The sequence below is a fragment of the Pungitius pungitius genome, chromosome 6 (assembly GCF_949316345.1).
Source record: "Pungitius pungitius chromosome 6, fPunPun2.1, whole genome shotgun sequence".
In the NCBI taxonomy this organism is placed as follows: Eukaryota; Metazoa; Chordata; class Actinopteri; order Perciformes; family Gasterosteidae; genus Pungitius; species Pungitius pungitius.
In genome coordinates, this window is record NC_084905.1 from 8,305,750 (window position 1) to 8,862,408 (window position 556,659).

At 44.9% G+C, this 556,659-nt stretch overlaps 35 protein-coding genes and 1 long non-coding RNA gene across 72 annotated transcripts; 9 read left to right on the forward strand and 27 right to left on the reverse strand.

Annotated features, from left to right (window-relative positions):
- Positions 1–5,511: 5,511 nt before the first annotated feature.
- cotl1 (coactosin-like F-actin binding protein 1) lies at positions 5,512–12,154 on the reverse strand. Its single transcript, XM_037451436.2, has 4 exons — positions 11,840–12,154; positions 10,872–10,954; positions 6,094–6,251; positions 5,512–5,647 (listed from the first exon to the last, which is right to left on the reverse strand). Exons 1-4 carry the CDS (start codon positions 11,914–11,916, stop codon positions 5,537–5,539), a joined length of 429 nt encoding a protein of 142 aa, XP_037307333.1. The 5' UTR covers positions 11,917–12,154; the 3' UTR covers positions 5,512–5,536.
- A 1,937-nt stretch (positions 12,155–14,091) lies between these two features.
- On the forward strand, positions 14,092–18,614 carry klhl36 (kelch-like family member 36). Its single transcript, XM_037451259.2, has 9 exons — positions 14,092–14,848; positions 14,930–15,013; positions 15,337–15,531; positions 15,606–15,728; positions 15,934–16,155; positions 16,242–16,547; positions 16,884–17,111; positions 17,202–17,359; positions 17,454–18,614. The coding sequence occupies exons 2-9, from the start codon at positions 14,954–14,956 to the stop codon at positions 18,025–18,027; spliced, it is 1,866 nt and encodes a 621-aa protein (XP_037307156.2). The 5' UTR covers positions 14,092–14,848; positions 14,930–14,953; the 3' UTR covers positions 18,028–18,614.
- Positions 18,615–18,818: 204 nt separating this feature from the next.
- On the reverse strand, positions 18,819–23,960 carry zgc:56622 (uncharacterized protein LOC326033 homolog). Its single transcript, XM_037451262.2, has 10 exons — positions 23,727–23,960; positions 22,822–22,998; positions 22,019–22,135; positions 21,685–21,762; positions 20,632–20,748; positions 20,213–20,325; positions 19,772–19,859; positions 19,614–19,697; positions 19,091–19,173; positions 18,819–19,012 (listed from the first exon to the last, which is right to left on the reverse strand). Exons 1-10 carry the CDS (start codon positions 23,805–23,807, stop codon positions 18,979–18,981), a joined length of 972 nt encoding a protein of 323 aa, XP_037307159.2. The 5' UTR covers positions 23,808–23,960; the 3' UTR covers positions 18,819–18,978.
- A 916-nt stretch (positions 23,961–24,876) lies between these two features.
- tat (tyrosine aminotransferase) lies at positions 24,877–33,104 on the reverse strand. Its single transcript, XM_037451261.2, has 12 exons — positions 32,956–33,104; positions 31,880–32,163; positions 31,459–31,563; positions 30,947–31,014; positions 30,661–30,819; positions 29,980–30,118; positions 29,831–29,883; positions 26,678–26,830; positions 26,444–26,572; positions 26,134–26,217; positions 25,715–25,813; positions 24,877–25,602 (listed from the first exon to the last, which is right to left on the reverse strand). The coding sequence occupies exons 1-12, from the start codon at positions 32,958–32,960 to the stop codon at positions 25,462–25,464; spliced, it is 1,419 nt and encodes a 472-aa protein (XP_037307158.2). The 5' UTR covers positions 32,961–33,104; the 3' UTR covers positions 24,877–25,461.
- Positions 33,105–36,224: 3,120 nt separating this feature from the next.
- On the reverse strand, positions 36,225–41,582 carry LOC119196132 (uncharacterized). Of its 2 annotated transcripts, XM_037451592.2 has the most exons (8): positions 41,474–41,582; positions 40,708–40,975; positions 40,345–40,568; positions 40,103–40,204; positions 39,587–39,688; positions 39,254–39,367; positions 38,836–38,944; positions 36,225–38,001 (listed from the first exon to the last, which is right to left on the reverse strand). In XM_037451592.2, the coding sequence occupies exons 2-8, from the start codon at positions 40,898–40,900 to the stop codon at positions 36,839–36,841; spliced, it is 2,007 nt and encodes a 668-aa protein (XP_037307489.2). In that variant the 5' UTR covers positions 40,901–40,975; positions 41,474–41,582; the 3' UTR covers positions 36,225–36,838. The 2 variants fall into 2 exon arrangements, with proteins under 2 accessions (XP_037307489.2, XP_037307490.2); XM_037451593.2 differs by lacking the exon at positions 41,474–41,582 and having other exon boundaries at positions 40,746–41,011.
- Positions 41,078–43,018, forward strand: pdf (peptide deformylase, mitochondrial). 2 transcript variants are annotated; one of them, XM_037451599.2, is made up of 3 exons: positions 41,078–41,175; positions 41,627–42,255; positions 42,493–43,018. In XM_037451599.2, exons 2-3 carry the CDS (start codon positions 41,682–41,684, stop codon positions 42,648–42,650), a joined length of 732 nt encoding a protein of 243 aa, XP_037307496.1. In that variant the 5' UTR covers positions 41,078–41,175; positions 41,627–41,681; the 3' UTR covers positions 42,651–43,018. The 2 variants fall into 2 exon arrangements, with proteins under 2 accessions (XP_037307496.1, XP_037307497.1); XM_037451600.2 differs by having other exon boundaries at positions 41,108–41,175; positions 41,630–42,255.
- A 417-nt stretch (positions 43,019–43,435) lies between these two features.
- Positions 43,436–46,949, reverse strand: spata2l (spermatogenesis associated 2-like). 4 transcript variants are annotated; one of them, XM_037451594.2, is made up of 4 exons: positions 46,811–46,949; positions 45,418–45,776; positions 45,021–45,314; positions 43,436–44,906 (listed from the first exon to the last, which is right to left on the reverse strand). In XM_037451594.2, the coding sequence occupies exons 2-4, from the start codon at positions 45,763–45,765 to the stop codon at positions 43,920–43,922; spliced, it is 1,629 nt and encodes a 542-aa protein (XP_037307491.2). In that variant the 5' UTR covers positions 45,766–45,776; positions 46,811–46,949; the 3' UTR covers positions 43,436–43,919. The 4 variants fall into 4 exon arrangements, with proteins under 4 accessions (XP_037307491.2, XP_037307495.2, XP_037307494.2 ...); XM_037451598.2 differs by having other exon boundaries at positions 46,760–46,838; XM_037451597.2 differs by having other exon boundaries at positions 46,735–46,833.
- Positions 46,950–47,020: 71 nt separating this feature from the next.
- Positions 47,021–55,169, forward strand: si:dkey-238o13.4 (uncharacterized protein LOC560780 homolog). Its single transcript, XM_037451601.2, has 6 exons — positions 47,021–47,566; positions 48,286–48,393; positions 49,401–49,540; positions 49,799–49,895; positions 50,157–50,281; positions 52,233–55,169. The coding sequence occupies exons 1-6, from the start codon at positions 47,482–47,484 to the stop codon at positions 52,407–52,409; spliced, it is 732 nt and encodes a 243-aa protein (XP_037307498.2). The 5' UTR covers positions 47,021–47,481; the 3' UTR covers positions 52,410–55,169.
- A 915-nt stretch (positions 55,170–56,084) lies between these two features.
- Positions 56,085–82,326, reverse strand: vps9d1 (VPS9 domain containing 1). 3 transcript variants are annotated; one of them, XM_062562953.1, is made up of 17 exons: positions 82,205–82,326; positions 81,712–81,784; positions 79,493–79,681; positions 79,209–79,347; positions 78,420–78,531; positions 76,306–76,368; positions 75,576–75,628; positions 74,470–74,557; positions 74,047–74,132; positions 72,979–73,127; positions 71,303–71,650; positions 69,891–70,020; positions 67,384–67,589; positions 66,874–66,958; positions 63,901–64,005; positions 61,164–61,280; positions 56,085–57,394 (listed from the first exon to the last, which is right to left on the reverse strand). In XM_062562953.1, the coding sequence occupies exons 1-16, from the start codon at positions 82,295–82,297 to the stop codon at positions 61,169–61,171; spliced, it is 2,031 nt and encodes a 676-aa protein (XP_062418937.1). In that variant the 5' UTR covers positions 82,298–82,326; the 3' UTR covers positions 56,085–57,394; positions 61,164–61,168. The 3 variants fall into 3 exon arrangements, with proteins under 3 accessions (XP_062418937.1, XP_037307797.2, XP_037307798.2); XM_037451900.2 differs by having other exon boundaries at positions 79,493–79,687; XM_037451901.2 differs by lacking the exons at positions 81,712–81,784; positions 82,205–82,326 and adding an exon at positions 79,861–79,938 and having other exon boundaries at positions 79,493–79,687.
- Positions 82,327–83,513: 1,187 nt separating this feature from the next.
- LOC119196302 (C-C motif chemokine 4-like) lies at positions 83,514–85,255 on the reverse strand. Its single transcript, XM_062563087.1, has 3 exons — positions 85,117–85,255; positions 83,853–83,973; positions 83,514–83,754 (listed from the first exon to the last, which is right to left on the reverse strand). Exons 1-3 carry the CDS (start codon positions 85,232–85,234, stop codon positions 83,661–83,663), a joined length of 333 nt encoding a protein of 110 aa, XP_062419071.1. The 5' UTR covers positions 85,235–85,255; the 3' UTR covers positions 83,514–83,660.
- A 4,887-nt stretch (positions 85,256–90,142) lies between these two features.
- On the forward strand, positions 90,143–95,372 carry znf276 (zinc finger protein 276). 3 transcript variants are annotated; one of them, XM_037452043.2, is made up of 12 exons: positions 90,143–90,299; positions 90,882–91,188; positions 91,539–91,848; positions 91,922–91,947; positions 92,030–92,413; positions 92,780–92,858; positions 92,966–93,049; positions 93,154–93,273; positions 93,370–93,445; positions 93,746–93,863; positions 94,504–94,603; positions 94,720–95,372. In XM_037452043.2, exons 2-12 carry the CDS (start codon positions 90,963–90,965, stop codon positions 95,000–95,002), a joined length of 1,806 nt encoding a protein of 601 aa, XP_037307940.2. In that variant the 5' UTR covers positions 90,143–90,299; positions 90,882–90,962; the 3' UTR covers positions 95,003–95,372. The 3 variants fall into 3 exon arrangements, with proteins under 3 accessions (XP_037307940.2, XP_037307942.2, XP_037307941.2); XM_037452045.2 differs by having other exon boundaries at positions 91,542–91,848; XM_037452044.2 differs by having other exon boundaries at positions 90,899–91,188.
- LOC119196394 (Fanconi anemia group A protein homolog) lies at positions 95,279–116,792 on the reverse strand. Its single transcript, XM_037452042.2, has 42 exons — positions 116,574–116,792; positions 115,965–116,077; positions 115,716–115,800; positions 115,351–115,493; positions 112,872–112,967; positions 112,629–112,702; positions 111,953–112,050; positions 111,273–111,383; positions 111,057–111,120; positions 110,640–110,752; positions 110,403–110,479; positions 109,875–110,016; positions 109,107–109,240; positions 108,743–108,853; positions 108,052–108,147; positions 107,867–107,929; positions 103,269–103,351; positions 103,097–103,157; positions 102,961–103,010; positions 102,679–102,749; positions 102,168–102,266; positions 101,809–101,942; positions 101,646–101,716; positions 101,177–101,276; positions 100,865–101,052; positions 100,703–100,799; positions 100,114–100,302; positions 99,944–100,017; positions 99,731–99,859; positions 99,121–99,199; positions 98,852–99,015; positions 98,670–98,775; positions 98,531–98,590; positions 98,334–98,438; positions 97,616–97,731; positions 97,317–97,458; positions 96,776–96,838; positions 96,485–96,578; positions 96,316–96,391; positions 96,093–96,225; positions 95,925–96,023; positions 95,279–95,591 (listed from the first exon to the last, which is right to left on the reverse strand). The coding sequence occupies exons 1-42, from the start codon at positions 116,632–116,634 to the stop codon at positions 95,493–95,495; spliced, it is 4,263 nt and encodes a 1,420-aa protein (XP_037307939.2). The 5' UTR covers positions 116,635–116,792; the 3' UTR covers positions 95,279–95,492.
- A 3,595-nt stretch (positions 116,793–120,387) lies between these two features.
- On the reverse strand, positions 120,388–122,865 carry slc10a3 (solute carrier family 10 member 3). The gene has a single exon (XM_037452289.2). It carries the CDS (start codon positions 122,379–122,381, stop codon positions 120,978–120,980), a length of 1,404 nt encoding a protein of 467 aa, XP_037308186.1. The 5' UTR covers positions 122,382–122,865; the 3' UTR covers positions 120,388–120,977.
- A 9,797-nt stretch (positions 122,866–132,662) lies between these two features.
- On the reverse strand, positions 132,663–137,709 carry chmp1a (charged multivesicular body protein 1A). Its single transcript, XM_037452263.2, has 7 exons — positions 137,574–137,709; positions 136,886–136,905; positions 136,723–136,800; positions 136,016–136,162; positions 135,760–135,888; positions 135,454–135,647; positions 132,663–133,809 (listed from the first exon to the last, which is right to left on the reverse strand). Exons 1-7 carry the CDS (start codon positions 137,578–137,580, stop codon positions 133,788–133,790), a joined length of 597 nt encoding a protein of 198 aa, XP_037308160.2. The 5' UTR covers positions 137,581–137,709; the 3' UTR covers positions 132,663–133,787.
- Positions 137,710–141,601: 3,892 nt separating this feature from the next.
- cdk10 (cyclin dependent kinase 10) lies at positions 141,602–148,810 on the forward strand. The gene is made up of 13 exons (XM_037451558.2): positions 141,602–141,890; positions 142,448–142,520; positions 142,611–142,682; positions 142,799–142,901; positions 143,018–143,099; positions 143,622–143,689; positions 145,147–145,199; positions 146,126–146,195; positions 146,424–146,483; positions 146,790–146,913; positions 146,992–147,131; positions 147,220–147,272; positions 147,353–148,810. Exons 1-13 carry the CDS (start codon positions 141,801–141,803, stop codon positions 147,445–147,447), a joined length of 1,083 nt encoding a protein of 360 aa, XP_037307455.2. The 5' UTR covers positions 141,602–141,800; the 3' UTR covers positions 147,448–148,810.
- A 521-nt stretch (positions 148,811–149,331) lies between these two features.
- vps4a (vacuolar protein sorting 4 homolog A) lies at positions 149,332–155,369 on the reverse strand. The gene is made up of 11 exons (XM_037451557.2): positions 155,139–155,369; positions 154,603–154,714; positions 154,362–154,506; positions 154,203–154,264; positions 153,968–154,087; positions 152,407–152,563; positions 152,025–152,173; positions 151,791–151,872; positions 150,757–150,976; positions 150,496–150,636; positions 149,332–149,498 (listed from the first exon to the last, which is right to left on the reverse strand). The coding sequence occupies exons 1-11, from the start codon at positions 155,157–155,159 to the stop codon at positions 149,397–149,399; spliced, it is 1,311 nt and encodes a 436-aa protein (XP_037307454.1). The 5' UTR covers positions 155,160–155,369; the 3' UTR covers positions 149,332–149,396.
- A 1,139-nt stretch (positions 155,370–156,508) lies between these two features.
- On the reverse strand, positions 156,509–176,829 carry sntb2 (syntrophin, beta 2). The gene is made up of 7 exons (XM_037450790.2): positions 175,957–176,829; positions 163,510–163,726; positions 162,743–162,953; positions 161,175–161,317; positions 160,738–160,925; positions 159,317–159,507; positions 156,509–158,880 (listed from the first exon to the last, which is right to left on the reverse strand). Exons 1-7 carry the CDS (start codon positions 176,684–176,686, stop codon positions 158,788–158,790), a joined length of 1,773 nt encoding a protein of 590 aa, XP_037306687.2. The 5' UTR covers positions 176,687–176,829; the 3' UTR covers positions 156,509–158,787.
- On the forward strand, positions 176,487–178,521 carry LOC119195666 (uncharacterized). The gene is made up of 2 exons (XR_005114233.2): positions 176,487–176,600; positions 176,765–178,521. It is a non-coding gene; the product is annotated as an uncharacterized LOC119195666 (long non-coding RNA).
- A 119-nt stretch (positions 178,522–178,640) lies between these two features.
- spire2 (spire-type actin nucleation factor 2) lies at positions 178,641–200,572 on the reverse strand. Of its 3 annotated transcripts, none has more exons than XM_037450786.2 (15): positions 199,378–200,569; positions 194,885–194,928; positions 193,701–194,084; positions 192,591–192,671; positions 192,311–192,475; positions 191,989–192,075; positions 191,533–191,650; positions 190,618–190,778; positions 189,119–189,341; positions 184,757–184,884; positions 184,324–184,461; positions 184,162–184,229; positions 183,529–183,556; positions 182,968–183,065; positions 178,641–179,982 (listed from the first exon to the last, which is right to left on the reverse strand). In XM_037450786.2, the coding sequence occupies exons 1-15, from the start codon at positions 199,673–199,675 to the stop codon at positions 179,640–179,642; spliced, it is 2,364 nt and encodes a 787-aa protein (XP_037306683.2). In that variant the 5' UTR covers positions 199,676–200,569; the 3' UTR covers positions 178,641–179,639. The 3 variants fall into 3 exon arrangements, with proteins under 3 accessions (XP_037306683.2, XP_037306684.2, XP_037306686.2); XM_037450787.2 differs by having other exon boundaries at positions 178,641–179,962; positions 199,378–199,897; XM_037450789.2 differs by lacking the exon at positions 178,641–179,982 and having other exon boundaries at positions 182,966–183,065; positions 184,329–184,461; positions 199,378–200,572.
- Positions 200,573–207,395: 6,823 nt separating this feature from the next.
- Positions 207,396–211,191, forward strand: LOC119196015 (cytosolic sulfotransferase 3-like). 3 transcript variants are annotated; one of them, XM_062562962.1, is made up of 8 exons: positions 207,396–207,435; positions 207,629–207,767; positions 207,894–208,022; positions 208,313–208,413; positions 208,491–208,617; positions 208,709–208,806; positions 209,439–209,613; positions 209,726–211,188. In XM_062562962.1, exons 2-8 carry the CDS (start codon positions 207,629–207,631, stop codon positions 209,836–209,838), a joined length of 882 nt encoding a protein of 293 aa, XP_062418946.1. In that variant the 5' UTR covers positions 207,396–207,435; the 3' UTR covers positions 209,839–211,188. The 3 variants fall into 3 exon arrangements, with proteins under 3 accessions (XP_062418946.1, XP_062418945.1, XP_062418947.1); XM_062562961.1 differs by having other exon boundaries at positions 207,430–207,488; positions 209,726–211,187; XM_062562963.1 differs by lacking the exon at positions 207,894–208,022 and having other exon boundaries at positions 207,430–207,488; positions 209,726–211,191.
- Positions 211,192–212,945: 1,754 nt separating this feature from the next.
- On the reverse strand, positions 212,946–219,538 carry chst6 (carbohydrate sulfotransferase 6). 3 transcript variants are annotated; one of them, XM_037452621.2, is made up of 3 exons: positions 219,422–219,538; positions 218,827–218,922; positions 212,946–215,913 (listed from the first exon to the last, which is right to left on the reverse strand). In XM_037452621.2, the coding sequence occupies exon 3, from the start codon at positions 215,822–215,824 to the stop codon at positions 214,628–214,630; it is 1,197 nt and encodes a 398-aa protein (XP_037308518.1). In that variant the 5' UTR covers positions 215,825–215,913; positions 218,827–218,922; positions 219,422–219,538; the 3' UTR covers positions 212,946–214,627. The 3 variants fall into 3 exon arrangements, with proteins under 3 accessions (XP_037308518.1, XP_037308519.1, XP_037308521.1); XM_037452622.2 differs by having other exon boundaries at positions 218,781–218,922; XM_037452624.2 differs by lacking the exon at positions 218,827–218,922.
- Positions 219,539–224,871: 5,333 nt separating this feature from the next.
- tmem231 (transmembrane protein 231) lies at positions 224,872–229,385 on the reverse strand. 2 transcript variants are annotated; one of them, XM_037452412.2, is made up of 7 exons: positions 228,856–229,384; positions 228,560–228,726; positions 228,288–228,416; positions 228,055–228,198; positions 227,235–227,316; positions 227,039–227,144; positions 224,872–225,384 (listed from the first exon to the last, which is right to left on the reverse strand). In XM_037452412.2, the coding sequence occupies exons 1-7, from the start codon at positions 228,992–228,994 to the stop codon at positions 225,222–225,224; spliced, it is 930 nt and encodes a 309-aa protein (XP_037308309.1). In that variant the 5' UTR covers positions 228,995–229,384; the 3' UTR covers positions 224,872–225,221. The 2 variants fall into 2 exon arrangements, with proteins under 2 accessions (XP_037308309.1, XP_037308310.1); XM_037452413.2 differs by having other exon boundaries at positions 225,247–225,488; positions 227,022–227,144; positions 228,856–229,385.
- A 472-nt stretch (positions 229,386–229,857) lies between these two features.
- Positions 229,858–239,161, forward strand: gabarapl2 (GABA(A) receptor-associated protein like 2). Its single transcript, XM_062562796.1, has 4 exons — positions 229,858–230,090; positions 230,839–230,894; positions 232,053–232,225; positions 237,312–239,161. The coding sequence occupies exons 1-4, from the start codon at positions 230,057–230,059 to the stop codon at positions 237,424–237,426; spliced, it is 378 nt and encodes a 125-aa protein (XP_062418780.1). The 5' UTR covers positions 229,858–230,056; the 3' UTR covers positions 237,427–239,161.
- Positions 239,029–247,141, reverse strand: adat1 (adenosine deaminase tRNA specific 1). Its single transcript, XM_037452411.2, has 9 exons — positions 246,893–247,141; positions 246,589–246,657; positions 246,070–246,124; positions 245,838–245,968; positions 245,085–245,649; positions 244,587–244,732; positions 244,247–244,346; positions 244,080–244,166; positions 239,029–240,577 (listed from the first exon to the last, which is right to left on the reverse strand). The coding sequence occupies exons 1-9, from the start codon at positions 247,068–247,070 to the stop codon at positions 240,445–240,447; spliced, it is 1,464 nt and encodes a 487-aa protein (XP_037308308.2). The 5' UTR covers positions 247,071–247,141; the 3' UTR covers positions 239,029–240,444.
- Positions 247,142–247,888: 747 nt separating this feature from the next.
- Positions 247,889–289,861, reverse strand: wwp2 (WW domain containing E3 ubiquitin protein ligase 2). 4 transcript variants are annotated; one of them, XM_037452408.2, is made up of 24 exons: positions 289,769–289,861; positions 288,222–288,303; positions 282,989–283,145; positions 279,413–279,534; positions 277,872–278,009; positions 273,412–273,490; positions 272,215–272,366; positions 271,778–272,069; positions 271,040–271,129; positions 265,928–266,102; positions 260,885–260,939; positions 259,394–259,475; positions 257,149–257,277; positions 255,699–255,777; positions 255,513–255,584; positions 254,794–254,882; positions 253,386–253,545; positions 250,633–250,766; positions 250,111–250,251; positions 249,893–250,013; positions 249,519–249,623; positions 249,331–249,427; positions 248,777–248,849; positions 247,889–248,516 (listed from the first exon to the last, which is right to left on the reverse strand). In XM_037452408.2, exons 2-24 carry the CDS (start codon positions 288,289–288,291, stop codon positions 248,417–248,419), a joined length of 2,712 nt encoding a protein of 903 aa, XP_037308305.2. In that variant the 5' UTR covers positions 288,292–288,303; positions 289,769–289,861; the 3' UTR covers positions 247,889–248,416. The 4 variants fall into 4 exon arrangements, with proteins under 4 accessions (XP_037308305.2, XP_037308304.2, XP_037308306.2 ...); XM_037452407.2 differs by lacking the exon at positions 289,769–289,861 and adding an exon at positions 288,752–289,115; XM_037452409.2 differs by lacking the exons at positions 257,149–257,277; positions 289,769–289,861 and adding an exon at positions 288,752–289,115.
- A 145-nt stretch (positions 289,862–290,006) lies between these two features.
- On the reverse strand, positions 290,007–297,730 carry LOC119195682 (diacylglycerol O-acyltransferase 1-like). Its single transcript, XM_062563164.1, has 18 exons — positions 297,177–297,730; positions 296,631–296,758; positions 295,935–296,022; positions 295,787–295,827; positions 294,812–294,897; positions 294,434–294,486; positions 294,221–294,326; positions 293,807–293,911; positions 293,682–293,741; positions 293,488–293,591; positions 292,710–292,748; positions 292,380–292,421; positions 292,258–292,302; positions 291,909–292,018; positions 291,765–291,830; positions 291,584–291,671; positions 291,154–291,216; positions 290,007–290,871 (listed from the first exon to the last, which is right to left on the reverse strand). The coding sequence occupies exons 2-18, from the start codon at positions 296,735–296,737 to the stop codon at positions 290,647–290,649; spliced, it is 1,428 nt and encodes a 475-aa protein (XP_062419148.1). The 5' UTR covers positions 296,738–296,758; positions 297,177–297,730; the 3' UTR covers positions 290,007–290,646.
- Positions 297,731–299,095: 1,365 nt separating this feature from the next.
- Positions 299,096–301,739, reverse strand: polr2c (RNA polymerase II subunit C). Its single transcript, XM_037450821.2, has 9 exons — positions 301,546–301,739; positions 301,189–301,238; positions 301,014–301,082; positions 300,845–300,897; positions 300,531–300,659; positions 300,401–300,452; positions 299,847–300,015; positions 299,683–299,757; positions 299,096–299,597 (listed from the first exon to the last, which is right to left on the reverse strand). Exons 1-9 carry the CDS (start codon positions 301,629–301,631, stop codon positions 299,453–299,455), a joined length of 828 nt encoding a protein of 275 aa, XP_037306718.1. The 5' UTR covers positions 301,632–301,739; the 3' UTR covers positions 299,096–299,452.
- A 417-nt stretch (positions 301,740–302,156) lies between these two features.
- coq9 (coenzyme Q9 homolog (S. cerevisiae)) lies at positions 302,157–306,140 on the reverse strand. The gene is made up of 9 exons (XM_037450818.2): positions 305,996–306,140; positions 304,982–305,195; positions 304,116–304,251; positions 303,488–303,630; positions 303,328–303,412; positions 303,124–303,228; positions 302,888–303,043; positions 302,717–302,770; positions 302,157–302,438 (listed from the first exon to the last, which is right to left on the reverse strand). The coding sequence occupies exons 1-9, from the start codon at positions 306,129–306,131 to the stop codon at positions 302,403–302,405; spliced, it is 1,065 nt and encodes a 354-aa protein (XP_037306715.2). The 5' UTR covers positions 306,132–306,140; the 3' UTR covers positions 302,157–302,402.
- Positions 306,141–306,313: 173 nt separating this feature from the next.
- On the forward strand, positions 306,314–309,543 carry ciapin1 (cytokine induced apoptosis inhibitor 1). Of its 3 annotated transcripts, none has more exons than XM_062562815.1 (9): positions 306,314–306,402; positions 306,886–307,085; positions 307,168–307,311; positions 307,515–307,594; positions 307,708–307,867; positions 308,502–308,575; positions 308,830–308,948; positions 309,094–309,169; positions 309,250–309,543. In XM_062562815.1, the coding sequence occupies exons 2-9, from the start codon at positions 306,932–306,934 to the stop codon at positions 309,358–309,360; spliced, it is 918 nt and encodes a 305-aa protein (XP_062418799.1). In that variant the 5' UTR covers positions 306,314–306,402; positions 306,886–306,931; the 3' UTR covers positions 309,361–309,543. The 3 variants fall into 3 exon arrangements, with proteins under 3 accessions (XP_062418799.1, XP_062418798.1, XP_037306716.1); XM_062562814.1 differs by having other exon boundaries at positions 306,315–306,402; positions 308,499–308,575; XM_037450819.2 differs by having other exon boundaries at positions 306,391–306,467; positions 308,499–308,575.
- A 1-nt stretch (position 309,544) lies between these two features.
- On the reverse strand, positions 309,545–315,551 carry prmt7 (protein arginine methyltransferase 7). The gene is made up of 17 exons (XM_037450816.2): positions 315,316–315,551; positions 314,655–314,691; positions 314,013–314,162; positions 313,777–313,885; positions 313,565–313,677; positions 312,838–313,067; positions 312,578–312,758; positions 312,049–312,176; positions 311,812–311,950; positions 311,657–311,740; positions 311,536–311,583; positions 311,372–311,461; positions 310,983–311,144; positions 310,820–310,894; positions 310,201–310,361; positions 310,019–310,115; positions 309,545–309,941 (listed from the first exon to the last, which is right to left on the reverse strand). Exons 1-17 carry the CDS (start codon positions 315,408–315,410, stop codon positions 309,783–309,785), a joined length of 2,058 nt encoding a protein of 685 aa, XP_037306713.2. The 5' UTR covers positions 315,411–315,551; the 3' UTR covers positions 309,545–309,782.
- Positions 315,552–315,689: 138 nt separating this feature from the next.
- Positions 315,690–325,375, reverse strand: exoc3l1 (exocyst complex component 3-like 1). Its single transcript, XM_037450813.2, has 15 exons — positions 325,115–325,375; positions 322,803–322,978; positions 322,511–322,730; positions 321,788–322,000; positions 320,951–321,150; positions 320,658–320,876; positions 320,498–320,568; positions 319,540–319,657; positions 319,309–319,434; positions 318,741–318,841; positions 318,540–318,656; positions 318,091–318,361; positions 317,733–317,888; positions 317,340–317,473; positions 315,690–317,228 (listed from the first exon to the last, which is right to left on the reverse strand). The coding sequence occupies exons 1-15, from the start codon at positions 325,155–325,157 to the stop codon at positions 317,042–317,044; spliced, it is 2,352 nt and encodes a 783-aa protein (XP_037306710.1). The 5' UTR covers positions 325,158–325,375; the 3' UTR covers positions 315,690–317,041.
- A 1,897-nt stretch (positions 325,376–327,272) lies between these two features.
- On the reverse strand, positions 327,273–340,722 carry anln2 (anillin, actin binding protein 2). 9 transcript variants are annotated; one of them, XM_062563152.1, is made up of 24 exons: positions 340,630–340,722; positions 339,028–339,112; positions 338,734–338,892; positions 338,152–338,247; positions 337,378–337,562; positions 337,186–337,278; positions 336,130–336,217; positions 334,577–335,779; positions 333,751–334,097; positions 333,559–333,656; positions 333,148–333,277; positions 332,578–332,713; positions 331,709–331,870; positions 331,453–331,579; positions 331,208–331,256; positions 330,932–330,985; positions 330,818–330,850; positions 330,710–330,731; positions 330,494–330,603; positions 330,007–330,060; positions 329,323–329,409; positions 328,575–328,682; positions 328,356–328,489; positions 327,273–328,088 (listed from the first exon to the last, which is right to left on the reverse strand). In XM_062563152.1, exons 2-24 carry the CDS (start codon positions 339,104–339,106, stop codon positions 327,923–327,925), a joined length of 3,720 nt encoding a protein of 1,239 aa, XP_062419136.1. In that variant the 5' UTR covers positions 339,107–339,112; positions 340,630–340,722; the 3' UTR covers positions 327,273–327,922. The 9 variants fall into 9 exon arrangements, with proteins under 9 accessions (XP_062419136.1, XP_062419137.1, XP_062419135.1 ...); XM_062563153.1 differs by having other exon boundaries at positions 336,130–336,214; positions 340,564–340,688; XM_062563151.1 differs by having other exon boundaries at positions 340,564–340,688.
- A 2,314-nt stretch (positions 340,723–343,036) lies between these two features.
- Positions 343,037–373,624, reverse strand: LOC119195740 (septin-7-like). Of its 2 annotated transcripts, none has more exons than XM_037450933.2 (13): positions 373,337–373,624; positions 370,250–370,346; positions 361,929–362,035; positions 358,612–358,712; positions 358,387–358,521; positions 356,043–356,160; positions 355,671–355,763; positions 353,997–354,093; positions 349,043–349,094; positions 346,490–346,615; positions 346,216–346,351; positions 345,639–345,784; positions 343,037–345,268 (listed from the first exon to the last, which is right to left on the reverse strand). In XM_037450933.2, exons 1-13 carry the CDS (start codon positions 373,373–373,375, stop codon positions 345,229–345,231), a joined length of 1,287 nt encoding a protein of 428 aa, XP_037306830.1. In that variant the 5' UTR covers positions 373,376–373,624; the 3' UTR covers positions 343,037–345,228. The 2 variants fall into 2 exon arrangements, with proteins under 2 accessions (XP_037306830.1, XP_037306829.1); XM_037450932.2 differs by having other exon boundaries at positions 370,250–370,349.
- Positions 373,625–375,169: 1,545 nt separating this feature from the next.
- LOC119196164 (monocyte chemotactic protein 1B-like) lies at positions 375,170–377,113 on the reverse strand. The gene is made up of 3 exons (XM_037451648.2): positions 376,998–377,113; positions 375,886–376,003; positions 375,170–375,796 (listed from the first exon to the last, which is right to left on the reverse strand). Exons 1-3 carry the CDS (start codon positions 377,062–377,064, stop codon positions 375,682–375,684), a joined length of 300 nt encoding a protein of 99 aa, XP_037307545.1. The 5' UTR covers positions 377,065–377,113; the 3' UTR covers positions 375,170–375,681.
- A 5,547-nt stretch (positions 377,114–382,660) lies between these two features.
- smpd3 (sphingomyelin phosphodiesterase 3) lies at positions 382,661–427,931 on the reverse strand. The gene is made up of 10 exons (XM_037451880.2): positions 427,672–427,931; positions 410,417–411,144; positions 408,352–408,603; positions 407,298–408,234; positions 393,499–393,574; positions 390,813–390,974; positions 390,003–390,092; positions 388,446–388,509; positions 387,709–387,877; positions 382,661–386,639 (listed from the first exon to the last, which is right to left on the reverse strand). Exons 2-10 carry the CDS (start codon positions 410,716–410,718, stop codon positions 386,538–386,540), a joined length of 2,154 nt encoding a protein of 717 aa, XP_037307777.1. The 5' UTR covers positions 410,719–411,144; positions 427,672–427,931; the 3' UTR covers positions 382,661–386,537.
- Positions 427,932–450,755: 22,824 nt separating this feature from the next.
- On the reverse strand, positions 450,756–505,934 carry ndrg4 (NDRG family member 4). Of its 7 annotated transcripts, XM_037450758.2 has the most exons (19): positions 505,696–505,934; positions 502,717–502,790; positions 482,563–482,653; positions 480,441–480,596; positions 471,148–471,186; positions 463,874–463,979; positions 461,045–461,165; positions 459,534–459,596; positions 459,392–459,452; positions 459,210–459,296; positions 459,082–459,138; positions 458,833–458,936; positions 458,691–458,747; positions 458,367–458,418; positions 457,475–457,522; positions 456,135–456,170; positions 455,984–456,035; positions 455,808–455,846; positions 450,756–453,760 (listed from the first exon to the last, which is right to left on the reverse strand). In XM_037450758.2, exons 2-19 carry the CDS (start codon positions 502,788–502,790, stop codon positions 453,606–453,608), a joined length of 1,398 nt encoding a protein of 465 aa, XP_037306655.2. In that variant the 5' UTR covers positions 505,696–505,934; the 3' UTR covers positions 450,756–453,605. The 7 variants fall into 7 exon arrangements, with proteins under 7 accessions (XP_037306655.2, XP_037306657.2, XP_037306658.2 ...); XM_037450760.2 differs by lacking the exon at positions 502,717–502,790 and having other exon boundaries at positions 505,696–505,926; XM_037450761.2 differs by lacking the exon at positions 480,441–480,596 and having other exon boundaries at positions 505,696–505,921.
- Between the last annotated feature and the right edge of the window lie 50,725 nt (positions 505,935–556,659).

Genomic DNA, 556,659 nt, shown 5'->3' on the forward strand with positions numbered 1-556,659 from the left:
CTGATTGTGTTGAGGAGGTCCGAGGAATGCAGGAAGGATCTGAGTGGTACTCTGCAGGAACCAGTCTGACAGCCCTTGTTTGGACACTCCCACAGGTCCTTTATGCCAACATCTCTCTCTCTCTCTCTCTCTCTCTCTGGCACTCAACATCAACACCATTTGGATATTGTGCCACAACTCTTGTCTAATATCCATAATGAGTATCGGGTTTACTTTTGTCAAAGTCCCAAAAAGTTGCACTAGTACCGGTTGGCATACCTTGTGATGTTGTTAATGATCTAAAAACAATGTCACTGCTTAGTATTACCAACCAAGAAGAGTTAAACATGGCTGCCAAATGGAGAAAGGCAAACAGCTAAGTGGAGTTGTAAAATGGGCTGGGAGACACTCGATAGAGGGATTGAGAGGGGTTTATTCCTTCCTCTACACTGCAGTGTGTTGCAGTAGTGAAGCCGTAACATGATGCAGACGCCTTTTAAAGTTGAGGCCCAATCCCAATGTGCCCCCAAAACATCCAGCCCTGAACCCTCAGGCACCTCATTGATCACCTGCTAAGTGAGTCGATGTATTTTCAAATGGAAGTAACCATATGAAGCTAAACAGTTATGTTCATTGCATTGAACAGTTTCCTTGATGTGAGTAACGTTGGTGTGAGTCAGCAGCAGGGAGGAGGCAGAGCCTGTGTTTCTCCTTCACACCTCAAGACAAGAAGCTTCTCACAAAAGAAGCCCTTCACATAGCTATCAACATATTGTATCACATCATGAGTTATTTGTTATATGTAGTTTTGTCTTGGCCGGCCTGTTGCATCATAATCACGTAGCTGAGTGATGGAGTCGGGTTCTTTAAACACCACAGTAGTCTTTTCATAACTAACATGAATGCTCCTTCTCTCCTTGACGTTGAACGGCCTTTTCCATAGACAAGCGGTTAGGAATGGACGTTAGGAGGTAGTTTTTGGACTTTTAGACCACAGTGGTACGGGATGGTTGAATTAGCGAGGTAGCTAGCTACAGCTACAGATATTTAAGCGGTATTAGCTCCAAGCAGATAGCATGTGCATTCTCCATCTGTGACGCATTAAATCTGGGCCCAGCGTTGGACTAAAGCTTCTGCGCCTCAGTCTTGGGAGCTGGATTCAGAGCCAGATGTTTCAGTCGGCCCAGGAGCGGTCCTAGTTGAGTCTTAAGCTCCCCACCCCTCAGTGACCAGACGCTGCTCTAGAGAGGGATTTCATGTTGTAAGTAGTGTGAGACACTGTGATAGTGATCTGTGCGAGTAGGTTTCCTTTATCCCGTGTCACCATCCGACGTTTCCCATGTATGGCCTGTGCTGACTGTGTTCCATTCATCGATAGAAGTGTGCAGCTCGATGCACCGCCTGCTCAAATACAGCCTCGTGTCGACTCATCGGCTCAATCAAATTGGTCTGTGGTTTCTTAGGAATGAAAGAAAACAAAGTTTGTACTATAAGTGGATTTTGAGCACCAATGTTCTGGTACGTAAGTACCATAAAATGTACGTTCCTCTTTACGTTGCAGAGGAAATGATGCTGACACTTAATTATTTATCCATGCCCCAAACGTCCCCTACAGACACATATCTTTGATTCCCACAAGCCTAAACTACACAACTCCTCACTTCCTACCAGCTTACTTGGAGCCACAGCGAGCGATACCAGAGCTCTGTCATTATGCAACCTGCTATTAGTCCGTATGGATCACTGCACACACCCAGTCTCACACACACACACACTCACACACTCAACTGAAGCCATGTTTGATCAGTACATGAGTCATGGCGGCAAAACCATTAATCCATTCACGTGACAGCTGAAGCAGAACCAACAATCACATGCCGATGGCGTGTGGGTTTAAACAGCTGGCGGCCATCAACTGACCCCCTGCAGAGCAGCGGCGGTCACTCTGGAAACCCGGCATGGAGAGTGACGGGACAAGAGCCAATCGGGTCTCCTTTAGAGGAAATCACTGTGCAGCCTTGGATTTTATCCCTCACTGGGCATGAAGGAAGCAGTGTTCAATGCTAACACACCTATCAGCGGTGTATTTACCCATTCTGGTGAAAACAGAGAATCTGTTTAAATACGGGGCAGCCAAGGAAATCTCCGCCGAGTGCAACTAATGCAGTCATTCAAACCTCAATTGAATTGCAGAAAGGAAGGAAGTGGGATGTCGGCTTAACAGAAAGACAGAACTAAACTAAGCTCCTGATTATTGCCGTAATAAGTCACTTAACAAGGCTGCTTCTGGAATGACTAACATTAAATAAGTTATGTATTCATTTATTAAGGTCCAACAAAATCCCATCTAAGAACTGTGGATGTCGCCCTATCCGACACACTGACTGCAGGACCAGGTGCTCTCTGACTACATCGGTGACCATGGAAACCCCCGGGAGTCCTATAAGCTCCCAGAAATGGTTACTGTATGGCCCTAGATGAAAAATAACAGGCTTGGTACAGCAGAAGGGCCCTAAATCAGAGGTTCATTAGTAGAAAATGTGGTTCTGCTCTCCCAAAACGTCACAACAGTCTTTTTTTAAGATTAAATCACACTGCGATGTTTGCTGAAATAAAAAAGGTTTCCACCAGCTGCCACTGGTTTTATGTCAGTTCTTGTGGGTGGTCCAGCTGCATGTAAAATGACTGTTTGGTTACTAGCATTCAAATGACACACTGTAGTGCTGAACACTAAGTGACCAAAGTGATCTTACCGGTAAATGCTTAGCTACCCATCGTCTTAAATAGTTGTTCCTGTAACAGCCCGAGGTGATGGACAAAACGTGCACATGCTCCTAGTTCAGATGTTAGAATCCGTGTCATTATTATGAAAGCTAGTCTGAGTTTGTGGCCCTTCCACTGTATTGTGACTGATCGAAGCAAAGTAAACCAGTCTCCTATGATTGTTTTCACAATTTAAATGAGTACATCTTACAAAAGGATTTGTTTCTATTGTTTGATTTCTTTAAATCGTTGAGAATCTATTTAGTTGTAGAGAACCTTTTAAGGATTCCGAGACAGGTTATTTATTTCACAACATCAGGGGGATCTTTGACACATCACTGTAAAACATCTCATTATATGACAGATACAATGTAGAAGAATTCTGAATTGTAACAAGCGAAAGCCCAATTTAGGACCTATACACAGGAATTAATGCTTAATAGACACACAAAAGACACTTTGAAGAGCAACTTTAGGAAAAACAAACATCAATTTTATTTTGAAATGACAGATCTTGTGCCCACTCAGTTTTCTTTTTTCCTTGTTTTTTTAAAACATCATTTGTTTTTTTGAAAATCTCTTCTGCCAATGACCAATAACAATGTTCTTAAAAATAAAATCAAAAGGTAAAACTCTTAAGAGAAAATAAAATTGATCTCAAAAAACAAAAACAAAGGTACAAGAAAAACATCCATTGATTTATTTTGCAGAGAGGGGGGGGGAGAGGGTTTGAAACCAAATAAACATGAGATGCTACAACCGAGAAATGGCTCTTCATGGGTCGGGTTGATGAGCTCAGGCCCACGTCACGTTAAGCCATGTGACCATCAAAGTCCCGCTCCCATGTGAGGGTGACAGCCAATCACAGTGTAGTGTTCACAAGCTCCCATAATGCCCCTCTCCCTGGGAGGCTAAGGCAGTCAAACACAGTGGGTTACAGTAGGCATGGATACCTTGGAGTGGTAGATTTTGAGATGAAACACCAGAGGAAAAGATCTCCATGCTGGGAATCCTTTGAGATTTTGGGAAAACATTCAATATTTGACAATAACTGCTGCCGTGGACAATATGTTAGCTGTTCCTCTGTGTTTGAATGGCATTATATCTACATACCATGTACTCTTCTAACAATCCTGCCCCAGCTTCCATGGATCACATCCAAGAAAAACCAGAGGGAGAAAGTAAAAAGAGCAACGCAATCAAGTCCAGAATTGATCATTCACGAAGAAAAGACACATTTGGACTAAAGATAACCAGGGCGTCACAGCACAAAGCACAAGTATGAAGACAGAAGTGTGAATTACTGTCAACTTTGAGGCTACAATCACAGCTAGAGATGAGGTGGCAGCTAATTGTGCACTTGGCGACATGACTCAGGGTTACTCGAAGGAGCCACAGAGCATCGTCAAGGATATTGTTAGAGAGTGGAGATCTTTTCCTCCCGGAGGTACAGTGTATCATGACTAAGAGCGTGCTCCGCTGTCAAACACATCAAGAGCCTTCTCCCAAAAATTAGACTTTGGTCCTCGTCAATGGACTCCTCCTCACTACATGGAACCTCAGCAAACAGCGCTGAAGCATTTAAATATAACTTCCTGTTGCTCAACAGAAGCCCAGCTGAGATGAGGATGAGTGTGAGATGTTGATGCACAGCAGATGACCTTAAATGGACTGACTGGGGAGAGGGCAGAGGCCGGGAGTGGAGAGAGCCCAGTATGTGACCGTAGGAGCGCCTGTACACAATGACACGTTTGTGAGGCCATGTTTGAGAGTGAGAACTCCTCTGCAATGAGACTCCTCAGGGTGTGCAGTTGCCGTATTTGCTTCACGTCGGTTGTGGGTAGATGGGAAGGTAGATTAGTAGTTTAGTACCAAGAATTAAAATAGGGGGAAAGGAAAATCATACCAACACCTTGAGTGCTCATTAATTTATACATGGTCTCTCATTTGTTTGATTGGTCCAAAAACCAAGTGTAGAACAGCAAGTAGGCGTGCTACGGTAGGTCAAGTGTGCGACGGCTTCTAACCCATTTTTTTGAATGACAGAAAGTTTGTTCATTAGCTTTAGAAGTGCTGCTAGTTGCCGCCGGACATTTCCCGGTCAGCCGGTCCCCGTTCCATTATGCTAAGCTAATATTGTCATTCTGCTCAAAGTCAAGAAAGTGCTATTTATCTTCTCATGTTAAGGGATTCACACGAGGGGATAATATATTTTGTGCGGGTAATTTGCACGTCAATGTCTTTTTTTGAAATGCTGTGTTTTTTTATCTTAAGCTCTTTAATACAGAGCCTGAATAAGCCTCAGAATTGTCTTCCCAATGGGGGTGGATGTTACAGAGCACCGCACAGCAAATAAACCAATCATACTGTACGGAACAAGTTTAGTTGCGTCTCTATTTGTGCAACAACATCACGCTGGAACCCTAACAAGATGGCCAATTCTTTTACACCCTTGACATTTTTGTGTCGCAGTGTATTTTCACATTGATTTTCCTCACAGTCCCACTGAGGTGTTCTGAAGCTGTAAATGAAGAACTTAATGTTAATAATAATAATAATAAGCCGGTTTTAAGCGTTGGGTTCGCGTTAGATAGACTTCAAATGGTCCTACAGACTGATCCTGGTGCAGCATTTCCCTTTCATCAAGCCTCCATCCCGCCTCGCTCTCTCCCCCAAGAGATAGCAGCCCTTGCCCCAACCCCCCCTCCGCCCTCAATGACCCACCCCACCCCAACCACACCTGATCCCCACCCCCCACCCCCACCCCACCCGTCCAGTGGACCATGGCACTGCTCTACTCGGCCTGAGCGTCGTAGTTGGCTCCGCCGGCCTTCTTCAGCTCTGTGCGGATGTTGTCCGCGTCCAGTTCCCTCGGGTCACTGAACATGAACTCCTTGGCAAAGTTCTGTGAACAGAAACAAGATAAAAACACTTGTAACACGAAGCAGAATGGGAACAATGCCACGCTAATACGGGCTGGGTCAGGGTTTGCCTTTTTACATTTCTTTTGTACAATACTTTTGATACATTTGTAATATTAACAGCTTTTATCTACTTTTTATTTTAGTTATTTCTTTTTTTTAATTCTGACATTGGCACATTGCAAAATCTTTTCAATCAGCACGAATGTTAGTGAAGTGCTTTCCTACGCTGTGACAAAGAAACAATATTTCTCATTATTCTGAACTTTCTTTTAATAATATCTAGAGTTTCAGATGGTTTCTTGATTAAAAAAAAATCATAATTTGTCAAACTTTATGCAGCGCTGTGCAGCCTATTTCAGCCTGTGTAAAGGAAAATGGACGGCAGCCATTACTGTATATGCAACTTCCTCAACATGCAGTCTCTGACCTGCACAATCTCTTTGACCAGCGCCTTGTCGGTGCTGATCTTGGCGCGCTGCAGCCCGCTGATGTTCTCCCCGATCCAGGTGATTAAGGTGAACTTGGCCCGTTTGCTCATGGCGTCCCCCATCGTGATCCGGACAAAGGCAAACAGACGGGCGTCCTCTGAGGAAGGACAGAGGTTGTTGTTGAAATTAACATTTCAGCTGACGTTTTTTTAAAATGTGAAACACTTCATCCAACCAGAGTATGGACACTGTTTGTAGACCCTGCGTGTGAGTGAGAGAGCAAGACAATAGAAGGGGATGAAATGCAGTGTTGTGCTGCAGATGAAGACAAAGGTTCTGCATCGGGTGAGGTGTGTGTGTGTGTGTGTGTGTGTGTGTGTGTGTGTGTGTGCGCACTGAGGACATATTCAGGTCAACAGACTAAATGAGTACAATCTCTTGTGAGCCCTGGAGTCGTGTCCCAGTGGCCGCGGCCGTTGCTGCATGGTGGTCCACTGGAGAACGTGCAAGAAACGCTAAAACATTTGAGCTGCTTTCTTTTCCAGCTTGTCCCTCCTCGGGCCTCTAGAACCCATTCAACTGAAACAATGAGCCATTGCAAGCTGCACTGGTACAAACCGATTTGTTCCTAAGTGCCTTGTACGAGTGATTTAAGAAAACCGGACCACCTCAGCGGACTCATTTCGACACCAAGGAGAAGCTCCTAAACTCCGTCCTGGATGTCCGAGGTCCTTACTCCATCCTTTAGTGTCTGCTGCTTCCACCATGAAGGGAACTCTGCTCGTTAGTGTCATCTCAGTGGGTCCGTGGTTAGATGTGCCCCTGCTCACCCTCCCACTTCGTCGGTTTGTTACCTTGACTACAGAACAGGTCGATACCTTGTGTGTTTATTAAACCAACTAAATATCTGGCATGTAGGACATAAGATAGCAAGATCATAATATTATAAAATGCTTCCTTAATGCTACACTACTTACAAACATTGCCACCAAATTCACTGCTCCAATGATTCCAAAAGGTAAAGTAAGGGCTAACTGTGTATGCTAAATGGAACTGTCTCCTCCAGACGACACACTGCAGCTCTGGAAGGTAAATGAAACACCTCCACGGTGTGGAGACCAGAAGCACCGCGTTGTGGTCCTATGCCTCCGTCACACCCTTCCAGTAGAAGTGGAAGTAACATCCATGTGCTTCCAAAGCAGTGTTGTGGGAGGACAGATGGGATTCACCATTACATTCTAGTGGCTTAACTTGAGTCCAGGTGGACGGATGTGCCAAATTTAAAGGAATTTGTTGCAGGTGAAAAGACGTAGCCTGCATTCTGTTCCTGTTTGAGAGGTATTTGGCCTTTAAATGGGAACTAGAAGTTCTAGGCCTGCAAATGTGATAAATCGGTGGAACAAAGCGGGTTGTTTTAATTCTCGATGCCATGTTGTGGCTGAATCTACTCCTGGCACACAGCGCTGTTAGAGTTTGTCAGTTTTACTCCAGTTTTTACAGCAAACTCTGCCCTTAAGAGATTTCCTACCTCATGACCGTGATTACCTTATTTGGACTTTCAGCAATCTGCCTCCTGTGCTCGCAACTATTGCGCAACACATGTAATGACTGAAAAGAAAAGCGGATTTAAGCTATTAAGAAAGATTCTGGTTTTCTTCACATTTATTTCCTGTTTATGTTTGTTTGGATACTTTAAGGTGCAAGTGTGATTGGGGGGGGATGATGAGGGGGGGTTGGGGGGGGGGGTAGGGGCTCAGAGTTGAGGGTGTTGACCACCTGTGCGGTTACTTAGCCCCGCCCTTGTGACTTTCACCGGCCACTCATCATACCCTGATGACATCAGTCCTGTGTTTTCTTCCCCTATCCCTCCGGTGCTCAGTCTGTGGCTCCCCTGCTGCTCTGTTTATTAAAAGTACCATTTCATTGAAGCGTTTCCATAAGTCGGGACAGTTGACATCCTTACAGGACAGACAACACACAAATTCTGAAAGTAAATCCATTAATGGACTGAAGAGCTATAAAAGCTGATGACTGATGAGCGCACATGTTTTAATCAACACTTTTACCAGACTGCACTTAACTTAGTCTCACCCAGCAGATGAGCAGAGTGAAGGGGACATGGAGTTCAGCCTCTAGTTTTAGGTCACGATGCTCCTTTAGTAAATGATGGTTCCGTTTGGAAAGGCAAACAGGCCACTACTGCTTATTTAATTGTTTTCATACAGGAATTTAGTGTGTATGGGTCTAGTCTAGTTAGGAGCCATATTAATACAAATCTGTTGATGAGAAATGTCTCTTAAAAAAAGACCCCTGTACAAACACAAGTAAATGCACCAAAGCGCGTACAGCGTCATCTGGTTCACACCAAATATTACAAAAGGTAAGTGGTTGAAACTAAAAGCCAAGATTAGATACCACTTTGAAATAAAGCTGGTCTTCACAATTAGAATAAATGAAAGAAGAAGAAATGGTTCTCAAGGTGGTTTGCAGAGACACTCAGCTGATTTTACATGAATGTCACCAAGGACCTACATTACATGTCATTTAGGTGACGCTTTTATCCACCTGGAAGCAGCTGATTGGAGACTTTTCTTGGCAGAACCTCAGTAGCACTGTTCTCAGATCAGAGCAGCCGCACATTAATAGGAGCAGTCACCATTAAAGAGTCTTATCAGGTCAGCAATAAAGTACATTGTGAGGTTCGACACACACACACACACACACACACACACACACACACACACACACACACACACACACACACACACACACACACACACTGTGACCCTCATTGTCCTCATAGAGGAACTAGTGCAAACACATATACTTCCTTACTCTTGTTTCCTGGTTTGTCTTTGCTTTCAAGCCATGCTGACTCTGCACTTTTCTATGCAGCCCCCCTCCCTCCTCTCTCCTCAGCCCAACTCCTGCTGCAGAGAGAACAGCACCGAAACAACCACCACAATAATGAGGCAGCAGAAAGCTCGCTCCCTCTGCGACACACTGCCAGGAAACTGAGGGGGTTTCCTGAGGACAGCGTCAGGCGGCTTCATTCCATTTGGTACTAGGGTCCTAAAGGATGCATGAAAAGGGAGTAAGTAAGCCCTTTCTTACTGTCCAATCATGAAGAACTCTCAACAATTTCAGGAAGAAGGTTCATTGAGTCAGTGCAAATGGAGTTTAGTATTTTTGTGTCAGAGCTGTTGGATGCAATGTCAACAACTAGCAATGAATATACAATTATAGAGCAAACCGAAAAACTAAATAGCAGTTTGCTTTGTAGACTGCAGTCAAGTCAAATCAGCAGAAACAGAAAAATAACTAAATGGCCAGACACAGCCGCTGAACCAAAGACCGAGTGAGAGGGAGCTAACCCAGCACCGTAGCTTAGCACCAAGGCTAACCCCCGACCCGACCAATCAGTACTCTGGATGTTAGGGGAAGCTTTTACCTGCTGGTGGCGCTAGAAGAAAAGTCAAGGTCTCATTAAAGTCATTAGCATTGATCCTCTGTGGAGAAGGAGAAATTGCAATATTTACTATAACAATCAATATTTGTCGAGCAGTCCGCCTGGACAAGACGTCATCGGACCGACCCCCGGACCGACCTTCCCGCCAGGAGACGTGTGAGAACAGGTTTCTCATGAGCGGATGGTTCAGTGACCCACGATGAATAACTCATGGCCTGCTACATTTTATCAGCAGAACTTGGTGGAGATTCTAGTTACATGCAGAGGTTTACAGCTCCCCGCCTCGCAGGCAGCAGTCTGTCTTCTTTCACTGACTCAGCGTGTGCACAACAGGATTCGCCTCCCTCTCCTCACTGCATTCGGATGACTTGATGGTCACTATGTAAAAGGGGGCCCTGCTCTTCAAGTGGATGAGCCGTCTGCATCGGCTCCTCCTACACTCACAGCGGGTTTTCTTCTGCTACATAAGGAAAACAATCCTCCAGACAGAACCATGTCTGATGATCAGAGGGTTTGTGTCTGTGTCATCTCCGAACAGAAACCGACGGAAAACACAGCGGCAGAGCTGTCCTCGAGCGTGGTGATAAATTATTTATTTCAACATTGGAACGTGAGCTCTGAAATGTCTGGAAGTCAAAAATAAAAGGAGCACAGCAAAGAGGAAACAATGTGTAAAAGACACACACATCGGTAAGAGCCACACCCAACAGCAGAGCACATGCTTCACTCCGGATGCTTTCTAAAAGCTCCCAAAAAGAAAAGAACCAGAACGCCTCCATGGACAAGGAGGTACTAGTCAGAGCTGACGTGTTGTGTGAATTTACTGAACATTTGGTCATTAATTCAACCACACACACACATACAATAGGAAGAGAACTTAAAAAGAAAAACTTAAATTCAGCTGCATGTAGACTATTGTGGAGGAGCATTTTTTACTCCATAAAGAAGCAACAGGTGAACATGAATGATGAGTTTCTACAGCTTCACATAGTAATCCAGGAAAGCAATACAAAAAGACAAAAACTGGATATTGTGGAAGAGATTACGCGATGCGTACTGTAGGTGCTTTGACAGTGTGGTTGGGCTGCAGGGCTCCAGGCCAATGGGTGACAGGGCACCGGGAGTCTTAAAGGATTAGTGTTCTGCCAAGTCAAGCCAGCAGGCCGTTTAACCCGTCCAGAGAGACAAAGCCCCTCGCACTCTTACACACACACACACACCACATAAGGTACAACTAGCCTGCAGCAGGAAGGATACGTTACAGCAGCAATGCTGGGTGGAGCAGCCATAATAAGATCCAGTGCTTACCTGTGCACATGCTCTTAAAGTCCTCATAGTCCGCCCCTTGTCCTGCGGGCAGGATCATGGAGCCCTCGTACTTGAACGCAGCCCTGGAGGAGGCACAACAACATCGGGTCATTTATCACCATGCAGTCCCTCCATCTGCAACATTGTTGCGCACATCGGGCCCATATTTTTATTTTGCAAACTGCACACACTTTGCTCATCAAAAGCCCGGATGCGAGTTGGTGGTGGTGGTGGTGGTGGTGGGGGGCCGTATCAGCCATGTGCATGTGTCATTACTATAACGTTATCCTCTCTGAATACAGGACAAAGGAAATTACTTGTGCCCCGCCGGGGCCTGCTAAGTGTGCAGAGTGTGACCGCTGGTACTGAATACCGATCAGATGGGATCGGCTCCAGGACGCCGGAATGCATGGAGCCGAACCGCGGGTTGGATTTAGGGTGTCGAATCAAGCCTGAAACCAATCGGCAAGGATCGAGTTGCAAAAACCACCTGCGACGTGCTATCCTAGGGCGCGTCACAGTGAGCGGGTTGAACTGCTTTAAAATATCCAACAATCCAAAGTTGTCTTGCTTAAATGAAAATGTTCACGTGACTAAAAACGCAGTGCGTCCTGTAGTCTACGTCTGTATGATCCCGTCTTCCATTCGGCGCGTATATGGTTGGACAAACTGTGCCTTTTCAGAATAGAAGTTAATGTTTTATCAAAAAAAAGATCTGCCTCTTATTTCCTCACCCATCGCCAGCGGAGCGAAGGCGCAGTGGGCGGTAACGGTCCATTAGAATTCAAATTCTAACGAAGATTACATCGTAATAACGGATTAATTGATGTATTCAATGTTTGCTGGTGGGTTTCCATTAATCATGCGATACCGAAGGTAAATTTACATGTATGAAATGTTTTTCTTCCTAGGAAGGACATCTAGATTAATCACATTCTGTAACGCAGGACGGAGAAGCGCGCACTCACCAATTCACGTCCGTGTTATCGTCTCTGACCTGGTTGTACGCATCTCTGCAAGCCTCTTTGTCGATTTGGGTTGCCATTTTTCGTTTAAAAGCAAGTGGAAACAGTCGAAGTCACCGTCGTGTAGGTCCAAACCCAGAGAGAGCTAGCTGGCACAGTGTTAAAAAGACGCTAACTCATACGGTGGGTGAGGACTACGAGCTCCTGAATCACGACCCGCACTGGAGGGACTGGGCCGGGCGTTGGTGATGCTGGTCGGTCCCTCAGACGATGGATTCACCTTCTACTAGTGAATGATCAACCGTGTGAGGGCCGCCTTTAAGGCAGACGTAATATACAAAACAAATGTTCCGGTAAGGACTTTCAAAATAAAGTTTAAAAAAAACATAAGATAAGGGAGTTCGTGCAGCCAAAACACTGATTGTGACATTGTATTGACATAAATGTTGATTAAGTCAAAGGTACATCTCAAAATCAGATATATGTCATTATCTTTATGATGAGGACACCAGCTGTCACTTTCAGTAGTCGGTTTTATTATTACATTTTCTATATATTTAAACTGTTATGGAGATAGGTGGAGAAAGTTTGACATGAAATCATGATCCAGTGATTTTACCTGCATGTCATATATGCACAGAAACTAACTCCTGTACGTGGCTCGTTTTAAAGTAAAGAAAGCCAAAGTCACTCTTAGTTTCGTGGAAGAACACACTAAAGAAAACATTGTCATTATTATAATATATTCTATTTCTGCCAATTGCTCCCCCTATTAGCTATACTCTGTTTATGTAAGAAGTATATTTTTCAAATCCTTTGAGGAATGAGATATTATTGAAAGTACCACTAGTTAATTATTTTCTTACGCAAGAAAATGCAAAATACTTATTATTTCTAAGGGAGACATCAGTTTTATTCTGAAGGTAAAACGAGTAAACCTCCGGTTTTACTTGATCTAATAGATGCAACTTGCCTTGTGTTAAAATCCACCAATTCTTTTTTTTAATAGTTTTATTTTGGTTTAGGGTTTGTCCTGTAAGGCCAATTACTTGGAAATACAAGCACCCACATATTCCAAGCAGTATGTAACAGCACTGTACTTCATTGAATTATGTACTTTTTGACACAGTATGGGTACTCTACCCTTGAACACATCACAAAAGATATCTACACAATACAATCTGTCAGCAGGGCAGGGATTGCATGTAGATTATATGAAATAACCATGGAGTACTGCATGGAGTAAGGGACAGCACAGAGGCTAAAGGCGTCTTCCCTTCTGCTGGGCACAACCAGAGCCGGAGGGTCACCAACTACCGGCCTGAGCTCCATCACTGCATCACTGCGCCGCCTGCTGGTCCAGGAATAACACATCACCGGTTCCTTGCTGTGGTTCAATGGAATCAGATGTTCACGGTACAAGCTGCTTATATAAGAATGCAAATATTCTTAATGCACATTAACGGCATTCACGTTGACGTGTTATCTTGATGTAAAATGTTGCAGTCAATGTTACTTTACTTCATATATTTCATTGGATACTGTTACATGATATATGTTTATGTTTTAAAATGTACATATTGACAGGATGTTGGTTACATGTTGTTTTTTCAGGCAGTCTGTTTTAAGAGACTGATAATATATAATACAATGTCTGGTGGTTTTATCTTTTCCAGCGTCAAAGGTTCTTCTGGTGGTTTTAATGCATTTCGATTTGACTCCCATTCAAATTTGATTTTAAATTGGACATAAATACATTTATTTTACATGTTAGGCAGATGATTAGCCACAGCTCAACTTGCTAATCCATTTGTTCCACAATTAAAGACTTCAATTCAATACTTCTTTTTTATTTAGGGGAACCAGCCAATATATTTAGTCAACAACCTATGTAATCTACAATATTTTAAGGGAATTTGGGGAATATTCAAGACAGTATTATAGCAACCTTTGCTAAGGAAGCTCGAGACATCAACTTGCTTAGCAGGTTTTTATTGAGGAACATGTAAAAAGGTTAGTGTGAGCCACAGCCTGCCTAGGCCAAAACAACGGGTCACCCGTATCCCCATAAATGGCACTAGGATGATTGAAAGGCTTAACGCTTCTCAACCTGAGCCCTTCACTGACCTCCTAAACGCAGTAAATGTGACGTCTCATCTCATTCTTGTCTTAAATCCTCAATTACACAACATTTATATGCATCTAGGTTTAGTCTGACTTTCAAGTGCTTAATTGTTTCTATCCGATAGTGTTATTTTGCTACATTTTGAGTCTGTGGGTCAGTGTCTATCGTTTTGTGGACAGATATTGCATGTCTTGAACGTAACCCGCTTACACGATCACAACATCGTTTTGAAAGGTTTTGGCTTCAAAATAAAAAGACATAATATTGAAACGTTGACATTTCAAAGTGAACAAAATATAAACAGTCAAATCTTGAAGAGACCATTTATTCCTGGCAGTAGTTTAAGCCCCATATCTGCAGCAAAACATTTGCAACAAATATTTCAAGGAGTTGCAGGGCAGTAAATGACCATTGAAATTAATTTGAAAACCTAAGCCGGAAGTCCATTTGTTTATTGGGGCTAGCTGAAAATGCTACACTGCGAAGCTCTGTCTGTACTATAATTAACCATATTTTTGGGAGCATGTCTCTCTGTAAAGTGAGTTTTGTGGCAACGCGCCCGAGCTTGTGTCGTCGTTGAAAGCGTCCGCAGTTCATTCTTTCCTCCCAAATCAAAAGGGACAACTGCGCCTCCTTTTGCTGCCAAACGGAAATAACGAGGGACCGCTTCCGTGTGCTCGCGCACGTCTCCACTGCCACTCCGAACGTAAGCGCTCTCACTTCAGAACACTAGCAGCCTGCCGGAAGGCTTTGCGCCACAAAGTGACGTTACGTTACGTTCACTTAAGCTAGTTCTTTGTCATTGACGGCTTGTTGTTTTCCAACTGACAGGCCCAGCACACAATCACGGCCAAACGGGGACAGACACATCTAACAGTTTACGTTTGGTGAGGATACATGGCTTTACTTTAAAGTAGTAACTATTCGGACACTACTTTAACAATGCGTTGTGTGTGTGTGTCCTTTAGATGATGCCTGCTTGAGGAAACGCGATGGATGATGGGAAACCGAGTCGTGTGTGCGGGCCCCAGAGGATCAGTGAAACGTCCAAGGTCTGTGTGTTTGTGTGGCTGTCAAACACACGTTTGATTTACAACAAGAAGCTGCCACTCATCTGGACAACTGACGTTATTAAGACACAGTATCGGTATTATATTGTGCAATCAACAATACAGGGATCCCCCCTAAAATAAAAACATGGACCATGATTTACTAAATGAATGAACATCTTGCTGTATTGTAGCACACTTGAAACTAGAGACTGAAACAATAAACTCATGTTTACAATGTTTTGCTATACAATCTGACCCCCTCACATGGCTAGTAGGTAGAGTGTAGGTGTTTAAACAATCACACACCAGCATTGTGTTGGCAGGTGTTCCACTGGGCGGACCAAGCTGCCGAGGCGTTGCGGGGTCTCGACGAGCAGCGGCAGCACAGTCAGTTCTGCGACGTGGTGCTGGTGGCGGACAACCGGCGAGTCCCCGCTCACCGAGCCCTGCTGGCCGTTTCCAGCCCGTACTTCCACGCCATGTTCACCTTGGGCATGCGGGAGGAACGCCAGGAGGAGGTAAAGCACCGTAGGAGGCAGATGTCCTCAAATGTCCGACTTCTGAAAAGCCGCCCTTGTCCTCCTGTGTGCAGGTTGTGCTGGTCGGCATATCCTACATCGGTCTGAACGCGGTTGTGGACTTCTTGTACAGTGGAGAGCTGCCATTGGATGGAGGAAACATTGACCATGTGCTGGAAGCTTCCCACCTTCTGCAGGTGAGACACTGTTCAGCCCAAGGCGGTAAATAGATACATGAAATGGAGTGTCACCAGTTACCATAGATACGCCACAACGTGGTGTGGCGTATAATGTGGACAAGCCTGAAAAATGTTAATTTATACTTATTCAGTTCACTAATAAATACATTCATGCACATATTAGTAGTGTCTAAAATAGTTTGTATTGATTCATGCTGCTCAGGTGTGTCGCGTGGTGGATTTCTGCTGCCAGTACCTGGAGAGGGAGGTGAGCGAGGACAACTACCTCTACCTGCAGGAGCTCGCCCTGCTCTACAGCCTGGAGCGACTCGACGCCTTCATCGACCGCTTCGTCCTCGCGCGCTTCGCCACGCTGTGCCACACCCCCGACTTCCTCAGCAACACCACACCGCACAAACTGGCGTCCTACCTGTCCAGTGGCCAGGTCAACATCCTGTCGACGCTGTACATTTATTCTCTGCTTTTGCATTCAGGAGATTTACACCAAGCCGCTCCCCTCTTCGTCCTCAGGTCCAGCACCAAGGTGAGCAGGAGCTTTTCCAGGCCGCCCTGCGGTGGATTGCTGAGGCCCCGGGGCGGACGGCCCACGCTGCGCGGCTCCTCGCGCACGTCCGCTTCCCCCTGATGCCGGCGGGGGAGTTGGCAGAGCGGGTGCTGCCGGCGCTGCAGGCCCTTCCGACGAAGGAAGCCGGCTGCGAGGCCCTGGTGGAGGAAGCACTGGGGTACCACGCCAGGCCCAGCGCCCAGCCGCTCCTGCAAACAGGACGCACCATGCTGAGGGGGGGAGCAGAGCGGCTGCTGCTGATTGGAGGAGAGGTACTGTCCAGACGGCAACCTCTTGTTCTGCTGAGTTGGTGTCTTTAACACTCTACTGCCCAGCAGGGGGCGACTCCTCTGGTCCATGAGAAAATGACTACTTCTCTCTTTTATTCCCTCAGTAAACATGAGTTCATGTTCTAAGAAATTCCATTTAGAGTCAAATAGACCATAAAGCGTGAGATTGACAGGTCTGTATCTGAGTCGTTTTACGCCACTCCTCCACATTCCAAATATGGTGAATTGTGACTACAGTGACCAAAGTGACAATTCTGTGAAAATGTCACTTCCTGCGCTTAACCGTAACCCTCCCATCCTCTCATTTCACGCCTGTAGGTGTCGGAGCGTGGCGAGGAGCTCAGCGCCAACGTGTGCCGCCTGGACGCTGAAACGGGGGTCTGGGAGGTGGAAACCGAGCTGCCGGCCAAGCGGAGCCACCACTGCCTGGCAGTGCTGGGGGGCTTCATATTTGCCGCTGGGGGAAGCTCATCCAGGGACGATGGCGGGGACGCCGCCTGCAACCTGCTGTACCGATACGACCCCCGCCACGGCCAGTGGACCAGGGTACTCAAAAGACATGTACATTTCTGTCGAGGGCGAAAGGAGGTTTGATGGCGCTTTTAGGGGCTGAGGCGGCCATGTTTTTTCTTCCAGGGCGCTCCGATGATCGAGCGGCGGGTGGATTTCTACCTCGGGGCGGTGGGAGACTCCCTGATCGCCGTGGGTGGGAGGAACGACACTGGGGCGTTGTCCTCGGTGGAGGTTTACTGTCCCTCTGAGGACTGCTGGTCCTACGTGGCCGCACTGCCCAGGTAGTGACACGTGTCGCCTCTGGGCACATTGCTACGAGGATGCACTCGTGGTCCCCTGAGGATGTTCCATTAAGAACATGTTCATCTTCCCTAGGTTGACTTACGGCCACGCTGGGACGGTCCACTGCGGCGTGGTCTACATCTCAGGGGGTCACGACTACCAGATCGGCCCGTACCGCCGCGACTTCCTGAGCTACGAGCCGACGCCGGACAGCGAGGTGTGGGTGAAGCGGCGGGCCATGTCCCTGGCGAGGGGCTGGCACTGCATGGCCTCCCCCAACCACCTCATCTACGCCATCGGGGGCAGCGACGACCACGAGGACACAGCGGAGCGCTTCGACATCCTGCACGTGGAGTCCTACGACCCGCGTAGCGGCCAGTGGACGCGGGTGGCGCCCCTGCTGCTGCCCAACAGCGAGGCGGGGCTTGCGGTCTGGGCGGGGAGGATCTACGTGCTCGGGGGCTACAGCTGGGAGAGCATGGCGTTCTCCAGGGCCTCTCAGGTGTACGACCCTGACGAGGGCTCGTGGTCCAGAGGACCCGACCTGCCGAAATGCATCGCAGGGGCCTCGGCGTGCGTGTGCACAGTGAAACCCTCCCCGGCGCCCCCCTCTCTGGAGACCAAGAAGAAGGGACAAAGGCTGAAAGGGAGATTAAACCCCACTTAGCAGCAGGGACTCAAAAGGTTTCTGCTAAAGGTTTTGTTTTTGGTTTAAGATCATCAGACTTGGATCAGTTATAGTGGGCTGCAACAGAAAAGAAGAATTCACTTTACTTTATACATCTCCTGCTGCACCTACAATGGAGTGGAGTACGAGATGCCAGAGTGAACGCGTAGAGACAAGCGGGTCAGCTGACCGCCGGGGGGCGGAGCACTAAGACCAGAACCACTGCTTTGTGTTTGTATGCCTTTTTACATCCATGCCTGTCCAAAATATCATCACTTCATTTTTTGCTACATACCAATACTACTCAGTTCAATCATCTCCGCTCGTAGGTGTAGAAGTTCCCTGTAAGGCTTTCCTGAGTTATCACATTCATCAAATATGGAGATAACCATAACCAGATTCATTTATATGACCATTTATTTTTTATTTTCATTGCTTCCAAAAGCAACCGTTTCCATGTAAATGACATGTCGGCATCACAGAGTCTATTTAATGTGCGCCCACTAAAGCAGAAACATCATAAGGCGTGTTGCTGCACACGGATCATACTTCATGTTACGACTTACCTCCATAGGTTTTGGTCATGAAATGTGTTTTGTGAATGTGAACAGATAAAGGGTTTGTTCACCAAATTAGTCCAAATAAATTAAATTAACTATAATGTATGACTCAATAATATATATTGAAATGTTTTTTCTAAAATGTTTGTTTGTATTTAATAAAAAAGCAGGTGTTAAGACAAACATACTGTATTTTATTCATAACATTACAAAATTAGGCAGCATTTTCAGAGCTCATAGACTTTGTTAAATCACATTCATTGAGGGTCACATTTTGAAAGACTAGTTTTCCCCATTGGGGATTATTTAAACAAGGCCCTGAAGAATACTGACTGCCTGTAGCTGGTCTCGGTGGTTGTCATGGCGTTCTCTCTCCTCTCTCTTGACGGCCTCATACGAACGGGTAGTAGGGATGAGACTCGACTCTGAGGGACAGCGCGGCAGTCAGCAGTCGTCCGTGCATACGACTACGTTCTATGTACCATGTGCTGTTGTCCACTTACCCTTTGAGGTCGAAGGCCCTCCAGCCGCGGTCCAGTCCTCTTAGCGCTCTCATGTCCTCTTCAGTCAGACGGAAGTCAAAGATCTGTCCAAACGTCAAAACTGATTTGGATAAATGTGTTTTTACATCCTGACAGTCATGTGTACAGAACAAACTAATAGAATATAATAATATATAACAGATGATTACTTATATCTATATATGTATATATATATCTACCCAAACTAACATAATACCTGCCGTTCATCTGTCACCAAACAACAAGGAGACCGCCATAATTCAAGATGGCCACCATGCTTCACAACAGCATTTTATCAATCAATTCCAATTGTTGTACAGTATTTTGATGCTATGACCAAAGAGCAGACCAAATGAGAAAGTTGCAAACATCTGCGATTTGTTAGCGTTCCGACAGTAGACTAAACACTGTCTAGTGAACGCACCAGTATCATAAAAAGAAAGAGTCAATTGTTTGGACTGAGCCTGAGGGGATGAAAGCACAGTGAGAGGAGAAGAGGTTTGACCTTGGTGTTCTGCATGATGCGATGAGGATTTTCACTCCCTGGGATGACTGCAATACCCTGCTGCACATGGTACCTCAGCAATATCTGAGAGAACAGTGATTTTACCAACAAGGGAACACACACACACACACACACGGAGAGCAGAAGACATCACTGACCTGTGCAGGGCTGTGTCTGTGCTTCTTGGCTATATCTGCCACCACTGGGTCCTGCAGGAGCTTATCTGAATCGAGGTCTCCTCTGGACCTGAGGGAGGCAAGATACAAATGACCAGAGCACGGGATTTATTGTTGATAAATAGATGCAAACAGCTTCATCAATTATTATATCTATATGGTGTGAAGATGACAAATATAAGATGGCATATACTAATGTGCAACTAACCAATCCTGAGTAAACCCACTTGTTTTCAAGCTCTACCGTGTGTGTAATGTGAAATATGAAACAACCAACAAATTGGTACTCAGTTGGGAAAACAATAAAAGATCATTGAATCACAAAATGATTTCCCGTCTATGTGATATCTGTAGAATAATACAGGTACTCCACACATTTTCAATCCCCTGTCTGAGTGGGTGGAGTGTGTGAGGGACCCTCACATCTCTGGGGGGCTCTGCGGGGAGCCTAAGGGGCCGTAGGCAGTCAGGACGATGTTCTTGGATTTACAGAACTCTATCATCTCTGTTTGCACCAGGTAGGGATGAAGCTCAATCTATGGATGATACAACGCCAAACACAAGCTCACTAGACATGGTTAATTATCCAGATTTAGTCGGAGGAAGTTGTCCATACAGAACAGTGTTAATATAGGATCATATTAAAAAACACAAGCTGTGATGCATTACAATATGCCTGTGTCATTGAATATCATGAATATGTGTTCTTGAGATGATTCACCATGTAGTGCACTATGATGACCAGAAAATCATAACATGATGATGAATGATATTCAGTGATACAGTATGTGGCTACAGCAATATAAGCAGGCATGAATATGGAGGAGCTGACTATGCAAAACCTGGTTGACGGCAGGGGGAACTCTGCACAGGGCAAGAAGTCTCTCCAGCTGCAGCCGGTTGAAGTTGGACACACCGATGCTCTTCACCTTCCCCGAGGCTTTCAGGGCTTCCATCCCCTACAAGCACATGGACAGAAAGACACAAAGAACAACATGCAAATATGGGCGACTGTGGCTCAAGTCACAGCAGGGTCATGTTTTAATCAGAAGCCCAGCAGTCCGGTAGCTGTGTGAATGATGTCAGTGTGTGGTGCTAATGGACTTATGGATGGATGTGAATGGGTGAATGATGACATGTTAGTGAGTGGTGACAAGACTAGAACGGTTCTGTACAAGTAGAGTCCATTAACCATTTAAATGTCTTCCACCTGCTCATAAACGCTTATGTGGGTCTTTGATGGAAAAAGAGCTAAAAAAAACCCCTTCAGATTTATATTATATTTGTTTTATTATTTGTAGAAGACTAGACAACAGGTTGTTGTGTGTGTGTAAGACAGGGGTGGACGTGTGAGTCAAAGAGAAGGAGTTGGTGTTTGGGATTCTATTTGCAGCATGATTTTGATTAAATTCAATACACTTTCTTTGCACAAACCACTGTTTTAACATTATTACAAAATATTAAAGATATATTAGAGATGTATATTATTAAAGACCCATAACTGCTACCGGATCCAATTTGATTCCACAGATCTTTTTAGTTTGCAGCCATTCCCAAAAGAATTACAAACTTTGTTATTATAGGTGATTGTGGAGGGTGTATTAAAGCTGTGTTTTGATCAGAAAACAAATGAAGGTAAGTTTCACACAACATGGGGTTAGAACAAAAGAAAAACGTATTAACCACGGGGTAGAACACAACAACCTTTAGGACACCATTTAATCGTGGTTAAAAGACATGAATAATTCCTGCATCCTAGCCACTAGCATCCTAGCCACTAGCTCATCTCTCCTCGCTGGCCTTTGTTTGGGTGAACTTGATTCGTGGCTTGATTCATATTAACTCTCACTGCTCATTCCTGTGCACTGTGACTGTGTTTGGTTCTTGGTTCTTACCCTCCAGACATCCACATAGTCTATGTCAGAGGTCAGCAAGTTTCCATCCTTCATTGGGAAAGGGTCGTCACCCACTTTCTAGGAAGCAATGTAAGACAGTCAGTCAAGCAGATGCTGCCAGAGATACAACATGTTTCATTTAACTCAAATCAAGACAAAGGCAAAGAACAAGAGAAAAAGCTCCCATGATCCGGGTTGTGTGTTAGAGAAACACGTAGGTTCAGCATGTGCTGTTGTGTATGTGTAGTTTTCTGTATTGCTTAACAAGAGATAATTTGAATGAACTGCCCGGCTTCACTGTGTACGTGTCCATTTGGGTATTATTATGCTCAACCTTCAGGCCAACGGGGAAATGCACAAGGTACAGGTCCAGGTAGTCCAGCTGCATATCATTCAGGGACTTATTCAGGCATTCAGGGATGTCCTCAGGGGCATGATGGGTACACCACAGCTATAAGGTGGACAAAGGTACACGGCAACACAGAAAATACAAGGATTAATACAAAATATTGTCAAAGGTTCTCAATACAACAATCAGGGCATGGCAGAAAACATACAATAGCTGTGTGTGTGTGTGTGTGTGTGTATTTGTCTCAGTTCCTCTGAATTTTGCATTCAAGTCAGAATTCAGAATTTTAAGTTCTTCTTTTTTTCTACTTTCTACTATATTCTAGCCTATTCTGAACTTCTGCATTTTCTATGTTCTGCTTGTAGGCCAGACATTACTTGTGTAGCTTTCACTGCATTTTCAGTTTTCAGCACACAAACCCACACTTTGAATAGTTTTTGTTCTTTCTGCACTGAAGGCCAAAGCCTCACTTCTTGTGAGATAGAGATAACTTTCCTGACACGTTGAAAATGAACCCTAGAGGGAACCTGGTACGTCAATCTCAAATATGTGTGTGTGTGTGTGTATGTGTGTGTGTTCCTGCTCCATCAGCCCACCTGCCATCAATCTGCTCCTCACGATGCGCTTTCTACTCAAAGTGAATCCGTAATAAATCCAGCCTTAGTCAGAGTTCTGCCTACGTGGCCCTAATCATCATCTTTTTGGCAACATTTAAAAAATGAGAAGTAGTAGTAGTAGTTGTAAACCCATTCTATATAATTGCCCCTCCATGTGCTGCTTTGCTGCACCTTGCTGACGATGAACATGTCGCGGCGCTGGATGACGCCCTGCTGCATCTTGGAGCGCAGAGCCTTCCCGATATCAGCCTCATTTGTGTAGAAGTGAGCGGTGTCTATGTGGCGATAACCCGCCGCGATGGCGGCCTCCACCGCACCCTGCAACGAGGTGCGGGGCAGACGTGAGGACTGCAAGAAACAAACAAATGGTTAAAATTGGGCCACCACGCCACTATCTGCCACATCGAGGGTCAGAAACAGCTATGAAGTCACTTTGTAGTCCGGTGACAATATCAGAGCGGTAATAATCTGGCCTTCTTATTAATAAGGAAAGAACAATATTTGCTTATTTCCCACTTGTATTGGTCTGTCAGTGTGCATTTGCAGCCTGCCCTGCTATGCAGGAACAGGTCCTACCAGAGATGGAGAACGGAGCCCAAACACAGCGGCCTTGGTGACCTGTGTGCTGTTAGAGAGTTAGTGGAGTGGAGCACATCCGCTGGTATTAAGTGGAGAGAGAGTGTGTTCATGTAGAAGGTCTAACAGCGAGTGAATAACTCGTAGACCCCTCTGCGCTTTGAGCTCATCTGCTGATCTCACTAATTCAGTGTGATTAAAACACCCACAGATCACATAGGTGTCCTCTTACAAACCTTTAACTGTATATATGCAGTATCATTACGCACAACCACACATCTAGCTAACTCAGCAATTTCCAAGTCGGTCTTTTGATTCTATTTCAGTAGATTAAAACAGGAAATAAATGCTATCAGACGGTTTGTGTGGCACAGAGCAGCTTTCTGAATGGAGAAGCCTTTCATTTGTCCTTGAGGGCTTCCTTCACTAAATACTCTCATAACTGAAATGCACAAATTCACAACCCATAAACAAAGATCTGAGTGGTTTGCAAAAAGTACCTTCCACGTCCCAAAACCCAAAAGTGGCATGCGTCTGCCATCGTTCAGCTCGACAGACCTTTCCACCTGCGAGTCGTCCATGGTGTGTCACTGTGTGACACACACTGTGCGCACACCGGTTAACTGGGCCCTCCTCTTCCTCTTTATCTCTCAAACGGCAAATGTCCTTCCTCTTTTCTTGCTGATTCGGCTTTCCTTCCCTCTCTCTCTCCTTCGCTTTATCGCTCCGGTGGTTAATTATTGGACAACACACAAGTACTTCACCACCATGTCCCTGGGCGAGGAGGGAGGGACATGATGCAAAGGTCACACGTCTCATAGGGGGTTGTAGGGCACACACACATACACACACACACTGACACAGAGACATAAACACACACACACACACACTGACACAGAGACATAAACACACACACACACCGACACAGAGACATAAACACACACACACCGACACAGAGACATAAATACACACACAGAAAGGCCGGTCTGCTGTAATGTGTCATGTGATACATTAGATGGCGATGTTGTATCCCTGAAGTGTTTCCCAAACTAAACGCTGTACATTTGTAGGACAAAAGTTTTATCATATCGACAATAAAAGTCTCACAATCTTCTAAAACAAGGGACATGTTAAAAAAGATACTGGACAATAAATAATGGGACGTCTTAAAGGGGGGTTTCTAACTTCCACAGAGGTTACTTTCACTTTCTTTACTGCCAGACTTATACATTTCAAGGTTTATTCTCAACCTTTAAATGCTTTAAATTCAAAGGAAAAACACAGCAGTGCAGGTCAAGCTATTGTTGAAACTCGGCTGGATAAGGGCCTTGGCTGCTGGTTATAGGTCATGCAGAGTGGGCCTTTGTCATAATATATGTATCATGTATGAAACTTAAAATAGTCAAGGGATGTCATTGGTTTTGAAGGGATTTAGTAAAATACCCCAAAATGTTGGCCTGCTGATGCCACTTGTTTTTCCCTGCTAGAAATTTGCACGGTAAAAAGTTTTTAGATACTTTTAAATGTTAAAATGTCACAACTTGCAGTGCAGCAAAAAGAAATGCTGCCCAGTTGAAAGACTTTTATCAGCCAGAGAAGTTACGGATGATCTCCAGGTCAGAAACTCACACATGGAGGAAAACATGCAAGCAGCGAATGGCATGGAAGTGCTGTGAAGTTGGGACGTTTGACGGCATGAAAATAAGATACAAAATAGATTAGATAATTATGCTATTGTACGCCGGTCTGTCTGTTATCGGTCTGCAACGTGGTTTATTCGGTAGGAAATACACTTTGTTGATTCATATACATTATGTGTTATTAAATATGACACACAATTAACATACAAACAATATGCAGAGAATGTTTGCATGTCCTGATGAAGGGAATGCCGATGTAGGATGTCTATCCATAACAAATATATATATTAACTTCCCCTAAGTGGGACAGCAAAGAAGCCGGCTGTTTACCAAACTGCAGTTTATAGAGGTTACGTCACATGACGTGCACAGCATTAAAGGAATGATATAAATACACAAGAACAAGCCATAGATACGCTGCCTGTATAAAATATAAATATTGGGTCTGCTCATCGCACAGGTTCCAACATTACAAAAGAACCCTGCGGTGGACAATCAGATGCGTCGCTTCGTCACTGATGACGATTCCAGCAGCGAATAGTGGACTGGTGGACAATTGTTCCGTCCTCTATGTTGTGGTCTCAGCTCGGACGCGTCACTGGTCCAGGTCGTTGCTGTTGCGGCTGCAGGGCCGATGGTGGCGCTGACAGAACTCCCTGATCCGACCGCAGGCCTCCACCATCATGGCCTCGGGCACCGTCACGACGATGCGGAAGAAGTTAGGGTACTCGAAGGCCTGGGCGAGAGAAGAAGATGGCAAATGGACGGGAAAGGGGGCATCAAAACAGGTCTTTTTCTAAATGTGAGTGCGCTGAAGGGAATGATGGAGCCCTGAAAAGATGTCTTACTGAGGCAGGGAGACAGAAGACCGACTGCTCGGTCACCAGCTGCTGAGTAAAGTCCACATCGTCATTATACTCTGGAAAGTGATTCATATCAATCCCCACCTGGACAGATGAGAACACAAATTAACCTTAATTCATATTCAAAATGTCTTAAATGTAATAAAGTACTGTAGAATGAGGATTGACATGCATATATAGATAGAACAAACTTAATGAATGTGGGATATTTATCATCTAACGCTGTCCCATAATGTAACTTCTAGTTGAATATGAATAGTGTGAATGTATAAAAACGCTGAATCAACACATGCCGTATGAAGACACTGAGCCTTTACAGTACAAACATGGCTTTCAGTTTTTGTGGCAGCAACTTCCTCAGTTTTTTCTTTTTAAAATATCAATAAACGCACTCTTGTACTTACCATGAGGTACATGGCTCCTGAGGGCATGACAGGGTTCAGGCCTGGGACGGTGCTCAGCTCATTGAAACAAATCTCAGAGTTGGTCTGAAGAAATAACAAAACCATCCTATCAGCCTTGTGTGAAATACATGACTGTTAATCAGGGTTAAATCAGCAGTTACAATATATTCAAACACAGACAAGACCAGAAATATCTACCTCACATACATTTGATCATGGTTATTAATAAGGGGGGTGGTCCCTGAAGTATCCCCGAAGCAGTACTTTGTTTGAGTAACGTATAGACGTATAGCCATGGTGTATAGAGTACCTGCAGGAAGCCGATGGTGCTGCTGTAGAAGCTTTGGGGGGTGTTGTTGAGGATGCTCTCCAGGGCCCCTTGAATGATAGTGCAGGCTCCCAGAATACGTTGGCTCAGTTTCACCAGGCCCTGTCGAATCTGCAGTGGTGACAAACTCCATTAAATGAATGCAAGTGTTACCCACACCAGTCTTCTTGTTCTCCATCCACTAAACCCAGAATGCATAAATCATGCTGTACGTACCATTGATCCAAAGACGTCATTCCTGTCATGGATGAGGATCCATCCCATCCTCCAACCGGGGACCAGCCATCGCTTAGCCAAGCCGCTGCAGGAGAGGAGGGGGACGTCGGTGCTTAGAGACGCCATGGAAGGACAGCTGCAACCTGGGAAGACCTGACGATAAAATGACATATTGATGACATGGAAAGCCAAGTATTCAAATACTCAAGTGTCAAAGCTTGGGTAGGTAATCTTCAAAAACAGTTTGGTTATATTTGTTGATATTCAATTAATAAATGAAACATGCTCTGAAAAAAAAGACTAACTACCCCTCCGCAAACTGATAGATTGAAAGCTAGTATCATTATGGTTATTTATTAACCTTTACAAAGACCGGTGTTCTCTGTGTTATTTGCAGCTGTGGCTGCGTGGTATCGCACGATCGTCCTTTCATTTCGGGGCGTTTTTAACCCCAAAGTTGCTCCCGGAGCTCCTACAATGAATTCATGTTAGCATGGCAGCATGAATGGATGGATGTATGAATGGATAAATAATGACTAAGTGCTTTGAGTGGTCCGAAGACTTGAAAAGCTCGACACAATTACAGTCCATTTAGCATTTATTTCTTTTTTTGTTTCAACCACCTCCAGAGAAAGAATATCCGTCTCTCAGCAGGTAACGAGGTCATTGGGAGCGGTGAGAGAACCAAATCAATGAAGCTACGCACCAAAACCACAACACTGAGCAGAAAGATGCTAAAACAAAACCAAGCTTTTGACATTATACAAGGAATTTGTCTCTTATTGTTAATAAAAGAAGTTTCTTTTCTGCCATTTATAAAATCAGGTCTTAAACTTTAAGAAAAGCTTACTCATACAGGAAAAGCAAAGTTTTTTATATATGAAGCTATATAGAGGCTTTAAGGGAGGGGGTAACATACAGCAACCACAGAGAAAGCTGGTTCTCATTAGAAGCCTCTTTGGCCCTAAGCTGGGAACGGCCCCGCATCCTATTGGCCCGCCTGCCACGAATGACATAACAGCAACGTAAGACCACAGTAGGACTACGCTAACCTTTTTGTTCAGCCAGGTAACCAACTACATCACCACATTAGTACTAACAAGTGTATGATTACGAGGATACTGATTGGCTGAGCTGTGCAGATGTACAGTTCATCCTCAACTCATTCAAGGACCGGCAGGGCCTCTGTTTACTGCTCGTGCAGTTCTCCGATCCCTCGGCTTCTTACCCGCAAAACACTCCCCCCATTCCAGCTCTCCACCAGACACGCAGCCCCCTTTCCTCACAAGCTGCTCCTGTGCCAGAACCCGTCTTCTGCATTGATTGCAAACACATGCAGTCACATAATCGCAAAGTCATTCTAGTCGGCTCGAGTTCAGGGTTGAGCGGTCGGACCCAAATACCCCATTTTTCAAACTGGCACCAACCCGCGAGGGGGAAGCACAGGTACACGCCCTTCCAGAGGATCAATGTAGTATGAAAGCATTTTCCATCGGAAGAGAAGCTGTTATGTCATTGATGATAAATACGTGTTGTTTTTCTCACACCACACGTGTCCTTGAACACGAGGCTGCCACGTTGTATGTTACTGCACTAGAGAAGCGGCTGTGGAGTAGGAGCGTAGAGATGTTAGACGTCCCCCTTGGTTCGTATCATCAGAATGTCACCAGGGCGGAAAACTACTGGTAAACAGTGGAGCTCGTACCTTATCTCCCCTTTTCTCCTGACCTGCCTGCGTGAGTATACAGCAGTCTATGTGCGTGTGGATGTCTGAGTACACACTCGAATGACCCCCATTGGAAGTTGACCGGTACAGGCTTGTGAAGGCCAACATCGATGCCAAGGCTTTGGGCTGAATCTGCTGGAAATGGGTTTTTTTCTTGGAAACATTCAAATTTGGTCAATGTCTTTTTAACCCTTAATGATCTCAAATTATTTTATTTATTTATGGTGTATTATTCGTATATAAAAATCCAATTATCGTTTCTTCCTGTTGATTAAATGTGTGCTTCTTAAGTTACTACCGACCATTGTCTATTTATTTGATTGGTTGTCTTGATAAGGACACATTAATGAAAACATTTCTGTAAATGCACAATAATTAGCCAAAAGGCAATTTTAGTCCCAAGAGACGAATGTTACAAAATAAACCTAAAAAAAGTTATAGAATAATTGACGCTTTACAATTTGTGCAAAAAAGTGAGAATGACGCTCTTATACGTTATCAAGTACTAACAAGACGTGCAACACAAATGTCAGATTTCAATGTCACGACAACTGTCAGCAACAGTTGATTGATTGATCCTGGATGAGCAGACACGGTGGCACCAACGCAAAAACCAGGACTACAGGAAAATAAACTGGCAGTCATAATATCGTAAATAAAACGTACTATTCGGAGAAGTAATTCAACAAAAAAGGAGTTAAGATAATACTAAAGTACGGTATAGTATAGATACCGTTGGTGGTTTCAGGAAAATGCCCTGAAATTTAATCAATTATTATTAACCGCACGCTCAATAACATTGAAAGGAAAAATACATTTCCCTCATAATAAACAGCTGAAAATACAAAAAAATACAGTGAACAAAACAAAAACAACAAAAACGCCTAAACTACTTGGTTGGGTGAAGTAAAAAGAAGCATTAGGATTACCATGAAGGGGAAAAAATAAAATAACTCATTGACTTTACACTGAACTAGCAGCAAGTGCCTGCGTTAAAAGCTTTTTCCTTTTCAACTTTTACTCTTTATTTACATTTCAAGGGAAATTGAGTTATTCCTAGATTATAATTGCGCTTTTATATGGTTAACAAAAAACAAAAAAACCAATACCAAACTACCTTTTTGGGTTAAACACTGATGGCAGGTGGCTCTGTGCCTCCTGCCATCAGTGAATGAATGGGTGAGTGATGACATGAAGTGAAGAAAAGGGAAAGACGAGTGCAGTCCATTATCACAGCTTGGTGCTGACCTCCATTCACAGTCCATGGCCCGTAATCCCCCCCTGTGCTGACGTGGGGTAGTCAACCCACCACCCGGAGCCAGGGAAAATAGCCGCCAATGGAGCTCAAGCTGCACTGTCACTGTGGCAAAAAATGTGCCTCGCTGGTGTTACAGAAGGCCGATTCGTGTTTGTGTGGCTGCACTCACCATGTCACTGTAGATTTCATCCGCCAGAATGGGGACACAGTGTCTGGAAGCCACTGGAAAAGGAAACAAAGACAAATTATATTGTTAAGATAAGGCAAATGCCATTTCGGTCCAAATTCACGCTGCCTGACTCTACTGCCAATACTCACCTTGGAGGATTTTCTGCAGGTGTTCCTTGCTGAAGACGGAGCCACACGGGTTGGATGGATTGGTAACTATCATACAGGACGTCCTCTCGTCAATCAGGCTCTCCATTTGTTGCAGGTCGACCTCCCACGACTTCTCTGGCTGCGAAGCAGAGAGGGCCGTAGGAGTGAGAACGTTTACAGCGCACGGCGCTACGCGTGTGTTGGTAACATTCAGGGGGAGTCGTGGTTGTTAAATGTGCTGAGAAGGAGGAAGCCAGCCGGGATCAGGTTGTTAACAGTGACACACATTAATGTGAGCTGGAACAACATGTACAATACTTCTCATTCACATTCAGAGGGTCCTAAACCGCAGGGTCGTTTCTTTGGCTAAAATACATGGAATTGAAAAGACAGCACAACTGATTTAGGTTCCCATGTGGTCATGTGACTAATGACATAAAACACACCCAAAGTGCAGGGACCAACTACAAGTCTAAATGTCTTATGAGCTTTTCAATGAGAAAAAATATTTTTTTTATTTTCAAGCTCATCCAACCTCCTCCTCAATTAGGATGGACCCTAACAACTCAAGTCAGAATACTATAAACCAACATAACCTTGCACATTGTTTAGGCAGAGTGTAGAACATAAAAAGGATCAAGCAGCATGGTGGGGGTAGCGATGGGCCCGCCTCCTTCTTACCAGCAGGTTGTAGAGTTTGACCTCGATGCCCATGGACTCAGCTAGGGTCTTATACAGGGAGAAGCCGGGGCACGGGACCAGGATGTTGTCCCCAGGGTTACACAGGACACTGATGGCCAGGTCGATGGCCTGACTGCAGCCACTGGCCAGAATCACATCCTGGAAGAAAATTCACACACACACACACAGACGCAGTTGTCACACACTGTGATGCGGATCGCAAAGGGAGCCGTGCAGGTGGTGCAGGGTGACAGAACAGTGAGTTAGTAAAGGTTGCAGAAAGCACCTCTGCCTCCAGCGGCGCCTCGGGGCAGCTGTAGAAGTTGGCTACGGCCTGCCGGCTCTTCAGGTAACCTGCCATTGGGCAAACAGATACATTAGTTCTTGTTCTCTTCACTCACTGCTATGGGTCGGTAAGCATGTGGCCCGCTGACATCATACCATTTATGCTTACTAAATTATACAAGCAGGGGCTCGGTTAGTTATCTCGTATCTCTGTTGTCATTTTTGTCTCTTTGTGGTTGTTTTGTGCCTCTTTGAAGTTGTCTTTTGTCCCTTTGTGGTCATTTAGAGCCTGTTAATCGTCACTGTTAGTCTCTTTGTAGTTGATTTATGTTTATTTGTGATCATTTTGTGTATCTTCCTTGTTGGTAAGTGTCTATCTGAGTGAGTTACTTAATATATAGCAGCAACACCACCACAACATCTCACTCATATGCATCTGTTTTACTGTTTTTGAAGATAAAAGACAATCATATTTCTTTACTTCTATGAATTTGAAGATGTTGGGCAACTCACCAACAGAAGGAGCATAGCCGTTGTACTTTTGGGAGTCTATGGCGTCTTTCAGGGCCTGCAGCACTGCATTATGTGTAGGCAGATTCCCAAACACAGTGGGATCCCCTGGGGAACAAAGGTGATGGAAGGCATTCAGTCAAAAGGGACGGAACATTCAATTCAAGTCTATGAATGAATAAAAAGTACATGTTGTAAGTACAGTTGTGGTATTCAGTCAATGGATTGAATGCCACTATCACATCATGAAGGTAACTGATCGGCTTTGTTTGTTTCCATTATTAGAAAGGAAGTGGATCTCTCATTGGGCAGTCAGTCATTATCTATGGTACTTATTTATGGATCATATAAAATACAGTATTTGCATCGCATGTAAGCGACAAAGCTGCATGTGAAGTGTTTGATCACACAGAACCCCGCTCACCTATGGAAAGCGAGATCATGGCTTTGTCCGGATTGGGCGTGAGCTTCATCCCGTCCACGATGGCCCTGATGGGATTCAGAGTGTTGTTGGCCATCTCCGAGGGCTTCACTTCCCATCGCTGCCTGCGGCTCTTGGCTTTGGTGAGACTCAAGCTGCCTTTGACGTTCCCGTGCTCTCCCTTCACTGTGGCTGCAGCCGGCTTCAGTCTTTTGCTGGTGACGCTTTGGTCGTGGACCCCATTCCCATTCACCTGAACCGAGTAAGACTTGCTATCCATCCTGGAACTGATGAAGATGACAATGAGCGACAGCGAGCAGTAAAACACATTTTTGTAATTTAATTTAAGTATTCCTTTCCATAGAAATAATGTATGGTTTCTTTTACACTTATTTGATAGACAGTGAGATTTGACATACGTTATGTCATTTCCTGAAATGAGTTTTTTAGATTAAACTGCCCAACCCTATGCTAAAAAGTCTAAATGATTTCCTCGTCATCCTTTGAGATAAATCAATTCATAACATGCTCTTTACAATTTTAAACAATGTAACTCTCTTAAGGGGTAATTATGTTCCCAATATGTGGGAATATTTCCAGCACCAGTATGTTAATGCTAATGTACGTTGGAAGGAACACTCGAGCATATCCCCGAACAGCGGAGATATTTCATTGGCATTTCTGTATTTGCAAAGACATTAGAATCGAGATAACCCAGAATAAAGATGATATACGGTTGACCACACCTGATTCTATATATTCAAAGATTATTATCTCTCTTAATTCGTTTAAGTTCTCCCCCCAATATTATTTGTCAATCATCCAAAAACCATTGGGTTCTGTAGCTATATTTGATAAACTCTCCCTTGAAAAATACATTTTACAGCTCAATGGAACTTTAAAAAAGGTTTAAATGAAATAAAAAAAACAGAACCCACACAAACTGAATGAATATTTAAATAATGAATCAGATTAGTTCAGTTTAAAACATTATGCAAATACATTCCCTCGATGTTTTGTTTAGTATCAGACCATTCATTGATACTTAGAAATGAAAAAAAAATCATATTTGCACTTACCTCATTAAATACTCAACCAAAGGTCTTCCAAAAAGCAGCAGTGTGTGCAGGATGATGTGAACAATAGCCTCTGGATGTTTTACGCCGCTTATATATCAAGATCCCTGAACAGGGGTGTTGAGCCTTGCCCTTATTTCTATTGGTCGAGACCAAGGGCTGAGCCCTCATACCCCTCCTACATGACTAACAAGAACCATACACACGATCAATTACAGGGGTTAGTGGGCAAGGGGGCGGGGGGGGACCAGGGGAGACAGATGCACGTAAGCAAACGGACACCTCCACGGGAGTGCGTCATAGCGCACTGGCATCAAAACAGAGAGGGCCCAAACGGCGGCATTCCTAAATATCCCCATAGTGTGTGTAGTCATGTGATCCACAGTAGTGCTTAAAAAATACTGTAGCTGATTGATCACAGCAACTGATATTTTGCCTCTATAGTTAGAAAGTAGGCTAAAATGAAAGGAACAGAATATTTCACTGACACACAGCAGTTTTGACCAAACACATTGTTGTTGCATCTTTTGTTTCTTGTTGCATTGCATTTTGCATTGCTTGTTATGGTGAATGCTGTTCTGCTTGTTTTGTTGCATGTTGTGTTGCATGTTGTGTTGCTTGTTGCATTGCTTGTTGCGTTGCTTGTTGTGTTGCATGTTGTGCTGCTTGTTGTCGCATGTTGTGCTGCATGTTGTGTTGCATGTTCTGTCGAATGTTGTGTTGCATGTTGCGTTGCATGTTGTGCTGCTTGTTGTGTCACATGTTGTGCTGCATGTTGTGTTGCATGTTGTACTGCTTGTTGTGTCGCATGTTGTGCTGCATGTTGTGTTGCTTGTTGCGTTGCTTGTTGTGCTGCTTGTTGCGTTGCTTGTTGCGTTGCTTGTTGTGTCGCATGTTGTGCTGCATGTTGTGTTGCATGTTGTGCTGAGAGCACCTTTAATTGTTGTTTGGTGGTTTAGTGACCTCCTGTGAGCAGCCTAGCTAGTGTGCACTGGAAGGGAAAAGAAAAGCAGACCATGGTCTAACAACATCTGTGGAAAACGATTCCAGCTGTTTTAAAGTTTTCAGGGAGGAGGTGCATTTTACAGCCCCCTCGAGTGAAATAGTGCCAGTGAAGGTAAATTAGGTCCTCTGAGAGAACTAAGAGGGAAAAGTGGGTGTTTCAAGTGCAATAAAAAGTGATTTTGAATGAATTAGGACAAGAACATTTGATCATTATTGATAAACAAAGAATTTATCCCGCAGTATGGTTTCAATGCATAAAACTGCTGAACTTTCTACTGTCTATTAGATCCAACTGGTATTTCCTTAAAAAGAAAAAAGGATTTTTGACATTAGTCCCTCAAAAAATGCCAAGTCATTGTGGAGCACTCCTTTAAAAGAAGACCTGGAGTTTCATAACTCAGCATGATGGGGCCTACGAAATCCAGTTAGCACAAACAGTACCTTTGGCTAAAGTATTGCCTCTTAGAAATATATGAGACTTGCAATAACATACCAAGATGTTACATATAAACATTGAAGAAAAAGCACAACACCATTCATGGTGCATTTGGATGTAATTCTGGAGCTGTGACTAAGACATTGTTGTTCATAAGTGTGCTTTATACACGGTTTCACATGGTTCATATTTTAAAATTCCAGTGATCTGTACAATTAACTGTGAGCCAATGCCCTTTGCTCATTAACTGGCACCTTTCGTTGCTTTGCTAAGAAATGATGCCATTATTATTATTGCAAAATGTTGTGTTGGTACATTGTGACACAGTTATAAGTAGATGTAAGAGATTATTTGACATGACATGACATGTTAACACCAGCTCTGAGAAGCATCAGACACATCAAAGCTACTAATAACAAAGAAAAATGTATGCAATGTGACCTCATTGGGCCTTGCTCTTTAGCCTCATGGCTGTGACGTGCAGGACATGGATCTGACTCAATACTGACACAAGAAAACAGTAAACATTCACAGCTAGTACACACGTGAAGATAAATAAATAAACTGATACAAGCCTTCAGGTGATAAAATACACCTTGAAATGTTATGATTTAATGTGTCAATGCAGAGCAAAGATTCAACTTGTGTAGCTAAGGCATTCTCTGATAAATTCTAATTAGAGACTAAGTCACTAATAATATGATGACGTCATCAGGAATGCTGCAGTGATTTCCCTTTAATACTGTGAATGTCCACAGATAAATTCAGTTTTTTTTCCTTTTGAGTGGATTGTTGCTTTAATAGAGTCAAAAAATCAATACCCACACAGTATAACCCCTGATACTTTGTACCTTGCTGTTTAACCAACACAGGGTCGCTTTGCCAAGAGCTGTGATCATTCTGTCTGGTATTGCTTTAGAGGGCAACAAAACAGATTCTGTGTGAATGGAGCAAGACAATTAAATAAGAGCAATAAAACCTTTTATCCCCTTGCATGTGCTAGATTAATGTTACATCATATCACAGATATAGTGGTTTGATGAACTACATTCAACTATTTTTAATTTATTTTATTTTGTATAGCCCAAAATTCCAAATTTTCCTCAAAGGGACTGAAAGTGGAAGCTGTTCCATTAAAGGAGCTTGACAACTGAAGGCTCTGGCTCCTAAGAACAACAAGTAAACAACAACCATTGGATGCTGCCCTCTAATTGGGCAATACGGTGTTACAAGGAAGTGCTTTGTAGAGAGAGGTTAATTTAGTAAAATAAGTCGCGCGCACGCACACACACACACACACACACACACACACACACACCTGTAACATGGTAAGAACAAACAGTTGTGTGCATAAGAAAGCGTTTATGCATTAAATATTTCACTGCATTATTGTACGTAACTTGTTGAAATGTAATGTCTTTCTACCTATGAAGCAATAAAATGGGTTAGCTTAACCCAGTGGTTACAATTATAGAAATAAAATTAAATAAAAGCAACATGAGGACTTGATATCGTTGTGTTCAAACTAAGCTGTAGGATATTAGAAATAGAGTGACGACCCGGATCATAAATTAACTATTAATACAATGCATTTAGTGTCCATCAGAATACAGCCATGATTCAGGAACTAAGTAATCAATAAAGTAATGAGAATATTGTAAAACCACTGTCATTTTGAAACTAATAGAATAGTACTAATGTAGTTGTGATTGTATTCAATGTAATCAACCGAAACGCATTCATGTAAGACTTGATGGCACCACGACTGATCCGAGCTACATTGAACTCACCAGGAGACCACTCCCAGGGGGCGTGGTCACTGGCTTTCACACCTTTACTGATCTGTATGAACACCTGTAGGCAGCCGTTGTTCTAGAGTTCGCTGGTGGAGACCACAGTGGTAGATGGTCAAAGGACTCCTCAGCTGAGATGTTCGTTTTAGCACAACATCTTATTCTTTATTAAATAGCTGTTCATTCCAAGATGTCTTCCGTCCGTCTGGTGTTTCATTTTTGAACAAAGCAGCAAAGAGGCAGAGAGGGAGGGAGAGATAAAGAGAGAAGACGGTTTTCTTTTTGCTCAGGGGGGTCAGTGGGGTTCTTACGACGTCCACTGCCTTAACCCGACAAAGCTCACATGGTGGACTACTTGTTCTCATTTTAGTGACTAAAGACAGCGGGAATTATTAACTGGCAGAAGTGTTTGTTGTGGACCCCTTCAGGTTATTTATTTGGATTCTTCAGCCGCATGGTGGATTTCTAGCTGCTAAAATCTAAATGTTTGCTTTCTAGAAGCACCACAAAGTACAATTTTAAGTTATGCAACAGATCAATTTTATTTTCCCCATTAGGGATTAATAAAGTATTTATTCATTCTTCATATACCCATTATTCATGTCAAAATATTTAGTTGAGTAATCAGCAAAGTGGGCTCCCACATGCTGTGCTACTCTGAGAGAAGTCTTTTCTTTTTAAAGCGAGGTTTAAACTCCGGATCTCCATGAAACGAGTCCTCGCTGTCACTGCTTGAACCACCGGAGTAAAGAGTGTTCACGTCAAAAGAACAATCGGCATCTTTGTCCTCCTGCTCCCTCCGGTCCTGTTCCACGTCGTCCTTGCTGGCTTGCAGCGCAGCCACTGCACGACTGGGGGGGGCTCTGAGCCCTGGGACTCGACAGCACTCCCGAGCACTCAATCTGTGAACCTTCACGTAGGGCTGCAGAAGCAAAGCCGGGCTCGGCATCGACGACGACTTCAGGTGGACTCGTCCGTCTCTCACAGCTGGGGACAAAAGAGCCGTTTGCACTTTGAGCGTGCCGCTCGGGGCAGTTGTTGCTGCCACAGCGTCCGCTGGGTGGACGCCAGTGTCCCTCCTGCTTCCCAGAGGTGTGGTGTTGTGGCGGGGGGGAGAGGTTGGCCCCTCGGGAGCTGCGTGTGGGTTACCGGACACGGGGAGACGTTTCAGAAGCACTTGACACGGTTTAAAGATGACGGAGGCAAGGTCCTTCAGTCGGACCACCGGGGACAACCGGGTGGACACGTCAGTGTCTCTGGATGAGAGCAGAAGTTCTGTATGAGACACATCAATTCCTGATCCAGCAGACCCGGACATCCGGTCACCTTCAGATGCCTGGACTGCGGTCAGAAGATGGGTGGAGGTCTGCGGAGGTGGACGTTGTTGGTCAGGGGGGCACGGGACGATGTCAGAAGGCGTGAGGTCCTCCGATGAAGGGGCGTCGGGTGAGGACGACAGGAACAGCAGCGGGGACGAAGAGACGTTGGCCTGCGGCAGCAGCTCCTCTGAGCACTCGTCGGGACACTCCTGCAGGATGCTCCTCACCCATCGCTGGTGTTTGGAGCAGAACTGAGGGGAGGCGGAGGGCTCCTGACCAGGGCTGCCATCCTCCTCAGACCTCCTGACTACCTCAGCGTCCTCCTCTCCGTTAGCCTCCCGTCCCCCCCGAAAAACCTCCGGATGGAACCGCCGGAGAGTGTTGGCTTGCGTGGACTTGAGGCGAGCTTCTGGAGAACGGCGGCACGGTGGTTGATAGCTTTCCGTCCCGCGCGCGGTTGATTGAGACGTGGTGCCCCGACGACAGGAAGCAACATCTGGAGGAAGGAGAGGAAGTGCATTAAACAACCTACTACGTCATTGGCTCCATTTAAACATGCAATGTTTGGTTGCAACTCCTGCAGGCAGATTGTAACACAGAAGGTAACGTTTATGCACAAATAGATTGTATTGCTCATTACGTTGAAGAGGAATTCTGCAAACATAAAGTTAAATGGGTCACCTTGAGTAAACATTAAATGATTGAAGAGTAGAATTCTTCTTACCAGACCGAGCGACTACAGGCTGTTAGCCACTGCTAGCATATCAAGCTCTGCTTCTGGCTTTTTAAATTGCAGGTTTGAATTTAAGAAAAAAACTACAACACTGTGGAATTTGTGCGTGGAAAGGAACCCCCCCCCCCCCTGTGCCTGGCTGTGCCGTTTATCCCACCTCCATCATTTACACAGCGATTTTGTGTCCCAAGCATCATTGTGTTAATGTAGAAAAGCTAAGACTGTGCTTTCCTTTTCATGTTATCACCTCAATGGTGAGATGGGCGTGTTGTCCCTTTATTACTAATCAATGTTAAAACATAAACTCAGTAACCTGTGGAAACATTTATTTTCCTTGTCATTCTCTGCAATGATCGCTCTCACATTTTATATATAGACGTTTTAGTGAGTATTGAGGCAATTCTGGCCTCTCTGGTGTCCTGAGAGTCCTGCAGGGGATGAGAAGCCTTGTCTATTACTTTCATTTTCACAGTACTCCACTACCAGGAAAGGAGTGCCGTGCGGTCCACGTTAAAAACAATGATGGGTCAGTGATGCTAACGGTACGAATACGTCCTGCTGTCCATACATGAAGGGAGTTTCACATGTGTTTCTCACCACAGTGCAGCAGAGTCTTCAGAGTGGTCGCTATGTTGGAAGAGTCAGAGGTGATTACTTCCATCAGTAGCTTCTCCTCCTCAGTCACAGGGCTTTCCTTCTTCAGTATCTGGTACAAACAATCTACATTCACGTCATTGTTTTAGAGGCACAAAACCTTCCAGGAACCTCTCTATGGAGGTCAATGTAGTGAGGAGAACATTAACCAAAGTTTCAGCTTTTGATTAAACGAGAGTGCAAATATTTTGTGATAAGATGTGGACGCAGTCCCTCCTCACCTTTTCATAATAAATCAAGACACTTCAATACAATCAGACTTATTTTGGTGACCAGAAGAGTCGCCCCCTGCTGGTCAGTAGAGGGAATGCACATTTGAAGGCACTACCCAGCCTTTGCTTCACTTGGCACCAGATCACACCTTGTCAATGTAGGTATCTCCAGGTAACGCAGCCTCCAACTCCTGCAGGTAGTGCAGCAGTCTGTCCTCTACTTTCTGGGCGTAATGTTCACCATACTGCTCCTCCATCTGGTTCTGAAAGACCGCGAGAACCAAATGTGTCAAACTGTTTTTATGTTATTGGTAATGATATATTAGAAACTAGAGAAGTTCATTGTAAATAAAATATTGCTCTACAGTGGGACAATTGGACGTCCACAGAGCATGACTTAAGTCAGTGTTTGAGTGGAATTGGTGTGTTAGCAAACTACTACTAGCCTGATGGGGTTATATGTGTGGTGAATGTCGACTTACCTTAATATAATATTCCAGTTTGTCCTTGTTCATTGCGAGTGCTTGTGCCAGAGTCTTAAAGTCCAGATGGTTCTTCCTCATTAGGAACATTTCAGGTTGGCTCTGCACAAGAAAAAAAGGACGCAAAACATTTGTAATGAAATGAGCAAATGAGTTTTTCATTCAGACATTCGGCAGACTACTGCGATACACAACATGTTCGTCGTGCCAATGAAGAGTGATTTGATTCAAATGAATAAAACCTCAAACGCTATCATCTAACAAAGTGTATATGACCAACGTTAACAGCTCCCATTTGTCACGTACAGCTGACCCATAGCAGCGTGGACGTATATGCAGAGACATGTCCAGGGATGTTTAGGATGGGGGGACTGCAGTCAATAGAGTACGAACTTTTTTTTATAGTAAAAAAGCTGTCAGTTATATTCTTTGCCTTGAATTAACACTACACATGATATACAACAACTGAATAAGAACTGTTTCAAAGATTAAAATCGATGTAGAACGTATACATACACATTGACCTTGGTATTGAGGGAGTTTACTTGGGAAGAACTGGGTGGTTTTTAACACCGTTTCAACCATTCCTCTGCCCTCCCTGAGCATCCTCATGATGACCTGGAAGCAGAGACACCAAGTGAGAAGAAAGAGGTAGAAAGAGAAAAATGTAAAGCATGCAACTAGTCCATGGGTCCCTTCCAGATGGAACAGGGATTTTACACACTTGAATGAATGAATGCTACTACTCGTCTCCGTACCAGGGTCTTAAGCCCAAACATGATCTTCATGTGTTTGATGGAAGCCACCAGGCCGGGCAGGAGTCTGTAAGTGGCTTCCAGGAAGCCCATCACTTTGTCAAAGTGCTCCATGTCCCGGTTCTTCACGATAGAATAGACCTGAGCGGAGGCGACACGAAGCCTCCACGAATCCTCCAGGCTGAGGGGCTGAGAGTCCACTTCCGGCCAATTGGACGGGTCCACAACTGTGAAGAACCAACACGATCAGAACATACATACATGAAAGTAAAGTACTCCAACTTGACAGTTCGCAATCACTTGAATGTCGCACACGAATATAACTATAATTAGTTTGAGCTATACAGTAATCAAGCCTTGACCAACCGTCCTGTATTTCCATCATCTTGTGAGCCCAGACGTACTCTATGATCCACAGAGGTGACTTGGGGAAGTTCTGTAAACATGTGTTGTTGGCGGGCCGCAGGGGCCTCCCGTCCATCAGGAGCTCACCGATACTTGGACGCTCAGCTGCGTCGGGTTGATGATGGAGGACCCGGATGAGCCTTCTCACTTCCATTCATGAACGAGCTGCGGTCCCCACAAAGATGGGCATGTACCGGCATATTGCGGCTGCGAATGGTTGAGCATCTTCCTATTGTCCAAAGCGTTTTATTACAAATTACATCCGGGTTAGACGTGCTGGCAGCCAAAATAAAGTTTTGTGAAGGAACTTCCCTATATGAAACACACGCATATACGACATGTTGACTTTTATTGTGAAATCTGTTAACCCGGAACTAGCCAAATGGAGCTTGAACGTCTCTTTTTCCCGGCTGTCACCTTCAGTCCTGAGTATGTGGTCCTTTTTGTGTTACCGCGGAATCCTTCTGCGTTTTTTAAATGGGAAACTACAATGTTTAGCTAGAGGCATGCGGAATTGTGTGTGTAGCTTAACTGCGTTAACGTGCTAACAAGTTAGCCAAGTGGTTGGCGAATGCTATTGAATGGGAGTTGTTTAGGAACACCAGCGTACCCCGTCGGCGGTGTTAGCTGAGCAAAAGAATACATGAATCCAGTCTAAAACTCGCCCTGAACTAACCGCTCAAATATTTGTGTCAACCAATAAAAGTATCTGATCAAAATTACTTACGTCCATATTGACACCACTTCAATTATGTTTTCGACGCTTCCGAACTGAAGCAGTATTGTTTGTCTAAGCAGTGAGTGGGGTGCTCACATGGTGGTGTGGGGTCTTGGGACAGTTTGAACCAAATAACCTTCTTATTTCTGCCTCCTCCTACAGCAGCGTGTGACCCTCGCCCTTCTACGTGACACATTGTCCCCGCTGCAGCTCCGCCATGAACCAAACATCCTGTGTGTTCCTGCTCCAGTTCTCCAGGGGGGGGCTCGCAGCCGCTGGCCGCCGTGCCGGGGCCTCCGCCCGTGTCCCGCCTGCCCCCCGCGGTCACTCTTACTCCAGCAGCGTCAAGGTGCGCCCCTATCTCCGGTACATAAAACGCAAGATCCTCCCCCATCCCAGTCCTCCGTACAGCCACGTGTGCCAGGTGGGGGACCCGGTGCTGCGCGTGCACGCGGCTCCCGTGGACCCCGCGGCCGTCTCCAGCCCGGAGGTCCAAAAGGTCATCAACACTATGGTGAGAGTGATGCGGCAGCTTGAGTGTGTGGGACTCAGTGCGCCTCAGATCGGGGTGCCGCTCCGCATCCTCGGCCTGGAATACCCCGAGAGGATGCTGAGGGAGAGTCTGCCCGCCTCCAGGGACCTCCTCGGCCTCTCGGTCCAGCCGCTCAGGATCTTTGTCAACCCCCAGCTGACGGTCCTCGACAGAAGGACGGCGCTCTTCCAGGAAGCCTGCGAGAGCATCTCGGGCTTCTCCGCTGCAGTTCCCCGCTACCTGTCGGTGGGAGTGTCGGGTAAGTTTACAGCTCAATCCAACAAGGGGTTATCTGATCTAAGATTTGGTTTAGAAAGTCCAGGTTTAAGATCACAGTCAAAATGAATCCCCGTCTAGTATATCCAAGCTATAAACGTTAAACTTGTGGAATAAAAAAAGAACCTGTTGTGATTCACAACTGTGACACTACGCCACATGTTTCCATGGAAATTCATTTCCCTGCTGACACATGGTCACTCCATGCCTCGCCCCGCAGGTCTGAACGAGAAGGGGGAAGCAGTCACGTGGCGGGCCAGCGGCTGGCCGGCTCGGATCCTCCAGCACGAGATGGACCACCTGGACGGCGTCCTCTATGTAGACCGCATGGACAGCAAGACCTTCATCAACATCAGCTGGCAGGAACACAATGAATAGTGGACCCTCAGGAATGTAGGAGCTGATGACCTCATATCACCTGCCTCATGTTTCAGGTGAAAGACTGCAGGCGCAGAAAGGGACGCACTTGGGTTTGCGATTGGACCGACTTTGACTTGAAATGCTTCACAACAACAGGGCTGATTGAATCCTTAATCTGAATTTTAAAGATCTGTCTGGAGGCGATGGACGATGAAAGCGTGTGCAACGAGATGAGTGATAGAAGTTGCATTATGTAGACACAAGCAAATAAAAAGGAGGATGAAAGGTCCAGTAGTGTGATCATTTTCGCTCTTTTTACATGTCCAGAACCAATATTTGGTTATTAAAATCGGTTTTGTATTACTTCGTATTTCCAAAACACTTTGGCCAAGAAATATCCTAAATACACATTTACATATTTATTTTAAATTCAATGTTTAGTCAAAGTTGGCCTAAATTTTACCTTTTTGACCTCCATTTCAAATAACCTGTCTAAAAAGTGTCTTTATGTTAGCATCAGCTGGGGAGGTTTCCTGGTGAGATCTGAATGAATGGGTTAACCTTTTTTACTTGTAGTGTTTAGTACTAAACAGCTTTTCTCTGAATAGTTTTTTCCCCTAACTCCAGTAGAACAAATGTTGCAGTCGTTTGTCTTGATATTCTTTTAATAAACACAGGTTTTTAATATGTAACAAAGCCTGATGCATACATTATTACTGAAAAGATGGCAATAATGGATTTCACATTCAAAAATACCATTTCAGAAACTGTGCAAAACAGAAAATCATTTATGTAAAAGTAATAACGGGTGAGGTTAGGCTTCCCCTATTCATCTGGGTGGTCTCCCTTTTAGCAATCAGAGCTTGATAAGTGTTCCTTATGGTTATACATAATATACATTTAATGTTTTTTTCCTCAGTTGTACATTCTTTGACAGCGAAGTGACCCTAAGAAACCATCCTTTACTCCAGTTGGTGTGCAGGCAAGTCATTGAGATGAAAACCAACGTTCTTGTGCTTCACACTGATATATAAAAAGGAACCTAGGAGCAGAAACTTAAAGCCTCAACAGTACACAATATTTTTAAAATACTGATAATAGTAAATATGGCCACATGTAGAAGAAGTGAATGACGAATGAAATAGAAAAGAGCACACTCAATACTGCCTTTCAGCACTGGACAAAGCAACAATAGAACGATTCATTGTACTTAGTTTAGAAAATACTGGAGTTTCCAGTAAGCAGATTTTAAGGCACTGTGACTTTGCTTGCCGAACGCAGCACAAGTCACACGGGAGACGACTGGTCAAACGTTTGGCCGCAGGAGCACACCACGGGACTCCTGTACCAACAGTTGCTGCAGTACTCGTTCCCACAGTAGCGGCACAGGACCAGCGGCTTCCGGGAGCACTCCCTCCCGCAGGAGCACACTCCCAGCGGCTTGATGTCGTGGTGCATCTGGCAGAAGTCGATCTGTCGGCACGACCCGGCGTGGAAGACGCCGCAGCTGATGCACAGGGCCAGGGGGTCCGGGTGGGCGCGGTCGCAGCACTCGTGGTAGGCGAACGGGTGGCGGGGCGGCATCATGGCTTTGGGGTCACTGCACAGGGCCAAGGAGGACATCGCCACGCTGCCGCCGGAGAGCGGCGGCGACGCACCCGCGGCGCTCAGCCCGAGGCTCCCGCCCTGCGGCGACAGCGGCCCGAATTCTCTCGCCTCCTCGCCGTCTGGTTTGTCCACGTAGCAAGGCTGGAAGGAGGCGCCGTTAACGTCGTGTGTGGCGTTGCAGTCGACGCAGCGTCCAAGACAAGGGGGAGGAGTCTGGTCAAAGACGCTGCAGGCCTCCATCCTGCAGAAGCCCATCGCCCCGACCTGCAGGCTGCGGGCCTGAGAGTCCGCCTTGTCGAACCTGGACTCTCCACGCGGGCGCCTGCCCTGCCTGGCGCCAGCCGGGGGGTCCCTGGTGGGCTCGGGCTCCGCCGGCTCTGCCTTGGTCAGCTGGCAGTCCAGTTTAGAGACGCAGATGTGCTCTCTGGGGGACGCGGAGGACAGGGACTTCACTCCGTTGCTGTGGGCTTTGGCTGCGGGGGCCGACGCGCTGCTTTGAGCCGCCCAGGTCAATGAGTGTGGGCTCTCGTCGTCATGGAGAACCACCTCCCGCTGACCCCCTTTGATGTGCTCGTCCGTGTACAGATCCACCTCCGCTTCTCCGTCATAAGGCTGCATCAGTGGCTGGTTGGAGGCCAGGCTCTTCTTGGTGTTGTCCAGGGCGGCCTGTTGAGATGAATGGAATGTATTCAAATTCTAAATAATAACTGAAATATTTTGGGGGATTTACTTTGTTCAGTCCAACACCACGTATCGGGCTTAGAGAGGTTTGCGTATTACCTGCAGGCTGTATCCTCTCTGCCGCTCCCTCACCACACTCAGCTCCCACTGGGCCTCGCCCACATGCTTCCCCAGCGCCGTCCGGAGGAGGCAGCACTCACAGCGGGCCAAGAAGAAGGCACACGACAAGCAGAGGAGGTCATACGGAGAGGCGGGACCGACGGCGGGCGCCTGGAGACGAAGCTGCTCGTTCCGAGACGAGCTGGGCTGGTATCCCAGTAGGCCGAACAGTTTCTCAACCTGTGGCATCGACAGCACCGGCTTGATGAAGTGGGTAAACATACCGGAGTACATCTGGGACACAGGAGACAAGAAAATAGGATTTTGTTTACCAGTGATGTCATGAAAAAGGAAAGAAATGCACCCGTTAATGTTAATAATAAAAAAATGAGCCAACCTTGACTACTTTGTACTCATCCCTCCAGGGACCGAGGTACAGGTTCAGGGCCGCCTGCTCCAGCACCTCAAAGGCTTTATCCAAGCCCTGCAAACCTCCTCCGGTTCGGGCTCGCCCGGCGCCGGCAGCCCCACCCGCTGCTGCAAGAGACTCCGCCATCACCCTCAGAGGATCCAGACCCAGGCAGTGTGCCTCCTGGGCATTGCCGTCCTTCAGCAGGTCCTCGGCCTGTATCCACACCTCCTCGTCTCTACACACCAGGTTGGAGCCTCGTCCCACAATCTGCTGCTCCAAACTGTGACTGTAGGCCGCCACTAGATCTCCGGCTCTCTGCCTGGAGACGTTCATCTTTCATTCAGCTGAGAGGGAGACACATAGGAAACGGGTATGACCAATGAAACCATGGCAACCGGATGATTGTCAGGGGACCTCCACCTGGAAAGAATCATTTGTATCCTACTTGTCAGCTATACACTCTTTCTAAATAAATACACATATTGGTTCCATCGGTTAGTAAGTTTACTAACTTCGGGAACATTGAGTATATGGCAAGACAAAAAAGAAGCTGCAATTTTGCCATGACTTGCAGTATATTATTGCAATTTGGTGTCGTGGGAAATGTCTTATGGGGCAACAATAACTGAGGGGCACCGTAAAAGTGAATGTTAAATATTACACCCTTAGCAACATGAAATACAAGCAACGTTAGCTTAGCCGTCATTATTTACATCGATCACGACATGGACATTTTCTCATTTTTAGATCTGAAAGTGAAAGTTCTGAGCCTTACCCTGGGTGAAACAAGAAAACAGGTGCAGGTAAAGCTACTTTCGTAACAAGACGTGTTTATTCACGCAGTGATGGCAGCAGGTTAGCTAGCAGTCATGTATACGTATCAAGGCTGTGTCTCAGCTGCACGTTAGCATTAGCATTTAGCTTAACAGGTGCACCCTTTGCTACGCTCTGTTGCGTGTTAGTTTCGTTTTAATGTCACGAAATGTACTCAAAATGTCGTATGAGGCTATTAAAAAAAATCCATGTTCATATTCAAAACTCGAACCGACGGAAATTGGAATTTTAGAATTGGAACCGGCGGCTTTCCAACAAAAAACGACGTGTTTCACTTGGGAAAAGATCCAGGAAGTCGCAAAAAAAATCCAGATTTCTTTTGAAGGAGTTTTTTTAGAGGTACACCGAACAGTGTTAAAAATCGGAATTTAAGTGTGGCGTGGGTTTTAGAAGATATGATCTTGTCCATTGACAACATTTAATTGCTGCACAAATCACGGACGCGATATGAATCCAAAAGAAAAGTACCCGTGACGTCCTACGCTGACGTTACCTCGCAGCTCCGGCGGGAAGTCTGATCAAAACACTCGTTTAGTCTGCTCACCTCTGTCTGGCACTTATTCGGATGTCTTTCAGCGACTCGGGTAACTAAAGCATCGCAGCTGATAGCTGATCGTCGACTATAAAGTAAACATTGTCACGTGGCCTGGACTTTCCCAGCTTGACACGGGTGCGCGTGGTATGAGCATCAGGGAGACCCGGCGAAGGAGTTTAGCTGTGAACAGAACCTTCGGCCCAAAACGTTGGTCCACAAGATATTGGAAACTGAATAACGGTGAATTTTGCAGAAACTACTGATGCCTTTGCGAAATAAATGCATGCAAATCACCAATGTTGCCACTTACAGCTTGTCTCAATACATTGTCGTATAGCACATTGTCCACTAGATGGCGGCATGTCATCTCCAGTTTGCCTGCTGGCCTTTACGTGAACCGATTTCCCAGTCGTTAAGGTTATCTTTTATAAAGGAGTTCACACTTCCACACTGTTACGGAGTGACAAGGAGGAGCGAGGCTATTTTTTAGAGGCGTGGCCTCAGGGACACGAATATAAAGGAAGGGGACTGTGGCCCCCGAGCTTACTTTACAGCATCCCGGTTGCTGTGCACAAGTCAGCAGCTTCACTTTCATCCCCCTACCTTCCCCCCCCACAAATACACACACACACACACGGGCGATATCTTCCATCCTGCAGACCTGTGCAGCGGCAGCTGGGATGTCGAACTCGGAGAGGGTAGTGTTGGCCCTTGGAGGAGCGGGCACGGTTGGCTCTGGGATAGTGAAAGCGCTGCTGGACAAAGGTAAGCTGGCCAAGGCTCCACTTGGAGACACTAATAGAAGCTTCCTCTATTGCTTTGTCTGGAAATAGGATCAAGATGCTCTTTGAAGAAGATCAAGACTTGCATGTGTGGGTTGCCTCTGGCATCCCAGTGAATCTGGAGTCTTTCCAAACGCTCCTCATGCACAGGTGACCAGGATAATGTGCAGGGAATACTTTGCTGAACCTTTGAGTCCGATTGAGATTTGACTATTGATTTGATGCTGATGCCGTGTATACGTGTATAGATTCTGGGCGTTCGTCTCCACGCGCTGCACTAATTTGCTGTGATGTATTGCGCGTCCACAATGAGCCGGCTGGTTTTTCGAACCTTTAAATAAAAAAATCTCGATGAACATCAACTTTTTCTAAATGGCATTTTTTAAAGAAAACTGCGATATTGTTCTGGGCTCTTGGTTCCTGGTGGTTTCAGTAACCACACTGCCATCCACGTGTCCCATTCTGCTGCCTGTGCATGAACCGGGGAGGAGACGGGCCTGCATGCTGCCAGGGGAGGGCCCTGGATGTTGGACTTCTCGTTGTCCTCTGCTGCTCGCATTGAGCAGAAAGTGACCAGCCGCCTCTCGGTCACGTGATGGCCTTGATGAACCCATTTAGACAGTGCAGGCCTGTTAGGGAATGTTCATTTTCTTCAGTAAGGGATTCATTTTGATTCATTCAATGTGTGTCTTGTGTTGGAAGGGTTCAAGGTCGCAGTGATTTCCAGGGACAGCAGCCGGCTGGAGAGGCTCCAAACTTTCGTGTCTCCCAGTACAAAGGATAACCTCACCACCCTAGTGGGGAATGTGGGTAAGTCGGGTTTGGCAGCTCTCCACTCAACAGCAGCTTTGTCATCCATCTGCTCGTTTTGAAACTCCTTTAATAGAGACAGAAATCCTCCAATGCTAAGTGCACACAGTGGGTGTTGTACCATTGTCTCGGAGAGGCTTTACCTTTTCATCTGCATACGTTATGGGTGTGGCAAGATACCGTATGATGGCTGCAAAGGTCATCACACCACTGCAAACTCCATGGATCCAATTGTACATATAGGTAAAGATGTTTTTGCTATACATGGGAAATTATTACAAGGCTCTATCAAGCAGGCGAACATTCCCATGATGACAATTTACCTTTAACGAGTAGGACTTTGAGCCTATTGCTGGTAAGCACTAATTGCAGCTAAGGATGATGGGAAAAGGTTTAGTTTTGCAGGTATTAATCAAAGCTTTAATTTTTACCCAATTCTTTGGTGCAAGATGAAAAAAGTCCAACTCAAACTCTATGTATATGTACTTCTGGTCTATTCAGCTGATAGGGATTGCTGTATTTAATGTTTTTTATATAAATAAGCAGATTTTTCTGTAGATATCATACAGTTCTATGGGAACCACAGGGTTGCTGGTTCAATCCCATCTATGATGTTGAGTTGAATTGTCCAAGAGTAAGACACCTTCCCTCCAGATGCCCCCTGCAGAGAATTGTACATTCATCATTTGGATTGATTATTATTATTTTTATTATTAACTCTAGTACATCTTTCATAAAATGTCCTGGTTGTTCGGAAAATTGACCAGCTGTCCTCAATCCTAAATGCTAATAAAAAAAAACGGATCACCCTTCATCAAAGGAAAAGAGGGGATATGGCATCCCAAAGTTTTGATTTGTGGTCGATGTTAAGTCTCATAAATGTCTCAGAGTGAAATTTTCTAGGTGGAAGATCAAGGGGCCTCGTGACACTCTGTGCTCAGTGGGCCCCGTAGGGTTCAGTTATGGGACCTGGAAGGCGATCCTCTCCTGAAGTCTCGTTGTTCCAGGGTCAGAGGAAGGAGCAGAGCGGGCGAAGCAGGACCTGCTGAAGGCGGTGGGGAAGGTGACAGACGTCGTCTCCTCTCTGGGCTTCAGCTGGTGGCAGGGCGGACCCCCACACACTCAGTCCCTCAAGGACCTAGACTGGGTGAGCACACACACACAAAGACCTGATTAAACATGCAATGCTCTTTGCATGCAGCTAAGTACACATACAGTGGTCCTCATAGTGACACTGGTGGCAGTATTGGTGTGGTGAGGCTAGTCTTCATCGTTGCGCTAAGCATGTCCACGTCCACCTTTTTACAATCATGTCTTCAGGTGGTGCAACTTGATTTGTCCCTCTGTTACTTAAATGAAATTCTGATTTTTGGCCGTCATATTTTATTCCCCCTCGCCGCTCCAGGTCATTGAGACGTTACTTTTTAGCACGTTTGTGTCATGGAAGGCCTTCTTCCCTCTGGTGAGGGACGACCCCAGCTGTACCTACTCCTTCATAACAGGTGACTCTTTCACCACAGCCTCTGACAGATGTATGCGATGTGCCTCCATGCAGTACTGAGGGACCAAAATATGGGAGTTGTTGGTCCCAAGTTATCTTCAATGAATATAAAAGACTGATCAGTGCAGGTTTAACGGAATAAACTAGAACATGAAAATCAAATTTGGTTTTCATGTTCTAGTTTTGGGCTATTTTCAAAACTAAAAAAATGTTCATATACAGTATATGTGGTGCCAGCTGTGTTGAATGTGCCTGTGCTCAGGAGGAGCCGGGGAGAAGTTGCTGATGCCCGGTACCGGCTTCCTCACCGTCGGAGCTGCCAGCACTCTGGCCTTCTGCCAGGTCCTACGAGACGAGTATCCAGAGGTGCCTTGCAAACTCAACCAGGTGAGACCTCAGTGGGGTTACAGAGCAAGAGTTGCGTAGAGAAAGCCCCGGAGCTTCTCTCAGACCTTTTTCTTCAGGTCTCTGCAGCTCAGCTCGAGATCATGAGTAATCCATTTGAAACATGACATTTGCTCAATGGTATGATTGGAAGTTATCAGCTTGATGTTCTACGGCGTTCGTTGGGAATACTAAAGGACTTTTAGCTTACTGCAAGTTGTAAAGAAAGTCCTGCTGTCTGTCTGACTATACCTGTACACCGCCCCCCCCCCCTTTGAAACAGACGTAGTGTTAGCTTCTGTCTCCTTAAGCCCCCCCGCTCCTAAAAATAGCCCAGTCTGCTCCGATTGGTCACTGTATCTGGTCTAACTGCAGCTGACTAGCTTTGTCTTAATTCGGCGGCTCCTGAGGCAGCATCCCCCCTGAGGCAGCATCCCCCCTGAGGCAGCATCCCCCCCCGAGGCAGCATCCCCCCCCGAGGCTTCTCATCATTCATTCATAACGTCACTTCGGCTGTCCCGTTCTGACTTCTTTAATGAGGTTGGTGAATGCAGCCCTCCAGTCGTTGATTTGGCGGACACATCTGATGTATCCTTTGCTGCCCAGCATGACCCATCATGCCTTGCTGGCAGATTTTATTTCATTAAGGATGGAGACAGGTGAGCCGGCAGCAGGAGTTCACTTTTAAAAGTAAATACTAGAATTCCCTTGGATATCTAGCGATAGAAATGTTAAATCATAATATAGAACATCACATCTCAGTTCATCCTGTATATGCCCACAATGCATGATGGGACATCCTGTGCTGCAAATGATACATTAGATGTGTCCTCCAATTCGCCGACTTGAGGGCTGCATTTGTTAACCGCATTAAAGGAGCCGGTAGAATGGGACAGACGAATGATGAGGAACCTCAGGAAGATGCAACCTGAGGAGGATGCAACCTGAGGAGGATGCAGCCTCAGGTGGATGCAGCCTGAGGAGGATGCAGCCTGAGGAGGATGCAGCCTCAGGAAGATGCAACCTGAGGAGGATGCAACCTGAGGAGGATGCAGCCTCAGGTGGATGCAGCCTGAGGAGGATGCAGCCTGAGGAGGATGCAGCCTCAGGAGGATGCAGCCTGAGGAGGATGCAGCCTCAGGAGGATGCAGCCTGAGGAGGATGCAGCCTCAGGAGGATGCAGCCTCAGGAGGATGCAACCTGAGGAGGATGCAGCCGCCAAAATTAGACACAGCTACAGTTTGAGCAAATTACTCCGGCCTGGACAATAAGACGCAAAAGTGCTAAATATGATATTTGGTGTGTTTTGGCTTCAGGATTGCAATAAAACAAAATACAATAAATAGCCATGATCTCAGTTCAATGTATTATTATAAAGTTGGATTAGTTGTTCTGGTAAACATTCATTTGGAATCCAGGAATGAGACCCCCCCCCCCCGTTCATTGAGCTAGACTTTATATTGCCGGTCTCATTTTCATACCACCGCTGATATAAACACACCAGTACATACCTGAAATACTGATCATTGCTGACATGTGATATCATGTGTGAAGCCAATTCGTTGTGTCATGATTAAAAACCAAATTGATTCCAGATTCGGTGTTTAGAGAATAGGGCCCTTGGGGCCCAAACCTTCACTCGCGTCACACCTCCCCATCTAAATTGCAATATGAAACATAACCAGCAGTTAAAGGAACCGCTTGTAGGATTTAGGAGTAGAATATTCAGAACAAGGAAATTCTACATGTTTTGCATTAGCGTACAACATGTTGCTGTGATATCAGCATGTACCCGATACTTACTAAGGTCTTACTGCCAGCAAAGGTCAAAGGAACTGATAATACACCTTTTTCTTCTAACCCAATTCTGTGTTGTTGCTTGCACCCCCCCCCCCCCCGCCCCCCGCCCCCCATCCCTTTATTCATGTCTTTCTGTATCGCTCTGTACTGACAGGTGAAGATCAACGCTGGTGTGGCCCCTCCAGAGCGCATGGCCCCCGGTTACCTGAGCAACCTGGACCTGGGCGAGGCTGTTGCCTCCCTTGTGGAGCAACGGAGCACCTCCCACTCAGTCTTCACCGTCAGCTGCCCCGCAGATTTAAAAACAGTCATTCTGGAGAGGAACCTTTAGACTCCGGCCCAACTGTCCCGTCTACACGTCTTCTTCTCACGCTTAACTCTCCAGAAAACACTTTCAGTGTCTTTGGTTCATCCATTTTCTTATTTTCTTCCAACAGCAATTGTTGGCTCTTTTAATTATTACCTTATATTCTGCTACCTGTTCTCCCACTGTTACCATCTACTCCCTTTGCATGTGTCGCTGTGTAAACAAACTAAAGTAAACCTGGTACAAAACTAGACCTCCTTAAGGAACAACCAACGAAAATAAACTTTCTACATCAGTTACCCTCACCGTGATTTGACGAATTCTTATGAAGGAAACTTTTTGCCTCATACCTCCCCGGTGAAATCAGAAAACGCAGAAAATTCTGGATGAAATGATGTCCGTTTAACACAGTAAAAGGATATAAAAACGGTAACTCAAAAAAATAGTCTAATTTTTCTTCTCCAGCGGTGATGTCACTGCCAAGATAGAGATGGCTGGAGATGTTCGCTGGCTCTTCACGTGACATCACAGAGACCACATCCATGATTTATAGGGCCAATACCTGCCACTGATTAACAGTTTGTGGCAGTAATTTAATGAAGAGGATATTATAGTAACATCGATATACAGTGACACAATAATATTCAACGGCCTGAATGTGAGTAACTCTGAATACGAGACAACTCCATAAGGGACCTTAAACGTGACGACATAACTGACAACAGAACAAAAGGCGACACAGCCCTTACACGCCGTGACCGGAGATGGTTAGGAGTCTGAGGTACTCGGGACTTGGCTGGTGAGGTTTAAACTGGTCATTCTGTAAGAATGTGATAGAGTAATGAGAACAGGTGGCACGGCATGACATTTTATTTTCGTAAAGCTCCAAGTCAAAATGTACATTCAAACATGGATTAAAATACAAATGAACAAGATATGTGCCACATTATTGCACCTGTATGAAATGTCTTTTTCGCAACGTTAAAGACATCGGTTGGACAATGGGGACAATAATTCAAGTGAGGATGATAACATCTGATGATGATGCCCCCGTATGCGCCGCTTTATCTGCCACCCGTGATGTGGGCCAGCACGTCGCTCAGATGGACCCAACACAGACCGCCTGCTTCATGCATACATGCTTCCACAACAAGTATGCCAATGTGCCATGCCACATAAAAAGGCCTGCATTGAATACTTTGGCCTCTACGGGGGCAGGTGACTCGGATCACACAAGAAGTGTGGGGGGGGGGGGCGGGTGGTTGTCATTCAGTTTTTGTTTAGAACTTGTCGGCTGATAGCTCAATTAGGCCAAACTATAATTAAGGCGTGGGGTGGAGAGGGGGGGGGGAAGCCCATCGGGCCCCAATTTCTCTTCTTCATCAACCCCTCCCATACTCCTGCTCTCCAGCCCCCCGAAACAGTCAAACACAGCCAAGCAAACGGCCATGTTTCCCCTCGTACGAGGACCAGTGGACCGCTGGTCCATGGAGAGCAGTGCGGCACGGCCCCACATGAGCGAGCGGAAAAGAAAAAGATTTTTTTTTGTTTATAATAAAAATATATTTAACAAATGGTCAATATTTGTGTTTTTTAAACATTGATTATATACCAGGTAATATTTGTAAATTAAGATATCTGCGCAAAATATATGCTTCCTCTCCGGCCGTGTCCCTAAACAGGCGGGTCTAAGAAGCAGTTAGCCAATCACTGAGAGTCAATGAGTGACATAAAATACATTGTTATTTGGGCTTGTACTTTGCCGCCCTACGCTGCCTCTCATCAGGGCGAGTCTCTACGCGCCGTTAATCAAAACAGGAGCGACCACCAGCAGCGTCCTTCCAAGAATACCCGACCCGACCTTGGTACGAGAGAAGAACTTTGCCAGAGAAACTAGAGGTAAAACAGCAGGACCCAGATCAGCCTGAGCTCACGATCAGACAACGGACGAAAGGGAAGCCGCACATACAACGCTTCTGTAGAGACTTCTACACCTGAGATGTTTAGCTACCTAGTTAGCTACATGCTAACGGCGTAAATTCGCACAGCACGCATGGCGTCTGTAGGATATTAAAAAATGAATTGACGACCAGGTTAATAAATTAACTATAGATAAAATGCATTTAGTGTACAACAAAACACAACCATGATTCTGGGGATATGTATTCGATAAAGTAATGGGAATGTTGTAAAACCACTGTAATTTTGAAACTGTAATCAATAGAATAATATCAATGTACAGTTATGATTGTATTCAATGTAATGTGATCTACCGAAATGCATTCATGTAATACTTGATATCGCCACAACTGACTAGAACTCACCAGGAGACCACTCCCAAGGGGCGTGGTCTCAGACTTTCACACCTTTACTGATCGGTATAAAAACATGTAGGCAGCCATTGTTCTCGAGTTCGCTGGTTGTAGACAACAGACGGTCTAGGGATGGTCGTGAGACTGTCCTGTGGCCTGTTGGTTGCGGAGACCAGCGGCTCCTCAGCTGAGATGTCCTTTTTAGCACAACACCCTTTCATTTATTAAATACTTTTGATTTTAACTGTTCACCCCAAGATGTCTCCCGTCCGTCTGATGTTTCTTCATTATTTGAACACAACACGTCACCATGTTAAAGTTAACATCACTACCCAGCTGCGACGCACACAGGACTGCGGTGAGGACACACAACCAGGACGTGGATGAAAACAGGCACATTTTATCCAAAATATATATGTGAAGTTTTGAGTCTTTCCTCAACACACTGTTTACATACACATTTCTTCGTATGTATTACTTTGGTTAATATGTCAAAAGCTCCTTTGGAAATATATTTGCTGAGAAAAATGGTGACATGTTCAATACTTATTTCACCCGCTGTATATGTGCCAGCACAAAGTTGAATTTGGAATTTCTTTGAACGGTTCGCCAAAATACAGATATAAAAAAGTGCCCGTAGAGACGAATAGGTAAAAAATGTTAGCTATCCAGTAAAATACCCAGGCAGCAACTCTGAAGAGTGAAGCCAATGAAGAAGGGTCTTTAACTTGCTGGCCTTCTAAACAGCCATCAGGGTCGACTGTGGTTGCAATAAGAAGTAGGGCGGGAATACTCTATTTTTGAAGGGTGTCCACCAGTATGGGCTCAACGTCAGCCGCACACTCCTTATGTGGTAACTTCTGCCAAACGGCCAATATGGGAAAAAGATGTAATCCAAGATAATGGACGACCACAAACCAATGGATGGCATCTTGTTATACAGTCTATAAATATACCGTCACATCTACTAAACTAAAAAGTGCACCTTTGACTTGGGGTTGAACTGTCCCTTTAAGCGGCGGCTGTGACCTCTGCGACCTAGAAACGGGCCCAAGGAACTCCGAAGCCGCTACTCAGTTTGTATGGGCTGCGACAAGGGAGGTGGAGTGGAAAGAGACAAAGAGGAACAGTCAGCGAGACACAAAAAGAACATCCACGCAGAGGCGGTTGCTTCTCTGCCATGTGTCCATCGCAGCCTCCTGCATCTTCTCTCAGACATTGGAAATAAATGGAACACATCTTCACAGAGCTTCAGATGTCCTTTAGGAATTAACCACCTTAGTCTTTCAGATACAAGGTGATAATACACAGATACAATATGGATTAAAAATGGGGTCAAATCTAAAGTCAGGTGTTGAGTCTGAAAACAAGACCCATATTTACTTACTTAAATATTATCTCTTTATTTATTTATTTCTCAAAACACATTCATTGTTCTCATTCTTACATTCCCACCCTTTCACAGTAAAATGGTTTAATAAACGTAACAATGACATTCGTATTCACTTTTCAAAAGCAATGCAAAATGTACAATAAATCCTATGCACCGCTTAATCACTTTGCAAAATAAGCATTTTTAAAAATTATATTTTTACACAGACAGCAGATTTTTAGTGTTTAGGCAGTAAACCCATAAAAGTTGTTGGACATCTATTTACATTTTTTGCATCCATGCTAAATAGAAAATATTAAATTCAAACCAAAGGTATATAATGACAAGGTATAAAAATGAAGTGAACTGAATTAAAGCCTGCTTCATTTCTTTCAAACAACAATTTTCTTGATATTTTAGAAATCCATTTAAGCATAATTTAATCACTAGCCATCATTTACTCAAGACTCCATGATTAATTAATGATCACGTAAGTAAACTTGATCTGCAGGGAACAGGATAAAAAATGTTATATTGTAACACCAGATTCTTTCAAGTGAACAGCCACAAGCATTAAAAAAAAACAAAAAAAACACGAGAAGTTCCAAAAAGTGAAATATCTCTAAAGAACTGACATTTTATAGGAGCCTCAACATGCATCTACGAGCAGACACTTTCATTTTGAATCCCGGCACTAAAAGATCGTATATCTGTGGCCCTGCTTGTAAATGATCTTACACGCTAACCATAGTGCCGTATGCATAAATAAATGTGAACAAGCATGGTGTACCAAGCTAACAAGTCTTCACCCTGTGCTCCTCTAGTGTCTCACATCTTGTTAGACAGTATCAGAACTCAAAGTCTCTCGGAGGAGAGTCCATTTGCAACTAGCTCCTCTGTGTAAACTGAAAGTCGTCCTCCAATGGAGCCTCAACACCCAAAGTGCAGAAATTGATATTTTTGTGGATCATTTTGGCACCAGCTTTAAAACATATGCACACATGCACAAATGTAGCCGCATTTGAAAATGATACACTAGAATATTTAGGTGCTAAAAAAAAGCACTGCTTGCATTGCATCATTGATGGCTTCACTTCCAAAGATTCCCCAAGATGACACCAAGGTGGTCCCCAAACCTCTAACTATCCAATGCTACCCAGTTCACAAATGCCTTACAGTATGAAAACACCTCCTTCCAGGTTCATGATTGGTGTAGAAGCCAGGCACAGGACCGGGAAGTCCTCTTGTTAAATGTACCCAGTGTGTAACATGCGTCTGCACAGCTTGCAGGGAGGGAAGTCGGGAAAAGCCGTCTGGAGGACTGCCTACAACACAAAACGGGTTAGATTATTCTATTATTTCTGTTATACTGGCAGTGGTTTTAAAGAACTCTGGAATCAGGGTTAGGTTGAGCTGATTTTGTCCTCATATTTAAGAAGGACTGACCAAAAATATTGGTGTATACATGAAATCGTGGCAAAATGTAATAAACTAACAATGAGAATTACAAAGCATAGTTAATTTAAATTTTGAATGTTTACAATTAGGGATGAGTATTGTTTAGTATCGTTGAGTTTTTTTTGATACGAGCGCTAAAACAATACATTTTGAAACATACCGGTGCCTGAACCAATACTATTTTTTCTTTTCTATACCTCAAATTATGGACAATATATGAACTGTTAACAGTTTACGTACAGAGTCTTTATGTATTACTTCATTGGGATTTTGGGAATATTCATCATTTAATTCATGCTCGTTGTGCTCAATGTATTGACATCATGTTTGCAGCAACACAGAAGAGCTGCATTTGGCACAAGAGCATATCGTTAATCTACCGCTTATCTAGCATACCGACAGAATGTATTATTATATATTAAGATGACGCTTTGCTGCGTAAAATAAAGTCAAAACGAATAGAATCAATTGATCTCCTGTCATACAATGAAGTCACATGACTGCCGCTCAATGACCAACAACACCGAAGGAACGCCACTACACGCTCGGTTTACAGCTTGGAACTTCTGCCAGGACACAGGCATTGCGCATTCGAAAATGTTAGCGTCGCTAGCAGTCGCCCTCTGATGGGGTTCCTGTAGTAGCGTCGTTACCAGTCGCCCTCTGATGGGGTTCCTGTAGTAGCGTCGCTAGCAGTCGCCCTCTGATGGGGTTCCTGTAGTAGCGTCGCTAGCAGTCGCCCTCTGATGGGCTTCCTGTAGTAGCGTCGTTAGCAGTCGCCCTCTGATGGGGTTCCTGTAGTAGCGTCGTTAGCAGTCGCCCTCTGATGGGGTTCCTGTAGTAGCTTCGTTACCAGTCGCCCTCTGATGGGGTTCCTGTAGTAGCGTCGTTACCAGTCGCCCTCTGATGGGGTTCCTGTAGTAGCGTCGCTAGCAGTCGCCCTCTGATGGGGTTCCTGTAGTAGCGTCGCTAGCAGTCGCCCTCTGATGGGCTTCCTGTAGTAGCGTCGTTAGCAGTCGCCCTCTGATGGGGTTCCTGTAGTAGCGTCGTTAGCAGTCGCCCTCTGATGGGGTTCCTGTAGTAGCTTCGTTACCAGTCGCCCTCTGATGGGCTTCCTGTAGTAGCGTCGTTAGCAGTCGCCCTCTGATAGGGTTCCTGTAGTAGCGTCGTTAGCAGTCGCCCTCTGATGGGGTTCCTGCATTAGCGTCGTTAGCAGTCGCCCTCTGATGGGGTTCCTGTAGTAGCGTCGCTAGCAGTCGCCCTCTGATGGGGTTCCTGTAGTAGCGTCGTTAGCAGTCGCCCTCTGATGGGCTTCCTGTAGTAGCGTCGTTACCAGTCGCCCTCTGATGGGCTTCCTGTAGTAGCGTCGTTAGCAGTCGCCCTCTGATGGGGTTCCTGTAGTAGCGTCGTTACCAGTCGCCCTCTGATGGGGTTCCTGTAGTAGCGTCGCTAGCAGTCGCCCTCTGATGGGCTTCCTGTAGTAGCGTCGCTAGCAGTCGCCCTCTGATGGGCTTCCTGTAGTAGCGTCGTTAGCAGTCGCCCTCTGATGGGCTTCCTGTAGTAGCTTCGTTAGCAGTCGCCCTCTGATGGGCTTCCTGTAGTAGCTTCGTTAGCAGTCGCCCTCTGATGGGCTTCCTGTAGTAGCGTCGTTAGCAGTCGCCCTCTGATGGGGTTCCTGTAGTAGCTTCGTTAGCAGTCGCCCTCTGATGGGGTTCCTGTAGTAGCGTCGTTACCAGTCGCCCTCTGATGGGGTTCCTGTAGTAGCGTCGCTAGCAGTCGCCCTCTGATGGGGTTCCTGTAGTAGCGTCGCTAGCAGTCGCCCTCTGATGGGGTTCCTGTAGTAGCTTCGTTAGCAGTCGCCCTCTGATGGGCTTCCTGTAGTAGCGTCGTTAGCAGTCGCCCTCTGATGGGGTTCCTGTAGTAGCGTCGCTAGCAGTCGCCCTCTGATGGGGTTCCTGTAGTAGCGTCGCTAGCAGTCGCCCTCTGATGGGGTTCCTGTAGTAGCGTTGTTACCAGTCGCCCTCTGATGGGGTTCCTGTAGTAGCGTCGCTAGCAGCCACTCGCCCTCTGATGGGGTTCCTGTAGTAGCGTCGCTAGCAGTCGCCCTCTGATGGGCTTCCTGTAGTAGCGTCGCTAGCAGTCGCCCTCTGATGGGGTTCCTGTAGTAGCGTCGTTAGCAGTCGCCCTCTGATGGGGTTCCTGTAGTAGCGTCGCTAGCAGTCGCCCTCTGATGGGGTTCCTGTAGTAGCTTCGTTAGCAGTCGCCCTCTGATGGGGTTCCTGTAGTAGCGTCGTTACCAGTCGCCCTCTGATGGGGTTCCTGTAGTAGCGTCGCTAGCAGTCGCCCTCTGATGGGGTTCCTGTAGTAGCGTCGTTACCAGTCGCCCTCTGATGGGGTTCCTGTAGTAGCGTCGCTAGCAGTCGCCCTCTGATGGGGTTCCTGTAGTAGCGTCGCTAGCAGTCGCCCTCTGATGGGGTTCCTGTAGTAGCGTCGCTAGCAGTCGCCCTCTGATGGGGTTCCTGTAGTAGCGTCGTTAGCAGTCGCCCTCTGATGGGGTTCCTGTAGTAGCGTCGCTAGCAGTCGCCCTCTGATGGGGTTCCTGTAGTAGCGTCGCTAGCAGTCGCCCTCTGATGGGGTTCCTGTAGTAGCGTTGTTACCAGTCGCCCTCTGATGGGGTTCCTGTAGTAGCGTCGCTAGCAGCCAGTCGCCCTCTGATGGGGTTCCTGTAGTAGCGTCGCTAGCAGTCGCCCTCTGATGGGGTTCCTGTAGTAGCGTCGCTAGCAGCCAGTCGCCCTCTGATGGGGTTCCTGTAGTAGCGTCGTTAGCAGTCGCCCTCTGATGGGGTTCCTGTAGTAGCGTCGCTAGCAGTCGCCCTCTGATGGGCTTCCTGTAGTAGCGTCGTTAGCAGTCGCCCTCTGATGGGCTTCCTGTAGTAGCTTCGTTAGCAGTCGCCCTCTGATGGGCTTCCTGTAGTAGCTTCGTTACCAGTCGCCCTCTGATGGGCTTCCTGTAGTAGCGTCGTTAGCAGTCGCCCTCTGATGGGGTTCCTGTAGTAGCTTCGTTAGCAGTCGCCCTCTGATGGGGTTCCTGTAGTAGCTTCGTTAGCAGTCGCCCTCTGATGGGCTTCCTGTAGTAGCTTCGTTAGCAGTCGCCCTCTGATGGGGTTCCTGTAGTAGCTTCGTTAGCAGTCGCCCTCTGATGGGGTTCCTGTAGTAGCTTCGTTAGCAGTCGCCCTCTGATGGGCTTCCTGTAGTAGCGTCGCTAATCTACGCTTCCCTGGCACAGCAGATGATTGCTGAGCGGCTGTTTTTATGGCCACCGAATCTTTCAGTTAGGGTGCGTTTACACAACCACAGTGCGAATTATTTGTGCTGCGAGTATGAGAGCGTCCTGCTTATATTTTAAGAGTCCCTCTTTTAAAACCATGACTTTATTTAAACGCATCTTAAATTAACCACATGAACATATAACAAATCTCCATGACTTTTCCAAAACTTTAGGGATTTTATTTTTTTCCAGGTTTTCCATGACCGTACAAACCCTGTCCATGAGAAGTCCGGTACATCTGCAGTAATAAGCATTGTGTTCACCTTTGTGACAATTTAACTCAGAGGTCAAGTCTGGACTTCTCTCTACCTTTTTCAGAAGGGGTTGTCTGTAGGATGAGAAGCTCCTCCGGTGTGCAACGACTCGATGTAGGCCAAAGCACTTTGCAGGGAGGTCAGACAGTAGCCTTCCTCTCCGATCAAATAGCTGAAAAATAGGTGCCAAGATTAGCTGATAAGAAGTTGGCGTTATCAAAGGCAACTGTAAGAGGTGAAACAGAACCTTCTTCATGTTGAAAGAAAACAATGCATACAACAAATAATCCAAACATCCAAGCACAGAAAAGGCATTCATCTTGTTTGTCTGAACAACATTTCTTTGTGACTAACAAGAGTGCCCGAGGTGCGAGAAGGACAGTGAGAGAACGAAGGAGGAAAGGAGAGAAGGACCCGTGGCCTGTGGGTGAGTGGGGAGCAGGTCGTCCTCCAATCAGAGGGTTGGCGGCTTAATCCCAGGACCGGCTAACCTGCATGTCAATGTGTCCTTGGGCAAGACACTTAACCTAAGTATTGCTCCTGTAGCTGCAACTACAATGTGTGAATGTTAGTTACTGACATTGTATGGTAGGTTCTGTCATCAGTGTGAATGGGTGAATGATGTCATGTAGTGTTAAAGCTCTTTGAGTGGTCAGAAGACTAGGAAAGCGCGATACAAGTACAAGTCCATTTACCCCTCAGCCCCGCCATAGAGGTCTGTGGTGGTGGGAGGAAACCCAAATACCCAACGCTCCATTTCTGAAAATGATACAATAATGCGAAACATGCCACCAACAAGCTTAATGGCTGACGCTATCCTGATCAGATTTTAGTTATCTAAAATGGTTTGTTGGTAACCTTTCCTCCCCCAACAAAGAAAACACAACACTCAAAAACTAGAGTGACTCAGAGCATAGTTTAGAATATATTCCCACTTAATCTTTGCAGATGTGTTTAGTCTCTTGTAAAGTATTTTTAGACCAACACCCAGGGATGGTCATCTCTGAACTCCGAATTGGTTTATGATAAATAGTGTATGGACTGTACTCGTATGGCGCTTTTATAGTCTTCCGATAACTCAATGCACTTTAATACTACATGTTATCTTTAACACCCATTCATACACTGGTGACATACACAGTGGCCCCTGCCAATCAGTGACTAACCTTCACACACTGTAGTCACAGCAACGGGAGCAATGCTGGGGTTAAGTGTCTTGCCCAAGGACACATTGACATGATCTGCCAATCCTTTCATTGGAGAACGACCTGCTCCCCAAGATCAGTTATATCAGTGTCACAGTAAATCTAGCTGCTTTGCAGTGGAAGGCACAGGTCGATCAATAGCTCAGCCCAAGAATGACAACAGCTTTGATGTACTCAGCTCAACAACAGCTGATGAAAAAGCAGCTTTTGTTTCAACAGCTTTTAATTTGTGTAAAAGTGAAATGCATCCCCAATCAAACCACACCAGGCTTCGCCTTAGTGTAATGTCAAATAGAGTTACCATTTCTTTGTTCATGAACTTCTCAAAAGCTCATTACTTTGGTCAACCGGCAGTCTTGACATTATTATTATTATTACTGTACAAGAAGATGAAATATCTGACAGCTCACTCAACTGACCATTACAGAGACTCCCGACAATCCACCACTAGGGCAGCAACTGGCTCCTCCAGCAGCCTTCATTCAAACTACACAAACACCATGTGGGACTTAATGTGTATTTTTAGAGAAGAAAAACCAAATCCCAAATACTCTGACATTCCTTTGCCAGTGCCAATCTATCCAGATGGCTTTTACAACGTACGGTTTTTGTGGCCGTGAGTAGACCTGCCTGGGTGCGGTCTGAACTCAAACACATGCAGCAGCCCCTCAACAGAAGACCACCGGCCCTGTAACCGTCCCCCCCCATTGCATTAAGACGTAAAGAGAAAATTTTCCTTCACGTTGTAAAAATACACTTGTTAAGAAATAAGCACAGTGAGGGATGATAATAATAAACGTGGTCTCTTGGAGAGGTATAAAGGCCTTTTTAATTCTTAATTATTTTTGTTCCCATTGGAATTGTAATTTCTTTCATTGTTGACCATTACGTGGGTTTCCCGTGGTATAAATGGGGCATCGAAGGATTTCCCAGCCAGCAAAGAATAATATTGTGAGTACTGTAAACACAATACTGTCTAAATATAAGTGATGAAATTGTTGTGGCAAAAGTATATTACTACAACCCCTTACTTGACACGGTCACATGACCAACCAAAGGTTGCTTAAGCTTAAACTGATATACAGGTACCCTGAGGCCTAGTTCTCCAAGATCACTTGGATGGGCACAAAGGTGAATCATCAAGTCCTGCTCTTTGGAACACCATGTTTTTGTCATTGTTTAATATTTTTGTCCACACAATTTGTCTTGTTTGTTGTGCGAATGTGCAGTGCTGTCCAAGGTACACAAAGGAGTACAGATAGGCTGCATGATGCTGCGTCCATTCAAGGACCTGAAGTATTTAGCACATGCAGGTGTTCTAGGACTGTATAGAATTTAATTTTTGCATTCAAGAATGGAATGATTATTTTGCTTCATAACCTCACTTTTCCATCACTACGACAAGATATTGGCATCCAACCAGTGATGAGAAGTGTTCAAGGTGACAGGTTTCTCTCTCAGTACAGGGCCATTTATCAACTTCTAGGGAGACATTCCTTCAACATTTGGACAAAGCTACTATGACAATCTTTTGCACAAAAAAAAGGAGCTTGTCACCACCATGTTTTTCCCATCATGAGGACTCACCCTTCGTGAATGAACTCCTCCAGAGCAGCGCATTCAGACACCAGCTGAGGACACTGGCACCGCAGGGCCACAAAGGACAGGATGGGCAGCAGGTCATCAGCCCCGCTGATGGACAGAAAGGGGAAAGTCAAACAGGAAATACAAAAGTAAATAAAAGAAGTTTAGAGTATTCTAGCTAAATCAAATGTAGCTCTTAATGGGGTTCGTGTTTGGGAGATGGAAACGTCTCCCTGAGATGAGTTGGGAGGAAAAATTGCTCCCTTGGAGATGATGACAGCCTGATAGCATTCTCTCTGTTTGGAGACAGTGACCGTTTGTTTATCAGGACTCACACGCAACAGCTAACTGCTCGCTTGCGTGAGAAGGCAGGCTTGCTGGCCCTCTACTGACCCTGGCCGCGTGCAACTGGATACTGTCCTTCCGCAGAGGTCTGGAAGGTGTGGACAGAATTGTGTAACCGCAGGGAGCTGGACCGCAAACACACACATATTGCAACCCTGTGTTACAATCTCGTGAGTCCCCAGCTCGTCGATCCTCTTCCACTTAAAACTGGTGTGAGCCCATTCCAAGTGTAAAGTGCTCTCTCCCATATAGATCTGGTCTCAGAGAGAAGATTGGGCTCCATTATGGGTTTGCAAAGCATTCCAATTGAGTGGATGTCAAATACAGCAGAAATGCAGGGCTTGGGGGGGGTGAGGGATTCTTAATTAACAATACGCCGTGGAAAGTGGTGACCAGTTTAGCTGCACAATGGCAGAGAAAAGAAAAGGACACGGACAAAAGCTCAGGAGAGAACAAACAAGCTCCAGTTGGTGGAAGACAATGAGGAGAAGAAAATGGAAACGCCGGTGAATAAAAAGGAAAGGAGGGCAGCGAGTTTGATATGTGGACTACAGGAAAAGGCTGGAGCCAAATATGCATTGTTAATGCAAGACACAATAATCCCTGCTGGTATCTACAGTACGGGAACACTGTAGCACATTTGATCAGAGTCAGGCCGGATCAAAATACTCATGCGTCATCAAAACACACAGAAAGCCAACATGTATTTAGAAACCAAGCACTAAGCTGCAATAAGGAGGAAGGAAAGTACACATTCTACATTTACCCACTAACATAAGTGGCCAGTGGCCACATCGTGGCTTTGGGAAATTAGCTTTTAGTGTTAAGTTTCTCATTGAAAAAAACGGGCTTAAAATTAAACATTAAAATTCCGGCCGCCATGTGACGACTGCAGATGCAGACATGTCAGACATGACGGCATTCCACAATGAAAACCAGAACAAATAAACATTGCGTGGTTTGGCCCTGTTTGACTCATGTCTCCAGGTAACAAAAACAAACAGCACGATCCAGTTCTCATTTTGTGACACTGCGTGTTGTGGCTAAGTCTTAAATATTTCGCCATCTCCAGAGCACAAACAAGAATCCTTCAACATCACAACTTGCTTTACTTTGCTTCTCCATGCGTGGAGAGTGTGCCCGGTCAGGTTGTCTGCTGATCATCGATCACCGCGCGCGTGTTCCAACACAAGGAGACAGATATGGAGCAAGACTCGGTGTTAGTTGTTTCAGCAAGAGAGAAAAACAAGGAGGAGGACAAGAGCGTATAGAAAAAAAGGAAAGCGATCAGATAAAACTAGTGAGGAGAATACTGGGTGTTTGTATAGTGTCCATGGAAAACCACGGCCTGTTGTTTTCTCTCTCTCTCACACACACACACACACACACACACACACACACACACACACACACACACACACACACACACACACACACACACACACACACACACACACACACACACACACACACACACACACACACACACACACACACACACACACACACACACACACACACACACACACACACACACACACAATTATATAAATATTCTGCATGTGCTGTGCATGATTTGCAGTAGAATTCTGGGTAGGGGGTTGGGGTGAGCGGGATTTCCTAGTACGAGGGTTCAAGGACACGTTATGTCATTAATCCAATATTATTGAGTGAAGGAAGGAATTAGTATTTACACAGATAGAGATTATACAAAAACCGGGTTACGGTCAAGTTTGTGTTTAGATTGTTTAGGAACAGCTGGTCAATAATGTAGTCCATGCATTCGAGATACGATAATAATGGAGGTAGGTTTATGACTGTTTGCCAGTTACACCTACAGTACAAGCACATCTCCGGGCTACCCTTGTTGTCTCTTAATGCTTCAAAGTTCATTTTGTTTGTCTGCCGGTTGTATTGTCTCTGATTTTATGACTTTGAAGTGAAAGTATTTACCACTAACTTTGACACTAACGAGGCTACTTGTAAGGGCAGTACAACTGTCCCCTGGTATGTGGATCCCTGGATGATGTTAAGACACAACAAGAAGATACACATTGAAACGCACTTAAAAGGGACACAGAGGGAAAACTTTTTAAAAACAGTACACAACACACTGCACGTTCACCACAATAAGTGCTGCAACCCACTTAGCCTTTGTGCAACTCAGACTCTAACTTATCTTCCCATAGCCCCTCGTTGGGCCCTGGGTGTGTTCCAAACCCAGACAGGACGACCCACTTTTAGGCCCGAGAGAAACTCTATGGGGCCGGAGGAATAGACCCAGGACAGCCCCGCTGTGTCGGCATCAACCGGCACTGATGAGACCTGACAGGCAGCTAACGAGGCCTTAAGTGATGTTTGGGTCCTTTCACTATACGGCCTTTAACTCCCTATAAGCAGCGAGTCAACAGTGAAGGCTCACATTGTGATGTTTAATGAGGTGCACTAGGAGGAATTCAGCTCAAAAGAATAAAACGATCCCTGACAGTCCTACACTGTTCTGTACTAAGGTCTTGAACTGTTGCATTCTGTCTCTTTAAATGTCCATATTTTCTAAGGTTCCTCAGTGAGTGATTTTATGATGCTGTAGTAGTGTCAAATACTGAAACCCCGGAACGGTGATTTACTCACATGGCGGCTATTTTTTGGAGGGAGTCCACCTCGTGAAGGCACCTGTAATCCTCAGCACAGGCACAGATCAGCCGCAATGTCCGAACTGTAACAAAACATCAGCAGAAAGCTGAAATACCTCAGACAATATGCAGTAATCGTTGGAGATGAAATTGAAAACCCAAATGTAGAAGTAAATCAGCCTAAATTTTAAATTGCAAAGTCAAACTAGATAAAGTCAACACATGGTGCATTTAAAGAGATTTTTCCAAACTCAACATTTTTAAAAGTTATAAATGCAATGCTTCGTTGAAAAAGCTACGCTTGAGAAATGAGAAAATGTGTCCAAAATTTTGACTGGTACTGTGTGCAAGAAGTAATCTGTTCTTGAAGGAGCCTAATGACCTTCCCAATGACCACCGAGAATAAAGTCCTGGGTTGCCGCCTTTGGGCTGAATTGATGCTCTCTAAGGGCAGCCACCGGTCTTAAGAGGAAGAAAAGGAAGTGAACAGCAACACAATCAGACTCACCGATACATTCCAATTTCCTCTGCGGACAGCAGTCTTTGATGAGAAGCTTGAGCTCCTGAACGGCAGACTCGTAGGGGTAGGATCCCTGTAGTGCGTCAGGGTCACCGGGAAACAGTTTCAATGGGACGCCGACGTCTGCTGGCGAGGCATCCCGGTACCGCTCCATGCTTGCTTCAAAGGCCTGCTCCCGTTCCCGGTGGACCCTCCTGAGGAGCACAGACACAAGGGCATCAGACGGGGAGGAAGACTGCCGGGCATCCTGGGAGAAGAACGCTGGTAACGATTAAGTCTTCGCTACACAGTACATGACACATTTCAAGCATTGTATATTTGAGCATTTGGGCAAGATCATCAACAGCAATATGATCAATGGACATTTATAAAACATTTAAATTTAAAATAAGAGGTGATGATGCATTCGTTTAATTTTCAGTGACTTTGAAATTTACGAATTAAAATATTACCACCTGTCAACCCTGGATAAAATGTTTTTTGTTACAGAAACGTCACTGCTGGGCACCGCTTGTGCATAGAGTTTCATTAAGGAAAAGCAACTAACGCCTTCATCTATGAGATTATTGTGGTTGAGATCATAGTGATAACATATTTTAAACCACTTTATTTACCTCCGGTGTGCGGTGACCCCTGACCCCTGAAACCGCGGCGGCGGTCAGTTAGATGGGAGAGGCGGTAGTTGAAGATGAAGAGCTTTTTGCATTGGAAGTGAAAAACAGAGGCGCGACATACAGCAGAGAGCTGTGCAGAGGAGTTACTCCACAGAATCAAACCAGCACCAGAATGAGAAGAGGATGACATGACTGGAGTCACAGTGCCACACGCTGGTCATGACCTACACGGTCTTCCTACGCAATGATCTATGTGAAGGCTTAATGCATGCTTCAGATGAAGCTGACTTAACTATGAATACTTAGCGTATTTGCCGACCTATTCAAGTCCTCCATCAACCTATTAATACTGCAACTAATACTGTTCATTTGAATTTATTTGAACACAAGTCCTGATTCTATGTTACTGCATAAAATATAACAACCAGTTCATAAATAAGAAAAGTCAAACTGTCAACGATCAATGAGCGGTCATGTCCTCTGCAAGCTAACTATTTACTGTATACTATCCATCCATCTTCAAGGCGCTTATCCGCCATACAGGGTCCCAGGGGGGACACTGAGTACACATTGGACTGACAGAGACATGCAACCATTCACATTCATATTGACACCCCCAAGAGCAATTTAGTGATACCAATGAGGCCATGCATGTCTTTGGACTGAGGGAGGAAGCCGGAGAGAAGCCATGGAGAAACGGGAAGAACATGCAGGCCCAACGCAGAGAGGCCACTGGGAGGATTTGAACCCATGACCTTGTTGCTGTGAGGCGACAGTGCTAACCACCACACCATAAAACTACTATTTGCCGTGTAATACCATTAAGTACTATTTACTTAGTAATATCATTAAGTAAAATTTGTTGTATAATGTCTGCATTTGTTTGTAGAAGGCAAAAGTTTGTATTTCTTTAAAAGAACTCAAATATTTTGTGACGCTAGATATTTTTACTGTACAACCCAAGCCTGGTAATATTGAGTGGTTCAACTGGGCTCAACACAACAGGGGTTTGACCGGTAAGAAGCACTCCATGTCTAATAAAACTCTAGTAATAAAAAACTAGGTGGAGTAACGTGTTTTGTTGAAGACGACCTAGAGCAGTGTTTCTCAACTGGTGGGTCGCGACCCACGTTTGTAGTGGGTCGCGGGCCTTTGCATGGGAAAAAAAAACCCGTCGACACCGCTAGCGAACGCGGAAGCACCCCGCCCTCCGTTTACCGATCGAATTAGGTCGCGGCTTGTCATTAAGGGGTAAAGGTGGGTCCCGGAGCCAGACAAGTTGAGAACCACTGACCTAGAGAGTGACGTCTTTGTGTGTGCAAGTTTTTGGTTTGTTTGTTTATTTAGCAGAGACTTTTTTGCCCTGTGCATCGCCACTGCAGTTTTTCATTGCACTTTTTCACCGACATGAGTTCTGTATTTTCCTCCAAGACTTTGTTCATCCCTCGACCGGCAAAGCGACGTTTGCAGGGATCTGCGTCAACTATAAGGATGCCATCCGCACGTCCTTATAGTCTGCCAATGACAGGTTGTATCAGTGGTCATATTTAGATTTTTCTGACAAAAACTCTTTAAACCGATTCATTTTCTCGTTAAATTTTTTCGTTTTAATAATGGCCGAATTATGCTATGAAACCGGAACAGTGAGACTCCTGAAAGGATGTAGATGTATGTATGTATGTATGTATGTATGTAGCAGACCAATCACAGCCTTACGGGCAGCGTGAGTTAGTTTAGAAAAATGGGTGGACACACGCAAGCACACAAGAGGGGTGAGAAGGCAGCAAGGGGCTCTGTGTCTGTGTCTCTCTGAAAATGCAGAAGCATAAACTAGGCTTTAAAGTACAAACACAGGTTTCAGGTTGATGTTCACTGCAGTACCTGAAAAGAACCACCAGGGCGCTCCACAACGGCGTGAAGAAGGCTTCCTCGATGATGGCGAGGCAAAGGTCTTTGGAGCTGGCTGTGTTTAGACACTCAAAAGACAGCAAACACAGTGACAGAAGCTGATCTGAAACACAGAGAAACATATCAACCAACTGTTTTCAGATTCATTGTTAATTCAGCCTTACGTTTTCAACAGCAACTAGGACATACATGCTAATAATCTCCCGTCAGTGTTAATTTTGGCAGCTATTTTTGATTTAGTCTTAGTCTTTTAGATACTTTGTTAGATGTATGTTAGTTTTAGTCACATTTAGTCATTTTAATCTAAAATTACATTTTAGTCTAGTTTTAGTCACATTTAATAGCCAAACTCCTTTTCTTCCCTTCTCAGGCCCAGGGACCCCTGTGTTGTGTCTACATGTGCATAATAGTCTAGCTTACAGTACTTCGGTTGTCCATTAGATATGCCTCCTATGATCGGTCTATAAAAAAAAAAAATTGACTTGCGGGCCACAAAAGGGTTCTAAAATTTGAACGAGGAACAAATGGATGAAGTTTTTGTGTGAGCTGATATGAATGACATGAAACGTGAAAAATCATTACATGAAAGGATTTGGCTTTTAACAAGTAGCAAGGTATTTATTTGTAAGGATATTTAACAAATTTGCAAGGGTGTAAAGCTCCGCCGACTTCATGAGAACCAGGAACCTAAACGCAACACTTTGTTGTCTTTGTCTGTTTACTCGCGATGCTTTTGACATGGAAACGTCATGGTCCTTTATTGTTTCCACTGTGAAATTGCTTGTCCCAACAAAAGAGACCCTTAATGTCCTACAATCGGTGCAATACATTATTTTTTGGACTGGATGATAAACCAGCCATTCTTAACTGGACAGTCTTTTCTTTCTCTTTCCCTCCTCTTTATTTTTTGGTTGCATGACCAGTTTTTTCCCCTATGTTTGTCCTCCGGGTTTTCCTTCGTCACCACCCACATTTTCGTCTCGTCAACATAATTTAGCATAGATTTTATTTTTTAAGATCCGTTTTAGTCTCGTCTTAGTCATGGGGAAAAGGTCGTTAACAAACATTTTTCGTCATAGTTTTTAAAAACGAAATTAACAGTCTCTCATCTCGACGCATTTCAGGGTCGGAGAATGGGGCAACAAGACCCAAGGCTTCCCTTTCCTCAACAGTGCGGTAAAGCCAGTGCAATACCGCTCTTGCTGCTCCGATTCTCCGGCCAAACTCAAACGCCCCCATCCCCTCACTTGAAAAACTAGTTCCAGATGTACTTGAACTCACCACTTGGTGTAAGGACACATTTCCTACTCGGAGTGGGCTAAAAATAAACTGTATAAAAATCTTCACAATCTCCATCCTTCTCCAATCTCCAAGATCAGGCTCACCAATTGCAATGTGAATGTCTTTGACCACAGCCTTCAGGTGTTCTGTGAGCGCCCTCATCTCGAGCTCCAGCACTTCCTGCTCTCGCTGCGTTGAGGGGTCGAAGGTCAGCTCAGAACAAGAACCGGGGTCGTCCGTGCTGCCATGGAGCGGTGCCCAGTCCAGCTGGGTCAGGAACTGCTCCAGATCCTCAAACGAGTTCTCCCGATCCACACTCGCCTGCTCGTGAGGCTCCTCGCCTTCTTCGTCGCCGTAGTCTGAATGCAAGTGGTGAGAGCGGGAGGGCGACAAGCCCGCGCTGAAGCTGTATCCGCCGAGGCTGCTGCCCCTGGTCGGTCTCTTCTGGGTTTCTGTGTGGTCAGAGGTTTTCAATTAGGAAAATGTGTTGTTTCTAACATAGCAACCTTTAGAGAGTGAGGGAGTGTGTAAATATATAATATATATTGTGATGTCTTGAAAGAGGTAAGGATCAGCTTGTGAGGTGTGGGTTTACAAATGGTGCTTTAACTCGTACATGTATTCTGCTTCTCAAATCCCGGCAGAGAGCTGCTACACAAACAAATATACTCAGTTTTACATTTGTAATATTACATAATACATTGCGGGTTCCTCTCCTTCCGCATTGAGGAGGGGACGTATCTCCCATTAAAGACCATTCGTGTCATGATATCTAAATATACACCGTCCATAATTGTTGTTCACTGGCTCTGAATGCACAGACACACCACGGGTAAAAGGAGGGCGGTATCAGTATTTACTATTGGCTTGGAAGGGGCGTCATCACAAACCAACGAGAGCATTTGTGGGCGGGCTTAAAATGAACCAAATCAGAAACAGGGACAGAAAAAGGAAGAAAGGTAGCAATTCTATTTTCTTTTCAAATAACTTGGCCGAGTTGATAGAACCTAGGTTATTAATAGCATACTTCTTTTCGACTGAGATTTTCCAAAGGAAATCTTGTACTAACATAAACTTTACAGACTATCCACAGTAAATCCCATCTGGGTCCTAACATGGACACCTGCTACTGAACATTATTATTAAGATTGAAAGCCCTCTGATAAAAGACACCCATTTATGTTGGTACCTGTTCAGGAAAGAAAATATATTTATAATTATTATATATTTTATGCTAACTTGCTTGTCATGATTTGACTGTTGAGGGCAACATGTTTCTAACAAACTAGATAAAAGATAGATAAAACATTAATGCCCTGGCAAAAAGCATTGGTTTTATGTTTTAATTAATTACATTATTATTATTTTAAGTAATATTAAACTGCCTCAGTGTAAAAGGAATACTGGTCCTTATTTAAATACTTCTGAATTCATTCAGTGAATTTTGCAAAATGTGATAGTGAGAACTCCTCTCCTGGTTTCTTTGTGTTTTACTCTACAGCACACTGTACTGATCCGTTATTTACTGCCATCTTATTGGCTCTCATTTGGAACCAGGTATTGGAGGGCATCGCTAGTTATATAATGCTCTGATTTTATGTGTTTATATGGACCGTCATAAACGTTGTTTAATATTCCACAATGAACGCCCATGTAACATTTTCTTTGCGTATCTTCTACTTTTTATTTATATGTGGTTTCCTCTGGTATTTGCACAAAAAACAGACAGGAACTGAGAAAATCCACAAGATTAATGTGACCTACTGGATCTTGCTCTTACCTGTATGATGCAGGCTGTGGGTGCTGCAGGAATGCCTCAGCGGCAGGGCAGGGCTGTGGGGGAGGCCTTTACTGACGATGGGGTAGAGCCTGTTGTAGACGCGGTACTGGTGTTTCCTCAGCAGCTTCACCACCGGGTGGTCCGACCGGCTGTGGAACCCGGACAAATGTTAGTGTCTTCCTCCTATGGCCGACATATGATTGTTTGATGTTAGTGTGCATTGTAAGAATGTTGCGTCACAAAGACTACAGTAAGGATAACAACATGTATTGACAACCAAGCAGGAAACAAATCAGTTGATGTGATTGTGTGGTAAAACGTTTAAGTGTTTAAGTATAATGACTAAGCTTCGTGTTACTACTTGATAGTAAGATCGGGAGTAACGTGGTGAAACCCAGTTAAAGCCTGTGAACTGGTCTGCAGCCAGGGCTTAAGTTACAATTGTGTCAGCCCGTCATATTAAAGATTAGTTTTCAGGCACGAAATATTTCATCAATCTATCTTTCTATGCACCAGGATGTTCAGGGACCCTTGAAGCTCAGTAAACAGGGGAGGTCACTACCCTGTTAAAGCTACCTGTAATCAATAGCACTTTAACCCTCTGAACACCAAAGCCCGACCGCAGGTTTGAAAAGTCGGTTTTCTTTAAAAAAACAATAACAGAAAACGCCAATTCAACATTCAATGCAGCTGACAAATTCAAATGTTTGGATTTTTTAACATTCCAATGGACCTACAGGACCGTCAGGAAAGGAACCAAATTGAAGCTTGTAGTATTGGATGAAAATTGTTTCATTCAATCATAAAATAAACAATTTAAAAAGGAGGTTGATTTCCTGGGGAGGCGGGGTGTAATGCACTCGTCAACACACGGCTGAGATCAGAAACTGGGTAAATCCAAGAGAGGAGAGATTAGAAAATATGAGTAGTATTATGTATTAAACCTGGAAGTATTTTCCCCTCAATATTAATAACACTGGGAGCCCTTGTTGGATGTACATACTTGAATATTTTCCAATATTAGTGAAGTAAATCCTACTACATCCTAAATCTTCATGTTTCAGTTACCTGAGCAGGTAGGAGACGAGACCCGAGACCAACGCGTCATCCTCAGGATTCTTCCTCATGTTGGCTTTCCACAGTTTGGGCCAATCCTAAAAAAGAAACAATTGAAAAATAATAAATAACACTTGACTACCCTACCTATAATATCATAAATGTTGATTAGTTGATTCATTTTATTTTACCTGATGAACCTAAAACGGATCACGGCCACTTTTCTTTGTTTGTGAAAGAAGAAGATTTATAAGACGCACATAAGCCGTTTGCGCCTCAGCTTGTCGCATCATCACATATTGAGTACTTCAGGTTCTCTCTTCAAACCAAGTTAAGTGCAACTTAAAAGGTATCACTTTGGGTTCTGGTAGCTTGTAATAAAACCTTACCTTACTTACAAAATTAGTCTTGACCCAAGCATGAGGGTTTACTTACGTGGTCTTGCTCATATTCCAGGACGTTGGCGTAGAGAATACGCTGTTCCTGCTCCTCCGTGGTCATCCCACCAGATGCTGCAAATCTCCTGTAGCGACAAACACAGGAAAAGATTTACATGCACTTCCTTATACCTCATGAGTATGAAAATTAACGAGTCACTGATGGTTTTATTATTTATGGTGTCAGTGAGGGGCTACAGTGTGACGCCTTCTTTGTGTAAAAAGACAACATTTGCATAATCTACAAAGTAAGACACATTTAATTTATCATGTTGCTTCTTGAAAGTTCTCAGCAGGTATTGTGGCTGGACCACTGAACTCAAAACACAAATACAGAGAAATTCTAGAAACAACTTTGTTCGAATTGAATGCAAAATAAAGCACCATCATCTCCCACTTCTCCAACTGAATTAAGAGTTGTTCAATGCCTAGTATCTATTAAAAAGAAAATATGGCTTCAAATGCCTTTAAAACTCTCTCCTAACATTTATATCTCAACAATTATTTCTGCCAGTTGCTGCGCGTCTTACTATTAGACACCTTTTTCGATCATAGTATTACACCATAATCTTCTAAAATGGCCGTTACACTATGAACAGGAAACAATGAAGGTTTCAACTAGTTCTAGTTGTTTCACGTCAAAATCATATTTATAGGTTTTTCACTGACAATGAGAATTATGATGGAAATAAAATCTTATTTCCTGCTCATTTTAAAAATATGATCAGAAATACACTATCATAATTGAAGATACATATTCCTTAAAATCTTTGTGCATCTTCAGAGAAAATCTATTTTGCCCCACGTGGTTTTCGGACTTCCTTGAAATCTACACCTCCACTATTGCTGGGCCCTTACGTCTGGTATTGTTTGTGGCCAACCAGCAAAACAGTATTGCAGCCTTTCCTCTACCTGATTTACAAATCAGGTAGAGGAAAGGATTTAAATTGACTCTTTGCTGGAATGCATTGAGTACAGGAACAGATAATACCACAGACTCTTCAGGGAGCTCATGCTGGGAGCAACGAACTTGGAATGAGTTTTCAGAAGAACATCTGGCGCAAGCTAGACGCTCAGTGCATTTGTCTGAGAATCGCAGCGTACCTGTTGGCCTCCTCCTGTAGCCTCAGTCTTCTCTCCTCCATCTTCCGCTGGAGCTAATTTCCAGCAAACATTAAGGAAACTTCCAAGCATTGTAGTCCTCACACAGATTAGCTCATTGTTATCACTACTTTGAGTTTTGAACAAGACGCACCCTACAATCCGAACATTCATAATAACATTACATTCTGTATACATCCGTATTGCACAGCCAAATAGAATCGTATCAATGTATTGTTGTAAGCCGTTTGTTAAATGTTGCCTCTGGCAGGAGGCTGCAATCCATCAGGACAGAGACCTCCCGCCACAAAAACAGCTTCCCGTCAGCAGTCGCGCTCATCAATAAAGCCCGACCTCCCACTGACTGTCTCCGCCAACCTGCAATCCAAAGAAAGGTTTTGCACATCTTTCTGCTCTTTATTTAATATATAATACACTGGATACTTTATTCTGTCTTTTAACATTATACTTGTTTTTTGCACTTGTCTACACATTTGTCTATTTTTGCTTATTGTTTTTACCATCATGACAGAACGTTTCCTTTAATGTGCAACATAGTTGGCAATAAAGGGTTCTGACTATGATTATGATTGGTTTGCTGTATTTCCCCGTCCTTCCAGCAAGTTATTCCCTCAGATTTAAAGAGGATTTCAGAGGTGGGAAAACCGTATAGATAAATGTAGAGACTAGTATAAAAAAAAGAAGAGGAGATTTAGTTAAAACAGAAGGATACAGCATCTTGTCTGGCTTTGGCTATGATGAGGTTCTCCATCATCTGTCGCTGGAGAGACAGCGTCTGCATTTAATGAGGAGAGGAAATTAAAAAAAGAGTGGTTTAGAAAGACATAAGCATATTGTCCATACATTTTACATGGGGATAAATCACAATTTGTCATGGCCCATCCCAAATGCTATTGGTTATTAAAGTAACTGAAACATCATCATGTTAAAACCTAGACAGCAACCAGAAGGACAAAACAAATACTGAAAGCAAAACTTATTCTATCAACCGGTGCAGGAATACTGTCAAAAGTCTACAGTGTGCTCACACTGTAGATCCTGTTCTTATGGTAGCATCTCAACACAACATTTTGATCTAGTAGAGCAAAATGACAGTTCAGTCATTAAAAATGTCAAAAATAATCCGGTAAGTCGAGCTGTTGAGAAGGTTTTGCCATTGTCATTGATTTGAAACACCAGGTCATCAGAAAAAGATGCAAAATGTGGGCATAAACTCAGCCAATAAGCAGATTTGTATTATTTTGGGAGGCACCTCGTGATTTTTAAGCTATTAAAACAAATATCTCTCAAAATGAGCACCATGAAATAAATGAATGGAAATGCTTCCTCATAGTTGCACTGAACCATTACCAGCAATTAGATTCTTCTCCCTGGTGACTGCGCAGGCGCAACCAGCCCACTAGAGACGCGCGTCAATCTTCATGAAAACCATATGGCTAACGATAACAGCTCGCGACGTGAATTCACGGGTTCCGAGGCGTTACTCGACAACTCAACTCGTGTGACTTTACCTTTACAAACGTTTTCAGCTTTCTCCAGGAAGCACGGAGCTCCACTTGGCGCTGAAACATGTTCCGTATCTGAATGACAAGTTAACATTATTTTAAAAACCTCCAACAGAACTCAGAATGGAGATTTGAATTGGCTAGCTTGTTAAGCCGTAGCAATTAGCGTTAGCTAACAAAGCGACTATCGTTACAAACTAAAAGCCCTGTCTTCCGCTTACCATCTTTTTTTCTGACTGGAGGCAGCTTAGACCGAAGAGATGAACATTGGAAGTGGAGAAATATCTGATTTTAAGCGAAACCGTTATCTTGCTTTAAAAGACCTCATGCAGACAGAAGTGTCCCCTCAGCACACTCCCCCTTCACTCAGGTATTCACCCACCATCAGAGCGACGCGCGAGCCTACGAAGGTTAACGAAGCCACTAGACCGGAAGTACCACCGACGAATCCAAAATAAAGGTACACGCGATGTCGACAACGAATACCCAAATGCACTTCCAACTATTGGAAAGACAAATGCGTCCAAGTTATTGCAAGGTTGGTTTGTTCACTTCCATAAATGCAAAGGCAGGGCTTTTTTATTCTATTTGATTCATCACACTCTTTACTGGTATACAAAGGCACAGTTGAACACAAACAGATTTCTCTGTTTCCACTACTGATGCTAAACCAATTTCAGAGTTTAGTTTCCATCACATAAGAAAGGGGAAAGATTAGTGGCCACCTGCTTGCTGAACATCAAAGGGACCAAAATGAAAGTTGCAAACTTGTGTTCTTTCAAAGTTACAAATCTCAACCTCATGGTGACACTAGGAAATCTGGAGAGATCACCAAAGTTTGTAGGACACATCTATTGGGGACCATGAATAGGTCCCCAAAACCACAATCCCCAAACAAACAATCCCTCCTGTCCATGTTGAGATAAATAACTGGATGAGTTCAAACTTTGAACGTCTGGTGACAGTGTCAATAGGTTTAATCCAACAAATGGCAAAATATACTGGCAATCCATCAAATTGTTGTTAGGATCCATCAATATAGAAAACTAAAAGTTGCACCTCAAATATTGATAATCCAGTGTTATAGCATCCATTGATCTGTAACGTCAGCAGTGTTGCAATTGTTCGACTGATGAAATTCTGAAGACAAGCAGCTAGTAAACAGATTGTAGTCACATGTTTCCTGTCCTCACGGGTTGAGGAGGATTTCTTGAACATTTCTTTGGATCACTGACTGCTTTTTGATGGTTTGTACAATACTGAGCCTCTGAAATAGTACAAACCTCTTCGACCCTTTACTTTCTCACACACACACACATACCAAAGACGTCTTCTGGTAGGCCTGACCAGGTGTGAGCCTCGCCAGACGAGCTTCATAATTGGCTTTCAACTTCTGGTTCAAACGTGATGCTTCTTCAATGGGTGTCAGCGGTCTGCAGCGCGCACACACACACACACACACACACAAAGTGTTACTTAAAGCATGTGTCACAGGCAAATAAACATTACATTTAGCTGACGCTTTTATCCAAACTTCCATTGCATTATAACCCACGTGTTACATTTTGCCTGGGGAGCAATTAGGGGTTAGGTGTCTTACTCTGGGACACTTCGACATGGCACATCCAACCTGCCAACCTGGCAGCTCCCAGCGCATCACACTACTCCATGCGCCACTATCGCCCCGACAAACATGATGGTGTCATTATTCTTTAGCAGCTTTCACTAATCTACATGGAGAACATTCTCATAATAAAGTTCATTAACAACCAATAACTGTCATATATGGCAACAACAAGATTCTTTAAGTTATCTGTAATACTAATTCAAGTGTGATAACTGTGATATTTTATGTAACTTCTGTATAAACTTACTAAAAGTGTCCTCAAAAATAGTTTATTGCAAAGATGACATTGAGACACATTTAAAACTGTGGAAACCACCACAGGTTTAAAATGTAGAAAACAGCATTGAAGAGTAGTCAGGGTTTAAAACATGCGAGAATGTAAAGCTGAGTGCTCTTGGAATTTTCTCTTATCACAGCTGTTGTCCACTTTCAGAGGATTTCTGTCACCTAGTGGTGCAATATTTTCCCTCCTTGATTTCCTACTTTTTGCTTGCGTCCTGTGATTCCACAGTTTGTAGTCTCTGGAAAACCTCAGGAGGCAGGAAGGGGGAGACCTCCCCATCACCATCTGACAGCACCCTGTGGTGACCGGTTGCTTTGACAGGAATATCAGATAAAGGGGCTGTGAGAGAAGAGGTGAGAACAGAGACAAAGAAGGGGGGAGGGGGGAGCAGTGATTGGTTACAGCACAAAATCATGTGCCTGGGGAAGGCTCCAGGTTAGCAGTGATTAAACAGCGAGATATGCTCCTGATTGGATGCACTCACCGGCGTCTGCTGCAATGGCGGCCGGTTGGAGAGGGCTCTGCTCTGATTGGCCAGGTAAATGGGAAAAGGAGGCGGAGGCGGCGGGGAGGTTGGGCGGCTCGCTTCTCTTCCCCAAAAAGGACTTGGATCGCTCCAGACACTGCTCGGCCAGCCTCAGCATCCGCTCCACCTCCACCACGTCCCCATCCTCTGAGTCTGGGACACAGGGCAGAGAGAGTCACTCCTGGATGATTGATCTTACGCCGGTCTATTGTATGGAAAGGTCATCACATGGCATCTGAGATCTCACAGTCTACTGTATTCTAGATGATTAGTTCACTTCTGCTTAGAAGATTACTCCTCCGGTCTGAACTGGTTCACTGACTTACCACAATGAAAGAGCTCTCAGGCTTTCCTCTTGGTCAATACATCTCCAATTTGGCACACAAAATAAAAAGAGGATTTAACTTTAGTGTTTTCATTATCTAAATCTAAATGACAAAAGCCAAAAAATATGTATGTAAACAGTTATATTTGTAGGTTTAGACACAATTTAATGATAGCGTGTGTGTATACACACAATATGTGTATATATACATATATATATATACACACACACTCCCGTTTAAAGGTGTGGGGTCACTTAGAAATGTCCTTATGCTTCAAAGAAAAGCACTGTTTTTTCAATGAAGATAACATTAAATTAATCCAGTGGTTCTCAAACGTTTTCTGTCGGGGCCACTTTGGAGGAAGAAAAACTATGTGATGGTCTGGGGCCTCTTTGGTGCTGGTAAAGTGGGACATTTTTACAAGGTAAAAGAAAAAAAAATAGGACATCACTCTGTTTTGCAACGCCTTGCCATACCAGCGCTTGACTGGAGCCAATTTCCTCACACAGCAGGACAATGACCCAAAGCACACCTCCAAATGATGAAGAAGCGTGGGGTGACATTTTTGCAGATAACCTCAACAAATGAACAGCTAGAATGAAAGTAGAAGGTCTGCAATGCTGCTGTTTAAAGAACAAAATTAATATTTCAAATAAAAATCATTATTTCAAATATTGTGAATGTCTTGACTTATGTTATTTTCATTTTTTCAACGGTTGTGTGTGTTTACAATATTTTCCCTAGGTTTTTAATTTTTTTCAATTATTTGTACTACAAATGCACTCTAATATCAAATTCTATTTTACTGTTAGTTTTATGTGGAGTTATTGAAACCACATGAAGATAATTGTTGACATGACTATGGCTACTTGTGTATCTGTGAACATGCACCATGTGTAAATACTACACAAACACACACACACACACAGATTTTCTCAAGTCTGGGATCCTTATCTAATCATCTAATCACGTTCCGTACAAAGCCTTGATCCCGGGTGTCCAGTTGTGCACCAAAATCCACTGCTGCTGTTATTATTATTAGTTGTAATTGTTCAATTATTATTCTGCTTACTACTTTGTAACATTCATCCTCATTCTCATGTCCATCCTGATAGAGGGATCCTCATCTGCTGCTCTCCCTGAGCTTTATTCAATTGGAAATTGATTTAGTGAAATGAGCTGGCTCAGCAGAATCAGGGCCATCCTTTCACCAGCAGTCCTTCACGCTGTTATCTCTTCCAGACTGGAGGACTACTGCAGTGCACTTTTCTCTTGTGTCAGCATCAAAGATGCACAAAGAGTGACCACATCCCACCGATCCGTGCTACCCTTAACTGGTTCCCTGTGACTTTTTGGAATAGATTTTAAAATTGTACTACTTGTTTCTAAAACCTTTACCGGCCCTGCTCCTCTCTGTATTTGAGTTCGCAGATTACAGTCTAAATTTTTAAAAATGACCTCAAATGTTCATCTCTAACCATTTTTCCTAATATGAAATCATGTTTGTTTTTTCAAGTTCAATGGAATACAACTGTCTTTATTCATTTTGGCAACTTGATTGTGGGCAGGTAGAAGCTGAGAGGAAACACATATGCAGACCGGTGTCAGCTAAGGTGCTGTTAAGCACTATTTTGGCCAGATGGTGCTAATGTTTTAAAAAACAAAAAATATTAAATACAACTTGTAAGAAAATGATCATTATAAAACGTCTGCATAGTATGCAAAATCCAGTGAACATTTAAGGGAAAGTAAACACATGGGTAGATATTCATCATAAAGCATGCCAATATATTTATTTATTTCAATTAAAAAGAAATTCTCTAGTCAGTTATGTCGATGCTCGGATCTTACCTTGCGAACTAGCTTCCTCCAACAGTGAATGTGATATGTAGTTTATCGTCCGGAGGTATTCACAGTATGCTTCCTGCAGAAAGACACATGCAGTGTTTTATTATTATCTTTGTGCATCAGTAGTTGAAATAGACAATGGAAGAGTGGAATGAAAGCTTTCGAAGTGGCTGTTATTTACACACAGCTGTTTTAAGATGAACAGGTTCATTCTGTCTACTTGCTGTCACGCTACTTATGAAAAATGAAGCGAGAAGGGGACACATTTTAGCAACAAAATAGTTTTATACAATACATTGTGAAAGTGTTGAACGGCTCTCTGGCGGCCCGGTTAACACAAAACGTAATCGTTACAGCTGGCCTCCGTTAGCTAACGCTAGCTAACGGTTCCCGCCCCCTTCATCTGTTTACATGACCACAGACCAGCTTCCTGTCCGGTTCAACCTTCCCCTTATTGATGCTCTCAAGCTGAGGAGCAGCACAGAAAGCTCTCTACCTTGTGTTTGTTCTCTCCGTCCAGATGTATTGCGACTTTAGCCATTTTCATAGCATTTTGAAGGGGCTTTGCCCCACTATCAGCTGTGGCCATGATTACGCTGCAACCATCATCTTCTTCTGGTTCCGTTATTGAAGATTGGTAACAAGTGTTAAAGGTGCCTACTGCCACCTAGTGTATGGCCCAGCAATACACTAAGTCACATTATTGAATGAGTAAAAAACAAAAGTACATGCCGATAACATATGAATGAATACATATAATAATGTAACAACTGAATTTAAAATATTGTTATGGAGATAATCTGGCAAATGGAATTTAAATCAAATGGAAGAAACAGTAAGTATTTGAAAGATGGAACACAACTTGAATAGACATTAATTCATCATTACCGGGTCAAATACAGGCGTTGGTGTACGGCGGCCCATTTTCTGCACGATTGCTTCATGGAATCCAAAAGATGATCGCAGCATTTTAACTCGTGCAGCTCTACAGATTCAGCACGTGTATAATGTCTCAATGCTGACCTTGTGTGATTACATCTCACTATTCACAGAGTGATGTCACTGGCTCTGACCGGCTCTGTCTCTGTGCGTCTCTGCCAACCTGTGGTGTTTTATTACTGTGACTTAACAGTGCATTTAGGGTTATTAGGGAAAAGTCGGTGGGCTCCTCCCCTAATTTGTTGAGGCCCACAAGCTGGGTGTAACACTGCAAATTGATTTAACAAAAAGAGCAAATCAACTTGGGTTTTTTACGTATTGGGAGGTTTTGTATAGCTATCTGACATCTTTGAGCTGGATGGAAAATGATACTGCATAGCATGATCAGCACCTCAGTAAGTGACACGTTCATTGATGGAGGGATGCAAGTGCAACCAGGTTTTGAAAATGCGTTACTATTGTACAGAAATTATTGTCTAATTATGTTATAAATAAACCTGTTGTGTTAAGCGTAATCTGGGGTGGACATTTCCTGTTACCAATTACCAATACTCACCAGTTTCCTCATCGACCCTGGATTGAATTTGAATATTCCCCTATATCCTGTATATTCTGCACTGTCTCCAAGCGATAGTTGTATCGGGGGAGGTTACACAATGAACAGTGCCATTTACAAGACTTGTGCCTCCTTGTACCTCTACTGGCACAATAAGAGGACACAAAATGACAACCGTATTGTTAATTCCCGGCAACCACAAGCTTCTTCCTTGTAAAGTTTGTGTTGAGCCCTGAAATGTCCCCAAGCTGTGGCCCTTCCCAATCTTGATTAAGCAACATCCAAACAGGTATTGTTAACCATTTATTTTTTCTTGAACGCATGCATTCTATTAGCTAAATAGAAATATGAAGAATAATGCAAAACAAGGGCTAATGGGTGAAATGGTTAACTGCAGTTTGAAAGTAAGCTGCAGAGCGATATATCGGCCGCAGGCTGAGATTCACAATGACGAGCACTAGTCCCCGGTGACTTGCTTCCGCTCGAAGGCTTCCTGAGCCCAGTTCACGTTGGGGCCCACGCAGATCTCCCTGCCTTTGGCAGTTCTGACCCTGCGGGAAAAAAAGAAATCCATGGCAACAGCCTTAAAATGTGATAATTATTGACTGCTGTGGTGAGCCTGAGTGACGGAAACCAATGTCTGACATACACAAATGCCTTTTGTGGACAGTCGTTGTCAGTCTCGATGATGGAGACGATTTGTTTAGACGGCACCCTTTGTGTGAAGAAATGAAAGCAGCACAACCCAGGTGACATGTTTACTGCACGCGCTGGAAAGACGAGAAGAAAAAAAACAGGATTGGTGTCAGAACACTCTTTTAAAAGGACACAATTAAGCTCCAACCACATTGTTTTTAATAATACTGGGTAGACATTAGGGATGTAAATTATTGTAACAATAGAAATACGATTCATACGTTTGTATTGTTTTTATGTAATCGTCCGTTTAGGGCAGTGGTTCTCAACTGGTCTGGCTCCGGGACCCACCATCTCCCCTTAATGACAAATCGAGGAACATTCTCAACTTCTCAAATTTATTCAAAATCAAGTTCATAAGCTGAATTTCATATTCAGGATGTTTAATTATCCTAAAAACCCAATGTCTCCCCCATATCAGAATGGTCTGACCCAACCTGGCCCACGCTGCTGAAAACATGGACGGACGAGCCGGCAAAAAAAACACTCCGCTGCATTAAAAAAGTCCCTTCAAAATAAAATCACAGGATGATTTTTTATTCTTTTTATAATTTTTATTTTCCCATGCAAAGGCCCGCGACCCACCAGTTGAGAATCACTGGTTTAGGAAACACTCTACATTGCGTACTTTGACTTGACCTATAGTTAGGAATTTCAGTATCCCAAATGTATCTCAAAGTACTTGTGATGGAAAAATAAATATTTTTTTCCATAACTTTTTATTTATCTTTGGGGACAGAAGAGAGTTCAGCAGAGGTAATAGGAGAAAGAAATCTACTGTTAAATGCACGTGATTCATGTCCACAAAGTAAATTAGCTAAATATTTAAGGCATTGTCGTTATATGCCGCTGTGGCGATGTACCACTGAGGACACTGAGAATTTGGGGGTTTTACCTACTATTTGGGTTATTATTCTCCCGATTGTATATTAAAAAAACGCAGCCTATTTAAAAAAGTATTTATTCTAATTAGGTGTGTGACACATATAATATTGTGTTAATTTGGATATTATATAAACTTAAATAACTTTAAATTTCAAAGTGACATTAAAAGCAACAGATTTACAATACAAATGTATGAAATCATTTATTAATGAGAATGTAAATTGAGATTTTTTTAAAGGTTATTATAATGACAGTTAACAGGATGGAATCCATTAATCAAAAGAATTCATCAGCACAGGAAACAACAAACTGAAACAGAGTCTCAGACTCACGCATGGCGGTGCAGCAGTAGAAGCACAGCAGGAGTCCCACGGTGCAGCTCAGCGTCCTCATGGTGTGTTCAGGGTACAAGTGATGATGCTCTTCTGTCAGCGGTGTCCTTCCAGTCATCTGCTGCGATCTCACTGGCAGCTGCTCATATGTTACAGAAACAACTGTCAGAGTGGGGGTCTGTACAATTTTGGGCGACAGGAAGTCAGCCGAAAGCTTTGTGAAACCACAAACACTCATCGGGTTCTCTAATTGATCGGCTGATAAGAGACAAACAAGCAAGATACACATTTTAAGTCACTTTAGAATGAATTGTATAGTCAAGGAGAGAAGCAAGGTAATATCATCAACACAAATGAAACACAAATGGCATCGTGAATTCTAAAGGCATCACTGTGCCTCAAGCAAAGAGCTGGTCGGGTTGACAGACACATTCTGAAAGCACCTTCCCAAGTCCTTTCTCTCAGGGGACAACAATGGTGTTAAGGGCCAAAGATAAGCGCCACGGTTAGGGCCGGTCACATACAAGGTTATGTATACAGTTCTCTAACGGTTTACATAGAACAATAAAAATTACACTAAATGGTTTGAAAGCTGAGCAGAGGATTGACCAGTCGGAGAGAGAATGTTAATAAAGTTAAAACAAGTAAAAAGGGAGATACATGATTCACTCTGGGAGATACAAGTTTGTTAAAGGGGGGTGGGCACCCCTCACTTCAAAAGACTAATAAAATACATTTAAAATTCATAGAAATTAATAAACAGGGAGGATACAATTATGTGTTCTGTAAAATATAAATCATCCCAGTGACATTTAAGGAAATGTTTGGGGCTGGGACCCTGTTGGTTTGGGTTTAATTTAGGGGTTTGGTTGGGGATAAGTGTAAAGGTTGCTGTGGTGGAAAGGAGTGAATAATGCCCTTGTGAGGAATCAAAAAGTGCATTAACCTTGTTTGTGATATTTATTAAAAGATTCAGTTCAGCTGAAAAGGGACACAGTTCCTACTGGGCAGCAAAGAAGTCTGATGCACATCGGAGCTCCATGTTGTCTGAACAAAAGGACGACACCAGACAAGGGAAGTGGAACAGAATGCATGTTAATGGAATTCACACTTTGCCCCCCCCCCTTTCCGACTGTAAGCATAAAGATACTATAATTAGGGACAGCTGCGTTTCCATTAATGGTAAAACTGCCACCGTGAATTATTGATGTCGCGGAGAAACCAGGGTCAGAGATGCTGATGTTAGGTGTGATTCGTACAGAGCGTAAGAGCGACAGCATTTTCACACATGAACCGAGGAGATCTAAGATAAGATCACAAGTTGCACTAAAAAAAGGTCACTGATCTAATCACACTGAGAAGAACTGTGTGCGGTGTATCTTCCTGCAAGGGAGCGGAGAATGACTGCACATCTCTTCAATGTGAGAAATTAACAACAAAAAAAGCCCTCAAGGGTGGTAAAGACTGTACATTTGCCTTGGGAAACACTACAACACCGCTCACTGGATCATTGAAACACTGAAACTACAACACTTTAAGGGGGAAGAATGATTGCTCACAGTATTTCAGGATCAGGAAACATGTATTACCAAAATATGTCAGACAAGCGGTTGGTGCATGAGAGCAGAAAAAACAGTTTGACGATGGACAACAAGACAACATAGTGCAAGGATAAAATATACCGAGAGAGTGACGTCTTTGTGTGTGGAAGTCGTTGGTTTGTTCATTTATTTAGCAGAGACTTTTTTGCCCTGTGCATCGCCACTGCTGCTTTTCATCGCCTTTTTTCCCGGACATATGTGTCCCGTATTTTCCTCCACAACTTTGTTTACCCCTCAACCTGCAAACCGACGTTTGCAGAGATCTGCGTCCACTATAAGGAGGCCATCCACGCGTCCTTATAGTCCGCCAATGACAGGTTGTGTCAGTGGTCATATTTACGTTTTTTTTTCTGACAAAAACTCTTCAAACTGATTGTCTCATAAAAAATCTTTGTTTTAATAATGGTGGAATTATGCTATGAAACCGGAAATGTGAGACTCCTGAAAGGATGTAGTTAGCAGACAATTCACAGCCTTGTGAGCAGCGTGAGCTCGCGTAGCTTTTGACGCAGGTCTATAAAAATGGGTCGACACACGCAAGCACACAAGAGGGGTGAGAAGGCAGCAAGGGGCTCTGTGTCTGTGTCCTTGTGTTTCTCTGAAAACGCAGAAGCATGAACTAGGCTTTAGTCCTGATGGACCTCAGCCTGCTGCCAAATGGAAGGGGCACAAACAATTTATGTCTGGGGGTCGGCTACAATCTTTCTGGCCCGCTTCAAAGTCCTGAAAGCGAACAAGTCCTGGAGAGACGGCAGATTGCAGCCAATCACCCTCTCTGCAGAGAGGATGACACGCTGCAACCTGCCCTTGTCCTTGGCTGTGGCTGCAGCGTACCACACGGTGGTGGAGGACCAGAGGATGGACTCGGTGATGGTCATGTAGAAGTGCACCATCATCGTCTTTGGCAGGTTAAATTTCTTCAGCTGCCTCAGGAAGAACATCCTCTGCTGAGCCCTTTTTGTGATGGAGCTGATGTTCAGCTCCCACTTGAGGTCCTGGGTGATGATGGAGCCCAGGAAACGGAGACGAGTCCACAGTGGTGACGGGGGAGTCACACAGGGTGAGGGGGGAAAGTGGGGCTGCGTTCCTCCTGAAGTCCACAACCATCTCCACTGTTTTTAGCGCGTTGAGCTCCACGTTGTTCTCGCTGCACCACGTCACCAGGTGGTCAGACTCCCACCTGTAGGCGGACTCGTCCCCACCAGAGATCAGTCCAATGAGGGTGGTGTCATCAGCAAACTTCAGGAGCTTGACGGACTTGTGACAGGAGGTGCAGTTGTTGGTGTACAGGGAGAAGAGAAGAGCAGAGGGGAAAGAACGCAGCCTTGGGGGGAACCGGTGCTGACCGAGAGGCAGAGACGTGTTTCCCCAGCTTCACGTGCTGCTTCCTGTTGGACAGGAAGTCAGTGATCCGCTTGCAGGTGGAGTCGGGCACGTGCAGCTGGGAGAGTTTGTCCTGCAGCAGAGACGGGATAATGGTGTTGAAGGCAGGGCTGATGGCCACAAACAGGATCCTGGCGTAGGTTCCTGGGGAGTCCAGATGCCGAAGGATGAAGTGGAGGGCCATGTTGACAGCATCGTCTACAGACCTGTTGGCTCTGTAGGCAAACTGTGAGGGGTCCAGGAGGGGGTCGGTGAGGGACTTTAGGTGGGACAGGACTAGCAGTTCAAAGGACTTCATGACTACAGAGGTCAGTGCGACGGGCCTGTAGTCATTCAGTCCTGTGATCCTGGGCTTTTTGGGAACAAGGATGATGGTGGAGGCCTTGAAGCAGGCTGGGACGTGGCATGTCACCAAGGAGGTGTTGAAGATGGCGGTGAACACAGGAGACAGCTGGTCAGCACAGTGCTTCAGGGTGTGGGGCGAGACTGAGTCCAGACTGGCTGCTTTACGGGGGTTTTGTCTTTTAAAGAGCCGGTTTACGTCACTCTGCAGGACAGAGATGGGCGGTGGGCCCACACACACAATTGCAAACAAATCTAACATATCAAGAACAGGTATCAGAACCACCCAAAAGACCAGATTTAACCATATACTCACAGAATTGCATATGATGCTTCAAAGTGGATGCAAACAGACCTCTCAAGCACAAACTATGCCATTTAGTAGTCTACTGACACCCATTACCAACCCAGAAGTGCACAACCGGAAGCGCGAAACCGGAAGTGCTGCATGGTGAAATAATTTCTAACTTAAATGATGTAATTAGTTTTACATTAGTTTTACATTCTCTAAATACATTAGAGAATGCCTTAAAGGCAGTATTTTTTGTATTTGAGACACTATACAGTTATTCAGTGTGCATATAAAGAACACAGCAATTTGTAAAAGAATGCATACAATATTCTTTGCAAAACGCAGGGTATTGGTAGAAAATGAATTGATTTATATGAATAAACACAAATACAAAAAACACTACCGTCATACTAACGGCAGGTTTCCTTTTTATAAACACCAAATTCAGGTCATCAAACAAAGTTGAATATCAGACAAAGATAACCTAAGTAAATATAAAACACTGTTTTTAAATGATGATTTCATTTGAGAGCAAAAACCTACCTGGTCCTAGTAAGTAATTGCACCCCCTTGATAACTAATGCATGTAATATAAATAACAATATTTTTTTAAAAGCTGGGTTATAGGGTTTCTGCTCTCTACCAGAAAATACTAAAGGAGAATGACAGCTATCAGTTTGTGACCTCAAGCTCAAGAGTACACATGCACATCCTGCAGCAGGACAATGATCCAAAAGCTCCCTGCATGTCACCCTCGTAACGGCTCAGAAGAAGCTAGATAAAGGTTTTGGAGTGGTTTAGCCACAGATTTAAGTCCATACTTGATTTGATTGAGAAGCTGTGGCAACCATCCAATGTAGCTGAATTACAACAATTCTGCAAAGAAGAGTGGGCCAAACTTAGAAAAAAGTAACAGTTTTGACAGTTTTAAATAGTAACAGTTTTAATGTTCTGAAATCTGTGTGAGACAAATATGCAAAAATGAAGATACCAGGAAGTCTGTGCGATGGAGACTGAAGTGATGGAGACCGCATGATGCTGACTAGATCTTATCACGACCATGCAGGTTTAGCAGTGCAACTGTGACCCATTTAGATCCATTTTGCACATTTGTAACCAAATCAATTTCCTCCTGATCATAATCTGTAAGTGATCTTCATATCTATGCACTATAAATATATGCAGATTTAATGTGATTACTTATTTTAATGTTGTGGCTGCATATACGATCATTCAAATGATGCCCATCTTAACTTGCAACATCAAAGTGATATACTGTACAGCCAGATCCATCAATAATTATAATTCAGTAGTACGAAATGTATGAATCTATATTGAATAATTATTACTTTTTGGTGGTGCATTCATTTTCTACGCCGACAGGTGGAGCTGTAGCACACCTTCTGTGTTTTGTGCCGGTGAATTAATTAGCACTTCCGGTGTTTACAACTAGGAGCCGAGCACCGTTGAAACCACAGGGCTGACTCCCCCATGGCTCGTAAAACCAATATTTTATGTTTTAAAACGACATGTACTTGAGGTGCTAGGATTCATACAGTGTGACGGTAGGTTACGTCATCCACACGCCCGGCATGACTTCATGACACGAGCTAGCAGGCGTTAGCATGCTTGTTCAGGCTAACCTGCTAACGTTAGCTTTTAATACCAACAACGAAATACCTCGCAACGTGATAAGTTAGAATATTCTGTTTTATCTCATGGTTTGAGATAAAGCTTGTTAAAACACTGATGTCAGAGTTAAAGTGATATAATTATTTGATCCCTCATTTTGCATGGATTATTCTTTAAATATGATGTCTGTGAACAATAAATAGTGGGTCAAGCATATGTATTCATACATATATGTATGAATAGTTCAGATAACGTTACTTGGACCAAACCGAATTTTACATGTTAACGTGGTGGCAATTTATGAATGTTTTAAATTAGAAATAAACGTTTAACTCAGAATCACAACCATTTAATGCTTAGTACGTTGGACATACAATGACTTTGTCATGGCGGGTGGTCCCAGTACTGTGCATGTTGTTGTCGCACTTTGGGAAATATTAGCTTGCTTTAAGAACACGTTTTCCACACGTTATTAATACAATGAGGACAGTAATTGTAATATATGCATTATGTAGCCCTTAAATCTCCACAGTGGCCCTGGCAGCAGGGCTCCATCCTCTGAATCGGCTGAGGAAAAGTCTGCCATTACAACAACTATGAAGAAGAAAAGCAGACGTCCAAAGCCATCGGAGGCTACGCAACAGCCCAGCAGGACGCGCTCCGCGGAGGCCGTCAGTGAGGACGAGAGGCCGCCTGGACTCAGAGGGAGACCTCGGAGGAGCAGGCCGGCGACCACGGACAGTTTGTACCACGCATCCACAGCCGCAGAAGACAAGAGCGACAACTCACAGACACCTCCAGAGGAGAAGTCCAGGGCGTCAGGTGGGTGTCTCAGGGCAGCCCCTCATCGTTGAGGGGGAATCACACTAAACCCCCCTTTAATAAGAAGGTAATCAAGTATAGGGGCTTTTTCTCTTGCCTACCGATGCTCTGCTAACGCCACAATCACGTTAGTGGAAATAAGAGTGGTTTTTAGCAATGTTAGTTTAATTGAACACAAATGAAATGTCTACAGCAGTGTTTTGTGCACGCATTTGACAAAGCAAATTTCAATTTTGGACTTAAAACTTTAGATGTCTCAGGCGTCTTTCTCTTTGAGAATCCGCTAATCTGCTCAGAGACCCATCAAAAAGCGTCTTTTGCCAAAAACGCTGAGCCAGTGTTTTCTTCAGCAGGCAGACTTTCAACGGCCCTCTGTCGCCTCTGTCATGGCAAGTTCTCTCCACGCAGCCTGCGGCGCGCCTTCGACAAATGGCCCCAGGACTCCAACGACGTGGAGTCGGACGCCGCCGTCCAGTCGCCCCTTCTGTTCCACGCGGACTTCCAGCGGCTGGTCGGGGTCCAGTTGGACCGCGACCCCCGCCTGTCGGAGTTCATCTGCAAGAAATGCCACTCCAAGTTCTACAAGTGCCACAGCATCCTGCTCAGGTTTCTGCAGAGAGTCAACCTCCCACCTGTTGGGAAGGATAACTTAAAAAGCTGGTGAGTCCCAAGTGAGGAACAAAAAAAAGGATTCTGGAAGAAAAATACAAATAAAAATGTTTTTTTTTTCCAGGAAGAAGTGTTCAGAAGCCTCAACAAGTAAGTAAAAGCTTTCCCGTCTGCCTCCAGAAATCACTATACAAGTTAACTGAAGGCATTACTGTTTTGGCCGTTCTCTCAGCACCACAGTCCATCTCCTCGGACCCTGAGTGCCTCCACCGCCTGGTGTCCTGGGCCCACCACCACGGGGAGGCCTGCCCCTGCTGCCCCAACCTGAGGGAGGTGCTGGAGGAGCGGTGCTGGGGCTCCGTCAAAGCCGTTTGGGGCTGCGTCGACGGCCACAGCTACGTCATGGACGCTCAGTGCGCCGCGGCCCCCTACGCCGGGGACCTCTGCGGCGGGACGTTGGGGGGTGGCCCCGGTAGCGGAGGGATTCTGGAGCAGGACGATGAAGGGCAACCCAGCGGGAATGGAAGTATGGGCGCTCTGGCTCGGTCCAGTCCGCCTGCACTTCCTGCACAGACGGAGAGCTCTGCGCCGACGGACTGGACCGACAACACAGAAGGTGACGTGTAGAACAAGGCTGCCTTGTTGAATTCCTTATGAGGATTGTGATTGATGTTTTCACAATATTTTGGGCCAGCATTGTGCTAGATAGATTTTATTGTCAGCTATTCATAAAATACAGATAACAGCAGACATACAGTACATCCACTGACTGTCGCCAGCCAGCAGGAACATTTCACACTGCCAGTCGTAAAAACTGAAGATTAAAAAGTTAGGCTCTGGCTAACTTGCCATTTAGGGCTGTAATGCACAGGTTGAGTCTGCATTGGGGGGTGGAGGACTGCCAACATCAACGCGGCGATGTGTCCACAGCCTGTTCCTCTGTCGCGGTCGCCACTCAATCGTCTGGTTTCCCCGTCTTTAGACGTCACCAGTCACCAGGGGGCGTCTCCTGCTCCGGCCCAGCTGAAGGACAGGGCCGCTGACAGCGACGTGTCAGACAGGTCAGTCCCAATGCTTTCCTTCTAATTCAACGCTTTTTGTGATTCCAATGTGATCACATTAGTAAAAAAGGCCATGTCATCAACAAGTACGGACTGTGTGCGCTCAGGTTCAACTCTGAGGACGACTTTGAGGAGAGCCGAAGAGGAGACTTATCCTACGACGAGATGTTTGAGCCGTATGCAGACGAGAGGTGGGTGCAGGTGTCCTTGTTCTAAGCAGCAGAGGTGGATTAAGAGTTGACCCGTGTCAGAGACCCAGGTTCTGTGTTGAGTGAACCTCTGTCCCGCCTCCCAGAGCGCGCAGGGTGACCGCCGCCAGCAAGAGAAGAAGAAGCCCAAAGGCTTTGGTGGAGGTCAAAATAAAGAAAAAACCAGGGCCCAAACCCGGCTGGAAGAACAAGCTCAAACCTAAAGGGTACATGACACAGCCTCCCTTCAGCAGCAGTTAATCGTTGCAGATTTTGACCTCAGCTGGAAGCATCCTATATTCTTACCAACTACTTGTTTCCAGAGAGGAGCTACCCAACATCTACAAGTGTCCGTATCAGGGATGCACCGCCGTCTACCGAGCTCCAGATGGCCTGAAGGTCAGAAAGAACAAAACTCAGTGATGCCTGATATTCTGTGTATATCACTGGAAGGAATGCCTTAGAAATACCGTACAGTTTATCACTTTTTAAGATAAGAATAACAATCTCTAAAAAACGATCCTGCAGCCATATACAGAATGGTGCAGTCACGTTAGCTTAATGGGAGCTCCTAGACTGAGAAAAACTGAAGGACTTTAAACCAGGAAGTCCTTGACATCCGCTGGCTACTTCAGTACTTAAAGGAGCTCCGGCGCAATGCTCCTTTTTCTGTGTCAATGACTGTGTTTTCCTGTTCAGAAGCACATCAAGGAGCACCACGAGGAGGTGAAGGAGCGACCCTGCCCTCATCCCGGCTGCAACAAGGTGTTCATGATCGACCGCTACCTGCAGCGCCACGTCAAGCTCATCCACACGGGTGAGGTCCTTGGAGAGAGGAGTCGCCCACACTTATCTGCATACGGTTAAATCGGGGGACGTAAGCACCAGATGTGGCTCGGCCTCTGAACCAGCTGGTCTCCATTTAGTGAGGGCTTTGAGTTTAAAATAGAATCCACAAATTCGAGCGTGCGTAATCAGTCCACGCCTGCAGCTAGAGAGGCCGCCAGTGTTCCGGTTTCACTGCTGACTCGGCAGAGTGCGTCGTGAGAGCATCACCGGAAGTCAGTACACGCTAACTCAGACGCATTCTGCTTAACACACAGAAACACCCGCAGTAGAAGAATGCGGTGCAGCAAGTTTTTTATCTGTTATACACAGGGATAGAGAACACATGCCATTTAAAACACTTGATAATGATCATTTAAGAATGTTTAAAAAAAAAAAGCTTTTTTTTCCCTTTGGCTCTTGGTTTTCACTCTAATATGAAAGCCGCAGTATAACAAATATGATAAAATGTTTTTGGCGATACTATTTCTGACTGAAGCATTCCTCCCACGTGACGCGTTTAAGGACCCTCAGAAAGATGGGAATCTGACAAAGACCTTCCGGCGACTGTGTAAAGGGCTCAGAGGGTTGAGGTGCATTTTGGCTGAAGTTTCTTATCTGCGTGTTTGCAGAGGAAAGGAACTACATTTGTGACCAGTGTGGCCAAACCTTCAAACAGAGGAAACACCTCTCAGTTCACCAGATGAGACATTCAGGGGCCAAGCCACTACAGTGAGTACCGATGATGTCCTTTTGCCACTTCCAAACTTCTGCAGTTGATTTAAATAATGCATAAGTCTTTTATTATTTTGGTGGGTCGTTACTAGTTATCACGTTTTCCCCATCAGATGCGAGGTGTGCGGCTTCCAGTGTCGCCAGCGAGCGTCGCTCAAATACCACATGACCAAGCACAAGGCGGAGGCCGACCTGGAGTTTGCGTGCCTGATGTGCGGAAAGCGCTTCGAGAAAGCCCACAACCTGAACGTGCACATGTCCATGGTGCACCCACTCATTCAGGCCAAGGTTCAGAGAAGCAGCCAGCAGCAAGCCCCGCCCCCTCCTCCGTCTTACTCAGACCTGCACGCCATAGCTCTGACCGGGGAGGTGGTTCAGCAAGACCACGACAGATGACAGCGGGTCCAGATGTGCTGAACAGGGACACGTGAAGAGTCTTTCCTCCACATGTAACAGCACCGAGGATCCAAGCTACCGAGTCAGCAGATGGAACAGAACTCTGACAAAAAATACATCGGCTGTCCCAGACAAAATGATTTAGCGCTGACTGGACGGCTTTTATTTCATGGACTATTGTTGCTAGAATATACAAGAAGCACTTCGCTGTGCAGAATAATTTCCTAGGAGTTTTATGTCACTGTATTCTATTAAGTTATTACATTACTATTGGTATTGTAAACAGCTAAAAGGGCTTCTGATAATGTGTACAGTAAAGTCCTGTGTGAATTATGTATAAATAAAATGTAGGATTTTTTTTCTTTTTTTACACAGCTGAGTATTTTGCCTTTGAATGTGAACAGAGTCCTGTTTCAAACAGGAGGAACATGTTTCTGGGAGGCTGTAGAGTCAGAAACCATCGCTGTGTGTCTCTAGACAGGCAGCCTGTTTAGAGGAAGTCCATCTCTGGGCTGAGGCTGGGAGGGTCAAGGTGCACGGAGAGAGCCGCTGCCACCTCCGGGTCCAAGTCTGCGCACTGGGACTCCAGCTGAAAGTCAGTGAATGCTGTCAGTAGAGGACCCTTAACCCTAGAATACGTTAAGTTAGTAACGCCATCACTAATATTGGGTACACTTTACCCAAAATACTTCTGATCTAAATATATTAAAGTACCACAATACATGGTGAATTTAATCTACTTCATAGGTCTCAGAAGATTTTTTTCTTTTTATAAAACCGGCTCTAAAATTAGCAAAAAATGTGTGACTCAAAGAAAATGTTTCTGGCAACTTTAGAAGTCACTGACGTGGGAAGTAAGTGTCAAACTAATCCCCCATCGAAGTGTTCTATGATATATTAAAACCGGGGGGGGGTCGGTTACCTCTCTGAGTCGACTGGAGGACACGCCGCTCAGAGTCGTCTGCGGGATCGCTCTCAGGAGAAACTGCTTGGCGTGGCTCAGAATCCAGAAGGGCTCCACCTGAGCAAACAATTCAGCGTTTCCAACGTCTCTCTTAAAAACAGGCCGCAGCATCTGCAGCTTGCTCACCTGCTCGGGTTCGGGAACTTGTCCCTCCAGGAAGAGCTGCAGCAGGCCGACGTAGCAGAGGACGGCGGTGAAGAGGAAGCCCGGCGTGCGCACCGCCCTGCGCTGCAGGTCGGCGCTCTGCCGCAGCAGCAGGCTAAACGCACGCAACAGGGGGCGTGTCAGGAAGTCACCTCGGGAGAGCGGCTGCAAGTGGCAAAGTGATGTGGAGTGAAAATGAACCGACCTGTAGAAGGCCCACGGCATCAGTCGGGTGAACTCGTCTGACATCACCATGGCGATCGGCTGGTAGACGCCTCGCCCTTGAGTTTAAGAGGGAAACAAACCGCCGTTAGATTCAAATGGGGAGTGGGGCGGGAGATGGGCTCGCAGGATGAGGAGAGCACGCCAGTTACCGCTTGGCTGGAAGAGGAGGAGCCAGTCGGCGCAGTCCACTAAAGCCACCAGCAGGTGGCTGCAGAGATCCGCCACCCCCCGGGGGCTCCTCTCCTGTGGACACAACGCTACACACTCAGACCAGAGAGAGCAAAGTGCAATCCTCGAGGACACTGACAAACACCTACTACACTGACATAAGAGCGGTTTCATACCTCTTGCTATTGTCTGTCTAATTTGTCACTAGTTTATTTCAGAGTGCCACGTTCCACTCTGACTGCATATGAATCCTAAATTAGATGATGAATTACCTGTGGATACAAGAGGGAGGACAGATGGTCCTTAACACACAGAAAGAGCAGGAAGACCAGCACCTGGACAAAGAGGACAGCAGCAGGTAATAGATTAATCTAATTATTAACACATTGCAGTTACAGTTCACCCATCTTCAACTTGATGACACAAAGTCGACATCCATCAAACGGCCTCTTATGAACGTATGATGTGTAGAACAAACGAAAACCCAACAGGGAAAATGTTCAAGCTTATGTGTACATTCATTTTAAATCTCTTGCATGCATGACTGAAAGTGAAACTTACTGGGACGTGTGCTGCTGGATTATAACGTTACAACTAGCTTTGGTTTTATTTGATTACATTTACATTGACATTAGTTGAACTGCTACTTCCTAAAGGGAATACTGTTTGTATAGATAAGAGTGCACAGAATGCTTTTGAATTCTGAACGTAACAATGCAATTAAAATTGCCCAGCACTAATATACGTATGTATAAAACCATACATACACACGTCAATAATAACATAGTTCATCTGCAACTGCAGAGCGCTTACCTGTCGGTGCAGCGTGCTCCTCTCAGGGCGCAGCGCGCTGAGGCCCCCTTCGCCGCGCACGCTGCCTCGCCAGGCCCGGTGCAGGCTGACAGCAAGCAGCAGAGCAGCAGCCGCGGGCGCCGCCGCCAGCCCCCCCTCCAGGCTGAATGTCACACAGATTCAGAATATAGAAAATAAATAACCTCGACATGAGCAATTGCTGACACACAAGCGGAAGGGATGTAGGCCACACTGTGACGCTTCTCCACCCCCCCCCTCGCAGGAAGAGGGCGTGTCACGCCATGTGACTGTGAGATCACCTGCAGGCCCACTTCCGGCAGTCCTCCAGGAGCTGCAGCTGCTCCGGGAGCAGCTCTCCGTCACACAGACGACGCCACTGGGAAGACAGCACCGGAGACAGGCACTCCCACCAGTGCTACACACACACACACACACACACACACACACACACACACACACACACACACACACACACACACACACACACACACACACACACACACACACACACACACACACACACACACACACACACACACAATCACCATGACCATAATGCCTGTGTCCAAAAAAACAATGTATGATGTCTGCAACCTCACTGCTATCATGGACTTCCTGATCCCATGTGTAAATAATGCGGTAAGAATGTACTGATGGTTAATATCTACATGCAGGTTATTCCATTTCAACACGTTTCATCAAGTTATTTTATTTGTAAATTTGATTTCTCCAAAACCATTTTACCAATTGCCTTTTCGTGATTTTAAAATCACTTTTTATGTTTTGTTATTATGCATTATTTAGTTCTTTCTTGGAATATAATTCCCTGCCCCCGGGCTTTGTAATTATTTCATATTTTTACACACAATGAGGCGGCATGAACACAACCAGGAACATGGAGCATCTTCTATCGCTTCATTTACGTTTGTGCTCTTCCTAAAAGTCAAAATGCATTCCATGTGAATAAAAGACCTGCGTGTAGGACACAGGTCGGCATGAATAAAACTAGCTGTGTACCGCAGCGGAGACCAGGAGCAGCGGGCAGCGGACACTGATCTGGGACCAGGCTTTGTTGACTTCTTCCCTGGAGCGTCCGCAGCGCGCGGCGGCACACAACACACCCTGGAGAGGACACGCAGAGAGACGACTCAACTGGAGCAAAGGGTCCCGCATCTAATATGTGATTCCTCTAGTCGTCAGCGAAGCATCCTCACTCTCTGGAAGTGTGACGTCAGGTGGCAGGACAGCAAGCCGACCGGGGAACAGGCCCTCCTCTGCAGCAGGACGGACGGAGAGGAGGTGAGGCGGAGAAGCCAGTGGGCTCAGATGATCCACAGGGGATTCATTGCTCACCTGAAGCTGGTTGACATGTTCTATCAGCGCGTCAAGCTCCACAGTCGTCCTCCCTCCATCGGACTTCACTTTAACGAGCAGCACTGCAGGGAGAGCCAACATCACCCTGGACACACACACACACGTGCACGGCTCAGTGGCTACACAATGAGTGACACATACAGTTGAGTGTGTGCGTGTACCTGTTCCACGCGTTCAGCGCGTGCTGCAGGCTGAGCTCTGCGCCGACGCCGGGTGGAGCTGAGGAGGAGCATCTCTGAGACACCGATTCCAGCAGGAGGTCGCACACGTCGGGGCGGCTGGTTTCATGATAGAGGTCAGTCACTTCCATCTCATATACAAGCTCCTGCACACGCACCATAAGATAAGGATTTTATGTATCCAGGGCCACGACGCCAACTCACTTTTCACACCGTGTACTACACGTACACGCGCGCACACACACACGCACCTGTAACCGGGCCAGGATGTCGGGCAGACAGGTTCCTGTGGCTGATACTCTGAGATCCGGCCTTTCCACGCTGTGGTTGCTGTTAAATACGAAGAGTCAGTTTTACCAAAGGTGGAAATACAAATACATTTAATACTTGACTAACATATGAATGATATGTTCATATTACTTCCCACCTTCAATAAATTGAATCATTTCCAACTGCTCATCCACTTTTGAAAAAGCAATTTATTCATTTTTTGCCTTTTGCCATTCATTACATTTTACATGTGTGAGGCGACATTCTGTGTGTTAACGGTGAACCAAAGCAGACAGAACCAGACTGAGCGACAGCATCTTTGAGACGTGACGACGTCTCAACCACTAAACTCGCTCCTGACCTGCCAGCTGTCCTTCAGACGTCAGCATCACTGCTCCCACTGAGCGCAACTTCTCCCAAATATACACACACTTCTCATTTGTCAATAAGCAAGTCAATTAAAGTTGATGACAATTTTAACAAACACACACACACACACTTTGCAGCAGGGGATTGAACCCAAGACCCTGTGATCAGTGGACAATCCACACACTGACATACACAACACGTGTTGTGCACACGCACACCAACCTCAACTGCTGGTCCACGACGGCGCAGAGCAAGTGAGAGCAGAGGATCCTTGTGTCTCCTCCACAGCCGCCCTGCTCCTCCGGACGGGACAGGTACAGCTCCCAGCAGGCCCACTGCTGGTACTCCTGACTACACACACACACACACAAAGTGTCTAATGGCACCTGTAAGAGAGTGTGTGTGTGTGTGTGTGAGAGAGCTTCCTGCTTTTACCGTTCTGGGTCCGACAGCGTGTCTTCACCTCTCTGAACTCTGAGCTCCATGGCGAGCCATTCAGACAACGGTAACTTGACAAACATAAAAGGTCATTGATCAAAGTCACATAAGAAACGATGACTTCTAAGTAAAAGAATGGAAGCCGCTGGTCGCTCAAAACAAGGCACCTGATATTGCGGCGTGTGTTCCAGCTGACGGAACGCCGGGTGCCTCCACAGAGACCCGGCGGTCTCCCTCCAGGTGCCGGTGGCGTCTGTGGCACTGACCCACAGGCCCAGCGGCTCACCGGTTGGACCGCTGGCTGTGACGGGAGTTGCTCTGGTTTCAGGGGACAGCCTTGGGATGAGGTACAGGAGCTAAACCAACACACAGTCATATGTAGAATAATATCAGAATATGATAAGGAATCCAAATCCAAACTTTGTTGTTAGGATCAAGGATCTAGAGCTAATGAAATGTTATCATTAAAGACATAAGCGCCGTCTCTCTCAGACACTCACACTCCTGAAAATAATGCATCAATAGATGCTTCTCTTCTCAATACAATGGCTGATGAGAATCTGGTTGGACACAGTAATGTCTGCCGTCGACCAGAGGAGGGGGTCAACTACTTGCCTTTACTCACCTGCCTCCAGATCAGCAAACAGATCCAGGTTTCAGTTACTTTACATATTTATAAGACAATATGAAAAATTCTAATACTTGAAGTGTATTTTTTAACACAAACCAGACGACATTATGGAAAGACGAAAAAACCTTTTTATAGAAGCCGCTGAGGACGTAATCCTGCCGTTGCTCCTGAGGCACTGAGTCCCCTCTGCAGATCCCGTAGGACAAAGCTGCCACACACAACCTGCACGGCAACAAGAAGATTGTGAGACGAGGTCGCCGGAGGGGACATCGCCGCATTAACCTCACCTGACACAGAAGAGCATGTCGGCACGTGTGCTGCAGACCAGCGCCGCGTTAAGGGCTTCCCCGACGCACACTGGGCCCGGCAGTGTGGGCGGGACCAGCTGGACCAGAGGACCCTGGGACGTGCAGGCGTGAAGATGGACCACGAACGCCGCCAGACCCAGCTGGTGGGCGGTACCCAGCGAAGACGCCTTTGTGTGGACACAAGAGGTGTGTGAGGAGAGTACCGATTGGAGCAGAGATGTGTGAGGGGGAGGACAGAGAAGGCGGGAGGTGACGGGACCCGCCAATAAGGACGGGTGCAGATTTGTGTACCTGGTTATGAAATAGGTCCCAGAGTCGGTGTATGAGGCCTGAGAGGAGCTGTGTGTTGCTGAGCAGCGTGTTGACAAACATGGAGGCCCAAGCGCTTTGTCTGTAAAGACGCAGAAGCATCCGGTGAGTGGCACACCGCAGAGGGAGACCATGTAACAATGAAGGGGGTTGAACCACTGGTGCAGGATTCAGGCTGCACGGTGACGCTGCCACTAACGTACTCTATATGCTGTAGTGAGGCTCGCGATGGTCCGCTCCGCGTGTTTTTACAGCAGATCGCTGCACATGCTCATGGACAGCTCTAAAAGTTGTGAACAGAGCTGCATACCAAAAATAACTTGCTAACTTTTTGCAGATATGTGAAAGTCAAAAGGGAGTAAGCACTGTGGAGCATTCTCTATAGCAGGAATAAACAAATATGTTTTCATCACTTTTTCCAACCGGGACAATAAAACGTGGCAGCGCTCACTTGTTCGGAGGGTTTGCTCTGGAGGCGTTGAGCAGGCACTGGCAGAAGTTCCTCAGGATCATGTTGATGACCTGAGACCACGAGGGAGAGAAAGAAGGGCTGCACAGTGACGCACGCGCTACAGGAGCAGGGCGGCCACGCCAGAGCCGTGAGCGGCACTTACTGTGACGTGGAGCTCGGGGCACAGCGGCGCCCCCGTGTGGAGCTCGATGAGCGTCCGTCCCACGGGATCGGCGGGGCGGCCGGGGAAGACGACGCTCAGAGTGTGAGAGATCCGGGACAGCTGGGCAGACACCTCTGAGGGCACAGGACCGGCGTGGATAGGAGGCAGACCGGGTAATACGTCAATATGGGTGTTCATTTGACAAAGCGCCCTTCAGGCAACACTTCCTCTGTGCTCTTTACGAACTCATGTCTGTCTGTGGTCACACCTGAACTCAGGTAAGAGTGTGTTTGATGAGAAGAGTGCTCACTACTGGACACCTGTGTGTGATATACGGCGTGTCCTCGATATCAGCTTACCTCCCTCACTGCCCTCAACAAGCAGCTGGGTGAACTCCTGCAGCTGGATCCTCAGCACCTCTACGGGCTCATCGCTGGTGTCCAAACACACGGCACCTCCTGGAAACAGGACAGTGCAAATGGGGCTTTTTCGTGAGTTCAATTTTCGATCCATTTTTTCGAAGTGGGCAAATGGCATCACATCTTTAGGGTTTTTGTAGATCTTTCTGTATCATGATAAGGGCAGAAACCAATGGCAGATTGAATCTGTGGCATTTGGAGATTTGTATGCATACTAACGTCACCAAGCTGTGCCACACTTTTAATTTTAATTTTTGGGTTCCCTCCAACTATGAAGCAAATATACATCAAAACCATGAATCCAAATGTTTTTCTGTTTTGTATGTGGTTGTTCTTCTAATTGCATTATTAGACTGAATCAGATTTATGGACTTGGAAATAAAACAGATATTAAGCAAAAGGAAGGGTACGTTTAAGAGAATGTACTACAATAAATGAGCGAATGACCCACCCTCCTTATGCCTTTGTTTCTGGCAGGACTCCACATAAGATGAATACTGGCCAGCAGGAATCTTATCTGCTCTGAATGCACACAGAACAAAGTGTCACAATAAACTGAAGAACCACAGAAAAAATGTAAAAAAGTGTAAAAAATTCAGTATAAGATTGTCGTTTATATATATTAGCAATGATGCTACATTTTAAATTTGGGAGATATCAATACATGACAGAACACAATTGTAGAAGCACAAGTCTAAAAAGAGAAATCTCACAGGGTTCTGATACAACTCACTTTCCCAGAGCCTCTATGAAACTCATCCGAGCGTCAGCTTTGACGGGAAGCTGAAAGACACCGTCAGATAAACACACTTCACGTCGGACCAATGTGTCACTGAAGCAAAGACCGACAGCGAGACGGAGCTGCTCACCATCCTCGGCGTCAGCAGAGCGGGGAGGAACCGTGTCAGGAAATACGGCCGCCGGAATATACTGTGAGAGGACAAAGGACAGGAGACAGGGGACAGGAGAGTCAACGACAACAACCGGGTCTCTCATATCTACATGAAACCCAGCTGTGTGCTTTGTGGGTGTGCCGAGTACCTGGCCTCCATCACTGTGGCAGAGATTCTTCCTGTGGTCTCAAACAGAGACACGGCCTTCTCCACATCCTGGACAGCCTGACCCTGTGCACACACACACACACACACACAATTCAGATGTCCACAAAAACAGCAGCTGAATTGAGCACAAGCACAAGCCCGAGGGCCGTTCGCCCCCTTTGAGGAGGGTTCCGGCTCTACTAGACCAGCGCTTCCCTGCCAGTACGCTGTTACAGGGCGCTGCGTCTGTAGACCCAAGACTTCCAGAGAACAGCCTCGAGGGGCCGGTGCCCCTGAGAGTTTTTGGGAGTGGCGAGCCCTCCCCAATGCATCTCAATGGGTCCTGCGTACAATCGACAGGGGCTACGCCTCTCACCCCGTACGTTTACCAAGTGCGTGGATGCAGCTCTGGCACCATTGCGTCTCCAGGGCAGGGCTGGACTGGTAATCGGGTATCGGGTAGTTGGCCTACCGGGCGAATGCCCGGTAGGCCGACGCACTTGGGGGCCGGTCGACAGGCCTATATATTTTTAATTTTTTTTTTATTTTATTTTGCTTTCGACTGGCCCATAAAGCAGGGACAGCGGCCCATTGGTTCATTTTCCATACTGACACTGGGCTGGCCCAATCATCTCTTAGCAGGCTCCACCCCTCCCTCTCCGTGTGTCAGTCAGATGCATTCAGTGGCTCAGAGCTAGAAAGAAATGTGTGGATTAGGATGGAGAAACAAAAACGTAAGAGCAAGGGGGGTGCGGAGAAATTGACGGCCAAAAAAATAAATAGAGGTTGATGCCTCAACATGTTCAAAAATAACCAACGTGTTTAGTGCTGTAGCTTCAGTTTCCAAAACTACTACAGAACCTGTAGCACATGGAGGAGGAGAGGTGACTAGCCATAGCGAGAGCGGTGCTTGCGGCTCGCAGTAGGGTTGCCAACTCTCCCAACCCCAAATCAGGGACACTTTCGCGGGCTGACGGGGGGGTGCTAGCGGTCACGGCCGGGACAAATCAAAATTGCCCATAATTCGGGATGTCCCGGGTAATACGGGACGGTTTGCAGGCAGCAGAGGAGAAGGTGCAGCAGGGGTCTGAGTCTGACAGTGAAGTCAAGGAGGGACAGAGTGAGCAGGAGAGTGTCATTGAAACGGTAAGCAAGCAGGTAGCTACATGAACAGGGAGGGAGTGTTAATCAGGGCGGGTGCATGAGGAGAGTGTGTGTGGACCTGGCTGGGCCACAAAGAAGATGATGATGATTTAACAGTTACCTAAATTAAGGAATATTATAATAAGGCAACAAACATAATCGTTGTGGGTTGTTGCTATTATAAAGTCTGAGTATCAGGTTGTCATTTGTCAAATTGTCACTTAAAAGTTACTGCAATGGCCACTCAGTTAGCTAAAGTCAAATGACACAGCATAAGCTATTTTGCACTGTTTTTGTAGCTAGCAGAGTTAAGAGTTCACTTATTCAATTGCAACTTGGGATATTCTAATGTAAACATTTAAAACTCATAACGGCCCCTTCTTCTCTAGAAAAAAACTTAAATGATGCCATTTGATTACTTTAATTATTACTCGCCCACAACGAGTTACACGTTAGAAGAGGTAGCTAACGTATTTTATTTGGGGGTTAAAAACCCACTTTGCATTTTGAAAGCTGTATATTCAACTAACTAGATATTTTCTAATGTTTCATCTGAATTTCCAATATCATCAATATGCAATATTACGGCAAGTGAATACTCTAAATTGTATACATATATACAGTTTTGTGTGAGTAATTTGTTTGTGTAGGTTTTTTATGGGAAGTATCTCAACAATTAGAGGTAAATGTTGTTTGGTGTCATATTGAAGAGGGGTTTGTGCTCTTTAAAGGGATAGTTCACCCAAAAATTGTTTCATCATTTACTCACCCCCAAGTTGTTTCAAACCTGTATGAATTTCTTTATTCTGCTAAACAAAAATATATATTTTGAAGAATGTCGGTAATCAGACAGTTGATGGATCCCATTGACTTCCATAGTAAAATACTATAGTAAAAATACTACGGAGGTCAATGGGGTCCATCAACTGTCTGATTACCGACATTACCGTCCATGGCACTTACAGTAGTTCTCAGCTTTGTATGGGTTTTTGGGAACAGAACAGTAGATATGCATATCTACAGGGACCGCAAGGATAGTGCACTGGTTGGTGGTTGTGTCCGACCGATTGTGGTGGGCCGGTCGGAGCAAAAATGCCAGGGCCCTTTTTTTGTCCCAGTCCAGCCCTGCTCCAGGGCATCCGCATTTTGAACTACATAGACGATTGGTTGCGGCCTGTTACACTTGAGAGCGTTGCAGTGGTGGTTCAGGGCCACAGGGTTCTTCCCGAGGGGAAACCAGCGCCGTCTGATCAAGGTCACTCGGCGTTGCCTGCGGGCCCTGGCCATATAAAGGGACCCTTGGTTTTTATCCGAAGGGCCTGTCTTAGGAGCGATCTGTCCCTCACAGGCTGGGGTGCAATCATGAGTGGTCACAGCTGGAGATGTTGGCAGTGTTTCAGGCGCTGAAAAACCTCAGCCCAGCCTTGACGAACCAGCATGTTCTTGTCCGGTCAGACAACACATCGGTGGTCTTGTACATCAACCATCAGGGGCCCTGCGCTCACGGCCGCTTTACAAGCTAGCCCGCCAGATCCTCTTGTGGTCCCTGGGGAAACTCCGCTCGCTGAGAGCCGTTTATAGCCCAGGGTACTCAAACCAGGGGGCAGACGACCTGTCGAAACAGGGGCAGAGGCCCGGGGACTGGAGACTCCATCCCGAGGTGGTGGAGGTCCTTTGGAGACACTTCGGCTGCGCCGAGGTGGACCTATTTGCAGTCAGGACGGCATCAGCCTACTGTTCGTAGCCTCGCTCTGGCCGGCCGAGTATGGTTTGCGGACCTTATGTCGCTCCTCGCAGGTCCTCCGTTGGAGATTCCCATCAGGGCGGACCTGCTGTCTCAGGCGTCGGGGTCCATCGTTCACCCCCGCCCCGAGCTATGGAAACTATGGGTGTGGCCCTTGAGGGGGCCCGCCTCTTAGAATCCGGTCTCTCGACCGAGGTCGTGGAGACAATCCTTCACTCCAGAGCCCCCGCTACAAGGAAGAGGAAGGCGTATGCCGGTAGGTGGAGGCTTTTTGCCACTTGGTGTGGGGAACGACAGCTGGACCCAGTTAGCTGCCCAGTTGGTTCAGTACTGGAGTTCCTGCAGGAAGGTTTTTCCACAGGTTTATCCCCGTCTACTATCAAGGTATATGTGGCGGCCCTGTCGGCAATTCATGCCCCTCTAGATGGGCGTTCTCTGGGGAGACACCCACTGGTATCCCGCTTCCTTCGTGGCACCCTGAGGCCAGCAGCCAGCACTAGAGTACCGTCCTGGGACCTGGCCGTCGTACTAGAAGGTCTCTCCGGTGCTCCTTTCGAGCCCATTGCAGAGGTCGCAGTGAAGTATGTGGCTCTTAAGACCCTCTTCCTGCTTGCTATTTCTTCCCTCAAAAGAATTGGAGATATGCAAGCCCTCTCGGTGGCCCCCTCGTGCTTGGAATTTGCACCCAGCATGGTGAAGGCGTTCTTACTACCTTCCCCCGGCTATATTCCTAAGGCTCCGTCCACTACGGTCGGGCCTATTCTGCTGCAGGCGTTCTGTCCTCCTCCGTTCCTGAAGTCAGACCAGGCAAAGCTCAACCTCCTCTGCCCAGTTAGGGCCTTAGACACCTACGTCCGCAGGACCGCCCTGTGTAGACTTCCCGAACAGTTGTTCGTGTGCTTCGGACCACCCAATACTGGGGGCCCGGTGTCTAAGCAGAGGATGAGCAAGTGGGTGGTCGAAGCAATCTCAATCGCTTACGAATCGGCCGGTCAGCCCGCACCTTTGGCTGTCCGGGCCCATTCTACCAGGGGTATGGCGGCTTCTAAAGCCCTTTTGTCGGGTAAAGTATCGCTGCACGACGTTTGTATGGCGGCAGGCTGGTCCTCTCCCCACACGTTTGTGAGGTTTTATCGTGTAGACCTTAACTCCACGCCTGGAGCGCAGGTGCTCTCGTCTGAGTGTGCGCACTAACTTCACACTACGTCACTTGCTCATATGGTGAGTGGGTATTGGCGTTTTCACGCAGCTCGAGTTCCCTCAGAGAGAACGTCTCCGGTTACAAATGTAACCTTAGTTCCCTGAAGGGAACGAGACGCTGCGTGTCGATGCCATACTCCCGGCTTGCCCGTGGCACTTGATTCGGCTGTTCAGAGATGAATGGTCCTGCCCTTCGGGTCCCTTTATAGCTTCCTGGTCCTGGCGTCGCCCGCCTATGACGTACCAGCTCGCCATTGGTTAGATTTCACACGTGCTTCATGACGCGGTCACTCAGAGGCGTCCCACAGCATTTTCACGCAGCATCTCGTTCCCTTAAGGGAACCAAGGTTACATTCGTAACCGGAGACGTTATAAGTCCTGGGTAATTTTAGACATTCTGGCATATTATATATTTGATTATTTTTCTCACATCGCAGTTTAAATTATAAATAAGGGTGTTCTGCGCGGACAACTCACACCATGACAAACATTCCACGTGGTGTCGCCGTTACCTGCAATGACGCTCCACCTTCACCGGAGACATCCTCGTATAAACCCATGTCCTCCACTGACTCCTACACACACACACACACACACACACACACACACACACACACACACACACACACACAGATATGAAAAAACATCTGGGAGGATTCTGTCTAGTTTAAAAGCAGGACAAACCCCCTGTTTTTACCTTGAGGTCAGTCAGCCTGGTCTTGGCCAGGGAGACGTACTCCATCAGGAGACTCCGGTGTTTTACAGGTACATAAGGAGAATGCAGGATGTGAACCTACAAGGGGTGAAATGACAGTGAGTTTTGGTCTTTATAGACTCCAGACCAGCAGTGGAAAAAAAAACCTCCCAGTACCAATGAAATAAGTGTGAGGTTGTTGCCCAGAGAAATCGAATAGCTAAGGGCAGAACAGTAACCAGAGGGATCCAAATCAAATCAAACTCGAAAAGGGGGCGTCGTGAGAATATAAGCGTTGTACGCAGCTACAGACTGAGGCGCCACACAAATCGATCAATGAATGGATGCAATGATATTAATAGTTTAAATTGGTTGGTGATAGCTCATTTTGTTTTACAAGAAGAAAATAATAATACTTTAAATAAAAAGTATTGTCCGTTTGATCCCCACTAGTGTCCATGTCTCCTTGTGTCCTTGTGGAAGACACGTAACCCCTAATTGCTCCTGTAGCTGTGACTACAGGGTGTGAATGTTATTCACTGAAGAGACATGCAAGTCAGCTCCTTTTAGCCAACTAACCAGACAACCTCGGGATAAATGTTGGATGTAAGAACAACAATAATTCCCTTAATCACAATACTCGGGTATACATCAGTGTATCCCCATCAACGCAGACGTGTGCAGAGTATCGCACCTTGAGGTACTGTGGTGGTTCAAAGGGCACCAAGTCAGACAGGAACTTTAGCAGAAACACCAGAGATTTCTTACTGGTCGCATGGCGGCCACTGCCTCCCCCGAAAGACATCTGAAAAGGCAGAAAAGCATAATGCTAGTCACGAAAATAAGACACATCACAATCTCTGGAACTCTGTGACAAGAACCACATAACCTTATAAACTTTTGCATCATGGCTTTGCACAACAACTGTATTTAATAGACACACAATCCTCCATGATAAACAACCAGAAAAGTCTTGTAGGATGACTGCACGCCCCATGGCACTAAGATCCATATAGCAGCAGCACTAATCCAAACTAGTGTTGCAAAGCCAATGACACCTTGAACCAGTTGCTGTAGGAGGGGAAGACGGCAGGTCCCTCCAGTGCTCCCTGTCGTGCCAAGAGGAAGGCAGTTATCATGTTCTCCAGGTCGTAGCCTTCGAATGCCGAGCTCAGCAGTTTGGACAGCAGCTCTGATCGAGGAGAAGAAGAACAACTTTCAACCATTTAAGCCCTTTACACATCTGATTTCTATCAATTCGTGTTAGTAGTTTGACGCAGATTTTCATTGGGGTGAAGCTTTTGTTACGTCTATAAAGGGCACCATGTGACCGGCAGCGTGCGTACGTGAGTGAGTGAGCACCTCGGTGCGTGTGCGCAGCTTATCCCACATTCTGCTGCAGCAAGCTGCCTATTATTTTGGGTTACCTGGTTTGTTGGTCTTATTTGTTTTTGGTGACTCACTTTCCCAAATCATCTTTTACTGCGAGTTTTATACTGCTACCGACTGCCTGCTTGCTCCTCCCTCACTACGCCTGACAGGCCGAGAGATAACACAGCTGAGTGCTTCGCTGCTTTTGGAATTAAGTTTGTTTTACGAGCCCTTACAGCATGTACAACAGGGTTTGTACAACAACAAAGTGTTTTGTTCATATTATTCTGGGTTTGAGAGAAAACTCAAAAAGGCATTTGCATGAATGCGGCGTTCCAAACAGGGTCTATAAGTCGAGAGTTGTTTAACAGTGAATGATGCGTTTATAGATTGTATTTCTTTTAGCCAGATGTCAAATGTATTCTCAGGTCATAAGAAGAGCCCCTGGTGTTTACCTCTCAGGCTGAGCTGGGCACAAGGGTTGTACACCAGCAGGGTGGACAGGAAGCACAGGACGTGTTTCCAGTTGACCTCGTGGGTTTCCAAAACCTGCTGCAGGTGACACAGCAGCTGCTCCACACTGAAGATCACAGCTAGCTGTTACAAAAGCACAGTAACGAGGCACAAGAGATGCTGTGAGTTATGCAGCAGAGCAAAGACCCAACGACACAGACAGCACTTGGGGAGGCCTTTTGGCTTCGGGTGACATACATGCTGCAGATTGCAGGAACCAAGATAGTCAGAGATCCTCAATTAATACGCTCAATGCTGTGCTCCCAGCATTTCCCCCCTGGAGGCAGCGGACCATAGCAATAGAAAGAGTCTGACGCCATTGATCGGTTTGTCGTGATCATTTGACTATTTCAAAGCACAGCCAAATAACTTTGTTCACTAGTTCCCGTTGCAACAATCCATCTAGAAACAACTCAGTTATCTGAAAGAAGGGCTTATGTTGTGGTTAACAAAGTGCTTCAAACATTCACCTTACGGAACAGAGAGGTCAACAGCCGGTTGGATTTAGCGAAGGTCCACTCACTCTGCAGCGCGATGGCATCGGACACTGTGGATATGAGATGAACTGGTTTTTTTCCACTATGAAAGCATCATGTACACAAGGATACTTATTTCTATATATTTTTAATTTCTTAACCCCAATGGAAGTAAACCAGGTTAACCAAGAAAATAAGCATGAGCCGTTTTTAAAAAGGTCAACAACTTACCGGTTAGTTGTGGCTTGTAAGTGAGAGTCTGGGTGAGGGAGTGTGTGAAGAACCGTTGAAGGGTCTCCCCTGAGGCCGAAACTCCACACAGCGAGGCGTCGAACATCTCAATCCTGTGAGAACACGGGGCAAAAGATCAAATAAATCACCCAGAACTACCGCCTACACCTTTTGTGAGGACACAGAAACCTTTTACCCCCAGACTCGAATCACTTCATCCTGGCATGTCCAAGTGGACATTTGGACCAGTCGAGCAATCACATTGTATAGAAGTCTGAGAAAATCCCTTTTGATTTATTCCCTCAGTAAACATTGTGAACATGACTTTATGGTTCATGATTGAGAACATGTTGGTTTTTAGATCCCTTTCTTTAGTCACAGACCTCTACAGCTTAATAAAACACAAGCACAATGAACCATAGCTCAGCTGCGGCTCCGGCACACCGCGGCGTCTGGCTCCTTTCCACAGTGTCAAGCAGCCCTGAGGAAGACAAAAAAACAATAAAGTGTTACTAAATCAGCCAAAAAAAGAAGTAAAGTGTTATAGTACGAGTATAAAGTACGACACTCAGACGTGGAAACTAGCAGTCTAAGTGTTTTAGCCGACCCAAGGCAGGGTACACGTGGACTCACAGAAGAGCACGTCGTCCAGCAGCGAGCAGCAGAGCAGGGACGCCTTCCTGTCGGCAGCCGCCGGCCTCGAGCTCAGCTCAAAGCCGACTCCCACCAGGACTCCAACCACCGCTGAAACACAGGAGCTCTGCTATCAGCATCGCTGATTTTAATGAAGGTACTTGATACCACCAGCTGCTTTAATTTTGAAGCTTTGGTTGCTTTTAAAACTGCTAAACCTGGCAGGGCAGGTCTACGGCTTCTACGAGAGTGAGCGGATGAAGCTTCTGCATTTTACTCCCTTAGCCGATTCCAGAACGTAAGAGGGCTGTTGACAGGGCCGGTGTGGTTTTACAGAGCAGCCGTGAGATCAGGTTGATGTCAGTGATGTAAGTGGTGGACAGACCTGACCTGCCCAGAGTGCTACAGCTAAGTTCCTGGTTCTGCTGGCGGATAAACCCTGCGTACGTCAGAGTAGTGCAATGCATTCTGGTATATCAGGGCTACATAGCACGCCCTGATGGACTGTATTGCTTCAATGGACTACTGATCACACATCCACATAAAAAGGTGGCTCCTTCTCCATTTTGATTTTAGTGTAACTGGTTTCCATGGTAACCAGAAACGTGCCCCCACTAAAAGCTTAGCTTTGTATTACTTGTTGTTGTAATGTTGATGAATGGATGAGCCACTGTTCTTACTTGAGAGCATCTTCTTGGTGTCCTCGCCTCCACGTGCAGGCGTCCAGCTGCACAGGTCCTTCACCTGGGACACCAACCACTGCCTCACGTCTTCATCACTGGAGGGAGAAACAGGGCGACAGGATGGGCTACTTTTGCTGCAGAAAAGGTGCCAGAGTCAACTGGCCTCCGTCTCCTGTTACCAGTTCAGCTAGGGCATCCAACATCTTGAAAGTACTCAGCTAGTTTGACGTTTGGACTCAACAGAATAATTACACATTCAGAGAAAAAGTATAAACTTGTTCAGGAGATATATATGCGGATTGTTTTGTAATTTACTTTTTAAAACATTTACATTTACATTTACATTTGTGGCAACCGGAGGCAAAACACAGTTTAAAAAGACAACATGTCAATTTAAATAAACATGATGACATGAAGGAAAAGAGTAATGACCATTGAACAATGATAAGGAAACCCTAATCTCAATCTCTAGTGTTTTAAAAGTAAGTCTGTCAATGCTTCTTTTACAGCAGTGTTTAAACTCAATAGTTAAGTATTCTTTGTATTCAGATTATTAACACTTAAAGCCTCTAAAGAATGTCTATTTTTCAATAGTGTTTGTAGAAGTAGATCTACTAAAGCAGAACTTCTGTGCCTCGTTATTATCTGACACCACATTTAAAACTAGACTTACGTCTCTATGATGTACCTCAAGGTGAGGATGTTGTAAAAGTGGAGATGGCACACCACCTCCAGGTTGGGTACTCTCTGTACAAATAGCACATGAATCATTTCATTTAGCACATTCTTTGGGTAAGAAAGCCAAAGGCTCTGTTTTTCACTTTGTGGAAGTACAGCCTGACTTAAGTGATAAATCAACTGTGAAGAACATCTATACAAATAAACTTACTGGAATGACAAATTGTGCAAAACACACCTGATCCCTTCTGTACTCCTGCCACAGCAGTTTGGGGCAGAGCACTCCTTGTGACAGCAGTTCTCTGCTGGACTCCAGCAGGACGCAGAGCTGGACCTGAGGAGGACGGGGATCGGACACATTTTTACATCATGTGTCGCATTTTAATCTTCTTCCTGGAGTCCTCACGGCTATGAAAGACAAACTGGTGACAGGGCCACACCTGCCGCTGTAGATGAGACGTTGAACCACAGATCTAATCTGAAAACCACAAGCAACTTAACAGTTTGCATTATGCAGAAGTGTTCAAGCGGTAACGCTGAAGGAAGGAAACACAGTCACTGTACCTCAACCCCAATGACTCAGGGTCAGAAGACACAAAGACGGACATGCACCCTGTAGATGCTGTACAAAGTCTGGAGCTGACCTTATAAATGACCTGACCTCCGTTTTTCGTTGAAAGTGCATTGTGGGACTCAGAACTCACCATTAACTCCTTAACTCCTACCTTGACTAACACTAGCAAACCGTAGAACTAACAAATGGTAGCACTTAAATCAAACTTATAATGGCACTTTTACTTTTACTTTTAACATGTTTTGAAACTGCTTATTTGATGAAAATTGTACTTTCTTGTTACTTGTTCTGAGTTTGTATCTCTATGTGGAAATGCACTTATTATACGTCGCTTTGGATAAAAGCGTCAGCTAAATGACATGTAATGTAATGTAAAAGCAGCTGCTACGCTGGTAACCCGGCATCAGTTTTTTGGTCCGCAAAATGGAGCATATGGTGGCCTTTTTTGTTTTAAGTCCCCCTTTTGGATATATTGAGAAACTTCCATTGTGCGTCAGCTAAATTATGAAAATAAGGCGATTTCTTTTGGTCATTGATGGCAACAAAAAGCTGAGACCAGTCAATTTCTCAAGGTTACCAATGGCAACCGAGCGACTTTACTGTTGTACCTGAGGTGTACACTCGACCTCTAAGTATGTGTGGTGGGGTTGAACGCAGCCTTTTGTCTGGCTCCTCCCCAACCAAACGGACAATTAGGAGCAGGCCTTTAAAAGCACCTGCCCGTCAGGGCCTCAATCACCTTCTTGTGTTGTACAGGTATGTTTGGCTGCATGTTGTGGTGGTGCTTAATTGTGTCTTAAAATCTGTATACTAACAGGGCACCTTCTTGTGCTGTACAGGGAATCTGCTGCTGTTTTGCCCCATTATATTTTGTAATCTTTCATCTACTTTGTCATTTCTTTTATGGTTTGTGGTTTTTCTTGCTGTGTTTCGTTTGCTGTGTTAAGTCGACTTAAGCTTGCTTGTTTTTATAGTTATTGGTGTTTACCGTGGTTTTGTTATATCTTAAATAAAACCTATTTCTTAATTACAAACCGGTCTCTGCCTAGTCCACATTGGCTTATTTGCGTGCAAATGGGGTGCAAGTCCCGAGGTGTCGTTGTTGGTCTCTCTCCCTAACGTCCCGCCACATATGCAAACCGTCCAGTTACAGGGCCCATCATTTTGTCACTGTTTTAAATGTGAGAAAAGATGTGATATACTGTACAGCAGCATTTTTCTGACTTTCATAACGAACACTAATATTGATGCTGTAGATTGAAGATCCCGACAGTCTAAGCACGTGGTGTATGTTCACTGATTAGTGTCAAAGTGCTCTGTTGTTTTGCATTTGGATGAGTTTCAGCTGAAGGCAATCAACCTGTTTCCTAACGACTGGAGTGGTCAGCGCAGCTGTAGCCGACGTTACAGTAGCGAGGAAGTATTTAACTGGAGATTAAGTGAAGCCAAGACTCTCCGCACGAAGACAAACTGGACAAAGACGTCTTCGGGGCGGCTGAGTGCGGCGCCTTTTCATGTTTCATGCGTTTTAACCCTGTACCTCCTGAAGTCTCTACCCGCAGATACTACCGCCCTCTGACTAGATCTGCTCTCCATCGTAACCTCTCCTCTCTTACCTACCCCACCCGCTCCACACGTGTCATACACCTTGTCACCTTACCCTCTTTCCTCCCTCCGCCCCACTGTTTTTTGAATTCCGTGCTGTGACAGTCACTCGCCCGGTACAATCAAACATTATTGTCCTCCACACAACTCTTTTTGACTGCTAGAAAACCTCCTGTGTGACAAATATTGTGCTTATTTGTTCTCTATGGTTGAAATGCACTTATTGTAAGTTGCTTTGGATAAAAGAGCTAGCTAAATTACGTGTAATGTAAATCACAGGGAGTGCACTACAATACGCTGCTCCCAGGTTGTTAAAAATGAGATTTTGCACGTGCATAGGTTGAATTAGACACTTCCTGGGAAATGTATACTAAAGTGAACTGTAGAAAATATACTTTTCAAAAGGCAAAATGCTGAGGCCACTGCGACTTGTGCAATAACTTACTCAGCCAGCTACCTGATCCTAAGGCTTGAAGAGCGTGCACAATGCTCACAGGGACTGATGCCCTGTAGAAACTCACTGCCGTCAGATACTCACTCGCTGAGAGGAACTGAGGAGGCCTCTCGTCTGGTCCTCTTCCTCGCTTAAGATTATCTCCTTCAGCCTCTCCACCATCATCTTCACAGACAGCGCCGCCACAGGGACGCCCAGCTGCCCGGCTCGCCGCCACAGCTCCCGCACTGCGCACAAATAGCACACCCTGTAGCTTTTAGCATTTAACGCTGTGGCACACTGTGACCATTTCTGAAAGTCTCCTTTGTGGTGTGTAAAAGCATGTAAATGAAAACTGACAGTTGTCCAGCAGATAGAGACTAAACAATGAAGGTCGTGATGAAAAGGTGAAACTTGTCTGCGTCGTGCCTCCCGGCCGCCAACTCCGCAGCACTGAGGATAACACTCACCCAGCAGTGCTCCTGAGGCGGAGGACAAGGTGCTTCCAGTCCCCGTCGGTTTCAGCTCACTGAAAACGTTCCACGGATCTGTATTCTAAAAAGATTTAATGTTGAATGTCAGCATGTTATTCACCCAGATGCACTCATTTCAGTTGAATGTCCGCTGTTACACGCCTCCCTCGCTAAAGATGATCATAAATGGCCCCCATTGTAGTGGCCCAGTGTGTCCTGCCTTCGTACGGATGTCCACTCACTCACCCCGACCTCCCTGAGCAGACCGCAGAGGTTCTGCTGCTGCTCCAGCAGCTGGATCGCAGCCTGCTGCAGACTGTGAGCATCTTCCTGCCTCGGCCTCTTCACCACACGGCCAGCTGGGAAAACATACAAAATGCTTCAGTAATGTATATAACACAGTTGGACAAATAGTGTGCCATTGGGTTACTTTGTTGTACTTCAATAGCAAAAACTTTTAAATACATGTTCAGGTGTTACATAAAAGTTTTCTGCCAAATTTAAAAAAATGGATCCCTCCTGATGGGTAAAGGGAAATAGAAGGTATCGATGGTGTAACAATATTCAGCATAACACCGCTCCTTTGAACCCTGTTGGAAAATAGCTGTTGTCAATATGGATCTCCAATTAAGGGTCACGCCAAACTCCACTTAAAAAGCTGCCAAGTTTCCACGCCATCGTCAGACCTCATGCATCGATACAGAAGGGACGTGTCAAATTAACATTGACGTGAATAATGGACGAGGATAAACGCTAGTTTGACAACATTTTCGGATGTTGTTCTCATGTGTGTTGTTAGTTATTGTTTGCTCCATAAATCGTTACGCTAACGTCAGCTAGCTGCTGTCAACTCACCGAGGAGGCTCGACAGAGTCCTCTTCTCAGAGACCGTTTCACACGAGGCGCTCAATGACATCGTACTTTCTTCTCTTCTTTTCTAACATTGCCGTCAGAAAGGCTCCTGTTAACGTTGGAAGGCGCCAAAATGAGCGCATTCATTCCCTCGTTAGGTTTTCTCAGGCTGCTGCGGCGCCGTCAGCTTCTTTCTCATCCATGTTGCCCCTCGCGCTCTCCTCTCCCATTGGTCTGGGTGACAGCCAATGAGGAAAGACTATTCTATGTGTGGGACAAACAGAAAGTATTCCAGAGTTGGGAAGGATTTATTATTATATGTTTTAAAAGTTAGACCAGTAACTGCTTTTATTTAAGATGACTTTCTACCAAAAAACATGTATGTATGTATCTATGTATCTGACGAACAAAATGAAAACTCCTTAGTGAGAATGTCAGAGGAGGGATCCCTCTCCCGGGATGGACAGACTGCAATAGGATGTCATGTGTACAGAATCAACAATGTTAAAGATGTACAATACATTCAATTCCTCTAACAGAGATGATACAAGTAATTGCAAGTAGCAGAACAAGTCTACGGCAGGACCACTGCAGGGACAACCACCATCAGATAGAACCACCATCCACAGAGGCTTCTGTGGGAAGAGAGAGCAGAAAGATGTTGGTTTATGATGACAGTAATATGAATCATATTTAAAATAAGAATGATGATGATGATGATGATGGTGATGATGATGATGATGATGATGATGATGATGATGATGATGATGATGATGATGATGATGATGATGATGATGATGATGATTGCAGCAGCAGATGTCAGCAGCGTCATGCCAGGTTCAGTGTTCCGGTGCTTTCCTCCCACAGAGATACACTGCAATGTAAGTCAATGTGAATGTGCCACATTGTTGCATTCTAGGACAACAGCATCCATTGACACCAGGAAGTGAACCTGAGTGTGCATAAGGCATCGTTAAATACGATGGTCATTTTTCTTTTTTTTAAAATTATTTTCTGCTTTTTGGCATCACAGGCATCAAAACGGCAGATATGTTTTCCAGATAAATATTCACAAGAAATTGACACACGCCTTTTAAATAATATTTTATTAAATTCAATTAATGAAAATGAAATGTATGAATACATATTCTAAGACTCAACTAAACACGTCAATTTGTGTCTCTTTAAAGTTGTTTATTGTCTTTTGTGTCTCTGTATTAATCTTGTGTATCTTTGTAGTGGTTTTGTGTGTCTTTTTGGTGGTTTTGCTTCCTTTCACAGTTGTTGTGGGTCCAATGTCTCAGTGTAGCCTATTGGCTGTGGTCAAAGCAACCTTTATTGCCTTGGACTTCCCTGCTTTTTCCTCGTGTCCCTTCTCCCAATGTGAATCCCCTACCGACTAATGCACAGCAATCAGGACGCAGGACTCGGGCCCCTCAGGACACGAGGGACAATCAGCTGAGCTCAGCATTGCAGCGATTAGTCTAGGGGTTGTCTTGCTCTGTTGTGGGACGTCCATGGTTGTAGCGCTATCACCAAACGACTATCGTCCCGTAGATTTTCTGTGCCAGTGCATTGATCAAATCAAAGACTGGATGTGTCCAAATTTCCTACAACTAAATGAAGACAAAACTGAGATCATTGTATTTGGTGCTAAAAAAGTAAGGTTTAAAGTAACTCAACACCTTCACTCGGTGTCCCTGAAAACATCAAATAAAGCCAGAAATCTGGGGGTTATTATGGATTCAGATTTACACTTAGAGAGTCACATCAAATCAGTAACAAAATCGGCCTACTAGCACCTCAAAAATGTAGCACGACTTAGAGGGCTCATGTCAGCTCAAGACTTAGAAACACTTGTACCTGCCTTTATAACTAGTAGGCTAGACTATTGTAATGGTCTTCTTTCTAACAAAGATCAAAAAATGTGAGCACATTACACCAATTCTTAAATCCTTACATTGGCTCCCAGTATGTCAGAGAATTAATTTCAAAATCCTACTGCTCACATATAAATCACTCCATGGTTTAGGGCCAAAGTATATCACTGATATGCTTCCACTATATAAGCCTTCAACAAACAGCTGGAATAAACTTCCTGAAAATTTAAGACTTGCCCCAACTCTGAATTTGACCTACATTGCCCTTTTAACCTTTAAGATTTTAATCTTTCACTCTTCACTGTAACTTTTAACTATTTTTATATTTACAATCTTATTTGCTGTTTTTTAATTGTCTTTTAATTCTTGCATTTTATTTCACATTATATTATGGCATGTTATGTGAAGCACTTTGAGTCTGCCTTGTGTATGAAAAGCGCTATACAAATAAACTTGCCTTGCCTGGCCTAAAGTGGGAAATGAAAAGATAACCAACAGGACTGTGATTCAGTGATTCAGGTGTGGCACAGAGTGTGCTAACACCTCGCCGTGCCTCCACGTCAGCGGGCTGCATCCTGCGGTGAGCAGAGTGCTCCGCGGCTTTTCTGGACCTCAAAGCTTCAGTGCAGCAGGCGCTCTGGTGGGAGCTGCTGAAAGGAACTCATGAAAACTTAATGCAACGTGTCCTCGTGAATTATTTAAGAGCACCTTCTTCCCATTGTGGTGCTAATGTGAGTGGTGGTAAAACAAACAGGAGATGCTGAGTGCGCCCACAGCAGCAGGGCAGAGAGTCGTCTCCCGTCAGCCCCGCGAGGAACGACACACAGTGACACCTCAGCGCACACAGACACACAACCTGTCAGCTACAGTGGCAGCTCTGGTGTGGAGCACGTGAGCCACTGACACTGCAGGGCAAAGGTTTGGAATGAAGGCCTGACTGCACCTCAGCAGGATTCCATGCATGTGTGTAAGATAAAGTTTGAGAAGGAGTTCAGTCTCCTTGTTGTCACTTTGACTCGGTTTGTGTTCTCTTTGTAGTAATTGAGTGTTGTTGTAGTTGTTTATTGTCCATTCACGGTCATTTTGCATCTCTTTTTACAATGTGTAAGTGTCTTTGTTGACACAGTGTGTCATTTTGTGCACCTTTGCAGTTGTTTGTTATCTTTTTGTGTTGATTTTACGTTGATTTCGTGTCTCTTTGTCCTCTGTTTGTCCTCCCACTCGCAAAGCGGTCGTGACTGAGAGAGATCATGTTGCACTTCATACAGTCACCGTGGCCCCCGGGACCAACAGGCCCAGACGGCCCCTCCTCTCCCACAGCGGCCTGAACACATCGGAGATACATTCCTGAGCGCTCCGTCAGGTCTGCTGGGCCAAACACAGCCCGTCTGGGTATGCTGTGGGTTCCCACTACAAAAAAAACTGCTGCTGCTCTTGACAGTAAACAGGAAGTGCAGCCTTTACATAATAATCCCTACCCCCCTGGTTCACTTCAAATGTTTCTAAAGAAACAGGAAGGCTATTGTGGTGTAGTATGAGCGCATGTTCTGAATATTGAACCTGCTGCCAATAGTTGCCTTTATCAAGAGTAAACTGCTCTAAACTGACCCTTGTTCTCTGGTACAACACGTTCCTAAAGCCTGATACGTTGAGGCCTTCTGCAGGATCGTGTTGCAGGCAGCTTTTCTCCTCCGGTTATTTCAGACACCGTTTCAATCTCCTCTTTTGTTCCTTGATCCTTTCACAAACCTCTCTTCGTGTTAAGGGTTGTAGTTTTGGTTTCATTTGTCGGGAGAATTCAAAAATATCCAAAAGCCAGAATTTCAACTCATACTGTGAAGGTACACAAAGGCCTTTCACCGTCTGTGTGCTAAAGGGAAACCTAGAGTCAGCGCTTGGCCTCTTCATGGAAGGAACTGTTTGACTAATGCAGCTCTCTCAACATCAACGTGTGACGCACACACATACACACACCTTTAACAATGTTTTTATTGACCTTTTCTCCATTTCTCCTTGCTTCAAGTACATGGATTCACAAATCCAGGAGACACAATCAGTGGCAAATACTTTCATAACATCATGTTCCCGTTTGATTACACTCCAAATTATTCCACTTAACCCCTAAAACACTCCCCCCCCCCATTAAGACACATGGACCTCTTGTAAACATGATGCAAATTGAGCTTTGCGTTGTTATTACAAAAAGTTATCTCGTACAAAAATAGCTTTTCTTTTATAGGCATGTTTCTTTGTAGGAATATTTACACCGACTACCTCACAGTATAATCTGATTTTAAAAAGTACGTACTGTAAAATAAACACAAAAAGGGGAGTCAAAGAGGGGGAAAAGGCCTTTGGTTTTCACAAAAAAATACAAAAACAACAGAACTCCAAAAGAAAAGAGTCCAATCGCTGTCCGGTGCGCCACCACCACGGGGACGACGCGACGGTCTCCAAGACACCAAATGTCCACAGGTTGGAAAGAGTTCAAGTTCTGAATGAAAAGAAAAAAACACAGCGGCTACAATCAGGCGTCGGGGACGGTGGAGCCGCACAACTTCCGCCGGGCATAATAGCCCAGGACGATGAGCAGCATCTCCGACGTGCTGCTGAGGGCCACGATGAAGGGCGCCTGGGACGCAAAGTCCGCCTCCGCCCGCCGGAAAGACAGCTGCATGACGGCGAGCGCCAGCAGACTGTTTTGGACGCCCACCTCGATGCTGACCGTCTTCCTTAGCGGCGGCGCAAGACCCGCTACCTTGGCCAGGACGGCGCCGACCACCAGCCCCAGCAAAGGCACCGTCACGCCGACCACCACGATCTGGGGCCTGACGTTGGCCAGGATGGACGCGCCCATCTGGTAGGCCATGAAGATGCCGCCCACGATGAGCGCGAAGCTGAAGGGCCGTATGAGGGCCAGCAGAACGCGCGTGAGGGCAGGGAGGCGCAACTTGACCAGCATGCCCAGCGAGATGGGGATGGCGATGAACAGGAGGGTGCCGAGGATTTTCACGAAGGGCACGTGCAGGGCGGCGTGCACGCCCAGGAGCCGGCCGTACAGGGCCGACGAAAGGGGCATGGCCGCCGCCGCCACCACGGTGGAGACCAGGGTCATGGAGATGGCCAGCGTGACGTCTCCTCCGAGCAGCAGGCTGTACAGGTAGCCGCCCCCGCCGCCCGGGGCCGAGCAGGTGATGACCAGTCCCAGGGACAGCGCTTTGGGCAGCGAGGCCAGCCGGGACACGCAGTAGGCATACAGGGGCATCACCAGGAACTGCCCGAGCACCCCCAGGAGCAGCGGCACGGGGCTCCTCAGTAGGCCCCGCAGCACCTCCACCTCCACCTTGCACCCAAACGCACACTTGTTGACGAATATGAGGGGCAGCAGGGCAAACAGCACGGGGTTCTCGGAGAAATGGGACAGGCCGCCGGACTGGACCAGCCGGGTGGCCGGGTCATCGCTGCCTGGCGCCACTCTGATGGAGTAATCGGTTCGCTCTTCGATCAGAACCGGCGCCGAATCCTGATCCAAGTCCAGCAGCTGGATCTGCAGCTGGGCCCGGCCGGGGAACCCGGAGCGGATGCTGATAACGTAGCTCCTGGCCGCGGATGCGCGGCCACTGTCCGTCACGTTGAGTATGGAGAGGACCTCCGGGTCCAGGGAGCGGACCGTCACCGTCTGCTTCCGGCTCTGGCGGCCCTGCCTGCTGGCCGCGGCGCTCCGGTACCGGCTGGAGATCACAATCACGCCGTTGGTGTTTTCGGGGAACTCGAATTCCTGCGACGAGCCGTCCCCGATGGAGATGAACCCGCTGCCGGCCGTCCGGTTGGTGTCTTCGCCGCCGTCGACGGTGAGGTTCCCGGTGGCCCACGCCCGGTCCACCCGGCCGGTAATGACGAAGAGACAACAGAACGTAAATATCGTCCTCATCTTATTGTCGGTGTGAGGGCGCAAGGGCGCCGCAGAGACGCTCCTTCCCCCAGCGAGCGGCCTCCCCGGGCGGCTAAACCGCCGGCGCGTGACAGCAACACGTCGAACTCCTCATTCTAGTCTCCGGCACAAAACGACGGCGTCAGCAGCCGGCTCCGCGTCTCGTCTGCTTGCCATTGCCTCGCTGCCTTTATACCGGAACCTAAACATCACCCGCCCCGCCCTGTCCGAGCCCGACAGCTCTACGGCGGCAGTAGCGGCCGCCCTCCCCCGGCACTCAGCGGCACTCAGCGACACTGGCTCGCCCGGGTCTCTCGCGGATTCCCCCTCTTTGTCTACTCGAAGCGACGATGGTCGTCTCAGGGATCCAAAGCCTCGCCAAGTCCCCCGTTTTTATTGTGTCCCCCCAACGGAGACCATCGTAGGCTGCCGTTGGTTCGCTGCTGAGGTTTTCTTCAAGCTAGCATGGGTAAACGTCTGACTTCCGTTCGGGTATTTCAAAATAAATACCTACATATTTTTAATAAAAAAATGCGTCGGGATACAAGCAGAGATGGACAAGACTACATCAAAATGTATTTTTATACAAAATAGTGAATACCATTCAAAAGAAAAAGAAATGTAACAAATCACAGTTAAGTATCTATACATATATATGTATAGATATTTAACTATATCTATAAAATAAATAATCAATCAAGTTAACAGCCCATCAACGTTTGGCTTTGTATTAACAAAAAAAATATGAATCACATATGAATATAATACCCAGATGTACACTGTGAATTTACACCAGAAAGATTCTTTCCAAAAAGTATAACTTACTAATTTGGGTTTGTGTATAGAAATCTATTTTGAGCTGGTAATGTGCTTACATAGTGAAAGTGCTTTAAAATAAGAGCTGCTCTCATTCAAATAACAAAAAAAGACAACAGCAAAAGAAATTCGTCGTATAACAATTGCTTTGGACTTAATGGGAATTTAGAGGCAGTAAGGTCCATTCAAATGTAAGATGAAAGGCATTATAAGACATCAAATATTCCAATTACATAATCTGTGCCATATAAGTAATTTATGGACCTCCAATGTGTTTATAATCAACTAACGTCATATGGGCTTAGAAATGGCTCCTGCTTTATCAATACATACATGACAAATAATAAATGACTTTAAGGGCAATCTTTGCAGCTACTCAAGTTGATGTTATTCTTTCGGGTTCATAGTTTTTGTTTCACTTCACACTCTGGCGTCATAACCAATGTTTTCTTGCCTGATATTGCTACTCCAAATTGTTTGTATGTGCGTTTTATTTGTTTAATGAAAACCCCCCTCCACTTCCTGTCTCTCTCTGGGTAACCCTCACTACCTTGACGTCAGCGATCATGAATCTAATCGGAGCGGTCACATGGGAGAGGGAACACCATGATTTGTGTGCGTGTGCGTGTGTGTAAACCAGGGATTACCCATCACACACGCACTTTATTTCCCGACCAAAGTGAAATGGCGGAAACCCTCAGAAATGAAAAAGCATCATTTTAAACAGAAGGTAAAACAGATAACAGCGCGTGTCAAGAGTCATGCACCATTCAATGATATTATCATTACATACTCACAAGCTACTTATTATGTATCTATTCCCTTTTTATATTATTCATGACATAATTGTATATTTGTACACACATTAGGCTGTAGGACATATGAGCATACACAAAGATCATGTGACTCTAGCCAGGCTGATGACGTGTTGTAGTCTCAAACCACATTTTAATGCTCAGTTAAATCATAGTGTTAAAGTAAACTAACTATGATATTTGTGTTTCATTGCATTCTTTGCTCTTTTAATACAAAAAATTGCTTTTGAGTTGACTTTTTTTTTCCATAAGAAATCACAGATCTATTTCAAAAGAATGTCGGCAATCAGTCAGGAAAGTTTGCTAGATTTTAAATTATGTCCTAAAGCCTGTCGTCGTGTTGCTCATTTGTTTCCAATGAGAGTATCCAGCAGCGCTCCAAAAGTAGCTAAGGATAACAAGAAAGACGACAATTCGGAAATACCTCTCCTGTCCCTTCAGGCTTCCTCCCAAAGAGCAGAACTACAAACAACCAACATGGCGGCTTACGCGGAGGACTCTGATGGCGAGTGAGCCACAGTGTTTTTTCTTTCTTCCTGTCAGAGCAATATTTCATAGACTGCTGTCAGGATGCATTTAGAAAAAATCTCACAAAAACGTTTGTGTAAGATTTCCAACCTTGCCTTTTAAGAAATGATCCGTTGTGTCGTCATGAGAAGTTGTTACGTGGGTTTAGGAGTCAAAGACGGCACTGATCCAGATCGCCTCTCACTTTCACATCTCTTACTGTCTTTTACAAACATGGGAACTGGAGGCCAAGGCTCCTCGCAATCAAGACTCTCCCTGTCGGTTTCTGTCCCCTGACCTATGATCCTCTTGTGACACCTGTGCTCACAGAAGAGTCTGAGCGGCGTCCAGTTACTTTTCTAGTACACGACCAGCAGACACCTCCAGGGGAAACCTGAGCCGTGGACACGCTGTGGCAACTCTGCAGAGGATCCCATGTTTCACTCTCGTATTTAAAAAGCCATTTTCAATTCATGACTCCGCGGTGTTCTTCCCAGGAGGGGGGGGGGGTGGCAGCGATGTCACCGGGTGTCGTCTTCCAGGGCACGCGCCGCTGTCATCGCGTTAATGTCACGTCCCTGGACGGCCTTGCTCACCGCCACGAGTTGTGCGCCCTCCTTCTGTCAGCGCGGCTAAGCCGAGATGAGGACGAGGCGGGGGAGTCCACAGCGCACGCCAAGACCACCTGCTGGGCCCTCCGCGCCGCCCCCCTTCTCTGACATTTCACGGGCCGACAGCCAGTTGTTTGCAAACTGAGCAGGAGGAAGCAGCCTCACTTCTGGCCTCGCTGATGGGGTCCAGTGTTGTGCTTAGAGGACTCAGCCTCCTGGATTGGCCTTTTGTGTTCAAACAAAGCTCATACGTGTGAAGGTCCTGTCCATACAAGGCTAGAGGGCCGGCACTTTGTCACAAACAGGACAGCAGCCACGATCAATACTGAGCACAGGAGGACAAAGTCTTCCACTGAAACTCATTTTAGAGGAGGTGAGAGGACATTAAGGCCGACATTCAACTTCATATTTAGTCTGAACAAACTGGAAGATATTTTTGAACACACAATGTTTAATTTATTTTTTCTTATATGAACTTACTCTAAGGGCTGACTGTTATTATTCTATTATTAAAGAGGCCAAAGGTGTCTGAAACAACCAAATGTCACTCAAACATTAATCAGGCATTAATATGGAGCCTCTCTGTCTGTGCTCAAGGGGCAGATTGTGAGAGATTGTGCTGATTGAAGCCTTCTCCTCCCACACATTCATTCTGATGATGAAATAGTTTGATATCGCTTAATCAACATTTTAATATTCTAAATGTAGTATGTACACGCTGTGGCCTTTTGCACCAACAAATTTCTCTCGATTTTACATTACATCACATGTCATTTAGCTGAAGCTTTTATCCAAAGCGACTTACAATAAGTGCATTTCAACCGTATAGATACAAACTCAGAAGAACAAGGAACAAGAAAGTAGAATTTTCATCAAATAAGCAGTTTCAAAACATGTTATAGAAAAGTGCCATTATAAGTACAATTTAAGTGCTACGATTTGTTAGTGCTACGGTTTGCAAGTGTTTTAGTCAAGGTAGAGTCTAAAAAGGTGTGTCTTGAGTTTTCGACGGAAGATGTAGAGGCTCTCTGCAGTCCTGATGTCATCAGAGAGCTCATTCCACCATCTGGGAGCCAGGACAGCAAAGAGTCGCGATCTCGCCGAGTGCTTTTCTCTCAGTGAGGGAGGAACAAGCAGCTTGGCAGATGCAGAGCGGAGTGTGCGGGCGGGTTGGGGTGTAGGGTTTCACCATGTCCTGGATGTAGACTGTACCCGATCCAGAACCCGAGAACCAATGTTTTGAACTGGATGCGGGCAGCCACTGGTAACCAGTTGTTTTTGTGGTTATTCTTGTTTATCACTAGGACCAATACATGGATCGACATCGGAAAGGGAGGCCTGGGGATTGGATAGTGCAGTGAACTTTAAGATGTTCATTTCTCCACACCCCACCAACCATGCTGATGTCAGGTGATAGTTAACACTCTGTGAAACTTTAATGTCCTCTGAGTTCGTGCTCAGGCGGCCAGTCTGTGACACAGTTTACTTGTAGGAATATGTTTGTGTGGCTAACCTCTCCCATCGCTGGTACCTCAAGGTAAATAAAGAGTTTTAACAACCAAGTATGTGTTCCTTTGTCTTGTGAAAAAGGGTAACAAGGGGTCACAGAGAAAAGGGTAGCTCTGGGACAAGGATACAGCAACAACAAGAAACAAGAAAGTGCAATTTCATCAAATAAGCAGATTTACAACTCATTATAGATACGATCTATTATAAGTACAGTTTAAGGTCTACAGTGTTTTAGTTGCCAAACTTAACAGTCAGGTCCTGGGTAGGAGAACCTTTTTCCTGATCTTCAGGTGGTGAGCGGACATCCACTGAGAGATGTCAGTCAGACAGGCAGAGATCCGTGCCGCCACCTGAGTGTCCAAGTGAGGGAAGGAGAGAATTAGTTGGGTGTCATCGGCGTAGCGGTGGTAGGAGAAACCATGGGAGCAAATGACTGAGCCGAGAGAGTTGGTGTAGATAGAGAAGAGGAGGGGACCCAGGATGGAGTCCTGAGGAACTCCAGTAGTAAGAGGACAAGGTTCCGACACTGATCCTCTCCAAGTTACCCGGTAGGACGAGAGAAGGGGAGAGCAGAGCCTGGGACAACAAGTTCCTGAAGGGACTCGTGGCCGGTCACAGTAAACTTAGATTTTTGACCGTTAGCCCACATCTTCACCCCTGGATACATCGTGGGCGAGGGTCAAGCTGCACTTGATGGTGGACATCAGGACAGAGATCAGGACTCTGATTGGACGAGAGGAGATGGCCTCAGTGCTTACATCATGATGTGGTCAATGTGAAGATGTTGGCCATGTTATATACAGAAACAAATTCAATCAAATGCTCCACAGGAATGTCCTAGTGTTTGTTGTCTTACACATCAGCTGACTGTTGTTGTGCATCCCTGAGTTGTATAATAACAAATGCTCTTTGAATCTTTTACAATCAATTACAATGCTAATATGTTGACGTTAGGCAGATATTATGTTTATACCAGCATCTTACTTCAGAGTATTACAATGTACTAATTAGCACTGAACACAAAGAAAAAGTATTTGGTCTTAATTAGGAATTGGACGTTGTGGTGGCGGGCGTGGTTTCGGCTCGGCTGCAGAGGGAGAGAGAGGGGGAGTGGCTCGGGGAACAGTGCCAGGTGGAAACACTTGGCAACCAGCTGGGGGGAATTAACGGGTCTCCTCTCGCCCCTATAAACAGTGAGGCGAGCGAGGAGGGAGGAAGGAGACGGACCGACCGACCGAGCGAACGAATTAATTGATGAATTGTGCGAATAAAAAGCATTTTGTGAAACCCACCACCCTGCGGTCCTGTGCCGTGTCTTCAACCCCACGCACCCACACCGTACAGTGGCGCCCAACTAGGTATGGAACCCGGCGATCAGCAGGCGGAGGGGATGGCGCAGCCGGCGATCGCGCTCGGGCGGATGCTGGGAGAGATCGCCGCGATGCAGCGGGAGCAGGCCGAGGTCAACCGGCACTTTCTGGGGGCGCTCCAAGCCCAGTCGGATCGGCAGACCCGGGTGTTGGAGCAGCTGGTGGCCCGGCCAGCCGCGGCAGCACCGGTACCGGGTCCCCCGGCGTACGCGGGGGTGGTGCTGCATAAAATGACGCCGGCGGACGAGGTACAGTCGTACCTGGAAATGTTCGAGGCGATGGCGGAGGCATGCGGGTGGCCGGCGGACGAACGGGCAATCCGCCTGCTGCCACTACTGACCGGAGAGGCGCAGACAGCTGCCCTGGGTCTGCCGCCCGGGGCAAGACAGGACTACGCCGGGGTAAAGAGGGCCATCATGGACCGGCTGGGGCTCTCCCCCGAGGACCACAGGCGGCGTTTCCGGGAGGCGAGGCTGGGTCCGGAGGACCGTCCGTTCGCCTTTGCTCAGCGGCTACGGGACGCGGCCAACAGGTGGCTGCAGCCGGAGGGCGCGGGTGGCGCACCGGCGGTGGTGGAGAAGGTGGTGGCGGAGCAGTTTCTGCGGGGGCTCCCGCCGCGGACCTCGTCGTGGGTCCAGTACCACCGTCCGGCGACGTTGGAGGCCGCGGTCACCCTGGCAGAGGATCACCTGGCGGTCCACCCCGGCGGACGGGGCGACGCCGGGCGCCCGCCCGCGCCGCCGCAGCCGGTCCCCACGCCGCGAAGGAGGACCCAGCAGCCGGCGGCAGGGTGGCCCTTGCCGACGCCGCGGTCACCAGCTCGTACCAGGGGGGCCGACCACGCAGCACCGACCGGGGCCGGCACTCTTCCTGACCCACTCGGAGGTTCTCAAACGCCAGGGCAGGAGTGCTGGAAGTGTGGGCAGCCCGGCCATCTGCGGAGGGAGTGCCCGCTGATGGAGGTGGGGCAGGTGATCCGGGTTGCCGGCGCTCCATCACCCTCCCCCGGCCCGGGAGCGACGTACCGCGTTCCGGTAAGAATCCAGGGGGGTACACGCCAGGCGATGGTGGATTCGGGCTGTTCGCAGTCCATGATACACCAGAGCCTGGTTCGGCCAGGGGCATTGGTAGAAGCGTCGCGGGTGAAAATAAGGTGTGTGCACGGGGACATTCATGAGTATCCCATAGTGTCCGTCGAACTTCGGTTCAGGGGAAAAAAATATAGAATAAAGGTCGCGGTTAGCTCCCACCTGACGCACCCCGTAATTTTGGGAACGGATTGGGAGGGATTTAACACGCTAATGGGGCAGGCTGCGGGGGTGCGTTCACGACCGACAGGGACATGCGGTATGTGTGCGGTGCTCAGCGGTGACGCGAGGTCGTCCGACGCCGCCGGGGAAGAGGGGGAACCGGCGGAGCCTCCCGAGGAGACCCCGGCGGTTCCCGAGTTCCGCTCCATGGAAGATTTTCCACTCGAGCAGTCTCGTGACGATACTCTACGCTCAGCCTACGACCAAGTGATAAGAATTGATGGTCATTTGGTGCGCCCTGACGCAGCACAGTCGTACCCGCACTTCTCATTGATTAGGGACAGACTGTATAGAGTGAGTCGTGACACTCGAACAGGGCAGGAAAACACCCAGTTGTTAGTACCGAAAAGCCGCCGGGAAATGGTTTTCCAGGCGGCTCACTATAATCCGATGGCGGGTCACATGGGATACGGGAAAACACTAGACCGGATAATGGCCCGATTTTATTGGCCAGGCATCCGGGCGGACGCGCGCCGCTGGTGTGCGTCCTGCCCGGAGTGTCAATTGGTTAATTCACCAGCCATACCACGTGCCCCGCTGCGGCCGCTACCGTTGGTGGAGGTTCCGTTCGAGCGCATCGGCATGGACCTCATCGGGCCATTTCACCGGAGCGCACGCGGATACCGCTTTGTGTTAGTCCTCATGGATTACGCAACCCGGTATCCGGAGGCAGTGCCATTGCGCAATATCTCTGCAAAGAGCGTCGCGCAGGCTCTGTTTCAGGTCATCTCCCGGGTTGGAATCCCGAAAGAGATTCTAACAGACCAGGGCACCTCGTTCATGTCGCGCACACTGGGAGAACTTTACGGGTTACTGGGCATTAAGTCCGTCCGCACGAGTGTGTACCACCCCCAGACCGACGGGTTGGTAGAGCGGATGAATAGGACGCTGAAGTCCATGATTCGTAAATTTATTAGCGACGATGAACGTAATTGGGACAAATGGCTTGACCCTCTGTTGTTTGCAGTCCGGGAGGTCCCCCAGGCCTCCACGGGATTTTCTCCCTTTGAGCTTCTGTTTGGCAGGTCACCAAGAGGGGTGCTGGACCTTATTAAAGAAAGCTGGGAGGAAGGTCCGAGCCCCGGAAAGAACGAGATCCAGTACGTCCTGGACCTGCGAGCAAAGCTCCACACACTGGGGAGGATGTCACGGGAGAATTTGCTCCAGGCCCAGGAACGACAACAACGGCTGTACAACAGAGGGGCCAAGCTGCGAGAATTCACACCGGGAGAAAAGGTACTTGTATTACTTCCCTCTTCCAACTCAAAACTCCTGGCTAAGTGGCAAGGGCCCTTCGAGGTCACACGCCGGGTGGGGGATGTTGATTATGAGGTGGTGCGGTCTGACAGGGGCGGGGCTACACAAATATACCACCTCAACCTCCTGAAACCCTGGAGGGAGGCGGAGTCTGTTTCTCTGATTTCCACAGTATCGGAAAGAGAGGACCTGGGGCCGGAGGTGCCAAAAGCGGCTAATCCCACCCCGCTCCCGTGTGAGGGTCATCTCTCTGAGGACCAGAGAGCGGACATTGCCCAGTTGCAGAAGCGGTTTGCTGATGTGTTCTCCCCCCGGCCAGGCCGCACCGACCTGATAATGCACCGAATCGAGACACCCCCGGGGGTGACGGTGAGGTCACGACCCTACAGACTACCCGAACACAAAAGAAAAGTGGTTCGGGAGGAATTAGCGGCTATGTTGGAGATGGGGGTAATAGAAGAGTCCAACAGCGCCTGGTGCAGCCCCATCGTTCTGGTGGCCAAGAAGGATGGGACTGTGCGGTTCTGCGTGGACTACCGCAAGGTAAACGACGTGTCACGATTCGACGCCTACCCAATGCCCCGGGTCGACGAACTCCTGGACCGGCTGGGCACTGCACGTTTTTTTACGACCCTGGATTTAACTAAGGGCTACTGGCAGATTCCCCTGTCTTCAGAGTCCAGAGAGAAAACGGCTTTCTCCACTCCGTATGGTTTGTACCAATTCACCATGCTTCCCTTCGGCTTGTTCGGTGCCCCGGCCACGTTCCAGCGCCTCATGGACCGGGTGCTGCGTCCGCATGCCTCATATGCGGCCGCGTACCTGGACGATGTAATCATCCACAGCACCACCTGGGCGGAGCATGTGCGGCGGGTGGACGCGGTGCTGGAGTCGCTGAGGCGGGCCGGGCTCACCGCCAACCCGGGGAAGTGTGCAGTTGGACGGAGGGAGGTACGGTATCTGGGGTACCACTTGGGGGGTGGGCAGGTGCGTCCTCAGGTGGACAAGACGGCAGCTATTGCAGCCTGCCCGCGCCCTAAGACAAAAAAAGAGGTGAGGCGGTTTTTGGGGCTGGCGGGTTACTACAGACGGTTCATCGCCGGCTTTGCGGACCTCACCAGCCCCTTGACCGACCTGACCCGGAAAGGTGCGTCAGATCCGGTCCAGTGGTCGGAGCAGTGCCAGCGGGCGTTTGAGAAGGTAAAACAGACTCTCTGTGGGGAGCCACTCCTCCACACACCTAACTTTTCTCTCCCGTTTGTTCTGCAGACCGACGCGTCGGACAGAGGGCTGGGGGCCGTTTTGTCCCAGGAGGTGGAGGGGGTCGACCGCCCCGTTGTCTTCATTAGCCGGAAGCTATCGGAGAGGGAGGCCAGGTACAGCACGGTGGAAAAGGAGTGCCTGGCCATCCGGTGGGCGGTGGGCTCCCTGCGCTACTACCTCCTGGGACGCTCATTCACCCTCTGTTCGGACCACGCCCCGCTCCAATGGCTCCACCGCATGAAGGATACTAACGCCCGGATCACTCGGTGGTATCTGGCCATGCAGCCTTTTAACTTCAAGGTGGTCCATAGGCCGGGGACGCAGATGGTCGTGGCGGACTTCCTCTCCCGCCCTCTCGAGGGAGGGGGGGGGGAGTAAGCTAGGCCGGACGGCTCCCCGGCCTAAGTCGGGCGGTGGGGGTATGTGGTGGCGGGCGTGGTTTCGGCTCGGCTGCAGAGGGAGAGAGAGGGGGAGTGGCTCGGGGAACAGTGCCAGGTGGAAACACTTGGCAACCAGCTGGGGGGAATTAACGGGTCTCCTCTCGCCCCTATAAACAGTGAGGCGAGCGAGGAGGGAGGAAGGAGACGGACCGACCGACCGAGCGAACGAATTAATTGATGAATTGTGCGAATAAAAAGCATTTTGTGAAACCCACCACCCTGCGGTCCTGTGCCGTGTCTTCAACCCCACGCACCCACACCGTACAGACGTGTTGGTGAAAGTTTATTTGGACGGGGCTTGAATGTGTGTAGCTCTGTCCTAGCAAACCATCCAACTGGACAACATTTATTTTATTAAGTAAAACACGTGCTACAAAAGGAAAGGCTGTGTAGGAGGGCGAGATTTTATTTTTCACAAGTATAGAAAAAAAAAGTGCTCTCAATTCAAAATAAACCCTCCCTATGTCAGAGACTGAGGATCAGGCCTTTGAAACGCGTCACTGACACATTTAACGCCTAAAAGGAGGACGCATCCAAACCAGGGAAGTCACTTCAATCCGGAGCTATGATCCCGAAGAAACAAGATGGTGTTTTATGGGCAGAGGAACAATCGATTGTCAAAAGAAGAATAGATATAACACATACATACATGCACAGTTTGGGACTGACATGAGGGGATGATGACTTTATTTTCAGTTTTAAAGTAAAACATCACACCAGAAAAATCATTTTCTTCTGACTGCTGAGTTTAATGCACTGCTGCTCGCTCTCTCTCTCTCTCTCTAGTCTAAGGTCCTCCAGGCACTGCGGGACACCTATGCGAGCACCTCCATTCAATATAAGGCGTTTAAAGCAAAACAAAAGTCTGATACAGATGTGAGAAAACAACAACAACCAAAAAGAAGAACACATAAATCCTTGGTGAGCCAAAGGCTCCGTCGTCATGAGGCAGTTGTTGGGACTGAGGGAGACTGTTTTTAGACTCAACAACATGGAGCGGCCTATTTTTTTCATTTTTAAAAGACAAAAGGTTATTTTTCAATGTACATTCCAAAGAACAATAGTTAATTTAAACTGTCAAAGACCCAGAAAACACGATGGTAGATACATACATCCATCCACCCCTCCCCCCCCCGTGTGACCGCTATCACAGCCTGTTAAAATGTATTCGTTCTCAGCATCGTATTGTTGTACAAAGCAGACATGATGATGACTTCAGAAGTCATGAGTGCAGCCACAGGAAGAGGAGGAGAAAGAGGGGACGTAAGAGGTAAAATGAAATCCAATGAGGAATTCCAGGGGGACAAACAGGAATAGATGTCGTCTCTGGTATTTTCAGCTGTAGTGGGTGGGAGTATTTATAGAGGCGGGGAGGAGGGGGGGGAGAATCGATAGGCTCATTAAGTCCTCCTGATAGAAACAATTTGATAGAAACGCACTCGCACGACTCCCGCCACCGTCTTTACACTCGCCCGCCTCCCCGGCGCCGGCTCGTCCTGAGGGCGCCGTCAGTTCCTCAAAGCAGCCAACCTGCAACCGTGGGGGGAACAAACATGGGAGGGAGCGTTAGTGAAATGAGACACGAGCTTGGAAAATACATTTTCCTAACCGTCAGTGTTAGGAACTACGACCCAGTTACATGGGGCACAAACGCAGCACGCCGTCCGCCTTGACTAAAGCTGCAAGGTATCACATGATATATGGCGTCACTCTACACATGTCCAACCACAGTCAGCATCACACTGACTCCCTCGACATAAACTAGTGGAATTTTCTTTGTGGCATACAACCAAAAACACCCTTAAATAACCTCAACGCAACCTCAAAACACCTCCTGTGCGTTAAAGCTTGAAGCAGCCAGAAGCCTGTCAGCAGCAGTAGCGCAGAGTGCGAAACGTGGTCGGCGGTCGTTTCCTCCGGTGGTCGGGTAGGTTCTTTTGTCAGAGCGATACAAGCCGATCTCCTCAATAAAGTCAGAAAAAAACATTTACGGCAAACTCATGGCCATGAAGATACTAATTTTACGTTACATGGAATGTGCATGCCGCTAAATACCCAACTGAGATCTTCTTGTGCCGTTCTAACAAAGGATCCTACCACCGACCGCCGGAGGAACCTACCTCTGACCATCGGCACCTGCCGTTCTGAAAAATGACCTTTCCACCGACCACTTTTCGCACTCGGAATCACTGGTCAGCAGAGCCGTAGCGACACCCCCTCCCCTTTCCAACGCGCCTTAGCGAGCAGCACGTGAAGAATGGACTTTGTGTTGTGTAATAACTTTGATGTGGAAAGACCACCAGGCACCAACAGACACAGCAGGTTTTCCTCAATCTGTTGACTATTTGTGAGTCACATGCACAATGAGCATAGTTTAGAAGTTCCAACAAACTAATACATGTACTCTGCGTCTCTTGCAAGCATTTCAGCATTAACGTTTGATGAATTTATGAAAGATAAGATAAGATAGACAAAGTAGTCAAATAAAATGGCTATATGTAACAGCCGTGTAACTTAAATTGACCCGTGCACACAAAGTAATATTTTGGTCTGTAGTATCACCCCTTATGGACCAAACCGAGGAAGTGCTGTGCTATGCCAGTCCCTGATGCGTGCTCCACTCCAACTGCCTGTTCTTGTGCTTCTTGTTAGATCGGCACAAGACATTTCAAAGAGTTGACCAGGTGAAGATTCAGCAGATTTAAAGCACACAGTGCAGAATCTTGGCACTTACTATTTGTGAACACAACAATCAGAGTTGCCCCCCCCCCCACTCCCTCCTTGCAAGAGAAACTGGAGCCCAGATCCTCTCTTGTTGTGGAACAACATTTGGACCGAAGGGCTTTTTTACTGCATTCCCGTGTTTGTTGCCACTTGGATACGTACATATGTGGGCGGGCTGGAGACTGTATAGAAGTCGACGTGGTCTTCTTGACGTCAAATATTGTATTGTGGACTGTCAATGACAAGGTAGCCCTGCCCTAAAGAATACCCTGTATGCAGTTTAACCCTAAACGTAGCACAGGATGAAGGAAACACAGGCACACACCGTTTTCCTTTGAGGTAAATCCTGCACTGAACCTTTGAGAGCCCACGAGGCGGCCGAGCAGATGCTAACCCCAGATGCTAACCCCAGATGCTAACCACCACTACTTATGGCACGGCGCTCCTAACCTTCGGGACAGCTGGTCCTCCCTGTCCTGGCTGCGCGAGCTCTCCGCGCCCACCGAGGTGGCTCCGGCGGGCAGCTGGCTGAGCTGGTCCATCACCTCCAGGCCGCCCTCCTCTGCTATCCGGTGGATCAGGTCGTCCACCTGCTCCTGGGGCGTGGTCAGCGTCATTGCAGAGCTCATGGAGTCGTCCATCACCTGCCGTAGGGGGGGGGGGGGGGAGAGGGATGGAGGGAGAAAAGAAAACTCAAATCTTAGTCCTGCAGCTCCTTATCGAAATACGTGTACAAGAAGAGATGCGGCCGCTCACCGAGGTGTGGACGTCGAGGTTCTGGACTTGGCTCTCAAACTTGTCCATGACCGCAGAGACCTTCTGGAGATCCATGGAGCCGAGAGCTTTGTCCAGAGATTTGGTGACCTGGCTCATATTTTTACTCACCTGACGGTTAAAAAAAGAAAGAAATGCTTTGACAAGTCGCTTGTGTCATTGGGAAAAGACCATTGGGTAATCCGACGATAGCTTCACAATCCTGCATCAACCCAGCTGAGCGAGCGCAGTCACTCACCGCCTTCATGGTGACGGCGGTCTGGACTTTGGAGGCCACCGCGTCAACTCGCGACGCCATGCGCAGCCAATTGAGGCTCTCATTTTTCTTCCGGATAACGTTCTCCGCGTACACTCTGGCACATTCCACGTTTTTCTGTTGCAAAGCCTGGCGATAAGACAGAGACAGGGTCAACATTTCTCTGATTCACGGGGAAGGATAAACTTCATTTAGAGAAGTCCTGCCTGACTAGCATGCAGTCAGTAACGTGTACAAAAGAAAATCATCATCATTTGAAAAAGAATAGGCTCACACACAAAATATATATATACTGTATATTGTGGCTAATCCTTACATGAGATTTTTTTTTATATCGTCCCAGATGTATTGGGGAGCGATGCATGTTTTAAATGTATGCGAGCGTGTTGGACGGGGCAAGTGGAGTGAGGAAATATCTCTGATAGCAGTAAAACAGGAACAGTGATGCCCGTAACAATAGGGATGCATCCATTTCACTACAAAACAAAGGTGTGCCAAGTTGCCACGTTGTACTGCCCCCTGCTGACTGAAGCGTGGAACTCACTAATGACGTTTGGCCAAACGAATATGCAGAAATAATTGATGCTTTACATAGTTCACTGGTGCTAAACAATGAGATATATATATATATTGTGCGCCAACCCTTCAGCCTCCACGATGCTCTGGTGGCTGGACCTGAGTCGGCTCACCTTCTTGACTTTGGCCTGCTCTTTGTCAGACTCCTTCTCTGCCTTTTTGGCCAGTCTCTCGAGCTGCTTGGAGGTGAACTGGGAACCACAAAGAGAGAATGAGTGATTAATATGCAGATTGTAACAGGTATAAAACGTGTTAAACCTCCTCACAGAAACTTACCTTTAGCTGGAAAATTGTTTCTGTGGGAACAGGGAGAAACAAAGTAGATAATGCAGATAATGTTGAACATCACAATAGATTGTCTGTCACACAGTAGAACACAATATAGAAAAAAAAACATTGCGGAAGTATAACTGAATAAAAGTGTTATATTTCTGGAGGCTGTTACGGTTCTTTCCAATGCAAATATCTGATTGTTATACTTACACAATCAAGGGGGGGGAGGGGGGGGGGGGCAATAAATACAACCTGAAACTTCTGCCCATATACAATAAGCTCCTGTATCTTTCAGTTTGAGGTCTTTATGACTTTGTAGAAGTGTAAACCTAAATAAGTGTCTAAGGGCGTAGACCTGCTTTCGTCGGAGCTCCACTCATTAAAAATGAAAAGGACCTTTCTAATGTTATCGTAAATTGTTAAGAGGTGATTCAGTGACAGACAGCGCTAAGATCAGATGTCAAATCAACCCAAAGGACTAAATAAGAGTTTGTCGGGCGGATACAGTTGAATAAGGATATAAATAAACTACAAACCAAGTAAAAACAGGTCTGACAGCTCAGCCATGCTAGCTAGAGCCAGGCTAAAAAGCTAATGTTAGCTATTATATTTGGTAATTAAGCTAACGTTAGCTGAAAACAAAGGCAACACCAATCAAGTTGGACCTGTCAGATGTTAGAATACGACATACCGTCCATGGCATGAACAACACGATTCCAAGTTATTGAAGAAAAGAGAAGTTTCGGCTCCCAACAGTCTCGGTTTGTTTTGACAAGGTGCTGGATCCGACTTCCGGGTCCCACAGTGGTCACGTGATCGGAATCTCCCGTCTTTCCCTTTTCTTCTCGATGTTTTGGGGATATGGTGTAATGATGTTAAACAGGAATTAAAAAGATTATTTTAACCCTCTCAACACTCTTTAGTTGTGTTGTTTGGATATGGTAAACTATTCTAGAAATAATATATATGTTTTTTCGATCAATGATTTTTATTTTGTCTGCGTTTTGATAAAAAAAACATTTAGCACCAACTACAACTGCATAATGGATCACTGCGATGCCTCACTGGATGGGAATGCATCTGAGCCATCATTAAATCCTACTGCCACTGCACTCAAAATACTTCACTTCCTAAGAGCCTCTTTGCCGGTTGGGGATGTGTATGGTAACGCTGGTTTGTGAGACTCTTAAAGTCTTAGCTAATTGAAAGAAATATCTGCAAAGTAGAATCCTATTTCTTGTTCTTGAAGAACAAGACGCACAACTTCATGTAAGGGAAAAGACGTCAGGATGGGAGGTGTGGGCATGTCCGAGAGAAAGGGAAAATAACATCCGTTTTATTTGGATAATTGTGGATGCTTTCTATCTCACGTCAAATATAATAACACCCTATAACACGCTATATATACTCATCATGTACCCCCATAAAGGGCTCATGCCTTGTCTCGTTGTTCTACATTAAAACAATGAGAACATATAACATATCATAATCTTTTAATCCTTCGGCAGTCATTTTCATATTCAAATCCAAAGGTAATCACGAGACAACCCCTCATAGAACCGTTCGTAGTATTCATTTTTCACAATAAAACAAGAGTTATTCCCATTTGGCCATAAACTGCAGTGTCTCTGCACAGGATTAACACCTGTCACTCAGACTGAGCCAGTGACAGACAACAGGAGGCGGAGGATAAAGGAGCAGTAGGCTGAAGTAGCACACACAGGCTCTTAAATGTCCACTGTAGAACGTGTTGTAGCGTAAACCAAACAAAATGTGAGTGTGTTGTACGTGGACATGTGGAGACCATAAAACCAGCGGACTGGAGCCCTAATGGGGGCTGGAGCAGGCCAGAAGGAATTTACAGGTACGAGTTGAATTGATACGTAAACTCACATAATCTCGCATCTCATTATAATCTGTATTGTTGCTTTTAGGAAACGGTTTTAACAAGATTCTTTACAATATTCTGGTTTAGCTTAAAGGGGCAGTTCACCGAAAATAACTCAAATATGTATTTTTCCTCTTACTTGTAGTGCTTTCTATTTGGTTTTGGTGTTGGTTGCCTCACGTGTCGTCTTAGATACAGATGACCACTTGTCTTTATTATTGTCAAACTAAACGGTTTTAGCAACAACCATACGAAAATACTTCAATCTGCTTCTGCTCTCTCAATAAACCTCTGTGCTACCGTGTTAAAAAATAATACAGATACTACATAGAACATGCGTAATTATTGTTGTTGACAACAACAACAACAAAGGTGAATATGGTGTAGACGCAGCACTAACCCTCTTAAGAAATGAGCACAATCCAATTTAAAAGGTGCCAGCAGTTTTATACCAAACGGAAACACTGATCACACATCTTAGCGCGCGCGCACACACACACACACGCACACAATGCTGGAAATCCTCCATCTTCAGCAGGTTTACCTCACCTGATCTTCGGGCCTTGTTCCAGACCGATGGCACTCCTCTATCCTAAGTCCCCATGTAGGCTGGTCATCATATGAATGAGGTCATGAGTTTATCGGGATCATTTCAAACCAGAAGGAAAGAGTACAGTAATGTACACTCACCGGCCACTTTATTAGGTACCCCATGCTAGTAACGGGTTGGACCCCCTTTTGCCTTCAGAACTGCCTCAATTCTTCGTGGCATAGATTCAACAAGGTGCTGGAAGCATTCCTCAGGGAGTTTGGTCCATATTGACATGATGGCATCACACAGTTGCCGCAGATTTGTCGGCTGCACATCCATGATGCGAATCTCCCGTTCCACCACATCCCAAAGATGCTCTATTGGATTGAGATCTGGTGATTGTGGAGGCCATTTGAGTACAGCGAACTCATTGTCATGTTCAAGAAACCAGTCTGAGATGATTCCAGCTTTATGACATGGCGCATTATCCTGCTGAAAGTAGCCATCAGAAGTTGGGTACATTGTGGTCATAAAGGGATGGACATGGTCAGCAACAATACTCAGGTAGGCTGTGGCGTTGCAACGATGCTCAATTGGTACCAAGGGGCCCAAAGAGTGCCAAGAAAATATTCCCCACACCATGACACCACCACCACCAGCCTGAACCGTTGATACAAGGCAGGATGGATCCATGCTTTCATGTTGTAGACGCCAAATTCTGACCCTACCATCCGAATGTCGCAGCAGAAATCGAGACTCATCAGACCAGGCAACGTTTTTCCAATCTTCTATTGTCCAATTTCGATGAGCTTGTGCAAATTGTAGCCTCAGTTTCCTGTTCTTAGCTGAAAGGAGTGGCACCCGGTGTGGTCTTCTGCTGCTGTAGCCCATCTGCCTCAAAGTTGGACGTACTGTGCGTTCAGAGATGCTCTTATGCCCACCTTGCTTGTAACGGGTGGTTATTTGAGTCACTTCTATCAGCTCGAACCAGTCTGGCCATTCTCCTCTGACCTCTGGCATCAACAAGGCATTTCCGCCCACAGAACTGCCGCTCACTGGATGTTTTTTCTTTTTCGGACCATTCTCTGTAAACCCTACTGTACTCAAATGGCCTCCACAATCACCAGATCTCAATCCAATAGAGCATCTTTGGGATGTGGTGGAACGGGAGATTCGCATCATGGATGTGCAGCCGACAAATCTGCGGCAACTGTGTGATGCCATCATGTCAATATGGACCAAACTCCCTGAGGAATGCTTCCAGCACCTTGTTGAATCTATGCCACGAAGAATTGAGGCAGTTCTGAAGGCAAAAGGGGGTCCAACACGTTACTAGCATGGGGTACCTAATAAAGTGGCCGGTGAGTGTATGTGCTGTTAATCCAAAACCCCTCTCAGTTACAGAGAGCCCGCCCCCGTCACAGTCCAACGTGGAGGCCGATTCAGCGGAGCCCTCTCCCTGCCCTCCGGCCATCCTGATCACAGCCCCATCGCGGGAGGACATCTATGCCTCACCCTTCACTGTGACCTTAGCTGAGACTGCCAAAGAGCGGCAGCCGACCTCCACGCCCTTTGTGGTGGGGCAGAGGCAGGTGGACAGACAGTGACTGGACGCGCTGCAGAAGGTGAAAATAGGATTACGAAGTGTTTTGCGGTGTCACAGAGTTAAGGTCCTTTAGCAGGAATGTAAATGGTTTTTTTCCTCCATTTTAAACAACAGCCATCAAAAGTAAAGCATAATCAGTAAATTGGTCAGACATGAAACAGAACGCCCTCACTGTGCAAAATACCCCCCCTCATTGTCACAATATTGTGCACTTTGTGTGCTTTCCTTCACCTTGAAGAGATTGTGTGGATGAAGCCCTTGTTGTGCTAATTTCGTTGTGTCAATGTTGGTGACTGATGGGCAGATGGCTGCGTGTGTGTCTGTGTGTGGTCGCTCCTGTCATTGGTGTATGAATGGCTGTCATTGGACGAACGGTGACATTTAGTGTTAAAGAGCTTGAGTGGGCAAAAAAACTAGAAAAGAGAAATACAAGTACAGCCCAGAACTGTACGAAACAGCACTTGAACTGCTGGGCGTGGTAAATGTTAGTTAAACATTTAGCCAGATATTTACAGTTCATGAAATGAATTTGCTTATAACCCTTGTTAATTGTTTACACCTCTCACTAGCATGTGGAACATGTTACTATTCGATAAGGGCTGAAATAATTATGTAAAAAAAAAATATATATGTATAATATAAACTGTAAATTTAAATACAGGGCTGAGATGTGTGTATGCTTGCATGGATTGGCATTACCCAAGCTGTGTGCTTTGCTGTGTGTGTCATTGTTAGTGGTGCACACGCGGACCCGGAAGATTCAAACTCCGGGAAAGCTCTTAGTCGTCCATCGGAGGCCCGAAAGAAAACACAATGGCGGCGCCCGTGTAGCCTGCGCCTGGACGGACGATTCTCTTGTCTTCTTAGGATTGAAAACAATTTTGAATGGAAAATGGAAGGCGTAGGAGAAGACGAACCGGATCCCATAAAGCTCAAGTCTATCAAGAACAATAAAAGCTTCACAGTGCCTCAGAGTGACCGGGTAAGAGCATCAGTCCGATGTGGTGGGGAGGGATTGAAGCAGTTTAATGATGCCATGGCGTTCAAACGCGATACACAACCCACAGATTACAAGTTATCTAAAGCTTTACATCCCCTAGTTTGGCATTCGGCATGTATTTGATAATGGACAAATATCACTGTAGATGTCTTCCCCTCAATATTACGTTAAACACGGTACGCGTAAAATGAACGTAACAATACATCACTTTAATTATACAGTAAAGATAATAACAAACAAGTACACTATCTGTACACTACATATTGTACAAGTTAAAATGCATCTCTTGGCTTGATTAAAAGCTATATGCCATCTTTTTTTGGAGGGGGGGGTACATTTCCTAAAATTTCACACATTTCACTAAAAGAACACTCCTGTGGTTGTGATCACATAAAACATGTCCCATGGAGCTATCCAGAGGAAGTGTGCAACTTCCCTTTCATTTTTATCCAGGATGCACGTATAATTGTGTTTTAACCTGCACCTCTAAACCTTCTAAAGTAGATGAGGATGCAAGTCACCTTCATGTTTTTTTCTAGTTCGGGAGCTGCAGAAGTGTTCGAGAGTTTGAGAAACTTAACCGCATCGGAGAAGGGACCTACGGCATTGTGTGTGAGTCACAGAATGGTTTGACTGGGAACTAAAGAAATGGATCGTCTCAACTGCTCAGTGGATATAAATGTCCCCCTGTCCTTAATATAGACCGAGCCCGAGACACCAAGTCGGAAGAGATTGTAGCGCTGAAGAAGGTCCGGATGGACAAGGAGAAAGATGGTGAGATCACTGCTCTGACAAGGATTCCCATGTGATCCTTCATCACTTTGTTACTATAAATCCACAGTTGGTTTACAGCTTTATTTCCAGTCTAATTGCTGCTCCTTCTGTCTCAGGGGTCCCCATCAGTAGCCTCAGGGAGATCACCCTGCTGCTGAGGCTGAGACACCCCAACATTGTGGAGCTGAAGGAGGTGGTCGTGGGCAGTCACCTGGAGAGGTAGTGGAGCGCCCGCCGCCGCCATCGGGGGATTCACGCAATGGGAACATTGACTTCTCAGGAACATGGAACTATCGTATCCGATGACTGTTCTTCTACTTGTGTTTGTCCTTCAGCTTGTTCCTGGTGATGAGCTACTGTGAACAGGATCTGGCCAGTCTGCTGGAGAACATGCAGACGCCGTTCTCCGAGGCTCAGGTGGGAGTTCCTGGAATCTAAATGTTTAAACCACACACACAATTGTGTTTTGTTGGAATGGCAATACTGCGTTTGAACGGGCCTCGTCTAAGAAGGATCCGTCCAACGAGCTCCGTCCTCCGATCAGCAGGACGAATACAGAACACCAGAAAGCATCCGCTGCTTCGTGCTCCGGGTCCTCTTTTATTTCTTTTTCAACTCAACACCACTCCTCTGAAACTGACCGCCGTAACCATGTAGGCTATGAAGGAACCACATCCCGGTCACATGACTCCGCACCCCCGCCACGGAGCTTGTGAGGACTAGTGATCTAGTTAGGACTAGTGATCTAGTGAGGACTAGTGTTCACCCGAGGCGTGTTTATGACTGAACAAAATGTTCCAATCTGAGCAGAACTTACTACAAGAATCTAAAACCCTGAGACGAGGGAACAGGAAGGGACTCATTGTGATTCCCTCGTCCTGTGCTGCGTCTTGTGTCCTCTGCGTTAAGACCTTGTCTCCCTTTGCTGTCCTCTTTCAGGTGAAGTGTATCATCCGCCAGTTGCTCAGAGGCCTGGAGTACCTCCACCACAACTTCATCATACACAGGTCAGGAACCCCCGAAAACAAAGTGTCCAGCTTCTCCCTGTACAGACGCACCCAGGACAGAAAGGGCCAGTGCTTAGATCTGATCCAATAACAGGATCAACAGGTATATTCTTTGCTCGTCAGCTTACTGGCGGTGTCTCAAAGTCGCTAGCCTGCATCCTTGTAGCCTGCATCCTTATAGCCTGCATCCTTGTAGCCTGCAGCCTTCGTAGACCTGGGCTGAGTGCTCCATCAAACGCATAGGCTCAACCAAAGGGTGACACGGTCTGTCCTACGGGGGGGGGGACTCTGCTTGCATCATCAGGTTTACCTCCGCTGCTCCCGTTGCCTAGCAACCAGCTGAGCTTAAAAATAAGAGCCTTAAAACCTCGAAAAACTTATAGTACAGTTAAAGAAGATAAAATTCTTATCGTTTCTTAAGTTTCTCCTCCGCAGCATGAAATATTTCAGGTTGAGAGAAAAACATTTTCCGGTTATTTTATATCAAAATGAAATAAGTTAATGTATAACACTTTACTAATTTGTAATTACTTTGAACTAAAAGTAATATTGCGATCTTAAGGCAGAGGAGATTCCATCAATGTCAAAAAAACAACAGCAAACACTGTTATTAACTTTTCTTTCATAGGATACGAGCTATTTTAACTGTAAATAAAAAAAGAATATTACAGAATATGTCCACGCTAGCAGCTGAATGTCAATACACACACATCGTTCTCCTTCAGCGTGATGCTTCCTCCTGCTCCATGAAACACAACTTAATGTAAAGTTAACAAAAGGAGCAAAGCAAGTTCAGTTTCTTTGTGCATTCACTCTGTAACGTTACTGACTTAATAACTAGCTCACTTTGATCCATTTCTGTTCAGACATATACATTTATACTTCAGATTATGAAGTATTATGTTATATAGAGATAACCACTAAGAGCAGTTTGTTCTAGCGTCTTATGTGTATTTGAAAACACAACATCGGTTACCAACATCACGTAAATTAAGCGATTTCATAAACTAAAATGTGATATTTTATATTCATTTCGGTACATATTCAAGTGAATTCTATAACTTAACGTTACATTTAAAAGTGAACTCTTCCCGCCTCTGTCCTGAATCAATTCAATCGCAAAGGATAGATCCGATGTGTGGCTCCTGGGGGGCTGCGTCCCTCGGAGACGCCTTCGGAGGAGCCGACGTATCGGGACAGGCAAGTCGCAGCCGAAGTGACGTATGCGGTTGACGATTGCGTCCTTAAGGATGCAGACTGCTGACTTTGAGACGCAGCTACAGTCTTGTTGACCAAGTCTAGACCGAACAGGAAAAAAACAAACCCGCCACAATAAAAGATCTGCTGCTACAGTTCAAGTTGTGACTGCCTAAAGTTTTTGAGGGTGTTGGTGCATACAGCCCCACAAAGGTGGAGGGGGAGCAGCGTTGTAACGTCCGCTTTAATCTCATTACCAGGGACCTGAAGGTGTCTAATCTGCTGATGACGGATAACGGCTGCGTTAAGATTGGTGAGTCATCGCTTTTAACCAAAACTACCTGTGGAGCTCTCACTATAATCCAATTATTCCTACACTGACTCACACCCAGACTGTCGCCAGCCCTGACCTTTGACCTCTCTGTCCCTCTTTCTTTCTTTTTACATTAACAGGTCATTTTCCTGTTGTGTAATACTCTGTAGTTTCACATGTTTTTGGTGTTTAAAACTTATCCGGTTTAAGAGGTCGCAGTTTCAGTCAGTGTTCTTTTTTTGGCAGAATAATCTTAAACTCACGTTCTGCTGACTATTTCACTACTATTCACTTTAAACTGTATCTTGATGAGAAGAATGGACCGCGTGGACCAAGTCTACTAATTATTATAAGGTCCATCAAAAACATGAATCTTCAGTCCATTGGCTCATAATCAGGACTACATTTTTATATATATGAAAATAACTTTTGACTGGGTGTCTTACACTTTTCTTTCCTTTTTTTTCCTACTTTATTTCAGACACATGGGCCCATATAGAAAGAGAAAACAAGAAATAAATACAATATGACACAAGTATCTCCATTGCAGTTCAACCACATGTGTCCTAATGTTTCCAATAAACAAGAAGAACCATTTGAACATAAGATCGCATACAGCATGTGAGGTGGGAAACATGGCGGACTGGTCTCCAAGGAGATCCGTCCTAACATCAACTGTACTCAAACACTGTTTAGCACATTAAGACCCTGAGCTGCCAAAACCAAAAAACTTTGCCTTCTTCACTTTGTTCACTTTAAGAGTTTGTATGTCATACTGCAGGCCATAACTGAAGAAGATATCGATCAGGTGGTTAATAAGACTTTGGCCCAGCGTACATCCCATCTCACGCTTTTTAGAATGAGTATGTATGTATGTATGTATGTGTATAGATGCTGATGCTGGTTCTGGTTTCTGCTCCATACAGCTGACTTTGGGTTGGCCCGGATGTACGGCATCCCCCAGCAGCCCATGACCCCCCGAGTGGTCACCCTGTGGTGAGTGTCTGCCAGGCGGCTCCGCCCTGTTTCCACCCGTGTGTGTGAGCAGCGGAGTGCGCTGTGCATCCAAGGTAAACTGTGTGTGGCTTACGTGGTCCTCGTGCTGCCTCAGTGGAAAAACCCTCCTGTTAATCTCTCAGTAATCCTCCCGCTTCGTTGGCTCTGTTAATACGGGCTGTCACAGTAATGTGCCCCCCTCCACCCCCCCCCTTCATCTGTTTGCAGGTACAGAGCTCCAGAGATTCTCCTCGGGACCAAGACCCAGACCACAGCTCTGGACATGTGGTGAGGGTCCAACCGCTGGCCGTATGAGAGACACACGCCGACCATAAGCTCATTACAATCTGGGGGGGGGGGGGGGGGCAGTTTTCTACTTCTCTCTTGATTGATTCCCTTCAATTAACATGAGTTTATGGTCTCAATCTGTAGTCTTCTTCAATGTAGCAGTACCTCGGCGCTAACCTGTGATTGACAGGTCGCTGCTTTTGGCATCGTCACAGTTCTCCCTCCTCAAAAGGAGCCCATGGGAAAATATGACAGGAGTTGTTAAAGAGAAATTTCCACGCTCTTTCCTCTTGTTTTCCTTCACAGGGCTGTCGGCTGCATCCTGGCGGAGCTTCTGGCTCACAAACCTCTGCTGCCGGGAACCTCTGAGATCCATCAGGTCGACCTGATAGTTCAGCTGCTGGGGACACCCAACCAAAACATCTGGCCAGTGAGTATGATCATCTTCGGCATGAAGCAAAACCGCCCGGGATGTCTGGAGATAATGTGTGTGTGTGTGTGTGTGCAGGGTTTCTCTCAGCTGCCCCTCATTGGTCAGTACAGCCTGAGGAAGCAGCCATACAACAACCTGAAGAATAAATTCACTTGGCTCTCTGAGGCTGGACACAGACTGCTCAACCTCCTCTTCATGTACAACCCACAGCGCAGGTACACACACACACACACACACACAGTTTGCTAATGAGCCAAAAACAGATGGATCAATAAGTGATTATGGTCTGTTTCTCTGATCCAGAGCTACTGCCAAAGACAGCTTGGAGAGTTCCTACTTCAAAGAGAAGCCTCTACGTGAGTAAAACCATTGTTTTGGGACGGGCTTGAGCTGCAGTCGCCCCCGGCCTTGACTTGACCCTCCCTCCTCTGTCCAGCCTGCGAACCGGACCTGATGCCCACCTTCCCCCACCATCGCAACAAGCGGGCGGCGTCCTCGTCTGACAGCCACCCGAAACGGATCAAAGTGTGACGGGGAGACTCAAGACAACATTTTCTGGAATGGATGTTGGTTTCTGCTCACGAGGACTACTTTTATTCTGGAATATCCAGCTAGTGTGGACCTTTTTGATTAGCATCAAAGCTAAAGCCACAAGCTTCATTTGTTTGCAGCACCGTAAGCTTTTCAGACGTTGTCTTAATATTCATATTGCTGTGCTCCAAATGAAATGAATGAGGACAAAGTTGCCTTGACTAATGTCCACTTTTCACATTTGAGATGTTTTATAAGAAGTTTCTTCTGTATCATTTTGAATTCCTAACATCAAACTGTACTTTCAAAAGGCACAATGAGTAGAAACTTACTGCGTTAGTGCTTTCTAAATCAAAAAACAAAATGCTTATTCCCTTTTGTTTGTGTTGTTTGACATTCAGGGTTCATTCAGTAGCGATCCAGTTAAAGCCTTTTCTCTTAACCACAGCAGCACAAACAGTAGCCTACTAAGCACGAGTCCATCACTCTGCTACCCCTCCAAAGGCCGGTGCTGTGCTTTGGGCTCACACTCATTTCTTTGAACCCATCGGTTTCATCACAACCCGTCAGTGAGTTAGCTAACATACGTACAACATGACTAAAACCCTCGGGCCACAGAAGAATGGATCTCATTTCTCAAACCTGGACTGAGCTGTAGAGAATGTGTTAATTGACATGTGGAACCAGCCACTGTGCCTTGGTTCATTTGAAACGTTTTTAATGCAGGTTAAATCAGTAGTGATGGTTACACTGACCTCCAGTTAAGTAGTACACTTATGCTAATCTATCACATGAGTGACAGCCAGAGGTCAGAACGTCAGCAGATTAAAAGAGGACTTTGTACTTCGTCTTATTGTCACTGGAGGAGCAGACCTTAAACATGTGGCGTACATCGCATCCCAAAAGGAAAAAAAAAAATACTGCAAGTGTAAACATATTGTATCTGTTATAGTCAGTCAAGTTGTATAAATAATGTTGGGTAACACAAGTTGCTCCTCATCATTTCTATGAAAAGGAAAACTTAAAACATTTAAATACATTTTAAATAAAAAACACCCACAAAGGCCAAGGTCAGTGTGGCTCGCACTCAAGTGTATTCTGGGAAACATCCACATGGTCACCCCATGTAAGCGTAGCAATGAATGAATTGATTCTCAACCTCAAATATTAATATATTAATTTAAGTTTTTCTCTAAGAAAATTTAACTTTCACGCCACAAAGGATGAGAGCACTTCATCTGCTGAGGAAAATCACTTGATGCTCCAGAATAGCTACCAATTGAACCTGTGACAACCTGTTTTCTTAAGAGCAGATTAAGAGTTTTTCAATAAAGTTTTGGGATTGAGGGAACCTGTAAATCAAGCGGACCTCGTGTTGTGAGTATGAAACAGAACTGCTTCTTTCACAGACCTTCATTTAAACAATACAAATAAAACAGCACAGCTCTCAACGTGGAGACAACGACATTAAGAAGCTTTCACACACACTGGCAGGAGAACCTTCGTTTGTTCCTTCAGACGGTCTTCATTGTGACCCAAAGCAAAGTGCACAAAGGCATACAAACATTAAAATACAGTCCTTCAGTCAGACAGAGCGGGCTCAGAGGGAGACAAACTAATTCTAATGCAGCGTCGATGCAGGCTGGATGAGGCGCTGCTTCACGGTGCAACATTGTCTGAAATTGAGGGCAAAGACTATCGTCCATCTACCAAAACATTTTCTATCCAAGCATTTGGTCCGACCTCCTCCGGGGATTCAAGAAGTCTGGGCCGGATGATTGAAGTCAAACATGCCGGTCCTTTATTCTGAAATCCACGAGAGACAGCGAACCAAGAGCTTAGCTGAGCGGTGAAAGCCTACAGGACGGTACAGCAGTGGGGGGGGGGGGGGGGGGGGGGGGGGGGTTTGACCCTGTTTCGTGGGCCGGGGAGAGCCGGGGGTCCGTCTCTCAGCCCTCCATCCCAAAGTCGTCGGTGAACTTCTTGACCTTGAGCAGATCTTCAGTGTTGACGGTGGGCCGCGTGGTGGACAGAGAGCGCAGCATGTCCGACTGCGGAGCGGGAGGACATGCGTTAGTGGACACATCGGGGGACGCACTGGTCCAACAGGATGCTTTCTTTTTAGCTGCAGCCGTTCAACTCGTACTCCTCCGCTCAGGCGCTCATACATCCTTTAAAGAATAAATGTGTGCATCTATCTGGACCCGGTCATGTATTTGTCTCTATTGCCCTCGCAGCTTTTCTCTTGTCGTTGTCGTAGCTCACATTTCTAGTGATGTGTGTGTTGGTTTTATTGGCTGTGTGTGAGATCATCATTGAGTGTAAACTGAATGTCATGATGTGATCTTGAGGTCAATGGATAGACTGGACTAGAGAGGTTTCCTCACCAAAAACGAACGTTTGTCATTAAAAAGCTCATTATTATTTGTATTGAGGTAAAAAGAATTGCACAAAATATTACATTTGTAGCATGATATTGTTGGAATTTACCTCCGCCCAATATCATTTTTTAATATAACGTAACGTAATGCAGATCTCATTTATGAAACAGTACGTAGAAAGTTGAGATGTGCAGAGGAGGAAATAAACGTATGCTACAAATGATCCGATCTATAAAACCATGTGTGAACCTGCCTTAATAAAATCAACCGTTACACACCCACATTCAGCACTAAATGTTCAATGCACCTAATGAATGTTTAATTATTTATTCTTTTTACATTTTTGCAGGTGAAGATGTAGCCGGTGGGTGACTGGAGGAGGCAGTGTGTGACAGTAACCATGATGACTCTTCTGTGTGTGTGCTTTATCTGTCCCTATGGAACAAACTATGTATGAATCGATAAGGTCATTGTAGATTTGCGGTTTGAGTTGGTTTATATCTTTTGTACTAGAATGTGCCCATACCTGCAAATTAACATGGGCTGTGGATTGAAATAAAAGTTTGGTGTGGCTTCAGCATTTCTGATCCTTGTGTTGGTGTCTGAACTATTTCTAAAAAGAAGCTGCAGGATTGACCGTGTATGTGTGTGTGTGTGTGCGTCTCACCATGCACACTATGGGCTCTAGCAGCTTATCACTGGGCACATCCATCCAGGTCAGCTCGATGGCGGCGGGGTCGCCAGGGGAACACGGAGTCAACAGGTCGTCCACCATCAGCTGGTTGTTGTTTCGGGATGGACCGCAAACCTGCAGAGTAGGAACGAGGAGGAAAAAAGGGATAGATAGTAACTAGAAAATAATTTACAATGACAGCAATTTTACCTACGAGGGCTTTAGGGGATTTAACCCCCCCCCCAACAAGCTCACCTTTTTGAAGTGGGTAGCCGATTGGACCTTCCTGACCGGCTGCATGAGGGCGTCCCGGACGATGATGCTGATGTCGGCGCCGGAGTAGCCGTCTGTTTTGTGGGCGAGCTGCCGCAGGTCGGCCTCGCTCAGGCTGTGCGGCGTGTTGCCGAGGTGAAGGCGAAACATCTGAGAGCGAGCCGGCTCCTCCGGCAGAGGGATGTAGATACGCTTCTCAAACCTGACAGGACACAGAGGACCACCGCACAATGCCTCCATCAAGGACCTTTTTATCACCTCAATGTTAATCATGTCAAATGTACACTAAAATTATTTAAAGGGCCAGTATGTAGAATTCAGGAGCATCTAAAGCAGAAATGGAATATGAAATTCAGTGTTATTATGGTATGGATGGCCTCTAAGCGTTAGCGCAGCCTTAGAAAGGGAGGAAAGAGGAGTGGAGTATGAACACAGAAGAAAAAAAGAAGCGTGCGGAACTTTTAGAGAACCCAGATCACACTGTCGCAGTTTCTCCCAAAACAACCTTTAACAGCGTCCTTGAGAACACTCAACCTTTCAGCTCACGGTTCACTGAACAGAGCCTGAACGCATCGTAATAGAACTGAAGCACGTGTTTTCTGTTAGCGGTGCTGCTAACGGTGTTTGCACCAACTTAAACAGCTCTAGTGTGGCCGACAATACTCCAGATGCTTTGAATCACAATGTTCTATCTAGTGCTGAACAGCGGTTACATTTTTAGTGGTAGTTATTAATAACTTTGGTTCCATCAACTCCGTCTGAAAGACATTTAGAATAAAAAAAGAACGCTCCCTTTCTCCGCCAGGTCTTTTGTATTTGGATTCCTCTGAGCGCTGCATCAGTCTTGGGCACAAATGCTGTGATTGGTTGAGACGTGTGAGGACGCCCCTCCGGAGACTGATCAACATCGCACCCTCACTGTGACCCATGGTGTCTGTATGTGTATCAGAGCCGATAAATGAATGCGCTAACATGCCCAGCAACAGATTGGAGCCAAATGCTGAGTGACCTCTGACCTTCTGCGGATGGCGGCGTCGAGCACCCAGGGGATGTTGGTGGCTCCCAGCACCAAGACGCCGTCGTTGTTGTTTCCCACACCTGCAACAGCGGAGAGCTTGGGTCAGCTCCATGTGAGCCCCCCTGCCTACAGGCTTCCTTCCGTCTTTACATATTTACGCTCCTTCTGCAGTTTCTACCCTCCTGAGCACAACCCACATTGCTTCGTATTGCTCTCATTTCCAGCGGCTCACCCTGCATTTGTACCAGGAACTCCGTCTTGATGCGGCGAGCCGCCTCGCTCTCGTTCTCGTTCCTGGATCCGCACAGCGAGTCCACCTCGTCGATGAAGATGATGGAGGGTTTGTGCGTGCGAGCCAGGTCGAACAGGTTCTTCACCAGCCTGAGAGACACCGGGACAACGAGAGGCAGGATGAGACACGTGCACAGCAATGCGAGAGGAGGCGAGGGAGACAGTGGCGAAGACGCGGCGCTGCCAGTCTGCATTCAGAATGGATTCAAGGAACCATGTCAAAAAGGCCGGTCATGTCGAGCCTGGGGGGGCACGGGGTTCTGTGAGCTGAAAACAACAATTCTTTCATTACGACACACTTGTAGAGAACAGAGAGGACGCACTTCTCACTCTCTCCCAGCCACTTGGACATGAGGTCCGAGGAGGAGACGGAGAAGAAGGTGGAGTTGTTGGCCTCGGTGGCCACGGCCTTAGCCAGGTACGACTTCCCCGTCCCTGGGGGGCCGAAGAGCAGGATGCCTCTCCACGGAGTCCGCTTGCCTGAGAACACAAGGGTGATGTTGGTCCCATAATGTCATGCTGGAGATGATGTGGCATACAAAACTTTTAAAGTGACATTTGTGGCATTGGATATAATAAATGATAATCCATCAATGATTTGTATGACACTGATTCATAAAATAAAATATGAAAAATGCTCATTAATATTCCCACAGATCCAGCTGACATCCACTGATCAGATTGTTTTGTCTGACTGAAGGTCCAGAATCCAAAAACACTAAATTGACAATGCAAAAGCAGAGAAATATATCAAAGAAAAGTAACAATCATCACATTTGATGGACCAGAACTAGAAGAAAGCCAGAGTCTGCCATTAAGTATAGCAGGAAGCACATGTTGGGGTAGATGGGCGATGGAGTAGCGTTGCGCTGGGAGCCACAATGTTGGCGGTTTGCATCCTGGCTCGTCCCCATGTGCCATATCGCTGAGGAGCCTTCATTGCCCGTACCGTGGTGAGGTCGTGTTAAAGCTGAACAGAGCAGCGCCACTCTCAATCCACCGGTTGTTTTTTTTTAGGGGATTATTCAACAATCCATTTATTCATCATGTTGTTGTGGGATGAACTCATGAACCTTTGGACTGGTGGAATTGGAGTTTGTGGTATTATTGGTTTAATTGACTGTTGTGCAGGGGTACGGCAGGTCCAACGCATGCTCGTTTCATTATTTAGCCATAATACACAGTGTGTTTACTGTGTGGTGTCTTTAATATGTAGTGTCGGGGGATTAAGGGAGCTCTACGGCGGATGACAGTTGCCTGAGATGTCGATATTATATGCACCCATTCCCTTTTTTTAATGGCATTTGTCTTTTTGCTTTAGGGTTAGTAGATAAGGTGAATCTTTTTAGTTTAAATGTTTACGATAAGACTCATATCTGGTGTGGATGACTCAGCCTACAGGTGGGAGATGGACCATCCCGTGAGGAGCAAAACGTTTGTGGATTTCTGACCTCACGCCACAAAAACTCTTTTATTCCCCTCCGCAGTTGGGTTCATCCATAAGACTCACTGACACGTACATCCCCGGTGCGATGTATTACAGTTACAACCCATTTCATGTCTTCTCTATTAATAAGACACTTCAATAAGGTAATAACATAGTTGTGTAACGCTCACCCTATTTGTTTGATTGACCTATTTTATTACAGATTTTCCATTTATAAATGATGTCTTACACTATTGAATTGTCATTATTGCTATGCACCAGCCATTCCACCTGTGGGCGACATAGTAGGCAATAAACCTTATCTCATTCTGATTGGAGTCTTAATGATCAATTTCAAACCACAATGTTTTTCCTAAATAACTTTTTTGTTTAATATAGCTTTGCTCTGACTAAAATATTCAACAGTTTTTGACAGAATTGGAGCGTCCACACGGTACCTGTGAAGAGGTGAGGGAATTTGATGGGCAGGATAACAGCTTCCTTTAGAGCTTCCTTAGCTCCTTCCAGTCCGGCCACGTCGTTCCAACTCACATTGGGCTTCTCCATCACAATGGCACCTGGACAGAGGATGAAGAAGATGGACGATGCAGACAGAAGAAACTTATTTAAGAGGAGATTGGACACCTGTAGCCCTGGTGCAAATACACCCTCAGCCCATTGGTATTTACTCACCCATAAGTTGCTCCTGAAGCTTCTTCCTTTCTGGATTTTCGCCCTCGCTGTCGCTATCACTCCTACACCAGAATACAAATACAGACGTTGACACCAATGCAGCACAGCCCACAGACTTTGAACACGTTTCCCAGAGAGGGCAGAAGATAGAGGGAGTACTTGTCATTGCTCTGCGCCTCCTTCACAGGCTTTTTGCCCTGTTTGTCTTTATTCTTCAGATAGTCCTTCAGCTTCTCTGCCCGGTCCAGGTACTGCATGCACTTTGTTCGTATGCTCTCCTTTGCCTTGTCGCTGTGGGCCTCATCTTAAGAGGAAGGACCGAATTGCACAGTGTGAATGAACACCCAACAACAAGGAGGTTGCAGAACTACTTTGACGGCAGTCAGCCTGCTGCACTCACATTTGATGGCATGGAGGAAATACTCCACAGCATGCTGGTACAGACGCAAGGCCTCCTCATAATTCTTCGCCTTGTCTTCCTCTGTGGCTTTGGTAACAAGATCAATTGCTTTCTGCAGGAAGAAATGCATTAAGAGTGGTGTGGATTGATATAAATAAAACAAGTTATAAACCCATGTCATCTCACATGGGTTTGCAGAGCCCATGCAGTAGATTCTGTAATTTGGCTTGAATTAGTTATACATCCCAGATTGCTATATAATGCTCCACCACGTAAGTTTAAACCTTTTGTTTTTCTCCTCAGGCAGCTGCTGCTGCTGTTTTAAACATTCCCCTGCGGAGCTGAGAGGTTAGTTCGCAGCACACAGATATTACCCTTATCGGAATTAGTTATTCCGTTTATTGTTCATTGTAATCTTATAAGCTTATGTTTATTTTCTGCAGGCTCAGATGTGACCGGCTCGAGCGTCAGCCGTCCTGCTAGCAGGTTGAGTCCGGCTGCAGGGAGCTAACGGTAGCTAGCTAACAGTAGCCTACCTGTAACGTCGATGTTGTCATTTCATCTCACTCTTGAACACTCTCAGATTTATCGTTATATCCCCCCCTATGCAAAGGCGGGTGTGTGAATGAAACGGACCCCTTAGTGTCCCTGTGTTGCGAGGGGACAGGTTGCTGTTGACATGACAAAACCAGTGCGTTAGCTAACCGCTAGCTAATAAGACAAGCCTCGACCCAACACCACCACCACAGCAACAAGACGGCTCCCTTCTTCTTCTACTACTGTAATGGTTGGTCACATGACGACTTCCGCCACCTGCAGGACAATCTGAACTAGGACTTTAGTAAAAATATTATGCCTTTGTGCTACTTTTATTTTATTATTTTGTATTACAAACAATACAATACCTTTTTATTGTATTTTTTATAGTATTCTATGACTTTTAAAGGTGCCAGCATGCAGTTAAAGGTCAAAGAGTCAAAGGTCACATTCAAACCCTGTACACTGTGCTTTTAAATGAGATGAGTAGGGCAAACACTTATAGATGCTTTGGTCTCAGTATATATTGAACTTTTAGGACTTCTAACTTAAATAGGCTGTCCGCACGTAACTTATTTCACACACTACACTATCACGTTTTATACAGCAGGTAATATGGTTTCATACCATTTTTTTGTTCACATACTGTACGGACGCTTGGTATTATGAACATTTTTTTTAGATTACAATTTTGAATTAGAATTTCCACACTATATATACAGTATGTCCATTTCCTAAGACTTTACGAACACTGACTTTTTTACATCCTATAGAATGCATTTTAAATAATGGTTTGACCTTCTCTAACTGGCTTTTGAAAATGGAAAGAGAACTAGTTCTTGTTAGCTTTGAGTAGCCAGTGGACAGCACAGTCCTTGTGTAAATAACAGAGGTCATTTTAATGGAGTCAAAATGTGATGCATTCATGTAAAAAGCAACAGGAAGCTCTCAGTGTTTAAGCAGGAAGCTTAGGATGGATCTAGTTTTTCCATTTGGAAGTGTTAAAGGTTCCACTATTTTGAGGGCTTGGACTTGATATTATAGAAACTATTTCCAAAAAAAAACCTGGAATCCCTGTAATTCCCAGCTCCAACCATCTACAATGTTAACTCAGACTTCGGAATCTTTCCCACTTTATAACTATTGATCATACTTGAGCTGCATTTTAACATCCTACATACTGATTCAAATGTTTAACACCTATAAGACATCAGTTCTAACACAAACTGTACATAACTTTTGAAACCTATTTCCATTTCTTTGGAAAAATATTAACCACGAGAGCAGTTTTCTATCCAGATGATCGAAGGCAATCAGCCTTTCCACATTTTTTATTTGGTTACAGAGGACCAATGACGTGAAGTGAGAGAGGCATGAAGGGACGGCTGCTATAGCAGCATCCGTGGGGATGTTGGAGTAGTTCTACCATCATTAAAGAAAAAAAACAACACATGACTAGAATTTGTAAAAGTAAACAGAGTTTATATTATAAATCAACGGACACAAACCCCACACACTATCTGATTTGTAACAGTTTTATTGGTAGGTATGTACATTTGAGATTATTACATTGTATACGGTACCCTGAAAGGAAGACTAGCATAGTTTGCATATGACAGGTTGACGCGTCATCCCGTTCAATGATTGTGAGTGACGCAAGCTGCCACAGATATTACCTTTGGTTCAGAACCCCTTTGCTGAAGCATTGCTTTGCATAGACAGGACAGCCTCAGATCGTAAGGAGATGAAAAAGATGTCTCAAGGAGAAGCGGAGGAGAGGTTTACATTCACAGATTTAATGGGGTTCCATTGGTTAGTGCATCAAGCTCAAAAAGCGACAGCCTTGTAGACGGTGGACCAACTTAAGACAATCAGATCTGTGCAGTGGGTCGGATCGACATTGAATGAACAGAAGGAAGAAGCACACAGCGTGCACCTATTAGGGTACACTGTTCCGCTTTTTTTGAAGAAAAAGGCAAATTAAGTTGTTCAAACCCTGACAAGGACATCCGAGTCCGAAACAGAGGGAAGGTGGTTCAACTGGGGACTGTCCCGTATCTGTGGACAGAGGGGATGTCTCGTTCTCCTGGGTTTCACAGTCAGTGGACACAATGCACCATTGTGTCCAACAGAGGGCCTACTGACTGGAAAGGTTCCCGTAGCAACATAAACCGGCCGACTGATGGTTATGAAAAACCGTCAGTCACGCTGAACTCCATAATGAGACGTGTCTCAACATCTGGCACCGGTACAGAACAGAGGAGCTGAAGGAAGACGGTAACTAGGTCGCTGACTTCAAAGCTCAAACTTAAGAGATAACCAAATGGCTGTTTTGTTTGAATGGTATTTCATTTTGTCACAGTATTTCTAAGAGCACAAACCTTCTTCTGCTTGGGCTCCATAGTTTGACACACGACCTCACCCTAAGGCCCAGTCACCTTCATGTGACCTCTCTACGCCGTTAACGCTCGGGCTACAAGTGACAGATACAAATAGAAGTCAAACAGGCATCGGAGCGACCTCCAAAGTCTCCTCGGTTGGTTGAAAATGGGCAAATAGGGAAAAGATCGAGGTCATTCACATCTACCACAGAGAACCACTCCATTATGAAAACACCTATTACACGAAAGAGCCATCTCCGTGACAACGGAGACTGTGAGATGCAACTAAAAAGCTCAGAGAGGAAGCAGGTGGATTGAGTGAAGGTTATTTTCTCAGACTTTCATTGGCATTCTGAGACTTTAATGGGAAGTAGTAGCAAAATACCGTTGTGTAACAGATCACAGATCATTCGTACACAATGGGACTTTTGTCATGTGGTGTCTCCCTCTAAAACAAGCCCTGTTAACAGGAATGGTAACAAGACACCAGTTACCTCAAGCAAAGTGGAATCAACGACCATCATCCGACACAGAGATCAATGTCAGGAGGTCCTGCTATCGTCAGGTACACACTTCAAAAAAGAAACAGTAACATGAGTCACTGTTACCAAGTAACATGCTTTACACTGTAAGAGTAATACTATTGCTTGTAAGTCAGAAGCTTAAACTTCTCTTATGGTGCATCAAAAGGAGAAAAATGACACAAAGAGTTCCTTGGACTACATGTGAAAAGGCACAATCGGCTCTCCTGATTACGACAATAGTTAATGTGCTAAAAAGGTGAGTCTGTCAGCACACACACACACACACACACACACACACACACACACACACACACACACACACACACACACACACACACACACACACACACACACAGGAAGGCGGTTGTGGAATGATAGGCATGGTCTAAAAGTCCTTCCTTTGCTTGGATGTTAAAAACACTTTGCTCAAGGTGCACATGGCACAGATTCTTTAACATCATATCAGATAATCAACGCATCATTTCATGGAATGTTCGGCTATATTTAATACTCAATACTTTATGTGGAACCGTCTCTGGACACCTCATGACTCCCCCCACCCAAAAGGTCGAGGAGAAGTAGGAGGAGGAGGCACAATTAAGAGACAATCAACAGTTAGACTCGGCGGCTTCAGCTGGGAATGGAGAAGTTGAAATAAAAAATAAAAAAGGAAATTAGAAATCAATCCCCCCGACCCCTCCACCCCGGTATCAGCGCTGAGGGAGAGTCTTGGGTCGGTTGTTTCACGTCAGAAGGCCCATTCGGGTGAGCTTGGCTGACAGGAAGGAGTGGAGGACGAACACGACCGGCTTGGGCCCCGAGTGGAGGTCGAACACCTGGAGGACAGAGAAACACGCCCCCTTTACATCAGGTGCTCTGATCTACAGTGCTGATTAAAACCACTACGTGGCGTTTGATAGGACATCCAAGACCAAACTAATTGTGAAGTGTTGTGATGTGACATTATAGCCTGTTATCATTCGTAATGCGCTCTACTAAGGGGGCTGGGATTATTTTATAAGAGTTTATATGTCTGAGTACAAAAAGAGAGTGAAAAGAAAGAAGGGACGGTGGTGGGCCTAACAGCGGGGGCAGGAAGTAGTTCACCACTCCAAGCCATAGTCGTGTGATAGCAACACGGCCTAATCTCCTTTCCCTCTGATACTACATTCTACATTACCCACAATCCAACGTATCCTTAACAGGAGATTCACATATGTTATTCCAAAAATAAGTCAGGTGATATAACGACTGTGTGTTCCATTGTCTCACCATCTCTCCCTCGGGACCCCCGAAGTCCAGGTACAGGTTGCGTATCCCATCGTCGGCGGACATCCTGAGCTTCTCGTAGGGGTATCTGTAGAGCACAGCGCCCCCGGGGGGGTCCGCCGGCTCCCTGGTCACCGTGAAGCCCCTCTCGTAGTGCAGCGTGAGCCGGACGTCCTGCCGATTCAACGTGCAACCTGGAGGGGGGGAGGGGGGGAGAGCAGTGAGTTCTGTCATAGCCGGAGAACTGAGGGGGCTACGGTAGCCCGGGAGGGACCAACCACACTCAGCCTAACTGCAGGCCACTGCTGTTATAATGGTATGGACGTCTACGTGAGGCTAAGGTCACTCGGCTGCTTCGGCACTGTCCCTTTAAGTAGCTATGAAGTCATACCATGTGTTGACAATGTTTGACACCTATGTTTTGATTTCCACTGAATAATATCTGACTTAAACAAACCTAATCTACACGTCACTTGATCCCAAAGCACGTTTCAATGGGACTGTATCGTTACTCCCTTTGGAAGAAGGAGAGAGAACAAGGCAGCACTGCAGAGTGGAAACATTCCCCTCTGCTGGCTGCACAGCTGCACACAGCTGGCTTATGGGAAGCTTCCTGACATACACAATATCCTTTTACCCCGGGCTCATGTGGGGGCAAATAGCTTCTCTAGAAAACTAGCTTCCACTTAGCACTTTGCTGGCGCAGAGGTGTGAGTTAAAGAGGTGAAACCACATCCTCTGGTTAAAGGTCAGCTGACTCACACTCCAACACTCAAAGTCAACACTAAAAGCTGAATCCAGCAGGGCTCTGATATTAACCATGTTGGAATCAGCTCTGTGTATATTTATGCATCTATATATGGATTTAAAACATTGTTCAATGGTGGAATAAATACAATCTATGACATCAACAGTGATGATTGGTGGGTAATATGTCTGGTGAATGAATCGCTGTTTCATTACGTGACAAAACAATGTGAGTATTAAAAGTCCTTACTATTTATTCTTATTACTATCTAAATGTTACTGTGAAAACTGCGGTAGCTAAACCTGCAGCGTTACACCCTATTCTACAAACTGATCAGGTTTTGCATAAAAACTCTTAGACCAAATACTAAGACTCAGTACACCAGTCTGTCTCCCTCACTTATATATCATATACATCTACACTAATTACTGACAAGTTTCTTACATCCAGAGCTTCAGTCCTTCATCCGCTCTGCTCTGAAACAAATCACGATCCTATGCTCCACCTCTGAGCTCGTAGAGCCAATCAGCACAAAGGATCCAGAGAGAGAAAATACTTCAAACCTGTGCCACGACCCTACTTTGGAAGATAATATCAACCAGGGATTTTGCTAATGACTTTAAACTCTCACTAACAAGTAATCGACTATTACACACACACACACACACACACACACCAATGGAGACTTCTTTGATGAGCTCAGCGGCGGCGTGCGCCCCCTGCACGAGGGCCCGCGTCCACGTGGACAGATCCCACTGGGTCTCCACTCGGAAAATGTGGGACTCGATGCCGCGGCCGGTGCCCGTCCGAGTGACGAACACCATGTCCACACCCTGGGCCCGGGCACCGCGGGAATGGACCAGTCTACAAGGGAACACATGAGAGGACTGTTTGTTGCACATATGTTGGCAGTAGTCTGCTGAAACGGCTCCTTTAGATTGACAGCTAATGCATTTTAAACAACTATTAATCACTGTGCCATGAAGACATGATGAACCCATCATACGATTATGTCAACAGCGAAACGTTTGAAGCAAAAAGGTAAGTCTGTAAACTGGTAACGTGTCTCATTGTGAGACGTTTCCTGATTGACGAGCAGTCAGGTGTCCTCACCTGGTGGCCAGCAGCGGGTGTGTGAGCAGAGGGACGGACCAGGACTCTCTGCTCCACGGCACCGATTCAAAGAGCAGAATGTCCTTCTCCGTCAGCGCCATCACCACTGGCTTGTACTGCTGCCGACCGCCTTCCAGCTGCACCTGAACAACAGGGTGCAGACCAGATTGTCAGTACTCAATCTAGAAAGGACATTCTTTCCTATATAACTCAAGGCAGCAATATCTCCAGCTCCCCAACCACCAATCAACTAGCATTAAATAGTTCATTTTTTTTAATTATAGATGAGCCTGTCTATGCTAGAAAAGTAAGCAGGTGTGCTCATTATTGAACAGAGATGTAGAGGTACAGAGATGTAGTTTCACAGGCAGGTGAGGTACCAGCTGTACTCAGACGTATTATAAACTATGTGTTATATGTGTTCCAGGTACACTGATGGACGAGGTATGAACTACAATCAGGGAGAATATTCAGTGTGACACGGGACACAGGAGGTATTAACCATGAGGGACAGGTGTCGGCACTTAGCGTCATACAATGGGGTAGAGATATAGCAAAGTAGTTTGATGGGTTACAGGTATACTGATGAAGTTTAATGATCCAACTACAATGGGGTACAGGTGAGTTTGATTATTATTAAATAAAAACAAAAACTTCTTTCCCATATCAATTGGTGTTAATATCTACATCCATGTGAATATTTGGGCATTTTCAGAGGTGATGTTGTTAAATAGCTCATATCAGCGGGGCGCTGTGAGTCATGGCTGACTGAGTGCAGTGTTGTCAGAAGGGTTTGTGGGTGCAGCCGTGGTGGGTAGGTGGACTCTACAGGAAATGGTGCGATGCAGCGGAAGACGTCACCAGTGCATCCTGTTTGAGGCCGGTCAAGATAAACAAAGCCACACACTCATGCATTGGACCTGGCCTTGAAGGGACCCTTCATCAAAGTGAATAGATATATGTCCTCAGGATCAAAGTTTCACTGTTATAATGTAGAACCACGCCTTATTCAAGAAAACACAGTCTTCCTGTGCAGCACAGCAGAGATCTGTGTATGTGCAGTGATTTAGGAAAAAACATTGCTTCCTTCCTTTGAAAGCAACCTGTGTTTCCACTTTATTTCTGCACGACTTGAAAACGCCCCGAAGTCCACACAAGCACCAGAGCCTGTGCTGATAAAAGAATACGTACAGTGTCCTATTCACCGTAGCAAGAAGTTGACTGTGATATTCATAAATAACTTGATTTGAATTGAGCAGAGTTTCCTTGATTCGTGCTAAGCTAGGCTTGAAACCAATGAAAGTCTAGTTATGTAGTTGTTATATCAATGTTATTTATATGTTGGAGTGTTTTCCATTGGTGTTCATCTGGTTATCAGGCTGTAATTGAATGCTGCATATAATTCCATTATTTAAAGATCAGCTATAAACCCATGCAACTGGTTATCCCCTGTATAGATCATCTGCCAGTTGATTCCTGTATGTCACTGACATCAGCTGACAGGAAGTAAACACAGACCCCATCTGTCGCCCAGCAAAAACATTTTTCCATCCGATAAACTGAAATACCTGTTCGGCCAGCCAGCCGATGTGTTGGAGATGGGGGTGCGTGGGGGCCGGCGACGAGGCCCCCAGGTAGGCGTTGATGTGAGCCAGTGTGTGCGGCAGCAGGGCGGCTATGTTGGTGTGGACGGCGGTGAACCACGAGTTGGCGGTGGCGCCGTCTTTGCAGCGCAGAACCACCGTGTGCTGGCCGTCCGGGGAGTGCAGCTCCAAAAGTCTGAACGGGACACCGATGAAGTTTCAGAAAGCGAAATGTGGGACACGGTCCGACGGAAAGGAGAAACCACCACAATCCAAAGAGAGGACTATTGCGCTCCGAATTACTGAGAGGCATTAGAACCAATCTTTGGTTATTAAAAAAAAAAGCTTTTATTTTTCCCCTTTTTCTCATACAACCTTTAAAGGAAAGGAGCACTTTTACTATCAAATCTCAGTAGAATAATATCGAGGCCCCTCCTCTCTGCCGCGCCACTCGACCCAACTGGGTCCACTGATCCAATAATATCGGCACATTAATGGAGACAACTGAGTGTGTTAAATTGAGTTACTTTGTAATTCTACTTCTTCACTCACTCACACACACTAACACACACACACACTCGACAGCAGGCGAAGCAGCCGACATGACGAGCGAAAACCTGATTCGACATTTTGATAAAAATTGTTCCGATGATAGTTCTAACTAACCGACTACCTGTTTAATACCCACAAAACAATCAAACAATTCAAACTACACGCTCAGCTGCTCCTTAACAGCCTCTTTCCCGTCGTACCTGTTCTCCAGATCGGGCATGGTGAGGTTCCTGCAGATGAAGCACATCTTCAGGCTCATGACTTTCCTGTCCTTGGAGGAGGCGCCACAGTGTTTGGGCGACCCGGAGTCCTCGCTGCCACTGTAGCTAGGCGACTGGGCGCGGGCGCCGTCCCACGGCAGGTCAGCCACCAGGGACGGCTTCTTGAAGAGCGGAGAAACCTCGCGGATGTACTTGACTGTGGAGGAATACTATATATCAACAAATGGACACCTGATACTCAACACCACAAGGTCGTCAGAGTGGTTGAAATAAATACAATGGACAATCTCTGGGGAAATACCTGACCATAAATAAATAAACATGTATTTATCGGGTTGTTTGAAGTAGTGAAATATGCTTCACCTTGGTACATCGATGCTATATTTGATGTTTGATTATGATACCGGGTCTCTTATATAGTCTAATATGCTAAATCAGCAAGATCACAACTCTAGTTAGCATTAGCTTTTGGTCACAGCCAACATGAACAGAGGTAGCATTGCACAACACCATCATACATTTCATTCAGCCAATAACTTGTGTATATGTATCATTTTCATGGTGTGCTCAAATGTAATCTTGTAAACTGTAGGTTTTGGAGAGAAACATTAATAAATCCTAAAACATGGCATCAAATGCACAAAATGAAAGTTTACGTACAGTACAGGTGACGCTCTTCTAAATGGGCCGAATCAAGCAGAAACCTTTGCACAGATACATCTTACCCTACTACAATAAACATGGCAGGTTGCCGGAGTTTGTTCAAACAGCTGTTAAACATCCCCAGATCTCCAGTGGGATTGTGCCGAATAACACCAACCACTCAGGATACATGGTGCGCCTGGCCCTGAAAAACCGCCCATGAGGAAACACTGGGACGTTTAGTGGAAGTCTGTACCTAATCTGCTCTTAAATACACCATGGGGCCCCGTTTGGGGTGAGACTTCAAAACAGTCACAGAAAGCTTTGGCTCAATTGTGTCCACGTTCAGCGTGGGACGGAAAACAGAGCTTGAGTTAAAATCATACCTCATTATTCGGGTGGGAAGGACACTGGGGCCAATTACTTGGAATGTAAACAGTTTCTTCCAAAACGTCTTAAAAAGGACATAGCGGCTCACGGTGAGGAACCTCCTTGGAAGAACAGCTGTCGGCTCCAAATTGTAAATTTGGTCCAGAGGCCCTCATTTTGATCATCTGACCTCCCATGCACGTGTCCACTTCATCTGCACGTGTCCACTTGCCGTCACAGTCTGCGCATGTCACTCAGTATGCGAGAAACAAAAGATACTGTCTGTGTGTGCATTGGAGCGTCGGGTCGTTGTACAGCACCAGTCAAATGGTTGGATGCACTTTCTCCTTTAGTTGAAACTTTTCGTTATTAAAGGCGAGGTCACTCATGAAGCTCACCATGTTCTGTTTGGCCTGTGCAAGTGTGTACACGAGAGCTGCAGAAAGATAAACTCTCCAAAATGAGCTCAGCAACAGACTGAGCCAGAGAGAGAGAGAGAGAGAGAGAGAGCTTCACGATGCATGAGTCCCTGCATGCTTGTGTGTGTGTGTGTGTGTGTGTGTGTGTGTGTGTGTGCACATTATGCCGTGTATGACTCAAAGGGAAGGAGGAAGGGCTGGTAGTAACCAGCCAAGAAATCACAGGCCCATTCCAGCGGCCTCCGAGCCGCACCACCCACAGGGTCTGCAGACATAAGTGCTTCGGGGGAGAGGGAGAGCCTTCCCCGATGCCCAGGCTGTACAGAAGGGGATGGCGCTTTCAGCCTAATAATCAGATTTGCCACAGAGATGTGCGGCCGAGATTCTTTCCGTCCGCGTAGAGGACCCGGGGCTCTCTGTGGTCGTGCATGTTTACATCTTTAGTAGCTCACTGAGCCACACTGCTCTCTGTGCTTCTCAGTGATCTGCAGTGATCTGCAAAAGCAGTTGTGTAGCTTTACATTTCTTGGATCATTAATTGGTTCTTTCCATAAAATGTATGTCTGTAAAGCCATTCTTAATGCTCGGCAGTGGGTCCAATTCCCTTCGGTATAAAGCAAACTTTCATGTTTCCTTTTTAAAAGGCAGCGTTTGGCAGTGAGTGAGTGAAAAGGAAGCAGGAGAAGTTTTTAAATGATATTTTGTGATCAGGGCCAACGACGGGGCTGATCAGCAACGAGACGGCCCAGGTCTCCTGTGTTGGTAAACTACCAGAAGAACTGGGAGGAAGCGGAAATGACAGTTAGCTCCAGCCTCGGGGCGGGGCTTAGTTTTGGCAAGCGAGCGCCACTCTTCTCTACAGTCGAACAACCAAGTGAAATAACTTCCTGCAAACATTGGAAGTGAGAATTGGCAGTACTATATGAAATTAAATGCAGACTCTGCCATTACATTGCCCACCCCCCCCCAAAATGACCCTGCCTTAAAAAAGTCTAAAATGAATGCATGGCATGGCAGTTTTACCCAGACACACGCGCAACTATGCCTGCGTATGTGCGCTTGCACCAGCGTACAGACGACTACCCCCCCCCCCCACCCCTCCCCAAACTCAATTTGAGAAAGAGGCCAAAATCTGCTCACTATTTGTGTATTTACTCACATGTATTAAAATATCGCAAAAACTCTCCCAGCACATGTCTGGTAGGTCTGAGTTGGGCAGAACACACACCTACACTGCAGCTATGTATTTAATGTCAGTCCTCCCTGATCAGACATATGTGAGGGAAATCGGTAACAGCTGGGAGCTGTGTGTGCATACGTGTTAATGTTCTACAGATCCACCCTTTAATCAGTATCCCAGAGAAAGAGGAAATGGGAACAATTCACTTGGCATCACAGGCGGGGAGTTTCACAATAATGGTGGTTCTCTGTAAAGGGGAACATGGAGGCACATCATTACCATTATTAGGAGTTTTTTCTTGCCACTGGATTTGAAAAGCACTTCCAGCTGATTGTGACCCTCAACAACCTAAAACAACAGTGAGAGAAGCTGATAGCAATGATGCAACGAGACTTGTTTCAATTCAAATACCACAAAAACCAGCAGGAGAGTTGTTAGCATTAGCTGTTAGCAGCCGGTGGGCAGCACGGCCCTGCTTGGCCTAAGGCTGAAGTTTGATGGGGGTCACACTGAGTTACATAGAGACACGTTCAAGTATATTTCGGTAAAATATAAATTGGAATTGGCAAAGGAACATAAAAAGTTCTAGTGTTCAAATCTTGTGGAATTTTGTGGAGTTTTTAAAAAGGAGATTTGGTCCCAAAAAAAAGAGGAATGAAAAGAAATCAGGACCTATTAAAAAATTTTAAGTTTAGATATCAGAATTGGCATCGGTAATGAAAACAAAAAGGTATTGGAAAATCTAAAAATATGACGAGTAATGACAACTTTGTCCATTATTTTTCTCCACATACTCTCTGTTTGGCTAAATGAAAGCGCTATGGACGGTCACAGCCTTCGATGCCAGCACAGAAATTAGACAGTTGGTTGTGAGATGTGGGCTCTGAACAGCAGAGATGCTCCACACACCAAGCTTCATCCATTATGCCTTTTCACCACCGGCTACGGCTGCTTCCAGTTCCATCACAGCGCTGCAGAGCCACCGGTTTTATTCCATTTTGAATAAAGAGTCCTCTCCACTCGCACGCCATGTCTGTTTGTCTCTCTCTACTTTGGTGGAGTAAAATGAACTAATTCGTGCTGGCAGTTCCACTTTTGCTTCTAATTAGGTCTGCACACAGAGGACTCCCAGCTTATCACATGTATGAGAAAGAGAGGTTCCCCAGACATGCCAAACAACCACCCATGAGGCCAGCTCAGCAGCCTCCTCTCTGTCTCCATTATGCAACCACACGGAGCAGGTGTGGGAGCAAAACACTCCACCACAGAACAACATCATATTGTAACCTTAAATGTATCATTTTGATGGTACATTCCATATTTCATTTTACATTTATTTTGCGTGCAATTAAGACAGGAGTTTAGCCTCCAGCAGCCATGATACCTTCACAGGAGGAGTGTACAGTCTGACTCGACATATTTGGTTTTGTGCGCACACACACAAAGACACACTTAATCATCTCATGGTATGGCCGGAATTACAAAATAATAGCTTGCAGAGCGGCGAGTGAGGCAGTCAGACCCCAAACTTGGTATTTTCCCCCCAAAACTGCCCAGAAATTCCTGTGGTTTGGCCTGCTGCTCTCTCTCTGGTTTATTGCAGTCTGACTGTCTCTCTCGAGCTGTCCCCCTCTCCCTCCCGTCCCTACTCCCTGTCTCCCTCCCGTCCCTACTCCCTGTCCCCCTCTCCCTCCCGTCCCTACTCCCTGTCCCCCTCTCCCTCCCCTTCCTACTCCCTGTCCCCCTCTCCCTCCCGTCCCTACTCCCTGTCCCCCTCTCCCTCCCCTTCCTACTCCCTGTCCCCCTCTCCCTCCCGTCCCTACTATCTGTCCCCCTATCCCTCCTCTTCCTACTCCCTGTCCCCCTCTCCCTCCCGTCCCTACTATCTGTCCCCCTATCCCTCCCGTCCCTACTCCCTGTCCCCCTCTCCCTCCCGTCCCTACTCCCTGTCCCCCTCTCCCTCCCGTCCCTACTATCTGTCCCCCTATCCCTCCTCTTCCTACTCCCTGTCCCCCTCTCCCTCCCGTCTCTACTCCCTGTCCCCCTCTCCCTCCCGTCCCTACTCCCTGTCCCCCATCCTTTCCCTTCCCTCTCATACGGTTTGACCTGTCTTTTGCTTCCTAAACCTATCCGCTCCAGTTCTCTCTTTACCTCCTCCCTCAAAGTCCCTTTGTGCCAGAAAGCTAATGAGACCAATATGTCAGAATGTGTGTGAGTGTGTGTGTGTGATCCTCCTCTTCACATGTGCAGACACATTTACTGCTCAACTCTCTTGTTCAAACCATTTAATACTTGAGCTTTCTAGTTAGTTACAAAGTTAAATTTGATAGTACTGAAACAAAAAAAAGACATTCAAGATGGCGGGTCCATTTCCCAATGCAAAAGCAGAGATGTTATAACATTCGTGATGCCAGTGTCCCAGTGAGACAACATGAATGATACCAGGACTCTCAAGGGACCAGTGTCAACATTTAGAAGTCATTGGCATATGGCCTAAGCCCCGTCCCTCTCTGATCTGGCTACGTTGCCTTGGTGCCCATTCGGTCACCAACGGCACTCCCTGGATACGGAAAATGATTTGAGGGGGAAGAACTACAATGTGTTGGAGTGTAAATGTGCAGACGCAGCATAAATACACACACAATGATTCAGAAACCTTCTAGAAGCACTTCCTGTTTCCATTTGTCAAAGTCAATATACTTTTGGTTAGATACTAGAAATAAAGTCTGTGGTTGACACAAACTTGAGAGATTTTAACGTTTTGTTCTACAAAAATACGTATACATTTTAGGGCCTTTCTTTGTAAAGTGGCTTAAAAGGACCAATAATCGCTTCACGGATTTAAAACGGTAAAGCTTAAATAATTATTAAATAAGTGTGTTTTTATTCAAATACGTTTGACAATAAACAACCACTTGGTTTAACATACGTCATTATACAGTAGCAGTCACACTGTCCCAAAAGAAACAATGATCTGGTTTCACAGGGTAATACGAGCACCTCACTGTCAACCGATTTTATTGAAAAGATTTGTTGAAGAAATTATCTAATTTTCTCACTGTGTGAGATCTTAGAAAGACAAAACATTGAATGATTGATACAGGCCAAATCTATATAACTTTTTACCACTGAAAATATACTAGAGCTGCAACTAACGATTATTTTAATAATCGATTCATCTGTCGATTATTTGTTCGATTAATCGATGAATCGGATAAAAAAATAAAAAATTTAAAAACATTAATTTCCAACCCTTTATTGAAAAATAGAACTGACTGTGCACTTTCTAAATATGTTTTGCACTAACAGATTGCTCCTTGAACATCCCTAAGTAAGCAAATAAAATGGACTAACACAAAAAACACACATCGCATGATATATACTTTACAGCTGCCAAATTAAATAGATTAGGCACAAAAAATATTTAGATTAGATTTTTCCAACATGTTTCGGTTTAAGGTGCTGAATCATCGCCGTGGTGCTCCCGTGCCAGGCTTTTGCATATCTTACAATCAGACTCCCGAATTTCAAAGCCCCTCCCGAAAATCTCCCGGACCGACCTTTCTCTCGACTTCCACCCGGACAACAATATTGCTGCACCACTCGTCACTGGGCGCGCCGTTTTAGACCGAACAATAATAAAGGTTACACCTTGAAGTCAAGCGCGGCGATTAGAACGGAAAAAGATGAGACTGGCGCTGCCAGCACCCAACCCCCCCCCCCCCCCGTGAAATATCCCCATACCTGGGAGGATTTAGGTCGCACTGGTTTCTCTTCGTCCGCATGTTTCAGAACAGTATTACGGGTCTCTCCGATGGTCTTTCCTCTACCTCAGCGCTGTTCTTTATTTATTTTTCTTAACAACACTCTGCTGGGCGGAGCAGAGCTGGGCTGTTTTTCTTCTCTGTTCTGCTGCGCGAGCGCTCAACTTTTTTTAATACTCAAACATAATAGTCGCGCGACACAACGAATCGATAATGAAATTCGTTGCCAACGCTTTTAATAATCGATTTTAATCGGTTTCATCGATTCGTTGTTGCAGCCCTAAAATATACGGAAAAAAGTGGTGTGCAAACATAGGGCTGCACGGTATACCGGTTCAAACGGTATGAATTCGTCGCACCCCGTTCATACCGGTGTTATAGCAACTGAAGTAGCTCTTCGGCAGGCGGCAGATTTTATTTCTTCATCGTGAAGCACCCGGCGGTCGGAGCTAGTTGTCTTACGTGTGTTGAGATTGAGTCATAGTTATAACTTTAAAACAACAATGAATAACCCACAACAAACTCTTTAACAGGGTAAAACACCACAACACAACAGCTTGTGACACGTAAACATTTTGTAACACTAGAAATTGTACATTTATAAAAATGACACTGCCAAACTGCATGCTGGGTAAAACTTACAACAAGAAGTAACTCTGTTGCTACATGAAAACATGGAAAAGAGCGACAGGAGGAACAACGAGAGACCAGAGATGCACCAACACAACTTGTACCCAAGAGAGGAGCCGTGTCTGTTTGGAGGGTTTTTGGTTTTGGTAAATTCGAATAAGTTACTTTAGATCAGAAAACGGTTAATTGAAAAGTCTGTTGAGCCGCTGGTGGCAACACTAGCAGCAAAAAAAAGTTAACATGCTAACACGCTAACACGCCGGCCAGTTGGGAGCAAGATGGCCAGCGTGCTCGTTTTCGGGGTCAATGAATTAATGTGTTTACCGTGATATGGATTTTTGGTCATACCGTGCAGCCCTATGCTAACATACCCCAAGCATGTAGTGCATGGACAATGCAAAGCATGTTGATTCTACAGATGGGATAAATAGCCACATGTAAACTGGATTAGCAAGAAATTCTGATCATTACTGTCATCTCACTGTCGAGAGAGAACAGGATTCAGCGTAAGAAGTCGGCCCCTTTTATTTGGATTAAAGCTGCTCAGTGGTGAACAAAATCACAGGGCTATGAGTGCACTTCTGGGAGATAGGACTTATTGCATCACATGGTGGACCTAGAAATTGTAATTGCATCCTTTGGCCACTACAAATATTAGGAGACATGTTTATGAGAACGTGAGCTTACGGGACATAGCCAACTTTCCCAAAATGCATTTCAGCTTTTATGAATAAAAGAATGAACCGCTGGATGAAGCACAACTGAAGTGTTTTAAGGTAAAACCAAGGATGTCCCATATATGTATATATAATGTACTGTAGAAAAATACTTGATACTGGAAAACAATAATGTTGAGAGTTCATGTTGATTTGATTTGTGATAAATAATTTAAATTCAGCTGTATCCGGTCACAATAGTCATGTGGTGCAGAGAAGATTTACTACCAACATCTCAAAAGCTAATTGTTTTGGTTCGGCAAAAAACTAATACAAACTAGTGTGTGTCTGTCTCATTCCAGGAGTCCATTTAAAGTCCTCTGGTTGGACACCAGCGACATATCTGCCGATGGACATCACAGGCACTGCGTCTTATGGGAACTGACAGGCCCAGTGCGGGCTGAGCGGACTCACGGCCCCACGGCCCCCGTCCCGCTGAGCGGCCGGTCGCCTGGTGTTGGCCTCGCTACAGAAGAAAAAAAGACGCCTTCCTCGCCAGGGCTGTCCTCGTTTTCCTCAATAGCCCCTGTGTCTGCTCTGTGCTGTCCTAGTCCTCAAATTACCCGCACTAAAGGGCTCCTTCCTCTGCCGCCGGGATTAACCAATGAGACACAAGCTGACAACTAATCATCTGCACATATGGGATATTATGTCAGTCAGCTGGCGTGGGTGGGTGGGGGGGGGGGGGATTAACCCGTGTGTCAGGCCGGGATGGGTCATGTGTTAATGGGGCCGAAAAACTCATATTCAATGATTCTTATGGCCAACAAACATCCATTCAAGGGGTGAAACCATGATAGTTTTAGCAAATCCCTCAAAATCAACATTTTAAAGGGTCATAATACGATTTTTTATACATAGTCATCACTAACAGATAACTATATCCATACAATGTAGAGCTCCATCGCGACAATGAAAGAAAAGTTGGTCACACGCCATCATCCTCATTTCCTTTTGTTCGATCAACAACGGAGCAGTTCTCGTATGATTCAGTTCCCATATTTTAATAACAGATGATGTCTGAACTTCTCTAATTGTTTTACTCTCTTTAATGGTTAATGCTAAATGGACTGCACTTGTCTGTCTTTTGTAGTCTTCGGACCATTCAGAGCACTCTAACACTTCATGTCTTCATTCAACCATTCACACCCTGATGACAGGAGCTACCACACAGTGACGCCTGCCCAACAGTGACTAGCATTCACAAACACAGGAGCAACGCTGAGGTTAAGTGCCTTGCCCGAGGACACATGGACACAGAGGTTAGAAGGGCCTGGGATGGAAGCGCCAACCCTCTGATTGGAGGACGACCCACAGTCACCCACACTCACTAAGCTCAATTTATTCACTGTTTATTCTTGACTTAACTTAACTTACTGTGTATTACATCTCATTTAGTGTGTAACACACTTTGAATGGCATCTGACTGTTTGAAAGGTGCTACATTAATCAAACCTGAATAGATGATTCAAGGATTTAGCTCTTTATGGATGTTCCATATCAATGAGTCAATCTAGTGTAGGGCTGCAACAACGAATCGATGAAATCGATTAGAATCGATTATTAAAAGCGTTGGCAACGAATTTCATTATCGATTCGTTGTGTCGCGCGACTATTATCTTTGAGTATTAAAAGAAAGTTGCGCGCACCGCGCAGAGCTGAGAAAAAAAAAGTTGAGCGCTCGCGCAGCAGAACATCTGAGAGACCCGTACTACTGTTCTGAAACATGCGGAGGAAGAGAAGCCAATGCGACCTAAATATTTCACACTGAAATGGGGGGTGCGGGTCCTAGCGGGCAACGGGGGGGGGGGGGGGGGGGGGTGCTGCGGTTTTCTTTGCAGCGCCAGTAGTTTTACGTTCTAATCGCCGCGCTCGACTTCAAGGTGTAACCTTTATTATTGTTCGGTCTGAAACAGCGCGCCCAGTGACGGGTGGTGCAGCAATATTGATGTCCGGGTGGAAATCAGGAGAAAGGTCGGTCCGGGATATTTTCGGGAGGCGCTTTGAAATTCGGGAGGGTTGACATGTCTGATTGTAAGATATGCAAAAGCGACATGGCCTGGCACGGGAGCACCACGGCAATGATTCATGATTTTGTGCCTAATATATTTAATTTGGCGGCTGTAAAGTATACATTATGCGATGTGTGTATGTTTTTTGTGTTAGTCCATTTTATTTGCTTACTTAGGGATGTTCAAGGAGCAATCTGTTAGTGCAAAACATATTTAGAAAGTGCACAGTCAGTTCTATTTTTCAATAAAGGGTTGGAAATTAATGTTTTTACATTTTTTATTTTTTTATCCGATTCATCGATTAATCGAACAAATAATCGACAGATGAATTGATTATTAAAATAATCGTTGTTGCAGCTCTAATCTAGTGGATACAAAAGAATAAGATAGAAACAAGCTAAAGGAGATGAAGGACTGGAATGGAGCCGTGTGCCTGTGAGCTGTGACTGAGACTAACCACAGATGAGAGAAGACCAGTGAGCACATTTACCGTTGGTATTTATCTTCAGCGGCGTGTTTGTATTTGGCCCAGATCTAGATGGACAACCTTTTCTGATGAAATGATTGGGTGCATCCATCCCCTTCTCACTTTGTGTTTCTCTCCCTTCATGCAAGAGCCAGCAGAAAGAAATCCCTGAAAGTGAGTTGCAAGCCGCCGCTGTTGACCTTTGCCCTAAATATGCACATGCGAGTGGAGGTCAGGAATGTGGGGCACCTAAGCTAATTGTGAGAACATCTGGGGGGCAGGGGGGTATGTGTCGTGTGCGTGGCATGGCGTTCTGGGAATCTCCAGCCCCGTTCTGTTGTGGCTGCGGGAGACCGGAGGGGAGCGACTGGGGGAAAGAGCTGGTCCCAAAACCCCCTTGAGCTGGCCTCTGGTCTCAAACTGACAAACAGTGACAGAGAGCTGACACATTCTTCCCCCCGCGAGGCCCCCGTCCTCCCGTCTGCAGACGGTAGCGTTCGGTACCGATGTCGGTTGCGAGAGGCTAAATATCACCTCGACTGCAATCGATGATGTTAATGATGAATGAAAATAGCTGCACATCTGCAGCAACACAAAAACAAGACAATACTATATTTCGGGGCCTTTGTGGTTGGGTGACTTTTTTCACCCCACACAGAGCCTCTGGGCACAGAGGACGGCCGGCGTAAGGATTGTGTGACGTGAGTTTATTTCAGGAGCGATTTGTTCCTGCTCGTCAGTATTCACCTGGCGTTCCTTTCCGAACCATTAAACGCTGCTGTTCCTGGCCCACTGCCTCCATCTACAGCGCCTACAGGTCAAGTCAGAAGTTTGGACACACTTTCTCATTGAATGAGAAAATGTGTCCAAACGTTTATGTGCTGTATTCATTCATTCAACATGCATGTCCTTTTATCTCTGTTTTGGTCTCCACCAAGTCCTGGGAGAAACATCTGGCTCTTTAGCTGGTGGATGCTGAGCGTTCTACCCCGGCTGGCTGCCTTCATGTCACACAACATCACCTTCTGATCCAACGCACGGCTGCTCGGATCAATCTGAGGCAGGTTTGGATCAGGTTGGTGCGCCAAACCATATTGTGACCAGTTTACAAACGGCTACACGGCAAGAAAATCCGTTTGTAGACCAGCAAATACAGGAGTAACTTTCCCAATGTTATGATTTGTCTTGTTGGCTCCACCATTGTCACCTGATCAACTCTGTGACAAGTAATCCCTGCAGTTCAATAGCTATTTATTAGAAATATGTTCACAACCATATCAGAGTTTATCTTTCAAAAACCGGACTCAAGGTCATTAAATGGATCATTTAAAAACGGTTTCATTGTATTCCATTTTGCAGTTGCATTTGACAAAACAAGTGAGAGAAATAAAATACGTTGTTATTTTTACTAATTCTAGTTTGAAATGATCTAAATGCAGAGAGGACACTGCATCTATTAAGTGGTGGGATTATTCATAATCCTTCCACAGTAATGCACTGGTTGTCTGTTCTGTTCAGTGTTGGTGAAACATGTGGATTTCCCCTCAGCCCATGAGCATGATGTCCCTCTCTGCGTCTCTCATGGACATTATCAGTGTCTCACAGAAACCGATCTCATCTGTGCCTGTTTACAGAGACCTCTTATCCCCAGAAACCCGCCGCCGCTCACACACACCGAGGACAATGTGTCTAACCACAACTGTGGTCATCGTCCTGTTTGCACTAATCAAAGACGTTCAATTGTGTTGATTTGATTTCAGCAGCGCTCCTCCTCCTCTGGTCTCCGACCAGCCAGGGGCCCCTTGATTAATGGCAGTATGGGCCCTGAAGGTGTTGTAGTAATGGCTGTTTTGTGTGTTGAGAGGTATGTCGGGTGATGTACACCCTCTTAGTCTCATTCAAAACCAATAGTGTGGTGCTGGTGAATACAATATCCCGTTACTCTATTAATATAGTCCCTGCAGCTCTTCTTGTATTAAAGATACTAACAAAGAACACGTATGTTTAAATTTTATTAAAATAATTCAAATGTATTGTTAAAGTTTGAGTCAGAATTATTTCAGTTTCAGGGTTCCGGTTAGACTCCCGCAGATATGTGTGTGTATATATATATATCTGTATAGTGTAAACTATAGTGTATAAACAACTATTACAAAAGTACCTATGATGAACCGCGAGGCTTTCCTCTCGGCCATGGCGAGTCCTCGCCGTGGCGTGGGCTCACTTACCCTCCAGCGTTACTTCTTTCCCCGCCTTCTTAAGCGCCTGGACCGCCAGGTCGTGCGTCGCCTCCCGCAGGTCGTTCCCGTTCACCGACAGGATCGCGTCGCCCACCCGAAGAGCCCGGCTCTGGTCGGCGGCGAGCCCCGGGAAGATCTTGGAGATGAGGATCGGCATCCGGTTCTCGCGCCCACCTTTGATGCTGATCCCGAGCCCTCCGGACTCCTGTTTCACCACTCGGACTTTCCGCACAGCCTCCGAGGAGCCGTCCAGGCTGACCGGAACGTCGCCCTGCCTCGAGCCGAAGCTGGACCCGGGACTACCGTAGCTGGATCCGGGGCTTCCAAATTCAGAGTTCGTGCAGTTATTCGGGTACTTCCCGGGGCTGTTAGGACCGTAGTTGCCGTCGTTTTGAGACCGACTGACACCCCCGCGCCCCGGGCTGCCACTGCGCCCCCTGCCCCCTTGGTTCTGGGTCTGGAGTTGATCTGGACCCGAGTACGGACCACGACCGGGGTTCCCTGGACTCGTTCCCGGCTCGTTTCCGTTCGACATGCCATTTCGCAGGCCCGCCGAGGAGTTGTTGTAGTCCCATTGATTTCCCCCCGGTCCCGTCGCCTCCGCCTCGGCCGTTAAAGTCAGCCTTTCTCGGGTGAGTTCGGCGGCCACTCGGATCCAGCGGTCGCGCAGCAGAAGGTCCAGTTGGCCGTTTTTGTCCGCTCGGGTCCAAACTGCCATTCCTACCGCGTAAGCCCACTCCGAGGCGGGCCGCGCTCACACTGAAGTCATCATCAACTTTTTCCTCTTTTTTTTCAGAGTGCGCACAAGCAGCGACTAGGCTGCACTGGCCCGCATCGACACACCCACTCCCGCTGTGGCTGCAGGAGGAGCGCGAGGAAAACACGGAGTACTCCCCCCCCCCCCCCCAAAAAAAGAAAAGAGGAAGGAGAAAAGAACAACCGGCTGTGGTGGGACAGCCTGAGACGGCTTGTTGTCGAGTTCAAGCCCTAAAGCTGTCCGACTTCCATGAGAGAAAGCTAGAACGAAACCACTCAATGTCCGGTAAAATCTGTCAAAATAAAATATATCAACACAATAGTTTTTTTTCAAATGTTGAAAGCCACAAACACACATATACAACGTAGTCAAACACCTACAAGCATAATTAGGATGTTTTATTCTACTAGTCTGACATAATACATGGAAGTTTAATAGTCCAATCCAAGCAATTCATTTTTTTTTTACAGTTCACGCTTTTATTCTGAAGGATTAATCTTGCGGCTTCCCGTTTCAGTTTATTTCATTAGTTCTGTCTTGGTGCAGCGTGTGTTGCTGAAGCGTGAAATCCGAGGCGAGTGACAGAAGGAGACAGCCAATAGAAACTTCGACATGAGAATTATTTATTCATGATGAAAGGGGCGGGACTCTTTGCACATTATGGATCTACTGACTGTGGACATCATTGATACGGGGGACATAGCCTACTCAAGTTCACTCATCTTGTTGCCTCCATTAATGGATACAGCTGCCCACTATGAATGTAGTATTCATACTCTGGAGGATATAATAACCGAAATAGAGAGAAAATAGAACTGCGCCTTTTTCTTTGTCATTCTGCATCAACTTTACACATTTGTCTTTTCCTTGTGTCAAAACTATAATATGTTGCTGGGGATGAATAAGCCATTTACTCACCTCTACATGGTTTATGATGATTGTACATTAACAGGAAACGTTCCTGCATTCAAAAGCATTTCTCTATTCAGAGTAGCTGGATGTCGCCTTAGTCACAAAGTGTTACTTAGCTAAGATGAGTAAAATAACATAATGAGATGTGTGGGTGTCTGTCCTCACATGGTTCAGGGTGGCTGCTCATGGCTGCATGCTCAATAACCTTTTAGTTACAGTTCCTAACCCTTTTTCAGAACACCTTTTATTAACTCGACTGCCTGTCACTCACTACTCTGATGCGCTAGGTGGACTTGTGATAAGAGCACCAACAATAGGATTGTGGGGAACTTCTATTGACAGGTTATCGTATTGTATTATTCATGCAAGGACTTATCACTTATCATGACATTATTTAAAAATGTATTTCTCAACTAAATGTTGATAAAGATAAAAGTGATGCCAGTATGTTTTAGTTCCATACTGATCTGAATTGCACAGATTTTCTTCTCTGACAATCTTGACATGATTTTGTCCCATGCGTAATCGACTGCATTCAGACGCAGTTCACTTTTAAGGTTTTGGTTTTTGGACATTTGTCGCGTTAAACAATAGCCATGTAATCATTCCTTCAGTATTTCAGTCACATCTGGCGGGAATGTGCTGTCTACTGAGGGCACCGTTCCAAGGATTCTCAATAGCACCACAAACTACAGCCTCCAAAATGAGCATAAAGTATCAAAAGCTTGTTAAGACAGCACACGTATTGTAGTAATCAACACAACTTACCCGAGTAATTGTTCCTCACAGAATATGTCATCTTCCCATTTTTGTTTAGAGCGTTAATTAAAAATGGCGTTGTACTCATGAAATGCTTTTCTTGTCTCCTCCAACCAGGCAAGTTGGACTTTGTATTGCTGTGATTTTTTGTGAATTTGTCATCATTAGATAATGATGATTCCATATATTGATGAAGCCACGTAGAAGAGCTGAACACGACGAGGCAGTAGCAGCACTGGGGGTGTTCGTTGTTACATTTTATTGCAGTTGAGCTTTACATAGTGTACAAAACCAGGGCAGATTGCAAGCGTCCGCAGGGAGTGAAAGAGGCGGGACTTCCTCCGGCTCGCTTCAAATAAGCATCATCCCGCTGCGTCGGTAACAAAAGAAGAAAAAAAGGTGGTGTGGTCTTGGTCTGCAGCCCGATACATTCACAGTGTCGCCACCTCGTCCGGCTGGCCATGGGCCTCGTTATGCACTTTTCCGGGTGATAAATAATACTTGATTTTACGCTGTGTACAAGCTTGTCATTTTACAATTCTGTCCCTGTGTCCTAAATTACATTCATGACAAAATAAAACAAACAAGAAGGCAACCACGGGGGGCTAAAGCGCCACGGATCCACGTTGACTCTAAGCCACGCCTCAAGGGACCATCACCCCAACACCCCCTCCGGGCAGGACTCCATCATCCCCCCCTCATCTCTCCCCGTGTACTGACACAACCGCCTTCCACTTCACCTAAAAAGGTGACTTGGGGCTCATCTGCTGGGAACCACAGTGAGATATGGAGGATAACGGGTTGGTAACTGGATGATGGGTCGACCTGGTGGTTTAAGAGTCTCTAGCTCCTTGCGAAAAGGGTTGAAAGCAGCCACAGAATAGTTTTATAGATATTTACCAGAGCATAACCATTAAATATCAATGTAAGCCTCCTCCCAGGAACATTGACAGCACCACCCACTGGATTGTGTCTATTTGAACCAACAGCTATTTGAGTTCTTACTGGTGTGCATGTAACTATTAAAACCCTTAAAGAACTACTTTTTCTCGTTAAGGAGCCTGATGGAAGAATGGGTTAAAAACCTTTTATCTGTTAAAAAACGCACTCAATGCTGCATGCAGCAATATTTAAAGAACTTTGATGGTGCAACACAGTGTAGCACAGGAGCAAAACGCACAATGGAGCGCACACGTGTGTGTGTGTGTGTGCGCGAGCATGTGTCCATACCAAGCTGATTGGTTCACATTGTTGTGGAGATGCGGCGAAGGACACGGCGATGGTTTGTGGTGATGGGTCTGACTCTGTGATTAAGGAGGAGGGTGACACTGAGGGTGAGGCCGGGGGCAGGTCTGGAGGTGTGATTGGCGTTGCAGTTGTGGTCTCTGAGGGGCGGCCTCCCTCTTGGGGGTGTTGTTGAGGATGTCCAGACTCCGGCGGCTGGAGGAAATGACGTCGGCGACGAATTTGGTACATTCGGCACAGATGTCGCGCAGCGTGCAGCCGTGTGTGTACAGGTGGGGAAACTCCTCCTCCACGGAGCGGCGGGACAAGCTGCGCAGGGACCTGCAGGGCCCAGATGGAAACTAACTTCACTAAAAGCAAATTGTCTTGACAGTCCAGAACAAACTGTAAATGGGTCTCATGCAGGAAGTTAAAGAACAAAGGTCATCTCACGTGTGTATCCACATTTCTTACGTCAGTGCTCATTGATTTCTATGATTCACCAATGTTGTCCTACTTTTGCTCTTTTTTTGGTAACAATTAATGTTGGTAAAGAGCAATCTTACCAATATAAGATTATTTAGTACTTCATAACACCTTTGAAACTGCTCTTCATGTTGTTGTGACTCCATGTACGCATATTCTTATGCAATGCTTTTTGATGTTCCTGTAATGCCAGTACTGATGCAAAGGGGGAACACTATTCACCTTGATGTCACCCTGCTCTGTTGGTGTATAACCTGTCACACAAAAGGAGGCTTCATCACTGGCATGAACTGCGTCAGCTTACTGTGCAGCGAGCTTCTTAACTCATGGTATCAAGCTTGAAGATGGTATCAAGGTCCTTTAGCAGGTCTACTCCCACACCACACCACTTCTCCGTTCTCTTCACTGGTTACCAGTGGCTGCCCGCATCCAGTTCAAAACATAGGTACTCACGTACCATGCTGTGAATGGATCGGGACCAGTTTACATCCAGGACATGGTGAAACCCTACATCCCAACCCGCACACTCCACTCTGCATCTGCCAAGCTGTTTGTTCCTCCCTCACTGAGAGAAAAGCACTCGGCGAGATCGCGACTCTTTGCTGTCCTGCTCCTAACAGACATCAGGACTGCAAAGAGCTTTAACATCTTCCGCCGAAAACTCAAGACACACCTCTTTAGACTCTACCTTGACTAAAACACTTGCAAACCGTAGCCCTAACAAATCATAGCACTTAAATTGTACTTATAATGGCACTTTTCTATAACATGTTTTGAAACTGCTCATTTGATGAAAATTGTATTTTCTTATTATTTCTTCTTCTGGGTTTGTATCTCTATGTGAAAATGCACTTATTGTAAGTCACTTTGGATAAAAGCGTCAGCTAAATGACATGTGATGTAATGTAATGTCTACGGGGGGACTTAATCGGACTGTCATGTACCATGGTTGCGCTAACTTGCTAGCATGTTTAGCACCAACAAATGGACGAACTGTGCTGCTCACCCTGGTTCCATCCAGTTAATCAGCGTTTTTGAAGTCAGAATGTTTCTGCCTCTTTGGTTTTCAAATCCATCTTTGTGGGTCACGTATTACTGAATTACAAAACCGTTTTGTCCCAGCTATAGATCACATACTTACGGTGTGTCACGTTCAGCCTCTCAGAGGTTAGGAGGATTAACCCCAACCTGATATCTTAATTAGGTAAAGGTTAGTGGAGCCAAGAGGTTGGATGAGTCCACATGACCCAAAACGTTGATGAGGACCAACGGGACATTTTAGCACCCTCACCTTTTTCTTTACTCTCGATATGATATCCTTATTGTGGCAACATTTAAAAAGATAAAAAATAAATACAGACAGATAATTAACAGCAAAGGAAGTGAGGGAAAAATGAACCTATACTGGTTTGCCTTTAATGTTATTTAACACGACACTAGTGTGCGAGAACAAAAAAATGACCACTACCAAAAAGATTATGGTATTCTTTACCAATCTACTATTCCCTCCTCTCTCTCTCTCTCTCTCTCTCTCTCTCTCTCTCTCTCTCTCACAGTGAGGATGTTGATGACAGCTGGGTAATTGTTACATAATGGCCGCTTAGAGGCCACTGATTATGTAACACGAGCATGGGTCGTGGGGGTTGATTGGATCGAGGAGGCAATCTGGTTGGGTGAATGGTTGGGGTGAGCGCAGGGGCGGTTTCTGCTCAGGCAGGAGAAGGTCAGCAGTCAGTGGCAGACGGTGTTCCTAACCTTGAGCTGTGAATGTGTTCACAAAGAGGAACATGGGGATGGAGCCCTGCTGGAGGCCCCTGCTGAAGGCCTCCTGAAGGCCCCTCCTGAAGGCCCCTGCTAAAGGCCCCTGCTGAAGGCCACTCTTGAAGGCCCCTGCTGAAGGCCCCTCCTGAAGGCCCCTGCTGAAGGCCACTCTTGAAGGCCCCTGCTGAAGGCCCCTGCTGAAGGCCACTCTTGAAGGCCCCTGCTGAAGGCCCCTGCTGAAGGCCCCTCCCGAAGGCCCCTGCTGAAGGCCCCTCCTGAAGGCCCCTGCTGAAGGCCACTCTTGAAGGCCCCTGCTGAAGGCCACTCTTGAAGGCCCCTGCTGAAGGCCCCTCCTGAAGGCCCCTGCTGAAGGCCACTCTTGAAGGCCCCTGCTGAAGGCCCCTGCTGAAGGCCACTCTTGAAGGCCCCTGCTGAAGGCCCCTGCTGAAGGCCCCTCCCGAAGGCCCCTGCTGAAGGCCCCTGCTGAAGGCCCCTGCTGAAGGCCCCTGCTGAAGGCCCCTCCCGAAGGCCCCTGCTGAAGGCCCCTCCTGAAGGCCCCTGCTGAAGGCCACTCTTGAAGGCCCCTGCTGAAGGCCCCTGCTGAAGGCCCCTCCTGAAGGCCCCTGCTGAAGGCCCCTGCTGAAGGCCCCTCCTGAAGGCCCCTCCTGAAGGCCCCTGCTGAAGGCTCTTTGTATCTGCCATTTCAAAATGGATTGATGCCTCCGCTCCCAGTCATCTCTGGCACAGCATTTCGTTTGAACGTTTTTATCACGCCACATCCAAACTCTAAACGTGTGGGTGTTGGTGAGTGGGGGGGTGCCGCTGTCCTGCAGCCAGAGGATTGGCGGTTTGATCCCAGGTCCTGCTGCCACGTGTCCTTGGGCAAGGCACTTGACTACGCTGTGTGAATGCTAGTCACTGATGGGAAGGCCCTGTCATCAGTGTGTGAGCTATGAAGTGTTAGAGGCCACGTACCATTTAAGTGTCTAATGTAGCAATGAAGCCCTTCTGCTGGGTCTTTACTCCTGTTTCCGTCACTTTTAAGTACAATCTTGACATTCTCCATCAGCTAATATGAATGTGTAAACAGCCAAACTCACTTATAGACTTGGCTCTTGTGTCCGTGGCTCCTCGGAGTGCTGTGGAAGCCGACGGTGTACACAGGAATGTGGGACACCTTCTTCGAGGGAATCTTCATCTGGAGCACAGGAAGACCAACAAGATAAGAAAAAAAATGACAGTACTTACAAAAAACTACCATGTGTCTTTCAAAGCACCTCTACACACTTCATTCAGAACCACACAAACAGCCTGAATATCAAACGCACAGAACCACGGACCCCACAAGGCAACAAAGGCAAACCGGCAAAAGAGGAATCAAACTCAAAAGCGCCCGATCAGGGCTGGATTGTGAGGGTTGCCATTGGCAACCATATGGAGAAATCTGCAGTGGTTGCCATTAATAAAATACATTCAATGAGAAAATCCGTCCAAACCTTTGACTGGTACTGTAAATGTCACAATGATGAGAAATGATTTGACATTTCAAGGATATACTTCTTTTGGCTACCAAAAGCTGAGGCCCCGTTGTGTGTGTGGCAATGACTTTACAAGGTTAGTGTCGAGCCCTATTGGCTATCAATAACCAATCCTAAAAATACCTTTGCACTGCAGGAGCCACAGACAGCTCTGTAAGAGAAAAGTAAAATGAATCAATACACACGCATTCCTGAATGGAAAGTACGATTCTTGCTAGCTTGGATCATGAAATAGGAATGAGAAATATTTCCAGTATGGAGCTTCTCTGTCCGTCTCCAACCCCTCGTAGCAGGCTGGAGCAGCCTGAGGGGCGCTTCCTGTTTGTCTTGATTTCTAAGATTATAATCGTGAGCAAGACATTTAAACTGTGCTCATACAGAAATAACCAAGTGTTAATCTGATCAGTGTCATCTCTTCTGACTGAAAGGTCTCTTCTGTCTGTGGGTTGGATGGAGATAGATAGCTGGTCTAACACTGAAATGACAGGATATATGGACGAATGCCACAGCGCCATGTTGGCTTTAATCAAGCAGCAGCTTAACTGTGTAAAGTAAAGGGGATTCTGGACCCCTTGTTGGATATTCATATTGTAAAAGCTGATTTACAGAAAATATATTGAGTAGTTCATAAAACATATATAAAAACAGACTCATGCTGTAGTATCGCATGAAATCTTCGGAAAAACATCGCGCAGCATTTAAGGATAAATGTGGATTAAACATGTCAGAAAATGAGAGAGTGGAAACCTTTGATACCTTTTACACAGTAAGCAGGTAGACGGCCATGAGAAGAGAGGGAATTTCACCTTGCAGCAGCAGCAAACCTAAGGAGGACACGCACGGAGTAAATCTACCGTAAACACAGCAAAGTGGGAGGAATCAATTCGCCAAATCAATTCAAAAGTTCCACGCCGGTACCTTGCCTCGCTTCAGGTTATTGTAAAGCTCTTTGTTCGGAAGAAACTTCTCCATCTCCGCTTTGACCAGCACTCGGCGCACATTGATGACCTCATCCACCGTCAAGGCGAGACTCTCCACCGGGTGACTAAACTCCTCCTGGAGAGGAGACCCAGCAGTTTTATTGTCCAATTCATTCCATTTTGGGGTAAAAAATTCCTTTGAGGCGATTAAAGAAATTGTATTATTTCCATTTCCATGACTACTGGCCAAAGATCATGTAGTATGACCTAAAGCTTATAAATAGACCTTCCACCAGGTCATTTGCTAAAATCAAGTGTCATAATTCACGACATCAATCTGTCATTCATGTGACATCATTACAAGGACAGGCTTGTTTCAAAGAGTTTCCAGTGCATTGTCCTTACCAGTGAGTGAGTTGATTCTGACTCACCATCAACTGGTGCTCGTCTCCAGCTCTGGAGCCGGACGGCGTGTCCGACCTCTCCGTGCTCTCGTCGACTGAGCTCAGAGACAGGCGGGCCGGGGAGGGCGGCACCCAGCCCAGAACCGGGTAAGAAGCTGGGGGAAGGGGGATGGGAGGAAGAGAGGGGACACTGCAGCGTTCATATTCTTCCCGTGCTTATGCATCCAAGTTACTAATGAGGACAGCAAATGCCAACACACTGTCAACGGACGCCTGCTACATGAGCCTGTTTGTGGTTAGGAGTCACAACATTATGGAAAGAGCCTCACTTAAGGAGAAGTTTCCTTCAGAAATCCAGCAAGGTGTAAAGGACAGCTGTGATTTCTACAACGTAGCTGAGCTCTTTGAACTCAATTTGATATTTGATATTTGTTAGACTATTATAAAATTTGGTTTGCTTGATCTAGACTGTTTGATTTTTTGTCATGTGACTTTTTGCCAGAAGACAACGGTGAATATGTGAGTTAGAGTATGAGAGATGAGTGCAGGTGTTGTCAAAGTTTGTTGTGTTGGACAATAACTGTAATAACCTTTATGTTTGACCTTATTTAGACAATGTGGATGCAACAGACAGCTTTATGAAGTTTATCCAGGATGTTTATCTGTCTTTAGGTTCACCCTGTAGTCAGACACTTTGAATAACAACCCGAGTCCGCGATCGACCCGTGAACCAGCCCTTATATGGACGTACATTGATGCTGAGGAGTCGCCCTGAGGGATGACATCTTCTGCCTGTCGCCTTCTCCAATAATGGAACAATAAAACAGCGGTTGTGCCCGTTATTCACGACGCTCCAGGTAGGAAAACAAAGCTTTCCTCCAACGACCAAATCAAATGGGGACATCATCAGACAGTAAGTGAGAGACAGCCACAAATCCCAGTCTAACAAGTCCATGAATTACACATCAGCCTCTTTCATTCAACTCCGTCTCAGATATCTGGCCTTCATTTAGAGTGCTGGGCGATCGACTTGTCTGCCATGTATAATTCATCGCATTTCAGTGGAGTGATTCGGCCCATGCTGCTACATCTGTAACTTAGATCCCAGCGAGAGGTCGGCTCAGTGGTTACTGTTAAAAAAGGAATTCACAGGAGGCTCAGTCAGCCGACGCTGGGAGGGGGTTAAAAACAGACAGCTGAAACTGGGTGACTCTTTGATCCTGCGAATGGAAGCTGTCAATTTGTCTCTAATGGAAAGTAAACAGGCTGAAAGAGGCCAGTAAACATTAGCAGTTTGTCTACTTTGGATCAGCTGCCAAAGACACCCGGGGCCTACGTCCTCACAGCTAAGCTTGAGAGCCCCCAGTTGGCAGAGTCATGTACTGCATAAAACATTAGATCAGACTTGTGGATGGGTTACTGATCGCACACAGACAGGCCCTCTTTAAAAAAACACACAAAAAAGACTTCAATGAGACTCAACATCAGACAGACTCAAACCAACTACAAATACACTCTAACTACAAAGAGACACAAAACAACCTCAAAGAGTCTTAAACTAACTGTAGAGAGATACAAAACAACCTCAAACAGATTCCAACCAACTACAAAGAGACACAAAACAACCTCAAAGAGATTGCAACCAACTACAAAGAGACACAAAACAACCTCAAAGAGATTGCAACCAACTACAAAGAGACACAAAACAACCTCAAAGAGATTGCAACCAACTACAAAGAGACACAAAACAACCTCACACAGATTCAAACCAACTACAAAGAGACACAAAACAACCTCAAACAGATTTCAACCAACGACAAAGAGACACAAAACAACCTCAAACAGATTCCAACCAACTACAAAGAGACACAAAATAACCTCAAAGAGACTTAAACTAACTATAGAGATACAAAACAACCTCAAACAGATTCCAACCAACTACAAAGAAAAACAAAACTACTTCAAAGAGACTCAAACGGACAACAAAGAAACCAAAATGGACCTAAATGACAACAATACAGGGCAACACATCCAAAGACAAAAATAATTACATGAATACTAAAACAAAACAACAAAACAATGAGACACAAAACTCCAAAAAAAGAGAAAACTCCAGGAGGTGTGTGTTGTTGGGCCCTTTTTAAGGTCAGTGCCCAGGGGCCCATGGTCTCCTAGCCCGCCAATGTGCGGCACGCAGCTGGCAAGATCGGCTTGCAGACTGAGAATGAATTCAAATCGAGCTTCCGGGCTCCTAATGCATAAATCCTGGCCATGGAACAGATCACATGCTCCCCATGGTTACGTGTGGCAGACATTTCAAACCCATTAGCTTCCACGTCCTTCACTCAGTTAGACTTCATCAGCACATCTTTAGATGTGATTAGAATCCCTCACAACAGCTTCACGGCAGATGTAATCCCTTTCAACCCCCTGTCAGCAGGAACTGTAGGACCACTAGTTCATCTCTTATTTCAGTGAGGTAGCAGTAATTTAATAAGGTCAGTGCTCAAGGTATAACTGAGGAGAGATTGGAAGCAGTGGGGACACCATGTTCCTACAACAAAGGCAATCTGAGTGATTTAAGGTCAAAAACCTTTCTTTCCAATCTTTTAATTAAATAGATATTCCACAGTTACAAGTGGAATGGAAACCATCAAAGTAGTTTTCAACTGCTCCGCCTGGATGCCCTTTATAAAGGGTGTAAATGCCAGTAGCCACTGTATCGATGGGCTAAGTGCACACTAAGCTTAGCACAATCATATTTAAATTCACTATCATAACCTCCACAGGAAGTGCTTAGGTTTCTATTTCAATATGTTTGTCTATTTGCAACTGTTGATTTCTCATTCACCAAAAGTTACCATTAAATGATGCACCACTTGGATAGTTTAATTAGGGCTGTCAACATAAACACATTAACACATTTGAGATTAATGTGGCCATAAATAAAAAATGTTTTCTCTTGCTCTGATCCAGAAATGATAGCTTCAGTACAACTTACATTCGCTAAACGTTCTACTTTTATTACTCTCTACACTCTCAATGTTTTTACAGGGAGTTTATTCATGTCATTTCAGGCATTATTCAGTTTTTTTTTACAGCATGTCGAAGAAGGGAGGCGCAGAACTAGAAGGAGATCCTACTGGAGCACGAGTGTGCTGTTAGCAGCAACAGGGCCAACATGTGTTCATTCATGGTGCGCTGCATGTGTCTCACCCACAGCTCTTGGGAAATAAGAGGAATTGGAATATAACAAAATCAGATCAAGATCATGGTAACCATTGGGAAACAAAACCCCCGAAGCAGAATGTGATTATAAATGACATCACACAGCAGCTTAACTCATCGGTTTCTCATGTGCTGTATACTGTCACGGTTTGGGTCTGCTCTGTCTTATTTTGTAGTTTTTATGTCTCTTGTGATCCTGGGTAACTTCACTTCCTGCCTTGTCCTGTCTTCCCCTGTAATTGTCTGCCGTGCCTGATCGTTTCCACCTGTGTTCAATCACCTGCACCTCCCTTGTGTATTTAAGCCCTGTGAGTCCCTTGTCTGGTGTGGCGTCATTACATGTCGACGTTCTTGTGTCCCGTCAAGTAAGTCAAGTCTATGTTTTCAAGTCCAGGTCCCTGTTTTTTTGTCTGTTTTGTTTTTGCCTCCTTCCTCCCCTTTTTTGGTTGGAGTGATTTTGAGTTTGAGTTTTTTGACAATTAAAGTCTTTTACTTTTCAACTCTGCATCTGAGTCCTCCCTCCTTGCCCTCGACCGCGTCCCCCCCTGACATATACACTTTTCCAAAACTACACACACCGGACTCTCCTGGTTTCAGGGGGTGAATGAATTGCTTTCAATTAACTTCACTGCTTTATTTTGTCATTGATGCTATTATCTTATTTGAATTTTCTCTCCTTCAATTCTTCTTAATTGGTGTTACGGTGGAGCATTCTGTTGTTTTACTGCTAACATTATTATTATTTGCATGTTCTTTTCAAAGCCCTTGTAAACCCTGTTCTAAAATGGTCTATAAAAATGAAGCTAATATTACTACTGACGCCTGACCTGAAGCTCAAGTTTATTCTCCTCTTGGATTCAAACCGTCTTCTCAATGATCACCCCCCATTTGTATTTCCTTTGATACTCAAATAATGTATCCATCTTGTACTTTTTGCTTTCTGTAGACTAATGTGTGTAAAATCGTTGATAACTATGTTATTGACTGTTTTAGTGATAAGGTCCCTAGAAGTGTTGGCAACATTAGTCTTAAATGGCCATAACTCAGTAGTGACTCATTGGTCAACAATGAGGTCCCATTCTAAATGAGTGGATACATCTCAAATAGTTTATTCAGACACTGTAAGTGAGGTGTAAAATCAGTCTACATTCACACACTGACCTCTGTGATAAGGGGGCGGTCCGGCCCCAGTTAGCGTCCTGGACCGAGGCCTCTCCCCCCTCAACCTGACCGCCCCATCCAGCTGGACCGCATCGGAGGGCGAGGAGAGCATCTCGGCGCGCAGCAAGGCCAGGTCGTGCTCCGAGAAGGAGCGGTCTCTTTTCAGAGGGGTGGGGGAGCTCTCCGTCCTTCTCAGCTCCCCGCAGTCTGGGGACTCCTCCTCCTGTGACGGAGGTGGGGCGGGAGGGGAGGGGTGGATGGAGGGAACACATGATCAGGGCGTGGAGCAGTAGTTCTCAGCTCGTCTGGGTGCTGACCCCCCTTCATAGCTTAATGACACGCCGCAAACAAATCGAGGAATGTTTCCAACTCAAATTGATTTAATGAAAAGATGGTGCAGTATGAAACTGAGTGCATAGAAAATATCATAAATAACAGTAACAGGGATGCTAGAGAGGAAAATATTCTCTTTGACATTCAACCCAACTCCCAAAACATGCACAGGTGGCCGACTCCTCACACAGACAAACCCCTCCGTCCTGACTGGAAGTTAGTTGCACATCACCAAACCCTGACCCACTGAAAACCACTGGCCTAGAAGACACTCCGGTCGCAATTAGTTTGTTGTGTTTTAGTCATGAACAAGCACGTGTGCAGATTTGATATTTCTGGTCTCTTTATAATTCTTTAGAGTATGTGTGGTTGTTTTGTGTCTCTTTGTGGTTGCTTTGTGTCTCTTTGTGGTTGTTTTGTGTCTCTTTGTGGTTGCTTTGTGTCTTTGTGGTTGTTTTGTGTTTCTTTGTTACTCTTTGTGGTTGCTTTGTGTCTCTTTGTGGTTGTTTTGTGTTTCTTTGTTACTCTTTGTGGTTGCTTTGTGTCTCTTTGTGGTTGTTTTGTGTTTCTTTGTTACTCTTTGTGGTTGCTCTGTGTCTCTTTGTGGTTGTTTTGTGTTTCTTTGTGGTTGTTTTGTTTCTCTTTGTGGTTGCTTTGTTTCTCTCTGTGGTTGTTTTGTGTTTCTTTGGGGTTGTTTTGTTTCTCTTTGTGGTTTCTTTGTGTCCTTTTGTGGTTGCTTTGTGTCTTTGTGGTTGTTTTGTGTTTCTTTGTGACTCTTTGTGGTTGCTTTGTGTCTCTTTGTGTTTTTTTGTGTTTCTTTGTGGTTGTTTTGTTTCTCTTTGTGGTTGCTTTGTGTCTCTTTGTAGTTGCTTTGTGTCTTTGTGGTTGTTTTGTGTTTCTTTGTGACCCTTTGTGGTTGCTTTGTGTCTCTTTGTGGATGTTTTGTGTTTTTGGGGTTGCTTTGTGTCTCTTTGTGGTTGCTTTGCTTCTCTTTGTAGTTGTTCTGGGTTTGTAGTTGTAATGGTATTTCTGTAGATGCTGAAGGATAAACTTGTGATGGTGGTTGTAAAGAGAAGAAAACAAAAAGCATGTGTTACAGTGACAACAAGGAGTCCAGCCAAAGAACAAAGAACAAGAACAGTGTTGCAGCTCCCGTCTGGTCTCACCTCAGATATGTTCATCTCCTCCATCTCGGCCAGAGTTGGGGCCTTGAGCAAGATGCGGGGGCGGGATGCCGGCTTTGGTTCCGACAGGGACAGGTCGATGCACGACGTGGATTTGACGTCGCAAGGACAAGTCTGAGCCAGGCAGGGCAGAGAGCCGAATGCTGGGGGGGAACAAGAAGGTCTCAACGTGGAGCTCTGGGTAGCATTTTAGCACCATAACCCTGTTCAACAATGACTGTAAACACTATGATAGTTATTGTAAACATTGAAAACAAAGCAATGTGTTCTTTAGATCGTGTGTGTGGACTCTTTTATCAGCTCTCTGAACCAGACAGAGTTTGAGCACAGAATTCACTATTTAACAACTAGCATCACATTCATTTTCAGGAAAAACTTGTAAATGGGAAAACATCAAAATGATTCACTGCACTTCATATCACCGTAATGCTTCTCTCCAGATACCATGCAAATGTTTCAGATGCAGACCCATGTATATAGCCAATAAGATTTTCTGCAGGAAATGCAAGAGCTGCAAAGCACGACAGGTACGGAGCCAAATCTAGGCTTCTTTTGAAAAAGAAAATTCAAATGAGTTTTGTTCTTGAATACTAAGCAATACAAACATGTATTTAAAATGAAAATAAAGTGAATAAAAGGTATTTGTGGGTCGAATATAATTTTGACTCAGTTATTGGGTCAGTCAGTTCAATTGTTTTGAATAAAATCTAAATTCACTTCCTGCTCAAGCAAATAACTGACCAATAAGAGACCTGATATGTACCCTTGCACTTTAATTGCAGGAAAATACTGCGTCACTGAGGTTTTGGACGGTCATTGACAGAATTGCTTTCTGCTAGCTCATGATAGCAGGGAGCCAGACATGTCCCTGACCGGCCTTAAGAAGCGTCCCCTTACGTCTGGAGCTGGGCACCACCACCGGCCTGAGCTTCCGCTCCTGCTTGATCCCAGCCAGGACCTTTTCGTGAAGCGACTGCGGCTGCAGGGGGGGAGGGGGGAGGCAGCGCTCCGAAGCCTTATGGAGAGGAGAAAAACGCCATGGTGATGAAACCTGCTGACGGACAGGTGGACTAGACAAATGCCAGAGGACCTGTAAACAAAGTTCTATCCAATGAAAAACAGACTAGTTCATGGAAGCTAATGTTGGCTCAATAATGCATGGCAGACGTAACGTTAGCGCTCAGGGCCGCTAGCGGCTTTAGTATTTGGTTGTTAATCGACACTGGAACTACCGCGGCACATTTGTTAGCATAATGTTACAGTTTACATCCACATCTGTCCAAAATGTACCCACAGTCTCCTTGTGTCTGTTTGGACACTTGTGTGAAACTGTAAAAGGCAAAACCCACTCACTGGTCTGAGAGGAGGTCTTGACCTGATGAAATCCAGGATTAATTCGTGGGCGTTTCTCTTCACTCTGGTGGGAATGTCCCCGTCCACCTGAGTAATAAAACACAAACTCTGTTTAAAGTTATGATAAAAAAGGTTCCTCAGTCCAGAGAGGAAAGAACCATGTTGTATTCCCTGCAGAAGGTCTGCTATCACTTTTACTATCTCTACAGGCCAAGGGTCCTCTCTCCTTCCTGGCACAGACATGTTTACTGCTGGCATATCTTCATACTCATATCACAAGTAAGGCTCCATTGTTTATTTTAAAAAGAGTCCAGTTTCTCACCATGACTTTGCGTAGCTGGAACTTGCGGGTGCGAATGTCCTGCATCAGCATCTCGAAGGGCGTGAAGCTGAACTCGGTGGGCAGCAGGTTAAACGGCTGCTCCTGGACCTTCTTCAGCTTCACACCATGCCTGAGCTCCTTCATCAGCTGCACCCAGAGACGCGCCTGGGACGGACACAACAACAACAAACACACAAACACACACACAGCGCCTTCTTGGGTCAAACCACTGTTGCCTCGTCCTGGCTGTGACTGTGTGCTCTTGCTGCACTCGTCTCACCCAGTCTGTGTGCTTCAGGGCGTCCAGCTCAGCCGTGGACTTGTCCTCCACAGCATCCTCTTTGGTAATCTTCTTCAGCATCTGTGCATCAAAAGGCATGGTTGGAAAAGCCACCGTGACAGCAGTATAATTTAAGGATGTATGTATATTTATATGTTATGAAAGAGTGATAAAAATAATGTTTCAAATGATTTTAATGGGATAAGTCTCTTTTCTATATATTTTGGCTTACCTTCTAACTATGGTATTTCTCTGTAGTATCCATTGTAGTATTCATTCTATTTTGTATAGCCCAAAATTGCAAATGACAAATTAGCCTCAATTAGCCTCAGAGGGCTTTACAGTCTGTACACATGCAACATCCTCTGTCCTGAAACCCTCACATCGGCCTAAGAAAGACTCCCCAAAAAATGAAAAACTCCTTCCATGGGGAAAAAAGGGAAGAAACCTTAGAGAGAACGTCAGAGGAGGATCCCTCTATCAGGATGGACAGACTGCAATGGATGTCATGTGTACAGAATCAACAATGTAAAAGATGTACAATACATTCAATTCCTCTAACAGAAAAGAAGTGAAATTCAGAGTACCAACTCTTTGATGTTTGACTTGAGTTCGGTTTGATTCTATTCTATCATCTATGTTTTAGATCTTGGAACGTGTTTTTTTTCAACCACATCAGCAACATCCCTGAGAGCGATGATCAGACAGGGTGGGAGAATAGTAGATGTCCCGTGTAGTGGGAACACTCAAATTAGGGACTCTCTCAAAATGCAAAACTGATAACCTCATCAGGAATTGATATTTTACTTTCTATTTAGAGTAGGTTAACCTTGCGTTCCGCAGATCAACATTTGTAATGTCAAATACATTAAATAATAATAATGAAAAATAAAGATTATTGACTTCTCATACAGTACAGAGCTGGCCTTGTTCCTATTTAAACCATAACCAACGTCAACATTTCAGCAACACGATGACGATCAAACAGCAGCTCGGCCCTCGAGTCTCGGCTCTGAGGCGTGTGAGGTCACACACAGCGAGCTGCAGGAAGGCCACAGCTTTTCCGGTATTTCTCCAGCTACGTGATCTTGACATGGCCACCTGACGTACCTCCTTGGCATCTCGGATCTTGGTGAGGAAGGTCTGCAGCTCCAGCGTCTCCACAAACAGAGCCCTGCAGACGGCCTGGTAGTGTTCTGGCGCCAAGCTGGGGTCGGCCAGCCGGGACGCGCACAGCGCCATCACCTGGCGGAAGGTGGACACCGGCCTCATGGCTCCCTCCCGCTCCTCCTCCTCCTCGTCCTCCTCGTCCTGGCCGCTGTACCCTTCGTCCGAGGTGAGCTTGCCGGCGGTGCAGACGCCCTCCCCGCCCTGCTCCCCTCCGGCCATGCGCTCTATGAGGCGCTCCAGCTGGGGGCTGAGCTCCCGCTCCTCGCTGTCATCCAGCCCCCAGTCCAGAGCGCGGTAGATGGCCACGCCCAGCGACTGGACCAGCTGGAGGAGACACACCGAGGGGATCAACAGCATTTAACGTCAACGAGAACATCTTAATCAGGGATCTTAATAAAGGGACAACCATGTTTTGGGGGTACTTACAGTATAAAATTGCTCCCCAACCCCTACATCACAACTTCATGACAAGGGACGACCCATATCAAGGAACGTTGAGTTAATGAAAAGACGGTGCAGTATATAGTATATAATAGCAATGATATACATAGAGTGTCACAGTATGCACACACAAGACACACATTACAAAGCAACACAACATACACAACAATTCAGCAACTTCAGCCTTTTGACGCAGCAGATTTTGTCACTTTGTCTGTTAACTCATAATAAAGTCATAAAAGAAACAAACTTCATGAATATGAATATATTTTATATAAATATATTTATATTGTAATTTTAGATACATATATTTATCCTAATATATTTATTTTATTTATCATGGATATTATAATAGTTACAATATGGTAGTCACATATCATATTTGATGTCCTCAAAAAAGATGCATTTTCTTATGTTAAACTGTTGGAATAAATGTGAAATATTTAATAGCAATGATGTGTGTTTGATAACCTTTTTTGCATTGAACCATACTGGGATGAACCAACCATAATAAAAATCCACCAGCCGCCACTGCTTTTCACTGCTCTCACAACTGGGAGGGGCTTACCTCCATCAAAATATAAATAAATAAATAAACTGTATTTTATATTCAGTATACTATCATATTTCATTATCCTTCATTATGCACACTCCACACAGGAAAAGATGTGTTCCTTTCTCACCTGACGCTCTGCAGCAGGTGGAGGAGGAGGTCCATCGGTGTCATCTGAGGAGACACACAACCAATAAGGACCCCTTTTAATTAAAAGAAAACCTTTTTTCCATTCCATTTAAAGGTTCATCATGACGTACAGAAAAAAACATGCTACTATATTGAAACTGTAAACATTCATGTTGTTTGAAAAAAACCTGAAAGCAGTGCTTTATTGCACTAATTAAAGGAAAAGCTCATTCAGCTGGTTGTCAATCTTCTAATGAATAAATCGAATGCAGTACTCCACATGTCCCACTGTCATAACCGGCTGTGTTTTATGGTGTCGCCGTGCCCACCTGAGAGTGTGTGTGTGCATGTGTGAGAGAGAGAAAAACACAAAGAGAGTAAAAAGGGTCTCTCTCGGCCCCCCCTCCCCACCACCACAACCGATGTCGGTAATGGACACCGAAGAGGCCTGAAACTCCTCCATCAGCAGCTCTTGCTGCAGAGGAACAGTAGACAAAGATCAATGGAGACATCAGATAAGAAAGAGATGAAAGGAGAGAGTGGTGAGAGGTAGGAGTAGGTCACATGGGGGAGGGGGGGGGCAGAATCCTCCCCTGTCAACAGCCGGAGTAGAAAAGCGACAGAGCGTCACTTTGTCCCCCCGTGTGAACGCGACTGACACCGAAGGAGCGCCGAGGACACTCTGCCAGGAGAGACAGCGTGGAGCAACCCGAGGAGGCCCCGCACCCAGGAGAGGAATCTGTCATCCAGAAACACTTCCAAGAGTTAAGATGATGGGAAAAACACAACACACAGCATGTTTGGGGCTTTTCTAACAGCTTTACAACAGCTGTACAGATTTCCATCACAATACTCAGCTTCAGTACAGCAGTAAACACCTGTTAGCAATGTAAAGATATAGAGTAGGTAAGTTCTACCTGAGCTCAGACAGGTAAACACAGTTTTGTAGGTTTTAGCATTGCTAACACCACGAGCTAACACTCAAAATGGACCATTGTTTGCTAAATGAACATTATGCTATAAGGGAGAAGACAAAAATAGATAATTGAGACCATAAACGCATGTTTACAATGTTCTCTGATGGAATAAATCAAGATAAAAGTTTCTCATAGACAACGTAGGGTTGTTTATGTAAAATAAATAAAGGACCCTTTCCTTACATGATGCAAGCTTCAACATTAGATAATCCCTAAAATAACTAAATCTATTTGTATATTTGAAGGTCATGCCTATGTTTGGATCGATCACTGCGGTGAGAGAACGTTGACATGATGTCATGATGAGCAGAGGGATGCTGTAATGGAAAAGCTCACAAATCAAATTCTCTTGAGTGTCCTGTTTCAACAAAGCATGGTCAGCGAGCTCAGAGCTGCCATTGGCCGTCATCCATTAACAAGAAACAAACAAAAGGAGCAGTTGATATTTGGGTGATGCAAGCTATTTTTATCTGACAGGAGCGATATGTATCTGGACTTTGACTTCACGCTAGATCACCTCACCAATTAGCATCTGTCCTGCAATGGCTTTCAGCAGGCTGCACACCGACACGTTTCATTTAAAGTACAAACCGCATTCACCTGAGCTCACCCCTTTAAGTGCATGTTATACCTCGGTTCGGATGCAGACCAGTTGGCGCAGCAGGGAGATATCGAGAGGATAAATAGAGGACACATCAGCAGCTCCTCTGTGCCTCGTACTGTACCGTCACGGTCAAACGGAGCACTGTGGAATATATTTATAATACACGTTGCATCGGCGGTGAGCTCAGGCCTTTTTTACGAGGGCCAATCTGATGTCCATTAAGCCCCATAAGGAGCCGGTAGCGGGGAGGAAGTACTGTGCTGTAAAAGTCATCCACACTCTTTTTAGTATTATGCTTCCAATCATCCCTTTATTAATAAAAGCAGAAACCATGTGTAAATTGGCAGGGTAAACAAGGCATTTTGTTGAAACAACGTAAACTCGGAAATAATCACGAATTAAAAAAATCTGGTGAAGTTATAGTCACTAAAATGTTATTGATGACTTTATCTCCTAGCTGAACAGAAAGAATAAAAGCAATTCGTTATAATTGTTTTGTACTAATGAATGTGTGAATAACGCCTGTCTGCATTTGAACTTAAATATGAAACGTAAATATTTGCTGAGTCAAAAGGAACAATATACTAGAGCTCATCTTATCGTCAACAGATAAAAGAGGACAAAGTATTATCGTTCATTACTCTGTCCATTTCCCCCCAGTGCACTCTGACCACACGCTGCTGGCTGGGAGTGCCACCGATCGCCACGTTGGTTTTTTACGTTAGTTGAAATGATCGTGTTGGGGGAGTAGCATTGAGGGAGACTGCTATCTTCTTTACAGTTTTACCACTGGGCCCAGTACTTGTTTTTTTAGACTCTTGTTGGTTTCTCAAGGTTATAAAACCGGCCAAACAAAGCTTGAAGTAAATATAGTTACACTTGGAGTGATTGGAAACATCAGTAACGTGGTACACCTTCAACCCAGGGCAGAGGTGCCGTGTGAAGCCTGCTTCGACCCCAGAGTCAGTTATTGCCGAGCTCCACTTCTGATCGATGCTAACCGACAGGTCGCGGACCAGTCTCTGTTGGTAACCCTTCATCCAACAGATTCTATCAGGGCTGGGTCAGCTCACATGTATCCTCTATCTGAAGGGATTGGCTGCCAGATAGTGGCTGCAACCTGCTGATGTCATCAACATCAGTAAAGTGCACACACACACGAAACTCACACGCACACAGGCGGCCTGTCATGTTTCCTACCAGAGAAGACTGGGGAGGGGGAGCAGAGGTGGTACTGCTGTCCCTGCAGTTAGTCTGCTACCAGAAACCAGAGGTTAATTTGGCCAGCAAAACCAATGTGCATCACTGAGGAGGGTGGGGGGGTCAATTAGTGACTTGGGGCCGGCTCCTATTTGGACTCAGAGTGACTTTCTTCTCCGTTGGAGATTGGTGTTCAACCTGATGAGGGTTCAATTTCCAGGAAATAGAAGCGAGATTGAGATTAGCCCAGAATACATGCTGTAAATAAAATGTAACTACCTAAGTAAGTCTACCAACAGGAAGTCCATTGACCATCTTTTAGATAACACATTTGTTTAAGTGTGAGAGGTACACATATCGATTCAAGGACCTCAGGTTATGGCTCCATAGTAGTGGTTTCCTCTCCAATGATGATTTGGGATGAATTTGGCCTCTTAAGCCCTGCAAAGGCTCCACTGGCTGACTGGCTGCATTACTAATGCATTACTAATGCAGCCAGAGCCGACTCCCTTAAAGCTGGTTGAGGGATCTGCACCACTATTTGGATGTGGATTGTGTTCACTCATGGAACAGCATGATGTGAAGGAACGCGGGCTACAGGGAGAAACCATCCTCATGGCCGTAACTATTTATTAGCAAATGTGTGTCATCTTAAGTAGTTGTCCCATGGATTAATGACTGGGCGCACGGAGCACAGGCCTTCACCTGCCACATGTCACTCAAAGAGACACGTACCAACAAGGAAGAGACTCAAAATGAGCACAAAGGACTACAAAGTGACACAAAAAGACTACATAGTCACTACACAGTGACTACAATGACTTTGCAACGCAACAGCTGCAAAGAGGCTCACATTGACTATGAACGAGGTCAAGGCAACTATATCAACAACAAAGGGACTCACAATGACAAAAAAAAGACACATAATCCGTGCATGCTGGTTCCAATGTCTCCCCCATGGACCATCCAGTGAGCCCCTGGCTACCTGGTGAACACTTTAAAGTTGCTATAATGTCATTGAGTAGAATACCACCAGAAACATCATTAGAAACTCGCCTCATTCTACTTTCATCCAGTCGTCTCTCAATCTTTCATATTAATACTTATCAGAGGCTCCTGGCACTAAGCACAGGGATATTCCAAATATCTGTCTGTTGCCTTGGGAAAATGGGTAAGTAAAAATCATTGATTATTATCAACCGGCATAATACAAGTCGTCCTTGCTGGCATCAAGGGACACACGATGCGACTTAGGCACCAGAACCTCGGGTCAGACATGACGTAGCTCAACGTCCATTGCGGGAGACCCAATATGTCCGTGCACGTTTCCCTGTGACACTCGGCTCATTTTAGGTGGCATTGTTGTTCGTTCAAAGTTCCTGGGAGACGGACATAGTTTACCGATCATTCGCCACTGGTGTGGTCAACGTAGTAGTCGTTTGCTATAAAGTGTACAGGTAACATGGGAGACAGCGTTTAGGGTCCGGGTCCGGCGGAGTGGTTTTTATGGAGCACTACTGCAAGCAGGCGGACTAGTTGACGCGCTTTGTGCCTCACTTCATAGAGGGTACCGATTCGGGGACATGACGTTATGCCGAATTGAAAAGTGGCTCTGGATATTTGCACCCATGCTGTGGCAAACGGTACGCGCTTCCACCGGCATAGAATGGACTTTTTCGTAGTTGAGTTCTTGAAGTTAAGGACCAATCCTACCGTTGCGTCGCGGCTCGTGCCGCAGTGACACGGTTCCGTCCCTCTGCAGGAGGATGGAGGACGGGTCGTCCACCCGGATGACTCTCCCGGCGGGCGGGCGGGGCCCCCTCGACCCGCTGCAGCACTGGTAGCACACCGCCCACGCCTGCTCCTCGTTGATGGGCTGCTCGTAGGACTTCAGCACCTCTTCCAGAGACAGTTCCCGGGGCTCGGACAGGTCGCGCGCCTCCCCGCGTGCAGTGGGGGCCGTTCCCCGCGAGCCCCCGTCATCGGCGCTTCTGTTGGTGGATCTGGCCATGGCTGCGACAGCGTGGAGCCCATTCTTCACTAGTTAGACACAAGGGGCCATTTATGTCGTCCACCGACTCCTGTCCGGCGCAGTGCTCCTCTCGTGTCCTCCTCACGTTTTGCGCTCTCCTAACTGCGGCAGCGGAACCGCGTAACCACAACACCGCGGAGAGGGACTCTGCGCTTCCTGTTCAAGATTTTAACAATAAAACCAAAACCAGACAAAAGGGTGATAATAGAAAAAAACATTTCAATTATTTCCTAAAAAAAGTAGGATCTATTTAAAAAGGTTTAACTCTACAAGCAGAGTGTTATGTATGACATCTGTATGTCTATGTATGTGTATTCATGTGTATTATATGTTTATGTGTATGTTTATGTGCATGTGTGAGAATGCAGTGGGAGATAAAGGACGGTGCTCCTACTGGTGTTCAGTCTGCGACGAAGAAGAACCCATTGATATCGGCGTCCTGGAGGGTCTTCTTCGCTCTCTGACCCCTTGGTCTCTTGGTCCTGGATTTTGCACTTTATCTTTAAAAATACCGTTTCTTTAAAATACGTTTTGTGGTTGTGAAAGACGAATTTGGCTGATACCTTCTATGCTATAAGAGGACTGTGGAGTGGATTTAATCACAGTTTACGTTTACCCCTGTTGCTTTTGTTTTGAAAGTTTAACTAACGAGCTTCCGATTGAATCCTAGCTTATTCTGACGGACTTCAAATGATCTGCGAAATCTGTGACCCATCAGAAACTGTGACCGCAGAGGGCGCTGTTTCACATCGTCTACTCGTGTGTGCTAGACAATGGAGGACGAAGAAGTGCCTACGCAAACGGCGTAAACGTTAATACATTACGTGCACGGAGGAAAGCACCATATTGTAGTGTTAAGAAAAGAAAGAACAAATGAATAAATGAGTCAAACTTCAAAATAGTGTTTGGGGTTGTTATTTCATCTCTTCACATCACTCTGGACACTATTGTCATTTCATATTTCGATTTTAACCTACTGAAGTTTGACTAATTAATTCAGCAGTTATAGTGGGGTCACACATTCTGACGGCTGCTACTTGTCAGATATGGTGACCTCTGAGGTACTGGCTCTGTGAAGACTCCAGATAAGAAAATATGTGTCCAGAGTAATGTGAAGAGATGAAATAACAACCCCACGTTCTGACAACTTAGCCAATGTGCTGGTCCATTAAATATTTCGTTCTTTCTTTTCTTAACACTACAATATGATGCTTTCATCCGTGGTCTCGCGGCCCGTCCGCGTCCTCGTCACACGTCTCGTTCTCGGTTCCTCCCCTTCCGGCTCTTTCTGCAGTGGCTGTAAGGACTCATTGACCAATCAAGGTGCAGCAATCAGTCCCAACCTTTCGGCTCACAGCTGTCCAACCCAGAGTCAATCCTATGCAGTCTTTTCTGGCTCTTTTACGTTTACATTTGCCCCTCGCAGATACTGCAATTACATTTTCAATTTTTCCCACCCGTACGTGACATATGCATACGGTAGACCCAGAGGAGTCAACCAAAACATCTGTGTCATGGCTATGCTGCGAATCCAGCTACTGTTGTGTCTGTCCCTCTATTGTGTGTGTGTGTGTGTGTGTCTGCGTGTATGTGTGTAACTGGGTGCGGCCTACAGGTTACTCTCTGTATCTATTGTGTGCTACAAACCATTACATTAGAATCAGTCATGTAACAAACATAATCTCTTCATACTAGGGTGCTTTAATACTGAACAACGCACGGATTAAAAGTAATAAAATTATTTATTAAACTTACTGAGCAAAGAAGCCACATTTCTCACGTGCTTGGTGAAGGTTAATTAAGGTTTTTTCATATAAAAGTAAGCTGAAATCTTCTAGCTATGGCGGGTTGGATTTTGTTTGACGCAAGAACAGAGTCCATGAGGATCAATCATACACTAAGTTACTAACTAAGTACCTCTTCTTCACCCTAGCTTGCAGGCACTGATGGCGTTGCCATAGCAACTCTCCCTTTTTCTCCCTCTGTGGTTGAATTAACAGTTGTAATACTGCCTTCCTTGCCCTCACTCACCCCTAGTGTGTGTTGGAGGCGGTAAGTTTGGGGATGGGTGATGCCCAGCTGGTCGGTTACTCTGCCACCAGCATCTCCTCAGGTGGGAGGGTCACCATCAGGTACGGGGTGAGGGAGTTCCTGCTGGCCACCAAGAATGAGAGGGCAGTGAGGCTGGACGACTACTTCGCTGACATGCAGAAGTTTGCTTGCTCTGCCTGACTTTACACCACCAAGAAGGGCGCTGGAGACTTCACCCAGCAGGAGGTCTTTAGACTGAGAAAGCTCCTCCCCAAGGATCCTGAGCGGGGGGGGCGGCCCACTAACAGAGAACGAGATGCTGGCGTGTGGTCAAGTCCAGATCGACTACTGATCTGATAATTGATAAATGATTACACTATATATATTTTGTATTAAAAAACCTGCTAAATTGTTGGCTTATTGATATTATTTTACGTATGTCGGGGGAGAATTTGGTGAGCTGCATATTGTGAGTCTCTCAGGACTTTGGTGTGTGACCTTTCTTGAGAAACCTGTGACCTGTCCGAGTTTCACGATAGCCTCGTGTCCAAACAGAGGGACCCACAGATGCCTTGACTGTAACCTGTTTTGTTATCTGTTTTGGATTAATGATTGATTCCCGCCATTAAGGGAGGGTCAGCTTTACGACATCTGGGGTTTCCCTTACATTCCTTTGTCCTGGGGGGGTTTCTGCTGAGACAACACGGGTCCCTCTTCAAGGTGTATAAAGCTCCTGCTCTCCCCTCTCCTCTTTGTCAGATCTTCCTGCTCCTCTGAGGGAGTAGGAACAATCTTTCCCTTTTCAGCTGAATTGTAGTCATTTGACTTCTGTCTGTACTTGTGTTGTGCTTGTGTTGATGATTTTTGTATTCTTCATCATTTTTCTATATTCTAGTTAGTAATAAATACTTAATCATGAAGCAAGTTCAAAATACTTTTGATTTCTCACAAGGCTTCAATCCACAAATTTCCACTACAACGTAAATTAAACTTTTTTTTAAAGAGCTCTCTCTCTCGCACCGTCGCGCTCTCTGCACATAGCGGTTAAATGAACGACAACAATAAACAAAAGCTGAGTGCTGATCAATATGGACGGCTTCATAATAATAGTGATAATAACAATTCGTCAACTCTTGGAGAAAAAGGCAAAACGCCTGAAGTTAAATATTAGACACTTGGCGGGATAACAAGTTGTGCAGAAGTAATAAATAAAAAAATATGTCTTATCACATTGAGGTGAACAGAATTGTGGATTGTGGCTCGGTCAACACAGATCACACAGAAGAAGAGATAAACACAATGAGGGAAAACAGGTGATATTCTTATTGCAACCCACCCCAAAACAGCTCAGTTCATGGACAAGAACAGGCTGTCCTTTGCTTCAGGGTGTCGAGTCAATCATTTGCTCACTTTCATTGAACATTTAAGTATTATATACCTCCTTTCTTTTATGAAGCACTGATAACCCTCCATCTCTTCAAGGCTGTGCCACTTGGAGATCACAGTCCCTCCTCAAGTGACTCGTAATCAGTAGCTGTGTCTCAAGTCGGTAGGCTGCATCCTTGTAGCCTCCAGCCTTCAGCAGCCTTCGCGGTAGACCTGGGTCGGGTCTTCCAACAACCGTCTTTCCCCTGATTGCACTCTGCCTATACTTGCCTGCCCCGTTCCCCCAGTTGCCTTCAATTGCCTCATCACCCCACCCACATATACTCCCCTGTGTTCACCGCTCCAGTTGTCAGATTGTCATTATTCTTTCCCCTTGTGTGTGTCTTGCTTAACAATTCCCTGTATTTTGTTAATGACTGTGACTTCCCCTTATTGTGGATTTTGCTCACTCACGGTTGGAGTTGTTTTTTGAGTTTCTTTTTGTTCACCAGTAAAGAACCAAACTATTTTCACGTTGAATGTAGTCTCCGGTGTCAAATCTTTGCAAATCTCTGCGATTGGGTCGTCATCCAGCCGTGAAACGTGACATTAAGCTTTATGGAGTAAAATGCATGATAACAACAATGTGTAAACTCTTAGAGAAAAAGGCAAAAAGCCTTAAGTTAAATATAAGACACTTGGCAGGATAATAAGTTGTGCAGAAGTAATAAATACAAAAACATGTCTTATCGCATTGAGGTAAACAAAACTTTCTGCTCCTGGATTGTGGCTCAGTCAACACAGATCACACAGAAGAGAAATAAAATCAACGAGGGAACTAGAAGATTCTGAAACAGGTGATATTCTTATTGCAACCCACCCCAAAGCAGCTCAGTTCATGGACAAGAACAGGCTGTCCTTTGCTTTAGGGTGTCGAGTCAATCATTTGCTCACTTTCATTGAACATTTAAGTATTATATACCTCCTTTCTTTTATGAAGCACTAATAACCCTCCATCTCTTCAAGGCTGTGCCACTTGGAGATCACAGTCCCTCCTCAAGTGACTAGTAATCAGTAGCTGTGTCTCAAAGTCGCTAGGCTGCATCCTTGTAGCCTCCAGCCTTCAGCAGCCTTCGCAGTAGACCTGGGTCGGGTCCTCCAACAACCGCATAGGCTGAACCAGAGGTGTGGACTCGAGTCATGTGACTTGGACTCGAGTCAGACTCGAGTCATGAATTTGATGACTTGAGACTCGACTCGACAAAACGTACAAAGACTTGCAACTCGATTTGGACTTGAATACCGATGACTCGTGACTTGACTTGGACTCGAGCCTTTTGACTCGAGAAGACTTGCTACTTCCCATGAAAACTGGGGGAAAACATTTTCACACCACCGCGCAGCTCTGTTTATCTGCATCTGTCAAAAATAAGTGCGCCACCTGTATGCAGAGAGCGCGCGCTGCCTGAACAACATCCAATCACTGCAGTCCATTTGACCGTATCAACGAGACAGCTCGTTCATGGTTACAAAAATCGGGATTTTTGAACCCGGATTCAGACTCCGATGGAAATCCTCGCCAACATTATGTCAACGTCCGTTTTAAAGTAGTGTAATGAGCTGAGTTAAAGTTATTAGTTAATCAGTTATGCAGATGTTGCATGTGTTCACGTTATGCTCTGTTACCAGCTGTAGTTACGCGAGACAACCCAAGTTTTGGGGGGCCGTGTATGCGGAAGTGTTCGTTCGGCGTGGTGACGGCCAACAGTGACTGAAGTTGAGTTGTTTTATATAAATAAATGCAGCGGAGTTGCAAGCCAGTCATCGCCTCCTTATTTACGCTGCAGCATTGGGGTGAGCGTTACAGTACTATAACACAGTCACAGTCGATCCACCATTACCCTTCCCTTCGTAGTCTAGGTCTGTGAGGCAGCGCACCATCACCCAGGGTTCCCCGTCCCCACTATAATAAAAGGACTCGAAATGACTCGAAACTAAAATGGTACGACTTGTGACTCGACTTGAGACTTGTTGGCTTTGACTTGTGACTCGACTTGAGACTTGCTTCGTCTTTGACTCGACTTGACTCGGGACTCGAGGGCAATGACTTGAGACTTGCTTGTGACTTGCCTAACAGTGACTTGATCCCACCTCTGGGCTGAACCAAACGTCCTCTGACATGAGACGGTAATGGCCTACGGGGGGGACTTGCTGCTCGTGTCACCAGCATTACCTCCTCTGCTCCCGTTGCCTAGCAACCTGCTGAGCTTAACAATAAAAGCCTTAAAACCCCAAAAAACTACAGATAAGAAAGATAAACTTCATATTTCATTTAGAAAGATAAGTTTCTCCTCTGGAGCATGATATATTTCAGACTGAGAGAAGAACATTTTCCGGTTATTTTAAATTCAAATTAATGTTAATGTATACTACTTTACTAATTTATAATTACTTTCAGCTAAAAGTAATATTGAAATCTTAAGGCAGAGGAGATTCCATCAAAATGTTTAAAAACACATTTATTAACTCTTTTTAAGCTATTTTAACTGTAAAATATTACAGAATATGTCCACGCAACAGTAGCTTAATGTGAATACACACACATGGTTCTTCTTCAGCTTGATGCCGCTTCCTCCTGGCTACAAAAATCAAGACTAAATGTAAAGTTAGTTTTTAATCACAAAACAAAAAAATAGGAGCAAATTTGGGAGCACGAGTTAAAGTTATAACTAAGAGCAGTTTATTCTAACGTCTTATGTGTATTTAAATACACATCGGTTACCAACATCACGTAACTAAAGTGATTTTTTAAACCTAAATGTGAGGTTCAAAATTATAACATTTATATCGGTAGATCTTTGAGTGAATTCTATTACTTTTACATTTTACATTTAAAAGTGAACTGCATAATGGGATATGCTGGGCCGCATAGGACAGATCCAATGTGTCCTCCAAATCAGCCCCTGGAGGGCTGCGTGCGGACAGATGAGTCGCAGCGGAAGTGACGTGCGTCAAGGAATGCGTCCTTAAGGATGCAGCCTAGAAACTTTGAGATACAGCTACACAGCTACAGATAGAGTAATCTAAATGCTGTAGTTGCAATGTGTCGTTTTCATCACACGTGTGTGTTTGGAGGCAGGAAATAGTGTCCTGTAATCTGATTAAGGGGAGACGCTCGCAGTTTAAAGGGTCAAAAACGTGACATGTAGATATGTGAAACTTTGATTAGATGTGTTAATTGATCGTTTCGGAACTTTGTTGTTTGAAATTTGCAAATGAGGAAGTGGCAATCTTTTGCTGACCGAATGCAACCAGCAATGAAATGTCCCTCCTGACTCCCAGGCTTTGGTAGGTCGCGCTGTAGCTTGCAAGATGACGCACATCGGCTGTATTTTTGGAAACCCTTGGTCTCGCTAACTCGCTAAAAAAGATGATAACTACATGTTTGAACAGTATTGTTTTTCTTCACAGTCCATCAAATATGTCCATTTCCTTTACAACATCGGTGATGAAGAGAATATTAGTAAACTATGCAGAGCCATGAGAAAAGTGCGAAACGTCTTTTAAATGTGTTTGTTCCCTGGACACAAACCAGTGAGAGCCATTAAAGACGAATTCCACAGGATGCACCTGAATAAAATACATTGTATGTTCAATACCATTGTACCAGTTTTTACCAGCATTATTCTTGTGATTAAATATGAGCATGGGTGTGTATTTCAAGCCTGTGTGTAGTGCCTTCTAGTGCAAATAGTGTATTTTTCCCACTGGGAATAAAACCTATGGATTATGATTAAATATTAAGTGACAACACTATATTGGAACTTACAAGTTAACCAGAGCAGCAGTTTTCTCCTGCGTTTATTTGTATTTTTCTACAGTAGCGTGTTGCTTTGTTTCTAATTACGGTTCATACTCACCGTACGCTTGCATTAATATTTCCTGCTCAATAGGGGTGACGTATGCCGACCTGTTTGTGGATGTTTCCATGGCTCCATTCATGCTGCCTTCAGTGCACGCGCTCAAATCTGTGTCAACCTACTCAGTTTGGAGTTGATTGAACCAACTCCAAACAGCTGTTGTGAAACCCAAAACTCAGAGTTTCCCAATATCAGGGTAAATCAACTCAAAGTTTAGGGTTTGACTCAGAGTTTGTTGATCCTCCTACTTGAAACGGACCCCAGATGTCAACCCTCATGACAATGACTCTATCCCTCGATCACAATGAGGGGGTTGAGCTAATGAGCTCTCAGCCAATAGAGAAGCAGGAGCAAAGGTCCTGATCTCAGGGTAATACCTGCATTTCACACAGGAGGCATCAAACTGACTTCACTCCCAGCAGGGTGAGTGGGCAACTTTGATTTAAACAAAATCACTGGAATTTCTTCTCTCAAATGCAAGAATATCAAATAAATACTGCACAGACCACAGTTCAAATGGTGTTTTTCCTTTTGTAGACTGGGTGAATTTCTTTGAGTACATTTGGCAACGACATGGATCATAACTGAGGATTCAGATTCTTATTTGTTCTCACAGATGGAGGAGATAGATCGTGACACACTGTTTGACTTCCACGGAGTCTCCATGTCCAAAACCTTCACGGACAACTGGGACGAGGTGCAGAACTTCCAAGCGAGACCAGAGGACATTCTTATAGCTACTTATCCTAAAGCAGGTGGGGATGTGTGTTGAACTTATGGAATCATTGTCCTACTTTTTATTGATACTTGTCCTACTGGATGAATGTGTCACCTCACACCACCAAACAGAACGTGTTGTGTGCTTTTTTTTATACCTACAGGTACGACGTGGGTCTGTTACATGCTGGATCTTCTGTATTTTGGGCGCATGGGTCCGCAGCGTGAGACGTCCATCCCTATTCATAAGAGAGTTCCATTCCTGGAGATAACCAAGCCGTCTCAACCCACAGGTTGAATTGTTTATTTAGGGTGCATGCATGAATGCAAATACGCTGTGTGCTATGCTCAGTTTGTACACAATTGAAAAACCCACAATCCCTTTTCTTTCCAAAGTAAACAGTAAGAAAACTAAAACAAAACTGAAGTAATTCATAAGTGATAATTTAGCTTCAACTGAAGTCAAAGTATGAAGTAATTAATAATCCACTGGAAACAAATCTGTAATCTGTAATAAAATCAGTCAGTGGCTGCATGCATACGCCAGATATTAAATAACAACCAATAAGTCTGTTTCCAAAAGGTAAAGACTTGGCAGACCAGCTTCCCACCACTCCTCGTCTCATCAAAACCCATCTACCACCTCAGTTTGTGCCAAAGTCTTTCTGGGAGCAGAACGTCAGGGTAAAAAAACATACCCATGTGCAATATAGTTACAAACCGCACGTATGATTATTACACAATGTTGCTTCCTCCTGTAGATAATCAACGTGTTTCGTAATGCAAAGGACAGCGCGGTGTCCTACTACCATTTTTGCCGCATGAGCAAAGGCATGCCCGAACCTGGAGACTGGAGCACCTTTCTACAGAACTTCATGGAAGGAAAGGGTGAGTTTGATTGTAGTTCAAGTGGACGCGATGCACCACATCTGATCAATTCCTGTATTACCACCTCATACATGTAATGACATGACTTCAGTGGTGTATGGATCCTGGCATGACCATGTGAAGGGCTGGTGGGAGAAGAAACTCACGTATCCGAATATTCACCACGTTTTCTATGAAGATCTGATTCAGGTGAGCTGAGGTGTGTTTGTATGTGATAGCCCTACAAACGGCCCTGTTTGTCATTCATGTGTGGCTAGTTGCTTTTTAGAAATAGCAACTACCTTTAGAGAAATGTCTTTATGTCATTTTTACACTTAGCAAAGCCGTCCGGCGGGCCGCACTGGACCCCCCCCAACATTTGACTCCCCTGAGACTGAATAGGAGTCTGTTTTAAAGAGAAGGGCCTGGAAGAAACAACCAGTGAGGAACAGCAACATAAACATCATTTGTTGTTTGATTAGTTTAGTCGGGATTAATCAAATAACTTACCACACGTGCTGCAGTGAACTTTTCAGGTGGACACACGGATGGAGAGAGACGAATTCAGTGATATATTTCCAAGGCAGTGGATTTCTGCAGGCAGGAAACAAGGGACGTGCAATCATGTTCAAGGAGACGAAAGCATTTCGTTAGGTTAAGAAGAAAAAACTAGGAGCAGTTAGGTTTAAGAGTTAGGAAAACTATCACCAGAAATCTCCAGGTAGAAGTCCTTTTTGTTGTTTTCTTAGGTAGAGATATGGTACATGTAGTACAATTTCATTGAAATGTGTATCTTGAGAACTTGACGTGTAACAAAGCTGAGACTCTTTCTCTCTCCGCAGGACACTGGACGAGAGTTCGATAAACTCTGTTGCTTCCTTGGTTTGTCTTGTTCTGCTGAGGAGAAGGAAAGAGTGACAACTGGAGTGAGGTTTGACAACATGAAACAAAACCAGATGGTGAATTATTCCACCGTCCAAAGTTTGAACCAAAAGTTGTCTCCTTTCATGAGAAAAGGTACGTTGGAAAATATCTACAGAGAAAGACGTTTCTTGGGAATATTTCTGTTTGCGACTATATCTGCTTATTTCTCTTTTCCTAAATCGATTGACTGAATGAATGTCTCCAGGGAAGGTCGGTGACTGGAGGAATCACTTCACTGTGGTCCAGGAGGAGAAGTTCGATGAGGACTACACACGGAAGATGAAGAATACTACACTGCAGTTTCGTTCTGATGTTTAGAGGCCTGTGCAGCCATGTCATAAACCGGTATTGATTTGATCATTTAGAGTTAACTGAATCATATGTAAAAATGATTTTAAACTAGTGTTGGAAAATGATTCTTGTTGGATTACCTTGAATGTATTAGAACCAAAGTCCAAACTGATCATTTGATACTAACAAATGATTGTTGACTTAATCACTTAAACCAGTGGTTCTCAACTGGTCTGGCTCAAGGTGAACCTTTAAGCTTTTTGGAGTAAATTGCATGACAACAGGTTAACCCTTGGACTCTAAGGCAAGACGACTTTAGGTTAAACATGAGACACTTGGCGGGATAACTACAAGTTGTGCAGAGGCAATAAAAGTAAGTAGAACTTTCTGCTTCTGGGTTGTGGCTCAGTCAACACAGAACATAAAGGAGAGATAAACACAATGAGGCAAAACGAGGATGTTTTAAAAGCAGCTTAGTTTATGGACATGACCAGGTTGTCCTTTGCTTTATAGTTTTGAGTTAATTATTTGTTCACCTTCATTAAAAATATATATAACGTATTATATTATCCATTTTTTCCTCCCTTCTTTCATGAAACACAGATAACCATCCCTCTCTGTTCAAGGCTGTGCCATAGTTGGAGATCACAGTCCCTCCTCCGGCGACTCGTAATAATTGTGTTATCTAAATGTACTAAATGTACATTGTGTCGTTTTCAGAGAGGCAGTAAATGAACTGTGATTGAGGGGAGACACTCACAGTTAAATTTCGTAATCATGCCTGTTACTCAATCATCAAGTAGATAATGAATTCCTCCGTGTCTGACATTCATCCTGCAAATAACGTTTGTTTTCACATTCTTCTGCTGAAGGGAGAATGTTTTTTTTGTGTTGACCTGGTGTTTGAGTTCTAAGGCGTGAACCCACAGGTAGGATTTGGTTCCATCAAAAGTTCGGAGGCAATCCGATGTGGCCATCACCAGTCTGTCAAGCTCCTGAAGTTTGCTGATGACACCACCCTAATTGGACTGATCTCTGGTGGGGACGAGTCCGCCTACAGGTGGGAGTCTGACCACCTGGTGACGTGGTGCAGCAAGAACAACCTGGAGCTTAACGCCCTGAAGCAGGGCTGGACTGGGACAAAAAAAGGGCATTTTTGCATTTTTGCTCAGACCGGCCCACCACAATCGGTTGGACACAACCACCAACCAGTGCACTATCCTTGCTTTCCCTGTAGATATGCATATCTACTGTTCCGTTCCCAAAAACCCATACAAAGCTGAGAACTACTGTAAGTGCCATGGACCAGTTTACAATTGCAAGTATAGGTTACTTTGTTTTAAAGGGATAGTTCACTCAAAAATGAAAATTGTGTCATCATTTACTCACCATCAAGTTGTTTAAAACCTGTATGATTTTTTTATTCTGCTAAGCACAAATAAAGATATTTTAAAGAATGTCGGTAATCAGACAGTTGATGGACCCCATTGACTTCCATAGTAGGAAAAAAAAATACCATGGAAGTCAATGGGGTCCATAAACTGTCTGATTATGACACCAAACAACATTTACCTCTATTTGTTGAGATACTTCCCATAAAAAACCTATACAAACAAATTACTCACACAAAACGTCCTGATAGTATATACAATTTAGAGTATTCACTTGCCGTAATATTGCATATTGATGATATTGGAAATTCAGAAGAAACATTAGAAAATATCTAGTTAGTTGAATATACAGCTTTCAAAATGCAAAGTGGGTTTTTAACCCCCAAATAAAATACGTTAGCTACCTCTTCTAAGGTGTAACTCGTTGTGGGCGAGTAATAATTAAAATAATCAAATGGCATCATTTAAGTTTTTTTCTAGAGAAGAAGGGGCCGTTATGAGTTTTAAATGGTTACATTAGAATATCCCAAGTTGCAATTGAATAAGTGAACTCTCAACTCTGCTAGCCACAAAAACAGTGCAAAATAGCTTATTCTGTGTTATTTGACTAAAGCTGAGTGGCCATTGCAGTAACTTTTAAGTGACAATTTGACAAATGGCAACCTGACACTCAGACTTTATAATAGCAACAACCGACAACGATTATGTTTGTTGCCTTATTATAATATTCATTAAATGAGTTAACAGTTAAATCGTCATCACCTTCGTTGTGGCCCAGCCAGGTCCACACGCACTATCCTCATGCACCCGCCCTGATTAACACTCCCTCCCTGTTCATGGAGCTACCTGCTTGCTTAACGTTTCAATGACACTCTCCTGCTCACTCTGTCCCTCCTTGACTTCACTGTTAGGCTCGGACACCTGCTGCACCTTCTCCTCTGCTGCCTGCGAGCCGCAAGCAGCGCTATCGCTATGGCTAGTCACCTCTCCTCCTCCATGTGCTATGTTCACCTAATGTTTCTGTAGGGTTGCCAACCGTCTCGTATTACCCGGGACATCCCGAATGATGGGCGATTTTGATTGACAGCTCCAGTCCCGATTTCCAATCACAGCCTGCTAAGTCAATGACGCGCAAAAAACTCCCGGTTGTTGTGAAGTTGTGACGCATCAGACCAGTGTGTGCGGGTGCCGGGTGAGAGCTGTCCTATCTGTTGAAATGAGCAGTGAGGCTGGCGCTGCAAAGAAGAAATAGATTGTGCCAGCCCGGCCGCCGACCGCTAGCACCCCCCTCGTTTTAATTGTATCTTTATTTCTCAACTTACTAACCCATAGCGTTAGTGTACTAACCTATAGCATATATTTTATTATACTTTTATTTTTATCTTATTGCTGCACTACATTGTCTGTTGTCATTATACTGTCTTACGTCATGCACCAACCGCCAAGTCAAATTCCATGTATGTCTAACATAATAACGTTTCCCGATTCCTGATTTGCCAAAACTGTTGCAGGATCATTAGAAGTGGATTATTAAATTATTTTTTGGAAAATCATCTCTGTAAAAAATACCTGGTAATGTTTAGTAAAAATGATTAGTTTAGTTTTTTCTATCAGCCGTACATTATGTATATATTTCTGTATTCAGTGGAGATGTTTGAATCAGCAGACAGATGGCGCCACAACGTGAGTTATGTGATGCTTCCATGTCTCTCCTCCAGTGACCAGAAACAAACAAAGGCTTCATGTAAATGTTTATTGCTTCAGTTAGTACCATTAAGTTTCTGCTTGATAAGCATAAATACAAGAACACCCAACACACAAACACACACACACACCAGTAGACGGTGTCATAGGTTTAACATTGCTCGGGGTCAACATATCATCTGTTTAGGCACAGCTTCTTTTCCTCTCAAAACATTTGATTGATTCAGAAGAGACGCCTCATTTAAATGTGAACTTCTGCTCCCGTTGCTCTGGAGGTCACTGTTGCTCAGTTCTGCTCTCCACATGCATTTATTACTGCAGAACGCTCGATCACTGTGTCCACTGGGAAATGCTTCAACATTTCTGCACACACATACTGAGAGAACACAATGTACCAAGCAAAGCACTTGGTTCCATGTGTCCCATGTGTTTATGTTTACATGATCATATGTCTCAGGAAGACAATCAGAGGTAAGAAACAGACTCATCTTTTCCCATATTAACTCTTACGGACCATCTGTTTCGCAACACAGTAGACGCACTGTATTTTGTTGAATCTGAATCCATCGCTTAACTTTGAACGCATTGCTTATTGAATATAGTGTGGCTGTCAGAAGTACTCACTGAGCTAACTGTCCACAAGGAATGTTACTCACTAAAGGCCTCTACCCGTCAATAAACAACATGAAAATGCAAAAATTATCCTTTTATTGTGAGAGGTAAGAATTGAAACGTGGGTGATACAACCTAAGGGAGCTTCCTGACATGTCAATCCACTACATAGACAAACAGTCTCCTCCTCTGTGGGAGCGTCATCGGGGATCAAAAGTCTCCTGGAAGGGCCGACGGGGCCTTCAGGCAATGCTGGCATGACGTCCAGCTTCAAACAATGTGGATTCAAATGGCTGAATTGACATTAGTTCTCTGGTACACACTGGCGGATGGCAGCAGCTGCACAGAGCCTTTCCTGCTGCAAAAGCCAGGCCCAGATTCCCTTTGAGTAAAACTTGAATGATCCAGAGATACCCAAGGTTGTAACTAAGGAAATAAAGTCTCTTTGTGTTAGTCCATTGGGTCATAGTTGGTACTTTCTGCTGATCTGGGGAACATCCCTATCGTATGTCCGAACTACTTATGGGACGGGTAGGGAGGTACAGAGTAGGGAGCGATGGGAGCAGTGTCTCAGGCATCCCTGTGGACCGCCTGTCTATCGCTTTTACCATTCAGTTGTCAACAAGAGCCTGCGATACACTCTCGCTTGGGGCAGTGACACCCGGCCTACCCGGCAGAGACTTGGGGATAGACCTCTTCCTGACTTCCATCTGGACTGATGGGGACGACAGAACCACATCATGGGCAGAGATGAAAGCCTGAGGTCCAATTACAGGACATTCCTCCTCCACCGGCCTTTTACAACTGCATTGAGATTGCAGCGGTTTAATGAAGAAACCTCCAAATCGAAAAAAAATCTTCTGAAAATACGTGTTTGGTTTTTTTTCTGCTGCAAATACAAATTTATATTTGCAGAAAGAAAAAATCTTAAACATGAGCCAGACTTAAGGCAATAAGGGTAAATCAGCTAATGTTATTGGACCAGGTGTTCTTTTGTTTATTCCCAAATGTATGCCAATTTACTGCCTACAAAAGTATACCGCGAATAAACCCTTTAAAGCATACAAACGTCAGTCAAACAAAGTCTGCCGGTGTGTTTGTCATTCAAATTAACCATCACTAGGACGCTCGGTTTTATCTGGTAGCCAGCTGAACTGGTACGGTTCCCGTGGTACCAGTAGATCAATGTCGAGTCGCTTCTGTTCTTTTTCGCTGTTAACTGTCCCGTAACCGAGCAACGACATGGCATCTTTGCACACCTCCTGGATGCGTCTGACTTTGTTGTGTGGCAGCGTGGTACGCCAAGCCTGGGAGACGTCGGCGGCGTTCCGCGAGGTGATATCGAAGGCCTCTTTCTTGGAGCCTCTGCCTTTCCCATGAGTCACCCGGTAGATCCATTCCCCCAACTGGCTGGTCGTCTCCAGACCCACAAACTCGTACATGGCAGTTATCTCCTCAAGTGGGTTGCGCACCAAGTCCTCATAGCGGATCATCTTGTAACGGCCTTTTAGAAATGGAGGGGGCTTCAGCATGGCCCTCTCATTAATGCGGACGTGGCTTCGGCAGATCTCCTGCATGACTTGATACTGCACCTCAGCCGCTGGTATGCTTTTCTGCTCCAAGACGATGGCACTATCGCTATTGAAGGCTTTGGCTAACTCCTCTCTGGAGCGAACCACAGCCCGAGGGTCTCGGACTAAGTGGATGATGCGGAGATCTAGGCTTGGGTCCTGCAAGAGCGGGTATAGGGATTCCAGCTCAAAGAATCTCACTTCTTTCAGTACCACATGACTGTAGGTGCCACAAGCCTCCTCCACCGCCTGCAGGCCACGGGTACCACATGCCTTGATGCACTGAGTCTGGTTGCTGAATTGGCCGCGTGGCGTCAGAGGACAGGCCGGCGGGGAGCACAGTGCTCTGCTGTGACTCCACATAAACAAGGAGGACACCTGGTTCTTCTCTGACAGGTAGGCCTCCATCACGGAAAAGTCACACTGAAATACGCTTCGCAACAGGTCCCTTACTGCCATTCGGAGGACCCGCGCACCATGTTTCTGGATACTGGTCCACACATGCCACGCCGGCTCCATCAGATAGAAGACAGACGGGTGCTGGCTGAACACCTGACCCACAAAGGAGGAGCCTGATCGCCACGAGGACAGCAACAGCACGTGAACTTTGTCGTTGGGGGGAGCAGAGCCGCAGGGACTGAGCTGGACATACCAGCCGCAGAATAGGACCACCGCTGCCCCCTGCAGGATGACCAGGAAGATCATGGTGCTGAGGTTCACCCGGCAGCGCAGCATGATGGCTGAGGATCACTGCCGTTGTCCAGGGCTCAATGTAGGTCTTTATCGTCCTCAGTGAAGCTGAGCTTCTGAAGCACAACCCTGGCCTGAGGGGAAAGGAGAGAGAGAGAAAGAAAGAAATGGAAATATGAATAGAAAGAAGTGATTTTCCACAAAGCATCACCGATTTCGCAAATGAGCACTAAACACTCAGCGTTGGTTTGAAATAGTAGATCAAGAGAACCCCCGAGTATTTGATGAAATATGATGGTATGTGAAACATAATGGGAAATATCATGGTATATAGTATATAGTGTCCTGGTATGGGGCAGTATAGGGTGAAATAGGATGGTAAATGACCGCATGTGGTGTAATAGGTCGATATGAGACATATATGTTGAAATATGATGGAATGGGACGGTATATGGGGGAATGTCACAATTTGTTAAATATTGTGAGACACCACTGGCACGCATGTTCAATGTTGCCTCTGGCAGCTGTGTCCAATCACCTGCACCTCCCTTGTGTATTTAAGCCTTGTGGGTCTCTTGTCTCTTGTCGCATCATTGTTATCTACTGTCGTCTACAGGTCTCGTCATTTTCATGTGAGTTTGTCGTCGTTGTTGTTTCAAGTCCAGGTCCCTTTTATTTTTGGAACACTCCGCATCTGAGTCCTCCCTCCCTGCCCACGACCCGCCTGCACTGACAATATTTGCTTTACCGCCATGCATCGGAGAAATATAGATCACCTTTATCATTACAAGCCTCAGATGTATCCGTGTGCCTTCTACAATAGACGGATGTGTCTTTTCCCCAAAGTAATGTTTGAGCCGTCCTCCACACATAATCGCTGCTGATCCAATCTATAGGAAGGACGCTGTGGGACAAAGGAAACAGTGTCTCAGCATCCTACATGAAGACTTCCCGTGTCATCTGATCTCTGCTGAGAGGGTGAAAACATAACCAGCTGTTCAAGTCAGTGTACAATGTGCACTTCTGCTGTGTAACCAAAGTATGCCAATATTCAATATTCAAATGACTACTTGCTGCCTCACTTCGGTCTCACAGAATATGATCAACACTCTATCTGAACTTCAAAGTCAGAATCACAAATTTCAACTGGCTCGCTGCCTCGGACTTCTCATTAAAAGTAGACAGGGCCCCAGCAACGCCAACCCCCAAATCCAAGATGGCTGCATAAATAAAAACATTTGTTAGCACTTCTGTGTTATTTTTAAATTAAACCATACATCGCCAGCCATGGCCAACGTGGTTGTGAGAAGTCCGTGTTGTTGAGAAACGTTTTCTGACGGATTGTTCCAGAAGGCAGTGTGACACCACATTCAGCACGACTATCAGACCAGGGAGCGAGTGGACTTTGTGGGACGCCCTGGGCTTAGCTCAGGTCCACTCGCACCGAGCCATGGACACAAGTAAGAAACCTCTGTTAGTTCAACGTTAAAAGCTACAGAAAGACTGAGAATGGGGTGCCATCCCACTCTGTGACCCGCAAGAGGAGCGATAAATCAATTCATTGTTACATTCGTAAATCGCCATGTCTCATTTCTTCACACTTGAATCATCCACCAAACAAGAGTCAACAGCAGAGAACATTGGAGAAATGAGCTCAACTCATCTCATCTTTCCAACGGTATATGATGTAATGCCACAAAACATGTCAAGAGTCACACAGCGTCACACAGCCCTCCAGGGTCCAGCTGGAGGAAAAACCTTTAAACCTCGTCATTTCCTGAATTTTGACAGACTCATCTACCAATTTGGTTTTGTGGAAACCCTAAACTCTGGTGCCAGGTAATAACATGAAAATACAAAAGTGTTTTTTCTTGAGAGCATCAGAAGGGGATAGCCTGAAAGAGCTTCAAGCCCATCGCGGGAGGATGCAACCTTTTTAGGGTTCGATTATAGGCCGGGACACCCGCCACATCTCCTCAGGGGGCTCTCCCACTCAAAATAAATCCAATGAAAAGATACACGAGCAAAGCAAGGTAAGAGAGTTTGGGACCGTCCTTCGGTGTTCAGAGGGAGATCCAGATCCCTGCGTTCCATAATCTGTTCTGTGCTTATTGAACGAGCCCCGACAAGAGTCCTGCTCCTCGGACCCTCGTGATCCAAAGGTAAACACCAGACATCACCCTGACAGATCCATCTCCCTCTCTCGCTCTCTTTCAGTCCCTCAGGTTGATGCACATGTGCAATTCCCTTTCATGTATTTCCTTAAAACATTTTTTTTAATATGAATGTGATGTTAAAGCTTTTATCTTATCTCCAAACACAACATAAATTGGCTGCTTCATAGAATTTCACTGGGAGACTGATTCCCCCTTGTTATACATATTCTATTCATAAGCTGCATCTTACGTCAATGAAAATGTTGAATTACTTCCTTAGCTAGTGATTAACTGATGTTACTAAATTTCCACACATGAAACACAAAAATCCTTCCAATCCTCACAAAGTGTCACATACTAATTCTTCGAGTGGGTGCAGCAATAATCCACAAGGGCCACACCACACACTACCGGACCTGGGAATCCGAATGCATATCCTCAATTAATCAGTAGCTAAAGTTCATGAGGGTGCATGTGCTGTGGGGAAATGAGCCCTTTCCAGTCATTGCATGGAACTATTGAGGAAATCTTGAAACTAGAAATGAAGACCATAAACCCATTGTTTGTAATGTTTACCTAGCGAATAAATCAAGAGAGAAGTACAGCCCCTTTCTCACAGACTATGATGAGAGCACATCTCTTCTCTCTACGTCAGGGCTCCACATCAGACTGGCTGAACCTGAGATGGTATCAACAGAACCCTGACCACATCCGTCTTGATATAGCAACACTCACACTCGTTGGTTGCGGATATGAGGACTCCATTTGTGTCTATTTTAAGCAGAAATTTGGAAAACGCATTCATTCTTGGGGTGAAATATTATACAATAAACAAGTTAGCGCACCCCTTGCTGCTTGTGTTGTCCTGCGTATATCTAAGAAGACAAAGACCTGCATGGGCTCAGCTGTCTCAATGTGTGCAGGCTCCTCAGTGTGGATCCTGGCCGTCACACAGCTGCACGGAGCCGCCACGAGATGGAAGAGCACCTGTGTTTAGAGGATAAATAAACGTTAGAGCCAGGCGGTCTTCTTCGGAAACAACAGCCTCAAACAGCTGGTCGACTCCCTCTTCTAATGGAAGGCTGCCTTTAATGATTTAGGAGCGCAAACACCTCATAATGGGTTGGTTGATCATTTAAAAAAAGTTGATTTGGTGATTCTGAGATCCGGCACATTTGATTGTGATATTTGATTGAACTACATGCGTTATTAACCACGTAGATTTATTTGAGCCTCAACCTCCCACGAAGTTCCAACCTGATTCAACAGTTTCTTTCACGTGTGACGGAAACACGACGAACGGCTGTCCGCCGCGCGACTCTCGTTTGTAACGGTTTCCCCTGAACTAAGAGCGCGCGGTGGCGGCTCGAGACTCGTCACTCTCACGCATCACCAAGGCGACCCGGGAAACTGCCCGGGCCCACGGGGAAGAGACAAGCAGGGCTTTCACCTTCGTTGCCCCTCATTCGTTACACGGTATCTTTACCTTTAGTTTTCCGGTGCGACGTCCTCCTCCCCCCACCCCTCCTTCTGCTGGGGTACCGGCACCGTGTCGGAAGCGGTGTCCGGAGACGTGGCCCGCGGCTCCTGCTGGGCTGAAGGCTGAGTGGGTCGGGCGAGGAGGGAGGCTGGGGCCGGCTTATAAAGGGTGGAGGGCCCGGGGAGGGGAGAGGGGGGAGGGGGGGGGGGGGGGGGGTGGAATTGGGGGGAGTCGCTCCGGCTGCAATAATCGGGCAGTCTCTATAAAAACTAAAACCTCATAACTAATGTTGTGGTATAACAACTATGACAATAAACACTTCTAACCTTAACCTGTAATATATATTGTGTGGTTGTAATTATGAAGTTTGTGTCAAGTAATGGAGTAGTCTAATTAAAACAAATCACTGTTGGTTTAAATATTCAAAAATAAACGATTCTGCTGTGAGAGTAAATACTTTTTTACCGTCCCTATAACTTACTGCTGTGGTTGAGTATCCTGTACAACAGTACAAGTCATTTCACTCAAGATACATACACTAATACCAATACACACACAAATAATTACAGTGTCTTACCGTATACTAGATTACTGTATATGAGAGTGGGATTATTGGGTTATACTCTCATTTAAAAAGGTATAAATGCCTGAATGTCGTCATTTTAATTCTTGTCCTCGGGACAAATAGAAATGTTTATTACATCACAAAAATCGCAATGCACTGCATGTTGAGATGACTATGAATAAAATCATCAAAAAGATCTTGTAAAAAGCTTTTCTGCATTATGTTGCTGATGCTTCCATTTTTTTTTACTAAACCATTAACTATTCCAACACTTTTATATGCAACAGATTATTTTACAGTATTGTTTTGCTACTTATTATATAAGTTATATAACTATAACTATTTCCCTCATTTGGTGCCCTCTCATTCCCACTAACACACATGCTGTGGAACCCATTTTCACGGGTCTGGCTAACGGACGGACAGCTCACAGACAGTGTTCATTCACAGCCATCACATGACTGGAGTCACATGACTTCAGATGGCTTGGTGACGGGACACAGAGCTAAACTGCACTTACAATAGTTGCACTGACTAAGAATTTTGTTACTGCTGCACGTCAAAGAATACGTCCAACACCTCAAAGATCTGATTGGTTGAAGACCAACAACATGGTCCCCATAGACATTAATGTGTAAAGTCTCCCTAGAGGACCCGGGGCCTCTTAGAGACACAGGGGGGGAATCTGATTGAATAAAAACTCTCTTTAAAACATGCCGCACGCTGGAGGCAACAAAGCAAGACAGGAGCAGTGCAATGAGAAAATAAGCCAATGGGAAAATCTATAATACATCTAGTGTATTTATTAAAATAAATGTAATTAGGATATAGCTTCTAACTTTGGGATTACTGAGGTCAGCAGAGACGGCTTAGCGGGCACTGACACCCCAGCACTGATCTCTTCACACCTAAGGGTGAGCCTTAACACCCTAAGCAGGAAGCTCCTTTCAGCTCATTTGAATTTGCTTTGATTCGGTCACTGAAGCACAAGTGAGTGTTGGAGTGTAGACCCACTGGTAAGCACCGTCTAGCTCTTCATCACAAAGGTTACCAACATCAGCCACACCACATTCATTTGGGGACGACATCTCTTTTGTGTCACGGTTTGGTCTCTCTTCCTGTGTTATTTTGTAGTTTTCATGTCTCTTGTGTTCCTGGGTAACTTCACTTCCTGCCTTGTCCTGTGATTGCCTGATTGATTCCACCTGTGTCCAATCACCTGCACCTCCCTTGTGTATTTAAGCCCTGTGTGCCTGTTGTCCAGTGTCGTGTCATTGTCTATATGTCCCACGCTGTTGGAGCACGTTATCCGTTTTGTCTGGAATAAAGAGCACTCTTTTTGATCGAGAACCTCTGCTTTTGAGTCCTGCTTCCGCCTGCTCCAGCACCGACCCTGACAGAATGACACGACCAAAGAAGGACTCAGCAGACTCCTGGTACGACTTGGGCCCGGAATACCTGGATGTGAGGAGCCCGTTTTTCCAGCGCAAGACGGACTTCATTTTTGGTCCCAGGAGCTATCAGAAGGCGTGCCTGGAACTAAGGGACCTCCTCAACCCGAGGAAGAGCCCGAGGAGGAGGAGGAAACGAACCCCTCCAGCCCCGGCTCCTGACCCGGTCCAAAGACGCTTGCCCCAGCCCGTTCCTGCGCCGAGACGCCCGTCTCCGCCCGTTCCGGCCCCCAGAGTCCAGTCTCCGCCCGTTCCGGCCCCCAGAGTCCAGTCTCCGCCCGTTCCGGCCCCCAGAGTCCAGTCTCCGCCCGTTCCGGCCCCCAGAGTCCAGTCTCCGCCCGTTCCGGCCCCCAGAGTCCAGTCTCCGCCCGTTCCGGCCCCCAGAGTCCAGTCTCCGCCCGTTCCGGCCCCCAGAGTCCAGTCTCCGCCCGTTCCGGCCCCCAGAGTCCAGTCTCCGCCCGTTCCGGCCCCCAGAGTCCAGTCTCCGCCCGTTCCGGCCCCCAGAGTCCAGTCTCCGCCCGTTCCGGCCCCCAGAGTCCAGTCTCCGCCCGTTCCGGCCCCCAGAGTCCAGTCTCCGCCCGTTCCGGCCCCCAGAGTCCAGTCTCCGCCCGTTCCGGCCCCCAGAGTCCAGTCTCCGCCCGTTCCGGCCCCCAGAGTCCAGTCTCCGCCCGTTCCGGCCCCCAGAGTCCAGTCTCCGCCCGTTCCGGCCCCCAGAGTCCAGTCTCCGCCCGTTCCGGCCCCCAGAGTCCAGTCTCCGCCCGTTCCGGCCCCCAGAGTCCAGTCTCCGCCCGTTCCGGCCCCCAGAGTCCAGTCTCCGCCCGTTCCGGCCCCCAGAGTCCAGTCTCCGCCCGTTCCGGCCCCCAGAGTCCAGTCTCCGCCCGTTCCGGCCCCCAGAGTCCAGTCTCCGCCCGTTCCGGCCCCCAGAGTCCAGTCTCCGCCCGTTCCGGCCCCCAGAGTCCAGTCTCCTTCCCCGCCCCCACGGCCCCCGACGATGACCCCTCCCTCCCACCCTCTTGTGACCGCCTGGAAGTCGGTCCTTGAGGGGGGGGTGGGGTCAGGGGTTGGGCCGGAGCCCCAAGCCTCGACGACGCCGGAGCCGCACTGCTCGGCGCCCCCCGCCACGACGACGCCGCAGCCGCACTGCTCGGCGCCCCCCGCCACGACGACGCCGGAGCCGCACTGCTCGGCGCCCCCCGCCACGACGTCGCCGCAGCCGCACTGCTCGGCGCCCCCCGCCACGACGACGCCGCAGCCGCACTGCTCGGCGCCCCCCGCCGCGACGACGCCGCAGCCGCACTGCTCGGCGCCCCCCGCCGCGACGACGCCGCAGCCGCACTGCTCGGCGCCCCCCGCCGCGACGACGCCGGAGCCGCACTGCTCGGCGCCCCCCGCCGCGACGACGCCGCAGCCGCACAGCTCGGCGCCCCCCTCCGCGACGACGCCGCAGCCGCACAGCTCGGCGCCCCCCTCCGCGACGACGCCGCAGCCGCACAGCTCGGCGCCCCCCGCCACGAGGCACGGCCGCCGCAGCGGTCGGCCCCCCGAGACCCTGAAGCCCGGCCGCCGTAGCGGTCGGCCCCCCGAGACCCGGAAGCCCGGCCGCCGTAGCGGTCGGCCCCCCGAGACCCGGAAGCCCGGCCGCCGTAGCGGTCGCCCCCCCGAGACCCTGAAGCCCGGTCGCCGTAGCGGTAGACCCCCCGAAGGACCCGACGAGTGGCCGCCATCACCCTGAGTTCCCTGCGCGGTCCAAGATCGTTGGGTTCCCACCCTCCCTCCCCTTGTCTGTGTTTCTCTGGTTCTGTTCCCCTTGAGGACCGTCTGGAATTCGGTCCTTGAGGGGGGGGTTCTGTCACGGTTTGGTCTCTCTTCCTGTGTTATTTTGTAGTTTTCATGTCTCTTGTGTTCCTGGGTAACTTCACTTCCTGCCTTGTCCTGTGATTGCCTGATTGATTCCACCTGTGTCCAATCACCTGCACCTCCCTTGTGTATTTAAGCCCTGTGTGCCTGTTGTCCAGTGTCGTGTCATTGTCTATATGTCCCACGCTGTTGGAGCACGTTATCCGTTTTGTCTGGAATAAAGAGCACTCTTTTTGATCGAGAACCTCTGCTTTTGAGTCCTGCTTCCGCCTGCTCCAGCACCGACCCTGACATTTTGGGCTCAGTGCCTTAAAGCTTAATCTCTGTGATCACCGTTTCCTCCATATATAGATGAGAGTGCAGCTAAAAGGCTGGAGGTCAAACACATGATATTGCCATCTATATGCAGAGGTAATGTAAACATAATATAACTGAGTTTAGCTCTTGGAAAATTCCCTGAAAGACACTGATTTTGACCACATTGATCCAGAGAAAAATAACACAACACTGAGAGAAGGATGCAGCTGGTTCCTGTAAAAAAGAAAACAATGTAATTTCCTGTTCAAAAACCAAGCTGTTTGGGCAGCAGTAAATGTTTTATGGATGAGGAGATTAGTTTGAAACAGCCACACTATGGTCATGAAAACAAAAAGAAAAAAGCTGTCATTTAACCGTACCATTTTGGGTCACGATATGTTGTTTCTAATTATAAAAAAAACAAACCTTTCGCAACATTCAGTGTTCCCAGAGGATAAAGCCTAATTCCTTCTGGGATTCTGGGTTTTTAAATCGACCACTTTGTCAGATAAGACGTTTGTGAACCATCACCAAACTTCTGACGTTAAGCCTCAGCCGTTTGTAGGGCTGATAACAATATGTTAGTGTGATAACCTGCTAATCGGAGGATCTGAACATTACAGCTGCTCAGAAGCCGCATGTTAGCGTTGCTCAGGTGTCCACAAAAAATGTGTGAAAACCTCCTTCCAGAAACCCAGAGCGGTTTCTTGACAAACTTAAGAAACGTCTCTTCAGATTCTGTGCTTAAAACACAGCTGGGTACTTTGGGTGATGTAGTGGAACACACTGGGCGTGACTCTCGCTAAAATGTTTGGTCCAACCCAAATTGGCGGATGTAGCGGCTTAAATGAGCTAACATAGTGGTACAAGTCCAGAACACACACAGCTCGGGAAGTGCGTCAGAGGGCAAATTTAAACCGTAACTAGTTTATTTCTCCACAAAACACATCACAAAAAAAAAATTAAGGAAAAAAGTCTATAAATCAGAGACTCTGCCAAAATATTGGACCCTTCTTAGTATTCCTGTTCCATCATTTTTCATTATTAAATAATTCAATTTGCTCTGCTCTGACTACAATTGAATCTCTTTGCTTGAATAAAAGGAAGGAGGTATAAAATAGGTGATGAAATGTGCTTTGGGAAAGTGAGTCACCTCAGCCACTAGTACCCAAAAGCCATTAATGGCAAATATTATGGTTATGATATATTTCTTATATCAGAAGGATTAGCCCTCACACACGCTGATTCTTCTGTGTAGAAACATGAAGTCAATGAAATCATTGCAATTTAAGACAATACCAAACAAAAACATTTTTTTAATTATTATTATCCAACACGCAATGCTGCATACGATACAAAAACAACCAATGAGCTCATCCACAAAACCCTTCTGTGATTAGTGTAACAAGTCATGAACCTACAAATAGTAAAAATGTACAAAATTGGTCAGTAATTTCTAGAAATGTACCAGAAGAAATGCATTTTCCAGCGCAAGAACTGATGTACTTCCTGTAGTATGAATTAATTAGTGCATTTTTCATGAAACGAAGATCTGGGATGATTATTACTTCTTAAACAAATGGGAAGGACACATCTTTATCCAATCTCATATCCTGTGGAGCACCCGGACGCAGCATCACGACAGGTGACATTTCCCCACTGGCACAGTGACCGTGGAGAGAACCTGGTTCTGGAAAACAAATCTCTGTACGCGTTCGAAGACCCAGAGGAAGACCAGGAGGATGCTGACGTATTGAATCCAGGCTTGTTTGATGGTTTCCCAGAAGCCGGGCCGATAGGTGGCAGGAGGTTAAGGCATGAAGGCGTGAGGAGGACACCCTGAACATGTATGTGGCATCAAACAAATACTTGCCAATCCGCTGCATCCAAGATGATCCCTAACCTGTAGACACAAGGCGTCCACTTTCTCAGCATGTTTGCCTGAGATAAATAGATCCTGTTCTTTTGAAAAACAATTGAAAGACAGCGAAGAGCAACTTTAATTTACCAAATAAAGTAAACAACATCATCTGAGCTCTGTTTACTCAAGTATCTCCCAGTACAAAGGAGGTTAACAGAATTCTTATTATGTCACTGAGACATGAATAATGTCAAGTATCCTGGTTACTTAGTTCATGCTGCTTAGGGAGGGGTTTTCTTTCAAAAAGATGGATGGGTACATTATCTCAGAGGGATAACACCAGAGAAGGAAATAGACATTTAGGCTTTTCCCAGTGATGAACAATGTCTGGTGCTAGGTGCAGTAAAATATATGGATAGACCAGTATTAAAACGCATAAGGACCTGGTTGTGCTGTTTTACAATGCGGAAACAAATATTTGCCTGACTGTAGATATGGACCAAGAAGTGGAAACAACGGTCGAATGACTTATTCTTGTTACCTCATAAAAATAACAACCATCTTGATGGCCCTGTGGTCAAATACCCCTCCATGAATGGGACATGGGCCAAAGTAAAAGGAATCATAGTCAGTCAGTCATCTTGTACGCGTATCCCTCGAGGGTCACATGGGGGCTGGGGTTACTCCCCCAGGAGCTTGGCGACAGTGCTAACCAGCTCACCACAGTGCCGCCCTCAGGAATCAAGGAATACATCATATACATGATGTTTTGACTCATTTGAGCTTTTTGCTGTTTTAATGAGAAGCGCGTCGCAATGACTGACAGCGATTATTGACACTGCACCGAGTAAAGTAGTCGGATCCTCTCAAATTGCACAAGAATTGAGTAGCTTTAACTTCTCATACTAGAAGGTGTACATACGAGCATCCCTTCATCCAGTGCAGTGTCTGAGACACAGGAGACCAAAAGCCCATCAGAAAGCTTTTATGAGATTGGGAGAACTGTGGCTGAGAAAAACAATGAACCGGAATGTCCAAGGTAAATGAGGTTGGCCTCTTGTATTTATAGAAACACTCTGTGCTGTGCTTTCAAATAACACTTCAACGTCTTTCAGTGCTTATTGTTCATCAGTAGGCTTGGCCACTTACGTACTGCTTACATACCCACGGACCATCCAACCTGCTGAAACCTTCTTGGAGTTCTACTGCTTTTACACTTTAACAGAGAACAGCATCACTCCACACAGGAAGGAGGGAAGGTCAACAGAAGAAGAACATACTCCTATGGAATATCATCATGTTCATCTAAATCTGTTAATTAGAAAAGATTTAGCCTTAAATAAATAAAACAGGCTCTATAACCCACTTGTATGCAGATTATTGTCTTTGTCAATATCCACACCTCTGTGGGTGCTAGTATAAAGTGATAACATTTTACAGCATTGTAAAACCCAGCTGTGTTAGTATAAAATATGTGTTCCTAAGGCATGTTATGATCATTGACAAATACAGGCCATTAATAAACACTGGTATTTTCACAATGAGCTCTAATCTATTTCTAAACAGATATGTTACCTTTTTTTAAAGGATATCTAATGACCTCCATGGGGTACCGGATCTCAGCGTTGAGCTGAAAGGGAGAGCCGGCAGCGCGGCCGACTGTCCAGACCGGCATGGGACAGGACAGCACTGTGGTCACTGTGGAATGAAATGTTTTTCACTTTTTACTGGATGGAACCAGAAGGTGATGTCCTGCTCAGGGGGGTGGGGGGGGGGTGGTTAACTTACAGTTTCTTTCCTGGTAGCTACGAATGATGCTGTCGAGGTTATACGCACTAGCAAAGGGGCTGGATCCGTCGATCACTGACACCTTGAAAAAAAAAGAAAAGAAAGACACTTTGAAGATATGTCAAGATATTTGTTGAATTTCCCTTCTCATCCTGACAATCATTTCATGTGTGTATGAGCAGATTCTTCAGCCCAGCTGGGCAGATGTAAGATGATTTTTTGGTTTCATGTGAAGGTGACTTGAGGTATGGATGACACACTCGGCTCTCTCTGGGGCCCGTACTGCACAGATGGCTGTATCTATGGAGCTGATATTGGTGACATTAACTTGAATGACTTACTGGTTCTCAGTGTTGGTGGTTGGACAATGTTTTGACCTATGAAAACCACATGTGGCCGAAGCGGGTGGAGCAAAGTGCAGCCAAACGCTGAACCACAATGTTCAGATTAACTAACTGTTTTAGAACACACTCTGAAAGGGTTAAAGTTATAGGATGAAAACACGAGCAACTCCCAGAACAGAATGCTGAGGTAGCGTAGGTAGTGTTTCTGTGAGGCTCAGATAAATGAGCGTGAATTGAAGAAAATCCAATCACAACAAGTCAGATAGCAGGCAATCAAAAACACAACAACTCTGTGAGGAGGACCTGGACTTATGGGAAGACTATATGCACTAACACCTCAGCTCCTTCATCCAATCACAGCCTTCTCTCTATTTATAAAATGACCCTTTTCACCTAATTTATGTCAATTGCAAAAAAGGGGAAGCGGTACCACAAAAAGGGAGAAGAGGAGCACATCAGACTGAGAGAACTCTTACGTTGTAAATGTTGTACAGCCCCCGGTGAGGCAGCGGTGTCCTCTGCATCAGCCTCAGGTCTCCGCTAACGGACAGCTTCGCCCCGGGGACGGATGAGGAGTGTTGCACGTAAGCCAGGCTCTGCATCACCACTGTGGACATCCGCTGGGGCCAACGAAAAGACAAAACTTGCTTTACTTTAGTGAGAACTTTGACTGAGGCTGGTCTGGATGGTCCAGGTGGGGAATACATACAAAGAGCTTGTAGCTGAAGGTGAGCAGCAGTTGGACACTGTACACCTGTTCCTCCGGTTTTATGGGTAACTGCAGTTGAAAAATCAGGAGATCAGACTTCCCATCCTGGTTCTGGTCATCTTCTCTCACCTGTAGACACACATTGATGACAAATGGTAGAAAAAAGACGTACCGTTAAATAGTTTGACACCCCTTATGTGGTAGTTATGTAAGAACACGCAAACCCAATCATGGGACACTGGTAGGTGTGAGGGAACTGGATGCTTTCTCACAGAGACAGAAGGGATCCGGAGGTTGTTCCCCAGCATGTTGTTAAGACGGGGGAAGGTGCTCCAGGCGACATAGTCTCCTTGAGGACTGGTTGCTGCCACCAGCAGAATCTGGTACTGAAACCTCACATCCGGTTGTTCCTCATAGGTGCTTCTTTTGATCCAGAAACCTTAAATAACACAAGCTGCCTCGTCATATTTACACCTCACGAGACATTGATGGTATATATTGTCTGAGAAACAGGCACACAAGTACACAATAGTTGGACTGGGGTTGGACCAGCAGTGAGTTACTGTACCGTGGCTCCTGTAGGCAACGAGCAGAGGTGAGATGTAGGTGAGGCACAAAACCACAACCAGAAACAGCGTAGCTTTCGTGCACACACTCGTTTTGTACCGAATCAAAGCCGGGTGAGAATAGACGTCATAGAAAGCCATAGGTAAACGTAGAATTAGCAGGGCCACAGGTGCTCCGGATCATTAAGTCAGCTGCCTAGCTAGCTAGCTGAGTCAAGCTAACATTCACGCTGGCGTACAGGGTACAAAAGTTAATATTAACTCCCCGGAGGAGTAGCGTGAGGAAATGCTCGCAGGTGACAAACAAACAAAGACTAAGCCTTGATAAGTAAGAGGTAGAGCATGAACAGGCTATTTGCGTTAGCCTCCTGGCTAATACAGTACCATACACCGCGCCATGTTTCAGCTTAGCCTAGCGTCGCACGGTTACCATGGTTGCTATTGGCAGCATTGTGCTGCATTCAAGTGATTCCGTAAGATTGGATATTCCACCGTAGTAGCGTTATTCCCACTAGTTTCCCTATCACACATCATTTGAATAACTTAAATGTGATGATCTGGCCGTGTTCCCTATTTAGAAAAAACAAATATACTGTTGTTGACGTAATTATTTTTAACTAAAGGCAATCGCGGTTTTGAAGGATACTTGCCAACATTTTACTAATACTGTCTGTAGGTATGCTCACTGAGTGAATAACTGCACAAATATATGGATCCTCGGGGAGACCTTTTCCTTTTAACACATCACTTTGGTACATACATTTTTCACGAAGACATCAAAGAATACATTACAATACATGTTCTGCATAATGAGCACTTTTACTTTGTACCGTGGCTATGTTTGGATGCCAATACCTGCCGGTGCTTTTTATTAAAGCAGTACCATTACTTTAAAATAACCCGAATTATTCTGCAATATTCCTTTAGGAAAATATCAGTATATCTTCAACCAATGTGGGACAATTTCGGGAGCGATTTATTTCCGGGAGAACGCGAAGGCACCATCAATATGCTCTACCAGACAGTGACGTCACCAACAGGGATACAGACAGCAGGAAGCTTTGGGCAGAGAGACATTGTTGACGTTCTGTTTTGGTCGTTTTTTTCTGGATTTGTTGGACATCGCGCCGCCATCAGCCGCTGACTTGGAAGCCGTCCTACCTTCTCGCCGCCATCACGCCTCAGTGCGGGGATCCAGCCAAGATGAAATGGATGTTCAAAGAGGACCATTCCCTCGGTAATGGGGTTTGTTATGAAACGAGAGCCGCTCTTGTCATGTCCTGCGCCCTACCTTTCTGTTCTGCCCTCTCGGCTTGCAAACAGCTCAGTGCAGGAACCTTAGGTGATTCAAGAGGACTTAGTAGTGAGTTAACTCAGCATTGCTTAGTGGCCAAAGACAGCGAACCTTTTTAACAAAAACATAAACAAAAAGGTAATAAGAGCACGACGTTGAATTTAGGTGACCAGTGATTGTGTAAGTGGATGCATAATTTAAGTGTGTTATCTTAATTTGTTCCAGATCTTTAACCGTATTTCACAGTAAAATAAAATGTCCATATTGATCAATATCACACCACTCACACTGCTGAGAGCCGTGGCTCCTTTAGATGTTCACATCCTCTTCAGTTAACCTCCACACTCCTCTCTTTTCTTTTCTTTTTTTCTTCAAGCTATGCTGCTGGAGACGTTTCCAAAAGTAGACCTCTTATATGGGCTAATAGGAGCCTGCAATGTGCTGACCCTAAAGGGATCCCCCACATGTTATCACCCATCGCCTCCCCGCCCTCAAAGCACCATCACCCTTCGATAGTGATTGGGATCACGGCTAGAATTAGAAACGATTATCCGTCTTTGACGTGGCGCACAGCTGCATCCTCTTTGTGCTGGGTTTGGTCGACTAGGTACTAGAGCAGGGAGGCTGCCAGGAGGCCTCTCTCATCCCTGTTAATCCTGACTTCCTGTTTGTTTCCCTGTCTCTCCCTCAGAGCACCGATGTGTGGAGTCAGCAAAGATACGCAACAAATATCCTGACAGAGTGCCGGTGAGTAAGTGTACAGGAAGCGTCTTTCTCAACCCGGCCCCCCCTGCCATTCCTTTTGTCGTCAGGTGAATCAAGAATCCTTCTTTAAAGGTGGTGGGCGTAAACTTTGGAAATTAAATTCCCCTTTCTGAGACCCAGAAACGATGCGGTCATTACATCCACTCCACATAAAGTCAGACTTTAAGCCTATAAGAATCACAATCTGGTTTATTGCTTTTGCTTTCAAGGCTTGGTGCAAAACCAGAAACATAAATTTAGAATGACTGAAATTTGGTAGAGAGAGGTTTTAGAAACGCCCCGTAGATTGATGGACAGCGAGGGATAAGGAGGCGGTGAGTGATAGTTGAGTGCGGGGGAAGGAGCGACCCAGTGAGTGGTATGGAGAGATTAGGAGAGCCGCTCAGAGAAGCAGCATTACAACTGTGAGCCTGATGAAGGATCCCAGTATTTATTGAATATAAGTCAGAAGGGTTAAGTTACTCACCAAGTTCCCCATATCTGCTCGGTGGACCAGCTCATTGTACGCTGCAGAGTCACAGACCAAACCGTACACAATATTCCTCATCGTGTGTGTGAAGCCCGGTTCAGTTGGTGATGTCCTACGGGATGCATCAAAAAAAAAAGGTGGATTTCAGTGCTGGTAATGTGAATTGAGTCTATTGTTTTTTTTCAAGGGTTCCTTGTGTTTCAAATTTAAAAAATACACTTATTTTGATGGAAAAAGGATGGACAGGATGGCTAATTACATCCCACCCGCCTCTATAAGGCCGGTGCAGAAACCTTTGCCACACTTGTAGGAAGGGCCAATAGCGTGAAGAGTGACACCTGAGTCCCTCTGTGTGCAGGCTGATCGGAGGTGTCACTCTTTACGCTACTGGTGTAAGTCTCTGATCGAGGGAAACACACATCTGGGACCCTTTGTGTGTTCAACTTGATCCCCGAAGCAATTCCTGAAATCTGCATCTCCTCCAAGTGTCAAGGGACACTACATTTCTAGACATCAAACACAAGCTAAACAAGAGCAAGGTATCATCTATATTTATTTCATCACCACATTTGGCTCGTCAGGGTCATCACTACATTCCAGGAATTCTTAGAAAGCAACTAAAACTGTTAAGTGCATATTAGATGTTTTTTCTGCCAACGCTCGTGCTGCAGGTGATAGTGGAGAAGGTGTCCGGCTCTCAGATAGTGGACATCGATAAGAGGAAGTACCTGGTGCCCTCTGACATCACAGTGGCGCAGTTCATGTGGATCATCAGGAAACGCATCCAGCTGCCTTCAGAGAAAGCCATCTTCCTCTTTGTCGACAAAACTGTGCCCCCATCCAGGTGAGAGCAACGCTTCATTTGGCCGGGGTTCCAGTCACGTATCTTTAAAAACATGTTGAAAAGGGAAATGGCAACAGTACAAAAACAAAAAAACAGTAAAAAACAGTAAAAGTTCTCAAAGAACCATTCCACACTATCCATAAATAGGCCTCTAACATGTGTCTGCTCCAGATGAATGATGGACAATACCATCTGATCATGAGCCATTCCTTTGCTGTCAGACCTTTTCCGATGTTTTCTTGCTGAGTTTAATTGGGGCTTCTTGTTCTTCAGTGTTCCCAGTGGTTTGACCCTTGTAGTGAACCTTCTTTATTTAGATTCACGATTATAGGCTCTGACACGCTTATCTCCTCAAGAGCATTCTTGACCTCAGTAGATGTTATGAAGAAGTTTTACTTCACCACGGGAAGAATTCTGCTCCATCTACCTTCGATGTCTCCTGGGCTGTGTCTTAAACATGCATCCATTTGGTTTTTTGTTTGTTAGGTTGCGTTTCAATTAGGCCGCAAGGTCAATATAATCAGGTAGATTACCTGGCACAAGTGTTGTTGTTTGTGGGAAGCGAAATAAGTCTTTCGACTTAACTGTAGAGGCCCTGTTTGCCTATCACAGTGAGATCCCCTTGGTTGGTGTTTAGAGTTTAGTTCTGACGCGTGAGAACGTGACAGGAGCTTAAGTGTGGAATGTAGATATTCGCAAAAACAAGATGTATGTATGTATGAAGAACCCAATAAAGGACAGAACAAAACTCTCAGCCATTTGAAGAAGTGACGTTTGAAGTGACAGGGGAAGTTTCATCTGAAAAGTATGTTTCAGTCTCCAAAGTGATTCCACTTGTGTCACTTCATCACAGGGCTGCAGCAGCCTGTGAACATCGAGGCAGCTCCCTTACCAACTGGCACAGCAATATCAACACAGATTCAGGGGTAATGAGAGCATTTACTGGTTAGCTTGCAGTACATTTCTGGATGTTAGGTTTAAACATCTTGGTTTTCGAGACAAAGACAATGTGGAGGTAATGGAAAAGCGTCTCCTTTCTGAAATACAGGAAGTATATCATACAGGACAGGCAGCTCCCAGTTTAGCCCCAAGCTCAACAGCTACTGTTAGATCTGCCTCAGGGCCTTCTGCCTCAGGGCCTTCTACATCAGGGCCTTCTACCTCATGGCCTTCTGCCTCAGGGCCTTCTGCCTCAGGGCCTTCTACATCAGGGCCTTCTACCTCATGGCCGTCTGCCTCAGGGCCTTCTGCCTCATGGCCTTCTACCTCGGGGCCTTCTACCTCATGGCCTTCTGCCTCAGGGCCTTCTGCCTCATGGCCTTCTACCTCGGGGCCTTCTGCCTCATGGCCTTCTGCCTCGGGGCCTTCTGTCTCATGCCCTTCTACCTCAGGGCCTTCTGCCTCGGGGCCTTCTACCTCGGGGCCTTCTGCCTCATGGCCTTCTGCTTCGGGGGCCTTCTACCTTGGGGTCTTCTGCCTCAGGGCCTTCTGCCTCATGGCCTTCTGCCTCGGGGCCTTCTACCTCGGGGCCTTCTGCCTCAGGGCCTTCTGCCTCATGGCCTTCTGCCTCAGGGCCTTCTGCCTCATGGCCTTCTACCTCGGGCCCTTCTACCTCAGGGCCTTCTGCCTCGGGGCCTTCTGCCTCATGGCCTTCTACCTCGGGCCCTTCTACCTCAGGGCCTTCTGCCTCGGGGCCTTCTACCTCGGGGCCTTCTGCCTCATGGCCTTCTGCCTCGGGGCCTTCTACCTCGGGGCCTTCTGCCTCAGGGCCTTCTGCCTCATGGCCTTCTACCTCGGGCCCTTCTACCTCAGGGCCTTCTGCCTCGGGGCCTTCTACCTCGGGGCCTTCTGCCTCATGGCCTTCTGCTTCGGGGGCCTTCTACCTTGGGGTCTTCTGCCTCATGGCCTTCTGCCTCGGGGCCTTCTACCTCGGGGTCTTCTGCCTCATGGCCTTCTGCCTTGGGGCCTTCTTCCTCGGAGCCAAACCAGAGTCCTGCCCCCTCAGGTTCAGGTCTATCAAAAGGAGGCATATGGACTGATTTTGACATGCAGGTTTTGTCAGGACAACATCACCGGTCAGCTACCAGCGATGTGCTCATTGAGGTATGTCGGCACTTAAAAGAAAAAGTGATTCCCAGAGAACATGACCAAACCTTACCAGCCCTGAGCAAACTAGCAGTGAGCACCTGGGAATTACTGCCACTTCTGTACTGGCAGAGAGAGTCTTTTCAAAGGCAGGAGAAGTTCTGAGCAAAAAACGGAACAGCCTTTAGTGTTTCAAAGATCACTGTTTGAAAGGGAGTGTTTACCCTCACAGCTAACTTCTGCATATGAATTGTATACTTTTTACCAGAACTCTGCATTATATTGAACATTGTGGAAACCAGCTCACACTTAGATTGCACTCATGGCTCTTAAAGGGTAAGAATAATCTCTTTTACAGCCCTGCCTGATGCTACCATGCTAAGTCACAGCTGGGCATGGTCGCCAAGACAATTGTTTCTCTGCCAGATGTGTGAAGGGTTCAAATATATTAAACCCATTCTTTGTTTCTACTTCTGCTCAGCATTTCTGCTGTGATAGCCAATAGTTCCTTGCCTCTCGTGAATTGTCGTTCTCAGTAACGGTCCACTGATATCAAAACAACGCATCTGTACAAATCACCATTACCATCTTGGATTACAGACAAAGCCATGTGTTTTCTTTTATCTATCTATGAACGTAAGTTACCATATTGTTAATGTCACAAGTAAGTACTGCAAATGATACAGCAAATCATTTGTTCAATTGTCTGCAAGTGATTAATGCAACGATCAGGGGCAGCTGGAGTGCGTTTTGAGAGTTAGAGACAGGATGCCCACCTTCAACTCAGCAGTACTGCATTAATAGAACCATGTGACGTTGTTGGGTTCCACCTTTACCCGATACATTGTGGTTTTAATACACACTTGCTGTAACCACATTGTAACAAAAATACAAAAACCCATATAGAAAGGAAATCTTAAACTTCAAGTCTTCTAATGATTATGTCTTAGTTTGAAAGTGGCAGTACATGTATCATCTTACAAGTGGCCCATAGGTGTGGAAACTGCCTTACAAACAAAGGCATCAACTAGCAGCACGTAGGTCCAACAAAATGTCACATTTGGCAGCTCCATATGGCGTGACTGCCATTGAGTGAACACTTCTATCCACTACCCATACAGGTGTGACCATGACTGGATACTGTACACTCACCGGCCACTTTATTAGGTACCCCATGCTAGTAACGGGTTGGACCCCCTTTTGTCTTCAGAACTGCCTCAATTCTTCGTGGCATAAATTCAACAAGGTGCTGGAAGCATTCCTCAGGGAGTTTGGTCCATATTGACATGATGGCATCACACAGTTGCCGCAGATTTGTCGGCTGCACATCCATGATGCGAATCTCCCGTTCCACCACATCCCAAAGATGCTCTATTGGATTGAGATCTGGTGATTGTGGAGGCCATTTGAGTACAGCGAACTCATTGTCATGTTCAAGAAACCAGTCTGAGATGATTCCAGCTTTATGACATGGCGCATTATCCTGCTGAAAGTAGCCATCAGAAGTTGGGTACATTGTGGTCATAAAGGGATGGACATGGTCAGCAACAATACTCAGGTAGGCTGTGGCGTTGCAACGATGCTCAATTGGTACCAAGGGGCCCAAAGAGTGCCAAGAAAATATTCCCCACACCATGACACCACCACCACCAGCCTGAACCGTTGATACAAGGCAGGATGGATCCATGCTTTCATGTTGTAGACGCCAAATTCTGACCCTACCATCCGAATGTCGCAGCAGAAATCGAGACTCATCAGACCAGGCAACGTTTTTCCAATCTTCTATTGTCCAATTTCGATGAGCTTGTGCAAATTGTAGCCTCAGTTTCCTGTTCTTAGCTGAAAGGAGTGGCACCCGGTGTGGTCTTCTGCTGCTGTAGCCCATCTGCCTCAAAGTTCGACGTACTGTGCGTTCAGAGATGCTCTTATGCCCACCTTGGTTGTAACGGGTGGTTATTTGAGTCACTGTTGCCCTTCTATTAGCTCGAACCAGTCTGGCCATTCTCCTCTGACCTCTGGCATCAACAAGGCATTTCCGCCCACAGACCTGCCGCTCACTGGATGTTTTTTCTTTTTCGGACCATTCTCTGTAAACCCTAGAGATGGTTATGCGTGAAAATCCCAGTAGATTAGCAGTTTCTGAAATACTCAGACCAGCCCTTCTGGCACCAACAATCATGCCACGTTCAAAGTCACTCAAATCACCTTTCTTCCCCATACTGATGCTCGGTTTGAACTGCAGGAGATTGTCTTGACAATGTCTACATGCCTAAATGCACTGAGTTGCCGCCATGTGATTGGCTGCTTAGAAATTAAGTGTTAACGAGCAGTTGGACAGGTGTACCTAATAAAGTGGCCGGTGAGGTATGACTTTGTAGAAGGAGACACCCGAGGATGAAGCGAGCTGACGAGACATTCTATGGACAACGTTTCCTTATTCCACCACTCCAATGGACAATGAGACAAGAAAACTGTTGTCTCGCACGTGTAAAGGATGTATCTGATTGTGGTGAGACAGCACATAGTGTAATTGCCACAATGCTGTGCTTTCTCTAAATGTTATAATGGATCCATTGATTGGGATCCAGGAATGTGGAAGCACTCCAAATCCAACAGCGCTGTTCCAAAAGTTCAAAATGAAAATAAAAATGAAACCTGAATCCTCTAATTGGGAACATGGAGAAGAAGGTATTTAGATTGTAGGTATATCTTGGTTATTGTTGGAATGCGTTTAGCATTTGAAGTATTGTTCTTCTAATCTTTATTCCGACATCTTATTATTCTATTTCTTTTTTTTCTTTATTTCACACTTACAGCTATTAAAACCGTTCAAATATTAAAATGTTCCGCTCTGACTTTTCAGCTTTCTAGCTCTTATTGAATTGAATTTATATACATTCAAATCATAAACATTTTTAACATGGTTTGGATATCATAGACATACATCTACATATATGGAAGATGTATTGTGCTTATATGTTTTTTGTGTTGTGTGTTACAGTCTCACCATGGGGCAGCTGTACGAAAAGGAGAAGGACGAGGATGGATTCCTGTACGTGGCCTACAGCGGAGAGAACACCTTTGGTTTCAAGGCCTTTTATACAACACGGGGTTAACACACACACACGCACGCACGCACACACACACACACACACACACACACACACACACACACACAGTGGGGCTCAACATAAACTGGAGCACCATCTTTCATACATTTCACATGTTGTACAAGTAATCCACCCACACACTCAGCACAGCAATTTACGGTCTGTTTTTGATACTAAAAAACACTGATTAGCTCCATAAACAGGTCACAAACTTGCTTTAAAAGCGCTTGACTTAAATGGCTGGTCTTTTGTCACGATCGCTGTTTTAAAGGTCACTTGTGGGGAGAAATATCAGCTACACTGCCGAATAAAGTACGAAATAACACACACTATAGGCACGTCATTCATTTTCATACTGACATAAGTACAGGGAACTGTTAAAGGGAACCTTTTTAGGCTTTGACACACATACACACACACACACACTCACGCTACGTTTTTTTGTTTTGTTTTGCTTTGTTGTCACAGATATGTGTTAAGCCGGAGGGACAAAGAATAATTGTTCAACCAGAATCATCAACCGCCTTATGGATATATTTGTATAGCTCATTGTATCATGTAGTAAAACGTCAGTATTTAACGTTAAAGCCACAGTAGCGCTAGGCACTGTGAAAGTCCTAGAGAAGGACCATACGCATGTGAGACGTAGAGCTGCTGGAGTGGAGGCACCACTCCTGCCACACCTTTGAAGTGCTTCCTGTTGTCGATTTGCACATCATGCTGACGGGATCGTTGTGAGGGACGACAGCCACAAACCTGCTATAAAAAAGCCAACACTTTAGTTGAAGTTGAATTACACTTCCAAGAATTCCTTTGAAAACTTCAGGTTCATTTGTATATTTAAATTCAACCATCCATTTCATCTTCACAAGAGAGAAAAATGACGTTGTGGGCATATATTCTGGAATTTAAATTCTCTTTTTTTTGCTGTATTGAAAAGGTCCATCCATAAAAAGTCAATTATGTTCATTCATTTTGAAGATGTTTTAACAACTCACTGGTGTACAAATTGCACAGTTAGCCACACTTAACTAAACACTGATACACTAAGCCCAGGTATTGGGACCGGACAGGTTAACTAGCTCACCTGGTCAATGGGCCTCTGCCAGCTGCTAACAGCTAACGTTAACTAGCTCACCTGGTCTGTTGTTCACACAGTAGCATCAAAAGTGTTGAGCCACCGGTGTGGGTACTAGTTTGCAGTTTGTGCAGTAGCACAGATGGGTTAGCTAGTGATAAATAATAAGATCATGTGATATCCTAATCACTAATCCAGCGAGCCAATCATTATTATTATGACATCTTTTTATTTTCCCTGTATTCACCATCTCTTTTTATGTTATGATTCAAACTACACAAGCCTCTAAATGTTGGTGGATAAAATTATCAAATGTGAATTTTGAGCGTTCACAGCCACAGATACTCAAAGTGAAGTGTTGCTGGGATCAGAGAGAAATCTGAACCACTCAGATGATGGTCGCATTTGGGATGCATCCCCCCCCCTTCTCTGTCATCACGGTTCAGTATTCATATATATGTGCACCACTAAGCCGATTCAGGCTTTTAAACATGGTATGTAGATGTGTAATATATTGATGGAATGCTATGGTATTCGGTATTGTTTTTATTTTGTCAGTGTTGTGTGTTTAGTATATCTCAAAAGGCATAAATGAATTTTAGATATCCTACAAAAGGTACGGGAGCTGGAAGAGCTGACCAATAAAAAAAAGCAAATCATGAAGCGTTTGTCTTATTAATGAGGTGTATGATGAATGTTAACAATATGACTTCATATGAGCGCAACGTTTGTTGCACATCATCCTTTTATGAACATAAACAAATATGAGGTAGTGACGCCAAAATACATTAAATATGTTTAACCCTTACAAACTGTATTTAATGCCTTAACAGTGTAGTAAGAGTTTATACCAAATACAAAACAAGAGCTATTTCCTTTTTTAGATAAGACGTAATGATTGAAATGACAGCTCAGGTAACTTTATAATGTTTTGAGTATTTTTTACAGTTTACAAAATGTCCTAATGGCAAATTTCACCCAAACTGTGAGACATTTTGTTCAATTAATGTAAACACCCAGGCCTCAAAATGATTCTTTAAAAATATTTTGGTTATACAGGAAAAGAACAATTGGATTCTGAAAAGAAAAGCTTTAGCACATTCAGCAAGGTAAGATAAATTCATATTTTAGATTAAAACGAGGAAAACATGTTTGACTTTTACTTGTGATTAACACACGTTTGAGATATTCTCACACAATTTCAGGTCCTCTTGACTGCAAGTACAAATGCTGACAGAATATATGCTACATCCCACAATGCATCCCTACAGCGTCACTTTGTCAGATCCCTCCTGCCTTTAAAACTATACAACCCTTGTTTTGACCTTATCCGATTTGACTTGCAGAATTCGATCCGGGCAGATGTCATCACCAGGGTTGTCCTACAGGCTTCCTGTAGATAGAGGACACACTACCAGCGGAGTCGTGTTCAATTAATATTGAATGGCATGTCATTGGCAATTAGAGGACACATTAAGCCCTCTGGTCGTAACCAACGACGTGCTGTTAGCCGGTCAGCGGAATCTGACAACACAAACGATAGTCCCTGTCCGGTCTTCATGAGGGACACAACTGTTCCACGGGTTAAGAGGAATCTATTGTGCCGTGCGCTACAAGCAGCCCTCTCAGGTACACGGGTCATCCCAAGCTAAATAGATTTGGAAGGCCGGTCTTTATGATGGAGCTTTAATCCCATGGTATTTTATCCATCATGTCGTGCCGGGGTCCAAGTGATCTGCATCTAGGCCTCCAGAAGCAATCCTGTAGCTTAAAGCGTTAACTAATCAGATGTAGGCTTGGCGGCGCTGGGGCCGGCTCGCAGGCATTCAATGACGTCAGCGCCCACGATCAGTCACCCGTGGCGCTCGTGAACGGCGAGAGGGACCCGTCTGACCTCGGGCCGTGCTGGAACCTGGCTGCTGACGGCGAGCTGGACCACGGACGCTTCAGCAGAAGAGCAGGAGCGAGCGGTCGCAGCGCGGCCACAGAGGGAACGCCTGGCTGCGCAGCTGCTTCCAGGCCTGCTGGTACGCCCGGGACGCCTGCTTGAAGTCCCAGTACGTCTTCAGCTCGCCTCTCCTGAACAGATACACGTCATCCACAAATAATTCATTCAAAAGTGGTGTATTGGGCACTTGGAGTCATGCCAACAGGTACAAACTAGTTACATTATAACAGCCATCATCTGATGCATTTACATGCGTTTCCTTTATTTTTCTGAATAGGTAACAGCAGAAACAGCTGTGCTGGTCAGACATGTGCGTTGGTACATTGCTGCTCATAATGCTTACTTATTGTTTATAAGAAGCAGCACTTCTTACCAGATCTTCAGACTTCCAGGAGACTTGAAATCAGATTGAGTATATTTTCTTTAACCAAGCTAGTCTGCTAAACTTGTTGTTGCTTGTGCTGTTTTTAAGTTAAACCTGACTGCTACTGCTTTATATGTACAAGACCGAACTACTTTTCTTCCCTGGCAAAACCTTGCCCACTCAGGACCTGACCTTTAACTTTGGCGACTCAGTGTTAACGCCCACTCAGAGTGCCAGGAACCTCGGCGTGACACTTGACTCCCAACTGTCCCTGACTGCCAACATCGCAGCGACGACACGATCCTGTAGATACACGCTCTACAACATCAGGAGAATACGACCCCTTCTCAATCAGAAGGCGGCACATCTCCCGCCTTGACTACTGTAACTCTCTGCTGGCAGGTCTCCCAGGTACTGCCATACGACCACTGCAGCTCATCCAGAATGCAGCAGCTCGACTGGTCTTCAACCTTCCGAAATACTCCCACACTGCTTCTCCGTTCTCTTCATTGGTTACCAGTAGCTGCCCGCATCCAGTTCAAAACATTGGTACTGACGTACCATGCTGTGAATGGATCGGGACCAGTCTACATCCAGGACATGGTGAAACCCTACATCCCAACCCGCACACTCCGATCTGCATCTGCCAAGCTGCTTGTTCCTCCCTCTCTGAGAGAAAAGCACTCGGCGAGATGGCGACTCTTTGCTGTCCTGGCTCCCAGATGGTGGAATGAGCTCTCTGATGACATCAGGACCACAGAGAGCCTCTACATCTTCTGTCGAAAACTCAAGACACACCTTTTTAGACTCTACCTTGACTAAAACACTAGCAAACCGTAGCACTAACAAATGATAGCACTTAAATTGTACTTATAATGGAACTTTTCTATAACATGTTTTGTAACTGCTTATCTGATGAAAAATGTACTTTCTTGTTACTTGTTCTTCTGAGTTTGTATCTATGTAGAAATGCACTTATTGTACGTCGCTTCCGTACGACGCGGATAAAAGCGTCAGCTAAATGACATGTAATGTAAAAATGACATGTAATGGAGGGATGCTGAGTGACCCGAGTAAAGAGCTACAAATAAGAGCAGTTTGTGCTCGCGTCTTGTGAGTATTTAAAACATGACTTTGTTGGTTATTAACAACTTTGATCCGTCTCCACCACCGTCTGCAAGAGATCTAAAAAGAAAAGAGGCCGCCACTGTCCTTCATTTCACCGCCAGGTCTTTTCTGTTTGGGTTCATCTGAGCGCTGCAGCAGTCTTAAACCCCCCCCCCAAATGCCCAAGTTGATTGAGGGGGGGGGGGGGGGGGGGGGGGGGGGGGGGGCAAAATACAGTGATTATATACTCTGTTCAAACTCATATTGATGTTAGACCTCCAAAGCATCCATAAAGACACCCAAAGAGACTACACGCGAAGACTCAAAATAAAATATCAAGAAAGAGACTAAATAAAGTGACTCAAGTCTGTGTATGAGTGTTGCTGTAGCAGAGGGGTTGGAGCTGTATACGTGTGTGTGTGTATATATACAGGGGCCCGTGTGCTCATAATGATGCTCACATCTACACTCACCGGCCACTTTATTAGGTACCCCATGCTAGTAACGGGTTGGACCCCCTTTTGCCTTCAGAACTGCCTCAATTCTTCGTGGCATAGATTCAACAAGGTGCTGGAAGCATTCCTCAGGGAGTTTGGTCCATATTGACATGATGGCATCACACAGTTGCCGCAGATTTGTCGGCTGCACATCCATGATGCGAATCTCCCGTTCCACCACATCCCAAAGATGCTCTATTGGATTGAGATCTGGTGATTGTGGAGGCCATTTGAGTACAGCGAACTCATTGTCATGTTCAAGAAACCAGTCTGAGATGATTCCAGCTTTATGACATGGCGCATTATCCTGCTGAAAGTAGCCATCAGAAGTTGGGTACATTGTGGTCATAAAGGGATGGACATGGTCAGCAACAATACTCAGGTAGGCTGTGGCGTTGCAACGATGCTCAATTGGTACCAAGGGGCCCAAAGAGTGCCAAGAAAATATTCCCCACACCATGACACCACCACCACCACCAGCCTGAACCGTTGATACAAGGCAGGATGGATCCATGCTTTCATGTTGTAGACGCCAAATTCTGACCCTACCATCCGAATGTCGCAGCAGAAATCGAGACTCATCAGACCAGGCAACGTTTTTCCAATCTTCTATTGTCCAATTTCGATGAGCTTGTGCAAATTGTAGCCTCAGTTTCCTGTTCTTAGCTGAAAGGAGTGGCACCCGGTGTGGTCTTCTGCTGCTGTAGCCCATCTGCCTCAAAGTTCGACATACTGTGCGTTCAGAGATGCTCTTATGCCCACCTTGGTTGTAACGGGTGGTTATTTGAGTCACTGTTGCCCTTCTATCAGCTCGAACCAGTCTGGCCATTCTCCTCTGACCTCTGGCATCAACAAGGCATTTCCGCCCACAGAACTGCCGCTCACTGGATGTTTTTTCTTTTTCGGACCATTCTCTGTAAACCCTAGAGATGGTTGTGCGTGAAAATCCCAGTAGATTAGCAGTTTCTGAAATACTCAGACCAGCCCTTCTGGCACCAACAATCATGCCACGTTCAAAGTCACTCAAATCACCTTTCTTCCCCATACTGATGCTCGGTTTGAACTGCAGGAGATTGTCTTGACAATGTCTACATGCCTAAATGCACTGAGTTGCCGCCATGTGATTGGCTGCTTAGAAATTAAGTGTTAACGAGCAGTTGGACAGGTGTACCTAATAAAGTGGCCGGTGAGTGTATTTGTTGTGTAAAGATTACATCAGAGCTGTGTGTGTGAGTAGAAAGCTGCTTCATGCAGCGTACCACATGCTTCTGGCAGCTACTATTTTTCCTCTATTCATTTCCTTCCTCTTTCCATTTGTTAGGTGTGATCCGTGCAGATACCCTTAAAAACATTAAAATCATGCTGTCGTTGTTGTCTGTGGCTCAGTAAAGGCTTGGACAGCTTGTAGTGTCCCTCTGCGCGAGGCCGGGCTGCACTGGGATCAGGTTTCAGGCTCAAATGCTGATGAACAGAGAGACCCCTCTTCTCCCTGCAGAGAGGGGGCAGGCGCAACCCCACACACACACACACACACACACACACACACACACACACACACACACACACACACACACACACACACACACACACACACACACACACACACACACACACACACACACACACTCTAGGAGAGCAGCTATCAAAGGGCCTGTTGTGTGTTACCTGAGGGAGTCGGGAAGCGCTTCAGGGTCAGTGGCCGCCACCACAGACAGGAAGGAATGGAAGAGTTTCACTTTACACAGGAGGGACCTGCACCCACAGTGTTGGTGTCAATAAATCGAATTCAGCCCGCAGTGACTCCAGGTGACGTGTACGGCGTGTGGGTTCACCTGGCTTCAGCCGTGCCCAACGACTTCTTGGTGACGCCGTGCTTGTAGCCGTTGGCTGTGACATCTAGTGGCCCCTCGGTCACGTTACACCAGCTGATGGCTGAAAAACAGGGGGGGGGGGGTAGAACAATGGTAGAACGTACGCCATGCGGAGGTCAATTAGTTCCACTTACAACATGGCAACGCGCCGATGTTTAGCACCAACAGAGAGATTCCCAGTTCTCCTTCCTAAACACAACTTGGATGTGCAAATCCAACCAGAAACTGGTATTCACTGCTGCTTTCTGGTGCCCCGGACAGAGACTTGTGTGTGTGTGTGTGTGTGTGTGTGTGGTCTTACCTGCCCCGCAGGGTGAGACGCGCCCCTGTCCCGCCTGGTGCTGGAGCTCCGTCTGCGCCTGGCTGAAGGGGAAGTCCAGGCTGGACCGGAGCAGCTCAGGTGGACTCACAGAGAAACCAGCAGGGAGGTCTGAGACATGGGAGCACCTGGAGATTCAACAGGATCACAGCAACTGAGGATGTAGAGTGGGGCCGATAACAGTCAATATCAGCATATCAAAATGGGGCTACTTTAGTAAATAAAGCCTGGTACACATCTGGTGCAGCTTCAGCCTCCTGCTACGACATTCCACCAACACTCGATATCGGAGTGAAGAAATCCGGACTACGTCAGGAATGGTTGCATATGTGAGCAGCTAGAACCGGATATGTTCAATGGAAAGTAGCATCAAGTGTCCTAAAGTTCAGTCCCAGTAACTGTACTTAGTCACCGTGCTGCACACAGCGTCCTGCCCGAAGACACATCGACACGGACACCAGTGGTCTCATGAACCCTCACCGCGTAACCAGAGCTCTCTGCATGACCTCTTGGCTGTAGGGACACTTGCCCACCACCACGGCGCTGAAGTAGAGCGCCTCCTGCAGGTAGTGTGACAGCAGCGCGCCCTGGAAGCCCAGCACCCCCCAGCGGGCGAGCTTGTCGCTGCAGGACAGCGACCGGGTGGGCTCTCCTCGCCCAGGCTTCACCCGCAGCACCCCCGTGCTGTGGTAGCCGGCCCCGGGGCCCAGGGGGTCGGCCGGTCCGCCCGTCACGCACTTGGCCCCCGTCCTGTGAATGTCTGGGCTCCGTGGGGGGGGTGCCGCGCCGTCAGAGGGACTCTGCCATGGATCCTCACTTCCCGGGGGATTTGGCAGGACGGGTGGTTTTGGGTCCCCTCCGTCCTCCGGAGGCGCCTCCTGTTCCTCCGGGCGGGGCCGCTTCACGTGGGCCGCTTCATTTGGTTCCTCAGCTCCCCTTTTCAGGTCTCCTCGTCCATCGGTTCCTTCGTGGCTCTTCGTGGATGCCACAGGAGGGCAGGGCTGAGACTGGCTGTCAATCATGGGGATGATGGCGGCGTCACCACCTGGTAATACACAGCGCCATTCAGTGAGGAAGACTCAAACGTCCTTCATCATTAGAACCAATACAAACCGAAACCTTACGATGAAACTACACGTGCATTTATCTATATGGCAACACGTGAAATACACATGACCAAGCTGGATTAATCCTGTGGATCCTTTGGCAGGAGCCGCCGGCGTCTGGACTCACAGGGAGTGTGGCTGGTGAAGAAGAGGAAGGAAACGCCGGGCCGAAGCCTCCACTTTCCCTGTTGATCTGCTGGAGTAAACACAGAGTTCTCCTCGCCACGCACGGCCCTGTTCAGCTCCTGGAGCAGGTACCTACACACACACGCACACACACACACATGGTAGCAGCCTAGATTTAACCACCAGTGGCACCAGAACCAACTAACTGTGTGGTACCAACACTAAACACACACCTGATGCATCCCCTCCTAGCAATGACCTCTGCATGGCTGTCGTTGAGTACGTCCCCTAAACGGACATATTGAGATGAGAATGATATGCCGGAGTTGGAGCAGAGTTCTATCGAGGCATCCATGGATTGATGACAGGGCCAATTGAGAACACAGACGTCTAAGTGCCCTAAATCTCACTGGGGGGGGGGGGCACCTGCAAAATGTCACTCTGAGACATTGAGTCTCAAATAAAAACCGCAAAGAAACATAATGAAAAAAAAAAGAATAAAGAACCAAGACAAGGTAACGAGATATAAAACTGCTACTACTGTAAAGGAGACTTTACCAAAAAAAGGGCCCTTAGTATGTGACAGGGGGGGGGGCATTGTCTCATAATCCCCCCAATGCGTCAACAGAAATATATATATATATATATATATATATATATATAAACCTATTTCTTTAAGGACAAACGGGACATACTATTACTAGGGGTCAACTCTTTTTGGTTGGACAGAGACAGAAACAGAGCGCACACACCTCTGGGACTCATAGCCGTCTGTCCGATACACTTGGTCCCGGTTCCCAGGGACACAACCTCCTTCTTAACTAAGGAAGAAAAAAGAAGGATTTGATTAGAATAAAACTCCTCACATTGACATGTGTCTTCTTCACTACACGTCCTATCCTACTGCTGCTGGGTCTTCATTGGTTTAGTTGCTACTTCGAACACTTTAATAACTCCCCTCAGAATCCGTCCTCGCCTCTGCTGCCCCCTGGAGGCCGCGGCTGGAAGTACATCTGCTCGTGGTCTCGTGGAAGTGAGCTAACGTTGCGCTCTCACCTGAGTCCGCGCAGCGGGTGATCTGCAGCACGGCGGCCAGCAGGGTCCACTCCCTGCCGGGCTCCGGCTTCCCTCTGCGGGGGAGCTGCTTCCAGCGCTGCAAGCACAACGCGGCCACTTCATCCGCTTCGAGCGCCATGCGGAGTCGCAACGAACACACGTCACTGCTATCGGACATGAACGAGATAGGAACAATATCTGAGAGTCAGTCCGACCAACACGGACGTTCTGCTTGGAGGAATCTCGAGGAAACCAAAAGGTTACTTCCGGGCCGAGCCAAGGAGTCCTCGACCTTCACAATAAAAGTCCTTCATTCATTGAAACGCTGAACGTTATGTTAATGTGAATATATTAGCCTCTGGATAATGAGTGGATAAAAGTACTTGAGCAGTAGTAGTATTCTCGTAGTTGTAGTAGTGCATGCAGCAAAAACAGCGTCAGTAGATATTATGTTAAAGTGACGTAGAATAAAATGTAACAAGCAAACAGTATCAGCTCAGATCTAAAAGGTACAAACAGAGCGGATAAAACACTGTATGGAGATTATAATGATGAAAACTCGCTAATTTATTAAAACACATACAGAACGGTAGAAATATTACTATTAATAATATTAAAATTATAATACTCAAATACTGTACATATATTTTTAAGTGGTTCTATATATTTTTTTATTTATTTTGTGGCAATAATGAATCCCTCAAAATTATGCTGTTTAAATCACTCTAAATCGATACATGATCCCCTCCAATACGAACTTCGACAAATGCATGTTTAGAGAATTTTAAACCACATTTTCACAATTAACTTAGAGGTCAAACAGCAATGCAGAGTCAACGCTAAAGGTCAAACGTAGAACATGCCGTGTGTGCTGTGCTCATGTCATGCTAACACCGTCATTGTTACAATGTTAGTCTGTAAAAGCCTTTGCTCTTATTTAAAATATGTAATAATACTGTATAACGTGTAACAGTTGCTCAAAAACCAAAAACCAAAGCAGATTGAAATCTCATTTATTTTCGTTATGTACAGAAGACAAAATGCAGACTAACAAAAAAAATGAAAATAAAATCACATTCCATCTCACTTTCTCATGAACCGTTGTGTACAGACACACACGTGCTCTCTCTCTCTCCCCTCCCGTGGTCCTCTCTGGGAGACACCTTATGCTGCAGGTAGCTGTGCTGCTACTGGTTTTCGGTGGGTCTCTAAGCGGTGAGTGGAGGTGTGTGTGTGTGTGTTGGGTACGGGGGGGGCACACTCTAGGCAAATAAAACCGTCTGCCTTCCTGTTAAACCTATATGGGCATACACAATGGCATCAATTTGGACACACACACACACACACACACACACACACACACACACACACACACACACACACACACACACACAAACCCCTGGGTGAGCGGCCATAGACGACGGATTATTTTTTTTAGCTCTGTTACCAAATGCAGAAATGATAATATTAATAAGAAAAGAACGATCCTATTTATGGAGCGTTTCTCCTGTCCAGAGGGCCGTGTCACTCCTGTCCGAATCCCTCCGTCTCCTCGATGGCGAACAGCAGCTTCTCCCGTAGCTGCTCCAGGCTCCGGTAGGGCGGCAGGTCCAGACGGTTGAAGCTGTGAGGACGACATCATTGCTTTATTCAGCGTCAGTTCGACACTATCAGAGAGGTCAGTGGGTCTCCACTGAGTCCTGTCTTTAGGAGAAGAACTCTCAGACTGAGGGAGACCTACGTTTGATACATTCCCGCTTTGTTATCATGCCGTTTGCTCACTGAGATCAGAACTCACAGCTCTTTTCACACATTGAAAAGAGAAGTTGTGCCACGGCCTCACAGACTTGTTTCCGCTACATGCGAGAAGAGGCAGCAGCTTACCACGTGTGGCTTCTTGGAAGCCAGGTCTCCTTCCCCACCTTGTCTATGCAGAACTTTTGGGGACCATTACTTCCTGCACAGGAAGAAGAAACAAATTCATCAAATAAGTTATTTTTCATCACAATGAAAAAGACATTTTTTTAAAACCATGAATTAAAACAATCAATTATGAAAGCTGTAATTCAAGACTTAAAAAACCCTGCAGCCTTTTAATACTGCTGAAATATATATAATATATAAGATTGTATATGTTTCAACAAGTTACAGTCACCAAGCTTCTCTTTAGAATTGAAGTACTTGTTTTATTAATCCATTTCCTTCTGCTTATAATGTTTTCTTGACCAATGTGAATTGAGTCTTATATTGATCCTTCAAAATAAAAGCTTTCCAATAAGGGCAAGGAAATATAGAATCTGCCGGAGGGGGGCGGACTTTATTCAGCTTAACGTCAAAAAGTGAAAAACAGGAGAGCAGCAGAGTATGACACCACACTTAGAGAAATAAATTGAACTTCAACAAATACTCAGTACAACTCAAAAACCACACCAAAGTACCTATGAGCTCAGCGAAGCCTCCGACAGGCAGCCGGCAGGTCCCCGTCACAAACTGGAGCAGACGGATTCTCTTCTCGTTGTCCATCTCTTTCACCACCTGCAGGTACACAACTCCGTCACTCCCTGGACCGTGTGTGTGTGTTTGTGTATTTGGATCAAGGCCCTCTGTAGCCACATTGGGTCCGTACCTGCCAGAACCAGTGGATCTGCTTGCTGTTCTTGGTGTAATGTCTGTAGATGGTGTTCTTCTGCCAGTCGGCCATATCGATCTCCTGCATCCCACACAGCATCAGCTGGAACAGACAGAGTGCCGGTCTTTAGGACAGTGTGGACTGAACAGCTCCTCCAGAGAGATTCATCTCTGTGCTGGGACGGGATTTATTAACTAAACCAACAGAACTGACAAAATCTAGGCATGGACAGATGTCCAGTACATCCAGTGTAACTTATTGTTAAATAATTAAGAGATTTTGAAGAAACAAAAAATTAGAAGCTTCACTTCTGGCATTAAAAAATGCTTTAAAAAAAGAAAGTAAAAAAAGGCCACAAAGCGGCTCCTCACCTCCAGCTCCTTCTCGTCAAAGTAGCGGAGCCACTCCAGAGGAACCACTTCGTTGAAGCCGTCCAGGAAGGCTTTGGTCTGCTCCTCCACGCCGCGCGTGAACCTCCAGTCCGTCAACAGGCTGTGGGGGAAGGAAGAGCGGCCATCTTAAAGACTGGGCGACCCCCGTACATCTCTGGGTCTCTGAAGGCTGCCACTGACTGGCTGCGTGAACTCACGTGATGTACTCCTCCTTGTTCTCCTCCGTGACCAGCTCGTTCTCGCCTTCGTCCTTCAGCTGGTGGGTGGAGACCTTCCCAAGGATCTCCATGTCCTGTGCAAAGTACAGCTCCACGCCGCACTCCTCCAGATTGTTGTCTCTGCAAACACACACACACACTTAGAAAACTTCAATTCAAAAAAAGTCAATTAAAAAGTCAAAAAAGTCAAATAAAATGTTCCCAGGTACAATAGAGACGCCAGTCTGTGTGTGGGTCCCTGTGCCGATGAGAGGATCCAGGGGCAAAGTCCTTTGGGGCAACTTTGTAATTTGGGATATACATAATACATCCAGCTCCTGAGGGATATTAGCGCTGCAGCTTGTGTGATCTCGTCTTTGTAGTCAACTACTTTCACATCGACAGACACATCTTCCTTGAGTCACAAAAACAAAAAGCTAGAAACGAGGCCGGAACAACAAACAGACCATTTGTCCTCTTTCAAGCAGAAAGTAAGAACACCCAGTGAGCTGCGATACTTACTTGACCCACATGATGGAGTTGTAGAACTCCGGGTCGATGGACTCCAGGTCTTTGAGTGTGGGTTTCTTGTCCAGCATCCGCTTGTAGAAGGGCAGCGTGAAGCCGGTGTCGATGAACTTGCCGTGGTACAAAGCCTGTGGGGGACGGGTCCGTGCATCAGACACGAGTAGAGCACAGCTGCCATGTTACTATTGGATGGTTGGCGAACGTATGCTTCCAATTGGTTACAAATACAAAGAATCCCCAGTGGATCGCTTCATGCCCATTTAAGTGTTGTATTTAAGCCAGTCTACTTCAAGCTGAATGAGGAGTCATATCATTCACTCCACAGCCTCTTATGACGAAACTGATCACTGATAATCAACAGTGTTGGGAAAGTTCACTTTCTACATGAACTAGTTCAAAGTTCAGTTCACAAATTTTAAAATGAACTAGTTCAGTTCATAGTTCAAACTTCAAAATATTTGAACTAAGTTCACAGTTCCAACTAGTTTAGTTCTTTTTTTCCATATGTTGCTGCAAGCTATTATTTTTCAAAATTATTGCCACAGCCCAGAACCACAGACAGCAATTATTTTATCAGTTTTAACACTGAAGCTATGCATCAGATTTCATCTTCATATCCAATTTTGAATCCTTATCCAACCAGGGCTTACATTAGCATTGAGGGGACATCATTTCCCCTTTGTTGCTTTATTATTGCTGTCCATTCACTCCACACTAGCAGCAGCTGCAGCGTTCACCCCTACAGTACATTCTCAAACACTCGCTGCTTGAATGGTCTTTTTTAAATAAGGAATAAAAACACGACAGTTATCATTAAGGTGCAAATGTTTGCAAAGAAAGGTCAGATTCCTCCCATCCTCGTCGACCTTGTCAGTAACTTCATAAAACTCATTCAAAGTATAAGCCACCTCTTTGCTACAGGTAGCTGTCGCCTCCATGCATTTCTTTTTTTTTTTGATGACGCATGCGCGGTGCGACGCTGGAGGCTGGTGTTGCCAGATTGGGTGTTTTTTCCGCTACTTATTAAGGCGCGTTTATGGTGTGTTTTCTATAGAAATCTGGCACCCCATTGAATGATGTTAACTTGAAAGAACGTGCCGTTCACAGACACCAGAATGAACGAGTTCACAGTAACGTTCATCGGGCATTAATACAGTACGTTCAGTTCACGTTCGCCCAAAATATAAACCAGTTCATGAACTATCGTTCATTGAACGCGTTCAGGCACAACACTGATAATCAATGAGATCGGACATCGTAGCTGCTGCCATGTGCTGCCTTATTTCCATGGTGACAACTATGAGGAGTCTGCTCCAAACACACATATTATCCTTGCTCTGTGTGTGTGTGTGTGTGTGTGTGTGTGTGTGTGTGTGTGTGTAGTGAGCAGACTTGGCTAGATGGAGTGGTTTATAAAAAGCCAAGAACAACGTGACTAACCGATTTAGACTGTTCTGTCTTTTGTCTGTCGGTATCCAGGGACATGTAGGACCATGTTTCTGTCTCACAGCCGCACGCACAATAATAAGAAAAGAACCATATCCTTTATTGAACCTTTCTCCTGTCCAGAGGGCTGTATCACTAGAGAGAAACCTTTGTAGGGGAATTCAGCAGGGAGCATTTTTCATACTAAATATAGGCACCTGCTGGGCGTGGCAGTGAGGTCATGGCGTGGGGGAGGGGCGGGTCGGGGTGTCGATTTTATGACCTACAGCATTCTAGTGTTCGATTCCAGAGAAGGAAAAAAGAGACATTATGGTACATTTTGTAAACTATATATATTTGTTGATCTAGACAATAAAGACCCTCGAGGGTTTGCAATAAATTCTACACCTTTGATGATAGCAAAGAAAGGCAGGCGGTCCACAAAAAAACCCACATGTGGGAACAATGTTTCAGTCTGGGAACTATGAGGAAAATAGTAAAAGTCTGGTTTCATGGTTTGTACTCGTTGGCTTGAAACAACTCGTCTGAGATGATGCTGGCAGAATCAGGGATCCCTTTTAAATCTGGTTTTAAAGCCCATTCTTACAGACCTGCTTTGATGTGATGTATTCTGTTTAGTGCTTTTATTACTGTTCTTAATGCAATTGGTTGCATGTGTATCTGTGATTGAGCGTGACTTGTGCGTCTGTCCACGTCTAGTCTGGTTTTCTGCAGCAGCAAACGAGACACTATTTCTGGGCGCCGTGCTCCAGCACCGCTGGTGGTGTTTTACTTCTTTTTGACTCCTCACTCACTTCTCACAAGCCTACTGCACACGTCCCGCTGTGCACGTCCCGCTGTGCACGTCCAGCTAGCAGCGGCTACACAAGGACTTAATGAAGTGTGTTTACTCCGTCTTACAGCCCATTAGTGTCTGTGGGGTTTTATTGTATTGACATGTTGTTTTGCTTATTGCACCGTTTATGTTTGTCTTGCTTTACTTTGGCCTCACTGTTAAGCTTTCTGCATCAAACCGCACCGCATTAATGCAGCCGGACCAGACATATCTACCTTTGTTTATTGCCTTCTTCTTCACGCCTGCTTTTCAACCAGTTTAAGGGACTGATGTGCTATTGTGGCTAATTTACCCTCAATTTGTCTATCAAAATATTTAGACCTTTACAATAATTAAAAATACAGATAGGTCAGTTAAAGAAAAGAGTTGTGCGGTGCTGTAAATGAACGAACACACACACACACACACACACACACACACGAAGCGGCTCGATGACTTGATAAAACTATTCCAGAGTGAAGCTCACCATGGCGATGAAGCGGCCGATGAAGCGGAAGTATGTGAGGTGGTCGGGGTTGATGGAGGAGGCGGGGTTGATCTGCAGGCAGTAGTTGTTCTTGCCGGCGTACTCAAACAAACAGTACATGGGGTTCAGCACCTCATGGGACAGCAGGAAGAACCATTCCCTGCACAGCAAGAGGGAACATTGCAGGAGATATGAGAGGCTGAGCGACCCCGCAGGGACCGGTCCTCTCACTACATAAACTACTGCATCAGGGCTGATGACCACAACTGTGCATCGTCATCAAAGACCAGTTCAGAGGAGGCTCATCACACAGACAATCAAAACACATGTTGAGGTTGGTGAACAGCAACAGATAATATGGAGAAAAAGACACAGCTTGTGAAAACAAGACTAGTACATTTAATTCGAGGAGGGGACATAAAATAGAAAATTAAATCAAACCCTGAATATCAAAAATCCCAATAAAACTGAGGAATGACGCATTGTGTGTCTGAAAATAGCAGACAATCAAGTGCAAGCGATTTCAATCTTATTCATAGGCCAGAGGATACCGTCATTAGGTCGAACTTTAACTGCAAATCAAGTACCATTTTAATTGAATAAACTCTCAAATAAAAATAAAATTCTTAGTTAAATAAAATTAGGGAAGAAATCCAATTCTAAATAAATATCCCCCGGAATTGGATAAAATTCTGAATGAATACAATCTTGAATAATATATTTGAGATGGATAAAGAAGAATAAAATACCCAAAATGTGTAAAGACTCCTCATCTCTTATTGAGTAATCTTGTGTAGACCAGTATTCAAAAAAACAAAGCTTATTTCTGGATTGTAGCATACTTAAGAATATACAATATATCAACAGCGTTAATACATAAATTACATGTAGACAAAACACATAACATAAATAATGAATACAACAGAATCAAATAGACACAAAGGGACTGTGGAAGGATGCATGTTAGACAGAACGAGGACCACCACCACCTGCTGCACCAGCACACCTAGCGCTCCCAGGGGCCCCTGCACTCCCCCACCGGCATTATGGGAGGGGTATGGACGGACGGATGGACGCAGACACCTCACAACATCCCGTCCGTGGTTCTACCCTGTGGTAGAACAGCATGATGTCACCTACCATAGGGTAAAACCACTGACGTGACACCGGAGACAGAGACAAAATGGGACAAATGAAACCCAAACAAACGGGAAACCAATTGATGGGAATGTCGCCAACACAAAAACCACAACATATAAAGAGAGAAGGACCAGGACAGCAGCAGGGGCAAGAGGGGGGCGGAAGGAAGGAGGACCAAATGTAAAGTTATGCAATAATAAGGATATTCGCATGCTTAATGATGGAAAGAAACCCGAGGAGGAGGAAGAGGAGGAAGAGGAGGCCTCACCTGGCGATGCCGCCGTAGTCCAGCCCCTCCTCTCCTCTCATGATGATGTAGAGTCTGCGCCGAAGGTCGTACGGCTTTACATTCATGATCTGACGACCAGACAAGAGGTAGGATTTCAGAAATCATCACCAGAAATGGTGAAACAATAAATAAGTTATAAAAATATAATATTATAATATGTTAAAGCTGTGCGTCAATTTAGTGGAATTATCGCAAAATTAATTTGTACTATTTCTGTTTGCATGTTATACACATATTTGATTTACATGTTACATTGCAATTCTTTAAGTGGGCAACAATATTTGAATATGACCTATCAACACGTAACATTGGAATACTTTCAATGGGCTCTTAAGCTGTGTAGGTTTTTAGTTGAAAAGTATCAAACTTATTTTTTAAATAAACAGAAACACTTTCTGTAATCTGTGGTCATACCAGTAAACTGTAATGTTGGTCGGGACGTGGAATTACTTTGAAAGGATGGATTTCTATATTTGCAGTAAAACTTGAGCTTGGCCCGTGTTGCGTTATATAGTTATATTGTTATATTGTTGGACTGTGCTCGAGTCATGAACAAAACTGATATATATCTTTTGCAGCAGCATTTTCATACAGTTAAAAAGGCCTGGTGAAATATTGAACTGCCTGCAGATTGAGTTCACACAGTACTTCGTATCCTGGTCAAACGTCGGTGCATGGAGTGTGCGTTGGCCTCTGACCTGCTGGAACGAGTCCTCAAACAGCGTCTGTCTGGACACGGAGATCTTGACGTGGCTGGGCAAAGCGTTGGACTGGACGATAATAAAAAAACATGCATCTACCAGTCAGAGAGGGAACCATTCACAGTAAATCTGTAATGCATCGGTTGTTAGCAGGTGCACAACATGATAGACGTTCATACTCACATGGCACAGGAACCTGAACTGGTGGTACTTCCACCTGAAGCTACGGTCGTAGGCACCGGGTGAACCGCCTTGCCGTGACCTGCGCACACACACACGCACACACACAGTCATTTTTGACGCGGTCAAAGTTAAATTAAAAAAAACTTGATAAATGACAATAAACTGACAGCCTTGATGTCTTATGTTGTTAACTGGTCATTGTGTCAGATGATCAATTAAAATGTGTGGGTCCTTTTTCCTTTTATAAAAAATAATTGAATTTGTTTGTATTTTATGTTTTGAAAATCATCGAAATGACACAGTTCATCATTGCCTAAAGCCTTAAAAACAAACATTAGTAAATGATTATCTTACCCAGTCAGGAAAAGCAAAACAATCAAAGCTCACAAAACGACGTCATCCTACACGCCTCGATCAAGGTTTAAAGATTGTTTTACAGTTAATGGAAGACAAGATATCCAAATGATAAACCTCATTCTGACTGTTTGTACCAAACACATGTTTCAGTTCATTCGATTTCTAGTCATGATTGTGCCGTTTCCATTGAGGTGATGTCTTTTAAACTGCTCCAGGTCTCGGGAGTAATTAAGGATCCGTCATGTTCCAGGTTTGAGGGCCCGAGACCTCAAATATCAAATTCACATCGACCATTTCTGTCTGGGTCTCAAAAACAGAGGTGAGTCTGGGCCTGCAGCTGTATTAGTATAAGCCCCACCAACCACAGCGTGCACACACGCGCTGGGTATCTGCCTTGTCAGCACCAGCGTGGCTGAGACCCGGAGAGAGACAGTTAGCTAGACCATGGGCGGGGGGGAAGAGAGAAAGAGAGAGTGAGAGAAAGAGAGAGAGAAGAAACGGGGCCTCGGAAAATGGAGACCATGCTGCATGAGAACAGTGAACCCAGCGCACTAAAAACACGTTCAAATATGAGCATGGAAAGCTGCTTGCAGATGCCCACGACTCGAGCTAGAACACACTGAAAAGACACAAACACAAGCGTGCACACACACACACCAAGGCAGTCTACAGCGGATCTGCTGTTGCACATTCTCCTCACTTGTGTGGTGAGATTTGAGACAGTTTCAAGGCAAACATCCACAGGCTGAGGGGAAGAGGTCTGTGTGTGTGTGTGTGTGTGTGTGTGTGTGTGTGTGTGTGTGTGATGTTGCTGTGAGGTTTAAGATGATTCTGTCTGTTCCAAAGAACATTTTTGAAAAAGAAACTAAAGTTAACGGAAAAAACATGGGCTCAATAAAGATGCAGCGAAAATGAAAAGCAGCATATTATATATTTCTCACACAGTGACGGGGTTGTTTAAATAGATATTTGCAATGTCAGACCTGGACTAAGTGACTGTGCTTCAAATGAAGGAGGAAAAAGAAGATGATTTCTAGTGGACTTTGCCGCACTAGAAGCAGGTTTCGGGAGGAAGGGCTGAGAGAATATTTACCCTGACTCAAACCCGGGTCGGGGGTCTTTAAAGGTGGTGGTGCGTGAGTTGTGGTCCACAAAATATCGCACTCCCTCAGCGGTGTACTTCATCTCCCAGCCCGGGGGCAGGGGGTGCTCCTTGATCATCCTGCAACAGGGAGAGGGGGGCAGTGAGCACGGTCCCAGCCCAAAGGAGGGGGGCCCCGTCCCGGGGATGAAACTTACACACCTCCCCGCCACCCTGAGGATCTGAGGCCCGACAAAACCCCCTCTGCTGAAGACGAGTGACTCTGAGAAGCTTCAACCAAAGATCTAAAGCCCATAGTTTCCCTCTTGCCTGTGGAGCGGCTCCTCGGTCTAGCTTTGGACAAACGCTGCCTCTTCTCCAAGACAACGGGGCTCGATGACGCTCAAAACGCCACAAAACACGAGCGCAACATCCATTTCCAGAAATCATGAGCCACGCAGTTTCACGTAGGAACAATTTTCTTTCCCCGAGTGTTCCTCCATGAAACGAGTCTGGAGTGAAGGCAGACGTCTCTGTAGCAGACATCAGATGGCTCTACGGGTAAGAGGGAGCATACAGAGTTTGGCTTGGTGTGAACGGTCCCCTTAATGTGGCCTTCAATAACCCAGGTGGCAGTTTGTGGCCCTCATGTGTCACAGAAAAAGGAACAGGGAGCCAGCTTCAAAATAAAACCTTTTAATAACTCGTCCAATCATCTGGACAAATCGATTTGTTTTTGGTTTGTTGTGAACACTGAAGGTCATTTAACAATACGGAAAAATATGTTCTGCAGCTGAAATCAAACCCCCTAAAAAAAATCATCAATCCACAAAAAACCTTTACCAATCACATATGAGGAACTTATGGAAGTAAATTTGTGTCATCGGGTTTTGAAAGAAAAAGGTGATTGAATCTCTATCACTGAATATTTATGTATTGAAATAATGTAATGTTTTTCAACGTTAAAATATTCAACTGCAAAAAATTCAACATTAAAAAATTCAACTGAAAAAAAATTCAACTGCAAAAATTCAACCGCAAGTAATTCAACCACAACATCCGTGAACCCAAGGAAGAGCAATCAATTCAAGATTCAAGATCAGGAGCGTGCGTCAAGCAAAAGGAGCGAGCACCCAAAACACCTTGGGCTTGTCGGCAGCATGGTGACCGGATTGTAGCCATGTCCAATGTCCAAAAAAGGATCCGACCACCGACCACTTTTCGCACTCGTTCACTAAAATTAATTCAAAACCAGAAGAAGAGGCGTATTCTGAGCGGCTGAACGCTCTCGTTTAACTTCCGCTTAGTTCATGTCCAATACAGTCTGTTAATGTACAAATGTCAGCTGTCTATTACAGAATCTTACAGACACAAACCACACTGATGGCATGAAGAAGAGTTAAAGCCCCGTTATTATTGGACATGGCTACAATCCAAAGCCAAAGGTGTTTTGGGTGCGCGCTCCTTTAGCTTGACGCACGCTCCTGATCTTGAATCTAGAATCGATTGCTCTTCCTTGAGGTCCCGGATGTTGTGGTTGAATTATTTGCGGTTGAATTTTTTGCCGTTGAAAAACATTCAGATACATAATTTCAATGCATAAATATTCAGTGCTAGAAATTCAATCACCTTTTTCTTTCAAAACCCAATGACACAAATTTACTTTCATAGGAATTTATTACATAACATTTAGATTGAGTTTTAATTAGGCTTATTACACATTTCTGATATGCGAAAAACAAAGTGTTGTCAACTGATGCTGAGGTTTTGTTTTGTGTAAATAGCGTGTGTAGAGAAGCTACACCGAGCTGTGCCACCTGGGACGTGGCGTCACACAGAGGAGACGATGCCCTGCTCCTTCCACCGGAGATCCTAATCTGAACAGCCGCAGGCTGCGTTAATGGGACGTGAGAGGACAGGGAGTGTTTGAATGATAAAAGGATGCCAGAAAAAATGATCAAATGGAAGGCAGATAGAGCATCAGCCAGCAGCCCCCCTCCCAAGAAAAGTCCACAATTTGGGTTTCTCTAATGCTGTTATGAGGCAATTTGTAGAATATGTTTTGTCCTGCAAACTCACAAATACAGCGAGCCAGTTTTCTTTGAATTGCAGGACGAGCCCTGATCAGCGAGGAACTACTTCCTGTGTGTTAAATTGTCTTCAGTAGCCGCACACACTCAAAGCAACACACCAGCTAACGAGCAGGCAGGCAAACACACACCCACACAAACACGAACACACACACACACTCTCTCACCCTTGGGTCCGGGGATCGTCCCACTGCGTCGTCCGCGTGTTGTGGTTGACGAAGTAGATTCTGCCATTGTCCTGCCGCTTCTCTGTGGACAGAACAACATTTGTGATGTTTAAATGTGACGCCATGACGACATCATCATTTACCTCCGCAGAAATAACCCTGTTGATCCACCCAAAGTCCCTCTTCTCTTCTATGAGAGACAGTTATTTCCAGGGTCTCATATGACTCAATTCACAGTTAATTGATTCAACTTTTTTTTTCCTACACCAAAATCCATAGGATTCTAAAAACCTCCACAACAAATACTCAGGAGATCAACCCCTGGGTTCTCTCTCTCTTTTGGGATGAACAAGAAAAAAAAATCTCACCACCACGATAGAAAGCCAGCGAGCCGGTGTGATATTTCACCGTGGCTTGATTATAAATACTTCCCCGGGGTAAAGCCGCATGCGTGTGTGTGTGTGTGTGTGTGTGTGTGTGTGTGTGTGTGTGTGTGTGTGTGTGTGTGTGTGTGTGTGTGTGCGCGTGTGCGTGTGAGAGAAAGACTTTCAGTTGGTGATGAGTGTGTCTGAATATCAGAGTGACCGAGTTGTTGGGAATATTAAACATTAAGCAAGGATTGAAGACAAAAGCAAATCGTTCAGATTGAGAAGCTTAGACACCAAATAACAACTTATGAAGTGTGTGTGTGACGCCGACAACACACACACACACACACACACGGAGCTGGTGCCCCATCCTCCTCCTTCCATTGCCCCCAACATCTTTTTCTCATTAACAGCAGTGTGCGGAGGGCCCAGAAACAGTAGTGCTCATATTGCACCCCCCCGGCCCTATAATATCCAGTTTGACCCCCACCATCCCTTCTCTCCTTTAGTTTCTTTCATGCGCTGCCACTCTTCTCTCCCACGTTTCCCTCTTTTCCTCAATGTCTCTTTTTAAATTTTAAGCCTTAAAAAATAGTCAGGAGGGGAAGCGACCGCAGAAGGAAAACAGAAAAGAGGGCGAGCGAGCCGGAGAAGCACATCCGAGCCAGCGAGATAATTGAGGGACCGCAACATGCTGAAAAGGCATCACGGGCTGAGGGTGAGGTTCTTTTAGAGGTGGGTGAAAACGTTGGATGGTGCTGGCTGCAGAGCTCCTGTACAAACGCATGAATAAATGTGTGATTCCACACGCGTCCCACTGCATCGGTCATGGACGAACCGTCGTGATCAATAACAAAGACTCTGATTTGCACTGAGAAGAAACAGAGAATAAAACTGCTGATCTGCTCACTGGGGCAACAAGGAAAAAGCTCCATCTAAGCGTAAAATCCACAAAACCAGCATCAAATGTGCTTTTATAAAAGAAACGCTGCAAACCTGAAGAAATGCAAAGCGCAGTTTCAAGAAGTTTAACTGACCGAATGGACTCCCAGCCATATGTGCCTCGGACACCTCTGGCAGGTACCGAGGTGTCCGTGTGAGGAGAGAGATTCAGCAAACTTACCCCATCCAGTAGGCAGCGTGCCCAGAGGGTCGTTCTCCACCGGAGCTCCGGAGGGCTGAGGGAGGAACAGAGAGAACACAGCCCTGGTTAGGAACACCTTTTCCCATTGCTCCTTCAGTGTTTGTCCTCCCCACATGAGAAAGGACTCCATCCATCCATTCTCACCACCGCATGAGGATGAAGAGGAGAGTTTTTGGAGAAAGAAAAAATATGATTTCTTTTTTTTAAGGCAGCAAAACTCACTCAGTAAGGTTGTCCTAGACTTCTATGATTAAGTCACTGATTGGCCTCGCTGACTCGCAACAGCAGGCGTGTTGCCTGTGCGTAAGTCGGGCATGCTGTTGTGTGTGTGTGTGTGTGTGTGTGTGTTGAGGGTGGGAGGGGGGTTCCTCTCTGCTGCAGCGGTGAGGGGCATCTGAGCGAGCTGGCCCTCGGTGGCTCGTATGCCTCCCAAAAAAATGGCACGCTCGGTAGGAGGATGAAACAACAACGCTGTTCCAATGAGCTCACTGGCTGGACACAAGCCCCGCCCACCCCCCAGGCTTCCTGCTTACCTCCTCGAATACACCCTGCTCCCCCCCCCCCCTCCTTGCTCCACCCTGAAGTCCTCCTCCTAGTTTCTGGCTCTCTTCTAGCGCTTCTGTGAAAGTAGGCAGGGAGGTGCGATGTCTGAGGGAACTAAGGGGAACATTCATGCCTGTTCCAGACTGGACACCTCCACCCCCCCCTCCTCCACCCCTACCCCAACCCAGCCCAGCACAGGCCTGACAAAAGGCACCTTTATTCACCCTGGGCCTGGAAACCACTGTGGGGTTTATTCAGCCTGCACTCACACACACATACACTTTTTCTTCAGTGTGTGTGTGTGTGTGTGTGTGTGTTACAAATTTTCCACACCGTTGTGCGCGTGCTAGTGTGGAAAATTTGTCTGTGGAAAACTGGGAGTCAATGTGTACGTTCTCATGTCGGAATACACACAAACGTGCATGAATATATCAGCTTGAGTGGAAAAGTGGCTGAAAAGGTGCTTGTTGAGAGTTTAGAGGCCAACAAAAGGGCGTTTCATGCTACTGATGTTTCTTTGCTCTAGGTGAAAAACACTGTAAAACATCTGATGCTGGTCAGCGTTGTAAATAACGTTTTATCATTACAAGCCTTTACACCACCAGCTAATAGAAAGGGGTATGGGCTACCAGGACTAGTAACACACGCTGCATTTGGTACGTTTGAATGCTTTTACGATGGCGGATAGTTAACTAGCCAGCTGGAAGTGAGTCAGCGCTTTCCTACCTTCCTGTTCCCTTACAGTCTGTTTTTTTGTTAGATGCCCGGAATAAAATCTGTGGTTATATAAAAATGCTATAAAAAAATAGTGTTTGCTAGCAAGTGGCTAAATGGCACTACAACACTAGTTCTCCTTGAGCTTAATTATGCTGATGTGATGCCACGGCTAGTTTGTTTATAGCCATCCAAATATTTGATAGAAAAGTGTATTTGGCTTCGATCTTTACTCTATGGCTGGTTATTATTTGATTTTTTTTTGCACAACAATACTGTTTCCCTGAGAAGCCGTAAAGTACAGTATTATGCAACAAAGTCAACGTCATTTCACGCAGTCTTTCCCAAAAAGAAATGTGACTGTGCCCATTTAAAATGGCCTTGTCATGGAAACTGTGAGAGGGTCTGGGATGGAAAGGATGGGGCCCTCTGGAAGAGCGAGAGCGGGCACATAACAGGGTTAAAGGGTGTGTGTGTGTGTGTGTCTTTAGGTCACTCCCATCGACAGCCAATCCATGCCCCACCCGAATGGGCTTTTCTGTGCCTAAAAAAGGTAAAAGGAGAATATAATGATATAACGACATGATGACTTCATCCTGGCTCAGACCATTCAGCTCCTCAGCAGCTTCCAGACAGATCGAGCCTGAAGGGGAGGAAAGTGAGGCCCGGAATACAAGGGAGGGAGAAGGAAGAGAGCGGGAAAAAGCAGCATGTTGGCAGAACCATGTGAAATAATGACTGGGTGTTATACAGCACCCGTTAAAAGTGTGGACACATTGTCTCAGTCAATTCTATGAGAAAGTGGCGTCCAAACTTTTGGCTGGTACTGGAGATCCGGAAAAATAAAAAAGACCTGGAAGGCAGAGATGGAAGCGAGTCGCTTCGAACGCGTTGGGAACACTTTTACCGTCAATCAGGCAAAAGGCAGACTAGACTTTGTAAAAAGTTGGTTTCTTCTGACTGATATATTTATTTCACGCTCAAACACCAGTTTACATCCAGGACTGCCGGAGCATCCGGCCACTCTGATCCTCCAAACCAGTTGACTTCATATTACGATACACGGGTGGGATTCATTTGCAGATCAACCACTAAAATAGAACCAGATGGACAGTTAAAAAAAATTGTGCAATGAAATATCTCTTCTTTTAAGTCTGTGTCTTGTAGTAAGTTTGTATTTTAAAATGTATTATTTTGACTTCTTAAGAGAAGAAGCATTCAGTTTCTCTGCCCCAAATATCTGCAATAAACTCCCAGAAATCAGCAATAACTTTCACTTTCAACCATTTTAACAGCCTCCCCTCCCAGAACAAATGTTTAAAAAAAAAATGTAAAAAATTATATTTAATAATAATAAAATGTAATACCCCCCTCTGCCCGGTAAACCGAAATGACTACTAGCCTGTAAACCTAGGGGAAACACTGCAATGAGAGAAGAAAAGTTTAATTTCATTAAATAGAAATACTAGTTACAGTGCAGTGTAAACTAATTATTCAGTTATTTATTTTCTATTCTGTTGGTATTTTTAATGACTTTCCCTTGAACTGCCCTGTTGCTGAATCAACTTTTGAAATAGGCTTTCCGGTCTTAAAAAAAAGAATCTACAAAATTGGGCCAATTTGTTGACTGATTCAGCAGATTTGTTTTGTTTTTCTTTCTTTTAGTCCAAACATCATTGGTGCTGTTCATTGTCCCTTCATGGGACAAACGCTCACAAACAGCCTTTATTCCTACGGAGCTCCGGCGCGTTGCGTGTGCAAACATCGGTCATGTATGAGTTTCCTGTCGAGCGGTGAGAGTGATAAAACACAGGGCTGATTCAGGTGCTGCTGTTAGGGGTCCTTGTTCAAGCCTGAGCTGACAGAACGTCAGATGAGTGGAGGGAGGGGGGCAGAATAGAGTGAACGGAGCAAAAGACTGATGTAAAGAGTGAAAAAGTGAGATGTTGTCATAATGGGTTGAGCTGATAAAGATGTCTCTGTGCGAAGCAGAAAGGGGAGATTTTGAGAGAGGAGGACGAGTGTGTGTGTGTGTGTGTGTGCCTCTTGGGAGGGTTGTTGAGATGATGGAATGATTGGAGGGGGTGGGTGGGCAGTGTTCAAGGAAAGCATAGAGGTCAAGGAAAGGAAGACTGGTTAAGGTGAAAAAAAGAGAGTAGAGGGGGCGAGGGGGGAGGAGCCGGAAATGGCAGTTAATGACTCCAAGGCTCTCTGGGGCTCCTAATGAGTTGCAATTACTCTGCACACTCACACACACAAAAACAAACAGGCGCGCACACACACCACCATTGTGGAACAGTTACGATAGTGTGCATCACAAGAACTACAACACACCTGGTGCTTTACACAGTGGGTTTTCACTATCAGAGCTCTGCACTGATCAGCATTGCTTCATCTGAGTGAGATTCGATTTCACACAACATGCATTGGCATGACTCAGCAATACTTTCAAAGCAATCCTTTTTTATTTTAACTGAAAATGTTTCTCAGTGGATGCGCTTGGCTTTTGACTCAACAAAAGGTTCTGTCCCATTGTCATCTCTATAAACAATGCGCTCGGGATTCCATCGCTTACAACAGCATAACCTTCTTTAAAAACACAACAGCAAAGGCACAACCTCATGTCAACTGAGAGGCAACCTTCTGATGATCAGACTCATCAGCATGCAGAGCGCAGCCCTTTGACGTGTGTGTGAGTGTGTATGGGCACTCAATTTAAGAGGACGATCGGCCCCCTTGACCCTCTTTGGTTGTCATGTGCTACAAAGAAGAAATGTGGCACCTGACCTCCAAGTTACAGCCCTGTGCACGCACACACACACGCGCACACACGCACAAACACCTAACAGGAGAGACCAACACACATTGGCATCCACATAACATCTGCTACATGTCCTGATTTATGGTGAAAAGATGACGATCTTTCTGAGTAGGAGTATTTATAGCGCGTGCACACACAGTGGGGACATGTGGCTGTGTTCAGTCTTTTGTGTGCGCTCCCTTGTTCACACACACTGGGGCCATAAATAGACGCTGCTATCAGCAGGGTGGGCATTCCAAGACAGAGTGGTGTACTATCAACATGGAGAGCTGAGCTGCCCATTGGCTTTTCTCACATGCTGCACTGAGGGGGGGGGGCACCCAACCTGGACGTCTTTGTCCCGACGTGGAAGGCGCAGGGGTGGTGTCTGTTTGGTGAAGTGGTACCAACATCTCTCCCTGATCCAGGAAGTCCTCCCCAAAACAGCGGGTACACATACACGGTTTGGTTCTGAACACAAGCAACCGCCCAGGTCACACTGTGAAACCCACACCAAAAGCATCCCCCTGTGGCACGCTACGTCTTTCGAATGCATATCAATATTTTCTAACCCTGATATAGACATTTTGTTTGGCAGACCAAAAGTATTGCGGTTTGATAGCCGGCCCGGTGCATCCTACTCACTGACTCATCAGCACAGTACTTTCCCTGCTGAGCACAAGACCATTTTGGTTATAGCAATAACGTGGGTTTGGGGTTCAGCCTTTCACTAAAAGGAGTTGTGTTTCTGCACTTGCTTGTATGATTAACGGCCGGCTTGTTTGGATGAGGGTTAAAGTTCAAGCAGTGTGGGGAGACCAAAGAAGAGTAGACTCAACAGGCTGCATTTAGTTCCATGAGCACATAGGCGGTGGCTCAGTGGGTGAGAGAGCATACAGACGTTTTTTGGGGGACAAACATTTTGAATGACAGCGTCCTGAGGACCAACACACTGCATGGAGTACCTGGTAGAGGAAGCGCTGGCTGAACTGGTGCATGGCGCCCTGCAGCTGGTTGCGCTGGCTCTGCCACTGCTGGTAGTTGCGCACAGACTCGGCCGTGGGCCTCTGCCATGTGGTGGTTCTGGTGTTGTGGTCCACGTAGTAGAACCTGCCTCGCTGGTCCACTCGCTTCTCCCAGCTATACAACGGGGTAGAAAGGGTTGTGGCTTACAACATCGTTTTTGTTTTGTTAAACATTTAGGCTGTTCATAGCAACAGCACCAATTTAAAGAGAAGAAAATATATTGGCATATTGGAAAGAAAATATTGAGAGGAGGGGAATAGAGTGAGAAAAAATAAATAAATAGAAAGGGAAGAGAGGATGAACGAGGGAACATGGACAAAGGAAACAAAGAGGAGGAAAGTGGCTAAGATGCTGAAACCAAACTAAAACAGTTAACACTTTTACACCAATTCTGGTTTTAAATGGTTTCAAGGATTCATATTTTAAAGCAAATATTCACACAGAATCAACAGTAAACATGTTCCACAGCTCCAGATCAATTGAGCAGCCACAGAAAATGACTCCCAAACTTTAGTGTGAACATTGTAGTTCTTATTTGGCTACGGAGACATCCACACCAGCCCGTGTGTGCTGCTCCAGCCCCCAGCACCAGCCCCATTCCGCTTTACTAGAAACCCTGAAACAAAGACGTGTCAAAGCGCTGCTGGCGGCTATTCAGTTTAAGTAACTCTGGGATTGCGTTTCAGCGTGGACGGGCGCGAAAAAGCCATCCAAGATTCAGCGTGCCGTGTCCAGTGGTGTTAGTTCACGTGCGTTTTCATGCCCTCCAGTGTGGGGGGGAGCCAGGTTCTAAAAGAACCTCAGAGGTCATCAGAAAGGAAATGGCAGCCATAACGATGGGTAACAATGGGGGGGCGGCAGCGTCACTCAGACGTCCCTGTTCTGTCCCTGAAGCGGGACGTCTGGACACGGACTAGAGACACGCAGGGTCCACAGAAAGGCACACAAACGGCTGTGCACACACAGGCCGGATCCCCGGGATCGGCAGGACTGACTGCTGCTCCGCTCTCTATTCTCACATCTCTGACCTCAGCGCTACAGAATCTGGAAGAGAAAACAGCACCCACTTCCGTATGCTAACAAGAACACGCCGTGCAGATACCGAGCTTAGGTTAAACTCCATGAGCTTTTTAGAGGAGAGGACTTCACTACAGTCAGGATTAAAAACGAATCACCTTGTAATAATAATAATAATAGTAGTAGGTGTTTTTTAACAGCCAATGCAATGAATGAGTGAATCAAGCAGTAAAATAAATTCTAAACTTTACTCAGAGATAATTAGATATTATAAAATTGTCTTCTATACAACACAATGCTAAGTTGCACAATGCACATACAATGAAGACCCAATATCACGTTAGTGTGATATGAGACAAGATATCGCCTTCGATTTTGTAAAATGTACAGTTGACTTTTCTTGATTTTTTAGGCTGTATTATGGTAATGTAATGCAATTTCCAAAACTCTCCAGACACATATAGCTGTTCTGTTGTTTGAATCCAGGTGGCAAACGCCGGGCCCAATACTTACAGGACTTTAACCTGCATTCCCTCTAATGTCCACCAGGGAGGGCGACTCCCTGAATGCATGGACGTCTACGAGACTCAAATTCTCTCTTGAGTTATTCCCACAGTAAACATTGTAAACATGAGTCGATGTTCTCTATCTCCATTCGGTGGACGGGCAGAGCATCACACAGCATCTGCAGGAACCAGTGTTTTAAGGTACTGTTGGGGTTTGTGTCCCCGTTAGCTGATACGTCTCCGTCAGCCATATCATACTATTAAAGACCACACTTTATAGAGCAGCAGCCACACCCAGAATAGTGCTAGTGCTGCATGCTGAAATGAGCATAAACACCATGTCAACATGTTCAGATTGCAGGTTCTCGACGACAGAGATCAATCCTCACGTTTTTGTTTTTGGCTAAACTGTAGAAAACACACAAAGATGAGTCACAAAGAGGAACGAATCCTAAAAAATGCAACTCCTTAAAGTGTGGGGCCGAGTGGTTACTCACTCAGGAGGAAGATGCTTTTCTGTGTTATTGGGGACTTAAAGAGCAAATTTGGGCTTAAATGAACGTTATCCTGAATAGCTAAACTGGCCATTTAGAATAGATATACTTCTTTGGTATACGCATGCGTTATGAAGCATACACACAAATCAAAAACTTAAGTGAGAGGAATTTCTTTAACTTCCTCTTAAAATCAGAGCAATGCCGATATTAACACTCCCTCGCGTAGCTGCAAGGTGTTATTGCAGTAAAATAGTTGCATTTCTTCGGCAACCCTCATGAGACTTCTTTGGGAATGACTGCTCTTCAGAGTATTTCTGGTGGCAGGACGATGCATGTGGGATTGTGAGCATTAATGACCTTGAATACTTTCAGGTCATGGTTGGTTGAACTTAACCATGTGATTTATAGTTAAGAAAAACATAAGATCTACAGACTTTTCCCCTTAATCACTTGTGTTGGATTTCTGTCTCCAAATCCATTTCAAGAAGTGAAATATTGAAGATTGTACCTGTGGGCGGCATCAATGGCCACATGTGTACATGGTTGTGTACTAACATCAGCCAAATTAAGTCAACCCACTCCACAATCTCTAAAAACATCTCTCAAAGCAGGCCAAGGATAGAGCTTCTGCCACCACTCATGTTTGTATTACTCAATGTGGTTCTTGAGGTAGATCCTCACATCTCAGACGTTTGGTTGAGGGATAGTATCTCTGACCACCGTGCCTCCGAGTTCCCTCTGTGATATTAGGAGTAGCTGCTTATTTACTGGAGCCAGAGGAAAATCCCAGAGGCCGCGGACGGCCCCGCCTGAGAGTCTCTACTTAGTTCTGCTATCTGATTTTAAACTCTTCGTACCAGTCGCACCATTAAGTCGGTTTTTCCTGGAGCCGGGCATGTACAGTGAGTCGTTATGTATCGCCATGTCGGCTGACAGCAATGACCCATGTTGATGAATGGAAATACTATGCACAAGCTTTTAAGGATAGCTCGTACAAACTGAAGCTGTTAATAGACGGACGGATTGTATGGAGCAGCTCCGACATCAGGCTCGTCAATTAGTGGTGGGGAAAAAAAACGGATGCAGAAATACGTAAGAAAAAAGATCATTATGGAGGCAGACGCATCCAGACCGGAGACTAAAACTTTAGAAGGATCACTGGCATGGGAACATCCATCACTGTGTGTTGCTGCGTATGGCCATCACACTCAGACGATGCACAGAAATATCACATTTAAATCAAGAGCTCGTCTAACAGTCAAAGCCTTCACACACCAGTGATGGCCGGTTATTCGACAGAGGAAACACAGCCCAAACCCACTTCTTCCAATATTACTTTTCACAATAAAAGCTTGGTGGAAACAACAAGTGGCAGGCGAGTATTTCTCATTCAATTGTTGTTTATTTCTCACACCAGTGAGGCGTAAAGCATGAACGCACAACACCAGAAAGCCACCAGCAACCTGACAGGACGGAAGACTTCAGCCATCACACACAGCTGCTTGGTTCAGCTGCTGATCGAATATAAAACACAAAAATAGTGCTTTGCAGTTTAGTTCTTGTTGTTTGTCTTGGTGGACTGACGCTGACGCAACGCTGAGCGCGCCGCTTTAAGTTTGAAATCAAGAGGCCGTGCTGCGGCTCCACCACAGGGGTTGAGCTTCAGAAGCTCTCCTCGGCCCCTCGGGTGGCTTTCATTATTTCAGCTTACAAACCTCGATTGCTTAACTCCCCCCCAGCAGTCTCTAAACAGTTCCCGGTGTGCACATCTGGAACACTAGCGTAGCATTAGCTTGCTAATTGGTCCACTGAAGGGCCGCGCCGGCCGACACGCTATTGGATGGATGTACACGTGGCTCTTAGAAAGGAAAGGAAAGGAAAGAAAGGACTTTTGTTCTCTCGTTCCTTGCATGGAAAAACTCTGAGGCTGGGGGAGGCGGGGGGAGGGTGACCTTTTTCCTTTAAAAAAAGTGCCTCTCTTTCCCCTCTGTTACCCAGTCCTACAGACTGCAAGTGAAAATGTCATAAAGGGGCAGGACTCTGGCAGAGGTGCTGTGCTCTCGTAATGCCGTCCACAAGGGGGGGGCTTTGTTAACGCTTGGCGTACAAACACTAACATCACACCGGCTGATTGAGGGCCAGTTATGTATGAAGCTACAACATCTGCATCGACTTCTGCAGGGAAGAGTCCAGAAACCAGGAGTCAGCATGTGTTCTCGTCTCAAAGTCAGTGTGTTTTCTTTTTGGTTGGAGGCCTGAAATAAAGTCTGAACCACAGGCTGACGAGACCTTTGTTCCACAATTGGAAGAATATTAGTAAAAACCACTCGCGGATTCATGGTTCAAAACACATAAGGGGTTTTGTCAAGATTATGTCGCTGAACAATAAATGTAACAACCATTGTGATGCTAACTTCCCTGTCATCCCTGCAGACCTGTACACGCTCTTCAAACTAATTAGAAGGCTTGTTCTGGCAGGCGACGGGCTGAACAAGAACTTCTCTCTGGCTACATTTCTGTCTAATGACGCCATCATGTACATGTAATGTATGCAGAAGATCAGATGAGATTTTTCGTCTTAAATTAACTGTGTAAACTAACTGTGTTTGGTGCTGTATTGAGGGATCAGATTGACGTTTCCAGCCAAAAATAAATTAGTCAAAAAACGAGTGGAAACAACGGATATTATATTAAAGTATTCTAATAATATTAATATATAATTAATAATATTGGCTGGGTCTTCTCCCAGCCAATGCTTATCTTACCAGGACAGCCTGCCCACACACAGCCCAGCTAGGTGGAAACCAGCCCAGTGTGACAGGAAGTAGAGTTCCATGATGTGAAGTGAATGTGAAGGAATCGGACGCGTCCGTATTTCTCTAATGAACAAACGTAATCTTTACGCCAAAAGGAAATAAACTTCTCTTTAACAGCTTCGTCAACACAATATCAGCTGTGGAAGACCGGATGAAGGTGTGGCCTCACCTTGTCTGAGCCAAAGAATCAATGCGTGGACAGAGAACAGACATACCCTGGAGGCAGCGGCCTCTCCCAGCATGTGGTTTTGGTGTTGTGGTCCACGTAGTAGACCCGTCCGTGAGGCAGCACCCTCTGCTCCCAGCTGCTCCGAGAGAAGGAGACAATTCACACGTAAGTAGTACAACAACGTAGGAGAGCAAAGAACCCAGAAGAAGCTCTCTCAATATGTTCTAATCACTAACGTGTGGTTTGATGTACCTGACAATCATTTGACAAATCTATTTACTCATGTTTTGCTTTCCTAACAAACTCCCAGTAACCGTTTCTTTACATTCTTATGTATTTGTTTATTGTGCAGCTTTCTTTTGATTTCCTAAAGCTGATAACAGGCCTCTCACATGACACGTATGTAATAAAGCCATTAGTGGCTGCGTTAAAGAGCCTCCTGATGTGCCTGCTGGCTCATCAGACACACTCACATGGAACAGAGCAATCAGAGAGACATTACAGACGAATCTTAATGGCTCCGCTTTTAACTGCTGGAAAAGTCAGGGAGCCCTCAACCACACATTAACACCTTTTGACTCAAACTGAAGACCAAGTACTAATAATACTATTTATTAACTCAATAATGATTACTGATTTGTTTCAAAATAAAATGCTGCGTTTATTTTGCAAAGTGCAATATATTAAAAAAAACAGATATATGGGAAGTAATTAAGCGACTAACGGCAACATGGCGAGTGGTGTACAGGGTGAATGAAAACTTTAAGCATGCGTGGACTCTCACCCCGCCGGGAGAGATTCTGTGGTTGGTTCTGCGCCACTGCTGCCGGTCTGCTCGGCGCCGGAGGGGGCGGGCTCTGCCGGCACGGCAGGACCCAGGGTGTCCTGACCCGGGGAGGGGCTGCTGCCGCTGCTGGTGGTGGTGGTGTTGGTGGTGGTGGTGGTGGTGGTGGTGGCGCAGCTGGCAGCGGCCACGGTGGCCGGTGATTGGCCCAACGGCGAGGATGGCGGGGCCGTGTGCCGGGCCACGCCTTTGTGGCCTCCTTCCAGCCCGTTAGATGTCAGCTCAACTTTGTCTGAGGAAAGAGACAAAGGGGACGAGAACTTTAATATTGACTTGCTGTTTCCCTTGGTAGACACAGAGTAGAATGAGCATCTATCCCTCCAGCATCAGCGGCCCGGCTCCAGGTATCGTCCAAGCTGATCGGCCCCCTCTCATACCTGCGCTGCTCCCGGGGCTGACGTGACTCTTGGAGGAGCGGCGGCGACCAGACGAGCACGACCCGGGCATCTGCTCCTCCATCAGCTCGCCGTTAGTCAGGGAGCCCCCCGGGGAGCCGCCCTGCGGACCCCCCACTGAGTGCCTGTTACTCCTTAGGAGAAAGACAAAGAGGGGGAGTGTAGAGGAAAGAAGGGAGGTGAGAACATTACAAGTCTCAGACCCACAGCTGTTCCTGGGTTCTGAGTCACCTCATCTTATCCCAACAGTAAATAGGACTTTTGGTGAAGAATGTGGAGGGCGACTTTATTGCCGTTGTTTTGCCACAATGAGAAGCAGCACGCTGCGGCACTGAGGGAAGCTTCGGAAGACACTGAAGACATTAAAAACTATCCGGTGAGTGTACGGCACAGGACAGGCCAGTTGGGGGGTGGGGCTTGGCTGAACTGCGTTTAAGGCCCCCCTGCAATGTTTATAGGGAAATACCATCACTCCGCCACAGAGCTTTGAAATATAAATGCAGTCTGCTCAGCGATTAAATATCACATGACCATTGTAGCCGATGTGAGCATCTCAAACCACATCCAGGGAGAATAGGGGGGGGGGGGGTAGTTACCGGGCCGCAGCCGTCATACTCTGGATCCTTTTCCTTATACGCTCAGTTATTTTTTATTTTTCTTATGCCAATGCCTTGGGGTTATGTTTTTCACATAAGCGCCTTGTTTTAGGGGGAAAACAGTCATACATTCTTATAATTATAACGCAACAGTGTTTGAAAGATTTTCTCGGACATGGAACCAAATCAAAGGCCTTCTTGAGGGATCCAGTTGGAGAGAACAGACGGAAACGAAAGCATGTTGTATCCGTCAGAGGCCTTTAAAGCCAAAGAACCTGCGCCTCAGCGACATCGAGCAAAAAACGTGATCAGTTTACTGTCAATAACAAATAAAATGAGCTTGCTAATCCCCTGCAGATTTCTCTCAGCAAAAAACAAGGAAGCTTGTAAGAATCGAACCCTGCGTTGGGTCATATTCACACAACGAAACATTTGCATGTCTAAGTCTACATTTTTGGATCAGGTTTGATCCTCTTCTAAAATGGCGTCTGATTCACTCTCAACTGATACAGAGATGCAATGAGTTCTAATTCTTCCTGTACCGCTCCCCTTCACCAAATATAATACATTCACCAGTACTGACCTGCTATGACCTCCTGCTGTACTGGGAGTCTCTTCACTCTGTGTCCTCCTCAGGTTGGGTCGGTCTGACTGCAGTAGCTCTGCAGAGAAACACATAACCAGCTGTCAATCTAAACACACACATTGTGTACAACCATTTGCCTATACTCTGTTTAATGTGTGACTTTCGACACATGCAGGCAAGATATGTTTTGGATGTGTGGAAATCCTTGTGCAACACGGTGGGAGCGTCCAGGCGTGTAAAGCTGAATCCAGGTGATCATTACTGTTGTTATGTGAGAGCAGGATGCCTGAGAGCTTTACTCCTTTATGTTGAGTGTTTTCCACTCAGAACATATCCTCCAGATTCAAAGTTCTTCTGCTCATGCAGATCTAAAAAGTGAAGTCTTAAATCCGCATTTTCTGGGAACTACTTCTCTTTATTTTTTCCCCCTCAGTAAACAGTTTATGCTCTTTATCTCTACTTTCAAGTCTTCAATACAGAAAGATGTTTTTTCAGTAAATGATGGACATAGATCATAAAGCAGGGTATGCCTTAGGGTGGGCTTACTTTGATTGACAGGTTGTCTGCAGTCCGACTATTATGTACCTACGTTCATAGGTTGCAAAAAAACAAGATGGCAACGGTAAAAACCACCGACCAATGGGTGACATCGAGACGACTACGTCCACTTCTTGCAGTCTCATGCCAGTTATGCTGCTACAGGCTAATAGAGGTAGAGGTCCACACCCTAAGACTTAGAAACACTTTGTAGCTTCCAGCTCCCACCTGTCCTCACTTTTCTTTCTCCTCCTATTTCCTTCCATCTCTCCTCTGTCAACTTGGTAATAACCACATGTATTCAAATATATTAGTGAGACAATATCAATTTGCATTTAGAATTTAATACCCTGCAATACATTCTAAATGTGCCACAATTTATTTTTCAACACTGACGGGTTTCGGCGCTACACTGGCTGAGACTCTGGAGGAATTTGACACTAAAGCTCCCTCGGCAACAAATTGGGTTCCAGTAAAACCAGCGATGAGGCTCCATCTACCGTCACATCAGCATAGAACATAACAGTCACCCATCCGCTCCAGAGCTGTGCAGAAAACAAGAGCGCCTCATAGCACATATAGACCTGCAACATGTGGCCTGTGTACAGCTGGTGGTTGAATAGAGACCATTCATCCTAGTGTGTGCGTGTGTGTGTGTGAGGTGGCATGCAGTCTTGTTGGTGTGAGCGAATGTGTGACTATGTGCTGTGGAAACCACAGAGCTGTAACATGCTTTTCATTAACACTCACTTTCTCCTTTACACACATACAAACACAGCACCTTCCTTTTAGTAGGGAGTCTATGTACACCCCACAGGTCTAACTGCTGTGTGTCCATGCTATGAGAGTGTGTGTAAAATAGAATACTTACAACATAAAAACATCTCAACTGCACTAAAGACAACAGTGTGCACATTAAGATCAGCTGCTGTACTCACCAGCAGGGGCCACTCATCCAAAATCAAGTCAGATTGTATAGAAGTCTATGAGAAAACATGACCTCTTCTGTCTTGATTCATTCTCTCAGTGAACATTTTGAACAAGAGATTATGGTCTCAATCTCTAGTTTCAAGTCTTCTTTAAAACACCATAATGTCGATTCAAACCGACCATAAAGCTGTGGATGCATAAGGTGGGGCTCACAGTGATTTAGAAGTTGCTTAGCTATTAGAAAGCCAGATAAAATCTGCTTTTCAATGAATGTGTGAAGACTTAAGTTACGTTTTAGAAACATACAGTTCCTTGCAACATCTCTGCAGCTGTCAGAAACCAACCTTGGCAAAAGCGGGTCGAGAAAAAATGTTTCAATAAATATAAATAAAAAGTTCAAAAAAAAAAAATATGTTTCAACGCAGAGAAGCTTGTGTATTTGCTCTGCTGCTGAATGAGGAGGTGAAATTACAAAGTTTAATTAACTATCGCTAGTATCAATGTCTCTTCCCACCCAATTAACTGACATAAAAACAGGAAGTCAAAGGTAAAATAGTAAACCCGCTGACGTGCTTGGCTGCCCGAGCCATTTATCACACTGTGCCTCCAAATCCAATAAACCAGCCTGGAACTGCAGAAGGCCTGAAACATAAATGAGAGTGAACAGAGCAGAGCAGAGACCCTGATCACAGCCCATCGCTACGCTTTGATCGGCCACCACCAGCTCGGGGGCGGGATTAGCAAAGGGTTCATTCATCAGCTGCAAGTTAATGAAAATAAAAAAATAGCCAGCAACCCATATAAATCCCCCCCAACCCACTCTCCTGGTGTCTTCGGCTATACATGAGAGGGGGTTAGACAGCTCATCTCTGGAAGAAGAAGAGATGAACAACCACTTTTTGGTCACTTGAGTGGGGAGGTCGCAATCCAAGACTTTAATGCTGAAAGGCCAAAGGATCTGTGGGAATCCAGAAACCCAAATGTGAAAGGGAGAGAACGGAGGAAGCTGTGTGTGTGCGCTGCAGTGTGCTGGTGACTTCTGCATGTATGGAATTGGAAGTTGTGCAAGTGTGTGTGTGTGTGTAAGTATCTAACATGAATTTACAAAGTCTTCCAATATCCCCAAAGCTGAAATCGTTCTGCTCTGGCTTTCGTGTGTCCCCCATCTTTCAATACAAGGGTTTGTTTAAAAATCCTTCTACAAGCGTGTGTGTGTGTGTGTGTGTGTGTGCGTGTGCGTCAGAAAGGTTGCCAGGGGGAAATGAGTAAAACTTTCAAACTAACAGAGGTGCGTTCAGAGCGAGAACACAGAGCTCCTTAAAGCCACCAGAAGGGAACACACTTCCACCTTTATGCACGTTATATATTCAGGCAGCCCACATGTGCCTGGAGCGCGCGCACACACACACACACTGCAGAATGCAAAACACATGTGTACACAAACCCACAAACGCAACAGCTCAAACAACACACGTCTCCATCTGCACTCATGGTATCGTAAAAACACAAACATACAAAGACAGACAAGTGCCTTGAACTTGAAACCCTGGTTTAGAGGACACACTTCAGCCCTCTGTTCAGACATCTCCTCCCCCAACACACACTCACACACACACACTCACACGGTGCAACTCCTCTTAACCTCTCCACGTGTAAACAGTCACAGAGACACATTTATGCAGCGCATGCTTCATTCAGGAGAATACACTGTGGGCTCTATGTGGCACTCTATGAAAGGCCTTGGTCAGTGTGTGTGTTACACAGAGAGGAGATCTTTGTTACCTGTGTAATTTGTTAAAAGACACCTTGTCTTTGCTTCAGACCAATAAAGGCAAGATAAAGTTCACCCTGGTGCCCAGAAGCAAAGAATACAGTTGACCTGGAGTCAATAGGTCTGCAGGGTCTGAAATCCTTCCTCTAAGGGCTATAAAATCATTTCATATTGGTTTGGGAGTAGTAACACATGCACGAGGAGATCAAGTGTTCTCTTCAGGCAGTGTTACAGTTCAATGAATACAGGCTAACATGGCAGGAATAGTCAATATTTTGCACCAGCATTAGGTAGAACAATATTCTTGACATGTTATTCTTGGCAGGACGGAAAGTCTTTGAGACGCTATTGAAAATTCTTTACTGAAGCAAAGAGGTACACACTGTGACAGGTTTTCACACCATGCAGCAGACTAACTGAAGCTACAGATCCCTACAGACAAACCTGACAGTCCAACGTTCAATAATTAAAATGGGATAGATCCAAGGATGGATTTATTAGAATGAACTGCATCCTGCAGTGTAGGAAATCTCTGCAAAGGTCAGACCCCATATGACCTCTTTGTTGATTACTGGGTTTTATTGGGGAACGACAGCATTCGGGTTGTCTTTTACGTCCCAGACTGCTGCTACGAACGCAGCTCTGATGCACACAACCAGAGTCCAGAGGTTTTTAGCGGAAACCCCTTGAGTATAAGACAATACTTTATCAAGTTATTATTTACACAATGTGAAGCCTCCTTACACTCATTGCCCAGACGGAGAAACAAATATCCTCCTGAACAAATAAATACATGTGTATGCGCGGCAATATTTACAAAACGTTTAGGCCATGCATGAAGGGAACCAGTTGGAAGGAGGAGAGATAATAACGTGGAGTGTGCTGTAGTAGTAAGTGTAGACTTCTGTACCAAAACGGCCTTTGCTTGTTCTTCACTGACTCAGTGAAAATGTAGCGTTGCCCAAACCTGAACTTTTTCACAGATTCTTTATGGAGAACACCACTTTAATACAATACAGTTGAAATTCAATGCCCTTGCTTTTAGTTCTTGTGAAAGTGTTGACTTTCACACAACAGCAGTAATACACGCTCCAGCGTGTAGACACGGCCCAGTGCGATCGTCTCTCAAGGTGTTGCATTTCTGTGTTATTACCTTTGTGTAATGTGTGTGCGTGTGTGTGTGCATGCATCTGTGTGGGGTAGAAGGGGCGGGACTCACTGTCTGCTGCCGTGCTTCCATTGGGCAGCGTGCCCAGATCAACAGCCATGCCGTCCAGACAGACGTTGAGCTCGCCTCCCGCTACAACCGTGCCTTTGTTCTCCGTTTGCAGCACCAGACTCAGCTGGACGTTCTCCACTAGAGGGAGGGGGTGGGGGTGAGTGGTGGAGAAAGGCAGAGGACAGAGTGGGAACGGTGGCGTTGGAGAGTCGGAAGCCCGGAAATGAGACATCCTCCGTTACATCCAGGCGGCCACCTCTGGATCTGAGGAGTGAACCTGATGGAACTAAAGTGGCTTAAAACCTGCATTCTCTCTAATGTCCACCAGGGTGCTGCTTGGCTTCTTCTCACTTCATTTATTCTCTCATTAAACATTATAAAGAAGAGTTTATGGTCTCCATCTCTAGTTAAGTCTTCTTCAATCCAGCATGATGTTCATTTAGTAAATTTTTATTCAGAGTAAAATAGACCATAAACAGACTGCTTTAAGGTGGGGCTACTGTGATTGACAGGTCGATGCCCCTCCCAGAGAAGTATACGTCGTCTCTAGGTCAATTCTCCTCAAATGTGGACACTTTTGTTTATCGTTTGCTAAACAAAAAACAACGATGGCGGCCAAATCACCAAACCCGACTTCAAACGTCTGTCCAAAAACCAATGGCCACGTCAGAATGACCACATCTACTACTTATATACAGTTTATGAGAAAACAACATAAACCCTGCCGGGCTATTGATACCACAGGATGTGTGCATCTTCATGAATACTGTGCTTCACTCCAGAAGAAGTGAAAATGGTTCCATTGCCTACTGGAAAAAAAATGATTTTGAATATCCATTGAGGCTTATTTATTACAATGTAATGTGGTTCGCTAACGATGTGAAACTCAAGTCTGGCACGTTTAAGTAATGTACCGAAGCAATACATCATATTCTCAACCCCCTCCTACAAAGCAGAAATGAGTCTAATTCTGCCGAAAGAGGAATCTCACATGTTTCAGGACTGTAGTGGAATGTGGTGATATATCCGTCCTAAAAACTCTCAGTTTATACCCTTACTTCACTAAGTTCAAAAGGCCAAAGCAAATATGGTGTAAGAGTTAAAAACTCACTTTCACAAAATTAAACCATTTATTATAGCAAGGACTTAAAAAACAGGGATTATGGTCAAATTTCTGACGGTCTTTGGACAGAACAATGAAATTCAAGGCAATGAAAAACTATGTGGGTGTTAGGTCTAAAACTGTGAACAGAGGCTGGGAGCAGGGAACAAGAACAGAGGAGAAACACAGCAGTCTCCTGTCTCCATATAGAACATATCCATCAGTAACCCTTAAAATCCTCATTAGCCAGTTAGTGGTTTTTAACAGAACGCAGAGCAACAGCACTGCTGTTTGTGTTACTGTTGTTTCTGTGTAGCATGAATGAGCGGATAATTTAAATGATAGGTTGACTTATGATGGACCCGGGTACTGATACCCGATCAAACATTTCAGGCTATTAAAGAATTGGTAAAAACTCTAGTTAGTTGTGTGTCCTTACTTTTGCCATCGTGAGTGCGCAGCGTGTCCAGCAGGTCTATGGTGGCGCTGCCAAGTAGCTCCTTCCTCAGGGTGTGGCAGCTCCACAGCTTCAGATCCAGGCGACTCTGAGGCGTCACATTACTGCAGAACACAAGGCAACATAAACACAGGATGGACTATTACCACAGCAACACACATCATCAGAGCATACACGAGTCCTCTAATCCAGGGGTGTCAAAACTTTCTTTCCTGAGGGCCACATACAGAGAAATATACCAAGGACTGCCTCACTTCTAATGCACTAATGTTATAAATCATTCAAATGCAGGTAAATTACGTTTGATAACTGAATATGTTTGAATAAAAAAAGCCTCCATCATAGCTCAGTAGATTTTCATTTTATTTTTATAAAAAGGTTGGCAGCTCATTCTCTCATTGAGCCTCAGATGGGTTCTTAGGGCCTTCATCCGGGACAATGAAGGGGGAGACAAGAAGAGAAATATGTGGATATTTGAAGCTTATTACACAAATAAATGAACAAACTACCATTTGTTTAAAATTGTCATCAACTTGAGAAAAATGAGAAGTGTGTGTATATTTGGGAGAAGTTGCGCTCAGTGGGAGCAGTGATGCTGACGTCTGAAGGACAGCTGGCAGGTCAGGAGCGAGTTTGGTGGTTGAGACGTCGTCACGTCTCAGAGATGCTGTCGCTCAGTCTGGTTCTGTCTGCTTTGGTTCACCGTTAACACACAGAATGTCGCCTCACACATGTTGAGCCCAACAGACTCATCAGAGGAAACCTTTTCCAAGCTCTGGAGAAGTGACGTAGGGAGAGAAGCTGAAGCGGATTCTCCAGAGAATCATCACACTGAACTAATTGCAGTCTCTCCTCCACTTCTTCTGCATCCAGTAAAACGGAGCCTCAAACAGTGGGATTTCCTTCTCAATGAGGGAAAAATCGCTGAATTCTTTCATGAGAGATGTGATCACAGACACATTCTCCCATTTTAGCAGAGAGCCTTGCATTTGATTTCGGTCAGCGTGGGGAGGTGTGCTACAAGTTTTGCAGTTGTGACTCGAAGAGCCGGAGCTTCACACGGAATGCGTTCATGTGCGCATCCAGCTGTGGGACCAGCTGCTCTTTGCTTTGTCGCCTCTTGTTCAAAGTGTTGAGATGATCACTGAAATCAATTTAAAAAGCCATGTCTGCCCACCATGACGGGTCAGTGATCTCATAAACGTCTCAATATTTGATCTCAGGGAATGAACCCGCTGCAGCACGGCGCTGCGTCTGAGCCGGCGTGTTTCAGTAAGTCCTGTATTCAGCATCGACATCAGAGAGGATCGCTTGCAGCTCTCTGTGGTAAAGCCCTGGTTGCTAAATGATGTTGGCAGTTTTCACAACTAACACAGTTGTGAAAACTGTGTTCAACCAGGGCTGGACTGGTAATCGGGCATACCGGGGCAAATGCCCGGTATACCGACGCACTTGGGGGCCGGTCGACAGGCCTATACATTTTTTTATTTTATTTTGCTTTCGACCGGCCCATAAAGCAGGGACAGCGGCCCATTGGTTCATTTTCCATACTGACACTGGGCTGGCCCAATCATCTCTTAGCAGGCTCCACCCCTCCCTCTCCGTGTGTCAGTCAGATGCATTCAGTGACTCAGAACTAGAAAGAAATGTGTGGATTAGGATGGAGAAACAAAAACGTAAGAGCAAGGGGGGTGCGGAGAAATTGACGGCCCAAAAAAAATAGAGGTTGATGCCTCAACATGTTCAAAAATAACCAACGTGTTTAGTGCTGTAGCTTCAGTTTCCAAAACTACTACAGAACCTGACGACATGTTGCAGTAACAGCAGGTGAACACAGCACATGGAGGAAGAGAGGTGACTAGCCATAGCGAGAGCGGTGCTTGCGGCTCGCAGTAGGGTTGCCGACTCTCCCAACCCCAAATCAGGGACACTTTCGCGGGCTGACGGGGGGGTGCTAGCGGTCACGGCCGGGACAAATCAAAATTTCCCATAATTCGGGATGTCCCGGGTAATACGGGACGGTTCGCAGGCAGCAGAGGAGACTGTGCAGCAGGTGTCCGAGTGTGACAGTGAAGTTAAGGAGGGACAGAGTGAGCAGGAGAGTGTCATTGAAACGGTAAGCAAGCAGGTAGCTCCATGATCAGGGAGGGAGTGTTAAACAGGGCGGGTGCATGAGGATAGTGTGTGTGGGCCTGGCTGGGCCACAACGAAGGTGATGACGATTTAACAGTTACCTCAATTCATGAATATTATAATAAGGCAACAAACATAATCGTTGTCGGTTGTTGCTATTATAAAGTCTGAGTGTCAGGTTGTCATTTGTCAAATTGTCACTTAAAAGTGACTGCAATGGCCCACTCAGTTAGCTAAAGTCAAATAACACAGCATAAGCTATTTTGCACTGTTTAGCTAGCAGAGTTAAGAGTTCACTTATTCAATTGCAACTTGGGATATTCTAATGTAACCATTTAAAACTCATAACGGCCCCTTCTTCTCTAGAAAAAAACTTAAATGATGCCATTTGATTACTTTAATTATTACTCGCCCACAACGAGTTACACCTTAGAAGAGGTAGCTAACGTATTTTATTTGGGGGTTAAAAACCCACTTTGCATTTTGAAAGCTGTATATTCAACTAACTAGATATTTTCTAATGTTTCATCTGAATTTCCAATATCATCAATATGCAATATTACGGCAAGTGAATACTCTAAATTGTATATATATATATATATATTATCAGGACGTTTTGTGTGAGTAATTTGTTTGTGTAGGTTTTTTATGGGAAGTATCTCAACAATTAGAGGTACATGTTGTTTGGTGTCATATTGAAGAGGGGTTTGTGCTCTTTAAAGGGATAGTTCACCCAAAAATTGTTTCATCATTTACTCACCCCCAAGTTGTTTCAAACCTGTATGAATTTCTTTATTCTGCTAAACAAAAATATATATTTTGAAGAATGTCGGTAATCAGACAGTTGATGGATCCTATTGACTTCCATAGTAAAATACTATAGTAAAAATACTACGGAGGTCAATGGGGTCCATCAACTGTCTGATTACCGACATTACCGTCCATGGCACTTACAGTAGTTCTCAGCTTTGTATGGGTTTTTGGGAACAGAACAGTAGATATGCATATCTACAGGGACCGCAAGGATAGTGCACTGGTTGGTGGTTGTGTCCGACCGATTGTGGTGGGCCGGTTGGAGCAAAAATGCCAGGGCCCTTTTTTTGTCCCAGTCCAGCCCTGTGTTCAACTAAGAAGTGCAATACAGTTGGCATATATTTTTAGACTGATAAAGGACAATAAAAAATGGATGGCGGGCCGCAGTTGGCCCGCGGGCCGTAGTTTGGACACCCCTGCTCTGTTTGACCAAGGTACATCTCTTAAATGAGCTGACTAAACTAGTCCTTACCTTCATTGCCTTTACTAGTACACACATAACAACAGACTGGGTGATTTAGAGAAACGTTTAGCTGACAAGCAATCATGTAAAAGTCATTATGTGTGTGTGTGTGTGTGTGTGTGTGTGTGTGGAGGGTGTTGTGTTCTCACAGGGTGAGGTCTTCGTTCCACTGCAGCTCGAGGTGTCCGCTGCGTTTGCCCGTTTTTTTGGTTTCGCTTGTCAGGCCGTCTGCTGTGACCTCGACAAAGGAGCTGAGGCGGGAGGGTCGGTTTGGCAGCTTGGGAGACTGGGGCTTCGCCGACACCACTGACATGGGACAGACAGCTTTTTGTTAACCACATATTGAAAAGGAGCTAAATAGTTCTATTCTCTTCATTGGGGGACCACCCCCAAAAACACTTTTCACCACTAAAGCACATATAAAAATCAAAAAATGATTTTGGCTCAGCCATTGGTGCCTAACAAACAACACATGGTGGTAAACATAATTGAAAAGGAGAAAATATGAAAATGTAATGAAATATGCTAAACAAATGTACATAAAACATACGCAGCATGTGCAGTGATGTCAGACTCGCGAGTCGAGCAGAAACGTACAGTGCTTTTTAACTCTCAAGCTTGAGTTGGTGACGGTTAGACTAGTGGGAAACAACTTTATTTGAACAAAGGGAAATGACACCGTTCCATCACTGCCAAACTTTTCCAACTGAAGACGAAAGACAGATGTTAGTTGAGGTTTAATTGTCCAGTGGGAAAGGGACTAATGTATTCCAGGTCACTGGTTTAGCCTTCATAGCAATGGGAGCTTGGTCATGATTTCTTTTAAATAATATACCGTCCCAGTCAGAGACATCAAGCCCCTGCAATTAAGTCATCTGCAACAAGGAAGGCCTTTCATTTGAGCTCGGCCAACGCAGGGTTCAGCATCCGCGTATGTACAGAAACAAGCCTGTTACTGCAGGGCTTAAAGCTGGGCTAGGTAATATTATACAAAATATATCTATTTTAGTTTTGATTGACTCTCATATATTTAGAAAATAAATAGTTAGAGGAAATCCTGACAAAAAAGAAGAAATGCCGCTATTGCACTCAGCTGTAGTTCACTTTGGGGGAGGGGCTTCAAATGAGGCCTGAAAGGAACAGGCTGACTAATGCTGTTTTTAACCCAGAAAAATATTTTCGTTTGTATAAAAGGGGGTTGACATACTTCACAGGGAATTCTAGATTACTTCCAACAATGCCAAGTAAACAAATGTCAGCTGATTATTTGTTGAGGTGTTTCACGAGCTGTTTATGTCATTCACAAGTTTCTCTTTGAGCGTATACTTCTTGTCTCTTATCTTAAGGACACACACTCAACTCTACAATGTTGTATCAATTTGGGGTGAAACTTGTGTGGTTGGTGGTGAGGCAAACAAAAAGACAAACAAACATTGCCCTCTGGTGGAGTGCGGCGCAGCTTTCAACATCTGATGAAAGGACAACGAGGACTAATGTTTCTCATGTTCACACCATTCAAACAACATGAATGTAACAAAGAGGGTGTACAATAATCACAGATTAAACTTCCTAATGAGAACAGAGGAAAACCCTTCACGACGGGTCACTAAATCACAGCACTACTAGCTTGGGCACGATTAGCTTTACGTTATAGTGGGCATGCTGACAATCTGGATCCAGGAAGTTTAAAGACTGAGGGAGAGCGGAGTTGATCATCTACTAAAGATCACGCAGCCTGGCACCGATTGTCAGGTCGGATCAGGATATATGAGTGAGTGAAATATACAGATACAGTCTGTTATGACTTAAGTGTTATGAATGCCGGTGGTCATCATTTTGTAAATAGACGTGTCACATATCGAGACGTTGTCCCAGCTTTGCTCATCATTTTCCATGAAGGTCAAAGTTGGTGGGAACTCCGTCAATGATCATTTTGGTTCATCTGGTTCTTTAAATCAATTGAATCTCCTGCATCTACGTTGACGGGTGAGTGATACATTTCTCCTCTCAGTCAAACCACTGTATTTGATCCCCGTTGTTTCTAAAACAGCTACTTGTGCAAACACAAATAAAAATGTTTTTAAAACTATTACTCAGTAACTTGCAAATTGCTCTGAAGGTAACCGTCACATGATAAAACATATGGCTACCCTTTACATACAGATGTAATCCCCATGAAATATTGATTGTAGCTGCTTTAATAATATAAATAAAAATGTATCTGACAACTTTATTCGGACTTCTTTTTGGACTGGTAGTACCACAACGTGGTAGTACTATTAGCTGTAGTAGTAGTAGTAGTAGTACTACCTGAAAAGAATAATACGGTGTGTGTTGGGTCAGGTTATCCCATTCCTTTTTTAAGGAAATAGCAAAAATTGAGAAAAGTTTTTATTGATGACCTTCTAAGGTTTGGATGAATCGAGAGAAGAACATTTCTTTTACTGGATAAAAAATAAATAAAGTAAAATCCTGAAAATCATTTAAGTTGTGTTTTCTTTAAATCTCTTCTAAATATAGCAAAGTAAAAAGAATGACACTTGGAACGTTTGACAGTTTGGAATGGACTGATTGGATCAGCAATATGTTTCAGAGATTTTACAATTGAAGGAATCAGTATCGGCAAGGAAAAAACATCTTCTGGCCATCAGTAATGAAAGAGACACATAATGGTTGGTCACGTTAACGCATTATTTTTGCTATTACAGTGCCTTTCAGAAGTACCCAGCCCCCTTGGACTTTTCTACATTTTGTCATGGTGTAACCAAAGATTTATTTCATTAGGATTTTATGTAATGTACCACCACAAAAAAGTCCATCATCTGGAAGTTGGGGAAAAGTGGATTACATGGATTTCAAAAGGATTTACAAATATAAATCTGAAAGTTGAGTGAATATGTATTAAACCCCTTTCGTGTAAAACCTCTAACAAAAATCTGGTGCGACCAATTGCCTTCACAAGTCAGATAATTAATAAATAGGGTCCACCTGTCTGCAATATATCCTCAGCATAAATACACGTGTTCTATGAAGGCCTCAGAGTTTGTTACAGAGCGTTACTGAACAACAAGCATCATGAAGACTGAGAAGCTCACCAAACAGCTCAGAGATGAAGTTGTAGCTAAATATGAAGTAGCGTAAGCTTCTAAAAGAATATCCCAAGCTTTGAACATTTCACAAAGCACCATAAATCCATCCTTAAAAATGGAAAGAATATGGCATCACCATGAACACACCAAGAGAAGGCCGTCCACCCAGACAGCTAAAAAATAAAGGGTCCTCTGCGTAGAACTAAGTCTACCGACATCTAGTCTACCAAAAAGGCACCAGTTAAAATTGAGGAAAAAAGGTTTCATTAGTTGAGGGACCACACAGATATGGAAGTAAATCTGTGCCATCGGGGGTTGAAATAAAAAGTTGATTGAATTTCTAGCACTGAATATTTATGCATTGAAATTATGTACCTGAATGTTTTTCAACATTAAAACACCGCAAAAAAATTCAACCTAAAAAAAAAAAATGTTGAAATATTCGAAATGGAGGCTACAATATTCAACCGCAAAAAATTCAACCTTGGCACACCAATATGCGGAGGCTACAATATTCAACCCAAATAAATTCAACCATGGCACACCAACATCCGGGACACTAAGGAGGAGCAATCGATTCTAGATTCAAGATCAGTAGCGTGCGTCAAGCAAAAGGAGCGAGCACCCAAAACACCTTCGGCTTCGGATTGTATCCATGTCCAATAATAACGGGACTTTAACTCTTCTTCATGTCATCAGTGTGGTTTGTGTCTGTAAGATTCCGTAATAGACAGCTGACATTTGTACATTAACAGACTGTGTTGGACATGAACTAAGCGGAAGTTAAACGAGAGCGTACAGCCGCTCACAATACGCCTCTTCTTCTAGTTTTGAATTCATTTAATGATGCTGAGATCCTTCGACAAGCTGTTAGGAGTGATTGGCGGAGTTTTGAAAACCAGGAACGCGCTTGAAGAGGCAGATGAGCCGCTGTATCGTAGTGGGGGGGGGAGGGGGCAGCGGCTTTAACGGAGCGCGCAGACGCATAAACCCGACAGGACATGCAGGAATAACCGCAGTAGCGTCGGTGGAAGGATCCTTTTTCACAGCGGCACAAGCCGATCTCAGTTGGGTATTAAGCGACATTCAAAGTCCACGTAACGTTAAATGAGTCTTCATGACCATGGGTAAACTTTATTGAGGATCTGGCACAACACAGCGACCTGCAAGTAGCGCAGAGTCTTACATAAAGGGATGTACGTCTTAATGCGAGGCTTTAGAATTTATCTCAAAGGGATCCTGTATTTGCTCGTAAAGTCTGAAACGAGAACCCATTTTTCAGTGACGGTGTTACGTGCCTACTGGTTTTTGAACCTACTGGTTTGGCTACGGGTGCGTGTTTGTTTCCCCCCGGCAGGCAGGTGTTGTCTGCCTCCGTCACTTGAGTCGTCACACATTTGCAAACATATTGTTCTGAAAATGTTCAAAAATGCATCCCATATCCATTGCAGCGATTACGATTGTATAAGTGAGCACTACGTCACTGCCACGTATGAAGAAATACATAAAAGAACATTTATTAAAAGTCCGCCACAACCGGGATTCGAACCGTGTCGCGCAAAATAACGTAGTGCCACAGAGCGGCTGTGCTACCCACTCGGCCAACCGAGCTTAATCGATTTCAGTTGATTTGTATATTTTAATAGAGTTGTATATCGTCAGTGGCAAGCAAACGTTTTGGTTTAGGGTGAACATTATATGTTCTTTTATGTATTTCTTCATACGTTGCCACACTGATGGCATGAAGAAGAGTTAAAGTCCCGTTATTATTGGACATGGATACAATCCGAAGCCGAAGGTGTTTTGGGTGCTCGCTCCTTTAGCTTGACGCACGCTACTGATCTTGAATCTAGAATCGATTGCTCTACCTTAGTGTCCCGGATGTTGGTGTGCCAAGGTTGAATTTATTTGGGTTGAATATTGTAGCCTCCGCATATTGGTGTGCCAAGGTTGAATTTTTTGCGGTTGAATATTGTAGCCTCCATTTCGAATATTTCAACATTTTTTTTTTTTAGGTTGAATTTTTTTGCGGTGTTTTAATGTTGAAAAACATTCAGGTACATAATTTCAATGCATAAATATTCAGTGCTAGAAATTCAATCAACTTTTTATTTCAACCCCCGATGGCACAGATTTACTTCCATACACAGAGGGGATATCTTAATGTTGTGATGGTTGGATGGATGGATGGATGCCTCATGTGCAGACTTTTGTCTTAGCTTTGGAACGACGTGCCATCATGTCAGTTGGATCAGTTAGTCAAAAAGATGCCAATAAGAAACAGATCATTTACCTTTCAAGATCAACTGAGACTTCTCAGTGGTCTGGGCACTGCCAGGCCTGCTTGTGCTGGCAGCTGCCATTACCTCACAGCTCTGAAAACACAAACATGCAATATTACAACGTTATTATTATTATTACTACTTAGCGAGCATTTAGCTGACGCTTTTATCCAAAGCACCTTACATTAACCATAAGGATACAAACCCAGAAAAACAAGAAAAGAGAAAGTGCAAATTCATTAAATAAACCAATGTACAATTTCCTGTAGATAGAGCCATAAGTACAATTACAGTGCTACAATTTGTTTTGTGTTTTTTTTTAGTTAAGGTATGGTCTTAGTATAGTAAGACTCTCTGCGGTCCTGGTGTCATCAGAAAACATATTGTTGCTTCACTGCAGCATTACAACATCCCTTACATAAAAAAACAATGCAAAGACATCGTAAATGTAGCTGCATGGCTAAATCAAGTCCAACATAGGCATGAATGTGTTTCCCCACATCACAGTGCAAAGACTTTTATCAGGACCGATCAGAATCACCTTGAGCAAAGTCAGAAATGTTGCCGGATGGATTGGATGCAAAGAAGACTGCATCTGCAAGGACGCAGCAACACTGAACTCTGGTCTGCGGTTATTATAAATATGGGTCTTTACTTATTCAGAGAAAACCCGAATGAGGGGATCTCATCCGGTTATTGGTGTAACGCTCCTTGCTGCCCATCAAGGTGACTGCTGTTGGCTTCTCAGCATCTTTGAGACGAGAAACCCCAGTGATGCATGGTCAGAGGTGACCTGGCCGCGATAAGAAGCGAACTACAAAGTACTGTTTGTAATCAAATGATCAGACAACAGGATCGTAGCAATCACAACAAAAGCACAGAGCATTTTCCGTCAACCTTGTGAAACAAGCTGACCGGCTACGCAGCGTTAGCCCAATGCGTTACTGTGTGTATTGGCTAAACTTCAAATAGACTCGTAATCATACAACTGTCCCAGCTTAACAGCTTTCATTGTCCCCGGATTTAAATACCCTTGGCTGCTGCGCACAAAACACAAACACGGAAGATAATCAAGGCATTTCTGTACATTACGATCAAGCCCGACAGCGATAACAAGGACTTCCGGTTATGGAATTCCAAACTAAAGCTCAGCTGGCAAACATTGATATTTTGCTGCGTGTTATGACCAGGTAGGAAAACCACATACTAAATCCAGTGGCGACTATTTACTGATGGAGAACGACATTGCGTAGTTGGCAAACACCCATTTTGTTTTCCACACAAAAACGTAATCCAACCTCTGTGGCGTTTGTTTTGAAGGAGAAGTTACAACATGTCCCGTCTGCTGGGTCTAATTCTGGTCACCTTCTCCCAGAACAAGCTAACAGTTAGCGAACGAGCATCTTAGTGGATTTTACAAGAGGACATGTTAATAAAAACATGTTCTATCCACTTGACAACAGGTAAAACTGCCTTCATAGTAACGTGGTTCACGTCAGAACAAGTTATATATTCCAAACCAGACTCAAATTAGGTTCAAATGTAATCTTTCCCGTACCTTTCTCAGCTGTTCTCCGCTGCTGTCGCTAGTGAACTTTCATTTCCGCCTCAGTGACAATATCACGTGACCAATGGTGGGCTTTTTTTCATCGCACAAAGGATTGTGGGTGATACATTATATTAAACATTGCGTTGTTTTAAAACATATGAAAAACATTTATTATAGTATAGAAAATACAAATATTAAAGCAGAAATTAAATGAATTGGTATAAATCGAGAGACGTGAATTCTAATGATATATATTGGGGGTAAGTTGTGGGGTTTATCTGCGTTTTATCTTTGGCTGGAGGTGGATGTGTTTTACCCTTTTGTGTTCTCAAATGAACTGTTTGTGCGTAATTGCCATTTTATGTGTTTGAGGGACGAAAAGAGGAGTTTGTGATTTCTGTGATGATGGATATCAGGGGGACAATCCAGAACTAAAGCAGCTTTTGATTCCGACAGGGAGGTTCAGTCAACCCTTGGACTCACTGAACCATGAGACACAATTATCCCTTGCATTTCCTGGTTGGATTGCGTCCATGAAGATTACCGTAAACCTAGCCCTGTCACCAAGTAGTGTTTTAAATCATCGGTCTAAGCAGAAACCTTCTGTTCCGTGCTCCAGATTTTTGGACACATTCAAAAAGCCTCAGACGTACAAATTTAGAGGAAGAAATAATAAATCTGCTGTTTATTGCATTAACATTTTAACATTTTTCCTCAGAAGAGAAAGTGTACGATAGTAGCACACGTTACAAGTTAGAGCTCTTCTACAGTATGCTATATGTCCATTTATGAATCTACACATCAGTTGGGTATTATAACAACACAAGGATCCCTGGACAGACACAGGCCACATTCCCTGACCTTTGGACCACAGCGCTCTCATCTCTTCAGACACTTGATCCCTCGGGCTGCGAGGAGACGGCGCTGGGGAGCCTGGGGTCTGATACCAGTGGTGAGGACGATGGCTGAGGATCCTGTTGACGGAAGCTGGCGTAGTGGTCGTGAAAGTAAGCGCTCACAGCCAGAAGAGGGCCCAGCAAAAGGCACAGCCACACAAAGCCGTTGCCATAGTTTCCCTGGAAATAGTTTTCTAGGAATACCGCAACAACAAGCTAGAAGGAGAACATAGTGGGATTCAAAAACGGCCGTCCTCTTTCCCAGACTCGACTCTTAGCAATAAAAGTGACATCCCATACATTGTTATCATACAAATATGAATAGTTTTTTTTTTTGCTGGTGGATCCCTTGGTATAGTTCAAAAGGAGACAGTTAGAAGCTAAGATGAGATGTTGGGTGGAGTGTGTTTGCTTTTATGATTCAACTGTTGTGAGGAAGTATAACAGTCAAGTTGCAGTCAAAGCTCGATGACAACTTTGATCCAGTGATCTCCTCACCTCAAACAGCATCATGAGGAAGATCCACAGACGACAGCTAAGCAGGGGCAGAGCAATCATGTACTGTGTAGAAGAGAGAACAAAGAAAATACAACAGGTTATTACTGCATTGTTTGTTTGGATAAACAGACATTTTTCTTCAAGACAGTAAGATTCAAGACCTGTACAATAAGCTCGCAGCCTCTGACCCCTGCAGCCATCTGTTTTACATGATGTTTGTATACCAACAAACGGAATAGAAATAAATGAATGCTCTCACGTAAAGACGTTATGCCGCTCATGAAGCCAGGAGTTCTAACAGTGCAAACAACCCCTGCAGTGCTACAGTTTGAAATCACCATTCATTAAAGTGTTCCAATGTCTTTAAGTTCTCATGTCTCATGTAAAATAGTGTGGAGTGAAAGTAGCTCCATGCGATATCCCAATGTACCTCAAACAGACCAGCTGACATCAGGAAGACCAGTAGCTCTGCTCGTGATGGGGGCACATTCTTTTCCACCAGCCGAGTGTACACATGTCTTCATAAAGGACACACAGCGCAGACAAGGAGAGGACAGTTAGGGCAAAGGGTTTGGTATAGGTGTAATCCAAGCGACAGACTACAACATTACCTGTGACACCATTTCTGAAAGGGAATATTCCAGTTCTCCCAGAAAACAACCAGAGTGGTAGCGTTCCTGTAAATGAGGGACCAGGCGCAATGAGGCAGAGCACCATGACGTGCTGAATTGACTCATTTTCTCGGGGCCACATACCACCAGTCCCCATAAAAACGGCGATCCCCAAAGCGCAGCAGCTCTGCGCAGAAGTTCAGGTAGGAGTGACTCAAGAAGAAGACGAGGAGCCAGAAGAAATGGGTTGGCGCCTAACCAGAAAAGAAGATACCGTCATGCCATTTAACACCTATGTGTGTCCCAGTCATTGTTATGTACAACCGTGTAGAAAATAACATCCCCCTCCACACGTGGGACTACTTTCCTCAGAGATTGTTACACTTCGGTTCCCTCGTCAACTCTGTCATTATCCGTTTGGGGGAAATAACAACAAACACATTAAAAGTCTTGGGAGATGTAATGTTGAAAAGACATTTTAAAAGCCACTCACCACCAGTCCCACCAGGAGCTCCACTCTCATGGTGATGTCCATACTCTGTGGAAAGGGATCTGAAGGTAAGTGAATGCCACAGGCGGGATGTTCCCAATTCAGAGGGATTAGGTTTCACTCACAGAAAAGGAGTTTTCTGATCTTCGGAAGATTGGCTCAATCCACTGAGAGGGAAATACAGACCCACAGCACAGTCATAGGATCCACATCTGCTGTGTAAGGCTGTGCGAACATTGGTTTAACGTTAACTTCTCTCCCACCAGCCTGTGCAGCACTATGTGTATACTTCACCTCCTACGCTATAACAAATCACAGCTATGTGTTCTACTGTGTTATTAATATACACTAACTGATTGTGTACTAGTTCCAAACTATGAAAGATATCAGAATGTCCTATGTAGGTTCTCAGTACAGAGTCAAATACTGCCTTAAGAAAACACCAGCAGATGTACCTGCTGCACAATTCCAACCAGGATCTGGATGACGATCACCTAAAGTCATCAAATGTCAGAATTAGTATTTTAAAACCATTAGACCTTCAATATATCTGTACACCAACTACTTGTGAGAAGGCCCATTGCAAGGTGGTAATGCTTCTATCCTGGTCCATACCAAAAACACAGAAATTCTTTAAACTTGTGAATTGTCTATGTGAACAATACATAATTTAGCAGAAATACTGAGCAACTGAAATCATCTAATATCATAAATTTATTTATTTACGTTATTTAAGTATTTAAAGCAATGTTCCCCAAAATGTTACAACAAAATGAGTTCAGAAATAAATAAATATATATATATATATATATAAATAAATGTGTAAATTATTGAAGATGAAAAATTCCTATGTAAAAAATCAATATAATATACATTTAATTGTATATTTATTTCCAATGTATGCATTTACTATTACATATTACATATTACATATTATATATATATATATATATGTATTCAATTTTCAATTCAGATTCAATTCAATTGCACTTTCTGAATAATATGAATAAGAAAACGTTCTTAGCACTAAATAGTGTGAGATATTTTCAACTTCATTATTAGTTATTAAGGTGTGCGATCATATGAACAATGAGTGTTCTCAATTATTAAATTCTCTTTAATTTCATGTTTTTTTATTTTTTATGGTGAAACTTTTACAGTGCCATTGTAATTGTAAAAGAGATTATTCTAGCTAGATAAAAATGAAATATGATGATGAAGGAATCATCTCACCATTTCCAGCAGCCTGTGCAGCAGCTTGTTGATGCGAACCTCAGGCGCACAAGGGAAGTCTCTCTGGTAGCACAAAGTGGGAGCAAATAGGAAATAATACAGATCTGAGAAAACAAAGAGTCACAGAGGACAAAGTTAAGAACGAATGAGAGTAGAGAAACAAGGATCATCTAATAAGGGACGAGTGGCTTCACCTCGGAACGTGAGCTGCTCATCGGGGGCTTTTTCAGGCACAGAAACATCCTGGCACCTCTCTGGAAACGCACAGATGTCAGAACGAGTCGGCTCCTGGAGTCAGTACAATTTCTGAAAAAGGTACCTGCATGAGTTGATTGAGCCTGTCGGTACCAGTGATTGGTTTCCTGGTATGAATACAGCTTCATCCCCAGAGCAGTGTAGAACCAGAGGGAGAAGAACGCTCCACCTGGTGGCCAATAGAACAAAAACACCCCAGCAATGATGAAACAACCGAGAGCTTCACACTAAACTCCACCTATAAGGGTCTTCTTCTAAACGATTCAGCATGACACCATGGGCCCCTATTCACAGAAAGCCCCAACATTGCTGCTGCAGCTGTGACCACGCGGTGTGAGTGTTGACTGATAGGCGGGTGTCACTGTGTGTGGAAGCGTAAATGGGTGGATGGTAACTTGCAGCGATGAAGATACTTTGTTCATTTCCTGCTGTAGCTTCGTCGTGTATGTGCAGAATGGGCTGACGATGAAGTACTTACCTGTTGATATCGTGTTCTCATGCACAATGACCGCAGCAGGAAACAGCAGCAGCACGCCCAGATTTGTTAGATGTAGACGATGAGCGATTGTGGGGGTCAGCATACCCTGACAGACAAACAATAGAATAGAAGATGATCAGTCATTAGGACAAAGCACTTGCCGCTGCTGAATAATCTTGATTCAAACAGAAAGAGACAATTCACCAGTCCCACCTTTCCCTGAGACCTCTCAATGAGCAAAGCTGTAATGGCGAAGATGTTGGCAGCTGAAAAGAAACAGATATAATGTTACTGAGCTCACATCCTCATACATGAAGCTGTAATAAGCCTTTGGGGAGGTCATTACAAAGAAGTAATCACTGTATCGCGTTAGGCTGCAGTCAGTGTAGATGATCTAAATCCCCTATAGAACTGTTGGCTTTCTAGTTGCATTGTGGGTAATGCAGGCGATAGCTTTTAACAAAAAAGACGATATTTCAGTTAGGTCTAAAATGATTTTAATGCACTTAGCGAGTCTGTTACAAGAGTGCAGTGAAGTGCTCTTTAATGCATTTCTACTATTTCTAATATATGGGATGTGTTCTGGCTCACCTACTATGAGGTTGACAGAGGGCCAGTTGCAATTGTCCTCAATGAGATGCTCCAAGACCTTTTTGACATCTATCAAAAAGCCATGTCTGTTAGAAAAGAGGAAGTCAAAGTGGGACAGTTGAATGAAAGTCACATATGTGGAAGCTTTTGTTTTGATGGTAGGAATGTATCTCTGTGAGATCTACTGTAAAACTCAAATAATGCATGTGAAATATGGTTATAAAGTTTGTGTAAAGGTTGTGTGTGTTGCTAGCAAGCTAACATTAGCAAATTAGCGTCAGACAATAAGACGAGCCCACGCTGTATGTTATATTCTGGCAAATTGAATTGACAGTGCTACGCGAAGGGGGTCATTAGGGTTAGTCCTCTAGGAACGGTAATTTTACCCAAAGCCCTCCTACAGCTATTGATGTATTTCACTGTGGACTTGAGTGGTGACATGCCAGATTTACTGACATTGCTTTCAAAGACTTTGAGATTTCAATTCAAGTACAATTAGAGGCAAGTAACAAATAAAAGCTTATATTAACACCACAGAGGAGAACACACCACACCAGCCCAATACCTGCTTTAAAATAAAAATATGGCCATGGGTATTCATTTGGACCCCCCCCAGTGTCTAATCCATGGTTACGCCCTTAGGTGTTTACACCGTGCAGATCCCACTCAAAGCAACAACGATCTCCACCGCCGTTTTTTCTGCAGTGTTGCTGCAGGTTTAGTGCCGTGTTTTAGGCACTTTTTTGGAAAAATACATTTATTTCCGGTGATTAAAAATAAAAAAACTCTTTCTGTGTATCATCCTTGTGTGTAAATATCTCATGTTACAATGTGGACACCGCGGCTTATAGACTGGTGCGGCTTATATTCAGGTGCGCTCTATAGTCTGGGAATTATGCTACATATATGTACTACATTACGTATTTACAGTATACACACACACACACATTTATATATATATACACACATACTCACTGTATGAAATTCTCCAAGAATAAGTGAGCATGAGTCAGGACCTGAACGCCACAATGACACACATCAGTTGGTTATTAATTCATGACTGGGGGCTTTTCTCCTTAAACTAAAGTTTTTTTTTTACGAATGAGACATGTAGGAAACTGACCAGGAGGATGATGATCCAGTTGAGGAGGCCTCTGTATCCAGTGAAGTTGCTGTTGGAGCTCAGCAACGAGTCGTGGACACGATGACAACTGGACAAAGAGACTTATTTTTGTAATCATCATCTCAGTTTGACCACTTTTAGAGTGGTTGTCCGCTTGCAAATTCTGTGTCGCCTGCACCTTGAATCCCTTTTGCTCGGGTAGATGGCTTGAAGCTTAATGTTTACAGCTGCGTACAGCAGGATGTGGGCATGCAGGACAGATTCACTTGCTGACTTGCTGATTTGAAGTATGCATAGTCAGATCATGGAGCATGGGCTCCTGGGCACAGACATGCAAAGGGCCCGAGCACCCTTCCTTTATAGGAGCAGGACACATTATTGTGTCTCTTTGTAGTCCTTTATGTCTTTATGTTCCCGGTTGCTACGTGTCTCTTTGAGTGACTTTTTGGAGATGGTAGGCATACTAGCTGCTGATTGGCTCCATCAATAATCCATCAATGACAGTATATTGAATAGTTTTTTGCTGTGGTTTTGCTAAATCACTAACAAGTGATGGCATACTGATAATAGCATCACACTCACAGAGGTCATTGATTACTTTGTATTGTTATCATTTAGGTCCATGATACTGACATTGCATATTTCGTCCATGCAGGACTATCTGTTACAACTTCAATAAGATGTGTGAAAGCTCACCAGAGCACAGCTGCACAGGGATGTTCTGCTTCAGCAGGAAGGGGGAGACTTTCACCATCTTCTTCAGCCGAGGAAGAGGAGTAGATGGAGGAGAAACTCTTCCTCATCCTCCACGGTGCGTGAATTCCCTTTAGGACAAGTAGAAACGCACGCAGAGTAATTCTAGCCAAATCGTGTGAGTAAATTAGCAATGTAACGTTGTCTGGCTCCAACGCAGAGGTACGCACTCCACAAGACACATTTAAGACATTATCTGAGCAGGAGGTTTCATCTGGTGGATTCGGCTTACATGTCATCCACTAATATGGCATCAATTTGATTTACAGTCCCCGAACACATGGGATGGTGGGTGTCGTCTTTCACCATCACAAAAACAAATGTTGGCCTGTTCATTTGTTTTCTAGCAGCTTAGTAGAATTAATGGATGCCGAATTAAATAACTGCCACGACTTATTTAGAATTTATTCAAATGTGTCATGATACGTTAGCTGCTAACAAATAAAACTTTAAATTGGCAAAAATAGCTATTGAAAGTTAACGGCTTACCTTCACCTCCTCCTAAAATCCCATCACCCTCCGCGGCGTGTTCACATTCCGCCACATCCGCGGCACGGCGGCCCTCCGTCCGGATCTACTCAGCTGAGAAGCTCATTACACACCATTCACTGCCTCATCACTGATCCTAAATTAGTCTCATTGTCGCATAGCTCATTGTATTCTAATCATATTAAAGGGTGTCTGCTAATCCCAAATATTATTTAATATGGTTTTAGTTCATTAAATTTGCGTCACATAGTTTATTAAAGGGACAGTTCACACCAAAATCCAAACGTTCTCCTCTTTACTGTACTGCTGTTGATCTGTCTCTTTGTGATTTCTCTCCAATATAATGTAAAAAGTCACACCCTACAACTGGCTCTCAAAGGGGAAAAACTGTGGGCAGCTCACAAGATTTGGAGTAATCAATATCCCCAAAACTAGGCAACATACCAAAACAATCTAGAATAACTATTGACTCTACAGGCAATAAGTATTTATTTTTGAGTGTGGGCTGAACAGTACCTTCAAGATGTGCAAAGTAGAAGCTCTCAGCTTGTTGTGTATTTATTAGGGCTGTCAAAAATAGCGCGTTAACGGCGTTAATCAGCTGTTTGTTGTTAATTACGTCAATTTTTTTGACGCATTTCACGCATGCGCAGTGTGACAAATTATTCAGGTCAGTAAAGTGCCTCTTCCTCTAGGGAATGCACTTCATCCTATGCAACACATTACTGCCACCTGCAGGCATATGTCAGGACGTCAGGTTCAGCAAGTCGTTTGCGCCAGAGACCCGCACCCCCCCCCCCCCCCCCTCCCCGTTCTCGCGCAGCAGAACAGAGAAAAAAAGCTCCGCCCAGCAGAGCTTGGCTAAGAGCAGCGCTGAGATAGAGGAAAGACCATCGGAGAGACCCGTAATACTGTTCTGAAACATGCGGAGGAAGGGAAGCCAATGCGATCTAAATCCTCCCAGGTATGGGAATATTTCACACTGAAATGGGGGTGGTAGCGGATTTCTTTGCAGCGCCAGTCGTTCTAATCGCCGCGCTCGACTTCAAGGTGTAACCTTTATTATTGTTCGGTCTGAAACGGCGCGCCCAGTGACGGGTGGTGCAGCAATATTGTTGTTCGGGTGGAAATCGGGAGAAAGGTCGGTCCGGGAGATTTTCGGGAGGGGCTTTGAAACATCGGGAGGGTTGACATGTCTGGTCATGTCTGGTCATCGCAGCCCTGAACCATCAGGAGCACAAACTCACAGCAGAGTGGGATAAACTGCAGAGGCTCGAGACCCTTCTAGAGCCATGCAGGGAAATCAGTCTGTGACTTATCAAATAACATTGCTTTGATTATTTTCTGAAATGAATTAAAAAATCAAATATCAATAACATGTATTTATGTAAAAAATAATAATGATGATAATAATGATAATTATGTATCTGTGTCCTGTTATTTATCTTTAGTATGCATTTCAGAAAGAAAAAATGGTTAGGATTCAGGTGTGATTAATCATGATTAATCCACTGAAAATTCTGATTAATTTGATTAAAATTTTTAATCATTTGACAGCCCTAGTATTTATAATATACATTATGTTAGAATGATCTCTGGGAGGTGTGCGATATGAAGCTGGTGCCTGTATGTGTAGCAGAAGGAGTGCTTTTATACTTTGAAATGATTTAGCTTCCTTCTAGGATTGCTGCGGCTCTTTATGTGATCATGAGATTTATAAACCTGGGAGGCTCTTTACAAAGTGAACATTGTTCTAGAAGCCTAGAACTGGAGATATGAAATTACCGTGTATATTATTTCCAACCATAAGTAAGTAAGTTAACAGTGCTACCTGTTACTGTAGTAAAACGACAATTTCCTCTTTGTACCAAACACAAAACGCACTGAGAAATACCGATAAAGACACCCTAAATAACCCATTACAAAGTTCCTCATGACAGATTTATTTTAAAAAGTTAGCTTTAGCAAAATAATAATCCAATAATGGAAGAACACTACCAACAACAAACTCAAATGTGTATTTTTGTGAGAACATCATGTGTTCTAACACACACCACTTTAGTCACAGTCACTGCTGGTGCTGAAATCTCATATTTGTTACATGGACCTGAATCCAAACAATGAGTGTTGACTTCAAATGATGAAACATTTTCTTTTGTCAACAGACAGATACATGGTGTGTATCTGGGGGGAGGATCTATCTAATTCCGTTAACAGTGGGTTTGGCCCCGAGCGGTGCTGAATCAGAACGAATGCGGGACCGGTTCTTTTGGGCCTCAGTTGATGGTGAGCACGTCGCTTTGGATCTCGTGGCTCAGCTGCGTCTGCAGGTCACTCAGCTTCTTCTTGAGGACGGCCAGCGCCGACATGACGATGGTCTCCGGTCGCAGCGAGCCGCACGACTCCACGTTATAATAGAACCTACGTGGGAAAATGTCACAGCAGAGCAGTTGGAAATGTCTTTCTTACAAAATAGAAGAGTAATAAATAAATAGTAAAATATCACCTTTCTGGCTTCCCGTTGGGGTCGTAGGGAGCCTGGACCTCATCCTCCTCGATCTCGGAATATTCGCTCTTCGGCCTGGGAACCAGAGTCAAACATAATGTCTCTTCATCGCTTGAACAAACATTTATGCCGTCATGAACAGCCGCGTTGAAATGAGAACGTACCACTCCTCGGGCCGCGGGAAGACCGTGTGCCTCAGTGCGTTGTCCGGGTCGTACTCGAAGGACACCCCCGCTGTGGGGTTCCACTTGGCGTGCTCCTTGCCGAAGCCCTTCTTGGCGTACGCCCTGAGCCGCAGCTCCTGGCCCTTACGAAGCTTCACCAGTATAATGTCTACAGGGTTTTGGTGAAGAACAAGGACAGAGTAGGGGAAAGGTAAACGTTTGAAAAGTTGGGAGGAAATAGAGAAAAACAGGGGCTAATGGTGCTCACAGTTAATGCTAAGGGAATGTTTTGCAGGGAGCGGATGAAACTATGTGTAAAAACGCATGAGTAAAAAACTGCAGACTCTGTATGGTGTAATCAATAACATTCCTACTGAAACTATTTTGGTACAATGTTAGAATAGCCATGCACTGGTTCATCCAAACTCCATTTAGAAAAAAAGCATGTCTAAAAAATTTTCACTTTTGACAAAGATTAGACCGGACCTGAAAATAAGCCCAATAAGTCTTATTTAACGGCCAAAGTTCAGCCCTCAGGACAGCGCTGCGCTTACCATCTTGTTCAACGTAGTCGTTGGGGTCATTGTCTCGACTCCTGGACGTCACCTGCGAAGCCCAAAGCAAACCCGGTCAGCTGGTTCTTCCGCTCCCCTCTCAGGACAAAGCGAGGAATAGAGGACTCACCGGGATCACTCTCGGGTTGTTGGACAAAAGGTCGCGTGAGGTGACGTGCCGCGTCTGGTCCTCGGTACACCGAACGTCCAGCGTCAGCTCTACAGAACACTCCGGGCAGAAATCGTCACAGGTGCAGTCCTGCAGGGGGAGCAGAGGATTTGTGAACTAATGCATTTTGAGGTTAGCGGCGTAGGAGCGAGCAGCCAACACCCCCGAGGATGCCTTGATTCAACAACTGCATCCTCAGCCAAAAACTACAGTGGATGTCAGGATATCTATTTAGATTTGACAGATTTGGGTTGATTCCGATATTCAGCACATACCCTGGAATACTGCATTTTGTCAACGATGTCATCACTTGTGAGAGGTATGAGCCCTGAAGACAAAAGAAAAAAATGTTGAACAGCTTCTGCTTTGAACAGTACATGGCCTCAGTGGTTATACAATAACATGTAATGCATGTACAATAACTTCAGTCAAGCAGGTACAGACCCACTCGGTGTGCGATGAACTCATCGTGCAGCACTGACGAGTTGGCATCGATCTGGATCCAGTCGATAGCTACAAAGGGAACACAAGTTGCACTTTTTATTCATTTTCACCTAACTATTCATGTCCGGAGAGCTGAGAAACTACGGAGGATGGAAGCCAACGTAGTTCACTTTACCTATAGTGGCCACTTCTGACATGAACACGCGGCGGATAGAGTTTGCAACCCTGAACAGGAGAAAGACGGATGTTTTAGAGGATACATACGACACAGAATTCATCCTGTTAGGTTGAATGGGACGTATACGACTGCTGGATAACAAAAGGACGCTTTTAGAACATTTAATTTGAAAACAGCGTAACCCAGTGAATATCAGCTTCCCCTCCCCTCCAATAGGTCCAATGTATTTAGTATTAAAATACATTGCGGACCAAGCACCTGTGAACATGTAACGTTAGCTCCGAGGATGGAGGGAATAATGGCTGCTCTGCTAGGCACACGCTCTCCTGAATGGACAGATAAGTGAATACTTACGCCAAGTCGGTGTTTTCAATGACGAATTTGACATTCTCGTCAGTCAATTCTGTTATTTTCACCGTCGGCTGGTTAGCATACGGCATTATTAAAGTGAAATAACCCTAAATATTAACGTTATCAAATCGTCCATAAATCGGCTACCGCTGCTTTGAGTTGAAGGCCTTCCCGGAACTATTTACTACACGCCGATTGGCCAGGAGATGTCAATACGAATGCTGATTGGTCATAGTGATACATTGAGGCGGGTCCTTATTTAATATCCGGGTCACATTGGACTGGAAGCTCTTTTTCAAAGTAAAAGCGGTTGTGTTGTTCAGGCAGCGTCTCCGTCAGCTTGGAGTTGCACTGGGCGACAAAGTGGAGGACAGGTCTCCCGGTCCGTTAAAGAAGAGGAAGTATGAATTACCTATGCAGACAATTAAATTGGTATAGGTTTTACGTTTGTAGAAAAATATAGAACATGATAGTAACAACGCAGCAGTTTGGTGCGATCATTGGAAATCGCAACCCAAAAAAAAGTGCAAAAACGTGATCACCAACTATGTAATGGACGACTTCATGTAACCAGACAAATGAAAACTAAACATAGATGTCATATATCCAATTCATAATTTTGACTTCATTGTGTTTTATTATGTCCAAAGGGAAAAAACAAAGTGAAATCTTAGGACAGTAAGACAAGACATAAGAACAGAAAGAGTCTCCTCAGTATGACTTGTTACCAATAATAGCTTCCTCTTGCTTAACACAATCCATAACCCAATACTATCAGGTTATCCAAAATAAGAGCAAAAAGAAAATGGATCTTCATCTTTGGCCAGGCAGTAGTGATCAGCGTGGGTGAGAGATTTCCATCATCGCCTCTGGTTCAGACCTGTGAGGTTTTTCAGCTGCAAAACACAAGACAAACATCCGCTATGTTTCTATCCATTAATTTAAATTGGCTTTATGTACTGTTCAAAGCATCCAAACCGTCAACTCTCTGTATTAAAATGCACCAAATGTATAACTTTGAATGCATGATTTAACTGCTAAAACCGTCATGAAGGAAAATATCAAAATAAGAGCGTAGGCTATCCTGTGTGCATACATTCACGATGGGGAGGAGACTTCTGCTAATTCAGCTGTCGGGGTCGTTATAAATGATGACCAGGAGACAAACACTTACTGTAACAGCAGCTCCCATCAGCCCCTGCACCACTGTTTCACCGGTCGCCTGCGCCTACGGAATAAAGTGAAACTCACTTATGGTTGAGGAACATATGACTGATTTCAGATGGTGGATTTCATCCCCTGTACGGTCCCTGGTCCCCTGCATTATGCTATACAAGCACTCCACCTGCTTGGCGGCTTTGCCCATGTTGACGACGTCCTGAATGCGGTTGTCCAGGAAGTTCCAGGTATCCAGGAAGTCTGGAGAGGAGTCCTGCAGCATCACCAGCTCGGTGGTGTTGTAGATGCCCGTCAGTGCCGCCCGCTTGGTGTACCAGTTCATCTGCAACAGAAAGCTCTACGTCATACATGAATGACATTAAAGAATAAGACGGGGACCGAGTGTCGACGGGATCCACTCACGTCTGTGGAGCGGTCCCCGGCGTAGTACCACATGTCGTCCACCAGGGTGGAGAGATGCTTCAGGCTCTCTGGGATGTTATGAGGGAGCAGCAGGATGCTCATTGCCTGAGAACACAGAACCAAAGTCAAAAAAGGAAACGTGCAAAATCCTTGTAGTACATTTACAGAAATGTATGCATGTGCGCATGTATGCGAGTCGTATACCTGTGGCCAGGATTCAATGTATGGGATGTGCATCCTCAGTCTGGTCTCCACAGCATCTCTCAGAAAGTCAGCAGTCTTCTTCGGTCTGTAACAAAGTGGTCTGAGTCAAAGGCTTCATAGTGAACACACCGTACGTTCTCTTCATGGTTTGTGTACTGACTCGGCCTGGCCCAGCTGGACCTGGTTGTGTTGTTCAGCCAGCGTCTCCGTCAGCTGGGAGTTGCACTGGGCGACAAAGTGGAGGACCAGGTCTCCAGCTCCGTTGTAGAACATTCCAGTGGAGGCAGAGGACAGGCCCAGCGTCTGGCACACAAACACAATCACACAGTGGATTTATATGATGTCATTTTCCCATTTTCTGTTATAATCTGTGTCTCTGATCAGTGGGGAAACCTACAGAATCAGCAGGGGATCAAATACTTGGCAGGCAAAGAAGTAAGAGAAACGAGCAGACAAAATGAACAAAAATAAATAAAAAAGTAAACTGCGTGGAATGACCCCTTATTTTTGTATAATAAATAAAGAAGTGAGCGACCAAAGTAACATCCATTGCTCAAACCTATTTTTATCATCTAGACATCCGCCTGTTTTATCAGAAGGAACCATCGACTTTACTTTCACTTTCCTCTTTGATTGGATACTAAATAAAAAAAATGTAATAGTAGCCAACATAAAGATGTGTTAATAAAATGAAAAATGACACCCGTTACTTGACTTTTCTTGCACAGCGCCTCGACGCGGCCCTTCTGCTGACCCTGCAGCCCTCAGAACTTTCAACAGCTACTCACCTCAGCGGCGGCGGCGATGGCTTCCATGGACCAGCCGTGCAGAGGGACGAACTCCAGAGCAGCGGTCAGGACTCGGGCCTGAAGTTGCTCCTCTGTTTCGTATTCCTCCCCCTGGTCGCCGCCCTGGTCCTGGTAACTTTACAGAGACACACAGTGAACAGGTGCACAGAGACGAAGACGCATACCCAGAGGTCCAGTGAGAACATGACGCAAGAATAATGGGGATTTTAACCCCATTATCTTCAAATTGTGTTTAACATCCTTAATGAAATCCCTTCACTGGTCACTTTTGAAAAATATAATTTGTTATTATTGCACCAGGTTCCTAGTGAGATACACGGAATTTCTTGCTACACTTTTTAACAGTAAAATATAGCTTAAAAAGGGGTTCTCAGCTAATTTCAAGATATCTTCGTGTATGGAAAAGCCAAAATATTTCCATTTAAAGAAACCCCCAAAAACTTTCGTTTCATTTTTGAAACACCTTGTATTAATGGATCAAGAATAAAATACATATTTATATTATGTTTCAATACATTAATATAGAATATAAAAATGAGAGGGAGAAAAAGAACCCTAAGTTTTATTTTATTGGACCTTTTGTCTTTTAAAGAGTCTGCAGAGCAGAGATAAAAACATTTAACGTATTTTTAAGTTGTGTGAGTCTCTTGATTATTAAATCGGGCCAGACATATTTTCAAGTTACTCATGCAACATTATTCACAATTATATGTATTTTTAATGGAGGATAATAAAAGCAATTAAAACCTGCACACCACTATCTTACGTTTAACAGAACATTTTCATTTCCACTTTACTCCGATGACTCTGCCACCTCAACATGAAGCTGTGGTCAGTGGACCGACCTGGTGTTTGGCCTGGAGGCCTCCTCAGCAGCTTCTGCTGGGTCCTCATCGGCGGCGCGGTGGCCCTGGTAGTGCTCGTGGTGGGTGGAGGAGGAGGAGGAGGAAGAAGGGGGTTTGTCAGATTTGGATTCATCCTGAAGCCTCAGCGCTGCACGGTGGAAGCTTCGGCTCAGGGTGCCCCTCTGCGGATTCAGTGCTGTTGGTGCAGCGACCACTGTGGGTGGAGATTTAGTCATTAGCTCCTGAGGATTTGGTTGGGCGAGGAATGTGTTTAAACACCATGAGGAAATGTCCCATTTATGTCCTTCATGCATATTGGAACTTTGCTCTTTGTTGCGAGTAACATTGGGACTTCAACTGTTGCAATTTGAGTCAATCTGTGGGACTGTTCTCCCCAGCGCTGTTATAATGCCCCACTGTAATCTGTGATCAGCTCTTGTAGAAAGCTCCTGGTGCACGAAAGAACCCCGGCACACACACTGAGGACATCAGGACGCACAGCAACACTTAAATCCGTCAATTATTGCCTATTAAATTCTACAAATCTTCCAATACCACGGAGGAAGAAAATAATTAGCATAACAGGAGATTATGCTTTAGAGGGAAAAGTTCCACGTACTTGAGTATTACTTCACAATGTATCTCAGTGCCAGCAAACAAGTACTTTTTGCACTTTCAAAACAGAAAATACAACATTTTCTAAATATAGACAGTTTATGGGAAGCAGATTTTGGCACCTTGCATAGCGAGATTTCACTGCAGCAGCAAATTTCTCCCTAAATATCCAGGCACCCATACCAACCTCCAAATGTAGTATTAACAATGTCATCAAAAGCCACAGTCAACTTAATGCTGCCCACTTCTGTCCTTTGTGATCACCGCTTGTGACTTTGGCACGAATAGCTAACGTTACTTTTAAGCAACGCACAACTGAAAGAATGGACATTTTTTCATAAACACGAATCACTTCCCCAGCGGTATTTATTAACTCGAGACAACAACAACAAGTCTCACCTCTGGCCAGCCCCCGGAGTGCCCTTCCAGCACGAAGGCCTTTGAGCAGCGCTGCCATGTTCAGCTGCGCTGCGGGCTGTTTTCCTTCTTGGCACAGCTGCGTCACTTTAGCGCGACTCCGTGAAGCAGAAAACATCAAGCTAGCAAGCAGCAGACAACGCCAAGGGTGCCGCCTTCAAACTAAAATGCATGGTTAGTACTTTCTGATCGCATAAAAGAATAAAAGCAACAATAAAAATGTAATATTTTAGACAGAAAGATGCCTATGATAAATAGCCTACTAGGTTTCACCTGTTAAAGTTATTTTGAATAGCCAAACATTACAACACATTAACAACGATTGTATTTTGAAAAATCACACCGGAAACCTATATTAACACTTCCAACAAACTACCAGTCAACCTTAGGTAAGTTAAAGAGTACGTCCGAATGAGATTGTCATTTATCCTAGGTATTCAACCACCAAACTCGTGTAAGTACAATGGTGTGAGTATATTGTGCCGGCGGGGAGCCGCCTGCTGCTTAAAAACCTCATGAACATAATAATCAGTCTGTGCGTTACGCCGTTTTCATCGTCATGACCGACGCTTTTCTGTTCACTTATCAATCAACAAGCTAACACGCCAACTATCAGTTAGCCGCGTGAACCATTTCACGTTACATTTTTAGAAGAAAAGCTGGAATAAGGGACCACATTTGAAGCAGCGTTATTAAGGGATGAGATTAAGTAACATAGCCTAAGGAACCACCGTTTCCTTTCACGTAATACCACTCTGGACTGAAAATATAACCATCTTCCGACCTTGTTATTCCTATTCCTATGACGTAGGATGCGGTTACGAAACGTGGCTGTGCTCTCGGTTTGTCTGACTGTGTTGCATCATTTGCAGGTAACGGACCCGTTGTCCCCTGAGACACACACACACACACACAGGCATGGCGGAGCTGGGCATCAAGGCTGGAGACAAGGTGCTGTTGGTTTGGGCCCAGCCCTCGGCCCCGGCGGCCCTGAAGCAGTACGCAGAGGAACTGGGAGCCGTGGGTGGTTCTGGCTGCGTGTCGGTGGAGAACATGGAGAGGTTATTGCTCTGTGAGTGCTCTATGACTGAAATCATGTGTGATCGCCACAGCCTTCCAGCACATGTAGTGAAACGATCCTCTCCTCCCCCCAGCCTCCCACTCGGCCTCCACCTTTGACTGGGTGCTGTCTGGCCTCCTGGCTGACAGCTCCTCCACCCACAGCTCGGAGATCCTGGCTGAAATGGCCCGAGTGCTCAAACCTGGCGGGAAGCTGGTTCTGGATGAAGCAGTCACAGGTGAATGGCCGAGCATCAGGCAGGAGAATGGGATGATATACACTGTACTTTATTGGAACTTGAAGTAAGGGGACGATTGAGTTCCTTGATGCCAGTGTGATGGTAAAGTACAATAGAAATGCATCATATAATAAATAAAACCTGGGCCAGGTGTGTTTATCCTCAGGGTCGCTCTTTGTGACTCGTCTCTTCCTGTTTGCCAGGAGCTGAGGCGCAGAGTGTGAGGACTGTGGAGAAGCTGGTGTCTGCTCTGAAGCTGTCCGGCTTCATGTCGGTGACGGAGGTGGGCGACGCACACAAATGGCACAAAGACCTGAAACGGAAACATTGGCACCACTGACATCCCGTCGCAAAATGTCTCCCTTTTTGACCCGTTGACCCTCTTGCTTCCTCCAGGTCAGTAAAGCAGAACTGAGTGCTGAGGCGTTGAGCTCCCTCAGGACAGCCACTGGTTACCAAGGCAACACTCTGTCTAAAGTCCGCGTATCTGCCTCTAAGCCTGCCTTCGAGGTGGGATCCTCTAGCCAGATTAAGCTCTCATTCAGGAAGAAGCCAGGTAGGTTCATGAGCACCGTTTTTTGAAAGGTTGAAGGGGTCCTGTGATCTGATTGGATGTCTGTCTACGGTCTGTCCAATAGGAGGCCTCTGAAACCACCAGTCAGACTCTTCCAAACTAACATGTCTCAATGGTCCAAAACCCCGTCAGATGTATTTAATATGTTTTGTATTTATTTCATATTGTAAAAGGGATCGTGTACAGTTCAAACGTAAATATTACCATTTGATGCACGGTACCAGATTCTAGCTTAAGCTAATTTGCATATTTTTGTGCTAGGTAAGAACACACTAACAAAGATGGAAGTACTGAAAAGAGCACACAACACAAAGCTACATGCTAGCAGGTCACAAATATATCCGTGTTAGTAATCCAGTATGAGGCGAAGATATTTGTGATCAGTAACTATTTCAATCTTCTCACCGTTGATGAGGATTTTACTGTCAGTGGTCTGAGTCAAGTCTTGGTAAACAATACCCTTACCAATACCCTTGTTGACATTTAGAGTGACATGATTGATTTAAAAAGTGTGATCTTTCCATTGCATTTATTGGCTTGTGTGTGTTGTGTGTAAACAACCGTGTCATTGGCAAAAATATGCTTTTACTTCTCGTATTCAAACTGTTCCCAGCAGAGAAACCAGCTCTGGATCCCAACGCGGTCAAAATGTGGACACTGTCAGCCAACGACATGGATGATGACGATGTGGTGAGCCATTGAATACACGTTGGCCTGCTCAGAACTCTTGACCGCTGCGTAGTGCGTACCACCTGACATTCACACAGTCAGCGTGACTTAGTGGGATCTCAGGGAGAAGAGTCTGGTTGGAGCCCGCAGAGTACTCTGTCACTATAGTGACATATAGTATATGTGTACATAGATATCTTATTGGGCCTATGGAGCACACCTCTCTCTGTGCACTTCTGATAATTACTGGTCCCCTGGGGTCCTCTGCACCACAGGACCTTATGGACTCTGATGCTCTACTGGATGAGGATGACTTGAAGAAGCCGGACCCGGCTTCTCTTAAAGCACCCACATGTGGAGAAGGATCAGCCAAGAAGAAAGCCTGTAAGAACTGGTGAGTCGTTTAAAGCATTGGAGCAAAATGGGAGGAGCCACAGCTACATTAGAAAGCTTTAGTAATCCATTTGCAACCAAATTAACAACAAACACTTAACTACAGCAGAAGGAAAGCATTTAAACATAAATATGACTACATGCAGCACGTGTGGCCTTGCTGAGGAGCAGGAGAGTAAAGGAAAACAGAAGACTAATCTGCCAAAGTCTGCCTGTGGAAGCGTGAGTAGATTTGTTAAGTTCTCCCCATACCTCTCACCTGGTAACACAGCAATGCTTTCAATGGTGTGTACTTGTGGCAGTGTTACCTGGGCGACGCGTTCCGATGTGCCAGCTGCCCGTACGCAGGGATGCCAGCCTTTAAACCGGGGGAGAAGATCGTGCTGGACAAGAAGACTCTGACGGAAGCTTAAAACACTTTTACATTCCTCTAGTATCCGCCCAGGCACACCTTCCTCTGCAGCAGCATTGACTCCTGCTGTTGTCATTCATGGAGTTATTTATTGTTTTAATATGATACACAACTGTCCCTTTCATGATTTCTTATGTACATGTCGCCTTTGCAATCAAATACATTAAAGCCAGTCTTCTGTTCACAGGCAGCTCGTTTATTGAAGTGAATGTGACCAATAAGCAGCAGATGATACATCAAATCAGCAATCATTTGTAGTACAATTGCTACCTGCTTTTGGGGAGCCCTTTAATAGGACTTTTTAATGTCCAAACACCACCATCTCAGTTTCAGGGAGTCATGAAGAGCTTCAGTTTGAACAAAAACGCTTTGTGTGCACCAGGTATAAAAATAAAAAATAAAAATCCAGCAGTCCCTTCACTATCACAGAGACTCTCCTCTGAAGTCCATCTTAATGTCTCCCTGTGCGGGTTCAAAGGTGAAGCTGTAAGTCGCCGCGGCTCTGCCGTCCCCTGAGCTCTCCCACGGCGTCCGGAGGAAATACACTCCCTGTTTCCTGTGTCGGCTCCACTGGCACTTTCCCTGCGAGGAGGCACAGACAAGGTAAAGGAACCCCTACAAGACATTAGCGGATGGAAAGATGGGCGATGGCGTGATACCTGCTCACTGACGGGTCCAATCAGACCTGCACTGACACTGATGTCAGCGGTGAGGTGGTATTCCATCCACAAGGCGATTCCATGGCAACGACCTTTCCTACAGAAGACATTTAAAATCCACTGTAAGCCCTGGAATAACCAGCTCCATCACTTTGGTCTGTGCTTGTGGGAACACTCAGTACCTTATGAAGGGCAGCGAGCCCTGGCTGCTGATTGGCTGTTGGGGAATCAGTTGCGTGAAGTCAAAAGTCATGACTTCAGCGGCCCTGGTCAGAGCGCGACACGGGTACTCCCACAGAGGGTGAGGCTCCGCCTCACGGGACTCGCGGAAATCCAGGGATCTCTGCAGGGGACGAGTGCAAAGTTATTTTATAGAAACTCATAACGAGCCCCTCAGATATAAAATGTCTAACAGCAGAATAAAATCATCCCTTTGCTTTGTTTGGGACGTCTTTCAGTCTTGTTTGAATGTTACACTCAAATCTGACCAACTGGAGGCAATTAATAGCCAACAATATTTAAGATGAAATTTCAACGCCCTTTGATCCTCAATAAATAAAAATATATTTAACGTGTCCAAATATCTTATAAACTATTGAACACTTCATCACCCTGAAGGAAGTTGTGAAACGCCAACTAAAGTGAGAAGAAGCTGAAATATTTCATTTGTTACATACAAGTTGTGACTTTTGGGGAAAAAAAATTATTTTGTCTATTTTAGTTTGACTTTCATTCTACAAATGGTATTAGAAATGATATTATTCTGTCCACCTGTAGATCATACTAGATGTAAAGATGTACCTGGACCATCTCATCCATAGGGGAGACGTTGAAGCCCTCGCACGTCCCACACGGAGCTCTTATCCTCCACAAATCCTAAGACCCAAAGAAACAATGCGTATGCTGTCATCGGTTTTTAAACGTTAGACATTTAAATGTAAAGAAACATTCCCGTCTCCCTCACCTGGAACTCCACAGCCACCATATTGAGAGTGGCGGCGCGGGGCAGGATGGTGGCGTCGGGCCGCAGAAGGCCCGCCAGGGCGGTCCGACAGTACCAGAAGAAGAGGGAGTGCCACGGCAGGAGGCTGGTGCTGAAGTAGGGTTCACCCATCAGGACGGAGATCTACAGGAAGAAGCATTTCACTGCTGGGAGCCACTGAACAGCAAAGATCTTTGTGGCCACAGTAGATCCAGCTGATGATGTTTGGGAGAAGCGTTTATGCTGGTTATATTCTCCGGACGCTGTTTGTCACTTTATACTCACTACCTACTGTATCTGATTTATACGAGCCTCCTCAGACACGATAACAGTTAAATATGTATGATGCCCAAGTTATGAGCTGAAGGTACCTGCTCCCCCCCGAGGTCACCACTGCTCAGCTGCTCCGCCCGGACCTCCAGCATATCGACACCTCCTTCCATCGAGTTGGCTTCCAACACCTGCAGACGAGAACGTGTCGCGTCACAGTTCTTGTGCGAACCGCGACCCTCTCAAAGATGAGGTGGTCGTTTACCTGCTCGATGACCTCTTTCGCCATCTTTGAGTTCTCCAGAGCGTAGACCTGCAGAGGAACAAACAGTCAACGACACAGTGTGCTATTTTGGGGGGGGGGGGTGCAGCTCAGCGCCCGCTACCTTCTTGGCTCCCATCATGTGGGCGAACACAGGAAGCAGACTTCCATCGCTGACGCCCAGGCAGACGCTGTCCTCCCTCAGGACCTGTTGAACACAGCGGGGGATCAAACCAGCCCCTTCGGACCCACAGTCCCGACCTCGCCCCCCCCACTTACGCTGCGCAGCGCGCTGACGTAGCTCTCCGTGCGCCGACTGTCGTTGAGTTCGCCAAAACGCGGCCTGGTCCAAACCAGGTGGGCCTGGCAGGTGCAGCAGGGCCGAGGCAGAGGGGCATCAGTGTGTGAGGCCTGCTGGCTGTGGAGGGGAACCACAACGGGACAAAGAGCAGGTGAGCCCCCCCGTTTATTTGGTCTTGTTTGAGCGATTGTGAAGTGAAGCCACTGAGCGGGTACCTGGAGCCCTGCAGGCCGTACCACAGGCTGTAGTCGTCATGGCGCACGGTCAGACTCAGCTCCTCCCCTTCAGTCACTGGGCTCTCTGCGGGCAGGAAGTAGACACTCTGCATCCAGTGGTCCCGCCACTGAAACACATCATCGGCTGAGTTTGATTAGTCCATCAGAGCACAGATTGTTACTCAGAGTCCAAGAGTATCTTTAATGATTCATGAGTCTCTCCAGTGCTCCTAAAGACACAATCCTCACAATCGGGAAACGGGAAATATGTTGGTAATCTTTCAATTGTTTCTTCCCTCCTAATAGATCTACAAAGCCCTATTTTAAAGTGTCGCTCAGCCAGCCATGAATGGCACTGAGGACGACAGCTTGCAGAGAGAAATGTCAGAGTCAACATACTGGGAAAACTGGGAATCAAGGCTTTATTTTGTCCAAACCAGAGACGGTGATTGTTTGAGGTGTTTGTTTCTGTCGTGTTCTTCGACACACAGGCACTGTTTAGTCGTGCCAGGATGGAGTGTTCACTCACCGGAGCCACCTGGGTCTCTGGGTAAGTCCAGCTGGGAGCCATGCTGCACACCACGCTCCCACTGGGATCCATGTCAAGGTCCCACCAAGATATCACCGCCTGGGCCCGCCCGCCGCAGCGAGCAACGAACCGGGAGGTGTGTGACTGGACCGCACTGCTCACAGGCTTACTGAAGTCCACACTAAGAGGAGGGGGGGGGGGGGGTGTGAATAAACAAAGCTGGAAGAAGTGGATGGACGAGGAGGGCGTCCCTCCAGTACCTGAACATGGTGCAGAGGGGACCGAGCAGGGCCATGCTGTGAGGGGACACCTGGCTCAGCTGGATGTCACACACTGAATGGGCCCCGGCGCAGCGGCCCATGGCGGGTGGGGGGACCAGGCGCCCTCCCCCCACCTCCATCGGTTGCAGCTGAGCCCAGCTCCACAGCAGCTCCGACTCCACCAGCTGGGCGTAGATGGTGGCCCGGTGAGGGACCGCCTCACAAGGCTCCTGCAGGGTGGAGGGACACCGTATGATGCTATGGTCTTCAACCTCCTACTAGAACATCTCTACATGCTTTAAGGGTCAAAAAGTCATTCCGTTTCTTTTCTCATTCTGAATGTCTGAACCGACGTCTCATTGCTTCTCAAAGAAATTGTGTTGCGAGGTAACAGCTTGGGTCCTTGTTTACTTCCTGAAAGGGACAAAGGGGGGGGGCACATTTTGAGGTCACGCCCGCGCACAGCGAATGACCTTCATTATATTTGACTTAATGGCGATTCGTTATGGATTGTTTATGTTGTAATAACATTGTAGCTTCATTTGGATGGTTTGTGCTGAAAAAGGGATCTGGTGGTGTTAGATTTGAATACATATTTGTCTCTCTCTTTGTTGACTTTTTAAAACTTTCATGTTCTTTATATCTCACTTATTGCAATATGGGCAATTCAATGTATCCTTAAAGAGTTCATGAACCGTGTAAAACCTACAGAGACTTGTGTACACACCTGGAGGAGGTTTCGGTGAGCATGTTCATAGCTGGGCAGCGCTCCCTCTCCTATCAGCTCCGTATCAAACAGCTCCGTGATCACAACGTTGGCCTTCATTTGCATATCTCCATCTGCATTCAGTTAGACACAAAACACAACTCCCATCAAACATCTTATTGTGCTCCTTATTGAAGCCCAGTGCTCCCCATAGTGCAGCAGCGGTGTGTGACCTGGGCCCACAGTGACATCGGTGGAGTGTTTGTTGATGATCTTGATCTTTTCTGAGAAGCCGTTCTTCTCCACGATGCACCGCGCTGCCTCAGCCATGGGCTTAAAAACCTGCCGACAAAGGAGATAGAAGAGAGGAAGTCTGGGTATGTCAAGGAAGCAGGTTGATGAATCGTGTCTGCTAATAATAATAAGAAATGTAGAATCTGTTTTCCCTCATCCAGCACAGCCTCTGTACCTCCACAGCGTAGCAGAAGTCAGCTCCAGCAGTGACGGCCATCATGGACAGCAGTCCTGTTCCCGTCCCAATGTCCAGGACTACGACTCTCTCCCCGCGGGCCTTTACTCTGGCTACGGCAGCCCGGATGCCCTCGTAGTACTTCTTATTCTGGAAGCGAAAAGGACAGCAGCTGCTTCAATGCACAGGGAGACCAATCCAATGAATATCTACAGTATAGAGTATGAATATGTTCACTAGGGCAGCCTTTTCTTAGTGGATGGGATGTACTCATATTTATCTTCTTGATTTCTCATGTCTTCATTCACCCATTCACACACACTGAAGACACCACACACAGTACCGCCTGCCCATCAGTCAGTAACATGCCAGGAACAGAGGGACCCACTTTACCATGAGCAAAGCATCCAACTAAAGCATTAAGACACAATTTCTGTTCTGTGATGTGTTTTTTGTTTCTCAGCATTAAATGGTCGCAAACTGACACGGACACGCAGGATGGGCTCACAATCATAGAACTGTTCCCAATAGTTCACTGATTAAAACACTATTTACATGTCAATGGATTGTAGCAATAGCAGCAAAACAAATGCGGGTCATGAGCGACATATTCATGGATTCATTCAGCAGAGGTTGACTCACCCTGTCATGGTCATGTAGCATATCTGCATAACAGGATCTGAAAGATAAACAGCACAACAGATTATGATGGGCCGGTGTTCATTATTGAGGTTTTTCGTTGTTTTTTTTTTAACAATTAGTGGATTGGAATTAAACGTCTTGAGAGTTCTTAAGGTCAGTGGAAGAATTCAGCCTTAATGATTTACAAACAAAACAATATAATGAATTGGGATTTTTGAACGTACATATTAGCCAATAACTAACAAGAAATGTCAACAAGATGAGATGAGCCGGTTTAAAAAGCAAAAGTGAGTAATAGGATGAATAGCCCTGATAGAATAGCATCAACAGGACACTCCGGTGTAATATGGACCATAATTAGTAACGTCAGAGGCACACATATATGAGATATAATTATGTCCGTCTGGTATAGCACAGTATAGTACACGCTTATTTTATCACTGGGAAACGTGTACACACGTGCATAGTGCAGATAATCACTCAACAATGATGAGAACACATGAATACTCAACGGACATGAAAGTATACACTTAATACGTAAACATCCAGTAGTCTTCCTTGCGGACAGAGGCGCGCGCTCATTGTAGACATCGATTAGCCGGCCAGCCACGCAAAACTCAGCCGGAAGTGATACTAGGCTCGGAGCTAGCATTAGCGCTACCTGGCTATCTCCTGGTGGTAGTCGTACTCCTCGCTTTCCTCCACCGGGTCTGAAGCTCCGGTGCTCGGCATGCTTCTTCCACAGAAGGCCTTCATTCCTGCCAAGACCGCTAAAAGCCGCCGGTTGTTGTTTTTCAGAATATTTTACAAAGGTAACAAATAGTTGCGCTACTGATGCGGCATTGCATCAATGGGGGCCGCCATCTTTTCCAGCAACGTCACACTCTTCAGGTCACGTGCACTCTTTCCTCTTTTTATCATTTTATTTAGAGATAAAATAAGAACATTCTGTATTAGTTTGCAGTGGGAAAATATACAGGATTACGAAAGCAAAGATGGTAAAGGGAAGACAGACATACTAAAAACATCAAAATGTAATTTTATATTATATTTTTTATTTCACTATTGCACTGGTACAATTTAATAAATGGTCAATAAACAACACACATGCATTTATACTAGAATATAAACCAAATAAGAGGTAAAATAAAAAATTCCATAAATAATGAAGAGTCTGAAATAAATCACATGCAATCCAGGCCGTTACTATTCACCTAACCTTTTCATCGGAACCGTTTTTAGTTTTTTTTTCAATTTCAAACTACAAACTTTGGCTTGTAAACTAACATTTGACAAAAACAATAAATACATGTACGATATAATTCCTTTCTCAAACATTGGGAATACTGTTAAAAGCATTCACAGCCACAATGGAAACGGTTGGAAAAATGAATGTTCTTCTTAAGTCACTGAAATTCAATCCAAATGTTCCCATGAAGTATGTGAGCTCGTTGAACAGATATCCCAACACTTCTCGATGCTCTGGTGGTTCGCTTCGTCCGTCAGTATCGACACAGGGATCAGACCCGAGGTGACACCAAGATGGAGTGACTGGTTCAAACTAGGTTGACTCCATAATCCTTTCTGTTGTTATCTGGAGTGTATTACAGACTCAGGGCTCTATAAATACATATATGGATATGTACTGGGCACTATTAGTAAAAATGAACTATAGCTAAAGGAATAACACAAGTACCTAAAAAAATAAATAAGTTTCCTTGACAAAGCATTTATTTAAGGATGTCTATACATATGTTCTTTATGTGAAAAAACAACACCAGCAGAAACATAATACATAAATACAATAAATACTGATTAAAAAAGCCCAATATAAACAGCAATACAAGTTGAAATTGGAAAAATTGAATGCATAAAACCAGTTTATGAACAATAGATTTAATGAATCAAGTTGTTCAGGTGGGATGGTTTACTTCCCTCACTGAAGACTGTGTGGATCCAGAAAGACCATCTGCCAGCAGGCCGTGAAGAGGCATGAGTTTTCTTCTCTTCTGAGGAGGTCAGCGTTTCTTTACTGGTCAGGAGTCAGTAAGCTGACACAAGTACCTGATTGAATATGTCCAATAGGTGCTTGTGTGTTATGTCATACGATTAAGCGGCAACATGTAGCCATGCAGATTGAACAGGTAGCTGCACAGCCTGAAGATATCATTTCATCTGGCCACCTGATAGAGCTGTAGAGGCTCACTACAGAATGACCTCGCACGGCAGATCCAATAGCGGACGGGGAAAGCAGAGCACTGGACCCTGCTGAAGGCTTTTTTTTCTCTCCATGGACAGCAGGTTCCACCCTGGTCCTGATCGGTGGGTGTTTGATTGACAGATGGTTCCCTTGTCCCGTTAACCTACTTCACTGGGACACAAGGCCGTCACACACACTTGGCAGTGGGCAGACAGAAGGCCATGGTGGAGGGGGGCACCAGGATGTCGGTGAAGATGGGCCGGTATCCCGCAGGCAGAGGTGGGGCGCTCTGCTCCAACAGGTCCAGCACCGCCCCCCTGATGTCCCTGGAGACATCACCACGGATGTCCAGCAGCACGGACACATGCTCTTCACTGTGGGAAAGGAAAAAAAAAACACGGTCATAAGGTGTTCCCTGCCCAACGCTAGCTGGGATTGACTCAACCCCCCCTGCACATAAGCTGTGGAGAAGATGGCTGACTAACCTGATGTCGGGGTATTTGGCCGCAAGTCCAGAAACTTCCAGAGTGAGCATGCTGGGGTCCTTCAGTCGGATGAAGTCAGCGAGGACGGGTAGTAAGAAGAGAGGGTTCACTTCAGGGACAGAGCCTTCACCCTCCTGCACACGGGTACATATGGTTTGATAAAGATGGGACCAAGCAGCAACCGTAAAGTACCGTATTGTTGAGATAGAACTGATCCACGACAATAAGAGGATGACTGCTCCGTTTGTAATGACGTCTGTGAGAACATGAACGTTCCTCTAAAAGCCCTCGTCGCAAAACATTCATCCACACACATGAATAGTGAGCGTGAGAGTCATGAAATCCAATGCTGCAAACTGCTTGGGAGCAGGGAAAGAGTCGGCTGCTCCTCACCAGGCCGTGGAGGACTTCTCTGAAGCGCGCGTCGTCCTGGACCATCTGCTGGGCGAGCTGCCTCCTCTCCTCGGCGCTGCGACACACCAGCCTCTTGTGCATCAGAGCCCGGACGTACTCCACCACTGTGAGCCACTGGGCCTCCTCCTGCAGACGCTGCATGGGGAGCACACACACCGCACGCGCTTCAGAGCAATGGCAGGGACACGTCTCCCAGGACCCAGGGTCAAGTTCAAACTAACACCGCTTACATTAACACACATCCTGCACATGGGGGACATTTTCTGCTGAAACAAAGGTTCAGCTGCAACCACCGACAAACCGTTGTCAAAACAACAGCATCTACACAGGTTCCCACCTGTCTGCAGGGTGGCCTAACGCGGCCGTGCATCTCCACGTGGCGCTCCAGGACGTGGCAGAGTTTGGGGGTGGGGTCTCCCTGGACCAGCCAGGGTCGGGTGAGCAGGCCTGGGAGGAAGGGCTGCAGGTCCAGCAGGAGCTGATCCATCACCAGGCGACACGCCCGTCTCACTGCCCGGTCCAGAGCTGCCAGGGGGTTTGGAGGGGTCCAGGAGAATCGCCCCACAGAGTGGGACGACAGCTGCTTCTGCAGACTCTCTGTGGAGTTTCTGTGGCGAGCACAAAGGACGACGTGGATGGAAATCAGGCCTGTGTTTGTTATTCTGCTATTGACTTATATGACGATATGCAGACATGACATCTTGCTGATATCCACTTATCTATTCTGTGTCCACAATGAGTCCTAACATTTGTGTAATAAACCTTCGAAAGCTGCCACCATCTCACTTTAGGATGATGCAGTTGCTGATGGAGGCCAGCAGATAGTGGAGGTAGAACTTATTTTTGATGTTGCTCGGATTTCTGTGGTGCTCCTTCCCAAATTCCACCAAAGCTTCTCGAAACCTGTGATGTAAAGGAATGGAGGTGAAGGGAAGGGTGAAGGTGGAAGACAGGCAGCCCTTAAGCTCCACCTGTATCAACGCACACCTGTTTAGGAGGTTCTCCATCTCATACAGTCCCATCTGTATGGTCTGATCCCGCAGGTGCTCTCCGATCATCCGAGCCACACGGGCGTTCTCCTCCAGCATCTACCACAGGTCCACAAACCGATAAAGCACATCCACCACACATGATAGAATATCACACTCTACTGCACCAAAATCAGGTGCGTAATGTTACTGTAGAATACCATGATCTTGAAAAGGTATATCAATTGGAGCCAGAAAGTGTGACTCCTTTTCAAGAGCCAATCGGAGGTCAGGTTCTAACACAGCCAAAAGGAAATGGGGGATCACACTGTTTTTGGGAGATTCTTACCTGGACATTCTCTTTGAGGATCCAGCTCGTATGATACACAATGATAATATGTTCCTCTGTGTGGAAGTCTGAATCAACTTCTCCATGAAATCATGTCTTACATCAATAGAAATTCAGTCAGAGCCCAATCTGCCTCTATTATAAACTGCCACATATTTCTTATCAGACCGCATTCTACTTAATTGATGAAGTTAGGTGTTTCAATCAAGAAATGCATGGTGTGTGTGTGTGTGTTTACCTGTGTGATGATAGTGGGCAAGCTAGTGTGGTAGAAACCTTCATGGTCTGTATCTGGTTCCTGGTCTCTCTGCCAGTCTTGCAACTCCACTTGGAGGGCTTTGTGCATCCACTGTGATACACTCTTCTAGAAGAGCCACAGCACACAGCACGTGCACACTGTCAATTATAAATATATCTATACCACCATTATTTTAAGGTTTGAATTTAAAAAGAAGTTTGGTGCACTGACCCGAACACTCTGCACGTATTTGTTCTGCAACTGCTCCAGTCCCTCGGGGGAGATTAGAGGCCCCAAGTCCAGTTTCTGCATCTCAGGTACCAGCTCTGGATGACCCATCATGTCTGGGCTTCAGACATAAACATCACCAGTCAAAGCTTTTACTTCTTTTTTTTCACACAAAATAACATGATGAAGTGCACATTTGAGGTAAACAAGGACTCAGCGTTTAGTGCAGTTAAACCAGGGCTTAATATTGAACAAGGCAGTCAGGCTCTTATTTAAAAAACAATGAACCCTAACAGTGAGGTTACCAATAAAAGGTGAGTCTTCTACTTCTTTGCTTTCAGCAGCTACTCAAACAGACAAACCTGTTGACATATTCACACATTCATCCAACTCCCCTGCCCCCCCTCCCAACCCAAGGTTGTCGTTGACACCAAAGATGACCATCAGGTAGCAGGAAATACCAAGAGACTCAAATCCTGCTGATTTCGGACAATAATAAAAAAAGAAAATATGATCTATCAGGTGTCACATGTTTCTGGAAACAAGCCACCAAGCCCAGCATTCTTCTAAATGAACCACAGACTGAGTTCAGCTTAAACTTCATCCGCCACATGAAGCTCAAACTCTTAACTCCGGCAAAAGCCCTGCCGCGGGACCACATGAGCTCCTATCCATAGGAGATCATCCCACGTGGCTTAGAGAGACACCCACTGGAGGCCGAGGGAAGGATGCAAGATGATAAGTCATGGAAGGAGATGTAAAAAAGTAATCACCTTGAACTGAAATGAAACGTTACAAAGGACAGACGGCCACTAAAATCACAGCTCGCTCATTTGCTCGGTCGCGTTCAGTGACCTCCAAACTAAACTAAATGTACACAATGCACGCTTCAGATTGAGTGAAACCTTCCACAAACAACCACACGTGGCCAGAGAGAGGAATGAATCTTCATGAAGCTCACCCGTTGTAGATGTGTAGCACCCAGTTGAGCACAGCAAAGATCTCTCCACTCTCCAGGTCCCACCCGCTAACCTAGGCCACAAGCATCCATAGGGCGTCACCACTGGATAAACAGTCAAAGAAAGCTAACCAGGAACGAGCAGCTGTTCGGGGCCACTGACCTGGAGCAGGTGAGCTTGAAGGCAGCGGTGGCTGGCCCTCAGGTAGGCCCCCGTCAGCCCGTAGTGCGGCGGCACGCAGTGCTCCAGCAGGTGGCGCACGGTGGCCAGGTCGGCCATGACGCCGTGCTGCAGGGCCGACAGGTGGCCCGCTAGGCCGGGGCCGCGCGTGTGCAGGTAGGAAACGCTGCGAAACCGTGCTGACACCGCCTCCTCCAGTACCTGAGAAGGACAAAGCGTTGGATGAGACGCAGGTGGAAACGGAAAATCCCCCGTTTGGCTCAGCTGCCGCGGACCTGGAAGAAGCGTGCTCTCCAGCAGCGGGGCCGCCCGGGGGGAAGGGGCCGGCTGGGTCCTCTGGGCCCCTCCCGCTCCTCCAGCAGAGCTCGGTCCAGGGCCTCCTCCCGCTCCACGATCCTCACCGCGGAGACGAACGGCGTGGGGTTCTGCCGGGCCAAAGCCAGGGCGCTGCTCACCACCGCCCACAGCTCCTTACCTGCAGGGACAGGGGGCGCACGACTGAAACTACACATCTGGAATCGCTTAAGTCGCCATATTGAGATGGAAGCGACAGCAGAGGCCTCCTTCAGTCATCGATGGGCCCAGTAGGAGTCATCTGCTTCCATCCAAGCTCCTTCACCGCTGTATCTGTCATTACTTTGAGTCTCATTAATCAATGGCCTTGCGGAGGCGAGACCTTATAGTTTGTTTGCATATTTAGGTTGTTAAATTTACACGGTTATCTGTACTCATATGAGCCACGAGTTCAACATTCCCTCACAGCTTAGAAACCGGTGAATTGTTATAAGCACGTTACAATATTGAAATCATCTTAAATACTAAGCAGTAACATATCCAGTTATTGGAAAAGATATTGTTATTTTGATGATGATTATTATTATTACACAAACTAGTCCGATACATCAACTACTGTCTTATCACAAATGGACATACATGAACTAGGCTGACATAAATGAGGAGGTTTCAGATTTAAAAAAGAAAAAAGGAAATGTTTGAATGTCTTAGTTGTGTAAATTGTGTTGAATTACAGGGCAGTAAACTCCAGAAAGCAGAGTACACAGTGGGTTAGCTGTTGAAGGAAACTGATATCACCGTGTAAAGTGGGTCCTTACCCAGGGCGTCCACCAGCTGCTGGACACCAGAGAAGTATCTGGCCACCAGCTCCTGGTCCTCTGTGCTGAGCGCGCTTCCTGCCGTCCCAGCAGCACCGTGGAGCTGCCAGAGGATGTCGTCCTGCCAGCGCTCCAGATCCATCAGACGGGCGTGGGCCTCCAGGAGCCGCCGGGACTCCACCAGACGCTCCGTCTCCAACACCATGCCCCGCACTGCAGAGGGGAAGGGCAACTCATTTCCTCAAAATGAAATGAACTTTTGCTCCTACATTGGAACCTTAAATTGATTTGTAGTATGTTACTATTGTAACTATTGCAAGTACAGTATGGATGGAACGTCTTGTAGGCAGTGACCTCTGGGTCTTGTAAAGACAATGCTGAAGGTTCTCCACTCTACTGTCCACTAGAGGGCGTCTGGTCTGGTACCATAGACGTCTATGAGAAAATGACTCTCTGCATTTATTCCCTCAGTAAACATTGTAAACATGAGTTTATGGTCTCAATTTCTAGTTTAAGTCTTCTTCAATACCTGTATAGATCATGAAGAAGCGTATACTTTGATTGACAGGTCGTCATCCCGCCATTGTCTAGTCTGGGAGTAGTTTCAAATTGTCTTCATGAAAGGTAACGGTTACTTTTCAGTTACCTAACAATGTCTTGTCGACTCATTATATGCAGGCCGTGGACGTGCGTTGAAAGCAGCCACCTGATGAATGATCTCACCGGAGTAGAGGCGCGGCAGGTTGCTGACGGCAGCCAGGAGCTGGCGGTGGCTGACGGACACTTCTCTCAGCCCCTCCAGGGTTTTCACCCCCTCGGCGTTGCGACTGGACTCCAGCCCTGCTTTCTTCAAGGCATGCGACACCTCCCTCAGCTCCATCCTGGCCTCTCGCAGCTGCTCCAGACCCCAGCCCACCCCCTCCAGGTACGACTGGACCATGGACTGGAAGGAAATAAAAAGTTCATGTAATAAACGGAGGTGACGTTGTATCATCATGGGTGTGTGGGAGGTCACCTTCAGTCTGGTGTGAATGGAGGAAGTCCTCTGACTCTCTCTCTTCCTGTATTGGCTCAGTCGCTCCAGGTGCTCAGGCCTGCAGAAGACCCCCGACGCCCACTTCAGGGCTGCTCCGCGGGCCAGAGACTCGGCCCGCTCCACCTCCGGCCACACCTTAGCCACCGACACCGCTTCTGACCCGAGGAGGAACAATGACCTTCATTCAGTCATGTGAGCATACCAGGCCTCTGGAGCCCTCTCCAACTATTTAGGATTTATTCAGATTCTACAAAAGGGAATTTTAAAATTCAATGGGAAACCATATTTTCCCTGAAATGTAAAATTACAATAAAAATCCCACGGACAACATGCTAGCTTTAGCCGTTTAGGATGGATCCATGATCCCTCAGATGTGTGCACTGCAGCTGGAGGCCACAGGTCACCTTTAACCATCAGTGTGTGCGGCGCACAGGAGGACGGCTGATTACGTGGTTAGAGGACAACAAATGAGGCTCCGTTGAGCACAGGATTAGCACTGAGCAAAGGGGAATTTGAACTTTATCATGATGCGTTGAAATATAATCTGGTTCAATTTAAAGTTACTGAGAAACTTGAATAAATCCAGATGTTTGAGGATTTGAATAGACAAATACAAACAAATTATTAGCTGTTTACGATGAATAACTATGACTACATCACAAAACTACCAATGACCAGCTGTGTTTTACTCAATATCTTTTATTTCAGCAATATATAAATTGCCTTTATAAAAAACTGTCAACTTCACTGTGTCCAGGGTTACATTTATGTTGTATGATCCTATTTATGATCCAATATGTGAGTTTCATGATCCGTTGCACTAGTAACCGAGATGGAGAAGACCTATTAATGGAAGACCGGCTGGTCCGATAAGCGAGACATTGTGTCTCAGGCAGCGATGTAGAGAGACCTGACAATGCTTCCATTGGGAGTCATGTGAGTCAAGTGCTGGGGGGGGCCGCAGTGTGTGGTGGGCAAAGCCACCCAGGAGTCCCCATTCCCACCAACAGGACTGTGTGTCTCTCATCGGAGGTCATGGGACTCCCTGCTGTTCCTCACCAACACGCTAGAACGTCATCTGCAACAATGAGCCTCAGGGCTCACTCAGTAAACAAGGCGTGTTATTTGTGTGCCATGTTTCAACAGCAAGGAAATTCAAGGTGCTTCACATAAAACAACGAAAAAACATCCAAACAGAAAGCAAAAACTAGAAATAGAATTATAATAATAGATTTGTGGAGCAGAAAAACTGAACACTGCTTCTCCATGTTTGGTTTTGACTCTGGGAACAAAAAGTAGACCCGTCCCAGACGACCTGAGGGTTCGTGGCGTTTCATCAGGTATCAGCTGTTTAGAAATGTCCTTTGTCCCTAATCCTACAGCAGGATTTAGAAGTCAGCTCTTCTTAGGCACACTTTAATCACGCAGACCGACTCGTTTACAGGAAACGTTCCAACACGTCTCCAGTAACACTATTTAACGTGCTGCTTTCGATTCTACAATTCTGTGAGGAGAAACAGGGTGAGCCCTGAGGAATCAGGTCTCAGAACACCATGACGGATTAGTCCACCACTTGTAGATCCGAACATGAACACGATGGCTCATGGGATGGCAGACTACTCCTGCCAGGCACATGCATGAAGAAGCTGTTTCTAATGCTACATGTTCGTCCCACTGACTAGTCACAGAAACTCTAGAGATGCTAAAAGGGACCAAAAGTCTTCTGCTGCACCAATTTGGATCATTCTTTTGTGAATCTGTCTCTACCAAATCCTTGGCTGAAAATGTTCATTATGAATGAAATAAGAAAGCTGTTTTCACAGCATGTAAATGGACTCTGACATTCAAGGTTGAGCCAGCTTCACATAGTAGCTGCTGGTCATGTGGCTTGACCTTCAATCCCAGTGGTCGCGTGTCCTGGTGGTCATGGAACCCTACAGTCCCATGACAAGTTTTATATTAAATACATGCACAGTTTGGAAGTCTTTGTGTATTCATAAACACGTCCTGTGATGTTAGAGTAACCCTCATCACACAGACTGGCAAATGTAGAAGGACACGCCCACAAATCGTCATCACTCAAAACGTAACACACCTGAATACCCTGTTTTGCAATCTTTGACATTTCATTGGTTTTTCTCAGAGACCACCATGCACCGCTTTCTGTCTTCTCTCGCTATTGGGAGGCTCTAGAAGAAATGGGCGTCGGCCTCTCAGCGATGTTGTCAACTGGCAAACTGTGTGTGTGTGTGTGTGTGTGTGTGTGTGTGTGTGTGTGTGCACTCAGCTACCTTCTGGTTGGTCCCCTCCATTCTTGTGATCCCCGGCAGACATTGAGTTGGGTTTTTCGACGACTCCCTTCTCCCCCGAGGCTCTGAGGGCGAAGAGGGACACAAATGAGACAGAGAGGAAGGCGGCAGCGTGGAGGAGAGAGGGCACAGATCCATTCTACTAACTGCTCTCTCTCTCTCAGACACACATCCTCTGCTGAGGGGCCAGCAGGAAAGGGAGGGAGCAGGGGGAGGAGAGGGAAGAGAATTATGCTAGCTGCATGGATAGGAAGACGTGTGCTGTATTCTGAGCCCTATGAGCATGGAAGATATTGCTGGCGCTTCAAACACAGCCGTTAAATGATGGAGAGTTAAGAGCAAAGTGCACAAGGACAACAGGAAGAGTCACTAGTTCAACATGTTCCACCAGGTGGAACTCTGCCTTAAAAGTTACCAGCCACTGAGAAGGTAACAAAACCAACTCCACGACAACTGAGCTAACCCCGCCCTCTCACGAAGGCCGCGTGATGCAGTTGAAAGACATGAGACGTTGAATTAGAAATAGTCATTTGGATTTTTCATTGGAAGCAGCATGAGAGAAAGTGATTGAGGGAAAACAACAGAGAGGTGGTTACAGAGGTTTAGGTAGACATGATGGCTCTGGGGGGCCTCGACCAATCAATACAAACATAATGCACAAGTCATTAGAGTACGAGAACTAATGGAGCTCATGGATATTGGTTGTTCGTCAGAAGGCCCTGTACAGGGTGTCTGTAGAGGATTTAAGGTCTTCAGAACGTCGTAGTGGGATCCAAGTCTTCACTGAGCCTCTGATCCACTTTGTTTTCATGAAGTCCTCTTGTTTACGCCTCACAGCTTGCTGCAGGCAGCGAGAAGCGTGCCAAGTCAGGGGGGGCGGAGCCTTTCCCAAGGGAACATCAGCTTTTAGTGCTGCACTTAACATTCGACTCATGCACATTAAAAGTGTGTGTGTGTGTGCTACATTTGGGAAAGCAAACAAAAATGTGGTCCTGTGTTCAGATACAGATTGTACACTAACGGTGGGAAAGGTACCCTATGATTTACTTGGACCCTCCCTCATGACCCAGTAGCTGGGCCACATGACCCAAGCTGGGTTTTGCCCCCCTCTCGTGATTCCTAAAAAGTTGTTTTGGTCTTCCATCACCTGTTGCTCTTCAGCTGCAGGGTGTTCCACTTTGTGAAGCTGCTACTGGAAACAAAACAATGATCTAAAAGGCTCGGTGAAACTGAAGGGACGATGGTTTTTACACCATCTTTAGTTTGTTACAAAATGAAGACCAACCACCAGTTTCCTGCCTCTGCCACTCAGTGCCAGCTTCTTCACGGCCGCGTGGGGGGGTGGAGCACAGGCTGACGCGCCAGGATGTTGTGCAGTCGGTGTTCCCGTCAGGGCGGGACCCAGGCAGCTGAGAAGCTGTGCCAGGGGCTCGTCACCTGCCGAGCTTTTACAGCCGTCCTGGGGGGTGGCAAACAGGAAATAAAGATGAAGACAAACAAGCAGACCCGATGGCTGACCATCACAACACACTTGATGAGAGATTCATCACAGCCGTGCCTGATCCCCAGCTGACTAGTGCCACCATAAGGATGCACTTTGTGCTCTTATAAAACAAAAATGAGTTGGTCAGAATAAGTTGGATCCCAGTTGAGATCTAACAGGAAATGTTTAAAATCACTTGCACTGATCATACAAACAGAACTTTAATAAATGAAAAATATTTGACAAACCTATAGTGATAGAACTACTTCCCGACACCGGGGTACACAGCTGTATACGCTGCACCTCCCCCCCCCCCACCTTGGTCGTAACCGCATTGAGCTCTGTGACACCCTGCAGTGCCTTCACCCAGAGGAGTTATGGGACTAACAGGAAGTCTAATTCCAGACCACTTCCTGTATGACATTCCTGACCTGAGCTGCCTTCCTGCCACTCTCCCAGACTCTACGTATAGCACGACTATGGCTCACCTCTACATTCCTTTATGTGTGGGGCCGTACTCAAACCTCACATATTTGTCGGAGACAGCTTGAAATGACATTGGGAAGAAAATGGAAATATTTAGGTCATTTGAATCCAATGTTGATGAGCCTTTTTCAGACACCTGCTTGTATTGGTCAAGTACGTAAACTGTTTTGTAGCCATTTCAATCCATTTATTGTACAGACAGCTCCAATGAATGCATAGAAAATGAGTTCACATGAATATTGTGTATAACAAAAAGGGACAGACAAACAAAGACATCAGACCCAACACTAGTCCTTTTATATCATCCCCATATATCATGAGCTGGTATTCCTCCTGTAGTGTGCTCTCCCACTTCACCATCCTACAGTAGTCTAGTAGTTATACATCTCCTTCAACACTTGTGCATTGATACACATTGTTAATCCTTCCAGTATAATGGCAACAAAAACACAATATCATTTGACATACATATGAAAATTATCTCAAATATATAGAAGCTACAAGAAGTTTTCCTGTAGATTCCGAAAGTGACCAAATGTTGTAGCCAACTAAGGCTAAAGCAGCTGATTGCCCCCCAAAATGTCAAAACAAAAACTAGTTCCAAATCAAATGAAGAAAAATATTTCCCTGTATTGATTGATTTCAAATTAAAAAAACGGGAAATAATGATCATGAAAATCAAATAGATATCTCTTAACAAAGAAACAAAATATATTTCAACTGCTAGACAGGCAAAGAAGAACCTCACCTCCTGCCACTCTGAGTTAAAGAATCTAAACCACATGAAGCTCTTATGAACTATAAGGAGGCTCGTGTGTGATTTACAGAATGCTCTCCCTCAGCTTCCCACTGCTGCACGAGTCCGACTGACCAGCCTCCACTTGAGCTGCTGATGTTTGCTTCCACGTGTTGAAGTCCAACAGCGATTGATTGAGTTTCTCCATCCAGTCCAGACTCTCCTGTTTGCTGTCGGCTGAGAACCACAACCTGAATAACAACAAGCATCAGCATGGTGAGAGATGAAACAGTCGTGGTCCTATTTACAATACAAATACCTATAGTTTTAGATATAGATACACGCTTTTGTTTCCAAGCAGCATGTAGCGGTTTTACTTGAGTTAATTGAAGAATACGGTTGTTATGATACCACTATATTCTGACACACACGTTTACAGGAAGCATTTAGCTTGTAAAACAAGTTCATTATGAAAACGTTGATTACAATCCACTTCTCCTAGAGGTGTCCTCTCTTACTTGGCGCTGGCGTCCTGCTGCTCAGGGACGTTGCTGACCAGCTCAAAGGTGAAAGGTCGAGCACACGAGTCTCTCTTCACGGTCCGGACGCAGCGACTGTGGGAGCTGGACAGAGAGATGCTGCCCTCTGCCTCCTGGGACGTGGAAACAGTAAACGAGGAGTGGCTGAAGAGTGGCTTGGCAACTGGTTCTGCGAGGGTCTACTGGGTCTGTCCCTACCTTGGTCTCTCTGTCGTTGGGGTGGTTCCAGTGAAACATGGTGCACCCCACCAGGACAAAATATTGGCGATGCCACACCCCGAAGCCACCGATCAACTCGAACATTGTCTGGAAACGGATCCACAAACAGACTGTTTAACGCACATTTAATGAAAACATCCACCTTGCAAAGACAGGAACGACCGTCTCACTGGAGAGCAGAGCAACTGTGCTCCTATCTTTAACCTTTTATGACAGCTAGGAATCCTCTCGCCCCATTTACTTTGGGAACATTGATTCAGCACGACAGTGAATGGCTCGTTGTTTGGTCGGTCATCTGTCATGTCCCACCCCCCCGGCAGCTCTTCCTTTGGTGACCGACCACTGAGAACACCGGGGTGTCCCTGACTCACTGGAGGTGTGTGACCCCAAATGACCAGCTGTGATCTGCTGCAGGTTCAAACTGCGCTCCCTCCTTCTTCCTCCTGGTTGCCTCAGGCCCCGCCTACTTACATAAAGTGGTCAGATCCTACATCCCGACTCGTTCACTACCTTCTGCTGTCAAATGACTTCACTCCTCTTCCATCGCACACATGCCATGGCCCCTAGGGCACAATCTTCTTCTGTCTATAAACACTTATTGTATGCCCACTCTTTGAGTGCTTGCAGACACACATTTTAATGTAATTGTAAGTCATTTTGGATAAAAGAGGGAAACGTGAAGAAGTCATTGTGATGTAGCCGGAGATCGAGCCTTCACATTACTGACCAGGAAGCCTTGGTGCTGGACATCAGAGTGACTCTCGCTGTCCAGTCGCAGGTAGATGTTGCCCTCTAGAGGTGAGAGAAAAGGCACCTGCAGTCCAGGGAAGAGGGGGAAGACACACTGTTATCTGGCATGATGTGGAAGACCGGAAGAGCAGCAGGAAACCGGAAGAGAAGCAGGAAACGGGAAACACCTTCTTGAAGAACTTCTTTCGCTTCACCCTTTTCTTGAAAAGAATAACCACTTGAAATTGAACGACTCTGACCATGTGGTTTCATCTATTAATGTTAGACAAATAGCCATCACCATCACTACTGCTTTTGGGACTGAAACAGTTACCGTACATTTCAGTGACAGTGAACATAAACATTCAGTATGTTTAATGGCACAGTGACGACGAGGAGGGATTAAAACAGATTATATCCTCCCCTTTCCTTTTTGATACGAAAAAAATCTAAAATGACATTTTTTAGGAGAGAAATGTGTAGAGAATAAACCTCAAGGTATATGCACCATGAAGTAAATTATTTCTCAATGTCCTGACTTTGAGTCACTATAGTAAGCGTTGTCTTTGATTTTTGACAAACTTATCAAACAGAAATTCATTCACAAACAATAGGATCAGGTTCATTTGTACAGAGACAAGGATAGTTTTTGCCAAGTGAAGGCCGACAGCGGCGTGAAAACCTTTTCCTGAAATTCATCTCCCAGCAGTCTCCTGATTTTGCCATCAAGTTTCATCTGAGGGGAAGAAGAAAGACAGAAGGGGGGCAGACATGTTACATCACCAGTGAACCCACCCATGTGTGGAAACAGACAGAACCCTATAAGCACCAAACGGGTGGACAGTGGCGCGTCTTCTCCAAAACAGAACGCACACAGGGAAGGAGGTGCTAGACCTGCTGACTGAGGAGGTTTGGAATGAGCCCAGCCTTCCCTCTCTGGGTTTTTCAGTGCTCACAACCCATCAAGCTACAGGAGACACTGGCAGAGAAAGTCTCCAGTAGAGTCTTTGGTTGGTTTAGTTTTAACTTTTAAGTGACCAACACTCTGAGGGACACATTTCAGCAGCAGACACTACATTTTGGGAGAGAGCAAGGCTGACATGGAATAAACTTTAATTCCCAAAGATGGCAAAAAAATGTGTGTCTAGAAATATGTTGGCAGCATTTACCTTATCCAGAGGGAACTTGCTGTGTCCCAGCGAGGCCAAGGTGATCTGATGGGAGCCTACCAGAACAAAGCTGCTGGAGCGAGCAGTGTTCAGAGCAGGAAGCGCAGCAGCTGAAGAGCATAAAGAAGACTTAACTAACAATTTCTTTTGTATTAAAAGCATTTGAGAGATTGAGGCAAGGAGGCCTCCTTGTGCTATAATAAATACTTTACTTACATGTCACACTGTTACTGGATCTCTATAGTAAACAAAAGAGGTTTAGGTGCAATGTGAAAAACAGTGACATGTACTTACGTAAGCATGAAATATGAAGAGGACACTCACTGTGATCGTGTTCAGAAGCTTTCTTGGTGTAACCTGAGAAGCAGCACAACAGAATGGACTTAGACAGTCACTGGTAGTTTAAAACCTGGCTCATTAATGAGCTCACTCACTCACCCGCGACTTGGTGGAGGTCTGGTCCACGCTGAACTTACTCCCCGATATGTGCGACTAGGAAGGACAAGAACAGGCCAAATGACATCCTTAGACAAGTAGCCCGCAACAGGTAGGCTAAGCATGCAATGCAAACATCTGACCATCACTGTTAGCTGATATCATATCAAGCTATTGATAAGGATATTAATGAAATATGCATTATTTTAACCAATGTTTCATACCTATGCAACAAGACCTGCTTATAAAATGAAAGATATGTTATGTTATATGTCTCACCAGGCTGTAGACCTCGACATCAATCGCAAAGGTTGAGCGGATATCTTTCCTAAGGGTTAAAAAGACAAATTCTTATTTGCAATCCTCTATAAATACATATATTCTAAATCTGCGTGAGCAGAATCATATTTTACAACCTCAACTTGATTGTTCAACCTGTTGAAAAGTTGCAAATGTGGCCATGTGTCAAATGAGAAAAAGGAAGTGAATGAGATAAGTGATCAAGTCACCACACAGCAGCTTACAGAGTGATGGAGGTCTGGAAGGAGATGGTGTCTCCATTCTGAGCATCAGCAGCCGTGGCCAGCGGGGTAGCGATGATGTTGCACGGCCCGTAGCGGATTAGCACGAAAAAGTAGTGGCTCGGCCGACCTACGTTTCCATAGAAGAAGTCTCATTTTAGAGCATCTTTTACATAAGCTCTACATTTTCAAAAAGGTTCTCTCTATTGAAATGCTGCACATGCATCAGAATAAGGTGAACCATGAGGCAGCGTGCTACCTGCGCGTTTGTGGGAGGAGCAGACAAACTCCACCTTGAGAGGCAGCTGGATGTTGGTGATGCGGACGGTCCCTCTGCAGGGCTGCTGGGAACCGTCCTCGTCGTCTCCTCCGGACTCTCGCAGCCTGGCCACCTCCGCCTGCAGGGCCGAGTGCTTCTCAGCTGAGACACACCAGCAACCAAAGAGAGACAATAAAGCCACAATGCCTGCCAATCAGTCCAGCTTACATCCATCTCTGGCCACCACATCCTCTCTGTCATAATAAGGGTAGGAATTCTAGAGCTATGTCCAAAAAACAGGTTTTGTGACACCCAAAATGTTATTAGTTCATCATTAGATTAGACTAATAATTGTTCTTTTCAGTCAAATATCTTCACATCCTCAAAGCAAGGAATAGATGATAAAAACTAAATTGGCTATTTGTGTGTGACAAAGGCCTTTAATAAACCCAACCCAAACGATTGGTTGATATTTAAACAACTGAGAAATATGTGGATTAAGACAAATATGGAATGGAGTATGGAAACATGTCCAAGTCAGACTCCACAATGGTGCTTTTTAGTAAAAATGGCATGGTAGCGATTTCTTTTCAGGATGAGGTTTTATGTGATGGTAAACATCTCTCTCGTGGTTTTGACTTCATGATGTTCTGTAGATGTGATTTGGCATACTCTCCAATGCAGGTTTCTCTGAAGTTGCTCATCCCAAATTAAAGCCATATCAATGGGTCTTATTCTGTTGTCACGTATGTGAGATGGAAGAACACAAAATACTATGCTTGCTGTTTCTCCTAGAATCCAATAGTGTGAGTATAGCCTCTCATCTGCTGCACATACAGATTGGACATCAAACAAACTGAGAATCTCACAGGAGACGAGGAGGAGCTTTTCAGCTTCAGCCTCCTCCAGTGAGCCCCGTCCGTGCTCCTCATCGGTACAACAGCTCAGAGCCTGCAGGGTCTGCTTGATCATCGTCTGCAGCTTCCCTGCTTCCTCCCTCAGGGCCTGGAAAGAAACAGGACAACATCATCAACACTTTGGATCACATTTAAGTCAATCAGGGAGGTTTCTTTACAATTTACTGAATTAAAATAGTACTCATCCTGTGAATATATGACACGCACACAAATGGTGCCTACATTTATCTATTGTCGTACATTGGGAAACCTATATGTATGCTCACTTGTAGAATGATCAGGTCACATGTATGAGAGAGGGAGTAATTATGTGCTCAGTTTAACTCATTTCCTCTTGGTAATGCGGTTTTAAAACAGAGGGGGCCTCTGGCAGTGAGGTTGCAACCGAATCATCACTGCACGTATCTGCATCTTGTTATAGCCAGAGACATTCTTTCTGCAAAGTGCCCTAATGAGTAAAATAAAGCACTTGTCGACGTTCGTAACCAGACAGTTAACAACAACAGCTAGGTTCAGTCCCACCATGATCTTCTCCTTGGTGTTAGCGGAGGTCTGAGGTTGAGACTTCTCTGGAGCTTGTCTCTGGACACCAGAAGCGACGCTCTGAGCGGTGGGCAGCTTATTCTGTCTTTGTGTGCGGTAGGCCTCAATACTGAACACACACACACACACACACACACACACACACACACACACACATCAAATCAACAATGGACCCACCGATTGATTAGCATGTAATAAAAGGATTTATGAAAATACATAATTAAAGAGTCATACGATGGAAATCAGAAAAATATTTAAACATCATGCAATCCCAATTTCTAGTTCTCCTATTAAATACCACAAAATGAAAGTAGTGGCTTTACGGTCTTTCTTCTGTTTGAAACATGATGTAGCTTTGATATTGTTGAGGACGGGACTAGTTGTCGTTACCTGTATAGAGGAGCAGCTTCCACAGGAGAGGGGTGGTGGCTCTCTTCTGGAGTCGAGAGAAGAGAGGAAGGATTGGCCTCGCGGCTCGCTGCCCGCCGCTGTTGGCAAAACACATTCCAAATTCTTCCAGGTCTTGAATTGATCACAGAGGAACTCAATGTCTCAACAGATCAAGTTTTAAATTCAACCTACCAGTGGGGTGACCACAGCCTCCACAGCCCTACTCAGAGGAGAGAGGATGCCACTGGGAGGGAAGGTCAGCTCATCGCTGCTGCATTCAGGCCTGTTGCTCTCATCACACTGCTCTTCTTTGGACTCCTCCTCCTCCTCCTCCTCCTCCTCACCACTCTTCTGCGACGCTTCTTCCGTCTCGTCTTTATTTCCGGGGGAAACGCCAATGCCACTGTCGGGGTCGCCGGAGTATTCATCTCCCCTCCTCTCCTCCTCCCCAACACTTTCAGCACATTCCAGGACTTCTTCAAACATCTGATCGATGATCTTGGATGTATTGGTCTCATCGGAAGAATTCAGCTCCCCATCTGTGGAAAAAAAACACATTCATAAAAAAGGTGTGAGGGAACTTTCTGAAACAAAAAAATAGAACTGCAAGTTTGACGACCGCTGTCTTGTTTCTGGTCCAGCACAACTAGGTGTGAAGGTGAAGAAACATCCCAGCAGCCGCCATCCATCTGATTCCAGGGTTGCGGCGTACGTACATTCCCTCTCCTGTGAAACACCAACTGTGTGCTTGTGTGTGAATATTGGTCGCTCTACTCGGAGAGGAATATTTACCAACACACTCAAGCTGAATGATTTTTGGATTTGCAGCGATACCCCAATTCTCTAAATAACAAGTGTGCATCTCTGGAAGTGGAAAAAGCACCCAGTGAGTCTACTGATAGAAGCCCAGTGTTTCCAGTTTACTAGTGGTCAAGGATTTCTGTCTGACCAACAAACCAGTTCACCCACGTGCGACCCCAGAGTTTGTAGTAGTCCTCGGGCGTTGACACCTTCTTACCGTTCTCCCCTGACATACTGCTGTCTACGCTGGACCCTGTGGAGGTATTGTTCTCAGACGGGGTCGAGTCGTTGATGAGCTCGGGCTTCAGGATGAAGGCGACTTTCTTTGAGCGCCCTCCTTCCTCTGCTTTGCGAGTCCCCAGCCCATCTACACCCTGCCTCCCACCTACCGCATCCTGCTCCATTTGCTCGCTCTTCAAAAGGTGATCTGACCCTGGGACATGTGTCAAACTCTGACTTCCATCTTTTCCATCAGTGTTCGATGATTGCACCTGAACTTCTGCCCCTTGTTTGATATCTATTTTGAGCTCTGTGCAACCTGTCCGTGTTTCTGTCAGTGCAGCCGGAGGAGAATCCGCAGTTTCTTTCTTGCTGCTACTTCTGTCTGACTTTACAGCCATGTTGTCTCCTTCTATGCAAACTGTCTGCATCTCATGTGATTGTTTATACACATCATCCCTTTCAATACATCTACCTGCGTCCTTCTGGTTTGGTTTCATGCTACAAACGTAAACATCTTCTGTACCTGCTTCCTCACGAAGTCCTCCGAGGGACTCTTTGTCTCCGCTTGGTTTATCTAAAGTGCTTTGTGACTCCTCAGGTCTACAACTCTCATCTTCCTGCACTTCAAAAGCCTCGGCCATCTCAACAGGGGCGCCCCCCGAATAACATTCCCCATTCGGGATGTGTTTTGCGACACAGCCTGGTTCCACTCCAGATGATTCTAATTCTCTCTCCTCCTCTTTGACAAACACATCTTCCTCCTGTTCACCAGCTGCAACAGACGCGTCCTCATCTCGAGGATATTGCCACAAACGGAGCTCCGCATCTGTTGACAGCTCAATCCCCTCTTCGCTGTATGAAGAACCATTTCCTCCTTCATGCGAAAACAATTCACACTCGCCATGTTCAGTTGCCAGTGAAATCTCAACCCTTTCAGTCGTGTCTGACTGCTCTGCACGGGCCGCTTCCAGCAAGCTTTGCTCATCGAATGTGGACAACTGGGACACACTCTGCTCCTCACTGAAAGGGGCTTTGGAGAAACTCTGATCCTCGTTGAAACACAACTTCAACACTGTTGGTGGTTGTTGGGTCCCTGGCTGCTCGTCTTCATTTCCTTTCTCCTCCCTGACTTCATTCTGCTCCTTATTAGAGCAGTCAAGCTCTATGTGAGCTTCACAGTCACTGGGTGCCTTTTCACCTGTTGGAAAAGCAGTCTCATATCTTAACAATACGATAGCTAGGCTTCAAACTTGATATCAATTATAGTACTGACATTTACATCTGTTTGGTTTTATGAGAGCCCCGACCTGGATTTTTTGGTACGATCATCAACTGCTGGTATTTCTCTGATCTACTGACAATTCTGCTGCGCACGCATCATAACTCACTGTTTACCATCAGGGGTCAGCAACCCTTTTCATAGAAAGTGTCAATTTCAAATGACAAATGTGCTAAACAAGAAGGCTGCCATAGTCTTAAAAATATCCAAATCATTAACCAACCAAAATGACATCAAGGGGAAAGACTGTTTGAATTCAAAGGCCTTACCTGGCCCACTCGAAGATAGCTTCTCTTCACATGCTGCAATAGCTTCAGAGAAGCTGCCGTCTTTGATCCCAACGTCACAATCCCTCTGCTGGAAGCACCAGAAAACAAAAAATGAGAAGATGCAGAGCACAGGTTTGATGGTTATCAATGCAACGTAATCCAAGTAGATACAAACGCTAAGAGAAAAGTAATAATACTGCATCTTGCAGTTATTGAGTGAGAGAGCAGAGCATGAACCAAATAACCATGGTCACCACAGTACAGCAGCTAACATCAAGGTGTAGCTCTGCTGAGTGATCAAAACACAAACTCCTCTGAGGTGACTGTAACACAGACATTTTCCCACTTAATAGTATTTCAAATCAAATATAAGAGACGGTTGAGGTCCGCTGCGTTTCATGACGTGTTGGTGAAAGAAAATGACCCTTTCCACACATTAGACACTATTGAAAAGGTGATCTTGCCTCCACCACAGAAATAAGTCATTCTCAAAACAGGATATTTTGCTTTCTTTGGTTATCCAATGTCACTTGTCACTGCCCAGATACGTAGTGGCCATTTTTTGGCTCAAGTATTTGCAATTTGTCAAAGCTCAAGCGAGACCACTGAATCACATCCCACCGCTGCAAAGGAAGCTGTTGGACACTCCTTGTAGGTCCAAGAACCCAGGTGAAGGGGGATGAGGGGACATGCACTGGCGTGTAAAGCAAGCTCACTATGTATGAAAACATATAATCACATGCACAAAAGCATATTGAAACAGGAGTTGCCACTGGTCTGCAGAGTATGGTGCACTTACTGTAGTGAATACACTACATGCCACTCAGACAGCACAACCATTTGTAAATGGTAACTATCGTAGATCACTAAATATTACTCAAGAACTAAACTGCCTGCAATGTTTCAACAGTCCCGCCCTCCCAATATAATGGTAGTGGAAACATTGTATTCAAACACATTATACAGAAATGCTGAAAACAAGCAAGAATCAGTAAGTATTGTACTGTCGATTTCTCAGAGTCAAAGTCTATGAGATCTCCAAAATCACAAACCCACCCGAGACGAGGCGGGATCAGAGATGCTCCTCTTCAGCCAGGCGTTCTCACTGATTGGTTGGAAAGGCAACTGGTTCAACTCCTCTTCTCGTTCCTTATGAGTGCAACCATGACATTCCTCAGTTCTTATTCTACGTGATTGGTGTGTATCAATCACTTCTTTGATCATACATTTGCTCATTTAAAAACCGACCTGGTGAATGCGAGAAGCCTGCTTGGAGCTGGGTGCTGGAGTGCTGTGGAGTTTCTGCTGAATGGCGGACACAAAGTTGGAGCGGGTCATCTGGGGGGTGCTGGCCTGGCCTGTCGTTTGAGTGGGAGAAGCCTGGAAGTCGGGCCCTTTAAAGCGCTCCAGCCGTTGATGAAACTCTGCCTGACCTGAAAGGAAATAATTTATACAGATTCAGATTCAAAAATGTTTAAACAAGAAAAACATCAAATTAATTAGTTAACAAATGGTAGAAATATTCAGACCAAAATAGGTTATATTGAGTATCTGCCATAACAAGTTCTCAATAATTGTATTTCCCACATTACACAGCAGTTGTGTGTGTGCTACAAGGAGATTTGAGTCAGCAACGCTAGCCCAGTTAGGAAGCTCTTGACGTAATAAAAAAGCCCTGATCTATTTTTTCCAGCACGACTGAGCTTCAAATGGCCCGAGGACACTCGAGGACCCTTGACTGGATCTGTCCATGGAGCATCAATTATGAATGAAAAAATCCTTATTAAAATAATTCAGATACATAGATCATGTCAACCCTCAGACGTGGGCCTCTAGCCACTAAGCCAGAGACCATTTCAGATCTTGCTTTTGATGAATGGAAAACAGTATGATGAACTATTGTTGTTTCAATGTGTGTACAAAATTAAGAAAACCCAAAGAGAAAACAGAAGTAAAACACTGTATTCTGTGATAAGCATCATGTTTGTTCTTCTTTAATGTGTTGATCATTTGCATCCTCACCAATGGTAGCCTCTCTGAAGACCCTTCCATAGGGGCTGACTGATGGGCTGTACCCCCCAGGATCCGAGAGGCACCGCTGGGCCAGAGGAGATGCCCCTAAAACACCGAACATCAAAACAACGATATTTATCCAACACACTGACACGCTGGATCCCCACTGATTGTTAAGCACCGTCACAGTGGTTGGGGCTTTGAATGCAGGAAATCCTGCTCGACTTGGCTACCTGACAGGTCACCATTTTGAGCAGCGTTAGACTTTGCTGTGCCCTTCTACATACACATTGGGACAGATAAACACTTGGTTGTCAGTGTGTCAGTTCCACCAAGTTAAAGTGAACACATTCTAAAAACAACAGCTGTGCAATATATCATAACGTTATAAAGCTTTTTGTTAAATCCTTCTGATGTCTTGGTGTCATTTTATGGTAATTTCTGGGTCTGTAAACAGGATGTAGACTGATCAGTTGTTTGTTGGATTGCAATGTTATAGTCAAGTTGTTTTTTTTAATATTAAGTGGACCCAAAATGATAGAGACAGTGAATCATAAGCGTCCTGCTTCAATTGTAAAACAATCGGTTTACCCTCTCGTCTTCGGCTCAGCTGCTGGATCCTGGACCGGACTGAAGGAACCATCGGTGTGTCCGGCTTTGAGTAGAACTCTGCTTGGAGTCCTGACGAGGATGGTTTTGGACTCCAACCGGCTACCTCCAGGCGGCGCCGCTTCTTTTCATCATTCCCCTCTGACATCAGAGCACAGGGACAAAAGTCACAAATATACCGCAGAGGACTGCTGGGATTTGGATAAACATTCTCAATTGCCAATGTTGTTCTCTACTATTGGCCTATCAATGGTTTTAATACAGGCTGAAACCAACCTAATGTGGAGGGGACATTGTCTTCTGACACAGGTTCCCTCTGTCTTTTTAAAGCACTGTTCTCCTTCTCCTCCTCCATTATGAGCTGCAAACAGTGAAATCAATGACTTGCTCAAAGGTTTCATCCTAAAACATGTGAACAAACAGAAATACGATATGACACTATCTTTAGAATGGAACTGCGGTCACCTCAGCAGGCACTCGGATTTGTATGGTTAGAGACAGACAACAAAACATTTTTACAATTGAGAGACTTCCCAATTTCAATTCTCTATTTGTACAGAAATAAATGTCCTACACAAGTACCCCCAAGTTTCTCAAAATGTTAATCTGAAATAAAAATACTTTTCCAAATAATTCCAGACCATGATCGATGTGTTAAGACTTGGACTATATGTATACCAAAAATAGTAAGTCCTATTTTTGCAATTTCAAAAAGCACTGCAATAAGCTGCAATAAAAAGGATTTTCTAAATAATTCAAAAAAAATGAATTAAGGACCAAAAATGAAATAATGGTCCCTGTACAAATTTAGAGATTTCTGCAACATGAAATATTGAGATATTAGCTTTTTGAAAAATCAAATATAGGACTTTTATTCTGCAGAAATCTCTCAATTTGTACAGTAAACATATTTATTTTCCGGTATAAGAGTAGTGAGAGATGTCATTAACACAGTACATCAGTCGTTGTCTGTAATTATTGGAGAAACACCTTTTACTGCAGCTCAAATATTGAGAACTGAAGTTTTAGAAACGATATAACTTTTATTTTGAGTAGTTGTCTTAATATTTTCTATTAGAGAGGTCCTGAACACATGTACATTAGTCATTGTGTGCAATTATTGAGAAAAGTATTTATAATACCTCAAATAAGTGGTGTTTCTTTGCTTTAACAAGCGAAACATCCGTTTTTTAATCCTAAATGTGAACATAATTCATTAAATCTTATTGCCAAACTACGCAATTAGTAAACGCTTTTGTTTTGAAAACCGGATGTTACCTCACGTTTCCTTCTGCGCTCGCTCCCGATCTGCCGTTTGAACGCGTTTAACGTGAATGTCAGAAAACAAGTGGGATGAAATTCAAGCGTCGGCTGAGTAGACCGCAGTAGATTGGACTCATTTAGGTCACTCTATCAACATTACGTCATGCAAAGAATTACGAAGTTAACAAACTCATGGCAAAAAACAACAACTAACAGAGTGGGGAAATAATGTTATGTATCGTTATCACGTTACCAACACTGAAATAACCACGAGCTAGTTGAATTAACGTTAGTAAGCTTGCAAAGTTTCGGTCCTCGAGCAGTGAAAACTAACGTTAACTCGAAACATAGCCAGCATTGCTAACGTTAGCATGTTAGCATTAGCAGCACTGTCATTTGATTCAAATCAGGGAGGCTCATTTCAAGCTAATCTAACTGCTAAAAATCGAAAATTGCCAGCGCAAGGTTAGCCTAGCCCGGAATGAGAAGCTAACATTAGTCGTACTTAACGCTGCATAATATATGCTAACCATATGTACCTGGTCTTACCTGAAAGGCAGTCTGAAACTACAGTCTATATGAAACAGGTCAACTGACAGAAAACCAGAGACAAACCTTCTTGTTGTTCAATGCTTTAAAAATGACTCCTCCTTCAAATTTGAATTTTACCGGCTTCTTCTGACGCTTGCGTGCATAGAACCAGGCTACCGTAAGTACACAGAAGCAGGCGCAGAGGAATCCGGAATACCCCCCCTATTGGCTCGGACTCAACAGCTGGGAGTGAGACGGAGGGCGTTTTACCGTACTCACTAAATTAGACACGCAAAAGCAGAATCAACAACTAATATCACAGTTTATCATCACATACGTGATCAAATACATCTATCCATCCATCTATCTATCTGTGTTTATTTATTTGTATGCGTATGTCTTTGTTCATGTCCCTGTGTATGAGTGTCTATTTGTAGTATTTGTATGTACACATACTGTACATCTCTGATGCACAGTTAACTTTTCTTTCTCTTCTTCCTCTTCCCCGCCATACATTTAAGGCTGAAGCAATCTCCGCTAGTTTGACTTTACCTTTACCTTTTTTCATTGATTCCTGATCAATGAGCGTGTAAATTTGTTAAGCAGCAGTGCAGCCAGTGGGAAAACTGTATGGATGTAAATGACTAATACATTATATTAAAGTAATTTTTAGTGTGCTCAGGAGTCCAAATCACTAACATTAAATCACCAATACAAACTAGCAAATTTGAGCAAAGTCTAGTCAACTTTATCTCAACTTTAAACTTTAATTAATCTTAATTCCCCAATTGCTGAGTGGCTAGTAACTTTGGATAAAAGCCACAGTGGCTGGTGAGCAAAAAGGTTAAATTCGAGTGCTGTATCTATGTATATCAAGTGGAATCTACTGATGTGGACATGTAACTTCACCATAAATATTAACAATATTAACATTGAATCAAATCTTTTATATACAGTAATGGTATTTAGAAATTGATCGAGCATGGTGGAAAAAAAATGCATCCACTAAGTGTGACCACTGTCTGTGGGCTGGGTATGATCTCAAAACATCGAATGCCATGACAATCTTTCCAACAACTAAATACAAACACGACGTACAGTGGGTTTCTGTTCTATGTGCTTTCAATCTTCACAGCAGAGCCGTGCTGCCCCCCCCCCCCCCTCAACTAGACAGCAGCCCATGTTGTGTATCTCTTTGCAGTGCAATGCAAAGATCTTGTTTACTTTACGGACAGTATTTATCTCTGACACAGTGCCACGAGTCCATCACAGCAAAGGGAGCAGAAGAACATCATCCTCACCATAATGACAGCATCATGAAGACTCTGATGTGTCCCCCTTTGTCTGTGGGACTGTTTCTCCTTGCTCACAACTAAAGCTTTGCAGTTCAACACAGTGCATACACTGCACGCTGCTGTTTAAGGGCAGCATTTCTGAGTTAGGCGAGTCAGGAGTTAAGAATCGAGATAAAGCACAGGGTGTCGGTGTAAAGACAAGGCAACTCTTTTGTGTGCGAGCGCCTCTTCAACACCGATCACCAGTGCCCACAGCCAGTGCCAATTTCTCAACAGATCTCTGAAAGAAGACAAAGCTATTTTTCACATTGACCATGCAGTAAAGTGGCGGTGCAAAAGTGCAGAGTCCATTTATGCCACAGGCAGACTACACTGCACAATGCTGTGGTGTACACCATGGCTTGTAAACTGTCATTCTGTGCCTTTTCACCTTCCATGACCAGTGCTCAGTTCCTGAAGGAGATTAACCCTGGAAGCTGGTCAAGGGAAGGGGCCTGACATGAACAGAACTGCTGATTCACAGGTAGCAGGGGGGCATACCCACAGAGAACTATAAGCCCTATGACACACTCCTTAAGTAAGCACACGCCTTCCACCATCAACGATCCACTGAGGATTCATTCAGTGATCTGCATTACGCCTGGCACCATCCATCACAGAGTGCTCATCTGCCCGACTCCACCAACATGGGAACCAACAGCCCCACATGATGGAAGCCATTCCACCTTAACCGTGCAGGTACAGAAACTAAATAAAATGTATTAGTTATCAACTTAAATGTTATACTACTTCGTTTAATTGTTCAATTCATCAGTTAACAAACCTGGAATAAATTTGATCAGTATTATGCATTTTACAGAGAAAGATTGCCTTTTGATATTGATGAATTGTATAAATTTAAGTTAGAAAATTGTAATTTGTATTGATTGATCAATACTTTACTACATACCTAGTACTATGTTTCAGTAGTGACAATTTTTGGGAGTGAAAAAACATTACAACAGTCTGAAAATAAAATTTAAAAAATGCAGCTTCTTTTAATAGATAATGCATACTTTAGACAAGGGTTTGGGAATAAAACGTATAAAATTATATATATTTCCAACCTGGCTTCGAAATAATTTACCATCCTGGAAGACATGTTTGACTCCATATCAAAGGATTCATTTCAAAAGTAAAAAGAACCACATTGGGACTTAAAGCATAACCATGTCAACTTTAATATTAATAATGTACAGTTAGAGAACAAAGAAGAGAAGCAGTAAACAGTGTACACGTTACAAAAATGAAAATATTACAAAAAACGTCCACCTAAACTCATGTTTATCTTAACTTGGCGTTATTGGAAGGGCTGCACAAGCATTTTAAAGAAAAAAATCACCTATTTTTAACTCTGGACTCAACGGAAAAAATATATAATAACAGGGCGGTCCTGAGAAAGTGTACTCATTGGCATAGATGTATACGGTATGTGTGTAAATGTATTGGTGTATTCTTAAGACAAGTTTTACATAATAATTTTGAGTACAAGTTCTGTAATTCCTGGCTTATAATGTGACAAAAAGAAAAAGGCCACTGAGCAGCCTCTAATATGAACACAGTATAAGTATTTCCATTATGATCAAATCCATACAGGTAATATTTGTCCCTTTAGCATTTTGCTTTAAATGCATCCAGAATTTTGCAGGCCATCTGAAAACTACACTAAAATAACATAATACGTTTAGGAAAACTACATTTTAAGGAGGATTTAAGGAGCTCTTCTTCGACCTTACATATAGTATTATTAATACATGGAATTAAAACTTGGAAGGTAAATGAAAGGTTCCAACGTGTCACAGCGCCTTATTACAGATGAGTAATAGTACTGGAAAGGGGGAGTCAGACACAAAGCTTTGGCAGAATTGGCAAACTTCTCCAAACTGGTATCTTTCTTGTTGAGTCCAGGGAAAAAGGGAGGGACACAGTAATATTTAAGCTTTTTGATGAATTGTCCATGTCACACAAAAGGGAACATTATTAGAAAAGAGCTGGGCATCAGGGTTCAGATCTATGAAGACATCCATCACCTAAATAACAATATAAAACATCTTTGTAATCACTGGGAGCCGCAACGGTTTAGACACTGATGAAGCTTTTGCATAATGTCTTCTCTTTGAATAGGAAACACACACGGCAATGACAATGTCCCCCTCAGATCACATGGCGTCTCTGACATCAAGCGCAGCATTTAAAAGGGACAGTGTGTAGGATTTGGTGAAGGGACATATTGTCACCAATAACATTACTCCTCCCGCTTTTACCACACTGTAGTAACATCAGCCTCTGGATGGCAACCACAACAACGGTGACCTAATAGAAGTATTTTTGCAGAGCCAGGGTGTCGGTTTGTCTGCTCAGGCTACCGTAGAAACATGGTGGACTCTGTGCGGAGGGCTCATTCAGAGCTGGTTTCAGGTTTCTGCTGATTGACCCACCGGGTTGCTATTTGCTACATACTGGCCCTTTAAGAGAACACATCGGCTCCTACACGTAAACCTTGCCATTAAATATTAAAGCGGTACTTTTCAACACGGTAAATGGTTTACAAGGGATTCTTTTTCACATCCAGTTTGGACCCTTAAAAGAGCTCATTTTTGCTGTAGACGATTAGCATCTGTCCTGACAGCGTTCCCCTTTGAGGGAGCGCAGAAGAATAGAAAGGATTATTATTAGTCCCTTTGGAATTGACCTCCTCTCTCTGACTCTTATTAAAGAGACTACTGTTTTTTACAGACAGTTATGACAAATTAACGGTATGTATTTTTTTTTTTTTTGAGAAAATAGAAGTACTAAATGGCGCTAGCATGTTGGCGGGTTAGCTTCAAAGTGATCATTCAGCCTCATTCCTGCTTGGCTTCTACATGCTCTGCTCCATCAGCGTGACTTAAACATACTGTCCCTTCTCATGAGGTCTTTTGGACTTCATAACTGCTTTACCGTGTGCACACTTTTTGAGAACATTAGAGAAAGAACGTGACGTGGACAGGATGTTACCTCTACCTGCAGCTTTAGGGAGTATATCTAGATAACACACAAGGACTACATGAGTACAAATTGGCCGTGCATGGTCCCCGCCATGTGTTAGGTTACCTCCGTACTGTAGCTAAGAGGAACTCCAGCTTCTCCTCTTTGTCAGGAAATTTAGGAAAATAGAATTTCACAAAAACATGGGTTTCCTGTGAAAATGAAAATAGTTTCAATGAATTTGGTACAACCCTGCTGAGAGACAAGAACATGGTCGTTAGTGGCCTAGTGTTTGTGTGTGTTAAATGTTCTATATGTTTGTGTATATATTTTGGAAGGGCCACAGCACATGTGTAAAACTGAAGGAACAGGTCGCTCCTCTTCAAAAGATCTTCCCTTTCTTTTTGTTCTTCTCCATCGTCCTGTGTGACAAACGAGAGAAGTGACAACGTTACATTCCTGTACGACAACGTGGAATATGTATAATCAGGCTTCACAGGAGGCTCGGGGGGGGCAAAAATGATCTTAATCAATATATAGTAGAACAGAAAGATAATACAAAGAAAAGGGGCGATGCAGGTCGGTCAAAGGGCGGATGTGTTATTGAGACATTGTCATAGAAACAATTTAAAAAAAGGAAAAATATCCTTAGTTTTAGTTTTACACAGGCTATTGGAATGATTAGAATGATATAAGAAAGGTGATAACCATGTTTTAAGAGTGATCGATATTCCATCCCATGATTATTGCTGGCCACTGAACATTACATGAGTAGGTAGCCGTGTTACTGACTTGGAGGCGTCCAGTTTCTGCTGCTCCAGGATTCTCTGCTGAGCCTCCCAGTTGGCCTTCTCGTCCTCATGCACTCGCTTTTTCTCCTCCAGCTCTTTGTACTGCGCCTCCAAGTTCCTCTTCATCTGCTCGTGGCGTCGCTCCAGCTGAAGGCAGAAAACAGACTCAATGTCAGGTTGTTTGCTTCCTTCAACTTTTGCCTGTGTTATTTAGCTGAGCAGGCATGTGCAGCTCACTGGCTAATTGAATTGTAGGTTTATAATAAATACAAAAATAAATTTAAAAAAGCTTCTCTCACTTAAAGGATCTCAAAGTTGTTCCAATTTTACATGTTTTTCTCCACAGCTTATTTGGACCTAGGGGTATTACAAATTGTAAACTCTTCCTCACTGGAGTGGAAGAACATGCCAATTTGGCTGTGATGTAACAATCTTTGCTGCTGTGAGCGGGTCATATTTCTAAATGAAACGATTAGCACACCTCTACCTGTGGAACCGAGAGGAACAGGAAGTCTTGTAAAACGCCTCAAATAAGACTCATGTTGTTCAAAGACTTTTCATTTTTCTCTCAAACCCACCTCGGCCTCCGAGTCCCTCAGCTTCTGCTTCTTCTCCTTGACCTTCATCTCAAAGACCTGTTCCATTTCTGCCTCCATCTTCTTCATCTTCATCACGTGCTCCCTGCGCTCCTCCTCCATCTGGGCCAGGGGACTCCTGTGGACCACAGCCAAGGCAGAGGTTCGGTACAATTCATTTTATTTGCCTTCCACTGAACTTAAATGTTCCACATCCAAAGTATCGTGTTCCTTTTCATTAGCGTGAGAGGAGCAGTGGTTTGGTGACTGTGCTTACCTTGTGAGCTGTCCCTTGGTCTTGGAGGTGTCCACCCCATTACAGGTGACAGCGGCGAGTTTCTTACTGCGGTAATTCTCATAGTGGACATTGTTGGTGACGTCCTTAAGATCCTGCATGTGGGTCCTAAGGAAGTGGAGGAACAATAAGAAGAGGAGGATAAGGAGGAAGGAAGAGGAGCAGAATCGTAGGGAGCATCTCAGAAGGACATTCCATGTAGAGAGTTCTGCTGGAATGAGTCCTAGAACTAGGAAATGAGTCATTTCTGTCTGGTTCGATAACATCACATGGATCAGTAAATACTGCCGTATTTCATTGGAAAGCAGGTCGACAACTCTGCTGTGTTTCATGAACATCTAGAGGGCACGAGATCTGTAGAACTGACTGGTTTTCACTGGGCCCTGACCAGCCGTTTGGGTAATGCCCCCAGCATTGTGGCTACTATATGGAAGTAAATCTGTGTCATCGGGTGTTGAAAGAAAAAGGTGATTAAATTTTTAGCACTGAAAATGTATGCATCTGAATGGTTTTCAACATTAAAATACTGCAAAAAATTCCACCTAAAAAAATGACTTAAAATATTCAGCCGCAAAAAAAATCATGGTTACAATATCCAGCCCAAAAAATTCAGCCGCAAAAACACCAACATCCGGGACACTAAGGAAGAGCAATCGATTCCAGATTCAAGATCAGGCGCGTGCGTCAAGCTAAAGGAGCGAGCACCCAATGCACCTTGGGCTTCGGATTGTAGCCATGTCCAATAATAACGGGGCTTTAACTCTTCCTTATGCCATCAGTGTGGCAACGTATGAAGAAATACATAAAAGAACATATAATGTTCACCCTGAACCAAAACGTTTGCTTGCCACTGACGGCATACAATTTTATTAGAAGTATACAAATCAGTATCACAAATTGAATCCAGGTTGTGGCGAACTTTTAATAAATGTTCTTTTATGTATTTCTTCATACGTGGCAGTGACGTAGTGCTCACTTATACAATCGTAATCGCTGCAATGGATATGGGATGCATTTTTGAACATTTTCAACAATATGTTTGCAAATGTGTGATGACTTAAGTGACGGAGGCAGACAACACCTGCCTGCCGGGGGAAAACAAACACGCACCCGTAGCCAAACCAGTAGTTCAAAAACCAGTAGGCACGTAAAACCGTCACTGAAAAATGGGTTCTCGTTTGAGACTTTATGAGCAAATACAGGATCCCTTTGAGATCAATTCTAAAGCCTCGCATTAAGACGTACATCCCTTTATGTAAGACTGCGCTACTTGCAGGTCGCTGTGTTGTGCCAGATCCTCAATAAAGTTTACCCATGGTCATGAAGACTCATTTAACGTTACGTGGACTTTGAATGTCGCTTAATACCCAACTGAGATCGGCTTGTGCCGCTCAGAAAAAGGATCCTTCCACCGACCACTTTCCGCACTCGGCGCTACTGCGGTTATTCCTGCATGTCCTGTCGGGTTTATGCGTCTGCACGCTCCGTTAAAGCCGCTGCCCCCCCCACCCCCCACCACTACGATACAGCGGCTCATGTGCCTCTTCAAGCGCGTTCCTGGATTCAAAACTCTGCCAATCACTCCTAACAGCTTGTCCAAGGATCTCAGCATCATTAAATTAATTCAAAACTAGAAGAAGAGGCAAATTCACCTTTTTATTTCAACACCCGATGACACAGATTTACTTCCAAACTACTGCATCCAGAGACCATGGCGACCCACTGCCCCGAGGGGGAACCTCTTGTTGGCATCCTATCCCTACTGCTTTTAACTATGGGCCTGGCCTGAGGGGGGGGCGCGACCGGGTGCTGCGTGGCTGGATAGAACGAATCAGACCGAATTCTCGGATGTAAACAGGTTGAGGCTGTTTTCTGGCCGGTGTGCAGTACTCTGCCCCTTGCCTGCTGTATTTGGGTCAGTCCTTCCTAGATAAGGCGGTGGGAGCAGCGCTTTATCAGTTATGGTGGGCCTAAGGAAGGCCTTCCTTATGTATACATACAAGGCGAGCCTGGTCATTTAGTGGTGAGTGAGTGTTTTGTGAGTTGTGTTGGAGCATGTGAATATGGCGTGCATATTCTTGTAGCCCCCAGCTGTTTCATTTGATGCGCAACATAACTATATTCTTTCATTATTAGTTTATGGTAAGACGCTGTAAACTTTGAACATTCCTCAGAGCCAAAAGAGGTTTTTTTAAAAAGTCTTAATGAGACAACTCAACGTCCTTATTTTGTACCCCAGCTTTTCAATTTCAAAGATTTTATTCACGTTTCATTCAACATCATAAAAGTTGTGTTAATTTGTGAAGATAATTTAGCGGAGCAAAACTTCAGTATTCATCATAAAAATATTTGTTTGCCACTACGATTTTTATTTTAAGTTTCTCTATTGGCTTTTATTGGAGGGAACTTCCTGTTTGGCCTACAAAAATCAATCATGCAGCAGAGGACAAGCTAATGTTAGAAATGAAAAGAGCACTGATTAAACACTGACGATGGCTCGATCAGCATCTAAAACTGTGAACTAAGGCGGTTTACCTGATCAGCATGTTGCGCAGCACCGTGAAGTCGCAGTGTTCTCCGTTCTCCACTGAAACACAGGGAGAGACACACACACATAACTACACCAACAATATCAAACAATGCAACAATAGGACCCATTGTTATCTGCAGATGCTAAATAACTGCAAAGAACTCTGGGTATCTGGGGTGTATCTCTTGCAATGTGTTCACATTGAGAAACTGTGCCAGCAGAATTCACTTTTTGGGAGATTAACATGAACATTTAACTGGCGTGATAAAGAATATAGAGTAGTGGTAAACAATGGTATTATGGTTGTTAATCTCTATGGAGACCATGTGTTACTAATATCAGAGAATGTGAAGTTCATTCCATTCATTGGTAGGTTACAATGGTAAGAGAAGTAACAGTTTGAGGAGGCATTGTACAGTATGGATTGTAGTAGCACATTAGTAGAACACAACGGCAGAGGGACACCAGGCCGTGGTCACATAGGATCTTTTTTTACATGGCTTATATTCTACTGTTTTTATGCAGACTGTGAAAGGCCCCAGTGCACCAGCTATGTATCCTTTTTTGGGCGAGCTGGTGTGACTGAGGCCTGTGCTCGGCTGCTCTACAGCCGAAGAAGCAGACATTGATACATCAGAAACGTTTCCATGTCTTGTTTATTGCATCAACACGTTTTATTTATTGAAGGCAGTACTCAAACTCAAACCTCAGACGAGCGTAAAAACCTGTCTGCTGGTTCAATGATGATTCCCTGGCTTTGGTCTCAAGCATCTCCTGACAGAATAATGTCCTCCTCTGTGTTCACTTGCTAACAGAGTGTCTTTGGCGCTGAGCAGGTCCTGTGGAGTAGACCTTTGGGCCCGTCTCATAGAAACAACACTGGTGAGCGCAGTACCAACCTGTGGGGACCACTTGGGTTCATCACTACAAATAAGGCCTTTCACATTACACACAGTGGAAGCTAAGCTTTGGGTTACAGTTAAGGTCTTTGCCTCTCTACAATGCCTCACACACTATCATGAGATGGATGCTGGCATTATGGCCGACACTGAGCTCATAAGAATAAAGCCTCCTATCTGATCACAGCCTTCACTGTTAAAACAAACAAGAGTTGTGGGTCAGATAACAGAAAATGTGCTTTAAAGTAGTGTGGTTAGGTGCTAGTGAGTTTTCATCTGAACAACAAAGACATGGGCACGCGGTCAGATGGGATTCTGGACCAGGACGGCTAATGAACTGCTGCTGTGGATCGCCCGCCTCATCTTCGTCAAATACGGTGCTCCTTATTGGTTAGCTTCCGCTCCGCTGGCAGTCAATCATCATCAGGGGAGCGAATGAGGAGGACACCTTACCATTGATGAAACTTAAGCAGTCCCGCCCCTTGGCCTCCCAAGCCAGCCAATGACCTTCAGTCTCTTCTAGAGGAGGAAGCTCTGACGGAGGGGGAGGGGTATGGGTTTTCAGTTACTGTCTGCGGCCAGCTGGGGGCGGGGCTAAATCTGGGTCTGCAGCAGCTGGGGTTATCGTGGCTCAGACCTGGCCGGGTTCGAGCCAAGAATCAACCCGTGGATGGACCAGACACAGCACCAGATTTGGCCCGGATCATCACCACAACCTGCATGTGTCCAAGCTGACTGACTAAGGGGTGCAGGGCTTGTAGAGGGAGTGTGCTGGCTGGAGAAGGGGTGTTATATGGGGGAGCTAGGCATGACCAGCTGGGGATGCGACTCTCAATAAGGGAATAAGTGGAGGTCAAAGTTCATAGGGAAAAGAAAAATTGAAACTAATAGCAAACAGATGTTAATTGTTGATGAATGACACGAAGCACCTGATGCAGCCTCCAAGTCAAATCACTTGTTTTGTCAGCCATGAACTTAAATGAGTCCATCAGGTGTTTTGAGCTGGAGCACTTTACCTAACAGCAGAGTGTATTTAGGCCACAATGATGAACCGCATTGGTTCAATAAATGAATCATGGGTGCACAAATGTTAAAAGTCTTAAAATACACTAATGAGTCATGATTCCAAACCATGTGTTAAAAGCCTGACTCAGCATGAACTGCTCATGAATTTGTGATGCATCTAAAAGCAATGATTCAAGATGGTGGATCCCTGTCTTTGGTCCATTGACAGAGCGAGGCCTGTACACCCTTCTCTCCCCTGCACCAACACAACCAATCAGACTCCAGCACAACACGGCGCCTTGCATAGCGTGGGGAGGCGGGACTGAAGGGGGCGGTGCATGGGCACGGGTACCACAGGAGCAAAGAAGGGAACCACAGCGTTAGGGCAATGTTTCTATAGCAGCTTCAGCACAAAAATCAGCCTCTAGCTTTCTCCATGACTATTCACAGCATCAGACTTGGGAGGAAAGGTGAGTGTGTGAAAGCTTTACAAGCTCCTAACAACACCAGACGGATCTTGGAATATGTGTCAAGTAAGCCTCATTAAATGCACCTCGCATTCAAGTTAGGTGCTTAAAAACAAAGACGAGAACCAGAATCATTCATGTGTTTTTTACGTTAAAAAATGAAAAATCCTATTTGGAATGAGACTGAGTTGGTTTGTTTAGAAGGTGCTGCTCTTGTTACAGTTGCAATATACAATTCGATTACATTTCTGAGGCTGCCACCGATCAACAAATGAATCACTACATATCCGCCGATAATTACCTTTTGACATTTACCGCATTTCTTTTTTTGAAGGATCCCTTGAACAACCAAGATGGGTAATAAGCAATTCTACCAACAATTTAATCAATATTTTATCATTTAGAAATGTGCACATTACTATTACTTATCTGCTACCATACCATTCCATCACTAAAGCATCACTAAAGCAGTGGTTCTCAACTGGCCTGGCTCCGGGACCCACCATCACCCCTTAATGACAAGCCACGACTCAAATCGAGGAACATTCTCAACATCTCAAATTTATTCAAAATCAAGTTCATAAGCTGAATTTTATATTCAGGATGTTTAATTTGATTAAAAACCCAATGTCTCCCCCATATTAGAATGGTTTGACCCAACCGGGCACACGCTGCTGAAAACATGGACGGACAAGCCGGCAAAAAAAACGACAGTCCGCTGCATTAAAAATGTCCCTTCAAAATAAAATCAGAGGATGAATTTTTTTTTCGACCCACCAGTTGAGAATCACTGGTTTAAAGGTCTAACTTGTCTAGACGGAGGAGGAAAATGCCATTTCCAATACGGAATATGCCATGCTTATCTCTTAAGACGTTGCGTCTAGCACAAACAATATGGTCTATGTGAGCCCTGTGATTAACAGGCGACGTGTCGAAGGGTAAGAGGTGTAGAAGATGGAATGGTACGGCATCCAACAAGCATCCCGTGTTGTATGCCAATCCAGAATAAACACCATGACATCAGCTACTATATTCAATCTTCAAAATGTCTAAATGACATACCCTTTTAATAACCTTTTTAGATAAACCAACAACAATAGAGCCTTCTAATAAAGCCTTTCACAGGATGTCAAGTGTCAGCAGAGAGCAACACAGCCATCGTTGAAGTGACAACACATGAATGATTTTGGTTTCTATGTTGTTTTGTGATTTCCATGTTAGCCCTTTTTTCAAATGATTTCCATATTGTGGTCCAAGAAGCCTTCAGCCCAAGTCTGATGAGAGCATTGGTTTGACCGTCAGCCCAATGATGAGACAGCACAGCAACAGAAAAGTGGAGGGAAAGGAGGGATGGAGAGTCCGGGGAACAGTCTTGAGGATGAGGAGGAGAAAATGAGGCTGAACTCAAGTGAAAAGAGGGTTGGTTTACCAAAAATGCCCTCTGTCAGTCATGGAAAAGAACAGACCAAGAAAAAAAGAAAAAAGAGAAAAGAAGGAATGAAAAAAGTGAAAGACTGATTAACGGTCAACCACAGAGCAACAGAGGTCAAATACTTTACACAAAGATATATACAATATATCATCTGTTTGAGGACTTTACAACGAAGGAGAAATAACACACCCGTTCATCGTGACTTGTGGTGCTTACTGACATGCCCCATTATACACTATGCCAATCGAGGCTGTGTGCACGTGAGTGGGTGTGGGAATGACGGGTGGGTGTATGAGGTAGCAATGTATCGCAGCCCGCCAGCTCATTTCTACAGGAACACGTTACGCTCATTGATTCCCAACTAGATTCAACAAAAAGCTGTAAACTCAAGTTCATTCTTGACCATGTCCAGTTGCAAATATTCCAAATGGAAAATAGGATTTGGCTGATACCAGCATCCGTGAGTCGTCAACCTCGATTCCAACTGGACATTTTGTCTGACGGGGTGTGGTGACCAAATTCGAACCAGTTCGAACAAAAAGTGCAGAAATTCCATCACGTCGTTCTGACCGTGTCACGTTCACACTAATTGTTCAAGCAGATGTTTGAGTCCGACTTTAAGACATTTTGCCAAGCGTTCTCGAGATACCGAAATCGATTAATCGTTTGGACCAAGAGGACATTTGTTCAAAATTTAAAGAATTTTGAGGAAGACAGAAATCTGGGACCCAACAGACTAAGCTTTACCTTGTGATGGTAAAAATTAGTTTGTCAATCAAACTTATTTTCTCCTTAAAGAGGTTGCAATTGTTCATGGACTCATTTCCCGTGAACACTACATTTCACAAGTCATTGTATTTCCTGGTAGTTAATGCATTCATTCAGAGGAGACTGGGCTCGGTGGGGAGGACATGCCTTGTGTCCCCTCCTCGCAGGAACACAGTGAGCCACTGGTCATCAGAGTGACGACCCTGTGGACCTTCTCAACACGTCAACTCTCACATCTGTAATTGTCTGACTGAGGTAAAATACTGGGAATTAAATGTCTTTCATGACAACTGGAAAAATAACAAATCACTGCTGCACACTTTTGGGGTTTCGGCTACAAATGGGAAGCCGTGTCCTTCTTTGTGTGGGTGGAGCCAGGTGAACCTACCTTCTGCCACGCCCCACGGGTACTGGCGACCTCTGACCTTCTTGCCGTTCACCTCGATCACCACGTTACTGCCGACCACTGCCAGCGGCATCTTCTCCTGGAGTGGAGGGATGAAAAACGTTATTACACAATGGAGCGGCTCTTTCTGGGTGCCGCTGCTGTCCCTGTGGGTGTGGGAGTGGCCAAGGGTCGTCAGGGAGCAGCATGTGGGCCCTTGCTTATAGTTTATAAACACTACTTTATGGAAGTAACGTAATGTAATTTTATGACTGAAGTTAGTTGTTTAAGCAACTTTTGTTGTTACAATCTGCTCCGTGGATGGAGATGTGAGGTGTAGTAGGCGGTCAGCTCATCTCAGCCCACAGAAAGCAGCCTGTTTTCGGCGAGTCTTCTGTGAAATGCTCCACCGGTTTTCACGTCTCCGTAGCGGTTATAAATGAGATTTTAAAACGATGTTTTAATTAAAGGACATGAGGGGACCGTCCTCAAGACTCTAAATCGGCAGCAGAACTTCAGCGTCAAAGAAACTGAAGCTCTGAATTATAATAATAATGAATAAAAAAATCCCACATATGAATTATTGTATAGTATGATGTGTGGTCAGCAGCTTGCTGTACGAGGACCACTATACTGATTATCAGCCTCTTGATGTTTGAGTAACAAGACAAATGGTCTGTGTATGTGCATTCAAATATTTTAGTATAATAGTTTATTTTTTGTTACTGTATCCAACCTCCTCCTCCTAAAATGATAAAGCTAATTATTTTATGACTGATTATATATATGGTGCTCAATATTATATATATCATTACTAATTTTAAATGAAAATGAGACAAAAGCTTGTTAATAGTAAAATATTTAAGTCAAAAACTGAATTAAACCGTATTAGCAAGACCAGCTGACGTGGTGACGTCATCAAGTCAGCTGCTGTTCCAAATGCGGAAATGTCCGTTTTCCGTTCTCCCGGACCTGCGAGTCAGGACTCCTGAGTCTATTCTCGCGGGAACGCAAGTCCGTTCTCGCCGTCTCAGGTATTGAGAAAGGGCCAAAGGGATTGCACATTAGATTTTTTTTGTCTTTATTCTATTATTAATAAAAGCACACATGGCGTCACAAAATGTCGTTATTTCAATAAAAATTCAGCCTGGATCATTTTGTTACATTTTTGTTGGGGCGGTGGGGCCCGACAGAAAAAGTTTGAGAACCACTGAGTTAATGGTTCTTAATGGTTCTACATTATACAACATTGCATTTACTTTTTTCAATCATGCACTCAGCTAAACTACTGAAGTCACTGACACCACACTCCACTGATTACTCATCCACTCTTAAATGTACATCTTTTGTCATTGGTCATCGGTTTGTGACAGTGCTACCACATGTTTTAAAGACTACATTTACTTTTTATATTTTATTTAAATTTCTACCACGTCAAAAAGTTACACAGCAAAATGTATCCTGCCGACCAAGTTGTTGCTAGATGCTTGGTAATGTCTGGAGCTAATGTTCTAACCGCTAACAGTGCAACATGCTAGCACTTAGCCATTTGTTTACAGCAACTCTAAGATGTTACCATGGTAGCACTAGGATTACTTTCATGTAACGTTTTTTTTGAGCTCATCTACACAGGAGATTATCAGCCATTAACTTAAAGCCAACATTGTGTCCAATTACCTTTATCTTTCGGATGAGCTTGTTGTCGTCGGCGTCCTCCGTGTCTGGGAATTCATAGATTTTGATTTTATGCTCCTGTATCTCTTTCATTATCTGATGAAAGGAGAGAACCCAGAACAAAGGTAACGTTAGTGAATACAGGCCTGCATACCGATCCAAAAAATCAGATTCTCTTTTCAGGGAGGCATGTCTACGCATGAAGTAGGAAGCATAGAACGAGGACGTTACTAGCCTAGCTTAGAAGAAGTCGAGCTCTGTCCAAAGTAAAGAAAATATACTATTCAAGTTGAATATAATGGTTTTAGACTTGTACATCATATGTAGCGGGAGCAGTTTCTATCCATCTAATGTGACACATGCACACATAAATACCTGTTTTTTAAAAAGTTGGCATTCCTCTGGGGTCAGAGTGTCAGCTTTTGCAATAAGCGGGATGACGTTGACTTTGTCATGGAGTCTCTTCATGAACTCAATGTCCAGCGGCTTCAGACTGGAGGACAGACGGAAGGCAACCATGAGAAGTGAGTCGTCATCTCTAACACCTCAGTGTGTGATACACTATTTTAGCACTGACAATAAAAGTGAATTATTAGGCAGCTGCTAATTTTGGTCCAAAATTGTTTTGGACCAATGGTTGAAATAGGGCTTTTAATTGCTGACCTAAATAGCATAAAGAAATACAAATCTAAACTGGATTACAATTTATAAATAAGTTCATAAATGCAGGTCAATTTATATATTTAATTGACGCATTTTGTTTTAAATTAGGAAAGCAATGTTTAAGTTAAGAAAGCAATGTTTCAGTCAGTTTCAGTCCCAAAGATTTATTCATCATGTTTGTTATTGAATCTGTTTGGACAAAAACAGGTAAAAAGGTTATTAGACAAGAATGTTGTAACCTCTCATCTCTCAAGACAAAACAATTGAACATAGCATGCTTGTGACGTTGTCATGGTAACGTGATATGTTGTGGCAAGGTGCTGTCCCATTTGTATTCACTCTATTTAAAGCTCTTGCGAGGTTCATCCTCTGAAACTAAAAGTGGGCTTGTAGTCAGTGACCAGGGAAGCACTCCTTGTGAAAGGAGAGTTTATTCATGAGAAGGACTTTCCAAAGTGAATCATGTTCAGCGGGTCTCCAGCAGAGGGCCCATCACCCGGAGCCTACAGCACAGACTGACATTTTGTATCCCCGCTGATGGGTTCGTCTTGCTGTCTGAATGACAGAAATATGACTGGACACATGTTCAATACTAGCTTCTACTCTTGCCAATACGAAGGCAGTAGTTTTTTTCATACGTGACATGGTCGCACATAGTTGTGTGTGTGTGTGTCTGTTGGGGGATGTCGAGTTACTCATCCCAGGAATGCAAGACCACAAAGGGGGGGCCACAAAACAGCTGTTCACTGGTTCAAAGCACAGAACAGTGTTTCCTTGGTGTCTGCTGATCAGAGTGTGCTCACCTGTTTGTGTGTACACATGACTGTGTGTGTGTGTGTGTGTGTGTGTGTGTGTGTGTGTGTGTGTGTGTGTGTGTGTGTATAGGAAAGGTAACCTTAAATGTACTCTGTTGTGATCTGGTGCTTTAAAAGAAAAGAAAATTGAACAAATTTCACCCGACATTCAAGGGGGGGGCAGAGCCCCTCGCCGTAATGTAACGGTATGCCAAACGCTGTGCGTCAAAGTTAGCGACAGCAAAGAGACATAAGTTGAGTGGAAGCTGCAGCATTGACTTCCAGTGACCTGTACTTTTGCCTTGCAGGGTGCGGGTTCAATTCCCGGGCGACACAGCCCTTTAGTGTGGTGTTTACATGGGTTCTTTCTGTCTCTCTCTATGAGTCAGCCCCCTGATTGACTTCAGAGCATTCCAGGATGAACCCTGCATGCACCCAATGCTAGCCAGCCCCCCCCCTTAAAAAGCACACACACTCCGCTCTGATTGGCTGATTACAGTGATGCGAGTGGGGCTCTACAGAGCATGAGCAGAACTGGGTTATACAACGTTTGTGGGTCACATACGCTGGCTGGCAGGCTCTTCATCTATGGCACAGACAGATACACGCATGCACACGCACATTTCTCTTCCGCCTCAGCTTGTCTTGCTGGCAGGGGATTGGAAACCATATTTAAAAAGGTACATTTTCCTTTGGGGTCTTTAAGAAAAAGAGTGTGAGGATTTTCCTCTCTGAGCTGCACCTCAATTCACTGAAACCCAATTGAATACAAATAGACTGGCAAAGGGAACAAAACCATCCTCCCACCTGGAGCCTCGGAAATGCGGCCTGTAAAAATATCTGACCTGGTTTGAACTGTGTCAGGTACATATAGACACCTCAAGAGGCTTCAATCAATAATTCATTTTAACAATGCATCAAGCGTTTAAAATGTGAAAGGGCTTACTTGTCGCAACCTCTGTTAATGGTACATTTACAGTCCAATAGACCATGAAGCAAAGTATGCTTTGTCTGAATTACAGTTATTAGAGGAAATATTATAAGATGGAGATCTTTCACATACAAACTGTACACTCTAGGTCTGAAATGATGAGAATATCTTATGGTATTCCTAATAGCCCCAGCATGGCTTTTATTTGACATGTGTCATGGAGGGGAACCCAATGATAGGGGAACCGTGGCATGTTTAGAGCATCCTGTCTCCTGCTTGCCTGATGCGACACCTTGATGTGTCCTCACAGCTTTGTCTCATGCGGACCTACCCGTGTCCAGAGGGCGCTATGAAGTACAGGCAGCAGTGGACTCTGTTGTCCGGCATGGACCTGCGGTTCACTCTCGACTCGGCGTTCAGGAAGTCCTCGCACTTGCTGTCAATGTAGTTTATGACTGGCTGCCAACTGGAGAGATGGAGGAATAGAAAAGGTGACCAAAGATCGAAAGGTCTTCTGATCTTTGGAAAACACCCTCATTATGTCAGCGCGTCTCACCAGTTGCTGTTATCCACCGCGTCTCCAAAGCCCGGGGTGTCCACGATGGTGAGAGTCAGCTGGACTCCTCCTTCCTTCACCAGCACTTTGGACTGCTCCACCTGAAACACAGCAACATTCACACCTTTGGTCCATGCCGGTCTAGATACCTGGAATCCATCCTCTCTGTTTCAAGGCTGAGGAAAATAAGTGAAGGATTGGCATGGTTTGCTTGAAGTAACGGCAAGCGGTCTGTGATGTAAGGTAACGTGTGACTGGAGAACTACAGCAGTAACTATTACTATTCCCCCAAAAAAACAGTAAGAATCTTTGTTGTGGCATGAGGCTGAAAATGTGCCACCAGTCACGACCGACTCCTGCTAAGCTAATTAACCTACTCAGTCTATGTGATAGAATACAAACGTATGCCAAAGAAAGTCATTCGAGATCCGACAACCGTCTGATCGATCTCTGCTGTAGTGCGAAAGACCACCGCTCCATCTCACAACGGGCTCAGTCAGTGCCACACGTCCATCGTTCCCTCACTTTCACAAGGCCATCCAGTTATTTTAGGAACGCCCTTTTAACTCAGACAAACATTCTTCAGCTTCCACCAACCTTCAGATAATCTGTCCCAACTTTACGGCCAAGCACAAATATATCCCACACCGCAGTCATTTCACATCCCTGGGCTTAATTGTGCATCTGGCCTTTGTGTGAATGTTAGAATGTGTGTTTTGTGCATGGAAACCAAAATCTGCTATTCCCACCGAAGAAAAACAGATCGGGAGAAAACCTCAAAAATGCTGCTAGGCATTTAGAAAGAAAAGAGATCGGGTGGTGCTGGGGGGAGGGGGGGGGGAGGTGGCGAGCGAGAGAGCAGCAAAGCATGAGAGATTGTTCTGGAATAGCAATACTCTGACCCAGTCCCTCCCCCTCAGCCCACAGCACCCGATGGCCAACACACTAGGGGGGGGCGACGGACCCAGAGAGGGAGTTGGGAGCTTTTTCAGTCTGGACGGACAGTGTAAAATTATGTTTTTAATCTGTAGCTCGGCGTTAAAGGTCATCCCGGAGCCTGGGAACAGGATTTAGATTAAATCAACATAACTCCAGACCCACCAAAACCTCCAGTCAAATTATACCTTCAATCCATTAAGTGTACGGATCTCAAACCCATTATTTGTTTTGGACCATAAGCCATACTTCTCAAAAGAATTCGGACCCTTTGCTCCTGTCAAAGAATAAAAGAACTGGCCTATATGAAATAAACAAAGGTCTTGATATCCCAGCATGGTTTATAGACAGCTAATGTTGATTAACTTAGCTGCAAGCTGGCTCAGCTGTCACCATGTTGAGAGCCATGTGGACTCAATGCTCATTGTATATAGCATCTTTCAAAAATGTGTAAATGATGATATAAATACATGCTATACATGTTATTGGTGTCTATGTGTTACGTTTCACGGGGAAACCCAATCAGGTCTTAAGGGTCGAACATGCTTCTGCATCTGGGTCTACGGACTTGTTTCAATTCATGGTTCTAAAAGGCTTGCGCGTGTTGCAAAGCATTTCTTCTGCAGAACACTAGGTGGAGTAATGTGTTCTGTTGAAGACGACCTAGAGAGTGACGTCTTTTTATTTATTTATCAGAGACCTTTTTGTCCTGTGCATCGCCACTGCTGCTTTTCATCGCCATGTTTTCGCCCGTATTTTCCTCCCCAACTTTGTTCAGCCTACGACCGACAAACCGACGTTTGCAGAGATCTGTGTCCACTTTAAGGACGCCATCCATGCGTCCTCATAGTCCGCCAATGACTGGTTGTATAAGTGGTCATATTTACGTTTCCTTCCGACAAAAACTCTTCAAACTGATGAATTCTCTAGTAAAAAATCTTTGTTTTAATAATGGCTGAATTATGCTATGAAAGCAGAACAGTGAGACTCCTGAAAGGATGTAGTTAGCAGACCAATCACAGCCTACTGGGCTGCGTGAGCTCGCGTAGCTTTTGACGCAAGTTTAGAAAAATGGGTCGACACACGCAAGCACACAAGAGGGGTGAGAAGGCAGCAAGGGGCTCTGTGTCTGTGTCCTTGTGTTTCTCTGAAAACGCAGAAGCATGAACTAGGCTTTAGGATAAATACTAGGACTCTTATACCCTGTTGTCCCTGTCCCCTAACCCACCCATACCTTCGTCCACCTCCTCCTACAACCTGTATCCATGACCCTTGTCTTTTGACTTCCAGTAGTAGAAGTCTCAATTATCTCTTTTCTCCAAACTGCTTCTCCTCCCTCTTGCTCCTCCTCTTCCTCTCATTGTCGTAACCATAAAAGGAAAAAAACAGCCGTGGGCTCTTTCCCCCCCCCCCCCCCCCTCTCTCTCTCTCCATGCAGAAAAAAAGAGCTAACTCAGGGCGCCGTGGTCTGGCGGTTGCAGCGGTACAAACCGGAGTCCCACTAGTACCATAACCCTGCAGGAGCATTGTGTAACAGACATGACATTAAGATAATGGGGTTTGGACTAGATATCCAGCAACATAATTCATATTTATATGTGTTATTTACTACCTCACAGTGGGTGGAAGAAGTATTTGAACCTTTGGCATGAATAGATGATGGCCTACCGTTAAAAGCTGACATGCTGTTGGCTGGTTATTTTTTCCGACCAGCGGGAGCAGCGGCCAATGAGCACCACGCTGCATTAGTTTGGACTGCTCAGGTCATCAGTGCATCATTAAGTAGCACAGCCTTTATATGAGGAAGTCCTTGTGAGGTCACCCAGTGGTTTGTGGTCTGCCGTTTTGAGGCCAAAAGTTCAATGATTTGGTTTTCAACAAACAGCAAATGGAAGTGACCATATTTGGACTGAGGAGGAGCAAGCTGTCAATAATATAAAAGCATCCTCTAGAGCATACTAAAAGAAAATCATGCTATATTGAAGACGACTAGAAACTCAAGATGAAACTCATTCTTATAATGTTTACTGAGGGAATAAATCAAGTCTCATAGACCTCATTCATAGGAGTCGCCCCCTATACAGCTTTAAATGATGAAGCAGTCATCTGGAGGAGGTCTACGTCTGCTAGATTTATTTTGTTGATGCAATTAGTTGGTTTGTTCTATGTCTGTTATTTGTGTTTTCATGTGTTACTTGTGTGAAACTCGCAGCCATCTTGGCCAAGACCCGCCTCATAAAGGAGACTCTAAATATCATTTGGAATATTATGGCTAAATAAAAAGTCAAATAAAACAAAAGTACATGAGCTACTTACATGCTGACCTTTATCGCAACATGTGAACTATAGTTGAGTCTGTAATTCAATCTGAATGAGCTCACCTGCACAGTCTTCTTGATGCGCTGGGAGGGGCCAGGGTAGTCCTTGGAATACAGGTCAGTCAGGAACAGAGAGTTGATGAGGGTCGACTTCCCCAGACCAGATTCACCTGAGGACACACAATTGAAACAGAGAAACATGATTATTTAATGCTGTGGCCTCTTTAGTGATGAATATGAGGCCTGCTGGCCACATGTTGTTCACATGCATGCACGCTTACTATGAGCACGCACGTGCAAACGGCTGGGAGGGACAATAAACTAGATGTATTGTCTGTGAGGGGACAAAGGGTCAGGAGCTCGGCTGCTGGCAAGAAACCCTTTTGAGATGAGGAATAAAACATTTCCTCTCCAACTCCCTTCCTCCTGCCCCCCCCCCGTTCACTAAGCGCTTCCTTTAACTATTAATCTCCCTACTTCTCTCCTTACTGTGCCAACTATCCACTCTCTGTGAGGGACACTGAGGTCTCACAAGGTTAAGTTAACGTTTACTCGACAAAAAGCGGCAACTCCAGAGCGCACACACAGCAGGACCTCTGAGTGGTAGAACCCAATTAGTCCATTTCAGGGCTGAGGCAATGCTTTCATACTCTAGGAATTAGCCACTTCTCCAGCAGTCGCTAAATACTGATGGACTGTGGACCTCCAGGGGGACAGAAAGCTGTGCAACTTGGTGTTACATACCATCCACGGCTTTATTTTAACAGTAAGAATTACAGCCAATGAGCATCCATTTAATGCTTTCATTTTAAAATGTTCTCTTGCAACTGGGTTTCCAACAACCTGGTAGATACCGAACCGTGGACTTTGTAACCATCCATGCAACTATTGGTTTAGCTTCAATGATTAATTATGTTTATATTTTATAAATGACAAAAAAAAGCTAATCAGCTTTGGCTCAACCTTATTTTTTACCAGGGTGAGGGACCTACATTTCTCCTGCCGGAAAGAAAGAAAACTGACTGGCCTTGAAGGGGAAGATAATATGGTAAGAAGAACACTATGTTGCCAAGTTATCTATATTGCTTGTTCCAAACTGAAACCAAGAGCAGACGGTTGGAGGTTTTCCATCTCCCAATGCTGACCAGATGTTAATGTTATTGGTTACAGAGATCCAACAGCTGAAAAGCTGAAGTGCCATATTTGAGTCTTCAAGTTACTCCATACTGAGCTGGCTGTGTAATAATTCAATGCACACATGCAGAAAGGCTGCATTATTATTAAGCAGATGTTAGGACAGAAGTTGTTTTCTGGTCAATATTAAGGTCCTGATTGCTCATTGACATGGGAAATGCACCTCCACCCTAACCCGCACCTATGAAGAAGGTCACTTTCTGCCCAGCGCAGCAGACCCAGTGGGTGCAGAGTGTTCCTCCCACACTGAGGGGCCATTCCTGACCGGCCTCTTTTAAACTAAAAGAGGGACACTTAAAACTGAAACCGCTGTGATGGTTTTCTTTACAACCAGTGAAGCAGGTTGACAAAGGTAAAGCAGATCCTGAATGTTTGGTGCTGTGACCTTTGCTCATGGAAAACAGGAATAACAGGGAACACATTGCTTATCGAAGGAGCCGAACAAAATCAACTGCCACCTTCTACAGAGACAAATACAGATCTATTTACGGTTCTGAACCACCTCCTGTCATTCATACTTTCCCATGGGCATCTGTGTATTTCATCACTCTCCATGTGGGCGGTGTGGCGCCTCGGCGGATTCCGGTCTTAACCCCTCAGTGTGTGTTCACTCCGTTATGGATGACATTCTTACCCAGGGAGGGTTTTGAACACTACTGCCTCTACGAGCGGTTGACCGCCCTGCAATGGAGGGCGACTGTGGATCCGTGGAGAGCAGGGTCCTGGCTCGGCTCCCCTGGCTCCCTGACATGTCAATGTCTCTTTGGGAAATACCCCAAACCCGGTGAATGATGACATGAAGTGTTGAAGAGTTTTGAGTAGTTAGAAGACTAAGAAAGAGAAATCAGATAGGAGTAAAGAACATTTACCATGTGTGGGCTTGATGAACCAGTCTCGTCGATAATCTGAGAGGTGCCCTCACAAACTATCAGACGAATGTCTACAACCAGCAGAACTCCCTCAGCCTCAGGCTACACAAGGACTGATTAATCCAGATCAACATCCCAATACTTGAATAACCCTTATTTAAAATCAATAAGTTCTAGAAGTTGTAAAATACACTAACAACCCCCTGAGGGCAGGTCCGTCCCAATAAACCTCCTTAGTTCAGCTTTAATTAAATATTGGTTCCACATGACAAGAGGAAGCACAGTGCTTCATGAACACAGCCCTCTGTAAATAGACTAATGACCTGAACATCAGTGATTGACGGCTGAGCCTTCCAGCTCGTCCCTGTTCCTCTACCTCCCACCCTCAATGAGACATCACTCCATCTCTCCACAGCCCTCGGTCACTCCATTTGGCGCAGGTCCCCACTGCTCAAGCTTTACATTAGCAGAACCTTTAAACAAAAGAGGCTCCAGTGTTATAGCGGTTGTGCATCTATGGAGTGACGCATTCAGCGAAAATCAGAATACCACCATCAGTTACTGATTGGCCTGGTGAGAGATGTTTTTTCTCTTAATCCATTTCAGCATAGGTAGATGCAATGGCTGTGGCTATTGTTTGAATATAGAACACCTTGATGCACCCTGGGCACACTCTTAAATACATGTTTGTAAATGGATTACATTATGGAACTAGTTGCATGCATTGCTCAGGTGGGATTTTGGCCCATTCTTCCACAGTCTTCAAATCTTGAATGTTCCGTGGGCTTCTTCTATGAACCCTGATTATTCTGTTCTTTCCATAGATGTTCAATTGGATTCAAGTCAGGTGACTGGCAGCTTTATGATTTATCTCTGAGACGAGTGTGTGTTTGGGATTGTTGTCCTGTTGAAATGTTCGTCGTTTCATCTTTATCATCCTGGTAGATTTTTATCAACAATATCTCTTTTTTCCATTCATTCTCTTTTATTATATGAAGTTTGCAAGTGCCGTTTGTTTAACTTTCAAACCTTGTGTGTATTACGGCATCCCAAGAGTTCAATATTGGTCTAATCGGACCAGACAATATACTCCCAGGATTTTACAGCTGGTCTAAATGTTGTGCAACAAACTTTAAACAAGCTTCAACATGCTTTTTCTTCAGCATTGGAGTCTTGCGTGGTGAGCGTGCATACAGGCCATGGCGGTTATCGGTTTCTTTGAAACAATTGGACTTGCTGATTCCAGGTCTCTCTGAAGCTCTCCACGGCTGGCCCTTGGCTCTTGGGCAACTCTTCTTTTCACTCTGTCAGAAATCTGGCGAGGAGCACCTGGTCATGGCCGGCTTATGGTGAAACAATGTTTTTTCCACCTGTTCAGTGGAAGTTTTTAAATCTTTCTTTGGCCAATGCCATCAGTACGTCTCTACAAAGAGATTGCAAAGGTCTCAAGACAGCTCTTTGCTTTTACCCATCATAAGAGTTTCTTGTGCGACACCTTGGCATTTTCATATGCCATCAGTTGGGACTGAACCAGTTGGTAATCATTTGCATGACAAGGGGCAGAAGGGCTTCCTTATAACTTATATTTACTGAAAAGTAAATCAACCTCATATGAACTGACAGAAAAGCGGAGGACGGTGGCTTTTGGGAACACACAGAGGATCCGTGATGTTGGGGAGGTGAGGTGCGGCTCAGAGCCCAATACAAACCCAGCACCAGGCTGTTCACCCTGCAGCCCTCAGGCCTGAGATTCACAATGACGGCTCCAAACCGCCAGACTGCTCAGCAGCTTCTTTAGTTTGTCTGCGTTCAGGGACTACAATTCTTTTCCCAGTCATTCCCAAAAAGTGGTTCGCAGCCCAAAGTTGGATAACAAGCAATTTTATAATGGTTGGCAAAAACATTTGAAGAACTTCTTCGAGTCTTTTTCTGGAGTATTTACATCCTCTGTACACTTTTGGGGCAAAGGAGAGAATGCAGCGTTGTTCAGATTTAGGCACATAAAGACAACCAGGCATATTAAATATAGACATATTGAAAGAGCTATTGCAAGATGGACTGGGAGAGACAGAAAAACAAACTAAGTGAGTTTCCCATGGGATTCCTGACATTCCCGCTCTCTCCTCCTCTCTGCAGCTCAGCCCAGAGGCAGCAGCTGGCCCCCTCACATCCTTACAGGGCTACTAACTCGCCTCCACCACAAACGTACAAACACACACATGCACTTCTCTAACAGCCGTGTGCGAGGCCTTAGCCAGAAAGTGTGAAATGAGACATCTGGGAAACACACAGGCGTAAAGTAGGTAGATGTGAGAAGAGTTGGGTTTGCCAAATGCCAGACTGTTGGAAAAGATAATTCTCCATTGTCGAGTGCTAAATGGGACCAGCTGGAACGGAGGGCAAAGGTCAGTCATTTGGCAAAGATAAGGATCCAGTGTCTATTGCGGAGTCAGAAGCACTCTGACGCCGGTTGCCCACGTTGGTGAGCAGATGACGGACACATTTTCCAGTGAGCGTTTGGCTGCGATCCGCCGAGCCCGAGAATGAATGTGACAGAATCAGCACATGTTGGGTCACAGCACACACGTGCATCTCAAAATAGAGACGGAGCGAACCGGAGCAGAGCAGCTAGAGGAAGAAACATTTGAAATGAGGAAAGCCAGCCTGCCGGACGCATGCACGCACGCACGCATGCCCACGACCCCATCAACACACACTTGAGTGTGTGATGAAAACAAAATCTTAAAAGCATGCCCTATAGCTTTTAACAGGATGTGGTTTACACGAGGTAACAGCTACCCCTTGAACTTCCATGATCACATGACAAACTTTCAAATTGACCATCTCATTTTATTGAATGCATCATTATGTAACTCAAGGCTAACGCTGTTAGCTCCGTTATTTAGAAATATAGGACTGTTGCCCACATGCTACCAGGTAACCAATTGGTTGGTAGCACAAGTTTGCTCTCGCGCAGTAGTGATTCGGCAGGATGTACAGATGTGCTGATGAGCTCCACATGTTGTTGTTCCTGTGTAGAGTTGAGCAGCTCAGAACTGATACAAGAAGGTGACTTCTAATTTGTGCACGGTACTCGATCGAGCATTGTGAGCTGATGAGGCTTTGCTAAAAAATAAAAAACATGGTAACAAAACCTCATGGTAACAGAACTGATTTGGCTTGAAAAATGATTTAAGGTAAAGTCAATGTGTGAATCCAGCTCCAGAATATTTGACAACAGTAATTATCTGTGGAAGTATGCAAGACTGTGCAGAGGGATTTAATGTGTGAAACTGTGATTTACATTTTAAAGCGTTTACGCCTGTTCTGTGAGGAGGTCTTGAGAACAAGATCCTTTTTTAAAAGGAACAGATGACGTTAGAGAAAAATAACGTGAGCGAGGGAGTGTGTGTGTGTTCGGTGTGTATTAACGCATCTGGTTAAGCCTGCAGATTAACTGGACCAAAGCTATCCTTCACTCACTCCTCCTACAAGGTCAGGAGGCAACGCGGTCAGACCGTCTTATCTGGACACACACACACACAGTAAAACCATAACGGCGGCATGCTAACGGTCTTCTAATCACACCCGGATCAGTGAGGCAGATGAAGAGAGACAGAGTACTTCTCCACTGAGTGAAGCGCAGCACCAGTCAGAGCCCAGAGTTAGTGTGTGTGTGAGAAGCCTATTAAAGATCATCGAACCAACAGAAAGTCAGCACACCAAAGAACAGGCTGCTTTGTGCAGTCTGACACAAAACACCAACACCATTGAGTTCCGTCTGTATTTGAGAGGGAAAGCTAAAGAGTGTCTCTGGAATGAGCCCAAATACAGAAATCAGTCAGAACATCGTTGCACATTCCCGTTTTCCTATGGAATCCCTGAACTAATGTCCGTGGTCAATACCGGAAATATCGTAGTCAATGAAGAAAAATGCGTTTCAGAGCCACAATTTCTCAATAATGAGCGTTTCAGTGTGGATAAGCCCCTCTGATAAGAAGCCTCTATATAATGCAGCCTCTCGGGCGCTTTGGGAAGAGCAGGGCAGCGGGGCCGTTAAGTAGCGGCCTGGTTACGCATGGACGCAGCACAAAGCCGCCATGGCTTCCCCTCTCCCCCAGCTCCCTTTAGTTGGGATCTGACCCCCGGCTCTGTTCCGCTCCCCATGCGGGAGCTTGTTGACCCTTCTACAAGAATCTACACTATCTGCCAGCTGGACCTGAGGCACAGGAAGCTGCTATTTCCCCCTCGGGGCGAAGCGGATTGGGGGGAGACAGGGAGTCGGAAAAAGAGTGTGAGCACAAAGAAAAGCGCCAGAGGAGCGGTTTCTGGTGGCGTTCCTCCTTCGGGCAGTGAGCGGCTGAGTGGGGAGCTCACGCCTCTATACAGGCATGAATAACACCTCTACTGACACACGAAAGCAGGGCTTGACTATCAGAACGAGCAATGCCACAGACATCTTAGGAAAAAATACCAATTTAGTCGGGTTGAACAATATAGGTTATGTGTTGGTTCGAACCTTTGGCACAATGGTGAAGTGTTCAGTTGGAAAGCTTTAGTCCCCTCTCGCTGCTTTCCCAGACGTGTGTGTGTGTGTTTTATCAGACTCCAGAGGTGGTGTACAAAATGTACGCATAGCGCAGGTAAAGTCAGAATGGCCCCGACAATAACAATTTCCACTCCGAGGACCTCAGAATGTAGGATGAACAGAATCTGCATAAAAGGTTTATTTGAGAGACAATAATTATAATTAATGGGTTCCTGATGAAATATTCCAACTGTAAGCTTATTCTTTTAGGTTGTTAGGTTCTAGGGTTGAGGAGGTTGCTCGTAGGTCACACAGAGCATTGGATTATAAAAATATGTCCGTATCTAGCAGTAATCATTTGGTCATATTAACACTGTCCTTCACACGTAGAGTTTATCTGGGAGACATAAGCAGATAATCTGAACCGTCGCGCCACTAGACGCATTAGGCCAGTCTGACCGTGGTTATCTCACGCACGCACGTGCACACTCTGGGCATGAGGCAAGAATGCCGTCGCATTACACAAAGACAATCGTATTTTGGACAATCAGTTGGAAACAGGTCTGGTGTTCCCCCTACTGTTCCATCAGTTAGGTCACTGCTGATTATAGCAGAGCCCCCACATTACAAAGAGAACATGGAGACAGCCGTATTCCAGCATGGTGATGGCCAAAGAGCCAAACTAGAGCAGCCCATAAACCAAAGGGTGATGTCACGGTGACTTCTTCCACTTCTTATACAGTCTGCATTCCTACAAGCTGGGGAACACTAGTGCTTTTATTCCATGATTTGCTTTGTCTCCTCTATGATCAACAACAAAATAATATGTAAGATATGACATCATATGGAGATTCAGTACCAGTTTAAATTAGATCCTGTCCGTGTTGTGGAATAAATAGACCGTAACCAATCCATTTGGTGACCGATTTCAAAAAGCCTGTCATTTTTTTTAACACACCCTGCTTTTCTCCACACATTGGTTATGGGTAAAAATTTGGATCAGCTGGGCTTTAAGAGGCTGGGAGCCAAGTTATCTGGGAAAAGCAACAGAAGAGGGGCCCGTATGCAAGGGGCCTAAAGCGGCATCTCATTGATGGAGGATTCCTCTCTGGTTCCCATCCGAGCAGACACTCTGCTGTCTTTGTGTCCCTCTGCTACTCCTCCACAGTGGTGCTTTACTAAACAGGAAGCCAAGGCCCCAGGCTGAAATAATAAAAAGGTTGGAGCCTCTTTGACTGAAGGTCTCTCCTTCCACCAAACATGATATAATCAATTAGATTTATGACCCTTTAAATCATTTGAATGCCTGGAACAGAGTAATAAAGAAATATTTCTGAAAGAAAAGAAAGAAGCACAATTGGAATTTCATTTTTAAGGCTCCGTCCATCAGTTTATTTATTAGGGAGAGCAGGAACCAGCAGCGTTTCCAACTAGAAAGTGAGAAAAGTTTATTGCCCTAGATTCAAACCGCAAAACATTGCCAACATTGTTTTATGTTCCCTTCGGTTTGCGTTGAAACTTAAACCCTGAATCCAGACTTTAGCAATGTCCTGCCGATCCAATCCTCGGGGCCACACAGGGCAACCTGATCTCTGCAGGAACCCCGCTTTGATCTGTCAGCTCGTCCCCCATAGCAGCCGAGCGCGCTATACCCCCTTGGACCTGTGTGCCCATGAACGACATTCACACAAAAAAAGGGAAACGCACTCAGGTGGAGGGGCAGGTGTGCGCCAGGGGCACGCAGACACACACCTTCACATCCTTAGTCACAAGGCAGATGTTTTCAGACTCACCTACAACCATCAGCGTGAACTCAAACCCTCTTTTGACAGACTTCCGATACACCTGGTTGGGGAGATTGGCGAAGCCCACATAGCCCTCCAGGTTCCGCTGCTGAAAGCAAATGAACACAGGAATCACAACTGAATACAGAACAAGTACATAGAAACACACTCAGACAGTTGCATGTTCAACACAGAATGAAGTGACAGCATTAACAGCCCTCACTAGGTTGCAGACGCATGCCACACGCAAAGAATCTCAGTTACTATGGTTACACATGGGCAGCAGATTCAGAGCTGTACAGTCATTATTTACACAAGAAGTTACGAAGAAAAGCAACAGGGACCCTCTGAAGTGCAGCTGGGATGAACATAAGGGAGGAGAAGGGTGAGGTGGTCGAGGATAGAAAGAGGACCCTAACAACGCCATCAAATCAGAAATGAAGTAAAGCAAAAGCAGAGGAGTGACATCAGCCAATGAATGAAGGCCATCAGTTCCTCCTGCATGGATCACACAGTCTCACTGAGTGTTCCATCAGGTCCACCCTGGTCCTCATGAAAGACCGGGCTCTCCAGCTGCCCCTTCTCTCCTCCAATCACTGAGCAGCACGCTACAGGAGGCAAACACAATTGCCTACTGGCCGGTGTGCACTGATAGTCAGCTGAAAGCCGCAACATGAGGCGCGCATGTCTGCACTCTTTATGTGGTCGTCTTTAAGGAGCGACATCCAGGTCAACCAATGCAAATGATTACTCAGCCTTTGAATGATACCGTCAGAATGTAGAGAGGAATGAAAGTAGAAATTGAAAAATGACCTGTGAGTGAAAAATCCCTACAGATGAATTGGGGACATAAATTAAGTGATATACACCATAATACATAATACACCAGATTATTGTTTACATGAAGAATTTCACTTTTCTTTATCGCAAGTTATCTGAACTTGGGTTAAATATGCAAGGTATGCCTTATGGAAGTAATTTTTGATGACTGGGGGAGCCGCAAAAAGACAAAGTAAAAAAGAAACACCTAAATGTGTTTTTAACAGAGGCTTGTTCAATTAGGAACAGCGCTGTTTTTTTTACTTACATGTGAATATGTTTAAATATATGATGATGTGTACTGGCCTGTAAAGCGTAGATAACTTCAACTCTGTGAAAATATTTAACAAAAAATTGTTTTGCTAAATTGCTAAATCGGCCAAAGGGACTACCTTTTTAAAAATCTAGTATCTAAGGTCCGTCCTGCAATAATTAACTGCTTTGCCCAATAACTATATGGGATGTTATTGATGGTTAAAAAGGTCTCAGCAGACCAACAGTGTTAAAAACCTAAAAGTTTTTGGTTTCAAAACGCATTCATGTATATAAAATCATAATAATTCTCCACTGTATATTGCTCATTTGGAACTGACGGGTGTGAAATCCAGAACACTGGAAGCTACACACCTACACCACGGTCGGGTGCTATTGACACTGTGAACGTGGGAGAAGAAAAGGAAACGATCTATTGGCCTCATCAATATTCTGTGCTGCATGCAAGCCTCAAGCACTTTTCCACCATTTCCATGTTTGATACACCCACAGACAAGTGGTGTGCGTTTGAGTACGCTCTTGTTACATAAGGTGCCACTGCAGCGGGGTGTTTAATCATGTGACATGCTGGGTTTGTCATTTAGCTACTGGTAATAAACTACAAGTGCAGGTTTACGGTTTCTACAAAAGAGAGTGCAGAGTCTGAGGATCACATTGAGCTAAACTGTGTGTGTTTGTTTGTAAGTGTGCGTCAATATACTGCACCGAGGTTACGGCTCAATGAAGCACACAGTGACGTTTGAATAAAGAAATACGCAACACGCTTGAAACATTTCCAGCTCAATGACGACCGTGTGTACACCTCAGTGTCGCTCATCATGGTTCGACATGCTGCATGTACGATGACCAATGTGGTTCTCGGAAAAGAAAATATGACGAGAAGGAAAAACCGACGGCGGTCTTAAAATAGGGGAAGTAACGGCGGGTGAGAGAGAGTCAGGCCAGTCAGGCCATTGCTGTTTACCCCTCCCCCAGTCAGCCCAGTGGTGATAGTAGCTGCCTGGTTCACTGACATCATCATCATCATCATCATCCCACCCCCATGCATGAGGCAGCTGATGAGGAGGCCCTCTCCCAGCTCCAGTTATCACACATATTGAATAGAAATAATGTATTAAATGTAGCATCACACACACACACCGGTGCAGCAAGACACTCGTCATTTTCAAATGGAACCTTTCTTTTGGTATTTTTGACACAAATTCCTCCCCTGTCCGTCTCAGTGCACTTTGTGTGTGTGTATGCCCACCCCCACGGTGTCATCCTGAGGAAAGTCACTGCCATCCGACCCCCCTCCCCTTTGACTATCACAGATATGTTCAGTACAGACCTTAAGGGTGAGGTTTGGTGAGTGGATGAGAGACCAAGCACACTAGATGCGACCCATCTGGGTTCCACCCACCCAAGGGTCCAATAATCACACATTCTAACAACAGACCAACTAACCACGAAGGGAGCACACACAGGTTAGTAGTATATGGCAGTGGTTAATACACGATATATCGAAGCAGTCCGCCAAAGAAAATCTAATTTCAAATGGATGAATAAATCAATGTAATATACAGTGCTCCGAGGAGAGAAGAGCTGATCTGATCTGGGCTCTGCCATTAGAGGCAAACAACCGAACCGCCGTGGCTGGCTGGGACTACCATCTGGATTTTATTCAGTGAGACTAGTCCCGTCCAAACACGCTCATGTTGGACACCACAGACGTCCAACCATCAAACTAGCCAGTCCATCCAGGTGACTGGCTCACGTAATTTTAAAAAAGCACTGCCAAACATGCTAATTATTTCACAGCACACACCACCGTCACCAGAAGGTGCGAGGCGTGATTCTAGTCAGAGACGATGGCATTTGCCGAAATAACGTTACATCTTTGCACGACGTTATCAGTACACCCGCGTTATACAAATGTGTTTTGCGGTGTTATGGTTAGTTTTAAACACTACAGACGCTATCACGTTGTCACATTTGGGTCCGTTTGGGAGGAATCGGACTTACGGCGATGCTGGGAACCGCAGTCTCTGGTCGCTCGAGCATTGTTCCGTGACGTCACAACGCAGCCTCTAACGGACCGTCACCGAGGCATAAACGGATTAACGTCCGAGAGAATGGCGGGGCGGAGGGTACCCCGTAGACCCCGTTCTTTTGGCGTCGGTAAAAGAAGCAAAGCGCCTTCTCTAGTCGAATGAATGAGGTTCAATTACATATGGCCGCACACGGATACTACGACCGGATGTAGCACATTGAAGGAAAAGCTCCTACTACTGTCGCCCTCTCACGAGGCAAACCAAGTGTAGGTGTGTCAGTGGACAAAACGTCCGGTTCAGAATTTCACAATAAGACGAAATATTTATCAATAATTGCAACATTTGAAGAAAAGTGCAAAATGCATATACGAACAATTAGGTAAATACAAATGACTGTACTTTTAGTTTGTGATCCCTAAAAACCTATGGAGCATCATAGTTAGGGTCGTTGCCGATATTATTAAGCTACATTTGTAATAACGCTCAGGACACTCAATAAGTAGTTAATATATGTTTATTTTGGTAGCATTTAATGGCTTAACTCTAGCTGTAATGCTAGAATAATAGTTGTTTTCTAAAATGTATGTGTCAGCCTCCTATGATAACAAGAAATATACATTTCAGGAAGCGCACGAAACTACTGCAGAGCAAATCATTGCGAGGTTACTCAAACGAAGGGTGGGCTTTGCGCTCTTACTGTGAAAGAAGGCAGCCTACAGTCTCCAGCTGTGTCCGGGACAGCTTGATCCAAACGGATCCATCGTTCAACGGTCCAAAACGTTCGCCCTTGCGTTAGAAATCATATATATCATATACATATACAACGTGTGACCTGTGATTTGTGGCCATTTAGTCAGAATATAAAAAGCACTGGTGGTTTGATGGTAAAAGTACACAGAGATGCTTTTCCACCTCATTCCTCCATGCCTCTCCCTTCCATTAAATAACATATGGCTGCAAAGAAAAAGACAAAGTACATCAAGAACATAGAAAATGCCCCTCAGCAAAGCAACTGATTTGAGTCGTGATAGTTGGCTTGAAACACATAGTCCATTAACGTACTCTAGTGGCTGAGAGGGCAACTGTCAAAGAGTTCAAATTGTGGACTCTACTTGGCAAAAATACATTTTTGTTGTATTTTGGAGAGACAATAAATATTTTGGAGAAGATACAGATCAATGCTCTACAGACCAGTACACATGATCATATATTTAAACATATTCACATGTAATTAAAAAGTAAAAACCAACGCCTAATTGGCCAGAGTGTGTTAAAGGCCATATATTTTTCTTTGTGACTCAAATACTGGCATACATGTAAAATTGTTGGCTTATTTTAATCTTCTGCATAGTCCTCCATATCCTATCTGCTATGATCCAGTAAAGTTAGGCTCCATTCGCAATAACTAAATCCTTTATCACTGTCACCAAAGCTGCGTGTATGAGAGCCTGTAGATGAAGACATTTTAACCAGTAACATATAAACTCATATTGATACAACAGAACAAACAAGTGTTCCCCTTTTATGCTGCCAAAAATGAGATTACTTGAGCCCTGCTGAGGTCTTGACTGCTATCAGAATGAATGAATACATATATGTTTTCTCCGGTGTAAAGCTGCTAAACAATGAATAGCAAGAGCCTGCCCTTGAAAAGGAGAAATGGAATTTGACATTAAAGTTTAGATGCACAGGCGGCTTCTGGCACCTCTTAGTACAGCACCATCTCTTCAGCATGTCTAGTTTATGTCATATAAAAAAGGGAACGAACACACAGGAAGTGTGAGGGAGAAAGGAGACCACCAGGGACATATTATCTGGCTTTATTTCTGCACCATCAAATCAGTTCCACAAATACATTTTGTACTTATCTGTACAAAAACTTCAATTCAAAACATGACTATAAATAGAAAAAAACCCATCACCACTTTAGTTTAAATGTGAAAAAACAAGAGGAAGTGCTGACGCAGGTTGTACTGTAGAAATAGTGGCATTAGCTTATACTCCACTGATGACTACAAGCATGAAGTTGGGAGGTATTGCTCTTTTTCAGTGTGCACGTTCTGTTAAGTCAATTCAAATCACAAAGCAACAGCATTTCACAGTGTTGACGTTAAGCAAAAACTACACATATTGTTCCGTATACTTAAATTAAATGGCCTCTCTCCATGAGACTCGGAATACATAACAACATTGTTTAAGTAAAAAAGTAAATATGTCGCATATTGATACACCTATGCAGACTTTATGGTAACACATCGTGACATTGCAGCATCAAGAAACGATAACTGGCCACATTTCGATCACAAGCTGCCGTTCTCACAGGTTGGACCTCTCTCCTTGGACAGATTTGGCATCAAGGTGGCTGATGAGCTCCTTCACCCACGGGGCCGAGGGTCTGACACACAGGCTCCGCCTTGCCACGGTCTGTAACCTGAACACATGCACAAAGCAGAGCAAAGTTAGTGGCTCCATCCATCTGAGATGGGGGTGGAGGGGGTGTCTCTGAGGACGGGTACTTACAGGATGGCGGACTTGGAGCACCGCTGGCTGGTCCTGACGTAGCCGACCACGTTGTCAACGGGCACCTCGTTCTCATTGAAACGGAAGCAGCATCTCTTTGGGCCGGCGCCACGCAGGCCTGAACACAATCACACACCAATGAACAACTTTCCTACACACACTCACAGGCATCACATGTTGCTGCTTTTGTGTTCCCTTTTTGATTTCCTCTTAAGGCTTCATCCGATGCTGGCATTTGTTGTTGAAAGGGCAGCGTGTTGTTAAATGTTTTTCATGTTGGATTACAAGCTTACTCTCTATGTATTAAATATGAGGCATTACCTTACTAGATGTGCGCTAATTTTCATTACATTTCCAGAACAGAGGTGTAAACATTGGACAAAGCTGGAAACAACATTCTTTCTTTCAGAGGGAATTCTGATAATGTCTTTGTATCACCCCATAAAGACAAAAATATAGCCATTAATTAAAAAATGTTGTATTAATCAGACCATGAAATATGATTTATGAACCCTACAAAGGAAAGAGCCTTCCCAAATATATGGAGAGGAATGAAAGTAGAACGTTTGGTGGATGGTACGCCTGAAGAGGACTTCTGGCTTAAAAACTAAAAAGTATGTTTTCTAAAACTACAGGTGACTAATATAAATGATCATGAAATATCCCCAGTTAATTATCAGTTTTTGTATCACAGGTTTTCTCAAATATGTTAAAAATGTGAGTAATTAAACAAATAGATACAGTGAGTAAATAAACACCTACATGTGTCGTGTGAATGTAATGGAATAAATATGTATAAATAATATCTTGTAGTGTGTAGTCTAAGTAAGCTACGAACTAACATCAAAATAACATTTCAGGGCGCAAAGGAAACCTGGAGCAATACAAAGTAATTTCATACACTAGTGTTCCTGTATCAGACTGGGGTTCTCAAGCTTTAAAACTGCATTCATGAATCTTGTTTACCAGAATAATAAGAAACACTATCACCACTTTACAGAGAATATCTTATTGTTTTGAGCTGATCAGATGAATCACATCTATTCTATCCAATGTACCAGAGTAACCATTTACACTTAAAGGATCAATTGACAGGTGATTGAGCCCCCTACCTTCAGTCAGAGTAGCAGCAGCCAGGATCAGCACCAACACGGACAGAGTCAGACGAGCAGCGGCCATCTTGCTTCACTATGTATCAGAAGGTGAGTGTCAGCTGGTTCTCTCTTCTGCTGTGTGAACTTCAACTGGGTGCCCTCTCCCCTTTATACCCCTGCAGGGGGGCACCCCAACGGGCCAGGCTGGGACTTCACTAATGACGTGTCTGTCCTAAATCTGTGGAGGGGAACGGGGAGTTTCATGTGTGTGTTGGCGTCAAGTGCATTTCACTTCCCTAAAAGTTCACTGACATTCACTGAGCACATGTTTAACAGAGCAGTACTGCTTTTTGTTTTCCAGCGTGGTTTCCCTTTTGAATGACACTACTGTAGTTTCTGTTCGCCGCCTACACGTCGCAGCGACGGTCTTTGAGAGCAGCTATACGGAACCGATATTATGGATATTCAAGCAGCCAGCCTCAACCCCTACAAACAGAAGTCCAATCATCTGTAATACAGAACAAGTGATCAATAAACCCACAGCCCGAAACACATTTTTATTGAATGGCGCCTGAGCCTAATGTAATATTAGTGAAACCTCCATAAGCGGTAGCTGCTTTGTTATTTTTCCAAAGCAGAACCGTGCAGCCCATCGGCCGCTAACAGCTAACAGCTAACAGCTAACCAGCTCTCCTGATGATTTGGAAGCATTTCCAATTCTGTTGTCAGATAAGACGGTCTCAGAGCAGTTAGTGGAAGAGTCACAATAGAGTCGAGGAGACATAAATCGGCTGCTAGATTTCATCTATACGTCTAAAGTTTTGCCCTCTCTGATCTCTGAAGACCAAACAGGCTTCATAGCAGGACAGAGCTCCTCATCCAATACTAGATGGCTTCTTAACATAATTGGCTCCCCAAATCAAGACACCCCTGATCTTTAGATGCAGAAAAAGCTTTCGACAACGTCGGGTGGAAGTACCTATACTATATTTTAGGAAGGTTTGGCTGTAACCTAGACTTTATAGCCTGGATCGAGTTGCTATATAACTCCCTGACCGCCTCCATTCTCACTAACAGTGTAAAATCCCACCTTTTCACTTTATGCCGTGGCACCAGACAAGGTTGTCCCCTCTCGTCCCTTCTATTCGCTTTGGTTATTGAACCTTTAGCCGTATGGCTGCGGGGGGAGAAAGGAAGGGTATTTCCCGCAGGGTAAACACACATATACTATCACTTTATGTGGATGACCTCTTGCTGTATGTTTCTAATGCTGTCTCATCCCAAAGACATTCTACCTGAATTTGGAAAATATTCGGGCTATAAATTAAACGTTCATAAAAGTGAGGTTAAATGCATCAGCCAAGGAACTACCAAAATCTCTTTTTCCATTTAAGGTGACCACTGAAGGATTTAGACACCTAGGGGTGGTTGTCACACCATCAATTGACGATCTCTTGTTGACAACTTTTAATCCGATGCTCTCCCCCTGTCCCTAATAACCCCATAAAAATGGTAATTCTCTCAAAGTTCCTATATTTGTTCATGAAGAAATCATCTCTACATCCCTATGGGCTAATACACCACCTTGCATTAAAAAACATTCTTACAACTTCTTAAAATGTCAGGTGGATTAGCATTGCCTAATTTTATCCAATATCATTGGGCCTGCAACATTGAAAAGCTCTGTCGCTAGATGGATGATGGGCCAAAGAACAGCCCTATGGAACTATGCTCTTCCAAGTTTTCCCTTCAATCCCTCATCACGGCCTGACTGCCACTTAAAACAACCGGATCTCAGAAAATCCAATAGTAACTAACTCTCTTAATTTGGATTCAATTCTGTAAACATTTTGGGCTGAACGAACGCTTCACTCTGGACCCTGTCTTTAGAAACTACCTGGTAATCCAATTTCTGACAACCGTTCGACAACTCGCACTCTGGCCCTATTCCACTCCTCTTCTATTCAGCAGGAGCGAGGTCCTCCTTGTGGCAGTGGCAAGCAATGCCAAGTCAGTGGCAATCCTTGGTAAATCAGTGGCAAGTTGGGTGTGCAGCTGACTCGTCAAACATCGGCCATTCTGGGCTAATGGGGGGGGGGGGGCGGTAAGTCAAACAAACTTGGGGGCCTACTGTTTGCCATTTCTATTTTTTCATTTGTTGTGTTGGTATTGTGGCTGTTATGGGGATCTTCTGCCATTGTCTTGTCCAGCCTACAACTCATATCCTCTCAGAGCGAAGTGTTTGTTTGTTGTTTTTGCCATTTCTGTATTTAGTGGCACTTTGTCACAGTTGCCTACTTCCAAGTGATACACAACTGAATGTAATATCTGGTTAATTCTCACCCTTTTGAGATAACCATGTTCTCCTTTTCTGTCTGGTAAATGTTATACAATCAATAAAAAGATTTATACAAATCGCCTGCTGGCTTTGTGGCCTTTGGAAGATATTATGTGAAGAAAGTATGGTTTTGGGGAAAAAAAGTTTGGTGTCAAACTCTAGACTCTGGTTTGACAGTCGTGTTTGTTGGACCCATTGATTTTTGCCTATATTTAATCTCTTGCTCTGACTGTTGCATTAATACATGGATGCGTTTAATTCATTCAAAACTGGTGTTATTTTCCTCATACAACAGTTGTATATTTATTTATATTTATGTATTGCATCAAAACACCTTGTTTTTACAGTATTTGTGAATATCTTTTCCAGTAAAACATAACTGTTAACCTCTTCAGGGCTGTAAACATTTTATGGGTGACCTGCTCATGTCCACACTGAGACATTAACCTGTGAAGTATGTTCACTGTTCTGGTAAACTGATGTATAGTATGTAAACTAGATGATCTGTTAACAGGTGAGCTTTGTGTCTGACTCATTGTGAGGGGGCCACGACTGAGTGACTCCTGGACTTAGTAGGAGGCAGACAAGCGAGACTTGGTTCCGGTATCAAAAGGGTTTTTATTCGTAACAAAAGGATGGTCTCAAATATATATATATATCATTTAATAGACACAAATGTGTCATATATCATCAACTTTAATGGACATTAACAAACTCAACATAATTGCATCTATCAAGTTCCCTCCGCTACACACACAACGCCATTTCCTCCGCTACCACAGTCAATGTCCTCCATCTTGATAGTTCTGTCAATCAACCCGCACCAGGTTGCACGATGTGCACAGGTGACACCCATTCTGACAGATGATGTCACCGCTGACATCATCCCCTGCACCAACAATAGGCCTCACTGCCTCCTCCCCTCTAGTCTCCAGCACACCAACATCAGGAATCAGGAATCGTTTATTGCCATCATATGTCAGACATACATGGAATTTGACTTGGCGGTTGGTGCATGACATCAGACAGTATGACGATGCACAACAGATGACGTAGTGCAGGAATAAGATAAAAATATAATAAAATATATGCTATGGGTTAGTACGCTAAAGCTATGGGTTAGTAAGTTAAGAAATAACGATAAAATTAAAAATAAAGATAAAGATGCACCAGCTAAACAGAAAGTGACAAGTGAAAGTGACAAAGTGAATGTACATGGGAGTGAGAGTCAGTCAGGTGGGGACCCGGGCTGAGTTGATGAGCCCGTCTGCCGAAGGGAAGAAACTGTTAGTGTGGCGGGAGGTCTTAGTCCTGATGAATCTCAGCCTCCTGCCAGATGGAAGGGGACAAAGGTGAGTTGTCACCCACTTTGTTACACTCTTATAATTATAAATAATCATAATAAATCTCTTTAAGCTCTGACATTTATGAAGACATCTCGCACCAGCTGGATGTGATTAGTTGAGTTTTATGTACAATGAAATACTAAACGACATTTTGTCTGAAATACTTCTCCAATAAACTTGGATGACAAAATAATGGGAAGATCATTACATCACAAGAACTGAATGAATTGAATGAAAATTATGAATCAAAAGGAATGAGGACCATGCCGTAAATCAGAGGTCTTCAACAGAGGGTCCGCGGTCCCCCAGGGGGTCTGCAGAGGTACTGCAGGAAGGGTCGCAAAGTTTCTTTTCTTTCTTTTTTTTTTAAACCAATTGTTTTCCCACAAAAGTGTCTTCAAAATCAAAATTGTATTTATTGTCTTTAAATACAAATGAACATGAATCCAACATATTGTAGCAAACAGATGAATTGATGGAGATGACGTATCTTTCAGTTCGCAATACACACATTCAGCTTCCCACAGGAGCTGTGTCGAGCTGTGTCAAGCTGGGCACCGGTTCACTCACAGCACCTTTCATGCAAATACGACAGCACACCCACTAGCCAATCAGATCACATTTATGCTCACGTCTAAGGAGCCCAAAGCTCAAAAATAAAAGATGGCAGACCAAACTCTGTAGAATAGGGGGTCCTTGCTCCATCTCCCCATCAGTTTGGGGGATGTTTGTGGACGATTTTGATTAACAAGGCCAGTCATGAAAGTATGACTTCAGTTATTTCACTGCAAGGATTGTCGTCATGGTTTAAGACACAGAAGGTGCTAAAATAAATGCTAAAAGGGTTGATGAAGAGGAAGTTTCCTTCAGATCAACATGACACAAGAAAATTGTTGATTTTTTGCATCTAAGAAGTGGATGTAGTCTCCGGGACGTCACCCATCGCTTTGTGGACTATGGCAAAATGTCTTTCGTCTCATCACCTTGTGTCATATATGGTTGATCTCGCTTTAGTTTCAGTATAAGGGGGGGTTCCCACATTTCACAGACTACCCTATCCAAATTTTCAGTGAAAAAAGCCCTGTGTTGATGAAAAGCAGAAGAACCTTTTAAAACCCCCTTATCACTTCTAACAGGTTCCATTTGTTTATTCATTGGAACTCAATGTTGTTTTGTGTGATGTTCAAATATGAGGGAAAATGAAAGTGGCCCAGGAGTTTCTGTCAGACCGGCCCACGACAGACCGCCCCACGACTGACCGCCCCACGACAGATCGCCCTACGACGCGTCGCCTACTCAATTAATTGCATTTGCGCGTATCGACCTGTCAATGGCCTACTTTGAAAAAGGAATGGATAGCTTGCTCATTGATTGTAAGCAAGTGACTACGGCTAACATGTTATAATAGATCAGGGGTGTGAAACTCATTTCAGGTTCGGGCCAGATACTGCCCAGTTCGACCGAACCCGGGCCACTGGTGATCGGTTCAGCTGAGGGGGGTGGTTGCGCGCTGATGGTCCAACGTTGCACTCTCCGCCGGCAAGGCCGCACTGGACGGGCAGGATTTGGTCCGCGGGCCGCGAGATTGACACATGTGCATTAGATGATCTCAATGATGACGACAATGGCAGCTTGCTTATTTGACTACCTGATAATGGTCTTAAGCTAAGCAAGCTAACAGTCAGTGACTACGGACTTTAGGTATCAGAGTCAATCTAGAGTGTTCTGTGTTAATGAGTTCTGTTTGACGTTATTCTTAATTTCACTTCATAGACTTAACAGCAGATAAAGCAGATCCACCACATAGTACTCTTGACCAAAAATACTTAATGATTTAATAAATAAATATGAAAATGTGGCTTGCTCATCAATGAATATAACACAAACAGGGCATTTATTGTGAAATTTAGAAAGGAATTTTGTGTGAAACTGCTCACGACAAAAAACACAGATATACAGCGGGTGAAATATGTATTGAACAAGTTATACATACATACATACATACATACATACATACATACATACATACATACATACATACATACATACATACATACATACATACATACATACATACAAAGAAACCAAAACAAAGAAGTTCAGAAATAAAGTTATGTGTAATAATGTGATTTCACATACAGGGAAAAATTATTGAACACAAGAAAGGGAGGTGAAAAAAGGTATGGAAAGCCATGACAACAGCTGATAATCAGTAATTAAAAAGCAATCCAGACCAGATCTGTATGTATTACTAGGGTTGTTACCAACATCTGGTGAACATTTCATGTCAATAGCTCCTTTGGAAATATATTTACTGAGAAAAATGGTGATGTGTCCAATTCTTTTTTCACCCGCTGTAAATATATTTATATTTGTTATATAAGTGTGAAACGCGCCTGGTGTGTAAAGGCCTAAAAGGTTAAATTCTCAAGTAAGCTATGGCACCTTTTTGTTCCTTACTAAAATACATATGGTGTATTTACAGGATTATTTCTGTAGATAACGAGGATTTGATCTAATCGTAACCTGCAGAAGCTTCAGCTGAAAAAAACACAAATACAAAACTTTGTTGTATGAAGAATATGTCGGTGCCAATAATCATAATGAGTCATAAAGACGAGTCAGAGCATCCAGGTCATCTGTTGACTCATACTGCATGTGAAATATGACAGTTGGACTTAAATAACCGAACAACCAGTGTGTTTACACCCACACACACACACACACACCCACACACGCACACACTGTACTCTCCATCCAATGTTACCATTCAACACAGTGTGTTCAGAAAATCACTAATTCAAACCTGTTTTAGTCATAATAATGATATAACATAAATGAGCTGTCTGAACATACACAAAAACATGTGCATGTGTTGTAATGTTGTAAACCGTGCAGACCATGGAAATCAAACAGTATTTAGAAACCTAAAGTGTTACTATAATGCATGTTTTATTCAGAGAAATACAGCTTTTTACATGAGTGATTTTCCACATATATCTCCAAAAGAAATATGTACAGCGTGAGTCTGCAGTTGTCCCACGTTGCCTGATGGACACAAACATGATCCATGTGTTCTCAGGGCGGGACAGCGTTCATCTGGAGAGCCATGCTAACAAGTTAGCATACATAGTGTTGAGTGACATAGAGGTCACCATTACTACTAACACACATTAATCTTCTAAACAAAACTGTATACATTTTGAATTAAGAAATAAAACATTCCTCCTATGGTTAATCATGAGCATAATTTGTATTTAATGAAAACAAATCAAATTGAATTAAGTAAGGTTTTTGCAGCCTTCTTTGGTCTGGGGTGATCAGTAGCTTGTTGTGACAAACGTTAGCAAGAAGATTCGTTACTGATTTAGGTTTAATGTCTAACTTGGCCCATCGGTGTCAGCAGCATGGCGATCAGGTCAGTATCCACGTGCCTGTCTACACTCTTTGCAATACTTCCACCTCCTGTTTAACACCAGGTCTGTTACAGATTTGTAGTTGAATTCCAATGTGAATGCTAGGCTACATTAGCATTGGTGTCAAGCATATTGTTGCCAACCAGCAGCAAAAGCAGTGAGTCGATAAAGTAGTCTATAGACAAGTGGGGGACACAGAATTCTGAAGGTGTGTTTAGAATGAATGCAATGAAAGCCAATTTAGTTTGAATTATAGCTGATCAGACATTAGCTGTAGTTGCGTTGGCGAGCAACATACGTAGCTTCAAAAGACAACTTATCTCAAACTTCAACCCTAGTTTTCTTCTCATTACGCCTTTAAATTTGTTTTGCCAATCTGAACACACTCTATGGTGTGTTGCATTGTTCCTGCTATGTCTGTATTCAACAGCACTACTTGTATTGTGTCTATTAGTGGGCTTTTCTGGATGACATACTAATAATACAGATGGAGTGCGTCAAGTGTGTGGAGGGTACGGGAGAACAACTCACTGTGTGTTCCATAGATACCATTTGTTTTCTGTATGAGTGGAATGACTTTGGTGTGATTTGTTACGAGTCGTTATTTGTGATCCCAATAGTCGGGGATAAAGTAACACACGTGTGGGGCAAAAGTAACAACGGTAAATACTTTGTTTTATTTTTCTCTGACATGCTGAAAAAATGTGACATAGCAAACTTTAGGATTTGTTAAAGTAATAAATAATCTGACTAAGATATACTAAACAACACATACAAGACTTGTCATTAACAAAAAATGGCTGCTTTAGTAAATTCACTTTCCGTGATCCTAGACAGCTTTCTGGGTAAAACAGTATGACGGGATTCTTTCACGGCAAGGTTGAATCTCGCGTAATGTTCACGTAATTAAGAATATCAGACTTTTATTCTGTTTTCATTCATACATATCTAATTCTAATTGTCACCGACCTCTCACACTATCTACCACTTTACCTTGTATCACTTTACTTTGTATATATGTTACTCTTGTAGCATGATACTTTTGACCCACGTAGGTTCCATCCAGCATCATGCGGTAGTATGCAGCACGTCAGCAGCACCTAGAACACAGCCTGTCTCCTTGGGACCGATTAGATGATTATAAAATGTTTGCAAACTTGGCATAATGTGTGCGGTTGTCAAAATCTTTCTGTACTATGAGGTTTTGCAGTTGCGTCACAATATGGCTACATTGGTTCGTTAGCTAACGAGCTGGCAACATCTGACCCATCAAAAGATGTCATTCAGGGACTTTCAAAATGGCCGCTCGATGGTGTGTAACATCCCCTGTAGTTCGCCCCTGTTTTGCTGCAAGTCTTGACGTGTATGTGTGCTCAGTGTCACTAGCAGGGTGGAGTCTCACATGCACAAATGTCACACCGGGTTACAGTAAGTGTGTACCTGTTTACTCGTCAGCAAGCAAGTGTATCAAGACGCTATATTATGGTTGTAAACTGATCACGTTTCCCATCATGCATCCGCAAAGCCTCCTCTCCCATTATTATGCAAACCAATGTCTGAGTTCCTCCTGTCATGGCTAAAACGCATGCTATAAACATCGCAATGCATCAACAAGCTATTTCTTCTCCAATTTCATGTCCCTTTATACAATAACCTTTTTTTTTTATAAACATACCATATAGTATTAAACAGGCATTTAAACTTCCTATAAAAAGTGGTGTGGCAACAATAGAAACTGTAACATGTTCTTTTTCTCTAGTTTTGTTTAGTTTTTTTTTAGAAAAGAAGACACTTGTTGAGGTTCCTGGGACTGACGTGGGAGAAGTAAGGTGAACGACCAATAGCCATTCAGGACGGAGCACAAAACAAGGACACACACGGTCAGTGTAAAAGCAAGTCAGTAGCAGATTACCCTACTCTTCACTCAAATGAGGTGTTTGCCTTTTATACAACTGTCCCTGAAGGTAGAATCATAAAAAAGAAAAATAACCATTCTTACATTTAGGCAAAAATAAAAGGAATGCGTTTAAATAAGCTACAGAAAAAGAAATTGTTTAAAATAAAAAAATCCCCCTTGGATTCAGTTCAACATGGAGTGTCGGAGGGGTGATATTCAACCGTCAAAGTGTTGATTGATTGTGTTTGTATGTATTACTGTGAGTGTGTTTGTGCGGATGGTTTACCCAGGAAGATGAATATCTTTCAGGCTGTCTGAACTGAATGCCCCTGCTAATCTCTCCCCTTCAGAGTCTTCCTCTTTCACATCACTCCTCTGCTGCCGCCCTCCTCTACCTTCTGTATATCCATCCATCCGTCCATTTTGCTCTCCCTTCAATCCTCTGCAGAATTCGGTCTCTCTCTCTCAAGCCGATCTGTAAACGTGTCATCTCCTCTTCTTATCTGGGTCGTCTGTGACTCCTCCATGGCAGTATTCATTTTCAAAGCTCACGTTGTCAATCTAAGGCTCCTCTTCCCCTGTGGAAACAGCCAAACGCATGGCCACAGACAGGTGGTCGGTGAGGCCAGCCAACTGGGTGACAAAGCTGAACTCCTCGATTTCCTGCAGGAAGAGGGGAAGAAGAAAGCTCATCAGGGGCTGTAATCGCCTTTTACTCTGAGGGACTTTGAGGACTAGGGCTTTTTTTCTACTTGATGGGCAACGTAACTAGCCTAAAACATCTTGCATATCCCCGTGTGAAGATGTTCTACCTAAAGAGCTTGCAAATAAATCCCCTATTCACTCAGGAGAGTCAACATTCAATTCAAATTGATGCTCTTTGAGCTCATGTTATGTCCCAACCAACTCTTTTTTTGACAAATACTGTACATTAACTAACGTCTTCCACTACTGTTTTTAATTGTTGTAAATAACTACATTATTGTAAGTTAGAAATAACGCTGTATTTTTATACCTGGGATCTGGCATCTGAACTTTTTTAGTCTAAAACCTAAAATAAAATTGCGAATATTACCAACACTTTGAGAAGAACAGTGTTGATGTGATGGAATGTGTTTTGTTGCAGAGATATGAGGAGGCCAACCAGCTAGCAGCTACTGTGATGACCAGAGCACCCACGATGAAAAGACAGCTTTGAGGCTTGTTCATGAGGAACATGGCGGATGAGCTTTGATTTACAGTCTAATGTGAAGTGAAAGGAAGTGACAGTTACTACATCCTGACACCAGGGGGCATTGGACAGCTGTGGTTAGAGAGAGAGATGTGAATGATGTGATTTGGTTCCCAATCCTGCACACACGAGCAGCCATGACAGCAATGCCCTCATTCCTCCCCCCTTCAGTTTGTGCTGCGGTGCTTTCATGTCCCTCCTTTTATCCCTTTTACCAGTAGCTCCTTCTCTTATGAGATATGAGATCCCCTCATGGGCCTCAAGTTATCTCTGACCATCTCAGGAAAATGAGCATTGACAGGTGACTTGTTGGTTTCATCGATGAATGATTTAATAAGGCCAGAATATTGCCTCCCTGCTGACAACAAAGTGTGTATTTGTGCCTTGCATTTGCATTGTATGAGTCCAATCTGTCTCTGCATTTTTTTGGCGATTCTCAGTTTACACCTTTTTTCTCTACAAATTCATCCACTAAAGACGTGACCCCTTACTAAAGCGTACCAGTTTCCAGTCCGGCTGCAGGCCCTCGTCGCTGTACAGCATGTAGTCGATCCGCCGGCCGTTTCCCTTCAGTGGGATCTTCCTCCCCTTCTGACTGCTGGCGGGACACTGGCTCTTACTGGGAGGAAACACCAGGTACTCTTTCCTTGCGTCCTCATTCTCCATCACTCTGGCAGAGACACAGGGGGACGGGGACGGATCAGAGGAGTGATGTTCACCAAACACGGGAAGAGGAAGAAAAACAGCAGGGGTGAAGGGAATCTGGCTGCTGGGCTTTTCTTGGTTTTGGCTTGAGTTGGTATGGTTTTTTTTCAACAATTGCCAAAACTATACCTTATTTCCAAGCCAGAAGTTGAAAAAAAAAGAATTTTGGTCAGACTTGTACGGTACTTGAACGACTTGAGACGCTTCTTTCAGAACAAGCAGCTAAAACAAAAATTGTGATATATGACCAAAGAACATTTGGTCTTTGGTCATATATCAAGCAATAGCTTCATGTAAACAGCGCATGCAGCCTTCATTATGGGCATCACGTGACAACACAAAATGTTGAATATACAGATTCTAATGTTTATGGGTTGGTCTTTGTTTTGATTTCATTGCAATAGGTTCCAAGTGTCCTTTTTATTTGGTGGACTTCATACTTTCAGCAGCCAAAATGAGGAATGAATGGAACTCTCACTAACTTTTGATAAAGATACAAGTCAGGACAAAGGCATTAAGTGTGCGCAACTTACTTTTGTAAACTTTCAGGTGAGCTGACCTCGTCGTCATAAAGGCCACTGGGGTCCAGCAGAGTCCCTGTTGAAGGACATTAAGATGCGTCACTGCAAACTCACGTTTCCAATCTTGTTTGTTCTCTATCGTTCTAACACTGTGAACAGATGAGCGATTCTGTCTCTTTACTGAATAATAAGGAATTCCTCGAGTCCAACGAAGGACGCGCTGAGGACGTCCTGAGGGTGTGAATGCGGTAATTGGATGTCTGGGTAGTCTTATATTTGTAACCAATACGCGGATAGGGGAGCTGCACTTCATACACGCTGTGTTTATTGATCTTATCCCTTGCAGTCGCCCCCAACTACCTCGAGCAGTTTCTACTATCTGAAAGTACAGCGTGGCTTCAGCAGACTTTCTCCTGAGAGCATTAAACGTCTCAGTCTCTGTTGTCGGAACGGACGAGCACTGAGACATCCGTATGAGCTCAGAACGCACTCATCACCTGACCAGAGGAAGCTCCAAGTGCTGAAAGGAAGGACCTGTGGGACAGTCCACATACAGCCGATCTTCTCTCTATCAAATGGTCCTCTGTCCTCACAGCTCCTGTGCCATACGTGCATAGCGTGTTATAAGACATGGGCCCCCTGGGCATGAACCCAGCAGCTCAAATTTATGCTGGGAGAAAGTAAACCGTTTGAGTCTTTAAATACGCACAAGGCCACAGTTGTTGTACTTGTTGCGTTTCTGGTTTGGTTTGGACGGGTTTGATCTGCGATCAAACATGAACCCACCAAAGGCGCCGTGTCAGTTTTGAGTGGAGACCGTTTTTGTTGAACCCTTCTATTTCACAGCTTGAAAGGCGTGATTTTTCTCTTCCTTGCCGTTGCTTTTTTAACCATCCGGTGGAGCCGAGCTGGCCGGGATTCCTGCGTGACGTGAATGAAGTGTGTTAGGCTGACTCGGTGGGCCGGCATTACAAGATTTCAGCAGATTTGATGGACACACACACACACACCGTCGGCTGGCAGCCTGTGTTCAGGTCTAATCTTCTTTGGATGAGCTTTATGAAAAGGGATCATCTCTCCCCCATCCCGTCCATGGATTCTTCTCCTCCCGGTCTCCTCTCCTTCTGTCCAACAGCGACCGAATCTGAAGGTGCCAAACGGTTCCCCTGGCCAACCCTCGCTGTCCAGATAAATAAGCCCTCCTCTGAACGAGCCCTTTCACTCTGTCCTGCCCACACTTTCCCCGAAATACCGCTGGCCTAAATAAGGCTTCACATCCAGACCAAAACCCTCCAGCATTTACGTCACAGGAGCACATGTGTCAGCGCGCTGTTCACTGCGCATTCAAATTCACACATCCTGATTCAGCTGGACGGAGCCTCTGCTCTGTATTATGGATCAGTAGATTTCCACTGTGCGTAGTGTGTATTCTAACATCTCTTTTGGTGGATTAGTTGATAGTGTTGATGTATCTATATACGTGATTTTTAACATGTTGATGTCCCTATAGAGAACCATGTGACTCTGGTAGTGTATGTGTGTGTGTGTGTGTGTGTGTGTGTGTCTTACCCAGAGCCCATGGCTTGTCCTCCCCTGGCCCCAGGCGACATGGGTCCTTGTATTGAGTAAAAAGTGCGTGCTGCTGCTCCAGCTTGTCCTCTGAAAAAGACACAAGGACACACACCCTTTGTTACTCACATTCACAGTGTCAGGTTAAATAATGGAACGGAGTCACACACCCTGAGTCTTCTTTCCCTGCTATTACTGCCTGGGAAAAGGAGTAATAAGTAAGTAAGCAAGTTAAAATGAGTCCTATCTCATTCCCTCTTCATGCTTACCAATAAACCATCACATGTAGTGATACTTTGATCTGGATGAAGGATTTTATGACTAGAATTCCTGATGGGTTCAGGCTGAGATTGTGTCCAACAATGTTATGGAACATGCTCATTATGTGAAAAAAAATGGATTGCTCAAGGAGAATTTTCTTTCTAAAATGTCATATGCACACACCTTGTGAGCTTAGCAGTAAACCATGACATGTTACCAATAACAATCATTTTAAGAGGCCGTACATAATGGACACCATTTTGACAATTGGTGGTGTAAAATGGGAAAGTACCCTTCATTGTGTTGATGATGAGTCATTGGAGTTCACCTTCAAACATTTACCACTAATGGTATAGATATTAATATTGTATTAGTTTCCATAGTAAAAGACCAGGCGCTATGTGACCACACTGTATGAGAGCTGTAAGAGTCTACCCAGCATTCCCTGCTTCCTGGCGTTTATACGGGCAGATGATGAGAGAAGAACTCTCCATGGTGTTGGTGGGAGCATAACATGAATATTACGCTCAATTAGCTGGATGTTCCAACCTGAAGAGCAGTTATCGAAGTTGAGGTCTCCCAGAACAACGTCAAAGGCCACCAGGTCTTCCAGAACCTTCTCTCCTTCAGCTGGCTGGGACGAGGACTGGCGGAACTGGGCCCCCCACTGGAGCAACAGGTCCAGCTGTTCACAGCGTACGGATGCATCCCCTGGTATGTGTGTGTGTGTCAGAGGGAGGGAGGAAGCAAATGGACCAATTTAAAACGTTTCCCAATGGTTCATGAATGAAAGTGAGAGGAGACGAAGACGCCCCCCACCCCCCCACCCCCTCCCCTTAATGCCGAAGCGCCGATCCGGATTAGTCATCTGAGAGGGTTCGTTTGGTCTTTCCAGCTGTGGTTCATAATCACTGAGCTGTTTTCTGTGACTGACTGCCTTGTGTTTACGGCATGTTGCCCTCCAGTCGCCACCCCCCTAATTTCATTTTGTTTACCATGCAATTTAATCACATCACTTATATCAATGGCCGAAGCCACTGGCAATGTTTCACAAAACTCTGCACATCATGTTTACTGGCCATCTCTTCCATATCTACCTGGTGTACTATCACATACAGTACAAGCTGCCTGTGTTCTTTTGTGTACTTAGTGACAGCTCTTTTATCATCCATTAGGCGCATCTTTATGTTACTAATATTAGTGGCATATAGTCGGTATTTTGCTTTGGCAGTGTCCTCTTGGGTCCAGCCCTGCCAGTGAATCTGATAAAAGGGATAGAGCTGCAGAGAGAAGGGAGGAGGTGAGAGTGTTCGAGAGAGGAATAACAGCCGAATAGAGAAAGTGTAAGAAACAAAAGAGGTGTCAAGATATTGCTGGGCGAGTAGGTGGCTTTGGCTTTGATTACTCTCAGCTCGGCCTCGAGTACATGTGAAATAAAAGGCATCTTTTTTTCCTTTTTGTGTGACTGGTTCGCTCAGAGATAGATGGAGCTGGGGGCTGTGGGGGCTGCGGGGGCTGCGAGGGCTTGTTTGCTGTATATTCGCCAATGTGAGTGTGTTTGTGATTGTTTCAGTACAACTCTTCCTCACACATGAGCTTTATTCAGAGCCGAGTTATGAAATAAATGATATATGTGTTACTCAACAATGATCCTATCCTAATAACAAGAGTGATACGCATGACTGCTTATTAACCTGCAGCTGTGGAACACGACATAAGGCTCCTCTGAATGCAATGCAGCCTTCTTTGTGTGCGTCGCTCTCTGCCCTATGGGACTTGTTTCATGCTAGGAGCCACCTGTGTGAAGTCATACAGGACATGTGGGAAATTCCTCAGTTTACAATCATACTGGTGGGGCACGTGGCCACGTTCTGTCAAATAGTGGTTTTCTCTTCAACACTAGCTGGTATAATTAAATAATATGTGTTCTAATCGGGGGGCTGACGAGCTTTGCTGAAAAAAAGAACACAGTTTCACCAAAAGCCAACATTCATCTGTGGATCCGCACACAAACGTGGAAGAATGAAAATAAACCATAATGTACTAAATCAACATCATGCTGTATTGAAAGAAATTTTTTAACTAGAGATTGAGACCAATAACATATGTATATATATTAGGGCTGTCAAATGATTAAAAATTTTAATCAAATTAATCAGAAATTTCAGAGGATTAATCAGGATTAATCACTATTTGCAATTACACCTTAATCCTAACCATTTTTTCTTTCTGAAATGCATACCAAAGATAAATAACAGGACACAGATACATAATTATCATTATTATTATCATCATTATTATTTTTTACATAAATACATGTTATTGATATTTGACTTGGTTTAATTCATTCCAGAAAATAATCAAAGCAATGTTATTTGATAAGTTACAGACTGATTTCCCTGCATGGCTCTAGAAGGGTCTCGAGCCTCTGCAGTTTATCCCACTCTGCTGCGGTCGGCAAAACGAGTTTGTGCTCCTGATGGTCCAGGGCTGCGATGACCAGACATGTCAACCCTCCCGATATTTCCGGGAGACTCCCGAATTTCAAAGCCCTTCCCGAAAATCTCCCGGACCGACCTTTCTCCCGAATTTCTCCCGATTTCCACCGCACATTTCCACAATAATAAAAGTTACACCTTGAAGTCGAGCGGCAATTAGCACCCCCCCCCCCTCCCCCCGTCGATCGCCAGCACCCCCCCCCACGTTGACCGCCGTTAAGGCGCTAATTTTGACAGCCCTAATATATACAACTATATTTATATTTATTTATATCGCTCTAAATCAAAAATGTAGAAAATAATCAGGCCTCTCTTTTAATACCCCCGTTATTTCATCAGTTTTTCCCTCCACTCCTCATACCAAACCCCCAAGGCAGTACGGTGGAGGTATCTTTAGAAACAGCCCTAGTGCTGCTATATTTAGTCCTGAGAGAAGCGTAGAAGGAGCCCAAAATAGCAGGCCAAAGGGGGGGCCGGTGTGTCTTTGGTAAAAAATGAGGGAGGCATCGACTGGAGGCTTTAAATAGGACTGTGACGCTGTAAACAGCTTGAGCAGGTTGCCACGGAAACAGCCCGACGGAGACACGCAGGGTTCCTTTTCCTCTCGCTGTCTGGACACAGGAACACGCACACGTTATCCAGACGGAGCCATGGAAACCACATCGATATATCCACATGTGTGTGTGGGAGACAGCATGAGACACAAGGAGACACGAGGCGAGAGAATGGAACTGTACCTTCTATGGCGTGGAGGTGCGTACACGTGAGGTATCCCACCACCCTCTGCTCCTGATGGGAGGTGCCCACGTGGACCTACAGCAGGGAGGCCAGAAGCAAAGGTCACACAGTGTTTCTCCGCCCAGTTCAAATGACATGGGAAACCCTCCGAATGTGTGTATGTGCGCGTGAAGCCTGCCAGGTAGCGGCCGACTTCCAACTTTCTAGATACTCGGAGGTAATTTCAGTCGTTACAGCAGTGCTGCGTCACATGACAGGAACATGCAGCATAGGACAAGACATACAAACAAATCACAGTCATTCATTCAATAACAACTTGTAATTACATGACAATTACCTAATGTGCACCAGGTCCATTGATTGATGACATTTCTACACTAATAACTATGTTGCTTGTAAAACAGTAGTTAAAACAGTCTAGGTGAAAGGCACTCAGCACATTTCCTCAAGTTCTATATTTGATCCATGAATTTATTCAGAATGTTGAGGTTAAATGCCTTGATGAAGACGAAGAGTTGTAGCATCTTGGCTTTTAATTAATAGTCAATATAATGCCATCTTTCCATTGTTGTTGTTTTGATGATTATGAAATTTCCACCAAATCAACAAAACTAAGTGAAGTGAACACAGAGTGGATGAAGATACACAGCATTTTCTTTGGAGTGTAACAGCGTGGGCTTTACATGGCCCCGAACATTTCACCTCGTCCGTGTAAGCTTTATGCATTTTTCAGTACATCCTCACACCTCGATTTCTCCGTTCCCCCGAGCCGCAGCGAGCAAGCGAAGCTGTGATGAATTCAACGCCACTCGGCATTTAATCAGACACCTTTTAGGGCATCGGCGTTGAGTGAGGTCCCTCAGCCGCACAGAAGCCAGACGCGGAGGACTCTGAAGGGCCGGTGGGTGGACGCAGACGGGCAGAGGAGGCGGAGGAGGTGTTTGGGTGGAGCGGATCTATAACAGAACACAACACAGCCCGTTTGGCTGTGCAGGACGCCTCGGATGAGGTAAGCAGCTCCTAATGTGACCCTGTTTTCACAAAAAGGGATGTTGTAATGCCATGGAGTAAAAAAAGTTTCTATAAAACATACGAGTGCCAGTTACGGAAAACTAGTAATTTGTTGTTTATCCAGTTAAAGTTCTCAAAGCTTACGGTCCGGCCAAGGTTCTGAAAAACGTTCTGTTTTATTCTTTTATACAAAAGAACAGGTGGCTATTCCCTGAGTGGACTCTGCATGTTCTTCCGGTCTAAAGCCACGCGGTCTAGGTGGTCTGCTGACTTTAAATTTCCCATTTGTTATAATGTGTGAACGGTGGTCTACGTTGACCCTGTGAGAGCGAGATGACCCGGCCCAGGTGGCTTGAAGGCTGATATAATCACTCCAGGGAAGAATATGGTGGTACAGATGATGGATGGATAGGAGGACAGCAGTTTCAGCCCAATGAGTGGTCATTGACAGACAGGCGTAGAAAAAACTGCTCATTTAAATTTCCCTACCAACCACCTATTTAAAGGGAAAGTGCCCCAAATGTTCATCGTATTTGAATATTTCCAATGTAAGCACGCAACAACACATTACTGCTTTGTGCAATTGCTTGGTTGTTGGATGCCTATGGGACCATGAGGATGCTATTCCTTCATGATTACTGTAGTTTCTGATCAGAATCACAGAAACTACAGTTTTAATAAAAAAGACCCTCTGTGGCAAATTGCTCCCCTCTGTTTACCAGCCAGGGGCCATCGTTTTTTAATTAAAAACAACAAATGTTGAGCCGCGCCAGGAAAGGGAGGCGCTACAGAGTAGCCATGAGGACCCTCAGTTCATATTGTGTATCTCCAATTCTGTGTAGGTCTGACTCATCTTAGCCTCCGTATAAGTGTGTCTTATCCTTAACATCCCTGTTACATGATGGATGAATAACCGGGAACAGGCCTAGGGGCCCAAAGTGTCAGGGGACCGCCTTCACCGGGAAAATGTAACTCAAATAGACACGAACCAACAAGGACGAGTCTCAAAACAAAACGGCTGAAAAACTGACAAAGAGGCAACAGAGATGCAAAGAGAGAAGAAACCACCATTGACCGTCACTGTTTGGTGACCTTTGCATACATGTGGCCCTGGGACCCTGGTCTCACCGTCCATGTGTTACGTCAAATGACTTCTCAGTGTCTTAATAAACAAGCTAGCTGAGCTACGCTTGCATTCAGTCGAATCAATGTGCATGAATTATGAACAGCTGATGTCTATTCGATTGAGGGAAGAGAGAAGTCAGCATCTCCCTGGGTGGGACTTTCATTTAGACATATGGAGCCTCAGGCCAATAATGGAATGGCTGCTTTGGCTTGCGGTCTGTTAGGGGCTCATAAAAATCCTAAAAGCTGTGATTCAGCATTAGCCTAATAAGATTGACTATGATACCAAACACAAGGCTCACATTGTGGAGAGAAATACAATGTACGCAAAGATTTGGGCACTAATTCAATTTCCCTTAATGAATTGAGTATTTCAAGACATGGGATAGAAGAGGAGAAAAGGACTCTTCCCATTTGGTTAAATGCACTGGTCACGTGGTTCATTAATCCCACTTACTTAATTCAGATCCACTGGATCGGTGTGATATTTTGGGGAAATACTCTTTATGCATAGACTGTAAATAAAAAACGACGTCACCCTTTGGTGTGCGGACTGCAGTTTTGAAGCCTTGAGTCGAATCAGGGCCGATGCCATGTTTTCTTTCTGCAACCGATAAAGAATGTGAGGTACAATATATATATATATATATATATATACATGTATAATGAAATCAAGTTTACAATGTTTACTGAGTAAGTATGGTGGTTTGATAGACTTCATAAAATGTGACCGTAACAAGATCCCATTACTATTATGGGTTCTCCCAGCACAAGGAGGCCAGAAACAGGCACAGGCCGTGTCTCCAGTGGTCTGCTTTGCCACACTGAAGCTGGGTCTCATTTGGTGGGCTGCATCCTCCATATACACAGTACCCAGTCAAAAGTTTGAACATATTTTCTCATTCAATTCAATGAGCAAATGTGAAAAACCTTTGACAGATATTTATATACATACTATTTATCCCCCTCCAACCCTGAGGACAGGGTTCTTTCCCCTCCTCCTCCTCCTCTGCTCTACTCTCTCTATTAATATTTCAGGGGCTTATGTATGCTTCAATAGGTGTGTGTGCACCCTGAAACTGACAAGAGACCAGAGGGGATTCTTATGTGTGTATTTGTCTACGTGTGCGTGTGTTTGTATGCACTGATGCATACAAAAATTCAATGGATTTTCAATGTGTTTGTATTGTCTGTGGTTTAACACTAACTGGAGTTCTGTTATGTGATGGAGGGGAGCTCAGCTACAGGATATTTATTCTGAAATGAAGAGAAAGACGTTATTTTCCTCTTCTGCGTTGTATGACTAAAATAATTTGAAATTAAATTAATTGGTTTTCTTTGGAAATAAAAAAGCAAATGAGTCAGAATGCCGGATATCAGATGGTGAAACTTTCAAAGACATCTTCTCATTACAGGGCATTGACACAGAACTGAGCGGAACTGAAAGGAGCTCCGAGGCGCTTTCACACTGGAAACCAATCAAACCGGGCTAAGCCTGATTATGAAACCTCAGAAGCGTGTGTAACTAATTATCTTTAGCATCAGATAAGGAGTGAACCCAGATTTCACCATGTATTACTTGCATGAGTTTGATTGCTTCACTTGAAAAACAAACTTGAATCAATTAATTGTTGATCAATCAATTAAGTCAATCAGATCAATCCAAGGTCAGTGTCGTTATGTCCATGTTTTTGGTCAAGTAAGACTCATGAGTGAGTTGAGAACAAAATCCAGGTTAAGTCTAGGATAAAGAATGTATTCATATAAGGTCAAGGATTTCACTAATCAAGTGGTCTCTCAAGTCATTGATCAAAACAAAGTCCTTGAGTTCAACTGAAAGACTTTTAGGCAGGGCTGGACTGGTAATCTGTCATACCGGGCAAATGGCCGGTGGGCCGACGCACTTGGGGGGCGGTCGATAGGCCTATACAATTTTTGATTTTTTTGTTGCTTTCGACCGGCCCATAAAGCAGGGACAGCGGCCTATTGGTTAATTTTCCATACTGACACTGGGCTGGCCCAATCATCTCTTAGCAGGCTCCACCCCTCCCTCTCCATGTGTCAGTCAGATGCATTCAGTGGCTCAGAGCCAGAAAGAAATCCGTGGATCAGGATGGAGAAACCAAAACGTTAGACCAAGGGGGTCTTACGTAACCCTACAGTAACAGCAGGTGAACATAGGACATGGAGGAGGAGAGGTGACTAGCCATAGCGATAGCGCTGCTTGCGGCTCGCAGGCAGCAGAGGAGAAGGTGCAGCAGGTGTCCGAGCCTGACAGTGAAGTCAAGGAGGGACAGAGACAGGAGAGTGTCATTGAAACGGTAAGCAAGCAGGTAGCTACATGAACAGGGAGGGAGTGTTAATCAGGGCGGGTGCATGAGGAGTGTGTGTGGGCCTGGCTGGGCCACAACGAAGATGATGATGATTTAACAGTTACCTAAATTAAGGAATATTATAATAAGGCAACAAACATAATCGTTGTGGGTTGTTGCTATTATAAAGTCTGAGTGTCAGGTTGTCATTTGTCAAATCGTCACTTAAAAGTGACTGCAATGGCCACTCAGTTAGCTAAAGTCAAATGACACAGAATAAGCTATTTTGCACTGTTTTTGTAGCTAGCAGAGTTGAGAGTTCACTTATTCAAATGCAACTTGGGATATTCTAATGTAACCATTTAAAACTCATAACGGCCGTCGACGGCCCTTCTTCTCTAGAAAAAAACTTAAATGATGATTATTTTAATTATTACTCGCCCACAACGAGTTACACGTTAGAAGAGGTAGCTAACGTATGTTAATTGGGGGTTAAAAACCCGCTTTGCATTTTGAAAGCTGTATATTCAACTATATACTTTCTGTTTCTTCTGAATTGCCAATATCATCAATATGCAATATTACGGCAAGTGAATACTCTAAATTTCATATATATATATATATATATATTATCAGGACCTTTTGTGTGAGTAATTTGTTTGTATAGGTTTTTTATGGGAATTATCTCAAGAATTAGAGGTAAATGTTGTTTGGTGTCATATTAAAGAGGGGTTTGAGCTCTTTAAAGGGATAGTTCACCCAAAAATGAAAATTGTGTCATCATTTACTCACCCCCAAGTTGTTTCAAACCTGTATGAATTTCTTTATTCTGCTAAACAAAAAAGATATTTTGAAGAATGTCGGTAATCAGAGAGAGAGAGAGTACAGTGGTCCATGGCACTTACAGTAGTTCTTAGCTTTGTATGGGTTTTTGGGAACAGAACAGTAGATATGCATATCTACAGGGAAAGCTAGGATAGTGTACTGGTTGGTGGTTGTGTCCGACCGATTGTGGTGGGCCGGTCTGAGCAAAAATGCCAGAGCCCTTTTATTGTCCCAGACACACACACACACACAACTCTTCAACCATAAACATTATAGTTTGAAAAAATTATAAGAGGTGATAACTGTTGAGCTGAAAAGCTTTAATTACAGACTGCGCTGGCTCTCCCTTCAGGGAAACACTTTAAAATTAATTTTCTAGTGCTGCCTCACTCTCTCTCTCCTTCTAGTCCGTCACCTGCCCACAAGAGACAGCTAAGATTTATGTGACTGATCTCCAGGTAGATCATCCACGGGAAGAAATGAGAAAGTGTGTGTGTGTGTGTGTCCCTCGAGTTAGAATGGCTAAAGACTTCATGAGTTTAAGAAAACCAACATTTATTCTAATAAACATTATCACGGTTCAATTAGACATAAATATAATTGTTTGATTGTTGTTTAATTTAATTAAGATTTGATGGAATGGAATATTAAGATAGTGATAGTGTGTTAAGATAGTGTTTTTGTTTTGTGAATTGAGTGGTAAATATTCACTTGTTTAAGGATGAGGGGAACGGGGTCAGGGTTCCCCCCCAGGGTCACGCATTTGGAGAAGAACCAAGGTCCAACCAGACAATCGGCCACAAAAGAGATACTGCTCACAAACAAATATCCCAATGCTGCACATTTTGAAACATTAGAGCCTTGGATATCTTATATGTACAAAAAGAATGCACAGGTTGGTGCATGTGTAGATCTATCGATCAAAGCTAGCAGCGAACAACAAAAACCATACATCCATACATAAAAAAACACCAGAATCATGTCTATAATAACATTACATTACATACTACATAATAAATCTATAATAAATTCCATGGCCAATTTCAACCAAAATATGATTTCAATCCGCTCTTTATTGACTGTAATGTGTTTAGCAGCCATCTTGTGTCTCACACACGCTGTCTCAGTGCCTTTCATGCAGAATAAGGGGGCAAAGCCAAACGTTTTGGATTCTGATTGGCTCTGATGCCCGTAATCCTGCTCGGATCCAATAGGATGAGAGCACAGCAGGAATAGAGTTGTTCATTTCACTCTGTCAAAGTAAAACTGGTATCTCCATGTTGTGTCGGAATGGACATCCTGTAAGTGATTGTTTTTTTTTCATTACTTTGCTATGATTACATGTATGACACTATCAGAAGACCAAAACAGTCTCATTCACACACTCAGCAACCTGGTATACCCCCGAACTCCACTACATGAAAACAGGAATACAGCGACGCCCTCATCTCTGACATCACCTACTACTCACACCGCATACACTCTGGCCCCTCCAACCCAAAAGCTCACTTCTCTACAATAAACAACAATAGACAACACCTCCAAATCCTTCACAGTGGAGCTCTCTTCCTTCATTACTGGAATGAGAAGCTCCACCTGCATCCTGGATCCCATCCCTCTCTCACCAAGGACTGTCCCAGCCATCGCACCACTCATCACAGCAATAATTAACTCCTCCCCCCTCCCCGAAACACTTAAACGGGCTGCTATCACCTCAAAAAACCTGGACTTGGCCTGGACTCCTTCAGCAACTTCCGGCCCGTTCAAATCTCCCCTTTCTGTAAAAAATACTGGAACGCGTCATCGCTGCACAAACCGACCATCTGTTCGATCTCACTGCAGCCTTTGACACATTCAACCATAGCATCCTTCTCTCCCACCTCGAATGCTCGCTAATCATCACTGGAACTGCTCTCTCTTGGCTCAAATCATATCTAACAAAGCGATCCACCACTCCTGTCTCAAGGCGTCCCTCAGGGTTCGGTGCTTGGTCCTCTTCTGTTCATCCTCTACCTGCTCCCTCTTCACATCATACCTCAACATGGTGTCCTATTTCATTGTTCAGGAATCAGGAATCAGGAAACGTTTATTGCCATAGTATGTTGTACATACATGGAAATTGTCTAGGCGGAAGGTGCATGAAGACAGTACAATAAAGACAACATGGTGCAAATGAGATAAAAATAGAATAAAAGTATAATAAAATATAAAATATAAGCTATGGGTTAGTACGCTAAAAACTAAAGCTATGGGTTAGTAAGTTAGAGGAGATAAGATAAAATTAGGTATAAAAATAAGGATAAAGTGCACCAGCTAAACAAAGTGACGGGTCATGCCGATGATGTCCAGCTCTACATGTTAACAAAGACCATTACCACTGCTCCTCACTCCACTCTGACCGACTGCCTCACTGACATTATATCATGGATGCAAACCAATTTTCTCAAATGTGATGAATCCGACATCATCATCATTGGTCTGAATTCACTCACCAAAACCAGTCAAAACTTCTGCCTCACCATCGACAACTCCACTGTGTCCCCGTCCTCACACATCCGCAACCTCGGAGTCATGTTTGACAGCAACCTCTCCTTCCAACATCATGTCAAACAAATCACTAGAACTGCCTTTTTCCACCTAAAAAACATCTCCGCCCGTCTCCACCCATCACTTTCCACATGTGCTGCTGAAACTCTGATCCATGCCTTCATCACCTCTAGATTAGATGACTGCAATAGCATTCTTTATGGCACGTCATCCAAGATACTGAATAAACTCCAGTACATCCAAAACTCTGCTGCTCTACTGCTCACCCACTCCTGCTCCCGTGACCCCATCACCCCTGTTCTCCGGAAACTACACTGGCTCCCCATCCCACAACAAATCCAATACAAAATCCTTCTCCTCACTCTCCATAATGAGGCTCCTCCCCCCTCCTCCCTCACCGACCTGCTCCACCATCACCTTCCATCCCGTCGGCTCCGCTCCTCTGACGCCAACCTCCTATCCATCCCCCACAGGACCAACCACCAGATATGGGGGGACAGAGCCTTCTCCATAGCTGCCCCCCTCCCTCTGGAACGCCCTCCCCAACCTCCCCCGAGACTGCACCGACCTCTCCACATTCAAAACACAAGCCCACCTCATCAGAACTCTTTTTAATGTACGACTGTGTATTCTGTGTGTTCGCTATTTGCTTAGTTTTATTTATTTATTGCTTAGCTTTTAGGATATTTAAAAAAATATATGTAAAGTGACTTTGCGCATTTGGAAAAGCCCTATATGAATCAAAGGAATTATTATTAAGACGATCTATATTAAAAAAGGACATTTTGTAACTTGAAAAGTCATTGCTTCTTACTGAGCCACAGTTTTTTTTTATAGACGGATTGTGTCTGAAGTAAACAGAATAACTGAGTAATTAGCATGAACATTGATACTACTAGTACGCACAACAGAAATTTTCAGGACAGTGACTTCCGAGTGAGCGTCCTCGCTTGTGTTTGATGTGAGAGAACACACGTGGTCTCTGGTGGCTGTGAACATCAGGTGAACATCAAATGAAGCACGCCTAATGAGATGCGTCCCAGCTGGCGGCGGAGCGCTGAGTAGTAATGCGTGACAACGACCACAGGATCACGGAGGGAGTGGGTTCACAACGAGATGCCGCCATGGAGCGCTGGCAGACGTCTGCAGGATGGAGGCAACAGGGAACATCAAAGACCTTTTTACAGATTTACTTGTTATTATGTAATGTTGGACTTGGACATGCTCGAATATCTGTGCGATGACAATTTAGTATATTGATCACTGAATGAATGAAATTCAATGGACACTACTGGCGATAAAATATGGAATATAACAAAACAACAAGGGATTTCTTGAATAAATGTTTTTTAAAAGGCATTTAGCTGCGATAAGTGGATCTCTGTTTACTGCTATGCTTATTCTGTATATACTGTATAGGAAACCCTGTTTGCATGGAATCATCTTCAGCTTTATTAGCTGCTATGTTGCGATAAATGTCTATCAATACTGAAGGGAGCAGGAGTACGCCCTAAGAAATAATGGAGTTATAGGGGAAATGTGATGTCATGGCAGCGTAAATTTACGTCACTGTTTTAGTGCGGCTTCTTTGACCACAAAACATTGCGTCCCCATCGGACCGCATTGGGATGACCACCCCAGGCGAGGAGGAGGTGGAACGTGATGTAGATGGGGGGGGTGTCTTTATTAGATCTGGTATGAGGGGAGGCCATGTGTGGACACACACACATGCAGGTGCACGCCATGGGAACCCGGGTGGCACGTAGCAGCCATGCCGGCGTTCCTGACAGCCACGCTACGCTCCTAATTAATGAACTCGCAGACTGTCAACATTCATCACGCCGCACACACACATAAACACAACTGAAGGACGTACACATACACACAAACCCTTTCCCTTTCCCTTCATCTGAGATTCGTTGCACGATGTGTTTGTGAACTTTACATCGTGCACCGAGGCTTTTTCTCTCCAAGGAGGTTGTGTTGTCTCGTTCAAAAGGGAGGCATTTTGAGAGATGCATGAATCCATGTAGTTTTGCAATAGTAGTAAAGTCAAAACTTCTGAATCACGATCGACAACTCCACTGTGTCCCCGTCCTCACACATCCGCAACCTCGGAGTCATGTTTGACAGCAACATCCATTATGCATTAGGAAGGTCCCGTCCCCACCGTCCTGCTCAAATGCCCCATGGAATCCACACTGTAGTTATGTAGTAGTAGTAAATATGAATATGACTGGATGTCTCTATGTAGGAATCAGAGCTAATCAACCTGACTTCCTGTCGCAAACAATGAACGTAAACTACCATATTTCAAATGCGGTAAAGGAGTTTATTGATGCTGTTAACATCTGTGGTAGTGGCAGTGAACTGTCAATCACAGTAGCCCCGTCCCAGAGAAAACGCTGCTTCATGGCCTATCGGACTGAAAATGGATCATAATTTACTAAATGAACATCATGCTGTATTAAAGAAGACTTGATACTATGGATTGAGCCCATAAACCCATGTTACCAATGTTTACTGAGGGAATAAATCAAGACAGAAGTAGAATCATTTTCTCGATGCAACCAGAGGAGTCGCCACAATTCTATAGTTTTCACTTACAAGGCCTTGAATCTTAAGGATTTGCATAGCATCCTATTGTGTTTTCGTCATCAAAATGAACACAGAATTGAACACTTTATTGTGATTATGCAAATTTCTGAAGACCTTCAAAAAAAAAGGTTTCTCTCTCTCCTTTTTGCGTTTGCTGTTTACGCTGCGCCACAAAGGACTGTTTGCAATGGGCGGATTCTCTGTCACTCCAGCATTGTGTCAATAGTGTACTGAGTGGCTTTATTTACACAAGGGCATCAGAGGGGTGAGGTAGGGGTAAATCCACAGTAATTAATGAAGACAGCTGGCAGGTCATTGGAACTCTCCATCTTTCTTTCACAGTTGACGTAACAATGACTTCATTTAGTATAAATAGACTTTAATAGGCGGATTCAATTAATGCATCGCCAACGGTACGAATAGCGGGCGTCCCAGATGAAAAGATTAGCTTCTGGCTGAAACGGTACCGAGCAGTAATCAGAGCTTAGACAAATGTATGCTGCGGGGAAATTATAAAATTAGGTCCGCTGTAACATTAACCTCTAATTCAGCTTTTTATTTAAAAAAGGGATCTTTTCCATGTCACGTCGGCAGTGAACCAGGAGCAGACAATCCGAGTCGTCTGATTGATTTGACTCAATGTCAAAGCTCGCAAAAAGCCGGGCAGTTTAAATATGGACGGGGTTATGACATACACTCACCGGCCACTTTATTAGGTACCCCATGCTAGTAACGGGTTGGACCCCCTTTTGCCTTCAGAACTGCCTCAATTCTTCGTGGCATAGATTCAACAAGGTGCTGAAAGCATTCCTCAGGGAGTTTGGTCCATATTGACATGATGGCATCACACAGTTGCCGCAGATTTGTCGGCTGCACATCCATGATGCGAATCTCCCGTTCCACCATATCCCAAAGATGCTCTATTGGATTGAGATCTGGTGATTGTGGAGGCCATTTGAGTACAGCGAACTCATTGTCATGTTCAAGAAACCAGTCTGAGATGATTCCAGCTTTATGACATGGCGCTTTATCCTGCTGAAAGTAGCCATCAGAAGTTGGGTACATTGTGGTCATAAAGGGATGGACATGGTCAGCAACAATACTCAGGTAGGCTGTGGCGTTGCAATGATGCTCAATTGGTACCAAGGGGCCCAAAGAGTGCCAAGAAAATATTCCCCACACCATGACACCACCACCACCAGCCTGAACCGTTGATACAAGGCAGGATGGATCCATGCTTTCATGTTGTAGACGCCAAATTCTGACCCTACCATCCGAATGTCGCAGCAGAAATCGAGACTCATCAGACCAGGCAACGTTTTTCCAATCTTCTATTGTCCAATTTCGATGAGCTTGTGCAAATTGTAGCCTCAGTTTCCTGTTCTTAGCTGAAAGGAGTGGCACCCGGTGTGGTCTTCTGCTGCTGTAGCCCATCTGCCTCAAAGTTCGACGTACTGTGCGTTCAGAGATGCTCTTATGCCCACCTTGGTTGTAACGGGTGGTTATTTGAGTCACTGTTGCCCTTCTATCAGCTCGAACCAGTCTGGCCATTCTCCTCTGACCTCTGGCATCAACAAGGCATTTCCGCCCACAGAACTGCCGCTCACTGGATGTTTTTTCTTTTTCGGACCATTCTCTGTAAACCCTAGAGATGGTTGTGCGTGAAAATCCCAGTAGATTAGCAGTTTCTGAAATACTCAGACCAGCCCTTCTGGCACCAACAATCATGCCACGTTCAAAGTCACTCAAATCACCTTTCTTCCCCATACTGATGCTCGGTTTGAACTGCAGGAGATTGTCTTGACAATGTCTACATGCCTAAATGCACTGAGTTGCCGCCATGTGATTGGCTGCTTAGAAATTAAGTGTTAATGAGCAGTTGGACAGGTGTACCTAATAAAGTGGCCGGTGAGTGTAGTATAGTGGTAGTGGTCTCTGCGCTCACCATCCAGAGTGACTCTGAAAAGGAAGCTTTTCATGAAGTTAGAATCGGACTAAAAATGTTATATTGTAATATAAAATATTTTGTTCAAATCACAACTTTTAAGAGTCCAGCGTCATATTTGCCCAGTTTAAGAAAACAGTCCGTTTCAAAATGATTTGCCCAAAGCCACAGCTTTTCTCAATTCTCGCCGGGACTTGGTCTTCAGATATGAAATGAATCCATTTGGTTCTTGTGCTTTCTAAGCCTGGGATGCGATGTAGAGAGACGTGAGGATCTGTGCAGCCGACTACAGGGATGTGGTGGGCAAAGGGCCATGGCCATGAAAGAAGGGCTCCCGCTTGCTATTAATACAATCTACGGGATGTATGTTTGGGGGTTGGTAGATGTTGGGGCAGAATTTGTTGAGCTGCATTTTGTGAGTCTCTCAGGAACTTGGTGTGTGTCCTAGCCTAGTTCACGATGGCATCCTGTCTTAACAGATGGATCCCGTAGATGCCTTGATTGATGCTTGTCCTGTTCTGTTACCTGTCTGTCAAAACATGAAGTCAATCATGATTTGACAGACAGGTAACAAAACCGAAACAGAAAACCCAGATGCACACAGTTGTACTGTAAGTGAGTGAGAGTCAACCAGAGAGGCCAATTTCCATCTGCTGTCCCCGGCAGCCTAAAATATTTTTTTTAAAAGTGTCACCCACTCTGACACGCTGGGTTCTTCCTTCAAGGTAGGATTTCAGCAAGGCCAGAGACTCTCTGGAAGGGTTCAAATTAGTCCGTTTATTAAACACTACATTGTGACATTGAAAGCCTTCTTGAGGTCAAGAAAAACTGCTGCTACCACACCCCCTTTTACCCATTCTAAGCTTCACATTTCAGTCCAATGATATACCAGCTGATATGACAACATATAACATAATTCTCACCTATTTTGGAAACAGATGTTGTAAAAGCGACGCCCGTGACCCTCCCTTAATAGCGCCATTAAGGGAGGGTCGCTTTACGACATCTGGGTTTTTCCTTACATTGCTCTGTCCTGGGGGTTTTTCCTGAAACAACACAGGTCCCTCTTCGAAGTGTATCAAACTCCTGCTCTCCCCTCTCCTCTTTGTCAGATCTTCCTGCTCCTCTGAGGGAGTAGGAACAATCTCACCCTTTTCAGCTGAATTGTAGTCATTTGACTTCTGTCTGTACTTACGGCTTGTGTTGATGATTTCTGTATTCTTTATCATTTTACTATATTCTAGTTAGTAATAAATACTTAATCACAAAGCGAGTTCAAGATACTTTTGATTCCTCACAAGGCTTCAATCCACAAATTTCCACCACAGTAGACATACCAGCCAGCCACGTTCAACATGTGGAAATATTCATAAAATGTCCCTTTTAAGTATGAAAAAGAAGAGGAGGAAGAGAAAGTACAGGAAGAAATCCTCACCTTGGCAAACAGCGCGCCCTTGGCTGCCAGTGCGTCCTCCCCTCTCCCGTTGGGGTAGCACTCAAACCGCGCATCCAGGATCGGGTAGCGGCTCGCCAGCATTAGCCCACTGTTTAGGAATTTGAACCTTGAGCAGCATCCCTTCCAGCCGTACCGGCCAACGTCGCTCAGCACGTATGGGAAGTAGCGGTGCAGCTGGTGCCGCAGTCTGGTCGTCGACCCGTGGTCAAACACTTCCTGTAAGGCCAGGAAATCCAAGTTGGCGGGGAAAAAGGCAGAAATGTCATGGTCGAATGTCTCATCTCCGTGGCGGCGTTTTCTCCCTGGACGCTTGAAGATTGACGTGCGAGGGACATGTGACAGAGTGTTGTTGGAGGATATGCCAACGCCACTGTCACCACCGTGGTAACGAGCGAGGGATTCCCTGGAGGCCGTCATGCTGCCCGTGTCCCCCGCCGCCTGCTCCCCAGGACGATGATTTCCTGTGTCGGCCTCCTTTTGCTCTGGTTCCGGCTCTGGGGCGCTGATGCTGATCTGAACCCCTGAGGCGTGAAGTGGGCAGTCTGAGGAGGGTTTTGGCTGGGTAACTTCCCCGTGCACGGGACAGTCGTGATGGTCTTGACCACCTTGAGCCCCTGTGGAATGAAGGGGGCAGTCTGGAGACTCTCCTGAGGTGGGTTTAGTCCCTGCAGTGTGGACGGGACAGTCTGCTGCCGTGTCTCCTCCGTCTCGGTGGAGGGGGCATTCGGAGGTACCCGGGTCTCCTGCAGAGGGATGTACGGGGCAGTCGGCTGCCCCTGAGGGGTGAATTGGACACTCGGTGAGCGGTTCGGCTTCGGGGTCGGCTGGGCCGTTGGTGGTGTGTGGTTGTTCTGGACGCTGGTCCAGAGAGGAGGTGCGGCGGAAACCTGTGGCAAGGCTGCTGAAGGATGCCGCGCTGATGAAACATGGAGAAATAACAATTAAAATGCATTTACTCAACTGATATTTATGACAAAAGGGAATGCATTCACTTCCTCTAACAGATGGGAGACCAGGACCAAGCTCTCTTCACCTGATGGACGTGTTGGTAGGTGAGTCAATGTAGATCTTAATCTGAGGCCGACTGGCACCATTGCGGATCCTCTTCCCAACCTCCCGGGCTCTCCTGTGCGTGTCCGACAGGTTGTTGAACCTGGCGAGAGAATCGGGCAGCAGGCACACGTTGGCACTGCAGAAGCAGAAGCTTCTGCCCTGTGGTCTCCATTCCCCAAGGCCAACCCCTCCCGGCCCGGCCTGGCCCTGCTCGGCCTGGTGTTTGTTGGGCCTGAGGGAAGCAGCAAAAATATAATATCAACTCCTCGAGGCTGTAGGTTCATTACGTAGTGCTATGAGAGGTAAATTCATTTGGATTACTTAGGAAAAAAGGTGCAGCCTCGTTTGTTGAAACGTTATGCACATCAGTGTTTGACTGGGTTTGCAGCTTTGGGGAGGGAATGTTACGTCCCTCAGCTCTGGTGTTTGTTGCTACATGCGTTTGAGTGCAAGCAGTGTGTGTCTCTGAATTACAGATGAGCCACACCTGAGCGGAGCCTGTGTCTCCGTACTGGTACCTTTGGTATTTCATGATTTATATGAAGTCGATTGAGGCCAACTGATATTATTAGACAATATATAAAAGGTCATACATGGACCAGAATGACAATCAATACAATACTGAGCGGAGCCTGTGTCTGCGCTACAAAAGGCTTCCTGGACCATTTGTGATTTGTTTTAGTTTATTATTAAACTATGTTTAATATGCATTCTGTTAAATGAAATACCCCTAGATTATGTTTGATACGAGCTGATTTGTGTGCGTCTCTCCTTTATGTTAAGGGTGGTGTGGAAAGAATGAAAAGCAAATGCTTTTTTTGTGCCTTGCAGAGGATGATGTTGCAATTTGTACATCTTTCAATTTATACTTTATCAACTCATTCAAAGCTCCAGTATTGGTCAACATGATCCTAGACCAGTAAATGAAGGTCAACCATGCGTCTCTATCAAAGATGTCTCTGAATCTACTGTCACCAGAGTTCTAGGCTCAGTCAAGAACTAGAAGGCCAAAGGTGTTTATGGAATTGACAATATGTTTTTAAAGAAACACAAAGACACTTTTAAAAAAAATATTTTAGTCTGCCAGGGACAGCATATGGAAATTGGCCTCTCTGGCTGACTCTCACTCACTTACAGTACAACTGTTGGAGTGTGCATTGTTCCTGCAAAATAAAAGAATAAAGAAATAATAGAAGGCCTTGGAGGAGAAAGGAATTCACGAGGGAGGAAGCTGAGCTTGAATGTGCAGCCAATCACATACGACTGCAGCACAAGGGACTATATTGTAACTCAGCGCTTTTTTTGTTAAGCTCCTCTCTGCCAGTTATACATTATAAGTACTAGTTTATGCAATTCAAAGTTCTTAGCCTTTATCATGGTATTTTCTCATTTCCAGCTATTTTTCAAAATACATTTCAGCTTTGCTCATTTCCATATTTTCAGCAATTAATAATTTCATCATTTCTGTTTTTGCAGGTGTTTTTTTCACAGTCCTTTCATCTCGCCGATATTTTCTCACTTCTGTATTTTCAGCAATTTAAAAATATTCATTTCAGTTTTCATCTTCCCAGTATTTTTTCATTTCTGTATTTTCAGCAATTTTCTTAAAATGAAAATCAGCTTTTCATATTTTCTGTATTTGGTTTTTAGGATATCATGCACTGACAACGAATCACCTAAGAAAAGCACAGCGCTTTTGATTTCGCATTAACTACACCAATACGTAACGATCTATGTGCAGATACTTGCACATCTAGAAGCTAATCCACAGGCTGCAGCTGTCAGCTTTTGTGTCGTTGTGGAAAAATGATTAAATTATAAGTGCACCGTTGTAGTGTGCTTTGCAAAAAGATTAAATGAAAGCACGCATTCACTGAACATCCTAATCCTGGCATTCTGGAGACTTTTGGAACACCATGTGAGGACGGGTGCAGGTAAAAAGGTACTATTTGAATGTTACTCCTGTTCACTTTGGGATTTAACTGCTTTGTTGTTTCAAATTCTAGACAGCTAGTACAATGAACATCAGGGAGCTCCACACCAACCTGCGGTGCGTGTATAGGTATGGCTGGCGGATGGCCTGCAGGGGAGCCCAGATGACGAAGCCCAGCAGGGCCAAGGGTAGGGAGGCAAGGAGAAGGAGGAGGTAGAGTGGTGCAGAGATCAGCACGCACAGGGTGAGGAAGGAGCACGGGTCCTGGGAGCGCCGACGCTTCTCCAACGATGTGGGCACGCATGAGGCCAGCAGCTGGTCCAGGAGCCAATAGCAGGGGAACACCAGGCTCCACGACAAGCCATCCAGGAAGTGCAGGCAGGCCCCGGAGTAAGGGGTGATGTGGAGGACCATCTCTTTTCTTTCTTTGCTCCCTCTTCTTCTCTGTCGCTCCAAACCCTATGTCCTGATCCACATGCACTATTTTAACAAGCAAAGGCAAATCTGTCCACAGTATGAATAAATCAATTCAAAAATCTGACTGAAATGTAGAACTCTCCCCTCCTTGGAGAGAGGTTCACTACATGGTTTGGGAGGATTTTGGGGGGGATCTTCACAGACAAGCTTCTCTTAGTATCAACTCCCCTCCCTCAGCAATTTCACCTCATACGAGGGGGGTGAAGGAGCGCGGTCTGGAAGTAGGGGGTTTCCATGACAATACCGCTTCTGTTGATGAAGAATCTACAACAGCGAGGACTCCAGTGACCTCCAAAGGTAGCGCCCGTTAACCTTCATCTGGCCGATAAACATCCCTTTGGGCTCAGGACCTAGAAAAGTAAGCTGATCGATAGAAAATAAAGCAAGGAGATGGGAGAGAGGGGGGGGGGGGTTGAAAGTTGGGGTGGAACAAAGAACAGTAATCAGTCATGGACTTTGAATTAACTTTTTACTGTATATCTCCCAACGTTTGGGAAACAGACAACAGACAACATACATTTAGGTAGAGAAGAGAATGTGCAAGTGTGTTTTCAACGCAGCAACCGTCAATCCAACCGCGCAACTGTACAAGAAGAAGAAGAAGAAGGAATCTTTTTTTTAAATCCCCATGGGTAAAGTGTTCCCAGCATTTAACCATCCCACAAATGGAGCAGTGTGCTTCCGTAAAGGTGCACAGAGAGCAGTTGGGGAGTAGGATTCTTGCTCAGGTATCTTATTTTACTATATCTTATTTTATTCTTATATATGGCACCAATTGCCAAGACAAATTACTGTTTGTGTAACACACATGTCAATAGATTCTGATTCTATTCAAATGGAGATTTATATGGAGATTTATGGAGTTTATAATACTTACAATACTATAATAGGGTTAGGAAGATATTCATATTAATAGCATGTGAGAGACAATACCTAACATATACAATGTAGGGCTGACGTCAGTTTTCTCTGGCAACAGCTACAATTGAACTCAATTTTGACTGGACGGAAAGCCACTGGTACCTTTGGTATTTAATGATTTATATGAAGTCGATTGAGGCCAACTGTCGTCTCGGGGGAAGGTTTGATTGCTAAGTGAAGGTAACAGATCAGTGGGTCCGTCCATAATGGACAGTACCAACACAAGCTATTCCACTACAGCAACAACTGAATGTTGTAGGATGTGGGCTGTGCTGATATTAATAGACAATATATAAAAGGTCATACGTGGACCAGAATAACAATCAATACAATACCACTAGGGCTTAAAATGGAAATCAGTGAATCCTGCCTGCTCATATTAAAACACAGCATTGATTCATGCTGTTGTGAACGGTGTTACCCGCTTTGTAAGACTGATGTAACCGATCGACTTCCTCTTTATGATGGTTGACGGGTCGACCTGAGAGATGAAGAGGTCACCTGCTGACTCGATGGTAGGCCCGACTGAATTAACTGGTTGGCTTACTGCTTGGACGTGTGATTGTCTGGCAGATTAGCAGGACGACAGACAGCACTCTCATATTCAGCCAGCCGGCAGTCAGTGACACTGTGTTCAGGATTTAGGTTCCAGGGCTGCTGTTTATTTAAGAAAGTGACCATAACCTACTAACATCTGTTAATCGCTGGTCTCCATGGACAGGGGATGTCAGTGACAAACAGGCTAACATTTCTACGCTTTATATTAATAGTTCTTTCGTTTTTCTTCTTACTTAGGACATTGTTGAGGTACAGAATGAAAAGGTTTAGCAAGAAAAAAACATCTTATTACATTAATATAAAAGAAAATAAGACACCAGAGAAAGTTACTCATCATTCTGCAGTCCCTCAAAAAAATAGACAAAGAACATGAAAGATACACTAAAACATTGTCCAAACAACCTACATCCCTAATTAGGCTTAAAAATAGATATAAATATCTATCTGTGGTTTTAAAAATGTGACATTTCAATTTAAACAAAACAACACTGAAATCAAGAAAAGTTGGTTAGGTTAAATCTATAAACATCATGGTTTAGCTCAAAATCAAATTCATAGTGGTTGGTCTTAATGGTATAAGACAGGAAACTAAAACATTATCTATTTCTATCTATTTCTATCTATTTAAGGAAACATTGGCTCTGGGTTTACAGTTACCCAATATACCTGAGAGTGGTATCAACCACATCATCTAATTATTGCCAAGCAAGCAAAACAACTGTATAAGCTCTATTCCCACAAGAACTATAATCCTTAATGTCAACAATTCATTCTCTAGACATATTTATTAGTGCTGTATATGCAGCAGTGAGCAGTGTAGCTATCACAGGAAATCAGGGGGAGACAGTATAACAGTGGAAAAAAAACAAGGAGGAGACAAGCAGGAAAGAGAGAGACAATAGTTAAGTTAATTAAAATATCAGCGCTGCAGCCCTCTCGGTTGCCATTAGGATGCTGACAGCCTGAGATGATTGAAAGTAAGAAACCGAGAGGAGAGAGAGCCATTAATAATATAAGGATTTATTTGTTCTATATTTCCTTTATTTATTGCTTTAAACCCCATGACCTGAAATATCTAAAATCATCAACCGTTTAACAAGATTCCGTAAAGAGTTTCCTCTTTGAAATTGGAGACGTCACCAACAACTGAGGACAGAAATACTCCCATCAGTCACTGCTGATACATCAGCGAGCACAAACTGTCACAGTTAGTGTTATTAGGGGAAACGGAGCGATGCATAATTCATACCCAAAGACACTCATAGGGAGAGACGGAAATACACTGTGGAGGCAAAAGACACTAGTGGCCCATTCAGAGACAGTAACACACCTCATGTAGCAGTGCAAAGACATGCAGACATCCATGTACGTCTTTACAGTGAGTCCGCTTTGTGCCACAGAAACAATCCTTTGTTGTTCTGCACTTTGCTGAGGAGTTGAAGTCTGTTTAAATGACCATTGTACAATAAACTGTTGGGCAGAATAAGGTGAGAATGATCTGTAGATTGTTACTACGAGCAACCGCTTTCATGTCCCACATAGTCGCCTCATCCAAGGTTTCTACACAATATTGATGAGTGGACCTTGATGGATGCTACAAATGTTGCATTTGTGTGAATGTGTGGCAAAACTGGTTGGCCTCAGGCAAAACACAGCTGTAACTTCAGACAACATCTTTCTATTCTTAATATCTTTTGACCAATAGAAACAATACCAAAAATGTTGATTTGATGTATTACAAAGTCATAAATCAACAGACGTGTTCCAGTAAATCATTAACCCAAACTAACCTATTAGGTTGTTAGAGGTGGCGAAGGACAAACTTCACCACAAGTATAATCTTTTAGAAAGTGTCTTTTTAAAACTGTTATATTACATTTTGATAGCTAAGTGGGTCCTGCATTAAATAAATCCCTAAGAGAGTGCCCTGTTTTACATTAGAGAGACTAATGTCCAATATAAATATGACAAGTGGTGCTTTAATTTAAGAGCTGTGAAGGCGTTTTGTCTCCCAATTAGCCAAAAACAATCTTCAAAATGACCTTTCCATTATTTTCATAGATAACAACGAATGTCACTAGAACGAAACAAAATGACACAGAGGGTGCATAGAAGCTGCTTGTAGAAACAACAAAGACCAAATTAAATTTTTGCCTTCATTTTGCTTTCATTCGATTACAGAAATCAACCACAATCAATACATATCAACATGTGGGCTTGTACTTTGTGAGGTAAGTACACAATACACGTCTATAAGGAGGCCAACAGCAATGTTGGTTTTCAGCACACAAGAACAAAAAACATCAGGGAGTTCACGTGTATGGAAAGGCGAAAGAGCCGTAATCCCCTCTTATGATGCTTGCCTTCAATAGCATGTGCGTTATTTGAGTGGGCATGTTTGTGTGGGCGCACAAAGTGCTAGGCATAGACCGATGCGTGTGTGTTAATGTATTGTCTGTGAGTGTTTTGTGCGGTACAACGCAGCTTCTTAATGTGGCCGAGTGGAGCACAACAGGAACTGATGCCCTCATTTGCTGATGTTGGGAGAGAGATGCGATCATTGAGCGACAGACAGTCGCCATTACTTTAGAGGACATTACATTGACTTACATAGATGAATCGAATCCTCACCTGGACCATAAGATCTAATCTGAACCCTCAAATGGGCCATTGACGGACTTTCCAAAAGTGATGACCGGCCAGAATTTCCAACAAGTCCTCACTCCGAAGATCTAAACCCCCAACTGGTCCCCAAATGGATAGCTTTTCGAGCATATTTCTTCGCAATCAAACACATGTTTTTCAAATGCAGTTTACTCTAGGAGCATCTGCTGGACCAGCAGTCAGTTCAGAAGTTACCACATGCACAAAAAAACTCACACACACACACACACACACATACACACACACACACACACACACAAACAATGGACAAAGACGAGTGACGTCACTGTGCTCTCAGCATGCTCCAGGGAGTTCTGTTGTCATGGTGACCTAGTCACATGCTCTCAGGAACTGTACTAGTGTGGCCGCCTGTACTGAAAACACACCAACACATCTCTGGCCCTCACATTCAAACTGAAGTGTTTGCAGAGCATCTACACCACATGTGTAAAACCCGCGGCCCGCGGGCCAAATCCGGCCTGCCAGGGCGCCGCCAGAGTCCAGCTGCCCCGCTGGATGACTTTGCTATTGTGAGAATTACAGAAAGCTCTGCATGCGGTCGCGTCATATCGTCCGGGCCGGTTTACTTTCGGTAGTTGACCGCGGAAAGGAAACGGCCGCTAGCTGCAGTCAGTTACATCGCAGAAAACAAGACGGTAGCTCACGATGGAGATCGCTTTTTGAATCGAAAGTAAAACAAACTGTGCAAAGGAATTCCTCCATGTGCCAAACAGAAGAGGGCTGAGTGGCAAACGGACCACTTAAAGCACCGCTATACTGAGCTAGCTGCTAGGCTAAGCTAGCTGGAAGAGTTGGCTAGTTCAACATGTTGCACCCTTTCTAACACTGACAATTAAACAGCGTCTAAAAAATATGTTTTCTAAAGTGATTATTAATTACTTGAAAGATTTAGTCTTCATTAAAAACAAAATTGTAACAACAACATTCATTAATCGCCATTAATCAAAATTAATTAATTAATTAATTTCAATTTGATCAATTACTTATATTTTTATAATGTATTGATAGCCCTAGTTTACAGTTATACCCATATGTCACATATTTTCCAATATGCAATTCTCTTATGCATTATTTGATGAATTGTTTTATGAATTGTTGGACTGTAAACTATCTACAAATAGAATGGATTCCAGTTGTTAGAGTATGTGCGTGATTAGTGCTGGGTCATTGTGTGTACAGCAACACATATAATGCAACTCCTCCAGTAAAGTACTAAACTAAATAACACACTACTGCGATAGGATTTTGATCAGGCACAACACCGTCTTATTCTGATATTTCACCCTTTTATTAATAATAACTTATTGGTTATGTAATGGTATCAGGTTAGGTGAAAAATACTTGACTACTACAACTGTCAGATATTTAGCCTCAAACTGCAAATATCACCCCCTTGCTGGCTTAGTCGTCACCAAATTCACTTGGATAGCCTGTATGGAAAAGTGTCTAAATGGACACTTTCATCAATCACCCATTTATCCTGTGATGACATGAGCTACCATACACATTGAGACCGTGACATTAATTCACCGTTGTCACAGCTACGGGAGCACAATGACATATTGACATGGACACAAGCAGAACCGGGGATCAAGCCACCGATCGTTGGATCGAAGGACAACCCTCGCTCTTACACTGAGTGACGGTCGCCCTTCTTGTCACAGCATTACTTCTTGAGAAGCCAAAGCAATCGATGAACTCAGAAGTTGAGGTCTGAATGGCTGAGATTTCATATTTAAAATATTTAGATATCTATGAAATTATTTCACAATATCACCTTAAATATCCGTGAGTATCTTGAGCTGATTGAATTTTCAAACTGTCCTTTTTTCCATCTGTCTTTCAACAGTGTAATTATGGTCCATAACATGTTTAGTGGGAGCTCACAATACCATCACTATGAGACACAATTCAGTCAGCGCGGTTATTTGATCAGGACCTGCTGCCACCTTTGTTTGAGCAACATTGCTGCTCACAAGGCAACAAACGAACTTGGCTTTGGGTAAACTGCTCACCAGCAATGAGTTTAATCTCAGACATTATCTTGGAAATATATTTCCAAGAAATCGTGGCAATGTAATTACAATAACATTCCAAATGGAATATCTGTAATTCAGAGTAATTTAGTTAGAACACCCCCACAGTGGCCCAATTACTGAGTACCATTATGGCTTTGATTCTAACCCATGACCTTTTGTTTCATGTGGTCCCCACCTTCAGGTCTCGGTTTGGCTTTGTGTCTCCTCTCATACGTTATTAATATATCGCTCTGCAGAGCAGCAAAGCATCACCTCTAGACTTTTAGTTCAGCACAAAGAAGACTGTCACCTTCTACCATTAGTCAGCTTTTTGATTTAGGACCTGCTACGTCATTCGCTGCCACCGTGACATGTTAGCACTATAATGGGAGGTCTTTAGCTGACACATCAAGTTCTCTAGTTGGGGGTACATCCTTAAGAACCAAAGGGGTAGAAGAGCAATGGCGCTTGAAGCAACCTGATCAGAGAGGTCAACAGTATAAGTGGGGAAGGAGGCGGCGAGGCTGAAGAACACGGCCATTAACAAGACTTTTATGACCAAGTCGCTGACAGACTGGCTGGTATCCTCACCTGCATGAACTGCTCATACGTCCAATGGCGAGTACTTTGCTATGAAAGGTTGGAAATGAATTGGCCAGTTGGTTTTACACAGCTCCAACCCTCTCAGCATGGACACAAACTTTTTGAGTCCCTCCCTTCCTTCTGGATGGAGGCTGCAGTATATCAGGATTGTACAAATACAGTTTCTTTCCATGTGCAGGTGGGTTCATTTAACATTTGGTAACCATATTTTATCATACATTTATAAATTCTTAAATTACATTAGACGTACGTCTTTTACTGTTGCACCAATGGCCGAGCAAATTCTGTTGTATGTGTGTTGGAAAAAATGGACCTGAAGTTGTTCATCTGTTCATCGAAAAAAAAACATTGTGTCAGTTCAAAAGTTTATAGATTCTCTGTCCACTAAGACAGAACATCATTTTCCCAACAATGTGTAACTCACTTGGTAATAAACAGTTTTTGATGCTGTTAGCACATCTCCTGGTTCAGTAGAGCAAAGTTCTGTTCTCACATAGTCATTGTTTCATCACTCCTGTCTTTAGTAAAGTCAGTGCTCATCTTGCCTGTTTGTGCTTCTGTTCTCCACTCACTGAAGTTTTACCACTAACTGACGTGGCAATCAAGCAGAGTCGGTCTTCAAAGTACAGTAAAGCACACAATGAGGTCAATTAGGTCTGCAAGAGTTGCTAATGTCTTCCTTCCTTGCTTTCTACCAATCATCCATTAATGCGGGATGATTGCTTAAGAGCCATTATAAAACAACCCGATCCATTCAGACCTACGCTCAGCACATTACATTCATGACTCGCGTTCAACCACCGCCCCCCTGGGCAGCCGTCCACCTCGGCCCAGAGTAAGTACTGGATGTCTGTGTTTCTTGACCACTGCCATGTTATAGCTATTATCGACATATTAACCAACCTTACAGCGCTGGCAGATAGTTTCACCGGCAGAGAGTGGACGAGAGCTCCAGACTGGACAACTGGCTACGTAGCTGGTTGGCTTGTTCATCTCCGGAGGTGCTAGTGAGCGAGTATCAGTGCTGAGCAAAAGGATTTTTCTGTGATTAACGGCAATTAGTAGCTAGTAGCTAAAGTAGCTAGTCGGCTGACATCAATGCTAATACTCCAGGCTCATAGGGTTTCAGGCTCATAGTGTTTCAGGCTCATAGTATTCCGGTGACGTATAACTCCATTTTGTAGTGGTTACAAATAGCTTTGTTTGTATCGACTTTCAAATGAAAATGGCGATTTAAAAGTGCGGTACTTTTCTCAATTTTCTCGGTTAATGTGTACAGCAGCTATAAGGCCCTCCCAATGCTCAAATAATAGAAATATCTGTTAAGGCATGATGAAATCTCTGTCCAAGTTAATGGACTGGATAACGTATTTATGACGTGCCCAGCCCTAAATACAATATAATACACATAGTCAAACAAACAGTAGAAACATCTTTCCCTCCCTTCATTTATTGTTCTATTTTTAATGTAATGGTTGTATGTCCTGTGGATCCTCGCCTTTTGTGCTCTCCCCCCATGTGAGCACAACATGCTTTGTACACAGACACACACACACACAATCACATGAAGTCATCAATACTTGACCGGGGCATTAGGCGGCACGTTATCTACACATTGTGCACAAGTACAAAAAACACACTCCACACTGTCCCCTCTGGACTGTCTGCAAACCAAGTGGATTGTCCAGCATTGATTTGCCCTACATTTGCTCCAGATGTATTAGCTGCTGTGCTGAAAGATGATCGCAGGCCTTTAAAATGTGTTGTTTTAATCAACATCCCTCTCTTCACGTGCTACTCAAACTCAAAAACACTTCATATCTTACCAACACACTTGATATTTCTGATGAGCAAGGACTTTAATCATGCTTTGCTTCCGTCCCAAACTGACAAAAATTGGAGAAAACTTCCATCGTGTTGCCTAAATTAGAGGAAATAGAGCCTGTGGTCATTTCCCCAGCATGCTTCATGTAGCAAGGTTGTATATTTGCTTTGATTTGGAGGTTGAGATAAAAACCCTGTACATCCGCTTTGCTAATGTTAAAAACAGTGGGAAATTCACGTTGACAAACAGGCGGTGACTGCTGAGCTTCCAAGGAAAAGCAGAAAATAAGTTGCCACATGGCACTAACTACAGTGATAGAGAAAATGTGTACTTTCTAAAGGCAAAGCAGCAAGGAGAAGTTTTCCTTGAAATCAAATAATGGCAGAGAGACAGAAACCAGAATGAAGAACAGAGGTCAACTGCTGCTTTAGTTACAAATAGTAAATGGAAAAGACATGTAGAAGCTGAGATTCAACTTTGTGCTCCTTGTGTCGTTATTTTAAGGGGAAAAGGATTCATACAGCAAATCCTTTGATAGCTGCCCTTTCCTTTTAATATATAAGTGACTCACAAAAACTTAAAGATTTGGAAATTATAAAATTCAAACATGGTCATTATGTAATGGACCCAGGTTGTAATTTTCGCCTCTTGTGTTCACCCACGTGGCCTGCTCCACTTATTATTCCTCATACTTGTGACATCACTTCCTGTCTAGGGCTAAAGAATGGCTTCATACAAGTCACCTCTGAAGGGAATCAACTTCTCTTGTTGATGAACCTTTAGTGAGTGTGTTGATCCTAAACAGTCTTCGTGGGGATTTTTGTTCATCCTCATCATGATTAACACCTTCACCCAAATAAATGAGAAATCCCACCAGGGCAGACTTATCATTTTAATACACGCTAAGGGGGAAAGGATTGATGGGGAGGAAGTCAGGAGCAAGTGACTGCTGCCTGGCTGGCGTCATCACCGGTGAAGGGTGGATGTTGCTACGGAAACGGCACAAGGTTCAGGCCAAGACAAACACAGTTAGGCGTTCGTTTGAGAGAGAGTCAGGCAATTGTTTGGCCAGAGAGTACCAATCATTTGGAGGTTACTATCGCCGTCTTTTCAGTTTAACGGAGAATATTATTGTATGAAACTGAGAAGATAGGTCAGTATAGATCAGTGATAGCATCAGAAGGATGTTAAGCAGACACGTTAGTGTAAGGAGAATGAATAGGATATGATAAGAAGGTTAGAGCTGTCACTATGTTGTTTTTATTGCAGCCAATAAACCTAAATGACCATATTTGGAATGCAGAGCAGTGTCAATCACAGTGGGCCCGCCCTAAAGCATTCCCTGCTTCATTTGAGTCTAAATGGACATTACGGTGTATTGAAGAAAACTGAAACTAGAGATTGAGATCATTAAGTCATGTTTACAAAGTTTACTGATGGAATCGTTCAAGAAACTAGTCATTTTCTCTTTTACACTGGGGAGTCTCCTTCTGGTCAGTCGAGTGAATGCAAGTGTCTAGACACTTCGGCAAAGACTGTAGGTCAGGCGTCCCCAAACTTGGCCGGGCCAAATGTGGAGGCGGGCCGTATCCGGCCCGCGGGCCTTAGTTTGGGGACCACTGCTGTAGGTGATTCATGGGAAACACATTCAAATAGCAGGAGAACTGAACAAGTTTTCTTTTATATCAGGTGATTATTGAGCAGACCTACTCCATACGTAGCCCACAGACTTGAGTGATGTTACTCTTCTAATCCAATTCAAGGAAACAAGTTTATTCATGCAAAAGGATGAACACTTCTTTTGACTTTAATTACAAAATGGTTTGAATTGAAAAAATAGAATTTTTAAGTCTAACAGTGACAGTTATCCCTAATACATTATATATAAATATTAATACCCCTGAGCTACCAAATAATGTTATTTATAACATCATCTCTAATTCTTCTGTTCACACATTTCAGTGCGATGAACCAGATATTTATTTTTGCAATGTGCAGTTTGAAGAAACATTATGTAATACACACACCGTGCCATAGTGAAGGTTATCTGGTATGACTGCTGCTGTACACAGAATGGAATCTCCCTTTTCAAATGTTCAAGTATATAACATGCACAGTAAAGATATTTCTGTATTTTGTATAGCAATTTGCCCCCTTTACTGTTTATTCACTAAAGCTGTTTTATTTTTATGGGCTTGCTTAATGTTCAATACTAATTCCCCTGCAGGACCAGTAAAGCCACTTAGAATCATGAATCTTTTGCACTCTGTTATCCTGGATGGGGGGCGGGGAAAGGCAGAGGCCTCAAAGTCCCCGACCTATACAGGCGGCAATTAAGTAACACGTGGGCTCGACTAGACATTGATGAGTAAAAGGTGGACGGAATCAACGCAGTGTCCCCTATCAATTTGTGCAGCACCATTTTGAAGCATTGAGGTTGGCGTTAATGCCAGGGCCATCTTGAATTACGTTGTGTTTGGTTTTTTAGCAAGCTCTAAATAGAAGCTACCATAGCAGTTTGAAAGAGACACCTGTAATGGCAAAAATATATGTAACTCTTCTAAATGCTTCATTTGTATAACCAGTTTATAAATTGCAAGGGCTGAGATGGAAAGGCCATGGTATGAGAGCTGAAGTGTTCTGCACTGATAAATTTCCTCAGCGTCCTAGCTCTATAGACTAAACAAAATAGGTCGTATGTGTGTAACCAGATTTGTTTTCAAGTGTTAGGAGGGCGAGTCCATGGTCAAAGAACTGATGTGTCTTACATGAACTAGCTGTCCTGAGTATCCTGGCTGTAGAGACTCAACAAGATGGTCAAGGTTTCTGTTGACGCCACCGATAACTGAACTTGTGTATAAGAAGTGCCTCGTTCTGTTAGGGGGCGAGAGATGGTTCATGACAGTCTGCAGAGCATGTAGCTGTTGTGACCTTGTTGTGACCCAAATAAACGGAGAAAGACATATTTGACTCGGAGCCTTTGTTTCTTACTTTACGATTGTCTGTGCAAAATCTTCCACCCCACACCATACGGCTGGCCCAAAAGCATCCCCTGCTTTATGGTGTGTTTGACTCTGATAGACCAGAATTTACTAAATGACGACTCTATTAAGATTTTAACTAACTGCTAATAGTCAATAAGCTTGCATGTTGGAGAGTAGATAGGGTAGTCGGTAAATTATGCTGGCAATAACATCTCGCTCTGCTTTTTGTAAGCTGCGGGCGCTGATTGACACATCTGAACGAAAAAGAATGTCTTGTTGGAACCGAAAAATGAGGCGACCTGATCGGTGCTGCCGGCTGCGTTCTGGATCCACTCCGCCTCGCTCTCACTTTGAATCCACCACACGGGACGCTGAGAATAGAAGGTAACGAGGAGATGGTGAAAAACCCAACGTGCGGCCTGCCTCCAATGTCATCTTTAACCTTAGTCCTTGATGATTAAACCCTCTCCCCTCTCACACACACACACACACACACACACACACACACATCTGCCGAGGTCAGTCCACGCGGGTAATGAGAGAGCGTGTGCGGTCTTTACTTGCACTTGTTGGTTTGAGTTTCATTCCCCCTGTTTTCACTATGCTGGTCGGTTCTTTAAAGCCACACCCAGGACTGCATCAACCACATCTGTCACACACACTGCTCCACCCGAAGCACCTCCTCCCAACCTCACACAGCCTGGAGGGCTTCAGTAGGGCAGAACGAGAGGCAACAGGACCACAGCTGCAGCTCACATGGGTGAACACGAGAGGCGAGACAAATATCAGTCTACGTAGTCAGAAATGTTCAGGAGGGTGACTGATAGCACGCTCACTCCACACTCATCACATATAAATACACACCTCAGACTGAAAAAAAGAACCAAACCCAAATCCTGCTTTCTGCATCCTGTCAGCAGGCGGTGGGAAACATAATCCCACTGCGCCCACACTGACGGGGTAACTGACCCCATCTTAGGGGGCCGAGGGGAAGAACATCTGGACAGGCATTAAACAGGGGATGAGACCCAGGTGTGCTCCATCACGGGGAGGCGTGTCCTCAATCACGCTCGGGGAAGAATACTGACTTAGCTGATTAAGTGGGCTTTTAAGAATATTAACATCTGTCGACATGTCAATGTTGTCCCATGACTACAACAACAAGAGACGCAACATTACCAGAACGAGGCACGCTACAACAAAGAGATGCCAAACAGCTGCAATGGGGAGTCACGTGACCAAGTACTCCGACTTCTCGAGAGTCAAGGACTCACGTGACTACCGACTTTTTATTTTTATACGATGCGCCATCTCCTCCTACCTGAAGGAAGGTAGAGTGATGGACTTCCATCAGCACCTCATCAAGGAGGTTGAAACCTGCAGCTTCCACGAGTTCACAACCTTTCAGCAAGGATGACATGTGACACCGGTGAAGGCCACGAAGATACCGTTGGCTCTGCATATAACATGAACATAAGGGTCTGCTAAAATCACAACAAAATCCTCTCATTAGCAGAAATAAAGTAAAGCTGCTGAGTACAGGGTTTATTGTTTCGTTTTTAGCTGGAAAATTAATTAATACATTCAAACATTTGCAAACAAAAAAGGCAATATCACGTCGGCACATGAATGAGAAACAAAAGAAAGAAATCTGCTTTTCCAAATGAAGTGGCCCTGGGTCATTAAATCAATAACAACCAAGTGTATCATAAGCAGACAGCTACATCCATCTCTCTTCATCAGAGCTCTGCTTTAATTGCGACAATAAACGACTGAAAAGCAATTGGGGAGTTTTTACATTCAACCGTCCTCACTGCCATGCTGGCACGTGAACTTGCCAGCATGGATGGATGTCAGGGAACAGATGGAGGATACAGAGAAGACGGGCGGATGGCCGGCGTACAATAATGGTGGAGGAGGAGGAGGAGAAACGTAAAGTACAGGCGCCCGCATGAAAGGATGAAGGCCACACAGCCGGAGTAGGACAGAAAGAGGGTGGAGGAGAGACTGTGGATGAATGTTCATACATAAACTGGTCTCTAATCAGCTTTAAAGGGTCTAATTACAGCTCAAGTAGCCATGTGCTGTAATCATACAGTCCATCTATATGTATAAATACACATATACAGTGCGTATACACTCCATGTTCCATCTTAAAGGGAAGTGAGTCATTCATTATCTTACTATTTTCAGAGGTGTAATATAACTTCAGAGAGATGTTCCCCATGAAGTGAATGCATATTTTTATATTTTGGTTGAAACAGGTGTAATTTCCCAAGCTGTACTGTCCATGTTTCCCCATTTGACCTGACAGCACCAGACACATCCGTATAGACTAATACACTAACTTTTTTATTTTATCAAATAATAATTAACAGTATTGGTATTATCCTTGCTAAAGAAGTCCGTTTTTAACAGGCCGCCACCTTCCACACAACGAATATTCATGGCGCCGCCTCCCGGTCTCTCGGAATCAGGCTTCTCGTAGCACTGTGGATCTTAGCAGGAAACACCAGCCCTCTCATGGTGCCTCTGACTCTCACAATGTACCCCTTTCAAGCCAGTGTGAGAGCAGCTGGTAGAGGAGGGGACAGGAAATAACAGAGAGGCACCAGAGTGTGAAGTCAATCTTTTGAAGACGAGCCTCACGGAGAGGACTGGTGGCTCATCCCAAAGCTCCACTATCCATAGTCAGGACCCGTGAGCAGGGGGTCCAAAGGGTCCCAACGGAACTTTAAGAGTCATTAAGGGGTTCAGATGAGTTGCCAGTCAGTTTTAGTTTTACTGAAAAATGCAAATTACAAAATATTAACCCAATTAGATTAATTATTAAAATGAAGGATTCTCCATATTGCAACTTTTTCCTCCCCTTTTCATCCAGTGCTGTAATCAAGTCACGCAATTATCCAGTGCTTTTCTTTGTAACCATTGGAAGACATTATATTGGCTTGTTAGCATTTTAATGGTAATCGTGTTAGCATGCCAAAGTCAAATATTTTTTAAAAGGATCCAACTTAAAAAGCCAGCCCAGTATGTAGAAAGAAAGTCATCAGCATCAACATTAACATCAACAGACTCCCTCCTAAACGTTTCCATCACATTCTGCCCTTGTTAAGACTCACAGCTGTGAAGATAGCAGCTTGGGGAAAACATACAGGCAGGACTATCCAATCAAATGATTTGGGCTGAATCAAATCAATTTAATTAAGAATTGCGTTTGGGTTGTAACATTTCTAAAATAAATGACCCACCGAGGTAACGGACGAGGTAGAGAATTGATTTTTGCAACAAATTGTTCATACAGATATTCAGATATTCTTAATTTTTTGATCTGAATGTACCTGTATTCACCCTGTCTCTGCCTTTCAAATGAATTGCGTTGCTAGGCAACAGCTTGGGTCCATGTTTATTTCCTGAATTTAGCATTTATAATGAATAAAGAACAGTTCATCCATTTCATCCCGTTCGGTACTCTACTAAGTACTAACAAGTCCTCCTTATGTTTTCCTGCCTAAACAGGCATTGAAACCAGATCCCGCACTATCAGGTGTCACTGGACTCCCGGACCTGTTGGAGGGCCTCATCTGTACAGCCCGCTCCCCTCAACCACCTGCATGCTCCGTCTCCAATGGAAACGCAGTACCCAGGAGCCCCGGGGGGCCATGCAAGGCAGACTGAAAAGGTTATTGTCCAGATTATGTCTAAAGACGCGGACATATTGCAGAGCCTTCTGCTGCTTTGGAAGGCTGATCCAAAGCCAAGAAGCATCTAAATAAGTCACAGCACCATATGCAAACATGGTGTATTAGCTGTAGGAACAGGATTGCTCAACACAGAGAAAACTGGACAAAGACTCATCCAAATCTAAATCCACAGGGAGAGGAGCTAAACTCTCCGTCAACTTCTAGGATCCTACGGGAACAATCCTGCAGCCCAATTGTGATGGAAGCAATGTCACCTTTTACATATCGGACTGTGCCTGCAAAGTGTCATAAAGCTTACATTCTCTCCACTGACCAGCAGGGGGCGACTGCTTCGGTTGCAAAAAGAAGTCTGATTGAATAGAAGTCTATGAGAGAATCACTCTTCTTCTATCCTATGTACTCCCTCAATAAAATGTTAAAAGTGTTCGGAACTACAAGGTTTTAAGTCCTTTGTGCCCTGAAACAATATTTTTAACTAGTTTTAGTAAAGTATATGTATGAATGAAAGGGGGAAAAACTTTTCAGTGTGAAGTATGAAAGAAGTAGCTATTTCAGAGGATATCATAATCATAAATCAGGTTATCTCAGACTCTGCTGCTTTAAGGTCTGAAACATAAGTCAACCAAACACTGGCTTGAACAAATGCCCAGCACTCTCCTACTCGGAGGAGAGGCACATCGCACTTTCAATCAATGGAGGAAAGAACCTGCTGGACTCCTTCTTACCACATGATAAATGGCAATAAAACAAGGAGGGAAGAGGGAGAAAAAAAGAAAGGGGAGGAGAGAAGAGAAGAGAGGAGGCAACAAAAAAGGGGAGAGGACAATTGAGAAAATAGGAGGGGAGGAAATCAGAATGGAGAAAAGAGCAAAGGGGGAAACAAGGACACAAAAAAGGAAACAAGATCAGAGTGAAGGAGAGGAGAGGCCACACCTAAATGTACTGTGGATTGAAAAAGAGCAACACTTCTCTACAGATTCCATGCCTCCTGCTCTCCCCTCACCAGCCACCCAACTGGACCAGGTCTCACCAGTAACCGGCCGGTCCCAGCATATCACCACTAGTAAAACCAGTTAAAACCATGAATATACTACTGTGGGCAGCAGGCCAGCAAACAAGGGTTAAAAAAAATCACAACTGACTGACGAGACAGCACAGAGTGATCAGTGAATCATCTGTGTGTAGCGAGAGTCTGAGGTGCACACTGAGAGAGAGACGTGGAAGTAACACGAGAGGAGGGAGAAGGGGGGGATGCTTTCTGTAGCATTGACTTAGTGTTCTGATCTCAGGCATTCATGCAAAAGAGCGCGCCCTTTACACAGAGAGAGAGAGAGAGCTTCGCCTACCATTAGATCATGCAAATTTGAGTCAAATGTTGTACCCCAGGCCAAAGCAGGGTAAGAATGAGGCGCGGCTGGAAGGCTGAGCGGACACGCGAATTACACACACACACACACACAGCAGGATTATAAATGCGTTATTACGGTACCAGACACTGGAATGCTCTATTAGCCTCTGTAGCCCATGTAGGTGTAGAGAATCGTCGCTGCTGCTCTCCGACCTAAAACCGAGAGAGGGAAGAGGCGACTTACTTGTTGGAAATCTCTCCCGCATGGGCTTTGCGTGATGCGTAAAACGCTGCCTGGTGTCGGGCGGCCTCGTGCCCTCCTGTGCTGAGCGCGGACGAAACGGAGCTCTGAGGCGGTGAAATCCACGGACCTGGCGAGGGACCGAGAGGAGCGACTGAGGGGAGAGGTGGAGGCGAGGAGAGTTGTCTCTTCAGCACCGCACGGCTTTGAACAGCTCCCCGTGACGTCGGTCGCTCACTACGACGTCACGCCCACTTCTCATGCGTTCGCCTCCGGGAAGAGGTGGGGGAAGGGGGAGGGCAAGGGCGGGGGGGGGGGGGGGGGGGGGGGCATCATTAAGAAAGCATGTCATATTTAAATGTTTGATAAGATCATCCGTGGTTGTATCAGGATTGTGCACCATTGTCTTTCTCTGTCTTCTGTGGCTGTGCGTGAAACCCATTAATGTCATCTGAATCAAACTGGGATGGCCACTTAAACGTCGTATGACATGCAGGAACTTCTGCTAATGGTTATAACACAGTATATTATTCCATAACGATCATTTGTTTAAAGCAATGAAAATAGAGGAAAAACGCCTTATGCCTAATGCCTGACAAGTATAATCTAACATAAAATAATAAAATAAAAAGAGAGAGATTTTCAAATCAAAACATAAAAGGGTTAAAGGGTAAAGATAGAAGCTACAGATCACAGTATGAAAGTCACCGGAAGATCGAGACAGAAAGCGATGAAACATGAACATTGGCTTGTACATACTTTTCTGTTAAAATCACTAAAATATATGTGCAGATATAATATGATTTTAGAAGGTAGAGTAGAAGGGCTAACACTAGTTAATGGTGAGCAAACACTTTTTTTAATGGTACCAACAAGAACAAGCATATGTATCCTTCTACTATCTAACACAGTTTTGCTGTTACACAAGGTTTAATCTTTATGAATGAATTCCAGATGTATTGAACCAGCCTGTGTAATGTTTTACACGTACTTATGCACTGGAGCTCAAAAGCAGGACACAGAGACGGGATACAGGTGCAGTTAGGTTTCTGGCAAGGTCCAAAACGGGTGATCAGTCCTTGGAGCAGATTACATTACACGTAAGTTTGCTTTTATACATTTTTTTGTCTAAAACGAATGCAATGTAACTCGAAGCCAGGACCTTCTTGCTATAAGGCAGCAGTGCTAACCACCACACCACAGTACCGCCTTGCTCTATAGACGTCTAGAAGAAAACTCAAATTTTCACTTTATTTATTTCCTCAGTAGACCATGTAAAAATAGACAAAAAGGCTGGTTTATTCTTTCTGGCATGTCTCATTTTAACATAATCATCATTAAACCTTTTCTACCCCAAATACAGACACAAAACCAGGTCAGAACCAGAGTCAGAACCAACATTTAGGGTATTCATCATGAAAATGTATATGACTGCTTTACCTAGTTTGAGTTATTAGAGTCTAATAAGCCATGATCTACTTGAAAATACTCTAAACACAACCTGCCAGTATAATAATTAGTATTAGTGCAAATGAGGCCAAAACGCTGGTGTACAACTTTGTCAGTCCTTCAAAAATAAATGCTATCATTGCAACAACAAAAAACCCACATCAGTAGAGTGGCCTCAATCTAGTGATATATTATATTTCTCTCTGACCAACCAACAAAACCCACAGAACCCATCGGAGCAAAGAAATCAGCATTGCAGTATATCAGTACAGTGTAAACCGACAGCTTGATGTCAGTGCCTTCATCTGTTTGGGAGTATGACCAAGACTTAAAGGTTACAGAGAAAAAGGCTTGTTTTTCAAGAATTCACCAATGATCGCTAATATTTGTTCTCCGGAGATGTTGTGAGTTTAAGTGAATTGTAGTCTTTTAACTGTCTTAATGAAATCCGACACAGACTGCATCAGTTGCAAAGCAAAGTTGACTCATATAAGTGAGGCACGCAGTCTGGAGGCAGAAACATCAACGGATGCATCACACACAGAGAGTGAATATCTAATTTCCTGTATGCAAAACAGCTGTTTCTGTGCCACTGTATGTCAGGGGCGGATAAACATCTTGTCAGCCATAAGCTGCCATTCCACTTTTCTCCTCAAATGTAACCTCGATTAGTGTATTTAGAGGGTTTGGTTTTAAATTATATTAAATACATAGATGTTGTCGTGGCTTGGAAATAAGAGAACTGAATGTAGGTGAAAGATTTAATAGAAGCAGTTTGTTTGTTGGCTGGAGTAAAAGCTATGGTCCAGTAAGTCTTACACGAAAACATATCTGGACAAGGTAACGAAGACAAAGGTCTGGCTGCTATGTTTGGCCGGGCTATAGAGGGACTGGTGCCTTGAAATTTAACAGGCCGTACCTCGGTCGAAATGAGGCTTATCAAATGACATGTTACACATCTGCAAAGCTGCACAGGACTTTCTTTCCATTGGTTTGGTTGGCAAGAGGAAGCAGCGCTACACAGAACTGACGAACAAGCTGTTTAGCATCTTTGGAAAAACCTTTGTACAGCTGACTCAAAGTCAGCCAAATAGACTGTGTAACTGTTGACAATTATTTTCGGCCTGTGAAAACAAAGACAGCAAATATGCATCAAGGACTAACAGATGAGTTTCTGCCTGTTGTATGAATACCGTTTTTAAAAAAAAACAATAATAATGGTTCTGTGTCCACAGGAAAGAGTTTTCCGCTCTTTACATCATTTCCCTTTTTTGAAACTTCTTTTTAGTTTTACTTATGCAACAAAAGTACTTCCTCAAAACGGTTATGCTTGCTACCTAAAAAATAACAATGCTTCTTACACAACTGGCCTAAGTTGTTTCTCTCTTTCTAACCAGGGTCCCTCTTTCAAACTCTAAAACTCTGTTTTAGGATTACAGCTCCGCCTCTACATTGCTCGTACATGTTTTGAAGCGAAATAACAATAGGATTCAGTCCTTGGTAAAAATGGGAGATTAGATGAGGCGGAGAGGAAGAGGGACGAGAACTGTGACAATGAATTTGGGGATTGTGGGGGCTTCAGTGCAATTGGGTGATCCGTGAGTCCGATAGTGTCCAAGGTGATTTGCTATGCAGTATGTGAGCAGCACCTGGCTCCAGTGGATGGCTTAGGGGATAATCCTTCAGAACAGAACCTACTTTGCCAAGGAAAATACTTTCAAGTCTACAAACTCTGACTTATGCGGCGCCTTTATGGCTGAGACGAAAGAAAATAAAACAAAAAAGATAATCATTTAACCTTCTTGTATTTTTCACTCATGCCAACTGCATTGGCAAATGTATGAATATTGAGTGAAATTGATCACACCAAAACTATATACATGGGTCCTCTTCCGTAAAGTTCCACATTTAAAGTCTGCTGAGATCTCCCTCGAGGCCGAAACAATTTCAACAATTGTTAGACCAATTAGAGATTCAGTTACAAGAACATGTGTGTGAGGGGAAGTCAGGGGGTGTGGGGCGGGGTGTCCTGGTTTAGTTACCCTTTATTCCTCCATCCCGTTTGGTCTGTTTCCGTGCCATAAAACATTGGCATACTGCTTACGTTTTACGGCCAACAGTGTTGTATAGGCTGAAATAAAAATGGAAATCAATACTGGCTGCAACATAGATGAGGTGCTGTGTTTTGGCGGTTTGATTTAATACCTGAAGTATAGAAGAGAACTGTTGGTTTATTGCTGCAGCGTCAAGCCTTGAGGAGAAGCCGCCTGCCTTCTCTTCTGCAAGCATCAAATGCCCCCCCCCCCCCCCCCCATCCCCCTACCAGGTGGGGTCAAATGATGGTTGTAAAACAGACAGAGGACTTTCGCCATGGAGACAGTTGTAAATGTTGTGTAAACATTAACTTTTGCTTTTTGCTTGACATTAAGTAGCACAGCCCGCTGCTTACATTTGTTATATATTAACACTACCTGGGTTATGTTCTTGGATTATGTTCTTGTGTTATACTGCTGAGTCATTTTGTTGTGTTACATTGTTGCACTCCTTTACATTTTCTGCTCTATGTTGCCGTGCTACGTTGTTGCATTATATTGTTGCATACACTTGTTTTTGTTGTGCTTGTTTAAAAAAATGTTTTAATCATATTTATCATTTATTTGTACAAACGTTGAGTACGGAGTGTGACCGGAGTCAAATTCCATGTACGTGTACGCATGGTTGGGTCATATTAGTGAGAGTAGTAGTAAGTGGTAAGGACCACAAACACTAATTTAACTGTTTAACAATTTTATTTGAGACGTGAGAGATAGGATTTGTAAGTTGACGCGTCTGGAGGTCGGATGGGTTGTGTGGGTTGTGTCGAAAGATCCGCCGTGGGACCCAGGCACGACAACCCCCCCAAAAACTCCCATCTGTGAGGTGTGATAAGCGGCTTTAAGATATTTGAGATCCGAGCGGATGTACCAGTACTCTGTACTTTTGGGGACAGACGAAGTATGTGGAAGTGGTTTCGAATGGACTCAGGGGTGACTGTGTCTTAGGGTGGACGGGTGTAGGTGGACGGGTGTAGTGCAGCCTTATTTGTTTGCTTTCAAGTGGAATGTTATGGTGTCTTCTAAAAGACAGGATAGGAAAGGGTTACAGTGGTAAACGTTTGATGATGATCTTGAAATAAGCAAAAGCAACAAACGTAGACCTGATCAAAGGACAGAAAAGTTTCAGAGTGAATCAGTGTCACGGTTTGGGTTTGTGTCTTTTTTTATTTTGTAGTTTCATGTCTCTTGTGTCCCTATGGTAACTTCACTTCCTGCCTTGTCCTGTCTTGTCTTGTCTTCCCCTTGTGATTGTCTACAGTGTCGATGATTGTTTCCACCTGTGTCCAATCACCTGCACATACCCTGTGTATTTAAGCCCTGTCAGTCTCTTGTCTCTTGTTGCATCATTGCATGTTACGTGCTTTGCATGTTGCGGGTGTCTCGTTTTTGTCTCCATGCCACGCCAAGTAGGTAGTCTCCAGTGTAGTTTGTTTTTCCAGGTCCCGGTCTCATCTTTGTTTTTTCCCCTCCCCTTCTCACCTTGTTTCGTAGTGTTTTTGAGTTTTGATTTTTCGACTATCAAGTCCTTTTATTTCCTGAAACTCCGTGCCTAACCCTAACCCTCAGAGAGCCAATTCCGCTGTTTTGTCAGTGAGGAGGAACAAGCAGCTTAGCAAATGCAGAGCTGAGTTTGCGGGTTGGGATGTAGGGTTTTACATGTCTTGGATGTAGACTTGACCCGATCCATTCACAGACTGGACCAATCTTTTGAACTGGATGCGGGGAGCCACTGGTACCAAGTGAAGAGAGCCTCAATTCTGTCTCTGAGCTCCTTGGGCAGTTCCTTCGACATCATGATTCTCATTTGCTCTGAGGTGCGCTGTAAGGTCTTATATAGACAGGTGTGTGCCTTAAGTCCAATCAGTTTAATTGAATACAGCCGAACTCCAATGAAGGAGTATAACCATCTCAAGGAGGATCAGAAGAAATGGACAGCATGTGAGTTAAATATGAGTGTCACAGCAGAGGGTCTGAATACTTATGACCATGTGTTTATCTTTTTGAATAAATTTGCAAAAATTTCTACATTTCTACAATTTCTGTCAAGATGGGTGGCTGAGTGTACATTAATGAGAAATAAAATGAACTTTTTTGCAAATTGCTGCAATGAAAAAAAGAGTGAACAATTTAAAGGGGCCTGCATGCTTTCCGTGCCCACTGTAGATTCATACTTCCTTTCTCACAATACTGAAGTGAATCCCATCAAGCATTGGGCTTGATGAACACAGAACGGATGATGGGTTGAACCCAACTATGTTTAAATGGATTGCTGACGTTTCAACGTGTTTTTTGTGTGATGACGTCATCTGGAAGCGAATCGGCGTTTACCTGACTTGGCGCGGCGGTTGGACATAATAAATGAACAGTTCAGCTTTTGTGTCTGATTCGTTAAAAGGGATTCTGTTTTACTTTGCTGTTTTTTGCAGGGTTACAATGGACCAGTTGGAGATTGTTGAAAGCTGAATTTCTGGGGATCAGCCGTAGCATGGTGATGGAGCTTCCGGTTAACGTTACGTGTCGGGAGCCCAGAATAGCCAGGATGAGGTTGGCTTACTCGGTTGCTTCTCTGGTGAGGAAAGCCGCATCTAGATCAGGGCGAGGGAGTTGGCATTTTCAGATCTTATGGAATCCTGGGGACTTCAGAGTGGTTCTTGCTGATCCTTTCAGCTACGGGTTAAATGACGTAACGTGCGTTTGATCGTGTGTAACCTGACCAACAGGACGCAAAGAGGGTTAGGGAGGTATTTACCGGGACGCAAAGAGGCGTGTTGGAAGCGTGGTACGAAAGTGTGGTGCCAAAAGCACGCCATTAGCTTCACTAAATGTTACTTAGGTATTTCATGAATGGCTGTATTGGCCATTTTTTCTGTCCCAATTTTACAACTGTGAAGGAGCAACTATGCAGCAGGCCAAGGCCCCTTTTAGGACATGGACTGAAATAAAGAAAGCTTAGCCTTTTGGACGTGGCCCCAAGGACTGCAGTAATATAAATGAAAGAGGTGAAGAAGTCCTAGTGACAGATAATTAAGTATCCAGTTTACTTGTTTTTATTTCTCATACAACTGAAAACACACGAAGCAAGGCCAAAGTCACCACTGTATAGCCTACAGTGTTGTTACAGATCGGCATCAGTCTGTTCTTTCAAACATACACTGGACTTTGACTCATATCCTGAAGACTTTCACATCCAATAGTGAATTACATAGAGACCACTATATTAATAAGGCTCTGCCACATCGGATAAGCTGTGCCACTCATTGTTAGAACACCAGGTATCTGGTCATTCTGAGCTCATCTCTTTCTGCAGGACATTTTCAAAATACACATCCACTTATCTAATATCACAAAACACCTTGAAAGAGATGCACCAAAGCCTGTGTTTCTTGTTTCTGTGAAGTAGAGCTGGCGCCTTTTGTAGGTCTGCGAATTAGGAGCCCATAACCTCATAATCTGCTCATGCCTTAAAATGAAACATCTAGTGGACGTAGTAGAAAAATGATGTTATTAAAGTTGAAGAAAGTGCTTTCATGTTGCTTTTACATCACTTCACCTTTCTTGTTGCTATCACAAGACATTTGGAAATCCAACCCAGTCTCCAAAAAAAGCGTGAAATGGCAACGTTGGTCCACCGTAATAAACGTCATGTTTTCCCCCAAAATAACGTTACTATGTTACGTTTCTTTTGGCCCATTCATTTACATTGCTTTGCAAATAGGTCACGTGACTCCAGTTTCCCGTTAGCGAAAAGAAAAACATGGCGGACGGTCAGCATATTATCTGTGAAAAACACAATATTTTAAGAAAGCATCAGCATTTGTATGCATTTCGATGGCATTTCTAGCGAGAAGTATGCATTATTCTTTCATAATCTTCTATCAGAGACTGTAGAAGGCCTTCCGTTTATTCGTTTCTGCAAAGATTTGAGTGTCTCTTTGGGAAAGCGTGGCTACGCAACGCCTTTAACGGCGCATTATTAAAAAAAAGCACTTCCAGTGGGGGCGTTACCGTAAAGGGGCGTTCAGCCTTAAAGCCACTAATCGCCAAACAAAACAAACACAAAGCACTCGAATCACATTATGACTTTTTACTGTACTGTGAGTTGAACTGTAAACATTAGTTCAAGAGTGGGATACGTTTCAAATGGTCCCACTCTGGTGTTTGCTCTAAGCATAACACAATATAATATTGTGACACTCGTGTTACACAATAGAAAGATTTGTGTCAATTGAAGAAATAGGATTGGTTCACCTTAACGACGCACTGAACCAGCCGCACACACTACAGGTGGATTTTATAAAAGGAAATAGGTTGGCTGAGTCACACAAAAATTAAGTTTTTTTTATGATTAATCAACCAAAGGGAATATAGAAACCAGCAGCAGATGTACTCGTTTGCATTGGCAGAAGGCCCTCCTCCTAACCTCGCATCTGGACTCGCTCTCCACCTCCCCGGGAGACAGCTCAGTCTGGGAATGAAAAACGCACTGGTGTTAATCTGTGCAGTGGCTTCCAGCTATTGTCTGATGGAAGTCCATCAAGAGACGAACGATACGGTGGTGAGCTGCAGACGTTGAACAGGACCAAAAGCTAGCTGTGATTGGATGGTGTGACGTGCAAATGGGGAGGGATGGAAAGAAGGGACCGTGTTTTAACTACTTTCTTATTAGAAGGCAGAGACAGTGATTAACAGTAATGAAAAGAGGTAAAGGATGGAAAGCATGTTATCTGGGTTAACTGCCTGAATGATTTAATCAAGAGAAACATTTTTCTTTTTAGATAGCCTGCAACTGGGAGTTTGTTAGCTGGTCTCAATTTTCATCAGCCCCGAGCATCAGCATCACTTATGTGTAAATGTGTGCTTCTGTAGTAGCCTGTGTCCATGCATGTTCAAGTAGTACTAATTGGAAGGAGCAGAGATGCAGTGGACATGAAGGAGTTTGCCTCCAAACCAAAGCTATACTCAGGAATAATTATGAGATTAAAAAAGTTCTGAGCCATCTAATCCTTGCCATTTTATTTGTAAAGCACGAAAGAAAAAATTCCAAAACGGTCAATTAAAGGCAATAGCAAAGAGAAAGTCTTTCATCTGGACTTAATCTGCAGACCTGCAGCTTTCTGGGACTTTGTTCCAGATACTGGAAAGCTGAATGCTGCTTCTCCATGTTTAGTTTCAATAAAGCGAATACAAGTCTAAAAGGAGCAATTCATGAAAACTCGCCTTCTAGGTCTTCTACACATTAATGTGGCTGTCTAGCATGTCGACCAACCCCAAAACGCTGGAGAAAACAATAAAGCGTTTTTGTATGATTCCTGTTATGAATTAAGTTCCGGGGTTTATCAACATCATCAAACAAGCAGGAATCCCTTACTTCACTCACAATTTAACCATCTATTCAGATGTATTTTGACCGTGGGCCTCCAGAGATGTGGCTGCCTCACGAGGCTGTGGGTGAGACCTTTTACACATCATCTGATGATGGTCCTTGTTGTAAACAATTGGGTCCAGGCTATTTCCTGGTTTGAAAGTGGATCCATTTTCTGTTTCATTGTTGTGGGTAGAAATGTCTGAAATGCAGGCTGAGACGGGCGCATGGCCTGAGCAGGAGGAATCTGTCAGTGTGCCTAGAAGCGCCATCGCAAAACTGCAACCGGCTGAAACTCCATGACAACAGGGCAGCAGGGTCACGTGCCGCTTGGGATGTGCAGATCTATGTAAGGATTCCTCCTGTCGTCATGACCGATGGTGACGTCCCCCATCGGTTTGCTGGCTGATGTTTTAAAGCGTTCAGTTGGGTGATTCCACCGCCGCCATTGAATAATGCAGCGAATGAACATGTTATAATATAGACAGATGCCGTATACGGCTCTAGTAGTAGCAGTGACCTGTCAATTCCATTGAGCCCGTCACCTCAGTGTAGATGTACTGCAGCCTCCTAAAAAATCCAACAATACTGAATGTTTATGTTGGGCTCACCTGTGTTAATTATTCTAAAGTGAGAAATCATGTTCTGCCAGCTGTTTGGATAGCTGAAATACTACAGTACCCATAAGCCTTAGCCTCTGTTGTTATGGAGAGGAACACACCAGAGGGACAGAACGAAAACCCTTTCATCACAGACTTTATGGAGACAAACCTCTCCCGGGTCGGATTCTAAGGGAACAGAAACAAAAGCCTTTGGGGTGATTAATCCCTAACAATAATAGTAATTAACTTGATATTTCATTTCTGCAAATGAATCTAACGTAATCCTACCCATTGTCCTTTCAAAAGACATGTGAGAAAACAGTGATAGTGGGACAATACATTTGTATTCACACAGAAAGTGTGACGGCAATCGAATGTTTTGCAGATGTTCCAGTAGAATATTCCAAATGCAAGTGGGAATCATCAGCATGACATTAATCTCAATAAGCTCAAGTACAGATGGAAGGAGCAGCACATTATTGCTGGTTAACTCTCAAAGAATGTTCATTTCTGAATATGGTTAAAGTAAACATGTCAAATAGGAAAACATTGCTCACAACCAAAAACATTATTCCAGCCGCCGATGATGTGTGTTTAATGGTGTTCAACATGAGAAACATCTGTGGTGCACAGCAGCACATTGTGGAACAAGTTAAAACCCTGTGTGTGAATTCACTGACTCTCACACACACACACACACACAACCATTCTATCCACCCTGTCATTTTAAGCATGTTTTTCTCAGAACAGCTTTTAAAAAAAGTATTTATATCTTTAAACTCCAGGCAGCCTTGTCATTAGAAGGCCTCATATAGGGACAGGGCTGGTTCCAGCGCTCACACCCCTTTTCCCTGCCCATCCCCGCCCTTAGACAGGCCAACACTTTCGTGGTTTGTGCTAGCGCAATGTTATATTAAACACAGTTTGCCACAGTGTACACAGACAAAAATCTGGCTGCGTCATCATTTGCAATCCATTAAACCACAGCCATATTATACTTTTATTTCATGATAATGTAGACAAATCAATTCTTTGTGTAATGAGTTGTGTATCTTTTTCAGTCAGTAGTTTGAGGCAAAGTAAATATGCTGTGAGAAGATGATGTTCTACCCTTTTATTGTCCTGTCTGGACATTTCACAAATGGCTTGTCAGTATATTTATTGATTTTCGTTTTTGGGTTTACTTAGATCATAGTCGGGGTTAAAAATAACTGTGCACACAACTGTGTAAGTTACATAAGAAAACAAAGGAAACATAGTTTTTTTTGTTCCAAGGTCCAAGTCCTATCTATGTATTTTGCTTTTCATATTCATAGATGTTCGTTGACTTATTTCAATGAGACAAACATCGTTATTTCAAGAGAAGTCATGATGCTTTACCAAACCAAAAGCAAGTAGTTCTGTTACCTAAACAGAACCAAGCACTGTTTTATTCATGTTTTGTCGATTTGTGATGTTAACCACGTTTAGTGGAGATTACATTCTCTTGACAGCACTTGAGTAGTTTTGATGTTTTGTACCCTAAGGGTCGGATTCATCTACTGGATTATTCTCATTGTTTACTTATACATTGTTTACCAATGATTTACAAAATGAAAATAATGTAAATATATCAAGAATGAATTACATTTGCATAAATGAATCAATGCAGTCTCAATGTTGGACTGTGTGTGAGTTTAAATTCATGGTGGACATAAAGAAAGAAAAACAGTTTGGAGAAAGGAGGGACGTTCTGTGGGTAGGAAAGACACGGATAGGGTGAGCTAAAGGGGGCCGGGAGGAGTCGCAGTAGTTGAGGGAGGAGGTGCAGGTAAAATTAGAGGGTAATTACTCTCTAACTCTCTCAAATTAGAGGATAGGACAGAGGTACCAACCTCCTGCTGGTGCCCCCCCCCCGTGCCCTGTGTGTGGTTAGCACTGTCGCCTCACAGCAAGAAGGTGCTGTTGTTGAAAGCATCCAGCAGCCTCTCTGTGTGGAGTACGTTCTCCCTGTGTCTGCCTCGGGTTTCTCCCATGGAGGGGGGGAGGGGAGGGGGGGTGGGGTTGGCAGAATGAAGGCTATTCAATGTGAGAGCGAATGGTTGTTTGTCTCAGTGTCAATTGGAATTGGCCGGTGACCCGCCCAGGTGTATATTAGCTGGGATTGAGTCCATGTTTGGAGGAAGTGTACACCGGTACTTACCCCAAAGAAAATGCTAGATATGGCGGGAAACGTGATTCATGAGAAGGTTAAGAATTAATTTTAAAGCAATGAAGTTACCGGGCAACAGCCGACATCACCAAAAAGCTCTGTGGAAAAGCTCAGACAGAAACTGGGGAATTTGCTGTGACTTTGTCACATATTGATGACATACTCATTCAATACAGAAAAGGTGTTGGGTAGGGCGGCTTTAGAGTAGCAATGCTTCCATCTGTTAGCGGGGCAGGATGCAGTAGGCTGAGCAGGCAGGAGCAGAGAGACGCTTGTTTTGGCCCGGAAGCAGAACCGTGTCTGCATGTTGGTGCAGAAGGAACCAGGGAGAAAGAGACCGAACGCACTGACTTGGAACAATGATTCACTATCTCCCCCTCATTCCTCGTCCTATACCCGTCACTCCCCCTCACACGTCCACTCCACAGTCACTGCTATTGATGTCTATCTTTCAGAGCGGTCTCCAGGTGACGGCATACAGTTTTAGAGCCTATTTGCTATTCCAATGTGTTAAAACCTAATGTTTACCGGCGCATGGTAAACATTAGTTTAAGCGAGACACTGATTACAGAATTACATTTTTCATTCTGTCTACCAGAATATTTCCCTCCACCATGTTGAATATTTTAACATGGTGCCAGGTGGAGAGAATGCGAGGTGAAACGCATTTTATTGTCCTCTTGGGTGAAATGTGTTGCTGTTTCCCCTGCGTCTGCAAGACAGGATTTCTTAGCTACACACATATTTATTGAAGGTAGAAGAGATAACAGCCTTTTCCTCTCAGGAACCTGCTGTCAGAACGTCGGGCTGGAGCAGGATGCAGGGAGGACTCAAACGCAGGGTTTCCAATGATAAAGTGCTCTTTATTGCCAAAACGAAGACAAGACGTGCTCCAACGATGAGTGACGTTAGACAATGACGCGACAAGGGACAACAGGCACACGGGGCTTAAATACACAAGGGAGGTGCAGGTGATTGGACACAGGTGGAAACACTCAGGCAATCACAGGCAGGAAGTGAAGTTAACCCAAGACCACAAGGAACATGAAACTTCAAACTAAAACAGGAAGAGAGACCAAACCGTGACAGAACCCCCCCCCTCAAGGACCGAATTCCAGACGGTCCTAAAGGGGAGCAGAACCGGAGAAAATCAGACAAGGGGAGGGAGGGTGGGGACCCGACGATCCTGGACCGCGCGGGGAACTCCAGGTGATGGCGGCCATGTGTCGGGTCCTTCGGGGGGGCGGCCGGAACGGCGGCCGGGCCTCAGGGTCTCGGGGGGGTCTGGCGGGGCGGCGGTCGGGCCTCAGGGTCTGGGGGGGTCTGGCGGGGCGGCGGCCGGGCGTCGTGGCGTTGGGCGCCGGGCTCTGCGGCGGCATCGTCGTGGCGGGGGGCGCCGAGCTGTGCGGCACGGGCGTCGTCGTGGCGGGGGGCGCCGAGCTGTGCGGCTCGGGCGTCGTCGTGGCGGGGGGCGCCGAGCTGTGCGGCTCGGGCGTCGTCGAGGCGGGGGGCGCCGAGCTGTGCGGCTCGGGCGTCGTCGAGGCGGGGGGCGCCGAGCTGAGCGGCTCCGGCGTCGTCGAGGCGGGGGGCGCCGAGCTGTGCGGCTCCGGCGTCGTCGAGGCGGGGGGCTACGGCCCAACCTCTGACCCCACCCCCCCTTCAAGGACCGACTTCCAGGCGGTCCCAAGAGGGTGGGAGGGAGGGGTCATGGTCAGGCGCCGCGGGGCCGGGACCGGGGGCGTGGTTCTCGGGGCAGGAACGGGCGCTGACGGGGTTCTCGGGGCAGGAACGGGCGCTGACGGGGTTCTCGGGGCAGGAACGGGCGGAGGCGAGACTCTGGGGGCCGGAACGGACGGAGACGGGGGTCCTGGGGCCGGTTCAGGCGGAGACGGGGGTCCTGGGGCCGGTTCAGGCGGAGACGGGGGTCCTGGGGCGATGGTGTCGTACAAGGCCTGGATGTGGGCTGCCAGCTCCATCATCTGCTCCCAGCGTGCGCTGAGGACTTCCCAAAACAGGTCTTTAACGTTGAACCCTGCTGAGTCCTTCGCTGGTCGCGTCATTCTGTCAGAGGGACGGGCTGGAGCAGGTTGCAGGGAGGACTCAAACGCAGAGTTTTTCCAAACATAGGGCTCTTTATTTCTAAACCAAGACATGACGTGCTCCAACGATGAGTGACGTTAGACAATGACGCGACAAGGGACAACAGGCACATGGGGCTTAAATACACAAGGGAGGTGCAGGTGATTGGACACAGGTGGAAACACTCAGGCAATCACAGGCAGGAAGTGAAGTTAACCCAAGACCACAAGGAACATGAAACTTCAAACTAAAACAGGAAGATAGACCAAACCGTGACACCTGCAGCCACACAACCTTGTTTCATTTGGATTGTGGGGAGTAGGGTTCGAATTGATTATTCCTTCTTTGCAAGTCAAAGTTGAGTTATAGATTACCAAGACAATTGTAACAGGATGAAAAACGCAGCAGCTGTCAGAGGCGGATAGGATCTAGTAATAGTTTATAATAAAACAGATAATCGGGCTTAATTCCAGAGCGTGTTCCCCCAACTAAATTAAATGTACAGAATCAGATGGTGACCCCACACTGCTCCTCTCGCAAAATGTCCCTCCCCAGCTTGACCTTCTGTACCCATTCCTCGGTGAGGAGAAGAGGTCCAGGTGTGTCTCCTGGAACACTTGATCCCACTGCCCCGGATGGAGTGGTTGGAAGCCTTCTGGCTAGAACAATAAACCTGTCAACAAAGCATCAAAAGGAGATTATTGAGATTATTGTTCTATTTAGTCCATCTGTCACTCGTTTTGACACTGCCTGTTAAGGATGCACATATTTTAAAATCAGCTTGCATACAGTGATTGGCAGTCTGCATTATGAAGTAACCTGTTACAGCAGCCGCCTTTTCTTTTAGTCACAAGAAATTCATTAATTACATCAATTGTCTGCCATAATATTTATACACCATTGTCAAAACGTGGCTGGATTAGAATAGTCCTTTTAGTTTAGAAAGGTCCCGAACCGAGTGAAATGTAGTACTGTAAGTGCTGTTTGGATTCTCTAATGCTAAGGAATAGAGCTTCAATGCTTCCCTACTCAGCTCTTTTAGAATAGGAACCACTGCACCAGCCTTTACAGGAAAGGAGATAATTCCGTCCCACAATTCTTTGCGGCGGCAATAATTAAATTGTGTTCAGGCCCGTCAACAAAAAATAAGCATCATGACCGAGAAACACAGATTGCGTAACTATGCGTGAATTTCTCATTTATATTGCAACCTCGTTCCTTAATAAAGTAAAATAATACTTTGGACCTGGTTGTTTTATGTCGTCTGCAGGACTCAGCACTGTAACAACACAGGAAGCCACCTGAGATGCTTCTTTGTAGTCTATGTTCAGAGAAATCGTGGTTTTGCCGCTGCAGACTGACGTCACTAACACACGTCTCCCGTCGCGTAGCTTCAGGAATCAGGAAACGTTTATTTCCATTATATGTTAGACATACATGGAATTTGACTTGGTACATGACGGAAGACAGTACAATAATGATAAAGTAGTGCAGCAATGAGATAAAAATATATGCTATGGGTTAGTACCCTAAAGCTATGGGTTAGTAAGTTGAGAAATAAAGATAAAATAAAAAATAAAGTTTGGCGGCAGGTCTTAGTCCTGATGGACCTCAGCCTCCAGCTAGATGGAAGGGGAACAAACAGTTCATGTCCAGGGTGAGAGGGGTCAGCTACAATCTTTCTGGCCCGCTTCAAGTTCCTGGAAGCGAACAAGTCCTGGAGAGACGGCAGATTGCAGCCAATCACCCTCTCTGCAGAGCGGATGACACGCTGCAACCTCCTCTTGTCCTTGGCTGTGGCTGCAGCGTACCACACGGTGGTGGAGGACCAGAGGATGGACTCGATGATGGCCGTGTAGAAGTGCACCATCATCGTCTGAGGCAGGTTGAATTTCTTCAGCTGCCTCAGGAAGAACATCCTCTGCTGAGCCCTTTTTGTGATGGAGCTGATGTTCAGCTCCCACTTGAGGTCCTGGGTGATGATGGAGCCCAGGAAACAGAAGGAGTCCACTGGTGACGGGGGAGTCACACAAGGTGAGGGGGGAAAGTGGGGCTGCGTTCTTCCTGAAGTCCACAACCATCTCCACTGTTTTTAGTGCGTTGAGCTCCAGGTAGTTCTCGCTGCACCACATCACCAGGTGGTCAGACTCCCACCTGTAGGCGGACTCGTCGCCACCAGAGATCAGTCCAACGAGGGTGGTGTCATCAGCAAACTTCAGGAGCTTGACGGACTGGTGACTGGAGGTGCAGCTGTTGGCTGAAGGTGGAGTTGGATTCCCTAAATCCTCATGGATTCATGACGATTTCCACAGAGGTAAAAAAATGGACCAAATCATTCCTCAAATGAGAAAATGTGTCTACTGTAGTCGAGACTCACCCTGAACCTTACCTCTATTAGTCCATAACCCTTATCCTAGTCTTAATATAAAGCTGAGCTTAAACTAAGTCTTTACACTCAGATGGAATTAAACTTAAGGGGACGTTCATATTTGTCCCCATAAGGACGGCGGGCCCAACAATTACATTGAAATCGGATTGATGTCCCCACAAAATGGGTAAAATAAAGAAAAGCACACCATGAGCATCTCCCATGTTAATCCATTGTAGTGCTACTATAATCTTTTTAACCCCCAACAGTCGTTCTGTTCTGTACCATCTTAAATGTGTAGCTGCATGTTACATAATATTAAACCAAGGCATCACATTCATCTAACCTCCACCTAGTGAGGAATGTCTGTCTGTGCCTTCTTAGTATATCTTGAAACGCTTTTCTGCTGGGGACCTTTTAGCGATCCAATTAAATGCAGAGGATGATTTAAATCCCTCTTATAAGTGTACACTGTGGAATAGTCTCAGTAAATAACCTAGTGAATGGTAAATGCTGTACTTGCACTTGTCTTGTCTCCCGACCACTCAAAGCGCCTTAACACTGCACGTCATCATTAACCCCCATTCATACACTGATGGCAGGGCCATTACCGCTATCTGTTCAGTCCAAATGACGCACCTTGTATTCACAGACTTTTAGGTTGAGCGTCTTGTCCAAGGACACAGACTTCAATAAAAAAGATTAGCTACTAGTGAACATTTTACATTTGAATCATATTTACAGGCTCTACTGCCTGAATGAGTGTGTCGACAGGCCCCTCTGCAGCAGCCTGAGATTTAAGCTGATAAGCCTGGCTTAATTTTTTTACATGAAATCCTGCCCTGTGCAGCTTTAAGGAAGCTGTGCCGGCAGCTAGTTGCAGCCATTGCTGGTAATCAGGTGTCCCGGTACAAGCAGCGAGCAATGAGGCCCTCTGTATCTGTAATGGGACCATTACATATTTATGGGTAAAGATTGTGTCATGAATTTGAAGCTGTAAGTCATGACATGATTCCAATAGGATAGACTTCCTCATGAGGGCGCATTGTTAAGTGATCTTTTACTTTACCTTTGCTTCGTAATGTGAGTATGTAGTATATAACAGTCCCATCGTCAAATAAACAGGATGAATTACACTTCATCACAATCAGCATTATTAACGCCGCAATAATGTTCAGACATCTACGAAGGAAGGTCTGGCATTATTAACTGTGTCAGCAGCAGAATTAAAGATCTGCGGAAAAATAAGAACAGGAACTAATAACGATGCTGCTGGCGCCTCGTCACCTGAGGACCATCGACAACTAAAGCGTGTCATAAAAGTGATTTCCTTTGGCAGACATCTTTGAAACAGAGAGCTCGACAGCAGGCTCAAATCATTCAGATTTTCATATTGTAGTGTTCAACAGTTGTTTTTAAAAGAATGCTGTTCAAATTATAGGCTAATTTATGTAGAGTAGAACAGAATAAAGTTTCACAGGTGCATTTATTAAATTACAGGCTGTTGGACCTTAATTAGTTATTATGTGATATAGTGGTGGCACCAGATCTTTGTCAGGGGATTTACAGTAAAGAGGGTAAATACATATGCACTCAACTTTCAGATTTATATTTGTAAATCATTTTGAAATCCATGTAAACTTTCCCCCGCTTTCCAGATGATGGGCCCTTTTCTCTTGGTCCATTACATAAAATCCCAATCTGTGGTTAACCCATGACAAATGGATTGGCCCCAATTTTCATTTCATTTAACCTAATTTGGTCCTGACCTGTTTGAAATAAAAGGTCAGAGCTTCACTAGTTTGATCGGTAGCAATAAACTTTATTGCATCCCATACTGTGGTAATGAATTAGTTCAGATATTATAAATATTGTTGAATTTCCACATTACTACTTTTTATACTTCTATTACAGCTGGCTTCTTTATAGCAACCAGAAACATTTTCATGAACAGGATGTGAACATTCAAACTACCAAGCTGATGTTACCAGAAATGACCCAGCCATGTCATTACAGAACATGTGGCTCCTGCCCAGTCTATTTATGTCCTGTAGAGAACATGAAAGCATCCCGCCCACATCCATGGGGCAGAGCAGACCCGTGGGTTCTGTCCTGAGCCAGCCAGGGCAGCAGGGCTGTCATCATGTGAGCGCGGCTCATGGGTGTGTCTGAGGCAGCCAGCCAGAAACTGGCAATCAGGCCACAGCAGCACAAACATCTGTCCACCTGTCTTCCACCGTGAGATCGCACTGTCCCCTACTGGGTTTAAACAGTACTACTACACACTGCTCCGATAACGCACACTCAAACGTGTTCTGTTCACGGTCGTACAATCAAAACAGCAAAGCTAAAGAGGAAGTAAACCTGCATACAGTCCGATATGGGCTGATTAACAGCTAGTTGTTTTATTTAACATTCATTTGGTAAACACAATAATATCTGCTGACCTACATAAGTGGATTAGAAATGTAATGGAAAGGTATGCAGTATTTCTGTTTATGTTCAATCACCTGAAGGAGGGTTTCCTTCATGTGTACCCAGGGAGCAGCTCCATGGCGACCTGCCATGTTTCCACAGCACCGCAGAACAATCGAAACAAACTCTGGGTGGACACAGAGCCTTTTCTTCTCTACGCTGCGTGAAGGCCGCCGAAGTTTCTTGGGGAATTTGTTTAATTACAATCTGAAACCTCACCACTAGATGGCACTATCTGATACACAAAGCCCCTAATCAGGGGCGGGCTGGGGGTAAAAAGTGTCCTGGTAGTTACTCTCAGTAACTCTATGGATCGCACGCATCGGCGGTGGCCTACTTGGAAAAAAATATACACTTAACATTATTTTAGGACGGAAAAGAAAAATCCCATTATATATGTTTTTTATAACATTTAGGATTTGCCTGGATAGACGCATGGGATAAAATCATACTAGCCATTGTAACACTCCAGGTATAGTTTTATTGATGAATATGCTCCCTGGGCTGGTACCAGATGGTTATATGTATATCTTTAGAACAGCCACTGGAATCAGTATCATCATCATTATTATGAACTACACTCACCTTAAGAATTATTAGGAACACCATACTAATACTGTGTTTGACCCTGTGGTAATCCCCATATTTAAAAGAAGCAACCACTCTTGATAATGATAGTTATTCTTTATTTGGTGGAACGTGACAGGACATCTTCATAGCGTGTTAAAACTCTTCTACGCTGTATCTAACAATAATCTATGATGCCCAATGACCGTGAAGGTCAACTAACCCTCTTGTGGTGTGGAGTGGTACTGCAGGTGAATCAAAACATGCATATCGGGATACCACAGACCCCCTTTCGTCTTCAGAACTGCCTTAATTCTAGGTGGCATTGATTCAACAAGGTGATGAAAGCATTCTTTAGAAATGTTGGCCCATATTGATAGGATGGCATCTTGCAGTTGATGGAGATTTGTGGGATGCACATCCAGGGCACGAAGCTCCCGTTCCACCACATCCCAAAGATGCTCTATTGGGTTGAGATCTGGTGACTGTGGGGGCCATTTTAGTACAGTGAACTCATTGTCATGTTCAAGAAATCAATTTGAAATGATTGGAGCTTTGTGACATGGTGCATTATCATGCTGGAAGTAGCCATCAGAGGATGGGTACATGGTGGCCATAAAGGGATGGACATGGTCAGAAACAATGCTCAGGTAGGCCGTGGCATTTAAACGATGCCCAATTGGCACTAAGGAGCCTAAAGTGTGCCAAGAAAACAGCCCCCACAACATTACACCACCAGCCTGCACAGTGGTAACAAGGCATGATGGATCCATGTTCTCATTCTGTTTACGCTAAATTCTGACTCTACCATCTAAATGTCTCCAAAAAAAAATTGAGACTCATCAGACCAGGCAACATTTTTCCAGTCTTCAACTGTCCAATTTTGGTGAGCTCTTGCTAATTGTAGCCTCTTTTTCCAATTTGTAGGTAACCGGTGGGGTCTCCTGCTGTTGTAGCCCATCCCCCACAAGGTTTTGCGTGTTGTGGCTTCACAAATGCTTTGCTGCATACCTCGGTTGGAACGAGTGGTTATTTCAGTCAAAGTTGTTCTTCTATCAGCTTCAATCAGTCGGCCCATTCTCCTCTGACCTCTAGCGTCAACAAGGCATTTTCGCCCACAGGACTGCCGCATACTGGATGTTTTTCCCTTTTTACACCATTCTTTGTAAACCCTAGAAATGGTTGTGCGTTATTGTACGTCGCTTTGGATAAAAGCGTCAGCTAAATGACATGTAATGTAATGTTAAAATCCCAGTAACTGAGCAGATTGTGAAATACTCAGACCGGCCCGTCTGGCACCAACAACCATGCCACGCTCAAAATTGCTTAAATTACCTTTCTTTCCCATTCTGACATTCAGTTTGGAGTTCAGGAGATTGTCTTGACCAGGACCACACCCCCAAATGCATTGAAGCAACTGCCATGTGATTGGTTGATTAGATAATTGCATTAATGAGAAGTTGAACAGGTGTTCCTAATAATCCTTTAGGTGAGTGTCTATTGTGGAAAGGAACAGAACATACCATGTGTGGACATCAGTGGGATCAGTAGTGTTGCATACTGGGGGTGTGACTCTGTGTGTGTGGGGCTGTTGAAGGTGCATAACAAAAAAATAAGCTGTGTCAGCAGTCAGTGGGTTCTCTAAAAAGTCCGAGATTTCTAAATATTTTGATGCACCATCCTCCAGACATCTCTTCTTTCTGACATCAGGCCACACTCCATGAAAGCATCACTCGCCACTTTCTGGAACATCCTGGTCTCCCACGTCTGTGTGGCAGTGAGCATCTCGGCTTCTGTGTCCCAAACCAGCCGGCTCACCACTCGATTACCATGGTTACCGACCTTGGCATACAGTATTGACCACACTTTTGACCCAAGAGTCATAGTAACAGTACAGGAGGTTGTTGATGAAAGTGAAGAGTATGATAATGCTCTTTTTATTCAGTTTGCTCATAAAAGGATGTCTGTGTATAAATGTGTGTGTAAATTATGATACTTAAAGAGTTGAAAACAACAAAGACTGACAGCTTTTAGCTGGTATTTAGCTTAATGTTAAGTCGTGGTATACGCTCACAACGAATGTAGGGAGTATCAGGAAGAGGTTCCCACAGTAAATCAATATGGGGGCTACAAGATAAGGCTGGTGATTTTATTAAAATTGAAACTTCAGTTAAGAAAGAAGATGTCGAAGTGCCAGTGGCATGGAGAGCCTTTGCACCAACCTTAAACCAAACCAATGCTAACTCCATCCCTGATTAAACTGGGAATAAATCAGGCACCAGCATGTTTAACCAATCAGAGGCGACTACGCTCAAGATGAACCTGATGTTCTTCTTTGTTCGAAGAATATATATACATATATTATAAAGGACCCATCGTAGGCCCATTTTAGCACAAGTTGATATGGTTTCTTAGTGTCTTAATGAAATGTCCCTAACATACGTAAGAGTTGAATCTTGTTTGAAGTGTGATTTCAACTTTGCACTTCAACACTGGAAAATTAACTCTATGGATTTTGTGTGTGACATGTAATCTGTGCATCATTTAGGTATTTAAAAATGTTATTTATTGCCTTCATTCAATTGGTTGAACATTATTTTATTTTCCCTGAAACTAGTGGTTATACTAAGTATGAACAGGAGGGTTATGGGTTCATATACGGTGAGAAGAAAGAGTTTATGACTTTTGAACTCACACGTAGTGTTTGAGGATTAACATATCTTTAGGATCTGGAAACCCCCCCCCCACCCCCCCGCTCCACTACTAACTACCACTAACAGTTTCTGTGAAACCGTGCGTCACCATGTTCCTCTTCTTGAAATGTGCTGTAGCTTCATGGGTTCATAAAATTTCCCTGAGAGTCCGCTACACAGGCATAAATATATATATAGTGCAATGTCTTTGGAGCTTGGATTCCATCATCCTGCCGTAGGATAAATAAGGTGCCGAGATGAGATAAGGCACACTCCCTACAACAGAATTCATTTTATGAGCTGATGTTAACAGGGTAACATATAGTATATAGAACCAGAGTCACAGTATAGGTGAAGTTTAACCACAAAAAACATTGGAGGGTCTAAATCGACCACAGATAAGTCGCAGGTCCAGAGAGGCCACATGAAATGATAGTGAGGGTCTAGCTGGACCACGGGGAGGCATGGTGAGGTTTCAACAGATCCCAAAGTGACAAAGAGGGTCTTTAAAGACCGCAAGGCAGAAGAGTTGGGGTTGAGTTAGACCGCAGATAAGAATAGGTTGTTGTCACATAAGCCCGCAGACCAGTTATGTTGTGATCATGTTAGACCGCAGTACAGAACAGGCCAAGTGACACCACAGAATAGTTGGGGCAAACTTGTCAGAACAACTCAAAGAAGAGGAGTCAAGAAATGGTGTCAGCTTCTTTCTTTCAGTTACATTAAGCCAGATCATGTTCACCAAGAGTCAAAGTCACGATAGGCCAGGTCACATTTATTTAGGAAACAAGAGTGGTGCCGTTGGATCTAGAGATCGATTGAGCAGGGTTATGTCAGGCCTGAGAACAAGTAAGTAAAACAGACTGCCGTGCAATGGCCTTCTACTGTTATGAGTAATCGTTTATAAGGATGAACCTTCAGGCCTAACATTATCCAAGAAAACTCTAAATGAAATATTGAAAATTGCTTTGCTTTTTTTCTCCCACCCTGATGAATGGTACCAGTTCACTGACAGAGATGAGTCAGGCGTCTGGGAGATCTATAGCACCACACAGACTTCGGCGACCTGGTGTTTTCCAAGGTGTCTTTTAAATAATACAATTCATTAACTTACACAAAGGGGAAGCAGAAGGGAGTGAGATCAGCTCACCATTTGATTAAAATGTGTCATCATAACTGAAAATAATCAGACACCCAACTGCACAACATTTTGACATGAGGTTTTTATTTGATACTTGTTACTTGATCAGTACATGGACAGAGTAATCTTACTATTTGTTTATCATATATTGAATAACATAAAACATCTGAATGACAGCTAAGTAGGTAATAATCCTTCTACTGTTGTGAATAGAAAGAAGCTCAAAGGAAAGACTCCCACAGTATGAAAGAACCAGAGAATAGAAGAACATATTGCTCAATACAAACCAAACAGAATGGCAGCATGAAGAAGAGAAGTAGTTGTAGTACACAAAACAATATAATTATACTAAGATGACGTTACACCCTAGTTTCCTATTTAAGAAAAAGGAAACTCCAGAGAAGAGGAACAGAAATTTGTTTAGGTTTTCTTCACAAGTGTTAAGTGTCGCTTCGGGTGACCTGCTCTACAAATGAGAAGTATCTACACGGAGGACCACAGTCTACACAAGCTGATCAAGCTGTTTACTTCAACACTTTGATACCAAACTTCACTATTCATAAACTTGAAGAGGAGCAGGAAGGAGCTCGCTTTTTGTGTTCAGGGTGAAACATCGAATGCAGGGCAGCGATAGAAGTGAAAACCATAGTGAGGGGTTCTGGGGGGTTGACAACACCATACAGCACTGCAATGAAGGACAAAATACATTCAGGATCCCCCCTGGCAGTTTAGAAGTTGAGTAGGAGAAAACCCAAGTGTACAGAAAAAAGCTGAAGTAAGAAAACGATGAGAGGTGAACATAAAGCCTGCTCCATGCAGACTTCATTGGTCATGACATTGACCCATGAGGTTCTGAGAGGAGTCAAAAGAGGTTCTCCATCTGGCTGGCTAATAACACCTGACCATTGCTTCTTTCTAGCTTCATCACAAGTGACATTCTTTTTTTAACATTTACTCACACACTTTTCATTAAGGCCAGAATCTCTCTCCATGTTCAGTAACGATACCTTCTAGTCTGTTCTGCTTCAAAATACAAATCTGTAAGGATGTCCTGGTCTCCAGGGCGCCTTGTGCTCAGAAACTAACTAACTAACCCTACCGACATTTTAAAAACGACTTGGCAGTTGATAGCCCTTTAGGGTGCGACTGGGTTTGCCTGTGAGAGCCGGGGCACGTTGTGATTATTTGGGGGGTTATGGTTGTTGTTTTTTAGGGTGGCTGGGGGTTGCCCTACATTCCGAGCTTGGTGCCCAAATGGCTCCAAAAAAGCCCCGCCCCTTACAGGACACCAGGTGCACGCCTCAGCGATTGGAAGCTACGTCCCTTCTGAAAGGGGACCAACGTTTTGAATCCGGTGCATGAAGACTGTCCAGTTCTGAGCCAGGAAACAGGGGGGCCCTCCTCTGATCACTACTGTGGGGGCGCTCCGGTATCACAGCAGATAACAGCCCACAGCTTCACTCGTCTAAAAGCACACATGTACACATGCACTGTCCTATATCGCAGAGATTATGGTTTCCCCTTTCAAAGCACAGAACGCGTAGGTTTAGTACAAGAAGATGTGTGGAAATGGTTGTATGGGTTTGTGGATATTTCTGATTGTGTGTGTTTATGTGGAGGGGGGCAGCGAAGAGGAGCCCGGCGCTGTAAGAACCTGGTGGGTCAGTCCCTTCTGGTCTGGTGTGGTCGGGATTAGAGTGCGATTGTCCCGTTAGTGACCACAAAGAGCTGACTGATGACGGCAGATTCTCTGCTTAACTGGCCACATGGAAAGATCTAATAAAGAATGCCTTCTTATACTAGGAACTATTATGATGCTCTAAGGCAACGTTCACATGCATATACATGTAATAAATACTTAGTCTAGCATACATTTATGTGGTTACAAATGTGAGAAGACAGACAACATAACGCTGCACCCAGCTACATTGCTCCAAACAGTGTTGCTAAGGGAAACAATGAGACGCTTACCAGCCTGACCTGTTTGTGACCTTCGTACAGCAGCTGCATTTCAGGTGTTGATCTCAATCATTTTTATGCTTTCTTTGTACATGTACACGTTATCCTTGTGAAAGCATGTTGGTGTTAGCTAAGCTCCCTGGTGGTATGGCGGCTAGGTCTCAGGGCGTTTAGGGCCTAAACCTCAGACTGTGCAAAGTGAGTATGTGAGCCGCTTGATGTCATCAACAGGTTCCTGAAGAGGTTCAACAAACCCCGTAGCGTTGGCCTCGTTTCTCAGCTGTAGGTTGGCGCTTGCCTGAAGAACGTAGGCTGACTGTCCCTTTTTCACAAAGAAGTTTTGACAAGTTTAACATCCAATCCCGCAGAGTGCAGCTTAAAATCAGTGTGGTGTGTACTATTTCTGCTCGCAGACTAAAACAAAGCGAACAAATCCTCTCTAAGCACAACGAGACTACAATGTGCTGTCATCGGTTTCCTGTCAAATTCTGGACGCACATCCTCTGACACTCACCGGTCTCCTCAGAACTGCTCGCCAAAAGTCCCCATGCAAACCCCCTTTAGCAGGGAAAAGAACTGATTTCTTCTCTTTACATCCCGCTCTTTCACTTTCTCAAACAGTTTTGAAAACAACGTTACTAGCAGCAGCTCATAAATAGCTGTTGGGACTGGACACAGAAAGGGTCACTTCCTTTCTTGTGAAGGGGGGCGTTGGGTGGGGGGGTCAATTCGTAAACACAAGAAACACACTGGTAGGACTTAGTAGGGAATTAGTAGCAACACGTACAGTGAAGGGGGGGAAGAAGAAACCAAGTGACATGGAGGAGAAAAAGAACGTTCCTTCCAGTTCTATCTAGCATGTCGACTTCATAGCTTCACATCCTCCCCATCCTTCCCCTCTCTCTGTCTCCGTCCATCTAGTCACCCCACTGTCCCCGGCCGGCCGGCCGACCCTTCAGCAGGATACCTCCATGGTGTGGGTGATGGGGCCGACTCCCTCTGTGCTGTCAGAATGGGTGCAGGCCCGAGAGCGGGACCCGTCTATGGAGCCGGCGCTGGTCAGGGAGGCCGTCCTGGAGCGAGCCAGGCGGGTCATGCTGGCGGAGGGCACTGGGATGAGCGGGAAACGTATTTAAGAAAAAAGAACTGTGAACAATTAATATTGAAGATATTAAGACAACATGCTAATATGGACAACTGAAACAATCTCTCTGTAGCCGGGTTCACACGCACATTAGAAGCACCGCGCACGTTGAGTTAATCCATTGTTTGAATATTTAAAGTTTCAGTCTTACACCAATCTTAATGAGTCATAGTTCTGAACAACAGTAACGTTCCCTTAAGCTCTGTTTTTCGTCTCCACCAACTCTGAAGAGAAATATCAAGCTGTCAGGCGGCTGAATGCTAAATCACGTTTTTAGCTGTGTAAAAAGCTCCATATTATTCTGTTTGAATGAACGAACTGACAAGTGGACGTCTATGCCACTGTAATAGTTATGAGGACACGGCTGAATACATTTCTCATTTCATCTGGAACCTTATTGCACAATGCTGTGAATAAGCCTCTCGGGCTTCCTTTCTCTACTGCACTGCAGAGCCTTTTCTTCAATATGCAACAAAAGCCTGACGGCCGCAGCCCTGGGGACGGAGCTAAAGGCTCTAAAGCAGCCCATGAATGTCTGTATGCTTGTGTAGTTTTGTGTAGTTTTGGTCAGCTCTCCTCGGATTTCATGCACTAGATTTTGCGCTGTGTCGCCCACGCTCCTGTGAAGCTTAAACTAGTTGTGTTCAATGTTGGAAGTCATTGAAAGACATTGTAATTGGTTCCAAACACAGTCCAAAAGGCTGTGCTCAAAGCTAACAGAAGGCCATGCAACAAGCGGGGCTGGATTCAAATAGTCCAAACAATGACCTCTTAACGTCTACGTGGTGGTGATGCGAAGGGGAGACGCATGTTAGTGACGTCAGTCTGCAGCAGCAAAACTACAAATTGTCTGACGATGGACTACAAAGAAGCATCTTAGATCCATAGATGTGTTGTTGCAATGCGTCATGCAGATGACAAAAAGCATCAGGTCCAAAGTATTACTTTATTAACAAGGTTGCTAAATAAATGAGTTATGCTAACAGTAACTCACATGATGTGCGTTTCTCGGTCATGGTCGTTATTTGTCATGAATGGCTGAATGATACGTCACTATATAAATAATGCTGCCACAAGGAATTGTGGGACGGAATGATCTCCTTTCCTTTCCTAAAGTGGTTCCTATGTTAAAGGAGCGATGCTAAAGTAGAGAAGCTTTGGACGCCTCTCCTCAGCATTAGAAAACAGCTCTCAATATGGCGGCCGACTATACTGCTTCCGGGTCATTTCCTTTGGTTTGGAACCTTGCTTAGCAAAAAGGACTATTGGAACGCAGCCCAGGACCGGAGATGCAATGACAAAATAATGGAAGTGGTGGGGTAAGGGCAGTATATTTTTCCATGGGAGGAAAAATATTTGTCATAAAACAAGGATGGGGAATATTGTACAGAAGCTTTGAGAGGCAATTCAGAAAAAATATATTCTTGGGATTCGTTTTTTAAGTCTAATCTAAATATGAATTTATGATGAGAAAATCTGTAAAAGTTCTTTATCTTGTTCTAGGGGGAAAACCTTGAAAACAGGTTAAAGCACAGGTTTCAGCACTTGAAAATATTGATGTTTTCTTCAAAGTCAGTTTTTATTTCTGCATGTACTAAAAATCCAAAATACATATAAATCTTCTGTTATTGAGATATGTGATTTAAAACTTACCTGATAGAAACATGAATGCTGTTTTTCCTACTATGAAAATGTTGTGGCCAGAATGAGCATAGCAACTTTTGACGTTCTTTTACTTGATGAAAACTACTTTTTAGTTATAAACTCTAGATAGAAAACAATTTAAATGATACTTAAATGATACTAAAATGCTTCTCCATTATTTGTTTCTCACTTGCCTCTCAGGGTTTCTGTATTATTGTCCCCCCAGATCAATAAAAAAAAACGGAATTGGTTCAATAACAGCCCAAGAAATTGTATTCATAACCAAATTAAATCAAAATAAAGCTTAAAATTCCCAAAATGTCATCAAACAGGGCAGCACTGAGAGGTCACAGGTGAAGGGGGAAGTACCTGGCCCTCCACTCAACCTCCGATCCTTCACATAAGCGACTGAGAGAACGGGGCAAGGAAGACATAGGGCAAGATTAACACATGTCCCTCTGCATGAAATTCATCAGTCACACACAGATTCTGCTGTCAAAGACAAACCCTTAGAGTAAGACGCTGCTTTTCCTCTGCATACTTACTGTAGCCCATCCCCTGCAGGAAGTACTTGAAGGCTTCGGTCAGCTTCCCAGGCTGGAAAAGTAAACAGCCAGGTTTCATTTCCCTGAACAATGTCAAATATAATCCAGCAGATTTATTTAGGTGTTTGACTTGACTTGTATGTTCTGGTACCTGTGTGAGCTGGGGAAGGCCACCGGAGTCCGACATCTACCACGAGGAGGAGAGAGCAGCAATTAACCAACACACCGCACATCCTGGCTTCTTTTCTGCGGTTTTTGGGTCTTATTTGGTGCAAATGTTGTATTGCACAAAGTAGGATTACAAGACAGGTGTCCTCTGTGTCTGAGGGGACAATGTAATGGAGATGTCTCTGTTTGTCGACTCTCTCTCTCTCTACTGTCGGCTCTGACGAGAAGATAAAATGCACCAAATAGGATTGGGCTCGACATCTAGTGGTTACATGTCGCCTTTTATTTTTGGCCTAATGTATGAATTTTATTATTTCTGTAATACATTATTCTCAGCTGACTGGTATCATTTGTGTTTATATGTAAGGTTGGCGGTGTGAATCCCATCTGCCCCATGTCCCATGTCGAAGTGTCCCAGAGCAGGACACCTAACCCCTAATTACTCCCCAGGCAAAATTGTAATGGATGGGTTATACTGCAATGTAAGTCGCTTTGGATAAAAGCGTCAGCTAAATAACATGTAATAATAATAATAACATGTTTTCTTAAAGATCCTATGATATATGAAGTGAGATTTGGATGTCTTATTATTATTATAATGCATGTCTCTTCCAATGTTTCTGAAAAGGGTAATGCCCCCAAGAGTACAAAGTACCAGCAGACTTCAGAGACATGGCTGACTGAATTATTCTGTTCTGAAAACAAGGATCTTGCTTCTGTTGTCTGGTTTCATTCATTCTACATGCCATGTGCAAATCAAATCAACATCCTCACATTCAGGGATGGGACTTTGGATTTTTATTTAATCAAATAAAATGTTTCTGTCTAATTGAGTGAATTTAGGATTAAATCATTTAATAATCATTTTTAATCATATAGTTTATTTTTTTAAATGTGATGTTTTATGAGCATGTTTTGAAGCGCACATACAGAAACTATATAATATATACAGGTGGATATATTATAAAGGTGTATATATTATAAAGGGTGCTTCTCAACCTTTTTTATTTTTACACCCAAAAAAACTAAACAAATGTTTGTCAGTTAAAGGGTTTACGGCATTACATTGAATATGTAGATATTATATATAAATACTCAATACTAAATTGTAGGAAATGAAAAAAGATTGTTGCCCTAATATTTTATTAACCTAATTATTTTATTACAAAATATGTTTGTATGAAGGTGTAAAACGTTTAAGCCTAAATTCACCATAAAATTGTGTAAATTCTGTTAATTATTTTAATATTTTGTGTACATTAAAAAAGGTTGTGAGTGCAAGTAGCTCAGAGTGTCTGTGGGGGAGATGAGGCACACAGATACCTTTAAGAAGGTGGTGTTGGTCGGGTCCAGTTTGGAGTTACACTCAACCTTGAGGACAAAAAAAAAGTCTGAATTAAAATCTGCAGTAAGAAAAAACACTTTGAACTGTGTCTGTGGTCTATTTGTAGCTTATAAATGGGGAGAAAATCAGCCTCTGTGTGTGCGAGCGTGACCCAGATACTGCAGAGATGATTCACTCCATGCACACACACACACACACACACACACAGAGAGTAAACAGATGTGCACTACTACACACACACCTACAGGATAGAACACACAGTGGCATACACACACATTTTTTTCTCTGTGCCTCTTCCTGCTCTATTTAATCTGTAATCTCTGGCACAGATTCCCGAATGACACAGTTTAGTGCCCAAACAAGGTAAATATGCCCAAATGAGTCTTCCACATTAGGAACTTTATAATCAATGAGAAAAGGGTTGCAAATGAGTAACAGGATCTGAAAATATGAGACAAAAACAAATCCGTTGCTTCACTCCTCTTTTAGAGCAGAACACATGTATAAAAGGTATGTGTATCTGGGACACATAAAACCAGCAGACGGAGCGAGGCCCCCAGAGATGACGGGGGACACAAACCGTTGTCCTTTCATCCTTTTTGGGAACATTGAATTGACTTGCATTCATTTCCTGAATACTTACCCTATCTATAACTAGTATTATTCATTGAGAGGAGAGGCTATAACATTTTGCTCTTCACCCGAACCTTTACCCAACACAATGTGACTGTGTCACTACAACGTGAGTAATACACACACACTCGCACACACAAAGGACAGTTCCTGGGAGAAAGTGACTAATAAGATGGACTAATAAACAGAGGATTTGCTTATATGAGGGTACGTAAGAAAGGAAGATGCAGAACTCACCACTCCCTCCTCAGCCGGGGCGTTGTCTCCCACAACCAGCATCGCAGGGCACCTTCAGGGACAAAAGACCGCTGACTTGAGTTTGTTTTTCATCAATATCCGTACCATGATACTTCATTTTATTTTTTATTCTGGTGACTTAATTATTGGTTTAGTTCAAAGAAACCCCCAAAAAACAACATTTAAATTTACAATGATATTAAGCAGCAAATGTCCCACTTCCGGTGCTCTGAATCCGTTTATCATAGTAGCTTTAAAATAGACACGTTAAATATTCATCTTAATTACACCCAAATCAAAGAAATTATGTATTATTGGACTCACTTCAGGGTCTTTGCATTGATCACAGTGCCGCTGCGATTCATCTCCAGGTCCCTCCGACTGAAAGATACAACAAGGTGAATTGGGTGTTTGCTGTGTGTGTGTGTGTGTGTGTGAGTGTGAGTAGGAAATTGTATCACTCCACCTGTTGTACATGTTCCAGAAAAGCTGCAAGTTGAACTGGTTGACGGTGTTGTTGATCTGTTGCCGGTAGCTCTGCACAAGCTCTGTGTTGTTCATCAGCTCCTCCTACAGACAAACCCATCAACTTAAACATTTGCCTGTCAATACCAAGAGTCATTTTTTATTTTTTGCATTACTTTTCATATTTCTAACAACTAAAGAATGAATGGACAACGATTTGTCCATTTCCATTCCTGCACTCTGAGCTCACCTGGCTGAAGAGGTGTGGCAGCACGGTATCTGGCAGAGCGCTGGTCAGACCCGACAGCTGAGGGGAAACACCACAAACTTACAAGAGAGGCTCTGGGTCTGTAGGCACATAGAATCATACACTGGTACCTTGGTGGCAGCCCAGTCGATCCAGCCTTTCCCATTGGGGTCGATGTTGAGCAGAACCAAGCCCTCCACCAGGTCAGGGAAGATCAGCTGAGAGCAGAACACATACATACACATTTAGTTTTGGATTCAAAACACTGCTCAACACACTTGAATCCTGAGCATGTAGATTAATCAGGACTTACAGCGAACTTGGCCAGAATATAAGCTCCAGCTCCGACTCCGATTCCGACAATGCTCTTAAACCTAAAAAAAGAAGATCCGTTACAGGCCGTTAAATGTTCAGATACAGCCGTGTAAAAAAGAGTGGACTTTAAAAGCACCCACCCAAAGTGCTGTACCACAGTGGGCAGCATTGAAGCAAGCTGGTCCATAGTAGGGTACTGGTACCTGTGTAGAGAGGACACACACCGTCTGGTTATCTTCACATACTGTCAGAATTAGATAACTGGCATTAAAATGGTTTTCTGTTTACGTATAATAATGCATGAAATCCTAAAATAACATAATCACAAAAAAGACACACATCAAATCATAGATAATTATCCATTCATTAGTGCTCATCTGAATATATATATATATATACACTCACCGGCCACTTTATTAGGTACCCCATGCTAGTAACGGGTTGGACCCCCTTTTGCCTTCAGAACTGCCTCAATTCTTCGTGGCATAGATTCAACAAGGTGCTGGAAGCATTCCTCAGGGAGTTTGGTCCATATTGACATGATGGCATCACACAGTTGCCGCAGATTTGTCGGCTGCACATCCATGATGCCAATCTCCCGTTCCACCACATCCCAAAGATGCTCTATTGGATTGAGATCTGGTGATTGTGGAGGCCATTTGAGTACAGCGAACTCATTGTCATGTTCAAGAAACCAGTCTGAGATGATTCCAGCTTTATGACATGGCGCATTATCCTGCTGAAAGTAGCCATCAGAAGTTGGGTACATTGTGGTCATAAAGGGATGGACATGGTCAGCAACAATACTCAGGTAGGCTGTGGCGTTGCAACGATGCTCAATTGGTACCAAGGGGCCCAAAGAGTGCCAAGAAAATATTCCCCACACCATGACACCACCACCACCAGCCTGAACCGGTGATACAAGGCAGGATGGATCCATGCTTTCATGTTGTAGACGCCAAATTCTGACCCTACCATCCGAATGTCGCAGCAGAAATCAAGACTCATCAGACCAGGCAACGTTTTTCCAATCTTCTATTGTCCAATTTCGATGAGCTTGTGCAAATTGTAGCCTCAATTTCCTGTTCTTAGCTGAAAGGAGTGGCCCCCGGTGTGGTCTTCTGCTGCTGTAGCCCATCTGCCTCAAAGTTCGACGTACTGTGCGTTCAGAGATGCTCTTATGCCCACCTTGGTTGTAACGGGTGGTTATTTGAGTCACTGTTGCCCTTCTATCAGCTCGAACCAGTCTGGCCATTCTCCTCTGACCTCTGGCATCAACAAGGCATTTCCGCCCACAGAACTGCCGCTCACTGGATGTTTTTTCTTTTTCGGACCATTCTCTGTAAACCCTAGAGATGGTTGTGCGTGAAAATCCCAGTAGATTAGCAGTTTCTGAAATACTCAGACCAGCCCTTCTGGCACCAACAATCATGCCACGTTCAAAGTCACTCAAATCACCTTTCTTCCCCATACTGATGCTCGGTTTGAACTGCAGGAGATTGTCTTGACAATGTCTACATGCCTAAATGCACTGAGTTGCCGCCATGTGATTGGCTGCTTAGAAATTAAGTGTTAACAAGCAGTTGGACAGGTGTACCTAATAAAGTGGCCGGTGAGTGTATATATATATGTGTGTGTGTGCATATTGTACCCCGGTGGCATCTGCGATGCTCCTATCTGCTGTCCCGGGGCGTCGACATGGCAAACAACAAAGTGCTTGGTGATCTCCTGCATATCCTCGTTACTGAAGAAGGAGTTGAAGCACAGCTTGTCTGCGGGAGAGCGAGGAATGAGAGGAAATGAGCAGAAGTAGCATGCAGGGAGGGGGAGAGGGGAAGGAGGAGGGCATGAAGGGATGAGAGCGGAGGAATGTCATCGGGTCAGAGAAGGACGCTCTTTGAAGATGACCATCTGTACTGCTGATTCTGTGGCAGGCGAATGAGGAAAAGATGGCTTCCAGACAATATGTCATCATCTGTGAGCCTTCTGTTTCCTGTTCCCTATGGAGTAACCTGGGAGATCCTACAATATCTGCTGATAAAGTGTTAGGCTGCATTGCCAATGATTTAAAGGATTTAGTCTGTTTATTTTGTATTGACACTGAACATATCATTCACAGAAGAGTCCACTTTTTCCCGTGGATCAGAATAGTCCTTTTTGCTTAGGAACGTTCCTAACTGAGTGAAATGTTGATGCCATGATAAGAGTAAAGTAAAGTAATACTGTGAACCTGGTTGTTAATGCTGTCTGACTCAGGACACTCATTCAACAACACATTAATGATGTCGCTAACATGCGTCGCCAGTCGCATCATAACTATGTAGCTTAGTGAATGTTGAACCGGATAAACACCTTGTCTTGTACTCCTCATGAATTCTCCTATCCATCTTATCTTGACCACATGTAATTTTCCACAGAGACGTTATGAGGTAATGTTTTTGTGTTTGCAGTCAAAACACTGTGAAAACCTACATAGCTAAACTCATTAGTCCAGTAGAGCACCACCCCGTGTAAATGAGATGAAAGTGCAGGTACAGTTGAGAATCTGATGAATTCATTGTCCATCAGAGGACACCATGTGGGGAGGCTTTGGAATCAAATACAAATCTGTGTTTTAATAAAGTAAATAAATAATGAGCTTTCCCAGTTTATAGATGACGTCCTCATCATCTTACACTTAGAACTAAGACTGGTGGACAGTGTAACCCTATCACAGCCAGAAGGGCACGCTCACGCGCACTAAAATACAACGATTCAAACTTAGATATCAGAGGGAGCGTTTGTGATGCTGCAGCGTTCATCACAGGTTTTATGGATCGTCTGTGCAAGCGACTCATTACTACCCAGGTTTATGGCACTTGGAGCAAAGTCATATAGACGCATCAGTAATAAATTGTGACAGTTTTATAACCAATTTCCCTACTTTCTAATTGAGGAGTCTCTTTTCTTGTCTCTCAAAAAAAGAGAGCGGCTCACTGAAGATTTCTTTTAAGCTCAATTACCTGAAATAGAATTCAAATGTATTAACCTTGCTTTTGTAAATAGCTCCATGTATAAAGGATGCTGGCTTTGTTTTTGCTGTCCTCCCACTGACCCTGCAGTTGGCCTACTTACAGCACGTCCATGTCAGACTCGGTTAGCTGCACGGAGGCCTGGCTGCATCGCGGCAATGAACATACCAATTACCATGACAACGGGGTCGGAGATGAAAAGCAGGGGAGGTCTGTGAGGTGAGGACCTAATCATTGCCGAGCCAGTACTTTGTGGGCTACTTATGGACCCCTGTTAAATAGTGCTGCTCTGTGAGGACAGAGGAGCTGAAGTGAAGGCTGTCCCACAGACATGACCTACTTTCTCTTTCTGGCTCTTCCTATAATCCATCTCCTTCTTCTGCAGCAATGATTCAAGCTCTATTGTTTTCTTGTTTATTTCATCTTCTGTTTTTTACTGCTGCCCTGTGTTCCTACTAAATGAACACAGGGCTAAATGAGATGGATAACTCGATTAATAATAAAAATAACAGAAAGGAAAAAAAGCAGCAGGATATTCTCTCTTCCAAACCCTCCCCATCCACCCTACCTCCACCCATCAGACAGGCCCCGCCTTCCTCAATGGGATATTTTTCTGACCTACATTTCTTTTTGCCTCATCATTTCTTGAGCCATATTGACAATTTGTAGCTTCTCTCTACATTTCTATCCGTACTACATTCATCTTTCCAGGTATTAAATCATTGAGCCAACTGGCACATAAATCCTTTTACATGATGATGCTGTACGTACATATAATAATACATCTATAATATTACAATCTGTAATGCAATCAGCATGTCATTGTGCAACCTTGTAGTACAATGGCAATAAATCTTTTTACCGTTCTATGAAGGTGTGTACAAACATGAGCCTGCAAAGATGGTGAATGGATCCTAAACAAAGTCTGATTGGGTGACAGCCAACACCAGCCCTTAAAAATTCACCAAAGCCTTCTTATGGTTTTCGGAAAAGTAGTATTTGATCAGACGCCTCAATACCTCAGTTACAATATACAGGTAACAGGTTTGTTTCCATGGTGTCAGCATGGATGCAGTCGCCTGAAGGTCACCGGTTATAATTTCTGTTGAACTTGATTTTATTTTGACAAACAAAGAACCAAACGTGATGTTAGAATTCAACGTTTATAGCTTGCCAATATGTTTTTGGTAACGTCACTTGTCAAAGGATGATAATGTGACTCTGCTTTTAGACTTTAACGTAGAGCATGGGTGGGGTTTTCTACACCATCACCTGTTGCTAGAGTGAAAAATCCTCAGTTTTTGTTTTTTCAGAAAAAACATGAAACTGTTCTGAGACTGTGAGTGCTACAGTGCCTGTGTGGGTTTGTGTTGAAGGGATGAAGCAGCATAGAGGCCAATTATCCCCTCTGATGAGTGCAGAAACACCTTGCACTGTCGAGCCACACACACACCTGCGTTGTTACTTACGGTTCAGGCCCACATCGTGGTAGGTGAGGATCGCAGGCTTGTTCCCTTTTGGCGCCCCGCGGATCACCACGTGCAGCATCCCATAAGGGGTCTCGACATCGTGTTCCTGTGAAACACACAAGCACACTCTCGTTCACTTGGTGTTCTCACACAGAGTCATCCGTTTCAGTGTGAACACTTGAAGGCAGAATCCTTATGAGACGTACTCATCATTTAACCTACTTTTTTTGTGAACTTCACAATGCTGTTTTACCGATACATGATGACCTGATCATTAGAGAGTACAGGCCTTTACACACCAGGAGCTTAAATTATAAAAAGGCAAAAAAATATAATACAATATTTTCCAAATATTCAGAACTATTCATACCGCGAGGTCTATTTGTGGAGGTTGCATCACTTTTTAAGTAAAAGGTTGAAGATGTGGACAGACGGAGGACCAACAAGCATGAATTGACCCAAAGCGGCGCATGTCAGTCTGCGTGAGCTAAATCAAATAAGTAATATTCTGCCACTGTGCAAAGTTGTTAATTGGGCTCCAGATTCCAGATTGTGCCGATGCCACCTGAGACAACACCTGCCACGTCTTGTTCCTGTTTACAGCCATGAAGGATTATTTCTGTCAGATACTTCACTGCTTAATCCTTTTCACCGTCCTGTTTATGTTTCTTTAGGGTTCCTCCCTTGTGTCTGAGCCAGTTTATTGACATTTATTATTATTGACCACCGCCTATCTGCACTCAGATCATATCTGTTGTTAATGTTTTTTCATTTAATTTCAATGCATTTTGGACTGAATCAGCGTCAGCGTGTCAAGTGTTGGATTGGAGTGTTTTGTCTCTGGTTTCGAAGAGTGAAGTCTATGCAAGAGTCCTGAAACCTGTCCATCAGGGGGGGGGGGACTGATGACTATGAGAAAATGACTCTCCTTCTCTCTTGATTTATTCCCTCAGTAAACATGAGTTTATGTTCTCAATTTCTAGTTTCAAGTCTTAGAGCATGATCATTTTGCACATTATGGGCCATTTCAAGTCAAACAGAGAATGCTTTAGAGTTTCTATGTCATTCCTTCACACACTAAATATGGTTCATATTAGTTCATATGGTTCTATTTATTAGTTGCAGAATAGCCAATAGTCGACAACCGTATTTTATGATGGGGGTGTGTGAAATCTCTGAACTCAAGCTTTAAAACAGCAGCCTACAAACCAATAGGTGACATTACGATAAGCACTAGCTTCACAGAAACATTTCCATTATTTATTCAGGCTTTAAGCTTTACTATCAAAGAAATATACATGTGAATAATAGAAATTCACAGTGTCCTTATTAAAGCCACAGCATCCAAATGAAATCTTTTGTTCAATAATACAATTAAGTGAAATATTGAAGTACGGATCTCTGACGACTCACTGCAGCTCTAAAACCTCGTAACCAAACCTCTCTTGTTATGACCCACATTTTTTCCGCTGGTCAGAGGCGGCCATCTCAAAATGGAGGTATGGGAGGTATATGTAACCATGAGATGCAAAATGTAGACGCACACACACACAAGTGGAATTTTGGGATTATTTTGCCTGGATTAGGCTGTGAAATGCTAGCGTTGTATTGGTGCTGCTGACATTTCAACACGTTGTCCCTGCACCCCACCCTCAGTGTGTTTTCACATTTGAAACTGTTCAAACACAAATAAATGTTTGACTAAAAAAATCATGAGCCAACGAGCAGTTGTGTGCTATTTGTAACACTTTTGTTGACACATTCACAGAGGATTGATTTTAAATGGCTTGGCGTCCATAAACAAACAGAAAATATGACTGAACAAACTCACATCCCTCTATTATTCATGCAGTTATTTCAGCAGGAAACCTTTCAAGAGCCACTGATGACCTTCAGACGTTTGGGGGGAGGGGGTTGCAGCATCTATCCCTGGATGTAAACACACACCCAGCTTTCAAAATAAGACACAGCTTTGTTGATGCTCCACAGAAACTAGATTGGCGGGATTGGATTTTCACACAAACACACAGATTTTACACGCCCTTTTCAAGGATAATGCTGCAGAGGGATAATCCCTCCCTTGACACCCACACACAGGCACAGGTGTTTATCCGCATAGCTATGTGCATTGGTCCATTGCATCTGTAATGGGGCACCTTAAGTGTGTCAGTGGGGCAAAGAAGGAGGCTGACGCTGCAGCCGTTCCTCCGCCCCACAGAGCAGATTCCACTCAGCTATTCTCTGCTGCCGTCAGAAGCACATATATGTATTTATTTTCAATTGAAACATTTAGGGGCATATGGAAGCAGCGAAAATGTCATCATCTGACTTTTTGGAAAAGGCACCAGATCTAAATACTGTCACACACACACACACACACTAAAATGAAGCCTCCTCACCCCGTCCCAGCACTCAGGCATGGCTCCGCAGTGACCGCGCTCTCAGCCGACAAAGAAGAGGAGGAGGAGGAGGAGGAGGAGGAGGAGGAGGGTGGGGACGAGCGGCCAGGCCTCTCCTGTTTTAAGGGACTAGATCCTGGTGGGAGCTCGATGCTGGATGCTGCAATGTCTTTGTCTGCTGGAGCAGGTCTTCCACCCACACTCTAAAGCTCACAACTGCTCATCCCCCCCCCTTCCTCTTCCTCCTCGCCCTCCATAGGCGTGTGGTGTGTGGCAGACAGAGGATGATTCGCCCGCAGTGTGGCATTCCCTGCACGGGATTGGACAACTGTTTTGTCCGTTACCCGTCTATAGGCTCTCTCTCTCTCTCTTTCTCTCTCATCAGCACCAGTACTTTCTTGTTGTGATCTTTTCCTGCTTCACTGTTTCTCTTTTCCACCACTTGTTTCAGCTTCTTAGAGGAAATAAACAAAATGAGAGAACAGCGAGCACAAGGTTCCAAAATGGAGGACGCTAATTTCTCTCCGAAGCACTGTTGCATATAGTACATTTCTCCGTTCTTAGTAGTGTAGGTGTTAGCGTATGATTAGTGCTATTTAAGAATCACTATATATTTAGCATTTTACTGTATTAGTTGTCTGTTTTTTCTTCTGCAACGTTTTTTGCAAATTTAACATATTGTTGGTTGACAATTGAGCTGGATTTTTTTTTTTTAATCTTGTAGTAAAGGAAGCTAGAGCAGATTTCTTCACTTCATTTTTGGGCGACTCCTGGCCCTGGAATCGCAGATGAATGTCCAGGCCATTCCACTGCCCTGCCTTGTATTATAGCAAAATTATTTCAGCACGGGTTACTTCTTCCACCATGAACGCAGCTTTTTACGCTGTGAAACCATTCGCTAAGTTTATACAAAACATTTACTGATGGTAGAAGATCGTGGATTGTGTAAAATGGTTAGTAACAGCAAAACATATAAACTTCACATAAAAAATGCTCCCAGGATTTAATGGAGGTACATTAAGCAGTAAGGTCCACTTGTGACTTTCTGGAATGCTCCTTGCATTTATTAAGCCAGGGCGCTCATATATTCTATGAGATTATCTCCTGATCTACAAATACTTTTTATTCTCGACTGTTCATACTGACAATACAATGCATGCTTCTATGTGTGAAGTTTGTAGATATCAAATAGGCATGTTTTTGATAAATATGCATGCAGGAGCAATGTTTGTAGTTTTCACAGAATGAATAAATCGGATGCAGAAATATTCATCTCAGCCAGAAAACAATGTTTGAGACCTTGAAGTGCGAAAGAGTGGTGTTTGGTGTGAAACATCTCATCACTCCTGCCTGACACTTAGCACATGTCTGACTAAAATAAATCAGCAGCGTTAATACATCAACGTGCAAATAGGAACTTACGTAATAAGCTTTTTAGAGTTCAGATACTCTAGTTTGCTAATTAGAGTTTAAAAACCTCTGTAATGCACTTATGGTGAAACAGTCCCACAACAGTATTTGATTTGAAGGTCTGTAACGGTGAGCAAGCACGCACAAAACATGCGGTCAGGCAGATGCACACCTTTATAATAGGCAGCTTTTATTAGATTTTTATTAGAGGTCTTTTTCTGGTTCTTCACAGTTTACTATATTGCTTTTGTTCATTAGCCTCTCCTTTACTTCAGTTCTATCCAGGCTCATTTTTGGTGCCTGTGGTAGCTTGCATTAGCTCTTATCCAAGGGGCAGCGGGTCAGGTTCTATAGACATTAGCAACATTTTGCTAGCAAGGTGCTACCTCACAGTTTGTAGGAACAAATCTGTTGCATGCAAACCAACAGTTATCCAATACTACTCAATTCAAATTTAATGATCTCGTACTAAGTTTTAGGAGTAATTATGAGAGATATTAAGCCTGACTTCCTTGCCCACAATTTTAAGTAATGAAAGCAGTGGCGGCTGGTAAAAAATGTTGTAGTTAGGGCAAGCGAAATCGATTCAGCCAACATTACAGGTATATTTAGTGCAAAACAATTAAGGTATCAAAAACACACACTTTTTATTCCAACATGAAAAAAGCCTTAAAAAAATTCAATGATAATATTTTTGTCACCCTGAAAGGCAATTCAGTTAAATATAATATATTTATATGAAATAATAATCAGTAATATGTATAAAGAAGGGCCGGGACTCGATTAGAAATATTAATCTAATTAATTAGAGGCTTTGTAATTAATTAATCGAAATCAATCGCATTTTAATTGCATAAATATTTGACCTGAGAACAGTGAGAAGTAATTTTTTTCACATGGATTTTTATTTTTGTTCAACCAATTCCAGCAGACAAGTGTAGAAATAGCATATTTAGAAATATAGTACTTTCAGAAATTCAGGTAGCCTATAGGTAAGTAGACCTTCTGTAAACTATGATTTTTTAAGTAGACCAATACTTTCAAGTACATTCAGAACATTGGTTATTTTTTCAGACGTGGACTTAGTTACCCTGGTCCTTAAACCAGTCATCCGGTGCAGTGTGGGTTGGGTGTGGGTCCTTGTACTCGGAGTCGGGCTAACGTCCACGCTAGCTGCTAATTGTTTTGCATTGAGGTGATACTTGAGGCTCGATGTGAATTCCTTGTTGCACAGCTTGCACACAACCATGCTCTTATCGACGCTTCCATCCGTGTGTTTATTATAATAAGATTTCCCATTCACGGGGCCACCCGACACGGTCTCGTCAGCTTCTTCGTTCATGTTCACTGTGGTTTGTTGTTGTCTGAAGTCATGAACGCTAGTTGGTGCTCCAGTATAATCGGTCCTCCGAGACTCATCCAGTGAGAAACGTTCCGCGGTGCAAAAAATAAGTGTAAAAATGGGTAAAAATGATTAATTAATTCATCTTAATTCACATTGTAATTAATTAATCATAATTAACGCGCTGAAGTCCCGGCCCTAGTATAAAGTATAATGTACTGTATATATGTCCATTGTCTCGTCTGCTTGAATGGCTCTTTACTTCCTCCACAAAACAGGAACATGCGAGCTCGGGGAAAAACCCATGTTGCCTCAGGCCGAGTCTATTTAAGGACGCTGATTGGCTAAACTGTACGTCACACATTTTTAATGCAGAAAACAAAACAAAAATACATTTTTTATAATATAATATTATCTTTTCTTGTTCTTTTGGGGCTCAAGGAGGGGCGACGCGCTCTATTGACCAGCCGCCACTGAATAAAAGCAAAGATGAGGTTGAGTTGTCCTAGATTGATGTTAATAGATGAAATAGTAGCCAAAAAGATAGTGTATTTTTTTAAATATTGTACAGTAAAGTATGGCATAGTTTAGAAGTATAGTTCAGTCTAGTAGTTAGAGGAGTTGGTAGACGGTAAGACATTATAATGTACCGTATTTTCGCGACTATAAGGCGCACTGGATTATAAGACGCACCTTCAATGAATCGCCGATTTTAGAAGTATTTTCCTATATAGGGCGCACCGGATTATAAGGCGCATAGAATAGAAGATATTGCAGTAAAACGTTTGACTGGGGTTGCGTTATGCATCCACTAGATCGGGCTGTGCTAAATCAAACGTTATTAATGTAAGTAACGTTAATGTGGATATTAACAATATCTCTGAACCTCCAACTTTTGTTCTGGATTAATTAAAACATTCTTGGCAAATGCTTTCGTGCATCTTACACCGAGAGGCAGCGCTATAACGGTGGCGCCTCGCGGCGGACCGTCATCTCGATCCCGAGATCCAACTACAAGCTTTAATATACGCTGTTGGAGCTGGAATTACCGCAGCTTCTGGCACCAGACTTTCCCTCCAATGGATCCTCGTTAACCAGTATGGATCAACCAATTGATCAATATATATGGCGCTCCGGATTATAAGGCGCACTATCGTTTTATGAGAAAAAAAATGGTTTTAAGTGCGCCTTATAGTCGCGAAAATATGGTAGTATTAATGGAATAGTTCATCGTCATAGTTACGTACTGTTTGTCTTTATTGCTGTCACCTATTTACCTGTAATTTGTCTGCTGGACCTGGTGGCCTATTCAAACTTTTCACCTGAATAAATAACGGTCATGCCCTTGTTAATTTAATGAAAATGACTGAAACATTAAGCAGCTTATCCTAATACTATTTCTACATTACATATTCTAACAAGCAACCTATGAAATATGCAGTTGAGGCATTACCAAAAAAAGACAAGTGCAATACCCAATAATACAAACATTTTACCTCATTGGTTCCTGCCTTGTCCTGTCTTACCCTGTGATTGTCTGCCGCGTATAATTGTTTCCACCTGTGTCCAATCACCTGCACCTCCCCTGCGTATTTAAGCCCTGTCAGTCTCTTGGCTCGTGTTGCGTCATTACATGTTGTCCATCACTGCATCTCGTCTTCGTGCCCTGCCAGGTAGTTGGTAATATATGTTGTCGTTTTGTCAGGTCTCTGCCTCGCCTTTGTTTTTTCCCTTCTTGCTTTTCTTTGTTGGAGTGGTTTTGAGTTTTTGGGGATTTTGAGTTTCCCTTTTGGAGTTTGACTATTAAAGTATTTTTGTTTTCGCAACTCCGTGCCTGAGTCCTTCCTCCTTGCCCTCGCACCGCCGTTGGGACACTTTGTATTTGGCCATTTTTAAAACACACCTATTCCCCTAAATGGATGCTTGCTCTCAGTCAAGCAAACACATTTTCCTGAGAATAATACATCAATACATTCACTAGATATTGCCCTTGCTATTTGAAACAAGAGTTTATTTGTAAGGTTAAATGTGGCGCATCATAACACTTGACAGTGTATAAAGCGCGGTAAGAAAAGTGAGAAAACAAAGGACACAGAGCGGGCAACACAGACATGGGCTCATACCTTCCAATCCCCCACCGGCATCAGCTGGTCGAAGCTTTCCTGCACACACAGACAAGCAGAGATGGCAGACAGAGAAAAAACAAATTAAAATGGGGAAAGCATAAGACAGTAGGAACTCGCTAACACATATATTTCTCAGACATTAGTGTGCATCAATTAATAAATATTACTCATCGTTAATTGAGAAACCACCCCAGGTTTCTCTCCAGAAACAAGACACAGAGTCACTGCTCTGTTGAGCCATGTAGTCCAGCACAGTAATGACTTAATGATAAGATTCTAACTGTTCTCCTGCCTTCAACCAGAGTTGATCCGTCTTTGGGTGTAGGAGCCTTGGATGCAGCTTTTAGCCCTGATATATATTGAGTGTAAACTTTCTGACTGTTCCTTGCATCCGATTCCGAGGCGGCTGCTAAAAGAATTTTGGCCTTTGGTTAGTACATCTTTGCTGAAAGGACATGCGCCAGAGTCCTTCAAGGTAACCGCAATTAAACCTCGGCTAACTACAAACCGCTAATCTTCTCTTCCCTTGAGAAAAATCAGTTGTGAAAATATAAATAGCTAAAATAACAGAAACCTTCTTCAGGGAAATAGCATTTAAATTATACTATTATTTTTGGTTTGGGACATTTAACTAATGCACAGAGGGTGGGACTTATGCACAACACTGCAGCCAGCAGGGATGTTTTGGCTTCACTTTTTAGGCAGCTGTAATGTTTATTTTTTAAGTCTATGATTTGAACTCATAGACATTCAAACAATTTAGCAATGCACAGCATAAGATTGATTTTTTTTTACAGGATATGTCCCAGAACGAGATGGAGTACGTCCTGGACCTGCGAGCCAAACTCCACACACTGGGTGAGTTGTCAAGTGAGAATTTGCTCCAGGCCCAGGAGCGTCAACAAGCTGAGACCATTTACACCAGGAGAAAAAGTAGTTGTATTGTATCCTTCTTCCAGCTCAAAACTCCTCGCCAGGTGGCAAGGGCCCTATGTCTGCATCACATTGACTCGTCCCCAGGCATGACCTACCGGTTACCTGAACACAAGAAGAAAATTGTTCAGAGATAATTGGCAGCGATGCTGGAGGTGGGGGTAATAGGAATCCAACAGCGCCTGGAGCAGCCCCATTGTTCTGGTTGCTAAGAAGGATGACTCGGTACGTTTGGTACGATGCCTACCCAATACCCCGGGTCGACAAACTCCTGGACCGATTGGGCACCGCGCGTTTTTGTACGACACGCTACTGGCAGATTCCAAGGAAAAGCCGGCTTTCTCCATTCCGTTTGGGTTATACCAATTTACCACGCTTCCCTTTGGGTTGTTCGGGGGCCACATTCCAACGTCTCATGGACCGGGTGCTGCGGCCGCCTACCTGGATGACGTCATCATACACAGCACCAACTAGGTGGAGCACGTGCAACAGGTGGCCACGGTGCTGGAGTTCCTGAGGCCAGGCCGGGCTCACCGCCAACCCGCGAAAGTGTGCAGTTGGGCGGAGGGAGGTACGGTATCTGGGGTACCGCTTGGGGGGCCCTCAGGTTGACAAGACCACGGCTAATGCAGCCTGCTCTCCCCCAAAGACTAAAAAAGAGGTGAGGCAGTTTTGGGGGCTGGCAGGGTACTATAGGAGGTTAGTCCCGGGCTTTGCAGAGCTGACCAGGGGGTAAAAAAGGCTCTCTGCGGGGAACCGCTTCTCCATACATCAGACAGATGAACTGGGGTTTAAATATGATTGTGGTGGCGGGCGTGGTTTCAGCCCGGCTGCAGGTGGGAGAGCGGGGGAGTGGCTCGGGGAACGGGGCCAGCTGGAGACAATAACAGCCAGCTGGGGATAATTGTGTGCGTTTTTCCCCCTATTTGAGCAGTAAGGCGGGGGTGAGCGGGGGACAGAGCGGGCTGGAGCGCCGACAGCAAAGCAGACAACGCTGTGTCAGTAAACCAAATAAAAACCGTGTTCCGCAAATACGACAGTGTCCGTGCCCTCATTCCGGAGAACCCGGCAACCGATAGCCAGAGTCGGCTACAGTGGCGCCCAACTCGGCGGAGAGGAAAAATGACGGACGAGGAGCAACGGCAGGAGATGGCGGCCCAGCCGGTGCTCGCACTGGGCCAGATGTTGGCAGAAATGGCAGCGATCCAGCGCGACCAGGCGGAGGCCAACCGCCAATTCCTGGGGGCGCTCCAGGCCCAGGTGGGGAGGCAGGCCCAGGCCCTTGAGCAATTGGTGGCGCGGGCGGAACCACCACCACCGATCCCGACAGCGATGGCGAGCCTGACTCTCCACCGGATGACGGCCGAGGACGATGCACAGGCATTCCTGGAGGCCTTCGAAACAACGGCGGAGGCGTGCGGGTGGCCGGCCGGGGAGTGGGCAGTGAGACTGCTCCCGCTGCTAACAGGGGAGGCGCAGGCAGCAGCCATGGGGCTGCCCCCGGCGGCCCGGCGGGACTACGTGGCGGTGCGCAAGGCAGTGGTCGACAGACTGGGGTTGCTGCCGGAGGACCACCGGCGGCGATTCCGGGGGGCCAGGCTGGGACCCGAGGACCGGCCATTCGCCTACGGGCAGAGGCTCAAGGACGCGGCCGCCAGGTGGCTTCGGGTGTCAGGCGGGGTGGGATCAGCCTCGGACGTCCTCGAGAAAGTGGTCCTCGAGCAGTTCGTGGAGGGGCTCCCGGCCCGGACGGCGGCGTGGGTCCGGTATCACCGCCCACCGACACTGGAGGCAGCCGTCACCCTGGCAGAGGACCACCTGGGGGTACACCCCCGCGGACCGGGCGACGGGGAGGGCGCGCCGCCCCGACCCGCGGCGGCAGCCCAGGGATGGAGCCAGCAGCAGGCGGCGGGACGACCCGGACCGGCCCCACGGCGGACACCGACGGCCCCGCACCGCGACCCCCCAACCACAGCAAGCCCCGGCCCCCTTCCTGACCCACGGGGAGGTTCTCAAGCGCCAGGGCAGGAGTGCTGGAGGTGCGGGCGGCCCGGCCACCTACGGAGGGAGTGCCCGCTAATGGAGGTGGGGCAGGTGATCCGGGTTGCCGGCGCTCCAGCACCCTCCCCCGGCCCGGGAGCGACGTACCGCGTTCCGGTAAGAACCCAGGGGGGTACACGCCAGGCGATGGTGGATTCGGGCTGTTCGCAGTCCATGATACACCAGAGCCTGGTTCGGCCAGGGGCATTGGTAGAAGCGTCGCGGGTGAAAATTAGGTGTGTGCACGGGGACATTCATGAGTATCCCATAGTGTCCGTCGAACTTAGGTTCAAGGGGAAAAAATATAGAATAAAGGTCGCGGTTAGCTCCCGCCTGACGCACCCCGTAATTTTGGGAACGGATTGGGAGGGATTTAACGCGCTAATGGGAGAGGCTGCGGGGGTGCGTTCACGACCGACAGGGACATGCGGTATTTGTGCTGTGCTCAGCGGTGACGCGAGGTCGTCCGACGCCGCCGGGGGAGGGGGGGAACCGGCGGAGCATCCCGTGGAGACTCCGGCGGTTCCCGAGTTTCGCTCCATGGAAGATTTTCCACTCGAGCAGTCTCGTGACGATACTCTACGCTCAGCCTACGACCAAGTGATAAAAATTGATGGTCATTTGGTGCGCCCTGGCGCAGCACTGTCGTACCCGCACTTCTCATTGATTAGGGACAGACTGTATAGAGTGAGTCGTGACACTCGAACGGGGCAGGAAAACACCCAGTTGCTGGTGCCGAAAAGCCGCCGGGAAATGATTTTCCAGGCGGCTCACTATAATCCGATGGCGGGTCACATGGGATACGGGAAAACACTAGACCGGATAATGGCCCGATTTTATTGGCCAGGCATCCGGGCGGATGCGCGCCGCTGGTGTGCGTCCTGCCCGGAGTGTCAATTGGTTAATTCACCAGCCATACCACGTGCCCCGCTGCGGCCGCTACCGTTGGTGGAGGTCCCGTTTGAGCGTATCGGCATGGACCTCATCGGGCCATTTCACCGGAGCGCACGCGGATACCGCTTTGTGTTAGTCCTCATGGATTACGCAACCCGGTATCCGGAGGCAGTGCCATTGCGCAATATCTCTGCAAAGAGCGTCGCGCAGGCTCTGTTTCAGGTCATCTCCCGGGTTGGAATCCCGAAAGAGATTCTAACAGACCAGGGCACCTCGTTCATGTCGCGCACACTGGGAGAACTTTACGGGTTACTGGGCATTAAGTCCGTCCGCACGAGCGTGTACCATCCCCAAACCGACGGGTTGGTGGAGCGGATGAATAGGACGCTGAAGTCCATGATTCGTAAATTTATTAGCGACGATGAACGTAATTGGGATAAATGGCTTGACCCTCTGTTGTTTGCAGTCCGGGAGGTCCCCCAGGCCTCCACGGGATTTTCTCCCTTTGAGCTTCTGTTTGGCAGGTCACCAAGAGGGGTGCTGGACCTTATTAAGGAAAGCTGGGAGGAAGGTCCGAGCCCCGGGAAAAACGAGATCCAGTACGTTCTGGACCTGCGAGCAAAGCTCCACACACTGGGAAGGATGTCACGGGAGAATTTGCTCCAGGCCCAGGAACGACAACAGCGGCTGTACAACAGAGGAGCCATGCTGCGAGAATTCACACCGGGAGAAAAGGTACTTATATTACTTCCTACTTCCAACTCAAAACTCCTGGCTAAGTGGCAAGGGCCCTTTGAGGTCACACGCCGGGTGGGGGATGTTGATTATGAGGTGGTGCGGTCTGACAGGGGCGGTGCTACACAAATATACCACCTCAACCTCCTGAAAGCCTGGAGGGAGGCGGAGTCTGTTTCTCTGATTTCCACAGTATCGGAAAGAGAGGACCTGGGGCCGGAGGTGCCAAAAGCGGCTAATCCCACCCCGCTCCCGTGTGAGGGTCATCTCTCTGAGGACCAGAGAGCAGACGTTGCCCAGTTGCAGAAGCGGTTTGCTGATGTGTTCTCCCCCCGGCCAGGCCGCACCGACCTGATAATGCACAGAATTGAGACTCCCCCGGGGGTGACGGTAAGGTCACGACCCTATAGACTACCCGAACACAAACGAAAAGTGGTCCGGGAGGAATTAGCAGCTATGTTGGAAATGGGAGTAATAGAAGAGTCCAACAGCGCGTGGTGCAGCCCCATCGTTCTGGTGGCCAAGAAGGATGGGACTGTGCGGTTCTGCGTGGACTACCGCAAGGTGAATGACGTATCACGATTCGATGCTTACCCAATGCCCCGGGTCGACGAACTCCTGGACCGGCTGGGCACTGCACGTTTTTTTACGACCCTGGATTTAACTAAGGGCTACTGGCAGATTCCCCTGTCATCAGAGTCCAAAGAGAAAACGGCTTTCTCCACTCCGTATGGTTTGTACCAATTTACCATGCTTCCCTTTGGCTTGTTCGGTGCCCCGGCCACATTCCAGCGGCTCATGGACAAGGTACTGCGCCCGCACGCCGCGTATGCGGCCGCATACCTTGATGATGTTATTATCCACAGCACCACCTGGGCGGAGCATGTGCGGCGGGTGGACGCGGTGCTGGAGTCGCTGAGGCGGGCCGGGCTCACCGCCAACCCGGGGAAGTGTGCAGTTGGACGGAGGGAGGTACGGTATTTGGGGTACCACTTGGGGGGGGGGCAGGTGCGTCCTCAGGTGGACAAGACAGCGGCAATTGCAGCCTGCCCGCGCCCCAAGACGAAAAAGGAGGTGAGGCGGTTTTTGGGGCTGGCAGGTTACTACAGACGGTTCATCGCCGGGTTTGCGGACCTCACCAGCCCCTTGACCGACCTGACCCGGAAAGGTGCGTCAGATCCGGTCCAGTGGTCGGAGCAGTGCCAGCGGGCGTTTGAGAAGGTAAAACAGACTCTCTGTGGGGAGCCACTCCTCCACACACCTAACTTTTCTCTCCCGTTTGTTCTGCAGACCGACGCGTCGGACAGAGGGCTGGGGGCCGTTTTGTCCCAGGAGGTCGAGGGGGTCGACCGCCCGGTGGTCTACATCAGCCGGAAACTGTCGGAGAGGGAGGCCAGGTACAGCACGGTGGAGAAGGAGTGCCTGGCCATCCGGTGGGCGGTGGGCTCCCTGCGCTACTACCTCCTGGGACGCTCATTCACCCTCTGTTCGGACCACGCCCCGCTCCAATGGCTCCACCGCATGAAGGATACTAACGCCCGGATCACTCGGTGGTATCTGGCCATGCAGCCTTTTAACTTCAAGGTGGTCCATAGGCCGGGGACGCAGATGGTTGTGGCGGACTTCCTCTCCCGCCCTCTCGAGGGAGGGGGGGGGGAGTAAGCTAGGCCGGACGGCTCCCCGGCCTAAGTCGGGCGGTGGGGGTATGTGGTGGCGGGCGTGGTTTCAGCCCGGCTGCAGGTGGGAGAGCGGGGGAGTGGCTCGGGGAACGGGGCCAGCTGGAGACAATAACAGCCAGCTGGGGATAATTGTGTGCGTTTTTCCCCCTATTTGAGCAGTAAGGCGGGGGTGAGCGGGGGACAGAGCGGGCTGGAGCGCCGACAGCAAAGCAGACAACACTGTGTCAGTAAACCAAATAAAAACCGTGTTCCGCAAATACGACAGTGTCCGTGCCCTCATTCCGGAGAACCCGGCAACCGATAGCCAGAGTCGGCTACAATGATGTTTCTGTAATCTGGCCACAATGTGTTGAGGGGATGTCAGAATCCCTGCCAGCTAGTGTGACTGACGAAACAGATTTGAGAAGGTCACAGAGACACTGAATACGAAGGAAAGGGACAGCTGTGACAGCGACAGTCAAAGTGTTCTGATCACAATGTCAGGCAAAAGCATTTTCTAGGATACTAGTTGTGAATGATAAGTAGAACCTTGCAGTGCGACCCAGTTTCTTACACAATGACTTTCCCAGGCCAATAAATTGCACACGCTTAGAGGGACATGCATTTCCTCCTGGATTACTGTTGCAGTTTGAAACAGTGAGGAACATATAAATATATTAATTACTTACAAATAGAAGATGCAAAAAACTGGTTAGATAACTGCAAAACGATTTGACTCATTGACCACCCCGACTACTTCTTCTTCCACGTACTCTTTGGAACTTTATTGTAATACATCAGAGAAAAAGTAAACCCAAAAATACGTTACCTTGTGATTGCCCAAACTGTTTTGTTGTACAAGAATGCAATTTTTTAGGAAACAGAGGTGTGAGGGAGTTTGGTCTTGACTAACTTAAGAGATGTATTGACATAATACAGGTTCTTTTTTAGATGCACACTGCTATGTTAGAAAATGACGTATGCTTCAGACCAAAACTTTTTGTACATTGTGTGTAAATTGTCATTTTCCAACACGACAGTGAAAGGCCACTTATTCCTGTGTTATTTCACCACATGCATATTCCTGCTCTGCGGCCACCGTCTGCCCAGAGCAGAACAGGAACATTCTGACTGAAAAAACGACATGCACAGAAGGTTAGACGCCGTCTGAACAGATGCCAGAGCGCTTCATTGTTAAACATGCACGCAATATTATTCATGATTATTTCTGAAGAAAACGACACAAAATAGTATTAAAGACGGTACACATAGGAAGTGAAATGCAATAGCTGTGATTAAGGTGTGTTGGAAGGAAATGGTCGTTAAATTAAGTTAAGGAGAGGAGTGGACAAAGTCAAGTCAGGGACACACCTAAAGAGAAAGAAAGATCTCAGTGACAAGACAACAGGACCTGAAGCTGCCTTTTAAGTAGAATGGAACAACGTCAAATACCATTGAATGAGCTGTTCACTTCTCAGATAAACTCATCACAACAGAAACTGAAAGGGCAGCCTCAGTCCCTGTGGCGTTCATGCAAAGGGCCTCTGTGATCAGGGGAAAGATGTTAGCAGTGACAGTACGGTGGTCGGACCAGCAGGTGGCACTCTTCTCTTTCTCATCACCCTCCGCCATTTGATCCTGAGTTCATGAGGATGGGGGGACAGCCCTGTGGTCCTGGTTTAAATGTTGTCGCCTGTCATTTTGGGGGTAAAATGTGTTTTCACGAAAGCTGGTTTCATGCCAATTAGATTCACACCAAGATGTTCTAGAGGATCACTTTTTTTAAAACGCAATAATAATACGTGCAGTACTAAATTAATCTTGTGCAGGGAGATTCACGACTTAAGTCTGGGCCAGTGGACAAAGGTCTAGCACAACAAGGGTAAATCATTTCCTAAGGAATTGGCCTAATGCGCGTGCTGCTCAAGCAGAAAGGCTGCTCATCTAACGCTTATCCTTTAAACATTTAAAGATGTTGGAGGTCTACTGGGGCTTCTTTCACAAAGTGAAATGCTTCCTGTGTCTAACCGTTTTGCAACACAATGGTGGTTATGAGCAGGGGAAGGAATATTAGCAAAAGTTATGCAATATTAAGAAAGGAATTTATATTATAAAAAGAATAAAACACCACAATAACTTTGTGCTCTCTTACACAACAGTGAACTAATGTTCCGGTGAACTTCTGTCCACACTTTACACATTGCCATGTATTTAACCAACATATTTTGAACCCCAAGCTAGTGTTTTATACCAGTCTTTACCAGAGGTTACCAGAGGTGGGACAAAGTCATTGTTATGCAAGTCACAAGTAAGTCTCAAGTCGTTGCCCTCGAGTCCCGAGTCAAGTCGAGTCAAAGATGAGGCAAGTCCCAAGTCGAGTCAAAAGTCAAAGCCAACAAGTCTCAAGTCCAAAGTCTTACCATTTTAGTTTCAAGTCAATTCAAGTCCTCTTATTATGGTGGGGACGGGGAACCCTGGGTGATGGTGCGTTGCCACACAGACCTAGACTACGTAGGGAAGGAAAGGGTAATGGTGGATCGACTTTGACTGTGTTACAGTACTTTAAAACGGACGTTGACATAATGTTGGCGAGGATTTCCATCGGAGTCTGAATCCGGGTTCAAAAATCCCGATTTTTGTAACCATGAACGAGCTGTCTCGTTGATACGGTAAAATGGACTGCAGTGATTGGATGTCGTGCAGGCAGCGCGCGCTCTCTGCATACAGGTGGCGCCCATTTTTTTGACAGATGCAGATAAACAGAGCGGCGCGGCCGTGTGAAAATGTTTTCATGGGAAGTAGCAAGTCTTCTTGAGTCAAAAGGCCCGAGTCCAAGTGAAGTCACGAGTCATCGATGTTAAAGTCCAAGTCGAGTTGCAAGTCTTTGTACGTTTTGTCGAGTCGAGTCTGAAGTCATCAAATTCATGACTCGAGTCTGACTCGAGTCCAAGTCACATGACTCGAGTCCACACCTCTGGAGGTTACCATGTGTGCGCTAGATTTGGTGCTTCTGATGTTTCTGGTAGTTACCGGGATTAACCCGCTGGTCCGACGGCGCGTCTGGCGGAGCCAGTGGCGCGCGATGACATGCCAGCGGTGCGTGGGGCGGCTGGGGGAAGAGGGGTGGTTAAGAGGCGCATTGCTGGCGGGGCACGGTGACCCCCCCGATGCCTCCTCTCCTTTATCCTGCAACAAACACAAGGTGGTTATTGGGTGACAACTGCGATGGGAAATGCGGGGCGGTGGGGCGCAACAGAGCAACAACATCCGGTATACATAAAAATGTGATTCAGGACTTGGAGCCTATCTTCGCTCCCTTTCTGTTTCAGCATCAGAGAGTGAGGGCTGCAACCTTCCTTTTGAAAGGAAAACAGGAACAGACGTGTGCTGAGACTTGACACATTAAACCGTGCACATGCAACTTCAAACACGGAATATGCTGCAGTCAGGTCACATGGAAACACTGCGTAAAAGGTAGTAGCTGGGAAGTTACTTTCAAGGCCGTAACCAACGTCTTGGACCTACTGATGTCTGAGGTAAAGGCCAGATTCTAAAGTCATTTATTTTCTATATAAATGCATTTTAATTTGTTGCCTCTACATTTGTGTATTTACTATAAGGATAGTTCCTGAAAGAGTCATTCAAAACATCCATTTTTTCAGCATTCTTTTATGAATGTGTCTTACTGGTTATGCCAGGCCTGTTGTAGGTTTTATTTAGAAAAATGAAAAAAATCCTAAAGATGTCCAGTGTCATCTTCTATCTGTAAGACTGAGGGCCTGAAAGAAACGTACTGTAAATCCTCAAATAAAGACTGGGATTCAATTAATGGCCGGGCTTCAGATAGTAGCCGGGGGCGTGGTCGATACGGACAAATAAAGGCCGGGCCCCAAATACAGGCCCGCGGTTAAAAAAAAGAAAAAAGTAAAAGTAATATTTCATAAATACATGTTCTCCTTATGTTTAATGTCATTGGCTAATTTCATGGACTGTTGGCAATGAAAAAAGACTTTACCACGTAGGCCTACTAGGCGAATTTGTTATTGTTCATGAAGGCGCGTCTCATCCATTGTTTCAAAGCGGGACAGCCATGCGCCGCTGGTAGGAATGCGCTGGCGCAGCTCCCGCAGCGGGGGGAGGAGAACCACACGCAAGTAGCCCAGGATGAGGAGAACGACGAGGAGGAGCTGCTTAATAATGAACTTGTTGTTCTCGATGATGAGGATGGGGAAGAGGATGTTGAGGGGGACGCCGAATAGCTGTACAAATGTTCCCTCATTACTGGTGAGCTTCGGATTTAGACCTAAGTATTGTGTTTAGATGTAGGCCTATTTTGCAAGGTCCATTTAGTTCGGAGTTTGTTTGCTCCATTTGACCGTAGCTTAATGGCTATGCCCATTCAGATGTTGCTGATGAATTTGGTAGTTGCGTAATATGACAGACCTAGTCTAAGTCTGTCTGACACTATGGTTTATTACCGATTCATTTTTAAATGGTTAGTCTCCAGAAAGTTGATTAGCTATAGGTCTACCGGTTTCATTCTATCGGTAAATGTTTGCAGGAAGTGCTGAACGCATATGCAATGAATGATATTAGCCTACTGTAATTATGCCCATTATTTTATTTAAATAATACAATTCTATAACAGAAGATACCGGTAAGTAAGAAATGAAGGCCTGCCCTAAATACAGGCCGGTGCGCTGTGCAGCCTACGTAAATAAAAGCCCCGGCCACTATTTGAGAATATACTGTATACATGTTCTGCTTCCTGTTCTGTGTTATTTTATAAACAGTCACATTTTAAATGTATCTATACGTACCTAACCAGTTATGACGTTTCTTAAGGGTCAATCAATTAGTGTAAGAGAACTGTGAGTACTTGGCTGTGGAATAAATGATTGACGCATTCAAAGCAGCGAGTGTAGGAGGGGTTTGCAGTAGCCATAGAGAAGAACTTTAGGTTGGCACCAAGGTGCTTCCGGAAAGCCTCAAATGGAGATCATTAATTACCTCTTGTGCACATAAACAAATTCAACCATCCATCACGACTAATGAGCAAAAACCTCTGTTTTCATACTTTCCAGGTGGCTGGTCCAGTCACAAAGTAACCAGCAGCCGGACATTAAGGGTAACTGAAAAAAGGTGGACTGACCATGTCTGAATCCACGCCGCGCTGCTCCGGCAGCAGGGGCTTCTCCTCGATGAACTGCTGCTCCTTCATCCCCGCCATCCTGGACAGCAGTCTGCAATCACCACGGCAACACTCAGGCACCACACATTTAACGGTACACAAATACTTCATCATCATACAGAATACAGTGCAGCACTGCTTTTGCTTCACTACTGATGTGTTGTATGATGATGGCATTTCAGTGGAAATGAAATGTAATGACTTTCATAAATCCCCATTATAGTTCACCAATTAAATAATTTGCTGAATGGGGATAACCTGAGCCGTTGATAGATGAGGAACTGATTGGAAACAGAGGTGGAATTAAGAAAACTGACCTGAATGTTGGAGGGAAACAAAGACAGCTGCAGACACATTGCAGTGTTTGCTGGCATTTTGATTGCTGATATTACCGCAATACAACTTAAGGATGGAGGAGTTAGTTAGGCTCCTTAAATATACACAGAGGGAATAAATATGTCTTCTTCTGACTTCACTAGAGTGGAGAGAGAGGTGATATTAGTTCACCGTGTCTATAGTGGGGCATTTGTTGCTGTTGAGTACCGTGTTGTTTTACTCTATTTACTGTCCATAACAAAGTAAAATAACAGTACCCTTAGTTTTTTTTTCCTCTAGCAGTGATATAGACCAAATAATCTCACTGTACCAACCCAGTGTTAAACTATTTCTGCTCTATATGCCGCTCTAATTTCTGCTCTATATGCCGCTCTAGCATCTCGTTAGCCTGGTAGGTTTTCATGTAGGATTTTACATACATACACTTTCTTTACAAAATAAACTTCCGAAACACGTGAATGAGCAACACAGGCTATATTATGTAAGCTATGTAGGGAACCTATAATAGGTCAATGATGAGTTTTATTTTCACATTGGTCTTGGTCGTGTCTAGTAGGGCTGGGCAATATATCGGTATAAACGAATATATCGATATATTTTTTAATAGGACATGGAAATAGACAATTTCGCATACATCGATATATTTCAATTTGCGCTCTGCAAGCAATAGTTCATGAACTCGTTCATATTTTGGGCGAATGTGAACTGAACGTACTGTATTAATGCCCGATGAACGTCACTGTGAACTCGTTCATTCTGGTGTCTGTGATTCAGGTTAACATCGTTCAATAGGGTGCCAGATTTCTATAGAAAACACACCATAAACGCGCCTTAATAAGTAGCGGAAAAACATCCAATCTGGCAACACCAGCCACCAGTGTCGCACCGCGCATGCGTCATCAACAAAACAAAGAAATGCATGGAGGCGACAGCTGCGTGTGGCAAAGAGGCGGCGTATAATAATTTAAATGAGTTTTATGAAGTTACTGACAAGGTCGGTGAGAATGGGAAGAATCTGACCTTTCTTTGCAAACATTTGCACCTTGATGATAACTGTCATGTTTTTATTCCTTATTTAAAAGACCACACTCCAGCTGCTGCTAGTGTGGAGTGAATGGACAGCAACATTAAAGCAACAATGGGGAAATGCTGTCCCCTCAATGCTAATGTAAAACCTGGTTGGATAAGGATTCAAAATTGGATATGAAGATTAAATACAGTGGGGCAAAAAAGTATTTAGTCAGCCACCAATTGTGCAAGTTCCCCCACTTAAAAAGATGACAGATGCCTGTCATTTTCATCATAAGTAAACCTCAACTATGAGAGACAAAATGAGGAGAAAAAATCCAGAAGATCATATTGTCTGATTTTTTAAGAATTTATTTGCAAATTATGGTGGAAAATAAGTATTTGGTCAAAAACAAAAGTCCATATCAATACTTTGTTATATACCCTTTGTTGGCAATGGTCAAACGTTTTCTATAAGTCTTCACCAGGTTCTCACACACAGTTGCTGGTATTTTGGCCCATTCCTCCATGCAGATCACTTCTAGAGCAGTGATGTTTTGGGGCTGTCGTTGGGCAACACGGACTTTCAACTCCCTCCAGAGATTTTCTATGGGGTTTAGATCTGGAGACTGGCTAGGCCACTCCAGGACCTTGAAATGCTTTTTACGAAGCCACTCCTTTGTTGCCCGGGCAGTGTGTTTGGGATCATTGTCATGCTGAAAGACCCAGCCACGTTTCATCTTCAGTGCCCTTGCTGATGGAAGGAGGTTTTCACTCAAAATATCACGATACATGGCCCCATTCATTCTCTCCTTCACACGGATCAATCGTCCTGGTCCCTTTGCAGAAAAACAGCCCCAAAGCATGACGTTTCCACCCCCATGCTTCACAGTAGGTATGGTGTTCTTTGGATGCAACTCCGCATTCTTCTTCCTCCAAACACAACGAGTTGCGTTTTTACCAAAAAGTTCTACTTTGGTTTCATCTGACCATAGGACATTCTCCCAATCCTCCTCTGGATCATCCAAATGTTCTCTAGCAAACTTCAGACGGGCCTGGAGATGGACTGGTTTAAGCAGGGGGACACGTCTGGCACTGCAGGATTTGAGTCCCTGGTGGCGTAGTGTGTAACTGATGGTAGGCTTTGTTACCTTGGTCCCAGCTCTCAGCAGGTCATTCACTAGGTCCTCCCGTGTGGTTCTGGGATTCTTGCTCACCGTTCTTGTGATCATTTTGACCCCACGGGGTGAGATCTTGCGTGGAGCCCCAGATCGAGGGAGATTATCAGTGGTCTTGTAGGTCTTCCATTTTCTAATAATTGCTCCCACTGTTGATTTCTTCACACCTAACTGCTTACTGATTAGAGATTCAGTCTTCCCAGCCCGTTGCAGGTCTACAACTTTGTTTCTGGTGTCCTTCGACAGCTCTTTGGTCTTGGCCATAGTTGAGTTTGGAGTGTGACTGTTTAAGGTTGTGGACAGGTGTCTTTTATACTGATAACGAGTTAAAACTGGTGCCATTAATACAGGTAACGAGTGAAGGACAGAGGAGCCTCTTAAGAAGAAGTTACAGGTCTGTGAGAGCCAGAAATCTTGCTTGTTTGTAGGTGACCAAATACTTATTTTCCACCATAATTTGCAAATACATTTTTAAAAAATCAGACAATATGATCTTCTGGATTTTTTCTCCTCATTTTGTCTCTCATAGTTGAGGTTTACTTATGATGAAAATGACAGGCATCTGTCATCTTTTTAAGTGGGAGAACTTGCACAATTGGTGGCTGACTAAATACTTTTTTGCCCCACTGTAGCTTCAGTGTTAAAACTAATAAAATAATTGCTGACTGTGGTTCTATATGGGCTTTGGCAATAATTTTGAAAAATAATAGCTTGCAGCAACATATGGAAAAAAAGAACTCCCCCCCCTGTCAGCCCGCGAAAGTGTCCGTAATTTGGAGTTGGGAGAGTTGGCAAACCTAGGTTACAGCCAGGGGTGGAAGGCACAAACTGCTATACGAACAGTGTGTGAAACTGCTCGCTGCAGAAGCCGCATTCCAGAAACAACCCGAACAAGCTCCAGCCCCGAAACAAAGCTCACTGCAAGTGGTGTACTTTAACGAAAGCGGTGTCCTATCACATTGCTAAAGATATGGTCCCTGTTGCAACTGTTGAACAAGTCGGATTCAAAATGCTCCTGAAAACGATTGACCCGAGATATGAGCTTCCCAATCGCAAGTACTTTGCAAGAGAAGCACTGCCAAAAATGTATCCTGAAGTCAGGCAGAGCCTTGCTGCCCGGCTCGCTAATATGACCCATTTTGCCTTGACCAGCGATATGTGGTCAAGCAGGACGTGTGAGCCCTACATGAGCGTGACAGTTCACTTCATTCAAGACTGGGAGATGAAAACAGGATTTTTTATAGATATATTTTTATTTATATGTGCACCTTATGGAGCTTTGTTTTAAAAAAGAATACTCCCGTTATACACTATTTATGTTTACATATTATTTGAACGGCTGAGCATTTGTTTATTTGTTTAATTTAATTTATTATTTATTCATTTTTATTTATTTGATTTTGCAACTCCTTACTGAAATAGCTGGTTTCAATTAAACGACTAATGACATGTCATATTTGGCTTTGACTTTGCTTTGATATTTGCGTTCAGGATTTCTTCCCTTTAATGTGGAGAAAATATCGGGATATATACCGTATATCGATATCCAGCCAAAATATACCGGGATATGACTTTTGGTCTATATCGCCCAGCTCTAATACATACCAGAAGGGTCACATCCAAATGTTTTCTTTTTCAAGTCTATGTCTGACATAGCTACAAAAATACACTTTGTTCTCTGTCAAAGTTAAGCAGAATATCAATAAAGACTCCAATTTAGAGACAGACTGCTGCCCCAACAACATGACTGAGGATTACGGTCTAATTAAACTGGCCTTTTATGTTTGAGGGTGCACACACACAGCCATAATACACAGGACAAAAATACATTATCACAGGCACAGAGTGGGGTGAGTACTGGAACACTGTTACAGTACATGATCACATCAGTCCAACCAACACTGGAGCCTAACTGAGTAATGTTCAGAGTGGAAGATTGGTCAGATTTACATTTTTTTAAACATTAAATAACAAAATGTATCCTAATTTAATGAGAAGTTAACTAGACAGATGCAGCTGATGATGTAACTGACCCAAATTTGTCAGGGCTTACAACATCTTCTATTTATCAACACATAATACCTCTCTGTCTCTTCCTTCGCCGTCTTGCTCCATCCTTCTCTCCTCTTTCATAGAAAAGAAAAACACCCTAAAAGAGACAAAGCCCAGATGCCACTGAGACGAGTTGTGTGTGAGACCTCAGAGTGTCTGAGCTACTACTTACAAAAGAAAATAGACCTTAAGACTAACCCCAGGACTGATACTTAAAGTAAGCCTCCACCTGTTATATGACTAATTGGTGCTACTGGCAACAAGAAACAAAAAGACTGTGCACAGAGTTGGCCAATGACTTTTGTCCAAAAAAGCTGCATCACTCTAAAATATAGACATCAGAAGTGGGATCGATTGTTGTTTAGGGGAAATATTCTCAAGTCGTTGTTTGCACTTAATTATTGTCAACGCTAACGACTGCTGAGGCATAATGTGAATGTATTTTTCTCATAGACAATGTTCCCAAAAATATGAGAGATTTGTTCATCCATCTAACGTCATGAATACATCTTGGATAAATTTGGATGTGTATTGATTTTTGTGGCAATTCGAGTGCAGCTTGATGCAAGGATTTCTTTTTGTTTTGTTTTGGATGGGAAAGAAGGCTTTGTAACATACTGTACTGTGTGTTTACTGAGTGACTGTAGGTATTCTCTGGCCATATCAGCCCCTAAAAGGTAAAGCTTGATGAGCTGCTTTGCAGGGATGTTTCAGGGCACAAAGTGCCTTTTCAACGTAAAACTGAACAATAACAGTGGTGGATTTATTTATTTTTTGGTAGGGCCAGCTAATCAGTTTCAGTAAACATCCCAGTATGATTTAATGCCAAAAAAGGGTATAAAACACACATTATTACTTTTCAATTAAATATTTAACATTTGTTCCAACAGTTTGAATAAGATGTGCTTATTATGTCAAACAATTCAACTATATATGTATGTATGTGTATAAATAATATTCAGAATATAACTATGATAACTACCATATCAAAACTATTTTAAATATCGAATATAATTATAATTAAAGCTGCGAGTACGTCCTTGCACTGGCCGGACGGTTACAAATGCAGCCGAGGAACCCTGCGGCCGTCGGACGAAGCGTTCGCAAGTCAGTGGTTGTTAACCGTGGAACGCCAGGAATGCCGCTTGGCAAACTTTATCTTTGACATTATCATGGTCTTAGGCCTGGGTCTTATGTCAACATATAACCAGGAACTTCTGATCTACCATTAAATATTAAAGCCTCTCAGAATACCATAGATGAGCCAATTTCCTTCAATATCTCAATCACCAGACTACAATTTGTCATTTTCAGATTAGATTTAAAAGGAAACAATCAATACTTTCATGACCTTTCCACTTCAGGCAGAGAGTACACATCACCATGGTGTGACTTGGTGATAACCATTCTGATGTACCAGTCCAAAATAAAAGCCTCCCAAAATACCATATATGAGCCAATTTCCTTCAAAATCTATCACCAAACTACATTTGGTCATTTTCAGATTAGATTTAAAAGGAAACAATCAATACTGTCATGACCATTCCACTTCAGGTTGATAGTAGACATCCACAAGGTTTACACTTCATTCTGATGTTCCATCCCAAAATAAAAGCCTCTCAAAATACCATACATGATCCAACTTCCTTCGAAATCTTTTTAAAGGTGTCTTTTTTAAATTGCGCTCTACGCACAGTTTAATATTTCTTCCGGCAAAATGCAACTTTTAGAGGCCAAGGTCTCAAGAGCACAGTGCGTGGTTTTGAAAAGAATCGGGTTTAATCCCTGGGAGGAGTTCGGTCTTTAACAACTGTAGGAAATTATGAAAATATCCTAAAAAGGCACTTTTTTAATGATTAAATGCAGCGCCCCCTAATTTTCAAAAATTCTGACAAATTTAGGGTATGTTCCGGGGTTCAATGTTTACACATCCTGCAATTTTGGTGAGGGCAGGCCAAGCCATTTGGAAGTTATAAATCTTGCCAGATTAAGCCACACCCCTTGCAAAGTTCATTGACCATAATATCTTCTTAAAACCATAAGACAGGTTAGAAATGATCATTTGGATGTTTAAAGGGTGAGAAGTTCATGCTATATGAAAAATATGGAGCAGATTAGATAAAGTATGGTCGAGTTAAAACAACTTCAACGTTTGTGGCAAATGGTGTTTTTTTGAAAATGTCCCACACATAGTTTGGAAATTCTTCTGGCAAAATGCAATTTTTAGAGCCTAAGGTCTCAGTATCACAGTGCGCGATTTTGAAAAGAATCGGGATCAATCCCTGGGAGGAGTTCAGTCTTTTACAACTGTAAGAAATGAAAAAAGGCCAAAAACAGGCCAAAAAGGCAGATTTTCAAGCATTAATTACAGCACCCCCTATTCTTTAAAAATTATGAAAAAAATTGTACAATAGGTTCCTCTACGACTAGTCGTAGCGAGGACCCTAATAAATATATTACAATATATATTTATCTAAAATATATTAGAAAATGTATATGTATACATTGAGACGCACCTAGTTTGTTTGAAACACCCGATCAGTGTGTTGAGGAAAGACAAACTCAAAAGCCCCACAAAACTTCACATAATTCATTATTTTGGACAAAATGTGTCATCGTCTGTGGAGGTTTGCACAATATGACAAGCTGTAATGTTAACTGTAATGTTACATTTCAATCAGGTCTCGAACAAATACCACCACACATTATAACCTCCGCTCTCATTCCCCTCTCCTTCTGCTCTCCCCTTCCAAATGCAACTAGTTTATTAAAAAAGTTAAGTGACCTTCCTGAGGCCGCTGGAACGTTGCCACAGGGATATGAGGACACAGACAACACCACCTCTCCTTCACTTCATAACTGCGCGTCAAAACCTCGGAAATCAGAAGTGTTTATTTCAGTCACAAGTTTTATTATTCTCTACTTTCCCTTGAAATTCCTAAGAGATTAGAATTTGCAAACATGTATTTTAATTAGGGCTGTCAAAAATAGCGCATTAACGACGTTAATTAGTTGTTTGTTGTTAATTACGTCAATTTCACGCATGCGCAGTGTGACAAATTATTCAGGTCAGGAAAGTACCTCTTCCTCTAGGGAATGCACTTCATCCTGTACAACACATTACTGCCACCTGTAGGCATATGTCAGGCCGTCAGGTTCAGCAAGTCGTTTGCGCCAGTCCACGCTGAATGTTCGCAGGCCATTAACAAAATCAACCTCAGATCATTTAGCACAATAGCAAAATGTTCCAACACGTTGGAATTCGACGCTGGAAATGGTCAAGTGCGTGAGCAGAAATAAAGAGGCCGTCATCGCCATACTTCCCAACCTTGAGACCTCAGAATTAGGGAGATATTGAAAAGGACCAGGGGGGGTGCGGGTGCTAGCGGTCAACGGGGGGGGGGGGGGGGGGGGGGGGTTACTGGCGGTTTTCTTTCTTGCAGCGCCAGTCTCATCTTTTTCCGTTTTAATTGCCGCGCTCGACTTCAAGGTGTAATCATTATTATTGTTTGGTCTGAAACGGCGCGCCCAGTGACGGATAGTGAAGCAATATTGTTTTCAGGGTGGAAATCGGGAGACCCTTCTAGAGCCATGCAGGGAAATCTGTCTGTAACTTATCAAATAACATTGCTTTGATTATTTTCTGGAATGAATTAAACCAAGTCAAATATCAATAACATGTATTCATGTAAAAAATAATAATGATAATAATAATGATAATTATGTATCTGTGTCCTGTTATTTATCTTTGGTATGCATTTCAGAAAGAAAAAATGGTTAGGATTCAGGTGTAATTGCAAATAGTGATTAATCCTGATTAATCCACTGAAAATTTTGATTAATTTGATTAAAATTTTTAATAATCATTTGACAGCCCTAATTTTAATGCATAGATAAAACGGGATGTCATCACATGCGTAGTTGCAGACAGTGGAGCCTGCAGACTGTCAGGGGGGATCAACCCAACATTCATCAGCCTGAACTCTGTAAACCTTAAGCTGGATATGAAAAACAAGAACTGGACGATTAACACCAGCTGTCCTCGCCAACGTGGCTGCATAGCCAAAGAAAAGAGTGCAACCTATACAGACTGAAACTTCATCCAGAGGAAATGTCGCCCACATTCTTTAAGCAGAGCCATACGCAGGAAAGATTGGAAATAGGAGAAAAAAAAATCCTTAAGAACCATCTCTATCCATCATGCTGGATTTTCCCTAAATCTGCATTGATCCAACAGCAAAAGACAACCCAGACATGAGGACCCCCTTTACAAAAAGTGCTACGATGTTCTGTGTCACCAAGTGGCAACTATTGTTGATGTCTAATTTAAACTGAATGCTGATTGATTGTCATACTATCTATTTGCCCATTAGCTCATCCAGCAGATGGAGCAGATCCAGCAAAGCAACTTTGTTTATTTTGGCCATGCTGAAAGATGCAGTTGGTAACATTAACAAAAAAACAGCTATATTACTTAAGTTGAGCCGAGAGATAATGATGACAATGTCACCTTGCTCTGCCGGGTTTTAGTGCTCCTAATATCTTTGCCTCACTACACTGAGCCTCCTCAACTACTTAGTGTATTGATAATCAAAAGCTCTTTCATTGGGAGTCGCTGTCTTGTCCTGGTTGAGGAGTGCAAGGTCAGAAAGTGCCAACCAGGCAGAAACAGATCTGATAAGGATGGGAGTTAGGGACACACCAAGCACCATCATTACCTTATGTTACATTAATGTTAGGAGACTACACATTGGATGTGATTGGATCTTGTGTTGCGGGGGGAGGACCTGCTCCTCCTCTACGCCAGTTTAGGGCCAATAGAAATCCTTCCTTTTATATCTAACAAAAATGATAAAACATAATGTTCTTCCTGATGTTAGTCAGTTATTCTTCCGGCCTGCAGGCAGAGAGAACTGCTCCCGCCTTTGTAAGCACAGTGCTGTTGCTTGACCTGTGATTTGACAAATAAATCTACCAGAACAAGAGAAGTCTTCCAGACGTCCTCAACCGGGCTTCACCTTTTTGATCACGTTTGTTCGTTCGATGCATTCTTTCGTTCTTTCAATATGTAGACAATATTATTTTTGTCAGGAAAATCTTGAGTAAAAATCAGTTTACGATTTTTTTTTAATCAGTTTATGTTACCAGTTGAAGAAATAAATCAATAAAACCTGACGGTTCAGGGTGGGGGAAGGCACGTGGCCGCACATGCGTATGAACCGTTGTGTTATTGGCAAAGTCAACCGGCAGGACATCCACCCAGACACCGGCGGCAGGCCACACTGGACGCCCTGGCGGGCCGGATTTGTCTGGCAGGCCGCAAGTTTGACATATGGGCTCTAAGTCCTATAAATGGTGATACCAGGCTAACAGTACATCTGCGTGATAGCCCAGTGTGTGGACAGTAAACATGTGAAGTGTTACGTCAGGATTACTACTTTAGAGGAGGCATTTGTGAAGGCCTCACGGCCCAGAAACGGGAGCAGTCAAATTGTCCGACGGTTTCAACCACTTCTTCAAATCATGATTGAATAACAGCTTCCTTAGCCACTCAGAAGCCAAGATCATAAAATGATGCGCCAACGGTGAGGATTGGCTAACCCCCCCAAAAAAAATCTGGCCAGAAAGAACTGAAATCGCTTATGGTGCGCATACACGTCCGCCCAACAAAAATAGATATATTTAATGATTTAAATGCTGGATGCTTGGTGGTTTTTGTGTTTATCTGAGAGAATATGCTGTTTCCTTCGTTAGCATGTTGCTTCGCTGAGAAAATATTACAAATGCTCTGCCTGGAGCACATTTTTATAACTTGTGGGAGTTGTGATTGGATGTGTGAAGCATTCATATATACACTTGTCAACACAATATTCCTGATGGTTGTTGATTTACTGCACCCCTCAGGCAGAAGAAGCTTGTGACTTCCAATCAAACTATCAAAGATCAATACGTTGTGACCGGTGCTTGTTTTGCCAAAGCACAATGTTAACATAAAATAATAACTGCAGTTTTAAAAAGGTGAGATTTACAATATTGGTGACTTTATACAAATTACACAAAGCCACTTGATGGGGATACACAAGCACACACGATATTCTTCTGTCTCTGCTTCTTTTCCCCTTCAATCCTCTTCACTGTCCTTCAACATTTTGGCACTTCTTCCATCTGTCGTTTAACATTTGTCTTTGTGTCCCCTCTTTCTCTCCCTTACCACCTCTCCTGCTTCCATTGTTTATTCTCATTTCCCCCCATCTCGCCCGTCTCTTTTCCCTATTCACCCTGACTTGCTTATGTAAGACAGCTGGTTGTGAAATCAATTACCATTGCATTACACCGGCTATATTTGGCCTTGTGACGTCACTGCTGTCGGCGGAAAGATGCCGCAGCAGTCCTCCTCTGATTTAGTGCTTTGTCGAGTGGGTGACTTCTGCACCATCTATGTTGAAGATCTCAAATGGTGCTCAATTTAATTGTTTTTTGTAACACAATGAATGATTCCAAAACATTTTGCTGACTGTTACCCGTTTTCCACTTGAATTAACTCTTTGTTCCATATGGTATCCTTACAATCCAGGCCAGATTCCTTTAGTGTTTTGGTGCTAAAGCCGTTGAGTTGAGCAATGGGGCACAGTCCACTCTCCACAGTGGAGGGCCGAGCTTCAAAGCCTCTCCTCATCCCTCAACCAACTGTGCTCAGGCAGCCAAAGTGTCAGTGGGTGAGAAGTTATTTACAGGCCTGTTTTCTATGTCCTCTATTTCACAAAGGAGCACTGCCAACCAGAACAAGTGGTCCTGTTTTTGTACTTTGGGGAGAAAACAGCCTACTTTCAATGCAGCTTGTCGAGGAGAACAAAATAGACCTGCCCTCTTTCCCTCACTCTCATTCCTTCACTCCTGCCCAGAAAGGGTTGCCATGACAACCCAGCCTAGTCTCAGTAAGTCTCACTCACTGCTTCTTTTTACAGTACAAGTATATTTTACAACTCTCTTGTGTAGACTTGAGAAGACTACACATGTTTGTGTGTTATCACATGCTTTAGTCTGCTTCAAATTACACACACACACACTCATTAAGTCATTAAGGCCATGAACAAATGAAATAGCAGCAGCCTATCTATCTGCCGTCTTATTTCCTCCCGTCTTTCAGTCGTCTGTGTTATTAAACTAAGTGGATGAGATTTCTGGTGAGCTTCCTCCTGTCGAGCAGAGCAGAGACCTTGACACTGACATGCCCCCCCAAAATTCACTTACACACATCCTTCCTCCCATTGCCATCTTCTCACCGTTGGTCTGTGTGGTGTGCATAGGTGAACAGATAACCCGGATGACATTTTTTTTAACACACCTGCATTGTTTAAATCACAGTGAACAGCTCAGCTCTATGCACCATTTCTTTTAAGAAAACCTAATCACTTATTTATAGCTACTGAAAAACATGGGTATCTACATCGTAGTAGAGAACTAAATAACCAATATCAGCTCCAGACACATGTACAGTGCCTTTCGTAAGTACCCCCTTGGACTTTTCTACATTTTGTCATGGTATAACTCAGATTCAACTTTATTTAATTAGGATTTTATGTTATGGAGAAACACAACATAGTCCATCGTCTGGAAGTAGAGGGAGAGTTTACAAAATGATTTACAAACACAAAGTGCTGAGTGTCTAGGTATTCAACCCCGATCACAGATCTGGTGAGACAATGTCACATTTTTACAATTATGTCACATATTTATATGTCTGCAGTGTAATCCCCGTATAAGTACACATGTTCTGTGAAGGCCTCAGAGTTCGTTAGAGAGCGTTACTGAACAACGAGCACCATGAAGGCCAAGGAGCTCACCACTACTTGGGACTGGGGTGGAGGTTCATCTTCTAGCAGGACATTGACCCTAAACATACAGCCAGAGCTACAATGTAGTGGTTCACTTCAAAGCCCACACCTCCATCCAATTGAGAACCTATGGCAAGACTTATATTGCTGTTCAGACGGCCTGCATCCAATCTGACTGAGCTTCAGCTTTTTTTTTTGCAAAGCTGGTGGAGACATAGTACGAAAGACTTACATTTCTATCAGATGGGGAAAAAAAGAGTATTGAAGATAAGCAGCCGGATTTTTGTATTCAGTTCGGTTTTCTTTTGCATCCACGCTTACAGCAAACAGCAAGCTGATTGGACAGTATCGAGCCCACAGGGAGTATCCGGTCACACAGTGGTGTACTCACACTTGACAACACGCTCCCTTTATCTCTATTTTCGCTACGGCTCGCAGTCAGGGGCATCAGAGGGGTCTAAATGGGCCACGCCCCCTTTAGGGGTCTAAGTGTGTGCTCAGAGATGGTTTCCTACAGTGAGGGTGTCATGTTCAGTTCTTTTCATGCCTTTACTTTGAGTACTGCAGGTTTAAGCCAACGTAAATTGGATGTTCAGAAAAACTCAATGTTTAACATATATTTATATTTGTAACATTACATACAGACAAGCTTCAGAACAGCTGCAAAATTTAATTTAGTTTTCTCAACTTTTTCGAAATAGGCTTTTTATGAAATGTGTGATGAGTTCACACCTTTTGCGTTTCAGATGAGATTAAAGCAAACTATCGGATAGGATACGGTTTGAAACCAGGCGGTATCACACCTGGAAGCAGCGCCTCCTTCCAACAGCAGTGACGACAATAATATCTTCATTTATAACTCAAGTACATGCTGCTCCAAGGGAAAACCTCAAATAAGTTTATTCAGTGTGTTGGTTCGATGAAGAGCAGCCGCTCCCTGAGGTAGTGAAAGATGCAACTAAATGTCCATTCTAGTGGGTGTGTTCCTGTGGTCCGCCCGCAGGGCTACGGGATGGAGGCCAGCGGGGCAGATGGGTGGATAGTGTGTGGCTACCAGCAGTACACTAGACTGGGGGAGGGGAGGGGGCTTGGTTCCTGAACCAAGCAGAGAACCAGATGTCGAGGAGCAGAGCTCGGTGGAGCATGCTAAAGCGAACTGTTGTGGGTCCCTTCATGGACACATGGCTTGATAACAGTCCTCACTAGAAAACAGGTCACAACCCAGCACCCCAGCAGCAATTCATAATCCATAATAAATATTACCATGCAGAGATGTGTGGAACATGCAGTTGCCTCCAAGGTGACTCAGAAAATCACACAGGCTGGCATTTCAAAGGTGATGGCGGTGTGTATGATGAAAGGACGTGCTGTGATGCCCCTTTTATTCTGGTAACAGTCATGTAAACTAATGATGGTGTGATTTAAATTTAAATCCCCAAATCAGATCTTAGTTGTTAAAGACCTTAAAACCTGCTAGTTAGTTGCATTAGTTTGGTCCAATGCACAGTGACAATGGTTCGCGGCCTTGGAAACAGGTTGGCTGAGGGGCTATCAAAGGAAACGTGGGACTGAACACTGGATCCAAAAGGTCTAGAACAAATCTGAATCAGTTCAGCATCTTTTTGAAACACTGTCCTCTTACTGGCTTATTCTGTAGCTTTCAGCAGCACGTCACATCAGTCGATACAGTTGTCATGGAGATGGCTGAGTTTTCAATAAGTCGGACTTGAGATATGATAAGGGGCGGTGAATACTCCAAGAAAAACACTAGTGGACCCATTTGTCAAGACAAATTCTGGGGCTGTTTTTCGGCCTCTGCTACAAAAATGGCATAAGCATGATAAAAAGGGCCGTTTCTCTGGAACTACTTTGTGTATCTGGATTCCTTTTGCTGTCAGGATAAAGGGGAACACCTGTAAATGTGTTCTGATGTGTATGTCAGTATATGTTACTGGTTAAACAGAGGGCCCACAAATTTAGTAATGTTCAGATTCGCCTGAAATAAAATCACTTACAATCCCTACAAAACATTGAGATAGAAGGCTCTTGTAAATTGCTTAAACCTCTCCAGATGATTCAGAATGCTGCAGCACGTGTATTAACAAGAACTAAGAAGTAGGATCATATAACTCCTGTATTAACTCCTCTGCACTGGCTTCCAGTTAAATCAAGAATAGAATTTAAGGTACTCCTCCTCACCTACAAGGCACTTGCTGGTGAGGCACCGTCTTATCTTAAAGAGCTTGTTACACCGTATTGCCCTACAAGGCATCTGCGCTCCGTAGATGGTGGGCTACTTGTGGTTCCTAGAGTTTTAAAAAGTAGGATGGGGGCCAGAGCCTTCAGTTATCAAGCTCCTCTTTTGTGGAAACAGCTTCCACTTTCAGTCCCGGGGGCAGACTCTGCCAGTTCATTTAAGATAAAGCTTAAAACGTTCCTCTGATATTGCTTATAGTTAGGGCTGGCTCAGGTTAGCCCAGACCAGCCCTTAGTTAAGCTGCTCTAGGCTTAGACTGCCGGGGGACCTCTTAGGACACACCGAGCCCCTCTTTCACTCTCACACTCTCACTCTCTCCTCCCACAATCATCCATGTTTTATTAATGTACATCACTAATTCAGCTTCTTTCCGGGAGTTCTTTGTGCTTTCTCGCCTAGCAGGTCTCCGTGGATCATAGTTTCGTGCGGACCCCGGTTCTGACTGCTGGCTCATGGCTCTGCTGACACCTGCTGCTGCCATCATCATTACTTTAAATATGATTCATATTACTGTCATCATAAACCAACATATTTCTGCTCTCCCTCCCCACAGAAGCCTCTGTAGATGGTGGTTCGACCTGATGATGGTTGTCCCTGCAGTGGTCCTGCCGTACACTTGTTCTGCTACTTGCAATTACTTGTATCATTTCTGTTAGAGAAATTGAATGTATTGTACATCTTTTACATTGTTGATTCTGTACACATGACATCCATTGCAGTCTGTCCATCCCGGGAGAGGGATCCCTCCTCTGACGTTCACCCTAAGGTTTCTTCCCTTTTTTTCCCCATTGAAGGGTTTTTTCATATTTTGGGGAATTTTTCCTGTGCCGATGTGAGGGTTTCGGGACAGAGGATGTTGCATGTGTACAGACTGTAAAGCCCTCAAAGCAAATTTGTAATTTGCGATTTTAGGCTATACAAAATAAAATGAATTGAATTGAAGGCAAAACAGTCATCTAAGTTGTGGGCAGTATCTTTTAACTTTTACTTTGATAGAAAGGCTTTAAAACAGGCCTCACGGAATGCGCTGAAATCATTTTTCTTTCTGACTCAGCCCTCATGTATATATATATTTGCAAACGTAGCGCCACGGCCAACCCGCAGAACGAGCATGCAGTGATGATTCAGTTTACATTGTATTTACAAAACCTTCAATAGGTAATCTTTCTCTGTCCACTGTACTGTACATAGCAGGCATTTAAAACACTCAAGTGGATGGACCTACTCCTCTCTTTCCATCATAGATCAGCCAAAGACAAAACAGCAAAAACAAAAAATTCAGTGACAACGAAGTTGTATTTCTTCCAGTAACTGTAATAGTGTATGGCTGCTTCATCTGTAATGCGCAATGATTTTGTTTACTCAACTGAAAAAAAGTGTGACCCTTGTCGTCTCCTTGGCCCACGTCGCCGTCTGGCTTGGATTACTGCTGTCGTTTCACCAGGAGGCATGTGAGAAAACCCGCATTCTGGTTAACACCTGCTTTTAGGAGGCACGCTTTCGCGGCAGTTTCTGTACACCACGGAATACATTATGTGCACGTTACACATCCCCTCCCATCTCTTCATGGGAAACTCCCACTTTACCGTTGACCCTCCTGTGAATGCATATGCATGACACGGAAAGCACAAGTTGCCATTTTCAGTTTCCACAAGATGACTACATCATTCGATCCAAACAAAACAGAATTATATATTTTCCTTGAAAACGGCAAAAGGTAAGGAGCATTTATGACTGATATGATTTGGGTGCTTGGTTTTTGTTTTAATATAACTTTGGGGGGGGGGTCGTCTGAGAGATACGTTACGGATATCTCAGTTTCTTTGTTAGCTTCTTGCTTCGACCGATGGGTGCACAATTTTTGGAAAAATAAAGCATTTTCAAACCTAAAAGTAGACATTGTAGCCAAGACTAATGTTTCAAACTGTGTGACGCATTATTAAATTAGTTTTTGATGAGTGGCTTGACAAGTGTTTTGAAGTTGACGGTATGTCGTTGCTTGACCCGTAACTGCATCCCACAGGGGGAGGTTATTATTTGTGGCAAGCAGATATATTATGTCATGTGTAACATTAGCATTTGACATACTATAACTTTTGGTAATGTTCCTGTAATTCAGTAGTAGTGATATTATTATGATGCAGCACCAAACAGAAGAAGTGGTGGCGATTATTTTAATTGTGTTCTTTATGAATGGGATTTGAATGTGAGTGAATGAGCTTGGGAGGCTTTCCAAAGCTGATTCAAAAGATATCATTGTTTCTGGCGGCCTTGCTCAGATGTTTATCAATCATTAAAAGGGTAATACCGATCTAGAGGACATCTGATTCATCCTATGCGACCCAGCCTATACCATCAGGCAGTGCGGCCGACGAGGATTTGCTTTTTTCTATTCTGTTTTCTTGTTTACTATGACATAATAATTATATGTAGCTTAAGTGCAAGTTCAGTCAGGAAGACAATCAGTCTGACTCTGTTTGACTGCTTTGTAATTACTGATCAGCTGATTGGGGGCGTGGACATTTTAGTAACCAATCAGATTCTACCTACTGTTTGCTGGAGCCACGTTGTTGCTGTCAACAACTTTTAAGTGTTCTCCTCTCTGTTGGCTGTCAGCTGTCATTTTCAGCGTGTAGCTGAGGCGATCCTCCTCCACCTCCAGTCAGCATCGGCGTTGTTCCTGGTTTGTCGTCAGGTTGCTGCTATTCCTTTCCCCGCCACCACCAGTATCTGGATTCCACGGGGATTAGGCCTATTGGACCTCAGTATCCCTGCCTTCGCCAAAGACTTTGCACAATTCATATGTGATGCTTGTGTAATGAATTATGTTTACTATTAAATGAGTCTCTCCTGATTGAATTTTTTTTTTTAGGGAACCAGGAGAAAGAAGCATTACGTTGCAAAAAGAACAATGTGTGTGATAATGTTCAGCTACTGTCCGTTTCATATATTCTATAATATGTTAAGGTTACAGTTGGATTGGCTTGTATATACAAGGGAAAAACTAAAGAGCCTGTGCCTACAAGTCAATAAATGTGTTTGCTACTGTGTTTTTATTCACTGCATATTGGAGTCAAACGCAGAGACCGAATATAACTTTAAAAACAAAGGTGGTTCTTTACTGATGAACACAAAAATAAACTCCATCCAGGAGCAAGGCAAAAATCCACAACAGGGGTCATTCATGGCAATACATTGATAGTCATGAGAGTCACACGAGGGCAAAGATAGCGAAGATCTGATAACTGGAGCGGGGAATACACACAAGGTTTACGAGATGTTACACTGCCTTAAGATTGAAATATTACTTTTAGCTAAAAGTTCAGGACTTAAACCATTTGAATTGAAAATGACCGGAAAATGTTCTTCCCTGAGCCTGAAACAAATCATGCTCCAGAGCTGAAGCGGATCTTTCTAAATATCAAATGAAATAAGATTACCACATCTATGGGAATTTTATACGTTTTAAGGCATTCACTGTCAAGCGCAGCAGGTTGCTAGGCAACAGGAGCGGCAGAGAAAAAGCTCATGACGCAGGAAACTATCAGGATGTCTTTATGAAATAAAACGATTTTTTCAAAATGATTACGACCCATTCAATACGCTCCGTACACCAGACAGTCGTATTTCAGGGGCCGCTTGGTTCAGCTTATGAGGTTTTTGGAGGACCCAGCCCAGGCCCACTGCAAAGGCAGCATCCTCATATAGATGCAGGCTACCAAATGAGACAGAGCTACAATGTGTAAGGTTGGCAACAAATGCTGCACAGGGCATCTTCACGGTGCATCTTCAAGCCTTATTCCCAGTATTGGTTCCAGGCATGTTACAAATTAGAGATACATCTCTAAATTTAGAGATTGGCTAGCTAATGTTGCAGCCAGTGAGAGATGTTTCTCTTCTCCTCATAAGTTACTGCCATCTTTTGGCTATATGATATTTTCAGATGCAGTGTTATACAAGGGCAAAGGGCCAAATTGCCCCCGAAATCACGAGGAGAGGAGCAAAAAACTTCCAAAAGTAATTACAATTTAGTTAACTAGTCAAAACAAACTGCCACCGTCGTTGTCAACCAGCACCACAAATTATTTAGTTGACTTTATCAAGGGGAGCAAAAACGTCAGGAATATGTATCCTTTCCTCACCAGACGACCAAGCAACATACCATCGCCTACGGTAAACTGTGTTAAAAGTGTTAATTATCTTGAAATGATTTACCGTAAATCCTCAAATAGTGGCCGGGGCTTTTATTTACATAGGCTGCACAGCGCCCCGGCCTGAATTAGGGGCAGGCCTTTATTTCTTACTTACCGGTATCGTCTGTTATAGAATTGTATTATTTAAATAAAATAATGGGCATAATTACAGTAGGCTAATATCATTCATTGCATATGTGTTCAGCACTTCCTGCAACCATTTACCGATAGAATGAAACCGGTAGACCTATAGCTAATCAACTTTCTGGAAACTAACCATTTAGAAATTAATCAGTAATAAACCATAGTGTCAGTCTTAAGATACATCGTTAATTGCAGATATTTTCCAATGTTCTCAATTACAATCAAGAAAGTCAAAAAAGGTTATTCGCGTATAGCGCTTTATTTGCAGTGTCACCGTAACAATAAATATCTGGTCCTGTCGAAGGACAGCAATCACAGAACGAACAGGAGACAACCAAAATTAAACCAAATGGCCAGGACTTAGACTAGGTCTGTCATATTACGCAACTACCAAATTCATCAGCAACATCTGAATGGGCATAGCCATTAAGCTACGGTCAAATGGAGCAAACAAACTCCGAACTAAATGGACCTTGCAAAATAGGTCTACATCTAAACACAATACTTAGGTCTAAATCCGAAGCTCACCAGTAATGAGGCAACCTTTGTAAAGCTATTCGGCGTCCCCCTCAACATCCTCTTCCCCATCCTCATCATTGAGAACAACAAGTTCATTATTAAGCAGCTCCTCCTCGTCGTTCTCCTCATCCGGGCTAATTGCGTGCGGTTCTCCTCCCCCCGCTGCGTGCGGAGACGGTCGATGTCATGAACCCGTTTGTGGTTCCGACGTTTGTTTAGTTCACACAACAAATGAAGAGCAGATATAGCGGTTTTTTATTTCCATGGTGGATAGTGGAAACAATAACTGTCAATATGGAAAAAGTAGATAAGCCACGCCCCTTTCAGCCCCCCAAAATATATATGTAAATTTCATACCCTGGTCAGATGACAGACTACCCGTTCTGTATTTCTGTTGAACAACTACACAATTATCTCTCAATCTGAAGACTTCAGGAATGCTGCTGGAGAATGAACATGTATAACACAGGACTGACTTACACAATGGAATGCATGGACGGAAAATGCCATGAATAAATCAGCACAAGCTGGATACAGGAGGGACCTGTGCAGTGCGGGTATTAAGGTAGAGTGGTTTAACGGGGCCTACGTACATGGTCTGCAGGAGGCTCTGTGGAACCATGCAGCCAGCCTTGGGAGGGAAGTTCCAAAACAATCCAGGCCCCATCTAGCAGCGGGTATAAAAGTACAAGAGACAATGTCTACTGTATTGGTTCTGGTGCATTGTAGGTGCAAAAGCTTGAATTAGATGCACAGCATTATGAGAGGAGACTCCATGCAATAAACTGTACACAGCAGAGAGAACGTATCATTTGGGAGGAGGCAGAGATGAATAGAATACTGTGGAAGATGCATAGAAGAAAATATGTGAATTTAACATTGAATGGAAGGCTGGAGTGTGTGATTGATGGTAATCTAGTTTCTAGGTCTGCGTTTACTGATAGTAAACTTTATACTTATAGTGGCCAAAAGGCAGTGCAACCATACAGATTCTAATTCACATGTATAATGCTATGGTGCCGTTTCATAATACACTATGAATCTAGCTTATTAGATTCAATGGAAGCATTTAGCAAAGGGGAAATAAAATCAGCATTCAAAACTCGTGGATACCAACATTGCTTTTTTTCCAGTGCCCTATTTTCACTGCCAGCCTTCATTGAAAATACAACTAGGTGGTAGGGGTGAGGGAGTGGGAGGCTGTCACCTCCCACTCCCTCACCGAGAAACAGAGAAAACAAAATGCACAAAGCCTTCCACATCAGAAATCTCTTAATACATTTCTCACCAGTATTTATCAGAAACTGCATTAATCATAAAAAAATCTTCATAATATATCCTGCATTTAATTTTAAAAAGAAAATTTAAGAATTTCATTGAGAACCATGCTTTAAGTCATCTTTCTGACTCTAAAAGTTAAACAAACCCCACCAGCCCTGACCTTGAAGAGTATTTATTAGCACATCTGTCTTGCATAAAAGTACCTTTCATCTCCATTCTCAAACTAGTAATGCTAACGATAGATAATCTGTCTGGAGAAACCATTAGTTGTTCCAACTTGTAGTACTCAAACACATTCGACTCTGAGGTGATGGCATACCCAGGTCCTTTCTCCAATGTACAAGGTAAATACAGCATTGGTATGATAATATCTGGAAGACTGACATGCTCTTCCATTTTAGGCTGTGCTGTTAGCTATCATTTTTGCAGCCTGTCTTTAAACATTTAGAATATACGGTAATTTAGTTATGCTCGGATTCCAGTCAAAAATCAGCCAACAAACTAGTTAGCCTAGCGTAGTTAGCCTAGATAGACAATAGGTAGGGTTTAGCTAGATTCAGCTCTATTCCACAAGCCAGTTTTTGTGACTGACTAGATCAGGGGTGCCCACACTTTACCGGCTTGTGAGCTACTTTTCAACTGACCAAGTGATGCCGATCTGCCCCCCCCCCTTCAAGGACCGGCCAAAGGGGGGGTAGTGTAGTAGTTGGTAAATGAGTAGCAGGTTAACCAAACAAAACAGCGTTGCATGCCTTTTAGCGTGAGACGTATCAATAAATAAAAACATCAAGCCTCTCGTCTGCCAGAAGCGAGGGAACCGTCACAACCATTCCTCACATTTTAGTCATTACCTCACTCTGATGACTTGCACTGATTGGAGTGAAATTAAATGCGTCCATTAGTAAGCAATGATCGCTAATTAGCTTCCGTGGAACGTGCATGGAACGTGCATGTTGTGATTTTTTCAAATTGTACCCGAACTATTGGGCACCTCAGAAATAAATTGTCATGTCAGGCTTGTTTAACTTTAGTTCTTGTTTCTTTGATAAAAAGTTAGCCACTGCCATCCAGAAATGCCTATATTCTTTCTCCAAACATGGGCTAACTGGAGCAGTGATGAGTTACACAGTAGTTGATGCAGCAACTGCAGCAGCCTATTCTTATTAAATCTATTAATAAACCCCAAGCTGACCAACCAGTCCCCAATACTCATCTATGGTGGCTGTTTCATGTTCTGGTGGAACTGGTCATCGGATGAAAAATCCAATAGGTTACATAACATCAAAACAAACGAGGTGGGCTAATTCCCTTAAGGATTCAGCAGCTTTTAGGGACCTGCACTGTTTGTACCAAAAGACAGCTAATCCAGATGCAAATGATGCCAAAAAAATAGCATCGTAGTACTCAGGGCTATGGACAAAAACTTTTTTAATCCAAATGAACCTCATTGCAGTCCAATTCACAAAGCTAATTGCAGAACACTGTTGCGTTGAATTATTTCTGTCTTCAGACAGCATTCAGATGCCAAACTTTGTGGGCGTGTTAATGCTATAAAATCCTTTGCACATTATCTTATGCGGCATTTTTATAGGCCATTATGGTTCATTAATAGTATTTAAACAAATTAATCAAGGACTTATTTGAATCATTTTAACTAAGTTCTTAAGTTATTATTGTTATTAATTATTATTTTCAGCTAATAAAGGCCGATACGCAACACCGCTTGCACAAACCAATTAAACTTGAATGACTTCCACTTAATGAACTGTAGACTCATCATTTATAAACCAAACTAAACTCATTTATAAACTAAACTAAATTCTACACATGCTCCATCAAACTCAAGTCTGATGTCAACTGAAAGTGGAAGGATCTGCCACTTCAACATACCAACCAAGTTTCAAGACAGTGTGTGCAAACACATGGTCTTAAAAGTTGTGTAAACTGCAGTGTAAACGACATACCATTTTTTTCTGCAGGGACAAAGGAACATGCTATTCACTCCAATGCAGAGGCGTGTGTGATGGAGAGGAGTTGGGGGGTGAAGTAAAGAGTACAAAGCAGCAGGCCTACTCCCACACACATTGTGCCAAAACTCTCATGCTCATTTTAACATCCTCCACCTTGAAACACTAAACAGCATATTAGAGTTTCTTAGATGGCAAAAAAATATTCTGCTTGTGTCAGCTTCACAACAGTTTTACAGCCAGGATTTTTGAATGTATGTGAAAACAGTTTCAGACACATATATACAGAAATTAAGTCATGCTCCAGACCGAGCTTTACTGTACCTGTGGAGTAGATATATTTTCCAGTCAGACGCTTGGTTTTGCTGTTCTCTGCGCTCTGTGTCCGTGTGATTGTCCCTCAGGCTGCTATGGACTGGAAGAGTGAAGGTTGTTGAGTGTGTCTGTGGGTCCACTAAACGAAATGAGAGAGAGAGAGAGCTCTGTCCTTCTCTACCTCCCTCCCCTTGCCGATGATCAACAGAGAGCACGTGGTTTCACCAATGATGCAGCGCTGAGTGAAAGGGAGGAAGGGGGCAAGTCGAGGAGAGCAGACAAGGTGGAAAGTGAGTCTGCAGGGGAATGGATTTGTACTAGGACACTGCAGCTGGTATAAGCTACGTCGAATTTACTCTCACACACACACAAAACCACCTACATGAAACCAGGGGGGCTTTGTTGTCTGGTTGAAGCTTCCTTCAAAAACACAGACTACGTTTTGGAAACTGGGACACGATGGGAACACTGATCACATAACTGCATCATCCAGCAATCCATGACAGAAGTTCAGACCATTAAAATATAATATGAATTGTTTATAAGAGATATTCTTGGCCTCTGAGGCGCAGTTCTTTGTACAGAACTCCAAACATATCTTCCTTCCAGATCAATCCACTTTACCTGCAGATGATTGGTTTAGTTTAACAGTGGCGCTAAAAATGCTATTTTGTACCCAGACACGACGGTGTTTGGTGGTTCAACACAAGCTGGACTTCCATAATAGTAGGGTTGCCACCTTTTGCACCTTTGCAGGCAAATTTTATCAAAATTGGAGGCATTTTTTGTGGAACAACATTGAATTTTTGTTAAAGATAATAAATATACTTATTTGGGCTTCCTGTACAGGCATTTGTCAGCAAATAGCAGCAATAAAATGTCACGGTTTGGGTCTGCATGTCAGAGTGTCGAGGGTGCAGGTTGAAGGCAGGCAGGCAGGACTCAAACGCAGGATTCAGATTTCCGGAATGTGCTCTTTATTTTGCACAAAAATGAACACGAGCCAAAAGAACGTGCACCAACGATGGGTAGACATAGACAATGACGCGACCAGCGACAACAGGCACACGGGGCTTAAATACACAAGGGAGGTGCAGGTGATTGGACACAGGTGGAAACACTCAGGCAATCACAGGACAAGGCAGGAAGTGAAGTTAACCCAGGACCACAAGGAACATGAAACTTCAAACTAAAACAGGAAGAGGACCCAAACCGTGACACTGCATCCTGTTTTATTTTGTAGTTTCATGTCTCTTGTGTTCCTGAGTAACTTCACTTCCTGCCTTGTCCTGTCTTTCCCTGTGATTGTCTGCTGTGTCAATCATCGTTTCCACCTGTGTTCAATCACCTGCACCTCCCTTGTGTATTTAAGCCCTGTCAGTCTCTTGTCTCATGTCGCGTCATTGTTTCCTTTGGCACAGGTCAGGTTGGTGTATTTCAGTCCCTTTTGTGAAGTTAAATAGCTAATCAGATCTAGCTAACGTTAGCTAACTAACGTAACGGGCTCCTGAACCAGACAGTTCAATCATTTCAAGATAAACACTTTTTTGCAGTGGGGCACAGACAAAGTCCCGATGCACAGCTACGAGAGAAAATGAACGAATCCTTTTGAGAGATTCCTTTCATTCTTACACCCACAGTTTACATTACATGTTATTTAGCTGACGCTTTTATCCAAAGCGACTTACATTGCATTATAACCCATGCATTAAATTTTTGCCTGGGGAGCAATTAGGGGTTAGGCGTCTTGCTCAGGGACACTTCGACATGGCACATGGGGCAGTCGGGATTTGAACCTCCAACCTTGCGGCCCCCAGCACACTGCACTACTCCATGCGCCACCATCGCCCCCCACAGTGTTACAGTGGCGCCCGGCGGGGGACGGACGATGGCAGACGACGAGCGCCAGCAAGGAATACCGGCCCAGACGATCATGGCGCTAGGCCAGATGATTGGCGAGCTGGCGGCCATCCAGCGCAACCAGGCGGAGGCGAACCGGCAGTTCCTGGGAGCACTCCAGGCCCAGGTGGGGAGACAGGCCCAGGCGGTGGAGCAACTGGCGGCCAGGCACCCAGCCCCACACCACTAGCCGGCCTGACGCTCCACCGCATCATGGCGGAGGACGATGTCCAGGCGTTCCCGGAGGCCTTCGAGGCGATGGCGGAGGCATGCGGCTCGGCGGAGGAGGAATGGCCGATCAGGCTCATACCTCTCCTGACAGGAGAGGCGCAGACGGCGGCCATAGGGCTGCCACCGACGGGACTACGCGGCTGTAGCGTGAAGGTTGCGGTTAGCTCCCGTCTGACGCACCCCGTAATTTTGGGTACAATTTGGCCAGGGTTTAACAAGCTAATGGGGCGGACTGCCGGGGTGCGTTCACGGCCGACAGGGACATGCGGTATGTGTGCTGTGCTCAGTGGTGACACGAGGTCGTCCGACGCTGCAGACGGCGTGGAGACTCTGTCAGTCCCCGAAATTCACTTCATGGAAGATTTTCCACTCAAGCAGTCTCGTGACGACACTCTATGCTCAGCCTACGACCAAGTGATAAGAATTGATGGTCAACTGGTGCGCCCTGACGCAGCGCAGTCATATCTGCACTTTTCATTGATTTATATTGAGTGAATGGTGACACTCTGACGGGGCAGGAAAACACCCAGTTGCTGGTGCCGAAAATCCGCGCAACACTCCGCCTGGAAACGATTTTCCAGGCGGAGTGTCGCGCGGACTGTCGCACAGGCGCTGTTTCAGGTAATCTCCTGGGTCGGAATCCCGAAAGAGAGATTCTGACTCACACGTCCTGCCTGACCACATATCGCTGGTCAATGCAAAATGGGTCACATTTCAACAGTTGCAACAGGGACCATATCTTTAGCAATGTGGACACCGCTTTCGTTATAGTACACCACTTGCAGTGCTAGTGTTACGGGTCCCAGGAATGGTCCCACAGCAACAAAAATGAATTATACCTGTTAGACAGACAAAACATCAGCAGCAAAAATGACACGATGCGTTCATTTACGCTTGCAGGCTGTTTCTGCTTTTATTTGCATAACACAAGGTTCACTCTCAACTTTCTGCAAATAACATCGTTAATATTATTAACTACAACTTAGAATAGGGATCTTCCCGGCAACAGAAAATAGTATTGACGCTATCCCTGCAAGACACCGCTCAGGGCACGCACCCGTTGTACCGTGGAATAGCGGCTAGCTTGCCTGCTAAGGCTAAGCTCGTAGCTAAGGTTGATTATTTAAACAATCCTCATCTACACCCTTAAACCCATGTGTCAAAACACCCACAACATAGTCCAGTCACACCCAATAGTTAGCATGGTCCGTTTTCATGGGCACGTACCTGTTAGACAGACAAAACATCAGCAGCAGAAATGACACGATGCGTTCATTTACGCTTGCAGGCTGTTTCTGCGGAGCGAGCTGGAGTCACGCCCTAAAACAACCTGTGCGCAACTGCTCCCGCGTCAATAGTTCCCCCTGATGGTTGTTTGTCTGTCACTACATACGGCCCATGCTAAAATAATTACAAAATGTACATATTAAATTGAACCATACATTTACAAAAATGTGGGTACGCCACACGCTCCCCGACAAACAAAAGTGTCTCCTGACACTTAACTGCTGCATTTCTTGATACTTATTTGAACTCCTAGGAATACACATATAAAGTAAACACATCCTACAAATGTATGAAATACCCAAACCTTAAACGGTGTTCTAGATCCTGAATACTAACACTGTCAACTTTTTAGTAGCAATGAATGGAAAAGATGACTGGGAGATATGTGGCTGGGCTGATGTGTACGGGTTGGCCTGAGTGTAAGTATGAATGTGGGTGTTGGTATGTATAAAATGTTGGTTGTGTTCCTATAGCATTAACAAAGAGCTGCTGGTAGGTTGGTTGACCAAGGGAGGGGTAGGTGAACCTCTGGCCAGCTCGGCTTTCTCTGGTTGACCTCCTTAGCGCAGGAGGAGTGTTGGGTCTAGTCTCTTGGACTTCTCCAACAGAATCATCTGCCTGGGGCAACACCGGCCCCTCGCAAGACTCAGGTCCAACAACGGATGATGTACACCCAGGTGGTTCCTCTTGGTCCTCTTTAACAGGACTTTCTCTCTCATGCTCGGGTCCTGCTGGAATGGGTTCTTCCAAGCGGACTCTACTCGGTTCATGGCTGAGTGATGGCCCACTGGTGGAGCTGTTGTGAGGAATGCTCCTTCCCGCTGCTCGCAGTTCTCTTGGTACCCGCAACCAATAACGGGGTGCTTCCTCATCTTCATCTGAGTCACTCATGTCACTGATCCTTGTCTGACCAGTGGTCCCTATTGACTGTTCGGGTCTCCTTTTCTTCATTTGTGACTTATCTGGTGCGGTCAAAATAGTCTCATTTACCGGTAAGTCATTCACTTGGAGCAACAAGTTACGGTGAAGAGTGCGAATGGGACGACCCCCGGTCTCTGGACTAACCTTGTAGACTGCGTTATCACCCACTTGTTCTCTGACAATGTAGATTCTTCTTTCCCAGTAGGATTTGAGTTTACCTGGACCGCCTCTCTCGCTTAGGTTGCGGACCAGAACTCTGTCTCCTGGCTGAAGGGTGACTCCTTTGTTCCGCTTGTCATAATAGTGTTTGCCTTTTGCACTTGACTGCTGACTGTTGGTACTGGCTATCTGGTATGCTTCCGTCATTTTCTCTCTCCATCTTTCTGCATATCCACTTGTAGTGGTGGTCTCATTCCCTCTTACCAGTCCAAACAGTAAATCGACTGGAAGACGCGGGTGTCGGCCGTAGAGCAGGAAATATGGCGAGTAGCCTGTCGATTTGTGTTTAGTGCAGTTATAGGCATGAATGATGTGAGGAAGGTGATCTTTCCAGCTCTCCTTCTCCTTTTCTCCTAATGTCCGAAGCATTTGTAGCAAAGTCCGATTGAACCTTTCCGCGGGGTTGCCTTGCGGATGGTATGGAGAGGTTCTGGAATGATTCACGCCAGCTAGCTGTCTGAGAGCCCTGAACAGCTTATTCTCAAACTCCCGACCTTGATCATGATGCAGTTTATTTGGGTACCCGAACCGAGGGATGAAATCACTGAAGATCCGGTCAGCTGCTGTCTTGCCAGCCTTGTTCTTGGTCGGGTACGCTTGTGCAAATCTGGTGAAGTGGTCGACCACCACCAAGATATACTCATATCCCCCTCGGCTTGTCTCAAGGTGGAGGAAGTCAATGCATACAAGCTCAAGGGGCGAACTCGATGTGAGGCTTCCCATCGGTGCCCTATCATGTGTGACAGTTTTTTTCTGCATTATACAGTGACATTTTTTTGTGATGTACTCCTCAATCTCATTTTTCATGAAGGGCCAATAAAATCGTTCTCTCACCAGGCTCAGAACTCTTTCCACACCGACATGTCCCATTTTGTCATGTAGGTGAGTGAGGACTGTCTTTTTGAAAGTGACAGGCAGCACTAATTGTTTGCGACCCAGGGTGTCCCGATAAAGAAGATCATTCTCTACATGTAGTCTGTTCCACTCTCGTGATAGCTTTCTTGTGGGCTTGTCGAGTTTTCTGCGCTCCTCCTCTGTTATCTCCGAACTTTTCATCTTTAACTTCAAAATGTTTCCAATCATAGGGTCTTTCTGTTGCTCACTGACAAGCTCATCATGGCTGATGACTGGAAAGTGTGCTGCGGGTGTTTGCGGCTGCCACCCATGCTACGTCTCCCTGCCGCGCTGTTCTCGCCCCGTCCCAGGTGGCGTACACTGCCTCATCGGAAAGTGTTTCTGAGCACTGACTCATGAGGGTATTAATGTCAAGGGGACAACGTGAAAGAGTGTCTGCATCGCCGTTCTGTTTGCCTGGCCGATACCTGATTTCAAAGTCGAAGTCTGCCAGCTCCCCTACCCACCGATGGCCCACTGCATTCAGCTTAGCTGTGCTCATCACATACGTTAAGGGGTTATTATCAGTGTACACAATGAAATGAGGAGAATAGTACAAATAGTCCCTAAACTTGTCACATACTGCCCACTTCAAGGCCAAAAACTCAAGCTTTCCACTGTGGAGATGGTAGTTCTGTTCTGCTGGGGTTAGTGTGCGTGACCCATAGCCAATCACTCTCATTTTACCATTCTGCTTTTGGTAGAGGACGGCTCCCAAGCCCTCTTGTGAAGCATCAGTGTGAAGTATGAAAGGACAATTGAAATCTGGGTAAGCCAACACTGGTGGGGTTGTTAGAATGTGAATGAGGTGCTCAAGAGTCTCTTGTCTTGCACTGTTCCACTCTACTGGAGTCCGCGAGGAGAGTTGGGGCCCCTTTGACTTCGCTCTTTTTGGCTTCGGTTGCGAGGTACTGGGCTCTACTTGGAGCAGTTCATATAGCGGTCGAGCAATGCGTGAAAAGTCCTGCACATAGGATCTGTAGTAGCTTAAGAAACCTAGCAGTCTCCTAACGTCTCCAACTGTTTGTGGGGGTTTCTCTTTCAGAGCCTGCACTGCCTTTAAGTCTTTTGGGTCCACTCTCACCCCCTCTGCAGAAACTAACCGGCCCACGTACCTGACTTCTTTGCGGAGTAGCTCACACTCTTCTGGTCTCAGTTTAACTCCATGACGCTGCAACGCTTTAAGCACTCGACGCAACACTTCAACATGCTCCTCAAAGGACCAAGAAAAGCAGAGGACGTCATCCAGGTAAGGGATACAACACTCATCTCTCAATGTGTCAAGCATCTCCTCCATACTTCTTTGGAAGGCGGCTGGTGCGTTTGATAAGCCAAACGGCATCCTGACCCACTCATAAAGACCCCATGGAGTTGTAAAAGCAGTCAGGTGTCTGGACCCCTCTGCGATGAAGCCTTGGTGGTAGGCTTTGCCTTGGTCCAAGATGGAAAACCAGCTGTAGCCTCCCAGTGAGTCGATCAAGTCCTGTATGCGGGGTAGTGGGTGTCGATCTGGCACAGTCTTTTTGTTCAGCAGCCGGTAATCGATACACAGACGTAGTGACCCATCCTTTTTTCTCACACACACGATTGGTGCAGCATATGGCGATTGCGATTTCACAATCCAACCTTTCACCAGCAAGTTCTGGATGTACTCTTTTACTTCCTTGTACAGTGGCTTGGGGATTGACACATAAGCCTTCTGGACAGGGACGTTGTCCTTGACCCTGAGGGACATTTGGAGGGAGGGAATACAGCCGATATCATGACTGTCTTTAGCGAACGCTGCAGACTCCTCATATAGCATTTTCTCAACAATGTTTTGTTGCTCTGAACTGAGATGACTGAGGTCAACAGGTGGTAGCCAGCGGTTGGTGGGGGGGTCACTGGTGGAGGTGACATTCTGGACATCTACTCTTACTCCCGTAGGCTTTGTTGGCTTAACTGGTTGTGCCTCGTCTCTGCAAAATTCAATAATCTTGACAACGTTTTGAATGGAGCCCAGCTGGGTCCTCTTGGGCAGAGTGATTACATGCTTGGTGTGGTTAGAAATGGGCACATCGACAAATGGCCACCTGCCTTTACTGATTTCTAATAGACCATCCCCAAGACTCAGTTGCTCTAGCGTGGTGCTTTCTTCTGAAGGTTCATATAGTACAACTGAGTTGGGCGCGTTAAATTTAACTGGTACTCTACATCTTACATGCATTGTTCTACCAGCTGGAATGTTAACATTCCCCTTTCCTACTCTGATCGTAGCTATACTGTAGCTTGGTGTCTTGTGTGCTTGGATGAAGTTAATCATGGCTTTAGCATGTTCTTCTTCCCCCCCGAGCGCTTTCCGAAGAAGGTCGACAACTAATACTTGCGCGTCAGCAGAAGACTCTTGACTATTAATCATTTCTTCAAGGACATTAGCCCCAAGCAGAGGCTGGGGGAGTGGAACCTGACTAACCAAGAAGGGGACCTGCATGGTAAGGTCGGTGCCTGGGAGGTTGACTGTTAGCTCCACCCACCCATCATATGGGATTGGTTGTCCATTTGCAGCACATAGTTCAAGGTTTTCACCTGGATCAAGTAGTTCCTCCAGGGGCCTCACTGTATAATGGGATATGAATGTCTGTTTCCATGACTTATCAATGATGCTTACTTGTGAGCCAGTATCAAATAAAACAGTCACAGCATAACCACTGATGAAGCAGTTTAACAGACTCTTTTTACCAATTAGTGGCACAGCACGTGGTGTGTTGACAGGAGTTGGTTGTGTTTTTTGTGCGCTCAACTGTCTGGATTTGTTATTAGGCTTTTTCCTCTTCTGATGTTGTTGTCTAGATGTAGAGATTACTGATTGGGACGGGGGCGGTGGGATGGCCTCTGGCTGTCCCTTGCCAAAGACCAGCTCCCGTTTCCCTGCTGCTTGGTTCCTTTTGAACAACCAACTGCTCGGTGTCCGAGTTCACCACACACAAAACAGTGGTTACAGTTCTCTAAGCCTTGTTGTACACAGTTGGTGCAGCCAAAGGTCTTACCTTTCCAGATGACAGGGGGTTGGCTTGGTGGACAGGGCGGTGCCTGTTGGAAGGAAGGCTGGGGGGAATATAACTGAGTATGAATTTGCTTTTGAACAGCTCCAGTCTTTGGGTGGCTTGATTGTGTGCTTGTCACCTGTTGACCCATTAAGGTTGCAACCATGTTGGTTAGAGCCTCAACTTGGGCACTGAGCTGCTGAATAGTTTCCCTGTCCTTCTTGCTTGCAGCCTGGTCTTCTTCCTCAACTCGCACACTATGTGTATGAGTGGCTTTCTGACGGGGAGTGTGACCTAGCCTGCGCTCGTGTTCGGTTTCATCACTGATTATTTTCCTTTACCTGACTGAGAATCTCCTCGTCGGTGACCTGACTGTTTGAGCATAGGGGCCTCAGCTGTTGTCTGATGTATGTGTGTTTTGTCCCTAGACCCTGATAGATGGTGTGGAGGAACACCTGCTGGATGGTTGCGGGGTCATAGTGCACGTCACTCCCGGCTTGCTTAGACTGAAAGAGGATCCTCTGTTTGAGCCCTATCATGCGATACAAAAACTGCTGCGGGGGCTCTTGGTCACTTTGTTTTGCACACATCAGTTCCTGAAACAATTCAGTGCCAGCCTTTTCCCCCAAATGTGATCTGAGAAAGCCCTTGAGTTCCCTCATGGTTATCTCATCTTTGTTGATGAGCATGTCCTTGAACGCACCTGGCTTGGTAATCCTTAACACACCTCGAATCACTTCGGCCTCACCAAAACCCTCTTTGACTCCCTCATCCATTTGTTTGCAAACACTGTTGTAAGTTATGTCAGAGTTTTGGTCCCCGATCTGCCCCCCATGTACTTTAAACTCCCTCCGCTGGAGGTAGGAGAGGTCCTTTAAGAACACCACTCCCTCTGGAGCTACCTGTGATCGCCTGTGACCTGGTGGTGATTGTGATTTTGACTCAACGCCTTCATCAGTGACTTTCGGTGCAGCATTATGAGTTACGCTTAAGTGTTGTAACTTCTTACCTAACTCATTGTGCATGCTTCTGAGCTGGTCTATGCTCTGACTGGCGGTGTGATGTGGTGTAGGATCAGTTGCCATGTTAACTGAATCACGACCTTCAACTAGACTACATGCCAAGTCATTTAACATTAGCAGTTGACTCATACCTTCGTCTTCAGAGTCCAATAAGGCATCTGACATCATATAGTTCATAATGAAGTCCACACAAGCTTCCTCATTAGTTGAATCCAGCTCTTCAATTTGACTGTCAGTGGTAATGTCTCTTGCAAGCTGGTAGGCTTCGCTGCCCGTAAGCTGGTACAGGTTCTTTTTGATGCTCCAAACGAGTTCCTTACGTGTGACTGACATGATGTGCTCACCCCAATGAGACAGCAGTGCGGTTCCCTTGGCAGAATGAAGGCCCTGCTTCAGGTCTTCTCTCGCCCTGTGGACACCCACGGCTGTTGTCCTGGCTGCAGCGATGTCACTTATCCTGGCCTCGCGGTTCTGGTATCACTGGACCTACTTCTCTGGATGCCTCCGATAAGATTAGATCCCGGACGAGCCCCCACAATTTGTTACGGGTCCCAGGAATGGTCCCACAGCAACAAAAATGAATTATACCTGTTAGACAGACAAAACATCAGCAGCAAAAATGACACGTGTCATGATCGGGCTGGTGCAGGTCGAAGAGGGAGGACTCAAACGCAGGAGTTCCAGACGTGCTCTTTATTCCAAACATAAGACTCACCAAACAGACGAACGTGCACCAACGGCAACTGACGTAGACAATGACGCGACAAGGGACAACAGGCACACGGGGCTTAAATACACGAGGGAGGTGCAGGTGATTGGACACAGGTGGAAACACTCAGGCAATCACGGGACAAGGCAGGAAGTGAAGTTAACCCAGGACCACAAGAAACATGAAACTTCAAACTAAAACAGGAAGGGAGACCAAACCGTGACAACACGATGCGTTCATTTACGCTTGCAGGCTGTTTCTGCTTTTATTTGCATAACACAAGGTTCACTCTCAACTTTCTGCAAATAACATCGTTAATATTATTAACTACAACTTAGAATAGGGATCTTCCCAGCAACAGAAAATAGTATTGACGCTATCCCTGCAAGACACCGCTCAGGGCACGCACCCGTTGTACCGTGGAATAGCGGCTAGCTTGCCTGCTAAGGCTAAGCTCGTAGCTAAGGTTGATTATTTAAACAATCCTCATCTACACCCTTAAACCCATGTGTCAAAACACCCACAACATAGTCCAGTCACACCCAATAGTTAGCATGGTCCGTTTTCATGGGCACGTACCTGTTAGACAGACAAAACATCAGCAGCAGAAATGACACGATGCGTTCATTTACGCTTGCAGGCTGTTTCTGCGGAGCGAGCTGGAGTCACGCCCTAAAACAACCTGTGCGCAACTGCTCCCGCGTCAATAGTTCCCCCTGATGGTTGTTTGTCTGTCACTACATACGGCCCATGCTAAAATAATTACAAAATGTACATATTAAATTGAACCATACATTTACAAAAATGTGGGTACATCTTTGGGTGTGCCACACTAGCAGTCGGTGGCCGGGCTTGCACATTGAGCAGCGCCAGCCTCACTGCATATTTTAACAGATACTTCACAACAACCGTGAGTTTTCCGCGCGTTATTGACTTAGGAGGCTGTGATTGGAAATCGGGACTGGAGCTGTCCCGGCCGGGACAAATTAAAGTTGCCCATAATTCGGGATGTCCCGGGTAATACGGGACGGTTGGCAACCCTACTGTAACCTGTTTATGGCACTCCCTACATATAAAGTTGTTTTGTTGCTCATCAGATACTTTAAATCCAAACCATCTCCGCACGCTGCACAGACGTTGTCCCTGCCCCTCCCCGTTCTGCGTGTGAAAGAGGATGGGTGGGGAGGGAGGGCGAGAAGCGGTGCACAGCGCTCCGGGTCGGCAGCTTGCTTGCAGAGCGCAATTTGAAATATATCGATGTATGCAAAATTGTCTAATTCCATATCCCATTAAAAAAATATATTGATATTTGTTTATACAGATATATCGCCTAGCCCTAAGACAGACATTGCCCTGTTGCGGAAGCGGTTTGCTGATGTGTTCTCCCCCCTGCCAGGCCGGACCAACCTGATAATTCACCACATCGAAACTCCTCCAGGGGTGATGGTAAGGTCACGACCCTACAGGATTGGCTTGTTCGGTTCCCCCGGCCACGTTCCAGTGGCTCATAGACTGGGTGTTTCTCTCCCCTTTACTCTGCAGACCGACGCGTCGGACAGGGGGCTGGGGGCCGTTTTTTCCCCAGGAGGTGGAAGGGGTCGACCACCCTGTGTTATACATCAGCCGGAAGCTGTCAAAGAGGGAGGCCAGGTACAGCACGGTGGAGAAGGAGTGCCTGGCCATCCGGTGGGCGGTGGACTCCCTGCGCTACTACCTCCTGGGACGCTCGTTCACCCTCTGTTCGAACCACACCCCGCTCCAATGGCTCCACCGCATGAAGGATACCAACGCCCGGATCACTCGGTGGTATCTCCCTCTACAGCCTTTTAACTTCAAGGTGGCCCATAGGCCGGGGGCGCAGATGGTCGTGGCAAACTTCCTCTCCCGCCCTCTCAAGGGAGAAGGGGGAGGTAGAAGGCAAGGCCTGATGGCTGCCCGGCCTAAGTCGGGCGGTGGGGTTATGTGGTGGCAGGCGTGGTTTCGGCTCAGATGCAAGGGGGAAGAGAGGGGGAGTGGCTCTGGGAACGGGGCCAGGTGGAGGCAATGAGCCTCAGCTGGGGGAAATAATTACTAATTGTGTCCCCATATATGACCCAGTGAGGCGGTGAGCGACGCTGGACGAGCGAGCGGGACGCCACACAAGCGTGAAGCACGAGCATCCTGAAAACAATTAATAAAATATATTGGACCCCCATTCTGTGCTGCCTTCTTCCGGAGCCCCTTACACCCACAGTGTTACACTCATGAAATGCTCATTTAATATAATTTTATGTTATGTCTTGTTTAGGTTTCGGAAACTACTACAGTCACCCTTGATGTCCAAATCTTTTCCAGTTGACTCAACACATACTAGTCCGTTCTTTGTCCTCAGTCCATTGCCTTGTTCTTCTTTATCCTCACTGTCAAGCTCTTCACGAGCATCATCACAGTGTACTTTGAGCGAGGTGAGCCAATCAGCCAACATGTCCAGTAAATGGTACGAAAATGTTCGATGGGATCATATGCTAGAGGAAGTGCAGTCAGCCATTGCAAACAGCAAGAGACATGATCGCCAGACAATACGTAGGAGATGAGAAAAGAGGGACTGATACTTGCTGATGTAAATGCCTTTATTTGTCTTTTATTACTGTACACATAATTTTCTTAATTTGGATACCATTGTCTATGTTGTACAGACGTCTGTAACGCAGTTGACATAGAGCGCCCCCTGACCCTTTCAGGCAGTCCAAGAGTGATCCTGCTGGGTAACTTAGTGATTTATGTTCTATATTCCATGCCTGTCTGACTAATTTGTCTTTATTTCTCAGTCTCATATTTTGCTGTGTTCCTCCATGGATGTTGCTGTCTCATTGATCTTGTTTTGCCAGCCATGGAAAAGTCGTGGAAAAAATATATATATCAAAACTGAATCGGCCAATTTCAATACTTGTCCTGTATAGGGCCCCAATCACTATATTCAATATAGTTTCAGAAGATTTACTTGAGTTATCTACGTAAGGTGCTAAAGACAAAGTCACAATTGGATGATCAGCATTGAAAGCCAAGTCATCTGTGAAGGCATCCAATCAAGCTTCATCACTGGGCTTGCTGCAGTTTTTGCCAGCTACTGTGTTAAACTTGCAATACCAAGAGGAAGCTGCAAGGACACTGGAGTTTGTTCAAAGGCAAATTTTCTGCAGGCTTGACTATTGTTTTGATATTTTTCTAAGGGTCAATATTTTGCTGAATTATTGATCTTGTAGGTTTGAGTGAACGTATAGAACAAAAATCTAGCCTTGTATGTTGACATTTTGGGAAAGTGGTTTCAAGAAGGACAGGGAAGCTCGTCCAAAAAAAAGGCAGCAACCATCAATCCCCATTTGGCTACACTATGTGACGTCACAGGAGGCTAAACCGCTCTCGGCAGAACAGTTCAATAAGTGCAATGACACCAAATCAACTAGAAATAATGATTTTATTGCCGGTCTGGGGGTTTGCGTCTGAGGGTTGCGTTCTAAATTTAGCCGTTAAACTTAAGTAGACCCTCTCCTTGAGGTGAAATTATGACTCAGGGTCCCTCCGGTAGGAAAACACCCTTTTCGGTCTTACTAGATTTCCTGAGGTGTATAGCGTCGCGTCCATGCTTCTTCAGATGAGTCTTCAGTGGTCTGGTCCTTCGCCGAGAGCCCAGTCTGCCGCTCGTATCTCCAAGCCCCTCTCCCTTCCACTCACTCTCCCTGACTCTTAAAAACCATTGAGTTTATTAGGCGTTGATCGGTTTCAGGTGTGCGGGACTGGAGGGGTGGGGTTCCAAATGGGGCAGATGGGGCCAAAGCTGTCCCTGGACACAGCCATCTTCTGGGAATGTAGCACCCATCTAGGACCCAGCCTCTTGTGACGCCACAACTAATAAAAAACCTCCTGGACTTCAAGTTGGGCTTTATGTAGATTTACCATATAGGACCTTACAACAACAAAGAACACCATCCTCTTTGACTACCTTTTAACAAAGAAGGTCAGTTCAAGTTAAGTTCCAGACCTTTTCTTGGATTGTTATAAATGTGTGGTTATTTTAAAGATTTCTTACTTTTATTATTTATTCAAAAAAGTGATGACTGTTAAATGTGTTGTGTGCTTTATCTTTAATAAATATTATTGAACAGCTCCTTTTAGTCATATTAAAGGGTTTTATTTTTAAATCATTATAACGGTGTCATACTGTAAATATGCATTTTACAGTAATTAACTGTTCATGGGCATTATGGTAGGAACCCTAAAATAACAGTAAAATGTGGTTTCTATACAGCACTAATATTTGTACAGTATTAGGCTGTTGTAATTTACAGTAGAATACAGGAAATGTAGCTGCCAGTAGATTACTGTAAATTAACGGGGAAATTCGCTACAGTGTATATAATGGTAGGGGAAACACTGACCTAAAACAAAGTTAGACTGACAGAAGAGATTAGATGAGTAAAGAAGATGGAACCCTCAAGTGTGAACAGATTGTGAGTACTCTGAATCTCAGTCAGTGTTTCAGACTAGTCAATTTAACGTGTTCAGTGAAGCACAGAATAAAGTTGGGGCTGACGATTTCAGGGGGAGGGCCGGTTGGATGGAGGTTGGCCAGTATAGACCAGCCGTGTCGCCCCTAGGGATTTCCCGCGTATGCCCTTTGGCCAGCCCACCCCTGGGCAAGAGGGAGTGTTAGCTGGCTGATGAGAAGAATACGACACATCTGGCTGATGAGAAGAATACGACACATCAATTAATTAAGTTAAAAAGTTAACATTTATTTAGAAGAGAAAAAGATAAATTGAACAATTTGCCGCAGGTGCACCTGGAGACTCTACACACGTATCAGAAAGCGATCCATCCAAGAGTATGCTTGCTGTCCGACTCTGACCCTTGTTATAATCTCCTCATGTCCTTAAAACTAGTTTGAGCTGGTTTTGTCTCAGTCGGATGTTGCCCAGGATGTTTAGGTGTTTCCTCCTCTGTACCCTTCTGTGCAAGGAGTACTGTGTCAGATAGTGATTCATCTTAACGCTTCCTGTGCCCCTTTCCTCCATCAGTTCCCTTGTGTGCCTAATATGGTCACTGCGTTATCTCCTGTATTGTCACAACATCTGTTCATTGAGAGAAAAAGAATGTAAAAAGCACACAAACAGGATCATACATTTCACACTGATGATGAAGGCTGCAAAGGCAAGTCAAACCAGCTTTGGGAATGTAGTCTTTTAAACATCTCTTTTAACAGTATAAATAGAATCACAATGTGTTAACCTGTGGATATCCTTCCCATTTCAAGCCCACATGTAAATGGGAAAACTGTGTTTTTTAATGTTTTTCTGAAAAGGTTTTGGCATCCTGTTTAAACTGACAGGCTAGAGCTTTTTGGCCTTCAAAGAATTGAAAAAACAACCTTATTTTTATTTTCAATAGAACCATCCCACATGTCCCCTCGCCCTGCGTTGTACGTTCCTTTTTCTGTTGGACAGTGTGACCTACTTACAGAAGCACACAATAGTCTGACTGACTAGACAGCAGCTTAAAACTGGTGGGAGAGTTTTCCAAAACATGCTCTGCTATTCAAGCAGCATTTAAAAACCACTCTGTGGTTGAATCTAATGAAAAGAATTAGGTTTATATAGATGTATGACTCAACCATGCATTAGATAAGTATATGCTGTGCCATGTTATTGAATATTTAATCAAATTCAGAAAAATATTTGAGGTTTATCTGTTTTAAATTGACACACACTTAAACATTCTCGGTATTCTGTGCACAAAGTAAATAGCATTAACTTGAAGCTTGCAAAGAGTTTCTTTTGTAGCTGAAATGATCAACTTTATCAATTTAAGACATTCCACCCTCAGGTTGTCAGACCACCTGTCCACTCGTTCAACTCGAATTCTTCACAATGAAGCATTCTCGAATGAATGCTTCATTATGAAAACTACTTTTTGGCCAGATCACCCTGTGTAACGATTGAGGCACAGATGACAGGATAGGTTGTGGCCTTTAGTAGTTAGGATCAGGATATCCCATTGATTAGGGCAGAAGACCTGACCTGGTGGCCGCATTTCACTCAATGGTGGACATGCTCTTCGCTGAAATCAGGAGTGACATAAATGCGGCCCCCCTTTGTTGCCAGTCGGTTGTGGGACGTTATGTATGTGGAGGTAAAGTCAAAGAGGCCTTTCTTAGCTCGGATGTCAGCCTCGACAGGAAAGTAGCATCTATTTCACATTGTGTATTGTGCAGACATAGAATACAGCCTCTGTCATGCCCTCAGCGTTAAATGGGGTAAAGGCTAAAGAGAGTGCCCAAAGCTAAATTCATGGATTGCTATGAACACAAGTTGGATCTGGTTCTATCCCAGTCCGCGAAATGTATGCCCTAATGCTTTTTTTTAGCATATCATCGAAACGCCACATCTCATGAGCAGCAGCTCACCTTTCACCTTCGAGATGTACGTGCCATTTTTAATCAGGACAATCCCGACAACTTGGACCGTTAAATGATGGCAATGGTTACAACGTTTCAGTTGCGGCTTTCAAAACGGTCACCCCGTTTTCTTCTCAATTGCTTGCACTGATTGGTCTCTTTACCAGACTTTCGTCCAAAACATTGGATATCAGATTCTGCTGTAAACGCATTAAAGTGTAAGGACAGCAAGCAACAGGATTGACCCCTTTCATGCACTTTGAGGAAACCCTAACCCTAACCCTAACCCTATCAAACATGTTCACCACAAGACACGAGATGGGCTGTCAAACAAAACAGGATGAGCTTGTATCTAGTTCTGCATTCTGGACCACTTTGCACTAATGGCACAGGAGCCAAGACTGTCTCTGCTGCCAACAGCTGAACTAAGCAACCCATTGGGTAAGCAAGCTGCTGTTATTATAATGACTCATCGGCCTGTTGTGCCTTGAATTTGCATCTGTATTTTTAGTAGAAGTGATAGTTTGTGTGAAATAAAAATGGCATACCCATGACAAAGTGTAACAGCTCTGTAAGTACTTTGTCTTTTCGGACAATTTATTTTCTGTCAGGATAAAGAAGAACTACTGTGAGAGTTGTGATGTGTAAAATTAAAACTGAATTGTGTAAAGTTGCCTCAAAAAATATCACAGACCGACCTATAAATCCTGTAAAAGGTGGAGATACCAGGCTACAACAACATCTACATGAACTGGTCTGGGCCTGCTTTTGAGGTCACAGGCCAAAAACAGCTCAGAATTTTCTCATGTCAGCCTGCGGTAAGGGGTTTCATGCTTTACAACCACTTTTAATCATCGAATCTCATTGGATATAACTACACCCACGTGGAAAAGAGCGACAGCTTTCATAGACCCTAAGAAGTCAAAATGGGTAGATCGTAAAACCTGCGCAAAAGACATTGGATTTGCTTGTGATGCACATTCACAGCCGGTTAACATAAGTCACTCGTAAAAAGGAGGATTCATTTAATAATTCCGTTCAAAACTACATATGTGTAACGCACCACAAGAGACAGGAGTAAACCCAAGCGCAGAGCGCAGATTTATTGAACAAAGGCAAACAGGGGTTAGGCGTAGTCGTGTCCAGTAAACAGGCGGTTGGTCGAAATCCAGGAGAGCGTAGATGGGCAAAGGCACCGTCAGGGATCAGGCAGGCGGGAACGAGGTCTGGGACAAACGAGGAGTCTTCAACAAGAGGCAAGAACAGGAGATCAGGAAACCGCTCAGAATGTGATGATAACATGCACAAGACTTCGTAAAGAGCTCTGAGGAGTCAGGAGCTTATATACAGGTCCTCTTGATGGGTGACGAGACACAGGTGCGTCGGGAGGAGTGGCCGTGCCCACTCAATGAGCTCATTCTGAATGGCACAAACCAACGCAGCCGTAAACAGAGGGGGATTTGGGATCCAGGTCTGCAGGCCTTAATATTCTGGGGAAGAGGAGCATTTGTTCGTGACAATATGTAAGGGGTAATTGTGATTCAAATGCTAGATTCTTGGTGGCTAGATTCTTGGTGGCTAGTTTTGTACTTATGAATGTTTCCGGCTGGCGATTCGCTGTATCGTTTTTGGTGTTAGATACTTTATTCGATGAAAACAAAATTACATGAGAACCACTGTGTGCAAACATTCTGGATAAATTTGCATATTATATTGATGTTGTGTTCGATGTGTTTTCAAACGGATTGGGGAAATTGTAGCCAAGACTAACGTTTGCAACAAGGTGAAGCATTCATATATTTTGTATTGAGTACACAATAGTTCTGTTGGAAGTTGGTTCTGGCTCGGTACCTCTGCATCTTGGCAACGCTCATCACCAAGGGGACCAAGCAAAGGGTGTGAGATTTATTACTCTGTAATGTTTCAATGTTTTAAATTGCAAACCTGTGACGGAACTTGTCATATGTAGAAGGCATGGTCGATGACATTGAAAGCCTCACAGCAGAATAGTATTTCACTGCTCTTCGGTTGACTCACAACTGCATGTCCCACTAAAGCCTGGTTCCCGGTGTAATGTCCTGCTCAAAAAGTTCCTTTTTAACAGAATGACTAACTCAGAAAGTTATCTGTGAAACAGGTAAAGGAAACTCTATCTTTGTGGGAGTCACGTGGAGACACCTCTAGTTTATATTTCCTGTGGATTCTTACTCTTCTCTTACAAAACTTAAGAGGGGTGTAATATAAAAAGTTGTTTATCTTCTCCACACAAGAATTAAATTGTCTTGGAAATACTAAGGCAAGTTGTCTTTGTCCTCTTAAGGTGTGGTGGAGCAAGTCTGACCGCAACAAGAGCAGCTAATTTGGCATTTTTTTGCTCGACAAACAACTGTTTTCCATGGCATCCTTACGAGATGCCCAAACCACCTCGACTGGCTCCTTTCAATGCAAAGGAGCAGCTCCTCGTGAATGGCTGAGATCTCTAAGGGAGACGCCAGCCACTCTCCCCAGGAAATCAATTTCAGCCGCTTCTACCTGTGACCTAGTTCTTTTGGTCATGACCCATCCTTCATGAGCATAGGTGAGGGTAGGAATGAAGACCGGAAGATTGACCAGTAGATCGAGAGCTTTGCCTTTCGGCTCAGCTCTCTTTTCGTCACAACGGTGCGGTAAAGCAAGTGCAATACCGCTCCCGCTGCTGATTCTCCGGCCAAGCTCACACTACAAAAGTAGCAATGAATCCACAGCCCCGCTAACTGTAGACTCTCCTCCCCCCGACTATGCCTTGATATCCTGTCCATGAAAACCACAAACAAGATTGTAATAAAGCGCAGGCTTGGCGAAGGCCAACCCCCACCGGAAACGACTCCGACTTACTGCCGAGCACCCGAACACAGCTCTTGCTTTCGGCGTACAGGGATTGGATGGCCCCAAGTAAGGACCCCATCACTCCGTACTCACGCAGCACCTCCCACATTTTCTCTCGGGGGACCCGGTCATATGCCTTCTCCAGGTCCACAAAACATATGTAGACTGGATGAGCATACTTCCAGGCCCCCTCCAAGATTCGTGAAAGAGTAAAAAGCTAGTCCGTCGTTCCACGACCAGGACGAAAACTGCATTATTCCTCTTCAAACCTTGGTTCAACTATCGGGCAAATGTGTTGCGTCGCTTCAAATGTGCAACATGACTTTCGGAGTACATTTGTACAATTATTTGTATCGCGTAATGGCGCCTGACGCGACGGTGAGGGTTGTGGTTTATCACCCTGAAACAGATCAACTTTCCACCATTGTTTTTCCTTCCTTCCAACCCTGGAAACATAGCCACTCTATAGTTGTTGTGGAAGTCCCACTATTGCCAGACCTTCAAACTAAGTTGTGTTTTGTTCCATCCATAGGCGCAGACAGCTCTGTGAATTTCACCGACTTCTACAGAAACAGTGTCTGGATGACTGCCGCTTACATCAGCACACGGTGATAGCCGTTAGCCCGTTTGATAGCTCGTAGGCTGGGATCGGGCACAGTACTTCACATCATACTTCTCAGCCGAGGGAACTGTCCCACGACGAGACACCGTTGAGACACATGGCTATTTTAAGAGCCACACACACGTTATCATTGAGCAAACATCCTTAATATTACTTAATATATAGTATCAGTGTGTTGTTAAATAATAATAATATAATTACCCTACACTTTATTGTGCTATATTCAGTGCAGTGATGGGATGTTGTAAAAAGGCACATATGCAGTTTGTTAAAAGTGCGTGGTCTTTCCCAGGATTGGTTTTCTGTTCACAGTATGCAGCGCTGTGGATTAGTTTGGTTACCGCTACCACTTGTTTACCCGAATACTACTACAAGCTGAGATGTTCCCAGAAAACCTCATGGAATGAAACTAATTTGTGCCAATATTTTTTATTTTTCAAAAAGCAGCAAAGTATAATTGAATACACCTGTTTCACATAGACTATCACTACCAAACCTCAGTACAAAGGGTGTAGTTGGGTATGCTGCCCTGAGCAGTAGTTTTATCTGTAAGGTTGTTGGTGAGATGGTGATGGTTGGGCTTAAAGGGTCTATGCAAAATGTATCAACCTGTAATAGCATTCTCAAATACTACCAAATCTTAATCTCACTCCCAAGTGACAATTGTGCTACTTTGATATCTGAAGTTGGTCAATTTTGGGCCTAGTTGACTTTGGGTGCTGGATTTTGCATGCCAATTGCAAAGGGTCACTTGAGTTCTGGTTATCAAAATCTCTGAACTGTTCTTCGACATCGACAATAAAAGCCTATTGGAGCAGGTTAAATCATACAAGACCCAAGGTGTCAAAGGTTGGTCTCATTTTTAAGTTACACTACACATAAACTATAATTAAGTTATAGTTATAAGTGGCTGTGGAATTGCTGCTAGTAGATGTACTGAAACAAATACTTGTGTAATCTTGGTTTAATGACTGATAAGAGACTGTTGGGTGACAAGGTCACCATCCTGGGGTCACTTGTTGGTTTGTGGACTCCTGTACGGATATTTCTTCGACAATTACTATATTTGGAATGAGTAGGAGTGACAGGGATCTGCAGTGTACCATTATATTTTTGCTCTCATGCACGGTAGTTCCACACTGACATGAATATGTCAATGTGAGTTTGCAGCACCGGGGCAGAGAGCACCAGAGTGACTATTAACCCCCGGTCCATCGAACCGTTTCGCCGACTATTACCATCCTGCCCCCCCCCACTAATCTGGTAACATTTATTGTGGGAATATAGCAAGAGACATTGCGTAACTTCCATACAATCGGACGTGTTTTTGCAACCATAGAAATATTGCTCTCTGCTGGTCAGAATGTACGCTCGAAGACACACCAGCATCAACTACACATTGCAGAATTGGAAGTTACCTTATTCCAAGCGTCCGAGTTAACAAATATCACTATCAAAAAAGTCTGCATTTGAGGGACAGGACATAGTAAACTGTAAAAATAGATACTATGGTGGTTCTATTCAGAATAGAAACACTCGCTGCACAATGTCTCCGCAGTAGAGGACACTTATAAAATCATCTATTACAAATTGAGTAATGTCGGGGAAAACCTCTGATTCGGAATTTATTGATGTGTGCATTGGTACAGATTTAAGGAGAAGTGCACATCTAGCGGTGGGAAGTATATTACATGTAGTAATGTTTAGTGTAGAATTGTAATTTGTGTGATGTTAGATATTACATTTGTATGTTAGACAAAGTGAATGCTTTATAATCAATAACAATTTATAGTCATGTAAATCATATAAATACTGTAAAAAATTAACATCCTGTCACTGTCAGGGAGGCTAGGGCCACAAGGACCTGGAATCAAAAGCAGACTTGACACGAGGTAGTTAGAAGCAATTCTTGTCTTTAATCCAGGCGGAGGTTCGGTACACGGGTAATCAGGCAGAGGAGGCAGATAAATCCAAGTCGGCAGGCAAAGGATTACGGGTGGACAGAAAAGGTTCAAAACACGGGAAGGCACACTGGAGGATATCGCTGGTAAGCTCATGGGAGACAAGAGACAAACTGGCACAGAGCCATGTGTCGGCAAAGGCTAAATACACAGGGGAATGAGACACAGGTGTAATCAATAAGGGTGGGGCTTTGTAATCACGGGGGCGGCGGCATACAGGTAGGCGGTGTCTGAAATGAGAGAGAAGGGTGATTGACAGAAGATACACAGAAATCACTTTGTGGCCAAAATCCCCAGTCTGGGTGTTACGGTCACGATGTAATGTTAAAACCTGGGGACGGAAGCTAATTTCCCCCGTGTTAAACCATGAAGAACTGTAATTTATATGTCGTGTTTTAATTGAAGTGTACACTGTTAAATGTTTCCGTTAATTTACACCCAAATTTCAACATGATTTACCTGTAATAACTGCGGCTTACTGTACATTTTTAGGGAATATATGTATGTTATTTAACACCTCATTGCTAAATAACATTCATTTTTGTTATTTAACAGCACAACCGAACATTCAAAGATGGCGGCCAGAGTTAGATGGTCTAGTATGGTCATGTTTTGGGGATAAGTGCTGATAAACGCAATTTTATGCTTAGATTATAAAAAGAAAAATTATTTATCATTGGAGAAGTTAGCAATTTCATTTCGTTTTTGTAAGTTGCAAAACAATGACTAATTCAATATTGTCGATGTTGCATACTAACAAATTAAATATTGTATGCATTCACTGAATGAAGGTTTGACAGAACACCACCTGATTTCTGTACTGCAAACGTTATAAAGAATAATCTTGCTTTTATTACCATAATCATATCCCCCGATTTTAAACGAGACGGCCTAACATTTAATTGACTAACTGCGCTTCAAATCTGTGTGTGTGTGTCTTTCTGATCACGGCCGCACCACTTTCTGAAATAACAGGTTCATACAGTATATTACATGTCCCCATGTTTTGTTTTTTTCATGGCTTACAGGTGTGCAGTGCTGGTTGGCTGTTCGCGAGGAGGCGTGGCCTTATAAGACCTGGGGAGCAATCAGCTAACGAGCTGGTGGCCTATATAACCAGCCTGGTTGAGGAACAGAGGGGGGAGAGAAAGAAAAAGAGCTGTGTGGTTTTTTGTATGCCTGCCTAATACTGTTTTTGGATCTGATCGAGTGAGACCCAGTTAAACTCTACCTCAGTTTTGGAGAAGGGGTAGGTAGCTCTGCCCATGGGTGTACACTTCCATCACGTAGGTAAAACTTTGTTACACACACTAAGTTAGCTGGGCGGGGTCACCCCTGTAGTTTTTGCTATAGAGAGGGGAGCCGGGTAGGGATAGATTGTGTTAGGCAGGGAAAGGGGTGGTAGATCAAAAGGGACCTTTTGATTATTTCATTCCTTTGACCCCAGTCCCCACAATCCCCTTCTCCTCCCTTACTAGGTAATATGTGTACTTTTGGTTTTGTTTTGTTAATTACTTACTAAATGTCCCACGAGGACCAAACATGAGTTTTGCGTGTCATGCCTCGTTATTTGTTTCAGCTGCACCCCCCCACACTACTTCACTGTCCACCGCTGGTTATACTGGGGGCGCCAGCACAGGCTTTTACGTTCACCACCTAAAAGACGAGTATGTATTATGGTCAATAACAATTTAAAGTCATGTAAATCATATAAATATTGTACACATTAACATCCTGTCGTAATGTTAAAACCTGGGGACGGAAGCTAATTGCCGTCCTTTATGGATTTCTCCCATCTTTTTTGTTGTTGGGAGTTTTTTTCTCCTGTCAGGTATTAGTTAAGCAATTGGATGCAATGTGTTGCACCAGATACACTATGATAAACCAATAAGTACTGTGATCGTATATGTTGTGTTGTAATTGAAGTGTACTAGTTATTAGATGAAGACAAACTATGTATACGATGTTATATTCACTCATTGAGGCATAAAGCCAAAATGTTTCTACATAGAATGCATTGGAAGTGAGGGAAAGATGAGACAGAGAGGGGTTTCAGAGTCAAACGTGGCAGTTCACACCTGGAGGTGAAAAGGCTGAACCAGGAGGAGATACTTGCAGAAGGAGCCAATGACATTCAAATACACCCAGAAGACAACCCCCCCACGGGAGCTTTCGAATTGACAAACCGGGAGGAGAACAGTTAGAATTTTTCTGCAGCCGCTTTGATAAGTCACCTTTGACTTGTAATTGTAGGCCTTACTCTTTGTTTAGTTATTATACTTTTTGATTCTTAAAACCCGAGCTAGTTGACTTTTGATTCACCGTATCCTGCCTGGATGAGAACAAAGGGAAGGTGATCTCCCCTTCGGCCTTCAGAACCCAACACTAACACGGGCACAACTTTACCTCCGCTAGATCATTACCCATGATTAGAGCAACCCTATTTATGGGAAGTTGGGACTGTACCCCAACTCTGAAGCATCCACTCACCAAATCCGAAACCAAATGGACAGTGTGTAAGGGGACAGGGACACAACCCATTTCAATCCCCCTCAACAATACAGTAGAACCACAGTAAGACTCATCTGACCAGGGTAGAACACTTGAGAGAATTACAGACTCACGCAGCACAGTAGCCTTAACAATGTCATAGTTAAGATTATCAGCAAGGGAGAGGGTACCCAGCACCTCCTGCGCCTTACCAGACAATTTACACTGAAGTAACAGTGGCCACACATCCCTAGACCAATTTAAGGCCACTGCTATACGTTCAAATGCACTAAAGTAAGAATCCAACTCAGACTCACAAAATTGAGGAACTAAAGCAATATGCCGGCTGATGTCAAATGTATTTGCAGCGCCCTGAGTGGAAGATCCCCCAGTGGGCATGGCAGGAGAAGCGGCAAGCCTCGCCCTCTCTGCGTCCAATTCCAATTTGCGCAGCTCAAAATCCATCTGCCTTATTCGAATATCCCTCTCAGCTTACGCATCTCCAACTTGTGCTGGAGCTCCTCTTTTCGGATCTGAGCCCTCTCTTCGGCGTCCAGCTGTAGCGGTACAGCAGGAGGCACGGGAGAGAAGGGATCAAACCGAGACAAGGTGGCCGAGGCCTTATACTCAACCTCAGGAGGTCTATCCGGGGACCCAGGAGTCTCCACCCCCTCCTCAAACACAGGTTGAGACAAAACTAGCACCTGCTGTTCAAGCAGTGCGGCCAACACCAAAGCACGTACCTCCGCCTTAACAAATCCCCTTGACACAGAGACACCCAACTGGGCTGCCAAGGATTCTAAATCCACTCTCCTACAATTTTCAAAACCCACCCATGTAGGGTTATCCAGGAAGTCTTTTACATCAAAAGGTGGCCATTTTATGAGTCACCCTAAACAAACACACTACACAATCCAAAGCTACAAACACAGAGTGTCACAGGGCTGGGTGCAGGTTGAAGGCAGGCAGGACTCAATTGCAGGATTCAGGTTTTCCAGAAGGTGCGATTTATTCACCACAAAAGAATCAAACAGAAGCCAACGAGGACTGACAAGGACAACAGGCACACAGGTGGAAGCAATCAGGCAATCACAGGACAGGAAGTGAAGCTCACCCAGAGACACGAGACACAAGAAAACTACAAAATAAGACAAGCAGACCCAAACCGTAACACAGAGTGTGTGCACAGGCTGATTCGAAATATCCCGGACGAGCCCCCATGTTAACCCGCACCCACTGGGGGCTCGTCCGGGATATTTTGAATCAGCCTGTGCACACACTGTGTTTGTAGCTTTTTTTTTTTGCATTCTGGCAAAGAGCGAGTAAGAATGCATTTGAACCTGCAACGCAACGGACACACGGCCATCCATTCCATGTCGGAGGATCGCTCTGGTTACATCGAGGAAAAACACAACAATCCAGTGAGATTAACTAGAATTTCTTTAAAGTCATGCATAGTTAACATTTATCAGTGATGTTGATGTATACTAAACGCCACGGACTTGCACTATGAAGTTTAATTTAGCTAGCTGCTAATGAGCCGAGGTGATTCAAGCTAGCAAAATTTCGATAGTTTGTCCATTAATCTTCCAAAACAATGCTTATTTTAATGCCCGTTCATGTATATTCAATTTAGTTTAGCCCAATTTAGTATAGCCCAAAATCGCAAATTGCAAATTTGCCTCAGAGGGCTTTATAGTCTGTACACATGCAACATCCTCTATACCAGGGGTCGGCAACCTTTACCACTCAAAGAGCCATTTGGACCCGTTTCACAGAGTAAAGAAAACACTGGGAGCCACAAAACCCTTTTGACATTTAAAATGAAATAACACTGCATATAACGTTTTTTTTGCCTTTATGCTATGTATAAACAAACTATAATGTGTTGCATTTATGAAATCAATGAACGACTGCAGAGAAAACAAAATTACATTTCTGCATGCAACAAAACATTTTGAGCTCCGAAAAAAAGACGTTGACGTTGGGTTGAAGGTTACTTTCAAGTAAAATACTCAATGTCTATTTGAGTCCTTCTTGTATTTATGAAAAAAAAACGCTGAACTTAAATTATCCACCGTCAGCAAACCAAAAATGCCGTCCTCTCTCTGTGTGCCGTCATGCTTTTACTGGCGCGTGCAGTCAGCTATCAACCTGAAAAATAAAAGGACTATTTCACTGAACAATGAAAAAATATGAATATGTGCAAAATAATAGGCAATTAAAATATTTATCATACTTGGTTAATGTGATTTCTGCTCCTGAACCTCAGCGCACAGCGTCTGCACATCAGGGCTGTATGCCGTCACCTTCATCTTCACACAGGATCGTAAGCTGTCATCTGTGAGGCGTGCGCGATGTTTGCTTTTAATAAAGTTCATGTACCATTGAACGTTCTGTTTTCTTCAGACACTTTTCTCTTAGAATTCTCCATAGTTGTCCTACCTGGGATTCGAAAAGTTCAAGAAATCGCGCGCTGGCGGGTGTCGCGCGCTGGCGGTTAAAAAATGTTATGTCGCTGTTACGCTGTTACTATAGTAACAGCGTAACAGCGATTTAACACGTTTTATTTAGATGTTACAAGATCACCATAATCTTCAAATTTAGAATTACATTTTAAAAACGAACAAAATAAAATAAAATACATTTTAATTAAATACTCATTAATTATTTTGAAAAGCCACAGGGAGCCGCATCAGAGGGATGAAAGAGCCGCATGCGGCTCCGGAGCCGCGGGTTGCCGACCCCTGCTCTATACGATCTAAATCTATAAATAATAGGCTAACGTTATTATGCCTATAACGTTTACAAAATGCTTGTGCCTGGTGGATGCCCAAATTTACCAGACTGCCTGCCTGCATGAAATACTGACGGGGGGTGTGCTAGCGGTCGGGGCCGGGCTTGCACAACCTCACATGCTCCGCTCTGGCCACCCGCGCGCACACTGGTCTGATGCGTAACAACTTCACAACAACCGGGAGTTTTTCGCACGTCATTGACTTAGCAGGCTGTGATTGGAAATCGGGACTGGAAACTGAATCAAAATTGCCCATAATACGGGACGGTTCCAGGTTACATCCCGATTCCGCTGTGTTTTTTTTAAACCACCCGCTGGCGCTTCTGCGAGATTTGCGTTGGGTCTCGCGGGACCCAATCCCAATGTAGCCCTCTAGTCTGTACTTCAGATTAGCTATATGTGTCACAGACTAGAGCGCTGAAAACCACTCCACCCGCCACTGTGGCTTGTATCAGGTGCTAATTTCCCACCCTGACTATTTTACATTACATTTGTTTTTCATTACAGATGCAGGGCACTATCCCTGATCACACTGCTGATCAAGAAGATCTCACTGCATGTATCCTTCAGAACCAGGTGGAAATTTGAATGGTGTCTATCTATCAATAAGTCTTGTGTTGTTCAAGACTAAACCGACAAATGAAAGGATGAAGGAAGTTCTTCGTCAGTTGATGATGATGTCGAGCTGTCCTATCAAGTCATCCATCTTCTTCCGTCTCACTTTTCCGAAGATGTCTCAGGACTCATTGATATGCCAGTGCAGCTGACCTTGAGAGTTCACTAGCTTTACCTGCAACGCCTCGTCTGATACTTCTTGGTAAGTTGGTTTTAGTGTTGTATGTAGTGAATTAAATGGTATCAAACTAAACTGTATTCGAAATGAAAAATAAAACAGAAATTTGACAGTTAAAACATTTCTGTTTCAGGAGAAACAGGAAGCCGCTTCCAACGCTGGATGCTCAGCATTGAGGGCCAGATTGTGGGCGAAGGGATCCAGTCCACCTAACACCTGTGACAGGGCTGGCGTCTTTTTTCTCCGGTTTTTATATCTTCAACCTACAGTACCAAGAGGAGGCAGTGTGCTCACTTGAATTCATCCAGAGGTAAGACATTGTCTGTTAACACCTGCATTTGTTCTGGCCTAGCTGTGGCTCAAGCATGGTTTCAGCAATTAACTTTGCTTTAGAAAGTTTTAGTGCAACTTACAATATTCATAGATGCATAGGATAGTATGTTGAGGATAGTTCATGTACATTTGTTGTCTTGTTGTACTGTTAGTCTGTGTGAATTACTAGATTTCCAACCCGTGTATAATTTTTCAGATGCTTTGTGGGTATAAACCCAGAAAAGGGGACAAAGGCTGCAAAGGGGAAAAAAAGAACGGTAAATTCACACGTCGCCAGCCTCTTGCGCAGACTGATGGACTTCCAGTGGGATTTCATTTGAAAAAGGTGAGATAGATTCATGCTCTTTGCCATTCTTTCAATAAATTTTACTTTTCAGACTTTCTATTATTTATGTCTCTCTTTCAGTTCAGGTGCGTTCTGGGCAATGTACTGTATTTTTCTGTGATTGATCCGATCTATGTGTGCCTACATTTGTAAGTATTTAACTTTGAGTGTTTCTATTACAATAAAAACGTTAATTTGAACATGGAACTATTCGTTTTCTTTCACTTAAGTGTTATGTGATGTATTATGCATATTCTTGTATTAACTCAAGCTAGAATATGTATATTACAATTAATGGTACACATTACTAAAATAATAATCAATACATTTTAAAAGCAATATTTAAAGAAAACAAAGTAAATGGTGATTTAACATGAAAATAATGGTAACCCTGCTGCCTGTTATTTCCTGTTATTTAACGGGGAAATAATTTACAGTGTACTAGTTATAAGATGAAGACAAACTATGTATGCTATGTTGGGAGCACAAGAACCGTTCCAATTTTCTTGCAGCCGCTTTGATAAGTCACATTTGACTTAGTCAGAGAATTCTCTATTTTGCGAAATACATCACCGTTCACATTGTATTTCACTTAGTAAATAGCATTCCTTATATATGTTAAACTTTGTTTAGTAATTAAATTCTTTTTGATTTTTTAAATTTGAGCCAGGTGACTCTTTTGATTTGTTGTGGTGTGATCTCCCTCGAGGGGCCTCCTGAAACTTAACAGAATTGAAATGTATTTGTAAATCCTTCTGTGTACATTTGCCATTATTGAGACTGATCTGACCCCCTTGTCGTTACTAAATCTATTTAGATGTTTGCACTAATCTAGTAATATGTAATGCAATGATGATGTTTAGCAGAGATAACTTGGTCAGTTGTTTCCTGAAGGGGGGCAGGGTCGGTTTGAATTTCACTCAATTAAGCATCAGTGCCATGTGCAGCGCAGTGACCAGTCCAAAAGCTACGCTAGTCCACCATGCGACCTCGTAAACTGACTTTGACGGAGCTGCGTGAAATGGTGAGTGTGATAAAAGGGGTGTAGCCCTATGGGAAATTGGATTGTATTATATTTTTGTGTTTGTTATTGTTGTTAATAAAAGGTAATTAATGTTTAAAAATTGTATTAGTTGAAGGGTAACACTCCAATCAGACTTGAGGGCGGGACGTGAGATGGAGCGGGGCCGGACGAGGAAAAGAAGGAACAAAGAAGGATGACGGACAATAACAAAACAGAGTGAAGTGAGAGAGGAGAGTGATTAACAAAACAAAACTCGGATAGAGATCTGCGCAGAGTATAGGAACGCCGCGGCAATAGCTAGTTGAGCCGGGCTTTAGCTTGGGAGACCCGTAACTGCGCAAGAGAGAGAGTAGCCAACCCGGCCCCTCTTTCAACCATTGGTTTGGGATCCGGAGTGACCAACACCGCTGTGGATGGCTCCGACGACGGCTCCAATCCAGACTCGCCAACACCGTGAGGAGGACGACGAGTGAGTGTTTCCTTTTTGGGTGGCACTTTGGCGCGAAGCAGCCATATTTTTCCCCTGCGCAACAGGCCTGCACCGTGCATTGGACAACTGATTGGGTACCTATTTTTGGTTTTGTTCATATTAGTTAGTTACCTGCCAGCTTAGATTAAAAGAGGTTTGACAGAGGTCTGGTGTGGTGGTATGCTGATGCTAAATTTTCGATGCTACATCTGAAGTAAGCGACTGGACGCAGTCTAACAAAATATATGTTTGAGTGTTATTTTATGTGTACTCGTGAATCCTATTCCAAGTAAAGGGTTAAATGTATTCTCTTGTGTACGTGTTATGTTTCCATAAATAACTGCTATTATAAGGTGCTAAAATAATAGGGATAACAGAGTGCAATAACCTAGTTAATTATATATAGGAAACAGTTTAAGGATTCGAGCAGCGCACTCCTATCACAAAGCCAGGACAGTTAGGGGGCGCTACAGGGGAAAAGTAAGATAGATGCTAAAGCTAGCTTAGTGTTAACATGCCGCCAAATTTCTGTGGGGTCCAGTTTATAATGTTAACACATGTTTGCATGTGCTGTGTTTTAAGCTAGCTTTTCAAAATGGTGTTTGGGTAGCACAGCTCTCAACTTTCCATTTTGTCTGCCGATGGGGTGGCACATGCATGGTCGACGGGGGATAGACGCCAAAGTCCATTTTCTTTTTTTTCACTGAGAAATTGGATGAGTGACTTGAGAGCCCTGGGGTAGGTTGCACAGGAGTTATTTTTTGCATTAACTGAGTTAGCTTCTCAAGGCACATGGTTATTAACTAATAGAGGCTGGTTAACATTTTGCAATGGAGCAGTTTTCTTCTGCGATCAAGATGGCGCCGACGATGGCTGCCACAGTGCTCTTAGTTTTTTGTTGTTAATTATGTTTCCTTTTGCGATCCCCGGAGCTCTTTCACTAGAGATGAGCTCTTTCAACATCTGTGGAACAACTCCAGCTAAGTTATTTTCAACTTTTCTGTGGAACTGTGGAATTACTGGACATTCTAGTCAAAGATCTGCTCACCTTTACTCACGCAGGAAAATGGGCCGGCTCATTAGTGTGACTAACGAAGCGTGGTTCTCGCACACCTCTGCCAGGCATCTTTTTCTCCAATGAGCTCAGACTGTGCAACAAACTGGACAAACTTCAGCTACTGGTGAGGAGAGACAGAGACCTGGCTCTGTGGATTTACACCGGACTCCGCGTTCCAGCTGCTCAGAGTGGACCACGAGACGGAACTCTCTGGCAAGACGAAGACCAGCAACAACCCTCTCTATTCTGGAAAGAGACAACCAGCTCTTTAAAAGATAGAACCCTCGTAAAGCAGCCTGTCTGGACTCCGTCTCGCCCCGCACCCTGAAGCATTGTGCATATGTATCTCCTGTGTTCACTGCCATCTTCAACACCTCCTTGGAGACATGCCACGTACCAGCCTGCTTCAAAGCCTCCACCATCATCCCTGTTCCCAAGAACCTCAGGACTGAAATGACTACAAGCCCGTCGCCCTGACCTCTGTAGTCATGATGTCTTTTGAACAGCTGGTTCTGTCCCACCTGAAGACCCTCACCGACCCCCCTCCTGGACCCCCTGCAGTTTGCCTACAGAGCCAACAGGTCTGTAGATGATGCTGTCAACATGGCCCTCCACTTTGTCCTCCACCATCTGGACTCCCCAAGAACCTATGCCAGGATCCTGTTTGTGGACTTCAGCAAGTCAGTGTTCAACCTGCAAATGGAACACTGACTTGGAAGCAGCACGTGAAGCTGGGGAAACATGTCTCAGCCTCTTGGACCATCAGCACCGGTTCCCCCCAATGCTGCGTTCTTCTCCCTGTACGTCAAGCTTTTGAAGTTTGTGGACGACACCACCCACATTGGACTGATTTCTGGTGCGGTGAGTCCGCCTACAGGTGGGAGTCTGACCATCTGGTTTCATGGTTCAGCCAGAAAAACTTGGAGCTCAATGCTCTAAAGACAGCTGAGATGGTTGTGGACTCTGTACGCAGCCCCACTTTCTGCTCAGCAGAGGATGTTCTTCCTGAGGCAGCTGAAAAAATTCTACTTGCCTAAGACAATGATGGTGCAATTTTCCACTGTCATCAGATTTACTTCCATAAATAGCCCATCATACTTATTTTGAATTATTTTTATGTTTAAATGAGGAGTAGGACTGTTCCACTTCTGTTTGCAATGTTTTTCTTGAGACAACGAGACAAATTAAATCTCAAAATCAAATAGTAAAATTAATTTTATTAGATGTAAAAACATTACTTAACCCGCACACTCCGATCTGCATCTGCCAAGCTGCTTGTTCCTCCCTCATTGAGAGAAAAGCACTCGGCGAGATCGCGGCTCCCAGATGGTGGAATGAGCTCTCCGATGACATCAGGACTGCAGATAGCCTCCACATCTTCCGTCGAAAACTCAAGACACACCTTTTTAGACTCTACCTTGACTAAAACACTGGCAAACCGTAGCACTAACAAATGGTAGCACTTAAATTGTACTTTTCTATAACATGTTTTGAAACTGCTTATTTGATGAAAAATGTACTTTCTTGTTACTTGTTCTTCTGAGTTTGTATCTATGTGGAAATGCACTTATTGTACCTCGCTTTGGATAAACCTTCAGCTAAATGACATGTAATGTAAATAAACTAATGAGAAATTAATCATGTTGTATTAGTGATATGCTTATGTATGTTGAACTGAAAATAGTTAAATCAATGAACTAATGATTTTGAGTAATGATTACTAAAGTGGACTTAAATATGTACAGCATCTATGTTAACATAACTTGTTTATTTCCTCGAATTTGTAAAAACTTAAATGGTTTGAGGCAACAGGTTTCAACGCGATCTTGTAAAGTCAACTAGTTTGGGTTAACAGTGCAGATGTTCTGTTCATTTCTACAATATAGTGCATACTAATTTTACCCTCTGACTAGTGTTTTCTTTCCCTGCTGAAATACATCCCTTTAAGGCTGTGAAGGTAAACCTATAACCATCTGATACTAGCCCAGGGTTAAGCATATTTATCTTGCAAACTATATCTACATTGGTATGTTACAATAGCCAGTATCTTTTTCTTCTTTTGTTCATGATAACATTATTTTGGATGATTAAAAAGAAATGACAAGGTGACAACTGGTTGATATGTGAGTGGGCAGTAACTCTAGGGCCACTTTTTCCCCACAGTCCGTCCTGCCTACAGTATGTTGAAAGAGCAAACCTTGGGCTCCCTTCAGCATTTTATCATGTACACTCATGGTTTTCCAACAAATACCAAATGCCAGACGCTCTTAAAGTAGACAAAAGCCAGAGGCAGCATTAGTGTTTTGTATGTCAGCTTCCTGGCCGCTTGCCTTGCATTTGCCCTTTGCTTTCCCTAAATTTTTGGCTGAGACACCACACCAGGACGCAGAGAAACAACTAATGAAAGGCCACTAATAGATTTGCCTGCAGAAAAATCCATCTGGATTTCACACTATTCCAATCGTCTACCCAGTGGGTGAGACCACCACATAGATATTGTACCTCAATGTGGGGGCTTCATTTTTTTGTGAATGCATCCATCATTTTATGGCCAACGTAATTTTTGTACGATTAGGATAATCATTGCTGTAATAATCCAACTGTTGAGCTTTGATTGTGCCCAAATTGTAACCCTAGCCAAGCGTGGCACATTGAAATAGACGATTAAGGATTTTCCGGCCTGGTCATCCTGGAATCCGTAACAACATCAAATGGGTTGATTATGATTCTGCAAGCCTCTTAGCTTTCGAAAGATACTGGTTCTCCCCCAGTATTAGATACTGTTGTATTAAATCTAACTAGCCGCAGGAAAATAATGGAGGTCCACTACTGAGTACAGAAAAGTGTCGGCTAGCTCGGCTGTGTTCAGGCTCAATGTGAGCCAGCTTTGGCCAATTTCATTCATGCTATATCTGACCCAGATGTAGCTGTTACAGACATGGCCAACCAGTACTAAAACAGGTTCTGCTCCGTTGATGGCTTCCTGACCTGGGCTGAATCTGTCATTATAGCAAGGTGCCTAAACTGGTTAAGACATGGCAGCCAGGTTCATTGGCAACTAGCACTAAAACACGCTCGGGCCCGTTGATGGCTGCAAAATCTGGACCCAATATGGCTTCATAGAAACGGCGCTAAAACATGGCAGCTGGATTTATTGGCAACCAGCACTGAAACCGGTTCTGACCCATTGACGGCTGCCGAACTTGTGCCGAATCTGGGATTATAGAATTTGTTGTGTGTCAAGTTGCTAAGGCACATAAACAGCAGATTTTTGTATTTGTGAGTACAGTGTGCGCTGTTCTCGAATCTAAGATGACCGTAAATGGAAGCCTCAATGTTGCTGTCTCTTATTTTTTTGGCTTTAAGGAGTTTTTAGCTCTCAGCTCTCTGGTTACATTCACCGGGGGAAAACTTTTGAACACTCATGCAAGCTTTCAGCCTAACTTAGAAGAGTATTTAGCCCGCTAGCCCCAGTGCTTCCAGGTTTGGCTACAGCGGCCGGTCTGGCTGCCACATTGGTAGCCAGCACGAGTCCACCTGTTTACCCAGTCGGGATCTTTCCATCTGGTTAGCAGACCTGTAAGAGTTGTCAGGCTAACAGGCTGGAAGCTCTCCAAACTATCAGCCTGCTAGCCTGAGTACTATGTGGCCCATCACAATCTTGCCTTCTTGTCAAAGAAACTGCAACGTATTGTCGCTGCACAACTCTAAGCCCACCTCATCTGTTCCAGCCCTTTCAATGAGGTTCATTTTATTACACCGTAAACAAATTATATACAATGCATGCATGTAATAACATCCCTCAAAGTTGCCTCATATAAACCTACACAATAAAAAACTTTTGTAAACTGGCTTTGTGAATGTTTTTAAAAGAAACATCCTCCACTTTGGAGTAAATAGAAACAGACCTTGTACTTTCTTTTCATTCTCCACCAACGTCCACTGTTTTTGTATGTATTTGGTTTTTATTTGTAGGGCTGTCTAAATTAACACATTAATCTATGCAATGTGAGATAAATGCAATAAAATATTTGAATCCCCGTTACAAGGGTCACCTTTGTTTTCCGGCAAACCGGAAGTAAACATCGATGATCCGGAAACGAAACTGCCGCTAGCAGCAGATATCTTTGATCGCAGAGTCCAAGGCAGTAGTTGAAGAGGGAGATAGCTTTTTGCATTGGAAGGGAAACAAGCAGAGGAATTCCTCCACGTGTCAAACAGAATGGGGATGAGTGGAAAATGGAACACTTTACAAGCTAGCTGCACGGCTACATCTATGTCAACATCTACCCTGCGCTGCATACGGTCTGAAGAGTACCACCACTGTTGGCATAAGGAGGAGAGAATTGTCAGAGTCGAGAAGGAAACGACCCAAGAGCAATAGCTTGTAGAATAGATGTCCGCTTGTAGGACAGATGGCGTGACCGGATCGGTCCTTATAAGGCAGACAATGTGAATGGTGGAAGAGAGAGTACAGGAAAAATGAAGATAAAATTGTATCTGAGATAACACACCTGCGACCGAAGGGAGAGCCCGTTTGAACCAGGAGAGAGTACTAGACACTCATTGTTCGGGGAAGGCATTTGTTACAGAAGGATGAACTGGGTTGAACCAACGTTCAAGGGCACCAGAGGGATTAAAACAGGTCAGTGTCAGAAGGCAGGCGGACTTTGGAAGGGTTTGCTTGCGATGCGTATTTCCTTGTCTCCAGATATATGCGGAGAATTTTTCTCTTCTAAATAAATGTTAAACTTTTTAACTAATTTCCTGTAGTGGATTCTTCTATCAACCAACTCGGTTGGATAAGGAATATCCTAACATCAGACAGGCGGGGATCATTCACTAAGAGCAGGCCGGGAAAGACAGGGAGAAAACCGCTGGAAGGCTTGGCAAAAGACACAAGGCGATCTGGCAGAGAGCCGACAAACGAAAAGAGGTTAAATACACAGGGGAGGCAATCAGGGAACGGGAAACACCTGGGAAGGGGCGGAGACAATTAATTGACGAGACACAGGCTGAGACAGAGAATAGTATGTAATACTATTGATAGACTTACCATTCTTGTTTTGTAAATTTTGAGATCTCACAACTCTTGTCTCTGTTTCTAACAGGCTGTGAGCTCTGGATTTTGGTCCTAATCAAAGGTTGCTACCAGAGTTTAAAATTAATGTAATTTGACTCTGGGCTTTCTACAAATTCATTGTAATATTTCGGTCTGTCTAATTTAAATATAAAATATTATATCATCTATTGTAACATATGAGATCATATAATATATGTTATTTGTAGGGCCGGGACTCGATTAAAAATATTAATCTAATTAAGTAGAGGCTTTGTAATTAATTAATCGAAATTAATCGCTTTTTAATTGCATAAATATTTGACCTGAGAACAGTGAGAAGTAATTTTTTTTCACATGGACTTTTATTTTTGTTCAACCAATTCCAGCAGACAAGTGTAGCAATAGCATATTTAGAAATATAGTACTTTCAGAAATTCAGGTAGCCTATAGGTAAGTAGACCTTCTGTAAACTATGTTTTTTTAAGTAGACCAATACTTTCAAGTACATTCAGAACATTGGTTGTTTTTTCAGACGTGGTCTTAGTTACCCTGGTCCTTAAACCAGTCATCTGGTGCAGTGTGGGTTGGGTGTGGGTCCTTGTACTCAGAGTCGGGCTAACGTCCACGCTAGCTGCTAATTGTTTTGCGTTGAGGTGATACTTGAGGCTCGATGCGAATTCCTTGTTGCATAGCTTGCACACAACCATGCTCTTATCGACGCTTCCATCCGTGTGTTTATTATAATAAGATTTCCCATTCACGGGGCCACCCGACACGGTCTCGTCAGCTTCTTCGTTCATGTTCACTGTGGTTTGTTGTTGTCTGAAGTCATGAACGCTAGTTGGTGCTCCAGTATAATCGGTCCTCCGAAACTCATCCAGTGAGAAACGTTCTGCGGTGCAAAAAATAAGTGTAAAAATGCGTAAAAAATGTTTAATGTGTTATTTTTTGTAATTAATTAATCGTAATTAACGCGCTAAAGTCCCGGCCCTAGTTATTTGGCATTTGTTTGTTCGTGGTTGCAAAATAATATAAAGTTAGTAAGTACAAATGTTGTAAACTTGTCATTACGACGTTGTTATTTATGTTCCAATGGCATTGCGTAAGCTATCGATAAAACTGCTAATGTTAGCTTGAGCAACACGGAGGAAGAATGACTCAGTTTGGTTTGACGCCGTTTGGTTTGACAGAGTTTTGTCTAAGAATGCCGGAGGTTTTTCTGAGACCTGACACCGTTTCGTCTGAGTCTGATACTTGAGTCTGAGATCTGATGACGTCCTAAAATGAACACCGTTCAATCCTGGGGCGTCATTCATCCCGAGTATTAGCCGAGTCGGCAACCGGACGTAGCCGACGCGTTTTCTAGCGCCGGATTTGGGCCGATGCAGGCCCAGAGTCAATCACATGCAGTCTTTTCTGTCTCTTTGATGCAAGGTCATCCAACGCTACAGACGGGGAGGGGAAACTGGCGGAGCCTCCCGTGCAGACTCCATCGGTGCCAGAGTTTGCTGTATTACAAGGGCCATGCTCTAAAATAAACAGGATGTCAGTTATAATTCTTTTGGTGTGAAAATGTTCTCTATTTTTCGACTTTGTAGACACTATACTATGACGAACCACTCTTTACTAAACTTGGGAAAACACATTTACAGTTAAAGATGTAGTTACCTCATGATTTAAATGCTTTATAATGGCAGTTAGCCTCAAAAGCACCCCCTAAACGTATTCATGAAGTAGCATTTGCTCTAACCTTATTCAAAAAGCACCTCCAGCACTAATCCAGGTGCACTCATTTGGAGGCCGCAGCTTTGATACAATTGTGCATATTCCTCCTGCATATCAGCAGAATGGGAATGAAAATAATAAATCAAGTTGGTCAAATGTCCCACTGTGAACAACATGACTGGACCTCTATCCAGAGGAAATATCCACTTGATAAAAAGCAGAGGTTTGTTAAGTCACTTGACCACAGCTCTGCTCTCTTCAGGAAGCAATCCATGTTAACATACAGCGTTTGTAGTTCACAGATTTAATTTCTCAATGGAGCAGAAGATGTGTGATTAGCTGCTGCCCTTTGCCTTGACTGAACGGATGTGATCCGACATATTTTATTTACTTTTTTAGCATATTTAAACAGCAATGCAAGTAGCCTAGTGGAAAGGTGTTTTGATTACTGTTACGTGTTGAACAGAGGACCCAGATGCAGAGGTGCGGAAAAATGTCTTTTATTCTTTCTACCTCGAACTAAGGGGGGCTGCCGTCAGCTGACGCAGTCCGGAACCAAACTTAAAGAAGATCTTGAAAAAGACAACGCTGGGTTGGTAACGCAGGGACAAGGCAACAGCTCAGCGTTCAACAACAGTCTGACGGGGGTAGAGAAACAGTAGTTAGAAATAGTCAAACAAATTAAGCAGTGTGAACAACAGGTGAGTGAACAATCAGTGTGAGAGTTGATTACTATGGTTACTTATGGTTTGAGCAAACTCTAGGCAGTGTTCCTTTGCTTTGTTTTTGATCACAGTCTTTGCCGAGAGGGAGCCCTCACATAAATATGTGGATACAAAGGGCAGCAGTTTGCACTCCCAGGTGAGGGTGCTCCTGCTGCAAGTTAATACATCTGTGTTGTGGCCATTTGTCCATGTAACCAATAAATTGTCACACAGCAAAATAGTTTATTGTGCAGGCAGTTTTTTCTTTTTTTTCGCATTTATTGCAACAAAAACTATATTGACTACGAAAACTCTTAATATTATATCAACCTAAAGAATTAAACAATAATATTAAAGAATAAATGACTAAAAAATAACTGCAAATGAATAGTTCCCACAGCTTCGTCAGATCCAACGTTTTGATTGCTTAATTCTAACAAAGCTTGTGGCCTAGAGGTAAACTCTTCTGCTTAGGAAGCCATAGAGGTTTGAGGTTTGATTGACCTCAGAAAATATTTGATATCTTGTGAAAAGATAACTACACATAATATATGAACATTAATTCACCTTGGCAACCTCACAATGGACAACTTCTTCACCAGTATCCCTCTTGCTAAGCTCCTTGAGAAGAACCTGACCATTGTGGGAAGGTTTCTTCCTGAGCACCATGCATGACGACAGAGCAGTGGATGACAATAGTGTAAAAACGAAACCAGAAGTGATCCAGTATTATATCCAAACCAAATCAAGAGTGAATGCAATAGATTAGATAGTTGGCACCTACACATGCAAGCGGAGAACGGGGAGGTGGCTCATGGTGCTTTAGCACAATGTGCTGGATGTTTCCCCCCTCAATGCCTACACCAACTTTACTGCACAACACCCTGGTTACATGAGTGGTGTGACCAATGCATGGCAGCTATTCATCAAGAAGCTGGGCAAAGAGCTTGTCATGCCACATATGAAGAGGCGCGTGGAGGGCACGCCCCAACTCCAATTTCATATTACAAAGGCGATGTGGGTTAAAAAACACTGCCACCTATGGACAGCAGGGGCAAGTGACGAGGAAGTGGTGCAAGATATTTATGACGTGTGTGATGTAAAAAATATTATAGTTCATGAAGTAAGAATAATGATTTTAGTAATCAAAAACAAGATATTTAATGAATACTTTAAATATGAACACTCAGCCGTGCATTAAATAAATACGTCAGGTCATTATTAAATGATATTGTGTCTTAGAAGGGGTTTGCATAACTTGTGTATCAAAGCGTTAATAATGCCAACAATCCTTTTTCTGTCTTTAACCATAACAATTTGATGGTTCCTTCACGAGGAATACTCACAAAGCCAGACTCTATACAGGAGCTGGCAAATTCAGATAGATAATTTAGATATTTTAACTTCTCACAGCATTTATAAAAACTGGACATTGTGACACATTCAAGTATTGTGAATTATATTAAATTAACACAACTCATACAATACATTTTAACAGAAAGAAATGTTGAGTTAAAGGATCTGTGATGTCTTTGTGCATTCCTCTTTCAGGACAATCCCATACCAGGATCAATAGTTCGATCCCTACGGCAAGTTCAATATTATATCACCAGTGACCTATTTAGTTACTCGCTATCCCTTATCTCACTCACATTTAACACTCCAGCTAGGACTGGGCCATGATCACATGCTATGTTACCTTAATACCAAATTCATCCATATATGAAACATAACAGCTGATTATTGGTGAACCAACAACAAACGGGGTTTTCCAGTGTTGAACACCAGCTGCACGCCAGCTGCGTGGCCCGCCCAGAACGAGGTGAGTTCCCCAAAATGGGTTTTCCGGGGAAAAGCTGAGTCCTTATGCGGTCGCATCATTCTGTCACAAACGGCTGGCTGGTGCAGGTAGGCAGGGAGGATTCAGACGCAGAGTTTCCAGGACAAGTGCTCTTTAATAATTCCAATTTGAGTACTGACGTGCACCAACAACATGCAACAGGTGCTGCGCCAGGTGGTGCACGCTTAACGACGGCCGGGGCCGCCCTCGAGCAGCCCCGCGAACGTGGCGTCGACATGGAAGCGTCTCAGCCTGCCGCCTCTCAGCGTGGAGCTTCTCTGTGACTGCCCCAATGGCGCCCCCAAAGACGGTTGCCGGGGAAAGAGGGGCATCAAGGAGGAAGGATTTGTCCTTCTCCTCAGCACCGGTGTCCTAAGCGACACGGCCGCGGGGGATACGTGGCCCGCCAGGGCCCCCTCCGCGGCCAGCATGCTAGCATAGCCATGTTGTCTAGCCTCAGCTAATGACGAATACAAAGCCTTACGCAGGTTGTACACGCAAGCGGACACCGGGTTCCCCCAGGACGCAGACACCTCAGTGTGGATGTCATCCGGCACTGCCTCGGCACAAGCGCTACGAAAGGCGCTCGCAGTCTCCACAGCTGGCCCCCTCGAGGGCTAACTGAGCGTGCTCCACGCCCAAGCAGATGACACACAAGGTGTCCGAGTCCCTGCCCGTAATAAAACGGGTGCAAGGGGGGGCACACTGGACAAACCGCTCAGCCATTATCAGTCACTTCCACACGCACTAGATGAAGGCACAGAGATGAATGGTCCGGCCCTTCGGGTCCCTTTATAGCTTCGAAGCTATAGCCCTTTATAGCTTCGTGGTCCTGGCGTCGCCCGCCTATGACGTACCAGCTCGCCATTGGTTAGATTTCACACGTGCTTCATGACGCGGTCACGCAGAGGCGTTCCCACAGCGTTTCCACGCAGCTCGAGTTCCCTGAGAGGGAACAAGACCTGAGCCCAAACAGTGACAGGCTGGTCCAGGCTAACCTGAGCCAGCCCCAACTATAAGGTACCAAAGAGGAACGTTTTAAGCTTTATCTTAAATGAGGTGACGGAATCTGCCACCCGGACTGAAAGTGGAAGCTGGTTCCACAAAAGAGGAGCTTGATACCTGAACGCTCTAGCCCCAATCCTACTTTCTAAAACTCTAGGAACAACAAGTAGCCCAGCATCTATGGAGCATAGCTGCCTTGTAAGCCCAGAACCTTGTGGGACACAAACACTGGTGGTCTTCAAGGATTCACCGTTTACAAGCACAAAGTGTGATCGATCCGATGAATAGGATATAAACCAGCTGAGTGCAGTTCCTTTGATACCAATCAGGAATCAGGAAACGTTTATTGCCATAATATGTCAGACATACATGGAATTTAGTGCAGAAATAGTATAAAAATATAATAAAATATATGCTATGGTTTAGTACGCTAAAGCTATGGGTTAGTAGGTTAAGAGATTGTAGCAGTAGGAGTTGAACTCCTAATTACCGGGCGCTCTCGGGCCAATCACGGCTGCAGGGCCCTGTATAAAAAATAGTTTCCCCCTTCCGCCGCTGGAGCTCTCTCCTTCAGGGTGATGTTGGTTATGTTATTGTTTTATTTATAATTACCAGCATCGTCTTTGGCAGGTTGAATATTTTCAGCTGCCTCAGGAAGAACAACCTTTGCTGGGCCTTCGTTGTAATGCAGCTCATGTTCAGCTCCTGGGTGATGATGAAGCCCAGAAAAAGAAAAGAGTTCACAGTGGTGACGGGGGAGTCAGGCAGGGTGAGGGGGGAAGGTGGGGCTGCGTTGAGCTTCACGTTGTTCTGGCTGCACCACGTCACCAGGTGGTCAGACTCCCACCTGTAGGCGGACTCATCCCCACCAGAGATCAGTCCAATGAGGGTGGTGTCATCCGCAAACTTCAGGAGCTTGACGGACTGGTGACTGGAGGTGCAGCTGTTGGTGTACAGGGAGAAGAGCAGAGGGCACGAACGCAGCCTTGGAGGGAACCGGGGCTGATGGACCAAGAGGTGAGGGACATGTTTCCCCAGCTTCACATGCTGCTTCCTGTCGGATAGTCAGTGATCCACTTGCAGGTGGAGTCAGGCATGTACAGCTGGGAGAGTTTGTCCTGCAGCAGGGACGGGATGATCGTGTTGAAGGCAGAGCTGAAGTCCACAAACAGGATCCTGGCGTAGGTCCCTGGGGAGTCCAGATGCTGGAGGATGAAGTGGAGGGCCATGTTGACAGCATCGTCTACAGACCTGTTGGCTCTGTAGGCAAAGTGCAGGGGGTCAGTGAAGGTCTTGAGGTGGGTCAGGACTATCCGTTCAAAGGACTCGTGTCTACAGAGGTCTGGGCTTCCTGGGCAGAGAGGGTCAATTGGGGGGTAATCCAAAGGTGTGAGCTACTGATGGGTCGGGGAGGGAGTGGGGGTGGAGTTGTGGGTGATGGAGTCAGGACATTGTCTTTCAAATCTGCAGTAGAACTCATTCAGCTCGTCTGCCAGGCGGAGGTCATTAATGGAATGGGGGGTTTGAGACTTGTAGTTTGAGGTGTTTAAAGCCTCTCCAAACTGAAGCAGAGTCATTAGCTGAAAACTGATGTTGGAGTCTCTCAGAGTAAAGTCGTAGCTTCTCTCACTGCCTTGCTAAACCTGTATTTTGAGTCTGTGTACAAGTCTTTGCTGCCACTCCTAAATGCCTGATCCTTCTGCAGACGTATTTTTCTGAGTTCCGCTGTGAACCAGGTTTTGTCGCTGTTATAACTCACCCTGGTGCATGATGGTACACAGCTGTCTTCACAGAAGCCGATGTAAGAAGTTGCAGCCACTGTGAACTCATCCAGATTGTCAGAAGCAGTCCTGAAAACATCCCAGTCTGTGCAGTCCAAACTAGCGCCTCGCTGGTCCACTTCTTGGATTCCCTCAGGTTTGCAGAGCTTTAGTTTCTGCCTTAGTTTGCAGGAATTATGTGGACCGTGATGTGGCAGCAGCACGAGGCATGGCGTGATAAGCCCTGCTTACTGTAGTGTAGCAGTGATCCAGCGTGTTCTCCTCTCCGATCAGGCATTTAATAAACTGTTTGAACTTAGGAAGTTTGTGACTGAGGTTTCCTTTGTTAAAGTCCCTGAGGACAATAACCAAGTCCGGGTTCGTCTGCTCCACACGCCGTATCTGGTCAGCGAGTGTCCGCTGTGCCTTTTGAAAGTTGCCCGCCAGCAGCATAAAAACACTGAGCAGGATGAATGAAGCGAACTCACAGGGGGAGTGGAAGGGTTTCCAGTTGATGACAAAAGATTCCAGAACAGGAGAACAGTGTTGTTGGATCATTATTACGTCGTTGCACCAGTCGTTGTTGATGTAGAAGCAGATTCCTCCACCCTTCGTCTTGCCGGAGAGCTCCGTGTCGCGGTCCGCTATGAGCAGCTGGAAGCCCGCCAGCTGGAGCCCAGAGACCGGTATCTATCCACAGAGTCTCCATGAAGCACAAAACGGAGATTGAAGAACAGTCTCTGTTTCTTTTCACCAGCAACTGAAGTTTGTCCAGTTTGTTGTACAGTGAGCGCACATTGGAGAGAAAGATGCCTGGCAGCGGCGTGTGAGAACCACGCTTGCGGAGTCACACTAACGAGACAGGCCGTTTTCCTCTCCTCCATCCTTCTCATTGAAGAAGTTCATGAAGTCATTACTACTGAGGTCCACAGGAATACACGGCTCGACAGCGCTGTCACTCTCTGTCAGTCTCAGTACAGTGCTGAAGAGAAACCAGGAGTTTTTATTTTTCTCTATTAATAATGAGTAACCGGACCTCACCGCCTTCGCATCATACTTCCATGCCGAGGAATGCTACACACATTATCAATTACCCTACACTTTATTGTACTATATTCAGTGCAGCGATGGGATGTAGTAAAAAGGCACATGTTGCATGCTGTTTTTCAGTGCAAGGTCTTTCCCGCAGTTAAATGGAAATTGTTGGGCTTTTTAATCCCTCAGAATTGGGTGATGAGAGGAATCCGACATGTCAATCAATCAAGTTAAAAGAGTTAACATTTATTTAGAAGAGAAAAACGTTTGAAGAGTGTCAGAGTCTGTCCGCTGTCCGACTCTGACAGTCAAACTAGTTTGAGACGGTTGTTGCATGGGAGGTTTTCACTGTGATCCCCCTCTGTACCATTCTGTGCTAGAAGCACTGTGTCAGATAGTGATTTATCGTCATGCTTTCTATACTCCTTCATCCCTCAGTTCCCATATTTGCCTTATATGGTCACAGCGTAATTTCCTCCATTGTCACAAATCTGCTCTATAAGAAAAAGCACACGAACAGGAACATACATCTCACAAAACTTCGTTAGTTATAGGATGTATCGTACAGCTCGGGATACAGGTGTCTGCAGGACGTCAGTGACGACGGGGACATCTCGGCGCTGATCAGCTATCGCGCCACAGGGTCACAGTGTTTTGTTGGCAAAGATGGAATATTTTGAATTCGCCCGAAATCATGTTAACGCAAACTCGCAGCGAGAAAAACGCTGCCCAATCGCAGATTCCCGTCCCTCCAGCGTCATCGAGCTTGTGTATAGGCTTTGTATGTAATCCTGTCACGCAATATGCTGGCGACGTGTTCGTGTGCACATAGCATCAGTCAGTTACAATATGATTGGAATGTGCCTTCAGATCACGTGACCTGCCGTTCGGATGATGGAAACATGGCAACATTCAGAGAGGCAAAGCTAAAACAACAGAGGGACACATGTGGCAACCCGCATGCTGTATGACTTAAACAATTAATAATAATAATAAAACGGCTAAATGACATGATTTGGAGGACGTACACAAACGCTGTTCCCATTGATTAGGTAGACTGCAGCAGGGCTGCATGATATGGCCAAAAATCCATATCACGGTATTAAGAAACATTCTGTATTGCTTTTTCAATACACAAACACATTCATTCATTGACCCCGAAGAGCTGTTCGTCTGCGTGTTCGCTTGTCAGCTTGTCGTGGCTGCTAGTGCAACAGACTTCGTTTTCTGATCTAAGGTAACTTACGTTGGATTTTCAGACACCAAAAACCCTTCAAACAGACAAAGCTCCTTTCTTGGGAACAAGTTGTGTTGGTTGTTAGGAAGATATCTGTGGTGGTGGGGTGTGATTAGCTCAGCTGCAGGGGGGGAGAGCTGGGAGGAGGGGTGCAGGGAACGGTGCCGGCAGGTAATAAGCGCAGCTGGGAGGCATTTGACTGATTGTCTCCCTGTGCTTAAGAACAGTGAGCAGGTCTGGAGAGAGACGCTGAACCCGGCACACAGAGCTCGGAACGCAGGAGCGAGCGCGGGTGGAGCGAGAGCGACGGCGTGCAACCCAAAAGAAATAACAAAATAACAAAATAAGGAAATAAAGAAATATTGAACTGAGCTGCCTGGTGTCCGCGTGTCACTCCCTCAGGATCTCTGCTACAGTGGCACCCAACTAAGGAATGGAACCCGGCGATCACCACGCGGAGGGGATGGCGCAGCCGGCGGTCACGCTCGGGCGGATGCTGGGCGAGATCGCCGCAATGCAGCGTGAGCAGGCCGAGTCTAACCGGCACTTTCTGGGGGCGCTCCAAGCCCAGACGGATCGGCAGACCCGGGTGTTAGAGCAGTTGGTGGCCCGGCCAATCGCGGCAGCACCGCCGACGGGTCCCCCAGCGTACGCGGGGGTGGTGCTGCACAAGATGACGCCGGCGGACGAGGTGCAGTCGTACTTGGAGATGTTCGAGGCGATGGCGGGGGCGTGCGGGTGGCCGGCGGACGAATGGGCGATCCGCCTGCTGCCACTGCTGACCGGGGAGGCGCAGACGGCAGCCCTGGGTCTGCCACCCGGGGCGAGGCATGACTACGCCGGGGTGAAGAAGGCCATCATGGACCGGCTGGCCCCTGCCGACGCCGCGATCACCAGCTCGTACCAGGGGGGCCGACCATGCGGAACCGACCGGGGCCGGCACTCTTCCCGACCCGCCGAGAGCGCCTCAACCGCCAGGGCAGGAGTGTTGGAGGTGCGGGCAGCCCGGGCACTACCGGCGGGAGTGCCCACTGATGGAGGTGGGCCAGACGGTGAGGGTTGCCGGACCTCCAACACCCTCCCCCGGTCCGGGAGCGACGTACTGCGTTCCGGTAAGGATCCAGGGGGGTACATACCAGGCGATGGTGGATTCGGGCTGCACGCAGTCCATGATCCACCAGAGGCTGGTTCGACCCGGGGCATTGGTGGAGGCATCGCGGGTGTGTATTAAGTGTGTGCATGGGGATGTTCACGACTACCCAGTGGTACCGGTAGAGATTAGGTTTGGGGGTAAAAAGCATAAGATAAAGGTTGCGGTTAGCTCCCGCCTTACGCACCCCCTAATCTTGGGGACGGACTGGGCAGGGTTTCATAAGCTAGCGGGGCAGTGTGCGGGGGTGCGATCACGATCAGCAGGGACATGCGGGATGTGTGCGGTGCTCAGTGGTGACGCGAGGTTGTCCGACACTGCAGACAGGGACGGGGAACCGACGGAGCCTCCCACGGAGACTCCGCGGGCTCCCGAATTACGCTCCATGGAAGATTTTCCACTGGAACAGTCTCGTGATGATACTCTACGCTCTGCCTTCGACCAGGTGATACGTATTGATGGTCACATGGTGCGCCCTGACACCGCATTATCATACCCGCACTTTTCATTGATCAGGGACAGGTTATACAGAGTGAGTCGTGACACTCGTGCAGGTCAGGAGAACACCCAGTTGGTAATACCAAAAAGCCGTCGGGAAATAATTTTCCAGGCGGCTCACTATAACCCGATGGCGGGCCACATGGGTAGTGACAAAACTATGGACCGGATAACGGCCCGATTTTACTGGCCAGGCATTTGGGCGGATGTGCGCCGATGGTGCGCGTCCTGCCCGCAATGTCAGCTAGTGAACCAACCGGCCATTCCGAGAGCGCCGCTGCGACCGCTCCCGTTAATGGAGGTGCCGTTCGAGCGCTTAGGTATGGACCTTATCGGGCCGTTTCACCGTAGTGCACGGGGATATCGCTTTGTGCTAGTTCTGGTGGATTACGCAACACGATATCCCGAGGCAGTGCCATTGCGCAACATCTCCGCGAGGAGTGTTGCGCAGGCGCTGTTTCAGGTCATCTCCCGCGTTGGAATCCCGAAAGAGATTCTGACGGACCAGGGCACCTCGTTCATGTCACGTACACTGCGGGAACTTTACGAATTACTGGGAGTTAAGTCTATTCGGACCAGCGTCTATCACCCCCAGACCGACGGGCTGGTGGAGCGGCTGAATAAAACCTTAAAATCCATGATTCGTAAGTTCATTCACGACGATGAACGTCATTGGGATAAATGGCTTGATCCTCTGTTGTTTGCAGTACGGGAGGTGCCTCAGGCCTCCACGGGATTTTCTCCCTTTGAGCTGCTGTTTGGCAGGAAACCACGGGGGGTGCTCGACCTGCTTAAGGAACACTGGGAGGAGGGTCCGAGCCCCGGTAAGAACGAGATTCAATACGTCCTGGACCTGCGAGCCAAACTCCACACACTGGGTGAGTTGTCACGTGAGAATTTGCTCCAGGCCCAGGAGCGTCAACAACGGCTGTACAACAGAGGAGCAAAGCTGAGACAATTTACACCGGGAGAAAAAGTTCTTGTATTGCTTCCTTCCTCCAGCTCAAAACTCCTCGCCAGGTGGCAAGGGCCCTTCGAGGTCACACGGCGGGTGGGGGACGTCGACTATGAGGTGGTGCGATCTGACAGGGGCGGAGCTACGCAGATCTACCACCTCAACCTCCTCAAACAGTGGAGGGAGGCGGAGTCTGTTTCGCTGGTGTCCGCAGTAGCTGAGAGAGAGGAGCTGGGGCCCGAGGTTTCTAAGTCTACCGATCCGACCCGGCTCCACTTCGATGCCCATCTCTCTGCGGCCCAGAAAACGGACTTAGCCCGGTTGCAAAGTCAATTTAATGATGTGTTCTCTCTCCTGCCAGGTCGCACGGACCTCATAGCGCACCACATTGAGACGTCCCCGGGCGTGACCGTGCGAACACGGCCCTACAGGTTACCTGAACACAAGAGAAAAGTGGTTCAGCGGGAATTAGCGGCAATGCTGGAGATGGGGGTAATAGAGGAGTCCAACAGCGCCTGGTGCAGCCCCATCGTCTTGGTCGCTAAGAAGGATGGGTCTGTGCGGTTCTGTGTGGACTATCGCAGGGTGAATGACGTGTCACGTTTCGATGCCTACCCGATGCCCCGGGTCGACGAACTCCTGGACCGATTGGGCACCGCACGTTTTTTTACGACACTGGATTTAACCAAGGGCTACTGGCAGATTCCCTTGTCACCAGAGTCCAAGGAAAAGACGGCTTTCTCCACTCCGTTTGGGTTATACCAATTCGCCATGCTTCCCTTTGGGTTGTTCGGGGCCCCGGCCACCTTCCAACGCCTCATAGACCGGGTGCTTCGCCCGCATGCTGCATATGCTGCCGCCTACCTGGATGATGTGATCATACACAGCACCACCTGGGCGGAGCATGTGCGGCAGGTGGGCGCGGTGCTGGAATCCCTGAGGCAGGCCGGGCTCACCGCCAACCCAGGGAAGTGTGCAGTTGGGCGGAGGGAGGTACGGTATCTGGGGTACCACTTGGGGGGCGGGCAGGTGCGCCCTCAGGTAGACAAGACCGCGGCTATTGCGGCCTGCCCGCGTCCCAAGACAAAAAAAGAGGTGAGGCAGTTTCTGGGGCTGGCCGGGTACTACAGGAGGTTCATCCCGGGCTTTGCGGAGCTGACCAGCCCCTTGACTGACCTGACCCGGAAAGGTGCCCCAGATCCGGTCCAGTGGACCGAGCGGTGCCAATGGGCGGTTGAGGGGGTAAAACAGGCTCTCTGCGGGGAACCTCTCCTCCACACACCTGACTTTTCTCTCCCTTTTGTCTTGCAGACTGATGCGTCGAGCAGAGGGCTGGGGGCCGTTTTGTCCCAGCAGGTGCAGGGGGTTGACCGCCCAGTCCTCTACATCAGCCGGAAGTTATCGGAGAGAGAGGCCAGGTACAGCACCGTGGAAAAGGAGTGCCTGGCCATCCGGTGGGCGGTCGACTCCCTGCGGTACTACCTCCTGGGACGCTCATTCACCCTCTGCTCGGATCACGCCCCGCTGCAGTGGCTCCACCGCATGAAGGATACCAACGCCCGGATCACTCGGTGGTATCTAGCTTTACAGCCTTTTAACTTCAAGGTGATCCATAGGCCCGGGACGCAGATGGTCGTGGCCGACTTCCTCTCCCGCCCTCCGGAGAAGGAGGAGGGGGGGGAGTTGGTTCGGCCGGACGGCTCCCCGGCCTAAGTCGGGCGGTGGGGGTATGTGGTGGTGGGGTGTGATTAGCTCAGCTGCAGGGGGGGAGAGCTGGGAGGAGGGGTGCAGGGAACGGTGCCGGCAGGTAATAAGCGCAGCTGGGAGGCATTTGACTGATTGTCTCCCTGTGCTTAAGAACAGTGAGCAGGTCTGGAGAGAGACGCTGAACCCGGCACACAGAGCTCGGAACGCAGGAGCGAGCGCGGGTGGAGCGAGAGCGACGGCGTGCAACCCAAAAGAAATAACAAAATAACAAAATAAGGAAATAAAGAAATATTGAACTGAGCTGCCTGGTGTCCGCGTGTCACTCCCTCGGGATCTCTGCTACAATATCGCTCTGTGTTTTCATGTAGCAACAGAGTTACTTCTTGAGCTATACCCAGAATGCATTTCAGCAAGATAATTTTTATAAATGTACAATTATTAGTGTTTTTAAGAATGAGAATGTATGTGTCACTGTAAAAGAGAGTTTGTTGTGGGTTATGAAGTTATAACCATGACTCAATCTCAACACACGCAGGACAACTAGCTCCAACCACCGGGTGCTCCACGATGACGTGTGAAAATAAAATCTGCTGCCTGCCGAATGTCAGTTGTTATGGCGAACGGTACGTGAGTAATTCATACTGTAAGGAGATCGTATACCGGTATACCGTGCAGCCCTAGACTGCAGTGTCTCGCCATGGTTTACACATGGGGGGTGGGGGCGCATCGCTGGCAGAACAGATATAGAATTCCTCAGTGTTCATTTCTAAAGCCTCGCATTAAGACATACATCACTTTATTTAAGATGCTGCGCTACTTGCAGGTCGCTGTGTTGTGCCAGATTCTCAATAAAGTTAGAAAAAAACATGTACTCCAAACCCATAGTCATATAGACTAATTTAACGTTACATGGGCTTTGCATGA

Excerpts from the sequence above, each read along its gene's own strand:
- cotl1 (XM_037451436.2), bottom strand. The coding sequence starts at position 11,916 with ATGGCAACCCAAATCGACAAAGAGGCTTGCAGAGATGCGTACAACCAG. Across the intron at positions 6,252-10,871 it reads CTTTAAGAGCATGTGCACAG|AGGACGCCCGTCTGTTTGCC; the intron begins GTAAGCACTGGA and ends GTCCTTCCTCAG. Across the intron at positions 5,648-6,093 it reads TGGTCAAAGAGATTGTGCAG|AACTTTGCCAAGGAGTTCAT; the intron begins GTCAGAGACTGC and ends TTCTGTTCACAG.
- klhl36 (XM_037451259.2), top strand. The coding sequence starts at position 14,954 with ATGGATGATGGGAAACCGAGTCGTGTGTGCGGGCCCCAGAGGATCAGT. Across the intron at positions 15,532-15,605 it reads GGGAGGAACGCCAGGAGGAG|GTTGTGCTGGTCGGCATATC; the intron begins GTAAAGCACCGT and ends TCCTGTGTGCAG. Across the intron at positions 17,360-17,453 it reads TACGTGGCCGCACTGCCCAG|GTTGACTTACGGCCACGCTG; the intron begins GTAGTGACACGT and ends CATCTTCCCTAG.
- zgc:56622 (XM_037451262.2), bottom strand. The coding sequence starts at position 23,807 with ATGGACGACTCGCAGGTGGAAAGGTCTGTCGAGCTGAACGATGGCAGA. Across the intron at positions 21,763-22,018 it reads ATTTCCCCGTTGGCCTGAAG|AAAGTGGGTGACGACCCTTT; the intron begins GTTGAGCATAAT and ends ATTGCTTCCTAG. Across the intron at positions 19,013-19,090 it reads AGGGCCTTCGACCTCAAAGG|AGTCGAGTCTCATCCCTACT; the intron begins GTAAGTGGACAA and ends GCTGTCCCTCAG.
- tat (XM_037451261.2), bottom strand. Across the intron at positions 31,015-31,458 it reads CGGCTATGCTCCTTCTGTTG|GTTACCTGAAGAGCCGGCAG; the intron begins GTGAGTTGCCCA and ends GCCCAATGGCAG. Across the intron at positions 25,814-26,133 it reads CAGGAGCCATGTACCTCATG|GTGGGGATTGATATGAATCA; the intron begins GTAAGTACAAGA and ends TCATCTGTCCAG.
- LOC119196132 (XM_037451592.2), bottom strand. The coding sequence starts at position 40,900 with ATGGAAGTGAGAAGGCTCATCCGGGTCCTCCATCATCAACCCGACGCA. Across the intron at positions 39,689-40,102 it reads CTCAATACCAAGGTCAATGT|AGCCAACCTGAAATGTTCCT; the intron begins GTATGTATACGT and ends TTTCTTGTGCAG. Across the intron at positions 38,945-39,253 it reads GAGATACCTACATTGACAAG|ATACTGAAGAAGGAAAGCCC; the intron begins GTGTGATCTGGT and ends TGTTTGTACCAG.
- pdf (XM_037451599.2), top strand. The coding sequence starts at position 41,682 with ATGAACCAAACATCCTGTGTGTTCCTGCTCCAGTTCTCCAGGGGGGGG. Across the intron at positions 42,256-42,492 it reads CCTGTCGGTGGGAGTGTCGG|GTCTGAACGAGAAGGGGGAA; the intron begins GTAAGTTTACAG and ends CTCGCCCCGCAG.
- spata2l (XM_037451594.2), bottom strand. The coding sequence starts at position 45,765 with ATGAACGTCTCCAGGCAGAGAGCCGGAGATCTAGTGGCGGCCTACAGT. Across the intron at positions 45,315-45,417 it reads ATGAGTACAAAGTAGTCAAG|ATGTACTCCGGTATGTTTAC; the intron begins GTTGGCTCATTT and ends CCTGTGTCCCAG. Across the intron at positions 44,907-45,020 it reads AGAGAGGATACAGCCTGCAG|GCCGCCCTGGACAACACCAA; the intron begins GTAATACGCAAA and ends TCATCTCAACAG.
- si:dkey-238o13.4 (XM_037451601.2), top strand. The coding sequence starts at position 47,482 with ATGTCGAACTCGGAGAGGGTAGTGTTGGCCCTTGGAGGAGCGGGCACG. Across the intron at positions 49,896-50,156 it reads TACCTACTCCTTCATAACAG|GAGGAGCCGGGGAGAAGTTG; the intron begins GTGACTCTTTCA and ends GCCTGTGCTCAG. Across the intron at positions 50,282-52,232 it reads TGCCTTGCAAACTCAACCAG|GTGAAGATCAACGCTGGTGT; the intron begins GTGAGACCTCAG and ends CTGTACTGACAG.
- vps9d1 (XM_037451900.2), bottom strand. The coding sequence starts at position 82,297 with ATGGCCACAGCTGATAGTGGGGCAAAGCCCCTTCAAAATGCTATGAAA. Across the intron at positions 74,558-75,575 it reads CTACAGGAGGAGGCCAACAG|GAGATTTGCAGCATCTGGTG; the intron begins GTACGCTGCGAT and ends TTGTCGCTACAG. Across the intron at positions 67,590-69,890 it reads GCCCTGGTGGTTCTTTTCAG|GAGGGTCCACCGGGAACGGG; the intron begins GTACTGCAGTGA and ends TGTGCTCCTCAG.
- LOC119196302 (XM_062563087.1), bottom strand. The coding sequence starts at position 85,234 with ATGACTGGAAGGACACCGCTGACAGAAGAGCATCATCACTTGTACCCT. Across the intron at positions 83,974-85,116 it reads CTACTGCTGCACCGCCATGC|CGCGTGCAGTAAACATGTCA; the intron begins GTGAGTCTGAGA and ends TCGTCTTTCCAG. Across the intron at positions 83,755-83,852 it reads TGTCCACAAAAGGCATTTGT|GGTCAGAACTGCCAAAGGCA; the intron begins GTATGTCAGACA and ends TTTTTCCCGCAG.
- znf276 (XM_037452043.2), top strand. The coding sequence starts at position 90,963 with ATGAAGAAGAAAAGCAGACGTCCAAAGCCATCGGAGGCTACGCAACAG. Across the intron at positions 93,446-93,745 it reads GAGCTCCAGATGGCCTGAAG|AAGCACATCAAGGAGCACCA; the intron begins GTCAGAAAGAAC and ends TTTCCTGTTCAG. Across the intron at positions 93,864-94,503 it reads CGTCAAGCTCATCCACACGG|AGGAAAGGAACTACATTTGT; the intron begins GTGAGGTCCTTG and ends GCGTGTTTGCAG.
- LOC119196394 (XM_037452042.2), bottom strand. The coding sequence starts at position 116,634 with ATGTCATTGAGCGCCTCGTGTGAAACGGTCTCTGAGAAGAGGACTCTG. Across the intron at positions 108,854-109,106 it reads CCTACAGCAACTGGTTCAAG|ATGTCTTTCGGGGGAGGCAG; the intron begins GTGTCATTGGCT and ends CTGCCTTTTCAG. Across the intron at positions 96,226-96,315 it reads ATGCCGTGGGCCTTCTACAG|CCTGCTGCTGCGGCAGAGCG; the intron begins GTCGGTTCATTT and ends GCGTGCGTTTAG.
- slc10a3 (XM_037452289.2), bottom strand. The coding sequence starts at position 122,381 with ATGAGGACGATATTTACGTTCTGTTGTCTCTTCGTCATTACCGGCCGG.
- chmp1a (XM_037452263.2), bottom strand. Across the intron at positions 136,163-136,722 it reads AGCAGGCCAAAGTCAAGAAG|GCTTTGCAACAGAAAAACGT; the intron begins GTGAGCCGACTC and ends TCTTATCGCCAG. Across the intron at positions 135,889-136,015 it reads CCGCCGTCACCATGAAGGCG|GTGAGTAAAAATATGAGCCA; the intron begins GTGAGTGACTGC and ends TTTAACCGTCAG.
- cdk10 (XM_037451558.2), top strand. The coding sequence starts at position 141,801 with ATGGAAGGCGTAGGAGAAGACGAACCGGATCCCATAAAGCTCAAGTCT. Across the intron at positions 145,200-146,125 it reads TAACGGCTGCGTTAAGATTG|CTGACTTTGGGTTGGCCCGG; the intron begins GTGAGTCATCGC and ends TGCTCCATACAG. Across the intron at positions 147,132-147,219 it reads ATGTACAACCCACAGCGCAG|AGCTACTGCCAAAGACAGCT; the intron begins GTACACACACAC and ends TCTCTGATCCAG.
- vps4a (XM_037451557.2), bottom strand. The coding sequence starts at position 155,159 with ATGACAACATCGACGTTACAG. Across the intron at positions 154,265-154,361 it reads GAGGCGCAGAGCAATGACAA|GAGTGATAGCGACAGCGAGG; the intron begins GTACTCCCTCTA and ends ATTCTGGTGTAG. Across the intron at positions 150,637-150,756 it reads CGGCTACCCACTTCAAAAAG|GTTTGCGGTCCATCCCGAAA; the intron begins GTGAGCTTGTTG and ends CCTACTCTGCAG.
- sntb2 (XM_037450790.2), bottom strand. The coding sequence starts at position 176,686 with ATGGCAGTTTGGACCCGAGCGGACAAAAACGGCCAACTGGACCTTCTG. Across the intron at positions 162,954-163,509 it reads ATGCCCGATCTGGAGAACAG|ACTTTTGGAGCTGCACTCCC; the intron begins GTACGACGGGAA and ends TGTCCCGTTCAG. Across the intron at positions 160,926-161,174 it reads CACCCGCTGCTGGCCACCAG|ACTGGTCCATTCCCGCGGTG; the intron begins GTGAGGACACCT and ends GTTCCCTTGTAG.
- spire2 (XM_037450786.2), bottom strand. The coding sequence starts at position 199,675 with ATGGCCAGATCCACCAACAGAAGCGCCGATGACGGGGGCTCGCGGGGA. Across the intron at positions 194,085-194,884 it reads CACCTGCTGCAGAGCGTCAG|CTGGTCCAGTCGCTGGGCGT; the intron begins GTGAGAAAGGAA and ends TGTCTCCTCCAG. Across the intron at positions 190,779-191,532 it reads GGTGGTGCCCAGCTCCAGAC|CATTCGGCTCTCTGCCCTGC; the intron begins GTAAGGGGACGC and ends GTTCCCCCCCAG.
- LOC119196015 (XM_062562962.1), top strand. The coding sequence starts at position 207,629 with ATGGAGGAGATAGATCGTGACACACTGTTTGACTTCCACGGAGTCTCC. Across the intron at positions 207,768-207,893 it reads AGCTACTTATCCTAAAGCAG|GTACGACGTGGGTCTGTTAC; the intron begins GTGGGGATGTGT and ends TTATACCTACAG. Across the intron at positions 208,023-208,312 it reads CAAGCCGTCTCAACCCACAG|GTAAAGACTTGGCAGACCAG; the intron begins GTTGAATTGTTT and ends TGTTTCCAAAAG.
- chst6 (XM_037452624.2), bottom strand. The coding sequence starts at position 215,824 with ATGCTGCGCTGCCGGGTGAACCTCAGCACCATGATCTTCCTGGTCATC.
- tmem231 (XM_037452412.2), bottom strand. The coding sequence starts at position 228,994 with ATGGCTTTCTATGACGTCTATTCTCACCCGGCTTTGATTCGGTACAAA. Across the intron at positions 228,417-228,559 it reads TCCGGATCCCTTCTGTCTCT|GTGAGAGAAGATGACCAGAA; the intron begins GTGAGAAAGCAT and ends GTGTGTCTACAG. Across the intron at positions 227,145-227,234 it reads TAGCTACCAGGAAAGAAACT|TGACCACAGTGCTGTCCTGT; the intron begins GTAAGTTAACCA and ends TTCATTCCACAG.
- gabarapl2 (XM_062562796.1), top strand. The coding sequence starts at position 230,057 with ATGAAATGGATGTTCAAAGAGGACCATTCCCTCG. Across the intron at positions 230,091-230,838 it reads CAAAGAGGACCATTCCCTCG|AGCACCGATGTGTGGAGTCA; the intron begins GTAATGGGGTTT and ends TCTCTCCCTCAG. Across the intron at positions 230,895-232,052 it reads AATATCCTGACAGAGTGCCG|GTGATAGTGGAGAAGGTGTC; the intron begins GTGAGTAAGTGT and ends CTCGTGCTGCAG.
- adat1 (XM_037452411.2), bottom strand. The coding sequence starts at position 247,070 with ATGTCCGATAGCAGTGACGTGTGTTCGTTGCGACTCCGCATGGCGCTC. Across the intron at positions 246,125-246,588 it reads GACGGCTATGAGTCCCAGAG|GGGACGTACTCAACGACAGC; the intron begins GTGTGTGCGCTC and ends ATGTCCGTTTAG. Across the intron at positions 245,650-245,837 it reads CTTCACCAGCCACACTCCCT|GTGGTGACGCCGCCATCATC; the intron begins GTGAGTCCAGAC and ends GTGTATTACCAG.
- wwp2 (XM_037452407.2), bottom strand. The coding sequence starts at position 288,805 with ATGCAGTCTTCTTTGCATCCAATCCATCCGGCAACATTTCTGACTTTG. Across the intron at positions 288,304-288,751 it reads CATTTCTGACTTTGCTCAAG|AGCTGTGAGGTAATGGCAGC; the intron begins GTGATTCTGATC and ends TTGTGTTTTCAG. Across the intron at positions 249,428-249,518 it reads AGATCCACTGGTTCTGGCAG|GTGGTGAAAGAGATGGACAA; the intron begins GTACGGACCCAA and ends GTGTACCTGCAG.
- LOC119195682 (XM_062563164.1), bottom strand. The coding sequence starts at position 296,737 with ATGAGGAAGAGTTTCTCCTCCATCTACTCCTCTTCCTCGGCTGAAGAA. Across the intron at positions 295,828-295,934 it reads ACTGGATCATCATCCTCCTG|GTCCTGACTCATGCTCACTT; the intron begins GTCAGTTTCCTA and ends TGTGGCGTTCAG. Across the intron at positions 292,422-292,709 it reads TGGTTGGAATTGTGCAGCAG|TGGATTGAGCCAATCTTCCG; the intron begins GTACATCTGCTG and ends TTTCCCTCTCAG.
- polr2c (XM_037450821.2), bottom strand. The coding sequence starts at position 301,631 with ATGCCGTATGCTAACCAGCCGACGGTGAAAATAACAGAATTGACTGAC. Across the intron at positions 301,239-301,545 it reads ATTGAAAACACCGACTTGGC|GGTTGCAAACTCTATCCGCC; the intron begins GTAAGTATTCAC and ends TCTCCTGTTCAG. Across the intron at positions 300,660-300,844 it reads ACAAAATGCAGTATTCCAGG|GACTGCACCTGTGACGATTT; the intron begins GTATGTGCTGAA and ends CTCCCCCTGCAG.
- coq9 (XM_037450818.2), bottom strand. The coding sequence starts at position 306,131 with ATGTTTTCTGCTTCACGGAGTCGCGCTAAAGTGACGCAGCTGTGCCAA. Across the intron at positions 303,413-303,487 it reads GTCCAGCTGGGCCAGGCCGA|ACCGAAGAAGACTGCTGACT; the intron begins GTCAGTACACAA and ends ACTTTGTTACAG. Across the intron at positions 303,044-303,123 it reads CCGGGGACCGCTCCACAGAC|ATGAACTGGTACACCAAGCG; the intron begins GTGAGTGGATCC and ends TTTCTGTTGCAG.
- ciapin1 (XM_062562814.1), top strand. The coding sequence starts at position 306,932 with ATGGCGGAGCTGGGCATCAAGGCTGGAGACAAGGTGCTGTTGGTTTGG. Across the intron at positions 307,086-307,167 it reads CATGGAGAGGTTATTGCTCT|CCTCCCACTCGGCCTCCACC; the intron begins GTGAGTGCTCTA and ends TCCTCCCCCCAG. Across the intron at positions 308,576-308,829 it reads ACATGGATGATGACGATGTG|GACCTTATGGACTCTGATGC; the intron begins GTGAGCCATTGA and ends TCTGCACCACAG.
- prmt7 (XM_037450816.2), bottom strand. The coding sequence starts at position 315,410 with ATGAAGGCCTTCTGTGGAAGAAGCATGCCGAGCACCGGAGCTTCAGAC. Across the intron at positions 313,886-314,012 it reads ACTTCTGCTACGCTGTGGAG|GTTTTTAAGCCCATGGCTGA; the intron begins GTACAGAGGCTG and ends CTTTGTCGGCAG. Across the intron at positions 310,116-310,200 it reads GGCTCGCTGCCCTTCATAAG|GAAAGGTCGTTGCCATGGAA; the intron begins GTACTGAGTGTT and ends TGTCTTCTGTAG.
- exoc3l1 (XM_037450813.2), bottom strand. The coding sequence starts at position 325,157 with ATGTCTGCCGGGGATCACAAGAATGGAGGGGACCAACCAGAAG. Across the intron at positions 322,001-322,510 it reads CCTGCCGCGCCTCTACTCCG|TGCGGGGCATGGTGTTGGAG; the intron begins GTGAGATCATTC and ends TCCCCTCTGCAG. Across the intron at positions 319,435-319,539 it reads AATACGTGCAGAGTGTTCGG|AAGAGTGTATCACAGTGGAT; the intron begins GTCAGTGCACCA and ends TGGCTCTTCTAG.
- anln2 (XM_062563152.1), bottom strand. The coding sequence starts at position 339,106 with ATGGAGGAGGAGAAGGAGAACAGTGCTTTAAAAAGACAGAGGGAACCT. Across the intron at positions 336,218-337,185 it reads CTGATCCCGCCTCGTCTCGG|CAGAGGGATTGTGACGTTGG; the intron begins GTGGGTTTGTGA and ends TGGTGCTTCCAG. Across the intron at positions 330,604-330,709 it reads ATCCAGTAACAGTGTGACAT|CTGCTGCGCTTCCTGCTCTG; the intron begins GTAAGTAAAGTA and ends TATGCTCTTCAG.
- LOC119195740 (XM_037450932.2), bottom strand. The coding sequence starts at position 373,375 with ATGCTCGAGCGACCAGAGACTGCGGTTCCCAGCATCGCC. Across the intron at positions 358,522-358,611 it reads GCGGTGGATAACAGCAACTG|TTGGCAGCCAGTCATAAACT; the intron begins GTGAGACGCGCT and ends CCATCTCTCCAG. Across the intron at positions 346,616-349,042 it reads CTGCGCAACATGCTGATCAG|GACCCACATGCAGGATCTTA; the intron begins GTAAACCGCCTT and ends CCACTTCCTTAG.
- LOC119196164 (XM_037451648.2), bottom strand. The coding sequence starts at position 377,064 with ATGGCCGCTGCTCGTCTGACTCTGTCCGTGTTGGTGCTGATCCTGGCT. Across the intron at positions 376,004-376,997 it reads TGCTGCTACTCTGACTGAAG|GCCTGCGTGGCGCCGGCCCA; the intron begins GTAGGGGGCTCA and ends GATTGTGTTCAG. Across the intron at positions 375,797-375,885 it reads TGCTCCAAGTCCGCCATCCT|GTTACAGACCGTGGCAAGGC; the intron begins GTAAGTACCCGT and ends GCATGTGTTCAG.
- smpd3 (XM_037451880.2), bottom strand. The coding sequence starts at position 410,718 with ATGGTCCTCCACATCACCCCTTACTCCGGGGCCTGCCTGCACTTCCTG. Across the intron at positions 393,575-407,297 it reads AGGGCGCGCTGTTTGCCAAG|GTCCACGTGGGCACCTCCCA; the intron begins GTGAGGATTTCT and ends TCCCTGCTGTAG. Across the intron at positions 387,878-388,445 it reads TCACCTGAAAGTTTACAAAA|AGTGATGGAGAATGAGGACG; the intron begins GTAAGTTGCGCA and ends TGTCTCTGCCAG.
- ndrg4 (XM_037450758.2), bottom strand. The coding sequence starts at position 502,790 with ATGGGGCCTGGATTGTTTTGGAACTTCCCTCCCAAGGCTGGCTGCATG. Across the intron at positions 458,748-458,832 it reads TTCTGGAACATGTACAACAG|TCGGAGGGACCTGGAGATGA; the intron begins GTGGAGTGATAC and ends TGTATCTTTCAG. Across the intron at positions 456,171-457,474 it reads CCAACACCACCTTCTTAAAG|ATGTCGGACTCCGGTGGCCT; the intron begins GTATCTGTGTGC and ends TCCTCGTGGTAG.